This window comes from Acinonyx jubatus, chromosome A1 (assembly GCF_027475565.1).
Source record: "Acinonyx jubatus isolate Ajub_Pintada_27869175 chromosome A1, VMU_Ajub_asm_v1.0, whole genome shotgun sequence".
Taxonomy (NCBI): Eukaryota; Metazoa; Chordata; class Mammalia; order Carnivora; family Felidae; genus Acinonyx; species Acinonyx jubatus.
Genome location: NC_069380.1, coordinates 209,039,604 through 209,616,319, shown reverse-complemented (window position 1 = coordinate 209,616,319; position 576,716 = coordinate 209,039,604). Strand labels below are relative to the sequence as shown.

General features: G+C 41.3%; 6 protein-coding genes, 2 long non-coding RNA genes and 2 pseudogenes across 12 annotated transcripts; 5 read left to right on the top strand and 5 right to left on the bottom strand.

The window, feature by feature from the left end:
* Positions 1-2,035: 2,035 nt before the first annotated feature.
* Positions 2,036-30,307, bottom strand: LOC113603972 (uncharacterized). The gene is made up of 4 exons (XR_003425794.2): positions 30,108-30,307; positions 26,823-26,962; positions 9,235-9,333; positions 2,036-9,033 (listed from the first exon to the last, which is right to left on the bottom strand). It is a non-coding gene; the product is annotated as an uncharacterized LOC113603972 (long non-coding RNA).
* A 28,811-nt stretch (positions 30,308-59,118) lies between these two features.
* LOC106988512 (60S ribosomal protein L36a-like) lies at positions 59,119-59,649 on the top strand (annotated as a pseudogene).
* An 11,672-nt stretch (positions 59,650-71,321) lies between these two features.
* On the top strand, positions 71,322-96,463 carry TARS1 (threonyl-tRNA synthetase 1). Its single transcript, XM_015086958.3, has 19 exons — positions 71,322-71,510; positions 76,721-76,801; positions 78,604-78,794; positions 81,640-81,763; positions 83,527-83,648; positions 84,131-84,248; positions 84,515-84,579; positions 84,664-84,742; positions 85,470-85,616; positions 86,738-86,836; positions 87,820-87,986; positions 88,895-89,057; positions 89,153-89,290; positions 89,967-90,044; positions 90,250-90,350; positions 90,445-90,549; positions 91,783-91,855; positions 94,772-94,886; positions 95,914-96,463. The coding sequence occupies exons 1-19, from the start codon at positions 71,454-71,456 to the stop codon at positions 96,060-96,062; spliced, it is 2,172 nt and encodes a 723-aa protein (XP_014942444.2). The 5' UTR covers positions 71,322-71,453; the 3' UTR covers positions 96,063-96,463.
* A 10,442-nt stretch (positions 96,464-106,905) lies between these two features.
* LOC106988511 (L-lactate dehydrogenase A chain-like) lies at positions 106,906-107,978 on the top strand (annotated as a pseudogene).
* A 20,060-nt stretch (positions 107,979-128,038) lies between these two features.
* Positions 128,039-453,246, bottom strand: ADAMTS12 (ADAM metallopeptidase with thrombospondin type 1 motif 12). Of its 2 annotated transcripts, XM_027075102.2 has the most exons (24): positions 452,632-453,245; positions 444,814-445,175; positions 332,202-332,352; positions 267,348-267,544; positions 266,422-266,505; positions 251,625-251,749; positions 247,454-247,603; positions 238,932-239,075; positions 238,427-238,571; positions 233,408-233,500; positions 231,836-231,981; positions 226,847-227,016; positions 215,001-215,134; positions 206,906-207,026; positions 196,285-196,529; positions 194,494-194,632; positions 187,328-187,454; positions 178,810-179,020; positions 167,033-168,157; positions 160,839-160,991; positions 149,748-149,924; positions 146,356-146,499; positions 139,417-139,570; positions 128,039-131,697 (listed from the first exon to the last, which is right to left on the bottom strand). In XM_027075102.2, exons 1-24 carry the CDS (start codon positions 452,756-452,758, stop codon positions 131,519-131,521), a joined length of 4,803 nt encoding a protein of 1,600 aa, XP_026930903.2. In that variant the 5' UTR covers positions 452,759-453,245; the 3' UTR covers positions 128,039-131,518. The 2 variants fall into 2 exon arrangements, with proteins under 2 accessions (XP_026930903.2, XP_053057631.1); XM_053201656.1 differs by lacking the exon at positions 444,814-445,175 and having other exon boundaries at positions 452,632-453,246.
* Positions 453,247-467,981: 14,735 nt separating this feature from the next.
* On the top strand, positions 467,982-474,085 carry RXFP3 (relaxin family peptide receptor 3). Its single transcript, XM_015074918.3, has one exon. It carries the CDS (start codon positions 469,055-469,057, stop codon positions 470,429-470,431), a length of 1,377 nt encoding a protein of 458 aa, XP_014930404.3. The 5' UTR covers positions 467,982-469,054; the 3' UTR covers positions 470,432-474,085.
* A 22-nt stretch (positions 474,086-474,107) lies between these two features.
* Positions 474,108-510,389, bottom strand: SLC45A2 (solute carrier family 45 member 2). Its single transcript, XM_027075106.2, has 7 exons — positions 506,336-510,389; positions 503,571-503,747; positions 487,728-488,053; positions 483,045-483,188; positions 482,238-482,361; positions 477,670-477,884; positions 474,108-475,342 (listed from the first exon to the last, which is right to left on the bottom strand). The coding sequence occupies exons 1-7, from the start codon at positions 506,718-506,720 to the stop codon at positions 475,121-475,123; spliced, it is 1,593 nt and encodes a 530-aa protein (XP_026930907.2). The 5' UTR covers positions 506,721-510,389; the 3' UTR covers positions 474,108-475,120.
* A 2,044-nt stretch (positions 510,390-512,433) lies between these two features.
* On the bottom strand, positions 512,434-531,702 carry AMACR (alpha-methylacyl-CoA racemase). Its single transcript, XM_015075009.3, has 5 exons — positions 531,114-531,702; positions 528,050-528,193; positions 526,883-527,043; positions 523,351-523,537; positions 512,434-513,188 (listed from the first exon to the last, which is right to left on the bottom strand). The coding sequence occupies exons 1-5, from the start codon at positions 531,358-531,360 to the stop codon at positions 512,779-512,781; spliced, it is 1,149 nt and encodes a 382-aa protein (XP_014930495.2). The 5' UTR covers positions 531,361-531,702; the 3' UTR covers positions 512,434-512,778.
* Positions 531,703-536,479: 4,777 nt separating this feature from the next.
* Positions 536,480-560,339, bottom strand: C1QTNF3 (C1q and TNF related 3). 3 transcript variants are annotated; one of them, XM_015075253.3, is made up of 6 exons: positions 560,207-560,339; positions 554,081-554,192; positions 551,915-552,069; positions 547,013-547,142; positions 541,653-541,752; positions 536,480-538,399 (listed from the first exon to the last, which is right to left on the bottom strand). In XM_015075253.3, the coding sequence occupies exons 1-6, from the start codon at positions 560,288-560,290 to the stop codon at positions 538,240-538,242; spliced, it is 741 nt and encodes a 246-aa protein (XP_014930739.1). In that variant the 5' UTR covers positions 560,291-560,339; the 3' UTR covers positions 536,480-538,239. The 3 variants fall into 3 exon arrangements, with proteins under 3 accessions (XP_014930739.1, XP_014930601.2, XP_014930679.2); XM_015075115.3 differs by having other exon boundaries at positions 559,988-560,290; XM_015075193.3 differs by having other exon boundaries at positions 560,027-560,290.
* LOC106977858 (uncharacterized) lies at positions 555,767-563,238 on the top strand. 2 transcript variants are annotated; one of them, XR_001430713.3, is made up of 4 exons: positions 555,767-556,045; positions 557,072-557,122; positions 560,229-560,399; positions 560,844-563,238. It is a non-coding gene; the product is annotated as an uncharacterized LOC106977858 (long non-coding RNA). The 2 variants fall into 2 exon arrangements; XR_003425864.2 differs by lacking the exon at positions 560,844-563,238 and having other exon boundaries at positions 560,229-560,605.
* The last annotated feature ends 13,478 nt before the right edge of the window (positions 563,239-576,716 follow it).

Genomic DNA, 576,716 nt, shown 5'->3' with positions numbered 1-576,716 from the left:
CAAAGGCCTCATGCTTCTCCATATCACAATGTAGTTAGGCTTCACTAGTCCCTGTGAAGAGAGATAGAGAATTAATTGCTTACAAACCTTAGCAATAAAGCCATCAGTTTGGACCCAGTAAGAAATAAAGACAAGCTGGCACCTAAGCAGAACAGGTAAGAAAGCAGAACAGGTTGGATGCAAGCCTGCCATCTATGTGCAGAAATACGCCTGTATGAAGTCATTTTTGTGGCAGAGCATTGCAAAACAGAACATGCATACAGTATGATTATTCACATTTTTACCTAATGCAGGACTTATAAAGCTAACTGCTTCCAATGGACTCCACACTATAACAATTCTTTTCATCAACGCCAAGGGTAAAACGAGCCAATAAAAAGCACAAATTTCAATGCTGGCAAACATCATTGTTTCTAAAGTTTGTCTCCTTCAGAAGTTTAGGTGAGCTTTCTCTGAATTTTCTGTAGCTTAATGGAAAGGTCAAGTTAGTGGAATTATCTGAGACTCATTCTAGGTAACTATCAAAGAAAAACTAAACAGTTTTCAAATGTGAGGAGAAACTTAAGAGGGGGCACGTACACATGAGTACGTCTATGGCCCGCAGATCTGAAGTGTGCATGGAACAAGACGTGCAGTTGTTCAGACAAGTTGGACAGTTAGATGCTATTTAATGGGTTTTACCAGTAATGACAGCTGCAGAGGTCATTGAAAAACCTTACTCTAGAACATTTTGAGTGGGAGGAAAATAAATGAATGGAGGATTATTAAAATCAATGATATTCTTGACTTGACCCTGAAACCTGAACTAACTCAAGAGAAACAGTGAAAAGAAGCTGGAACTAAGAATCTAAAAGCACCATCTTAGCCTTAGTAAAACAAAAGCCAAAGAAAGGATTAATAACAATGTAGCCTCCATGTTCTGGGTGAATCCTCTGTGCCAAGTGCATTGAGAAGTTCTTTCTGGGCATTTTTAGCTTATTAAACTTAATCCTATCCACAACGTTATTAATTCCATTTTACAGAGGCACCTATTTAGGCTCAGAGAGATGAACTAAATTGCCAAGGTCACAAGGCTTATAAGGGAGGAGCTAGGATATGAACATAGATCAGTGTGGCTCCAACATATGTCATTTAAGGATCCCTGAGAGTGGGGCTCCTGGGTGGCCCAGTCGGTTAAGCGGCCAACTTCGGCTCAGGTCATGATCTTGCAGTCCGTGAGCTCGAGCCCTGCGTCGGGCTCTGTGCTGACCGCTCAGAGCCTGGAGCCTGTTTCAGATTCTGTGTCTCTCTCTCTCTCTGATCCCCCCCCCCCCCGCCCCCGTTCATGCTCTGTCTCAAAAATAAATAAACGTTAAAAAATTTTTTTTTAAAAAAATGATCCCTGAGAGTTTCAAAAATTCATTATTTCATTTACCAACTTTTTTCAAAGATCAATTCTCATTCTAAAAAGTTCCAAATAAGATTCAGATAGCCATCCAATTGCATGAAAAAAATATGGACAATACAAGAATAAATTCAATCTTAGACAACATGGGATCATATTCTGTAACAAAACATGCTCAGTTAGCCTCTCTCACCAAGAAAGGAATGGCACCCTCCAGTCTGTGCTATTGTTGAACAGTTCAAATTACTACTAAATTCTCAAGACTGAGTTGAAACCCTCCCTTCAGTTTCCATTCATAGATACCACTGGACTCTTCTGTCATACATAGAAATAACCTGAATCCCTTCTCCACATTCTTAGAGACAGCTATCATGTTACTTCTCTATCTTCTCTTTAGGTAAAACAGCCTCAATTTCTTCAATCATCCCTCATAATATCAGACGCTTAATGACCCTTGACCCTCCTGTTTTCATCTAAACTCATTTTTCTTTTTTTTTTTTAATTTTTTTACCGTTTATTTATTTTTGAGACAGAGAGACAGCATGACTGAGGGAGGGGCAGAGAGAGAGGGAGACACAGAATCGGAAGCCATCAGCCCAGAGCCCAACGCGGGGCTCGAACTCACAGACCGCGAGATTGTGACCTGAGCTGAGCTCAGTCAGACGCTTAACCGACTGAGCCACCTAGGCACCCCTAAACTCATTTTTCTTTATGAGTATCATTCCAAGTATGGTACCAAATCTGAACAGATACCTCTGGAATGGTTTAACAGGAAGTATAGTGGAACAACTATGGACCAATTTTGCTATGGATGTTATTACTCTAACCTGAAATCACTGTAGCTTTTTGGCTGTCATATAACACTACTGGCTCATTCATATTGAGCCTTCAGTTCTTCTTGCACACACCCTCATTCTAGGCAAGCAAATTTGAGGTTCTAAATATAAAATCCTGTAGTTATCTCAATGGATTTTTTTTCCTTATAAAACTTCATTAAATCCTAAACTGTCAGGATTGATTTGAGTTATTCTAAGCCAAAGAGTGATACAGATGCTAGACCCTACAGAGTTGTTTTTCCCCCACTACCATTTTGACCAGCAGTATTCTAAATGATAGGTACTTTGTCAATCTAGGTCCCAGAGTAAGGACAACAATGTTGTCAAAGCCCTCTGGTGACCCATGGTGGACACGCAGTGGGAGCAAGAAATACTCCTTTGTTATTTAAACCATTCAGATTTTGGAGTGGCTTGTTACTACAATCTGGTCCAGCCTGGTGAATAAAAGAGTTTTGCAACATAGCATCTGACTACCTAGGTACCAGATGGTAGTTCCAGCAGCCTATCTCTGATTATCATTCAAAAAGCTAAAAGACAAAGACTTCCTTGCTTACTCAATGTTACCAGGAAAGAGCTCTTCAGAATTCTTCCCCATCTGTGAAATTCACCATTACCACCACTGTATACACACACACACACACACACACACACACACACACACACACACACATCTTTCTCAGGTTCTTTTTTTTCCATTCAAAAACAAAATTCTGCCAAGGAGACCAGTTACAAAGTCCAAAGACTCCTTCACTCTAGGACTGGTACACTGATTCCCAAGATGGAGGCATGCAATTCTTGTCCAAAGGACCACAGATACAGCATCATGCAGATATCCAGATATTCAGCTTAGTTGTATGTGCCATGTCCTTTTGTTTTCAAAATGCCATCAGCACACTACAAAGAATCCTGTGTTGTTTTCTTTGGTGGGTGGTTAGGGTAAGATTATGTCATTGGAAAAGGGAGGAAAAAGTTAAAATAAAAATTATAGATGGAATTTCCAATATGTGACAAGAGGAATATGACCTTCAATAAAATAGCCAGTCTGGGAAGATACTGGAATAGTAATTTATTATTTATCTCAGGAACCACAGATGTACTACTTCAGCTCATATTAATCGATTCTGTACTCATACAGATTCGATTGCACAGATTGTACCCTGTACAACCAGTGATTGTATGACATAGTATGTAACTTAATAACTACTCACTGTTTTCTCAGAATCTTTTTTTATTTTCCTAATTAGATTGTAAATAAATAACAAAAATATCCTAAATTTCATTTAACCCAACTACATTTCCCAGCCATACTGAGTCCATATAGACTGTTCTTATGCCAATACCATACTGTTTTTGATGACTATAGCTTTATAGTATTTCTCAAAATCAGGAAATGTGATGCCTTCTGCTTTGTTCTCCTTTCTCAAGATTTCTTTGGGTATTTGGAGTCTTTTGTAGTTCCATATAAATTTTAGGAATGTTTTTTCTATGTCTGTAAAAAAAAATGCCATGAGAATCATGATAGGGATTGCATTAAATCCACAGATGGTTTTTGGTAGTAATCACATTTTAACAATATTAATTCTTCCAATCCATGGAATATGTGATAGTTTTCCATTTATTTTGTCCTCTTTCTTTTCTTTCATCAATGTCTTATAGCTTTCAAAGCAAAGTTTTTCATCTCCTTTGCAAAATGTATTCCCAAGTATTTTATGTTTTTGATGTTACTATAAATGGGATTGATTTCTTTTTCATAAAATTCATTGTTAGTGTATAGAAACATGACTGACTTTCACATGTTAATTCTGTATCCCACAACTTTACTGACTTCAGTGATTAGATCTAACAGTTTTTGGTTGAGTCTTTAGGATTTTCTGTATATAAAATCATGTCATCTGCAAATAGAGACAATTTTACTTCTTCCCAAATCTTTTTTGTTTTGTTTTTAGTAAGCTCTATGCCCAATGTGGGGCCTGAACTCACAACCCAAAGGTCAAGAGTCACATGCTCTACCAAATGAGCCAGCCAGGCACCCCTTCCTTTCTAATTCTGATATTTTATTTCTCTTTCTTGCCTAATTGCTCTAGCTAGGATCTCCAAGTTAACTATCTTGAATAGGAGAAGGGAGAATGGGTACCTTTGTCTTCTTCTTGATCTTAGAGGAAAAGCATTCAACCTTTCAACACTGATTATAATGTTAGCTGTGTTCGTCATATATGGCCTTTTATCATGTTGAGATATGTTCCTTTCATGTGTAATTTGTTAAGAGTTCTTATCATGAATGGATGTTGAATATTGTCAAATGCTTTTTCTGCATCTATTGAGAGGATCATATGTTTCTTTTCTTTCATTCTATTAATGTGATATAAATTCTATTAATTTCCATATGTTGAACCATCATTGTATTCCAGGGATGAGTCCCACTTGATCATGATGCTTTTTAATGTGTTTGATCACGATCCTTTTCATGTGCTGCTAAATTTGGTTTGCTAGTATTTTACTGAGAATTTTTGCAACTATATTTATCAGCAATATTGGCCTATAGTGTTCTTTTCTAATAGTGTCCTTTTCTGGTTTTCATTTCAGGATAATGCTGGCCTCACAAAATGAGTTTGGGAGTGTTCTTTAAATGTTTGGTGAAATTTAGCGGTGAAGCCATCTGGTCCTGAGCTTTTCTTCATTGAGAGATTTTTTATTATTGACTCAATCTTCTTACTAATAATTGGTCTCTTCAGATTTTCTATTTCTTTTTGATTCAGTTTTGGTGAGTTGTATGTTTCTAGAATTTTTCCATTTCTTCTAGGTTCTCCAGTTTGTTGGCATATAGTTGTTTATAGTAGCCTCTTATGATCCTTTGAATTTTTGTGTGATATCAGTTGTAATGTCTCTTTTTTCATTTATAATTTTATAGATTTGAGTCCTTTCTCTTTCTTCCTTGGTTAGTCTAGCCAAGCTTTTGTCAGGTTTGTTTTTTTTGTTTTTTTTTTTGGTTTTTTTGTTTTTTTTTTTTTATCTTTTCAAAGAATCAACTCGTAGTTTGGTTAATCTTTTCTAATGTTTTTCTGTTCTCTGTTTCATTTATATTTGCTCTAATCTTTATTATCTTCTTTCTTCTAACTTTGGGCTCAGTTCTTCTTTTTCTAGTTCCTTTAGGTGTAGAGTTAGATTGTTTATGTGTGATCTTCCTTGCTTCTTAACATAAGCATTTATTGCTACGATCTTCCCTCTTAGACCTGCTTTTGCTGCATCCCACAAGTTCTGGTATGTTATGTTTTTATTTTCATTTGTCTCAAAAAAAACTTTTGGTATTCCCCCTTTAATTTGTTCTTTGATCCACTGATTGTTCAGAAAAGTTTTATATAATTTCCATGTATTCATGAATTTTCCAGGTTTCCTCTTATTTTTTCCTGGCTTCATGCTGTTATAGTCAGAAAAGATACTTGGTATGATTCCAATCTTCTTGAATTTGTTAAGACTTTTTTGAGCTTAAAACATGGTCCATCCTAGAAAACGTTCCCTGTGCAGTTGAGAATAATGTGTATCCTGCTGTGGTTGAATAGAATGTTCTGTGTCTGTTAGGTCCATTTTGCCTACACTGTTGTTCAAATACTGTTTCCTTACTGATCCTCTCTCTGGATGATCTATCCGTTGTTAACAATAGAGTATTAAAGCCCCCAACTATTATTATGTTACCATTTATTTCTCCTTTTATCTCTGTTAGTTTTTATTTTATATATTTATGTGATCCAACGCTGGGTGCATAAATATCTACAACTGTTATATCTTCTTAATTTCTGACTCCTTTATCATTATATAATGACCTTCTTTGTCTCTTTTTACCAATTTTAGTTTAAAGTCTGGTTTGTCTGATAGAAGTATAACTACGCTTGCTTTTTTTTTTGGTTACCTTTTGCTTGAAATGTTTTTTTCTATCTCTTCACTCAGTCTCTGTGTGTCTTTACGGCTTAAGTGAGTCTCTAGTAAGCAGTATATTGCTGGATCTTGTTTTTATTTTTTAATCCATTGCACCATTCAATGTATTCTAACTGGAGAATTTTACCCATTTTTGTTTAAAAAATTATTGCTAGGTAAGAACTTCCTATTATCATTTTGTACGTTGTTTCCTAGTTGTTTTGTAGATCCACTATTCCTTGTTTATCTTGCTATCTTTTTTGGTGTGTTGATGTCTTTTGATATCAATATGCTTTGACTTCTTTATCATGTTCTTTTGTGTAATTACTACAGGATTTTCCTTTGTGGTAACCATAAAGCTTATATAAAATATCTTAAACTTGTAACACCTTATTTTAAACTGATAAGAGTGTCAATAGAATTTATAAACTTTATACTTTTACTTCTCACATTTTAGGTTATTATGTTACAATATCCATATTTTTATATTGTCTAACTAACAACAGGTTATTATAGTTATGGTTATTTTTACTGTATTCATTTTTTAATTTTTAAACTAGAGTTTTAAATGAATTATTCACTACTACTACAATATTGCAGACTCTAACTATGACTATATATTTACCATTACCTATGAAATTTACACTGTATTTTTGTTTTTATGATGTTAGTGCTCTTTTATTTTCACCAAAAAACTCACTTTAGCATTTCTTATAAGGCAGGTCTGATAGTAATGAACTCCCTCAATTTTTGTTTGTTCAGGACTTTGTACCTTGTTCACTTCTGAAGAATAGTTTCATTGGATATAGAATTCTTGGCTGACAATTATTCTTTCTTTCAATATTTTGAAAATGTCATCCCATTCTTTCCTGGCCTAAAAAGTTTCTGTTGAGAAATCTGTCTATAGTCTTATGAGAGGTTTCCATGTATGTAATGTCTCTTTTCTCTTACTGCTCTTGAAATTCTTTGTCTTTGACTTTTGCCAATTTAATTATAATGTGTCTTGGTGTAGCCCTATTCAAGTTCAACCTATTTGGAGTCCTTTGGGCCTCATGGATCTAGATATCTAATTCTCTCCCTAGGTTCAGGAAGTTTTTAGCCATTATTGCTTTAAATATACTTTATGTCACATTCTCTTTCTCTTATCTTTCTGGAATTCCCATAATGCAAGTATCATTTTTTCATTGTCTTATTGCTGTCAGCTTTCTTCACTCTTGCTCATTCTTTTTTCTTTTTGCTCCTCTGGATACTTTCCAATGTCCTATCCTTCAAATTACTCATTCTTCTGCATGGTCAAGTCCACTTTTGAAACTCTCTATTGAATTCTTCAGGTGGGTAACTGTATTTTTCAACTCTAGGATTTCATTTTTGTTTTTGATGGCTGCTATTTCCTTGTCAAACTTGTCATTTCATTCATGCATTGTTTTGCTAATCTCATTTTGTTGTCCACTTGTAGTTCACCAAACTTCCTAAGAAGTTCATTCTGAATTCTTTGTCTGACAGTTCACAGATCTCCATTTCTTTACAGTTATTGCAGCTTTACTAGATTTCTTTGATGTGTCATATATACGTGACTTTTCATGATCCTTGGTTCCTTCCATTGGCATCTGCACATTTGAGTAATCAGACTCTACCAGATGTTACTGGTTTGCTTTGGCAGAGACAGTTCTTCACCAGTCACTTTAGTTTGGGTTTCTGGTCATATTTATTTTTAATGTACTTAGATAGGTGAAGCCTGCTTTTATGGTCCACTTTTGGGTGAAACAACTGTTCAAGCTCTGAGGATAGGGACAAGGGATACGCCATGGGCTGAGAACAGTTGAATAAAACTGCTGGCTTGGACCCCAACCAAAGTGCAGCTGTAGGATAGGTTCCACACTTGCCTAGATTCTCTTGTCAGGATTACCAGATGATAGAGACTGGCTACAATATTCAGTAGTGGATGGGGCCATGAATTAACTTCCCTGCCCTGGGAGAGCTGCAGGATGGGACCCAGAGCCTGTATAGCTTGTTGTTTTGGAATCTGAACCAAGCCAAAGTGTGAGTTAAATTTCCTACTCTAGTGAGGCCACTGGTTTTGCTCTACAGATGGGAAAGCCATGGACTATGCTGCCTATTCAAGTGTCACTGCATGTAGTGTTGTTGAATAGGCTTTGCAGCTTTCCTGCTGTGGTTAGGTTCCCTGGTCAGATAGATAGGCTGTATTCAGTGATGAGTAGAGCTACAAATTACATTCCCTGCCCGGGTACAGTGGGAGAAGCAGCTCTACGGCTGGTAAAATCCTTAGTTGTCTTATCTCAAACTGATCCAGACACCAAGTTCCCTGACTGAATAGGACCAGTGGCTTTGTTCTGCAAACTACTGACTTTGTCTGACCACCTCTTGGCTCAAGTGTTGCTGGGCCACACAGCTTCCAGGAGTTGTCTACAGTCCTTCTAATGAGATGGGGCCAGAAGATATTTCTCTTCACAGCAGGTGGGTCTATGTGTCAGCAACTTTGCCTGGGTGGGAGGTGGAAGAGCTACTCCAGGCTACTCTCAATTTTCAAAACAGGTTCTCCAGTTGCTAGTAGCTGGAGCCTTTGCTATGAATTAATCCCCCTGCCTATGTATAGTACAAGAACACTACATGCCTGATAGTGGCTTTGTTCTAGGGATGACCAACTCTGCCTGCCCACCTGTCAGCTGGAGTGCCAATGAGCCACACTGCTTCCAGGAATTGTTGCCAGTCCTTCTGATCAGATGGGGCAGAAGACACTCCACAGCAGTTGGGGCTGTGATTCAGCTCCTTCCCTGGGCACAGGCAAACCAAGCTCTAGGGCAGGCAAAACTCACTTGAGGATCAGAATCAGGCAGATTTGAACCCTGCTGACTTCCTTGGTCATGAAGCACCCCTGACTTGATTCTGCAGATGAACAAAACCACAGTTTGGGATTACTACTTGGGCACTGCAGGGATGAACTTGGTCTGCTAAGATTCATGTGCTGGTTGTTATAACCTCCCCCACTCTCCATCACAGTCAGATTCCCAGTGGTTGAGTCCTGAAGATTCCCATGCACTCCCCATGGTGAGAGATCAGAGTAGGGGCTCCTATAAAGAAACTCACAATGCTGACAGGTGGAGTGGTTGTCCCCTTTGGGTTCTCTTTTCCCACTGGAGGAACGAGATGCTCAGCAGAGACCACTCTGTATGGTACTGCGCTGGCCTAGAAGAGAAGCAATGTAGTCAACATGTAGTTATTTCTCTTACTCCCTAATGCAATCTGCTACAATCTGTCATGGTCTCTGTAGTGCAGGAGGTGCTTCAGCCTTACTCTCATGTTCTAGGATTCTCTTAGTGGTGTCTTGTTCTTCAACAGTGGCTAGTTGTTCTTGTGAGGGGTACAAAGTCAAGAACAACCTATGTCACCATCTTGGTAACATCACTCTGACCAAAATCCAAACTTTTTTTTAAATCTTTATTATTTTTTAATTCCAGTATAATTAATATACAGTGCTATATTAGTTTCAAGTATACAGTACAGTGATTCAATAATTCTATGCATTGCTCACTGCTCATCACAGTAAGTGTTCTCTTAATCCCCTACAACAATTTCACCCATTTGCCCATCCCCCCTGGCAAACACCAGTTTGTTTTCTATATTTAAGAGTCTGTGTTGTTTGTCTTTTTTTTCTTTGTTCATTTCTTTTGTTTCTTAAATTCTATATTTGATCTATACCATATATAGATCCATCCATGTTGTTGCAAATGGCAAGACTCATTCTGTTCTATGGATAAGTAATATTCCATCACATATATATTTCACCAGACAGTCTTTATCCATTCATCTATGCATAGACACTTGGGTTGCTTCCATAGCTATCTGGCTATTGTGAATAATGCAGCAATAAACACAGGGGTGCATATATCTTTTCAAATTAATGTTTTTATTTTCTTTGGGTAAATAATAGTGGAATTTACTGGAGCATGTGGTAATTCTATTTTTATTTTTTTGAGGAACCTCCTTACTGTTTTCACAGTGGATACACCAGTTTGCATTCCCACCAACAGTACATGAGGGTTCCTTTTTCTCCACGTCTTTGCCAAACACTTGTTCTTTCTTGTTGATTCTAGCCATTATGAGAGATACAAGGTGATATCTCACTGTGGTTTTGATTTGCATTTCCCTGGTGATTGGTGATGTTGAGTATCTCTCCATGTGTCTGTTGGCCATCTGTATGTCTTCTTTGGAAAAATGTCCTGCTCATAGCTTCTGTCCATTTTTTAATTGTATTTCTTTTTTTTTTGGTGTTGTTTGTGTAAGTTCTTTACATATTTTGGATATTAACCCCTTAACATATGTATCATTTGCAAATATCGTTTCTCATTCAGTGGGCTGTCTTCTTGTTTTGTTGATGGTTTCCTTAACTGTGAAAAAGCTTTTTATTTTGATGTAATCCCAATAGCAAAACCCAAACTTTTAAAATAAGCAATTAGAGTTGGGCACCTGAGTGGCTCAGTCGGTTAAGTGTCCGACTTCAGCTCAGGTCACGATCTCACAGTCTGTGAGTTTGAGCCCCGCGTCGGGCTCTGTGCTGACAGCTCAGAGCCTGGAGCCATCTTCAGATTCTGTGTCTCCCTCTCTCTCTCTGCCCCTCCCCTGCTCATGCTCTGTCTCTGTCTGAAAAATAAATAAAAGCATTAAAAAATTTTTTTAAAAAAGCAATTAGAGTATTACAATTTATTTGAAAAAAAAAGAGACCAAGAGTGTATCTTTGAATATTCGGCCCCTCTAAAAAATTTTAAATAACTTTATATATTAAGAAAGAACAGATTACCAGGGTAATCAGATTACTAGAATAATCATATTATTTAAGAAAGAACAGATTACTACAGTAACAAATGATGATAAGAAGTAAAAACTTGGCAAAATTACTAGCTAGAAATCAAACTGCTCATATTATTTCTTAGTTTACACCAGTGATTCTTAATGTTTTATGGGATTCAGATTTACTAAGGAATCTGATACACACTATGAACCAACCTCTACCCTCAGGAAAATACACACACTCATACAAACTTTTACAAGGATTTTACATAGAATAGTAACACTGAGTTGTGAGCAATATTAAAACAAATAAACCAATTAGATCTAGAAGTCTATCACTAATTGGATGAAGTCTGCAACTTAAAATATGATGCCTTATGGGAACAATTTAATAAAATGGCACTTAGAAACCCAAGATAGGCCACTATATCAGTAAGTTATATGAGTAAAATACGTATTTTTTTTTAAATAATAGAAAACAATCCCTTCTAAGTGGAATCAATTGATAACTACCTGTTGGGTATCTACTGCATATGCAACTGGGGTCGGCATATCAGGTATACAAAAAAATGTAAGACTTGGTCATTACTCTTTAGATAGGGATTGCTGACTATCCCCCAATATCTTTTCTTTCTTTCTACCTAAGTGAAGTACCCTCCATTTCTGCCTGGTCTTAAGGCACTCATAATAAAGACTATGTTTCCCAACCTCCCTTGAAGCCAAGTTCCAAGGTTTGGCTAGTTGGGTATAAGAAAGTGAACTAAATTACTTTTGAGAAATGTCCTTAAAGAGAAGGAGCCTTCCCCTTCCTTTTCCTACTTCCTTTCTGTTGCTGCAATGTGGACATCACAAATAGCTTTTGCCTTCATCTTGGACTACATAATAACCATAAAAATAGAAGACTCACTTGGCAGAGAAGCACAATAGAAGGATCCTAGGCATCTAAAATCATGGAAAATCATGCCAGACCCACATTCAATTTACACACGAGAGAGAAATAAACTTTTTGTTTGTTTGTTTAAGCAACTATTATTTTGGGTTTTTGATCACTTGCATTCAAACCCAATCTTCCCTCAAAAAGCTTATAATGCTATTGAGTATGAAAATTAACCTATGTAGGGCGCCTGGGTGGCTCAGTCGGTTGGGCGACCGACTTCGGCTCAGGTCACGATCTCACAGTCCGTGAGTTCGAGCCCCGGGTCGGGCTCTGGGCTGACGGCTTGGAGCCAGCTTCGGATTCTGTGTCTCCCTCTCTCTCTCCCCTCCCCCATTCATGCTCTGTCTCTCTCTGTCTCAAAAATAAATAAACGTAAAAAAAAAAAATTAAAAAAAAAAAAGAACATTAACCTATGTGAAACTATGAACAGAACTGCACAGGTCAGTGTCCAATTAAAAACCAGTTGAGTTCTAGTTGGATAAAGTTTTAAGCTTGAAATGGGATGATTTTCCCATAAGACTAATTTAATAAAATGATGTTTAAGAGTCTCAACATAATCCACAAAAAGCACTAGCACAATGTGGTTAAAAAACTGCTTAAAAATTTTAAAGCAATAAAATAAGTAAATAAATAATATACTTGAGCTTACAGAATCTATAGAAGAGTGTTTAAAGAGGAACAATACAGGACTTCCCAGTAAACTACAATATTCAACTTGGGAGAAAAATAGTGAAATAAGAACTATAAAATTCATCATTAATGCTGGTGCATTTGGGATCACATAACAAGCTTTTAAAAATACTGACTCATGGATCCCACCCCAGACTAGATCAGAACCTCAGGGATAGGGGTAGAGGGCCTAGTATCAATAGTTTACAAAGCTCCTAATAATTCTAATGGACAGTGATAGCTCAGAATCACTGCTAGGGAAAATTAAAAGGGCTGGGACATATCTAAGTGGTATAGCTAGGTGCCTTCAAGGGCTTCAGCAAGTGATTCTACTAGTTTCTTAACATTTTGCCTGGGGTTTCATTGAAAAATAACTTGCTTTTAGGTATTTTGTTATTTTGGAATTGTTTGTTTGTTTGACCCAGCTATTATCACATTTCACCTCTTACTCAAAATTAAGTTCATTTTGAGTTTATAAATGGACTAAACACTCTCTATTTTCAATCTGAATATAACAAAATTTCTACAACGGCTAAACCTAAATATCCCTTTTAATCAATCTGTTTCTTAACCTAGTTCTAGTTCCTGTGTCTTGCAGGGTTTCTAGCTCTGACTCTTTCCATGTTTCTCTCTCTACTGACTTCATATTCTCCCTTCCTTCAAAATCCAGGAGAGGTAAGATACTTCCCCTCACCCCTCCATTGTCCAGGCTCATGGGAAAGGTAAATCCCTGAGGCTGGGGTAGCCATGAACAGACCAAAGGCAAAGACTGAGACCAGAGATCAGAACAGCATCATCAACCAGCATTCGTGAGAACACAGTGTAGGTCTCTAGACATACAGGAAGAAAGAAAATCCCTTTATATAATATATACTGCTAAGAAAGATACTGCTAAAAAATATTTTTGAGTCAATTAGACAAATTCAAATATTGACTGGGTGTCAAATGTTAAAAGGAATTATCATTAATTTTGTTACATTGATGGCATTGTAATTATAAGAAAAAATCCTTATCACTTGGACATACTTAATGAACTATTTACATATGTAATTACATGATGTCTGGGGATATGCTTCAAAATACTCTGGCCAAAATTAAATAGGAGCAAGAAAGATGGGTGAAACAAGAATGACAAATGTTGATCATTGTTGAAGTTGGGTAATGGAGCCCATTATACTGTTTTCACTATCTTTTATGTTTGAAATGTTTGAAATTTCCCTTAATAAGAAAATTAGCTTTCAAATATGGTTCCAATTGTAGCATTCATGGGGAAAATAATAAAAAAGAGACTATGTAGAAAATGTTAGAAATGGCTCTCTAGGTCATTTAGCACAGAGAATGTGTCAATCAGGAAATTAAAGGAGACAGAGATAAGTGGTATGGAATGGTGAGAGATTTCATCAAGGAGGTGAAACTGGAACCAGAACTTAAGAAATACAATTTAACACAATTGAAAACAAGATAGGTAGCATATTGATTAGGAGAGAGATTTTCTTTAATAAAGATAGGAATGATACCAACCCCCAGATCAAGATGTAGAAGACTAAAATTAGTCAATTTTTATGGACATTATTAATAAAGGCATTAATAATAATAATAACAACTAGCAGCAATTGAGTGTTTACTACTTGCCAGGTAGTATGCAAAGCACTTTATATATATTTCTCATTTAAGCCTCACAGCACTCCTAAGACATGTAGGCTATTATTCGCACCGAACCCCTATTCTTTTAATATTTTATGAAACTGAGCTCAGAGAGGTAAACAACAGTCTGCCCAAAGTCGTATGCTAGTAAGTCAGAGCTGGGACTTTAATTCAGGTCTGCTCGAATCCAAACCCAGGTCCTTAATCATCTTGTTATTCTATTCCCTTATGTCACTGTAAATTCCTCTGTATATAAGGAACCACAAAGGATATTTGGGGCTGTATTCCCAGAATTAGTGATTCCCTATTGTTGCCTGGGGTTTTTAATATAGAAATGTAGAGAATCCCTCAGGGAAAGGGTTACAACAAGGCAAGTACACCTTACAAGAACAGAAGTACTGTACCTCAGCCAAGGGCTCACCTAAGAGGGAAAAAAGAAAAAAAAGAATCATACATCTCTTACAGATCCAGAGTGATTAAAAACAAAACAAAACAAAACAGCAGCTAGAGAAAAATTAAGAAGTGTATATGCCAGGGTCACATCCTCCACTGTTGGGATCAATTTCTACCCCAATAGCAATCCATCTATCCTTCCAATTCTAAGTTCCCAGATTGTTCTGTGCTCTTCTCCATGAAATGCTTCTCTCAGGCAACAAACTCTTATCTAGATTTACCTATTATGATGGAATAGGATAACTGTCTAGTCTCCCCCAGGTATTTATGTTTTAAGCCTCCACCACCCCTAGCGGCAATCAAAACACTCTCCAACCTTCCTTGAGTTGTCAGGGGGAGGCATGTGTACTGGAAAGCTAAGAAACTCTTGGGCCTTGAAATGTGCATAGTGTGAATGACAGATTCCTCATGTTATGGTGTTAGGAACTGGGTACACTTGAATAAAAAGCACCATCTGGGAGCTGGAGGACCTGGGCTTGTATTTCCCACTTCTGCTACTACATTATCTTAAGTCACTTCACCTCTCTGGGCTTCAGATTCCTTATTTGTAATGGGGTTGGGGGGAGCTATAATAAAAAGTTTCATAACTTATTTCTAGCTGCAGAATCTTTTCATCAAATGATCTTTCAGGGAAACTACCAATGTGTAATAGACAAAATGTGAAACTATTTTGAGTGGGGGTCAAAGGGACCCCTTCCCATGCCCCATTGTAATAGATCCTATTAAGGGGGTTCTCGTTTTAAACATTCCATGATTACAAGTAAACTCCTTGCAGCCTGAGGAGGAGGCAGGGTCCCTCTGGGCAGCTGCACCAGAGAATCCTCTGGCCTCCAGATGGTTGCCCTCCTTTATCAGTGAGCCTCTTCCTAAAGCAAATAAGCAAAGAAAAAAATCCCACAGAAACAGAGTCCGACGTGAGGACTCAGGGAGCCAACAGAATACTCAACTCCATCCAGGCAAACTAAAACACATTCCAAGGAAGAGATAAGGTTTATGAAAAGGAAACTAACACAATCACTTAAAAGAATTTAAGCATTAAACTACTCAGGCCAGGCTGCCAGGCCACAGGGAGGATACAAAACTTCCAAGGTCGGCTGTGAAAAAAAAGACTTCACAGAGACCCATGCCTTGATTTTCCTCTTTGTTTCTCATTGCCCTGGGGTCAACTTCTTTCAGGTCCCTATGTGTGGGAAGTAGCAGTACATTGTACACAGCATACATTTCTTCTGGCACTGAGTCCTACAGGAACTCAGCTTTTTGGGAAAAGGGGTTATAGAAAGAGTGACTACAGATTAATAAATCTGGATTTTTACATATATCAGAACAAAGTAACCAACTCAATAGGGTCACCTGATGAAAAACACAACACCCTGCTTTTGAATTTTAAACAACAGATTTCCGATAAATATAAATTTCAGATAAAAAACATTTTTTAGTATAAGTATACCCCAAATATTACATACTTAAAATAAAAACATTGTTATTTACCTAAAATTCAAATTTTACTGAGCATCCCGTATTTTTATTTGTTAAATCTGGCAACCCTAACCCTCAAAATGAAAACATATTCCAGCTATATTTCCAATATGCAAATAATTTTTTTTTTTTAACTCCTCCTTGGAAATGGCCTTTACAAGATGAGGTACATTCCTTCCCCAGGCCTCTATGGAATTAAAACTTCAGCCTTGGAGACTGGATTAGATTTCTGAAAACTACCAAATGTTATTTATAAAGTCTGATGAATGAGAACAATCAATCAAGGTGACTCTATTAGGGGCCAAAGCATGAGGTGTGGTTTTACGTTAATGAAACTAGTTGTCTTATGACACCCGCTATCCTTACTCTCTACTGCCTACAGAGTAAATTCTCAGTTTTGTAAAACTGCAGTCAAGGTATCCAGCCAAATCTACCTCTCCAGCCTCTGTTTTCACCTTCTGGGGCCACACAAGCTACTTGTTGATGGAAACTTTCATACTACTCCCCATGTTATTGCCTTTGTCAAGAAAGCCCTTTCTGGCCCTACCTACCCGATTGACACACATGTCTTTAAAGACTTAATTGAAATGTCAATTTTCTAAAAGCTACCTTAAATCTTTTCTGAAATATGTGAAAGGAAAGATGACTGGATGGATGGATAGATAGATGAACTAATAAAACTTCTTTATAAAATATTCTTGTCTCTATTCTCAACTTCCAAGCAGTGGTTAAAAACATGGGCTTTGGAGTTAGGCAGACCCCAAAACCAAATCCCAATTCTGTTATTGAGTAGATAAGTGACTTGGGGCAAGAAGTTTAACATCAATGAATTGTAATCTTCTTACTTGTAAAACAAGGATAATATAGTTATCCCAAAAAAGGGTTTTGGGGATAATTAAATAAAATAGAGTACAAAAAGTACTTAGCATAATGCCTAACTCAGAATAAACATTTGATTAATTGTAGCTATTATCTTATTAGTATCACTCTTTTCTTCGCATCTTTCAGTACTTCCTATCATAGAATTCAAACCACTTGACTGCATTTAACTATTTACAGAGTTCTTAGACAAGGATCACTTCTTACTTTTTTTTTTTTTTTAATCATCAACTCCTACATGGTGTAGAAGAATAAAACACTGAAAAAGGAGGAATCTAAAATTTACTGTATCTAACTATATAAATATGTACAAGGCACTGTGCAGGACATTTTCAATATACTACTTAACCTCGGTACAATACTTACAAAGTAGATTAAATTATATTTAAGAGATGAGTAAACTAAATCGTAAAAGCCCAGTGATTTACTAAGGATGCAGAGGTAGGTAAGAACATGAGTAGCATTTGCCTCCAGGCCTATCTTACAATAGGCCTGGGAACACCACCCCACACCACAAAGATCAGTCTCTGGACTTTCCGTTTCCAGCTCTTCCCAAGATCAGAATGAGTAAAGTGTGTGGAAAGTAGTGGAAAGTTTTTGCTTAGTGGTGAGTAAACTAGGGATTGTGATAAGGAGCAGGAGGAAGTACAAGGGGAAAGACTAGTCAGGCAATTATAGCATGACATGGGGAAGGCTGTCTTGTGCCAATTATCTCAATTTCCTTTTTCTTCCTTCAAAACTGTTTCACATATGATTTAATAAGTCTTTAACTCATTATTTTTCAGTTAATATCTAAGAACATCAACTATAAGTAAATCCTCCTTTAAAAGAAATCAACATTATAGGTAACAAAGTCCTCTTGCCCACCTATCTAACCCAGGTCCCCTCCCTACTTCCTCCAATGTAAGCAATACTGGATTAGGTATGTGCTCTTTCAGGCATTTAAAATGCATTTATATACAGAAATATGTAGCCATATAAAATACATGCTATTTCATGCATATTTAGTTAATGAATAAATTATTTTTACTGTATACACAAACAAAAAAACAAAACCCTAATTTACCCAACTTCTACTCTAGGTAGGCATTCTCTAACTTCCAAATGGGACTTCCTAGATTTCAGAATCCACCAAAGAGAATGATTTCCAAAAAGATATTTTACCAAGGGATACAAAAAGGAAGCACCTTTTCAAAAATTTATTTTGAAATCAAGACTGTGTACTTTCTCCAAAGCAGTTTTGAAATCATTATTTCAGAGATGTCTGATAAAGAGATGGAGCTAATTTATTATTTAGTATTGGTATGATCTACTGAAAACTGGATTCTAAGAGAGACATTGTAAAAGAAAGCCAAAATAAAGACTAATACCAGAATAAAGAACTGACCACATTTTTTTTAAGTGAAATTCAAGCCAAACTTTTGCAAAATATTTAAAGTACCTTCGTGGATGGAGCCCCATGGAACATTGTTTGAAAACACTTGATTTACTATTCTCTAGGCCTTTCCTAAGACTTTATTCCTATGAGTAATAAGGTGTGTGCCTATCAAATCCAGACTCTGAAGAAGAAGGACTTGGTTCTTTGGATGCCTACTCCAAATATAAGAAATCATAGATCCATGAGACTCAGTCAGGTTGGAGCCAGTTCTGACCTTAAAGAGTCCCTGCCTGCAATGAAAACAACCCCATGTTGTTGTTTCCCCTTCCTGTACCAAAAAAAAAAAAAAAAAAAAAGTATACATAGACATATCTTTAAGTGTCAATTTCCTCACTGAGACCATATCCCTGTTATAATGGAAGGGTTTTGCTGAGAGCTATTAATAGTAATTTCATTCAGTAGTGATATACTCTCTATTTCTGGTAAGAGCAAGGAAATCCAACCAGCTTCTTCCTAGCAACATTATACTACTTATATAAGAAAGTGACTTACAGAAGCAGGAGGGTCATTTATAAGGTAAGAGGGTGGGGTGAGGGGCCTGGGAAATGGGAATAAGCAGGGGTGATTTTACTTTATTCTCCTGAAACTATCACCTCATTTCTATACATGAGGAAAAAAATTAGAAACGTATCTCCATGGTCTCCCCCTCCTTCAGGAAAAAAACAAAAACAAAAACAAAAACAAAAAAACACCTAAAGCTCCCCTCTTTAAAGCAGGGAGGATTTTAGATTAAAAGAGACTTAAAAGACATAACCAAATACAATGACTGGACCTGTTTTCGGCTCTAAATGGAAAAACAACAAAAAGGAAATGATAAGACAATCAGAGAAATCTGAATATGGAGTTGGTATTAAATAATAAATAATCAGGAATTATTATGAATTTTGTTAGGTGTAACAAGGCATTGTAGTTGGCTCAAAATCGGTTTGTTTTTTTTTTTTTTTTAAGATGCATCCTGGAGTATTTAGGGGTGAAATGCCATGCTGTCTACTTGTGAGGGTATGTTTGAAAATTTTCATGATAGTTTCAAAGAGAGGTAAAAATAAGAGTACGGCATAATATTGATGGTTGTTGAAACTAGGTGATGAGTTCATGGAGGTTTGCTGAACTCCTTATTTTTGTGTATGTTTAGAAACTTCCATAATAAAAAGTTTTTTTGAAACTTGTGAAATGTGACCCATTCCTTTACCTAACCACACACCCATGCTTTTCCTTTTTCCCACCCAACCATTATATTGATTTATCACTCCAATGACTGGAAACAGAATTTAGTGGTTAAGTTGAAGACTCTAGAACTACACTGTCTAGGTCATTGCTTGGGTCCTAGCATTGCCCACTTGACCTTATGAGAGTTAACTAACCTCCACATCTCCTCATCTGTAAAATGGAGATGATAAAATTTGCCTTTTGGACTGTTATGAAGATAAATGGGTTAATAAATGTATTTAGAATAGTGGCTGGTACAGGTGCCTGGGTGGCGCAGTCAGGTATGTGTCTGACTTCAGCTCAGGTCATGATCTCGTGCTCTTTGAGCTCAAGCCCCATGTCGGGCTCTGTGCTGACAGCTCAGAGCCTGGAGCCTACTTCAGATTCTGTGTCTGCCTCTCTCTCTCTCTCTCTGCCCCTCCCTCACTCACACTCTGTCTCTCTCTCTTAAATATAAATAAACATTAAAAAATGTTTAAAAAATAGAATAGTGGCTGGGATATAATAAGCACTCAGTAAATCTTAGTGTCATTATCATTTTTAGTTAAGTAACTTCTGAAAGTAGGAAGGTACTCTACAACATCATCTCGTCTAATTCTTTGTTTAATAAAAGAAAAACTTAGGGTCAAAATGTTTTTAAAAAAGAAAAAAATACTTGCCTAAGGACACAAAGCTGGATAAAGGCAAAGCAGATTAGAATTCAGCTTTCCTGGAATCCAGGTCAACGTCATTTATACTTTATTTACTTTAATACATATTCAATATCGAACTGAATCAGTATCTATCATGCTCTCTGCTTAGTACTAAGTAAAAGATTAGATCTTTTCTTTTAAGTAATACACCATCTAGCTACAAAATAGTAATAATACTAGCTTTTGTACAGTGACTTTCACTTTTCAAAGTGCTTCTAATAAGTTCAAGGGCAGGAAAACAAATCTCTAGTAACAGAAGTCAGAATAGTGGTTAGAGTCTGGATGAGAGGGATTCATTGGAAGAGGATATAAAAGGGACATGCAAGAAGTTTCTGGGATGACAGAAATATACTATATCTCAATTAGAATGCTGGTTACACAGATATATACATTTTTTTAAACTCACCAAATTGTATACTTAGGACATATGCACTTCACTGTATGTAAATAATTTTTACCTTAAATTTTATTTTTTCATAAATGTTTTTAATGTTCATTTATTTTTGAGACAGAGCATGAGCAGGGGAGGGAAGAGAGAGAGGGAGACACAGAATCCGAAACAGGTTCCAGGCTCTGAGCTGCCAGCACAGAGCCCGACACGGGGCTCAAATCCACAAACCATGGGATCACCTGAGCTGAAGTCAGATGCTTAACTGACTAAGCCAGCCAGGCACCCCTACCTTAAATTAAAAAAAAAAAAAATCCCTGTACATACATGTATTTTCCTGGTTTCTCAGCACTGTTAACTACAGCAAATAGATATTTCTTGAAAGTTGAGAAAACTGGAAGTTTTAAAAGGGCATGATCAAGGATATACAGCAAAGCTAAACCTGGAAGTAGGTCTCAATTCCTTGCCCAATATGTCTTCAAACTCCAGAGTGAACTCAGACAACATAAGGTATTAATATAAGTGGGAAAACAGAGGCGGGGATAGAAGAGTTGCTAGTCTTGTTTGGAGAAAATATAGAGAAAACAGAAATATGGAGAAGACAGAGATCAACACAGGACAGACAGATGCAGTAGTAGGGAAGGCTTTGGGTAAAATAGGGCTTATTTAAGTGTGTCGCTAATGCTCTGGTGGCATCTGCCCTTCTCTGTCAGAATGTCTCAGGCTATTGGTGAGCAGGAATCATATTGCAGGCAGTGGACTCCAGGCATAAAAACTATCACCTCAACTTGTCCTGTAGGCCCTCTAATTCTCCTGTTTCATTCCCCTACTCCTTTCCAATGAGCTCCCAGGACGCTGATCAATCCCCCTAGGGATAACCTCTGAACCAGATGCCTTTACTTTTCCTAATGGCAAAAGTCTCAAGACCAAGAGTGGTAGAACAAAGCCCGAGGCATTCTGTGGGATACAGTGAATGTTTAGTGGTTAAAATAAAAGTCCATTGTCCCTTATTCTTCCCTCCAGATTTTATCAACGTGGAAAATAATGCCCTTCACGAAATGGCAAAGTAAAGTACAATGTGGTCTTTAATCTGTCCTTCAGTGTTTATATGTGAGCCATTTGGCACCAAGTAAGCAAACAGGGGTTCACTTAAGTGGGGGAAAAGTTGTCACTGTCACACAATGCATCTGAGCTAAGTTGTGTGATGTCACTACTGTCTTAAGGTAGAACTGCCCACTAAGGAGTTCTAAACTGCTCCTGCTATTATTGGCTTCAATAGCCTGTGGTTTAACTGCACACAGCTGAAAGACTCAGTAGTTGACTGATGTATATGATCCTCCTGATCTACAATGCACTAGTCTTTAGAACTGGAAGGTTCCTTAAAGATCCTAGGATGTGGGTGGGAGGTAGGGTGGGGAAGGGGCAAAGGTGAGGAGTGGTCCAGTTACATGGCAGAGCTGCAGGGCTTGTGACCTGAATCTTTTTTGTGGATTTTAAATTGCAATTGATATTTGATTATTCCCTGGCCTTCTTAGTTTCTAATTTCTCCATCCCTGATGGTCTTGCTTGCCTAATGACAACAAGAGTTCTGAGGGAGAGACTTTACCATAGTGCAAGGCTCTAGCAGGTAATAACTACATATCTTTCTCACAGGAGTTACCATTTCATGAGCTCCTACCATGTGCCAGGCACTGGATTTTTAAAATGACCCTATGACATGAGCACTATAATCCTCACTCTACAAACAAGAACACCAAACTACCAAAGTTTGTAGTGGCAAAGCAATGACTTGATCTTATGTTTAACTAAGAATCCCATGTACTTTTCACTTATTCACAGTTATCATGGAATGTCCATGATAAGAAAATTTCTGTAGCCTCAATTACCTATGAAACTCTAACTTTAGTAATTCCTTTCTGTTATATTAAATTAAAACTTTTCAAGCTACCCTTTAGTGTCATCTTAGCAAAATATGGAATTGTCCCAAGGACCAATGGCTGGATATTTTTTATTTGTCCTACCAGATCCATTTTCCACTCAGCTTTGTGCCCTGGGAAGTGGCCTTTAAGGACTATCATTTAGTTCCCTACCCTCTGGCTTTCAGTTAGGTTTACCCACTGGGAGGCACTAGATGGAGGTTAAGGGAGAAAAGAGAATGATAATCATGTTCTCCTTCTTCTTTTAATTCTAACATCAATGGACACTAGAGAGGTCCTTCAAATTGGCTGGGTTTATCTACAATATCCACCATTCCTACCCTGTGGCTCTCTTCTAGAACCACACCTATTCTCTTTGGGATGAAACTTCTCCCTTCACTTGACCATTCAGGTTTAGGGGTACCAACCCCACTGTTGCGAGCCCCAGGATGCTTTATCATCCTTTGTTACTTTCCCTTAAGCCTATTTCACCTGTATAAACAGTTCCTAAATTAAATTTTCCTCAATTGTTCCATTTGAGGATCTCATGTATTTCCTGCAGGTTTTCAAACTGATACAACCTGAGCTCTAGAATTTACTTGATGCTTTAGATCACTGAACAAATACAAGATGCCTTTACATTTATACATTCATTCCACAACTATTTATTGGGCACCTATTGTGTACTAGACAATGGGTTTACAATGGTAACAAATGTGGCCACTGGTCTCCTACATAAAATATGGTACACAGATTAAACAGATAATCACACAAACTAGTAGAACACTATAACTGTGCCATGTGCCATGGCACAGTGAGGGCTAATGAGAGGAGTCAATCTAATAGCGAGATCAATAAAGGCTTGCATAAAAAAATAAAACTTGAGCCAGAGACAAATAGGTGTTATTGGGCATAGAAGGAAAGAATGATCATTGCAGGCAGAAGCTGATGGCTGACAAAGGCTGGTGTGGCTGAAACAGACAAAGCAGGAGATGCTTGAAGAAAGATAAAGCTGAACAGGCTTTGTTGAAAGCCATATTGAAAAACTGCCTTTATCTTCTAGTTACAGTGTGAAAATTGGGTTGGAAGGTCAGAGTGGTTTGAGCACAGGCCAGGTAAACAAGGTGAGAAGGAATCTAAATGGTGACAGGAAAAATGGAGAAAACAGATTGATCTTATATATAGATTCGAAGAAAGATTTGCTCCCTGCTGGGAGATTTCAGTGCCTGGTTCCTTACATACATTAATACAACTGTCTTAGGTCAATGACTTCTCAATAAATGGAAAAACTCTGCCTTCTCATTGTGGGATAGGGGTAAAGAAAGATTATTGTAGGTCTAAGAAAGAGGATGAAACTCAGTAATGCAGTTATATACACAGGCTCAGGACATAAAAACTGTCCCCATATTGACTTCCTGTCTTGACCTCTAACAATCCTTACTGCCTACAAATTCCTTAAGAAGGAGAGACTGAGTTTTAGAGAGAACTGCAAAACCCAGAGATCAGAGTTTTCCTCTTGGCTCTACCACTTACTGTGTTGACTCTGCAATTAGTTAATTTCTCTGATCTTCACATTCTTCTTCTGTAAAATGAGAATGATAAATATTTCATAGGATTGTCATGAGGATTAAATTAGATAATGTATGTGTATACATATGCTGTTTGCTAATTCAAGTAACAGAAAACTTATTTAAAAGGACTTACAGAAAAATTTAATATTGGGAAGTCTTATGACAGATTTCAAGGTGTATTGACTCAGCAGTTTAATTAATTTCTTTTTAACCTTCTCTTCGGTCACCCTTGATGTGTTGTTGACTCTCAAACTGGCTTCCCTTGTGATCATAAGTTAGAAGTATCACATTTAAAGAGGGAAACATTGGGGGTGCCTGGGTGGCACAGTCGGTTAAGCGTCCGACTTCAGCCAGGTCACGATCTCGCGGTCTGTGAGTTCGAGCCCCGCGTCGGGCTCTGGGCTGATGGCTCAGAGCCTGAAGCCTGTTTTCGATTCTGTGTCTCCCTCTCTCTCTGCCCCTCCCCCATTCATGCTCTGTCTCTCTCTGTCCCAAAAATAAATAAACGTTGAAAAATAAAAAATTAAAGAGGGAAACATATAAACTGGGAATGAATATCTTTTTCACTATTTCCTACAAGAAAGTGAGAAGCCTTTACCAAACAACAATAGACTTATAGCTCATTAACTAGAACTGAAAGTAAAATACACAAGGGCAGGAATTTTTGTCTGTTTTGCTTACTGATGTCTCCTCAACATTCAAAATAGTGGTTAGGCCTCAATAACCATTTGTGGTCTGAATGGACCACATGCCTAATTCTATTCCAACCACTAGTAAGCAAAGTGGGATTACCATGTATTGGCACTTTTCTGTAAAAGGTAAAATAGTAACAATTTTAGGGTTTGTGGGCCACATACAACCTCAGTAGCATATTCTTCTTTTTTCAACCCTATAAAAATATTTAAAATATTCTTAGCTCTTCCAAAAACAAGCCTAGGAATGGATGGCCCATGGGCCATAGTTTGCTGCCCCATGGCTTAGACTAACCATGTGGGGTGAAATGGAGGGACAAATACCATGACCAGTAGAATATGTACAGCACTCAGCAGCATCCTCCACGTATAAAAAGCACTCAATAAATATCTACAACTGTTATTGATGATGTACTATTTTCCTTGTTCTTATTTTTCTAGGATATTAGACTCCAGAAACCTCTGTTCTATGATAAACCTGCCATAGGTTATTGACTGCCTCTGACTCTGGACTGAAGCAGCATCTGGGATAGGAACTTTGTGGGCCAGTGCATAGAAAGACATACCATACAAAAATAAGTAAATACAGAGAAAACAATAAGCTCAGGGTCAAAAACCTAGATTCACAAAATTAGCAGAGGATGTGAGAAGTGTATTATAGTGGAGGAAATGAGCTCTATTCTCAACTATTAGGAAATTCAAAGTTAAAAATTTTAAATAAGTTCCTTTATGTCTCAGAATCTTGAATAGGCTAATAGGCAACAAATCCCACCAAGGTGAAAACCTATGTGATATTTTCAATACAACAGAATTCTCTTTCCAGAGACCATTGCTATGATATTTTAAAAAACATTGCCCTTAAGGTTTACAGCTGGTATGTCATCTTCATTGTTTTATATTATCTGATCTTCAAGAGCAGCCCACTGAAGTTGGGAAGAACATGACTATTGTCCCCACTCATTAATCATATTAAAAATATTTAACAATGAATATAGCTTGGGACCAACCATAGCCCTGTAATGAAGTGGGTCCTTAATGCCTCCTGCTGGGCCCCACACTGATGTTTTTATTACTAAAAGAGGAGATAGGTGGGGATCTTAAAGGAGGGGCCAGTTAGAGTAGCTATTCACCAAACAGTACAGAAGGATTTCAATATTTTAATATTCAGTATGGCTATACCAGTGTGTACCAGATAACTATAAGCCCTACCTACTTTTGCCAAACATGAAAGAAAGAAAGAAAGAAAGAAAGAAAGAAAGAAAGAAAGAAAGAAAGAAAGAAAGAAAGGGAGGGGAGGGGAGGGGAGGGGAGGAGAGGAAGTGGCTTTTCCAGGACTATAAACCAATAAATGGATTCAAACTTAGTCTTCAAGAGTCCAAATCTTCTACTGTTTTTCTCTTTGTTACGCATTCTCTTTACTTATATGTTCTTTTTCACATCCTGTGGATCATCCTAGTCAATGACTCAGATCAGGGAAAAGAATATCATATTTGGAGACAGAAGACATGTTCAAGTCCTACCTCTGCTATTTATTAATTGTGAGACCTTGGGCAATTCACCTGATCCTACAAGACTGAGTTTCTTCACTGAGGAAATCACAGTAATTATGTCTGCATAGCAGGGTAGCGGAAGAAAAGCTCTGTAAAATATTAAGTGTTGTTCAGATGTCAGCCATTCACATTTTGCACAAATTGGCAGTTTTCATCTTAAAAACCTGGATGTTGGAATTGATATTCTTTTTCCAGATAGAAAACTCAGACTTCTGAGAGATTAAATTACTTGCCCAAGGTCACACAACTAGTGATGATAGAGCCAGGAATGACTTCAAAGCTCTTGACTTCTAATTCATGGCTCTTTGCTGGGGAGCCTCCAAATTCACATCACAGGCTGCCTACAAAGATGGAAATGTGAATGATCCTAACTTACAGTCACAGCACTGTTGGCAGGCCTTTGTCATCAGCTCCTTCCAAGTCTGCAGGAAGAAGGCCTGCTTCTGGCCCAGCATACATCTTCTGTAGTTCAGGGTATGCCTAGCCAACTGCTAAGTCACTCCAGCAGCTGTGGAACTAGAATAGCAAAACATGATGTTAATAACATTTCCGCTACAGATACACAAGCAGAACAGAGCATGGTTGGGGACAGTGCCTACCCCAGAGGGTCTGCCTTTCAAGCCCTCATCTGCCAAAGGCCAAAGGGGTCGTGATTCACCTTATGACAACTGAGAAGGAAGAGTTATTCTCAGCCCAGGAAGATTCAGCCTAGGTTGCTTCAAGAAGACAACCCTCACTGAAAAGCAACAGAAAGTCAAATGATATAGATATTTCGCAATTCCAGAATTCTAGGTAAACTGAGTAAAGCAATGCGGTTTTGTGAAATCTGGCTTTGGAGTCAGATAATTTTTGGATTCAGAAACCAAGCCTTCCACTTACTAGAGCTGGTTATCATTTGCATTGCCTCCCAAATTTCTCACTCTGTCTTCCAGGCATATGATAGGACTACACTTCCTAGCTTGCCTATAAGGTTAGGTGGAGTCATATGACGAATCCCGGCAAATGTTTTGTGAGAAGAAGGGATGTATGTCACTTCTAGGCCAAGCTTTTATGGCTGGTATGACACTCTGCAGAGATGCCTTTTCCTGTGGTATAGCAAGAGTTGTGATGGTTGCGGCTCTGCTGCATCAATGACCCCACTACATTGAGCAGGGCCCTCCTGCTGACTCACTGTGAACATGTGACAGAAACAAAAAATAAACCTTTGTTTATTTTAAGTCACTGAGATGTGTAGGTTGTTTACCACTACAGCATAACCTAGCCTATCCAAATTGATGCATGAGCTATGATTTTTAGTATATTACTTAGTTTCTCTGAGCATGAGTTTCTGACGTTTAAAATAAGGATGCACATCTTTTCAGGATTATGAGGATTACTGATCGTTTATGTAAAGCACCTCACAGTTTTTGGAACAGATTTGGTCCCCAAGCAATGTTATCTATTACCATTATAAAACAGTGAGGGAGAAAAGCAGGTGGAAGCAGGATATCCTTAAGCAAACACACAGTTCATAGACTCCACTCAGCCAGACACCTGGACACAGAGCTTTGGCGGCCAGGTCAGCCAGCTAGAAGGAGGCCCCTGAATGCCTCCAGTCACTTGTTCATTCCTTCATTCTAGAAACATACAATGAATACCTACTATGTGACGGACACTATTTAGGCACTGGAAATATAAGAGAAACAAAGTCCCAGCTCTCATGGTCTTTACCTATAGCACCTAATGCATTTAAATAAATGGCTGTTTTTCAGATTTCCTAATTATACCTTCAGAGAAAACAAAGAGCCTGGAATTTGATCCTTTACATTTTAGCGATTTTTTTAATTCCTTGGAAATATTTTTGCATATATTTACTGCACTTTTACAAATAGGCAAGGAAATTATTATTGTATATTTTCCCCGGTGCAGAAATCAAGGAGGGGAAAAATAATTATCTTGTTTTTATTAGCATCAGTGGCATTGCCAGATCTAGAATCTGTACTCTCAGGTTCCTTGTTCAGGGTCATTTTTTTTTTTTTTTTTTTTTTTTTTTTTTTTTTTTTTTTTTAATCTCAGGCTGACAAAAAAACTTGAATCACCATCCTGCCCAGGGGTACTCCTGGATAACACCTATATTAAAATACTGTAGGTGAAATATAAGAATGGAATTGTTCTGTGATTATAGTAATAATAAACCAACACAAATAGGATACTAAACAGAAGTGTCCTATACCAAATTCTGCCTAGTAATGGATCACATCTCAGAAAGTTCTACTTCACAACTCCATGTGTGGAAAGAGACCTAAATATACATATAATGTAGGCGATTTTACCACTGTGGTGCGGTATGTAATAAGAAAAGGCCAAATGGTATCTCACCTCCTGGTGTCTTTATTATTGGAGTAAATGTCCTAGGAAGCTAGGCCACACCTAGTTCCTCACCAATAGCTCAGTATTTTACTCTAAGCCCACGCCTTGAAAATCCAGCATGTCGGGGCGCCTGGGTGGCTCAGTCGGTTGGGCATCCGACGTCGGCTCACGTCATGATCTTGCGGTCCGTGAGTTCGAGCCCCGAGTCGGGCTCTGTGCTGACAGCTCCGAGCATGGAGCCTGTTTCAGATTCTGTGTCTCCCTCTCTCTCTGACCTTCCCCCGTTCATGCTCTGTCTCTTTCTGTCTCAAAAATGAAAAAACGTTAAAAAAAAAAATTAAAAAAAAAAATCCAGCATGTCAAAGATCAATTCAAATGTTGTCTCTTCTATGAAACCTTCCTTTATCGCCTTATCAAAAGTGATATTCTACCATCCTTTGTTTGTATATTAATCTGGCTCTTACTGTACCCTCATGTAATATTCAGATGGCAGTGAAACAGCCAGACTGAGCCGCTGTTTCACATGGGAAAATGACGGAAAATAAAATAAGAAATATAGATTGAGGCAAATTATGGAGGCCTCTGATACCAGACTAAAAAGTTAGACTTCCCTCTATAGGCAAAAGTAGCTTCTGGGAAACTTGGGAGTATTTACAAAATATAAATAAAATCATATGATCACTCATTTACTAAAAGAAAGGGAGAACGTGGAATAGAAATCAGGGTTTAGATAATGTGAAATTAGAGATAATCTAAACAGGTACTTCTGTTTTGGGGATATTTTTATGTTTGTATTTGACTAGTTAGATTTGTTTCAAATCTGATAAACAAGCTGCAACTGAACACCTGAAATCAAGACTTAGGAAACTGTCTCTGCAGTGCCATAATCTGTGAAACCTTGCAGGAACTCTCCCAGGTCACTACTTTCATGGAAAATAGCCCCTACTTTCCCAGCAGATCAGAAAACTCTGAGATATGAGTACTCTTTTCCAAAGTTAATAAGTTGAATTAACCAAATATCGATTGGCTTTGGAGAGCGAGTTCGTATTTACACGGATGTCATCATAATCACCAAGGGTCCCTGGGCTTCTTCGGTTGGCAAACCCATTCATGGCAACCAACTAACACCTTCCACCTTTTCCTAAGTAGTGTGTGAAATTCTGAGGTGTTCTCACTTCCATGTGTAAGACACACAGACTGCTCTGCGTTAGTTGAGCCATGAGTGTTCAGAAACGGGCCTTTCCGCATCTCCCAAGTGAAAAAAAAAAAAAAAAAAAAAGACGCCTTTCCACTAGCACTGACTCCAACTCACCCACGGGGCATGGCTGGAACCCCTTCATGTCCCATCTCGCCTGAAGCCTGCCCTGACAGCAGCCGTTCCTCCAAACCAATTCGCTGTCACTAACCTGGCCAAATCTCTGTGGAGCCGCCCCTTTCAGTCGAACGGCCGCCATTTTGTTTGCCCCGCGCTTTTTCCAAGAGCCACTCGTGTCCCGCCCATCCCAGCCGACGCCTCTCTGTCTTCCAGTCCTCCAGCGCCCCTCTATGGTACGTCCACTGTACTACATATAGTGGTACAATTTCCCCTGCTTCACTTCTCCCCATTTCTCCCCACTTCTCCCCGCCTACTCCTGGCTACCCACTGTAAGGAGAGCACCAGCCTTAACCAAACTGCATTTTGCACGCTACCTGTAATAGTAATCTTCAAATTTTTTGGATTATTTACTTCCAAAGTTTGAAAGTACCCATTCACACATTTTTAACTTCTGTCCTTTAAAATTTCTCATCATAAATTTAAATCATTGCAAAGGGTGATATTTCCAGTGTATTGTAAATAGTAACATATAAAAACAAAACTCTCTTTATACATCTGTCCAATGAAATCTAAATACTACAATGATTTGATATCCATCCACTTGAAAGTAGGTAAATGAACACTGCTTTTAACATATATTTCACACTGTTACTTTTTAGTCACTAAAAAGAATGCCCTCATAGAATTTGTTCAAAGAAATACATCTCCGGGCGCCTGGGTGGCTCAGTCGGTTATGCGTTTGACTTCCCCTCAGGTCATGACCTAGCGGTCCAGGGGTTCGAGCCCCACTTCAGGCTCTGTGCTCACAGCTCACAGCCTGGAGCCTGCTTCGGATTCTGTGTCTCCCTCTCTCTCTCTCTCTCTCTGCTCCTCCCCCACTCCTCCCCACCCCTCTCTCTCAGAGTAAAGAAACATTTAAAAAAGAAAGAAAAAAAAAAAAGAAATACATCTCCATGCTTTGTTGATCACCCTATCATAGTTCTCTACGACAAAAGTATACATGTTATTCAGATATGTATTTATATTTTTAATTTCCTATTTCCATAATACTCTTATGTTTATAATTTCTTCTAGATTGAATTACACATTAAGATTATTAGTAGCACAAAACTGTTCCAAACAACATAAATATATTACAAAATTTGATAATTATTGAATAAAAAAGTAAAATTTTACTAGACATATATCTTGTAATAATATATAAACACAATATATACTACATATCATATAACATATGTATTTGTTACAAAATATATATTACATATTTTACAAAATATCTCATGGGAAATGTAGGGCTCCATTGCAATAGGAAGGTCATCAGCGCAATGACAGTCTTTTACAAGATGCAGAGGCATTGGCAACTTCCTTGCTTTCCACAAAGACTCTTCAGTGCATATGGGGGAAATCCTTCAGCCAAGGATTTGAAAACCTCACAAATTGAGCCTACATTTCTCTTTCTAGATTTTTTTCATTGCACCTTCCTTTACCAAATGCTCTCCTTTTCTGCCAACACATATTTTTCCCATTTCTGTTTTTTGCTTTATTTGAGAACCTCTCCCCAGGCAACACAGTATTCCGACTCAGTAAGATTCAGAAATGGTGGGAAGTATGCCTCTCTTCTGTCAAGTGGTAGAAAGGTGATTATGAAAGGAAAATGGGGAAAGAGACCTAGAATGACGTCTAATTCAGGCTGATCAATTATAGGAAAAAGTAAATATAGAGCTTGAGGATCTAGAAACATATTCCCTAAATCTCTCTCAACCCACTCTACCCCTCTAGGAGTTTCTGTGCACACTAGGGGTACAAGTGATCCAGTTTGTTTATAGCTGGTCTAAATAGAGGGTAGATATTTGGATTTCAAATGGCTCAACTGACAGGCATTTCCTGAATAACAAAGTACAAATAAACAGGCAGAAAAGAGAAATAAGCACTTTTTGAGACCAGGCTTTGAGTCAGGCACTGGGCTAGGTACTTTCACATATGCTGATTTCAGCCCTTACATTAACTCCGATATGAACTTCTTCCATAACACTGATGTACCAATACTATCACATGCTTTTAATTTTTTCATTCAAATCAAATTTGCTTAACCCACCTGAGATAACTAAAACTCAGCCGCCACTTAATTTCCTCTTTCCTGTCCACAGCTATGTCTGATTTCTAAACAAAGCTCTGGGTGGTGATGGCCTTGGCAGAGGGGAATACCTAATATACAAAGAAACGTAATTCCTTTAGGAACCAGGGAGCACAAAACTCCTGAATACAGGACATGTGGAATGTGCCAGAGAACAGGAACATTACCTTTTGAACTTCCCATCTTTCTATAACATTAAAACCAAACAAGATGACACTGAACACCTGAGTAAAACTTCTAGTGGCATAGTTACTATTATCCACATTTTAGAAGTGAGGTGAGGAAACTGAAATTCAAGGAGTTGAAGCAATTTCCCTAAGGCAGACGGCCAAGAAGGGCTATTGATTCGGAATGGCTTTGCTCCAGTTTTAACTATTTCACTAGTGAGATATGGAAATGTTCACTTCTTCCCCCCTGATTCCTCTGCGGCTGTCACACATGAGTTTGGAAGGTAAGGCAGTGGGTATGTGTGAGTATTCCTACAAGTGGAACACTGGAGCGTTGGTGGGATTTACTGCTCAAAGATAAGATATAAATGAAATGCGTGTGTGCTAAGGACCCTCTGCTTTTCTTGCTTCCTCCATTGCCATCTGTGCTTTGGGAGAAAAGTCGCTTGATCCTACTGGGGTCATTCGATTGGAAAACTTAAAGTCAAGTGACATATTTTATTGGGCATTTCTCATGGGCAGTCCCTTCTGCCAGCCTACGGGGAATTGCTGGGAGAGTCTGGTGTGCCATGCTTCCGCCCAACAGAGGATGTGGAAGAGAGGCAGTCCAAAGTGGACATATAGATGACGCAGCCAAGAAGAAATTGAGGTATCCATTTCTTTAAACCCCAAATCCAGTCATTTCTGATTCTGTCAGCATTCATACATTACAAACAACACAGTGAACTGGTGCTAGGCACCCAGACCCTTCATAGTCTAGCTCTGCGGTGTTCTTTGATCAGTCTCTCCCTCTTTGAACCCCTAAGGAAAGATCGCTTGCCTTTCTACCCTCCACCTGAGCTTAGGGTGGATTCCCTAAACAGGTTCAGTGTTGAGCCAATACCTGACTATCTTCTAATCAGCCCCCTCGCCATGGTCAAAGGGAAATCTACAGCCACAGAATTCAATCATTTTTAAGATTTAAGACTTTCAATACATAATCCCTGAGAGATCTCATCAGTGACTTCCTATTATCTCGATTCAAATGTATTTTTAAACTATTTCTACCTGCTTGATGCAATAGGGTATATAAAAATAAAATGCTCACAGTAAAGTTGGGGATCTAAAATGTATAAGAGGAAACTACTTAGTTTCTTAGTAGCAGAGACAGAATTTTCACTCTGTTTATAATCCTGGAAACTGGCCTGCTGTGTGGTACTCTGAAAGTGCTAACAAGTATGAACTGAACTGAATCGAAGTAAATCTAAGTAAGTGAAAAATAAGAGTATAGTTAAGTAACAAGATGAATGGTACCAGGAAGTAAGAAACAGGCTAGGACCAAGTCAGGTAAGGCTTCAGGGAAGAGGTGAACCTGGCTTTGAGGGACTGGCAGGTATTTTCACGAGGAGGGTATTTTATATAAAGCAAGAAGTAGAAATGAGAAAAAATGAGTGTTGGCAGAAAAAGAAAGCATTTGGTAAAGGAAATTCTAATAAAAAAAATCTAGAAATGGATGTTTAGGCTCTGTCCGGGAAGTTTTCAAATCCCTGGGTAAGAAGTTTGGTCTTTCTCCAATACGTACTGAAGAGAAAGCAGGGATATGTACTTGTAGAAAGCAGGGAGGTGGCCACTGCCTCTGCACCTTGTAAAAGACTGTCATTGCTGTGATGGCCTTCCTACTGCAACCTCAGCCCTCCATTTCCTATGAGGCATTTGGTAAAATATATAATAAGACAACTCTGTCACTAAGGCTAGGAGGCAGATAGGTATGTGTTTGTGTGTGTGTCTTTACCTGGGAGGGAAGCTTCAGAGTTACTGCAAAAATATCAGAAAATCCATAAGCACAAGCTACACTTTCTGTAAAATACATAAAAAATAGCTCACATATACAAGTGCCAGTATTTTCAAAATGTATGTTGATACAGATATTGTTGGGATTAGTAATAATATAGATACTGTTGGGGAGAGAGAATGGATTACTGCTACCCTCATCACCCTGACTTCAGGGGGCCTTACTGGTTTTGGCTCAAATGGCATAACATTGCCAAGATCAATTTTAAGCATTTAAATAAACCTTTGCTGAAGTTCACATTACAAAAAGGAAGTAGAGTAAATGAAGCAAGATAATCTGTCTTCTAGAATATCTTCAGCTGTGTCTTCCAAAATATCTTCTATGGGAAGACCACTTACTATGAACCCTCTGCCTCAAGATAGAAGTAAGAATCTTTCCTTACTGCTCAGTAAGGCCCTTGAACCCATCTCAAAGTCCAGACTCCCAAAGATGTAGACTTGAAAGAAGCTGATGTTCCCTCCCCAAAACTGGGAGAATCAACGTTCCATCAGAAGAATGTTCTCTTCCATAAATGAGGTACTCAGAAATCCATCCCCCTTTAGAAGGGATCCCATTACCTAGTCATGATAGAGTGGTCTTAACAAAACAACCGTGTCAGAACCCAATACGGTAGTTCATATACCTGTCCAAGATGTATGAACAGGCAGGGGACATTGGGGAGATGAGCTCACAGAACAAAGACAAAACAATGCTCACGGAGCCTTTATCCATTATGTCTTCTACCTGCAATGCTAGGTCCCCTCTCTCCTAACTATTTCCATTGTCCCAATTCCAACTAATTCTTCAAAGCCATCCCATTTGACCTCTTCTCTGAAGTTTTCTCTGATCACCATCCCATTTCAAATCCTGTAGGCATTTGTCTACAGAGTAATCACACAGAAGAGGGGGAAATATAACTTTGACTTTCAGAATCCCAGATATGCCACTCATCATTAGTGGAATCGTGGTCAAGTTGCTTCATACATCTGAGCCTCAGTTTCCTTATCTAAAAATAGAGATGGTAATAGCACCTACTTTGAATAATGACAAAGTAGTCTATAAAAACACTTAGTACTGCCTGGCATATGGTAGGTGTTCAAGAAATGTTAGATGATATTATTATTATTATTATTAAAGTAATTATTTTGCAGTATGTAATAATACTACTATGATATCTGCCACATAGTAGTGAAATATTATTTTATTATTATTTATTAGCAATCACTTTATATTCCATAGTTTTTACTTTTCCTATAAGGATTCTTAATTCACACTAAGAGATCCTTTTGAGATGAGTCATTTACCCATCTTATACCCCTAGTGAGATTCCAAGTTCTTGAGGACACATTGTTCCCAAACATCTTATCTGTGGAGGGTAGAGAAATTTGAGGTATTTACAGTTTTAGTGTTACTCACTCTCCGGTCAGAAACTGCTAACCTCTCTACTAATGACAGAAATTCTACCCTTGAATGCAAGTCCAGTGGTGCCGCTCTGCAAGCTAACTGCACTCAGGGTTGGGGTTGGGGGCAGGGGGGACATGGTCTCTTTTACCCTTAGCAATCAGAAAGAATTAAATCAGATCTCCAGCATTCTCCAGGCAGGCCAGACAGCCAGCCTGGTGAGGGTGTCCTTAAGTGATGACTGGGAAAACAAGATCTCCTTTCTGCAGCACTAGTAAACATGGCAAACACCAGACAGCCTGGATGCCTATGTCCTGGGCAGAATTTGATTAGGATTTCTTTTTTCCCAGTGAGTCATAGTTGTCATGGTCCTAACACCTGTCACCAGAAAAAAGGCAAAATCGGTGTAATCACCAGAGCAGTTGCCTCAGGAATACATTCGTCTAGTAATTTGGTTGGAGGAAGTTCAAGAATGCAAGTACTGAGTTGATTTCAAATGTGAAGAGATCAGAGCTGGCCTCAGTGCTGAGCTTTCTGAATTTAAGAGAGAAAGGAAAGGAGAGAGAAGTTATTACTAACAACAGCAGGAAATCAAGTTATTGAAGACTCATTTAGTAATAGGTAAAATCATCTCTGATACTAGTATTTCTAGTCTGCATGAAACAATGAAAAAAAAATTATTGGATTCCCCAGCTGAGCAATTAGTGATGGGGTTGGCCAGATAAAAAGATGAAAATTGATGGCCAAAAGAATAATTGTCTGGGATTACACCCACCTTTTAAAATAAAGCCAGATGAAGGGAGCCTGGGTGGCTCAGTCTGTTGAGCATCTGACTCTTGATTTCAGCTTAGGTCATGATACCAGGGTCGTGGGATCGAGTTCTGCATCAGGCTCTGTGCTGAGCATGGAGCCTGCTTAAAATTTTCTCTCTCTTTCCCTCTGCCCCTCTCCCCCACTCGTGTGCTCTCTCTCTAAAATAAGACAATAATAATAATAAATAAAATAAAATAAAATAAAATAAATAAAATAAAATAAAGCCAGATGAAAAGATGAAGAAGTAGGGAAAGGGTTTTTAGGTGGTCGGGTGGAGCTTACAGTTGACAGCATACTGCTGGTAATATTATTTTCTTATTGTCCATGTTATTAAATTCCTTAAAGTTCCTAAAGGCCATCTAGATGAAATTAAAACCACAAACCAATGGAGTCATCTTGTTCCTAAACCACCAACTTTGAAGTTCCTGATGCTGATGTTCCAATTTTTAAAAATTATTTCAGCAAATCAAACTATAATAGAATGATTCCAGTTTTGATGTTGAATCTTTAACAATTTCTAAGCCTTACCTCTCTTGTTTACCCTTTTACCCCACCGCTGAACAAGCCATAAGGCCCACATATTTTTTTCCCCTGGCACCAGCAGAATATTCAAAGCACGCAGATAATGGCCAGAGGTAATACTTATCCTGGCCCCATCCCTTGATCCCAAGGTCACTTGTCTCTCCTGTCACTCAAGCCATTCCAGATGGCTTAAGTATCTGCCCTATTCTCCCTCAAGGAGAAAAAGAAATAAAAGGCATACAGATTGGAAAGAAAACATAAAACTGTCTTTATTTGAATAAAGCATGACTAAAGAAAATCCTAAGGAATCTACCTAAAAGAAACTAGAACTAATATGTGAATTTAGCAAGTTTGCAGTTTATGAGGTCAATATTTTTTTTAAGTTTTATTTTTATTTATTTTTAGAGAGAGGGAGCACATGTGTGTGAGTGGGGGAGGGACAGAGAGAGGGAGAGAATCCCACAAACCATGGGCTTGATCTCACAAATCGTGCTATCATGACCCAAGCCTAAATCAAGAGTTGGATGCTCAAAGGACTGAGCCACTCAGGCACTCCTATGAGATCAATATTTTAAAAATCAATTGTGTTCTATGAACCAGCAACAATTGTAAGTGGAATTTTTTTAAGTTTATTTATTTATTTCAAGAGAGACAGAGACAGTGCAAGCAGGGAAGGGACAGAGAGAGGAGACAGAGAATCCCAAGCAGGCTCTGCACCCACCAGAATGAAGGAGCCCAACATGGGGCTCGAATCCACAAAACCATGAGATCATGACCTGAGCCGAAACCAAGAGTCAGATGCATCACCAACTGAGTCACCCAGATGCCCCGTAAATGGAAATTCTTAAAATTATCATTTATAATAACATCAAAACATAAAATTCTTAGGTATAAACAACAAAATATATGCATCATCTATACACAGAAAACTATAAAACATTGCTGAAAAATTTAAAAGACATAAATAAATTGAGAGATATACTATGGCCATGGATCAGAATACTCAATATTGTTAAGATGGCAATTCTCTCTAAGTTAATTTATAGATTCAATAAAATTCCCATAAAAAAATCCAAGAAGATACCTTTTAGAAACTGACAAACTGATCCACAAATTTATATAGAAATACAAAAGAACTAAAGTAGCCAAAATAATTTTGGAAAAAAAAGGATAAAGTTAATCTGAGGACTTACTATAATGCTACAGTAAACAAGAGAGAATGGTATTGGCATAAAGTTAAACATACTGATCAAAGTAACAGAATTAAAATTTCACAAAGAGACCTTCATATATATAGTCAATTGATTTTCAACAAATGTTCCAAGGCAATTCAGTGAAGGAAAGGAAATCTTTTTAACAAATGATGCTGAAATAACTGAATATCCATATGCAAAAAAGAAAACTCTTTACATTCTCCAATATACAAAAATTAACTTAAAATGGATTATGGAACCAAACATAGTTTTAATAAAAGCTACTATAAAATTTCCGGAAGAAATCATAAGAGAATATCTTAGTGACCTTTTGTTAAGCAAAGTTTTTAAAATTGGTTACAAAAAGCATAAAATATTTAAAAATAGAAAAAATTGGATTTCATTAAAATTGAAAACATTTGTCCTTCCAAAGAAAGGCCCTTCTGTTAAGAAAATGAAAAGGGAAGCCACAAACAATTATTGGAGCAGATATTTGCAGAACCTGTATCTAATGAAGACTCTTACCCAAATTATATTTTTAAACTGGTTACAATTCATTAAGAAGAAAATGACAACAATAAAAGGAACAAAGATTTTGCAGATATTTTACCAAAGTACATATATGAGTGGCAAAAACTGCTCAACCTCATTAGTCATCAGGGAAATGCAATTAAAACCATAATTGAATATACCACTCATACTCTAGGACCCTAGAACTTCTAAAATCAAAAAGACTGACAATACCCAAGGATTGGCAAGAATGTAGGACAACTGAAATGCTCATAAATTTGGATTTCTTGCAAAGTTAAGCATACATGTGACCCAGCAACTAAGATTCTAAATATTTATATGTCTTCATGAAGATATATGCTTTCATGAAGATGTGTGCTCATATATTCAGAGCAGCTTTACTCATTATAGCTGAAAATTGGGAGATTAAAAAAACAAATATTCACCAAATGGTAAATGGAATAAATATTTTGGGATGCACTCATAGAATATTGCTCAACAAAAAAAAAAGAAAAGGACTACCAATAAACACACGGCATGTATGAATCTCTAAAGCATTATGCTAAGTAACAGAAGTCAGACCAAAATAAATAAATAAAATAAGTCAGTAGTTAATGAAGGAATGGGGAGAAGGGATGAACTGCAAATGGCAAAAGGAAACTTTTTGAAGTGATACAAAAGTTCTAGATCATGGTTATAATGGTTGTTACACAACGGCAGATATCTGTCAGATTTCATCTAATTGTGCATTTCATCCAATGAATTCTATTCTAAAAATCTGTTCTAAGGAGAAATCTTTGATATGTAGAAAATTAGCAAAATGATATTTATTGCACTTTTTAAAATAAGGGAATAATGTCCAATTATGAATAGTTTCCAATTGCAAGAAATTGATTAAATAAATCATGTATATCTATAACATGGATTGTTATGAAGTTACTTAAAAATTATGGTGTTGGAGATATTTAACGACACAAAGATATAGGGTTATTTTTAGGTAGATAGGGTAGTATACCTATAGTCAACTTTATTATCCATTTATGTGATTGTTTCATGTATGTATGAGCATGTGAATATGTATATATACATACATTTAGATCTCTCTCTATATATATTAGAAGGTTATGCACTACCACACTAACTAGTTGTTTCATCATTTTACTTATATTTATTTTCTAACTGTCTGTTAATACACATGCATTTCTCTTGAAGTAAGAGAAACAAACAAAAGTTACTATTTTAAATATATATATCCTGCTTTTAAGTCTAGATAGACCTGTTTTATGGTCTAGATAGAAAAAGAGACACGTAAATAGCATAATACACGATAGAATGAAATAAGTACCCATGGAAGGTGAGGGAGAATTGATTGGGTCAAGTATAGTCTCATACCAACACTGGAACCACTGCACACTCTCCAGTATATAGACCATGACCATGTTCTATCTGAAACAACGAGCCCAATTTCTTTACTCACAATCATTTTCTCTCAGGGGATCCATGATCCCTAACTGCCACTTTATCTCCTATCCCCATGCATCAGACAGATGTATTGATATTTGAACTTCAGTTGTGGATTACATTCAATTTTCCTTCCACAACAACTCAAAGATGCACCTGGACACCTGCTGTAGTATCCTTGAACTGCAGGTCAAGGACAATTTCCAAAGATCCTCTGGAAATTCCATAATAGAACACAACCTGCTAAGGGGAAAGAGCTCCTCTAAAAGGCATGGTATCCCCAGTGCCTGGCACACAGAAGAGGCTTAGTAATATTTGCTAATTGTTTATTGAATATATTGAGAATAAAAGCATGAGCTCAAGATTGTTTTGGCTGGTTATTACCCTGACTTATCTAGGAGGACTTCCTGAAAGAGCTGGAATTCTCTTGTTTAAAGCATTGTCTACGCACTGTTTCCACCCTTGTTGTGCTCTTATATTTGGACTAATTCCAAGACAGAAAGGTTTTCTTCTAGTCACTAGGATGCTTTCCATCTCACCAGGTGGGCTATTAATAGACTAAACCGATTTCCAATGTTTTCTACCAAACTTCCCTAGTACTCTTGAGAAGGGCCGAGCAAGTCAAGCAATGAACAGTTTGGTCCAAATTCCCCAAAAACGTTCTCAATACTGCATTCACTAAAACCCCGAACACATTCCTACCTGGCAGTTTTGTATAGTATTTTTCAAACTCTGTGGGTTTTCAACAAAACTGAATACTGTTGCAAATCTGTTTGTGTTCCATTCCATTCACACCCAACTTTGCCAGAACCATCTAGTGTTTCTAGTTAGAAGCCTGCAAAATCTTGTGTCTAAGGAAAGGATAGCAGGGAATCCCAATTTACACTTGAACAAACTAAGAATTTAAAACCCAAGTGTGAATAGTGACTGTTGTATAATAAAATCCAAATTATAGATTTTAATTTACGGTGCAGGAAAACGAATGCAGACCTAGGAGTGAGATATTGAATCCAAAATCTGCCTTTATGGCCTGATTAAGACAGGTCACAAGCTTTCTGAGAAACCTCAGTATCCTCCTTTATTGTCTAGGGGAGCTGGTTTCTTTTATTTGGGCCACAAGGTCCTTCCAACTCTGGCATTCTATGATTTTATAATGTTCCCATACAGATGTCTAGAGGAGGCAGTCATTTGGCAAGATGCTTCCCTAGTCCCTGCCTTGTCTCATTGCTTGTCAGTGTGTGCAACAACAATAAATAACCCATTTGTTGCAAGAAAAGTACATGTTGGATCAAGCTGACATGTCTGCTCTGCATTCTGGAGAGGACAGGGGAGGCTTTGATGTTATCAGAATGAGATCCACATTTTGACCTAGAGACCCCTCAATTCCAAGTGGCCTTTAGTGCCAAACATATGAAACAATTACTTACAATTAAAGAAGCACTGTGTACCTCTTTCAAAAGTGTGACAGTATTTTATTTTTAAAAGAAAAACAAAGTAGGGGCGCCTGGGTGGCTCAGTCAGTTGAGCAACTGACTTCAGCTCAAGTCATGATCTCACGGTTTGTGAGTTCAAGCCCCACATCAGACTCTGTGCTGACAGCTCAGAGCCTGGAGCCTACTACTGATTCTGTGTCTCCCTCTCTCTCTGCCCCTCCCCCAGTCATGCTCTGTCTCTGTCTCAGAAATAAACACTAAAAAAAAAAAAAAGAAAGAAAAACAAAATATAATCCCTAAGATTAAATCCCTGATCTGGAAATGGAAAAATGGGGTGGAGTGGGGGGCTAGAACCTTCTCTTTATATACTGTTCCTGTTCAGTGGCAGGTAAGGAACAGGGGAAGTGATGTAGCAGTCTGCATGTTAATAGAAAACTAAACCAGATTTCTGGTTTACAATGAAGACATGAAACAGATATGTATAATCCTACATAGCACCCAAAAGTCTTGAGGCCTTTCTCTGCTCAACTCTGGTCTCTAGATCAACCCTTCCCTTGGGCTGAGACTTTATAGTGGCCCACGGGATCGGTAATGTACAAAATGCAGCACAATTCCTGTCACATGAGAATTGTTACTTCCTTTCCCCTTCCCCAAATGTGCTGTAAGATAGCCAAAGGCCTGCCTTCTTCTACATTCACTCAGTTCTTTCAGAGTAGAATGACATTTTCTGGAATGTGTCTTAAGGAATTCTAATCCTGACAAATAAATAAAGTGACACGTGTACTAATAAGTTTGAGATGTCCTGCATAATCTTCTCTTGAGGTTCACTTACAATATTAAAGGCTCTAAGGAGTTCCACACACAAATAAACGGTGCTATTTATCTATTTACTTATTTAAATTCAAGTTAATTAACATACAGTGTACTATTGGTTTCAAAAGTAGAACCCAGTGATTCATCACTTGCATACAACACCCAGTGCTCATCCCAACAAGTGCCCCCTATAATGAATGCCTATTACCCTTTTAGCCTACCCCCCACCCACTTCTCAGCAACTCTCAGTTTATTCTCTGTATTCAAGAGTCTCTTATGGTTTGCCTCTCTCTCTGTTTTTATCTTATTTCTCCTTCCCTTCCCCTATGTTCATCAGTTGTGTTTCTTAAATTCCACGTATGAGTGAAATCATATATTTGTCTTTCCCTGACTTATTTCACTTCACATAATACACTCAAGTTACATCCACTTTTTTGCAAATGGCAAGATTTCATTCTTTTTGATCACTGAGTAATATTCCATTATATAGATATACCACATCTTCTTTATCCATTCATCAGCCAATGGACATTTGGGCTCTTTCCATAATTTGGCTATTGTTGATAGCACTGCTAAACATCAGGGTGCACATGCCCTTTCAAATGAGCATTTTTGTATCCTTTGGATAAACAGCTAGTAGTGCAATTGCTGGGTCATAGGGTAGTTCTATTTTTAATTTTTTAAGGAACCTCCATACTGTTTTCCAGAGTAGCTACACCAGTTTGTATTCCCACAAATGGTGCTTTTGTTATTGGCCAGGAACTGCAAAGACTACTGAGTACTTTCTCTGTACAGATTGTCCATATTTCCTGATTCCAAACTTCCTGACTTATCCTGCCCCCCCGAAAAAAAACTCCCACTAGTGGGAAACAATATCCCCTCCTATGAACTAGATCTTTATTTGCATCTGTCTTATAAACTTTTTGTTTTTTATATTATAGATATATAGAGATAAGTCTTACCTGTCCTGATTGACCGTACACTGGCTAGAGAAAAGATTCCTCATTCTTGCATCTTTATCTATCATAGAAGACCTTGTACATGTGGTCACTTTATACATAATTGGTTGAATGGATCAATCTGGGAACTAGCATCTTCGAAATGTTTGCACCTTCAATTGGCAAATAATGCAACCTACATAAATTCGCAAATAGTTTTTAAAAATGCTACACCCAAAGATAAAGTTGGAAGGATGAAAATATTAACATTTGAGGTATAGCACCAAATGTCTCTCTTTCTGTCTTCACTAATTCAGTTACAGAAAAACTGGATATCATTACTCTTTGACCTTCAGATCTTGCAATGTGCTTCGTAGTCATGCAATTTAGGTGCCATAAACTGACTCCAGGGAGAAATGTTGATTTCAGTGAGTTCACTATAAAAAGAAGATATTATTTGTGAATAGCATTATGTAGGCTCAATATTTGGAGAATTATTGTGTTAAAGGTTTGATGCCACATCTTATTTGTTAGAATGGTGATTGTTCTAGTTAATTTTATACTTTAATAATTTTAAAATTACCAAATGAGAGGTCCACATAAATGGTCAACTTTGAAACAATTGTAGTTTCACAAATGTACCCAATATTAAAATCAGACTGACAGAATTAGGTAAGTCTTGGGAGGGATGTGAGTGTTGATCTCTAGGGAACAAATATGCAAATATGAATAAGATATAATCTCTGTCCCTAATAGGTATGCCATATAGCAGAGTTTCTCAACCTTGGCACTAATGACATATGGGACCAAAGAATTCTTTGTTGTAAGAGGCTGTCCTGTACATTGTAGAATGTGTGTTGGCATCTCTTGCCTCTTCCCACTAAATGCCAGCAGCCCTTCTTCAACTTTGAGAATAAAAAATATCTAGTCATTGCTATGTATCTCTAGACAGACAAAGCTGCCCCAGCGGATAACTTTTGCCATGCAGGAAGACATACTTAAAATTGTATAGGGTTTCAGAGTCATCTTCTGACCACCAATTCTCATTTTACAATCCTATCAGATACAGGAAGTAAAGAAAACCTTGGGGCTAATTGTAGACCACATCCAAAACACAACAATAAATGTTTGATATTAGTTCCCCTATTTATATTAGAATAAAAATTAAAATAGTTGCACTTTCCGGGGGTTTGAAATCTACTACTTATAATTCATTTACTGAGTTCACCTTTGCATACAGTAGCCAGCTAAGCATATTAAAGATAGAAGGGTCTGACATGGTTCTATGTGCAATTAAAATCTATTTGAACAACAGAAGTAATAGAATTGAACTAAAGGCATCTTAGAGATGATCTACCTACCCCTCTGGTTTTTTTAATGAGAAAACTAAGATCCAGAAAAGTCAGAAAGGTGATATGACTTAAGGACATCTACCTAGTAAATGAACTTGGGCTAAAGCATAAATGTCTTGACTCCAAGTCAATAACTTGGACCAATACCAAATATTAGCTAACTGATAAATAGTGTAAGACAGATTACAAAATCTGGAGGTGATCAGAGTGAAGGAAGCTGGATTAGTCAGAGTAGGCAACTAAGAAAAGGAACTCAAGGCAGGCCTTAAAGATCACAGGTGGCTTCAAGAAAGGGATTGAAAGGGCTGTGGTAACTTTCCCATGGCCTTGGTGCCAAGTCAGGAATGACATGAGAGGAGACAGGCAGGAAAGCATCTGATATGAGCCAGGAACTGAGTTCATGTAGGGAAAGAATAAAAATAAGACTTGGGATAGTTTTCAAAATCACTCTGAGGAGTCCCAGATTACCTTCTTTTCTGGATATTGTCCCTACTTTTGTTTTTCAATCTGCAACTGCAAAATACCCTCCTGGCTCAGGGCCTTTCAGAGCAGCTTTGCTAAAGGTGAAAGGTATCCCCAAGCTCTCAGGCACCCTTGGAGCTGCCAGTCCCAAAAGCCATAATCTTTATGATTCAATTTATGAATTCAAAAAATCCCCACACACAAAAGTGTTAGGAATAAAAACAATCATTGTGTTACTAAAACTGAAAATTTCATCACTTCTTTCCCTTTAGTATTTGATCTTGAATATTAAAATGGACTTGATTCCTTGTCTTGCACAAGCTACATTTTCCCTGCATATCAAGAAATGAGTCGAGCATCAGTGAATGAATTAATGGATCATAAGAAAAATGAATCTGATTATATAATTCAAAAAATTGAATTAAATAAATAAATAAACTCAATATATGAAAATTTCATCAAAACCTAAAAAAGATCCATTGACAGGAAAGAGCTGGGGGAAGTCAGCTCACTAATATTGTGAGCTTCTTAGAATGACTGCCTGGAAAAAAGAGAGAAAGAGAGAAGCCATATCTTATCCTATCAGTCTATTAAGAATGGAGGTGATCCGTCCAAGGTATGTATGTGCATACATATGTGTAGAGAGAGAATGAAATTGTGGGATGGAAGACAGGCATTGATTCTAGAAGGAAAAAAAAATGAAGAAGGTAGATGATCTATTTGAGGTTAAAAAAATGCAGAGAGGCAAGTACAAATCTAATACATTACTTAGTACCACTATCACAGAGTGATAGTCAAGGTGGAAATTAAGATAGTATTGTCCTCTCCCACTTCCTCAGGCATTTCTCAGGCAAAACACATCCCTAAGGCATTGAGGTGATTTGCCAACTGTTCAAGCCTTCTAAACAGATTTGCTGAGTACCAATTGTGTAATTTCTTTTCTCTCTTATAACCGAATTTCTCTGGAATCAAAATGTTTGGAGAGAAGAGAAGTAGGACACCAAACTGGATGAGACATGATGGCATCTGTTTCAGATATCATCCCCAACCCTATTTCTGAGTCCAGTGAAGAGGGGATGGCAGGTAGAACCCAAAGGAAATGTTTGCAAAGGGACTCCATGAGACGTGGGGACCTGCTCAGTGAGGCATTGATGTTTTAGGTGACAAAGTGCAGCGGAGAGCTAGGAAGCAGAGCCTTCTCCACACCTCTGTGTGAAGCATCCCTTCAGTACAGTGAAAAAATTAGGAAGAGCATGAGAAGACAACACTTAACAGACAGCACTTACTCAGAAAGAGTGCCAGCAGTTGGGACACTGTTGGAGCACATCCTTCAAGGAGTCCTTTCATGTATTGAACACCTCCGTAAAAGTTTATTGAATAGATCTCTGTGTCAGCCATTCTTCTAGATTTTGAGGATTCCACAGTAAGCGGAAAGCAAGGGCAGAAGACAATGAGAGAAATAAAACAGCACATGAGAAACTATTGATGAGTTCATATGGGACACCCCCAGAGACTCCCAAAAGTAATTGGCATAAAGTGGAGCTAGAAGGCTGTAGTTGGAGGCTGGAACTATGCAGATGAGGACATAATCCAGTTAAATTTCCGTTAATATTCTTACTGCACCCCACTGATATATGCATACTGGTGTACATATGCATGTATAAGGACTGGAAGAAAATACACCAAAAGTGGTAACAGTGGTTATTATGGGAAATAGGATTATGAATATTTTTATATAATCTCATATGATATTATCTATTTCCAAATGTTACAGGGTGAATATATATTATTATTACAAACAGAAAAAATAGTTTTATTAGGGAGGAAGTGGTATTAATGCATCTTTCACTTGTTTCAGCAAAATAAGTTTTACCAGAAATGAAAAAAAAAGTGTGTAATTATCCCTCTCTATGAATAATAATAAAAATCAGCCCTATAACTTCCTAGAAGATCAATTCTACATCAATACATAGATAATTAATTGAACACTCCAGACAATTTAAGAATTCAAATATTACATCTTTGTCCTGGTATCTCTATAAAGAGATGAAGTGGTTTACATGTGTTCTATATCCTGTTATTATTAATATGTACTTTCTACTTCATTTGTAAGAAGTTCTCCTTGAAACATTAGTCTTCAAAAGTTTAATGTTATCTCTAATGAAACAATGCACCTTAACGTTATACACACTAATTGCTTCTCCTAGAGAACCATAATTCAACCTAGTATCTGATTCAGTTGGTATTCCTTTGTTGGACAAAAAAAGCAATGAGAAATTTTATCTAGTTTTTCCCCCTTCAGATCTAATTACAATTAAAAAAATGGAAGATTAATTTTTCTAAAAACAATGCACTTTATGCCAACACAAGCAACAAGAAATGAGTAAGATACAGAGATATGTAGCAAGCCTGGAAAAGCCAGGCTTCAGTGAGACATAAAAATGAGGGTTCATCATCAGGACCTCAAAATGTGGAAATTCCTGGCAGTGAGAGACTCTGGAAAGAGAGGCGATGGCACTGCTATACAGTGTTGTCCCCAAATGGGTCCCTAATTAGTGCCTGATGATGATGTGAGTGGCAACTATGCACCTTGCATCTCTACTCCCAGAAAATAAACTATAAATACTGGTTTGGTTGAATCAAACCTTCAACAGAATTCATCAAGAAGACCTTCAAAGAATTTCCAAAGAGGCTTACTGTCCACAAAACATTCATAATTCTAATCAATCCAAACACCAGGGCAAGCTCATGAGGCTTCGGCAGCCAGAATGGCTCCATCATAAAGGATGCCCCAGGCATCCCAGCAAGGACACATACATGCATGGGTATGTACGTGTACTTTGTCTTAGAAGTCCAGACCTTAGGGTCTGTTTGGGCCCTTCCAGCCCTGATTGGTTAAGAGGTAACCTTTGAAAAGAAGAAGTTCACCCTGCTTAGGTCAGGTTCATTGGGAATCTTTGATACATTACAGACCTTTCTTTAAGCCTATGTTCCCTTTCAGAGGCCCTCTGATAAGATCTCCTGGGAAATCTAAAAGGAGAGTTGTGAAGGGCATCACAGATCACAGCCAATCTATAGAAACATTTGACAGCTGATTCCTTCTATCACACTGAAAATGTGGGAACTCTCCAGTCAATACTCTACTGTTTTCTTATTCAGTCCCCGCCTGCCCTGGGAGCCAGGCAGAGCCAGTTGGAAAACATGAGATGTTGGGGGAGCTCTCCCCTGCCTGATGGAGATAAACCAAGTTGGATTCTCAATATACCTCTAAGCCTTGCCAAATGAGCTGTTCTGCCTGAGTAACAATCCAACAACCTTATTGTAAAAATGCATATACTTTTCCACATTACAAATGCCATACAGTTAAAAATGCAAGTCTTTCAATGGTTGTGAAATCACAGAAGAGGATGGGAACGACATTCATGTTGAGTTACAATTCATCTCTATGGTACTTGCCAAGGCTTTCTCATTGTTTCCATTTTTTTTTCTCTTACAGGATAAAAGAAAATATGCTTTGAGTTTTTCCCACTTAAAAAGAGAAATGCAGAACTAAGTAGATAGTACATCTTAATAGTTCTTCTCTTGCTTTCAAGGGAGAAAAACAAGTGGAAAAATTATTAAATACATGCATAGAGAAGGAGAATCCTTCCCCTTGAAGCTAAAATGTGGGTGAAACAAGAATAGTTGCATATCAGAAAAAAAATTATTTTGACCCACATTACTGAGCAAAATTCCAAGAATCATCTGGAAAATATGTTCTGAGGCAAATTAATCTGATGCTATTTTGCGGCACTCATCAGTTGGAGTTATTAAGATTTGGATCATATTCCCTAATCTACACTGCTGGGGCTCAGCAGTTCCCTTGTGCAAGATCTCTCAGGTAAGAAGGCAAGTCTCTCTAAAGAAAAGAGTGAGGACGAGGCATGTGGACTTGATGCCAAAATTTAGCTCTGCTATTTACTAGCACTGTGTCCTTGGGGAAGTGAATTAACCTCTCTGAGCTTTGGCTTCTTCATCCAAAAACTGATGACAATAATAGTATCTACCTCATTAGGTGTACTACTATAAGTAAAGTAGTTAATACCTTCCTGGCACAGAAGTATACAAGCATGCATTAAACCAGGAGTCAGCAAACTATGGCCTGCAGGCCACCAATTTTTGTAAATAAAGTTGGATCAGAGCACAGCTATACCTATTCATTTACATAGTGCCAATGGCTGCTTTTGAGACAGAGACCATGTGGTTTGTAAAGCTGATAATAGTTGCTATCAGGCCCTTTCCAGAAAAAAAAACCAATCCCTGCAAAACTATAAAAAAACAACTATTATTATGATAGCTTGGTTTTTTTTTTTTTTTATGTAGAAAGAAACTGACTTTCAGAGAAGTGTAGCAACTTAGTGAAACTCACCCAGCAAGGTGGTGATGGCTTCTCATCCCCTTTCCCATCCCATATTCCTTACCCTGCTTGTAGACTATTGAATGAAGTCATTTTTTCAGGAAGCATATTTAGTGTAGGGTCACATAATACATCTGCTATTTTATCAACGGATTGGCTTTCAATTTAAGTTTAACTTACTGAAACCAACTATTATTATTCACAGCTTTGAAGGTGATTAAAAGTCATACATAGCCTAGTTCATCCCAAGAACCCTGGGCACGATATTCTGGACACAAATTTGGCTCAGATGTCTCCACTATGCTTATTATCTCTCTCTGTGCTCAGTCTGCTTTGAAGTCAGTAAGAGCAGAAGATATACCCAGCAGGGGAGTGTGCCCAACTAGATCCCTAATCTCTGAAAGTAAGTTCAACAAAAGCCTCAGGGTCACCCAAGTTATCATTGAGCCAGTGGATTAAAAACTGAGAAGTACAGACAAATTGGCAGCTAAAAATTAAAGTTTTCCAGAAAGACAGTTCAACTGAAAAAGCATTTTACTTCCACAACATCCTGGCTCACTTACTGATAAGCTATAATGAGACGTTTTTATAAAGTGAATTTGATGTGCATCTCTGTTCTGTTCACTTCTACCCCCAAGAAGTCCCTTGCTATTAAAGTAAAAAGTAGAATTTGAACTAAAACTTTAAAAAGGGAAAAATCCACAAGTAACTTGAAAGAAAAGGCAACTGAAACAGGATTTCTGTGGGTTCATCTCAAAGGTTGAAGAAAGCATGAGAACACACACAAATGGTTCCTCCCGGGGCCCTTATGTTGTCTGCCCTTCCACTGTGTAAACTTTACAAAACTTTGTTAAAAACAAGGCTTTTTAAAAAATTTTTTTTCAATGTTTATTTATTTTTGAGAGAGAGACAGAGTGTGAGTGGGGGAGGAACAGAGAGAGAGGGAGACACAGAATCCAAAGCAGGCTCCAGGCTCCGAGCCATCAGCACAGAGCCTGATGCGGGGCTCGAACTCAGGAACCACAAGATAATGAACTGAGCCGAAGTCAGAGGCCTACCGTCTGAGCCACCCAGGCGCCCCCCAAAAAACAAAAAAAAACAAGGATGTTTTTAAAAATAGAATTATTTTCTCACCCAGATGTTGACTTGGTTTATTTGTAGAGATAAAATGTCCTTCTCTGATCTAAAAATGAACTTCTAAAGTATACTCAAAGTCATACAGAGGAGAGATGTACTGAATTCAAAAATTGTGCCCGGGGTGCCTGGGTGGCTCAGTCGGTTAAGCGTCCTACTTTGGCTCAGGTCATGATCTTGCGGTCCGTGAGTTCGAGCCCCGCCTCGGGCTCTGTGCTGACAGCTCAGAGCCTGTTCCGGATTCTGTGTCTCCCTCTCTCTCTGACCCTCCCCTATTCAAGCTCTGTCTCTCTCTGTCTCAAAAATAAATAAACGTTAAAAAAAATGTTAAAAAAAATTGTGCTTTATGGTTTGGAGTTGATGAAAAATAGCATCTAGATTTGAATAATTGGAGGGTTTTGGTGTTATTGACATTCTTTAACTTTTTACTCAGTTTAAGATAACTTGTTTTCTTCTTTGCTAAATGGTTCTGGGATTGAGAGCAATTGTCAGACTTCAGGCAGAATTTTACAGCCAAGGGACAAAAGCCTGACAAAGTTTATAATGGGAATGCTGATACCACCTTAACACAATAATATGACTGGCAGCACTATAACGTAATCAAAATATGCAAGAAATGCATTTTTTTCCAGTATTAGACAAGAGAATATGAAATTGCCACATTGAAATAGAGCACATTTTCTGGTTATTTATTGGATTCTGACATCATAACACCTTTGCACAATACAGGGTGACTTGAGGAAATATAAAAACTCAATCAGCACATGCATGAGAGATCTGGACATAAGTGATGGCCAACTTGTCTTGCTTCCTCATTGAAACCAGCTGGAATCTTCCTACAACAAGCAACTTTCATTTTTTAAGTATAAGTTCATCAAGAGGATTAAAAAGAGGAAGGAAAATATTGAAGCCTGACCACATAAAGTAGGGAAAACAGCAGAACACCCCACTTGTCCAACCTAAGACAGATACAAAATAAAACAAAATGGCCTAAATGCCGGTCCTGATGTGGTGTTCCTTCATGATGGAATTGAACAGGAAAAAAATGAGGATACAAGAGCGTGTCACCATTCTCCTATCCCAGGCAGAATCTCTATGATCGCTTTCTATCTTTTGGAAAGTAGATCGGTCCTGCTACTTCACCACTGACAGAGAAGTTAACCCATGGCCTTCTTTTCTGTTTCTTCTGTCTTTTAAATTTTGTGCTCCTCAATTTTCTTAGCTTCTCTTGGGAGCGTATATGCATTCACTTCTCCTTATTGTCATCATCTTGATAGCTTACAATTACATAGCATTTTCCACTTTCTACACTCTTTCAAACATCCCACAGCCCCCTATGTAGTAGTATTATTCCCAGTTTACTCAGGAAATGAAGCCAGTATTAACAGACTCACTATTTATATGCATGATCCATTTATTGTGATTTCACATTTATAAGCATTACATAAATGACTTTCCCATGTAAGTAAAACTTCTTCCTTTGGACACCAAACACAAAAATCATTCAAAATGGATTAGAGACCCAAATGTGAAACCTGAAACCACAAAACTCCTAGAAGAAAACGTAGGCCATAACTTTGGCATTGGCCATAGCATCGCTTTTCTAGATATGTTTCCTCAGGCAAGACAAACAAAAGCAAAAATAAACTATTGGAACTACATCAAAATAAAAGGCTTTTGCACAGCAAAGGAAACAGTCAACAAGAGGAAAAGATAACCTATTGAAATGGAGAAGATATTTGCAAATGATACATCTAATAAGAGGTTAATATCCAAAGCATATAAAGAACTTATACAACTCAACACACACACACACACACACACAAAACCAAATAACACAATTAAAAATGGGCAGAGGACTTAAATAGACATTTTTACAAAGAAGACATTTAGATGGTCAACAGACACATGAAAAGACACTCGACATCACTCATCATCAGGGAAATACAAATCAAAATCACAATGAGATATCACCTTAAACTGTTAGAATGGCTAGTAATCAAAAAAAAAAAAAAAAAAAACAAGACATAACAATGTTGGCCTGGGTGTAGAGAAAAGAGAACCTTCATGTACTGTTGGTGGGAATGTAAACTGGTGCAGCCACTGTGGAAAACACTATGGACATTCTTCAAAAAATTAAAAATAGAAATATCGTAAGATCTAGTAATTTCACTACTAGGTATTACCACCCCCACAAAAAAAACACTAAAACACTAATTTGAAAAAATATATACACCCTATGTTCATTGCAACATTATTTACAACAGCTAAGATATGGAAGCAACATAAGTGTCCATTGTTGAATAGACAAAGAAGATGTGATACACACACACACACACACACACACACACACACACACATACACACACACACACACACACACTGGAATATTACTCATCCATAAAAAATAACATCTTGTCATTTATAACAACATGGATGAACCCGGAGGGTGTTATGCTAAGTGAAATAAGTCTGGAGAGAAAGACAAACCTATATGGTTTCACTTATATGTAGAATTTAAAAGACAAAACAAAGTAGAAACAGACCCATAATACAGAGAACAAACTGATGGTTGCCAGAGGGGAGGAGGATGGGGGAATGGGCAAAATGGGTGAAGGAGAGTGGGGGACACAGGTTTCCAGTTATGGAATGAATAAGTCATGGAAATAAAAGGCACAGCATGGGGGATACAATCAGTGGTATTGTAATAGTATTGTATGGTGACAGATGGCAGCTTCACTTATGGTGAGCATAGCATAACCTATAGAGTCTTCCAATCACTGTTTGTATACCTGAAACTAATATAACAGGTGTCAACTATACTTCAACTTAAAAAAAAAAAAAGCTTATATGTCACAAAGGATAGCAATGTAATTTAACCTTTTCTTTTTTCTTTTTTTAACTTTTTAAAAAATGTTTAATGTTTTATTTTTACATATATATATATATTTGAGACACAGAGAGAGAGAGAACACAAGCAGGGGAGGGGCAGAGAGAGGGAGACAGAATCTGAAGCAGGCTCCAGGCTTTGAGCTGTCAGCACAGAGCCCAATGTGGGGCTCAAACTCATGAGCAGTGAGATCATGACCTGAGCCTGTCAGACGCTTAACCGACTGAGCCACCCAGTTGCCCCTAATTTAACCTTTTCTTGAAGCCACAAGGTTGTCATCATAAAGATCTTGCCATTTTACAAAGATGTATAATATAGTTTTGATTTTTTTTTTTGAGTCTAGCATTTTTTTCCCCTTATTATAATCAGGCTATCTGCTGTGGCTTCTTATTTTAATAGGCCTGCCTCTTATAGTTCCGTTTCTGTTTCAAATCCTGCAGACTCATCTAAACCAAGAATTAGATTATGGTTCATTATGAATCATGTTCATTAAGAGTTGCATGTTAGATAAGGTTCAAAGGATGATATAGAAATTAATGTTAATGGGCTTGATGCAGAGACCTTAAAACGATTTCACTTTTCAAAGAAAGCCCTTTTCAACTTACTTTCTATTCAGGGCCATGTTAAGAAAGGAAAACCTCAGGTTGCTAAAGTCTAAACTTCAGATAAGCCAGGTGGTTGTGAATTTTGATTTCCATTTTCATTCACAGCTACCCAATTTCTTACATTCTCCTGTGAATTATTTTCAAACAAGACAAAGTAGTAATCTCTGAGTAATGTTACTTTTTTGTTCCAGTGTTATTGGTATAATTTTAAGTCATAGAAATGTGTATAATCTAGCCCCCAAATTGCTCTTATTAATAGTTCAGGAAGAAAAAGAAACAAAAACCATTATCAAAGTTGATAATTGATGTAAAACATCATTTCCAAGCATTGTTCAGTTTAAAGAGAGGAAAGTCCCCTGGACTAGAAGTCAAGAAATTGACTAAGTCATTTTATCTATCTAGTCCAAATAGTCTGTTTTTGTTTTTAATTAACTGACATGATTGAACAAAAATGATTTTTAAGGTCCCACTCAGCTCTCAGATATCCTGGCATTTAAAATAAGATCTGAATAGCACAAAATCGATGAGAGAGCGACATCTAGTGGCTTCTTAGTTTATACACACCCGGACTAACAATTCCAATGAATTACTGATTACTATAGTAATCACTGATTACTACAATCTCATACATTAAAATATTTAGAATTTTGCAACCTAGATGAATCTAGACAATCATCTAGTTCAAACCTCTCACTTTACACTCATGACAACTGAGAACCAAAGTGGCCATATCCTTGCTTAAAGACACACAGCTAAAGGTTACCCAAAGTCTACTGACTCTAAATCTGGTGTGTTTGTGTTTTACAATTTTATGTTCCCCACAAAAGCCAACAAAGGCAAGAAACAATACCATAAAAGACCAAGGAGATTTTATTCCTTTGTGCAAGATCATTATCTGTTGATGGTTATCATACTGTTTTGTAATGTTTGTTTACATGTTTAACTGACCCCATTCATTAGTCATGAGTTTCATGAGGCTAGGGATCCAGTTCTCACTCATTTTTGCACCCCCAGCACCTAGAGTTATACTGAACCTATCAGTCAGGCTCAAATCTATTATCTTTCATCTATCTACCTAACTATCACTCAAGGTTTAATAACATACCATCAATACATTATTTTTAAATTCATTGAGGAGTGTGTAATTTTATAAAATAAGAAGGTAACTGTATTTTACGTGTGGCCAAAAACAAGACAAATTTACTGAACTATTTTTTCCCAACTCTCTTTTGGAAAACTACCTGTCTCTATCCCACATCACTCAGATGGGGCTGACCGAGTCTTTCTCAGCCCCAGAATTTCATGATCTAGGGCTGGCCAGTATCACTTTGTCTTCTCCCTAGCCAAAGTGACTGGTTTGGGGACTTTTCTGCTGAAGCCACTGGGAAAGATGCCTCCTCTTTGTCTGGAATCTTGAGCTATACATGTTTAAAGATGACACAGACTTGGAATAGTCAGTGGCCATTCTTCCTGCCACATGGAAAAAGCTCCCCTAAAAAGAGAGAGCAGATGAAGGAAAACAGAAATAGAGAGAGTGGCCTGGCATTTTCAAATACCCTGAATCTGGCCATGCATTTTCTTTTTGCTTAAACTATCTTAAATGGGCTTCTGTCCCTTGAAAATAAGTGCTGATAACACTAAAATATGTGGCTCAAAAAGCAATTGAGGACAAGTCTTTAAAAGTTAGTTCCCAACTGTTTCCATGTAAAACAAGGCAACAGTATCACTTGATGTGAATAGAAAGCCATATCCTAGATATGAAATATGAATTATCTCTTCCTCTTTCTCTAAATTCCTGTAGAATGCATTACCTGATTCCATAATTGAATATTTATTGATAGCCTCTATGTTGAGATATTTTATTTCTTTAAGCATATTGTGAACTTCCCAAAGGTACAAATCACAGAATAGCTTAGAACAAAGCAGGGCCCCTGGGTGGCTCAGTTGGTTAAGTGTCCTACTTCAGCTCAGGTCATGATCTCATGGTTCGTGGGTTCAAGCCCTGCATTGGGCTCTGTGTTGACAGCTCAGAGCCTGAAGCCTGCTTGGGATTCTGTGTTTCCCTCTCTCTCTCTCTGCCCCTCCCCCACTTTTGCACACACGCACACCCTCTCTCTCAAAAATAAACTTTAAAACATTTTTTAAAAGATGATTCTTTTTTTTAATGTTTATTTTTGATGGGGGGTGGGGGGGGTCAGAGAGAGGGAGACACAGATTCTGAAGCAGCCTCCAGGCTCCAAGCTGTCAGCACAGAGCCTGATTTAGGACTTGAACTCATGGACCATGAGATCACTACCTGAGCCAAAGTCAGACACTCAACCGAGCTACCCAGATGCCCCTAATTTTTTTTTTTAAAAAAGAACAAAGCAAGCACTTAGTGAATATTTCTTAATGTGTATAAGGTCTAAATTGTGTATAACTATTTAGTTATATATAACATCCTCAGAAAATATTTTATGAGAATTATTTCAAATGAAGAAAAAAGAATTTCCTAATTAAATAAAACTTGCAATAGGGAGAGACTTATTATGTAATTTGCAGAATTGCCTCCTAAGTGGTTCATCTCGTGTGGCTGTGGCTGCTAGTTTCCCACTAAAATCTGTTCTTCCTAACAGAAATTAAGCCAGGTACGTGACTATCCAGGTAGAGACTGAATTCCCCAGCCTCCCTAGAAGCTATGTAGCTAAGATTGGACCAATGGGACATGAATAGAAGTGCTTATATGCCACTTCTGGGTCTGGACGTTACAAAATTTAGCTTGAGAAATTTCATTATCTTTTTTCCTTTTTTTGTACATTGAAATACAGAAGTGCCAGTAACCCATACAGATGAGAACAATGCTCTAGGCCAGGAGTCAGTAAACTATAGTCCACAGACAAGCCACCTGTTTTTTTTGTAAATAAAATATTTATTAGAACACTGCTAGTCCATTTGTTTACATAGTGTCTATAGCTGCTTCTGCACTACAGTGACAGAGTTGAGTAGTTGCAATAAATACTGTATTGGCCTGCAAACCTACAATATATACTATCTGGCTCTTTCAGAAAAAGTTGCCAGACATAGGGAGTCACTATGGCTAGGGGAAAGCATAAATGTTCCACTATGGTCTATTTGGTTCCAGAAAGGTTATACCACCAGAGGGCTCCACTTTAATTGACCCTGCAAGCTGAGAAGAACTGAGCCAACTATATAGGTCCTCAAACTAGCTCAGTGGCTCAGATTGAAATCCCAGTATCAACCCTGCTAAGGCAGTTCTTGAGAAGATGAATTAGGATTATCCAAAAATTCAATGGGAGGGTGTAATAGTTAATTTTGTGTGCCAACTTGCTAGGCCATGTGGTGCCCAGACATCAGTAAAACATTTTGGGGGTTGTGTCTGTGAGCACGTTTCTAAGTAAGAAAAACATTTCAATGAGTAGACTGAGTAAAGCAGATTACTCTCCCTAATGTGTGTGGGCCTCATCTAATCAATTGAAGGCCTGAACAGAACAAAAAGGTTGAGTTAGAGGGAACTCCTCTTGCCTGATTTATTTGAGCTAGAACATCGGTCTTTTCCTGCCTTCAGACTCCAACTGAAATATCAGCTCCTCTTGGGTCAGAAGATCTCCTTCTGGCTTTCAGACTAGAACTTACACCACTACTTTCCTAGATTTCCAGCTTGCTGACTGCAGATGTTGGGACTTAACCTCCATAATTACGTAAGCCAATTCCTGATATTCTGATAACAAATCAATCTCTCTCTCTCTCTCTCATTCTCTCTCTCTACACACACACACACACACACACACACACACACACATCCTATTAGTTCTGTTTCTCTGGAGAACCTTAATACAGAGGATATTTCAAAGTATCACCCATATATTCCTATACAAAACAGAAAATATGTTTTCATTCATAATCGCAAGTCGTCATAATTGCATCACTAGGTAATAAACATTAAGGGAAAACATGGATATGTGCAGATTGTGTGTGTGTGTGTGTGTGTGCAGATTTGTTTGAAATAAAAATGAGCTGGTGGTGTCATTCAGTTAGAAAACCAGAATAGCTTACAACAGGTGGTCCTTTACCAATTAGCACTCAAAGTCTACATTTTCAAAAGCATTTCCAGATTATTACCTCAATAGACAATTTTCCTTTAGATTTGATCATGTCCAAAGACATGCACAGGTGGAAGTTCATCCTTTCAGACCAGTGTTCTCAGTTGGGTGCGATTTTGCCCCACAAGACATTTGGCAATGTCTGGAGACACTTTTGGTTGTCATAACCAGGAGAAGGATGTTACTGGTATCTTGTGTGTTGCTGCCAGGGATACAGCTAAGCATCCTACAATGCATAGAACAGCCCCCTCCCCAACAAAGATTTATTTTGGCTCAAAATGTCAATAGTGCCGAGGTTGAGAAAAACCCTGCTTTAGACAAAAGATTGTGCTATCTGAATGAGATAACATATCAAAGTCAAACAGTCATTTATTTAGTGAAAATGAATTCAGAACCTTTCCTGGAAGCTGGTTTTCATGGAGAAAAGTGCGTAGAAGAATGTGAGGTTCCTGAGTACCTTCAGGGAATGGCAGAGGTACCCCACAAAGAAATGAGAAGGGAGAAACACCAAAGACAAATTACACACATTTACAAATTTACAACTCACTTTAGAGGAAAGCGTGCCCTTTGGAGAGGAGGTCCAGAACTTCCAAAAAGCTATTCAAATTCAAATTCCTAGGAGGCAAGGAGCCTATGATTTCTTGTGTGCATCAAACTTGAGCTTTAGTTTCTAGAAGAACTCAATTGGTTCTTCTCTGACAAAATTAAGCAGAAAACTATGAGTTAAAAAGTAAAGAATCAATGCCTGAGCTGTGTCTCTAGACCAGTGTCTCTAAGCCCTGGGTGTCAGACACCAGGCATTGAACCCACCCTCCTACCCCAAGAGGGCACTGTGGTAACTACTGTTTAAAACCTAGCTTAACTTGCTCTTTCCTTCCGTGCAGATAGCCTTCTCGCAGCCATGGTGAATGTTGCTAAAACCCACCGGACTTTCTGCAAGAAGTGTGGCAAGCACCAAAGTGACACAGTACGAGAAAGGCAAAGATTTTCTTTATGCCGAGGGAAAGAGGCGTTATGACAGGAAGCAGAGTGGCTATGGAGGGCAAACTAAGCCTACTTTCCAGAAAAAGGCTAAAACTACAAAGAAGATTATGCTGAGGCTTGAATGTGTTGAGCCCAACTACAGATCTAAGAGAATGCTGGCTATTAAGAGATGCAAGCATTTTGAGCTGGAAGGAGATAAGAAGAGAACGGGCCAAGTGATACAGTTCTAAGCTTCATATTTGTTACATTATGAAGACAATAAAATATTGAGGTTATGTTCATTTCAAAAAAATAAAATAAAATAAAACCTGGCTTAACTTAAGTCAGCTTAACTCCAAGCTTCATGTATTACCGGGATCCTGGCAAGAACAGCTGGAATTCACAAACTGGGTAATTTTGAAGAAACTTTAATGAAAGGACTATTTCCAAAGATATGAGCATGATATAGGGAAAGCTCAGGAGATAGTGCACTACTTCGTACTAATAATACCACCTTTACTCCTGAAGGGGTATTTGGAGGGAGCATTTCTCTAACCACTGGATTCAGAGAGCTGCTTAGGAAGGACAGCCTAATGAGGGCTATGACATTCAATCAAGGGATGCAGCCAGGCCATGAAGACCCTAAAAGAAAGCAACTGAGAAATAAATATATTCGTTTCACTCCCTTTGCTTCTTCTTTTTTAAAATTTTTAAAAATGTTTATTTATTTTTGAAGGAGACAGAGCATGAGTGAAAGAGGGGTAGAAAGAGAGGGAGACCCAAGAATCTGAAGCAGGCTCCAGGCTCTGAGCTGTCAGCACAGAGTCCAATGCAGGGCTTGAGCCAATGAAGGGTAAGATCATGACCTGAACCAAAGTTGGATGCTTAAGTGACTGAGCCACCCAAGTGCCCCAGCCCCCTCGCTCCTACTGATCACCTTCTGGTGCTTCTAATCGACAAAATCCAATGGACACTGAGAAAGCAAGAGGATCATTTGATGAAGGTCATTCAGGCTGCTATAACAGAATACCATAGAGTAGGTAGGCAGCTTATAAACAACAGAAATTTATTTCTCATAGTTGGAGGCTGAGAAGTCCAAGATCAAGCCACCAGAAGATTTGATGTGTAGTGAGAGCTGCTTCCTGGTTCATAGATGGCTGTCTTCATGCTTTATTCTCACATGGTGGAAGGGGTAAGAGAGCTCTCTACAGTCTATTTTATAAGGGTATTGTCTAATTTGCTCATATTGCCCCCATAAAATGCCATGGACTGGGTGGCATATAAACATAGAAATTAACTTCTCACAGTTCTGGAGGCTGGGAAATCCAAGATCAAGGCACCAGCAGATGTGATGTCTGGTAAGAGTCATTTCCTGGTTCATAGATGGCTGTCTGTATGCTGTGTCATGGCGGAAGGGGTGAGAGAATTCTTTGCAATCCTTTCTATGAGGACAACGATTCCACTCACGAGGCCTCCACTCTCAAGACATAATCACCACCCAAAGGTCTCACTTCCTAATACCATCATATTGGTGGCTAGGATTGCCACATATGAATTGTTGGGGAGACACAAACATTCAGTTTATAATAGTCAGTCTCAGACAAGTCAGACCCAGGGGAAGAGTAGGAAGTAGATCTTGAGGAATGCATTCTTGTCCTTAATTCAAATGAAAACTTTGTGTCACCAATACATAGCAACCATTTAATTCTGATTGATACCCATTCATTCACGTTCTCACCTGAAAACTAAATGTTAGCCAGCATCATTATTCTTCATATTATAAGGAAGGGTGGAAACAATGAGAAAAAGAAAGTTAAATAATATCTAGCACAGCTGCTACAATCCCTACTTCTATAGCTGCTCACCAGCCTAAAGCTGGTAATCATGGCTGTCTTCTTCCTCCACTTACTTCAAAGTCCCTTTACCCTCTGATAGCATCTCAGCTGGATTCTTTAATTGGTAGGGATATCCAAATAATTTATTTCCATGGTATATAAGCCTTTGCTGACCTTGTCTTTATTGGACTGCCACAGTTTTACACTGAACAGGACTATTTGTCATGGCAGTATTATGAGGTACTCTAGTGATTCTCTGGGTCCTAAACATAATCTTCCCCATACCCACTGTAGAGTGGAAACCCAATTTCCCATTAATTATCAGGATTAGGCATCCTGGCTAGTTCAGGGAGGTGTGGAGAAGGTAAGGAAGTAAAGCTAGATCCCAAATAAGGAAGACCACTTCCTTCTGCCTCCACTCCATACCACTACAATCCACTCTCTATGGGACAGAGTGACAATCCTAAAATAAATCTGATAGGCCCATTCCTTCTTACTGTTCTTCATTGCTCCTGGTAAAAAGTCTGAACTCTTTATATATTGGCCATTATCTCTAAATTCTGCCTTTCTGTCCAGGACTTTCTTTTACCACTACCCCATTTCTATGTGGGCCCTTATAGACACACAATTTTAAACATCTTTCAGTTTTGTTTTGTTGTTTTCCATGTGCTGAGATTACTCTTCACTTGCAAGATTGTCATTCAGCAAACAAAAATTACAATTGTGATCTAAGTCCATATGTGTGTATGTATATATATATATATAAAGAAAACAGGTAACATAACCTATTTGTCCTTGAAAACCTTTCTGGAACAATTAACCAATAAATATATGGTAAACACATGCTATGTATTCAAACCTTGGTAAAGGTGCAACGACTAATACAGTGACATAAAACAACATTTCTGTCTTCAGTTAGCTTTATAAATAATATGGAGACAATATTCTTAAACATTAAAATAAAAACTAAAAATGATAAAAGATACAAACACTAAGATCAAAATGAAACAGAAGTGCCTTCATATGCTTTCATATGATCATCTATTGTTGCCAGGAAATAACTTAATGTTGGGGTAATGGAGTTTGTGAGAGGAAGAAACACAAATTTCGGAGACAAATAGACCTGTGGTCCATTCCTAGCCCTGATTTTACTAACTGAATAATGAACAAACCACTTAACTCTCCTAAATCTGTTTCCTCCATGATGAAGTACTATGCAGAATAATTAAGAGGATTAAATGAGTTGCTCAAAAGTAGTTGCTGTTATTAAGATGAGATTTCTACCTTGAACACATATATTTAAGTGAAAGACATCTAGACTGGAACCTGTTAAAAAGAAAAACACAGGCCCAAGATGGAGTCACTTATGCTACACCAAATCCCCAAACCAGGGCTTAATACTTAATCTAATTGCAGTTTCAACCTCCTTCAGAAATGTAGTTTTAACAGAACAATCAGGAATTTTCTGGTCAGCCCCAATGAGGTCATCTGCCAGGCAGGCCCCTTCCATCCCCCAAAGGATGATGAGGTAATCTGATGATAAGACCCCCAGGCCCCCCACCCCACAGACTCCCACCCCTGCTCTCAGGGAAAGTAACCTTGGTTGAAACATTTCTTTTTGCTAATGACTTCTTGTCCCACCATTCTTCCCATAAAACCTTTTCCATTTTGTTCTACTCCTCTGGAAGCTCCCCTCTACTTGCTAGATGGGATGATGCCAGATTCATGAATAGCTTAATAAAACCTATTAAATCTTCAAATTTACTCAGTTGGATTTTTGTTAACACCCTTGATATGTAAATGACTATCCAGCAGATAGAGGGCCCCTGACTGGTGAGAAGAATCCCATCTCTATCTATCTTGGAGGGAGAAAAGTCTCTGGAAAGAAAGTGGCTTCTGGCACCTTATGAGTAATGGGACGCACACTGGTCCTATAGGCCTGCTTAGAAAAAGGGTGAGGTGAGATACTGAAAATGTGCCTCTCAACTGCCATGAGGCATATTAAGGTCTTCAATATTTGCTCGATTTCAAGAGAACTGTGTACCCAATATGTGCTCTAGAAATACATGGTAACTATGAGTTTGCTAAAGTCTTATGCTAGGCTTTGAGAGATGGCAATGGTTAGATGGATCTGAATGGTAAGTACATGACCAAGTGAGCATAGGCCAGGACACAGAAAAACAATATGTCAGTTTTCCTGGGCTACCTCTATTTCACTGAAAGTTAAAGGGCAGAGAAGAAACATAAACTGGAAAGCGATTAGGATCCAAGCTGTGAAGATGTTTTAATGCTAGGATAAAGATGACCATTGCTCCAGGCAATGAAAGACCATTGTAAGGTTCCCAGCAGAGAAGAGATAGGACAAAAGTGAAGATTAATTCAGAGGGATATATCAGTATAGTTCCTAATGAACCTAGAATAAGTCTGAGAGGGTAATTAGCTAGAACATTCATTTCCCCAAACATAATTCACTTGTAGAGCCTTTTAGAGTTTGCAAAGTACTTTTCATACATCTATTTTCATTTAACTATCCCAACAAGTTCCAGAATCATGTGTTATTCTTATCCTTATTTTATAGATGAAAAACACATACATCACACAGGGTCCCACCAGAGAACAGATGGCAAACTTGAATTAGAGTAATTTAAAGTATTTATTTACAGCAGGTTATAAAAGGATAGTCGAGGTGTAGAGAACCTGGGGCCAGTAATAGTGGGAAATCTGTAACCACTCCTTGGCCAGGAAGGGTGAAAAAAGCCAGCTGTACTGGAACCTACAAGCAAAGAGTTGTGTAGAAAGAAGTGCCCTGACATGAGCAGTGACCTTTAGCAGTAAAACATCAGCTGGCCAAGTCAACCTCCTCCCATGGAAGTGCTGGTGGAATAAATACCATGGTTTTGTTCTCTGCCCTCCCATCTCCTGTTGAGAGTCCCATAAATTGGAGGCAACAAGAAACTAATGACCCATAAGTCTATGGATACAGGACAAACCTTTTCCCCTTCAACAGCTTCTCTAGTCTCTCCCCCATATGAAAAGTTTATGCCCCTAACACAAAAGACATATGAAATCCCCTAAGACTGTATGGCATCATGGAGCAATGTTGGTTCAATAATATTCCCTCATGATACCTAAATGTTAGCTACCCCTGGTATTCTTCATATGTGAAAGAAGGAAAAGTCAAGTGAAGAGGGAAAAAAGAAAGAAGTAATGTAAAACATAATTGCTACAATCCATACTTCTTCCTGATCATAAAAGCTAAGTTGGTAATCATAGCACCAGAACCAGCTTCATAGGTGTATTTCCTGTGTGGCCAAATGGAGCCCTGAATTCAGAAGGGCTCTCTGAATTAGTTAATACTCTCCTATTGATATACTGAAGTTCCTGATAATATTTGAGCAAGGGGCCCCACATTTTTATTTTGCCCTGGGTTCTACAAATTATGTAGCCAATCCAGCACAGCTTCCTTTTTATAGCATCTATTCAAGTTAACTTAGCCTTTGTTGAAATTTGGCTGGACAGGATTCTTTACCACTAGATAAAAGTAGATGACCCAAACCTTCCTTCCTTGCCTTTATTGAGTTTTCCAGTGAGTAAAACATTAGGTAAGTACTATAAAATGGCTCGTCAATATTCTGGATTCCTGACAAAATCCTCCTTTATGTAGCAGAAACCTATCTGCCCTCTACTAATCAGGATCAGTCATTCTGACCTGAACAGCAATCTTTAATTCTTCCTGTAGGTACAGCAGCCTATGGAGCCCCCAAAGGCCAGGAGGCAGTCCCAACCAACTCATCTAAATCATGACTGTACCCTCTTAGGGACTAGGACCTTCAAAATGATCCAGCCCACAGGTATAAGAATGAGAAGCAAAAATTCTTCAGATGAGTTATTAAGGGCGAACAATGAGAAGCATCTCTCCTTTGTCCTTCAACTTATGAATTCTGGGCATGGAGTTAAAGGCCCTATATACTGGCAAAAATTTAGGGCATATACCCAATGGTATACTGGTAAATGTTTAACAACCAGCTCCCTGGGAAAACAATAAGCCCTGATTTGTAGGATTTGCCAGTTCTGAGGTATAAATATTCCCACTATGGCTAATTTCAAGCTACTAATGTCTGAATGCTGAGTTAGGAACAGATATGCAGTATATATAGTATTTTACCACACTGATAAAATAGACAAAAATGAGCTCAAGAACATAGACAATATTTAATGTAGTAAAATAATTAGGAAGTGGTAAGTTTTTAATATGTTATCTTTTAAAATATATTTAATTGTCAGTTTATATAATAACTATAAATTATAAACATATGTGTGTATGTAGCCAAAATGTAAAATTATTTTAAAATAAAATTTCTAAACTTTTTATTTTGAAATAACTTTATAATCACATAAGAGTTGCAAAGACAGTACAGAGTTCCCATATGCCCTTCACCCAGCTCCTTCTAATATTATCATCCTACGTGCCTGTGGTACATTTATGAAAGCTAAGATATTGACACTAGTGCAATATACAAAATAAATTCCAGACTTTATTTGAATTTCATCAGTCTTTTTCACCAATTTTTTTTTCCTGTACCAGAATCCAATTCAGGATACCACACTGCACTTAATATAATTTAATTTTTAACCATGGCTATGCTTAACAACTGAAAATTCCTGAATAGTTTTGCAGTTGTTTATATTATAACCAGAAGCTGATTTTTTGCAGTCGTTGTAATTGGCATTTCACTGGAGCAAGCCAGGCACCTATCCTTATAAGCAGGTTGTATGGGCCTCCAAGAATGTCTGTGTCAGTTTTTCCTTGCACTAAACACTAGGCTGGGGTACTCTGTTAGGTATTGTAAAAAAAAAACAAAAAACAAAAAACCAGTATTTGTTCTTTCACAGTGTTTTTCAGCCAATGTGCAGAATGATGAAGTACAAAGGCAGCTAAGATACGCATGGGCTATGGAGTAGTGCTGTGTGGTAGTTACTAGTTCTAGTTTTAGTACTATATCTAGGTATCCAGAGCTAGATCAACTGCACCAAATTCCATGCCTGCTTGCGTAGTTTTGGAACTATATTTAAAGGCAAAGGGGGAAGCCTGAGGAAACTAACTTTTTTTTACTTTTCTGGTTTGTTCACAAGTTTGATAAGTCACATGGCTTTAAGTAGGTTCTTGAGAGTTCAGAAAATTTAAAAAAAAAATTGGTAGGTGTTATTGACAACAACAAAAAAAGAACACAGGCCTTTATTATAGAGAGAATATGATATTCTGCGGGACTGAAGTAGAGAAAACATTCAATTAAAGTATTGCAAATCCAAAGGTAAAGAAAGTAATTAAATTTTTAAAAAGATATGTGTATGAATTCTCAGTCTCAGGAAGCAGGTAACTTAGGAGATCCAGGAGAAACTAGGGTAGCTTGGAAAATATGCTTGTTTTACTTATTAAAAATGAGCACTGGACAACTGAAAGCAAAATAAAAGAAGAAAGGCTGATTATGCTGGAGGAAGCCGAGGTTCCCTTAAAAATTATTATATCAGAGGAAAGAGAGGAAAAATTATATCTTTAATAAAAGAATAAATACATATAAAATGGAGTAACTTCAAAATGTAGTACAGAAAGATATTCTCCAAAAAGGTAGGAGAGAGGCACCTGAGTGGCTCAGTCGGTTAAGCGTCTGACTACGACTCAGCTCATAATCTCGTGGTTTGTGAGTTTGAGCTCTGCATCGGGCTCTGTGCTGACAGCTCAGAGCCTGGAGCCTGATTTGTATTCTGTGCCTCCTCCTCTCTCTGCCCCTCCCATGCTCATGCTCTCTCTCTGTCTCTCAATAATGAATGAACATTAAAAAAAATGCCTGGGTGGCTCAGTTGGTTAGGCATCCAACTTCAGCTCAGGTCATGAACTCACGGTTCATGGGTTTGAGCCCCACGTTGGGCTCTGTGCTGACAGCTCAGAGCCTGGGGCCTCCTTCAGATTCTGTGTCTCCCTCTCTCTCTGCTCCCTCCCCTACTCATGATCTGTTTCTCTCTGTCTCAAAAATAAATAAACATAAAAGAAATTAAAAAAAATTTTTTTAAAAGGTAGGAGAAAGCGGGGGGGAGGGGTTTAATGTTATTAGATTAGAACAAGAACTGAGATCCACTGAAATCAAATCTAACAGAGGATGGAAAGCAAGGTCTCTAAACAAACTAGAATAACTCACTTATAAGAAACTAGGATTCAAATACCATAGAGAGTACCCTCTTCAAGGTATAGTTAGGCTATTTTGGAACTATCTACCAAAGATTGACAGTGTCATTGGAAGTGCCCTAAGAACATTTGGATATATTTGAAAGGGAAACCAGAAACATTGGTGCAAAGTACTCCAAGAATTAGTGGGTGAGTTTCAAGTTGACAGTTATTATACCTGTGCCCAGAATGAACATCATCTTCTAAAATTGCATCAGCATTATCTTCTGTGCTATTATCTATACAGATGTATTTTGTATGGTATGAATGTGCATGATCATTGGTGTCATTTCTAATGGAATTCACAATTTTAATCATATTTTTTAGATTAATTGTAAGGAAATTAAAAGGAAAAAAATCCACATCAGTAGGGACCACATATCTGATAGCTCTAAAGATCTTACACTAAAACATAAGCCAAGATTTATTTGGAAAGCACTGTCACTCCAAGTGTGATTGATGGGTAATTTTTACTGTAATAATGAACACTTTATAAGTGTAGTGTCACATTTTCCAAAGTGCATTCATGAAACAATGATTTGTTACATACTGTTAGAAGTTCAGCATCCCTGCCTCCTCTCCTCACAAAATAACTCCCACAAAAACTTCTTAAGTGAAATAGCACCAAAATTTATTTATAGTGAAGATATTGCCAAATGAATCACAAACACATTTTGCCTTAGAGATATTACTCATAGCACCTGTCATGCTCAGCATCCCCTTCTAAAGGTGCCTACACTCCATACTGAAGAAAGTATCTGGTCCCTGCACCATGATGGCTATACCATATGACTAGTCCCTCAGCCACTGCTGAATAGACTACGGGAAGCACCTGACTTTAAGGAACAACCAATCAACCCATAAGCTGGCCTGTAACTTATGATTATGTGGCTTGATAATTAGACAGCCTCTCTGATTCTCCTCCTTGGGAATTTGAACCATGATATATAAAGTAAATTGGTCAGCTGGTAAAAGGAGGAGGAGCAAGAGACAAGATTAACACATTCATGCTAATAGTGGAGTACTAGAGCTCAAAGTCACAACTTCTTGTTACTAGAGAGGATCTTGGATTTTGATTAACCATCAAACTACAGTCCCTGCAGTCTCACATGAGGCCCAATTGTTCAGTTTTCCCTGCAACCCTTGTGGCCTGGCTACATAGAGGAGATTCCAGTTCCTTTTCTACTTCATGTAGTTTTAGAATAAATTCCCCATTTGTCAAAATCACCAAGTGACTATTTCTTGCAACAAAAAGAGCACCTCTCCCCGTTCTTCATGTGATCATATTTATACTTACCTGGCCACATCCCAGCTGAGTGTTTTTCTGAGATATACTATCACCAAAGCAGAACTTGCCAGGCATATCTTCCATTGTTGCACACTCTTTGTACTTCCTTTTTAAAAAATGTTTTTACATGGATGAATAAAAAATTATTAGATAACTTTGAATCTTCTTTAATTCATATTTTTAAAAAGTTGATTATGTGCAATCTTCTGTTATTTGTAGCACTATTTGTTACAATTCATAAATAATTTTGTTTCACTTCTCAAGGTAGAGCTGTTGAGAGTCACTGTCCTAAAAAGTACCCAGGTTAGAGGGCGTAGATTACAACACTGGATGTCAATCAACAGTTTTCTTCTTAGTAAATAGATAAAAGTTGAAAAACAACATGTTGTGCTCTAAATCTGGGATTGTTGGAAGCTCCCATTATCTTTGCTTAGCCCCTAAACGCACATATGATGGGGGGAAAATCTCTTCCTAACACCAGAGGGCACTGTGCCATTGGGCTATCTCCCTGAGAGGTTCCCACACGGGGAGCTAATTTTTATAGCTTCTCCTACATTCCTGTAGCACATTCAATCTTTCAGAAAAGCCTTCTGCTCTTTCCTTTTTACCATCCTTTCACCAGGACTGTTCTGAGGTTGAATGAGAATAGGGGATTAAAAGAAGCTGCTAGAGGCCAAGTTGCACAGCAGTAAGAGGAATTTGCAATTGTTAGTCTATACTATTCTACCTCTAGCAAATTCAGTAATCTCCCAATCTTCTGGTCCTTGTTACCCTTACTTAAAATTAGGATACAATTCAGACAGATATATATAATGAGCATACCTAAATTGTTTTAGACTGGAAAGTAAAATCTTGTTAATTCTCATTCTAATTTAAAAATAAATCAGATTGGTCTGCTTAAACCTATTAAAGTTCTATATAACTCCTGGAACTTCTTTTTTTTTTTTTAACTTTTTTTTTTTTTAACCTTTTATTCACTTTTGAGAGAAAGGGCATGAGTGGGGGAGGGGCAGAGAGAGAGACACAGAATCTGAAGCAAGCTCCAGGGTCTGAGCTGCCATCACAGAGCTTGATGTGGGGCTCCAACTCACAAACCATGAGATCATGGCCTGAGCCCAAGTCAGATGCTTAACCAACTGAGCCACCCAGGCACCCCACTCCTAGACCTTCTTAAGGAGAATACCCACCAAGTACTACCAATAATCTACTCTTATTATAAACTTCCTAGAGCTAGTTAGTTTAGGGAGTTTGGCCTCTTTCTTTCACAATACAAATTAAGAGGTAATTTTTCAAATAAGGTTTGTCTCAACACTTATTAATGCCCTTAACATTTATTGATAAACTGTGTGCCAGGCTTACATCTGCTAGATGCTGGCAAAAAATACACAAGTTGTGCTTCCTGAAGTTTTCAATCTAGGAGACAATAAAAATAATTTTTTAATTGTGAAATTGAACTGATAGGTGCTACTGAGAGCTACATGAAACTACCAGCAAACGTAACATAGAAACTTGCTCCATCCAGTTAAGGGTGGTCAAGAAATAGTTCCTCTAAGTAAATGATTGAGATCTTACAAATAAGTAGGGTCTCAACAGGTAAAGGGTGTGTGGGGGTAGACAGGGACGGAGGATGGGGAGAATAATCTCCGCACGTACAAAAAAAAAATTGTGGGAGAACTAAGGGTTAAAGCTTACTGTAACTCCAGTTCAGTGTATAGTGAAGGGGCGAGAAAGTTGGGCAATCAGAGGACTTCAAAGCCGTAACTATATTTATTCTAAGAGTAACTGAAAAACCACATAAAGAGTTTTGAGCAGAATGTTGCCATGATCACATTTGTATTTGAAGACTATCCTGGCGCCACGTGAAAAACAAAATGCGGGGTTAGAAAGCTGTTTTTCTTTGTGGAAGGAAGACTCTCTAGGTGGCAGATTGTCGAGGATTAACGTTTAGAAAATATAATCCACACAACAAGGTGATGAAATACATAAACTATGAATGAGCTCAGTGCACTTCTGATTTCAATTTAGTAACTGTTTTAAACTGGCTGGTAAAATAAATAAAAATAAGCCCGTTCGATTCCAAACACTGGGGCTTATGCGCCAGATCCGTGGAGTCAGGGTGTTTATTTCCTTAAGTAAAGGTTTCATTGTATTTTCATGGGCCCAAGGAAATGCTCTCGGACGCATTACAGATTGGCGGAAGTAATGTATTAAGGAATGTCCAAAGAAAGGCGCCGGTCCTTGGATCATTAAGGGTTGGGTCTTGGGAAGCCTGGACTACCATGAGGAGAGCACCATTCACCGCTACAAACAGAGACATATCCCTGGGACGGCCTCAGAATTCGGCAGTCACGCGAAGTCAGGCAGAGAAGAAGCCTTAGGAAGCCTGGACTCTATTCCGGAATTCGTCCCAGTGACAGGGACAGTATTCAAGTCGCTGCAGACTTCCCGGAGACTCAGGCCAAGCCCCTCCCACCCGCTACGGTGGCTGAGAAGGTCTTTGACTAATAGGCCAAGTCTGCGTACGTGAAAGCGCAAGTACTTTGAAGACTTCTTGGCTCAGGGAGGGGTTAAATCCAGAGCCCGCAGACAGTACGGGTTCAGCTCCGGCGGATCCCTCTTGCAGACCGCCGCAGCTTGGTTTCCTAATGGGCTGTCACCCAACAAGTTTCCCCATTGGTTTAGAGGCGAGGGCCCGCCTTCCCCCGTTGTCGATTGGCTGCCCATTCTCCCAGAGGATTGGGAGGCGGGGCATGGGCGCTTACAGATTGCATCAGCTGGTCCTTTCCGGGCCACGTGGCGCAAGCGCAGTGTTCTCGGAGCCTCAGCCCGTCTCTGACCGGCCTCGGTTCTCCTCTCCTCCAGACCGTCACTGTTGGGTTCCGTCTTCCTTTCGTGGTCTGTAGATGTCGGAGGAGAAGGACAGAAGCCCTTCAGGGAATATGGGAGGCGAGGAGAAGCCGGTGAGCGAACTGAGTGGGACCCGGAGGCTGCTTGGTGTCCACGGTGTCCGACCAGGCGGGAAGGAGGAAGCAGCCCCTGCCGTGTGGGGGCGGCGAGACCCGAGGGGGACGATGGAGCTCCTGGTTGAGTCACAGCCTCTTTGGGGAACAGATCGTACATTCATAAAGTAGGGTAGGGCCTTGCAGGTCATTTCTGGGTCCATCCTCTTTTTGCAGATGAATAAACTGAGACCCTGAGTGAGTGCCTAGCTTAGAGCCAGACATCTAATTAGAAGCCTAGAGAGAATTAGAATCTAGGACTCGGGGCTCCCAGAGTAACGTTTTTGACTCACGTTAGGCGGGAAGAGCATTTGAGAACCTCATTTAATCCTAAAACCCTGTAGGGCTAAGAGCTTCGGTTTAAGGAAGGGAAAAACCGAGTCTCCGAAATGTGTCCCACCTGACTCAAGTTTGGGTGATTTATAATAAGTGATGGAAGCTGTATGACCCCAGCTGACAAACCATAGCGAGGTTATACCCTTGCCCTGCCTCCTGCTGTAGGCCTTCGATGTCATCCATTGCTTGGGAACAACTCCCAGGTCACTTTCACACCACCAGGTCAAGCTTTTTTATGGCCAACAAATGTCAGGTATTTATTCTGCCAGGCACTGCTGGGAGATGCAGCTAGGAAGGTGAAAAGGACCCAGTGCCTGTCACTAAAAGCTTCAAAGCCTGGTGTGTGAGGCAGGAAAACAGTCATTGTGCAGTGTGATCAACCCTCTGGGATTATAGAGAGAAAGGGCCTAACTCTGTTTAGGAAGGAAGGGCTTGTTTGAGTTCAGTTTGGAAGAATGAGTCTAAGTTCACCAGGTAAGCCTGGCAGGGCAGTGCTTTCCAGGTAAAGGTAGCAAGGGCAGTGAAAAGGCACACCGAGAAGTATCTGTAAGGTTTTTTGCAAGGGATAAGCCTGAAGGGGGACCTACAGCTCTTAGAGTAGTTTTAAAGATCACTGTGGCATTGGGATGGAAGGTGTGTTGGAAAGAGGTCGGGCCACAAGCAGGAGGCCATTGCAGTAGTCCAAGTGAGAAGTGGTGATGTCTTAAGCTAAAGCAGCCTCAGCCCTAACTCTCTGATAGGATAAATCTTCCTATCTCTGATAGGAAAACTGTAAAAGTCACAGTTTTCTCATCAGTAAAATGAAGATGTCCTCTAAGTTCAGGATAGAATGGGAAAAATGCATTCTAAACTATATGAATTAAATTTAAGGTGATAAATGCAGCCAATCCATAGAGTTTTCTCCATCTATATTTTTTCACTAAAAAATTATATCTTTATTGTTTTGTAACTTGTGTACTTTTTTTGCTTAATAGTCTATAGTCAGCAACTTTCCATGTCCACAAATACTATGTTATGCCATTCTTAGTATTATTATTCTTCATATTATTCCTCCCTTCCATAATAATAATAGTAACTATACAATACCTAATTTTTATTGAATGCTGACTGTGGGTCTGATACTATATTATGCATTAACTCAACTATTTCAATCCTTATAATAACTATGAACTGGGTTTTCTTATTGTCTTCATTATCAGATGAGGAAACAGGCAAAGGACACTAAGTACCTTGCTAAACCCAATATTCTGTAGCCAATGCTCATAACTCTAGTGCTGTCCTGCCTCCCATCACCTGCCGGGGTATGAGCCAGGGACAGATACTCCATCAAACTATTGGACTCCCAGGACATACCTAGCCCAGCTGTCCCAGTTTCTGGGATGGAATTTAATTAAACTACACTCTGTAGATGCTTTTCCTTCAACTCCTATATATCTCTGAGGAAAATAATTCTGTAGCTTCCCTTCAAAGTCCTTGTTCTAACTTTTAGGTTGAAATTTTAGATTGATTATATGTAAATACGCGATACATAAACTCACATATTTTTGTTCTGTTTTCATTAGAAATAGAGAACAGTTGGGGCGCCTGGGTGGCTCAGTCAGTTGAGCGTCCGACTTCAGCTTAGGTCATGATCTCACGGTCCTTGAGTTTGAGCCCCACATCGGGCTCTGTGCTGACAGCTCAGAGCCTGGAGCCTGCTTTGGATTCTGTGTCTCCCTCCCTCTCTCTCTCTGCCCCTCCCCTGCTCAAGCCTTGCTTCTCTCGGTCTCTTTCTCTCTCTCTCTCTCTCTCTCTCCCAAAAATAAACAAACAAAAATTAAAAAAAAGAAATAGAGAACAGTTGCCCAACATCTTCCTAATTGTAGTAGAGATGGAATGGACCTCAGAGTTCTAGAGAAACCTGTTTTAATGTCCTGGCTCTGCTACTTATTAGCTGTATACAAATGGGCAAAATAATTTATATTCCTTGGGCCAATATTCTCATTTGTAAAAAGAGAGGTATTTAGAACATGGAAAACTTTTGTGTTAATTCTCTCCCTCTTTTCCGCGACTCCTATTTGTTTGGCAAATACCCATATGACCAAGACGAAAAACATATAATCAGCTAAGTAGAAGTGTCTCATTCTTCATTTTAAACCTGCACAGAAGATCTGTAATTAACTTTTATTCCTCTTCTTACCAGAAATACTGATTAGTTACATCATTTCTATAGTATAGCAAAGGCATACAGAGTCTTGTAACCCTGTTGGTTAGTACTTTATTGATTAGAATAGACTTAAGGTATGTTCATTATTTATGTCTTGACTATAAATTAACCTTAAAACTTTATGAAATCCAGAATCCCAGAGTGGGGGAAGTTTTAGCTCAGCCTGAATTTAGAAGTCGTTGTTTTTAAATTTAGTTTATTTTTTAAATTACACAAGTAATACATTTTATAAGATTCAAAAGAATCACCAAAAATGTCCAACTGTTAAATGAATGAACAATAGAATATTATTTGGCAGTGAAAAAAAGAATGAAGTACTGATGTGTAATGTGAATGATCTTGAAATCATGCTAAGTGAAAGAAACCAGTCACAAAAAACAACATATAGTATGCTTACGTTTATATGAAGTGCCCAGAATAGGTAGATATATAGAGACAAAGTAGATCTCTTTGTCTACAAAAGTGGTTGCCAAGTAATGGGGAGAAGGGAAAATGGAGTGACCACTAATGAGTACAGGGTTTCCTTTTGGGGTGATGAAAATGTTTTAAAATTCATTGTAGTGATAGTTAAGTGAATACATTAAAACCATTGAATTGTATACTTTAGATAAATTGTATGCTATAGGAAAATATCTCAATAAAATTGTTAGAAAAAAATCAAAGCCCACAAATGTATACAAGACTGTAATAAAGTCTCCCCTTCATATTCCCAGTTCTACCCTCAAACTTCTCAAAAGACTGCTGATGATCACTTCCCTCCTTAGAGTTGACCACTGTCAACACCTGCATGGGTGTCTTTGCTGTTACTTAATGTGTGAACCTAGAAAAAGCATCTAGCCTTTTCCAATTTAATCTTACCTGTTGAATGGGAATGATAATAATAGCAATCTCACAGGGTTGCTGAGAACTAGATGTGATTGTGGAGAAACTTAGTAAATCGCAAAACTTTGTGTAGTGCAATTTGCTTTAGGGTGTTTCTGTGTGAGCAATCACAGTGAAGTAATTCATTTCTGTGAAGATACCCTTCACAGTATCCCATAATGCATTTCAGAGTTTCCTGACATTGTGGACTGGATAATTCTTTGTTTGGGGAGGCTGACCTGTGCATTATGGGATGTTTAATAACATCCCTGGTCTCCACCCACTATATGCCAATTGCACCTCCCAGTTGTGAAAACCAAAAATGTCAGTTGACATTGCCAGGGGTCTGCTAGAGAGCAAAATTGCTTCTGGCTGACAACCACCAGTATAAACCAACTCTACATTGGTTATTTTTACACAGGACTTACTACTTTAAAACTTTCTATGCCTTCATGTACTTCTAATCAAAGTCCACATTCCTTATGGTAACCCCATAACTTTTAGTGCATGCTTCTGTCTGAGCCCTAGTTTGTCTTAACCGGCGTGATTTCCTAAAACAATGTTGTTGTTAAGTTTATTTTATTTATTTATTTATTTTGAAAGAGAACACACAGGAGCAGGTGCGTGACAGAAAGGAAGGAAGAGAGAATCCCATGTGGGGTTTAAACTCGTGAACCCTGAAATCATGACCTGAGCTGAAATCAAGAGTCAGATGCTTAACCTATTGAGCCACCCAGGTGCCCCCTAAAACAATCTGTTTTAGTCAGCCTGGTTTTCTCATTCTCTCTCTCTCTTTCTCTCATTTTTTCTTATTCTCTCTCTCTATTTCCAACAATTTATTTCCTCCATTCTCAAAATACAGCCTATTGAAATCTTCTTCATCCTTTAAAGTCAGTTGTCCTAACTTATTTGGCATCTAATCATAGTGCTACAGCTGTATTCTTTCTTCCCCTGGAAATTTCTCACATGTGTGTACCTCACTTTCCCTAAAGAGATTAAGTTTGCACAATGTGGACTGGATAATTCTTTATTTGGGGAGGCTGACCTGGGCATTACGGGATATTTAATAACATCCCTCATCTTCAGGATTTGGGTCTTATGTTTGCTTTTTTCCTAGGGTCAAAATCCTATGAGTACAGTGTCTTGGTAGTACTTGTGGGATGGATGGATATATTGCGTTAGACTTTTTTTTTTTCTGCAAATCCTGTTACTGCATGCTTATACTAAAATTGCATGCTTTTTTTGTGGCTATATATTGAGTATATGTTCAGGCAAACCTGAAGCGAGAGTCACAGGAACAAGCAAAACAAACGAAATTTGAGGAATTGAACATTGTCAAGTAACTCGTCTCTCTTTTTAAGGCTTTGTCCTGGGGCGCCTGGGTGGCTCAGTCACATCCGATTTCAGCTCAGATCATGATCTCCCAGTTTATGAGTTCGAGCCTTGCATCGGGCTCTATGCTGACAGCCTGTTTAGGATTCTGTGTCTCCCTCTCTCTCTGCACTTCCCCTGCTCACACTCTGTCTCTTTCTCTCTCTCTCTCAAGAATAAATAAACGTTAAAAAAAAAAAAAAGATTTGTCCTTATTGCCAGTTGTTATTTTGTCTTTGATAGTGGTGAAATTTTTTAGTCTTTCAAAGTCAGATTTCCTGCTCTTTTTTTTTAAATACATGCTAAAATAATATCCTCAAAACTTTTCTGGGTGCAGCATGGAGTGGTGTCAAACTAGATCAAAATATAAAATCTTATTTCTTATTTGCTTGTATAGATAGGTGCCGGGGAGGAGCAGCGAAAGGAAGGAGGCAAGAAGAAGAACAAAGAAGGATCTGGAGATGGAGGTCGAGCAGAGGTAAATGTTTTAGAGCTCTGTTATCAAAGATTGAAAGGTGGTAGGAGCTCAGACTTACATTTTGTAAGATTCTAATGCTTTTCATGAGGTTGTGAGATGGCACAAGTGTGAGATGGCACACTCAGGAAGAAAATTAGGAAAGTCTGAGAGGGGAAAAAGATTTGAAGCTATTTGTAATTGAACAAGGAAAACAGCATTGAAGTACGATTGCAAGATAATCTGTGGGGTTAGATTACGAAAATCAGACAGAAAAAGTTGGAAAGAAGGGGCCTCATAATTACTCAGTTGTCAGAGTGGATGCCAGCAGTCTGATCATTTCATTCAGTGAGATGTTAGAGATTTGATGTTTGAGTTTACACTGAATGCAGCAGAAACCAAAGAAGCCCCAATTCCTTGACCCTTCACATTATTTCCATGAGGACTTGTCACTAGGGTTTGGTTATAAGCCAGACAGATCTTGAGACTTCTCCATTGTAAAGAAAACGCTTACAGTTCCCCCAGCTCACACTAAAAAGAGGAGGCATTTCAAAAGTCATCCCAGAGTCAACTCGGTTTCTGGGTATTCTACTTTAGGAGGCAGTTAAACTTGTCTTCCTACTTTATGAGTTAAACTGCTGTGAACTCTGCTTCATTTTTTTGCTTTAGTCATTGCAATCAATTTATTAGAGACTCCTTAGAAAGCTACCAGAATACAGAAGCACAAAGGAACAGGCCTTTGAGAAGTATACTGTAGCACAGTAAACTGTAAACTGGCTTTAAAGAGCTGCTTTTATTAATGCTGTGTTGCTAAATTTATAGCGCTTTCATTTACATAAGGGTCAGTTTGTAGGTGATCGAGAACTTCTCAGTGTTGCTTAGAGCCCTATCTAACCATTTCTCTTACATTTTGTCCCTTATATCCCACTGTTACTGTGGAAGAAATTGTTGTGAATTTTAAAAATTTGCAAAGAAGTAGAAAAACGTGTATGTTTCCTCATTTGTTTTTCATACTTTGAATACAGTAGCACATGGTATTCTGTCACACCTTGGGAATTAGTCTGCAGATAGGAAACAAAAGGTACAATTAAAGTACTCTTCTGAATAAAGTATTTTAAGTACAAAATGTGATTATATATATTTTCAGTGATCTGTCTGGAAAAAAGTTCACAGTGAGATGTCCAGGACCTTTCCTCCTCCTCTGTGCTCCCATCATTTATGTACTTGTCTTATCTCCCTTCTAAGGGCAACATGCAGGTTTTATTCTTCTCTTTGAATCCAGCAAGTATTTTCGTTGAATGGGAGCCTTTACGTTAAATCAATTTATAGTTGGTTAGTTAAGAATTGTTAAGTGGACATATAGTCTGACCAGCTGCACAGACCATTCCTAAACAAGATTGAAACAAAATGGAAAAGCCAGCTACTTTTTATTTCTAGTATTGTTTAGAGCTGTACTTGTAAGGTCATTTAGTTAGACCTTAAGAGAATATCTTAAAAAGGAAAAAAAAATCACCTTATGCAAATAGCAAATGGTAATAATTATCCATTTAAGATATTGACAGCCCACATGTCTGTTGTTATTTATACTTTTCTATTTTTAAAAAAATTCTTACAATAAAAATTATAAGAAGACAGCATTTAGTTCATTTTTTTACTTTAATTTCCAGCAGGATAAGTGAGTGCTTGGTGATTTGGACAATCCATTTACCATATTGAATTAGTAATCATAATTTTTGTATTGTCTATTTTTATTATTTCTTCCCTTTTTCTAAAAAGGAAAGCAAGTATTTACTGATCATTTATTTCCTCATTTGTTGTCTTAACAGTTGAATCCTTGGCCTGAATATATTAACACACGTCTTGAGATGTATAATAAACTAAAGGCAGAACATGATTCCATTCTGGCAGAAAAGGCAGAAAAAGATAGCAAGCCAATTAAAGTCACTCTTCCTGATGGTAAACAGGTCAAAGCAGAATCCTGGAAAACTACACCGTATCAAATTGCTTGTGGAATTAGGTATAAACTACATCTGTCTTGACCTTCTGTTGTTTGTAACTAAACTTTTTTTATCTTGTCAAGTTTTATCCTTATAATGTTTTTATGTTATTGTGTTTTTAATGTTTATATTATTTGGGATTTTTAAAAATCAAAATGATGTGGAGTTTTATGCTCAAGACTTAATTTCTGAGAGTAGACAGTGTTTCACCTGTTTTGACTTAATTGTCTGTTTTGAAGTTAAAAACGAAGATAGAACATCTGACATTGAGAAGTTAAACTAATAAAAGACATGTGAAAATAATGTATAGACTATGTTTGATGTTAAAAACTTTTATTGGGTTGGGAAGAAATAACTGAGAGTTAGATATATATACTTTGTAACAGAGTCAACTTTCTTTTTCTGATATGATGGGATCAATAGTTGGTCAATTTATACGAAATGATAAAGACAGGAAAGCATAAATCGATGCATGTGTATAATAGCAGGTATTGTACAAACCTGCTTTGTATAGCCCAAGAGCTAAGAATGGTTCATAAGCAGCTTGAAAAAAAATAAGAAAACTAAGAAGAATATGTGACAGAGACCATGTGTGGCCCAGTCTGAAATATTTATATAGCCCTTTACAGAAAAAGTTTGCCAATTTCTGTCTTAAACATTTTAATTTAAAACATGTAAATACATATTTATTCACTCTATCCTTCACCCTATATTTAAGTATGTAATTATTTCTATTTATTTTTACTGTTTCATTATATGTTGAGTTGAACCACATGCAGTCACCATGTAATTGTCAAACATGGTTGATTATCATCAATTTCATATTGTTGAACCTAAGGCCCAAAAGAACAAATACATAAAGAGGTTTGGGAACCAACCTAGCTGATTACTGGTAAGCCCACTATGCAGCTGGTGGCCTATGAGCAGTTGGTCTATGAGCCATGAGTCTTTATTGTGCCATGGACACTGATTAGTACTTTTTACAAAGAAAATGGAGTGTTTCCATTAATTTGACCATTGCTTCTACCTAAACTACTTCTAGCTTATTCCAAAGGAAAGTAAGAAAAAAAATTATAATATCAAGCAGATTTCCATGTGAAATCATAAATAAGTGGGTGTACTCCTAAATACCCATTCAACCTTTCATTTTAGAGATAATTTTCAAGGGCATTTTGATTAAGATATTCCTCCATTGTTTCACACTGAGATTGTAGCCGTGTTGGTATTAAAATTCAAGCTCCTGGGGCACCTGGGTGGCTCAGTCGGTTGAGCTTCTGACTGTGCTGACAGCTCAGACCCTGGAGCCTGCTTCGGATTCTGTGTCCCTCTCACTCTGGTCTTCCCCCACTCATGCTGTCTCTCTCAAGAATAAATAAAACATTAAAAAAATTTCTTTAAAATAAAATTCAAGCTCTTATTAGTTCAGGAACCTATTCTCTACATTCTACAGTGTTGTCCTCCAGATTACATTGTAATTTGTCAAATAACCAATTAAGAAAATATTTTTTTTGAGAACTGCAAAAGTTTACGTAAAGCGTTGATGAGCTTTAGAGCTAGAGTTAAGTCACTGATCTGCAAGTGAGGGTGTTTATGACATTTTTACAAAAGTCCAGGATAAATTCTTGCTATTGTGTGAAAAATTATAGCATGGGTAACAGTTGAAAGGTTTGGATGATCGGTTGTGAATACAAAAAAAAAAAATGCACGCTCTATTTGCTTTAGAAGGTTTTTCTTTGAAGTTTTGTTTTAAATCTGAAAGTTTAGATTACTGTATCCCTTTGGAAAACTGAAATGATCTAATATGGTCTCTGCATATCTACATTTTCAAAGTAACTCTGCTTTAGTATCTTAAGACACCATTTTGGACCCTAAAATAAAAGCCATTTTCCCCCAAAGAATATAAAGAGTATTAGTTGCCTTTGATCAGTTCTTTAATCTTCTGAAAACTATTTTACACCAATATGATAAAATATATTTCTCTCTGCCAAACCCATGTATGTCTCTGAAACTTTATATGATCTCAGAAGGAAAGAAAACATTGGATGTAATTTGTGGGAAATTCAGTGAATTTGAAAGTTGCATTAGGAATTTATGGTTATCCTTCTGTTAGTTCTTCTGAACCTTCAGCCCCTCATTTTTTTTATCCTCAAAGCCTGTCCAGACTGTCTGATCTTTGCTGCTTTCCAGTCCTCAGAATTCCTGTGGCTCTTACACTTGGTGTGGTCTCATAGTGTGGTCTTAACCACTTGGTGATCCTTTATGTTGTGTACTCTGTGGTGTGTGTCTAGCTGACTTTTTAAATCGATATTATAAAAAAGTTTTATTGAATAGTCCTTTATTTTGCCTATATGCTTGTCATAAATCATACCATCTTTGGCATTACAGAATTTATTCTGAGGTTAACATTACCTCACAGAGAGAAGATCTATCACAGATATCAAGTACGAGGAAAAGCAGAGGATTACTCAGTAGCCCCTCTTTTTCTTTTTTGGAGTCTAAATAGCTTGGCTTTGTGGAAAATTCATTTGGAGAAATTAAAAGATTAGTCAAACCACTGAAAATTGTTTGTTTATCACAGTCGTCGTATCTGCTTAAATAAGAGGCATTAAATGTGAAATAATAGTGTTCTGGATTTTCAGGATCCTCTAGTTATACTTGGGTACATTTTGGAGGGGTTTGTTGCTTTTTCCATTTTAATTCAGAAAGCTATGATACATAAACTATAATATAAATAATACATGTGTTACTATAGAATATATGTAATGTTTATTTTCGTGTTATTCTCAGATTAAGTGTTGTGCTACAGAAGATTCTTTTTTATATTCTTTTGTTTATATATATATACATGTGTGTATATTTTTTAAGTCAAGGCCTGGCTGACAACACCGTTATTGCTAAAGTGAATCAAGTTGTTTGGGACCTAGACCGTCCTCTGGAGGAAGATTGTACCTTGGAGCTTCTCAAATTTGAGGATGAGGAAGCTCAGGCAGTAAGTTTTTATTCAGTAGTCACTGAATTTCAGGATCAAGGTTCCCGTTTCCGGTCTCTTCCTGCTCACACTGTCAGTGGGTTTAGAGCTTATTGGTCTCATTGTCATATTTGAAATCTTCATTTTGTCTTTGATTTAGGGAGCATCGTGAAAGAGTTTGCTTTATAAATTTAAGAAGTGAACTTGAATAAATTTATCTTCATTACTAGATACTTCAGTGGGAAATATGTTCTGGGATTTTTATTAAATTTTTATTAAAAATTGGTAAAGCAAGTAAAAATTGGTTCTACTCTATCAGTCAGTACTTAAGCAAGATGTATAGATTTTACAAATAAAATTGAACATTTCCTTAAACTACTCCCCTATTGGACAATTAATTTCCATATTTTCCTCATCTTAAAATGCAGATTTGCTGAAGCACTATAAAAATCAACCTGCATTTGATGTCATGGTTTTCTTATTTCTCCTTGATGGCATACCATATAAAGGGAAATTAAATATTTTGTTTTATTATGATAGTTTACTTATGTATATGTATTAATGCTTTTCAGATGTATTCTGAATTCCTTACGTTTTTTATGAAAATCATTTTTGGGGGTGCCTGGGTGGCTTAGTCAGTTAAGTGCCTGACTTCGGCCCAGGTCATGGTCTCGCAGTTCATGGGTTCAAACCCTATATCAGGACCCATGCTGGCAGGGTAAAGCATGCTTGGGATTCTCTATCTCTCCCTCTCTCTCTGCCTTTCCCCACTTATGTTTTCTGTCTTTCTCAAAATAAATAAAGTTAATTTAAAAAAATCATTTTGGTACCTTACAAATAAATCTTGAAAGTATAGCTTTGGGTATATTCTGACTCATCTGACCACCTTAAAAGCCAAGTATAGATGACCCTTGAACACGGGTTTGAACTGCATGGGTCTACTAATATATGGATTGTTTTTCTATAAATATCTGTGAGTATTTTTTGATGAAATGTATTTTCCATATGATTTTCTTAATATTTTTTTCTAGCTTTATTGTAAGAAGACAGTGTATGATATATATACCATACAAAATATGTGTTAATTGACTGTTTATGTTATTAGTAAAGCTTCTGGTCGGGCTGGTCAGGCAGCTTCAGGCTGTTAGTAGTTACGTTTTGGAGAGTCATGAATTGTACTAAGATTTTTGACTATACTGAAGGCCAGCATCTCTAACCCCTGCATTGTTCAAGGGTTAGCTGTACTGCCATCTGTTTTCAGCATCCATATATTTGTCCTTGTGTTTTATAGTTGTGTTGTGGGGACAAGTTCTAGCACCTTAGTTTTTTGAAGCCAATAAAGAAAAAGAAAGTGTAATTTTTAAGTGGTGTTCCACGACTCAATAAAGGTCACAGGATAGGACATAGGTTGTGGGATATGGGCACATTGACTCAAAAGATTCTGAGCAATTATGGTCAATAAGACAGTGACATTGTGAGTGGCAGTTGTTTTCAGGTAACAGAATCCATCCGATTTAAATTAATGATGCTAATTTGAATTTAATTAGTTTGAAAATGACTAAGCCAGATGATTCCTAAGGTACAAATGCAACTTAGTAATTAGAATCCTTTTAAATTATTTTGGCTCTGCATAGAATCATACCACTGTTTATACATTTATAAGTTTAGATTTTTTTATGTCTTGGGTTTATTTTTAGTAAATTTTAAATATCTTTTTCAAGACAGCTATATTTACAACATATATGCTCAGACTCCAACCATCCCATTTTTCTTTGTATTTTCAGGTATATTGGCATTCAAGCGCTCACATAATGGGTGAAGCCATGGAAAGAGTCTATGGTGGATGTTTATGTTATGGTCCACCAATAGAAAATGGATTCTATTATGACATGTACCTTGAAGAAGGGTGAGTTATTGAGCTGAATAAAGAAAAATAAATTCTGAATTACTAAGGGTCCATACTTTATTTTTAAAGAGTTCTCAAGAAAGAAGGAATGATATCAAGCTTATTGCTTAATAGTCAACAGGTATTTCCACTATGAAAACTTGAAGTCGTGTAGTAACTTTTGAGGTGGTAGTAATTTATGAAAGCTCTGTTATAGACAGAAGTATAGCCCTAAACTATGTTGGGAAATAAAATAAGCGGGTCATAGAAGTGGAGAGAGGGTGCATTAGTGGGCATAGTCTCCATGATGATCAAGATAGAAGCCACTGAAAATATAAAATATAAAAATGATAATGATACCTAGTTTAAGATTCTAGTATATGGTGCAAGGGTCTATTTTTTTATATTAAAACTCTTCACTTTTTTTAAAGAAACATTCCTCCAACCTATTATATGAGTAGAATAGAGTGGAATGAGATTAATTACACTTCCTTTTCCTTTAGGGGTGTGTCCAGCAATGATTTCTCTTCTTTGGAGGCTTTGTGTAAGAAAATCATTAAAGAAAAGCAAGCTTTTGAAAGACTGGAAGTTAAGAAAGAAACTTTACTAGAAATGTTTAAGGTAAATTGAGATGTAATGTATGGCCTCCACTTTTATATCACTTATTATTGTTACTTTAAGTTGTCACACAGGGGTTTAGTGTACTAAGTTGAAGCTGGTTCTGTTCTTGATAAAAATGTAACAATATTTGTAAAACATGAAGTATTGACATATTTATTTTCCTATAATGCTTCAGTAAGATGTATTCAAGTTATGTTTTAGCTGTAGTGTTCAGAGGTAAAAATTAAAGGAGGGTTTTTAAAAAAAATAATTTTTTCTATTTTTAGTACAACAAGTTCAAATGCCGGATATTGAATGAAAAAGTGAATACTCCAACTACCACAGTCTATAGGTGAGACTATCAAGTGTCATTAAGTGTAACTGGTGTATATGTCATTTTAAGTCTTTGTTAAAATTCCTTTCATTTTATCTCTAGGTGTGGTCCCTTGATAGATCTCTGCCGGGGTCCTCACGTCAGACACACTGGCAAAATTAAGACCTTGAAAATACACAAAGTAAGCAATGTAACCTTAAAGACTCTATATAAATGTACTTATCTACTGTAGGTATATGTTTAAACTTCTATTGGTTTATCTTTCTACCTATTTTTCTGTTGCATGTTTAAGGGTGGGTTTTTTTTTTCTCTTGCTATTTACTTTTTAGCTGAAAGTCTCCAACAGTGACTGACTCACCATTCATCAGCAGAGCACGTGAGGATGGGGGGCTTTCGGGGCTTTACAAAAATCACACAGTCATGCTTCTAGAGTTTTAAAGCTCACTGTTAATGTGTGCTTTTGTCCTTCATTTGTTTAATAATTACTTTATTTGCACTTTTTAACCAAACTAGTCCTGACAGTTTTTACCAGTTGGTAAATATTTTATGGGTGATTATTCAAGTGCACTTTAAATATCATAAGAATAATTGAGTCATTTCAAGATATTTTTTGTTGGTTTTCCATTTTTGTTTAATCATATTATGGGAGATGTCCTTGCGTTTCATTCATGGAGTTGTGGTTTGAGTGGGTAATTGAGAGGGAGTTATTTTTGAGGGAATTAAACAGCCAGCTTTGTACTCAGCAACTGTGAGATGTTTGCTAAGTGTGCACTTTTTATACCACTTTTTTGTCATAAGGACTATTATGAATTTGACTCCTAGGCGACTATGAGAAATAACATCTAACTCAAAATAAGCGAGATATTAACAGGTTTGAGTATTGTTTCATGATTTATCTTTGCTTTCAGAATTCCTCCACATACTGGGAAGGCAAAGCAGATATGGAGACTCTCCAGAGAATCTATGGCATTTCATTCCCGGATCCTAAAATGTTGAAAGAATGGGAGAAGTTCCAAGAGGAAGCTAAAAACCGAGATCACAGGAAAATTGGAAGGGTATGTTAAAAAAGAATAATGTTGCTAGACTGAATTTTCTTTATTTTCATTTGAAACTTCGCTGTATTAAGAATTTTCTTTGGAAAAGATGTTGTGGTTATTTCCAGTAGTTTTTATACTGTGTCCTATATAATCCATAAATTACTTCCTGATTATCTTACTGTTATCTTACTTATCGTTTACTATCCACATTATCTTTCTAGGGTGTGCTCGGTACTACACAAATACTCATTTTAAATACTCCTTTTATTGAGAACAAATGCTGACGACCTACAGTTTTCTGTAAAAGGCAGTACAGCAATGTTTTATACAGCTGGGAGATGCTTTGAAAGTTTCCTGGTCTCACTGACTTACTTTAAAGATGTGGAAACTGATTTCCCCTAAAGTGAATCTTCTTGTTGCCCAAGGTGACATAGCAAGTCACTGGTGGGTACCACAGTGTCATTTCCTTTATTATTCCTCGACCCGACTGTTCTCTGGACTGGAAGTTATATTTGGTTAAAATATTCCTTTCTAAAATTGTGTTCACTCTGTGCCATCCACTACTCTGCTCCCTTGAGGGCCTGAAAAAAATTCCAGTGGTAAGGAAGCACCAACAGTTGGGGGGCTGGGGGTGGCCTCTCCAAGGATCCTGGGCATTTTCGGGGGGAGAGGCAAGAAGGTAGGAGGGTATGCTTCTTTCACCAAACCCAGGGGCAGCCACCTTCGTCTACATCTCCTCTTTCATTATCACTGTCCTCTTTCTAGTCTTCTTCTTGCCACTCCTACTTTAAAAAAGAAAAAGAAACAATAGTCATATCTTGGAGCTTTGAGGAATTAAAACTATGAGAACTCCCACTGGATAATAAAGAGAACTAAGACCCCTGCTCCATGTCATTCTTGGGTAAACTTGACTGGATTTAGGAATAGAACATGCGGAGAATGTACTTGTGCTAAGTTGTAAATCAGCGGCAATTCTATCCTCCTGAGTATACCAGAAATGTTGACATGTTTTCTTTGATTCGGGAATGGCACACATTAAAGTGCCAGATACCACGGTTGTAATCTGAACTCAAGAGCCCAGAAGTTTATGTTGATGTTACATGCGTGTATAAACATTCTTTTGCTTTTCTTTTACTCAGGACCAAGAACTGTATTTCTTTCATGAACTCAGCCCTGGAAGTTGCTTTTTCCTGCCGAAAGGAGCATACATTTATAATACACTTATTGAATTCATCAGGGTAAACCATATTCATTATTTTCTTCTGTAAATTTAGGATATAAGTTGATTTAATTAAATAAGGTCTGCTAAAAAGAAAGATAATCTTGTATTTGAGAAGAAATATTTAAAAGAATAAAATCGCAAGTCTGAGTTTTCACGAAATGTTTTAAAACGTTCCTTTTTCCTCGTATGTGATTTTGTCCATGTACATTGGTATATACACAACAGAGAGGCTGGTGAGCTTGAGGTGGGACCTGAAGCCCTTTACCTGGGAGCTCGATATGCTCTTTGACCATTTGTTTGTGTTTTCCTCCAAAAAACAAGTTAATCTTTACACTGCTTTTTTATTCTTTATAAAATAAGAAGTCTTTTCAAGCATAGGTTTATAGAGAATAATACCACCAACATCTGCATACTCACCCCCTAATTTACCACATATGTACATTGGTACATATTTGCTTCAGATTGTTTTATTACAGTAAACTAATACAGAGTAAAGCAAAAAGCTCCCTTTTGGGACCCTTTCTGATCCGTTTCCCTCCTTGCATAGAAGAGATCAGTATTTGAAGTTAGCATGGATCCCTGTTATTTAATACGTGCCCCATATACATGTACCCTAAATTCTGTGTCTGTCTGTAGTTCAAATTGATGTATGCAAAGTCTCATTGTGTCTCGGTCGGCATTAGGATTTTTTAAATCCAGTTTAGTTCACTTGTTACTTACTATTCTCTATACCTGTCACACTGTGCCCATTCCTTTCTTGGTGGGCACTGATGTAAGTTCTAATTTTCTCATATTACAAATCATTGTTTTGATAGGCCTCCTTATGAACGTGTGCAGGAGTTTCTTCTTCGGTATATACCTCAAAGTGGAATTTCTAGATTATAGCATGTGTGCATCTTGAACTTCACTAGATAGTATAAAATTGCTCTTTATATTTTACTCCCACCAGAAGTATAAACTTCTGTTTTCTTCATGTGTATTGCATTTGTTTTCTAACAGAGTGAGTATCGGAAACGAGGATTTCAGGAAGTGGTCACCCCAAACATCTACAACAGCCGACTCTGGGTGACCTCGGGCCACTGGCAGCACTATAGTGAGAACATGTTCTCCTTTGAGGTGGAGAAGGAGCTGTTTGCTCTGAAACCCATGAACTGCCCAGGACACTGGTATTGAGCAGCTTTGACTTTCTAGCAAAGATTTTCCCATGATACAATGTGTCTTGGATTGCTCTCCCTCCTTCAAAGGAATTTTTGTTTAAAGCAAATTATGGAATCAGAAGAATATTTAAATACAACCATTCTGTGATATTATAATATTCTCCATGCCCAGTTAGATGCTCAGATATGTAGACATTCAAGAATGGCACTGGGGTAATAGCAGTGAACAGGCAGAATATAAAAGAGAGATTGAATGTAGACATAGCAGATTGTCTAGATTTTTTTTTCTTTCTTAAACATGTTCTGTTAAAATCTACTGCTAACAAACTGAGAAATCTTCCTTGCTTTGCAACTGTTTTCACTTTCTAGCCTTGAAAGTTGGGTAGAGTGATCAGGGGAAGAGTAGGTAGCTCAGTGCCTACAGGTCCTGGCAGCAAGGCCTCAAGGGTGAGGGGAGAGTGGAATCTCCATAAGGGAACTGGGTTGTAAGTCAGGGAGCTGACTGGATTTCTTCTTAGTTCTCCCAGATTCTCTAACGTTGCTGAAGTACCTTTAGACTGAAGCAGTTTTGGGAGTGACAGGAAAGCACAGTCTTTAGTTTCCAGTATGTTAAATGATTTGTATGGAGCTAAGATTTTTTTTTTTTTTTTAATGATCATTAAAGGCAGTCCTCAAATGAATGGAAATATTGAGTACAAGGATTTGACTCCAGACTCTTGGGAATAAATTTTTATTCTCTCTTGGTTGTGGATGGTCATACTATAATTTATTTGCTGTTTTATTGATGCTTACATTGTGGTATGAAGTCCAGAATTTAAGAAATGTTGCCTGTTTGGACAGCCTTTCATATTTTAGAAAAGCAGTTTTATTCTTGTGAAAGTAAATATCAGTGGGTTTTAATTTTCTGTTCTCTTTAGCCTCATGTTTGATCATCGGCCAAGATCCTGGCGAGAGTTGCCTCTCCGGGTAGCCGATTTTGGGGTACTTCATAGGAATGAGTTGTCAGGAGCACTCACGGGACTCACGAGGGTACGAAGATTCCAACAGGATGATGCCCACATATTCTGTGCCATAGAGCAGGTATTCTGAGACTCTGGGATGAAATATTCTGAAAGAATTGTGAAGAAAGTCAAGGAAAAATTACCAATGTCTATTTTGTTTTTGTTTCTTTTAAGATTGAGGATGAAATAAAAGGTTGTTTGGATTTTCTACGTACAGTATATAGCATATTTGGATTCTCTTTTAAACTGAACTTGTCTACTCGCCCAGAAAAGTTCCTTGGAGATATTGAAGTATGGAATCAAGCTGAGAAAGTAAGTGTGTTTTTCAGCATGCTTGAATGCTATTTGACTGAAATGAACTTGTTCCAAGAAACCGAAGCCTCTTTAAATGGATAAAAAGCAAAAGAGAAAATTGAAATGGTTCATAGGTTGAGTAAACTAGGTTTTTTTAATGTATGATTTTATATTAGAAATGGTTGAATATTTTTTTCAGTCATTGAGCTATAACTTGTAAAAGGAAATGGGAGGAAGTTAGTCAAAAGATAAAAACTTCCAGTTATAAGATAAACTGGTACTAGGAATATAACATACATTGTGATGACTGTAGCTACTAACACTGTTGTATGATATACAGGAAGGTTGTTAAGAGAGTAAATCCTAGAGTTCTCATCACAAGGAGAACATTTTTTTCTTTTCTCTTTTTATTGTATCTGTATGAGATGATGGATGTTCACTAAATCGAATATGGTAATCATTTTACAGCCTATGTAAATCAAACCATTGTGCTATGCTTCTGAAACTTATACAGTGATGTATGTCAGTATTTCTCAGAAAAGAGGAAATTTGTGTATTTTAGGTGGACCAAATTCTAACGCAGAGAATAGGAGGGATTCATGAAAGTAATTACAGTATTTTTAGTCTCAAATTAGGCTGGAAGAAGGGAAGTTGCGGATGAACAAAAATAAAAATGATTTTGCTTTGTCCTTAGCAACTTGAAAACAGTCTGAATGAATTTGGTGAAAAGTGGGAGTTAAATCCTGGAGATGGAGCTTTTTATGGTCCAAAGGTCAGTATGAAAGTCTATTTGAGTAATGTGATGTTTATTTTGGAGTGAAGAAGAGATTACTTTAAGTTAAGAAAGAAAGAAAGGAGGGATGGAGAAAAGAAAGAAAAAGAAAAGAAAAAGAGAGAAAGCCAGCCAGCCTTGTTACAACTACTGTTCAGCTTTAATGTAGACAGCATCTCAAAATAACCCAGTCTCTACTTCTTAGATTGATATACAGATTAAAGATGCAATTGGTCGGTACCACCAGTGTGCAACAATCCAGTTGGATTTTCAGTTGCCCATCAGATTTAATCTTACATTTGTAAGGTGAGTTTCTGGTGTCTGCTCTGAATATTCATTTTTAGGGGACTATAAAGGAATATATATATATATAAAGTAAAACATTTTTTTTTCTACCTAGCCATGATAGTGATGATAAGAAAAGGCCGGTGATTGTCCATAGAGCCATCTTGGGGTCAGTGGAAAGAATGATTGCTATTCTCACTGAAAATTATGGCGGCAAATGGTAATTTTTGTCCTTGTTTTTGTTTGGAGAATGTAAATTGACTAAGAAATGTCTACTGTCCAGTTTAGTTGCACAGTGGAAGAGAAGAGTGATTCTGATTGGTGACTTCTAATTGATGACAGGTGTACAATAAGGAATCACAACCTAAGCCCAAATTTTTAGCTTTAAGAATATATATTTTTTAATTTTGTTAATGTTTATTTATTTTTGAGAGAGAGAGAAAGAGAGCATGAGCAGGGAAGGGGCAGAGAGAGAGAGAGAGGGAGTCACAGAATCCAAAGCAGACTGCACGCTCTGAGCTGTCAGCACAGAGCCTGACGCAGGGCTTGAACTGACAAACCATGAGAACATGACCTGAGCTGAAGTCAGACGCTTAACCGACTGAGCCACCCAGACCCCCCCTTTAAGAATAATAATCATCATTATTTTTATTTCACAACTTGATTTGTTTGAATGTTATATAATACTTTCTAATTAGGAGTTATACACTGAGAAGCACATTTGTTGTTTTGATTGCTTTTCTTTCTTTTTTTTTTCCAATATATGAAATTTATTGTCAAATTGGTTTCCATTTGATTGCTTTTCAAGTAACTTTGGGGATTAATATGGTTTTGATGTTTTTGTCTGAGTGAACAAGAGTAGGCTTTGGGCTTATGCTGTGTGCTGATGATAATAAGCATGTATTTTGACGTCCTTGAGAAGCCAGTTGTTTTTTAATTGGAAGTACCGACTCCAAACTGATCGACACTTTTTGTCTTGTTTCTGTGAGGTTATGCTTTTGCTGGCAAGATCTGAGCGCATGCCTTCCGTTTTGTTTTTAAGCAATTTTCTCTGTTGGCCTGCAGTTTGTGAAGGCAGTTGAAAGCGGCACAAGGTTGTCAAGCCCCCGTTCTGTAGAGTCTGCTATATTAATTGTACTGATGCAAAACTTTTGTAAAATGTAAACCCTACGTACATACAATATGTTTGTCCCTGCTCTCAATGCGCTTTGCAATCTGTGTAGCAAATCAAACTTTAGTTATGGATTTTCCTGATTTAAGGTTACTTTTCTGCTCCTGAATCTCTTCCCTTTAGTCTTTATTGGATATTATGGGGGAAGGGGTAGGGGTAGTTTTTTTTAAGTGGCCCTTACATATTTCAGGAAAAGATCTTGAAAAATAGACTAAGAGATATGCCATCCTTGTTTATGAAAGGGCCCCAATCCACATTAAATATTTTTAATTTCTTCTAAAGGCCCTTCTGGCTGTCTCCTCGCCAAGTAATGGTAGTTCCAGTGGGACCGACATGTGATGAATATGCCCAAAAGGTAATCCTTAAATATGACTTTCCTTTAATTTCCTGTCATTCAGCTATATATCCTTGGTAAACCAACCTGCTTGTGGTATAGAGATATGTTACTATTTTCAATCTGTGATAAACCTGAATAGATTATATTACCTCTTTAATACTTTCCTACATGGTTTCATGATCAGAAGATGTAATTTGAATAGTGTCTGTATATTCTTGTTTATTTTAGTGTTTAGAATTAGGAAATAGTAAATGCCTCAGGATGATGTGTAAATTCAAATGCATAATGTATTTTAAGCTGCTCTTTGACTCAGAGAGTAATTTTGCTTCACTTTTTTTTTTTGTTAAAGTTTATTTATTTATGTTGAGAGAGAGCATGCATGCATGCATGCATGCATGCATGCGTGCAAGTGGGAGACGGGCAGAGAGAAGGGGAGAGGGAGAATCCCAAGGAGATTCTGCACTGACAGTGCAGAGCCTGATGTGGAGCTCGAACTCAGTAACCCTGAGATCATGACTTCAGCTGAAATCAAGAGTCAGATGCTTAACCAGCTGAGCCACCCAGGTGCCCCGGTTTTTAATGCACATTTCTTCAATTATTTATATATATTTTTTTAGGTTAATGGCATGCCCGACCAATGTTTTGCCCTACCCACCAAAAAAACTACCTTACTAACAGATATGTAAATATCCATTCATATTTCATACCTTAAAAACAATTTGTTCTGTTACAGGGACAATTTTATACTAAGGAATTTCAAATCAGTAAAAGTTGTGTTATAAATAAGCATTGTTTCATAATTGCAAGCTAAAAGTAGTAAATTGGCTAGTTAATACAGACAGATCTGAATATCAGCAAACAATGTTGTAATATCAAAGCCATCATGTTTCCAGATCATCAGAATAAATTGCACTCAGGTCTTAACTGCCTTTAAAAAAATAAATGAACATTAGGCCAGCTAAAAAGCAAACCGTTCAGACATACTATATTTCTATTACTGCACATAGTAGTTTTAATTACAAGTGATGAAAATCAGTTATGTTCCATGGTTAGTTGGTTGTACTTTATCTTATTTGTATTGTGAAAGCTCACATGGTAGGAGAAAGGTCTGTAATTAAATAACTCATTTCTCAACTGGAGACCAGACTAACTTACTCTGTTCCATCAGTGGTGGTGGGAAGCACTTAGAATTATACCGGGGTGGGGTTTTGGGTTATATAGAGTTGACAGGGGTTGGGAAGCACTACTACTGATACTTAATGACTGGAGACCAGAGGTGCTAAACAGTCTGAGATTACCAGGCCACCTCCCCAGTTATAGAATAGCCCAACTCACGTACACGCAAGGGCCCATGTTAAGAAACTAAAACACCGGTGCTTTGGGGTACCTGGGTGGGTCAGTTGGTTGAGCATCTGATTCTTGATCTCAGCTCAAGTCTTAATCCTAGGGTCATGAGTTCAAACCCTACAAAAAAACTGAAACACTGGTGCTTTATTCTTTAAAACATGTTACAGTCAAAAGTGTAGTCTTCTTCTGACACTCTAATAAACTGTGTAAGAAGCCTTCAGAAATTTGCTTACTTACACAATCCCAGCAGATTCATTGATTAATGATCACTTACACATAACAGCCTATTAGTGAAATATAAATGGTTTATTCAGATCTTTTTGTCATATTAGTGGTAATGGGTAGTCAGGTAGATGGGAATTTTAATCTAGTTTAATTTAACTTAAAATTAATAAAATGTAATGTTGCTTTTTTGGAAAGGAAAAATACTGAAAACATTATTTAATATGCAAAAACTTAGGAGAGTAAAGTGGAACTAGTATTTTTGAGGGAGATAAAAAGGCACAGAATGATAATCTGTAATGTAGCTTGCTAGATTCCTGGAAGTTTACTTCAAGAAATCCCAATTTGATCTTTGCCTCTGACTTCATTATTTAATAAACTTTCTTTTAATCAAAAAGGAAATCACTGTTTAGAAAAAAAATTACTTTTTAATATTTCTCAAACTTGATATTATATTTAAATTATTCTTATAGAGTTCTGTTTACTTAGGTCATATACATAGAGATGTTAAAGAAATAATTAGTATTAAAAGAATTTTATGTAATGGTTTGTATTCCATTCTCTAATAACATAAAAGAAGTTATTAAGATGCTTTTAGCCTATTGTTTGTGTGTATCAACATTTTATTTTAAAATGTTGCATACACAGATGGCAGCAGTGGCTGGATTCCTGTTGCCAACTTGCTGCCTTTTTGAGGGATCAGAAATATTACATTCTCTATTAGACTGGACATCCATCATTGTATATTAATATGGAGACTGACTAATAATTTGTTTCCTGACAACTATTTAGGAGACTTAAGATACGTTTGCAAAAGGATTTGTTTTCTTTTGTAATGCGTTTTAACAGAGCTGATTAAATTTAGCTGATTGCCTGAATTCTGATTTTTAAGGATTTTCTAAAACATTTACCTCTCAAGAGCAAAATACAACATTTTAATTTTTAAAAATGCAGTCTCGGGGCACCTGGGTGGCTCAGTCGGTTGAGCGTCCGACTTCGGCTCAGGTCATGATCTCACTGTCCGTGGGTTCGAGCCCCACGTCGGGCTCTGTGCTGACAGCTCAGAGCCTGGAGCCTGTTTCGGATTCTGTGTCTCCCTCTTTCTCTGACCCTCCCCTGTTCATGCTCTCTCTCTCTCTCTCTCTCTCTCTCTCTCTCTCTCTCTCTCTCTCTGTCTCAAAAATAAATAAAATGTTAAAAAAAAAAAAATGCAGTCTGAAGTCACAAATTAGCAATATGTGCTTCAGTATATCTATTGGCATTCTTTTTTAATATCTGTATGATTATCCAAATCGTGTTAAACCATTTAAGATCAAAATACAGTTCTTACTTTAGATCTAAAGAATTCTGTATCTTTTTAAATAGGTACGGCAACAGTTCCATGATGCTAAGTTCATGGTGGACGTTGATCTGGATCCGGGCTGTACGTTAAATAAGAAGATCAGAAATGCACAGTTGGCACAATATAACTTCATCCTAGGTACGAAAGGGACTTACCAAAGAAAATCTGCCAAACTATAGGAGAACACTGAAATCTTGAGACTCAGCCTTAAGAGAATTGTGGTCATCAGTTTAGTTCCCTCCAATCTAGACTCTTAAACTATTAAGTTTGCTCAGTTATTATAACAAAGGGAAATTTGGGTGTGAAAAGGAATAATCTTTAAAGGTTTGTTTAAAAATCTTCTTTTTTCTCCTATTCCTTCATATAGTAAGTTTTTTGTTAAGTTGGCTGGTTTAAGTGAATATAGTGGTTTGAAGCATTGTAAAGTGATATATTTTTTTAAATGAAAAGATTTTTAAATTGGTCGTCTAACTGTACATGGTCACCTGAACGTTTTATTTTATTTATTAGTCTATTTAAATAGACTTTATTTTTTAGAGCACTTTAACAGCTGTCCCATATACCTCTTGCCCAAAGCGGACACAGCCTCCCCCACCACCAGCATCCTGCACCAGACTGGTACCTTTTTAAAAAGGCCACAGTTTACATCAGTGTACACTGTTGGTTTTGTACATTCTGTGGGTTCAGACAAATATATCATGACATGTAGCTACCATTGTGGTATCATACTGAATTGTTTCACTGCCCCGCAAATCCTCTGTGCTCTACATGCAAAACACTCTCTCTCTCTCCTAACCATAGGCAACCTCTGATTTTTTTTTTTTTTACACCTTTTCCATAGTTTTGCCTTTTCCAGAATCTCATATGGTTGGAATCATACAATACATAGTCATTTTAGATTGGCTTCTTTCAGAAAGTAATATGCATTTAAGTAAGTATGCATTCCTTGCTTTAAAGCAAGTAATATGCATTTAGATTCGCTTCTTTCAGCAAGTAATATGCATTAAGTAATATGTATTGTGTATCTTTTCATGACTTGATAGCTCATTTGAACATTTTAATGAGTCAAAAGCTACATGGGGGCTTTTAGGTCATAGGATCATTTCTGTTCGAATGTTCAATAAAAACTCTTCCATCTGACAAAGCTTTGTGTCTTTTGTTTTAGTTATTGGTGAAAAAGAGAAAGCCAGTGGCACTGTTAATATCCGCACAAGAGATAATAAGGTACATGGAGAGCGTACAATTTCCGAGACCATCGAGCGGCTGCAGCAGCTCAAGCAGTCGCGCAGCAAGCAGGCAGAAGAAGAATTCTAATGAAGAGCTTTTCCCGGATTGTCTCAGCGGGACAGATGAACAGAGTTTCTGTAACATTAATTTTACACTCTAGAAAACATCGATTCATACTGAATTTGGAATAGTTTAGCAGAGTCTGCATGGGTGACTGCAGGGTCAACCTATTTTGTGACCGTGACAGGTGTTAGACAATGGGTATTTGGAGGAGGTAATTAAAGGAGACAACGTTAAAATGATTTTATTTGTTAAATGAACACTGGAGTACTGGAAATAAAACACGAGGAATGCTTTAATGTAATGTGGGAGGATGTTTTTATAAATTTAATGCACTCGAAAAATAAAAATTTTCAAATTTGGTTAAAAGAAAGACTAGAAATGGATTATGTTGTAAAAATAAAAACTTTAATTCACCTAAGTTTCAACACTTGTCCTTCGCATACGTATATGCTTACCTGGAACAAATTGTGTGATTCAGTATTTATCTTTAATGTTTTCTAATATGATATCAGTTGGGAGTGTCCACTGTTCATAAACTGGGCGATGGGCTAGGTTCCTGCTTCTCGGGCAGAGGATGGCATCTTTTGGAATGTCACTTCTTTTTGGATGGAAACAATTAAAACCAACCCTGGCTCTAATATAAGTAGATTTGCACAAAATTTTAAGATGAAGATGAGTCTTTAAAGGAAGACATGTGGCCGGCAGGCTGCTCAGGGCCATAGCATCCCTGGTTATGCAAATCCCCTATCCTCTCATAAAGGATAATTTTTTAATTTGCTACCAGTGAATGGTGATTGGGAGAGACCCACAAAATAAGGAATTCCTTATGTGGGTATACAGTATATTGATTCCTCTTAACACAGTCATCTTAAAAAGGCAACAGCCTGTTCGTTCTCTAATAACCCCAGCAGCTTGTGTAATAGAGTCACTTTGAAACAAAACCACTTTGCATGGATCATATCCTCACTTTAATAAAGGAGATAAGACCTTTAATCATAGGGATTTTTTTTGGAAATTTTATAATTATGTCTTCTGTATAAATGTCTTAAGACTTAGCCTTTGACAGGCTTTTAATGAACTTGTGTATGTGTCTTGAGAAAAACTAATTATATATTTGAACCAGAACTCTGCATTCCTAAGTCATGACACCAAAATTTGATTCACTGGATTTTTACTTCATTACAATTTATTGTATCTTAATTTGATTTTTCTTCAGTTTGAAAAAATCCATGTTATGGAATCATTTTAAATGGTTTCCTTAATACATTATCCAAAAACCAACTATAGTTTAGCTAGATTTTTTTCAGTACTTATTTTACATAAAGCAACAAATGGGTTATGTATTACTAATCTTGAAATGTTTAAAGAAGCTTTATAAACTTTTCAGAACTTAAGATATACAAGTATGTATTAATAAAGACATAGGTTGGCAGGACCAGGAATTGGAGAATCCTCTTTTTAATGTTTACTTATTTTTGAGAAAGTGCAAGCAGGGGAGGGGCAGAGAGAGAGGGCAACACAGAATTTGAAGCAAGCTCCAGGCTCAGAACTGTCAGCACAGAGCCCGATGCAGGGCTCAAACTCAGACCATGAGATCACAACCTGAGCTGAATTTGGACACAACCAACTGAGCCACCCAGGCGCTCCAAAGGATCCTCTTTGTAACTGACAGCTTATTCCTAGGTTCCGGGTGGAAACAATAGGGCACAACCCTCTAAGAGCTTGTAGAACTGGGCTTATCCCATCAAAGCTGTTAAAGTCTGTAGTTCCTTTTGTTTTGTTCTTTCCTGGAGTGCAGAGACTGTTCTATTCACTGTTACCCATCTGTTCTGGTCTGGTATTTGAAGAATTGAAATAGCTGAGTTGCTAAGCTTTTATCAAGCATCTAGTCTATTTAGAATTAGATGGTCTTGGTAATCAAATATGCAGGAACGATTTTAGAACAGTGACAGCACAGTTGCAACTACCATGTAACTAACTCTGTAAAGACCAATTTTGTGAAGTAAACTAGGTACCCCAAACAAAATAGGTACCAAAATGTGTTAAAATTGGGGCACCTATGCTCCTTAAGTCAGGAGTCCTGAGGAGGCAGGTTAGGGAGGCAGAGGCAAGTGGAAAGGGCCAAGGAACTAGAGTGGCGGACTGAGTTCACATACACTGATGACTCGTGTGCCCGATGAGTCCCTTTGCCTCACTTCCCCCTTGTTACAGAAAGGGACCCCCGCATCTCACTTCAGGCCTTGCACCATGACAGATAGACCAGCACTTGTCAAGACTGCTGGCCTGTAAGTCTCCGGGACGTGGCATAAAATAAAGACTCATTCTGTAGCCCTGTGCTGGGTTCTGAGATACTGCACCTCACAAGCCCCCCACTGGTGCTGGGAAGTACACTTAGAGGAGAAAGCTCCCACTTCCCATTCTGAACAGTCTTACTCAATTCTACCTTAAAAAAGAAAAAAAAAAAAAAAGGCAAACAAATAAAAGGCTTGTAAGGAAACCAGCCTCTTGTCCCTTTGACCCTTGACTGTTGCCATGCCCCCAAGTAGCCACTCTTAGCCCCTGTTCCTGTCTGTAAGGACTGCTGCTCTCTCATTGTTCATCACTTTTAGAACCCTTCTATTGATTTCCTATTTCAAAAGATGAGGATTTTAGTTCATATTCCTTCATTTTCTCCCTCCACCCTTCTCATACCTCAACTTTTGTGAAATCCATTATTAGGTGTTACTATGTTCATAAATGCTATTTATTGCTCTAATAGACCAAATAGTCGTCTATGATTACATTTTTCTTCTTGTACAATTATTTTGATTGTTTTATTGGAGTTTTATCTCTTTTAAAATATTTTCTTTGAGTATCCAACCAGCTCTGTTTTGTTCTTTCACTACTGTTTTCCCAAAAGCCAAAAATTTTTTCAGCTTTATTGAGATATTATTGACTTTTAATATATGTAACTTTGAGGAGTACAATGTCGTGATTTGATACACATATATAGTGCAAAATGATTATCACAGTAAGGTTAGTTTACACCTTCATCCATCCCCTCACATAATTACCATCTAAAAGCCAAATGTGACAGACAATTCACAGGTTCCATTTATCTTCTGAGACAAATCCCTTCTAGAATCCTGTCTCCTGCTCCAATCTGGGCTCATGGCAGCCCTTCCTGTGTCAGCTCCCACCTCTCCACCATGTTTGGTCTTCTTTTCTGGATTCCATGTCTTCTTTTATCTGGGTTAACAACTGTTAACCTGTTAGTGAACAGGATTTTCCAGTTGCTTTTCAAAGAAGAATGCATAGGATTCTTGATCGAAAATAATCTTATTTTTCTCTCAGAACTGGGAAGACCTTGATCCCATTTTCTTCTGCCTTCTAGTGTTTCTATGAGGAATCCATTCCTAGTCCCATTTCTTTGTATGTCACCTGTCATTTTCTCTGAAATGTTTTAGTCTTTATTTTTAGCCTTATTCTGAAATTTCATGGTAGTGAGTGGCCTTTTCATTCTGGAGATTTGTATCCTTCAGTTCTGGGAAATGCTTTTTTGTGTTTTCTTTGATGATTTTCTCCCCTATTTTCTGTTTTTAATGGACCATCTATTATTTTATTATTTAGTTGTTGCGGTTTTTTTTTCCAAGAGTTCTTTCTTGTTCTTATGTTATTCCTTATATTAAGGCATCCTATTCTTGTTCCTTGGATTCAGTTTCTTATCATAGGGTATTTGTTTAGCACACTGTATTATCTCTACTTTCTTCTAAGTTTATATGTTTATATTTTGGTCTCTGTCATATTGGAATCATGCCTAACTACCAGAGATCCTACTGAAGAGTGAAGCACTAAATATATCAGAAGTACGTGCACGTGTGTGTGTGCGTGTGTGTGTGTGTGTGTGTGTGTGTGTGTGTGTGTGTACAGGAGGTGGTTATAGGCTGGAAGATTCTACTGAATTAATTTGGTGGACAAATTATTTTCTCATTCTGTTCTGTTCTTAGTGGAACTTCTATTATTTAGATGATCGGCTTTCTAAGAGTTCTTTCTTCTTAACTTTATTTTCCTATTCATTCTACTGATTTTTTAAAAAATATTTCAGTTGTCACTTTTTAAGTTGTTAAGTTCTACCTTCTTCTTATCCTGTTTCCTTATATTGCAGTACCTTGTAGAGGGCATTAAGTTTCTTCAGAGAACTTCCAATCTTCCTGCAAGGTAAGCCTTGTCTTTTTGGTGTTGCATTTGGGAAGGGGGCTGGGAAGAAATAGCCTTCTCAGCCAGTATGCAGACTTTCACTTACTCCCTTGTGTTCAGAACAGTTCAGAGTTATCAGGAATCGAGGCTGAGACTTCATCATAGTCCTCCCCTGACTCTGCTGTCCCTGCAGTTTCTCTGGTTCTCTAAGGAATGAACCCAACAGTCTTCTGGGCAGGATGGAACAGTCATGTGACTGCATAAGTGAGGATGTAAACAGCAGTCCAACCGCTCTCTATGCACTTTCAAACAATGCCTTTATGTTTAGTCTGCTTTCTTCCCTTGTACCTGATGCCTCTAATTCCTGAACCTTCTGGGTTCAAATAGCCGTGCTACTCCTACGCTTTCCAAGTACTTAAATTTGACCTTCCTTTCCCTGCTGCATCATTTTCCAATGTCCCATTTAGCCTCCATCTTCAGATGTGGGTTTAGGTTTCAGATGTCTCCTCCTAGGTCAGACTGCTGATTTCCTGTCCAACTTCATACTTCTGAGCTCAGATTTTGTTGAAGTCAGTGTGCCCTCCTTAAGATGCTCAGCTTTCCAGAGTTTTGTTTTGTTTTGTTTTTCACTAGGAATACTCATGAGATAGATCTGGTCCCTGCGATAAGAATGGAAGTCCTGGGTGGGTGTTCTTGGGAGCTTACGAAAGAGGACAATATTTTGCCCTTTCCTGACCTTCTCATAAGTTCCTTCTTTCCTCTTTCTTCTTGAAAGGCAAAATGGCAGCTATCTTGCACGGACAAGGTGACCATGAGAATGAAAACCACATGTTCATAGTGAAGAAGAGAATGATAGAAGGAGCTCAGCTCATTGGTGACATGGTGGATCTGGTGATATGTGTGTTTAATCAAATAGACATTGCATTAAATTACTGTGGTCACATTTCTGGTTCATTATAGCCAAAGTAATCTCCAACGCATACACTTCCTTTCATCAAAGACGGACATGTGTTTCAATCTTCGTTTCAAGGTCATTATTTGAGTTAACAGGATTGAAAATCCTCCGTCATTTCTTTTTTTTTTTTTTCAATATATGAAGTTTATTGTCAAATTGGTTTCCATACAACACCCAGTGCTCATCCCAAAAGGTGCCCTCCTCAATACCCATCACCCACCCTCCCCTCCCTCCCACCCCCCATCAACCCTCAGTTTGTTCTCAGTTTTTAAGAGCCTCTTATGCTTTGGCTCTCTCCCACTCTAACCTCTTTTTTTTTTCCTTCCCCTCCCCCATGGGTTTCTGTTAAGTTTCTCAGGATCCACATAAGAGTGAAAACATATGGTATCCGTCTTTCTGTGTATGGCTTATTTCACTTAGCATCACACTCTCCAGTTCCATCCACGTTGCTACAAAGGGCCATATTTCATTCTTTCTCATTGCCACGTGGTACTCCATTGTGTATATAAAACACAATTTCTTTATCCATTCATCAGTTGATGGACATTTAGGCTCTTTCCATAATTTGGCTATTGTTGAGAGTGCTGCTATAAACATTGGGGTACAAGTGCCCCTATGCATCAGTACTCCTGTATCCCTTGGGTAAATTCCTAGCAGTGCTATTGCTGGGTCATAGGGTAGGTCTATTTTTAATTTTTTGAGGAACCTCCACACTGTTTTCCAGAGTGGCTGCACCAATTTGCCTTCCCACCAACAGTGCAAGAGGGTTCCCATTTCTCCACATCCTCTCCAGCATCTATAGTCTCCCGATTTGTTCATTTTGGCCACTCTGGCTGGTGTGAATCCTCCGTCATTTCTATCTGCTTTAGGATCTCACAAGAGTCTAGTCTTCCAATTCCTTTTTTAACCCTCTGTCCCAGGCTGCCTTTTGCTTTTTTTCTCACCAAGGCTTGACTTCCATGGCTGATCAGTCGAATTTCTTTTTCACTACACTCTCAACTCTCAAGCATCCTTGTTCACTTCGCCCGTTGGACAAATACTTAACGTTTCTCCATTCCTACAGCCAAAAGACTGAGCACTGTTAGAAAAAACTATAGAAGTGTAAGAAGTGGTGTTTCTTCCAGTTCATGATCTCCAACTCAGATGCACAATCATTTATCCTCATGAGTAGTTTCTTTATTCAATCCATCCATAGCTGTCACTACTTTCTTCAAATCTGCTACACCTCTCTACATCATCTACATCTCATCTACATCAGACTAAATCTATCTAACAGACTGTGGAAATCATATGACTTTATGTTTTCAAATGTCACTTCACACTTCATCTACCGCCCTCACTCTCAGGAGGCTACTAGCTCTCTTCCTACTTCATGAAATCTGGAAACCTATATCAGTGCTTCCCTCCTTCTCTCCAGTGAATGAGGTCTTCTTCCTCTTATTTTGAGGACAACCATTCTATTGGAGATCTTGATCCTGTGGGAGAAAGTATGGTATAGAGGCAAAGGTGTGAGCTTTGGAGCCAGACAGTTGGTTAATATCCTAATTCTGTCACTTACCAGTTAGGCAAATTTGTTTAATTACTCTGAGCTTCTTTTCTTATCTATAAAATGTAGATGATGCCTCTTTCATGAAATTGTTATAAGGAGTCAGTAAGTTTTATATGTAGTATAAGAAAAGTAATGTTATTCTCATTTCCTCCAGTACTTTGCTGCAACAACTCTCTCTGGAGGAATTCATGTGTTCAAGGCGAAAAGCCATTGGGATCCAACTATGGAACTGGGGCTTCATTAGGCAGTGATCAAGGAGGACAAGCTCCCTGTCCTCATGGAGTTTACAGTGCAGCAGGAAAGGAAGAAATCAAGTACTTACAGTCCTGATGTATAGTGCGGCGGAGGAAGCATCGGGATGAGGGAAACAGGAATAATCTGCAGAGTCATGGAAGGCAGATCAAGAATGAAGGCCTGAATGAAATCAGGGGCTGTGGAGAATAAGAGGAAGGAATTGACAGAAGAGTTATCAAGAATGAAGAGACTGGGCTTGGGAGGAGGATGGGGAGAAAAGTAGCGGGGAATACGGGGTAGGGGTTCTGCAGAATTGAGGGCGGAATGACTGAAGGATGGAATGGACGTTGAGTGAGTGAGAGGTGGTGTTGTCCCAGGAGGGAGAGATCATTATATATAGATTTACAATGGCCTGCTTGAAGTGATGTTTATTTGTCGACTTTGAAACTATAAAGTCATGTGCTTTCTCTAGGCTCTTACAATATTCAATCTGGGAGAGACTTAGGTAAAGCAGTTTCTTCATGGCATGACTTCTCAGAGTGCATTATAAATCTCCAGTGACGCCAGAACTCCTTTTATCAAAGGGGACTCTCCTCTGGCTACTAGAGTAAGGAATTCAATTCCCTCTGGGAAAGCCCCATCTAGGAGTCCCGGTAGTTATGAGAAATGAAGGCTATTTTAATTCCAGGCAGCAGAGGGCAACGTTGGCCTCCTTATCCAGATTGATAGGTGCTTCAGACAAGGTTAAAGTTAAAATCCCATTAAAATGAACTTAGGGCCAGTTTGAACTTTAAAGGAAGATTCTTCTGTTTCCTCCATGGTTACATCCCAAGTTCATCTCCATTATTGCTGAAAATTAGCCTTGAGAATTGTTGAAATGAGGTGTCCATCGAGGTGCCAAAACAAACTCAGGTGGAGATACCTTTCTGAGTTGCCTGCTTACCGGGGAAGGGTAATGGAATCAAACAGCATTCTCTGATTGTTTACATCTTAAAACGGGACCTTGCACTGGTCATTCTCAGATGCTCCTTATTATAACCATATAAGATTATGTTTCATATTTGTAAATATTTATTATTATAAGTTAAATGCAAGCTCATTTAGAAAAACTAGAAAACACATGGGGTGCCTGGGCAGCTCAGTCCGTTAAGTGTCCACTTCACTTCAGCTCAGGTCATGATCTCACAGTTTGTGGGTTCCAGCCCCGCATCCGACTCTGTGCTCACAGCTCAAAGCCTGGAGCCTGCTTCGGATTCTGTCTCCCTCTTTCTCTGCCCCTCCCCTACTTGTGCGCTCTCTCTCATATGCACCCTCGCTCTCTCTCTCAAAATTAAATAAACTTAAAAAAAATAAAAAAGAAAAACTGCAAAATACAAATAAGGAATAAAAGACTCATAATTTCATAGCGTGGATGATTACTATTATACTTTCTTGTATATCCATCCACACGATTAGACTTATAGATAGGGATTATATGTTACCAGTTTAATTACCTGATTTTCACTTTCGATTTATATCCCAAACATCATTTTGATGTCTACAGAATGGACTGATAAATAACTGTAACATGTTAATTTGATCAAATTCCTATACTTTATCAGTTAGCTTTCTAGATCTCTAAAATTATGTACAGGGATTTTGAACCAACTTGTAATGCAGTCTTCTAATCTATTTTTTAAAAGCTTTCTTTTTTTTTTCATTATTTCCCTATTCATAGATATTCTACTTTTGTGATGGTTATGTTTCTCTCCATACCTTTCTCCAAATTCATACAGTAATGTACAACCATCTATGCACTTACATACATTTTTTTTTTAGATAAACAAAAAATAGCATTATAGGATACACATCCTGCCATCCTGCTTTTCTTGACTAACAGTATACAGTGGCTACACCTCCAGTTCGACGGGTATAGATCCATTTTATCCTTTAAAAAAATTGGGGCTCCTGGGTGGCTCAGTCGGTTAAGCGTCCGGCTTCGGCTCAGGTCATGATCTCGCAGTCTGTGAGTTCGAGCCCCACGTCGGGCTCTGTGCTGACCGCTCAGAGCCTGGAGCCTGCTTCAGATTCTGTGTCCCCCTCTCTCTCTGCCCCTTCCCCACTCATGCTCTGTCTCTCTCTGTCTCAGAAATAAATAAACGTTAAAAAAATTTAAAAAAAAAACTATACACAATTCCATTATATGTCTTTCTTACAGCTTTATCAGAGATTCTCTTACTGATGGAAACTTCAAGTTGTTGTTTTTTATTTGTCTGTTTTTGGTTTTTTGCCACACAAACTATGCTGCAAATGTCTTTTACATACACTCCTATATAAAGGCCCTCTTATTTCTGTAGAGTAGTTTCTCAGAAGTGGGGTTGCAAGGTCAGAGGATCTGTGTGTTTTTGTGTTGTAAGCTCTGTTTAGATCGCCTAAAATCTAAGAGATCCTTGTTCCACATAATCACTTACCTAACAAAGAAAGACAACTTTGCCAATGTGAAGGGCAAAAAGTGCTAACTCATTATCCAATGATTTTGTTTCTCCTAGAACTAGGATATAAAATTAACCCGTTGAATGACAGAGATGCGTGCATTACCTCCAATCTGAAGACAAGAGATGGCAGAGCCATGGCTGTGCCTGGGGTTTGATGAAGTGTCAAATGAATTTGCTGCCAGGCAGGGCAGCAGTGGATCGTGCTGTGCACCGTGTCTGTCCCCACCTGGCTGTGACTCCAGAGTCATGCTTCCCATCCTGCTGCCCTGCACTGGTGTGCACAGTTGCACAGGCAGCTTTGCCTCACGGGAGCTCCTTCCTCGTGTCCAAACTTGGAAAAGGAGCAGCGCAGACAAAGAGGCCCAGCTGATGCTCAACTGTGGCCAGACAATATGAAATGACACAAAAGTTTATGATACATGGAGTTCCTGTTATAACAACTAACCGGAAGGAAACACTCTTTTTCTATGGCGTTATTCCCTAAAGAGGATCAGGAAGCCCTGTTGCTAAGAGACCTTGCAGGGACATTTTAACGTGCTCATTTTAGTTAAATGAGGGCATCAGTGACTGGGGATTAGCTACATAGGGATGGAAGTAGAGAGGGGGAGATATGAGGATATAAGGGCTTTAGGGTTTGGGAAACAATACCCCTTTCTACCTCTCCTGGGTGTTGAACCAACTGAGAGAAACAGAGAGAGAGAGAAAGAGAGAGACAAAGTCTAGCAGCTGGAGAGTCCATTGTTACCTTTATCACTGATAAACTGTTCAGAGCACAGCCACATATCTGTCATGGCAGTGGGCTGGCTGTCCCTTCTCTACAGAGGTAGAAATAAATTCCTCCATCCAGTCCAGGCAGAGCTGCAAAACCCTCTCCTGATAAAATGTGAGGCAGAGCATTTTCTGGACTCGTTGGCTCACAGTTGGTTAACTAGTTAGTTAACAGGAGGTGGCTCTTCCTCCTACCCACCCACCAGATTACTCCCTCCCTCCCCCTTAGAGAAGGGAAATGAAGATAGGTGAAGAGAGGAAGCAAGGGATTGAGTCTAAATAGGAGGAGGGAATTAACATTCTATCAACAGTTGTTGTTTAGACTCTCTTATTCAGAAATGCTCCAGCCACTCAGAATACCCAGGTAAGTAATTGAATGCCCATGGTGGGTGTTTAGGCTCCAAAGTCAAAGCTTCAGACTGGATCTCTTCTCTGAAATGTATATGGGACTCTGAATTTTTTTCTGTAGCCACTGTTTTCGAAAGTACCTCCTGTTTGGAACCCCACCTGCTCATAACTGACTGCATAGACCCATGGGCTTTGTTTATGTGATCTGGAATGAATAGCTTCCATACACCAGCAATTTTCAGCAACTGCTCATACTTTAACAGAAGAAACAGTGCTTCTGTTCTAAAATTTCCATCTGGGGAGGGGAGCCACTGCTGCCAAGTCCGGACCCAACACCATGCGCCTTGGACGCCCACCCGCCGATGTGCATTCCTGATTCCTCTTGGCTCTAAATCCAATATGGCAACTCTCAAGGATCAGCTGATTCAGAAACTTATTAAGGAAGATCATAACCCCCAGAATAAGATTACCGTTGTTGGGGTTCATGCTGTTGGCACGGCTTGTGCCATCAGTATCTTAATGAAGGACTTGGCAGGTTGAACTTGCTCTTGTTGATGTCATGGAAGACAAACTGAAGGGAGAGATGATGGATCTCCAGCATGGCAACCTATTCCCTAGAACACCAAAAATTGTCTCCGGCAAAGACTATCATGTGACTGCAAACTCCAAGCTGGTTATTATCACAGCTGGGGCACGTCAGCAAGAGGGAGAAAGCCATCTTAATTTGGTCCAGCATAATGTGAACATCTTTAAGTTCATCATTTCTAATATGGGTTGTAAAATAGAACCTAAACTGCAAGTTGCTTATTGTTTCCAATCCAGTGGATATCTTGACCTATGAGGCTTGGAAGATAAGTGGCTTTCCCAAAAACCATGTTATTAGAAGTGGTTGCAATCTGGATTCAGTCTGGTTCCATTACCTAATGGGGAAAAGGCTGGGACTTCACCCATTAAGCTGTCATGGGTGCATCTTGGGGAGCATGGAGATTCTAGTGTGCCTGTATGGAGTGGAATAAATGTTGCTGGTGCTTTCCTGAAGAATCTGCACCCTGACTTAGGCACAGATGCAGATAAGGAACAGTGGAAAGAGGTTCACAAACAGGTGGCTGACAGTGCCTATGAGGTGATCAAACTGAAAGCCTATACTTCCTGGGCCATTGGACTGTCTGTGGCAGATTTGGCAGAAAGTATAATGAAGAATCTTAGGTGGGTGCCTCCAATTTCCACCATGATTAACGGTCTCTATGGAATAAGAGATGATGTCTTCCTTAGTGTTCCTTGCATCTTGGGACAGAATGGAATCTCACATGTTGTGACGGCGACTCTGACTCCTGAGGAAGAGGCCCATTTGAGGAAGAGTACAGATACACTTTGGGGGATCCAAAAAGAGCTGCAGTTTTCAAGTTTTCTGATGTTGTACCACTTCACTGTCCAGACTACAATCGGATTTTAGTTGGAGGTTGTGTATATTACCCTTCTTACCTGATCTGTTACTCAAGTACTAATATTAAAATAGCCTAGGAAAAACCTGTTTCCTAAAGTTACAAATAGGCATGGTTCACAAAACCCTGAAGCTACATCCTGATGCTGGATGAGACCCCTCTTGTCCTCAGTTGGTTAATGTAAACTAGCTCTACCACCTCAGAGGCACCACTGCCAACGCTGTGTATGCTGCTGTTGCTTTTCAAACCAGATGTGTATTTACTGTGTGTTATATTACTTCTGGTTCCTTCACCCAACATGCCCAGTCCACCTTTTTTTTTTCTCCAGTCAATCACATCCTGGGATCCAATGTATAAATCAGTATTGCATCTATAGTGCATAACTGTTGTGAAGGATCTAAAGGATCTTATTATGTGTACTATGTATGTCAGAATATAGTGTACATTGCCTTATAATGTAAAAAGAAACATCTACATATAAACAATGCAACCAACAATGTATCTAAGTGTCATACCAACCAACTAAACTACCAAATAAACTTGGAACAGTGAAAAATAAAATAAAATAAAAATCTCCACCTGGGATCATCCTGGGCGATGTGTAAGCTGGACATGGGAAGGGGTGGCCGCGGGAGCGGGAAGCTGAGGATCTGGGTTCCAAAATCCAGCTCTGCCCCAACTAGGAGTGCTTGCATCCATCCTCCCTGTGGGCTTCAGTTCCATTTCCTGCACAGGATGAGGGGCTCGCATATGGTGGCAACCTTTCCACCTTAACACGGGTTCATTTTTTTTCAAGTTTATTTTTTTAGCTGAGATAGAAAGAGGAGGAGAGAGAGAGCATGAGTGCACACGAAAGCAGGGGGAGGGGCAGAGAGGTAGGAGAGAGGGAGAACCCCAAACAGGCTCCACACTGTTAGTACAGAGCCAGATATGAACTCAGGAACCATGAGATCATGACCCGAGTTGAAGTTGGACACTTAGCCAACTGAGCCACCCAGGTGACCCTAAACACAGGTTCATTTTAAATATATAAAGGGAACACTCTTTACTAATGATATGCCTAGGTTTGTTTGTTTTTTAATTAAAAAAAAACTTTTTTAGGGGCTTCTGGATGGCTCAGTTGGTTAAACAACTGACTTCGACTCAGGTCATGATCTCACAGTTCATGAGTTCAAGCCCCACATTGGGCTCTGCACTGACAGTGTAGAGCCTGCTTGGGATCCTCTGTCCACACTCTCTGTACCTCCCCAGCATGCTCTTTCTCTGTCTCTCTCTCTCTTGTCTGTCTAAAAATAAAGGGGCAGAGAGAATCCCAAGCAAGCTCCATGCTGTCAGTGCAAAGCCTGACTTGGGGTTCGAACTTGCAACCTGAGCCAAAATCAAGAGCAGGGAGCTTAACCGACTAAGCTCACCCAGTGATATGCCTATGTTTAAAAACAAAAACAAGAACAAAAAACCTGGGCAAAGTGGATGTGATGACATATCAGATAAAGAATAAATGTTTGTAGATTACGGGATTGACAATTACTATTCTCCATCAGGATTCTTAGTAGAAAACCACAGAATTCCCTCTAGCTAGTTCAAGTGGAGAGGAGTTTATTAAAAGGATACTAAGCAGTTCACAGAGCCTGCTCTGGGGAGGGAGTCTACCCTCACATCTCCTTGAAGGTTACCTTGTAAAGCTGGGCATCCCTCCCCCACAATCCTCCGGCCTCTCTTCGGCAGCTGGATTCTCTTGGTGCTACCTTCTTCCTGTGAAAATCTTGCTCTTTGTGCTCTAGCTTCGGGGGAGAGGGGTGGCTAGTGGAAGGCTTCCACCTTGAGAATGTAGCAGAGGGGAGAGGGGAAATTGTCCAGGTTGTAGGAACAGAATTCAAAAAATATTGAGTGACAAAAAACACGGCAAATGTGCATGCCCACTGTTGCTATATTGTTCCACAGGAGACAGAAGACTGAAGACTGGAATTTTATGCATCACAAAGCATTTGATTTTCATGTGTGCCCACACATCAAAGAACCAGAGAACCATCCTATATTAACTTGGCATCACAGTTCTTGTAATAAGGACTTAAAAAAAATTTCAGTTCTGGCAAATGGAAATCATTACTTGTTCATGGCTCTGAAAAAGGACACGTTATGTTAAATTAGCCATTGACATTAATTCAGTGTGCAGCTAAATGGACAAGTTGAATTACGCTGTCTTCAAGAGGGTTTTTTGTGGGGAGGGGAAGTGGTCAAGTAAAGAAGTTAGCCGAAGAAGTTGTAGCTGGGATATATCTAGTGCCTTAACTTCAAGATAGGAGAGAACTAATTCTAGGTATGCTCGGGCCTGAATTAGAAAGACCACAAAACCCCACACAGCATCATTTGGCTAAGTCTTCTTTCTCTCCCTCCTTTGATCCCTCCCTTCCTTTCCTGAAAAACTCAGCCCAAATATTACTTCATGGGATTGAGCAAAATAGGCATCTATCGCAGGGGGTGAGGGGCAGAATTAAGGCTGGGTGTCAGAGCCTAAATGGGGTGAGGAGGGATGAGGTTTGTGGGGTGATGGGGAGGTTCGTGGGGTCTGGAGTCGACGACCAAGAAAAAATTCTTGAAGACATCTTTGGTGCAAAAAGGTGATTTTATTAAAGCACGGGGACAGGGCCCATGGGCAGAAAGAGCTGCCCTGGGACAGTGAAGAGACACTGGTTAATATACTTGGGAGGTGGGGGAGGTAAAGTCAAGGGTAAGTTTCCAATGGGATTTTCATATACTAAAGAAGACTCACAGACTACTGGAGGCTTAGCTATTGTCAAGCCAAGGTTCTTTTTCCCCTCTAGCAAAGCATTAATAATACTAAGAAGGTAGGGAGTTCCTGGAGAAACATTTTGCTCTGCCTGCCTCGAGTATCTGCCAATGGGCTGCAAATTATAAGGAAATTTAATTTTATCTGCCATTTCCTTCTGCCTTTGTTTCCCACATGAAGGAAGATACCTGTGTGGGTGAGTGACAGGGCTGAGGCAGAGGCCCAACAACCCTGGGTGAAGATGGCATCCAGTAGGGGTGGTGATGGTGGCTCAGAGCAGGAGGTCTGAACACATGTGAAGTAAAGAGGCGTCTGTGAAGGTGGGGGTGGGGTGACGGGAGATAATCCAAGAAGTAAATCCATGGAGGATGGTGGGAGCCAGGTTTCTCACAGTCCAAGAAGTGAGAAAACTCACATAAGCCCTGTGATATTCATTTGGAATTGGAGATATCAGTGTGGATTCATGATTTTCAGTAAATATAGACAGAATAATGAATATAGATATAAAAGTTTATGTATACATACATACACAGACGCCACCTTAAACAAATGATCAAAATAACATTACTAGTGAGGGGACACTTTGAAATTGTGTGCCACTTGATGAGATTTACCGAGAAGAACATGGCATCACTTCTGTGATACTCCTGTCCCAAACAATGACCTGAATCTAATCATGGAAAGTATCAGACAAATTCAAACTCAGAGATGTTCTACAAAACAATTGGCCTATAATCCCCAAACATGTCAAGGCCATAAAAGTCAAGGGAGGACTGAGGAACTGTTCTAGACAGAAGGAGAATAGGGCAACTAAATGCCATGTGTGATTCTGGGTTTTATCCTTTTTCTTTAAAGGATATTATTGGAACAACTGGTGAAACTTGAATGGCGTCTTTGGATATGTATCAGTGTTGATTTCTTGACTTTGATGGTTGTTTTGCAGTAAGGAGAATGTCCTTATTTATAGGAAATAAGTATTCAGGGAGGATGGGGCAATGGGTTGAGGGGGAAAAGTTCTTTGTACTATTCCTGAGAGTTTTCTGTAAGTTTAATATTATTTAAAAAAATCTATTAAAAGATTTATGTATTTCCCTAAAACTGCTTTCGGGATTTAAGAAATTACTAACTTTTTAAAAAACTAAGTTACATACTGAAAATTCAGTCTTTTTGGTGGTTTAGTTCAATGAATTTTGACGAACATATACAGTAATGTAATCACTACAAACAACATTTGGAACATTCAGTGTGGGGAAAAGAAAAAGGAAGCCTTAACTGTGGATGTTTCTTACTTTTAAAAGTGTTCAGGAATTAGTTGGGTTTTTAAAGATGCTTTTATTTTACAGGTATAAATATTAAACCTGTTCTTACACTTCTCTTTCAAATATTTAGATATCAATAGGTGATATGAAGCGATGTTTGACTTTAAAAAAAAGGTTTAAAATCTTATAAACAAGCGAAGAGACGCGAAATAAGACCTTTCACTGAAGAAAGTGCTTACATTTCCTCTTTGCCTCCCCCGAAAGGTAGAACTAAGCGCAATGTGCTTCTGCCAGGAAAAGTCTCATTAGTCCCGAGAAGAAGGCCCGCCCACCTGCCCCACTGCTTGCGCTGCTCTCATGCTTCCCAGCCCGTGAAATACGTGAAATACACCTACGTGCTCCGCGGTGGGCGATGGCACTTAACTTCCCTCGCCCTCAAGTTTGGCTGATGGGCTGTGAAGAGCCGGCTCACACTTGCTCTCAGGAGACTGGGGTGCTGTGTGCTGGGGCTCAGATCTCACAGGGCCTTGGAGGGAAGGGGTCAGGAATGGATCACTGATCACAGGGGTGAGAGATCTCTTAATTCATTCTCTAGCTTTCCCCTGAGGTCCTTGAAGCAGGACAGAAAAATTCAAGTCTTGTCACAACTCAGAGGTGCAGGGAAAAGGAGATTTGCTCTACAGCAGTCTCTCGTGGGATACTAGGTGAAAATCAATTACAGCTCCACTCCAATTTAAAGCTTACTCCCTGTAAGTGGGGTTCAGCTTCTGTTAAGAAGATACAGTCCCTCAAAGAGCATCTCTTCCTTCACCCCTTTCCCTGAGATTGTGTCTGATATCGAAGGATAAGAGCTGACTTGTCCTTGTGGCTTTGGGGAGAAGTTGGGGTCCCCAGGGATCTCTAGAGAACTGGTGCTGCCCAGTGGATCTGGTTTCTGGATACTTCTTTTCCACCGAGTTACTATGTACCTTGCTGGTCCCCTGTGCCAACATCTGGATGGGTAGTACTCAGGGTTGTTACTATTCCTTGGGCAATGCACCCAGAGGTGCTTTCTGGGTAATCCGATTTCAACTCGGCTACTGCCGGCACCAACGTCAACTTGCTGACAGGCTCCCATTTGGCTCCTGTTTTTTGTCCTGCAGGAGTTTCTCCCAGTTGAGACAAGACCTGGCAATTTCCCTTAGGCAGACAGGCAGATAATTCCAGGTCCTGTGGACCTAGGACACTGGGCAAAATGCTGAACCTCTCTCTGCCTGAGATTCTTCATGTATAAAATGACAATAATGATACGTAATGTTAATTGAACACTTACTCTTTGGCACTTTTTAATGTGCTGTACACTGAAGGGTACCAGATAATTTCAGGAGAGCTTCAGTGCTCTTCAAACTCTCTGTGACAAGTGATTACTTTTTTCTTTAATTCCCAGTTTTTCACAAGCTAGTGTTTTTGCAAGATACATAAAAAGGAATGAATGGAAAATTACATAAGAAAAAGGAAAAAAACTACAAAACTTGTACTACTTGCACTATTGAAAGGGTATGTATAATTAATATAGAGAATTATTATACTAATAATTTGTTATTTCACAATTAAAAGTTCACAAATAGTTATGAGTGAAATAGCAACTCTTACATTAAGGTTCTTTATGCATATCTTGAATAAATACATATACATCAATATTTAAAGTTTGTAACGTGACAAATGAGCTTTCTTTTTGCTTTTTAAACTCACTGATCCAATGAGATTTGCTTGACAAGTTTCAAAATAAGTTCTGCCATATGTCATATTGATCTAGTTGCAGACTGGGACCAAGCAATTTGTGGACTGTATCGGTCCATAAAATACACTTAGAACAGCCTTTTCCTACATGTTTCTACATGTATGAACAGATTTCATTCTCACAATAACTCTATAAGGACAGTATTATTATTATACAACTAGTGAAGGCAACTAGTAAGTGTCAGAGTTTTGGGACCCAGGTTCTGAGACTCCAAGGCCATAGCATGTTGTAGAGGGAAGGAGAGATGTGCCAGGTAGGTTTTCCTCATCTTGTAGACCCAGAGTGGAGTGAGCTAATGATCAGTAGGCTGTGGAAAGGGCATGGGATGGAATTAAAGTGAGCTGGAGGAGTCTGTGTCATCTAGGAATGGGTAAAATGGATGAAAAGGCTAAAATCAAATGACTTTAATGAAACATAAATAACAGGTAGGGGTAAAACTAACGAACTAATGGTGGGGTTCCAGCCTCTAGTCCTGGGGTTGAGGGGAGGCCTAAGAATCAACAGGCCCCTGTTGCTCAGTGTTGACTATACCCTTTAACCAGAAGATACAGAGTAAAGTGTGCAAAGTATTGCCTTTTATTCTGTGAACCAAACGGATGATATGGACAGTTGATTGTAACTAGCAGAACAATGGGGCTAATTAACCACATGTAGTTGAAAGAGATGCTTGACCCAGTTCTTCACCAAGAAGTGACATCAGCACTTTGTCAAGAAGTGCTGCCAATGTCATTTAGAAGGGGGGCTTGGCTCCTAATAAGTATTTCTAGAACTTTCTAGAAATTTCCTCTTTTACTGTAGTGTTGTAATGAAAAGAGGATAAAATTTTCCTAACATTTTATTTTACTCTTGTGACTTAAATAAGACCTTAAGGGTTTGGAAACATCTTCTCTATGATAAAGCAGATAAATAGGTGAAAGGGTGTATTTACTGAATTGTCTTATCAAAAAGGAGTCTGATTTAGAAACAGGTGATGCTATTCAAGCTATTCCTGCCAAATGTAGGGAGGTGAAGGAAACCAAGATGAGGGTAAGACGTGTGTGTGTGTGTGTGTGTGTGTGTGTGTGTTTCCCCACTTTGGCTGGCAGCTCTCTGGCTTCCTCACAAATATGCTCTCTGACCCAGCCTGGCTCCATAAAGAGGTAGAGGTGACTGTGGGGTAGCAGTATCTCAGTTACAGTAGACTCTCAAGGTATTAGGCATAGACTTGGTGAGGATATGGTTTGAGAATTGGGCTACAGGTATCCACAAGTGTAGCCTACAAGTGGGCTATAATTTCTCCTCTGTTTCCTGGATGGGTCTTTCTCCAAGACCTAGTATCAAGCCATTTTAGGCCTGGAGTTCCTTTGGTCCAGTCCCTGTTCTCAACTACAGATAAAAAAAAAATACAACTGTTTAGCCTAAAACACAGTGTCATCATATTTTTCACTTGACTGAAACCCTTTGATGATCCCCTTCTATCCTTAGGCCAAAGTAAAGACTCCTCCACAAGGTGGCAAGGCCCTTTGTAATGTTACCCTTTACAGTCGGCATAGTAATGTCCCCACAAAGCTTCCCATGTCCTATTCCCTAGAATTTGTGGATGGGTTAGTTTCATGGCAAAGGGGAATTAACATTGCAGAGGGAACTAAGGTCGCTAATCAGCTCACATTAAAACAGGGAGAGCATCCTGGATTATGCTGGTGGGTCCAATGTAATCACAAGGCTCATCGAAAGTCAAAGAAGGAGATGAAAGAACAGCCAGGGGGATGCCATGTGAGGAGAACTTGACCAGCCGGTGCTGGCTTTGAAGACAGGATAGGAACCATGAGTGAAGGAATGCTGGAAGCTTCCAGAAGCTGGAAGAGAGGCAAGGAAGTAAATTCCCTGATGTAGCTCCACAGGGGGTCCAGCTCTGCCAACACCTTGATTTTAACCCTATGAGGCCTGTACTGGCCGACTAACCTACAGAATTACACAATAATAAACATGTGTTGTTTTAAGCCATCATGTTTGTGGCAGTTTGTTGGAGGACTTAAGCTCAGCTTCCAGCAGGAAAGCCAGCAACATCGTTCTCTTTTTCCTCCCTCTTCTTGTGTCACTCTGTCCTGTTTCAGCGCTCTCGAGCACAGTCACATGAGAGAGACACCCTATAGCATGTTCTCCCTAGTACTAGTTGGGAGAGTTATCATGAGAATTATTCAAGATTATGAATGTAAGATGATTCCTTCCGGAATGCCTCAGTTACACGCAGCAGATGCTGTAGCAAAGGGCAGTTCTCTCCATTTAGAATTACTGGCGATCCTGTATCGCCCTTTGGAGTTACAAGCCCTGGGTGTGGGTCCTGGTTTGAAATGCCTCAAATAGACTGACTGTAGAACCAGGGGTAAACATCAAATATGTGTTCATGTTTTGTTTTTGTTATTTACACAACAGATATACACAGGGCAGAGGAACCTTTGGATCTGAGGATGTGTGACAGCAGGCTGAGGACATGGAATCACAGCCTAGACCCAAGGAAACCAGGCAGATCGTGGCTTGTCCTGCCTGAAGATGGCCACCACAAAGCCCCTAAGGCAAATGCGCAGGGGTGCTGGGCAGAGCGCATTTCCCAGATAACTGTGTTCTCCCCTTCCTCTGCCTGGGACATGTGGTTTGGGAAGGTGTTCAGGACTGCCTGCAGATTTTGAGCTGGAAAAGAGAGGCATGGGGGAGGGGAAACTTCCTGACCTGGGGAGCTTGGCCAGGTCATTCTCCATCAGGGACTTGGGTTCAGTCCTGGGTCTGGGCCACGTTCTCAGGAGGCAGGGCCAGCTCAGGGATGATTCATCAGTCACAAGCTTCTCAGTCACAAGGAGAGAGGGCCATCCGACGCTGGATAGAAACCCAGACTGGGCTGAAGATGTAGCTTGTTTGATAACCTTTATGCATTGAAACATTTGGGATGTGGACCCTCAATTGTACTGTTACTCCAGGCCTCACAGTGGGGCAAGGCTAAAGCAAGCATCTCTTGGGGCCCAGAATGGGCAGGATAGGGTGGGTACTAACATTTGCCTGGTGAAAAAACCTTCAGCAGCTTTAGAGAAAGCCTGCACGTGTTCCCCTCAGTTGCCGGGGCTGCTGCAGGCTGGGTCTGGTCTGGACAGGAGGAGGCTTCAGGTTAGTCTGAAGATCAGGAGGAAAGTCCAGTCCCCTCGGAGATGGCCTGGCTGTGCCCTTGGTCTCCTGCCGAGGTGGGTGAATAGGGCAGGATATGGTCTCTGTGGTTCAGCCTCTTGTGCACTCCACTCCTCATCTCCCCTCCTGGACGCCCACAGACTCACACACTGCTCCATCCTCGCCGGAGACAGGCTGCTTTCATGTCACAGAGCGTGACCTGTGTCTTTTCACCTCTGCCTCCCTCTTCTCCAGCCTTCTATTTGCTGCCTCCTCCCCCCCCACCCCGCCCCGCCCCAGTTCTTGACCACACAGCCCTCCTAGAAATCAACGAACAAAAGAAAAGATGATTTCCACAAATTGTTAAGCTCTCACTAGCTGGCAGGCACCATGCCAGACGCTGCAATTCTCAGAACATATTGCCTCTATCACTCCCTTGCTTAGTGAGATCAGGAAGAGCAGAGGTTTAGATGCCACAGTGAGTGGTCAGCTGGCTACTTACACTGGACCTCAAAAGGTAGCATTTTGAGGGGACGGCTCAATCCTAATCTGAGTTCTGACCTTCCAGCTTTAGAAACTGAATTTTATCTGATTTAGGGGAATTGACTTATATTAACCAAGCTCACAGGAAATTGATGGATAAACCAGAATGTCAACTTATTATATTTCCAGGGGTACTTTATCAGTTAATGGTGATAGTTGTATCAGGTGGTGAATGACTTTCTATTTTGGAAAGTGGTTGGAAAGCACATGCAAACTTTTATCTTATGCTCTGTGAAGAGCCACCGACTTTTTTCTCCATGTTTTTCCCTGGAACAGATCAATGGTGTCAGTTGAGCCTCAGCTGACTTTCACACGTTGGCGTAACTGGACAAGATTTCCAGTTCCAACTCTTACTGCTTTGATTAGGGGAATGACAGCAAACTTTGTCAGTGTTCCATGAACTCACACCAAAAATTAGATACCAGTGAGCCTTTCTCCAATTAAAAGTAAGTGAAAGTAGGAAAATTTTAGAAATTTTTTTTCCAACACTTTTTCCTTGAGACATTGGTGACCACTATTCCTTCTTTGCAAGGAAAGGTTGGCAGAAGCCAAGACAAATGAATATGGAGCAAATACAGATGATCCTTCTGCTTCACTCAGACATGTGTGTGTGTGTAATTGGTATAACATATGTTGCAGAGTATGCATTGAATTGACATTCCTAAGACTGTTAAATAAATATAAGTAGACTTAGGGTAGTTTGGCTAAATCACAGTTCAAATGTTGGAATGAAATATTAGTATCTCATGATATTCCTCTAAGAGTCACCACTGCCAATGTCTTGTCTCCGATATTCCACACCCGATATTCCAAAGCCTGAGGTGACTTCTACAGGTGGCAATTTCCATTCATCTGGCGATCTTACTAGTGGTGGGAACAAAGTTTATTAGTCCTGCTGCTCAACCTCTTCCTTATTACACCCCAAACCAATGGCCTGCTGGAGGCAATTTGTGTTTTGTTCTTGCCTTTAAGCTTGCCTTCAGTCCTGACCCTCTGAGGATGGTCCTGTCATCGACAAGCCCATTCCTGGGTTTTATGTTGCCAGTTGAGGAGAGTGGTTAGCTAGACTCTGGCCTGGAGAAGTTGGACAAGTAGGGGAGGTTTGGGACTTCCTGACAACTGTGGGAAGAATTAGGGTTGGACAAAATTAGCCTCTAAATGTGGGACAACTAGAAGGGAGAAGAAAAAATGGAAAGAAATATAGATGTAGGTTTAGAATTGCATTCCTTCATGTTTTTTGGGAGAAGCTAGCAAAGTTTGGAAATACTTTCCACTCACTTTTTGGTTATGGGACCATATTTCTTTCAGTGAGTCATTGTACTTAGACTGGGCTACTCAGATGACTTCTCCCTGTGGGTGATTTTTCTAAACTCTGATGGCTGGTTATTCTGATTCCCTATACACTAATGATTCTGCTTTGTGGAATCTTTTGCTTTATTCCCTTTTGCTGTATTTTGATTTTTAATTTTTTTTAGATGCTTAGTTTAGCTCTCTGCTGGATGGCAAACTCCTTTAAGGTGGAGACTTAATACTTCATTGAATTGATCATAAGTTAAAGCACAGTGCTCGTTGCCTAATGGGCAGTCAATAATTAAAATCCTTAATGAACAAGTGAATGCTGCAATTATGCTGACACTAGGTTTCTACTTTCTTACCTGTACAGCCTTTAATGTCAGGAGGACTCCTCTTATTCACTAAAGACCCTAGACAAGATCATGCCAAATAGACACGGCCCAGAGGCATATCTGCTAAGTAACCTGCCAAGGAGCCCCAGAAGATCCTTGTTTACTTGGCAAGAGTGGGTATTTTTTCTACCTTGGACCTCAGAGGTCATGCATGATAGCCTAGCAATGCATCTTTGGGGAAGCTGGCCTGTGGAATTGTGTTGTGAAAATGTATTAGGAATACTATGGTACAAATGAGTTGTCAGTGAGATTTCAGCTTGGTAAGTATCTTGAAAAAAAAATTCCTACAATGGAGCTCACAGCTGCACCACCTCCCCTTCTGATCTCCCTGCTCCCAGTAATCTGACAATTAATTTTAATTGACAATTTAATTTTAATATGACAATTTTAATTTAAAAGTAACCCTCTTGCTCCCAGGTTGTAATTCCCTAAGGAAGAAGGAGAGAAGAAATGTTTGTCAGCCTGCATCTTCCTTCCTTAGCTTCTGAGGTTCAGATGCCCATTCAGATGGCTTCAGATGCCCATGTGCCCGAACACAAGTGAAGGAGAGTTTTCTTAATATCCTGCTCTTTGGTGGATCATAGAGTCAATAAAGGGCAATTGTTACGTACCAGCAATACGTAACAAATTCATTTCCCAACCCATGAGGGTCAAGGAGAGCTAATTTAATCTCATGCTTCATTAGTTTATCCGTTGTCTGAAATCAGAAACAGATGCAAGGACAGTCAGCTGAAAACAAATTGCCATTTTGTGTGGCTATAGTTTTAAGCTGGTCCCCTGAGGGTCCACCCATTGGAATCCATTAACAATTATTTCCGCCGAGTTGGAGAAAGGTGTTCCTGTTTATTAGCTGATTGGCACCACCACTGTCTACCACTCTAATTTCTCCTCACAAAGGGATTTCTTTCCTGTTGAGGATCGGTGATTTTAAATGGGAAACACCAGCTTTGCGTGTTGGCCAGGGAGGTTTGTGCAACTTTTCTCTTCATGAAGATAGCCACCAGGGGGCAGCCCACGCATGGCTAAGCCCAGGTTTGTGCCAGAGGCAGTAAGGATGACCTAGGACCATGGATGTGCAGGTCTGAGATGAGGCAACACTGGGAGAGGTTTGGGAGAGAAAATCAATTAGGAGACCAGGGAAATTACCCTTGCCCTGGAGAGCTCTAGAATCAGTCTCCAGATATGCATCATGAAGAGGCTGTGTGGGAGCGGAGAAGCAAGCTCATTAGGCTGGCCGCCTGGAACATGAGAGAATGGAGGACACCCAAGGCTGGCCTTGCTGTCCCCAATACCTCCTCATTATGGGATAATAATGTCTCATTCCCTGGATTCCAGAGAGTTGCTGTTCTTGTTCCTGCCAATATTGATTGTCTCCAAGTGTAATATTTTGGGTCTGAGGGCTATAAGTATGCCCGAGTGCCACAGTAGCCAGACCTGTCATGTTTGGATGCTGGTGGCCTCACAGTTTACTGCACTGGGCCATGCATATACAACCATCTTTCTGTGTTTCATTCATGCTGTTCTAACTAATGCTTCCCCTGACAGATAAGGATCAGGCCAAAGTGACCTAACAAGGAAGCAGAATCCAATGATGAAGTGTGAGGCATTAACTTTGTGATCAGGAGACTCTCAAGGGGCTCAGAGATCAGGCACATCAGGGGACTTAGAGGTCAGAATCTAGGGAGTGTCCTGAGAAACAGGCATTACTGACCAGCAAGAAAAATGGTGTTTTATATTGAGCCACTTGTACTCAGTCTTGTGACACCAAGCCACCATCCTGGGTTCTGCCCCAGCCAAGGCCAAACTGTGAGAGCAGATAGATCATTGCAGAAGAATGGAATAGGCACTGGAAGTACAAATGGGAAATGTGGAACACTAGATTTGGTAAGGAAGCAGCACATTCAAAGTGATGGACACCATCCACCATCTTTCTTTTCTATGGTAATGTCAGGTGCCACCCTTGTGATCATTTTCAGCCTTGTTTCATCTCCCAATATTCACCAGTTATCTTTGGGTTCCCCCAGAACCTGAGACAAGGACTTGGATGAGAATAGCTTATATGGAGAGTGGTCTCAGGAAACAGAAGTGAGGGAGCTGGGAAGGTGGAAAAGCCAACTTCAGGGTGTGCTATAGAGGTTGCTGCTAAAAAGGAAAAAAAAATGCTGGTTAAAAAAAAAAGAGGTTGCTGCTGTGGGCAACAATGCTAGCCCCTCCTGCGAAGCATGGAGGGTCCTCCAGATTTGTCCTGAACATTTATCCACGATGTCCACCCCCATTGGTTGAGAGTTACCCCCAGCAGTCTTAGCTCCTCTGCCTTTCAGAGCTGCATGTACGTGAGTGTTCTTGAGCGGAAAGCAACCAGATGTACAGCATGTGCTTGAAGCAAGATGACTCTAGGCTCATACAGAAAGAAAAGATGGCTTTGGAAATGTGACATGGACAACAGGGGTGTCTGCTGTATCAATCAATCAAGGTTAGATTGGAGCACTGGTTCTCAAAGTATGATTTCCAAGACTAGCTGCTGGAAACTTATTAGAAATGCAGATTCTTGGTCCTGAATCAGAAATTCTGGGCTCAGAGCCCAACAATATTTCATATGGCCCTTTCTAGTCAGTTCCCATTTTCGCCCAACCCCTAGAGGCAACTATTACTCTGATTTTTTCCACTGTATATTGGTTGGGCTTGTTTTCAAATTTTATTTTAAGAAAGAATTATATAGTATGTCTTCTTTTGGGTACAGCTTCTCATACTCAGCGTATGTCTTGAGGCCTTGCATATTGTTGCATATATCTATAGTTTTTCCTTTTTATTGTTGAGAAGTGTTTCATGATATATCACAGCTTATCATTTCTGCTGTTGACAGACACCGGGATAGCTTCCAGTGTTTTGGCTATTTTGAATAAAGCTGTATCAGCATTCTTGTGCAAGCTTTTAGGACCAGTAGTGTAGTTCTTGCAGATTAATGACAATGGAATACCACATGAATGCTTTACCTTGACTCTCATGGTCATGGAATGTGGAATGTGGAGGTCATTCTAACCCAATGTTCTCTCAGACTTCAGAATGCCCGTCACAGCCTTCTCGCACCTAGAAGGACCAGACGGCACTTTAGCACTATACTCAAAGGCCATTTTAGCCAGTGAAATCAACAAAAAGCACTAAACTGCAAACAAACATGGCACTAAATAGACCATGAAAAGAACATTTGTTTACCATACGAGAGCTGAAACAAGAAGGCAGAGCATCGCCTTGTTCAACTTTAGCTGAGACCATGCGTGCAAGTGGCATGTATCCGTGACAGCATTGCTACTATTGACTTTGGAGTTGTGACTCCAAAATAGCAAATTCTCAAACGCAGAATCTGCGAATGGTGAAGTTCTATTGTACAGGGAACTTGGGACTTGGTGCGTGAGGTGGTTTCAGAGCAAAGCCCCAGTTATTTGGCACCTGCTCCATTGAGAGGTGGGATTATGTCCTCTGCCCTTGAATGTAGGAAGAGACCTCACTGTTGTGAGCTCAGCTCCAGTTTGTGCAGTAGTGATGGTATTTTCAAGGGAGAGTGAGAGACGGGGAGAAGGAGTGGGGGCTTGAGCAGAGTAATAAAATGAAAAATTACTAAAATGGGGTTAGTCAATGTCAATGTCATTAGGTCATCTCTCTCAAAGTGAGGTTTCTATCCTCCCACAGAGACTGAAAAACAGGCACCCTTCCATTCCTGATGATTGTATTTCAAAGGAATGGCTTTCAGTCCCAGAGAAAGACACTCCTAGGTTGCAGGAGATACACATATGTCTCAAATGGATGGAGAAAGGATTTATAAGTTTTTAATAAATACTCTAAGAAAAGGGAAGTCAGGGGCCTATCCTCAAATGTTGGCTGGAACAAATGCTAAATTCTTTCCACACATTTAAGCTTTTCCAGACAGAAACTCAACTGGGGTGGGATGAGAGGTGAGGGTAGGGTGGGTTGTCCCAGGGACAAGGCCTTAAGCTGCTAGAATCCAGGCTAACATTTGGTCCATTTGGTCAAGTCCCTAAATGTAGAGCTTTGGACAGAGTCGTTCATGCAAAGTTTTTGCAGTTCTCAACATCATGGAGCAGAGACGAATTATCTCTCTGTGAGCCTGCGTGCTGAGTCTCTGACCCATAGAATCTGTGAGCACAATAAAATGATGGTTGTTCTTACACCACTAAATTTGGGGGAAGTTTGGGATGCGGCAGTCATAACTAGAAGATTGCAGCTGGTCCCCTCTGGCGGGAGCGGCCCCCAGCCTCCTGCCCCTGACCAGGGTAAACAAACCAGCTGGATGAAGAGCCCTGGATGGATTGCTTATCCCATCCTCAGAGTCATGGTCTCAGCAGTTGGCTGCCATGGGTTGAAACTGGAAGAGTACTGCTGTTTTCCTTGGCATCCTGCCCATGACTGGTTCCAGGATAGCGCAGGGTGATGGGGTGAAGGGTGGAGTGGAAAAAGGAAGTCAGCTGCCACCAAAGCTTTTTTGACTGCCAGGAAAATTGGATTAGCAAATAAGGAGCCTTGTGGGTGGGATTGCAGTGAGGAACTGTGTCGCACTGGAGGGACAGAGGGGAATGTCCAGGGGGATTTCGACAGTGGCCAGATTGTAAGGAATCATCATGTCACAGAATATCAGAGCAGATCTGACTTCAAAGAGCACTGAATTCAGCCTTAAACATTTCCACAAAGAACGCTGAGGCAGGAGAGAGAGGCCCAGGGGGGCTGACTGAAGTAGCCCCCACAATTGAGGAAATGCCCTTGAAGTTTCTTATTTTATTTTAAAGACTTATATTTCATACTATCCAATATGTGTTTTACTTTATTTAATAAAATTCATGTATTTTTTTGAGAGAGAGGGGCAGAGAGGGAGAGAGAATCCCAAGCAGGCTCCATGCTGTCTGCACAGCAGGGCTCAATCCCATGAACCATGAGATCATGACCTGAGCTGAAATCAAGAGTCTGATGCTTAACTGACTGAGCCACCCAGGCACCTCATACATATTTTATTTAAAAAAAAAATGCTTCTCTTCTCCCAACTTTGCATCAAATTGATAATTCAGAAGCTGCATCATGTTTTCCCTGTGGTTTTTTAAAATTATTTTGAGAGAAAGAGAGAGCATGCGAGTAGGAGGAGGGGCAGAGAGAGAGAGAGGGAGAGAGAGAATCCCAAGCAGGCTCCATGCTCTCAGTTCGAAGCCCTACATGGGGCTCAATCTTCTGGACCTTGAGATCACAACCTGAGCTGAAATGAGAAATTGACGCTTAACTGAACCATCCAGGCACCCCTTTCCTGTGGCTTTAACAGCCCTCACACACCCAGACTTGTTTCACAAGTAGAGCTGTCCAGGCAACTGTTTGTTGCACTTGACCAGGTATCCTTTCCATGTCAGGCATGGTGTTGAGAACTGGGGTGTTAATGATAAATGCAAAAATGACTATTGCCATAAGGGAGCTGATCACACATCAGGAGACAGAAATGTAGGTGAATGCTGAAGACTTGCCCAAAGTCCACAACTTGGTGGTGGCGGAACAGACAGCATCCAGTTCTGCTCCCAGTTTCGTATGTTTGGTCCCCACCACACTGCCTCTCTTTCAAACACTGGGAAGACCTCAGAAAGAGGATGAGTATCAGACATTAGTAAAGTGGAAACACTGGGCTCCTTAGCTTCAGCCCCTGGATCCTGCATGAAAGGGTGTTTCATGGGGCACATCATGTTTCCAAATACTGCTACTGAAAATTGCTGGAATGTTTCAAGTCCCTGTAATTAGTTGTTGATTACTAGCTAAGATGGTTAGTTTAGCTCTCTGTGTTGGTTCTGAATGGATTATCAAGTTCAACTTCCAGAATAATCTTTCATCTCTCAGCTGCTAAAAGACTTTCATGTGTCTTCCCAGATCCTTCACTTGGCATCAACACATTTTTGTTGAACACACACTGTGTGCTAGACAGTGAGCTAGGTTCCAGGAATAGAAATAACAAAAAATATTTTCCCTCCCCTCAAAGGGCTACATCTAGAGGAGTGGTATGTTGGTAAAAGAATTGTAAGTAGATCTTAGCCTGGAATTAAGAATATAGTGAGTGATGGTTAAGAGTTTTTCCCTGGATCTGTTCCAACCTGCTCTGAGGGATTTCCAGACCCTGCAAATTCCTCTCTGATAGTTTGGGAGCAACAAGAGAATGTCTCCTGTGGACTAATTCTCTTAATGACTTTCTCCCACAGCTTCTTATTTTCCTGTCCTGCCACAGCACAGCTGGCTATGGGGATGTTTCCTAGTTGTCATAGCAGCCAAAGAGGATGCTGTGCAGGGATGGTGCCAGAGGCACCACTGTAGATGGCATTTGGGCAGAGGACCCCACCCCCCACCCCCACCCCCGGCTGGCTGATGTCTGATGCCCAGCTCCAGGCAGACTGTGCTGCTTCTTTGGGAATCCTTTGATATTATGCTGGTGCCAGGCACCATATGCAGAAGCCGCAGCGCTGTCACTGAGGACCTCTAGTCCTGGCAACATCCCACAAAGCTGGTGATGGAGGTGTGCCAGCCTCTTCCACTAAAAAGAAGGGGCCTGGGGTTGTCCAGTGAAGGTGTGGGCAATGCTTGGTTGGGGAGTGGGCGCAGAAGGCAGGATCACTCTCAGTAACTTCTGGTCTTGTTTTTCTACTCTTCCTGACAAGTCTTTTCCTTATGATCTTTAAAAAAATATCTTCATGCCCGGGTGGCTCAGTTAAGTGTCCGAATTTGGCTCAGGTCATGATCTTGAGGTCTGTGAGTTCAAGCCCTGTGTCGGGCTCTGTGTTGACAGCTCAGAGCCTGGAGCCTGCTTCGGATTCTGTGTCTCCCTCTCTCTCTTCCCCTCCCGCAGTCGTGCTCTGTCTTTCTCTCTTAAAAATAAACAGGTGTTAAAATAATTTTTTAATTAAAAAAAATCTATCTTCAATTAGGATTTCTGGAAAAGGTACCATTTTTACATAATACCTTCTCTGTTCCCCCACCCCCACATCTCTTCCCTTCATGCTCTTTTACCTCTCTCCCATAGAAACAAGAGGACTCAGTGTTGGTAGTGTTGGGATATGCTTCTGGACCTTTATGACACCCTTGTCAAGAGCTCCTCCCAGTACAGGACAGAATGCTGCCATTGGTGAACATTTAAAGGCCATGGATACTTTTATTAACAGGTTAATGGGTTGAGAGATCCACCTCTCTCTTTCTCTCCCTCTCTAGCCCCCATCCTTCTTGAGCCTGAAACTTGGAGATGTAGAGAAGAATAGGAAAACTCTTTTCCATCTGCATCTATGGTATGCTCTCTAAACCACCCTTATCCTTAGTAAAGGTGTTAATTTGATCTGGCTGATTACATCTGTTCTGTTTGGGTAGAAACCTCAGTTGGAGGAGGTTATTCCAAGTCCCTAAGATATCATTTTTCTATTTTATTTGCTTTTAGTTTATTGCCCCCAGCTCTAAGATCAAACACCTGAACCCCCAGGGGCTGATTCAAGACTCTTTTGGAGCTATACTCACAATCCTTTGTCCCCTCCATTAAGACGCTTTTTCAAGCTAATGTGCTTTGAATCCTGATAATTTTTTTTCTTCTTTGAAGGTTTTCTGACTCACCTCATTGGTCCTCTTATGAGTTCTAAATTTTAGGGTGGGCTCAGTTTTACTCAACCCAGAAATGCTGCTACTCACTCCAGGGTGATATTGTTGTAGTACAGCTTTTCAACTTCAAAACTATTCACACTTTGAACCAGACAAATCTTTATTGGTTGGGGGGCTGTCATGTAGAATGTTTAGCAGCATCCTTGGCCTCTACTCACTAGATTCTTACAGCACTTCCTCCCCTCCCAATGTTTCCAGTCATTGTCAAATGTCTCCTAGGGACAAAATCATCCCTGATTAAGAACTAGTGTTCCAGAGGGGAGCCTGGGTGGCTCAATCAGTTAAGCATCCAATTTTGGCTCGTCATGATCTCACAGTTCATGAGTTTGAGCCCAGCATCAGGCTCTCTGCTGTCAACAAGGATCCTCTGTCCCCCTCTCTCTGTGCCTCCCCCACTCATGCTTGTGTACTCCCATGCACTCTCTCTCTCTCTCTCTCTCATGGTGAAGGAGGAACAGAAAAGTGCCTCAGCCTTTCTGGCAGGGTTAGTGTAGGCTTCTTTGGTGAAACAGCATTTGAGCTGAGTTTTGTAGGATAAGAGTTACCCAGTGATTACAGAAAGAAGAGTTTTTAAGGTACAAACAAGGAGGTGTTCATGGCCCTCTGTGATGTCTTCTTGACCAAAAATGATTCCTACTGCTCCTATGCATGCCCTCAAACATCCTAGGCCTACAGATGCTTGGCTCTTGCCAGCCTCATTTTTACTCGTTCCATTTGAATAAATTCCATGTCCCTATGTCCAAATTCTACTTTTGCTGGTTACACTTGCTATGCTAGGTACCATTTTGGAAGAAGGACTGGATTTCCAGAGCAAGATCCTCTAGAGGTGGGTTAGTTTGTCTTAAATGTTACGTCAACATGCTGGATAGATTGAGGGAATAGGTTATGCTGTGAACTGCATACACAGTTCTGCATACACTGAACCTGGTACTGAGGAGAATTTTAGGCATCACTTTGGATCATCATATGGTGGATTGTGTCAGCTGCATCAACATTCACAAGGGACCTATGTTCTACATCACCGGGGAGGTGACTCATCTGATGACATAATGATCTAGGGGTGGAGTAGGAAGAAATCTGCAAAGGAGTGTGGGAGGAAGAAGTTGACAGCATCCTCCTCCAGTTGTTAAATTCCAGGGCAATACTGGTGGGTGGTGGGAGTCTCATGGCAGGAGTAAATGTATCACATGGAAACATTGAGTTTAGCGATTTTATTAATGCTACACGATAGCAGGCTATGATTACACTCTGGCTTTAAATACTGAGGTACCCACCAAGGTACCCCTAAAGGAGGCTGGGCCTGGCAAAACAGCGTAGCATAGAGATGCAGGGAGAGCACATGGGTTGGGCCATATACATCATACAACCACTGTGGAGGACAGTCATGGGTAGAACTGTGCTTTGCCAATGATTTTTTTAATGACATAACTTAAAATAATGTTAACACTAACAATATTTGAATTTTCAATACAACAAAATAGGAGTAGCATCAAATATGTTGGCTAAGTTGTAGCACCAGGCAGTTCACGTCATGTGGTCTCTCCCCTGAGAGTGAATCACTGTGCACCGAGCAGCAAATACACTGTCCCAGGACTTCATCTTAAAGTCAGAGGGAGAAGAGCTAAGATTGGCAGTCTCTGGGGTAGCAGGGTGTAGATTTTAGAATTTGAAGGATTTCAGCCAATTGATTGGGAAATTATAGTCTGAAACAGCATAAATCTCTCACATTGGTTTCAGAAACTTGATGAAGTAAATATTCATTAAATATCTGAAAGCACCGCATTGGGATGACTGCACCAGGAAAACCCATTGTAAAACAAGTCATTTCCATGAAGAGGCAATTGTTTGTATTCACAAAATTATTTCTTTTTTTGAAGTCTTCGCTGGTCTCTTGGAATATTTTCTCTTGGTGTGTTAAACTATGTTTCAGTGTTCAAGAATTCAATTCACCCACAACTTTCCAGAGAACAGTGAACTCTATCACTATGAAAGACAATGGAAATAAACCAAACTGGGTTTGAGAACCTCACTGTATTTAAGCACCAGACCCTGTGGTGGCCCCTCTGGCTCATGGCAGATGTGTATACAGCATGTCTTGCCACATTTCTCACTTGCCTGTTCAAGGTGGGAAGAAAGGAGGATGTGCACTGAATAAATCAACAATGCTGTTTGATGTTGTCCCCTGTGAACATCCAAGGAATGGTGAAGGTACCATCTAGGTTCTCGTCTTTAGAGCCTTCCTGTTAAATCTGAGGCCTCTTTATGACTGCAAGCAGGGGGACCTGTCAAAACCCTGATGATCCAAAGATGAGTGTCAAGGTAACTGTGTCAGATGACTCTATCCTGGAGTACAGACTGACAGATGCCACACAACTATCTCACGACACAGCCTCCATACAGGCAGTGAACGTCTGTGATACATGATTAGGGGCTCATTTCCTACCTTTACGAAACTGGAGAAAGCCCTAGAATGGAATATCTGGCCAGACCCTCCCCACATGTCTATCATCTTCTCTGCCATGTGGGTCATAAATAACATGGTCCATTTCGTGTATTGAGAAATCTGGCCTAGTTGAGTTTGCTGAGGTCAGTAGGAATCCAGGTTTGTTCCTGAGTTCTGGAAGACTGGTCATACCCAGGTCTCTGATGACATGCATAAACTGATGCTAGATAGTACAGTACTGGGTGAAGTTAAATCAACCTAGCTTGCTAAATTTGGCCCCCTGAAAGCCCACACTACACTTCGGGGACGGTCTCTGCAAACGGCCTCATTAGAAAAAATCAGGTTCTCCTCCACTCCTGTCACTAACCATTTAAGCCTCTTCTCTCTAAAACATATTTCACCAATGATTGTCATCTACCAGCAGTGTTTGCATTCAAAGCGAGAGAACACAAGACCATTATTATTGAGAAATAACCTCCCTGGCTTTAGGTAAATGTTTCTGCTTTCCTCCTGTTTCTGCTCCTTCTTAAATTTCATCCCAACCCCAGTGTTCTATTTTCCACAGGAATTTATCAGAATAATAGACATTAATGGTTTGAAAGAAAATGAAAAAGCACATAATATAAACATTTTAAGCTTCTAGTATCCAAGCAATAGAACTGGCATTGGCCAGCAACACCATCACACATTCAATAGATGTATATGGACTCGCCCACCTGTACATCTATCTGTATGTTTATATTAGTTCTGCCACCATCTAGATATTAGCACCATTATTCAATAGCACCATTCTGCTGAACGGATAGGTAATCCACCAGAGCTATGGGACACTACACTACCTGTGCATGAGTCTGGAATGTGCTACCCATTACCTGAAGTCCACATCCCTGCTTCCCGCTCTGTCAAGAACTGGTTCTGAGGGCTTCTTCCCTTTGAGGCCCTCCCTACCCACCCACCCACCCAGGAAACTTGGCTTGTATTTGAGACCACAGCCTCCTGATTGGTGGTGAGAACATCCAGAATAAGCATTCCAGCATTCATTTCACTTTTTGGGTCTCTCCTGACTGTTCCATCCCGGGAAACAGACCTTAAAACTAACTACTGGGTGTACTGGGTGTACTTAACCTCACTTTTGAGTTTTTTTTTTTTTTTTTTTTCAAGACTAGAGGTGCGTTCCAAGTTCTTGTACTTAATACAGTTTACCTGGTTCTTTGAAATATTTTAATCTTGAGCACCATTTTCTGTCCTGGGGGTAGGCAGGTGTGTGTTGCAGCCACAGACCTGGCTAGAGTAGCTGTTGTGTGTAAACCCCCAGCAGTGGAAACACAGCTGGACCTGAACTGATGACTCAGGCAGGGAATGTGCTAGAGAGGAAACGTCAGACAGGAAGACTCATCTACTCTTCTGCAAAGGAAACGTATTTGCCAGGAAAGGGGGAAGAATAAAGATCCATGTTTCTTTTCTTATACTAGCAAGAATTTGATTTCTGCTCGTTTGCTTTTTAAGAGTTTTCATAGAAATTATCCTTGAGTCAGAAATGTCTTCTGTATAATTAAGCTAAATCTTTTACCTTTACAAATCTTATAGTTTCTGCCCATTTTCTCTTCTTCTTATATCTCCAGGCACACAAGGGAGTCTAAACAGCCCACATATGGAGTCTACAGTGATGTAGATGGAGTGATATAGCCAGCACTTTCTCTCCCTGACTCCGGTGAGTACTGGCTGAACAAAGTGGTCCTCTGCCTGGGTGAAGTAAAGGAATGTTCCTGAAAGCTCTCTCCCATGATGTATTCAACAACAGCTTCCCCAAGCAGGAAGGAAAAAAAGGATGGTTTCACCTAAGTAAATTAACAAGATTATTTGTTACCTGGATACATCTGGTTCTGTTTCTTGATACTCCTGAGGTAGTCTGGGAAAATCCTGGTGTCTTTGTTTTTATTTTTAAGGAGGGGAAAGACATCATGTCACTGACTTAGCTAATCTGGCACCTTTCCTGGGAGCCAATCCCAGGAGATGCCTGACTCTCCTGGATATCTCACCTGCCTGTCAGGGAACAGCAAGCTATCACAGTCCCACGCCTTTTGCAAGGATGTTTTGTGGCTAAAAAACACAGTGGATTTTGTTTTGAGCCAAAGTTGGGCCTGAGAAACCTCAGTGCAGTGGTCCCTGGGTCTAGAAAGTATACCATCAGCAGGTTGCTGCAGTCTGTGGTGGAGGGTGGCTTCCTTCTGGACTAGAATGCTTTGGGGTTTTTGAGCGACTGTGGCTTTCTTGGCCTTTGGGTGTGGACGATGTGTGTCTGGGGACATGAAAGGCAGCACTGAGCCCTCACAGTGGGCACAGAACATTTCTTCATGGTTTTTAGTGTTTGGCAGAAACTGGCTGATAACTTGTCCTTGGTGCAAAGTAAATCTGTGGAAGGAGAGAAAAATAAGAAAAAACAAAGATTATCCTTTGTAAGTGAATGAACACAACTTCTATTAATGGAAGATGTTATGCATCTACCAAGAAAGGTTTCATAATAATTCATAATAGTTGACATCCACAGAACACTGATTATGTATCAGACACTCTGCAAAGTATTTGTGTTAAACTGAACTATCAGTCACAATTCTTCACTCCTGCGTAGCGGTGTCATATACATTCCCACCCTTGCCATGGCTGCCTGGTGGGTGTGAATACTTCTCCATTGCTTAACTTTGGGTTTAGCCCTATGACTTGCTTTGGACAATGTGACCTAAGTGCGCATGATCCTTGCAGGGCTTTGGGGGGTGCAGGAGGAGGAGCCTGCCCTGATGAGCTTCTGCTGTCACCGTGAGAAGGACATGGTTCATGCACCTAGTGGACCAAGGAGGATGAAAGATACATGGAACAAACCTAGACCGGACCTACAGCTTGCAGCCAAGACCGGCCAACCACAAGCTAGATCAGCTGACCCTCAGCTGATCTGTAGATGCTGAGCAAAATACACATGATTGTAGTCCCCAAGTTTAGAGATGTTTTGCTCTGCAGTATTGTTTTGCAACAGTTGAATGCAATGTTTCACATGCACTGCCTCATTTAATCATTTCCGCAGTACTATCGGGTAAAAATGATTCTTTCCATTACACAAATGAAGATGGTAAAGCCTACAGGAGTTAAAAACCTGCACAATGTTCCCTGGCTAGTAAGTGGCACAGCCAGATCTAAACAGAGACAGTTTTGACCCCAGAGCTTATGCTCTTATCAATCATATTACTCAGAGCACCGAGCAATCACCCAGCTAGCCAACTAACCAATGTGTTCTGAGCATAGCTCAGCACAGCAAAGGATACAGGTATATAGAATGTGGTCGCTGCCCTCCAGAAATGTACCCAGTAGGTGAAGCCATAAGACATACACAAATAATTCCCCTGGATTCTAATCCTTGTTCTACTCTAACATCTCTAGGTAATTAAGTTTCTCAATTTTTATTTTTCCTTTGGCCCTGCTCTCCTCATCCATGAAGCAGGGAATTTCTCAGCGACCATCAACACCACACACATTCCAGGAGCAGTATTCAGACTGGACTGGTCCATGCAGTCCTGGGCTGGAAGAAATTCAGTGAGGCCCCAAGTAGCAGATTTTTCTTCTACAAAGTGAAATTCAAACTTTGCCTGGGTGCCTCTCAGAGCTCTGGCTGCTTTTCCTTCTTCTTTCCAGAAGAGATTTGAATCATCTTGAAGAAAAACATTTTCACAAAGAGGCTGTTGTCCTTTGTAAATAGGACTGTCAGTAGAAATAAAAATTGAGGTAACATCGTCTTTACCCCAAATCTGTGACGGTATGTTTTCCTCTTTACACTTTCTTTCACCTTCAGGTCATGAGGGCAAAAAATGCTTTGTATCGCCTCATAACTCATCATTCCCTTGAATGCGCCTTGTGTTTTTTTTCTTCTTGTGAAGAAATAAATGTCTTCTATTCGCTGTCAGAATTCTATTTTGTTTGCAAGTTTTAACAGCACTTGGGAATAGGCAACACACAATGTGCCTAGATCCCCCCAAAATCTTCACTGTTGATTCTTTTCTTCTTCAGGCCCCTTCCCTAAGCCTATTATAAAATTCCACAGGAAACTTTCTTAGGTGCTTTCACGTTTCAGGAAAGGCACACATTTCAGTGAGGGATTCCTACTGTGGAATAGGAACTGGAGGTCCTCGTCTCCCTCATCTCTGCTAGAGCGGCCAGTATTCTCCTTGAGGGCTGGCCCTCCATCATGTGGACAGCTGTTCAGAATGAGACAAAGATTCCTCTCTAGGCTGCTGGCTTTGGAACAGGGCCAGCATGGAAGCCTGGGTGTCACAGGTCTGCTCCAATTTCTCAGTCAGTATCTCCTGAAGCCCTTGTGGACGGTGGATGGAAGAGGTGCATCTGGTGTAGCTCTCGGCCCCATGTTCTCCCTGCCACGGAAATGTGAGCACTGAGGTCACCTCGGGAAAGGAAGAAGACAGAGGAAGTGCGAAGGCTCAGCTTGCATCCCCTTTCTCCACAAAGCCTCTTTTGGCCATGCTGCCCCACGTGGATCCCTTCTGTCTCAGTCTCCGAACTTGTATTACTATTGCAATATTTGCTCCAACATGCTACTACATTCCATCTTGAACTCTTCTATAGTGATGTGAGTCTTTTTTGTGAGGGCTAAAGTGTGACCTCTCAAGCATATCTACCATTATAGAACAGGCTTCCTAGAGGCTCCCAAATCCCTTAACCTATTGTGGGCTGAATTGCATCCTCCGAAGTTTTAGTGTCTCCCAAAGTTGGAGTCCTAACCATTGGTACGTGTGAATGTGACTTTGTGTGGAAATATTTCTTTGACGATGTAATAATGACATATATGAAGATGAGGTCACATCAGAATAGGGTAGACCCTTAATGACTGGTGTCCTTAGAAGAAGAGGAGACAGGTACACATAGTGAAGAGAAAACCACATGAAGACACTGACATCAGAGGGAAATTGGCCATGTGATGATGCGGGCAGAGATTGAAGTTATGCAGCTACAAGTCAAGGAAAGCCAGGGATTGCCAGCAACCACCAGAAGCTTAGACAGAGAGCATGGCCCTGTTAAGACTTTGATTTTGAACATCTGGCCTCCAGAACTGTGAGAATACATTTCTGTTGTTTTAAGCTATTTAGCTCCTGGTAGTCTTTTATGGTAGCCCTAGGAAAGTAATACACCCACTCTCCTATGACAATAATAATAACAGAAATACAATTTATTAAGCACTTACCAGATTACCAGACAATATACTTCACATATACTGCCTTATTTGAGGCACGTAGAATTTTACTTGTAGGTATAGCTATTCTTCTTTTAAAAACAGAAGGTTCCAGAGAGGCTTGGTAACTAGCCCAACATTGATTGCATAGCTGGTATGTAGCTGGTGGCTGGAATTTGAATGTTGTTTCATTGCTTCTAAAACTCGGACACCGAGGGAATGAATCTCTTGTACTGGTGATAGGGGAGGAGGAGGGCACATGGACAGATCTTCCTTGAAAAGAACATCCTCATTTGCTCACACGGGGCCCCCTATTGTCAGGTTAGGTCACCTATGTGACTGACAGAGGCTCAACCATGCCTGGTGTTCTTGCCTGATCTTGGGAACCATGAGATCACAAAGTCTGCTTTTCAATGGTCTTCAGAACACTGGGAGCATGCTGGATCCTGGGGTGCTCCTGTTTGAGAGTGGGGAACTTGAAAGACGAGTGGAGGATAGAGGTGGCCTATATTGGGAGTGTGTTCCAGGCCTGTGTTTAGCAGCTCATTTAGATAATGACCATGAGCCCAACATCATGGCACGGCTTAACTGCACAGTTCTCTTTATTATAATAAAACAATGAAGGCTTGTTGTATTCATCAGCAAACTGGATCCTGGCCGAAGCACACACAATGCTTATAATTAGGGGCGACTTGGAGAGGAGATCTCAATTTGCCTCTGCCTGTTCAACAGAAACCACGCTTGGAAATTTAAAGGGACACGTATAAGCTTGTTTCTTTGTTGTCAGCTGTGTCTAGGTTGAAAGGATAATATTTTTCCCATAGAAGAAAGTTTAAAAACGATTTCAGTATTGCTGACAAATTCAGTTTCTGTCAGAGTTTGGGTTCCTTGAGGCCAGGGGCTGTATTGTACTCATTTCTGTCCCCTCAGTTTTTAGCATTTGTCTGAGACATATGTTGTGATCAGTAATATTTGCTGAATAAATGAAAACACAAAATTCTATTCATCTGGAAGAATATTCTTGAGTAGAAAGTTTGCTGATTCAAATGTTCATTTGTAGCAACTCTGGGTCCAAGTACTGTCTTCATTACTTTCCTTATTCTTTTTCTTGCCTTCTCTACCCCTCATTCCCTCGTTAAAAAACAACAACCTAGGAATGGCGCACATAAGAGCTTTGCTTTTGTTTTATAATCATTGTGAATATAATGCCTAGAATATACTTGATAGTACATATTTCTGGATAAATTTTTAAAAATTTGTTAAGTCTTTAAATTAATTTTTTTTTATCTTCTAGATACTTAGAAAGGGTTTAATAGTCTCTATATGGAAATGGTAGTTCTGATTTAGAATTTAAATCATTAACAATTTTGATGGCATCTAAAGGAAGTAAAATGGCCTGGAGGAAAGCAAACCTTATGTGGAATTCATACCTGATTCTACAGGATGGACACAGGGTGTATGTTTATTGTGATGGCTGGCTGACTGACAAGAATCCAGGCACCGAATGACTTATTTTCAAAGCATTTTAGAAGGCTCAGGGGTCAGGGTTGGTGGTAGATTCTTTAAATCAAGGAATTTCTTGAAGCTGCTCTTCATGTTGTTTCTGTATGAGTAAGCATGGCTCTGCCTTCAGGAGAAGCTAGTAATTATCTTTTGTTGCCCTGATAATTGTTGAGGTGAGCGGAATTCATTGCTATTTGCATCCACTGACACCCAACTATTAGTCACCATCTTCTCAGTGTGAGATTTCAAGATAAAAATACCATGTATGCATTTCACCTAGTTTTGATTATTGAAGATGGCGCTGTCCAGTGATAAGACAGTTAAAGACTATCTACATAGAGTTTAAAAATAACAGCCCACAACACTGAGCATGGTCAATCAAGCCTTTTTGCTGCTTCAATTATATAAAAATCAACACAATACAGACAGATACTATATCGCCTTAACATTTGAAAAACACAGTACCATAGAAGGTGATGAGATGACACAAAGGGAAGAGGGTCTCAAATTGGCTCCTTGATCTAGAACAGGGTGCTTCTGAAACTTTAATGTACATCCAAATCACCTGGGGATCTTGTTTAAGTGCAGATTCTGATTTAAATGCAGTAGATCTGAGGTGAGGCCTGAGACCCTGCATTTCTAACAAGCTCCCAGGTGATGCTGAGGCAGCCAGTCCAGGGACCAATAACACCTCTGAAAATGAGCTCTTTCGGAGTTTCAAATAAAGTCAATGATAGCCACCCCCAAATGCAAGTTAGTCAGAAAGAAGTTGTGTGTGACAATCACATCTAAAGCATTTTCTCCCTCAGTGTATTACATTCAGAATTTCCAGCTCAGATCTCCCTCTTGGCTCTGCATCTGTGTAGAAAACCAATCACAGGACACTCCTACCCAAATGATTCATAGTCACCTCAACAAACATGTCCTAAACAGAACTCATTTCCTTTCCTCATTCTCAAACCCACTCCTGGGGGGGCTTGTCTCAGTGAATGGCAGCCTCCTCTACTCAGCTGCCCAGGTTGGAAATCTGGGCTTATCTTCCCTGTTATTCCCCCAGGAACAGAGACTTGCCAAATCTTCCTGTCAAGTAGTTCCTGAATCCACTTACTTCTCCCTACCTGCACACCACCCTAGTTCATGCCACATACATCTATGGCTTGGGGGACAGCTGCAGTCTCCTGAATGGTCTTATCTATCTTCCACATGGCAGCTGGCATGACTTTCTCATCTCCATGTCCCTGCTTGGAATACTTCAATGCTCCTTCTGCTCTAGGATAAAGTCCACACTCATCCGCCTGCATCGCAAGCTCCAGCTTTGCTTTCTACAGTTCCTAACTTCCCATGACCTTCATACTTGAGTTAGACTCCTGTGCCATGACATTGTATTCTTCCTGGTTACTGCAGAAACAGAAAGCCCGTCAGGAACCTCTTGCGTGACCTGTCTACACATCGTTCACTTCCTCTACAGGTCTTCCCTGCTCTCCCCAGGTCCCAGTCCATGCCCTTTCCAAGAACTCCTGTAACATTCTTACCTCCCTTATCAGGGTCACTGGATTGCAGCTTTGTTCCTTGTTTGACATTATGTTTAGCATGGAGTCAGTCAGGGCCCAACAAATATTTTCTGAATACGTGCATGATTTGTAAACACGCAACCTCTAAGGAAAATCTCAGGGTATGAATTCTAATGGCAGTCTCCATTGAATGCCAGTCCCCTCAGTACTTGGAAGGAGGTAAGGAACAGATGAACAGAACACAGGCTCCACTACCACTAATCTCTAACAATCTTTAGAAAAATACCACCACTGTGTCTGACCCACATGCTGGTTTTTCACTTAGCTAATGACGTCTAATAGTCAGTTCTATAAATAGGGACAGAGTAAATTCAGTCTGACCATCTAAATCGCAATTTCAGGACTACATCTACAGGAGGTACCCTCCGCTTTGTAATGGATGTAAGTAGACTATCAAAAAATCCTCTCTTTGCCTGAAAATCTCCTCCCTAGGTTTTTAACTTAATTTTAAAATCTCACATATTAATGAAGCCCCAAATACCAATGAAACGGACATTAAGAGTTCATGCTTATGCTTGAACCCATTCATTCATAAATGGATAGAAGAAAGCGTAGTCTATTGAAATGAAGTAAGTTGCCCAAGGGAGGTAACTGAACTGGTTTGTTGATGGAATTTTTTCTCTTTTTAAAGGCACTTAATACCTGCTGTTTAAAATCTTCACAACAACTTCAGAAAGCTTGTATTATTATTCTCTTTATATCCAAAAGGAAACAGACTCAGAGTGTTAAATAATTTGCCAAGGTCACAGATAGAAAGAGGCTGCTACTGGATGCAAACCCATTGCTGTCTGATTCCAAAGCTGGATTCTTTTCACCCCCGAGGAAGTGACGCATGTGAGGAGAAGACCTGGCTTGGTGCTCTGGCTCTGAAGTCAGCCCACCGGGTCTTCATGAACGGGCCACTTAACCTTTCCAGGCTGCAGCTCAATGGACTTAAATGACGAAGGTGACCATACGTTATTCAGATCGGGATGCTTTCGGAAAGTGGAAGTTGAATGTAGCAGGTAACAGTGATCTTCCTCTGTTCAGGTGTCCCTCCTTATGTTTTTTGGTCCATTTTCATGTGTCACCCCTACCCCCTACCCTGCTAAGTCCCAGCATCCCTGTTCTGTAGCCTCTAATACCCAGTGATTCTTGCTCTTTTGGAGGACTGCCCACAGACCCTCCTGGAGTTGCTTTGTCTCTCCACGTAGAGAGCTTTTAAGACCTGCGAATTCACTTTCCCCAGTGTAGCCGTTGGCCAATGTGAAGAGTGTGGGAGTGTGAAAGTCCAGCTCACAGGCCTCAGGAATAGACAGATCTGACACATAGCTTACACCCTAGAGCTTCCCTGTGGGACCAGTCTGAAACAGCAGCCTGGCTGTGCTTTTGCCCTCTTTTGTCTTGCTTCTCCTATTCCCTTAATGGTTTTCCTCGGGAGCACTTCCTCAATGAATCCCTTGCACACAAATTTGTACCTCAGAGCTGTTTCTGTGGAACCTGACCTAAGCCAGTGGTGCTGGATTGATAGAGACAGCCGTTCACCACTTGACTGGTTTCCTGAGAAAGGCTGGAGCATCTCTCAGAAATTTCTGAAAAAACAGAAGTGATTCTCATCTGTGTGGGATGACATCAGTGTGAACGTGCTTTGAGACGGGAAAATGAAAGAGATAATCCCTCAAGGATCACCAGATCAACAGACAGCTTGCTCTGAGTGGAGCTGGCTGGCCTCTTCAGCATTAAGATTCTTCGCTCAATAAAGGGGACTAAAATTATCCACAGTCGATTCATACAGGACACCTTATTGATGAAATGTTCTCTCCCCCCTGGGCAAAGGCGTTCACCCACCAGCACTCTTCTTGCAGGCCTGCAGGCTGCACTTCTGGACTTCTGGAGGTCTGGCTTCGTGATCACACACGCATCGGTCTTCAGTTGTGTTGTCTTCTGAGGAGATACAATGCACAGTCCTCTTCTGAAAGCCCCCTCCACAGGAAGCAGTGCACTGAAAAAGAGGGGTGCACAGAGAGTCACGGTTCTTCCCTGGGACCACCAGGGGGACTCTAGCAGAGCACCTCTAGCCCCACCATACTCAAGGAGGGGACAGTCTCGATTATCGAAATCGTTCTGAAGGAGTCAGAGAATAAGGCACTACAAATTTGGAGATGTGAATTTAGGCAGAGTCTATACTACTGACTGTGTGGATTGAATTTAACTTAATTGACTGTTGGGTTCTCTGAGGAATGTGGACAAAGTCTGAAATACAAGCAAAATAGAAAAAGATTTCATTTCTAAGCCCTGGTGCCTCAGAAATCCAGTTTCTCTGAACTAGATTTGACTTGGGGCTGGGAATCAGACATGAAGAAAGAGAAGTAGGAGAGGAAACCATGAAAGAATGGAAAGAGAATCTGGAATGGGTCCAGCTGGACCATGTATGGTCTCAAGCCACTCACAAGATTTTATCGCAGTGTCATCCAGTGGCTGCCTGGAAGCAGAAAAAATTTTTTATTTTGTCTATATATTATGAAAATATATAATATAAATGTATGTAATATATTAAAATATAATACATAAATATTTATATTATATATATTAAAATATATATAAAATATATACTATAATATAATATATTATACACACACACACACACATACACAACATAAAATTCATGATTTTAACCATTTTTAAGTATATAATCCAGTGCCCTAAGTGTATTCTCATGGTTGTGCAATCATCACTTCTATCCATCTCTAGAACTTTTTTGTATTTCCAAATTGAAACTCTGTACTCATTAAATAAGAGTTCCCCATCTTCCACCCCCACCACTAGCCCCTGGCAACCACCAATCTATTTTTTCATCTTTATGAATTTGACTATTGTATGTACCTCATATAAGTAGAGTTGTCCCTGGATTACTTCAGTTAGCATAATGTCTTCAAGTTTCCTCTGCAATATAGCATGTACCAGAATTTCTTTTAAGGTGGAATAATATTCCACTGTATGTATATACCACATTTTGTTTATCCATTCATCTGTGGATGGACACTTGGGTGCTTCCGCATTTTGGCTATTGTGGACCACAGATACTCTAATGACTAACATTCCACTTCAACATTTTCTTTCTTATATAATTAAACTTCCCAGAGGGCAGAAACCAGAAATAACTACTGAGCTGATCTTGAGTAAATAAAAGTGTGCAACAGAAGACAACAGGAAGAACAAGGGCAGTTAATCAAGCCAGAATTTGATCAAGAGTCCTGGACCAGGATTCTGGAGATGGGCTTTTCCACTCACTGCATATTGTTCTGGATCAAACACTCAACCACTCTCTTTCTTCCCCTGTAAAATAAAGTTGTTACATAAAGAACAAATGGCTTCCTTTCCTACTTTCTGCTCCTAAGGGTCTGATGGAACAAGGCTGGGCTGGTCCAGGGTGCTGAAGTCCTGCTGGCCCTCTTGTCCAGGGCAGATAAAGATGGAAGAACTAATTCCAAGCCAAGCACAAAAATCAGCAGAGAGGTCACTGTCCATGCATTAATTAGTCAATTAAAATGACTTGTGATAAAGAAGATGCATGACTTTGTGTTGGTACTTAATTGGAGGATTAAGCAGGAAGCATGGTTACTGATTTGGGTTTTGTTAATTGTGGTAATGCGGTCAGTTTGGGGTTTTAGAGAGAAGGTACACCTCTTTTAATGCTGAGTTCCACTTCTTTGGAACCAGTGATAATAAGGAATCTTTGTGTAGAACTGAGAACCCCAAAATAAGGATGCGGCTTAGCTCCCAGCTAAGGCTACTGAGTAACTGAATTGACCATACCCTAAGGTGAACTGCACACTAGTCTCATTCAGTCCTGGATGCCTTATCCAATCAGAGCCCAAGGGTTCTCTTCAGCTTAAGCTGGCCTGTTTGGAAATGTTGACTCCCAGGGCTTAGCAGATGATCAGCAAAGACTCACTCTGTGTGAAGCTATAAAACTGTTGTTGCTACCACTCAACCAACATAGATGGATTGGAGAAATATGAAAAGGAGGAACCATTAGATGTTTCAAAACTAATGCAAGCATCTTCACTGAATAGTTTTCTTACACTTACTACTAATATATAGTAGGCACAGTTCTAAGTGCACAGGAAATATCCTTGAGTTCAGTCCTGGTAGCAACCATGTAAAGTAAGATTTTTTTTTTTTTTTTTTTTTTGGCTTTTGCTAACATAGAAACAGGTCCACCTCTCTTCTGACTTTCCTTTCTCTTACAGAATTTAATGGGCATGGAGACTCACGTTCTTCAGATTTGGAAATTTTTCTTGTATTAATTCTTTGATTGCCTCATTTCTATTCCATCTCTATTCTCTCTTTCTGAAATCCTATTTCAATTTCATACCTCCCGGTCTGATCCTCTAATTTTCTCATCTTTTATTTATTTTTTATTGCATTTTCTTTTTGTATTTTCTTGAGAGATTTCTTCACATTATTTCCCCAACCCTTCTACTTACTTTTTTACCTTTCTATTATAAAAATAGTTAAGATCTCTTTATATTCTCTGAGTATTCCTTTTATATAGCTGCAATAGGAAGCTAGGTCATGGGTGTAGTCTCCTATTTCTCTGAAGAAATTAATTATAGTTTTTTGGGGGGAAGTTTGATGTTCTTTTCAAGGTCTCTGTTCCTTGGAGTTTCTTTTGTTCTGTTTGTTATTTTGTCCTTGGTGTAATAGGTTTTCTTAAATGTCCAGTAATCCTAGCCTATCTACTTAAGATGAGGTAACTATGAGCTGACTGGAAGTTCCATGGATGGCAGTTATTGTGAAGTGGTTTTATATAAGGTGATCAGGAGGAGATCTATTATATGAATTTTTTTTTTCTCTTGAGGCCAACCCGGTCCCTTGCCTTTGTGGAGCTCTGTTAGGGAAAGGAGGACACAATTTACTGAGTGTATTTTCACGTAACCATTGGTGAGATGAGCTCTTTTGTTCCCACCAACTGTGGCTGATTCCAAGGTCTCTCTCGGTTTACTTCTCCAGCAAGAAGACCTCCAGGCTATGGTCAGGAAGTAGGAAAGCTCTAAAGATCCAACTGTCTCTCTTACAAACTTTCAACCAACTCTCCATTTTCCCCTACCTTCACTGCTGCCTCAGAAGCTGCCTGGAAAATTTCTGTGCCATAGACAGTTTTTAGCTTTCTCTGGCATGCAAAGTCAACTATATGTTTGCCTATCTGGTTCTAGCTTCCAAAATTTTATTGATTCCTTCTCTGATATTGTCTTCTATCCTCTGGTCTTTGTGGATTTGAGGTGTTTTTAATTTTTTTCTCTTCTATTTAATGCAGTTTGGGGAAGAGAGGCAAATGTGTATGTTCAATTCATCCACATGTGTTCCCTGGGCTCCGTAATTCGTGTTTTTCACTTGATAATAGATCTCAGAGGTCAAGAGTAATTCCAAAGCCTGGCTTGGTAGGTGTTAGCCACCTTTCAAGCCCCCTATTCTTTGATATGCGCAATTGATGAATTTTTGACAAATGGCTCTTCCAAGGAAACTTTAACTCATGTCCACCTCCAAAATGCAGTAACCTCTAACTCTCTTTAAAGATACTTTGAGGGGCACCTGGGTGGCTCAGTCAGTTAAGTGTCCGACTTCGCCTCCAGTCATGATCTCACGGTTCAGGAGTTTAAACCCCACGTCGGGCTCTGTGCTGACAGCTCAGAGCCTGGAGCCTGTTTCAGATTCTGTGTCTCCCTCTCTCTCTGACCCTCCCCCATTCATGCTCTGTTTCTCTCTGTCTCAAAAATAAAAATAAACATTAAAAAAATTTTTTTAAAAATAAAGAAACTTTGAATTTCTGTTGTTAGGAATTTTTACAACTCAGAAATATAGGTCTACCTCATTCTTAAAAGGGCTGTACTCTAATATATTAATAGACTGACCAGTTCTTCTATCAAAGGATATTAGGTTATTTTTAGGAATTGCTGTTACAAACAACATGGAAACGAACATCTTTATCATCATCTAGGATTACATTTGATGGAATATTTGTGGGCTAAATTACTACAGGTAGAACTGCTGTGTCAGTCTATGTAGTTTAAATTTCTCGTTGATTTTAATACTTTCCGTTCTAACTCTAGACACATTATTATAAAAAATGTGCTGGAAATTTGACTGAAGAATAACAACCACACAGAACCTCACAATTTACAATTTAGCTTTCTCTGGCATGCTAAGTCAACTGTAAGTCTGCCTATCTGCTTCTAGCAGATACTACCTGAGTGCCAAAATGAGAAGCAGACCATATTATAGGTAAATGGAGGGGGGGTGTTTTTGACAATTTTCTTTCCTCACTTAGTTCCCTAAGAACAGGATATGCTTCACACATCATTATTGTAATATTTACTGGGCTATCATTATCTTTCTTGCCAAAAAGAAACTGTTGAGCTAAATAATAAGGTACAAGAGCCTCAGGGAATTGACAGACTTAATTCATCCGTAGGGGTGCCTGGGTGGCTCAGTCAGTTGAGCATCTGACTCTTGGTTTTGGCTCAGGTCATAATCTCATGGTCCATGGGTTTGAGCACCACATTGGGCTCTGTGCTGACAACATGGAGACTGCTTGGGATTCTCTGTTTCCCTCTCTGCCCCTTCCCAGCTTGTGCACTCTCTGTTTCTCAAAAATAAATAAATAAATAAATAAATAAATAAATAAATAAATAGGTATTTTAAAAAAATGTTCATCTGTAGTTGTTAATCTTCTATGGGATTTTGTGTTCCTGAATGGGGCCAAAGTTATAACATTTTCATAATAGTTCACATGGTATGAATTATTTTCTTCTAATGGTCACATTTGATTTGATTAGTGATGCTTATATTGTTATATAGGGTTCCAGGGTATTTTTGAAGAGCTTAATCCTGAAACACATATTTATTTGTTGGGTAAAGTCTTTTCAGGTTTTAAAATCAAAGATGGATGAAGAAAATTGGTTTTGGAATAACTGAATTTCTAGTGAACAAGAAATAAAGTCATTTTCCAAGGGAGATGCCAAATGTAAAGTGATTAAATTATATTTACATGAAAACAAGTAAAATTGCATGTGACATTTTCTGTTGTTCACATGGCCCATGGGGACAGGGTGAAAGTCAGCTACTGGCCCTGGCACACAGTTCAGCAGGTTGCAAAAACAAAAGCTTGTCCTGACACCAGTATCTTCTTTGGCAATTCATTATGAATCAGTATTAGATGCCAATGAAGATAGGGAATCGATAGAAAATATGATGTGCCCTGTCTACCTACTGAAGTGGTTGACATCGTTCTTCTTTGTCTACTGGAAATTTTTTAAGCTATGAATATAATAAAATATGCATTTTTAATTTTTTGCAGGCTAAGTGATTAATGGACAATGTTCCTTTAGCAATAATAAATCATCTTGTTCTTCCTGGATTTGAGCAGGTATTATCCAGAGACCAGCACAATCTTGAGTTGGATGTACCAGTAGAAGCCTTTTTCAAGAGTACTTGCCAGAGTGTGAATTGATTATAGCTATGCAGGAGCAACTATACAGCAATGAACAGTGAGAATCACTAAGGATACAGCAGCTTAAAAATATCTGGGGGCATTATGTTTGTCAAAATACTGCATTGGCCTGTGTTATAACTATCAAAATATACTTAAACAAGAACAAGTTTTATATTACAAAATATTAACAGTTGAGGGATTTGTATATCAGATCCTCTTGGCTCCCCTTGTTCCCCAGCTGTTGGCCATTGATCTGCCCCAGCTGAGATGGTAACTAACTTCATGAAAGCATAGTCTATTGGCCTGCACCTCCTATGCCCATGCTGTGTGCCTCTCACCTCTTGATTCTGGGCTTTTCTGGCTGAGACATGCAACATGGTGGGGCCTGCCCAATGCCCACACATGAATAGCCCAAGACAACAGGGGATATTAGCCATCTGAGAGAAGACTTTTTACTCAATCCTAAGAGATAGGAACCAGTAAATCATCTTCTCCCTTCTTGCCGCTGGACAAACTACCCTAAGAGAGTTCATATAGCTAGCTTTTTGAAGGTCTTCTTTTGAGAGCAACCAGTTGTTCCTGACACCAAGCAACAGTCAGTTAGGACAAGTGGTCAGTCTGGTAATGCACCACCTCATATTTGATCCATTCTTTCCCTGTCTCCTTCCTCTTTCCTATCACCCCTGATTTTCTGGTATTGTATTTCCTAATAAAGTGTTAGCTTTGGTCTTAGGACTCTGTTTTCTAGAGAATTCAGGATATGACAAATCAAAGTGCTGGGAGAATCTGTCTGTGGGAGGATTTTCTTTGTTTGCAGGGTCACTGATACAGTTATTTTTATAACAAACAAACTTTGTGACAATAATAAATCTTTCTCTCATTTACAGTTTGTTTGTCTCTCCATCAAACAGACTGGCCATCTGGCAAACTGATCTGTGAATTGACAAGATCTGAAACTCAGGAAATCAGGCTAAGCCACAGGATCCAAGGTATTGAGACCCAAAACTGCTTTTCTTTGGGCTTTGTGCCTCTGAGATCATGTTGGTATTTGATCTGCTTTCTATTGAATGCATTTGAAGTTTTCTCTTCAAGACAGTAAACATTGACCACATGTCAGCAAGGATCAATTTTCAGCAGATTTAGAGGAATTAATGGCAGAAGAGTACTGGAACTAAATCAATGGATTTGCTGAACGTTTTCCATGAATATATATTACCTTGTAAATCAAAAGAAAAGAAACACTATGTTTTAAAAGACTAAAATAAATTGAAGAGACTATAACCGGCTCTTACCAGGTCCCAGTTCCCAGTGGCCCAGTGACAACAAGGATGGCTGTTGCAGGGTGCGGTGGATGTGGGCCTTTTCGTCCAGTCACAGAGACCTCCTAGACAAATCACTCCTCTCTCCTGAACTCCACCTCCACAGGACCTGGAACACTGATATATCACAGGGACGAGGTTAGGTAAAGATCGCATGGTGACATTTTCAGTGACAAGAGAAGACCTTTTTATTATCATTTGTGTTGCGTACAGGATTAAGAATATTAGTATATATATTGGAATCCACAACATATATGCCAGGTTCCTCACAGTGACCAAATGGCAGTGGTGAAACAAAACTTAGAGAAAGGAGATTGAAAAAGGACATTCTAAGGATATGAGGAAGAGAAAAAAAATCAGAAGATGCCAAATAGTTCGATGGAAAATAGTATGCCAAACAGAAGGGATATTGGTTAAAAACCTAAATGAGAGGTCATGGCAGAATAGACATAATGTTATTTGCATTTTGCCTTCTGGCACAAGTATCTATAAACCAAAATGTAAAATGTAGATGTTTTTCTTGTGACTAGTTGACAGTCCAAACAGGGACACATTTGCAATACGATTATGTTAATCTCCTCTTACGATGGGATTCAGTCTTCCTTACCTACTACATAGAGCTTTAGAACTAAATATGTCCATATCCAGAATAGGGAAATTGATGGGTTTGCCCAGGGGTCTGATGCATTGGCTGTCATGCTCACAAGATAAATTTGAGATGACAGGCTGGATTCCTAAAGGGATACAACTCTAAAATGTGTCAGGTTTTTGCTCACTAGTATAATTTTATAAGATCTATTGTCTCATTTTCATAAGGTTTCTAGGAGGAAATTACATAATCCATCAAGAATCTTTGAAAAATACTTTGAGGGGCACCTGGATGGCTCAGTCAGTTAAGCATCCAACTCTTGGTTTCAATTCAGGTCATGATCTTGTGGTTCATGATTTCAAGCCCTGTGTCAGGCTCTGCACTGTCAGTGCAAAGCCTGCTTGGGAGTCTCTCTCTCCCTTTCTCTCTCTGCTCCTACCTCACTTCTGCATGAGCTCTCTCTCTCAAAATAAAGAAATAAACCTTTAAAAAAAGTACTTTGAGGGATGCCTGGATGGCTTGGTCAGTGAAACATCTGACTCTGATTTCGGCTCAGGTCCTGATCTCATGGTTTGGTTGGTGAGATTGAGCCCCACGTCAGGCTCTGCACTGACAGCATGGAGCTTGCTTGGGATTCTCTCTCTGCCCCTCCCCTGCTCTCTCACTCTCCCTCTCTTTCTCTCAAAAATAAATAAACATGAAAAAAAATTTTTTTAAAGAACCTTGAAAAATCTTTATTGTATGGTAACAACAACAACAAAATAATTATGGTTGCCAACATCTCCCCCATTATATCAGGCATGACATATGTGGTGGTACCATAGGAAACAGGGTAATTACATATAATTAACCCTTTCTGTTCAATAAAAGAACTAAGCTATTGATTTCATGGTATTCCAACTTTGAGAGTCAACATGGATTTTTCCCATTTATTCTATCTCTTTTTAATCCTATCTGAGGAGAGAAGGGAGGGATTCCCCCATTGGAGATCATTCTACCTACACGTGTACATATAGATTCAGGGCCATCTGGCCAAGTAATATCTAGGAAAGGAGGTGAAGAAAGTGTAAACCAGTGATTCTCCAAGTGTGGTCTCCAGACCAGCAACTTCAGCATCTTCTAGATACTTGTTAGAAATGAAGAATTCAGGCTCCCCCCCCCCCAGACCTCCAAACTAGACACTCTGGGAATGGGGTCCAGCCATCTGTGTATTAAGAAACCCCCAGGTGATTCTGAAGTGAGCTAAAGTTTGAGAACCTCTGGTGTAGGGACATTCTCACAGCTGAAATGCCTCTTCCATGCAGGCAGTATGGGCTGGCTGACATACCAAAGGGGCCCACAGTCTCATGATTGCAGTCTGCTAGAGAGCGTGTATAGACAAGGCAGCATCATGCATCAGGGAAAGCACCTAAGGATGCTCAGACCCTCAAAAGCTCAAGAGAAATATTTTTGCATTTCCATGTCCTCTGCTTCCTCAGAGGGAAGGCTTCCAACTGTGTGGTTTACTCAGAACAGAATACTACTTTAGAAAGGAGGGTCTGGGGAGACCTTCAGGGAACAGTGCCTGATTAGGGCTCCCAGAAGCTACTGAGGAAGCATCAAGAATACATCTTTTTCATAACCAGAAAGCAGATCTGATTGCTCATCTTTAAAAACCTGCTGATGCCGTTTCTCTGACAAGGCGATCTAGGCTCCTCTGCAAATTCCTGGATTCTGAAAGCTGTATAATGATTTTGAAGGCTCATTACACGTGGAAGTCTTAGAGGCCTCAGTCCAGAGCATGGGAGTAGCAGGCACTTTATATGCCCCAGAGCTGAGCAGGTAAGGAGGAGAAAGAGGGGACAGTGGCTGCTGCCCTCCCCACCCCCCCCCCACCCCCCAAACACCAGGTATTGGCCCAGAGCCTCAGGAATAAGTATGGCTGCTTGACAATGTAGGCAGTAAGTAGCTGTAGGGGGCTCAATCTTCTGTAAGTTTTGACTCTAACTCTGTGTTCTACAGTTGTAATTCACTACCTTCCTTTCCAGGGCACGTGGAAGGTTTGGTTTCCTCCAAAATAGTTATTGATTCACTCTTCCTCCTTAGTTTACTCTTTGTTCAGTGCTTATTGAATTAATGTCTATGGTAGAAAGCACACTGGCACTGGAGTCTACCTTATGCTTAAACAAATACTCCCCCATTTATTTTCTAGTTGTGTGACCTCATGTAAGTTTCTTAACCTCCAAGTCTCAATTTCTTCATCTATAAAATGGAATTAATAAAGCCTACCATTCAGATTGTTGTGAAAATTAAACCAAGTATTGGGAATGCAAACTGGTGCAGCCACTCTGGAAAACAGTGTGGAGGTTCCTCAAAAAATTGAACTCTAAAGTGGAACTCTAAAATAAACTGTGTGTGGGAAGGACCTGACCAATACCCCCAGTTCAACTGCAGAGGCCTAGGAGAGAGGCATGTGAGGCTCTGCCCTAAATGACTTTCATCAGAGTGGTCCATGTACATTTCCCCAACATGAATCTCAACTCCCCAGTATGTCCACTGGGAGACTGGGTTGTAATAAAACACTGAATTATCACGCTTGAAACCGCCAATTGTTGTGGCCTGTTGACCTGTTGTTGTTGTTGACCTGTTCAGCCTTCTCCACACAGCATTAGGCCACTGAATGGAGGCCAGTCATTGCCACGACGCACGCGTGGTCTTCCCTGACTTCTAGTCTCACATGGTAACACAGGGATTCACATTTTCCTGGTTGTGTGGATGATGTCTCTGGAGGCCATACCTGGCTCCAGGGCTCCACCTGCCACTCCTCACAGGGCTCCATGTTACAGCTCATGCTCAGCGGGGGAGGAATGCCGGCCAGGAACTGGCAGTGAAATGGCCTCAGGCTCCGGTGGTCCCGGCTGTCCACACATTGAATCTCCCGGATCTGGAAGCCCCCGCTGCAGTTTCTGGAGCACTGCATGGAGAGGGAGAGAAAAGGGGATACTTGAGTCCCTGGTGTCAGGCTTTGGATCCTCCATATCCCAGGGAGTTTCTCAGAGAGCCGTGAAGTTCCAGGGTTCCAGCCATGAAGATTCATTAAGTCTAGCTCAAGTGTACTGTTTCCCTCACAGGCCCTCTAGAAGGAATCACTCAAACAGCTCCCAAAGATGGGGCTCCCCATGTCCGAAAACACAGGCATGGCAATGTGATAACCAGGTGGCGAGTCCAGTTCTGTCACTCACTTATTGTGAGATGTTGGGCAAGTCACAGAAAAATTCCGAGCCTCAGGTGTCATATCGATAAACTGGGACAATAACTGTCATCTCACAGCACTGTCGTGAAGGTCACAGACACTGGGGTTAGGTGCCTGCTGGTGCAGTGTGTGCCCCAGTAGGCAGCCATTCCCTCTGGTGTGCATTCATCCAGGGTGAAGGGGAACTCTCGGCCAACCCACACCCATCTGCCCTCAGAATCCTGCTAAAAACCTGTTTTCTCCACGACTCTGAAGGCAAGATGGGTTATGCTTTGTCAGATGAAGGGCTGACATGAGGGAAGTAACTGGAATACCTACTCAGTGGTTTGACTCCCAGAAGTGAGCAAATCCTGGGTTTGTCCCTACCACCCTCCTTCCTCCTGTAGCTAACATCACCTGCCTTCGTCACTGAGAGTTTGCTCAGCACAGGCCCCCTGAAAGCCATTACAAGGCTCTCCTCACTGCCCCCCTCCCCCATGCCCACACCTTGTGTAGCAGCCCTGGCATCCTGCTCAGTCTCAGGTCACTGCAGGGTGCTGACTCCTTAAAATCATGATCAACACTGATGCGCCAGCATCCCCCAAACCAGGGTTGACACAGCCGATTCTGAAGTAGACCTACTCTCTGACCTCTTGGATTTTGGAAGCTATTACATCCTCCACCTAGATTTTACTTGATCATAACTGGAGCTTCCAAGACTTGGTCTCCAATCTCTTTAGAATGCTAGTGCCAGCTGAATCCCTTCCGTTCATCTTGCCCCCATCTCCTAGTCTCTCCTGATCCTGTCCTTGCCTGGCCTGTCTTGTCACCCTCCACTGTCAGGTAGGGACTGGAGGTAGGAAGGAAGGGAACAGACCCCTGTGCTCCTCAGCCTTTTGCCTCCAACCTCTCTGTGGGTTAACAGTACATCCCCGTGGTCTTTATGTCCTGAATGTTCCTCCCTCTACTCTTTACATTGTGCGCTACTGCTCTTCTTTTAGACCTCAGCTTAGATGTCATCTCCTCAGAGAGGCCCTCCTGGAATGCCTTTATCCGAAGGAGGCTCTCTTTCTTGTAATTTCTCTCAGCTCCTTGTCCATTTCTATCACAAGAACTTGAAATGTGGAACAATTTTTATTCATTCTGTGTGTCCTTTCTCTTACACTCTCACTGCCATGGAATCAGACCCCTATCTGCCCTGGTTCCCACTGTGTCCCAAGCATCTAGCATGGTGCCAGGCACAGAGGGTCCGTACAGATTTGTTGAGTGCATATATGAATTCCGAGGGGGTTTCTAAGTGGGCTAAGGAGACCCTGGTCACTGCAGCGATGAAGAGCACCTTTAATCTCCCCATCCTCCCATCTAGTATCTCATTAGCTTGGCTAAACTTGGCTGAGAAAATGCACCAGCAAGAAAGTGTGTGCATTGCTGTAAGGTATCTGGCCCCTCTCTACACAGTGAAAAATGGTGCTCTTTCTGACCATGGTGGAATAGTCATAACTACAGAGTTTGGGATTGTGAAAGAAAATTCCTCAAACTTTCAGTAGAGGTACACCCCAAAGACAGTTCCCCCTTCTTCGGCCACCTGCAGATTGTGCTAAGTCACCTGACTTCGAACCTTGGGCTGTAACAAGGAAAGATGCTGGCCCGTGCGACAAGGGACAGACTGAGGCTCTAATGCCACCATAAATTGAGTGTCCAACTTCTTAGAGATAAACAATGCTTGCCAGACAGCACCCCTCCCCAAAGAAAAACAAGCCAATAACCTCACTTTCCTGCCATGTAGTGAGTACACAAAGGAAAAAATAACTGTCAATTTGAAATCAGCCACAGAGCAAATGAGGGAGCCTGCTAATAATTTCCACACAAAGAGGTCATTTGTCTGACCAAACAGATTTCTGGGAAATAGCACATGGTGAAGTAACAGGATTCTTTATTAGGACAAGGGAGTTTTATAAGACATTAATTATAAAATTGGATTTTTTTTTCCTATTTTTCATTTGTTGCTGCAATCTATTATTCCTAATTTAATTTTCAAGCTAGCATTACCCCTTTTGTTAGAGTATTCACATTCAATGGGAAATAAACTTTATTAATATGCTGAAGTAAATAATAAGGGAAGACACTCACTAAATCTCTGACTTTTCGGTTCCATTTTCAAAACAGCCTCTGATTCAGTTAGCAAGACAGAAGTGGCAGGATATTAAATCACTCCACTTCTAATGCTGTTTTGCCTTATATGCTGATTGCCAATTATTATATTAATTTTTTTACAGCCTTAGAGGAGGGTAATTTGTATTAATGTTTCCTCACCTGGAACCTGTGGACTAGACTGAGGACCGGAGTCAGACTAATGAGAACAGAAAGCCTGGCCAACACCTTATTGTGACCAAACAGGCCTGACTGTTTTCTAGTTATGGCATCAATTTAACTAGTGTGATCTGCAGACCAGATAGAATGAAAAATACCCTTAGCTTATAAGAGCCACTGGCAGCGATATGAAATGAAAGCACAATTCTGTGATTCTCCCTTGTGGTGTTTTTGATTTGTGGAGTCATCCTGATACCCTTTACATGTTGGACTCATACAGAGTGCTCAGTTGAGTATAGAGGAATTAGTGAGCATAGCATTGGGAGAGCAGTAGGTTGCACTCAGGTGTGACCCTGAGAGCAAATAGCCACCTGAGTTCACATGGATTAATCACTTCTCTTCTCTCAGCTTCTGTTTCTCCATCAGTATGGAAAGGAAAATAAACTAGATGATTAAACTATCCCAACATTCTAGAGGGGTATACGTGTACGGGATTGCTGCATTTGTATTCTGTTTTGATTTCAGAATACTTTCTTGCTTTCCAAGTTGAACCAAATACTAAATTTGGATACAATTTTTTCTCCTGTTCCTTTACTTATGCTGAACAGATTCACAAGACCCTTAAGATTAAATAATTCATTCCAAAAATTCTAAGTTCAACAGCATGAAAATTCATCCTTCTATCTCTTTCCCCCCTCTCACCCCAACTTTTCTTCCTCCCAGTTATTGGGCACATCTATGTTTCAGGCTCTGTATTTCTAGCAGGTGGGAAGAGTTACATAAATGAGTAGAAGGAATAATGATTATATTTATATATAAAGATTACCTCACAAGTTGTTCATGATCTAGTGAGGGCACAATGGAGGATATGGTCAGTTTCACCTAAAGAGGTCAGGAAAGGACTAAATAAAGGAGCCAAGTTTTGAGCTGAAGCATATAGGATATGTAGATGCTCGCTCAGCCAGCAAAATAGGGGGGGGGCATTCAAGGTGGAAAGAATGGCATGTATGGAGGCACAGTGCTATGAAACAACAAAGCTTGTTTGGGAAAAGTGCATTAATCAGAATGCTAGGGTAAAGAGTGGGAGTGGACAGATAGAGAGAGACGGGCAGGGGCCATCATGGAGAGCCTTGGGGTCTGGACATCAATCCTCAACTAGAGTGGTCTTGGGTTCATGTTTTCTGTGGTCCTAAATGCTTCTATTTATTTGCCATTCCTTTATTTTCTTTTTAGGGGACCCTTAATCTAAAATATTCTGGGATGTCAAGAGAAGGTGACAGTTCAGACATATAACATATTATACCAAGAATAAAATAAATGCAGTGATTTTCAGTATATGATGACCTTCCTGCTACTCAACTTTTGCTTTCTGGGGACAAAAAAATCCCTTAAAACATGCAATTCCATGTTTTCACGTTTGCATATCGGAGTTTAATATATGTTACTGGGAATATTTTATATATCAAAGTTGGGGATGGTCTGTATTTAGCAAAAAAAGGAGCTCTTCCCCTATTAAATTCATTTCTAAAAATTCAGATGTAAAAAAAAAATGTAGAACCGTCATTGACAATCTATAAAATCTAATAAACACAAAGGCAAGAAGTACAATAAGACAAAAAGACTAGCAATATACATGAAACACAAGACCATAAAGAAAGGCTGACACTTTCTCTTATTTTTCAGCAAGTCAACTACCGCTAAAATAAAATTGCAACTGTCCCTAGGTGGGAAGACAGAACATTCCAAGAAAAAATGTAAAACTGTTTCTGATTCATTTCAGAAATAATATCTGTTAGACTTAACCATGAAAAGGGAAGTGCTTGTTCTCAGAAAACAAATAAAAGGGATGTCAAATCACCAGTTTACAAAACTTCAGAAGGTGCAACCATCAAGATGTTCCATCGGGCGGTGAATGGAGCTGTGGATGATGCATCGCTCTAGGTGTCAAATGCACCTGAAGGTTTTTCAAGCCCCTTTTGTCACTTCTGCATTTCTTGCATCGCACACTTTTTTTCCTCATACAAATTTTAATGCTCTGAAATTGGCATGTTTCTTACAACTGACATACATATTTATTGTGTAGTGTTCTCTTTCTTTATGAAAAGCTGTCTTAAAATTGATGCATCCCCCAGTGGATGTTTCTTAAAACTGGGAGCATCTGGTAACAGCTGTGTGATCAAACATTAGTGATTTAAGCTCTGAGCTTTTGTTGCCTCAGTGGGAATTATAAAGAAGGTCCTGTGCTGGATGAAAATGGAACTGATTATCTAATGCTTTTGTGTAATGTCAGGCACATAGTAGTATTTGGCGAGTGTTAGTGCCCAAGGTAGGTCAAGTTCTTCAAAGTTCATGGACACCAAGCACCTTGTCCGCTTAGTACTAAGGAGTGGACACCTGCTCAAGCCAGTCATTCTGTTGACAGAACTTTCTCCACTGTCACCTGTCCACAGGCCTTGCACCCCAAGTCCAGGAAGCCAGAGGTTAGTAAGCACCTAAGAACCAGTCCTAACTTTTATCTTGAGCTCAGAGTCTGCCCAGGGTTTCATCTAAACAGTCTTTTAAGGGGGCACCTGGGTGGCTCAGTTGGTTGAGGGTCCGACTTTGGCTCAGGTCATGATCTTGCAGTTCATGGCTTCGAGGCCCACGTCAGGCTTTGTGCTGACAGCTCAGAGCCTGGAGCCTGCTTCAGATTCTGTGTCTCCCTCTCTCTCTGCCCCTCCCCCAGCTCACACTCTGTCCCTCTCTCTCTCTCTCAACAATAAAAATAAACACTAAAAAGAATAAAAAAATAAAATAAACCAGTCTTTGACCATTTACAAAGCTGTTTCACTAACATTCTCTTTTTTTGATCCTTGCAACAACTCTATGAGGTAAGTAGAGGCAATATCATCCATGTTATTTCTCAGAGATGAGAGAAAGAATGTCCCGAGGGTGAATGGCCAGCGTCATCAGTGTCATATGCTCATCACGCCAGAGCAGGGTTGCCAATCCAGATGTGTCTGATCCACTGCCCAGCCCTGCTTCTAGGATTCAGTTCTACAGAACTGTCTTTCCAAGGATGCCTCTGGGACAGACCTGAGGACCACAAGCTTGAATTTGCTTCAGGCAGATCACTACATGAAGCGGAAGCACACCATTCTGAAAGGCTACTTCTAGACATGGTAGAGGGAGAGTCTGAATGTATAGTCTTATTCTACTGTCACACACATGGGGACATGTCCACCGAAGTGGTTTCAGGCTGCTTCAAGGAGCCACACGGTGCAGTAAAACAACCACAAGTTAGACAGCCATCACAAAGGTAGGGGATTGTTGGTGAGTAACCCCAAGGCATCACGTGTGATACTTGTAGGCTCAGAGCAGGCTGCAGCAGACCTGAAGCCCTTTGAGATTTGAAATGTCTCTGGATTGGAGGTGGGGATTGGGGGGATAATGCAGAATTTCAAGATAAAATTAGAATTCTTCCCTCTGAGAAAGGATCTGTGAAAAGGCAAACCATCAATATAGCAGAATCTAAACGCTCTGGATATTTAAAGGCAAAACAAAGGGCCTACTTTCCTACTCCAGGTTTTATTTATTTTTTTATTATTAATCTAGTTATTTAAATTCAAGTTAGCTAATATACAGTGTAGTACTGGTTTCAGGAGTAGAACCCAGTGATTTATCACTTCCATAGAACATCCAGTGCTCATCCCAAGTGCCCTCCTTAATGCCCATCACCCATTTAGCCCATCCCCCCACCTACTTCCCCTCCAGCAACCCTCAGTTTGTTCTCTGTATTTAAGAGTCTCTTATGGTTTGCCTCACCCTGTTTTTCTTATTTTTCCTTCCCTTCCCCTATGTTCATCGGTTGTGTTTCTTAAATTCCACACGAGTGAAATATATGATATTTGTCTTTCTCTGCCTGACTTATTTCACTTAGCATAATACACTCTAGGTCCATCTACACTGTTACAAATGGCAGATTTTATTCTTTTTGATGGACGAATAGTATTCCAGTGTGTGTGTGTGTGTGTGTGTGTGCGCACCACATCTTCTTTATCCATTCATCAGTTGATGAACATTTGGGCTTATTCCATAATTTGGCTATTGTTGATAGTGCTGCTGTAAACATTGGGATGCATGTACCACTTAGAACAAGGCTTTTTATATCCTTTGGATAACTACCTAACAGTGCAATTGCTGGGTTGTAGGGTAGTTCTATTTTTAATTTTTTGAGGAACCTTTATACTGTTTTCTAGAGTGGCTGCATCAGTTTGCATTCCCACCAGCAGTGTAAGAGGTTCCTCTTTCTCTGCATACTTGCCAACATCTGTTTTTGCCTGAGTTGTTAATGTTAGCCATTCTGACAGGTGTGAGGTGGTATCTCATTGTGGTTTTGATTTGTATTTCCCTGATTCTGAGTACTGTTGAGCATCTTTTCATGTGTCTGTTAGCCACCTGGATGTCTTCTCTGGAGAAGTGTCTATTCATGTCTTCTGTCATATTTCTTTACTTGATTGTTTGGTTTTTGGGTGTTGAATTTGATAAGTTCTTTAAAGATTTTAGATACTAAGCCTTTATCAGACATGTCATTTGCAAATATCTTCTCCCATTCCAACTGTTGCGTGTTAGTTTTGCTGATTGTTTCCTTTGCTGTGCAGGAGATTTTTCTCTTGATGAGGTCCCACTAGTTCATTTTTGTTTTATTTTCCTTGCCTCTGGAGACATGTCTAGTAAGAAGTTGCTGCAACCAAGGTCTAAGAAGTTGTTGCCTGTTTTCTCTTGTAGGATTTTGATGGTTTCCTGTCTCACATTTAGGTCTTTCATCCATTTTGAATTTATTTTTGTGTATGGTGTAAGAAAGTGGTCCAGTTTCATTCTTCTGCATGTCGCTGTCCAGTTTTCCAAGCACCATTTGCTAGAGAGACTGTCTTTTTTCCATTGGATAGTCTTTCTTGTTTTGTTGAAAATTGGTAGGACATACATTGGTGGGTCCATTTCTGGATTCTCTTTTCTGCTCCTTTGATCTATGTGTCTGTTTTTGTGCCAGTACCATATTGTCTTGATGGTTACAGCTTTGTAATACAGATTAAAGTCTGGATTTGTGATGCCTCCAGATCTGTTTCTCTTTTTCAACATCACTTTGGCTATTCGGGGTCTTTACTGGTTCCATGCAAATTTTAGGGATTGTTTGTTCCAGCTCTGTGAAGAATGTGGTGTTATTTTGATAAGGATTGCATTGAATGTGTAGATTGCTTTGGGTAGTATTGACATTTTAACAATATTTGTTCTTCCAATTCATAAGCATGGAATGTTTTTCCATTTCTTTGTGTCTTCTTCAAATTCTTTCATAAGCTTTCTATAGTTCTCAGCATACAGATCTTTTACCTCTTTGGTTAGCTTTATTCCTAGGTATCTTATGGTTCTGGTGCAATTGTAGATGGGATCGATTCCTGGATTTCTCTTTCTGTTGCTTCATTACTGGTGTATAGAAATGCAACCAATTTATGTACATTGATTTTATATCCTATGACTTTGCTGAATTCATGTATCAGTTCTAGAAGTTTTTTGGTTGAGTCTTTTGGGTTTTCCATGTAAAGTATCATGTCACCTGTGAAGAGTGAAAGTTTGACTTCTTTGTCAATTTGGATGTTTTTTATTTCTTTTTGTTGTCTAAATGCTGAGGCTAGGACTTCCAGTACTATGTTGGACAACAGTGGTGAGAGTGGACATCCACGTTGTGTTCCTGACCTTGGGGGGAAAGCTCTCAGTTTTTCCTTACTGAGGATGATATTAGCTGTGGGCCTTTCCTATATGGCTTTTATGATGTTGAGGTATGTTCTGTGTATCCCTACTATTTTCTTGAGGGTTTTTATCAAGAAAGCACACTGTATTTTTGTCAAATGCTTTTTCTGCATCTACTGAAAGGATCATATGATTCTTATCTTTTCTTTTTTTAATGTGGTGTATCACATTGATTGATTTGTGAATATTGAACAAGACCTGAAGCCCAGGAATAAATTCCACTTGATTATGGCAAACAATTCTTTTAATGCACTGTTGAATCTGATTTGCTAGCATCTTGTTGAGAATTTTTGCATCCAGTTTCATCAGGGATGTTGGCCTGTGATTCTCCTTTTTAGTGGGGTCTTTGTCTGGTTTTAGAATGCTGACTCCATAGAATGAGATTGGGAGCTTTCCTATCATTTCAATTTTTTTTGGAACAGTTTGAGAAGAACAGGTATTAACTCTTCTTTAAATGTCTAGGGGCGCCTGGGTGGCTCAGTCGGTTGGGCGTCCAACTTCAGCTCAGGTCATGATCTCGTGGTCTGTGAGTTCAAGCCCCGCATCGGGCTCTGTGCTGACAGCTCAGAGCCTGGAGCCTGTTTCAGATTCTGTGTCTCCCTCTCTCTCTGACCTTCCCCCATTCATGCTCTGTCTCTCTCTGTCTCAAAAATGAATAAATGTTAAAAAAATTAAAAAAAAAATAAATGTCTGGTAGAATTCCCATGGGGAGCCATCTGGCCCAGGACTTTTATTTGCTGGGAGATTTTTGATAACTGACTCAATATCTTTGCTGTTTATGGGCCTGCTCCAAATTTCTATTTCTTTCTGTTTGAGTTTTGGTAGTGTGTGAGTGTCTAGGAATTTGCCCATTTCTTCCAGGTTGTCCAGTTTGTTGGCATATAATTTTTCATAGTATTCTCTAATAATTGTTTGTATTTCTGTGGTGTTGGTTGTGATCTTTCCTCTTTCATTTGTGATTTTATCTGTTTGGGTCCTCTCTCTTTTCTTTTTGTTAAGTCTAGCTAGGGGTTTATAAATTTTGTTTATTCTTTCAAAAAGCAGCTTTTAATTTCATTGATTTCTTCTGCTGTTTTTGTGTGTTTGTTTGTTTCCATATTCTTTTTTTCTGCTCTACTCTTTATTATTTCTCTTCTTCTGCTGGCTTTGGGCTTTATTTGCTTCCCCTTTTATCACTACTTTAGGTGTAAGATTAGGTTGTGTATTTGGGACCTTTCTTACTTCTTGAGGTGGGCCTGCATTGCAATGCATTTTCCTCTTAGGACTGCTTTTGCTGAATCCCACAGGGATACTGTCATGTTTTCATTTTCATTTGCTTTCATGTATTTTTAAATTTTTTCTTTAATTTCCTGGTTAATCCATTCATTCTTTTTTTTTTTTAAGTTTATTTATTTTGAGAGAGTTGGCATGAGCAGGGGAGTGGCAGAGAGAGAGGGAGAGAGAGAGAGAGAGAGAGAGAGAGAGAGAGAGAGAGAGAATCCCAAGCAAGCTCTGTGCTGACAGCGGGTCTCAAACTCATGAAATTGTGAGATCATCACCTGAGCTGAAACCAAGAGTTGGGCGCTTAACTGACTGAGCCACCCAGGTACCCCAATCCATTCATTCTTTAATAGGGTGTTCTTTAACCTCCATATATTTTAGGACTTTCCAAATTTTTTCTTGTGATTGATTTCAAGTTACACAGTGAAACCCATACCCAAACTTCTGGGTTGTTTTTCTTTTCCCTTCTGTGTCTCAGCTGTCAAGGGAAACTGGCTCCCCAGAGTGAAGATGGGGCCTAAAGAGCATCATAGTGGGGTGGTGTGCTTGGCAAACAGAAGGTACACACACGGCTTACACCTCTGCACCTCCTCCTGCCAATCAGCTATCAACCCCACAACTGTGCAGTGTCATATAGCCTAGGTCTATCCCCCAGGGGCTGGCTCAGCCCCAGGCTAAGTTAGGCCTGGTTAGTGCCCAAAAGCACCAAGGCTAACAAATCCAAAAACCTGATACAGTGTCTCACAAGGGACCATGCAGACAACACAGCAAAATGAGTAACCATAGCCAGATTAGCAGAGGACAGCAAAACCACCTTGCAAAAAGATAGTACAGGAAGTACACTTTGAGAGACCAATGTTTTCCTTATGTCTAGCCTTCTTGTCATTTGGGTCTGGAAGATTGAAAAGCACATTTGCTTTGTGAGCAGCTGCTGCGTCATGACTTAATTATACATGTGATGATGTATCGTTGTAATTATAATGGTAAATTTAAGTAACTCAGAAATAATGTTGCATGCTGGACAAGCAATTAATTACACAAATTTAACTTTTTATGCCAGTTTATCTGGGGAGAGCAAAGACAGGCAGCTAAAAACATGTGGATTAATAAAAACTCTGTACTGGTTCTAAGACTATTGTGTAACTTCAAGTAGGCCTATGGGGATGTCTTTGATTACTCATCCATTTTAGCAAAGAGGGCAGAGGGAGGTAGCAAGAGAGGAAGGGAGGAGAGACACTTACTTCAGCAAATGCTTAGATAAGGCTGTCCCCCTCCAGAACACTGCAGAGCCAGATCAATTACCTTGCTCCAGTTCCCCACTTTCCAGCTGGCGCAGGGACGAAGGTGGCATCTCTTGGCAGGGTCAGGCCTCTGAAGGGCAGCACAGTCGGAATCCCTCTGGGTGCTGCATTCCACGCTTCTCCAGTAGGCCCCCAGACCACAGGTGGTAGAGCACTGTGTGGGGAGGGGGACAGAGAAGACAGAAGCTGAAGGCCACTTTCTCAGATGTATCTCACAACACTCTGAAGTCCAGTTCTCCACCTTGGATGCTCACCTAAATTCACAGAGCTTTTTAAAAAATATCATCGCTGGGGTCCCGCCCTAGACAAATTAATCTGAATTTCCCTGGGTAGGGTCTAGGCATTGGAGTAAAAAGAAATGTCCCAAGTGATTCTAATAAACAGCCAGTGATGAGAATCCCGGATTAGCAGGTGGATTAGCAAGTGGATTAGCAAGCCAACGCAAGTGGAAATTTGCTTCTCTTTAAAAATTATCCTGGTATGAATGTCTGGGGGCTGTAGGCAAACTGCCCGCCACATTTCATACCAATGCTGCCGTTCATGGGGGATGTCAGATCCATACATCTGCCTAACACCACAATGACATTATCTCATTTCCTCTCCCAGACAAACCTGTGGTTACACTGGTATTGTGACAGTGTAGAAAAAAACCCGTGAGGCTTGGAGAGCTGGCTTGACAAGGAAGTAAAGCCTGGGGCTTTCTGCCATACACTGTCTGCTAGAGCAGTTCCTCTCAAACTTTAGTGTCCACAGGCATCACCTGGGACCTTGCTAAATGCAGATTCTGAGTCACTAGGTCTGGGGTGGAGCCGGAGGATGAGAGATCATGTGAAATAGAATGGGTTCACCAGCTGAGGCCACCTCAGATTCTGCATGTCTGCCCAGCTCCCAGGTGATGCCAATGCTGTGAGTCCTCAGACCACGCTTGGGGGTTAGAAAGATGTTACAACTTAGTGCTTTTCACCACTTGCCCTATAGGGGTACATACAGCCCATTCCTCACATGATGTTTTAATTTATTTGTAATTCTTAAATACCTCAGGTATAGCAAGGGATCGCCTTGAAAACTACAGAAGCTTTCTTCTCCATAAGTTCTTTTATTCCATGTGCTTATTAATTCTTTCATACAGTTGATTTTTCTTGCATCCCTTCTCCCCTACCCACCTTCAGAAGGAGGAACTCTCCAGACACATGCAAAACACAGCTCTGGGCTAATTAAAAAAAAACAAAAAACAAAGGATGGAGGTTCCATCTATGCCATTTTTGAAGGCTTCTTTTGATGAGTTACAAATAAAAACCAGCCTTACATTTTTCTCTCGCTGCAATTTCATCTTCCACATAATTTCGTGTGTCACTTTTTGCAAGTTCTTGTGTTATACACATATATAACAACAGAGATTCTAGATGGATAACTTTACTATAGCATCATAGAAAGGAAGAGTAGAAATTAGCCTAGGTCATCATTTTTCCAGCTGGCCCATTTATGGAGGTAATCTCTCCTCCTGCTTAAAGTTCTTTAGGATGTGGTTCATACCTAAGTTCCTAGCCCTTTCTCCTCTCTACTACATTATGTATATGCGTAATAGAGGTAAACAGCCGAAGTGCACTGACCACTGTCATAGGCTGATTGCACTAGTGGCCCACATTGGACACACCATGCTCTCTGCAATGGGAATTTGCAGATCTTTTGTCAAGCGGTGGGATATACTTGCCCAGCTCTTGAGTCAAGACTGTTCTTGTGAGTTTCTTTGGCCAATAAAATGCAGTGGATGATGTGCCACTTCTCAAGAGGACTCGCTAGTTTCAATTCTCTTTCTTGACCCCCTCTCTCTGCCATGAGAATAAAACGGGGCCAGATGCCGGAGGATGAGAGATCATGTGAAATAGAATGGGGTCACCCAGCTGAGGCCACCCCCGGCCAGCCGGCCTGTAGCTGCCCCCACAGCCGATGCACCGCAAGCCAAGCAAGCTGAGGTCCGCTAAGCTCAGCCCCAATCAACAGAATCTCTCAGCTGACCCACAGACTCGACGAAACCCTGAGGTTTTGTGGTGGTTTGTCATATAGCATTATTATAGCAATAGGCAATTGCTACAACTACATAACAGGTATCTTTCCTACATTTTCTTTAACCTTCTGAGATTCAGGGTACAATTATAGTTCTGCAACTGGCTAATTGTGTGGTCTTTTGCAACTTCCTAACTCCCTAGACTGTAAAACTGGTGATAACATTAGGACCACAGAAATTTGTGCACATGGTCAGGACTCTACAAATGTTACCTAATGAATACAACACAGCTGCAAGGTCAGCATATGAGTCTCACTTTCCAGATATCTGGGGCCCAGAGATAGAAGCAACATTCAAGGCCACATAGTGTGTTGTTAATTTCATATTATGACATAGAGAAAATATATTCGCCCCAATCCAGGAAAGGACCTAGTCAACTAAATTCCCAGGCTAATGATAACCCGGTAAATCTCAAATGATGTCTATGATTCTTTGTACTGTATTTATGTGGCAACTAAATTCATGTTGTCTCTGGGGCTCTGAATTTAGTCCTAATAGATTCAGATCCCATGAGCAGACATTTAATTCTTTTTGAACACTTTTTTTCTTTTTATTCTTTTTTTAAAAAGTTTATTTATTTTGAGAGAGAGAGACAGAGAATGCACAGAAGGGGCAGAGGGAGAGGGAAGAGAGGGAGAGAGAAAGAGAGAGAATCCCAAGCAGGATCTGCACTATCTGTGCAGAACCCCATGTGGGGTTCGATCTCATAAACTGTGAGGTCATGACCTGAGTCAAAATCAAGAGTTAAATGCTTAACTGACTGAGTCACCCAGGCATCCCAATTTTTTTTTCTTGTTTTGACAGTTTCTATTGAGGCAGCAGACAACAGTGCAAAGGTAATGCTGACAGGGGCAAATGCATGGGACACAGTACAAGAGACATGGAATGCCACCAGTTGTCATTAGTACGAGTTCCAAACTTGGAGTGGGCGATGAGACAAGAAAAAACCCTGGGGAGGTTGAAGGACAACTTCACTTTGTCCTGGAAACCTTCATCCTCATTACAGTTAGTGACCCTGTGGCAACCGAGGTACCAGGTCAAGGAGGAGGTTTCCGGATGCTCAGAACTGGAACTAACCAGGAGGGCTGGATCAGCATCACGTGACAACTGCTGTGAATGGCTGTGGAAAATCAGACTGTTGCTTCCATTTACACAACTGCACAGCTTACACTTAGCTGAGTGACCCAGGGGATCTGACTGGATGATGGGGCAATTCAATGAGAGGTGATTTTCTGACGAAATAGGAGCCATACCCTCGTACACTGCATAGCACCTAGGTTTTCTGTTTTGCAAACAGATATCAGAGCAAACACTTACTGGGTGCTTCCTATGTGCCCCATACTCTTCTGAGTACCTTACACATTGTTAGTCCTTTCATCCCCTCACAATCTCTGATTCAGGCATTGACACTGTCCTCATCACACATGAAGAAACTGATGCAGGGTGAGGACATATATAGTTAGCGGCTGAGCCAAGATTCCAACCCAGAAAGTCTGGTTTCAAGTTTTATGTGCATTTATAGTGTTAAACCCATTTTTATATCAATTCCTTAATTTTTGAAATCACAATTAGAGGAACACGTTGTATACAACGGGAAGTGTGAAGAGCCCTTCCACACAGGACAGAAAAGTGGGAGGAAACGGTGAGAACAATTTTCAGTCAAACAATAAGGAACTTTAGAAATTACTTCCAATCTTAATGATCAGGAAAGACTTTATGGCAGCTCATAGCCTGGTCCTGAAGAACAGGGGAGATTCTAAAAGGAAAATGAGGAGGGGAAGGAAATTCCAGGCAGAGGGAACAGTGTAAAAAAAGGCATTAGACTGAGAGGAGCAGGAGGCTTAGGGAAAACTGAGCAGTTTAGATCTGCTGAAGCTTAAGATGATGAAACAGAGTGAAGCCAGTGTGGTTTGAAAGCTTGGTTATGTAATGTTGTAAAGGCTGTTGGAAGTCCGAGTGGATTTATCTGATCTGATATGTAATGAAGAGACATTAAAGATTTGTGAGCGGGAGTTTGGAATGATTAGTAAATTCCTTCAGAAGACTAAGTTGGCAGTCTTAATGTCTCTTGTGATTCGTGGAATGCGTTACAGTGGCGGGGGGGGGGGGGGGGTTGCTGGAGGCACATAGACCAGATAGGAGGCAAGAACAGTAACTGAGGGTCCTCCTCTTTTCACTGTTGGGGCACTAACTGGCATTTTGCAGTGGACATTTCTTCTTTATAAGAGACTTCCCTGAATGTCGCAGGGCTTTTATCATCTTTGGCTCTCAATGTTGAATGCTGGTAGTAGCCCCTCCCCCATCACTGTAGCAAACACAAGCATCCCCATCTTTTCCCAGTGCTTCCCACCATTAGATTGGAAACCACTGGCCCTAAACTAACAGGAAATAAACAGGAGATGATAGAAATGATAAGGTGACACTGACTTGTAAAACCGTTAAGGTTTTTATAGGGGGCTTGGGGAAGATTGGTATCAATGCGGTTTCTAAGCTGCAGTCATTGAGAGGCCGTCCTAAAGAAGCTTCAGAAATGGACAGAAAAAAAAAAAATCAGAGGATAGTGGGAAAACCAAAGTTTTCATTGTGACTCTGATCCTCTCTGACAATTCTCTGTATTAAACATTTTGTCTCAAAAGATGTGTAAAGAGAGCAGGCGCCTAACCCTATCACAAAGGGAATTTCTGCCAAATGTTGAACTCTGTTCTCCTAATATCCTTTGCAGCCCTGACAAACTGCCATCTGGACCAATTCCTTTTCTCCGGTCAAACCGCCTAGAGTTAATAGCTCTCAATAGCTTCACCATGGTTGCCAATTCTTGGCAATCTATGATGTATTCAATAAGGCAGTTTATTTCTGTCAAAGTCAACTGATGACATTTGAGATAAATCAAGTGTGTCTTGATTTACTATAATCAAAATGTACCAATTGACTTCTGGCCTCCACAGTCACCAGAGCCAGTAAGTACTTTTATGTTGATTTAGTTTACAGGTAATTCACAGTTAATGCCCATTTTACAAACTGGATAGAGTGGAGTTAGAATGTACATTATCCAGCTGACAGTTGTGTCCCTCAACAAGTCACGTGACTGCTACAAATTTTATTTCTCTATTTGCAAATTGGCATAATGAGACCTCACCTACTCCTCGGGACTGTCAAAAGGAGAAAATAAGAGGCTACATGTGAAAGTGGTTTGGAAACCAACATGCTTTATAAATTATATGCACTGTTGTTATATTAGCTACAAATACTTCATTTCTCTTTAGCTAGGAGAGGAGTCATGAATTGTCATAAAAATGCTGACTGATGTAAGCATGTGACCATTTTGCCACAAAGTTCTCTTTTGAGTTGTCAAATTATTTTAACAAGTTCATATACTGTGCATTCAAAATTCAAATGGGTGAAAATGATTTTGATGTTTCAAAGGATATTAATTAGTTCTAGAAATGGAAAAACAAATATCTAGCCAAATTTCTGAAGCTTGAAAACAGAGGCCAACATTCTGTCGTCGTGTTTATTTTCTTCTTCCTCCACTTTCTAATTCTTTTAATGAGTCAAAACGATTTTTTCATGCAAGCATGCAAACAGAACAAGAAGAAAAGAAAACCATCGATAACACTGAACTAGAGAATGCTTTTAAGGAATTTTATCTTCAATTTCCACTCCAATTAGGATTACCTGACAGATTTTAACTAGAATCCCAAGATCAGCTGTCTCTAACGAAATGCAAACTCTGGCCTCTTCAGCCGCCCCTCCGCACCAGCTGCTGAGGTTTGTAGCTAGAGGGCGTGTTACAGGTGATCTATACCTGTAGACAAAGGAGTCTACTGTTTGTAGACAAAGAGCGGAGTCCAAAACATGGACTGAGTTCTCCACCATCACACAGCTGAATCGCCCAGCCCTCCTGACTATACGCTTTATCTCACTACATTTGTCCTCCCTCCCTGGAGATTTTCTTCCCCTCAATTTAGGAGGTAGGGAGGACAGGAGGGAGGTGAGCACCTGGACCTGTTTCACGTTTCTTCCACATCGGGCTATATTTTACACAAGTCCATTTGAAATCTACACAAGAACGCAACACCCCTACTACTTCCATGGAGACACAGGCATGGGGTAAGAAATGGAACTCCTACCTCACTCCAGTTTCCAACAACCCAGTATGCAGGGCTGCTGCTCGTGGACACCTGCTTGTAATTGGAAGTGTTTAGCAAAAACCCCTCAGCTATCAGACTTTTTGCATCTTCCTCAGTCAGGACTGGTCCGGAACTCTGCGTCAGATTCATGTTGTTTGGAAGTTCTGGGGGGTCATGGTTTATGGAACGTTCTGAGGGTCCTGGCTGGTGGTCTCCTCCCAGAGGGAATGGAGTGTTTGCTGGCTTTTCAGTGAACATCCCTTCAGCTCCAGGTGCACCATTTTTGAGAGTAGCAGGCCTTTGGCTGGGTAGCAGTCCTTCCATCACTGTGCTGAAGGGTGGCCACATGGACGGCCCCCTGAAATAAGGTGTTGGTGGGGGTCCAAGGGGCATTTCTGTGCTTTGCACCACTGAAGCATCATTTCCAGGTACTCTGATTTTGGTCCACGTTATGGAGTTGTTTTCATTTTTGTCCTTAGCTTGTTCACTGTCTTCCCCTGAGCCACTGTGAATCTCCATTTCTGGCTCTTTGGTCAAGGTATCATAAAATGGAGTCACCTGCCAAGTCACAGGGCTGCTGGAAGATGGCAAATCAGAACCACTCATTGTCGTGGTTAAAAAGTCTCCCTCTGAGGTAGGACCAGTGTCTGAATTGGGAACATTCTCTTCATTTGGCTGGACACTCAAAGGCCAGGAAGTGATGATGGGCTGGGAAGTACTTCCAGTGGAAATGACATAATTGGAGCCCAGTTCAGTTTGGTTTGAACTGTTCTGCCACCATTTCCCATCCAGGTCTCCTTCTTTGGGATCTGGGGTAGGACCGGGGCTGCTGATGGCCAGGGCACTTGTACTCACAGACTGGGGCACTGTGGGTGTGCTCAGTGTTCTGGGACTGGACGTTGTTGGAGGGATGGGCTTTAAGGGGTCCTGCCCAGATGTTGGTGGCTTTCTCCCACTGGAAATTGTGCCTTTGTTGGGCTTCAGAACTCTTCGGCTAGATGGGCATTGCTGGAGGCCACAAAGAGCCCGGCTATTGGGTTTCCTTGTTGCGTCACAAGGTTCATCATGGTTCTTGGCGCACGTGACACTGCGAATCCGCACTCCACCACCACAGGAAACAGAACACTGGAGAGAGAGACAGCTGTTACTTTAGTGGGATAGACACACTGGTTCTCATACTCAGGTCTGCAACAAGTGAGAACGGGCCCAATGGAAACTGCACTGTGCAGCTTAAACTTGTTTTCTTCTATCTTTACATTTGATTTCTGTGCTCCTCTAGTTTTCCATGGAAATATGTATCTCCTGGAGACCAGATGGGGCTCAGGACCAATCATTACCCTTCGCAAACTGAAAATACAAACCATGACCTAGTAAAATGGAAGTCTCCCTGGGCTTTGAACATGGGGCACTGAATTCACAAACAGTGCAATGATTTGTACAAGTCACCTATTCTTTTTAAGAGATACTAATATCTTTCCTAGGGTTGCAGTGCTGTTAAATTAATGTAAAATGTTTACATATTTTCTGGAATCTATTAAGTTACTTATGATGAACCTTCCCCTTAATGTTTAGAAAATGGCAGGTATAACTAACATTACCCACCCGGGCACCACAGGCTCCATTTCCACTTGCCTATGCCAGGTAGAATCAGATTAAAAGCTAGACAACTATCATACTCACACATGTACACAGATCTAGGACGTATTCTGAAATTTAAAGGTGGGTAGTTAGTCAAAGGTAGAGAGAGATACCCTTTCCAAAGAGTGAGTCCTGTAGCATGGTGTTGGTGTGAGGGACCATGGTAAGTGCCCTTCTCCGATGTTCCCCCCACATTCTGTAGCTCATGCCAAAGCACAGGCAGAGTGCCTTTGGGGGATTCCTAACAGGGTAGTCTTTCCACAGGATTCATGGTAAAGAATATTTATTTCCTCAGTCCCAGCAGCTGCAAACCACATGTAGTTGCTACATAACACTAAATTTCTAGATGTTTTGAAAAATCTATACTTTTACCACACAGCTCCATTTTTAGCCTTTTCTTTCTAATTTAAAGTCAGCTACCAAATATATGGCCCCTGAATGTGAACCATCCAGGGGTATTCACTGGCTGTTTCACATCTGTCTGTCTTACATTCCCAACCTCAAAGCAGGTTTTTTTGAGGATGGGGTTCACATAATGACTGGCAGATTTCCAAATGTTCACAGCCATTGTTTTGTGCGATACTCGTGACAGCACTGTGAGATTTACAAGGCAGGAATTATGATTCCACCTTCCACAAGAGAGGAACCTGAGACTCAGCGACCTGCTCGAAAGGCTGCAAGTCAGTGGCAGAGTAAGAATCAGATTTATTTCGCATCCTCCAAGAAATCTAGTGCAACACACTGGACAGGTAGCCATCAACTGATTTCACTTATTGACTTGACTACAGATGCTTGATTTCTGAAAAGTTACCCAAAGGCAGTTTTTTATTCATAACTCAACTCCAGGATAGTTCGTGGGACACAGTGATCACTCAATACACATTTTTTTTGTTCTTTTAAAGTTTATTTATTTATTTATTCATTTATTTTTGGGGCGGGGGAGACAGAGAGAGAGAGAGAGAGAGAGAGAGAGAGAGAGAGAGAGAGAATCCCAAGCAGTCTCTGCACCATCAGCACAGAGCCTGATGTGGGGCTCCAACTCATGAACCACGAGGTTGTGACCTGAGCCAAACCAAGAGTCAGATGCTTTATTGACCAAGCCACCCAGGTGCCCCAATATACACTTATTAAGTGACAATTTTACCTGGAAAAAATCAGGAATGGGAAAATTCTTCTGTGAGCTTATGCATTTTTTAGCTTAAGTTTTTTGCCTTCTCAAATCCTATTTTCAATTCCTTCTGTGTACGAAAATAATGTTGATGTATAAAACTCCCCCATTATTTTGTCACAGTCAAGCCTAATCACTCACTGATGTTTGACAGTTCTGTGAAATCAGCTCCTTTGAAAAGCAGGAGACACTTATAAGCACTGGAGACAGTGCAGCCGACAGTGTGTTCAACTGCACGTTGGGGGTTATCTCACTTTGGAGACTGCAAAGGGCAGGCTGCAGGTAGTTCTTTTCCTAGTTTGCTGTAATGTTTCTGCCTTCTTGTGTGCAAAAATATTTTATGCTCCGTCCAGTTCATCCTCCTGACTTGCTCTCTGCTTGTTACGTTCTAATCCGAACCCCCTGAGTTTTCAAATCTCCTCTTTGGAAAAATTATCAGTCCAATCAAATACCCTTCATGTATGTCTGAACGCATTTGTGCACCGGCTGCCTCAGGCAGGCTAGGTTCTGGGAGCTGAGTCACAAAAGGGGCCCTGGCTAAGGCCACCTGCCCTCAAGCAGCAGGTGTCTCTCCCTTTGGGTATTTCTTTCCAAGAAATGTCAGAGTAGACATTTCTCTTCTTTCTCTTCATTCCATTTTTTGTTTGTTTTGACTTGAAATGCTTATAATGTCCACAGGGAAGTTAGACTTTACGACTTTATAAGCATTAAAAAAAAATCCAAAAGTATATAGATATGTGCCCTCCACCCCTACTTGACCTATGAAGCAAAAGAGCTTATAAAACCTGTAAGAAGCAATGTGAACTCCCCAATCTGTCATTATTAATTAACCCCACACATGACAGGGCAACTAAACCTTAGCTTTCTCCTCTGGAAATCTAGAGAAATTAATACTCACCTTTCAAGGAGGCTGTGAGGATTACATGAGACAACAGTCTTAACACAGTGCACAATATATAGAAGACAATTGGCAATTGGAAGCTATTATTATCACTGTTATAAGAATGATGCTGAAAATAATAATAGTGATAACAGCAAAGGGCTTGGGGGTCTCTGATTTCTACTATCCTTCTGGAGCACAGGGACACACACCTGTCTGTGGAAAGTATGAGGAGAGCAGCTGTCTGGGTGAAGTCGTTGTAGGCACATGCCTAGAAGATACTGTGGATACCCATACGTCCCACTGGTTTATTGCTGGATTTTTTAAGATTGAGATCCCCTAGGGCTAACAGATGTGTATAATATATATGTATATATAATATATAATATATATGTATATGTATATACATATATACACACATATAGAAAGAATTACAAATTACAAGTATTAAGCAACCTTTTTTACTGTGCAAATTTGCTCAACCTAAAAGAATAAAACAGGGCTAAATAATAGCTATCTAGCTGTTTAGTTAAAATACATTAGATTTTCAGCTGTTATTATAAAAAACATTTTTTTAACATTTATTAATTTACTTTGAGAGAGAAAGAGAGAGCAAGCATGTGTGCAGGGGAGAGCCAGAGAGAGAATCCCAAGCAGGCTCTGTGTGGGACTCAGACTTGCGAATGTGAGATCACGACCTGAGCTGAAATCAAAAGTTGGACACTTAACCGACTAAGCCACCCAGACACTTCAGATTTTGCGCTTTTAAAAGTGAAGAGTATTCTAGAACAGAAATTCCAAAGTGGCAGCCTAAAGACTAAATTTGGCCCACACACATTATTTCTTTGGCCTCCTCAATCTTAAAACAAACAAGCAAACAGACAAAATACAAAAACTGAATTAGTAGCCAACATTTAAAAATCAGTAGATTTCATGGGGCGCCTGGGTGGCTCAGTCAGTTAAGCCTCCGACTTCGGCTCAGGTCACGATCTCACAGTTTGTGGGTTCGAGTCCCGTGTCAGGCTCTATGCTGACAGCTCAGAGCCTGGAGCCAGCTTCATATTCTGTGTCTCCTTCTCTCTCTGCCCCTCCCCTACTAGCGCTCTGCCTCCCTCTATCTCTCTCTCTCTCTCCCTTTCTCTCAAAAAAAAAAAAAAATAAGCGGATAAAAAAATCTTTTTAATTAGCAGATTTCATATTAAAACTACAGATTTTTAGCTTCTCTCAAAAAAGCGGATGATCTGCAACTATTGGCCCCATTCCCAAATGGCAACTCAAAACTTCATGAATGGAGACCTGGGTCTGGGAGGAGTTTATATGTTTTCCAGCACACCTACCCTTTCCTCCCCATCTGCTTTCCTTACCCAGTAGACACGGAAGCTTCCAAGTAATGGATGGATGCCACTCTTTAGCCCTGGGGCATATTGTGCCCAGCAGGACAGTGTTAACTCTCTGCCAAGTATATTGGGGCTAAAAACAAAGTTGCCTTTTTCTCCTCCTCAGACCAGAACAAGCAGCACTGTTTTGTGTTCAGCCCCATGCTTCTTCCTGTACATCTTGTAACTGTGTTTATCTCCTTAGGAGCTGTCAAGCCCTTCAGATGAGATAAATACAGGACACAATGCCACACTTAGAGCTCATCTCAACCGGTAGTTTGGGAACTCTCAAAACCAGTATCTGCTATGGTTATTTTATGCCCTTACCTTGCAATTTTGAACTCCGTACCGGGCAAGCAGCTTGTCAATCTGTTATTGTCCTCCCTGGGTGTCAATCTTGCTCTTACTTGCCATTACTTCAAGATTAAGGCCTCTGGGGAGCCCACTGAGAACAAGGTCTGCTGCTAAATGAGTCAAGCCACCCACCTGAACGGCACTGTGGAGGAGGGGAGCTCACAAATGGCTCAGAACTATAGTGCTGAGAGTTTATTCAAAAACACAGTTGGGGCTTATCACAGAGTTAGGGCTAAAGGGCTGAGTAGAGAAACAGCTAATGCTTTGCCATAAAAACATTAATTGTATAGTCTCAGGAATTTATAAATGAATGGTTGGATCTCATGCTTAAACCAGCTTTGAAAGTAAGCTGAAACACTTAGGTAGCTGTTATGGGTTGAACTGTGTCCCCTCAAAAAGATATACTGGAGTCCTAACCCCTGCCTAACCCCTCCCGCTCCACCTCAGAGAGCTTATTTGGAGGTGGGGCCTTTGCAGAGGCAGTCAAGTACAAATGAGGACACAAGGTGGGTCCTAATCCAGTATGACCACTGTCCTTATAAAAAGGGAAATTCTGATGTAGAGACACATACATCAGGACCACGCCATTGAAAGCAGAGATCAGGGTGTTAACATCTATAAGGAAACCAGAGGCCACCAGAAGCTAGAAGGCATGGAACAGAGTCTCCCTCACAGCCCTTAGAGGGAACCAACACTGCCAAGACCTTGGACTTCTGGCCTCCAGAGCTGTGAGACAATAAATGTTGTTAAACAACCAAGTTTAACATGCTACTTCGTCATGGCAGTCCTAGCAAACTCATATAGTACCCTAGACAATGAAAAGAAATATCAGACGTGATGAAGAGAATCAACATGGTCCCGAACTAGTTTTCCGTGAGCAGTTGTGTCAAACAAGGATTCCTGTATGTGTCCTCCAGGAAACCTGGCAAAGCACAAGCCGCTGACATCTGAGAAGAACTGAGATGTTGGCACGAACAGACATCCCGGGCCAAAAGAGAAGGTGGTCGAGCCCCCGCAGAAGTGCCTTGGACCTTAACTCCGACTGGGGACTACCACAGGTAAGTGCCTCAGAAGCGTCTCCTAGCTTCCCTGTTCCGTCTTCCTTCAGTCTGAGGGCATTTCTTTTTTAAAAAAAAATTTTTTTAACGTTTATTTATTTTTGAGACAGAGAGAGACAGAGCATGAATGGAGAAGGGTCAGAGAGAGAGGGAAACACAGAATCTGAAACAGGCTCCAGGCTCTGAGCTGTCAGCACAGAGCCCAACGCGGGGCTCGAACTCACAGACCGCGAGATCATGACCTGAGCCGAAGTCGGATGCCTAACCGACTGAGCCACCCAGGTGCCCCTAATTTTAGCATTCTTGATAGATATGTAGTGATATCTCCTTGTGGTGCTATCTCATTAAGTTTCATCTCCCCAACAGGTAACGTTGGACATCTTTTCATGTGCTTTTTTGATATCCGTATGTCTTCATCAGTGAAATGTTTGTTTCTGTCTTTTGCTCATTAAAAACAAAAATTTAATGTTTTTGAGAGAGAAACAGAGCACAAGTTGGGGGAGGGGCAGAGGGAGAAGAGACACAGAATCCGAAGCAGGTTCCAGGCTCCACACTGTCAGCACAGAGCCGCGGGGCTCGAACTCATGGACTGCGAGATCATGACCTGAGCCGAAGTATGACGCTTAACCGACTGAGCCACCCAGGCGCCCCTGAGGGCATTTCTGTGAGTCTTCGCACAAGAGTGTTCTTGGCTTCCTGCTCAGCAGGAGACCTGCTTGCCAGTGTGTGCTGCAGGGTCTTCTGTCTCAAGAGCCAGGAGACCTGGTTTGTGAAAATCGCCATTTCATCTACCTGGTCACTCGGACACGCCAACACCCACAAGAGAAGCTTTGACTTAACAGATCCTCAGTAAGCTGGTTAATTGATGGTTGTGTTCATTTGTTTGTGTGCTTTTTGTCAGGCACAGAAAGGGCGTGTCTGCTTTTGGAGGCTCTGCACCACACCCCATCAAATATATTAAAGGAACATCTCTAATCTCAAGGGAAATACAGTCTTTTTCTCTAAAAACCCTCTGACAGGGGCGCCTGGGTGGCTCAGTCGGTTAAGTATCCAACTCTTGGTTTCAGCTCAGGTCATGATTTCACAGCTTCGTGATTTGAAGAGAGTCATGGGATTCTCTCCCTCTCCCTATGTCCCTCCCCCACTCTCACTGTCTTTGTCTCTTTCAAAATAAATAAATAACCTTAAAAAAATAAAAATAAAAACCATCTGAAAGGCTTTTTCTTCTTTTGCTCTGAAAGTATTTGGGGACGGCAACTCATTTAAGAGTGCCCTGATTTCTCAGCAATCATTATGCATAGTCTGTGATTCCAGCAAAGTGACAAGAGCTGATCTAGAAATTGTTTCCAAACATAATACATTTTTTATGAACACCGTCATACTGTTATATTTTGCAGACGTTTGACATGCATATGGCAGAGTGTTCACAGTACAAGTTCTGCTGCCTTCATTCAAATCCTGGTTGCCTTGCTTAAAGGCTGTGTGACCTTGGAGAAGTCTCTATGTCTCTATGTCTGTTTCTTCACCTGTACGATGGAGCTAATAAGGCTGTTACGAGGTATTGTGTTAATACCTATAAAAGTGTTTAATACATATGCTAAAAGCCCAACAAGTATCTGTCATTAATATGTAATTAAATATTGATTTCTGATTTTGCACTGTCCTTTGTTTTTATGGAAAGCATACAATAACCTTTTCTTTCAGGTCTCAAACATTTTTGTAGACCCTGACCCACGCCCTCTGCTTACAGTGTTCCATGCATAAAATGGCCCTGAGCTTGGGGCGTGGGTTTAGAGGAAAAGGCAGGGGGGTACAGATTGTCAGGGCATCTGGGTGCCACGGACTGACCACGGCTTTCAAAATCAGACTAGAATAGAAGACAGACACTTGTGTTCTTGCTTGAGAATGAAGTTACCATTTAGTGAACACTTACTATTTGTCAGGCACCATGCAAAGGGCTTACATGGATTATCTTCAAGCCTTAAATTAACCCTCTCTTTATAAATGAGAAAAGGCTGAGGGTGCTCTAACACTAGCTCAGGGCCATATAATTAGGGATCACCAAGGGCTTGAAAATCTAGGAAAATTAGTAACCCACTAAACTGACAGGAGTAACGGGGGGAATTAATGAACAACATCAACCTCATGAAGTTATCTTAAGTGTTAAATGAGATAGACTCTATAGTGTGAAAAGCACTTAACAAATGATAGATGACCTTATTATTTCCATCTGTTTGCTAAGAAATGCCTATTATGTTACAGACACTGTTCTAGTAAGAAGTTTGGAACTATTAACTCATTTAATCCCCATAACTTCCCTTGAGTCTAAGTACCGCTGTTATCCCCATTTCATGGATGGAGAAAACACACTACAGAAAACTAAAGGTAATCACAAAGAGATTCAAGTCACACTTCTAGTTAGTAGCAGAGCCAGGATTGGAGCCCAGGGCCCCAAGCTCTAGAGACTGTGCATCACCACTAGACTGGCTTTCTCTCACAAGGCCTGTCACTGAAGTGATAGACCTAATAAAAATGGGGGCCACAGAAACTCTGATGCTTTATGACAAACCAAGACCCCTTTCTTTACCCTGCATGCCCAGAAAGTAGGTTGGGCAAAAACAGAATAAGATTCTTGGTGAAATCTGAGATCAGGGTAGGAGTCAGTGTTCAGGGCATGAGCTTAGAGAGGGAGGGGCTGGTCATAGGGGCAGAATGCTCCCCTCCCCTTCCCCCTGCCAGCTGTCGCTAGGTCCTCCTTCTGATCCTGCTGGGTCAGGGATGAGTGTGCTGGGACACAGCTGAGCCCACCCTCTCTCATTGCTTGGGTTGGCAGAAGTGCCTTGACAGGGAAGGGAAGTCAGCCCAGGGAGGACGACCCTGCTCCTGCAGAGTCCAGGAGCTTCACAGTTCTTAGATCTTTGGCCCAGTTACCTCCTAGCTTCCAACTCATACAGGGTGACCCAAACAGCCCAGTTCAGACCAAATGAACTGTGCTGGAGCACTGCCCTGCATCAATTTATGTCCGTCTCAAGACAAGATCCAGATCATAAATACTACAGTAGCAAGAAGACAGCACTGTATCATTTCTCTTATAAATGTATCTGGGTTTAGTTAGAACATCAAAGACAAAGACATTTCATCATATTCTGGCAAAGCTCATTACGGGGCTGAAGTGTGCAGGCATTAGTAAGAGAGCCGAGGGAAGAAAAGAAGACCCACTGGATGGGTATTTTGATGCTGATTTAGCTAAAAGCACCTCTCATGACAACATCCCCTACCTGGAAGGCAGGGTCTCAGCCTTTCTGCTCAACTCTATCAAGAGGAAGCTAGAGACTGAACTCTGTGTCTGCTGGCAATACACTATGCAATGGCCTGTATTTGCAACAACAGACATGAGTACTTGTCACGTCGTGCCAACTTTTTGGTCCCCTGTTCCCCAGCTAAGGCACATCATTTTGTTCCCCACAAATAGGAGCATAATATGAAGAACTCCTCAGCCAAATATATAATTGTAGTCCTTTGAAAAAAGCATGAAGGATCTGGCAATTAGTAAATTCTACATGACAGGAAATATTGACTGCTTCAGATGATGCAGCCAAAACATTCCTGGTAAACAGATTTAATGGGCCAGTCACAATACCCGTTCAGCCTTATTTGGACAACACTGTAATTTACAGCAATCCAGGCTGGCTGTGGACTAATGCTGATATGTGCACACATTAATAGTACTCTATTAGTTTGCAGGTATGTTTTCTTTGCATGGATCCCTTCATATTTCTTTCTTCTTTTCTTTCTTTCTTCTTTTTTTTCTTTTTTGGGTCCTATCTCTCCCATTTGATAGGAAGTTCTTACAACATAGGGACTGTGCTCGCCATTTTCCTTTTGTTTTCACTTCAATGCCCAAGACAGTATTCTGCACAGAATTAGAAGCTAAATAAACCTGAACTGTGACCATGAAGTAATGAAATAAAGTTCTGGAACTAAGGTTATCAGAGTGGCTCTATTCAAATGATTGTTTTTTGCTTTCAAAGGGTCAGCTTCAGAGATGGAACCTTTGCTTATACAAATTTTCAAATTCTTCTTTAGATACCATTTCATAGTACCTTTATGAGTACAGATAGTACTTGCTGCATTCTCCAAAATCCAGTATTTTTCGTTTCTCTGAAGATGAGTCCTAAGAGGAGTTCCTATGATATTCTGGTCAACAGTAGCATTATTATGGAAAGCATGGGCCTTCCAAGGAAACTCATCTGTCCTTGAAGTCTGGACTGTTGGTTTAAAAAATCATATATTTTTTGTCATTCCTTAGGTCATTGAAAGGAAACATGTATAGGGAAGCAGAGCAAGGCCCCTGGAGACTCCAGGACCCTTGGAGAACAAAAAGTCTCTGCTTCGACGACAGACTGTAGGAGCATGAGTTGTGACACTACCAGGTTCCAGGTGACCTAAAGGCAAATGAAGCTTGGGAGTTCTTCTTAACCTTCTAGCCCACTGATTTCTAACTGCACTCAGAGAATTAGATCAGATTAATTTGGGGAAATGCAACAATACTTATTTGAATTTATATGGCTAATAACAGTAGATGTGCCAACTCTTGGTCAGGTCTGGCCTTGACCGATGCTGAATAGACGGATGATGTGAGGGGCTTTTTCAAGTGTCAAGTATACTGCCTATCATTCTACCATTTGAGTAGCACATCTCCGGTTTTAGTTAACTACAATAGTTCCAGTGAAACATAAATGTAAGCGTTTAACAAACCAGCTCTTGGGGTGGGTGGGAGAGCCCTGATTTGCTACCAGTGGTTTGACGACAGGAGAATAGCAAAAATCCTGACAATGTACAAATTAGCTGTTGTGAGGGGCACCTGGGTGGCTCAGTCGGTTAAGTGTCCGACTTCGGCTCAGGTCATGATCTCACAGTTTGTGAGTTCAAGCCCCACGTCAGGCTCTGTGCTGACAGCTCAGAGCCTGGAGCCTGCTTCGGATTCTGTGTCTCCCTCTCTCTCTCTGGCCCTCCCCAGCTCATGCTCTGTCTCTCTGTCTCTCAAAAATGAATAAACTTAAAAAAATTAAAAAATAATTAGCTGTTGTGAGCCTGTGTAAGTGGGATTCAGCTCATCCCTGACTGGTATCTGATCACTGGACAAGTGAGAAGACCCAGTAAGAATGAAAAATAAGCAAGATAGGATACGAGGCAGTGGGAAATGCAGGAAACAGGCCAGAGGTGATAGACACTGGCGACTGTGCAATTTTCTCTATGGTCGCTTTGGATTGGTTAATGGGTGGGGAACGGATGAAGCTTACCTCACTCCAGTTGCCTACTGTCCAGTCCGATGGACACAAGATGTCTCTGTTGCAGGAAATGAGGGTCTTGGGCTTCAGCAGGTGCTGGCAGTCTTTAGCTGGAAGAGCCTGCTCATCAGAGCCCATGGTCTGGACGCACAGCACCGTTCGCTTCTTCTCTCCGTGGGGCCCACATGTTGCTGAGCATGCTTCCCACTCCCCGGCCCACCACCTGCAGACACACACGGACATGTGAGAGAAGATCACCAAAAGTATACATGTACAGCCAGCCACTGGAAACAGAAACCATGTGCAGAAGCACAGGTTACAGAGCTGGGTGGTCCTCGCTGATACTCCAGCCTCCTAGAGTAGTCAGGGCCATGGCTGGCTTGTGCAACCACACCTCAAGTCCAGTCGAGCATACAGCATAAGTAGATGCTAAATAAGAATGTCTCTGAATGAAAAACAATATGCCCTCTCTCTTTTCAGTCAAGAAAACTGAGGTCTAGGGGCAACTGGGTCACTCAGTGGGTTAAGGGTCTGACATTGGCTGAGGTCATGATCTCATGGTTCGTGAGTTCAAGCCCTGCATCAGGTTCTGTGCTGACAGCTCAGAGCCTGGAGCCTACTTTGGATTCTGTGTCTCCCTTTCTCTCTGCCCCTCTTCCACTTGCCCTCTGTCTCTCTCTCTCTCTTAAAAATAAATAAACATTAAAGAAAAATAAAACTAAGGTCTAGTTTCCTGTTGTACAACTTCAAGCAAGTTTGAGCCTTACTTTCCTCATCTATGAAATGAGTATAACAATACTGACTTTATACGAGTGTTGTAGATTAAACAAAATATCAATTTATACATAGTGTATAGTACACAGCCTAACACATAAGAACTTGATCATTTGTTATTATTTGTTGTTATTTTAAGTTTATTTGTTTTGAGGGAGAGAGAGAGAAGGAGAGGGGCAGAAAGACAGGGGCAGAAAGCAGGCTCTGTGCTGTGGGATGTGAGGCTCTATCCCATGAACTGTGAGATCATGACCTGAGTCGAAATCAAGAGCTGGACACTCAACTATCGAGTAAAAGAATCCAATAGAATCTAGGTTCCCTGGTTCCTAATTGAATATTTTTCTACTCTAATGTGAAGCAGGTACTGAAACAATTACTAATTTTCAATTATTTAGGAGATGATCAATTGGGGGCATTGCCTTCCTCTTTCCTATCTCCTGCAGTCTACCTACTACTAGTTTCACTGGTCCCTTTGATCAGAAAGCATTAGAAAAAGAAGACACTTAAGATAATATCTTACTTGTTAGCTATTCTTGACCACTTTAAGAACTAAAAGTGTTTGTTAATGAATACTCTGGATTCTCTGTGGAAAACAAGGATGTGAGCTCTTTCTCTACCTCTTATCATGGATGATTTATTCAAGATTCTAGAAGGTAGAACCCATGGAAACACAGAAAGAGCTTTTTAAGAAAAAGTTGTTTGTTTGATTGTTTGTTTGTTTGTTTGTTTATGTTTTGAGAGAGAGAGAGACCACAAGCGGGGAGGGGCAGAGAGACAGGGAGAGGGAGAATCCCAAGCAGGCTCCCCACTGTCAGCACAGAGCCCCATTTGGGGCTCAAACTCACAAACTTGAGATCATCACCAGAGCCACAATCAAGAGTCGGATGCCTAACTGACTGAGCCAGCCAGGCGCTCCTAGAAATAGCTTTTGAAAGTGGTAGGGAACTCTCTTTTTTTCCCCTTCTCCATCATTGTGTAACTCTTCCAGGCCCAGGGCTCAGGAGCCAGTGTCAAGTTGTTTTCTGTTGTCCATTTCACTTTTTGGATGTCTGCCATAATGTCACCTTCCTAGGAGATGTATAATAGAATACTGTTTTTATATTTATAGGCAATGTGTGACAGAAGGCTGTTGAGATGTTCTGAGGGATTGGTCAGAAGAAAAATGTAATGCAAAAAACTCAGCAAGACAAAAGCCCAACCCATTTATTTACCCCGAAAAGACAACCTCTCTGGTTTAGTCAGCACAGAATTAAAAACAGCCTAACCCGATTTGGTCTGTTTTTGCCAGTGATCTTTATCCTACCAGAATGCTGCTGGCATTTCCCACACAACTGGAGAACCGATTATGCACTGTCTCCTACTGTTCTTTAGTCCCCCTACGTAAGTCACTCTACTGTCCCAGTTACAACATAAAAGTCCTATGGACTGGGGCTCTAATAGCGATTCTCACTGTAACAACACAGTGGAAGGCCTTTTTTTTTTTAATTTTTCAATATATGAAGTTTATTGTCAAATTGGTTTCCATACAACACCCAGTGCTCATCCCAAAAGGTGCCCTCCTCAATACCCATCACCCACCCTCCCCTCCCTCCCACCCCCCATCAACCCTCAGTTTGTTCTCAGTTTTTAACAGTCTCTTATGCTTTGGCTCTCCCACTCTAACCTCTTTTTTTTTTTTTCCTTCCCCTCCTCCATGGGTTTCTGTTAAGTTTCTCAGGATCCACCTAAGAGTGAAACCATATGGTATCTGTCTTTCACTGTATGGCTTATTTCACTTAGCATCACACTCTCCAGTTCCATCCACGTTGCTACAAAGGGCCATATTTCGTTCTTTCTCATTGCCACGTAGTATTCCATTGTGTATATAAACCACAATTTCTTTATCCATTCATCAGTTGATGGACATTTAGGCTCTTTCCATAATTTGGCTATTGTTGAGAGTGCCGCTATGAACATTGGGGTACAAGTGCCCCTATGCATCAGTACTCCTGTATCCCTTGGGTAAATTCCTAGCAGTGCTATTGCTGGGTCATAGGGTAGGTCTATTTTTAATTTTCTGAGGAACCTGCACACTGTTTTCCAGAGTGTAAAAACTGAAAGACGCTACCAAATGACAATGATTTAAAAAGACTTGTTAAATTCCTTATGCTTCCCTCTTAACAATAATCTTCAAATTGTTTGGAGGCAATTGCAGGAAACTCTGTTTCCTATATGACAGCACAAGTTGGGGGATAGAACGGGCTGTCTTGCTCCCTTGAAGTGCTCTGATGTGGACTGGCAGAGTGGAGCCGTGGAACTGATCACCAGCTCACTGAGAAAACCTGGGCCCCGGAAGATGCTGCACAGTGGCTGTCTGGCACCCAGCTCCTGCCTGCGGCCACGGCATCTCCTTTCTAACTACTGGGGCTTCATTGCTGATGGTAGGAGAGGGGGCTGTGGAATTGGTCCATTTCAAAATTTCTCCCCAAATCAACAAGCTGCATCCGTGCACTCAGCTTAAGAAGCCTTCCAGGGGGAACCAGGTATCATTTACCTTGTTCTAGCAATGCTGCTTTTAGAACTAAGAGATGAAGAGATGTCAACTACAAAGCCCCAAGCAAGGCAAGAATCACAGGGACAGTGGCCAGGAGGCGGGACTATGGGCAAGGGGTCCAGATGCCTGGCTGCTGGTCTTGCCCTGACAAAGGCTTGCCTTGCCAATGAATATGCATCTCATATAGCCTGCCTGGCTGCAAGCTTCCTTAGGAAGTGACAGATTTGTGCCATTCCAAAAACTCCTTTGCCACACATTCCAAGAAGCCCCAATCACAGGGTTTTCCAAGCTTTGGAGCTTTTATAACTTGGTTGGGGCATCTCTGCTCTTCTGCTTGTGTCACCTGCATTAGTTTCCCATAGCTGCTGTGACAAATTACCCCGAACTTGGTGGCTCAAAACAACAAAAACCTGTTTGTTTGTTTTTTACTTTTTAAAAAAATTTATTTATTTTACTTTATTTTTAGGTTTTTTTTAATGTTTTTATTTATTTTTGAGAGAGAGAGAGAGCATGAGTGGGAGAGAGGCAGAGAGGGAGACAGAGGATCCGAAGCAGGCTCCAGGCTCCATGCTGACAGCAGGGAGCCCGATGTAGGGCTGGAACTCATGAACTGTGTGTGAGATCATGACCTGAGCTGAAGTCGGATGCTCAAACAACTGAGCCATCCAGGCACCCCAAAAAACCTGGTTTCTAATAGTTCTAGAAGCCAAATCTGGTCTCTTATAGTTATAAAATCAGTGTTACTGGGATGAAATGAAGGCATTAGCAGCACCATGCTCCCTCCAGAGGCTCTATGGAAGATCAGTTCTTTGCCTCTTTGGGTTTGTGGTGGCTGCTGGCATTGCCTGGCTTGTGGACCATCCCTCCAGTCTTCAAGGTTATTGTCTCCAAATCTGTCCCTGTTCCATCTTCATATCACCTTCTCTCGTGTGTGTGTGTGTGTGTGTGTGTGTGTGTGTGTGTGTGAAATTCCCCTCTGCCTCTCTCCTATAAGGACACTTGTAATGACATTTAGGGTCCAAATGGATAACTGATGATAGTATCCCCATTTCAAGCCCCTTCACTTAATAATGTCTGCAAAGACCCTTGCTCCAAATAAGGTAACATTTGCAGGCTCCAGGGATCAGGATGTCCTTTCAGCCTATCACAAGACCGCACTAAGGGTCAGCTTCAAGCTCACAGAGCTCAGCTTGTATCACATAAGAATTCCTTTATCAAGGTCCCTTCTCCATGTCCATGGGCTGAAGGGTCAGCTCATCTCCTCCTGAAGAGTCCTTCAGCCTCCCGACTCTTGCCCCAACATCCTTCTCCCTCTAGCACTGGTAGCATCTTGTTGTAAAGTTACCTCCAACTAGAAATTCTGAGAGTTGAAGTGTAGAGGTGGGTAAGGTAACCACCTTTATGGAAAGCGAATTCTGAAAAGAGTGAGGCCAAGTCTTTAGCTACAGGTAAATAAGATGTCCGGAACAGAGGGGCGCCTGGTGGCTCAGTCAGTTAAGTGTCCGACTTCGGCTCAGGTCATGAGCTTGCAGTTCATGAGTTCGAGCCCTGCATCAGGCTCTGTGCGGACCGCTCGGAGCCTGGAGCCTGTATTCGATTCTGTGTCTCCCTCTCTCTCTGCCGCTCCCCTGTTCATGCTCTCTCTCTCTCTCTCTCTCTCTCTCTCTCTCTCTCTCTCTCTCAAAAACAAATCAACATTAAAAAAATTAAACCTTTCTTTAAGAGACAAAACAGATGAACATAAGGGAAGGAAAACAAAAATAATATAAAATCATGGAGGGGGACAAAACAGAAGAGACTCATAAATATGGAGAACAAACTGAGGGTTATGGGAGGGATTGTGGGAGGGGGGATGGGCTAAATGGGTAAGGGGCACTAAGGAATTTACTCCTGAAATCATTGTTGCACTATATGCTAACTAATTTGGATGTGAATTAAAACAAAATAAAAAATAAAACAAGAAGATATCCGGAACAGATTGATGTATGTTTTAAAACACAGAGTTGATACCAGAATCTTCTTTGACTGTGTTGCTTTTCTGTACATAGCCTATGTCCCCAGCTCTACCTTGGCCTCAGCAGGTGACTGTCTGCATGAAGATCCCTTGGAACCCACCACACCTAGCAGCACGCTTGCTTTGCTTTAGACACAGCCTGGATAGGGGAGAGGTGCATACCTCTTTGGGGGATGTAATGGAGACCACAGGCTTATAGATAGATAGCCCTGGGTTCAAACCTCTGCTGTCTACTAGTTAGCTGCATGATCCTAAGTGAGGTAAGGAACAGTTCTTCCTCTATAGGCATGATAATAATTATTTTCCTCAGTAGTCGAGAACAATAAAGAGAATATATGAGGTATCTCTAAAACATTATCAAAAGTGAAGTAGGTACTTAAAAATCCCACTGTTTTCTTCTACTCTGCTCTCACATTACTTCTGTTTCTTCGTCTTCTTCTTCTTCTGTTTCTTCATCTTCTTCTTCTTCTTCTTCTTGAATGTTTATTTACTTCTGAGAGACAGAGCATGAGTGAGGGAGGGGCAGAGAGAGAGGGAGACACAGAAACCGAAGCAGGCTCCAGGCTCTGAGCTGTCAGCACAGAGCTTAACACGGGCCTTGAACCCACGAACTGTAAGATCATGACCTCAGCTGAAGTCACTTAGCTGACTGAGCCACCAGGTGCCCCAAGTTACTTCTGTTTCAACAAATGTGTGGGTTTTCCATACCAAGCAATTCTGGCCCTAACTGTTGGGGTTGGTGCAGACTGGGCAGGTTAGGGGCTGGGCTGCCCAGCACAGCCCCTATTGCCTTCCCTTCAGGTCCAGGTTGTCACCTGTGCTTCTCACCAGCTGGCCATGAACCAAGGGTTCCCACAATCCCAGCCAAGGGTTGGATACTTTGCTAGAGTGGCTCACAGAACTCAAGAAAACATTTTGCTTACTAGATTACTGGATTATTATAAAAGGATACAACTCAGGGACAGCCAGATGGAAGAGATTCATGGGGCAAGGTGCAGGGGAAAGGTGGCAGAGCTTCTATATCCCCCTTGGGGCATACCACCCTCCCAGCACCTCCATGTATTCAGCTGCCAGGAAGCTCTCTATACTCCTCCAGTTAGGGTTTTTTTGTTCGTTTGTTTGTTTTTAATTTTTTTTTAATGTTTATTTATTTTTGAGAGAGGGTGTCAGAGTGTAAGTGGGTGAGGGGCAGGGAGAGAAGAAGACACACAATCTGAAACAGGTTCCAGCCTCTGAGCTGTCAGCACAGAATCCAACTTGGGGCTCGAACCCAGGAACTTTTATCAAAAGTGAAGTAGGTTTATCAAAAGTGAGATCATGACCTGAGCCAAAGTCAGGTGCTTAACCAACTGAACCACCTGGGCACCCCCAGAGCTTTTAGTTTTAAAATCATGATGACTATTGGATTTTATCAGAGGCATTTTTTTTATCAGATACCAAATATATATCCTTTATTGTCTCACAATATCTCAGTGCTCAATAAATGGTAACTCTTACATGGCTATAATCACCACAGTATCTCTTATGGGAAGTAACAGGAGCTTAACAACTATTCATTGGCAATCGTAAGGCCGAGGGAGACTATGTAACACAATAAAAATGAGAACCTGAACCCCAGGGACAAAATTAGAGCCAGGAAATAACCATCTATCGTTTTAAGAGGATATCTAACCCACCAGAGCAAGTGGCTTTGAAAAGCAAGGACAGAACCCCGGGCATGCAGGCACATGTATCATGGCTGCTGTCTAATAAGCGCAACAGGAATTTACTGGTACAGGGTCATCAACTTTGTGGGGGACTGGGGGTGAGGAAGCCTGTGAGCCCTGCAGAGCTGTGGGCTAGTGACCAGCCCCCACACATGACCTTTTCTTTTCTGGCTCACTCTTCCCTGAGAAGAAATTATAGAAAGTACAGCTGCAGACAAAACCTAGTGCTGGCCAGAGCTGCAGCCAGGTGAGGTGACCAAGGCGAGATGACCAAGGCGAGGTAACCAAGGTGAGGTGAGGCAGTGCCTCTGTCCTGTTGCCGCACAGCAGGATCTGGCTCCCGGCCTCACAGCCCACTCCTTCTCCACCAGAGCCCACAGAGCTGGACAGAGAATAAACCCGCTGACTCTGGCCTCTGGGGCCAGCCTGTCTGCCCCCACTAGAGACAGATATTGCTTGCCTTCACTGACTTGCCTAGACTCTTCTTTTTACACAGTTCTTCAACATTTATCACATTCTTCTAGCTCTTCTTTAGAGTTTGGTTCGTCACCTATTTGATTTATGATACCAACCAGTCCCCTCCTGTTTGACTAAACTTAGTGTGTCTTCTTAGGATTGGAATGAATGCCTGATGAGATTGGCAACCTAAATATACCCCTGTTTGTGGTCACTCGAAAATGAAGACACTCTCCAGAATTCATTCTTTCCTTCTTCCTTCACTTCCTTTCTTCTCTGTCCCTCCCCTCTCTCTTCCTCTCTCCATTCTCCTCCTCCTTGGCTCCCGACCTGCCCACCCCCCACCTTTAACATAAGCCCCTACATTACAGCCACCTTCTGGGACTCCAATATCTAGAACCAATATGGTGAGCAGGAAATGAATACCTCTATAATGCTGCTTCTCAACCAAGGGTCTTTTGCCCTTGACAAGACACTTAGCAATGTTTGGAGATGTTTTTGGTCGTGACAACCTGGAGGAAGGGGGGAGGTTGCTACTAAAATCTAAGCAGGTACAGGCCAGAGGTGTCACTACACATCATAGGGCATGCAGGACAGCCCTGCAACAAAGAGTTATCTGGCCCAAAATGTCAACGGTGCTGAGATTAAGAGAGCCTGCTCTGAAGGCCACCCTTCCAGGCAGCCGTAAGTGTAGGTGGGCCCAGTGATCTGAAGTTGAAGGCTACTGTTGCACCGGTCCAGTGCTCTTAGAAAAGCCACACCTGTTATCTGAAGAACTTTGGGGGATCCATAGAACATTCTCTTCAACAATGCTCTGAGACTTAGTCTTACCAAATAAAAAAACACAGAACACATCTTTGTAAGAAATACTGCTCTATGGGGAGAAGATGTCCTCACTCACAGGTTGCCACAGGCTCCAACAGCATAGCCACAGACACCTGAAGGTTTTTCTGTATTTATTCTAATGACAAAGCTTCCCAACCTCCTTTATCACTGAGCATTAGATTACTGTTATATCAGACACAGAGCTCTTTTATCAGTGGTTACCTGGGTGGACAGTCCTTTTCATAGCACTTCTTCTGTCTCCCGTTGGGCTGTGTTTCTGGGTCACAAAAGGTAGCTTTCACCATCCCGTGGCCCTTCTTCACACAACGGGCAGTCTGGCGGCGGATACCTGGGGGAAGGGCAGAAAGGTTCACACGTGTTAAATCCCGAGCCCACATACCTAGTGTCAGGGAGGCCCCTGGTCATGTCAAGTGGCCACGCTTATCACTGATGGGAAAGTTGTCCATAAGGTGTCTGGCTTTCAAAGTATGGATAGGGAACGGAGTCTCTACTTCACTCATGCTACAGCTCACAGTGGGTGGAAGAGATCTTGCTTGAGAAGGACTACAGATAATATAGGTAGATTAACACACAATCTCATATACAGATTATAATGTAACTGGGGAGACAAGACCAATACATATATTCCAAATAAAAAAAGTGAGACTTAAATAACGAAAGCAGATATTGTCACCAGGTATTATAACACAATTGCTATTAGCTTAATAAAGGAACAAAGCGGGTAAGGATGTTTATATTATTAGTAAACTCTGAAAGACAGGAATAAAATTCAAAAGAATGTTGTAAAGTTTGAGGGGTCATGTTTCTAAAGTAGAGGCTTTGAGAACAGGGACTAATAATACTGCTGCCTTCGGAGACCAGGTCGGTAATGTGAGTAAGAAAAGCACACGGGGGGGTGGCACATTCTGTAGGCAGACCAAGAACACCTGTAGGCTGGGTTTAGCTTTGGATAAATAATAATAGTGAACACATGTAGCACTTGCCTTGTCTCAGGTGCTGTTCAGAACTGTATGTGTGTGTGTACAAATAAACAAACATATATGTACATATACAAATATATAATACGTAAAATGTATTACTTATTATCTATTTTGGTAGACAGAAACCCAAACCTCACAACAATCCAGTGAGGTCAACACTACCATTATTTGTATGTGAAAGATGAAATGGAGGCACAGTGAAGTCCCACAGGCTGACAGAGGAAAGGGACACAGCTTTTGCTAAGACATCATTACCAAGAGAAGTGAGGGGAGTGGCCAGCATGTCACGGATTGAGAGGTAGAGGGAGAGTGAGAAGGGAGTCATCATGTCTCTTGAGGGGGCTAACACTTCAATGCTGGATGTGAAATACTGGGGTAGAAGACTGAAGACTGGGACCCCACCCACCTTCTCCCCCCCCACCCCCTCCAGGGGACAGAGCCATCAGCGGGCACACAGGTTGGTGCCCTGAACTCTCAGGGCATCCAGGCCTTGAGTGGGCTTACTGGTGTACAGAATTCTTGAATCGGAAAGGCCACGAGTACACCTATAAGCTGGTCACCTCCTCACGTTAGCACATGGAGGGACTTCCCCACAGACACACAGCAGGCAGGACCCAAACTGGAGCTCGTTCTCCTGCCATTTGCCACCTCACACTGCTTCACACGCCCCGTTCCAGCATAATCTCCCAGGCTGGCTTTCATACTCAGATGTCAGTGATCACATCTCATCATTTAAAAATGTCAGAGGAGTTGTCATACAGTAAGTGAATCCTTTTAAATGAATCAACAGTATTTTGTTGTTAACTAAAACAGTATTTTTTTTCTTTTGAAGAAGATAAGTAACTTTCAAACACTCAGGCTTTCTCAGCTGATAAGACTGTCTTATTCTTCTTTTGTCCTAGAAATAAAACACTGTCAACAGCTGGAAGCAACATTACAAAAGGAACTTCTGTGGCACAAGGAATGAGTCATTGTTTGGAAAGACACAAACACCTGTAGAGAAGTCTTGGACAATGTGAGTGGATAGAGACTGAAATGGTGGATGCCAGAAACACTGACATGTACCTGCAGTTATAGAGCAGAAAAAAGAAAAGCTTAGATGCTTAGAAGTTTCATTGAAACTTTGGGTGGTTTGGCAAATTCTTAATGTCACAACCTAAGAGGAAACCGTCAGGTGACCCTCAGAGGTTGGAAACATCCTCCCAAAAGGCTTGTTTCTGTGCAGGAGTAGCAAAAATTGCTCCGTGCTCCTGACTCCAGCAGTAGCAGAAGGACACAAAACATAACATAAAATCCCTATTGCCTGGTTGGTCTGGTGGATCAGCGTGGTGATGAACATAGACTGGCCGGGCAGATACTGTGGGGCGCGTAGGGCAAAATTAATAATGATGTGTCAGAGTTCCTCCATTGAAATTAATGGTGTATGTATCACTATATGTCACTTGTCGTTTATCTTATAAATACTATGTGTTTATGCATACGATGAACTATATAAGCCTCATTCCACAGTATATGCTTAAATCCACCTCAACGTTTCTGTTATTTTTATGGTCCTAAATATTAAAAAAGTCTTCCAGATATTGTTAGAGACCAGTATCTTCACTCGGTTGACCCTACCTAACAATTCCAGTGGACGAAGTCAGATGGATTAGTACCAAGACGAATGCAATTTTAAAAGGGTCAAAGAAGTATCCGATTCTGATTTTCCAAAGAAGTGAATTGTCATCTAGATATCAGCCTATAGTCACACATCAGGGTCAGAGTGGAATGTGTGTCCCTATTTGTAATACTCATGCTTTATCAAGGATATGTGGACATATCTTAAATGTACATGGTTATTTTGAGCTTTAGTGCTATTAAGGAAAGGTGTTCATTACGGCACTACAAAAATGTTTATAACTGACTGCAGAATAGTGTAATGTAGAAATAATTGTATATTCACACAGTGGGACGGTACGCAGACCTTCAGGTGAATGTACAAAGAGCTACTTTCATTAGTGTGGACTTATCTCAAAAGCATAATACTGAGTAAAACAAGATAGAGAACTATACACAGAGTATGACACTGTTTATAAGCTTAAATGCCCGAGAAACAATGTTTTTTAATGTGGATGAGTATTCACATGTATAATAAGAGTATTTAACAACATGCATGATAGTAACAACTGGTTACATGACCCTGGTTAACTCTGGGGAAAAAGGAAAGGGAGAGGAGTCAGGGAGTGCTTATCATGTGCATTTGTGCAATTTCTTTTCTTTAAAAATGAAGATTGAAATAAGCATGAGTAATGGTAAAATCTGAGAAAACTGAGTGTCTGGCATGCAAGAGTTTGCTGTTACATTCTCCATTTTGCTAGGAGATTTATAATGCTTCCCAGTGAAAAAGTGTAAAGCTAAAATAATACAATAATAATAAAAACAAAACAAAACGAAACAAGACAAATAAAATAAAATAAAATAAAATAAAATAAAATGATTGCTACTACCCGTTTGCAAACTTTTTTACTATGGGAATCAATTTGGTAATAAGTTTCTTAACATTGCCATAATATTTATGCTCCTTTTTTTTAATGTTTATTTATTTATTTTTGAGAGAGAGAGAGAGAGAGACAGAGTGTGAGTCAGGAAGGGGCAGAGAGAGAGGGAGACACAGAATCCAAAGCAGGCTCCAGGCTCTGAGCTGTCAGCACAGAGCCCGACATGGGGCTCGAACTCACGAACCATGAGATCATGACCTGAGGCGAAGTTGGATGCTCGACCAAGTGAGCCACCCAGAAGCCCCAATATTTATGCTCTATGAGCCCAGAAATTCCATCTACAAATTAACACTAACAAAATCATCAGAATATGATGATCAATAAGGAATTGGCTAAAAGACATTTTGCTTTGTCTTGCCAGTGAAACATAATGTATCCAAAAAATGACAGCTACGAAGACTGAGTAAGACCTGGAAAGGTACCCATGTTAATGGCATTAAGTGAAAGCATGTCTATACGTACATAAACACATCAATATGCACACAACTATATACATCTATAACTAGAAAAAAGCATATTGAAAGGCAAAAAAGGGGCGCCTGGGTGGCTCAGTCACTTGGGTGTCCAACTTTGGCTCAGGTCATGATCTTGCGGTTTGTGAGTTCAAGCCCCACCTCGGGCTCTGTGCTGACAGCTCAGAGCCTGGAGCCTGCTTCAGAGTCTGTGTCTCCCCCTCCTCCATCCCTCCCCTGCTCATGTTCTGTCTCTTTCTGTCTGTCAATAATAAATAAACGTTAAGCAAACTTAAAAAAAAAAAAAGGCAAAAAAGAAAAGTAAAAAATGCATTGTGTCAGGGTGGTGACTTTTTCTATTTCTAATTTTTCAATAATATTTTTCACCTACTTTTATAGTATAGAACGTTTTAGCTCAAAGCAACTAAAAATACACAGTTGACTGATTCAGTGTTTCAGGCGGTCTTCCATCTTTATATTTAGCAATGTGTGTCCTACGGGAATATTGGCATGTCACCCTCTGTGTCTGACAGCATGAGAGTAGATATGTTGCCTTTCTTCTCTGCCAGAATAAGAGCTCACTGTTGCTCAAATAGGCAGCATGACTGAGATTCAGGTGAGCACATGGACACTGGCAGCTTCCTCATAGTTCCTGTTAAGGCTTAATAACCAGATGGGGCGCCTGGGTGGCGCAGTCGGTTAAGCGTCCGACTTCAGCCAGGTCTCAATCTCGCGGTCCGTGAGTTCGAGCCCCGCGTCAGGCTCTGGGCTGATGGCTCAGAGCCTGGAGCCTGCTTCTGATTCTGTGTCTCCCTCTCTCTCTGCCCCTCCCCCGTTCATGCTCTGTCTCTCTGTGTCCCAAAAATAAATAAACGTTGAAAAAAAAATTTAAAATAAAATAAAATAAAAAAATAAATTAAAAAATTAAAAAAAAAATAATGCAAAGAATTCATCCCATGTTGAAACAGAAAAGAGGGGCGGGTGGGTGCTCTCCTGTTTTGTGGAGGGGCCCCTGCCCAGCCTGGACTGGCTGAGTTTTCACTCCTTTCAGCTTAAAGCTTAAACCTGTACTTCACCTAAAGAAGAGAAAAATGGGGATGAGAACTCGAAAAAGTATTTGTATCTATAGTCCCCATGACCTCATTTTCCTCACAACTGCTCCTCAAGGAAATATTTTTCACCAACTTATTTTTTGTTTATGTTGCTTTTGCTTCTCAGCAAGCCCAGCCCCCTGGGCAGTGGGGCAGGACATCTGGAAATGCCAGGGGTAGCACTGGGGATAGCAGTATGACACCAACCCCACTGTGGCTGCTGCCACAAATCACAGCTTTGACCTAATGGATTTCCAGAGGACTAGGATTTTCAAAACAGCACACATTTTGAAATGAACACGATCCCTACGATTTCTAAAAGTTAACCCTTGGTTTCTGTACTGAAGGAGGGGAAGAGAGAAGTTGGAAATACAAGAATCGTCGATTAGGCTGACAATGCGTGACTCAATGTCCATTGCTGGACCCCTTTCCAGGACTGCTTCCTGGGGCAGGGGGCACAGGTACAGGGAGGAGCGAGTGAAGGAATGGTGACGAGACAGAGTATATAAGAGAGAGGCCCACAGAGTAGGTGACTGTGTTCTTCTGGCCATTCACTCCTTCACTTCCATTCTCTTGGCTACCTCGCTGAATTTGGCACTTCCCCTTATTGCTGCCCTAGTTTTAAAGGCAGTAGTTACAAGCTAAAGGCAGGAAGTTCCAGAACAGACTTGGACATGATCCAAAAAAGGGAGGCAGAGGCCTCATATGGGACTACTATTAAAGCCCCCCAAATGAGTGAAGAGCCCCAAGTACCTGACATACCCTTCCCCGCCCCCTCGCCCCAGACCTTAGAGAAGTTCACCCAGCCTTCAGCCAAGAGAGTGGATGCCCTACAAATGTCCGTGCACTTGTTTACAGTTTCCAGCTTGTACTCAGAGGACTAAGGCCAACCGATGAAATGAAAGGTGAGCAGAAATGATCTGTGTCACCACCAGGCCGTGGCCCTTAATAAGAGCCAGTCTGCCTCTTCCATTTCTGTTTGCTGTGGGGCATGCTGGAAGCCACACATGTCAAATGTCTTAGTTGCAAGATGAAGCTGGGCCACCCAATCTACATCAGACTTACAATGGGTTAGAAATAAACCTTCTCTGTGTTGAAGTCCTGAGATTTTGATTTCTTATGGTAGCAGAACTTATTCCATCCTGATACACTTGACAGCAAGGAATCTCTCCAATGCTCAATTTTGTGAGAGGAAACTACTCTCCTAGTAGATACGAAAACGTGGTAAATTGGAGACAGAAAAAAGAACACTAGGTTGGAATCAGGAGAGCCTGTTATGGTTTGGATTTGCCCATCATTTACAGTATGCCTCTGAGCCGGGTGTTCGACTTTTGTTGCTGTTGTTGTTGTTTAAATGTTCATTTATTTATTTTGAGAGAGAGAGAGTACAGTGGGGGCGGGGCAGAGAGAGAGGGAGAGAGAGAATCCCAAGCAGGCTCTATGCTCAGTGTGGTGCCCGATTTGGGGCTCGATCTCATAAGTCATGAGATCATGACCTGAGCCAAAATCAAGACTAGAACCCTTAACTGACTGAGCCACCCAGGTGCCCCGCAGGGTGTTTGACTTTTGTGAACTTCAGGTCCTCAACCAGGCTTTTAAGCCTTTCTGTTTTGCTTTTTAAAACACATGTAATACTGGGGCACCCAACTCTTGATTTCGGCTCAGGTCATGATCTCACGGTTCGTGGGATGGAGCCCCGCATCGGGCTCTGAGCTAACAGTGTGGAGCCTGCTTGGGATTCTCTCCCTCTCCCTCTCTCTCTGACCCTCTCCAGCTTGTGCACGCACTTATTCTCTCTCTCAAATATCAATAAATAAACATTAAAAAAGCAAAACACATGTAATACTGTATTGTATGCCTGAAAGTTGCCAAAAGAGCAGATATTAAATGTTCTCACCACATATACAAAAAGGTAACTTTGTGGAGTGATGGATATGTTGGCTGACCTTATTGTGGTAAACGTTTCACAATATGTACGTGTATCAAATCATCCGGTACAATTTAAACTTACACAATGTTATGATGTGTCACTTTTATCTCAATAATTCTGAAAACACAACAAAATAAGACATGTAACCTTTTTTTCAAACAAACTCTTTCATGAACAACAGTATATAAAGCTGATACAAGAAAAACTGCCTCTCTCTTTAGACCATGACCAGCATATTCACTCTCAGAGAGGCCCCGGGCCATGTTTGTGGAACCCTGCAGACCTATAGGCACAGAGTATGAACCACTGGCTCAGACTGCCTCCGTGGGCCAATGTGAAGCTGACACGGATGCAGAGACACAGCAGCTGTCTCTCACCTGTCCCACATGTTACGCTGCACTCTGTCCAGTGGCCATACTGCCAGAAGTACACCAGTTTTTCCACGTCATTGTCAAGGCCATCTTTCCGGATTGTATACTCATATTTGATGCCAGGGTTAGTCACCTGGAACAGAAGCTAAAAGGCAATAGAAGGTTGACATCACTGTCGTGACTTTATATTACAAAACACAGTGCTGTAGTAACAAACACTACAGAATGTCCATCATCTTAAAGTAATTATGAAGACATGCATTGGAGCAAACGCCAATAAATGAATATATCTCCACCTCTACTTCCACCTACACATCTATCTATATCTATATCTATATGTATATCTACCTACATCTATACCTTTATCTATCTCTATCTAATCTCCGTTTGATTATTTCTTGGCTGAATTCCCATGGAGATTTAATCTTATGGAAATTTCTCTGAGGGAATGGGGATAGTGTCTTTTCCAACAATAGACTGGTAGGTCACCTTGCACCCTTGTGTACTTAATAACCTTGTGATTACAGGTAAGTTACTTAATATCTTTGTACCTTAGTTTCCCCTATTTACAAAGTGAGGATAATAATAGCATGACTAATAGGGATGTTGTGAGAGTCGAATAAGTAAATAAATGTAACATAACTGGATATGAGTAGAATACAGGGCGTTGGGTAGGCTCAGTCAGGAGAGCATGCAACTCTTGATCTCAGGTTGTAAGTTCAAGACCCACGTTGGGTGTACAGATTAAAAATAAAATCTTAAAAAAAAAAAGATATGAATAGAATAGTGCCTCATATGTAGTTAGCATTCAATAAACATTAATTTTTATTATTGTTGTTGCTGTTGCCTTATGATGCTATTCCCTAGCTCTCAGGTGAGTTAATTCCTTTAAAGCATATAGTTCTGCAATAAAAATGGTCATGGGCTTTAGGCAAGGCATACCATTCTTGGGACCCCCCCCTCACTTCCCTCTCCTGCAGGTACTCTACTTACCACATATTTAAAATTGGTGGATTGGTTGCTCCATGGGATTGGGGTTCCCGTATGTAAATCCTTTGCCATGTAGGCAGGTAAGATTTCAGGTCTCAAGACATTTATGAATCATAGCTGTCAAGCCTTGACCTCCAGCTTTTATGAGTGCTCTGATCTCTGGCTCTGCAATTACCTCCTAACTTCTGAATATGGTTATATCTGACTTTCTCTTGGGCCACCTGTAATCCCCAACTTGCCTTGTCTCTACTGATATAATCTACTCCTTTTCTATAGTTCCTCGCCAACATGAAAGACAATTTACTTATTCAACTCTCACAACACCCGCTTGTGCCTTCAAGGAGACATACTACATTCTAACTCCATTCTCCCCCAAGAGTTTCACAAAGTCAAACATCTTGTCTGAGGACAAGCACATGATAACATATGAAAAAACCATGTCAGTCCATCACCATTGCTGGAAAGCTACTTGGAAATTCATGCCACACTGACATAGATTGACAGCATCTTTTTTTATACCTGAGAAACACCTGCAAATAAACAGCTTAGGTCAACCATAGTGGAAACTGAACTCAAAACTCCCGTTAGAGGATTTTAGGGACCCCATCATTTCATTATGGGGACTTCAGAAATTTCTAGGCAATATAAAGGATTAACAGCACAAGTAACATCTTGCTTCCCTCCCTGTTCCTTGCTAAAAATTTTAAGTATTTTTAATTAACGTCCCCTAGCAAATACCTTGGAAAAGAACATCATAAATGTCCTAACTAATGTACATATCATCAGCTGCCTTCCCCTCTGCATTACCTGGATCCACACTGACTCATTGGTAGGACCTGTGGCCATCAGTTTCTCCAGGTCTCCTTTCCTGTCATATTGGAAGATGGTCCCTGCCAGCTTGTAGTTTCCATTCCACTGGATAATAAATCCTCCATTGAGGTAATATTTTTTGGGGTCTTCACTCCTGATGGCCAAAAAGTTTCCAGCTCCTTCAACCTCCATTACCCTTATGTCCCTTGCTCCTTTTGGAATCAGTCCAATGTCAACATAACCTAAGGAGAGAAGATACAATAACGGAAAAGGCACAGTAGCTTAGCTGAACACAATCTGCTTCCGATCCATCATTCATCTCCATGACTTAGTGCCCTTGCCTTCCTTTTGGGTGGTCATTGGGATTAGTAGATACAGTAGTCATGGGGAATTTTAAAGAGCTTGGCCAGGAGTAGAATTTCCAGGGGCTCTATGACTCAGTATATACACAGTTTTATGAGAAGAGGTGAAATAAATGCAGATTGGACTATGAAGCATTTGTGGTTGACCCAGCATTGACATTTCTGTAATTTTAAGTTGACATTTCAAATATTTACAGCCCCTAACTAGCTTCCCATCAGCATTTCTGCTCCCCCATTTGTTGCTGCTATCAGATTAATCTTTTTCAACATTACATTGGATACATCCTTCTGCTTATTCATCCTCATTGCCTCCAAGTTAAAGACAGACTCTTAGAAGTAATCTAATCATAGCTTAAATTCATTAATAGAATCCCAGGAGAAATCATGGGTTGATTTGCCACCTGGTGCTCTTGAATACAACTAGTGATGAGAAACTCAGCTCTGAGTACAGCTTTTTATATTGCTGGACAATTCTATTCATTATAAAGGGGTTTTTCTCTTATTTTTTTTTTGTTATGATTAAATATGAATTTATGTTCTACTCTCATGTGCTCTACTCTGACCTGAAAGAGCACAGAAGGCATTCATTTAAAGATGATGATCAATTCTAGCTACAGTCTTATCCTTGTATACTGGTAGTCATGGCAGGGGACATACTGGGGAGAAAAGGAATTAACACATAATGGTTTCCCCTCTTTGGCAGACTCCATGCTAAGCACTTTATGAATTTATCCTGTTTGTGTTTCTTAAGAACCATCAGTGGGATAGAACGGAAAGAACATGAACTTTGGGGATGGCATGCAAACGTGTGGGGGCAGGGGAGTCAGAACACTTGAGTCCTAGCTTCTGCATCACCACGAATGTGTTTTATGACTTACATGCACTTATTTAACTTCCTTGAATGTCATCTGCACAATAAAGGGGATTGAATAGATGATGTCTGACATTGCTGGCGGCTCTGATATTCATTTTTCTCTTTTCTAAGCGAAACATTCTTGTTCCTTTAACCTTTCTTTCCATGCAAAATTTGGTCTTAAGACCCTGATCATCCTGGCCATTTTCCACTGGACATGCACTAGGTTTTTTGACCCCAAGGAAACCTGCATCTCTGTCACCTGAAAGTACCTTGACTGCTCCCCCTCCATCAATGCTGAAGTAGCAGGGGGTCTTGGGAGCTAAAATCCTAGGAAGCCAGCAGGAACAATTTGCTTAGAAGCTCAGGCCACAACCTCAGCCCCATTTTTCAAACTGACAGCTACCATCCAGCAAGACCAAAATGCAGGTCTTGTAGCACCTTATTAAATTCCGTTTGACCCTCACAATACTTGCCTGAAACAGCTGATTAAAACTGCAAATTTACAAGTAGCTCTAGGAACATATTTATCACATGTAAGTGAGGCTATTGCAATTTTCTGAAATGCCTTTGGAGTGTTGCATCACACAGCCACTTTCTGACTTAGGATATTGCCTGCCTTCTCAGAGCAGAACTCATGCAGAAAGCTCAACTGGCATTACATGCAGGACAATCACCTTATCTCCTTTGTTTACAACAAACAGCAAAACAATCCCTCCCCCCCCCCCCCCCCCCCCGCCAAAAAAAACCAATGGGAACTAGATGAAAAAAAATCCTGGAGTTTGCTTTTTTATCTTCCACTTAAGAAAAAAAATCCAAATTTAGAAATATTTGTCATCCAGATTCTGCAAACTTCAAAGGGGAGGTACATCAAATTTAAAATAAAAGCTCCCAGTGAATCTAAGTGCTGCTTCTAAACAGTCTACAGGCAGTTCACAGAAGATGTAAACTGAGATCGATTTAGCCATGAGCAAAAGTAATGCACATTTCTACCACGTATTTTGCAAAAGAATATCTGGGGGAAGGCCAAAGGATAAAATTATGGTAACTTGGAGTTAGAAAGAACCACAATATCTCTACCAGACTCCTTTGCACATGACAAAAAAGCCCATACTTGAGAAGAATATAAAATGAAAAGTAAAATGTTCAATTTCCCTTCACCCCCAGTCCTATGTCTCAAGGACGATTACAGTGAATAAGTTTCCTGGATTCTCTTCCAAAATCTTTCTTTGCATGTACAAGCACATATACACATAATTTTTTAAACAAGTGGGATCATACTGTGTGAACTATTCCAACTATTGCTTTTTAAATTTAATATACCTTACATATCTTTTCATATTTTTTGAGCATTTCAACAACTGCAAAAATGACATAAACCCATTTGTTTAACCAATCTGCTACTAATGGACATTTAAATGGAAATGAATGGCTATAAACCTTTCTGTTTATCAAATGAGACACCCGGGTTCCCACACAAAGAAGAAATCTATCCACATCACACACCTAGGTAGAAAGTACATACACCTATACCCAGGGTTTGCTAACCAATTCTTAACATATTGTTTTTAATAAGAAAATGTGGTTGGTAGAAAGAGAATATTCCTGAGTATCTTATCCTCAAGGGTCTTCTTTACAGAAATAAGAATCATATTAAAAAGTAAGGGTGGAAAGTTATTGAGACATTTATTCTGCATCAAAAGAAGGCTTACAGGGTTGATAAGACTTTTTCCAAAGTACTAAGAATGGTGAGTACATACATTCAGAAAGTCACTTTCTCCCACTCTCCCTAGTAAACATCAGTCATTTGCACCAGTATTGGGGTAATACCGAGAAAATGGGGAAAGTAGGAAAATGTAATCTTGACCTCAGAGAAGGAGTCTCTGGGCCCATGGAGATCACCTGGAGAAGCCAGCCTATCACTGAGTCCTGAGTCCCTTGAGCTGAAAGAATACTTGGGGCCTTTGAGGATGGGGCAGAAGACCGGCCCCGCTTCTGAAACCGTCATTAGAAGAGATAACAATGGATTATTGGTGCTAAAGTTCACCTTATCCAACTGTTCTTTGCAATTCACAAAACAGAATTTACCCAGTAGCATATTTTTAATAAAAATGTGCTCATAATGAGGTCAGACTATTAACCCCCTGACAATTTATCTACAACTACCAGCTCATCTTTTTTTTTTTTCTTAAGATTTATGCTGTCAGTTTGCAGCAAGCAAGACAATCCTCAGTGCAGGCCCAAATCTCCTGGTGTAATGCAAGGAGGCTCTGGGAAAGGCCAGTCCATCTCCTGAGGCCTGCCTTGACAGCAATGACACATCAGGGTCAGGTACAGGTATCAACCTGCACTTGACCTGCTCCCACATGAGAAGGAGGAAGAACTACCCATAAATATGCCCGGAAGATCTTCTGAAAATCCCAACTGCCTTGGTCCAGGTTGAGAGTTTTAGCTTCAATTATTTCAAAAAGAGGGTTATAAGGGCACCAGGACCTTGGAAAACACCACGAGCAACCACAACCCTCTTACGAGAAGCCAGGGGAAAGGAAACATAGAAGAGAGACCAGATATTGACGGGGGCTTCCTGACGCTAAATGCTTCTGGGAAAGGATGGCAGCCCTGAGCCCTCTTGATACAAAAACTGTCAAGTAGAGGGTCCCTTCACTCTCCTTCCCTTCTCATTCCTTCCAGCCTGGGATCTCCTGGAAAACATGATCTAGGATAGTCTCCAAGTAAGGTGATATTCTGGTTTCAAGAAAGCCACATCCCCTCTTTTTATTATGCCCTACCTTCTGCCTCAGGTTTCTAAGAAAATGTTCTCATGCTGTCCATGTGGACCCATCTTCTAGCACTGGGCTACCTACCCTGTCCCAGGCAATTATGTATGTTTTGGCAAACCAGTGACCCCTTCATGTCATTCGCCCACCTAAAATCATAGAATGGACCTTATTCTCTCTTAAGCCAACAGCAAACAAACTGAACCTTGCAGAATTGGCATAGGAACAGCTTTGAGTGATGAAGCCATGCCATTTGTTCCTAAAATTGCCTCTTCCTTCTCACTGCCCAGACTTGAATTGAACTTGCACACATACTGCTGTCACAGCTCCCTAACCTGTGTTGTGAGGTATTGTTGATGGGCTCCATTCATTCATGCACTTCCTCAGCGACAGAAACTAAGTGGTCCCAAGAAAAAGTCCAGAATATGCCTCACTATGGAATTAAGACAGCAATCTTAACATAACTTGAAACTGGTGTCAATTCTTCACTCTAGGTGAATTTAATACAACCAAAAAGATCAGTGGCAGACACGGGAGCTACCGCTGGAAGAACTGAGCACATAAACACACAGGATCGGGAAGTGGATGGGTATCATGTGGTCAGGTTCAGGAATAATTCCAGGTCTAGGCAGTTGCTCCGCATACTCCATTCCAGGAATTTCCTAAAGGTGTGGACACTGGCAGCAAGTGTTTCTAGAAGAAACTTTCTGTGCCTTTCCTCTGCTTTCTAGACTGCAGATTTTTTTTTCAACATGCTAAATTGTGAAAATGAAATTGTGATGAATCTCAGAGGAAACCTAATTAATTTAAATATTATGCCAAGAGAGTTACAATAACTCTAGTATGTGCATCAAACCCACTAAACAGATATGCAAATATATTTGGCATATATTTAACAATATTTAAATAATATTTAATAAGGTGAATTTTGTATGGAAACTGTTCTAGGTCAATAAAAAGATTGTAAGGTATTTTTTTTTAATTTACAGGGGTTTGCTTTGTTTGTTTTTGAGAGACAGAGAGAGAGAGAGAGAGTGAACAAGTGTGCATGCGTGCTGGGGAGGAACAGAGAGAGAGGGAGAGAGAATCTTAATCAGGCTCCACACTGAGCACAGAGTCCAATGCTGGGCTTGATATCATGACCGTGAGATCATGACCTGAGCTGAAATCAAGAGTCAAGTGTTTAACCAACGGAGCCACCCAAGTGCCCCATAAAAATATCTTAAAATTGAAGTCTGAAAACATTCCGGTTGTGATTAAATAAGAGGAGTAGGAATCAAGGCTGGTGTTTTGGGCACTGAGTTAAATGACACAATTTCCTGTATGAGAGTTCCAGGGCACTCAGAGAATGTGGTCTCTTGTTCCCAGCAATAGATGAAAGCAGCCAGTGTGAACAAGACCAGGAGCTGGTTTAGTGGTCACTGGGTCTGGCAATGGTCAACTCTAGAGAAGCCAAGCAAGGCCAGAGGAATCCAGAGTGGTGGTTTTAGGAAGTTAATGAATTAGTCCAAGAGGTTAAAACTGTCAGGTTTTAACATTTAAGACCAAGGTAGGTGAGTAATACAGAATCAAGGAAATTAGGCAGCAGTGGGAAAAAAAAAACAAACAAAAAAACACCCCGAAGCTGAGGAACTAGATGACAAAAGGTCAGGGTTCGAGGCCAAAGAAATTGGGCTATGAGAGTTTGGGATGGAAGTCAGGGCTCTGGGTAACAAGCCCAGGGTGCCCTTAGAAGAACAGAGCTTAATGTTCTATCAGCTTCCTTCCAAACCAGGCTCCTCATTTAAGTTGTGCCTAAGGGCCAAGTGGCAGAGTGGGGCCCAGGCCTGTTACCCATTAGGGTAAGGGAGAGAAGCTGACAGGAAGAGAGTCATTGTCTTTTTCTTTCTTCTACCTACCCCATGCCAAGTACACAACAGGTACTTGATTGATGTTTCTCAAGTCACAGAGTGAATGAATCAATGAACAAGCGGATGATATCTGTACACAGCTCACTGTACTCTGGACCTAAGTTCTTTAATTTCAGACACGTCTACTCATAGTAACCATGGCACTAGAGCAACAGGCCAATTCTTTTTTCTTTCTCCAAGAGAGGAAATGGAAGCTATTGTGGAGGGTCTACAAGAAAGTGGGACTAATGTTCCTCAAGTGTGACACTAATTAAAAGGCATGACATGATGCTGCCATCTGGCACACAGCATCAGATCTACTAAATGAGGTCCTCTCCACAAAGAGAGACAAGGACTTAGCTTTTGGGATAGCCCAAGAAAGCCACGAATAAAGACATCTTTTCTTGGAGACTCTGCCCAGCTTCAACACTTAGATTTCAATAAACACAGGATCAGCCTTAGGGCTAAGAGCAGGGGGAAGACAAAAAATACCAGACAGGGTTGAAAAGGGCCTCAGAAACGGAGGCCCAAAGGGGTGACTTCCCCATGGTCAATGGTAATCTGGATCAGCACCTGGTCTCTTGCCTCTCAGCCTATTTCAATTCCACATCATCCATCATTGTCTTTCTTTCCTTCACAAAAAAGGATAGGGCTAATATTTCATATCTCCATAGTCAAAGGCAGCAGCAGCCATAGAGGAGGAGACGATGGGTCCGTTCATGATGAGCATCTCTAATGCAGACCTTCTCCACTTCGTTTTAAACCTACTCTGTTAAAAGAAATCTATGAGCCAAAGTAAAGCAAAAAGGGAGGAGAACACAGGCAGACACATGGATCAGTTAGGCCATGCAAAGTTTGAAAGATTTCTGAATTCTTCTAGGTGACTGACTACATATTCACATCACTTTCTAGTCACAGAGATGATCTTGCCTCAAGTGCTAGTTGTACCTGTTGCCCGAGTTCATCGTTTTTCTGGTGTTGTCTGATAGTTGCTTACTTCTCTCAGAAAGGAGACGCTGGGCTTTCTCTCAAGATCATGGTTGTGACAAGAGCCTGTAACAAGCCTCTGGAGATTTGATGCCTAAGTGTAAAGCCATTTCCAACCACAGCTCCCATGTAACTGACTGCAGATATATACTTGCTCTGGGAATAATCCTCCATAAGGGCTCACCACGTGTCACAAATTCTTGAAGGCAAATGGGATGCCTTCCTGACCAGAGAGATGAAGTTACAATGGGAACGCCCCAAGCCAATCACTGCCAGCCACCAAAGTTCTCCACAGTTCTGGGTGGAGAGACAAGGAGAAAAGAATACTTCAGGATATTCATAAGAAGGGAAGGATTCTGAGATTTAGGTCTGTGGGCCAGAATCAGAAAGTGACAAAAACCCAATATTACAATAGTGGTTTACAATATTACACATGCAATATTGTACCAAGTCATGTAAAAAAAAAAAAAAAAAAGAAAAAGAAAAAAAAAAAGAGCTACAGCTAAACCGAAAAGGCCCACAGGCAGGGTATCACGGAGGGAAAATATCTGATTCAGATATTCCATCAGCATAACTGTTAATGATGTGGTCTCCTTTATTGTCATGCAACCAACCTTAAGAAAAGCATTTTTCATTTGAATTTATATAAGCGCTTACTGAATACCTCCTATAGATAGAAATTATGTTTGTTGACATGGGGTTAGGCAGGGTGGTGATAGAGCCTAAAAGATGATTCATCCCTCAGTTTATAACTGCACTAGAAAGAAAGAATACAACAGAAGCAGAAGTAAGGCAGCAATACAAGACAGCATGTAAGTAAGCACAGAAAACAACTAACTATACCTTGGTTGTCTTCAAAAAGAGGTTGTTAAATTCCCTCTTTTGACTTTGGCCCTTGGATGAATCAATCTGCCCAATGCAATCTAACTCCATTTCACAGAGTTTTGCCATCACTTTGTGGTTTCATTCCCAAGGTGGGGTGGTGGCAGCCAGGGTCTTTATGATGTATCTAGCTTTATTGGGCACACAGCAAAGGTGGGACTTGCGGAATGCCTGGTGGGTATAAGGAACACAGACCACCACCCAGCTGGGTGTCGACAGAGTCCAGAGTGAGATCTGGCTGGATTTCCCTACTGTGCTGGGGGTAGCAGTGCTAGAGGGCTTGGAAGCCATGTCAGGATATGTACAATCTAAAGTGGACAGGGGCTCCTGGGTGGCTCGGTTGGCTAAGTGCCTGACTTTGGCTCACGTCATGATCTCACGGTTTGTGAGTTCGAGTCCCATGTCGGTCTCTGTGCTGACAGCTCGGAGACTGAAGTCTGTTTCAGATTCTGTGTCTCCCTCTCTCTGTTCTTCCCCCGCTCATACTCTCTCTCTCTCTCTCTCAAAAATAAATAAAACATTAAAAAAAAACAAAGTGGACACACCTCCCTGGGTGCCAAGAGCCATCAGAAGTCCTCAGGGAAGCAAATGAGAGAAGGAGAAATGAAAACCAAAGTCACAAGGGATGCCAAATGCTCAGTGGTAGGCACATGGCCAGCGGTATCAAGGTCTCTAAGGCAGGTGTGGGGGGGGCAGGGAGGCTCAAGATGCTTCTGATCCTTTCTCCTAAGAAACCAGAGTAGAGATGATAAAAACCCAGAACTAAAGCTTGATTTCCTAAGGGCTTACTTAAAAGGTTAAGTGGTGGAGATTCAAGAATGAAAGCTCTGCTTTTCAAAGGAGTTACCATACTGTTAGGATCACAGCATATCTGAAGCCAAAGATATGAGCCTCTACAGGCAAAGAAATAATACTGAGGTTAAGTGTTGAAACATGATTTGAAGGGTTATTTTATAATCCAAGTAAATAAGGTCACATCTAAATACTGGAAAATACTTATGTAACAGCTTTACAAGATTGAATAAATATTACCTATCATAGGATGCTTGATCATAAGCCTAAGACCTACTGGGTTATTATTCACATTCTTAATAAGTAATGCAAAGGATACATTTCATGCATAATAAAGCCATCAAATAGACATAAAATATAATCCTTCAGTGATAATTCTAAAGGGCAAGACAAGCATTTCACTTTACAATTTAACTTTATTAATTCAATAGTCAAAGATCAAAAAAATAGGTGTAGAAATTAAACACATTTGGGTCATCCACTGTTATGTGTACTAAGGACCAATAAAGTATTTAGTCAATGCACCTGATACTTGAGGGCATACTCAGTTACTTCATCCTGGGTGGTGAACATGTCTAAAAGGGACGCATTGTTTTTTTGGGCCCCAGGAAAAGGGTGACCCACTACATCTGGGAGTCCCTGTCATTTCCCACCCTGGGTGTCATTCCCAGGGTGCCCTTCTCTTCTCAGGACCTACCTGGGTAATGCACACTGGACTCCCTACTCCCAGCACCCAGATTTCTTTGGAATCCAGAGAATTAACAACCTAACTGTCCCCTCCCCAAAGTAGCCTTGAGCAGTGACCAGTGGGAGCTGGCATACATTGTCTCAGCTCCCTTACCCCTTGGGTGGGAAAACTCTCATATACAATTTTTTTTTAATCTTTATTTAGTTTTGAGGGAGAGGGAGAGACAGAGCGTGAACAGGGGAGGGGCAGAGAAAGAGAGGGAGACACAGAATCTGAAGCAGGATTCAGGCTCTGAGCTGTCAACACAGAGCCCTAAGCGGGGCTCAAACTCAGAGACAGTGAGACCGTGACCTGAGCTGAAGTCAGACACCCAACTGACTGAGCCACCCAGGCGCCCCATCTCACATACGATTCTATACTGGGTCCTTCGTAATGGTCACTGGCTTACTGACACACCCTTTCTTGACTCTCCTCCTTTCCCCGTTCTATTTCCTGCATGCCCTACTGGCATTTTCCAGGATCCTCCAACCCTCAAATAAACTGTTTGTATCAAATTCTTATCTTAGTGTATTTCTGTGGGAGCCTGAGCTATGATACTCTGAGTTGTCTTCATCATCTCTGGGCCTAACTTAGACCTTCCCAAGACCCCTTCAGCTATATACAAATCACTGATGGTGCCATGGGACCAGCTTAACTGAAAACAAATATGCAGGTCCCATAGCTGACTTGGGGTGAGGGTAAGCTCTTCATTCCCAAGGATTATTAGCAGCCCAGAGCTGCACAAAGAAGAAACCTTGTGAAAGGTCATCATGGGAAAGGAACAGCAGGGTGTGGGTAAGGAGGGGACATCAGGTAGCAGCAAGCACCTGGAGAGCCATAGGGCACCAGTGGGTAGGAACCCCTTCCAGGGAGAAATGGGGAAGAAGAGCAAGCTGAAGTGACCTTGCCTTGCCTCTCCTTTGGCCCTGAAGGTACACTCCGAGACTTCCGCCATTAAGCCCACTACTGGGCTTCTCTGCTCTCTCTCTTAGAGCCTGCCTTGTGTCTGCACCCTTCCCAGCACCTTCTGATCTCTCTCTCTCCCCCCGGTTCAAGATCTGTTCCTAAGCCATTGGCCTTCAGTCCTGGATGCTGTCACAGGGATCATACTCATTCCTGTTCCTGGGGACAGCCCCCAGGTCACTTTAGATCCCTGTGTGCTGAGAGGTTTCCTGTAATTGCCTAGCCATCAACTCCTGTCCTAAAACTGTCAAGGAGCCCTTTTCCCTTTGTAGTGAGGGCTATATCCATGTTGAGTTCTTTGAAAGCTACAATCGGCTTTTAAAACATAGTGATCAATCTTGCCCTGTATTCTCAGTCCCCTGCCACTTCAATTATTTGTTTGTTACCAGATCCTTCTTTCTGTTTAAACATCTTCTTCACAGTCTGGCAGGCAGAGCCATCCCCAAGGCACACACCGCAGCGATCCTCCGTGGCATTGGAGCCGATCTCATAGTCACAGCCAACCATCTGTGGGAAAGAGAGGCTGAGGGTGACTGACATAGACACGGAACGTCACACCTGCCTTGGACATCTGACTTCTCCTTTCCCCCTTTGCTCTTGATGAGATCGGGGCTGGGGACAGATGCAAGAACAATAGTTCCTTTTCCTGGTGGCAGCCACAGGAGCATCCAAAGCATCCACTGATGGTAAAGGATATACCTTTACCATCCAAATGCAAGAACCATGCAGATGCAAGAACAACAGTTCCTCTTCCTGGTGACAGCCAGAGGAGCATCCAAAGCATCCACAGATGGTAAAGGACGGTTAGAGGGGAAAGAGGTACCCACTGAGTGGGTCTCCAATTTCCCCTGAGTCACAGGCAGAATTGAACACAGTTTCAAAAATTCAACATTGAAAATGTCTTGGAATCAGAGTTGATGGTGTAGTTAAATCCCCTTCCTATGTACAAACCTCATTCCCCTTCCTCTCTAATGAGAGTTTCCAGGGATGATGTAATTATCCCACCTATAATGTTCAGTCCCTTTAGATTTCTCACTGAGGTTATCCCTGCTTCTGTCTGAGCACAGCAGGTGAACCAGCAGCCATGGAGGACGATCTGGCTCAATGCTGAGACTTATTGAGTCCCACGAGGGATGAAATCCGTGCCTGTTGACCATCATCAGATTCTTTTGAGCCTCCTATCACCCCAGCCCCCAATGCACTTTACACATTGCCATATCCCAGCCATTGAGAGCTTTCTCCTGTGAGCTGAGACTGAATTTACCCGTGTGCTCTGGACCTGATCCCTTCCTAGTGTTCTGCCTGCCGGCCCTTCTCAGTCACCTTCCTTCCCTCTCCATGGATCCTTCTCCTCAGCCCATCATTATGGCCCACTCTTTCCCATCCTAAAATCCCCACGCTGGAAAAGGCGTGTTCATCATATATCATCAGGTACCAAAACATCATGACACTTAGATAGAAAGTGTCTAAGTTGAAGGTCTTTGTTGTTTGCTCTCTGGTAAAAGAGAGAGGGGAAACGGTACCATATTCTACTAGTCAGATTGTTCTTCTCTGTTTGTGAAGAATTGTGCATAGGTAGTTTTTTTCTTCCTCAAAGACAACTCCCTTTCTTGTTTTATTTATTTTTTTAAGTGTCTATTTTAATTCCAGCGAGGTAACATACGGCATTAAATTAGTTTCAGGTGTACAATATAGTGATTCAGCACTTCCATACATCCGCTGGTGCTCATCACATTTCCTGTCATTTTTAAAGCCATCTCAAATCGACTGAAGGGAAGAACAGTTTGGGTTTTTAAATATAACCCTCCCTCCACCAGCTGAACAGAGGATTAATGGCCAGTGACAGAAAATAACTCCATTCCTCAAACTAATTGTCTCTTCAGGTCCAAGGACTGTGCTACCTGACCCGTTGGGAAAAAACAAAGTGCTAAGAGATTAAAAAAATTAATCATGCCAATCAGAGTGGGGAAAAAAAGGAATTTTATGGATGTATACTCAGTGGTCATGAATAAAATGTCAACCTTTCACAAGCGATATAGGTACATCAAGCTGGAGGGTCCTGTAATAAGCTGACTTTTACAAATAATACGCCCAGAGACTTTCATTCCTTCACTGATTAGGGAAGAGCCAGGGAAACTTACTCTGAGACAAAGTAATTTTAAAGTGTTCTTTTTAAATCTCTGCCAAACAGGGATAGATAAGAATGTGAAGAATAAAGGAAAGAAAACCAGAAAAACAAACACTTGAGCCCATCTTTCCTCTCCAGCAATATTTGCCTGCATACTTGGGAGTGGAGGTGGGGGTGGGAGATGGGAGACCCAGCAAGTCAAGTGTCTCACAGAATATGTCCCATAGAATATTCAATGCATTCTTGTAGAGTCTTCACCCCAAATACTTCGCCCATCAGCTGCACGCAGCATAATCAACACTGAATAAGTGTGTAACAGAAAGCCTAGGAGGGCATAAGTCAGGCTTCCTTGCCCCACATAAAACACAGGGGATCTCAGGGAAAATAAACAGACTTCACTGTGATTTTTCATGCCATGTGCTCTGGCAAAAGGGCCCACAACAATATTGTCTTTCTGTCTTCAGTAGAATCAGTGGTGGCTCTCCTGCTGCTAACAAATGTGGACAATGACTCCAGCAAGACTCTCCTCTAATGTGACTCCTAGCATGCCAGACAGCCCCTCCAATGGGCAACATTTTTGAAAAAAAAAAAAATTGATTTCCCATAATTCCTTTCTTTAAAAAACAGCTTTTGGGGCACTTGGGTGGCTCAGTTAGTTAAGCATCCAACTTTGTCTTGGGTCATGATCTCACGGTTTGTGGGTCCCATCCCCTGTGTTGGGCTCTGTGCGGACAGCTCAGAGCCTGGAGCCTGCTTCAGATTCTGTCTTCCTCTCTCTCTGTGCCTCTCTCTCTCTCTTTCTCTCTTTCTCTCTCTCTCAAAAATAAATAAACATTAAAAAACAGTTTCGGGGTGCCTGGGTGGCTCAATTAGTTCAGTGAACGACTCTTGATTTTGGCTCAGGTCATGATCTCACAGTTCCTGGAATTGAGCCCTGCATTGGGCTCTGTGCTGGCAGTGCAGAACCTGCTCGAAATTCTCTCTCTCCCTCTCTCTCTGCCCATCCCCTGCTCATGCTGTCTCACACTCTCTCTCTTTCTCAAAATAAATGAATTAATTAATTAAATAAATAAACAGCTTTATTGAGGTATAGCAGATACATAAAATACTGCACATCTTTAATGTAAACAACTTGGTAAGTTTGGACTTACACAAACACCGCTGAAACTATCCCTATAATCAAGGTAACAGGCATATCCGTCCCCTCCAAAAGTTTCTTTATGACTCTTTCTGTGCATGTGTGGTAAGAAAACTTGGCCAGTGAGAGGGTCTATCCCCTCAACAGATTTTTAAGTGCACAATATAGCATGTCAACCATAGGCATCACATATACAGCAGATGTCTAGGACTTTGCATCTTGCATAACTGAAACTTCGTACCCATTGAATAGCAACTCTCCATGGTTCCTTCCTCTCAGCCGTTGGCAATCCCTGTTTTATTCTCAGCTTCTATGAGTCTATTTTAGATTCCCACAGTGGAATCATGTGGCATTTGTCCTGTGACTGGTTTGTTTCATTGAGCATCATGTCCTCCAGGCACATGTTGTCACATGTGCAGGTTTCACTTTTTTTTGGAAAGCTGAATAATGTTCCAAAGTATGTATACAACATGGGATAGACCACATTTTCTTTGTCCACTCATCTGTTGATGGACATTTGGGTTGTTTCCATATCTTAGCTGTTGTAAATAATGCTGAGTACATGTGAGTACAGGTATTTCTTCAATATCTTGATTGCAATTCTTTTGGATACACACCCAGAAATCCCATTTCTGGGTCATATGATACTTCTAGTTTTAATTTTTTGAGAAAACCTCCTCTACACTATTTTCTGTAATGGCTGCATGGTTGTACAATCCCACCAACAGTATACAAGGGTCCCAATTTCTTCACATCCTCATCAATGCTTATCTTTTGTTTTTTTTATATTAGCCATCCTAACAAGTGTGAGGTGATATCTTATTGTGGGTTTGATTTGTATTTATCTGATGTTTAATGATGTTGAGCACCTTTTCATATACCTGTTGGCCATTTATGTATCTTCTCTGTAGAAATATCTATTCAAGTCCTTCACTCATTTCTTAAATTGGTGTATTTGATTTTCTGCTATTGAGTTGTAGGAATTTCTTACACATTTTAGATATTAACCCCTTATTATATGTATGGTTTGCAAATATTTTCTTCCATTCTGTAGGTTGCCTTTTTTTAATGTGTATTTATTTTTTAAAGAGAGATAGGCAGAGTGGGAGAGGGAGAAGGCCAGAAAAAGAGGGAGACACAGAATCTGAAACAGGCTCCAGGCTCTGAGCTGTCAGCACAGAGCCCGACACGGGGCTCAGACTCACAAGCCATGAGATCATGACCTGAGCCAAAGTTGGACATTTAACCCACTGAGCCACCCAGGCGCCCCTATAGGTTGCCTTTTTTATTCTGATTATTACGTCCTTTCTGTGCAGAAGCATATCATCAATTCTTAACCCCATCGTTTGGGCTGAGGAGCGTACTATCTTGAATGTTATTTAGAGAAATCAGGTTCCAGTCTTTCACCCACACCTCCAGCCCTATTAGGGAATAAATAAAATGTATTCTTAGCAATTCTCATATTTTGCTTACGGTTAACACTGTTTTACTTTGTAAATTCTCAAGTGACTGAGAACTGAAATACCAATTTCAATTACCTAATCCACCTGGAATGTCATCACTGCTTTCTACAGCCCTGTGGCAAAGGTAGAGATTGAAAGTATGTCTGGTTCGAAGATGAGACTCATTCCCAGCCTGTGAAACTTTAAGTGTAATGACAGGGCAGATTTAGGCTTGACTGAAAAGAACAGGTAAACGATACTGTCATTTGATAAAAGGGACAGTAGCAATAATGCTGTCCTCATCATAATTTTTGAGGGTTAGGATCTGGCGTTCTGGAGGGAGATCTGGCCCGGAGAAACTGATATGGGGATGTTCAGCAAATCGCTGAAACGGCCAAAATGGCCTTAAGAGAGAGCAAAGAAAGTTCAGGACAGTTACTGAGAGAAATGAGAGAGGGAGATCACTGAGGACAGGTAGAAAGACTGTCAGGTAAGGTGGAAGACTCGGTTGGGATTGAAGACCACTGACTTTAAGGCACAAAGTCACAAAGTTGAATGTTTATTTTAAGAAGTGTTCAGTAGTTTGAGGGCTCTTGGGCGGTTCAGTTGGTTAAATGTCCGACTCTTGATTTCAACTCAGATCATCATCTCGTGGTTCATGAGTTTGAAAGCTCCACACTTGGGATCTTCTTTCCTTCTCTCTCTGACCCCCTGCCACGTTCTCTCCCTCTCTCTCTCAAAATAAATAAATAAACTTAACAAAAAGAAGTGTGCAGTAGTCTGATCATAAGAGCAAAGCAGGGTTGAACAGATCCAAGGTCCAGGGTGAAAGGTGATGAAAACCTAAGAGGAGAAGTCTCAGGATTTCTGATGTGATAGATCAGGAGACCTGGGCTGCTTAGGAAGGAAGTTAACCCAGAGCTATACTGACTGGGAGAGAGGAAAGAGAAGAAACTGAAGTTCAAGAACTGGTTCCCAGGAGAAACGGGTGAGAACTGAAGACTAGCAGACTGCCCTAAGATAGTAGGTGAAGCTGCACAGCCAGGCAAGCTGGGGGCAAGCATGGGACCATCTGCCCCTGTGTTTAAAAGCTTATTCCCTGTCATGCCTGTGATTAAAGACAGGAGATACTCTGAAAGGTCTAAGTTTAAATTCATATCTTTGATAAACAAGTTGAAAAGTTTACTGTAAGCTTTTTAAAAATGGGGAAGGGGCTGGGGTGCCCAGGTGGTTCAGTTGGTTAAGAGTGCCACTCTTGATTTTGGCTCAGGTCATAAGCTCACAGTTCATGGGATTGAGCCCTGGTTCAGGCTCTGTGCTGATAGCACGGAGCCTGCTTGGGATTCTGTCTCCCCTTCTCTGCTCCATCCCCGCTCATGCTCTCAATCTCTCTCTCAAAACAAATTAATAAAAACTTTAAAAACAATGGGGAAGAGGCATAGTTACTCCTAGAACAAACTCAGTCCTGATCAAGACTAATTCCCTTAACAAGAGAATCTGCAAATCTAACAGGCCAAAATGCTGGCAAATATTATAACTGCAAAATAGACAGCTGAATATATGAATATAAGCAAACATTTTCATATTCACAAAGAAGATAGATTATTAGACCCTGCATATATTTTTTTCTGATGGTGTATCTTTTTATTTCAATATATGTTCAATTCCCTTTGAAAAAACTGTACTAATTAAATAAGAAGACTAACAGAGCTGAAAATAACCACAACCTGGATCCTTGCAAGGTAAATTGTTTTCAGGCTATTAAGGTAAATTTGATTTGACATAATCTTTCAGCTTAAAAACTTGTTCAGTGTGGTAAAGAGAGAAAGTGGGTAATTATAGCTTCTAAAAAGCCCTGATTTCCAAAAAGAGTAAGTCAAGCTGAGAGACTCCAGCTTATTCTATTAAGTTGATTTAATTGGTGTCAAGAGAGGCACCCAAGACCCCCTTATGTTTTGTTCAAAACACCTGTGTTTCCCATGCTGTGCTAAAGATATTGTCTCTCTGCTTGCAAACATGTTTAGGTCTAACAGATAATTTTAGTATCACATTCATTCTTGGTGATTAAAGTTCTCAGCCCTAGCTCCATGTGGCAATTACCTGGGAAGTTTTTAAAATGTCAATGCCCAGGCCCTGAATCCCAGAGGTTCTGAATCATTAGGTTTGAGATAGAGTCCAGACATCACTAGTTTTTAAAGGGTCTTCAGATGATTCTAATAGGCAGCCAAGCCTGAGAACCACTGCTTTGGACTGTGATGGGGCTGTTTTGGCCCGAATTAGCTAGACAAACCTTTCCCCACCATGGAGAATAGATCTAACCCAAATACATATATATTGATTACTTTTGGCTCTTTGTAGCTACAGTGATAATTCCTAATGAGTGTGAAGAAGAATTTCACGTGAGCTCCTTCCAATGTAGAGTATGACTGTGACTTCCTTTCAGCTCATTCATTCCTGGGAATCATCATGTTGCCTCTTATGCTTTGGTCCCTACTGGAATAAGTCAATAGGCAACTTGAAGGTAATAAATGTATCTTCCCAGGGTCCTGAACATTCATGGGCAAGGGCTTTCCATGGCAGCAACTCAGTCCAGTGGGGAAAAAAATTATGATAAACATTGGCAAAAACAAATAAAATGCATTAAGAGTTTATTGTATGTCAGGGGCTCTGTTAGGGGCTTAAAATATATGTCTTTATTCTTCTTGACACCAATGAGGAGGATACATTAACATCCCAATTTTAAGAAAAAGAAACTGAGTCTCAGCAAAATGTATAGAGTTATACAGCTGGTAAACAATGGTATTAAGTTCATATTCTGGAGCCTGAGAACTAAGCATTATGCTTTACGAACAGTTAATTAGAACTTTATAACTTTTCTTTCACTGATTAAAAACACCTTTTCTTTAAACTGAGATTTATGCCTGGGTGTTGGATCACAAAACTTGTTCATCAGTTCTTTGCAAACCAGACCGCGAGCACTGGAAAGGAATTCTTCAATGGTTGCACAGATAAAAGCATTGACAAATCAGGTCTCAGTAATTTATAAAAAGGTGGAGTTGAAAATGGAGTCAGTGTGGAAAAGTTAAACAGAAATCATAAAACTTGGCTTAAAACTACCTGTCATGCCATGTCTCTTCCTGAGAAGACCATGTTGGCAATCAATGTAAAAATACTTTGTGCAAAACACTATACAAACCATTGTTAATTTCAGCTTTTTTCTCAAGTTTAAGTACTCTGCTGGCAAGTAACCAATGAATAATTAAAAAAATTTTTTTTTGATGTTTGTTTCTGAGAGAGAGAGAGGGAGACAGAATCTGAAGCAGGCTCCAGGCTCTGAGCTGTCAGCACAGAGCCTGATGAGGGGTTCAAACCCATGAACCTCGAGATCATGACCTGGATCGAAGTCAGCCGCTTAACTGACTAAGCCACCCAAGCACCACCAAATGAATGATTTAATACCAGTCAAATAATCAGGGTTGCCTTTCCTAATAATTCTTCCTTGAATTTGGTTCTTCTTCGGTTTGGCCTTACTCTATGCCTAAAATAATATCACAGAGCACATCAACAAGTCAAGTAAGAAAGACCACAGCAGGAGGGAAAGTTTTCAATTTCAAATTGTTGACCCTGATGAACAAGTCTTATCTCATAGACCATATATAAAAGCCAGACCACGTGCAATTATCATGAAAGCAAAAGCTTAGAACATCTGACTTCCTAAGTTAATAAAAATCATGATTTTATAAAGTTGTAGATGAAGGAAACATACCCAATACCTTACATATGCCATTAATACAGACATTTCTGCTGTTGCCGCCTTCAAAGCAAGGGGTACCATCAATGACAGCATCCAGCATTTTCTCGGAAAACTGGCCATCTATGGGTCGGCAGTAGAGCTCACAAGGATGTGCTGGAGTGAAAAAGAAACAAATCCTTGCAAGTTAGCATTTTTAGCTCAGCACCCTTCCTGCAGGATTCTTTTGTACATACAATGCCCCCAAGTGTTGTTCATCTGGAAATTCCCATCTTTCACCTTTCTGTGATGCATGCTGAAATGTAGGCTTTTTTCTTTATCCAGTTAAAGGGTTTTACAACAAATTAAATTGGGAAGATTGTAACCCTTCGTTACAAATGATGAGATCTTTTTCAATCCAACACTGAACTGGGCTTGTAAAAATAAGACGCAGCGCTTCTGGGGTTAACCTAGAAGAGAAATATTAGCAACCAGTGCTGTATGACTCCAGACAAGCATGACACCTGCCCACTACTTGCTGCGAAGTAAGTGGACCTCTAGGGAAGAGGGAGTCCCCTCCTAGTGGGCCAACTCCGTACTTAACACCACTGCCACAATCATGACCCCACCCCCAACAAATACCTTTCTTTATTCTCCTCAAATCCGAGAAGTCCTTGGACACAGATTTATAGACACAGAGAAACAGAAAGTCTGATTTTTTTTTTTATGCTGAAGCTGAAGCCTATAATGGTTTACCATAATGGTCTATCTCATCATGCTGGGTCCTACAATGAACGCATTCTAGGGTTGAATTTTCTACTCCCTTGTGAATGCGGATAGGGTGATTTCCAGCACAGGAATGGTTCTAAAGATTTACTAAATAAAATATGTACCTATACACAGGTAACTACAGTTATCAGAAAGATAGATAACTTTTAAAATATAAATTGCCTTAAGATTTTTAATAGGTAATACATGTATAAGAAGAATTCAAATAGCAATTTTCTTTTGAATATTACATCTTGTTGTTTTTTTTTCAAATGAAAAACTTGAGAATTTCTTTTTCAGAAAGGTCTTTCTAGGGGGTAACCCCTTTTGGAGCTGTTTATTGGGGGAAATCCTTGAATTTCCTCATGGTAAGACCAGCTTAGGGCTCAATGAGACCACCCATAGGCCATGGACCCAACCCATGTTGGATGGGTGGCAAATGCAAAACCAGAGTGCTCAACCCTAGGCATGGCTTCTTGAGGATGCAATGATCCATTTGGTAAAGAAATAAAAGTATAACTAAGAGCAGAAACTCAAACACTGAAACCCTGGGCAAACTTTAGACAGAGGTCAAAAGCATCTGTTTAAAGCTTAAAGGAAAAGGGTAAAAGTAGATAAAGAACAACTAACTCATTTTATACAACGAGCAGTGGATAGGTGGTCTGAGAAAATGAACAAAGTCCAAATGAGTTGGAGAGATCACAGCACAAAGTGCCAATGGAAAAGGGCCAGAAAACTCCCGGGACCAGGCAAGACATGGGATTATTGTAAACTTCATTCCTGGCAGTGTGATTAGCTCTGTCACTGCCTGAACTGAGCCAGCAGTATTTACAGGGAGCCTCCTGGGCACAGCTCTGCCCTCCTAGAGACAGAAACATCCATCCAGGTGTGCTGAGTCGAGGGAATCATTTCATGAAACACAGGGCTATTAAGTACTTGACAAGTTAAGTAGAAGGATGGAGGCAGGGAAACACTTTTAAATAAGACTTTGATTTGAGCTTTAGAATTTGGATTTGAGATTTTGTACTTGGACACATAAAGCAAAAATAGAAAGCAGCCCTGAAGAGTTCTGGAGCTCTTCTATAGGAGTTACCTGTTTCAGCCTGCAGGGAAGGCCTGGGACCAGAGAGGGGCCTACGGCACAAAATTTAAGAAGGCACTCACTGCCAGGAGTTGCATAAATGGGTCCTCCTAGCAAGTACATCTCCATCCAGTGGCAGATGTTGAATGAATTCCAGAACGCTGAAGTTCCAATGTTTGCCTTCATTTTACTCTCCCTGGACTTGTGCTATTTGACCCCTTCCCCAGGGGAAAACACTACTAGGACCTTTCACTACTCTTATTTATATAGTGAGGTAAGAGGAATTTTGCTTAATAAAATAATAGCCAATATATCACTTGCACATTATTTCCCAGATCTGGTTGTTCTTCATAGTGGTTATCTATCTCATTTTAACAACCACAATCACCCTATGGTGTTAGTTCTTTTATTGTCACCATTTCATAAATGAGGCATAGAAAGATTAAGTTTCCCAAGACCTCACAGCTTGAGTGGCAGAGCTAACCCTGGTGGTTTAGCTTAGAGCCCACTTTACTAGCCTCTAACCTACAGACACAGAATTTTCTTGAACAAAAGACAAATGTCTTTGATAAGCTCTCTAAAAGAATCCACTCTTCATGTTATTAGGCAATGCATTTATTTACAGATCAAATCTGAGGTGCCAACTTGGTAGAATTCCAATGGGGCTCCATTTTAATACCTTCTCACAGGGCTTAAATACAGTGAGAATCATCAGACTCTGGAGCCATTTATTTCTACAGAGAGTATATGTAAAAGTTTTAGCTCATGAAAGTCCAATATTTCCTTGAGAAAGTTACTTAAGCTTTCTGTGACTCTGTTTCTTCATCCAAAAAAATGGGGGTAATAATACCTACCTTGCAATGTAACTGTGAGGGTTAAGATGGAGATTGTATGTTGAGCGCTCAGCGTGGTGCTTGATATACAGTAAGTGCTTAACAAATGGCAGTTATTATTGTTGTTTTCACCTCCTTATCATGAACTCGATAAATTCTAAAGGTCCTTGCAGCTGCCCCACCACACTCTGCTATCTACCATGATAGCAGCCAAAAGACACATATTTTGCAATGCTGATTCAACTCTCATTCCCACACAGACAAATCTTTCCTGAAATAGCCTCTTCTCCTTATTCTGTTATGCCACTTCTAATCAATGCTGCACTAAATTCACACTTTGTTTCACTATATTCTAAACACTTTCTGTCTTGTTGCTGTAGCATAAAAAATTCTAGATCCTGCTAGGTCAGTAAGTGGCTCCATGATCTCCCTTTACTGCCACTGTGGACCTGGTTCCAAGATGTTCCACTCATACAATAACTACTGAGGTCCTCACAGCTCTACACTTCCAAGACTATGGATTTTACAAGCTCCTCAACCTAACTGCCATACCCTCAAGGGCACTTCAGTCATTTGTGCATTGACCAGCTACTGCTGGCCAGCTAGCAGCTAGATCCACAGGGATTCAGCTCTCAGCCCTGACTCTCACATCTTGCCCAAGTCCTTCTTGGTCTTAGTCTGCACTGAGGGGATTGGCAGAGAATAATATTAAAATCTCCAATGAGGTATTTGGCATTGAGTGGTTATTTAAATGTGATTATTATCACTAACCTTTCCTAGTGAATACTAGCAGGGCATTATACCTAGAAAAGGCTCTTAACCCATGTTTACTAATTAACAAACATGATAAAGGTCAACACTGTTAGGGAGAAAATTTTGGACCAAGTGGCAAAGAGTCATCTCAATCCTGACAGATAATCAACTCAGTCATAAAAATGAACCTTGACCTTAGTGATAGAAGTCAAGGATGCGGGGGCGCCTGGGTGGCTCAGGTGGTCAAGCGTCTGACTTTGGCTCAAGTCATGATGTTGCAGTTCACAAGTTCAATCCCTGCATCTGGCTCCACACTGACAGTAGAGAGCCTACTTGGAATTCTCTCTCCCTCGCTCTCTGCCCCTCCCCTGCTTGTGCTCTCTCTAAATAAATAAATAAATAAATAAACTTAAAAAAAAGTCAAGGATATTCATTGAAATAATGAAAGTTTTATCCAGAAATAAAAGGACAAATCAATTTAGTTGTATTTACATAATGTTGTTTAGTATATTCACAGACTTACTGTGCAGTACTATGAGAAACGAGGTAAGCTGTAATGCCATGACGTTCTGCTAATGAATAAAAAAAGCTGCAGGATTGGCAAAGTATGATTTCATTTGTGTGCAAACTAAAACCAGCTGTTAACAATGGTTGCCTCTAAGGAGTAAGTTAAGCATGATGGGATGAGAATTTATTTTTATTTCATTCTATTATGCACATTTGCATTTTTTTTTAAAGAAGCATACGTTCCTTTCAAAAATAATGTCTTGGCTCTCAGACAGCAACACTAGAAAGGTCTCTTTTCTTCTGTGGTAATAACACATCTCCATGGAGAGAGGCCCTCATTTCCAGACTTCACTTTGCTTGTGCAGTATGGGATTACTACGTCCTTCAAGGTTAGACAGGCTAGCTGACGTATACTTCATGTAAGAAACACAAATTTCTCCTGAATCTAAGCACAGTGGTCTCTGGTGTCTTAGGAATAATCTAATAAATAATCTTTGGGCAACAACAATAATAGCTTACAGACCCACCTGTCCTGACTCCCCAAACTTGCATACCTATGACCGATAGGGGTGCCTAAGGCCTGAAAGAGCCCTGTACTTGAAAGCAGCCTTTGGGAATTGAAGGTTCAAGGCTATTTCAGCATTTTAGAAGACTGAACCCCACTTCCCTGTCTTCTCCACTGGCCTTTGTTTTTCATGGCACTCTGGGCATGTCATTAGGTGATCTATGATAGGGCTCTGCAGAAGGAGACAGGGGTAGCAATAGACACTCTTAGTTCTCAATGGTCATCATGAGTCTCAGGAGTCTGTCCCAGACATCAGCCTCAATGATTCTGTAACATCCACAGAGTATTTTCACTGTCTCATGTTTATTTATCTGTCCTGACACATCCCTTTGTCTGGATCATAGATTTTTTTTTTCCTCTACCTTTCAAGAGCTTTCAAATCTATTTATAATTCAGCTAAGTGAAACCTCTCAGACTCATTTACTGGTGAACTCTCACCCTTACACTGATTAATCCTCTCAAAGGAAGCTTAGGTAGCTGAATGAACTTATTGAATCAAAGGTTGCATTTTCAATTCTGGTGAAACAGGATGGCTCAACATTTTTGGATAATGATGTTAAAGAGTGGTCATTAGAAGTGAAAGATAAAACTTGGTACGAAGGATAAAAAATATTCCTTAGGTCAAGGAATACTTTTGACGCATTTCACATTTGTAAGTAGAGTGCTACTGGAGTTTCACCATTTAAAAAAGTCCAGTTTCTAAAGTCCATTTGCAGGCAGGGCCCCATGGGTATGAACCCCATGCAGTTGGCCAGGGCTTCACACGTGGTCGAATGATCTGTGTCGCTGTCTTAAGGCTTTTAATTTTATATTTGAACTTGTGTTTTCTAAGTAACGTCTGATGAGACTATGAAATGTGTTATACCAGCAGAAGATGCATGTTCTACACACACCTGCTGTTTCTTTCCAGATTTTAAGAAATACCAAACCTGAAGCAAAAGGCATAACTTAAAATGTTTTATTGTTGTAACAAGAAATATTTAACTTAAGACAGAAACTCAGTTTAATCAGCTGAGCTGAGCCTTTAGATCAGCTTGGAGGAAATAACAAAAATATATGAAAAGTCCTGACCAAAAGCTCAACCGAAACTCAAATAATTACCAGGACTCTGTAACTTTGGCTAGTCTAAACTTGTATAGTCTTTTACCTTCTGATAGGGTAATATTACAATCCCTAAATATATCAAAATATATATTAATTAAACATAAGAAGGTATTAAAATTAATGTATTCTACAATAACCATGGAGGTATAAAAACCAAGAACAGAGCTATTTTTTTTTAAATAAATTAAACCTAGGGGGCGCCTCTGTGGCTCAGTTGGTTGAACGTCTGATCTTGGTTTTGGCTCAGGTCATAATCTCATGGTTTGTGAGTTCGAGCCCCACGTTGGACTCTACACTGACAGTTTAGAGACTGCTTGGGATTCTCTCTCTCCCTCTCTCTGCTCCTCCCCCGTTGTTGCTTTCTCTCTCCCTCTCTCTCTCTCTCTCTCTCTCAAAATAAATAAATAAACTTTAAAAAATTAAAATAACTAAACCTATTTCACTGATATCTTAGACTTTCTATTTAGTATAAATTTTTGTGTTATGTTATCTTTTGATTATGATGTTTAAGATTCGTGATACTACATTTGGAATTACAATTTAATTTATTTGAGAAATATAGTAATTTTGTGATAATGCTTAAATGTTGAGAAAAAAATGGTTTTCAAAGATTCAAGACAGATTAGTTGAACAAACCTAGCATTCATCATAATGCAAATAATTTTGGGGGCTCATCTACCCCCAACCAGAATTCCTGGGCCATGAAATCATCTGTTTTCTAAAATAGAAACATCATCCTCGGTAAAATTCAAAACCCAATGCATTGTTGTTAAGGACACAGGCTAATCGCAGTCTCTGTTTTACTGGTTAATATTTAGGCTGCGGAGTCGGGCCTGGGCTAACTCCTCCTGGCTCTACTGTAGAGTCTGAGTTTGGGCAAGTCAATTCTCTACATCTACTAGCATGTCCGTAAAAATTGGGTCAAAACCTTAAATTTCCTCACAGGATTTTCTTATGGAGATAAAATCAGGAAAATGCACATACCATACTGAGTGAAGTGCCTGGCACAGAGCAAACACTGACATAAATTTAATATAAGCTGTTCTCATTGTCAGTTAGGAATTCGTTTCATTGCAAATAGCAGAAAAATGTTGCTTCCTTGTCTTAAATAGACAGGAGTTTATTTCTCCCACGTGACAGGAAATTCAGAGGCAGTGATGAGTGAGCTTGGGAAGCTCAGGGCAAAATACAGGCTGGCACACACCCCCTTTCCCAGGTGGAATATGTGTGGTATTCCTCGGACACTCCTGGCTGCCCAAGAGCAAAGGGAAGGGGTTTAAGTGCTTGCCATGGTGATGTGGGAAACTAACACAAATGAAAAATTAAATTTCCTTACTGCCTACAGCCCATTAACAAGTCTTTGAGACCAGCAGAGTGACTTCCCTCTAGGAGCTCAGCTACCTTGATGATGACACTTTGCTGGGGGCAAAAGAGAATCTTAGCTTAACATTATCCCAACCTCGAGGATCCTGTAAGTCTACTTCCTTTATCTCAACTGCTCCAAGATATATGCTGACAATCATACTCCAAGCTTAGGCCGTGCCCCCCGCCATATACATCTGAAGGGTCTCATGACTGAGGTTTTATTAAACAGTAATAAGTGGTGTTTCCCTAGCAACAACTGGCCACTCAAAGTCCTGGAAACCTTGCTTCCAAAATACCTTAGAGTCTTACTCTATCCTTGACCCCCTTCCAACCTGAGGGTCTATAATGAGTTACCCGTCACAACCCCAGTGCAGCTCTTCCTGCCCACAGGTCCTGTCCCAGTGCTTTAATAAAATCACCTTTTTGCACCAGACGTCTTCAAGAATTCTTTCTTGGCCACCGGCTCTGGACCCCACCATCACCCCAAAACTTCATCAGTAGGATTATAAATCTCTCCTCCTTCCAGTCTTGCTGCTCAGCCATCTCAGCAGGGGCATCGGCTTTCTGGCTGCAGTGTGATCTGCTGTACCCCAGACAGCAGGAGGGGGAAGGGTTCATGGCAGAAAGGTAAGGGGGTGAGGGCCAGCGGGGTCAGTGCCTATTAAAAGCCCTCCCAGAAGCCTTATCCAAGGGGGACTCCATCTTTATCTCTTTGGTCTGGATTGGGTTTCCTGGGCATATGGGTTCCTGAGTCTTTCCCTTTTCCCTCTTCTACTGTAGAGGAAAGTGAGGGTGAAGAGGGTTGTGATTGGCTTTGAGGTGTCTGCAAACATCATCCTTATTAGTCCATCATTTCCTCTCTTGAAGCCATAGGAATCCCTAACTAGTCAAAACAGGGGCTTCTGGCTAAACGATCTCCCAGTTGCTCCCCACACTTATATTCTCTTTAAAGATCGTTTCTCTGGAAATCCCAAGTATTCCTGTAATAAGCTCTATGCACACCACCCAGGCCCCCCAGGTGCTGGGACTCATCCCTCCAGCTCCTGGGAGCACTGCCAGCACTAGCCCTGAGAGCTTCCTTACCAAGGACACTCACTCCTTCCCAGGGTGGACCACACGCAGGGACCAGTCCCCGTGGAGCATAAAGGTTTGGCTCTCCTACTTCAACCTGGAAACCCAGAAAGCCTGTTCCAGCCGCAGAGCGCCCTGTGGGGTAGGATAAGGCCTCTGCTGAGCCTGCACTGTAGCTCAGCTCCCCCTGCACACTCCCTCTTCCTTCCCTCTTCCCCCTCTTCTTCCACAGCTGCTGAACCTCCTGTATGCTACTCCTGTCTCAGAGTCTGCTTCCGAGGGAATCCTAACTGCGGCAACTCCTGAAAGGTATTCCTGAAGGATCCTATTCCACGAGGAGCAGATGTGGTTCAACTTCACGTCAGACCCTCCACATTTGCTGGGAACCTCACTGGCTTCAAGCATTAATAAGGCTTAAATATCTAGAAGCAACAACTGAAAAATGAGCCTAAATGAATTTGGGCTAAATTAGGTAGTCTGAGAAAGATGAAGACCTAAAAAGAGAGAGAGATTCCAGGAAAGTGATGACATCAAGATCAGGCTCTGGTCATTTCCTAATAGAAGATGCAGAATATAAACACATTTCTATTAACATAGGTCAATGAAGCCCCTGGAAATCTATACAAATTAGTTTAGGTCTATCTATCTAACATCTATCACCTATCTATCTATCTATCTATCTATCTATCTATCTATCTATCAGCTTCTTAGACTTATGCTTCAATTCCAGCTCCATTATATAAAATCCTGTAACCTTAAATAAGTCATTGTCTCCTCTGAGACTAAGCTTCTTTACCTGTAAGGGTGGGGAGGGGATAAGTGAGACAATACAGAGTCTCATGCTGATATAAATACTGGCTCAGAAAATGCAGTTGATCGTGGCAACTCTTCATACCGGTGCCTACATGAAAGTGATCAAACGGAGTTTGGATAATTTTTTTTTTGTCAGGAGTGTTGGTTAAGAGAATGTCTATATTGGAAAGGAAGTTGATCTAGATTAGCAGTTTTCAAATCTTTTAAGCAGAAGAATTAATTTTCTTTCTCCAAACAAGATCTTGCAAATAAAACAGATAAAGTCAGGATTTTATTAAGCATAAATTTTGTAAGTTCAAGTACATAGCGTTTAAAAATAAGTCAGTGGGATCTAAAGAAATTTTTAAGATAAACAGAAAATTTTGAAATGAAGCTTATGGATGGCAGTTACAGACTTACATTGGCTGCAGCATCTAATTATTTTCTGTGAGTTTTTTGGTTGCACAATATTGAAAAATCTTGACTCATACAGACAAACAATTGCAAATGAGAACAGGTTAAAGAAACTCAACCTACAATCCCAGGATATTTTTCAATTAAATTATGTTCATGAGAGACTTTTATTTTAAGGTGTGCAGAAAGCCAAATCAATTTGACTGCGTAACTTAGAGCATTGTGGCCTTTCATATGTTAAAACTTAATGTATAATTTTGAGTGTAAGCATTGCTCTTTATGGCACTTTTAACTGCCAGTTTAACATTTTTTTTTTTGAAAAATGAAAGTAGAATCAAGCATTTTGGGAAGCCCTGGGATTCCAAGCAGCAGAGTACGAAAACTACAAGATTTGATGGAGTTTCTACGATTATTCCAAATGTTTAAATCTATGACTCTTCTGTCATTGGCTAGTTAGTGCATCTCCTGAAGGTCACTTACCAAGACACTTAACACAGCCCACTGTGTGGGCTGAATACTCTGCTGTGTATTTACTTTATCCAATGGTAACTTCTAATGGTAAGGCTGGGAGGGGGAAGTGCTCAATGCCTGGCCTGGAATAAATGCTCCATACCTAGCTGTTGACATGAACAACCAAGTATACTTCTTTCTACTAGGGGTGCCCATCAACTAAACAAATAAAAACTCTGTAGGTTAGAGTTTAATAAGGGAAGGAAATCAGTGTGTTGATTAAGGTAGTAGCTACTCAGGTGAGCAGCTAAGTCATTATGCTTAAATAATGGCACAGGAGCCTGCAAGAAAACCACCAGGATGGAGACGGAGGCTGATAACCCAGGTATATAGTGTTGACACTCAGCTTAATTCCCTCATATCAGCCTCAACATCAGTGACAGATGCAAACTAACCACTCCAAAGTGGGTGAAATTTATGTCTGCTTTCATGATTCATTTATTTAGTACCCATTGCTCTGCTATGTAATATGGAGGCATATGACAAACGCTTTTTAAATAAAGGAAAAGCCAAGCCAAACCAAATCTTTTTATTCTAAGCCCAGCTACTCAAGCTGTCAGAGTTCAGCACACACAATCCCCACCCTGCATCAGGCAGGGGGCGGACCCTGTCACAACCCTGGGATAGTTATGCTATCTTAGTTCTGGAAGGTTGCTCATTTGGGGTCTATAATACTACTGTCCTAAATAGTTCCAACATAATAGAGAATGTCAAAAATATAAATATAGATGGTACTAATTGGAAGTATCTTTCATCATTAGTTTCTTGTGTCTGTGCGTGTGTGCGTGTGTATGTGTATGTGTGTGTGTGTGTGTGTGTGTGTGTGTGTGTACATGAGTACACACATGAGTTTGGCTGGATTCAAATGCCAGGAACAGGAAGCTGAATTGCACTAGTAACCAAATGACTCATCCCCCTAGAATAATGAATGATGCTCAACAATGTGGGGGCAAGGAGAAGACATTGCTCGTGACAACCAAAAGCCTTCAGGGTAGTTTGGGGACCCAATACGGGCAAAGCACCACTGAGTCTTTCCTTCAAAAGCAATTGACTATATCATTTTTTTAACAGTCCACATATGTAATTTTCATTCACTGGCTGACATCTATGATTCCTCTTGTGTTTTCAGAAACTTAAAAAAATCATAAAATTTTGGGATGAGCACTGGGTGTTGTATGGAAACCAATTTGACAATAAACTTCATATATTGAAAAAAAATAAAATAAAAAAAATCATGAAAAATTTTTTGGTTAGTTATTTTTTACTCCCTGACTCAAATCTCCTTAGCTCAGGAAAATCTTTTCTCTTTCATTGTCTACTTGAATAATAACACACTGCACAGATATTTTTTGATGCCAATCTATAGCTAATGGTTAATGATTCTTCTTCATTTTCAGGAGAGAAGGTGTAACTGGTGCTGATACAGGGGTAGCATTGCCAAAGTTGTCCCATTCTGCAGTTCAGTTATGTCACCATGCCCTGATGAGCATCCTTTAATTACTTCATTTTATTTTGTACCCTTCTTATACTGTCCTGTACTTTAAAAAAAAAAAAGTTTATTTCTGGCCCAGAGCTGGGTCTCACTTATTTCTGATGAAGGCATTCTTATCATCCTGTTTTTCCTTGTGCTTTTCTCCTGTCAAATGGAATTACTGACTCTATTTTAAATGTCTTCCCTTTTTCTTCTTCCAGTAGTAAGACTTCTCATGCTTAAGAGTCCTCAACACTTCCTTAGAAGTCTTCCCTGAAATTAGTCCAAACTTACAATGACCTTTTCTGAATTTCTGCCAAAATTATAGTCAGTTCACACTCTCATCAATGAGCACTTTCATCAGTAATCAAGTACTTTCATTGATTGCTTAGCTGCACCATGTTTTGAAGGGAGCCACCATGTTTGATAAGCTTCTCTTTTATCTCCCCCAGAGCTCAGCACAGAGTTGGATATATTCAGCTTTCAACATTTGCTGATCAACCTAAGCAGGTCGTGTTTCCATTTTCAGAAGTATAAAACTCCTCATGGTACAATTCTCTCTTTGTTGAACTTTGCAGGGCATCCCAGACATTCTGTGGTCTCTCTTGTGGTGGCTGCGGCCCTAGATCTGGAATATATTGTCATAGCTCCTTACCTGGATTAAAAACTGGAAACCAGTGGTAGAATTCATTCTTGTAGGGAACGGTGTCAAACTCACTGCATTGCATCTGCCGAAATGTTGGTGCATCTGGGCGACAGGGGTGGACGTTGCACAAGCGATAGCGTTTTCTTTCTCCGGTGCAGTACTTCCCTCCAAACTTTGGTCTATGAATGAAACAGACAAGTGGTTTTTTTAGTTTCCTTAAAGGCTAGCATTTTTCCTTAAACATCCCCTGGCATCTGGTCATGGCTGTTCTTTGCCAAACCATGTCCTGTTCTACCCTTACAACTCACCTTTTACGTCAATTCTTCCAATTTCACACATTTTTTTGGTTGTTGTTGTTGCCCATGACCATTGAGTCCCAGGTCTATAGTTGCCTAATTTGAAATACTGTGTGTATCTTTTTGATTTATATATCCTCCTGGCCTTCAAAACTGAAAATATATACTGAGAAGGGATACATCATATTCCCTCCAAAATCTGCTCCTTCCCTACTTCCTTCTTAGCAAGTTTCAAGTGGTCAGATTTCAGAAGCCTCCATCCTTTGCCTTCCTTTGACCCCACTGTCCATCAGCCGCCCAATCACCAGCCATGTCTTTGTTTTTTTGTTTTGTTTTATTTATTTATTTATTTTTTTATTTATATATGAAATTTATTGTCAAATTGGTTTCCATACAACACCCAGTGCTCATCCCAAAAGGTGCCCTCCTCAATACCCATCACCCACCCTCTCCTCCCTCCCACCCCCCATCAACCCTTAGTTTGTTCTCAGTTCTCAACAGTCTCTTATGCTTTCACCAGCCATGTCTTTGTACTTGCTTCCTTCTCTTTGTTTCCACAGTCACCAAACTAATCCAATCTTTAACTCTATTCCTGTCTCCCCTCCACCCATCTTTTCCTTCACTCAATCTACTGTACACACATCTGGTTAATTTTTAGATTAATGTAATTATTTTAGTTTCTTGTTTCAACCCTTTTCACGGCACCCAATGACCACAGAATCAAGTCCAGCCTCTTCAGCTTAGCACTCAAAGCCCTCATGATCCTGACTTAATTCACCCTAACAACTACTTCTCACCCTCCCCTTCATTTGCATACTGTTTCAGTGAGGCAGGCTGACTTATTTTATGTTTCTTTTCTGTGCCTCTGGATAGACTTCCCCTCTGGTAAGTCTCTGAATGTCTACATGCTACCTATGCTTTCAGGACCGAATAATGCTATGTCTCCATCATGAATTCTTCTTGGATTTCTGCCAGAAGTAGTCTCTTTCTCCTTTTCAGTGACAGTTGATTGAACCTACTATCTACTTCCAGCACTTATCATTCCAAAACATAGCTCACTAATGATCCAATCCAAGTTCTATGTCATGTATGGTCTCTAAGTCATACTTTGAGTACAGAAGCCTCTTAAACAGTCAATGAATGAATAAGTTAATCTTATTTTAGAATAGTGCCTGGGTGGCTCAGTTGGTTAAGTGTCCAACTCGATTTCAGCCCAGGTCATCATCTCACGATTTGTGGGTTCAAGCCCCGCATCGGGCTCTACACTGACAGTGCAGAACCTGCTTAGGATTCTCTCTCTGTTCCTCTCCTATTAATTCTCTCTCTCTCTCTCTCAAAAATAAATAGAAACATTAAAAAATTAAAAAAATAATCCTTCTCAATCTTTTATTTCCTTTGCAATACACTTACGGGCAATAACAACCTACCCATCAGGATCAATTGTTTACTCAAAAACGGAGGAAGAAATATAAAAAAAGCTGCTGTCATAGAAGAGGAGGAACTCTCTGTCCTTTAAGAAAGCTCCAGACAGTCTATGTATGCCTTCTTATCTCCACCTCACTGCATCTGAGATTAGGTATTGTGTCTGCTATTGCAGTGCAGCATAATGGGGTTCAATAGCCTGGGGTTTGAATTCTGCTTTACTTTGTATTTTAGTTAGATTATTTTGAACAAGTTACCTTAGCTTTTGTGTGTGTGTGTGTGTGTGTGTGTGTGTGTGAAATGAGCATGATAGTTCTTAACTCACATGATGGGAACACTGAATGAGATAATGCACATATTTAGTAGAGTAGCTAACACAGGGTAAGAGCTCAGTAAATGACAGCATTTCTGGACTATTGTGAATAATAATCAACAAGTATTTATACAATACCATGTGTTCAACATCATTTTCAGGAAGAGGAGAGTACAAAAAAAGGGCAACTGATGCCCTGTGTCTCCTAGAAGCTTATAATCTTGCTGAGGAGAAAAAAATATCATCTATATAATAAATGAGATAAAATTTAAGAGCAATTATGTATCCCTGATTGTAAATACAACAAGAGTTTAAAGAAGGGCGAGAACAGTGGAAATAAGACTGATTGGAAAGAAGTCATGGAAGAATTGTCTTGGAGAATGTTCTTAAAGAATGCATGGAAGTGGCTTCTCAGAGCAATGGCAGAAAGCATGCCAAGTGAGCAGCCTAGATGAAATCACATTCTAAAGGCACAGGAAAGCAGGACATCTGCCTAAAGTGCCCCACTGATAGTGGGAGAGCCAAGATTTAAACCCTCATCTGCCTTAATCCACAGCCTGAGCCCTCATCCACTGTGTTATATTGCCTGACCATGCAATCTAGGGGGACAGAAACCTCAAGCCTTGGCATCTGGTTCATTTCTGGTTGCAGTTGTACTTCTCATGAAGTTCTTCTTGAACAACCATGAGGTTTTCTATACCTCCTTCCCCTCCTTTCTTAATGTGGTTTGGGTAGACTTCTGTTCCTTGAACATAAAAGAGCTTTGACCAAGGCAGTTCATAATCATTGACTCCATGTTGAAGGTTCTAAGAATTGTCCATGATATTAGATTGGTTTTCTATTCATGATGATGGAGTGATACTCTATGACTTAGCACCTCTCCAGTTCGTACCATCCAACAAACATCACTAAAAGCCTTTTACAAACCCAGCTGTCTTCTCACTAGATATCTGACCAACATCAAGGATCCAGTCTCAATGTCCACTAGTCATGCTCTGACCTGAATCTGTGACCATGTTTCCATTGTCATTGTTTTCAATAAACTTCAGCAAACCAGCTACTGAGATCAAACATGGTCACTCACCTGAGGAGACTCTATGACAAATTATGGTCTCTAAGATGGGGGTTAATGCCATTTTCTCCATTAAGCCAAGTTAGAGATTCATCCTATAGTCCCTCAACAAAGATGTCCCTTTCTGACAACCACAGATCACCAACCATCCAACCAAGAGGCTACAGATGAGTGGTTGCTGAATACAGAGCACTGAAAATAGGTCCCAGAGCAAATTGCCTGCATTTCCTCATCTCTACAATGGAAATCACAATGAAGATTTTCTGTAAAAATAAAGTACTCCATTCCTGGTTTTGATTTTTTGAAGTCACAGAAATTTGCATTTAAACAAAAGCAACTTCAGGGTACCTGGATGACTCAGTCAGTTGAGAGTCCGACTCTTGATTTTGGCTCAGGTCAGGATCTCATGGTTTGTGAGTTTGAGACCCATACTGGGCTCCTCACTGACCATGTAGAGCCTGTTTGGGATTCTCTTTCTCTCCCTCTCTCTCTGTCCTTCCCACACACTCTCTCTTAAAATAAATAAATAAACTTAAAAATTTTAAATAAAAGCAACTTTTATCAAAGAGTAAGATTTAAGAAAAATTTTATCCAAATTCCTCACATATATAGTTTTATGTGTGGTAAATGATAAAGATATCATAATAACTACTATAATATATACCATTCACTGACAGTTTAATGTAGTAGGTATTGAGTTAATGTCTTTATATTAACTTAATCCTTAGGAGAAATTTGTTACATATATTTATTAAATTTATGCATATATACATAGAGTAATATAATTATTAATAAAAAAGGAGAAGTAATATTTGGAGCTGAGATAATGAGGACACTGTAATCACATTTATAATTAGTCTTCTAAAAAGTGTGACTCTTACCCTTCAATACAGAATGAAATTCTAGGCAAAAGAAGCTTAATATATTTTTTACTTACCAAAGGCATCATATGTACACTTCTTAAAAATTTTACTTGGAGGGCGCCTGGGTGACTCAGTCGGTTAAGCGTCCGACTTTGGCTCGGGTCATGATCTAACAGTTTGTGAGTTTGAGCCCCATGTCGGGCCCTGTGCTGACAGCTCGGAGCCTGGAACCTGCTTCGGATTCTGTGTGTTCCTCTCTCTCTGCCCCACCCCCACTCGCACTCTGTCTCTGTCTCTCAAAAATGAATAAACATTAAAAAAAAATTAAAAAAAAATTTACTTGGGAACTAGTATACCAAGAAATAATGAAGTTAAGAATGTAATATATGTTTGGAAAACAAGGGAATTTAAATGTAATTCATATATAGTATCATTATACAAATTTAAAATTTGAAAGGGTTAAGCACTTTAATTAAAAAATTGAAAGCTGCTTTGTGAAATAACTTCTATGGAGCCTTTAACAGGCTAATATGGAAGTCTATGGTTATAAAATCCTTATCTAAAACATTAAAAATAATTATCTTAAAAAATGTACTATTTTATTAGTTATTTAAGGGAAGAAAATTATTTTTATAAAATTATGCATTCATTATGATTGGAAAAAAGCTACAATATTATTAGCAAAATTGAGTATAAGTAATCTCTCAGTGATAGAGTGATGTTATCTAGAAGGATTTAATTGCATAATCTCCTAGGACCTTTCACATAGATGATACTTTTGAAAATGTGCTTATTTCTCCAAATGATGGAATCAGCTTACTTATCCAAGTGCTAGTAAGAATCCAGTGTCTCACCAAAATAAAACAAAACAGAACCAGTTTTCTTCCACCCTCTAAGAATCTTCTGGTTCCCTTTTGTCTTTAGGAACCCATTTTATTTCCCTTAAGAGTCTTGGGGGTCACTGACATCGTGCTATCCAAGATTGGTCTCGGCACTCCCGGAACGAAGGGAAATATTTTTGGTTAGACTTACTCAGGGTTGTTGCAGAGCCTCTCTGCACTCTGGGCTCCGGCCCCACAGGTCCTAGAACAGTGGGACCAGGGTGACCAGCGGCCCCAGCCTCCAGCAATGCTCTCTGGTTTCTTCCCCACTGTGATACATTTGCCAGCCATACACCACTAAAAAGGGAAGAAACAGGACAGGCATACATCACAAAGGTTCCCATTGCGAGCTGAGCCAAGAACCCCAGAAGTCGAAACCCAATTCTCCCTGAGCAAGCAGGCTTCCTGTGGTCACACATCATATGGAGAACAAAGAGCTCACAAAAAATTTCCCCAAGAATCTTGAGTTTTTGAATCAGAGAATGTCAGTAATTGAATGGAACTTTATGGTGTCGTATTGTAGCTAGCCAATGCTACTCAATGTTCCTCAAAGTGCATGCCAGAATGTAAATCCACACACCTCCTCCTTCACTGAGAAAGTCTTGTTACGAAAAGCAGCTCAGTATGCTTAGGAACACAGTTGCTTTCTAATGTAATTGATTGACCTTCTGCTGCAAGTCCCTTATCTTGTTACAGACCATAAACAAACATTTTGCAGACTGACACTGTGGTTAACACTTCTCCATGTCCTCTATGGGTATTTAGAGTTCACAGCAGAGAACTCATACTCTTGCAAAAATCCACTTATTGTCAAAAACAAAAACAAAGACACTAGTTGAAGTGCTTTCTAATATCCAGAACAATTTTTGCTTTCCTGTAACTCGATTATTTCCAGTTCTAGCATTTCAAGTGGCTCAGAAAAAATTCCGTCCTCTCTCTTCAAGGCAATCCTTCAACAACTATCAGTTTAGGAAGGTGAGAATACAAAAAAGAAACAAAAGAAAATGCGATTTGGTTGTTAGATGATTTGGGCATATTTTATCTGCTGCCCCCTTTTCCTCATTATTTCTGGTCACTGTGTGTTGTGACCAAGTTCTATAATTTCAGTGATGGGTCTGATGCTACTCAAGCTGCATAAAGATACCCAGTAAATGCCTAAATCTTGGGCTCACAACAAACACAACTGATTTTGGTGAGCAGCACATATTACCCTGTTCTCAAGCAGTCTGGAAGATTTCTAGCATCTGAATTCTTGGGTGTCTGGCTTTCCTGCTTAGTTAAATGGGAAGAACTCCAAGAAATGCAGTCAAATGAGATGATGAAAATGAAGAAAACCAGTGGCCCAAATCCAGCATCTTTGGAAGGAAGAAGCCACTGGCTTGCCTTCTCAATTTTTAACATGGGGGGGGGGGGAGTGGACGGATTCCAAATGAAGGCTGATCATAAGCTCAGCAGATGTTATTGACCACAAATTCCACCGAAGTTCATCAGGAAAATTTGGGATGGATGTTTTGCAAGTGAAGTGTAGAACTGGGTCTCAGCCCTCTCTCCTCCACCGTCTCCAGTGAAGGCTCAAAAGACATCATGGAAATAAGATCTTTTCCTCTGGCTAGTCTGACTGTGTGACCTCCATTCACCCAGACAGCTGCTCTCCAGGGCCCTCTCCCTACTCCTCCCAAGAACCCACCACCCTCCCACCTTCCTTCCTCAGCCTGCCAATCACCTTCTTCTCACCACATCGTGTCCCATCTGCAGCAGCGTCCAGCTTAGAGCGACAAAAGCCTTTCACTGAGCACCACAGAGTCTGGCAGACATTCTGGAAAACAAATGTGAAACTGTACTTTTTGCATTTTCAAAACTTGCACAAAAGCATTTCTGCAATGATGGTGAACTATACACTCAAGTCACCTACAAACTTAAAATAGTGCTACTGTTGTTAGTGAGGAAGAGTGATAAAAGATGATCATTCGAGAACTCTCAATTCAAACTTAATTCGGATTTTGTCGTCATTCACAAACACTGGTACGGTCTACTAAGTGATAAGAAAACAGGAGATAAAACACATTTCCTAAGAGTTGAGACTAATTTCTGTAGGGGTGACACAGTCTCACTGACCTCAGGCAGAGTAACTGGTGACATTGGCCATGAAAGGCCAGCGCAAACCATGAATGAAGGAATCTGATTACAAACAGCTGGTGGTTATAACTTGAGCCTGCTCGCTGAAAGCAATGGAAACTATTCCACCTACAAACCTAAGCTTATTTACTTATTACTCAGAGTAGCCAGCTTGTTTTATCCTCCAGGGAGTGAAATGAGTCTCCTCCTGGAGGAGGAAAAAGGGAAGGTTGACAAGATTCTTACATGCCATCAGAAATGGCTCTACTGCTCCTATCCAACTTTTAGCCTTTCTTCTATACACTGGTCATCCATAATTCCATCTACTTAATTTTGCTCTAGAGTCACTGTGTTTTAAAATAAGATTTCAAGTATTTTTTTTTTTAACAATTTTAGAACATTCTCAATCGTTCTCTCTGTAAACTTTGCCTTTCCTTAGTTACCACTATTCTCTCCTTCTGGAACTCTTCATTGTCAGTGATGAGCCTTCCCATTCTGTCCTTCGTGTCTCAACTTCACTTTTATATTTTTTTAACTCTCAATTTTCTTATATATGAAAGCTGAGAAAGTCTGGATTTCTATCAGGAAAAGACTAGCCTCTCCATCACACAGCTCTGAAAATACTTAAGTGACATGGGAAGTAGTTTTTTCAGCTCTAATTTCCAAATCTGCTGTTTAACCCAAACACGGAATTTAAAATCAATGATCATATTTTTCATTTCTAGCAGTTGTAATTATTTTTCATATCTACCTTACAATTATCTTATAGTGTATTTTTCCTTTTCTCATATGTAGTTCTTCTTTTACGTATTAATTTTATTATCCTTACCTGAAATACTTATCCATAGTTCTTGAGGGTTTATGATCTCTCCCCCACTTAGCTATAGATGGTTTTAAATTTTGAATTAGAAGCTGGTGAATTCATCTAATCAGAAGCTTTATCTATTGGATTTTTGTTCATCTTTAGCTGAGCATTGGTTTCTCCAGGGCAGGTTTTTAATCTTTGTTTCTACCAGGCATCCCATAGTTTTTTGAGATCAGAAATATGTTCATCTTATATTTTTTTGGCATGAGGGTTCTCCAGCCACACAAGAGTATACATCTGAACTCTGAATCCGTATGAGGCTGGCCTATGGTAAAGTATTTTCTAGTGAGATGGTTATCCACCAGCATCACTCCCCCCTCAAAACGCAAGCTGAGATAAGAGAAGCTTCTCTGCCATCTACCTTTGCTGGCGGTGGTTTCTTCTAGCCCCCTGTCTCATTGAGGCATAGCTCCTCCAGGCCCCCAGCTTCAGGAGGGGTCTCAGTTCCAGCTCCCTGCTCTGCTCCATGTGAAGACGTCATCATCTGTTGCCACTGGATGTTAAAATCAAGGCCCTTTGATTTTTCTCTGCATCAGCTTCAATGTGCGTATCATTCCCTTTTAGTTTTTTCTTCCTGAGGATTTTTTTTAAAGCTTTCTTATAAGTTCATTATGCATTCATAAAGAATGATGTGCTGGGTAAAGAGTACCCAAGAACTCCCTGTACTATTTTTCTAACTTTTTTTGAGTTGCAAGCTTTCAAGATAAAAAAAAAAAAAGTTATAATAAAAGAGGATGAAGCTGTATTCTCTGGTATTTTAGGTGTTTGTTTGTTTTTTTTTTTTTTAATTTAAAAGGATTAGGTTATCTTGGCTGCAATATGCAGGGATCTGAAGTCTTCATTCATTTATCTCAAGATTTCATTCTATTATCCATTTATCTATGTCCTAGGCCCTGCTAAAAGTGAGGAATAAAAGCTCCTTCAGAGAGCTTACATAAAGTAGGGGAGGGTACAGACAACTAGAAAGCAGCTACAGGGGTGCCTGGGTGGCTCAGTTGGTTAAGCGCCTGACTTTGGCTCAGGTCATGATCTCATGGTTCCTGTGTTTGAACCCCATGTGGAGCTCTAAGCTGACAGCTCAGAGCTGGGAGTTGCTTCCGATTCACTGTCTCCCTCGCTCTCTGCCCTTCCCCCATTCACACTCTGTCTCTCTCTCAAAAATAAATAAACATTAAAAAAATTTTCTTTAAGCAACTATAATATAGTCTAACAAAGTCTTTGTTCAAGAAAATACAGAATAAAATGTGAAATGATATTTAAGCTGATACCTAAAGGATGAATAGGAGGGGTGGTGCACAGGAACCAGAGCCTGCAAAGCTCTGGAGGTGGTAGAGAATGCACAGCACTTTCAGGGAATGAGATTGTTTGGTATATGAATAAACACAGAGTATAAAACAGTAACTGACCAGAGATAGCCAGAGTGGTCTGTTTCTAGTAAACCACAGGATACCCTGAAAACTCCTTACCTTTGTAAAACATATAAAGTTGTGGATAAAATATTTTAAATATTTTAAATGCGTTCCTGAGTTGGCAAGAAAGTAAGAGATATCCTCAGAGGCTAAACATGTAGCAGAAATGTTGGGCATCTAGAGATACAAACCTGGTCACTTAGATTATAATTTTAATGGTCACCTGAGTACTGGTGACAATGTCCTGGGCCTGTGTAGCATGGGAAGTTGGACTGGAGACCTCAGAAAGACCATAACCCCAAAGGACTAGCCCTTGTGTGAAAGGATGGACTAAAAGAAACCTGGGGACACAGCCGAAAAATCTGTTTTGACCCTAACTCTAGAAGAAATAGTAAATGTTACCCCTGAGATTTTGTAACCATGACCCATGTAGTTGCATAACATCCAACCGATAATTTATTTTAACTAATCCAAAATCCTCTCTGGAAGAATATGAGCCTTAAGGAATAACCTGATAAGAAGTTTCACAACCAAGAACTCACAATAAAACAAAAATCAAGAAAAGGAAATAATCTATAATAAGCAAGACATAGAAGAAATCCCAAATAGGAAAAATAGACCCACATAGACTCTGGAAATTGGAATTATCCAACATAAACTGCAAAATAAATGTCTCAAATATGATTAAAAAACAAAAGATCATATTGAAAGCCTGAATTAGAAACAAGAAACCATAACAGTTAGAGAAAACTTAGAAAAATAACCAACAGACTGCCACAAGTAAAAAAAAAAATACCATCAATGAAATTAAAATTTCAATAGAAAGGTTAAAAAGAGAAGTAGATGTGTCTGAAGAGAGAACTAGTTAGTCAAAAGAAAAAGAAATCACACAAACTGCAGAGACAAAAAATATGAAGGCAGGATCCCAAGATATGGAAGATTAGTGATTAAGACCAACATACATGCAACTGGAATTCTAGGTTAGAGAATGGAGAATCAAAACAATATTGTAAGAGATAAGGCCAAAGAACAAGAGATAGGATGAATCCTGAGGCCCCTTTGAAGCCATTTTAGAGAATGTAAACTTTATTGTAGGAAATGGGGAGACTGAAATATTTTATTGAGAGGAACACAATCCAATTTCCATTTATAAAGGTCATTTTGGCTGTATTTGGGGAGATGGATTAGAGTTGAGGGAGGTAGTTCAACTCCAGGAAAGGAGACCTATCAAAGACCTACTTCAGCCACCTAGGAATAGATGGATTTTTTTTAGAGATATTTAGGAAGTAGAACTGGCATAACTTGGTAACCATTTAGGAGTGAGGCTTGAGGGATTTCTGTCCCAACTTTCCCTTCTCTATTGAGTCTTGCCCATTGTGTTTAAGCACAGTTATTTACTTCCTCTTCAAAGGTCTTTTTACATGTCTCTTTTTGTGTTATCTCATTGTATTGAAATTGTTCTGTCTGCTTCCTCCACCAGAGCACAAGCTCCTTAAGGTGAGAGAGAATTTATTCCATTAATTTTTGAGGGCTTATTTTTTACCTTTTATTCACTAACAGCACAGAATCTGAGGACGGTTGAATGTGTCTTGCCTTGCCCATGTCTATGTGTTAACACTGGTACCTTCACACGACAAGGGACGCACTCAGAGAGTAGGCAAGGTTCAGATCACAAAGGAATGCCACACATAGGAGCTGGGGCTTTATCCCATGGTCAATGAACCCTAACAGTGGAGCAGAGCCATGGTTAGTTCCGTGTTTTTTTTGAAATAACCTGAGCAACAATTTGAATGAAGGAGAGACTGGGTAGGAGGTAATTACAGTCGCAAGGAGAGAAGATGAGAGACTGAATCAAAACAGTACAGTGGGAATGAAGACGACAGGACAAAGCCACAAACTCTTTAGGAGGTTAAATGTCAGGGCTTGATTTACTAGATGGATAATAAAAGTAAAGGAGATGAATGAATTGGGATGAAACTAATTCCTACTTGGCATCTGGGGTTTCTCTACACCAGACGGGAAATTCAGGAAAGGGAGCAACTTTAGGTTGCTACAGTCTGCAGGTGTAGAATCGCCGTGATTCCTGAAAATCACTACAAAATTTTCTTCACCACCACCCACTTGCACAGGATTGCTATCTCCATAGAATACCAAGGAGGCTGGGTCAAGGAATGTAAATGACCCCCAACTTCACACCTTCTGCCTTACAAACACTTTGCCATAAACAGAAGGTTTCCATTTCTGTGTCTGGCTCTTCAGATTACCAAATAGTTCCCTGGCCCTTCCTTCAGCATGCTAGAGCCCTTAAACTCCGTGCATAGCCACCAGATGCACCAAGATACCCAACACTTACTTCTACTTCCTGGCAGAAGGTGGCATTGGGGCCATACTGCAGCTGGCATTGATGATGAACATCATAGATCACTCCAGGAGCAATGACCTTGGACTTCAAGCCTTTCTTCTGGGGCATGTCATCGAGACAGAACCCCCAGCCTCGACTAAAATGAAAACAAGAACAGTAGTAAATCATCAGAGGGATTTCCACGATCACTTATAACATAAATCCTAGTTGTGCCGGCCAGTTTCCAGGGACTTAACACACACTCAGATCATAAAGAGCCACCGTGAGCAAAAGCAAGCAAGGGGATAGGATGCTCACCTGGCTGTGGCTGGAAGGCAGGACCCACCCACATTTCAGGGTCAGAAAGCAGAAGTGAAATCCACCCCTTCTGATGCCACCTGATACTATGACCTATGAGAGGCACTGAGACTTTTCCAGGGCCCAGGCAAAAAACTCAGACTGACTTCCAGTTTAAGGAGACCCAAGTGCAGCTGTCCTGAAAGGCACTGTCACTTACTCCAGGAAGCGGGTGATATACTCCTTGCTGCACTTGGACCACGTCAGTGGGGTGGGATTGTACTGGAGCTGGCGGGACATGATGTATGGGTGCCTGCCCACGGGCTCACAGTCATTTTCCTTCCCGTCATGCTGGATGCCAAAGCTGCAGGAGGGCACAAAGCACAAGAACATTAAGGAGGCTGGCATGAAACAGAAAACCACAGTTTCTTCAAGGTGAATATAACCCACCGAGAGCCACTTTTGTACAGAATGCATGTGTTTACCAAGTGGGACTGTGAAGGTGGAGAGGGATATTTTGAGCACGTCTTGGCCTCAAATATGCAACCATGGGAACCATGCAGCCAATTCCAAAACTTCTCTTTGGCTAGAAGCTCCCAGTTTGGCTTTCTAGGAGTCTGGAGTCAGGAGGGTAAACCCTGCCTTAAGCAATCTTCTTCCTCCTGCTTTAGTAACCACAGCTCAAAACCCCCAAACCTTCATTCTCCCTTTTCATCATCATTTGAGGAAGAGCATGAAAGGGTAAGCCTATGGGAGACTTTGTCAAAGACCACAAGCTGTGAGTGACTGGGTTTCTTTCGAGTCTTGTCATGGGAGTTCTCCAGTATCTGAGACATCAGGGAGACTTCACAGCCCAGTGATTAGAGCAGGGTTTTTGAAGACATATGATCTGGACTTGCATTCCAGTTCTGTCACTTCGTGATCTGGGAGTTACTGAAACGGGTTCAGCTTCAGTTTCCTCTCCTGGAAAGTGCAGAGGTCTTCACTGTGCTAGGGTCAGATCTGAATGGATGAGTCTGAAAACCACTTGGCAAGTGCCTGGCATATAATAAGGGCTCTGTGAATGACGGGAATCCCTTATTGTTGCTTTTATCCTTGTCTAGCTTATTTCCCTTTTCTAGATGAGGAAGCTCAGAGTTTGAGACTTTTCGAAAGTCCCACAGCTAGTTAGTGGCAAGAGTAGGTCTTCTGCAGCTCACCCTGCTGTTGCAGTGTTCTTACCCAGGCCTCACTCAGCCTGCTCCCTGGTCCTCCCACTGCCAGGGCTGACCAGGTAAAGCAGCCCTGAATGACCCAGAAGAGCTTGTCCGGCATGGCAGGGGTGCCTGGGATGGAAGCAGATTCAGAAGTCTGTTTATAAGTTGAGTCCTCAGGATCAGCCCAGGATGCCATCAGAGGTCCCCACAAGAACTCTCTCCACTGGGATCTGCTTACAACAGGCATACTTGCAACCCAGAGATGTTGGCTTAACTCTCCAAATCTGAACAGGGGAAAGTAGGACTTTTACTCGGCAAGTGAAATTCAGCCCATCTGACAGGGAAGCTCATATGCAACTTTACTAAAATCTCCTGATCAACATTAGTGACTCTTACAGAAAATAGTCTCTGGGGGCTTTAAAGATTTCTTGTATTTTGCTTAATGCATTATGATGTTATCAACTTACTTACAGACTCCGATCACATTCCACATGAATACAAAATTCACAAAGGACTCAGAGAATTAATCTGCAAAACTCTTATCACCCAGCCAGAAAGAATGCGATTCAATGAAAGCTTTCTTCCCAAGCAGGTCTTCCCTATGCTGTTGCAAATCCATTCTTATCTAGCTCATGAAGTACTCCACAAGTTCACCTGCGGAATAATTAGTAAGAACCCTAAATTGCAAGCATGGTTCAAAAATATGCATGAATCATGGTTTTTCCAGCACTGGATATTCTAATACAAGAAGACATATTGCTGGATCTTATACACAGGGGCGATTCACACCTACACTCAAAATATATCAGTTCCCCCGAAGCTCATTTTGTTCCATCTAAAGTTTCTAATGCATTAGGATTTCCCCCCTCCAGCTTCATCACCCCATTCTTCCCCCATCTTATGAGCTAAAAGCAGTGCTACTGAAAATGTCCCTCTGGACTGTGTCTACTAGGTCTAAATGGGTGGAATGCTCCTGCCACATGGGAACAGTGGGTCAATGAGAAGTGAAGGCCAAGGAAAGCACATGGGGTCGTAGGGATGGAAGGTTTGCATCCAGGAAGTTACTTTCTAGCAGATGGGATGGACACTGAAGAGCAATTTGGAGTACAGAGCCGTCTACAGGCTCAAACAACTTCCTGGGCTGTTGGATTGGCCTGCTTTACCTCATGCTTCAGTTTCAACCCCTGTTACACGAGTTTGCCAAATTACAGATGTGAAATAGCAATTAATTAATTACCTGGGTTTCGGGGTATCCTTTGATGGAAAAGATCCATTCCATGCCTTTTATTATTCATTTTTTATGTATAGTTAACACGATGTGACATTAGTTTCAAGTATACAACGTAGTCATTTGACAGGTTTATACTTACGCTGTATTCACAAGTGTAGCTATACCATCAGCTGTCCTGATACAACGCTATTACAATATCATTGATTCTATTACTTATGTGCTGCCTTTCATTCCTGTGATTTATTATTCATTTTATGGTGGAGAAGCAATAGCAGAGAACAAAAACCTCAAAAATATGATTGTGAGCTTTTAAAACCCATTTAGGGAATACCAATTTCACATATTTAACATGCAAAGATCTGTAATGAAATATATCATGATCTGGAAGCGGGGGAGATATACTGGGTGAATGTTGCCTTTTAAGTGTTCATCTATATTGTTATATTTTCATTACTTAAAAGTGAAGGATGCTAGGTCTCAAATAAGTTTTTAAATTTCCTCTGGGGATTGTACCTTCATTGTTGGGCACTTACATAAGGAGTCTGATAAAGGTGGTGAGAGACTTCAGGTATAAATGGCTGATATAATCCAGGGTCTTCAGGAATGGATTTTCAAAAAGTTTTCTCTCAAAATAAAAGTGAAATTATTCACATAAGGCCATAGCACAAGTTAGTTAACTTTACTTTCTATTTTGCATCACACATAGTAATGAAACAAACATGTTTCCAAGAAACAATGGGGTATCTTTGTTATTAATCTTTGAGTGTCTTTTTGGGATACTGGTTTATCAGTTTTGTTTTGTTCATTCTTGGATTGCTGCAGCCATTTCATTAATCTGCCCAGTGTTTCTCAGTTTGGTCCACAATTAGGACTATATAGCTAAAGGAAGAACTAAATACCCCAGAAGTATCTTTTACTATGAGCAAAAGTTTCTTAGGAAGCCCTTAAAGTCTTCTTTCATTTGGTTTTGTTTTGCTCAAGTATTTTTCTATCCCTCAAACTCAAGCTTATGTGTTCCTTCAACTTTCTCTTTTTTATCAGTGACTCTAAACTTTTTTTTTGGGGGGGGCATTTAAAAGATGCTGTTTTAATACAAATCAAAAGCACAATGAGATATCACTTAACTCTGGTCAGAATGTCTAGAATCAAAAAGATAAGATTCTCACCACTGGTAAGAATGTAGAGAAAAAGGAACCCTTATGCACTGTTGGTGGGAATGTAAATTGGTACAGCCACTGTGGAAAACAGTATGGAAGTTCATCAAACAATTAAAAAGAGAAATACCATGTGATCCAGTAATTCCACTACTAGGTATTTATCCAAAGAAATTGAAAACTCTAATTCAAAAAGATACATACTTCTATGTTCACTACAGCATTATTTACAATAGCCAGGATATGGAAGCAACCTGTGTCCATCGATAGATGAAGGGATGAAGAAGATGTGGTGTGTGTGTATATGTATATGTACACACAATGGAATATTAGTCATTAAGGGATGAAATTTTGCCATTTGCAACAACATGGATGCACCTCGAGGGTATTATGCTAAGTGAAATAAGTCAGACTGAAAAAGAAAAATACCATATGATCTCATTCATATGTGGAATCTAAAACACAAATGAATAAACAAACAAACAAAAAGCAGAATCAGACGTGTAAATACAGAGAACAAACTGGTGGTTGCCAAAGGGCAGGAGTATGGAGGGTGAGCGATACAGGTAAAAATGGGTGAAGGGGAGTGGCGCATACAGGCTTCCAGTTATGGAATTAATTAAGTCATGGGAATAAAAGGCACAACACAGGGAATACAGTCAATGATACCGTAACAGGGTTGTATGTTGACAGATATACTACACTTGTGGTGAGCATAGCATAACCTATAGAGCAGCTGAATCACTATGTTGTACACCTGAAACGAATGTAACATTGTGTGTCAACTATGCCCAAATAAAAAAGATTAAATAAAAAAAAGTCTTTATTTAGGTTATCTGTATATGTCCTGATGCCTTTTTTTTAATTAAACTTTTTATTTTGAGATTATTGCAGGTTCAGTTGCAGTTTTAAGAAATAAACAAAGCGGTCCCCTGTATCCATCACTCACCTTCCCCCCAATGGTAACACATTGCAAAACTATAATCCAGTAGCACAGTTGGGGTATTGATGCTGATACTGTCCAGACACAGAATATTATCATCACCACAAGGATCCCTCATGTTGCAGTTATAGCCACACCCACTTCCTTCCCTCTCCCATTCCATCCTTAAACCCTGGCAGCCATATATACGTTCTCCATTTCTACAATTTTGACATTTCAATCACATACAGCATGTAACCTTTTGGGACTGGCTGTTTTTTCACAGAGCATAACTCTTTGAAGATTCATCAGGTCACTGTATGTATCAATGAAACAGTGAAAAAAACATGTTTCCAAGAAACAATGGGGTATCTTTCATTTTATTGCTAACTAGTATTCCATAATATGTGTCCATCCCAGTTTATGTAACCATTCACCCTGTTGGGTTGACACCACCCCTGGATTGTTTCTAGTTTGGGGCTATTAAGATTAAGCTTCTATAAACATTCACGTAAAGGTTTTTGTGTGAACGTAAATCTTCCTTTCTCCAGGACAAATCTCAGGAGTACGACTGCTGGATCATACGGTAGTTGTAGGTTTACAGCTTAAAAAACCGACAAACTATTCTCTGCAGTGCCTGGACCATTTTACTTTCTCACCAGCAATGTCTGAATGATCCAATCCCTCTGCAACCTTGCCAGCATTTGGGGTCACCACTATTTTTTTAGTCATTCTGATTGTTGTGTGACATCTCATTGCGATTTCAATTTGCATTTCCCTGGTAGCTAATGATGTTGAATATAGTTTCAAGTGCTTATCTGCCATTTGTATGTCTTTTCTGGTGGAATTTCTCCTTTTTGCTCATTTTTTAATTGTACTGTTTGGGTTTTTTTACTATTGAGGTTTTTGTTTTGTTTACATTTATTTATTGATTTTGAGAAACAGCAAGAGTATGAGCAGGGGAGGGGCAGAGAGAGAGGGAGAGAGAATCCCAAGCAGGGGATTCAAACTCAGGAACTGTGGGATCATGACCTGAACTGAAATCGAGTTGGATCCTCAACCGACTGAGGCACCCAGGCGCCCTACTATTTGAGTTTTGACAGTTGCTTATATATTTTAGATGCTTAGTTCTACTGGATATATGGAGTATTCATTTCCTAGGTAGGTCATAAAAATTATTGTGAGCTTAGTGGCTTAAAATAACATAAACTTATTCTGTCACAGTCCTGGAGGACGGAAGTCTGAAATCAAGGTGTCAGCAGCACTCTGAACCCTTCAAAGTCTCCAGGGGAGAATTTCTGCTTGCCCCTTCCAGCTTCTGGTGGCTGCAGGCTTCCTGACTTGTGGCAGTACGACTCTAACTTCTGCCTCCATCTTTACATGGTCTTCTCTTTGATCTGTGTCCAAATCTCCCTCTCCAGTCATTGGGTTTAGGGCCCAACCTAAATCTAGGGTGATTTAGTTTCAAAATTATTAATTAATAACATCTGCAAAGATCCTATTTCCAAAACAGGTTACATTCTGAAGTTCATAGAAGCCTTGAATTTGTGAAGGGGAACACTATTTAAGCCACTACATAGGGCTTGCAAACATTTTCTCTTGGGCTGTGGCTTGTATTTTCATCCTCTTAAAAGAGTCAAAAGTTTTAATTTTGATGAGTCCAAGTTTTAAATGTTTCCTTTTATCGATTGTGCATTTGATGCCAAGTTTAGAAACTCTTTGCCTAGCCCTAGATACTTAAAATTTCCTATTTATGTCCTAAAAGTTTTTTAGTTTTACATTTTACATTTAAGTTTGTGTTCTACTTCATGATCATTTTTGCATATGGTGTGAGACTTAAGTAGAGACTCTTTTTATATATTAAAAACCAACACGGGGCTTGATCTCACAACCCTGGGATCATGACCTGAGCTGAAACCAAGAGTCAGACACTCAACTGACTGAGCCACCCAGGCACCCCACACACAATCTTGATTACTGCAGCTGTATAATAAATTTTGAAATCTTGTAGCCTGATTCTTCTCATTTTATTATTCTTTTTCAAATCGTTTTGAAAACTTATTCTAGTTCCTCTGCCTTTCCATATACATTTTAGATTAATTTTTTTTATATCTCAAAAAGAATCGTGATGAGGGGTGCCTGGGTGGCTCAGTCGGTTAAGCGGCCGACTTCAGCTCAGGTCATGAGCTCGCGGTCCGTGAGTTCGAGCCCCGCGTTGGGCTCTGTGCTGACAGCTCAGAGCCTGGAGCTTGTTTCAGATTCTGTGTCTCCCTCTCTCTGACCCTCCCCCATTCATGCTCTGTCTCAAAAATGAATAAACGTTAAAAAAAAATAAAAAAAGAAAAGAATCGTGATGAAATTCTCATAGAAATATCATTAAACCTATATATTTATTTCAGAAGAATTTCATCTTTACTATGTTGAGTCTTCCAATTCATGACCATAATAGGTTTCTCCATCTATTAGGAGATCTATTTCTTTCCGCAGTGTTGTGTAGTTTTCAGCATATGAGTCCTGTACATGTTTTGTAAGATTTAAATGTTTATAATAATTTTATACAAATATTTCATACTTCTGAGTGATTGTGAAAGGTACCGCATTTTTAATTTCAGTGTTCACTCGTTCATTGTCTGTATATAAAAATGTGAGTGATTCGGTATGTTTATGTGGTATCCTGTGAGCTTATTCTAGTTTGTGTGTTTGCATAGATTCTTTGGGGTTTTGTACATATACAATTACATTATCTGCAAATAGAGCTAGTTTTATATCTTCCTAATCTGTATGTTTTTTTTCTTGTCTTAGTGCACTGGCTAAAACCATACTCCTTTTTCTTTCTGTTCCTCAGACTTCGGCATTTACTTTGTCCTGTCTTCAAGTTCACTGGTTCTTATTTTGTCTGCTTATATCTGCCAATGAATCCCTCCAGTTAATTTTTTTATTAGAGTGATTGTACTTTTTAGCTCCAAAATTTCATCTTGGTTTCTTATTAGATCTTCTATATCTTTATTGATATTGTTATTTTGTTCACGTATCATTTCCTTTATCTTCTCCACATCTTCTTTAGTTCTTTGAGCATCTTTAAGGCAGTTGTTTCAAAATCTTTGTCTAACACATCTGCCCTCAGGAACAGTTTCTGTTGATTTATTTTTTTTCCTTTGAGATCATACTTTCCTGGTTCTTTGTATGTTTTATGATTTTTTTGTGTAGAAAAATGGACATTTGAATCTGTTAATGTGGTAACTCTGGAAATCAGATTCTTCCTCTTCTGTAGGGTTTTCTGTTTTTATTATTGTTGTTGTTGTTGTTATTATTACTATTATTACTATTGTAGGCTGTGTCTGTGCCAAGGATCAACCTGAGGTAAAAATTTAAGGTCTTCGCAGGTCTTTTCAGAGTCTTTATCTGGGCACGTGTGATAACTTTCTAATTCTCCCCATATATGTAATTATTTTTGAAAGTCCTATTCTTTATTGTCTAGCTCTCAAAAGGGAAAAAGGAGAAATAAAAAGAGGGAGAGAAAATGGTGCTGGCCTCTTAAATCCTCTGGCAGTCACTCCAGTTTAAGGGGAGCTTGCAACAATGTGGAGAGGTGCAACAACAATGGCTGCCCCAACTTTGTCTTCACCTCTGTGATCAGAAGCAGCCATCAGCAACCAGAGCACAACTTGCGCCTCCTGTTAACTGACGTTTGCTTAATGGTCTTCTTCATCATATAGCAGTTTTAAATTTCTGCTTTATTCAATGTGTTCCTTCAATACATATAAGTAAAATGGGGTTAACGATGTTATCTATTTCATAAGGTTATCAAAAGGAATCAACAACACAACCCAAAATGGAAGACATAAAGGATGCAAAAATGTTAATGTTTGTGACTTGTCAGTGATATTAATACCTCAGCATTTTATAAAAACTAAACAAGGATTGTTACTCCCGAATTAATCAAGTAAGTTAAAGCTTATATCCTTGTCTGTGTTCAACCCTTTCTAATTCAGAAAATTGTAGTAGCCTTTTGATTCTGTGGTGTAGTAGGTACAAGTGGTCAGGGAAGAAGAGACACTGAAATCTTTGAAGTGTGTGATTATCCCCACTTTACAGATGAGGAAGGAGAGGTTTAGGAGGGTGAGTCTCAAGACACAGTGTAACCCGACTCCTAATGCCCCATTTAAGGTGCTTGCCCTTCCCTCTACTGACATGGTGCATGAACATGGCAAGGGGATCTCAGTTTCCTTGGCCCTTTACCTGTGTCCGAGCTCATGGGCAATTGTGAAAGCCAGAGGGAGTCCAGAGTCTTCATTGATGTTACAGCTCCGGTGAGGCTGGCACATTCCTGACAGGTGGGACAGACCCAAAGTCTCACAGGGGCGATTGACACTAGCACAGATGTCTTTTCTGAAAGCAGAGAATAGAGATGCATAGGCTCCCAAAGAAACATCTGAAAAAATCCTCCTGGAAAAAATCTGGGTATTAGTTCACATTCAATATGGTCCGGAAAGTATGGTTAAATTATTTTTAAAACTCCATAGGGAGCAATTCACAATTCATAAGATTATTACGATTTCACCTCTAATTACTGACTCTCACTAACACCTAAAAATGTGGGAAAATATGACAATTTTTAATGTTTATTTATTTATTTTTCAGAGAGAGAGAGAGAAAGCTCAAGCAAGCATGAGCAGGGGAAGGGCAGAGAGAGACAGGGAGACAGAGAGAATCCCAAGTAGGTTCCATGCTATCAGCTTGAAGCCTGACATGGGGCTCAATCTCAAGAACCACAAGATCATGACCTGAGCAGAAATCAAGTTGGATGCTTACCTGAGCCATTCAGTCACTCCATGACAAATGTTTTATTTTGAGTTGCTTTTGCCCTTAATCTCAGGATGCCAAATTATATTGTTTGGCCAAAAAGAGAAGGATTTGATTGAAAATTGAAGATTATTTGAACTTTTAAATAAAGGATAACCAACAGTGGCTGAGCGTTTTCACATATGAAACCCCTTTTGGTCTTTCTGGGGTCTGTGCTCAAAATGCATCTGAGAACTTTTGCTTATTCATGAAAAAGGCAATTGATCTCATCAATCCATCTAGAGATCAAATCAGTTGGCTCTCCAGCCCCACTACCCTAACTATATGGGACATTGGAGGGAATGCACATACAAATAAAGACTCTTAGGATCTCAAAAAATACCGGTTATGGTTTTTAAATGTAAAAATATGCCTCCATACCTTTGTGGGGATTATTTCAGTCATTGACAAGAGTTAACTTGGTTTGGTCTGGTTTTCCTCAATTCAGGAAGAGCTCTTTGCCAAGAATAACTAGCATAAATGCCAAGAAGGTTCTGAGCTTGTTAGCTGCAGACCTTCAACTCATCAGGTTTGTGTGGGTACCATTTCTGGCAACTAATGATCTGTTTGATGTTTCCACTGGGCCATGGAAAAGATCCAGGCTCTGAAAACCCCTGCGAGTCCTCCGTTCTCCAGGAGGCAATGGCTGGGACAAAGGGATAGGAGAGAGTGGCAGCCCATGTCACGGCATGCCAACTGACACGATCCCCACTCTAACGGCAATAGTTTTTGGGTAGATTTGTGTTGGAGAGCTAGATTGGATCAGACAGCCCAATCATTCTAAATAATTTCTGTGTCTGTGGGAGGACCAACCAACCAACGTTTCCACCCCTGCTGCAAAATGTACTTGTTACTATTTCATTTTTTTAAAAGTCTAGACCTGCTTGGAACTGCTGGGAAAAGATTGGTGTCTACTGCTAATTCACCTGCTTTCTCATTCAGATGGGGCAGGTGTTAGGTCCATTACATAATTGTTTACTAACTGCCTACTAAGTATCTAGCACTAAAGAGGAAAAAGGCGGGGGGGGGGGGGGGTAATAAAAGAATTATAGAAACATGAGTCTTGCAGACAAGGAGCTTCTGCTCCCCAAAGCAGATTAGCTCTACCTTCACCATGCACTGGATATTGTATAAGAGAAAACATGCCTTGGTATGCAGTTACTAGCCTTGCTTCATGCGGTATGTTTAAGCCAAATCCACCTTCTACTGAATGAAACTCTGCAGAGAACCCTGTTGAATGGATCTCAGCACAGTCATCCATAGGCAAGTCACATACCTCCCTCCCTGGTCCTGCCTGTTTTTCAAACCAGAGGTTCCCAACAGGGGTTGATTTTGCTCCCACCCACTCTTAGAGACAGTTTGGGTTGTCACAACTTGTAGGAGGGTGCTACTGGCGTCTCATGGATACAGGCAAGAGATGCTGTTAAATACACCTCAGCACACAGACAGCCCTGCACAACAAAAGAATTACCCAACTCAAGATGCTGAGGGTAAGAAATCCTGCTTTAGCATTTGAAATACTCTCCACTCTTCAGGAGTTGGTGAGGTTCATCATATACTGAAACCAGGCCCTTGTTTAAAGGAAGAAAAATTGTCATAATAAGAAAAAAAATATAGTAAGAGAACAGATCCTTCATATTCTTATGGGTAATAGTTAAGAGTACAACTATTAGGGTCAAACTACCTGGATTTAAGTCTTAGTTGTACTTGTTAGTGGAAATGAGATTTGAGGCAAGTGATATAACCATGCCTCAGTTTCCCCATCTATAAAATGGGAATAATTGATGGTAGTTCAACTACCAGACTTGTTGTGTAGATTAAATGGAATAATGATTGTTCTAATAGATGTAGCACAGTGCTACATCAGACACTCCACAAACGCCAGCTATCATTAATTCACTCATTTCCTCATGTGAATGAGAGAAGAAATGATATCTGCTTTCAGGGCAAGGAAAGAGAGGAAGGTGACACAGTTTCTAACAGTGGTCCTGAATCCAGGGTTCTTCCCTACAGCTAGGTCCTGCCTGGACTGAAGTCTTCCCCTGGCTTCTTGCTCAGGTCCTCAGTGTTCCCTGCCTGTGTGTTGCTCCCCCACCCCCTGCCCCCCACCCCAGCCAGGGCCCCAGTGCTTACGTTCCACACCCACACTAACCTACCTCCCAGCAGAGCTACCGATGTCACAGACCCTAATATGAATCTAATGTAATAGGTTTATTCCACAAACTTCTTTTGAAAACTGTTTGCATTCAACTGAAGTTTTGATACTTTCATCCAAAAGAATGACTCTGACGGTTGGAGTGAAAGTTGGTTATCATCCTTTGCGGGCACCCCATGCATCAGGATACTAAAGGGACCAGTGACAGGCCAAAATGTTCAGGGGCAGCCTGCCCTCCCTGGGGAGAACACACGCGTGTGCACACACACACACACACACACACACACACACAGGGCCTTCCAGTGCATGAGTTCTCTGTGGCTGACAAGCCAGGCCGAGCAGACTCTTCTATTTATACATCCCTCGATTTCCTGATGTCTCCGAATCTGCACAGGAGTTCCCCATGAGAATTTAACTCCCCCGTTAATGAAAGACTTCATTTAAAATAATGTCTGGGGGTGCCTGGGTGGCTAAGTTGGTTAAGTGTCTGGCTCTTGATTTCAGCTGAGGTTATGATCTCATGGTTCATGGGTTTGAGCCCCGTGTCGGGCTCTGTGCTGATGGTATGCAGCCTGCTTCGGATTCTCTCTCCCTATCTCTCTGTCCCTCCTTCTCCCTATCACTCTCTCTCTCCCTCTCTCTCAAAATTAAAATAAAATAAGATAAAATAAAATAAGACAAAATAAAATAATGTCTGATGCTTGGCAGGTGTTCAATAAGTATTTATTGAATTAGTGAGCAAACATAGCCTCCAAGAGCCTGGGTTGATCAGAAAAGTTCATTAGCTTTTCACAGCTATAAGTCTTGGGAGGTTGATGGTTTTTATTAGCACCACAGGGTCTGTCTGTCATCAGAACAAAATAGTATCTTCATGAGAATAAAGGGAGAAGCAAACTGCTCTGTGTATTCAGGGAAGGGCCGGCCGCCCATATTCTGTCCTCACCATCAGGCAGGGATGGGTTACAAGGAGGACTGATTTCTGTAGAGAAGGTTGCATGTTTCTAAACTGGAGTAAAAATTTCAAGAAGAAAATAAAGGATTGGAAAGCCCAGGCTTAAAAGTTACAGGAGTCTTTAACAAGGATCGGTAAACAATCTTCCTGAGCTTATAGAGCTGCATGAAAAAGCCAATTTTAAAGATGAAATCATCACTGGGATATGAAAAAGCCCTGCATTTTGCCAACAGATTTTTGCCAACAGTTTATTAACATGGAGAGTTTTGTCACACACGTTTAATAATTGCCCCCTCACGGGTATGGACATCAGGAGTTGTCTAGATCGTAGATGCTGCCTTTAAAAATGATCAAAAGCGGCAAAGAGTAGGAGACTCTCATGGGTTTGAATAGGGGACAAGTCTTTCACCTGCCAGCCCCCCTGCTTCGCAGCCCCTGGCTTCCTGTAGTCCCTGGGGTACCTGGTGAGGAGGACGGCCACGTCATGATGGGCAGGGTTAAGGTCACTCTTGGGATTGATGCTCTTCTGCCACTTACAGAAGCTGGACAGTGTCTTCTCTGCATGGTGAACTATTTTCAATCCTTGCTAGAGAAAGAAGAGGAAGAGATTGGCATGGGTGAGTTTACTGTGCTCAGGGCTCATCACAGAAGCTCTTAGAAGCAACCAAGTGTGACAAGCTCTGGGTGGGCACCTCAGCTATCTGTTAGGCAGGAATCTGGCAGAGGCCAACTTACTCCCGGCTCTAAATACCATCACCCTCATGACTTTTATCAAAAGAATCTGAAGGGCAGAAGTGCAGGACAGAAATTATCACTGGAACAAGTAGCCCTTGAAGAAAAATTAAAACTGCATTAGCCAAGACCAAGAGCTGTTTGAAATCACATCTCTAGCAGCACTCTGCTTCCTAAGCCACTACGATTCCAAAGAGGCATTTTTACTTCTAATGCAACAACAGAAAATGATTTTCAACAAAAAGCTTCTTCCTTGCATGAGAACTCCTACAACCTGGGTTTCCATTTTGGTCTCACATCTGCGGATGAAGGGCAGAGGATGACATAATCTCTCTAGGCTTCTAACCAGTTGGAATCATTAGCTGTCTGACAACAATTAGGTTGCTGCATTGGATGCTCCCAGCCTGCAATTTCAAGGGCTGCTGAATAATCTATTTGGGCCATTGTTACGACCCAGGATGGGAAGAGAGGGCTTGTTCCAAATTAACTGGCTGAACACTTGTCAAATGGAGGGGGACAGATAATCATCTTTATTTGAATTTCTAAAGGAGATGTTCCTTTTCCCTTGCCCCATTTCTTTGGGGTCTCTATATCAAGCTGGCCCTCCTCCAGGGTGGATTCTACCTGGAGAATGACTACTTCCATTGATCTACTCTAACCTGAGTCTATCACTCTGGCCTCAGTCCAAGAAGTTCAAGACAATCTCTACATCAAACTATGAACTTGCTTCTCCACTACTCTGCATTTTGCTAAGGCCACACCCAAAGCAAACAAGGCCTGAGAGGCTTCAGTTGCCTGTTAAAGGCACTTCCAGGTGCCCCCCCCACTCCACACACACACATGCTAATTAACCACCACAGACCACCTGCCTTTCATGAAAACGCAGAAAGGTGGCTCATCATCAGACATGAAAACCCATGGAATTGCTTAGCATTATGAATTTAAATAGAAGAAACAGACTTCTTAATTTACTAATCCTCACTGTTCTGTCATCCAGCAGAATCATGTATGGTGGAAAGGAATTATGGGGGACTAGCTGGGTACAGGGGTCAGCCTCCTATTCATCTAGTCAACCCTACCTAGTCAACCCTACCAGAACCAAGGCTTACACCCACCATAGGGAATTGGCAAGGGGGCATAAAGCAGGAATGGAAGGAAAGAGAATGGAAGGCACGAGAAAGAAAAGAGAAGTAAATAAAAAGGGAGAGAGGAAGGAAAGAGAAGAGAGGAAATATTTCTTGATCATTATGTGATCTGTGTGCCAGATACTTTCACATATATTCTTTCATTTCATTTAATTGCATCTTCTCGGCATTATTTCTAAAGAAAGCATTGTTATTTTCATTTACAAGAGGGAATTGAACCTCAGAGAAGTGAAAAACGAGCTGAAGGTGATTTGAGTCAGATACTGAATCAAAGACCCCAAGAACGAGGGCTCCTGGGTGAAGCATGGTTCCAGTGTGTGGCCAGCCTCATTAGAAGACAGCTCCTTCACACAGGAAGGTAGATTATCAAACAAAGAATCAACTACAATTTGATTGCCTTGAGGTCTGTTTTCAACCCTTCATTTCTTTGTTTGGTTATGGGCTTTTATTGTTTTGTGTGTGGGAGGAGGTCTCTGAGAGAATGCTCATTAATTAAAAAAAAAAAGACCATTTAGAATTATTCCAAAGGAAAAGAACTACTTAGGCATAAGTCTAACAAAACACATGCAAGATCTGTGTCCTGAAAATCACAACATGCTGATCAAAGAGCAGAGGCTCAATGTAAATTTCACACTTTATACAAATACTGACTCAGATGGATCACAGACTGAAATGTAAAATGTAAAACTATACAACTTTTCGAAAAAAAATCATAGGAGAACATCTTGGAGACCTGGGGCTAGGCAAGGAGTTCATAGATTTGACACTAAGGACATCATACATAAAAGGGAAAACTGAAAAACTGGACTTCACCAAAATTAAAACCTTTTGCTGTGAGAGATAGCTTTGAAGGGAATGAAAACATGAACTACAGACTGCAAGGAAATCTTTATTAGACAAAGGACTTGTACAAAGAATACGTGAAGATCTCTCAAAACTCAACAATAAAAAATAACGACAGAAAACAAACAAACATGAAATCTCATTTCACTGCAGAGGATGTACAGATGACAAAAAAGCACATGAAAAGATGTTCAACGTCATTCGCCATCAGAGAATTGTTACCTAAAACCACAATGAGATGTTACTACAGGTCTCTCAGAACAGATACAATTAAAGACAGTGGCAGAGCCCAATCAATGGGGAGGATGTGGGGAAGTTGGCCGCAGGTAACACTGCTGGTAAGAGGGCAAGATGCTACAGCCACTACAGAAAACAGGTGGATAGTTTCTTTAAAACAAACAAACAAACATGCAACCACCCCCTGACCCAGCAATTGCATCCCTGGACATTTATCCCAGAGAAATGGAAGACTTGTGTTCACACAAGATCCTGTAGGAGAATGTTTGTAGAACTTCATTCATACTAGCAAAAAACTGGAACAACCCAAATATCCCTCAATGAGTGAATGGTTAAACAAACTGGTAAATACCGTGGAATGCTACCCAGCACTGAAATAGAACAAACACTTGAATGCACACAATTTGGATGTATTCTTGAGGGAAATACCTTGAATGAAAAAAATCCAATCTCAAGAGGTTATGTCCTCTGTGATTACATTTATATATTTTTATTACATATATTGCAATATATTTATATTACAAATGACACAATTATAGAGATAGAGAACAAGATAGTGATTTCCAGGGGTTAGGTTGGTAGGTGGAAGGCAGGTCCAAAAGCATGGCACGAGTTGTCCTTGTAATGAAACTATTCTGTATTGTGGCAGTAGTCACATAAATTTACATGTGTTAAAACTGCATAGACGTGGGGCGCCTGGGTGGCGCAGTTGGTTAAGCGTCCGACTTCAGCCAGGTCACGATCTCGCGGTCCGTGAGTTCGAGCCCCGCGTCGGGCTCTGGGCTGATGGCTCGGAGCCTGGAGCCTGTTTCCGATTCTGTGTCTCCCTCTCTCTCTCTGCCCCTCCCCCGTTCATGCTCTGTCTCTCTCTGTCCCCAAAATAAATAAACGTTGAAAAAAAAAATTAAAAAAAAAACTGCATAGACGTAAATGCACACATACACACACACTTACACACACAAATCAGTTCTTATAAAACTGATGAAATCTGAATAAGGTAAGGGTTTGTATTCATTTCTTGGTTATGATATTATACTAGAGTTATGCAAGATGTTATCACTTGGAGAAGGTGAGTGAAGGATGTAAAGGATTTCTCTGTGCTATTTCTTCCAACTGCGTGTGACTCTATAATTATTTCAAAACAAAAATATTTTAAAAATATCTTAAAAATGATAACCGGTCTGAATAAAGGCTTGCGGGTTGCAACAGAAAATCTTACAATGCACTTTTCAGTATGATTCTATGTGGGTTACTTACTAGTTAGTCGTATGTGCAATCCCATAGCTTTGAATCAAAGGGAAGCTGTACTCTTTGAGATGGGTTACGGTGGGTAGGAAGAGCCCACACACTCACACACCCACACCCGACACACTTTACGTACCTACGCAAAGGTTTAATTAAGTTCCCTGTTTAAGTAGCCATGAATATAAGAACTTATTAGGGTTAAGGTGACCACACAGACAGAAGCAGAGGGAGGCCATCTCAGAATATTCTTCGGCTCACAAAATCCCTGGTGGGGGCACACAGCTCAGGGTGGGATACCACCAGATTGGAAAAGCTCAATTTTTGCTTCATTATTGCCCTTTTATATGTTGGTTGGACTCACCACTTTGGAAGACTTACATACTAATCCGTGAATGTCTGTTTAAGGAAAAGTGAATGTTTACAAACCTCTACTCTCCCCGAGCCAAATTCAGTGTCAGCAAGGACACATCTTCATCGTGGGGAAAGCAGAGTCATTTTCCAGATGTTGAAGCATAAACTCTGCTTCCAGTTTTCCCATAAATTACTAAGAGCTCATTTCCCTGAAGGGCCTTAGGTATTAGGCATCCAATCCTCTCGCTTCAACAGTGAGGAAATGCAGGCCAGAGAGGGGCAGTACTTTAGCCAAGTCACACAGCAGGTGTTGGCAGAGCTGGGCTTCGTCCCAGGTTTGCGGCTCCTAGTCCAGGACTAGTGATTTCCAAACTGTTGAAGACTTCTCTAAGTCTAGAAACTTCTGTAAGTTTAGACTTCAAAAAGTCTAAACTTTTTGCTTGAACAATAGGAAAGATTTAACGATTAGCCCAGTGGATGATTTTTGCTTATTTCTTCTCCCCCAGGTCACACTGGGGAGGAGACAAACACAGGAAGAGATGCTCTACTTCTGAGACCCCCCAGCTCTCCATCCTCCTCCTGCTCTCTGACCACTTCTCAGGCTCCTCCTAGGTTCTTCTGTCCTTCTTTTGGCTCACTATTCATTTCACTCTCAATCACAGTCAGATTTTGGGACATCACCTATATGCTGCTGACTCTTGAATCTGCATCTCATTCCAAACCTCTCTTAGAGTGCAAACTCATGCACCCAAATCTCTTGATGGACACCTTCTGGATGGCACCACTCAGCCATCCCTGAAATCCTCCCCCAACAATCTTAACCTGCTATTCTTCCTGCTTCCTCGAAGTTGAACCGCCATCAACTTAGTGGTCTAATCTTAGAACCACTGGTGTCCACCTGTTGGTCTCCTCTCCCTCCATATCCTGCTTCCCCATCTGTCCTCAGGTGCTGTTAAATCTACCTCCCCTCCATTTTTATTCCCAACTGCCCTAGCTGAAACTCTGATCATTTCATGCCTGAGTTTCTGTTTGCATCATTTCTGAACTGTTCTCCCTCTTTCTTCTTCGTTCTTAAATCCATCCTCTGTTGTTGCCAGGCTGATCGAGTCAAAACCAGAGTCTGCCCATATCATGACCCATGGCTCAAGACTCTTCAAAGCCTGACCTCTAGGAAGCTCTCCCTTCACCTGCATGCAACCTCACAGTTTATGCTCTGGCAACATTCAGACTACCGATATTACCTCCAACCCCCCTTCCCCCCACCCACCACCAAATGCCACACACCATGGTCTATTTACCTTGCTGTTTTCAAGCTTTTCCTCTACCTAGAATGCCCTTCTCTTCTTTCTTATCACTTCAACCTATTTAACATCCATTCATTCTTTAAGACTCAATTTGAGCATTTCCAGGAAGCCTTCCCTGACCTCACTCTGGATTAGGGTCCTGCCAGTTTATCTTGCACATACCTGGCTCACAGCACTTGCTGCCCTAGGTTAAAATGATCAAATTGTGTGCCTGTTTTCCTCCTTAGCTTTTTCAGAATAAGGTCTGAGGCGTATTCCCCTACTTATCTTAGGCACTGCACATAGCCTGGCACATGGCAGGTGTACAGACTAAACTGAGGCTGTGCACCACCCCCCAAGGAATGGAGAAAAGGTGAAGAATACATCCACTGAGCCAGACAAAAGTGCAGCTCACATGGGTAAGAGGTTTTGTGGTGGGTCAGTAAAGAGGAAAGATCTCCTGTGGATTAGAGAAGCAAAACGTAAGGGGTCAGAAGTGTAAGAATAGAGCAAAAACCATCTGTAATAATAATTTTGGTGCCTTGAGGTAGGAACTGCTGGGAGGCAGTTCTACATGGATCGTTCATGTTTCTTCACATCATCTGAGCAAAAGCATGGACAGCTTTTATATCTCCCCAAGGATGTTGTGTGGAAATAGGCTAGAGTACAGAGAGAATGTCCCCCTCCAGGGAAGAGGACAGATTTATTTGCTGCCTAGAATAAAAAGGATAATGACTCCCTCTGGGGCACAAGCTGACAGGTTTGCTCACCACCTCCTTTAAAGGACTGTGATAAAACCCACTGTGTGCACAGCATCCACCCAGGCTGCCCCTTTCACCCCCTTGAAGGGACAAGAGGGGCAGCTGCAAACATGAAGCTCCTGCCTCATGCTGTGCTGTGAGTAATAAAGTCCTCTATCTCTGACCCAGAAGTCTCACGTCTTCTCCCAGCATCGCATCCAGGAAAGCATGGCAGGATAACTAGTGAGCTCGCAAGGAGAATAAAATCTAAGACCCTTCACGGTTCTCGACAAAAATGAGGAGAATGGACAAAAGGTGACTGTGGAGTCATGAGAACTATGTTGAGGTTGAACCATCTACACACATGGGTCAGCGTGGTTGTTGAGATTTGCTAGCTGTGGGACTACTGGCAGAGGGAGTGGAGGAGAGGAAAAGGAGCTGAAAAGTAGATGTCAACAATGTGTTCTCACATCCCAACATTCCTACAAAGCGATTCTGGAATAACCTGAGGGTTAGTCACCGATGAGAAAATAAAATGTTAGGAACTAAAGTCTTCCCCCAAAATTCTGCTTACTTTCTCCCTACTACTTTTGTCATTTTTTTTTTTTTACAGACAAAGCAAGTGCATAATTAACTAAGTTGCTGATCATTTGCTGATCATTTGTGGATCATTGCAGGCTGGTACCTTGTCCCTGTGTAGAGCTTCCATCTACAATATGTGCCATTTAACACAAGTTCAGTAACGGTGTCGTCAGGATCCCTTACGACTTTTCTACTAAATGTCATGACTCTTCCAGGAGGTTTTAAGTGAGCACAACTTTTCTGCACTCCCTGAGCCTCTTACTCTCCAAGTCTCATTAGTCTAGGAAACACTTGTTGCATTTAGTTTCTTGAATGCACTTGATCACAGGAGCCCCAAGAAGCATAATTAACTATGCCTCAAAACCATGAGCACCAAGCATGCCCAAGATGCAGAAGAATTTTGGGGAGGTCATACTGGCTCACTGAATATGGGGAGACTTGAGCATGTTCCATAAAGCATCCTTGTAATTATGTGAGCTTGTCAACACAGACCCCCATCCATGCTAATTTTACCCCCAGTTTCCTCTGTAAACAAAAATAGATTTCCCTTTTTGTTCTTTCACTGTTTTTTCTTCTCACCGTAGTTTCTCAAATGGGTCCAACTTCCTCTTTCCTACTCGTTTGAGTACTCAACCCTATCAGGGAGAAGACCTCAAGGAAATCTGCAACAGCTCACAGAAACAGCCCCAAGTGGGAGACAGGAAATGAACCTGCAAAATGTGGCTTTTGCTATAAATTGTTCTCTCTTGGTAAGCTCTCTGTATAATGAAAAAAAAAATCTTGTATGGATTTCCTTGGAATTCCTAGTAACAGCTTGTGATTCAAAGCACAACCTGATTATGTTCTGCCAGCCAGCCTCAGGTTCCTAAGAAAAAAGATACTGGACAGAGAAAAGAAAATAGTACAAAGTTTTACATGAAAACTAAGGAATAATTCACCTATCAGACAAAAAGTCTTGATTAAAAAACAAGTGATGAGTCTATAAATTCTTTGCCAATATTTTTGACATTTATCCCAAAAGAGCTGTGATTATATAGCGTAATACAGACCTAGAAATCCCCCTGGGGACAGGGGAAATCACCAGCCTGAATTCCCAAAGCTAACAGGTCTTTAACTCTAGAGTGTCGTAAAAGGAAACCCAACATTAAATCACTTGGAGACCAAGAGGGAAATTCATTCTCTGTGAAAACAGCCACCTTCTTCCTGTCTGTCAGCCCTCCCACTGCTCTTTCAAGCCAGCCTGACACCCTCAGGCTCCACCCCCGATGGCACAGTGACTGCGACCCATCTGGCCTCATCCCAGATCACTCTCATCCCTCTTTTTTCTCTATCATCCTGTTCTTAAAAGGAACAGTTTATGACCCTAATCTTGTCCTTCAGATTTTCTATTTTCCTTCAACAACTCTGCATGGTTTCCTCATCTGTGAAATGAGCATAACAGCAACATACAGGGTTGTGGTTGGGCCTACGTGATGATGATGACAGGAAGAAGAATCACACCAACAGTAACATTTACTGAGTGGTTTCTACAAGCCAGATGCTATGCTAACTAATGCAGGAATTAACATGTCTGATTCTCACAGCAATCCTAGGAAGTAGATATTATTATGCCCATTTTACAGAATGAAGAAATGGAGGCATAGACGTGTCAAATAACCTACCAAAGATCATACAGCTGGAAAGGGGAGGGACTAATGATAAATGTGATTCTCTCCTTGATGTCAACTGCTCACAAGTGCTGGAGGGAGGGGACTAATCCTATCCCTAACCCTTGGCCCAAAAGGGGAACAGGGAGGCCATCGAATGAATTGGTCTAAAGTGGAAAGGGCTTGAGGCCAGGTCTGTGTCCAAGTCCTTAAGGGAGAATAAAAAGTTCAAAGGATAGGATTAGGGTCATAAAATGACAATGAGAGCTTGGATCAGGGCTACAGGAAAGCAGAATAGGAATGAGAGCACATGGGCTCATATCTGAAGCTACTGTGATTTCATGGCCCACAGTGTCTCAGTATGCCTGATATGTCCTTCCAGCATATTTTTTTGAGCACTTCAGTTTCCACTGGTCTGAAATATGACCACCTAGTCTTTGAGGAAGCCACCAGTTGCTCCAAATTTAATACCGTCTCAGATCATTCTAGTTTATTCTCAAAACGTGATGAAAATCCATAGTTGTTTTTAGGTAGCAGTGAATGACAAACAAAAACTGCACTTTACACATCAGCAACCATAGTGTCTTTTGAACCTACCACGGAAAATGAAGCCCCAAAATGGTGTTAGCTGTCAGATGTGATCAGAATGAGAAAGATGAGAGTTGTAGAAAGTTACTATGGAAGAGGCCTACCTCAGAGACCCTGCCTCAGTATTCCCTGATGTGGGAAACAAAGGCAGAGGAAAAAATTAAATTTCCTTATAACCTGCAGCCCATTGACAAATACTTGAGGCTGGCAGAGTAAAACTTTTCTCCAGGGAACTCCCTCCTATCTTAATGTTAATGTTTTGCTAGAGGGAAAACAACCTTAGCTTGACAATAGCTAGGCCTCCAGGATCCTGGGAGTCTTCTTTAGCATACGAAAATCTCACTGGAAACTTCCCCTGGACTTTACCTCCCCCAACTCCCAAATATATAAGCAGTCTCTCCACAGGGTCTGGGGCAGCTCTTCCTACCCATGGGTCCTGTCCCCATGCTTTAATAAAAGCATGTTTTTGCACCAAAGACGTCTTCAAGAATTCTTTCTTGGCCATCAGCTCCAGACCCCACGAAACCCACTATCACCCCCAAACCTCATCATTCTCCACCTCATATCACTTTCCATAGAGCCGTAGAACCATCTCTCTAATGACTTTCTTTCCATCTCATCTCTTAGTTTGAAACCATCCAGAAGCTCCCACAGAATTTGACCCAAATCCCTTTATATGGGCTCTATCCCTTACCAGGCTTGTCATAACAGTGGCTGACCCTCATCTTTGTCCTGACTGCTGATTTCATGTGCTCACTCTTTCCCTTATCTATTACGTACCAATAGGGCTAGATGGTGAGCAACACCAGACCCAGCCTCCGCCTTTAAGTCTTACATACTAATGAAGGGAAGTGCATCAATCAGATGTAAAATTACAACTGTGATACACGCTGTAAAGAAGAAATACAGAGCATTGTGAAAGTGTATAATAGAATCTTACTGGGCATGGAGGTCAGGGAAGGCTTCCTCAGTGAACTGACTCTTGAGCTGATATCTGAAGGATTAAGGTGTCAACTAAGTGAAGACAGGAAGGAAGACAGTCCAGGCAACAAGACCAGTGGCAGGAGAACCATGAGGGGAAGACTACTGCTCTATCCCAAAAGTAAAGGGGGCATAGTAAGAGATGAGAGAGGGAATCATAAAAGCGCTGTATGGCTTTAAACCAGGGGTGGGGGCGGGGTGGAGAATGGGTGGGGGGGGGGAGTGGGTATGATTGGATTACCATTTTTCTTAATGTTTATTTATTTTTGAGAGAGACAGCATGAGCAGGGGAGGGGCAGAGAGAAAGGGAGACACAGAATCTGAAGCAGGTTCCAGGCTCTGAGCTGGCAGCACAGAGCTTGAAGCGGGGCTCAAACTCATGAACCGTGAGATCATGACCTGCGCCCGAGTCAGACACTTAATGGACTGAGCCACCCAGGCACCCCAGATTACCATTTTGACATCATCCTGGCGGCAATGAGAAAATGAGATCAAAAGGAATCCAAGTCGACCAAAGTAAACACAACTGTAGCCCAGGAAAAAGATAACTGTTTTTTTGAATTAAAGTGATAGAAACGGAAAGAATCAGATAAAATTGGCCGCCCCTAATGATGGACTGGATATGAGGGGTGGGAGGAGGTGACATGGTTGTCCTCTGGATCTCTGGCTTCCACACCTGGAAGGGCGATGATGTCAGCACAGAAACAGGCAACAAACCTGTTGCATGGAAGTGAGCAGGTTGTGACTGGCTCTCTTCTCTCTCTCCTGTCCCCCGCACAGTCCTGTCTCCTTTTTTCACAGCAAGGTTATTGAGGCTCCCATTTTGGGGTTCATTATCAGTGTTCACAATGATGAGTCCTCATATGTAAAGTGCTAGTTTAAGTGTTCAAGCTACTAACCATGCAGGTCCCTCTACCTGGAATATCCTTCCTCACTGGTTAACTCCTTCTCCTCCTCTACAACCCAGCTTAGCCTCCCCTATCTGGGGTGCTCTTTTACTCTTTCTTATACTCATGGCAATCTCAATTTGAAAATTTCTTATTTTGTGCTTTTGTGCATTAGACTCTAAGCCTCTGAAAATCAGAAAATGAGACTCATATTTGTATTTGTATCTTTAGAGGCCAACATAGCTTTTGACATACAGTTAATATACCACAACTCTCTTCTGATTCACAGATGGAGAAAAACAGGGTATGGAACAGTGATGTCACTTCACCTTTGCAGAGTTACCTACTGGATGAATGCACAATAAGACTAGAACTCAGGTCTTCCTGCTCAGAGGAGTCCCCTCCCAATAGCTCACATGCCTCTGGCTGCTTCCCTGATGTCAGGTAAGGCTGGAATCATTGTTTGTTATGGTTGGGGCTGCTCATTAGTCAAAGATTTGAAGAATAGCTTGAAAGCCACTATCTGGGAATCACAAAAATGAGAATTGCACATTGCAACTCTTCAATGAGCCAGCAATTCTACTGTCAAATTATGAACCTTGTACTACTTGGAGATTCTATAAAAGCCTGAATGAGGAAGATACTTGGCAAGCAAAAGGAAGAAAGCCATGGATTTTTTTGTAGCAAATCATTTGTGTCTCTGCTCTTGCAAAATGAGGACAGGAAGACGAAAAATAATGTAATTGTGATGGGGTCAGAGAGCAGCCAATCAAATTCTTTCAAAGGGTTCTGTAAGGGTTGCTTTTAGGTAACCAACTTCAAACAATGAAACCATGAGTAAGGTAGAAGGGCCCACAGCGACCTCCAATTCCCTAGCTGAATACAAACAGGCCCATAGGCAACCCACCTCAAAATATCCATAAGCCCTGGATGACCAATGGGTCATTGGTAACCCATTGGTTACTTACCCCAGGACACAGATACCAAAAAAGGAAAATTACATACGTTCCCATACCTCCTTACTTTCTCCCTTAACTATAGCCCCCACCCCCCACCCCACCACTGCCTCATGGCACAGAGTCTCTCCTTTGCTGTCCTGCCCACTGCTACCTTGCAGTGTATTCAATAAACTTCTATCTCCTTTGTTCTGCTTTGTGAATTCTTTCACTGCCTGCACCTCTGGCCTCCAGACTATGGGGTCACCCCACATCCAATCGGGAGACCTCCACAGACTCCAAGTGGCATTGTTTCCCAGGGACAGAGAGATGTGGAGCTGTAAGGGCCTGATCCATGGAAGCCACAATTTGAGGTCTGACTAGCACTACCAGTGGCACTGCTGAGGGGAAAGGTTTTCCCTTTCACATTCAGAAGAAACTTCTTCTTCTCTCTCTCTTTTTTTTTTGTCTGAAAACCCGAAACTTCTACATATTCTGCAGCTAAGCATGCATATAGGCCAGACCATTACACAATAGTGAAATTTTGTCTTCCAAAGTATTAAAGCATAATTTTTACAAAGTTAAAAATGTAACTCTCATACAAATATATAGTAAGCATGATAAGAATGTATTTAACTCATTAATAAGAAGATAGACAAGATGTCCATGTTATGGAAACTGGTCCGGATCACCCGGCAGAAGAACCTAGCGGCGCTCAGAGATCTTGGAAGGAAGGAGGTTTATTTTACACCGGTGCGCCCAGAGGAGATCATTCTCCAGAGATCTGAGCCCAGAGCATCAACAGAGGGGACAATTTAGTCTGTGACTTCTGTATCCCTTATTAGTAGTAATTTGGCACCTGTGGCAAGCAGGGTGGGAAGAAGAGCCCAGAAGGGGTGTCTTCTGACAAGGACTGGAATTCCCTTATCAGTCCTGTCGGCCATCTTATAACAGATTTTTTCCCTAACATCCAAGCTAGTTCAAAGGCAGATATAGGAAAGTGATGTCACTATAGTTGGTGAAACTATAAAGAAAGAATGCTGGAATACGACTGCTAAATTAGATACAAAATCAGTTAACGTTCCAGAGACCCATAAAACCACAACTTTCAGAGTTCTCTTCTCTGCTGGACACAAATTATCAAGGTTCCATTCTCATAGAATCAGATAGGTCATGTTAGAGTTGAAAGGATACATTGCTTTTGTTTTGCTTGGTTTCTAATCACTGCATGAATTTTCATAACAAAATGTTCACAGGAAGGAAAATAATACATCCATCAATATTCTGAGATACCCAAAGTATGCTTGAGTGATTAGGAAAGTGGGGGATGGTAGCGGAGAGAGAAAGGAAAATGGATCCAGGCTCCAGATACTATTGTTTTTTAAATCTTCTGATTGTGGAGGCCAGAAAACCATAAATCTTGCCTTGAGCATTTTGATCTCAGGTCTCTTGCTGAGGGAGAGTTGAATGATGCCATTCTTCACATATTCAGCTGCTGGGTAAGGTCTATAGATTGCAAAGACATTCCATCAAGTTGGTTGGTTCATTAACTCACTATGTTTCACTTCATTCATTTGTTTGTTAGGTGCTGGGATATAGCTAATAATAATAAAGAAGGGATTCACATTCTGATGGTGGCTAAGATAAACAAGAAAAGAGTAAACAAAGACACAGAATATTAATGAATTGAGAGAGCAGTATCAATAAAGGAGTAAACTTCATTCTGTGATGGAGAAGACCAAGCAAGGTTGAGTAGGTTGGCCACTGAGACTTCTCTGGAGAGAGGCAGCAAGTAAACAAGAGGTCTGACAGGCAAGAAGTTCCAGCCATCAGTACGGCGAAGGAAGGTGTATTTCAGGCATTGGGTAACATAAGCACACAAGCCATGAGGCTAAAGAGGGCCTTGTGTGTTCCAGAACCTATCTGAAGTCCAGGGTGTTCAAGGGTGGGAAACAAGGCAGAGAGTGACATATGGAAAGACGAGTGGATGGAGTCATGATGATCATGAAAATCTCTGCAGGACATGACAGAAATTTTTTATTTTGTTCTAAAAACAACAGAAAGTTATTTAACAGTTCTGTGCAGTGGAGCAACGCAAATTTGCATTTAAGATTATCATTCTAACTGCTACATAGAGAATGGATTATGGAGGGCAAGTCTTAAAATAGGAAGACCACTTGGGAGTTCACTGCAATAAGAACCAATAAGACCTAAAGCAACATAATGACTGTAGAAATGATGAACAGTGGGTGACTTTGAGATGTATTTTCAAGGTAGTCTTGTGGGCCTTGCTGTTGAATGTAGAAGAGAAGAAAAGCAGGATTCAAGACTCCTAGGCTTATGCTATGGTGCAGTAGAAAATTTACTCAAATGGGTAACACAGAGGGTTGGAGAATGGGGTCAGGCGGAGGCAGAACTGAGACGATCGGGGCAGAGAGGAATCTAGAATTCCATTGCGGACTTACTAAGTTTGCCAGGACTATGGCCTGTCCAGGGTGAGATGGCAAGGAGACAACTGGATGTGAGCCTGGAGCTCAAGTAAAAGGTCTCAGTTTGAAGTATCAGTTGAGAGTCTCAACATGTAGAAGACATGTAAATCTCTGAGAACAGATGACACTTCCAAGGGGAAACATGCAGAGAGACAAGACAGTCCAGAGTTGAGGGACAAGAATTAATTATGCAAGAGGTAAATAAACAGTATAAAGGGTTCAACATTTCCATGCTGCTCCCAACTTTTATTGAAACCATGCAACCATTTCATGATTTAGTCTCTTTCACTGTGGAACACTCTTAGTCACTGCTGCAAACCTGATTTGTGTGTTACTAGATGAAATGACCATCAGATGAGTCCAATGACATATACCTCAGAAACATTCTCCATCTCCCACTCGACAGCACCAAATTCCCAAGAAAATAATACAGAAATATTATTTTCTTTCTTACTGGGCTTCTAAACACCCTTTGGTGTCCCGTTTCTCGTCTCTCAAGAGCTCTCCTGAAAAAAGAGGTAGGGAGGGTAAGGGTAAGGATGCAGGACAGTAGAGTGGAGAAGCTATTCCTTACCTCTTCTTCTTCAAGTAGAATGAGCCGAACCACAACAATGTGAATTGCATTGCCAATACTTGGGTTATGGAACAACCCAGTGACCTAGAGTCAGAAATGGAAAACCATTAGCTCACATGCATAGATAAATACCAGAGTAGCGGGGGGGGGGGGGGGGGGGATAGCACTGTGATGCACTTGAAATAAATGTTATTTTATAGCTTAGGAATTTTGGGGGGGAGTGCAACAAAGAGTGAGAAATGCCCCCTGGCCCAATCCATACTATGATACTTAACAGCAACCTTTCCAAGGTGACTGACTAGCTGTGTGCTTGAGGGACTGATGCCTTTCTTCCCTTTGACCCTTTCCCTGATCCATAGTCTTTCTCTCTTGTATTATCAGTTCATTAGTCAAATACCTTTTCCCGTCTCCATAAGACTAGCACTCTCTCTAACACTCTCTCTGGGAAGGCAGAAACACCAAGGATACAAAAGGGAAGTCTGGAATTAGGGGGGTCATTAACTTTATTCCAATTCTAATTCTAACTACCTTGAGGAAAGCATGTTCTAATTCTTTGCCTCAGTTTACTTATCTGTGTGCTAACAAAAATTGATGAGATAAAGTCACACTAAAAGGATTGAGTCACTTGAGCAATACCCAGTAGAAAATATGTGACAAATCCCAAATTTCCCTAGGATACACACCTTTAAGAGACAGAATAATTAGCCCTGAATTTCCATCCTTCCTCACTTAGGCAGGGAATAGATTCATATATCTGTATCTATATCTATCTATATGTATATAGATAGATATATATATGTATATACATAGATATAGATACAGATATATGGAAAGAACAAAAAAGGTATCTCTTATTTTTGGAGGGTAGAGCATATCTAATGACACTGTTCGCCAGCTGCCTCTCCCCACTCCAGGGTCTGACATACCATGTTCATGATGGTGAGGATATAGGACTCCACATTGTCACTCCCATGATACTCAATCATCTTCGTGTCAGCCACCACCAGTGTCTCCACCCATCGCTCTTTACTGATGGAACGCCGAGACAGGCCTCTGCTAGGCCAGTGGTTCCTCTCCCACTTTTCTCGCTGTTGCTCTAGTGTCTGGGAGGTGGCAAGACTGTCTAAACATGAAGGAGAAGACAGTGGGCTAACTCTATGTATTCTCATATACTACTCACTTCTGCTTGTCAAGATGCAAGGCCATAAGTTTAACTTCTGTTTAACATTGTAGGAATGCAAGGTTCTTATATACATGACTGAAATGGAAGAAGAGATCAATTTAAATGATTATGACCAAGATAACTGGAATTTGCATCTTTTTCTTAAAGTTTATTTATTTTGAGAGAAAGAGAGACATCAGCAAGGGAGGAGCAGAGAGAGAGGGACAGAGGATCAGAAGTGGGCTCTGTACTGACAGCAGAGAGCCCAACGTGGGGCTAAGACTCACAAATTGCCAAGATCATGACCTCAGCCAAAGTTGGATGCTTAAATGATTGAGCCACCCAAGTACCCCTGAAACTTGCATCTTATAGAGAGGTTCAAAGGTACTTCTCTGAAATAATTATTACCTATTTCATTAAATAGACTCCTCACTATTAAAAAGATGTTATAATAAAAAATAAGAACTTTTTCTTCTTCTCTTCCTCCTCTAAATATTTCAGTGCCTACTATGTGCAAGGCAGTGTCCTGGGTTTTAAAACACCAAGTTGTTTATCCTCATGAAGGTTTGAGGGACGTACTTCTATCTTTGTTTTGCAAATGTGGGAATTAATGTTCAAAATGAATGGTTCAATAATTTCCCCGAAGTCACATAGTCTATAAAGTCTGGAAGATCCAGGGTTTTCTACGCCCTAAAATCATGTACGTTTCATATACACCACACTGTCTCCCGCAGAGTAAACATGCATACAACAGGAGAACATGAAAGCTGGAAAAGCTGTATATACTTCAAGAAGGTATAAAGATAGAGGTGATTACCCTGGTTTGCTATGTAGCCCTTCTGGGTTCCTCAGTTTCACTATCTGTGTGAAGTTAGAACATATCCAGTAATATTCACCAAAAAAATGTGACATAATTGTAGGTCCAAATAATTTCAAATTCACTTCTTGTCAGCTTTACTTGAAAATAATAAAGCTGTACTAGGTATAGCACTTTTGGAAAATAACCCAGGATTGTGTTAGCCTTGAAGGGAAGTCTTGTGAAGATTTGCAAACCAGGAGATGGTTGACCTCTCATCTGCCTGTGGTAGAACAAGTTTCTATTTTCCTTCTCCACCTACTTTGCACGGATGAGTATGTCTTCCCTAAGAAACCTCTAGAGATGTTACCAATGGGTTCTGATTCTGCATCCTTACCTACCCCCCTGTCTGTCACCCTCTTTTTGAGAATGGGAACATTTCAAACTATGTTTCCAAATCTCTCTGTACAAGCCAAGGAGCAAGCCATACTCCAGTCCACGTGGGATCTGTGTTCTAGAAGGGGCGTTAGCAGACCAGGCCAAGTAGAGGAATCCTATCAATCCAGTTCGGTGTGATCTCCTTCTCTCAATCCCTCTTGTCCTTGCCATGTGGGGTGGGGAATCTCCTCCAAGCTGCAAGGATAACCAGTGCTCTCCATGACCTTACATATCTGGGCGAGCAGCTATAAGCATCTTCACCCAGTGCCCTAACAAAGCCTGTAGTCCTTGGTGCCCCCTCCTCGCTTGGTCCTGTAGGCTCATCACCCACCCCCTCAGTGGGGGTCCTCTTGCAGAGGCTTCCGCTGGCACGAGTGTGCATTGTGCAGCCCAGTCATTAAAGCAGGACCCCTTGCTCCAGGCTGTGGCTATGGACACCCCTCCTCTCAGGCCACAGGTACCTAAGGTTAGGACCTGGCAGGAGGCTGCCACCCATAAGACTTTGGTAGGATAAAGGTGATTTCTCTGCTTCTCCCAGTCCTTGCTTTTCTTGTGTCTCTGCCTTTACTCCCCCTCCTCCACCTTTTATCTCCTCAGTGTTGAGCAAAAGAGTTTAAAGGGGAAAAAAAAGATACCTTTAAAGCCCATGAAGTTATTTTCAATTTTTCCAGCAAATAGTCTGGTGAGTTCTCAGTAAACGGGCATGTAGGAAGAAACGTGGAAATGAGAGATGCAGGCTGGTAAAGACGTGTATCGATTTAACATTTTCAACAAGACCTACACCGAGCACTTGCTAAAGGCCAGATCCTGCGCTAATGAAAATGTCTTCAGGTTTCACGTATTCCCCAAGGAGAGAGAGATCTGTACTCATAAACAGTGCCAGAAGCTTTGCAGAAGTGGTAGTGGTGGGATTCCACCTGGAGCCTGATGGGACCAAGCTGGGAGAGGATCGTATACACCCAGGCCGACTCTGTCCTCATGAAGTCATCCCAGACTTAACAGAAAAATTGCTTCTGCTCAAGAATTTCAGACTGTACAAGAAGCCAGCCGTACACACTTCTCTTCAAGGTCTGGTGACAAAGCCAGACAGTTCTGTAGTGGCAGGTGAGGTGCCAACAATTCTGGGAGGCTCCTGACCTTGCCACCCCCCCCCCCCCACACACACACACATAGTCAGCTCAGGATGCCATAACAAAATACCAGGGCTTGAAGGACAGAAATGTGTCTTCTTCCAGTCCTGGAAACTGGAAGTCCAAGATCAGGATGCCGGCAAGGGCAGGCTCTGGTGAGAGCTCTCTTTCTGGCTTGCAGATGGCTACCTTCCCACTATCTGCTGACATGGTTTTTCCTCAGTGTGTGCGTGTGGACAGATTTTGTTCTCACCCTCTTCTTATCAGGCCACCAATCGTGTTGAACTAGGACCCCACCCTTATGACTCCATTTAACCTTAGTAACCTCCTAAAAGCCCTGTGTCTGAATACAGTCACACCGGGTGGGGGGTGGGGGATTAGGGCTTCAACATGGGAAATCTGGGAGGACACAATTCCGTCCATACCCCACACATACTTTGTTCAGAGATCTCTCTTTTGGGCAGGCCTCTAACTGAGAACTTCCACAGTGCTGTAGTTTCCTGCTCCTCGAGGGGCTGTCCAATGTTTTTCTTCTGACAAAATTCTTTAATAAAACTTATAAAAATGAATATTTAAGAATTCTCTTACCTCGCATTCTTTTCCTTTTCCACCCCCAAAGAAAATACAAAATTATCAACACCCACACACATATACCCTCCAAACTATAGTGACATTCTCTACACAGGACTACATTAGAGTTTAAATTGGTGAAAAATCAAGAAAATTCCAAGAAGTGATTGCAGGGATGATTTTTTTTTCTTCAAAAAACAGCTGACAGAAAGTAAAGCAATTTAAGTAAAATTATTTTCCAAGGTTGTCAGAGGTTCTTGAAGTTCACATTTCAACTACAAGAAGAGAAGCTCTCATCAGAGCCTGGCCTTGCTGGCTTTGTAAAGGGCCAGAAGGGCATCTCCTTTCGCTTTATGACCAGTGCCTAATACCATGTCTGGCAAACAGTGGCGCTCAATAAATGTTTGACGTATGGGTGAAGGAAAAACTGAAGATGATCAGAAACAACTTATGAATCACAAATACTGAAGAATTGCAAGAGTTGTCTACTTTTGCCTATTGGATGGCTTGTGTCAATTAAAGAATGTTCCACACTGAGACTGTGAAGTGTCTGTTTGAAGGGGAGAAATCTAGCCAAGTGGGCAGTTTTGGGAAGGACAATATCTAGTCCTGACCCAGGACTGACTTTCCCAAACCAGAAGCCAAGGAAATGCAGGTATCTGTATTGTCTGATGAGGGGTGCAGGACACCCTGTGCACTAACAGAACAGAGGGCCTAGAGATCTCTGGGGAATACAAATAACTGACTTCTTTTTCCCTTCCCCAAACCCCAAGTGCTTTAGGCAGCTCTTCACAAAGCTCTGTCTCATTTAGAGCTTTCTTGGGTAGCAGAGCCCATCTGTCAGACTCAGGGTCGCCAGGACATCTGCAGGTAGGTTGAACCATGGCTTGAGCAAGTTGCATGGAGAAGACTCAAGTTTTCCCAGGGAGCAAGGAAAGTGAACACAGAGAGTAGAAGACTCAGAAAATTATAAAGTTTCTTGGACTCTAAGGGATGTTTTTTTAGCATGCCAGGAGCTTCTAGCATGGGCAATAAAGCCACTTCTTCCACTGAAGGACTTGCTCAAAGCTCTGTCTCCTATCCTGACTCAGCTCTTCCCTCACCTCAATTCTCTTCTGCTTCCCTATGCACAGATTTTTCATAGAGAAGGAGGATTTCTCCCTGGCATGAAGGATTACCTACCACTGACTGGAAACTGGATGTTAACTGCACCAACTGACAGATTTGAGGCCCAGCTTCCCCCAAGAAGATCCTCTCAAGTTAATCTTCTCCAGGCCACACCCTATAGCTTCTAGATGCCCATCTTCCTGCCATCAGCACCAGTGAGGCTCCTGAAGCACAACGACTCAGCAACAACACAGACACGGACAGCCACCTCTGATGAAATGCCTAACAAGAGCCTGGTCTGTGATAAACACTTTTTTATTTGATAATGTACTAGTTAGTTCTCAATAACCATATGAGATAAGTCTTATTATTGCTATTTTAAAATAAGAAACATGAGATTCAGAGAAGTTATAAAATTTGTTCAAAGTCATGTGGCTAATAAGCAGCAGACCAGCATTTTAGATGAGTCAGTATGAATCTCATTCAGATTGGTGCTGTGGGGATAGCGGTAGTGTTCCTGGGAAACCCCTGCCTGGAAACTGCAATGTGTGGAGTAGAAAGGGTTAGCTCAAAACAATCATCTTAGCAGAAAAGCTGGATCAGGCACCAGCTGGCCCCAAGCTCCAAGTCCCTACTAGTCCCAAGCAACGCTTGAAGGAAATTTGTCTAGGAGAAGCTCAATAGGTAATACGTGATCTTTTGAAACTGGCTTTCGGGAGACAATGTCTCAGTTCTCTTGTATAATCCAGACACATGCTACTTAGAGAAGATGTCTTGGATCCAGAGTTGGTGGTTAGAGAAATGACACCGGGAAAAAAGAGGAACATCTTAAGTCTGATAAGACCTAGAAAGCTTTGGTTCAGGCCCACCATTGACAATTGTTTCACGCCCCATCCCTATGACCTTGGCCAAAACCACTTCTCCATTGAGCCACTTGTAAGCCCCATGACCTTGGGCAGGTGTTCTCATCACCACCCCTACCCCACAGCCGTGTAATGAGGAAATTGAACTGAACTCCTACATTAAAAATGTATTTTATGGGTACCTGTCTGGCTCAATCCATTGAGCATGCAACTCTTGATCTTGGGGTTGTGAGTTTAAGCTCCATGTTGGGTGTAGAAAGATTACTTAAAAAATAAAAAAATAAAAATGTATTTTAGTAATGAAACCCTTTCTTCAAACCAAAATTATGCAAAAATCAAGGAAAAGAAACAATCCCAAAGCAGATGTGGCAGATGGTACAGAGAGGGACTCCACATGGCAGAGCTTTAAACCACCAGAAGACACCATATCTAAGGGTCTTTTCAGCCCTGGTGTTGTTTCAGTTGAACAAACACACCTTCCACTGTCCACACAACTCAGCATTTTGCTGCTATCACACATTTGCAACCAGATCCCCTTCTTGGCAGAACACTGCTGCCTTTCCCAACAGAGCTGAACATCAGTATTGGAGTTCATATCCATTAGCAACAATAGTTGAGCTGCCAAAGGTGCCCATCTCTCTGGGCCAGCTTCAGGTAGATTTGAAATGTCCCAGCCAGGGAGCTCATTTTCATTAAAAAGAAGTATATCTTACTCACTGTGAACCAAAACTATTTTTGTCCTTAGGTAAGAGGCTTCTCAAAACTGGCCACTGTTAAAGTGAAGACATATGTCTTTAGAGATAAACAAGTGAAGAAACATGAGTCTAAGTGTTAGTTAGTAACTAGTAGATGTCAAAAGCAAGTATTTCCCAGGGTTAGGGCTGTGGACCAAAATATCAGTATGTGAAAAAATGAAAAATTATATAAGCTCCCCACAGGCTGACTGGTCCTGGCTGATAACACCCTCACTTCATTGAGAACATGTCAAAAAGGTGGGAGAAAATAAGAAATCATTTTTGAGATGAGAAATCTCCCAAAATGATAACACAATTAAAATAAGTACAGGTAAAAGGGAAGCTTTTAAATCTCTCCTGAGAGCCAATATCAGAATCAGAATTTATAAAACAATATGATCCATTATTATCTTACTTTAAATTGTCAATTTCGTTCATTGCTAACACACGATGACAAGCAATTCCACTGAATTGAGATCTAATCCCACACACTTTCTTTCCCTTCCTCATCTTCTGGCAAAAATGTGCTGATGAATTTCTCATAATGAAGACAAATGTGGAAGAGGCAGATAGGGGCAGAAGGAAGACCAAAAAACTCCCAAACTTAAGTAATCAACCAAGTAGGATAATGAGTCCCAGCAAGCTGAAACACTGATAGAACTCTAATGACACACTTTCCTTGGCTTAGTAACGGAGGGACTTCCACACTTCCTCCAAGGCACTGTGAAAGGCTTCTTATACATAGCCTCTACATCCTCAGTGATGAGCTCTCCATTTCTGAAGGTGTTCAGAAAGAGTTTATTCCTGCACAGTTACATTTTCATGTATAATGTAGAATCCACCAGCTTATAAATAACTAGCTATACGGTAATACAAGCAGGGAATTTAGTACACTGTTTCCCAAGCTTTCTTGACCTTGGGACTTGTTGCTTTCAGAGCTCTCATTAATACGTAGTGTTCCATGGCACATCACTTAGGAAATACAGCTTTTAAGGATTACTGGCTCAGGAAGGAAATCAGATTAAATGACTGCTAAAGCTTTTTCAGATTATAAGGACCTGTCATTCTAAGATGATCTGTATGGAAATGAAGGGGAAAAACATGTCTTTTCCAGGAGCTACAGAGTGGGAATGGAAACCTAGGGTACCTGTGTCTTCAAGTACCTTATGCTTTCTTCCTAGGGTTCTCCTTGGTCTTAATGAAGGTTTATATCTTGATGGATCAGAAAGACCTATTACTTAAGTAGAAAGCCTGAGAAAATGGGAGAGGCAGGAGAGGAGCCTCTTGAAGAATGGAGCTCTTTCATCTGTGGGGAGATGGGTGATGGACCAGTATGGGGCATCTTACCAATTACCTAGGGCTGATCCTAAGCTTCAGCAAGACCTTCCAAGAAAAGGCTCACTCTGAAACTCCAGGTCTACCTATTCTGGCAGTACTTTTAAAGATTATCAAATGCTACAAACATAGTACATGTTCATTAAATATGATGCCAACAGCTTAACAGGATTTTCTTAATGCTCACAGGGACTTCTAGCCAACTGTTGTCACAAGAAGGAAAAATGAATCAGTCCTATCCAGATGGATCTAGGCCATTCTAAGGTGGTGGGCCACCTAAGGTGGAGGCCCTCTCAGCTCAGTGTCCCTTTCTCATCTGCCTAGGTTCCTGTCCAGTTGTTTATATCAAATCCCCAAAACTATCATACAAAATACTGAACATGCATAAGGCAATTTGTGCCTGCCTTCATGATGACTGTGTCAGGCCACCAGTTGTCCCAATATTTGCTTTTCCTCTTTGATTTTTTGCTGGGCACACACCCTCCTAGAATACAATAATGCAGCATCCCTTGCAACTAAATTCTGACCAGTGGGACCCAACGGAAAGCACCACGTCTACCTTACAGAACTTAAAAGGAAGACCCAGGAACTTCTTTTCTACTTCTTCCTTCCTGGCCCTGAGTGTGGATGGACAAGAAAGTGGAAGCCAGACATCACAGAAGATAGAACAAGAGAGAAGACAGGCAACAGAAAGAGTCTGAGTTCCTGATGATGGTGCACTGCACCAACCTTGCACATTTTATCTCCAAATTTCACTTATGTGAGAGAGAAATAAAAGTTTACTTTTCAACTAGAATGGAAGAGGGCTGTTTTGTCTGTTTTGTTCACTCTTCTGTCTAGACTAGTTCTTTGCACGCAATAGCAATATCTCAAATAAATACATCTTCTTTGGGGTTTTCTGTCACACATAAACATATAATCCTGAAGGATATGATGACTTAACCACCCTCTCCATGTCCGTAAGTGCTATCTCTTCTTATCCATAACCCTGAGGGGGTGGGTTGCTTTCCTCTCCAAGTGGTAGCATTTGATCCGTCTCCTCAGATGGGTAAGTTGGTTGAGTGTAAATAAACAGAGGGTTCGCTTTTAATACCTCCACTGTATAAATAGCAGGAATGACTGACCACCCCAAATGGCTTCCAGAAATAGCATGATCAGAAATGGCTTCCAGAAATAGCATGATCAGACTCGTGGGGAAAACAATACCATGAGTCCCCTGTATGGTCTTCTTTACAGATCTGAATGTGCCACAGTTTCGTGGAAAGAGAAAGAAAACACTATTCATGCTTGGGAACCTCAATTCTTACGTGCTTTTAAATGAAGCAAGAAAATTCTTGGTGACACCTACTGGGTTGACTATTAGTATTCTCCCCAGTCATCAAAGGCTGAGCGTGTCTGTAGAAAGAAACCTAACAGTGAGCTACTTTTGCTGCTGCTATCCTCCTAGTCCACACATAACTGCTTGGTATTTCAAGTCACCAACTTGACTCCAGGGCATAAATAGATCTAAGCTCTTCTGTACCCCCAGAGTCCCTCAGAAAATGGATATCCTGAGTAATAAATGTTAACTTGGCAAGACAGCACGTAGTCAAGCTGCAAGTTAAGATCAAAGAAACCTTTGAGGACACCAATCAGAGAGCTATCTCCAGAGACCAGAGAAGCCATCTGCCCTATCTTTGAGCCGACACCAAAAGAACAATGCCACCCTGATGAGACCATTTTTTAAAAAGGTGAAGGAGACCATATTTACGTATGGTCATACTGACATATATATATATACGGGTATATTCTACACATACATATATAATGGGTGTGTTTACATACTCTACTTAATGCTTAATTTCATACCAATACAACTTCTTCTATGCCCGTTTATTATAAGTACGATATTTATTCATATAAGTTTCTCTTCTTCTCCTAGCACATATGGCCCTCCTCTACTCAGAAACTAGACCAAAATAGGTGCATTTCTTTACAGTTCTTCTCTGGGATATTTTTTGTTGGTTGATTGGTTTGGTTTGATTTCTAATACACCCCTTCACTGAGAATGACACTTTTTCCTAAATTTCAGCTTTATTTAGGTGCCTCCTTCTGGCTGTCGGCTTTCTATGGGCTCAGAAATTTGTCCCCGGTTGCTCACAAATGGATTCTTAAAATCCAGAGTATAGAGCTCCAGGAAACTATCATCTTTGTCTCTAGCATTTGGTTAACCTCTGCTGTCTGCACTCCCATCTTTCTCCCCCATCCCTCCTCCTCCTCCTCCTCCTCCTCCTCCTCCTCCTCCTCCTCCTTCTTCTTCTTCTTCTTCTTCTTCTTCTTCTTCTTCTTCTTCTTCTTCTTCTTCTTCTTTTAACCTCTGAAAGCTTTGTTCATGTTCATGTCCACTCTACTATCTGTATTTAAAGAAAAGAGATTTTTTGAAGCTCTTTGTCCAGAATTTTAAAGTTCCCCATACTGTAGGGGAAGGATTTCCCCTAAGGATTTAGGGGCTAAGGATTTCTTGTCTATCATATTTTGTGTTCTTTTCCATGGTGAAATTCAGCCCCACTATATTTTTGAATATAGTGTATTGAGTTTACAAAAATGTTTTTGTAAAGTAGGAAATGCTATAGGGTGTGGAGTTTCCCAATGTGTTATAAGAATCTGGTTTCCTGAATAGTCTAAAGGCATTGGAGGCACTGAATGTATCACCTTTTATTAGGCTTCAGTGACACATACACTTGACACAAGAAACAAATTACAGTCTTAGGGGACATTATATCTGCTGCAATCATGGATCACTTTACTCTTGTGACAACTGCCAAAAAGATAGATTGCAGTTTGCTTTTTTTCTAGTAAAGGTCAGGATGATATTATTATTGTTATGAACCAAAGGCAGGATTTTATCTATTCTCAAATGTAGCAAATAAATGGATTGTCTTAGCTCAAAGCTCCGTGTTTATCTTCTGCGTGGGTCATCCTGCTGGCGTGGACAGCATCTCCCTGAGGGGGAAGGCTTTCTTTACAAGGGAGAACTGGACCAGTGCCTCAGTCACTGTGTAACTCAGCACTCAACATTGAGCCTGGTGTCTTCTAATATGCAGTGTCTGCTGAGTGAGTATATGGATTCATTTGCTTAATATTTATTTGTGGAGCTGGGATGTTATATAGAGCATTAAACAAAACAAAAAAAAGTGTTCGCATTTTAGTGAACCTAATCTGAATTTCATTATTCATTCATTCCAACTTCTATACTTTGCTCAACATATTTACTCACTTCCAACCCCCAGTCCCCAAAGTAGAGTGCTAACAACAAATCACGTATCAAAATCAGGCAAATTTTGTTTCCTGAAGGAAATGCTACTCTGAACGAAGGTGCCCTCTTGCTCCGAAGGGACCAGGGAAACTACAAAGTAATGAGACACTCCCATTTCAGCTCTCAAATTTCTTGGAAGCTATGACAGAAAGTGGAATTTGGCGTAATTTTTTTTTTCTTTAATCCACTTTATTGTCATAGTTTTCTATGTTATTTTTATAGTTAGAAAAATAAACTTTAAAAAACGTGAAGACCCTTGGGGCACCTGGGTGGCTCAGTCGGTTGAGCGTCCGACTTCAACTCAGGTCATGATCTTGCAGTCTGTGAGTTCCAGCCCTGTGTTGGGCTCTGTGCTGACAGCTCAGAGCCTGGAGCCTGCTTCGGATTCTGCGTCTCCCTCTCTCTCTGCCCCTCCCCCGCTCATGCTCTGTCTCTCTCTCTGTCAAAAATAAACATTAAAAAAATTTTTTTAAATGTGAAGACGCTTTACTTTGATTTTCTTCACATTTATAATTTAATAGCAGCATTTTTTTCTGAATTCTTTATCCAATTCTCTTGTTAATGTTTGCCCTTTTAACTAACCAGAAGCTATTCTCCCTAATCATTTAAAATGCCTCTCTAGCAACAGCAATCACACAGTAACCTATGTAATTATTGAGAAATATAAATCTACCCAATTTGTCTATTCATTCATTTTCTGGTTCTCCAAAGAAGGGAAAATTGACTAGGGTGGGGAAGATGCAAACTTAAGGAGGAAAAAAAAAAAGGAATTATTCCCTCTAAGTTAGCAGCCATTCTTCTATGAAGGCATGTGATGGCAAAGAGCTTTGAAATGGGAGCCAGTATTTCGTTAAGGAACTAGAGACACATGAGGTAAACAGGAAGACATTGAACTTAGCCAGATAAACACACTTCTGGGGCACTGGAAAGAACATTATGGTCCAGGGAAGCCCAGGACAATCCATAGGCCACCAGCCACATGTGGCGCCAGAGCATTTGAAATGTGCTGTTCATGTAAAACACACCCTGGATTTCAAAGAGTTAGCATAGAAAGAAAGAAAGAAAGAAAGAAAGAAAAGGAAAGAAAGAGAAAGAAAGAGAAAGAAAGAAACAAAGAAAGAAACCAAGAAAGAAACAAAGAAAGAAACCAAGAAAGAAACAAAGAAAGAAACCAAGAAAGAAACAAAGAAAGAAACAAAGAAAGAGAAAGAAAGAAAGAAAAAGAAAGAAAGAAAGAAAGAAAGAAAGAAAGAAAGAAAGAAAGAAAAAGGAAGGAAGGAAGGAAGGAAGGAAGGAAGGAAGGAAGGAAGGAAGGAAGGAAGGAAGAAAGAAAGAAAGAAAGAAAGAAAGAAAGAAAGAAAGAAAGAAAGAAAGAAAAAGAAAATGTAAACTATCACATTAACAATTAACATTATATGTTGAAATGATATACTGGATATTGTGGGCTAAGAAAATTATTAAAATAAACTTCACCTGTTTCTTTTTATGTTTTTTTCTTCTTGGCTTCTACAAAATTGAGCACGACATATGTGATGTGCATTAGATTTTTATGGCATAGAACTTCTTTAGAGCTCAAGACTCTTGGTTATTAATCCAGGGTCTCCTAATTATTTGTCTCAAGTTTACCTCACAGAACTGCTTTATAGAAGGAGTACATTATAACATGGGGGGAACATCAAGTATGATACCCTCCACATACTGGAGTCATAATAAGTGTTATTTTGTTTTCCTCTATTTTATCTGCAACTCAAGATATAATATTCGTGATAGGTCAAAACCTCATTCCTCTTGTTTTCCATTAAATTTATTTAGTTTCACTGATTGGGGAGAGCCATGACTTTAACCAGCCTGGCTGCCTCATCCCTGTCCTCGCCTTATGAGACATCTTTGTTCCTCATGCACTAGAGCACAATGACAAGGAAGCAGCATTAGGAAGCAAGTGACTTTACTTATTCTTTTTTTCCGTGCTGTTTTTAGGAGAGGGAGAGAGATCAGATAGTTCTGACACTTAGATTTATTCTAAAAAATGACTTCCTGTCCATTAACAGATGAACAGATAAACAAAATGCAGTGTATACATACAATGGAATGTTATTCAGCATTCTGACACCTGCTACAGCATAAAGGAGACTTGAGGACTTTACGGTAAATGAAATAAGCAGTCATCAGAGGACAAATACTGCAGGAAGCCCCGTACAGGAGGCACCTAGAGTAGTCAAATTCATACAGACAGATAACTGAATGGTGGTTGCCAAGGGCTCCCAGCGGAGGGAAAGTGTGAGGACCTATTGTCTGATTGGTATACAGTTTCAGTTTGGAAAGATGAAAATGGTTCTGGAGATGGATGGATAGTGGTGATGGTTGCCCAACAATGGGACGGTATAGTTTATTTTATATAGATTTTACCATAATTAAAAAACGAAGTAAAAAAAGGTAACCTCCGTGGTAGATGGTGGATGTTCAAGTGAACACTGTTCCACCCAACCTCCTGCACTTTCTATGGCCACATCAACAAGTCCCAGAGTGACCTTTAAGTCCCTAAGGAGACTTCAGCAACAATCACTGTTTCACAATCACTAAAGTGTGCTTACTAAGGCATTAACATTTCAACAAGTACCGCTGTAAAAGTAAGACTTTTCTAAATAAACTTTAACATTTTAATTAGCCAGAAATTCCATTTTCCAATACAAATGAGGTTTGGCAATAATGTTAAGTTAAAAGTTTTCCCTGAAACTTTCCAGGACTCTTGACTGCAGCCTGGCTGGTCCCACCCTCCGTGATTTTTTCCCCTTGTCCTAGAGCTACAATCCACCCATCACTGCAAGATAAGCTGGTTTTGGCTGAACCTTTATGCCTCTGCCCACTTCTGCCCTCTTGAGGCTATTAAGAGATTTCTAGGCAGCTCTTTTTGGCTTAATATTGTCAACCCGAGATGTGTCCTCTGTAGATGGGCTTGCTTTGTTGGACTATGTTTCAAGCATACAATTTTTCCTCTCTAATCTTCCACCTAACTCCTTGTTTACACAAGAAGGGGACTCTGTCATACCTCTTTCCACATACACTCCTCTCTGAGATGTTGCTTTGGGCCCCCCAGCTTTAGAGATAGAAAATCTGGAATTTTCTCTTCTCAAAAATAGGGTAGTAAAATTCAATTTGTATACAGATCTTCCTTGACTTCCAATGGGGTTATGTCCCAATGAACCCATCATAAGTTGAAAATATCATTAAGTTGAAAATACATTTAATACACCTTACTGAACATCATAGCTTAACCTAGCCTACCTTAAACATGCTCAGAATACTTTGACGAGCCTACAGTAGGGCCAAATCATCTAACACAACCTATTTTATAATAAAGCATTGACTATGTCATGTAATTTATTGAACGGTACTGAACGTGAAAACAGCATGGTTGTATGGGTATAGAAGGTTGTAGGTGTATTTAGGCTGTTACCCCTAGTGATGGCGTGGCTGACTGCGAGTTGTGGCTCCCTGAGCTTCACTTAGGGGTGACAAAAATGTTCTAAAGTTGACTATGGTAATGGTAGAACCACTCTGTGAATATACTAAAAGCCATTGAATTGTACACTTTAAATAAGTGAATTATATTTATTTGAATTATGTCTCAACAAAGCTGTCATTTTTTAAAAAGCCTATGTGAAGAAGATGAAAAAACAAGCTGCAGACTGGAAGAAAATATTTGTAAACCACATATCCAACAAAAGACTGGTGTAAAAAAAATACATAAGGAATTCTCAAAACTCAATAGTAACCAAAAAATCAAATTAAAAATGAGCAAAAATACTCTCAACAATAGCCAAATTATGGAAAGAGCCTAAATGTCCAACAACTGATGAATGGATAAAGAAATTGTGGTTTATATACACAACGGAGTACTACGTGGCAATGAGAAAGAATGAAATATGGCCCTTTGTAGCAACATGGATGGAACTGGAGAGTGTGATGCTAAGTGAAATAAGCCATACAGTGAAAGACAGATACCATATGGTTTCACTCTTATGTGGATCCTGAGAAACTTAACAGAAACCCATGGAGGAGGGGAAGGAAAAAAAAAGGGGTTAGAGTGGAAGAGAGCCAAAGCATAAGAGACTCTTAAAAACTGAGAACAAACTAAGGGTTGATGGGGGGGGTGGGAGGGAGGGGAGGGTGGGTAATGGGTATTGAGGAGGGCACCTTTTGGGATGAACACTGGGTGTTGTATGGAAACCAATTTGACAATAAACTTCATATATTGAAAAAAAAAAAAAGAATGACTAAAAATGAGCAAAAGAGTGGAGCCTGGGTCGCTCAGTCAGTTAACTATCCAACTTCGGCTCAGGTCATGATCTCATGCATGGTTCATGGATTCCAGCCCCGCGTCGGGCTCGGTGCTGACAGTTCGGAGCCTGGAGCCTGCTTAGGATTCTGTGTCTCTTCTCCCTGTGCCCCTCCCCCCACTTGTGCTCTGTTTCTCTCTCAAAAACATTAATTTTTTTTTTTAATGAGCAAAAGACAGAAACAAACATTTCACTGATAAAGACATACGGATATCAAAAAAGCACATGAAAAGATGTCCAACATTACCTATTGGGGAGATGAAACTTAATGAGATAGCACTACAAGGAGATATCACTACATCTATCAAGAATGCTAGGGGCGCCTGGGTGGCTCAGTCGGTTAAGCGGCCGACTTCGGCTCAGGTCATGATCTCATGGTCTGTGAGTTCGAGCCCCGCGTCGGGCTCTGTGCTGACAGCTCAGAGCCTGGAGCCTGTTTCAGATTCTGTCTCCCTCTCTCTCTGACCCTCTCCTGTTCATGCTCTGTCTCTCTCTGTCTCAAAAATAAATAAACGTTAAAAAAAAAAAAAGAATGCTAAAATTAAAGGGACACCTGGGTGGCTCTGTCGGTTAAGCATCCAAATCTTGATCTGAGCTCAGGTCTCCATCTCAGGGTTGTGAGCTCAGGGTCTGCATTAGGCTCTGCTCTGGGCATGAAGCCTACTTGATTTAAAAAAAGAATGCTAAAATTAAAAATAGTGACAGTATCACCATTTGGATGCAGAGCAAGTAGATCACTTATACACAACTGGTGGGGATATAAGATGGTATAGCCAGTCTAGAAAACACTTTGGCAGTTTCTTATAAAACTACACGTGCAATTACTATGTGACATAGAACTGTACTCTTGGGCATTTATCCTAGAGAAATGAGAACTTATGTTAACCCAAAACCAGTACACAACGTGTAGAGCAACTTTTCTTTTTTTAAAAAAAATTTTTAATGTTTTATTTTTGAGAGAAAGAGAGACAGAGCGTAAGCAGGGGAGGGGGCAGAGAGAGTGAGAGGGAAGCAGGCTCCAAGCTCCAAGCTGTCAGCACAGAGCCTGACGAGCAGCTTGAACCTACGAACTGAAAGATCATGACCTGCGAAGTCAGATGCTCAACCGACTGAGCCACCCAGGAGCCCCTAGAGCAACTTAATTTCTAATAGCCAATAACTAGACACCATCCAGCTGTTCTTCCATATGTGAAAGTTTAAATAAATTATGGTTACACACATATCCTGGAATACCACTCAGCACTGAATGTCTAGGGAATTACGCTGAGTGAAAAAAATCAATCCCAAAAGGTTACATACTGTATCATTCCACGTACAGAACATTTCAAAACGAAAAAAAAATCAGAAAATTTTAGAACTGCTTGCGGTTTGCCAGAGGTTAGGAATGAGGGATGGGGAGCATGGTGGTGAGGGAGGTGGTGTGGTTATGAAAGAGCAACATTAGAGATTCTTGTGGGGAAAGAACTATTCAGTATCCCAACAGTGTTGGTAGATGCATGAAACCACACACGTAGTAAAACTGTGTAGAACTAATATCACACATAAACACAAATATATAAGTACACGAGTACAAGAAAGTTGGGAGAATCTGAATAAGATCACTGGGTTATGTCCATGTCAATATCCTGATCATGATATTGTACTATTGTTTTGTAAGATGTTACCCTGGGGGTAAACTGGGATCTCGTCCTATTGTATCTTACAACTGTATGTGAAGCTACAATTATCTCAGTAAAAACTTCATTAAAATAAAATAAATTCTTTGTCTGAACTCATACAGTAGTAGCAAAAGCAAAAACTAATCTTCAATCTCCCAATTCCTAGTCCAGAGTCAGTGACTCGCCTCTACACCTCTGGCTCAGACAGCCCTTCTGAGCTCCTGATCTGTGTTTCCTGCTTGAGTGGACTTAGCACCAGGAAGAGCAACCTCTGAGGAATGTAGGTAGGGTAGGGAAAGGGAAAGTGTCTAATAACAACAGCATGCATGATATAATCCCAGGAATGGGAATTAGAGATATGTGCATAAATAAATAAAAACACATAAGATAAAGTTAATCAAATACAGTTAGTCTGGGGCGCCCAGGTGGCTCAGTCATTTGAGCATCCGATTCTTGATTTCGGCTCAGGTCAATCCCAGGATCATGGGATGGAGCTCTGCGTCAGGCTCCAGGCTGAGCAAGGAGCCTGTTTAAGATTCTCTATCTCTCTCCCCCTGTCCCTCTCCCCTGCTTGCACATTCCCTCTCTCTCTAAAAAAATTTTTAGGGGCACCTGGGTGGCTCAGTCTGTTAAGCATCCGACTTCGGCTCAGGTGATGATCTCCCAGTTCGTGGGGTCAAGCACTGCATCGGGCTCTGTGCTGACAGCTCAGAGCCTGGAGCCTGCTTCAGATATTGTGTTTCTCTCTCTCTGCCCCTCCCCCAGTTGCTCTCTCTCTCTCTCTCTCTCAAAAATAAATAAAACATTAAAAGTTTTTTTTTTGAATTTTTAAAAATGCAATTAGCCTACAAAAAGGCTTAGCTAGGTTGTTACCTTTTGGGGAATTTCTCCAGATTTTGCTTCCCAACATCCAACCACCCTTAGCACCCTCATCTTCTGGTGTTCCTGGAGAGGCAAGACTGTTGCTGTCTTCCAAAATCTGTTCTTCCTTCCTTCCTTCCTTCCTTCCTTCCTTCCTTCCTTCCTTCCTTCCTAGCTGGGTCTGTGGCTGCCTGGCTACTCCTTTTATTAAGTGTGACCCAGATACCACCTTATACCTGTCAGAATAGCTAACATTAACAACTCAGGCAACAACTGATGTTGGTGAGGATGCAGAGAAAGAGGATCTCTTTTGCATTGTTGGTGGGAATGCAAGCTGGTGCAGCCACTCTGGAAAACAGTATGGAAGTTCCTCAAAAAACTAAAAATAGAACTACCCTACGACCCAGCAATTGCACTACTAGGCATTTATCCAAGGGATACAGGTGTGCTGTTTCGAAGGTACCCATGCACCCCCATGTTTATAGCAGCACTACCTACAATAGCCAAAGTATGGAAAGAGCTCAAATGTCCATCGATGGATGAATGAATAAAGAAGATGTGGTATGTATATATATATATATATATATATACATACAATGGAGTATTACTCGGCAATCAAAAAGAATGAAATCTTGCCATTCACAACTACATGGATGGAACTGGAGGGTATTGTGCTAAGTGAAATTAGTCAGTCAGGGAAAGACAAATATCATATGACTTCACTCATATGAGGACTTTAAGAGACAAAACAGATGAACATAAGGGAAGAGAAGCAAAAATAATATAAAAACAGAGAGGGGGACAAAAGAGAAGAGACTCTTAAGTATAGAGAATAAGCAGAGGGTTGCTGGAGGGGTTGTGTGAGGGGGGTGGGCTAAATGGGTAAGGGGCATTAAAGAATCTACTCCTGAAATCATAGTTTCACTATATGCAACTAATTTGGATGTAAATGTTAAAAAATAAAATTATAAATAAATAAATTAAATAAACGTTAAAAAATTTAAAAAAAAAGTATGACCCAATGAGCTCTATCTGCATGCATTGTGGACCATACAGACCATCGTCTATTTCTTTCTTTTGAGCTTTCTTTGAAACTCAAAAGGGAAGAGCATTGACAACCACTCCACCTGTCCCAGCACATCCCCTAGGAGCAGATCTGGGTCAGTAAGAAGTTATCCAAATGTGGACGTCTAGAATTACTAAGAAGCTCTCCTCGTATTTTATATGTTTAAAATATAAAGTAAGATTAAACAAAATTAAGAAGGTCATCCAGGCCATGGCAAAGGTGCTCTGTGATTGCCATACAAAGTGGGAGCAAGCCCCAAGACTTGACCTTCCAAATAACCACTCTCAGAGTTGGCAGTCAGGGCAGGGACTCTAGTGTTCCAAATCCTTTACCAACTGGAGACTTAATTTGTGGGGATAAAATTTGAAGATACACAACACCTAACCATGGGCACAATACCTTCTGTCTGAAGCCATTTGAAATGAACATGGAAAATCTCCCAAAGCCACAAAGCCCCCAAATCCCTATCATTTTTCTTTTTCGAGTTTCCTGTCAATGTCAACTTAAAGGATAGTGACAGTCACCAATGACAACATTTCAAGGATTTTTGTAGTGCATGCAATGGATCAAATGGATTTTCTGGGCATTCACAGATGGCTAAAAACAGATTAAAGTCTCCCATAACCTATCCCACAGAAAAAGTGTTATTAATGCTACGCTAAATGACTTTGTTCATGAGCACAAAGTTCAACCTGAAACATAACTAGGACTGCATTCTCCCCTTCTGCACTCCAAATAATAAAGACATTGATAGTAATTATAGTAATTATTTACAGTAATTATTTATAGTAATTATAAACAGCAACTTCCAGCATTTGTTCTAGAATCAGCCCTGCTTCATACAGGATACTCTCTTTTGCTACAGTATAGCATGGCATTGATGATGATCATGAGTCTGTGAAGATCAATATATGCCTTCTCAATCATCACAGAAATCCTTGTGCCCATCTGAGTTCCCCTATTGAATCATCTTCTGCGTTTTTAAATGCTGAGGATACACGGTGGCACAGATAAGAGTGTAAGTCAAACAGACGGTGCAGTTTGCCTGAACGCTTCATCAGCTAATGTTCTGTACAAAATAGAGCTTCATGTGAACTTACCAACACAAAAGCAGTGTTAGAAGTGCCTGTGAGTGGTGAATGGCACTGAGTCTATTTTTCACCTCAGTCCCCTCAAACCTTCCTAGGTGAGAGTTGTTTGCTTTTAGGAACCCACTATGCATTTCTATTGAGATCACAGAGTTTCCCTAGTTGCTTTTCATGGTACTGTTGCGATTTGGAGGGGCTGGTGGTTTTGATGTTGGTTCAGTGGAATCAATGAGCTGAAACCTGCAGTTTTGCAATGATGTTGGCAAATGACTTAAGTTTTCTACTTGTAAAGAAGGCTAACAGCACGATCTACTTCAGGGCTATGTCCAGCACAGATGGCTATGTCCATCTGATATCTAATAGATGATAGAGATGAAATTGGTAACTCCTCCTTCCCTGAATTCAAGAACTTCGCTCCTTTTGAAACTACCCAATATCTCTTTTCTCCTGCCTATGTAATTTCCCAGCCCATCCCCTTATGCTTTCAGAACTCCATCCCCACCAGCCTCACTCTGATTCTCGAATACATCCTGCTCTGTCTCACCTTAGGGTCTCTACATTTATATGGTGTTTGTTCTACCTCACACTCTCTTTCTTTCCTTCTTCATCTCACTGACTCCAGTCTTTCTTCAGCTCTCAGCTCAAATGTCTCTCCTCATGGGCCCTTACCCAACTTCCCTAACTGAAATAACCCCCACACCCCCATAAAGGTGCTCACGTGCCACAAGTTACTCCCTTTTCAAGCACTGAACACACTTGTAATTTCACATTTATTTGAGTGTTTTTACATTAATGTCAATCTCCACCATTAGCCTATAGGTGCTTTGAAAGCAAAAACTACATTTGAAGGCAAGGACTGCACCCTTTTTGGGGGGGGGGGCTTTTTTAACTTTTCATGTTTTGCATCAAAACATCTGCAAAAATAGTATTGAGAGGTACTGTATACGCTTCACCCAGCTTCCCCATATGTTAATATCTTATCTGATTATAATATAACTGTCAAAGCCAGGAAATTAATACCGTTACCTAATCCACAGACACTATAAAATTTGGCAAGGTCCAGTGGATGTTCTTCATCTATTGTAGGCTCTGATACAGAATCCCATGTTACACTGAGCTGCCATGTTTCCTTAGTGTCCTCCAATCTCACAGAGCAATTCAGGTCTGTCTTTCATGATGGTGGCACTTTCAGACAGACCCAGCCAGTTATTCTGGTTTCTTTAGGAGTAAATCAGAGCATGTTTTTTTTGGCAAAAATATCACAGACATGACACCATGCCTTTCCAGTGCATCATACCATATCAAGAGATACATGATATCCATATATCTCATTATTGATGATGCTAACTTCTATCACCCGATTAGGACGTTATCTGCCAGTTTTCTCTATTGTAAAGTTACTATTCGTCCTTTCACCACTATTTTTTCTATTATTTATTTATAACAGTTAGGGCTTATGAATATTTGTTTTGTTCTATAGATTCATTATATAACTTAATATTATCATCATTTGTTTTATTGTTTAAATTGTCCCAGCTTTGGGCATTGGGGGGTTCCTTCAAGTTGGCTCTGCGTACTTCCAATATGTCCAACATTTTAAATGGTTCCTTGAGCACCCTAAACACTCCCAGTTCATCTTGTATTTTCTCTGCCCTAGAGATAGAATCAATCACTTTATCAACAAACACAGGTTCCTTTTATTGGAGAATGGTATTAGAAACCACGATCTGGGTGCTAGGTGTACTTGTTCTCACTGGAATGTCACATGCTTTCCCGGCAGACAGAGCTGGGAAATAAATGTATGCACACATATGTATACACATATTTATACCAACATCTGTATCTATGTGCCTATTAATCTATCTAACCATCCACCTATCTGTCTATCTCTTAAAAACCATGAATTCATACTAATGCCTCTGGGTATCCAACATCAAAGAATTTACCTTAGCCTTCTTTCTTTTTCTTTATAGCTTCCTTTTCAGGTTTCTTCATTGAGAAACCTGGTTCTTATTATCCACAATAAACTTAGTAATTTCTCAGTCTCCCCAAGAATGTAGTTTCAGAACTGCTAACTTGTAACGCTGTGAAAAACAAGTTTACTAACTAGAGTACAGTATTTCTCTCTCTTTTTTTTTTTTTTTTTTTTTTTGGTCGTTAGCCTTAAAACGGTCAAAACACTGTTTTCTTGTATTAGGTTAGCTCTTTTCTTCCGCACCCACGTCACTGTAGTTCTGGTGTTCATTTGTAATACAGTTAAGTTCATTTGCCACTGTTTGTATTGTATTTTGGTTCCCCCCACATCCCAGTTGATTACAGTTCTTTATTTTTTTGAAAATGTAAAATATAATCATGGCTTTAAAAGTCAGACTAGGGGCGCCTGGGTGGCGCAGTCGGTTAAGCGTCCGACTTCAGCCAGGTCACGATCTCGCGGTCCGGGAGTTCGAGCCCCGCGTCAGGCTCTGGGCTGATGGCTCAGAGCCTGGAGCCTGTTTCCGATTCTGTGTCTCCCTCTCTCTCTGCCCCTCCCCCGTTCATGCTCTGTCTCTCTCTGTCCCAAAAAATAAATTAACGATGAAAAAAAAATTTTTTTTAAAGTCAGACTATACAAAATGGCATTCCCAGAGAAGAAAGTAAAAGGGCCTTCAGGGTCACATCACCAACAGCGTAGACAGGATGAGATCAAAATTTGGGGCCATAAAGGGAATCAATCTACCATAAAAATAATATATAAAAATAAACAAAACAAATACTGTTTGAAAAAATGTAATAAAAAGAGCAATCCATACAAACCATTCATCCTGTATTCTAACCCTAACCATATGACAGCTAGAAAAGTCTCTTAAACTCTCTGAGGCTAATTCTTCACATCTGAAATGGGAATAAAATTGTGTGCTTGTCACTTCCCAGGGTTATTGTAGTACTGCAAAGATATAACAGGTATGACCATTCTGCCATCCTATGAAAAATTCTGTGTATATATTAGGAATTAGTAACTAATATTACTTCAGAATTCTTCTTAAAGATTTGCATTTTAAAAAACCATGAAATTTCTGGAGGCTCACACAGCCTGCTAAATCACTGGTCAGATCAAGCTTCTGCTTCTTCACTCAGGTCTACACCCCAACCATCATCATAAAGAGAACCAGAGAATTTGCACATAGAAATTATCTTGATTCTAGTTTCTGTTATTGGAGCATATAGCCAAGGAGCTGAGGCCATCTGTTGGATCCCACCACAAAACATTCCAGGGGCTCACCACCTCCCTTTTCCAACCCAACTGCTAAGTCTCCCTCCTCCCTTTGATATAAACATTTATTAAGCATCTACTATGAGCTAATCGCTGTACTAGATGTTGAGAAACAGCAGTGTGCAATAATGACATGGTCCCTGGCCTCATGGAGCTTGGAATTGAATAGTGAAGAATCACCACAAACAAGTGAAGACAGTGAACTGTCTTCCAAAGCCAGAGGTTGTGATGTACCAGGAAAGACATAGATAGACTGCTGGGATAAGTGAGGCAGGGGAAGAGTGTATTCCAGCTAGACTGATAAGGAAAATACACCTCAAGGGAGGGACATCTAAGCTGAGATTCAGATGGTGAGGAGCTCATGTGCAGACACAGAGAAAGAATATTCCAGACAAAAAACAGCCAGTGTGAATTCCCATGACAAGAGCAAATCTAGAGGGGTACTAGAAACTATCAGAAATATTGAGTGGGACACCGTCTGACTTGTCCTACTCAAATTATTCCCAGCATTCTGAACCTTGCCCCACTTCTACACTCACCCCACCCTCCCCATCCAAATTAACATGGAACTTTCCAAGGCATATGGTTACCGATCTCAGCTGGGGGTGACAACCATTGGTAACCTGGCCCCATGGTTAGATATCATACAATTTTTACAGCTGACTTACTGTTTTGCTTTCTTTTCAATTATTATTTTGAAACACACATGACATACTTTGGATCCACAAGCGGCTCAGGAAATTCTAAATTAAAGCCCTTGTGGGGCTGCAGCTGGTGTGGCCAGGCCTCCAGGATCTGGGGTCCACGCTACACAAACAGATTTTGGCACCCTTCTGAACACACTGCATGGTCCAAGCACCACTCCCCATCACTGCGCTCTGAAAGAGGAATATTTCAACAGACACACAAGCAACATCTTGCCACAGAAGCAAAAATGTGAAACGAATGCCACAAGTGAACATCACCATCGCCTCCCTCACTGCTTTTGAGTCTCCTCTCTGAAAATGTCTACAGAGTGAGAAATGCAGTATTAGTATATTTTCAATTACTACTTAAATACAGAGAATACAAAGATCCCTGGAGAGACTGAGGGCCCTGAGGACACCAGCAGAACAGAGATGAGTATCTGGATCTTCATTTTGAGCACAGAATGACGTCTATGTGCGATGAGCTTCAAAACCAAAGTAGCACCACTTCTTAGTAACTCCCGAGGGACTGTAATTTACTTTTTTCTGCCTTAGTTTCCTCATCTGTAAACTGAGAACATATGGGAATTTATCTGATGGAATTTTACAAGCATTAAAGGAGTTGACGCATAAAACACCTATTACCGTAGCTGACACACTGTAAAAAAATGTAATAAATGTTAACTGTTACTATTAGTGATTGATTCAATTAAATAAAAACTGGCTGGAAAACCTAGAGTCACTGTTAAATAATAGCAAAGGTAGCCCAGGGCTGTGGATGATAAGGGAAGGTCTCAGCATATCCCCCAAATGCTGAGAGAAACCCAGAGAGTTAAGCTTGCAAATTCTCTTCAAAGGTAGGCTTCAAATATAGACGAGGGCAAACGGGGATGGAAAAGAACTGCATAGAGAAGGGAAAGCAGGTTGTGAAAACAAAGTTGCGAAATCCTCATCTTTGTTTTGGATTTGCTTCCTGGTGGGGGGGGTGGGGGGGTGAGTTTGCAGCACTAAGCTACATGGAGTCAGTTGGGTGTGAATGAGAGTGAAGTTACCACAGGCTTTAGGGGTGCCAGAGGTGGAGAAGAGAGTGAATGAGGCTTGATAAGGTAAAGGACAGAGACAGGGCCAAGTCTAAGATCAGTGAAGTGCAGGAGAAGCTATGATAATTCACATAATAAACTGGCAGAGATGAACCAGTTTGGCCTCTCAACTCAAACCCTATTCCTCTTGAGCCTACTGAGGGTCCCTCTCGTACAAAGAGATGGGTCCGGATGAGATAAGCCAATATAATGTCCTCCTGCTGGGCGCTAGGGTTTCGGCTCACTCAACCCAACATCTGGCCTTGGGGCTGCAGAGTTTCCTGGGGACCACTGGCTGGATCGTGGCCTGGACCCAACAGCAATTCAGGTCATGGCAGAACATAGGGACCTGGCTAGACTTCATGTAGCCTGGCCTCATTTTAAAGTACCTTTGGGATTGGGGTGCCTGGGTGGCTCAGTCGGTTAAGCGTCCGACTTCGGCTCAGGTCATGCTCTCACTGCTTGTGAGTTCAAGCCCCACATCAGGCTCTGTGCTGACAGCTTACAGCCTGGAGCCTCTTCAGATTCTGTGTCTTTCTCTCTCTCTCTGCCCATCCCCCACTCACACTCTGTCTCTGTCTCTCAAAAATAAATAAACATTAACAAAAAATAATAATAAAATAATAAAACACCTTTGGGATCTTGATTTTAAACAAATGCTAGTCAAATACCCCAAATTCCACACTGGATTTGTAAATGTGGAAGGAAGGCCTGTAATCTGGGGTCTTAACGCTCTGAATTGATGTTTTTGAAACTAAGGAGATGCTTTCCACTCAGTTCTTAGAGTTTCATTCATAGTGTGCGATGCAACAAAGGGAAAAATCAGTATTATCAAAAGGGCCAATCAGGGAGCTATAAACTCTTCAGCACATAACTGTTTTATCAAGATGGATTGTATATGGATGTGTCCAGTCAGCAGCAACAGTGACTGCTATTAGCTCACTGCTGAGGAAATCAAATTCTAGGGAAGCCAAACAAAACAAAGTAAACAGAAGCCACCAACATACAAAATAATGTCCTTATTAGTTCTTACAAAGAGCTTTTTGAAAGCACAGACTTGAAGCTAGAACATCTTTTTCTTATTAATTTTAAAGCACTTTTGATCTTCAAAACTACAAAAGGGCATCGGAAACTGGAAGTTGAAAATGGACCCAGTAGGGGACTTTGATCTATAAATATATGTATAAATTATATAGTTCCATTGGTTGGTTTGAATATGTATCCGTGTTTGTATCTCCACTTGTGACCCTGTTATGGAGCTGAAGCTGCAAGTTCCTGGTATGTGTAAATGTAAAATAGATGTATGCAGCTATAGTCGGGGGTCTTATTGCGTTCACGGACTTTGCTTGCATGTTATGGTGCTCCTCTATAACAGATGGCTCTTAAACATTACCTCCCAGTTGTCACTCTGAAATAGAAATTAGTTACTTTACTTAAAAGTTATAAATGAGTGGCTGAGATACACTGAGAACAACAGTGTCAAACAAGTATGTGTATAAAAATTGTGTGTGTGTGTGTGTGTGTGCGCGCGCACAAAGTCATGGGATGTGTTTTAGTTTGTCCACGAAAAAAGAAAGTATCTCAGTGTTACAGTAAACTACCTGGCTATGCTAGAATGTGAGGAAAAAAAAAGATCAACAAAAGCCAAAACCTGAATGGGAACAGGATGTAGTGGGTTCAATGAAAAGAGAATTTTATTTGCCTTAGTTTATGAACCTGCACATAGGCTGAAAAGAAGAAATCTGTTAAATGCTGACAGAGCTGGCTGTATTTTCATTACCAAAAATACTGAGGCATTCTCTACTTTCAAATATTACATTAATGCAAAATTAGAGTGTGGTTTTCTTTCCATGAAAATGATAAATTGGCCTTGGAGTATTCAGTCTGCTCTTAACAATAGGTTGTTCTTTACCTTCTGTGTCATTTGTCCAGAGAGCAAGGTCTTGCTTCTCCCCAGAATACTTTTTGTGTTGTGTGCTGACTTTGTGTGTCATTGATTAAAAAATAAAGAAGAACAGGGGCACCTGGGTGGCTCAGTCAGTTGGGCATCTGACTCTTGATTTTGGCCCAGGTCATGTACTTACAGTTTGTGAGTTCGAACCCCGCATCAGGCTCTGTGCTGACATGTGGAGCCTGTGTGGGATTCTCTCTCTCCCTCTCTCTCTCTGCCCCTCCCCTGCTCGCACACACGTACTGTCTCTCTCTCAAAATAAATGAAAACATCAAAAAAATTTTTTAAATAAGAACAGAGAGCTGAGTGGGTGGAAGTTCCTTATATTATTCTTGACATATTTATTTCTGAATATTGGATTACCACTCTGGTAAACAGGTGATGAAGCAAAGCCATTTATTGTTGTTCGGCACTTAAGCTTCAGTTTGAATAAGTACCGGCTCTTCTTTGATAGCTTTGTTTCATATCGCCTTTTCAAACTACAATCCTAAATTCAGAAAGAAAAATAAAAGGTATTTCCAAAGTATTTTTGAGAGTCAAATCATCTTTGGTATTTACTATATCACAAAAATGCCCACAACCCACTTTTTCACTTTGACTCCAATGCCATATAACCCTCTGTTGGCAAGATAGTTATTTGCATAAGATTCATTAAAAATCTGTCATTTTCTGGGGCACCTGGGTGGTTCAGTCAGTTAAGCATTCAACTTTGGCTCAGGTCATGATGTCATGGTTTGTGGGTTTGAGCCCTGCGTCAGGTCTGTGCTGACGGTTCGGAGCCTGGAGCCTGTTTCGGATTCTGTGTCTTCCTCTGTCTCTCTGTCTCTCTGTCTCTCTCTTAAAAAGAAATAAAAACTTTTTTAAAATCTGTATTTTTCTTTTACACAAACATAATTGAGCACATTAATTGATTACTAAGCTTGGGCCACACCTGGAGTGCCATACCTGAGTTAAATCTCATTTCATCTTGGTATGACAAGCCCTCTTTAAGCAACAAAGTTTGGGCTTAATATGCGGAACTAGTATCTACAAAACCATCCTTGGAAAATGGCGTGTATCTGTTCTGGGGCTTACAGGGTTCCAGGCTTAACAGGCAGTAAGGAGGATCACTATCTGCAGTCTTGAAAGTTTAGCAACTTGGGAGCATCTTGAGAACAGAAGATTTCATATGCAGTTGTAGGCACTATGGGTGAGACCTGGGAAGAAATGAAATTCTTAATTTTGTTTCTCTAGCTTTGGAATAAAGTTGCTTATAAGAAGGATTAAAACAAACACTTGGGGTGGTGATCCTTGGAATAACAGAAGTTACTGAGATGCAATCCCAGATTGTTTTTACAAACTTCCCAGACCAAAGCTATTTATTTCTCTGGCTTCTGTAGCTGCCTAGCTTCTCGTGGCTGTAGATTTGTTGGCCATACAAGAACAATGGTTTGTGTTGTGTATACTGGTCCTCTGCAAATGAAGCAGGCAGAGGACACAAACCACAATGAGACCAGCCTTTTCTTGTGATCAAAATAATCTTAGGAGACTGTTTAAGACCACACAAGGGACTAGTAACAAAACTTGGAAGGAAGGCAAAAAGATAACTGGCTAATCTTTGTTTTCATGCAGGAAGTTGTCTAACAAGCCCACCCAAGGTTCATCTGACTCTCCAGGCTCAGGGATGCAACTTTGTTTGACTTACAATTTACCACTGAGAAGGACCTAGGCATTTTACAACCCTGTAGAGATAGATGTTACTTTGTAGAATACTTACAAACTACAAATGCTTTCTGTCCAGTAGATAAGATAACCCAAAGGTTATAGTTTTACTGGCCTATGGAGGAAATGAACTAGTTATGTATCTAAATTAGCAATGTTATTGCAGTTTCTTCTTAACGGAAGTGTTCCTTTTGTTTTCCCTTTATTGCCTGCATACAGGTTAGTTTTTCATGTCATGTCATGACATCAGCTTTGTCTTCTACTGATCCCCTCATTACTGTGGCAATTAAAACCTAGCACATAGTCGCCAGAATTTTCATCAGAACTATGCTTTTTTTAGTAATTGAAAATTGTATTTTCATATGAGCCAGGAAACACGGTTGGGCCACAAACAAAATAAATTTAAAATAACTTTAATAATTTACTTGTAAGGATGAATCATCACCACAATCATCAATCTCTTAAACTCTATCCCTCTAAAATTCCCCCAAAATCTCCTCTCACAACCCAGGCCCACAGGCTTCAGATTCTCCTCCACTTTCACTGTCCTCCTGCTTCTCCACTATAAATGCCCCAAAACACTAGTCTAGAAGGACTAAGCCCTATTCAGAAGATACAGGAGAGTCACTGAGCTTGCCAAACAGAATCCTTGTATTTTTGGTTTAGGGACAGGAACGTCTAGGGACATGCACACCATTTCAATTGTGGTTCTACCACAGACTTAAAAAAAAATATATGGGTTTAGAGGCTGGCAAGTCAGGTGTAAGTAGAAAGTGATTAAGAGGGAAATTATGCATTCTTTGGCTTTGTTGTGTGGTGTCACAGAAGAGAGGTGTTGTTAGCCAGGGAAGAGTACTCTCTGCCCTGGCATCAGGGGGTTTGCATGGCTTCTATTTCTTTGCTGAAGGTTCATCAGATGAGCCATGAAGGGAAAGAAAGAAGCACTCATGTTATTAGCCACAGTGTCCAGCCAATGGGTGAAAAACTGAGGCTCTTGCAGGCAATATTTTTAAATAGATAAGATAAAATGTGCACCCTTCCTTTGCTAAAAGGTACCATTTTGCCTATTTTTTTTTCAGACAGAAAAGCTCCGTCTTTTCAAGTAAACTGCCCTGTGTACATGCCAATTTCAGCTAGTTTTATGAAAGCAACTCAGAGCAGACTCTTCATCTTCTTGTCCAGTGGAATAGGTAAGTGCATTGAAAAAAAGGAAACAATGAACTAATAATGGTCCTGAACTAATAATAATAGCCTGGCACCAGGTCCTATTAGGAGTGCTTTGCAGATGTGAAGTAATCTACATGATAACTCTGTGACATACATACAACTATTACCCCCATTTTAGAGATGACATAGTTCCTTACCAGATGTCACAGAGGTAGTAAGTGGCAGAGCAGGAATTTAAACACAGGCAAATTTGGCTCTTAACCCTTGCATTGTCTCATAAATACTCTCCTCCCTCACTGACCACCCTGTACCAAGGAAAAGACCTTGGTCGCTGTGAGTAACGTAATGGTTCTAATCTTAATATGTTCCTCATTGTACAGGCATTCTTCAACCTACCCAATTTGTCTATTTGATAAGTCATGATGAAATTAAAAGTATACATAAGCCAAAATCCACAAATGAGAGCTTAACAGTTCTTCCATTCTACTTGGGTTTTCATTCTTAGGTAGGAAGGTAGATGGGTTGAGGAGGTAGATGAAGGAGAGAGATGAGTAAGCTGTGAAAATGTGCAAGATAGGGGCCATAAAAAGGAAACAGATCAATGCCAAGGAAATGCAAAGTGGAGCTGTAAAAGGAGGCTCTAAAGGGAAACCAAGAGGGATTTGTTTTTGTGGCAGGTTGTAATTGAGATGAAGAGAAAAACAGACACTCTTGGATGGTCTGGACTGAGTGAAAGTGATGTAACCTCTGTGGACCACAATTTGGTAGTATCACTAACATTTTCAAATATCCTTACCCTTTGACCTAGAGATTCCATTTCCAGAAGCTTAGCTACAAAATGGCTGCACATGTGATTCGCTTGCTCCTCGGACCAGGGAGTGTTAAGACGGTCAGGTGGCACAGCCTTCTGACAAGTATCGAGTATTTACAGCGGTTTCATAGCACTAGTAACTTCTAAGAGTCTGAAGGGGGTTCCCCATGCAAAGCGACATCTACAATCCCTTCACACCAAATACCTTACCCATAAAACAAATGCTCCTCAACTCCTAGCCACTGGCTTTCGTCATCTCACTGGAGATGGAACTCACTGGAACTTAAGTTAACTTATGAGTAGTGGGCAGCAATTTTGCTAGTTCTCTTAAAAGCAGAGAAGTTACTATGCAAGATGGATGTTATTTTTTTAAGTCTTTTGTCCAAAACCCAATAAAAAGAAAAAAACTACTGAACAATTATTGAAAGATAGAAGCTAAAGAGAAGTATTTGGGGAGTGGGGGAGGAAAAGAAAAGTCAAAGCACTCATTTTTATCTAATTTAAATTTTAAAACGTTCCTGTTGGTGTATTTATATGGTTTTACCAAAAAAAAAATTGTATAATGTTATCCATCTGTATCTACAACCTCAAATCCAAAATCTTTATTAAAAAATTTTGCCAAACATTCCACAAGAAAATACAGTACTTGTAAAAACATCCAAACAAATATCCACAATGGAAGTTATCCAGAGATTTCTAAAATTGTGAGCAACTCTCATCCAATTGGATAGTGACATTAAAATAAATTCTTCAGTGAGAATAAAAGAGATTTCTGGCATAAACATATCAAGCTTCTTAAATAGGCTCTTGATGCTCCCCTCACCCTTCAAAATGTGATTGCCAATCCCAGAAAGTAGCTTTATGTTCCAATTCCAGTCTAAGTTTTTTTCCCAGACTCAGGAGTAGGCATTCCCAGTCCTTCCGCCCTTCTTGCCATAAATGGGTCATGGAGATTCAGTCTTTCGACAGCAACCATGAACAGAAAGATGCTCAGCAGAATTCTTAACGGTCTAAGGAAAACCAGAACCAAGGATATGATTTGTGTTTCCATCACTAGGAAACAACTTGACGGCTCAAGGAAACATCTCATGAGTCAGACTGAGGGCAGCTGAGGTGAGCAGGAACAAAAGAATGCTACTTACAAAAAGAACGCTAAATTGCCTATTTGAAGTAAAATTGCACGTTCCCTGTTACATGTGCTTATTCCATGTGCAGTCATCCTGGCCCTAGAATCTAGGGAAACAAAAGGTGAATGGAGAGCAAATGGTACCCCCCCCCTTACAACCATTTTATAAAACTGACCGTATCAACTGAAGTTGAACATGTGCATACTGTATGACCCAGAAATCCCAAGCTGTGTATCCCAAACACACACACACACACACACACACACACACACACACACACACCCATAATGTTCACAGTACCATTCACTTGATGGACTTCTCTACAGCAAAAAATAATCTCCAACCACAGGCAATATTATGGCTAAATCTCACCAATGTCAAGTTGAGGGAGAAAAGTCAGGTTCAAAAGACCATATACTGAGTTATTGCACTTTATGAAATACCAAAAAAGCAAAAGCAATCTATTCTGGTAGAAGTCAGGGTAGAACAAAGGCACGGGAAGGTGTCTAGAGGGCTGGTCATGTTCTGTTCGTGATCTGGGTGTTAGTTACATGGGTGTGTTCAGTTTCTGAAAACTACAAACTGTGCACCTATATTTGATAACTTTTTTAAGTTGAATGGATGAAACAGTTAAAAAAAAACATATCCAATTAATTGGAATAGTGTTCAGATCAGGAGACTGGGTGGAACATGACAGGCAACCTTGCCTTTTCTTTTCTAGAAAGTTTCAACATGGCTGGAGCAAAAGATTCCATGACCTCCCAGTACGGAAGGTGTTCCTTTTCTCTAAACCTGGATTTCTACCTGCAAAATGTTAAGTGTCGGTAATTTAAAGCCTTCAAGACTGGTAGTGAAAGAGAAGTGGCCAGGAGAGATGTTGCTGAGATAGCAAAGCAAACACTCAACCCAGCCATTCATGTCAATGCCAGAGTAAATATTTTAATCCCACATCCTGAGTTGGATTTATCTCAGCTTTCCTGGGTCTATTCCACGGCCTCCCCCTTCACCACCTGCATCTTCCTTTGTTTGTTTTCAAGCAGAACCTTTGAGAGGGAAACTCAGCATCTCAGCCAATTAGACTGCTCACTGAATTAGACATCTCACTGAATTAGACTGCCCTTCTTGTAATAGTCCTCTGAGCCTCCAAAGGCCCAGGCCCAGTGCTGTGGTGTCTGCTCACAGCGATCTAAGCCTGGGATTTCTCTACACAAACAAGCAGCAGGGTGAGTATATGAAGGCTTCTTTTCATTCTGATGGCAGTGTGACAAGATTTCCCTCTCATCCTGGCTTCAATAAAACTTTCCCTTACAACTTGAGATTAAAGCATTCCTTTGGTCATAATATTCCCCATGCAAGAGTATAAAAGTGCAGTCTGACCGATGCTGCAACACTTCCATCAAATTCAGGAGATATGCTTTTATATCTGAACCTAATGAAATGCTCTTATCACCAAAATAGCAATATGGTCCACCATAAATATTTGCTATTAGAATATAGCAAAGCAGGGAGCACCTGGGTGGCTCAGTCGGTTAAGCATCTGACTCTTGATTTCGGCTCAGGTCATGATCTCACAGTTCATAAAATCGAACCCTGCATCAGGCTCTGCACTGGGCACAGACCCTGCTTGAGATTCATTCTCTCTCTCTCTCTCTCTCTCTCAAAAAAAAAAAAAAAAAAAAAAGAATATAGCAAAGCAGGGTATAGATGATCACACTGGACAAAACAAAACAAAACAAAACAAAACCACTGCCACTACTGACCCTGTATAGTGTATTTGTGTGCTTAGTAACAATAATAATGATGGCTAGCAGTTACACCATTCTTATGACTGTTCCAAGTGTTTTACATCTATTAACAAATAGAAATGCTCAGAAATGCTGGAGGAGGTAGAAATTTCTGCTATCCCCATTTCACAGATGAAGAATGAGTGAGGCCCAGAGATTAAGTAATCTCAGAGTTGGGTAGGTGTGGAGCTGGATTTGAATGTAAGCAGCCCCCCTGTCTCCCCTAAGAAGGCTGAATCTTCCTGGTTTTTTTCTTAGGCCAAATATCAAACTAAGTTTGATTTGATTCCTGTAAGTGCCTTTTTGCTCTGCAGATATGAGGACTAGCTGGGAGGACAGAAAGAGTATCGAGGGAGAACTACTCCACGAACAAGCCAGGGGGTAGAGAGGAATTCATTAGGAGTGATTTAGAAGCAGGTGAGTCAAAGGCAGGTGACCGAAGCATCACTAAGAACAATAGTCCAGGCAGTGACCACCAAGGTCTGACTGAACTCGAATAGCCAACTGGTCTAGACTGGGGCGGGGCAGGGTTGTGAGCAGAGAGGAAGTTCCCAACAGGCAGCTGCAGGAGCAAGAGGGGAAGGATAGCAGAACACAGAAGCCAGAGAGAAGCCAGGGAGAGCATACTCATAATCTCCAGTTTGCATATAGGCTTTGGAAGGTTAACTCCATTCATCCTTATATTCGCTGTCTATAAATTACTCTCTTATTCTCCCTTTTGTACAAAAGGAAGAGACACAATCCCATCTCTTCTGGTTGCTAACATTTTATCTGTCCTTGTGATCCTATGTTCTCACTAAGATCTTACCAGTCTTCCTTTCAACCTCCTGCACTTGAACTTCCTGTCTACCTGTTCCTGCCTCTCTGCCTCCAAAGAGCATAGGGCTGTCCTACCTTACAGCAACCTGGCATTGTCAACCTGGCACTGTCCTCATCATCTGACACATCTCTCTCTTTTCCTAACAGGAGAGGAAGACCAAGAGTGCTAATGTTAAATCACAGCTGGATTCAAGGGCTGCCCACATCAATTACAACCTAGGTGACACTGGCCAAGTTGCTTATCATCATTGCTTTTGAATTTTCTCCTCTAGAAACTGGGAGATAAAGACAGCACAGGACAGAGCATGTGTGCACCCTCAAATCCTGGGCCAGGCAGAGGTACTCAGTGCTCACCGAATATTTCATGTGCTTTCCTACGTTCCCAGCCTCTCTTGCGGTAAGGTTGGGCCAACAGCCTCTGCACAGAGGGGACACGTATTTTCAGCTGCTGTCAGAGCCAGTGTGCCACCTCCTTCCCTCTCTTTCCCTCCACAGCACTTTGGAGACCTCATGTTTCAGGTGATAATGATGGAAGATGCAGGAAAGCTCCCTGACCCCTTCTGATGTCATTTAAGAGAGAAGATACATTTACTGGGTACACTAGTAATTTCACTGGTGACTTGTGGCTGGGCTCGGTGCTATTCTCCTGACTGCCCCAGGGGCATGCAAAGGGTGGTACTGGAGTGAGTCATGCACTTGACCCTGAACGTCTTCTCTGCTATAAACCGGTGTGACTGTTGGCAACTGCATCACCTCTCTGGACTTCAGTATTCTTTTCTAAATGGAGGTTTTTAAAATATAGTTCTGGATTTTTAACCCTTTTCAAAACATAAAGCCCTTGCTCAGTGCAATCTGATCTAGAGACCCAAAGTAGAAAATAGAAAACTGTAGGACGCCTAGGTGATTCAGCTGGTTAAGTGTCTGACTTTGGCTCAGGTCATGATCTTATGGTTTGTGGGTTCGAGCCCTGCATCCGGGTCTGTGCTGACATCTCAGAGCCTGGAGCCTGCTTCTGATTCTGTGTCTCCCTCTCTCTCTCTGCCCCTCCCCAGCTTGTGCTCTGTCCCTCTGTCTCTCTCAAAAATAAATAAACATTAAAAAAGTTTTTTTAAATAAAAAAAAAAGGAAATAGAAAAATGTAAAGACGCCCTAAGTTGACTGAGAGGAGAGGAGAAGGGGACACGGACCCCACATAGTTCACTGCTCCTTTGATCCCTGAGAACTGAGGCCAACATAATTCCCTTGATTTCTTTATACTAAATGATACTGGAAACAGACATACTTTTTTGTTCTTATTAAAACAATTCTGAGACCAAGCAAGAATATGCTGGCTGCATGTTCCGGACATTCCTTTTCCTGGAGGATAACTAAGGCTACATGACTCTCCTAAACAGCATGGCTATCAACTCATAGCTTGCTTATCAAGGTCCACTTCAAGAAGCTCATCTTGTTGGGGCACCTGGGTGGCTCAGTCAGTTGAACGTCCGACTTAGGCTCAGGTCATGATCTCACAGTTCGTGAGTTCGAGTGCCGCATCAGGTTCTGTGCTGACAGCTCAGAGCCTGGAGCCTGCTTCAGATTCTGTGTCTCCCTCTCTCTCTGCCCCTCCCCCACTCATGCTCTGTCTCTCTCTCTCTCAAAAATAAATAAACATTTAACAATTTTTTTTAAAAAAAAGAAGCTCATCTTGTTGTGCCCACAGATCCAAAGCTGTTATGTCATAAGACCTTCCCACTCCCAGCCATTTCTTCCCCCCTTACAAGACCTGCCTTGACATCACCAGCCCTAGGCCTGAAAATCCTCTCAATGACCTGTCCTGACTTCCCGGCTATGGGACCTGTTGAGCCCTCCCCTACTGCAGCATGACTAACCAAGCTAGCTAAGTGAGCAAGGTGCTTATGGTCAGCCTTGAGGGGTGGACAATCAGCACCGCTGAAATAGCCCTCGCTATGGTTTGGCAGAAACACTAATTTTTAAAGACCATTGAGTTAAATGATCGTTAAAGTCCTACTAGCTTTAGCATTCTGCTTTCAGTTCCAATCCTGATCTCCTCCCAGTGCATTCTCCAGTGCATTCTCCAGGGTCATCTGGCTCTCTAGACACAGCTTCTCTTGCTCTGATTATATAAGACCAAACATTAAGAGAAGGCATTTGGCGGGGCGCCTGGGTGGCGCAGTCGGTTAAGCGTCCGACTTCAGCCAGGTCACGATCTCGCGGTCCCTGAGTTCGAGCCCCGCGAAGGGCTCTGGGCTGATGGCTCAGAGCCTGGAGCCTGTTTCCGATTCTGTGTCTCCCTCTCTCTCTGCCCCTCCCCCATTCATGCTCTCTCTCTGTCCCAAAAATAAATAAACGTTGAAAAAAAAAAAAAAAAGAGAAGGCATTTGGCACAAGAGCCCGCCCTTTCTTCCCTGTCTTATCCTCTCATCCAGCCCTAAAGAGTGAGATTTTTCGTTACCCAAAACTCCCCCCACCTTTATAATAGCAAACTCTGTTGTCATTCCAGAGCTCAAAACTCTGAAATACTTAAAGCTCTCGTGTGTATAAGCTTGCCAAGCTAGAGGCGGGAGGATGGGGGGCTCAGAAGAAGCATCTGAGAGTAGACCACATGGACCAAAACACAGAATCAGGAGCTGGGCACCTTTTAGAACCCCAAGGAAACAGGAACGGGAGCTTCAACTGGGAATGACCTTGCCAGGTAGGTCAGTGAGGAGGCCTCTACCTTGTGAAGTTTGCAATCATAGCTATAACTCAGCTTGAAGATGCCTTGGGAATGTCTCAAAGTATACTCACTCCCAGAACCAGCAGTGGCCGTGTCCCGTGGGAACTTGTTAGAAATGCAAATTCTTGGGCCCCACTCAAGACCAACCGAATCAGCAACTCAAGACAGGCACCCAGAAATCTGTGTTTTATCAACAAGGGATTCTGGTGTGCAATCAAATTCGAGAACCACTGCTATCTTAGAAAACACATCCCGAACTCCTTCATTTAGAGCTGAGGAAACAAAATAGAAGCCTAGAGAGGCTGAGTCCCTTGGTCCAGATCACACAGCTTCGAAGTGCCAGGGCCAGGCCAATAAGCCAGGTCTTCTGTGTCCTGATCTAGGTCACCTTCTACTACTCAGCCGGAGCAATAACACCAGACAGACTCGGTGTACACAGTAGTCACCAAAAAAGTCTATAAGCAAGGGGCTTAAGGCAGCAATCTGGTCACAAGAAAGAGTGTCCAGGGGAGTAATGTGGAAACTCCTTCACTGGGAAAGTGCATTGGTTTCCCTCACACTACCTGCTTGTGTGAGGAAGTCTGGGCAGAGGATTGCAGATGTGGGCTCCTAAAGAAATTCAGCGGCTGAGCTCCAAGTCTCTCTGAGGTGACCACCTAGAAGTCATCAATTTGTCTTCAGTACTGTACTAAAAACTCATCCTTACACTTTTTTGGCACTCTCTACTTTGCACTCTGAAGCCACATGAATTCACCCTTTGGAAGGGTCCAGAAATCTGTTTGTCAAGATGGTACCTTCATGACTTGATCCTCACCAGCTGCTCTTTGGCTCCTCCTGGCTCCAGGGGAAGGTCCTGGCTCTAACCAAGTCAGCTGGCCACCCCCAGCAGAGGCTCCCACAGAGATTCCTCTCCTCTCTCACCTCCCCTGGAAGGGCAAGTCCTGCCTGGCCTGCTGGAGGAAAAGGACAAGGAAGCAAGACAGAGTTGGGTTGGGGGCCATGAATCAAGGTTTCCCTGGTCCTGTAAATCTGGGTCGAGGTCAGGTCCAGCCTGGGGTCTGGCCTGGGAAGACAGGCACACATATGTGTCCCTGCATTGCCAAATGATTTCTCAGTTAATCCAAGAGCAGCTACTCAGGCTTGTGCTTCTGTTCTTTCTCCTTGGAGCCATTTCACAGTTTTTCATCCGTTCTCCAGAGGAGAAAGTTAAGAGCAGTTTCCTGACTATAAGCATCTCTGCTTTGAAGAGAGCACAAACCCAAAGCAAATCAAACATTTGCTTTACAGATCGTCCTGAGGTCTGTTTCCTGGGCATTTCCATTTTCTAGATATTCCAAGGCCTTGGATTATTATAGATATTTGACTGATAGTCCAGGGTTTATTTCAAGGGGCTCCTGGCTCTCACTCCAGATTCCTTCCCTTATTGTCCCTCTGGCCACACTAGCCTTCTTTCAATTCTTCAAACAAGCCAAGCTGTCTGTGCTCAAGGCCTTCATGCATTCTGTTCTCAGAACACACGTTTTCCTGGATTCTGAGTGGAAGACCCCTTCTCCACCTAAAATAGGCCATCCTATCATTCCCTTAGTCCTCTGTTGCTTTATGCTGCTAATTCCATTTCTGGTATGTACTAGTTTGCATTTATTTTTGTTTATTTTTCATATTTATCTGTTTCTTTATCAGTCTTCCTGTGAAACAGTGGGCTCCCTGCGGGCCTGCTGCCTGCTCTGTTCACACTCTAGCCTCAGCATCTAGAAAGCAGGCCCTCAATCAATACACATCTGTGCACTGAGTGAAAGCTCTGAGATTGCAACCCTTTATTTTCTAAAGAACAAATAAATTTAACAAAAATGGCCCAAACACCTGGCGTGTCCGTGAAATGCTCAGGTGGCAGCTAAATGAGTCATGGACACCCTGCCCCCCTCCCAGGGCAGCCCTGAGCCCCATCCTCCTCCCCCAGAAGGAGGCCCCATCTCTCTGTATGCCGCTGGACTCCCTGGAGCTGGAGGACATTACTGCACTTGGGATGTTTACTGAAATAATACATTTCAGCTGAAAATCCCCAGGCTAAAGAGAAGGGAGAGGGGAGGAGCAGAGCCAGGGCACTGACTGAGAAAAAGAGCCCATGAGGAAAGCCTGGGGGCAGAGCCAGTCTTCCCAGGAACTGCCTGCTGCAGGACAAGATGCTCACGCTCCAGGTCCTTGGTGGCCCAATCAGCCACAGGCTGCGAGGTGAGGAGAGTGAGTTCCCAGTGCCCACAACCTCCAGCTCTTCCCCTGTCCCTCCACAGAGCTGTGACCATTAGACTCGCAAGCCTTCTGCCTGGTGGCCCTCACATCCTCTCATACAGAGTCTGTTCGCCAGCACTTGGTGGGATCAGCCATCCCTGGACCCTCTCTGCCCAAGCCATTTGCTCTTTAAACCTTACTGCTTCTTGCTGAGGGTAGAGCAGTGCCCACGCTAGCAGGGTTTCAGACCATCACCGGCTCTTTCACAAACCCCAGGCTGGCAAAGGCCACCTAACCTGCGGAGAGCTCGGACAGCGTGGAGTAGAAGAAAGGCCAATTAGAACAGGGATCAAGAGAAAGCATTTCTAGAATTAAATGACTATCCAAGAATGTCAGGTATGGCTAAACAAGTCATTTAACCTCTCAGTTGTGAGGATCTCACTCATAAGGTATCCCATTACAAAGTAATATGCATCACATGTATGTGTGTGGATGTGGTTGCATATACATGGACATGCACGTGTGTGTACATACATGTATATGTGCATATATGTATGGGTGCATAGGAAAACTGATGCACGTGACATAAGACATGTTAATATTAGCTCTGTGTGTTGAAGAGTATACCGATATTTTATATTCTTTATATTCGTCCGAAGTTTCCACATGTTGTATTACGCAGACATAACTTACACAATCAGAAAAAGTTTAATAGGAAAATAATTTCCAGCCCACCGAGTGCATGGGTAGATATGAGATCCAATGGGATCATGCTCTAAAGTACTCTGAAGAATCAGAGGCACTGCCCAAATGAACATCTGGGATTGTGGCAACTGGCAGGTCAGACAGATCCTGCTTGTTAGCCAGTGGCCTAATCTCCCCAAATTTCCCTCTAAATGAAAGGAAGCAATCCTGGCAGTTGTGAGACCCTTAACACCTAGTTTCAACCTTGATTCCAAAACCAGACAGAGACCCCACTAAAAAGGACAACTACAGACCAATTTCCCTGATGAACATGGGTGCAAAAATCCTCAACAAGATATGAGCTAACTGGCTCCAACAATACATTAAAAAAATTATTCAATACGACCAAGTGGAATTTATACCTGTGATGCAGGGCTGGTTCAATATCCACAAAACAATTAACGTGATTCATCACATCAATAAAAGAAAGGACAAGAACCGTATGATCCTCTCAATAGATGCAGAGAAAGCATTTGACAAAATACAGCATCTTTTCTTGATAAAAACCCTCAAGAAAGTAGGAAAAGAAGGATCATACGTTGAGATCATAAAAGTCATATATGAACAACCCAATGCTAATATCATCCTCAATGGGGAAAAACTGAGAGCTTTTCCCCTAAGGTCAGCAACAAGACCGGGCTGTCCACTCTCGCCACTGTTATTCAACATAGTATTGGAAGTCTTAGCCTCTGCAATCAGACAACACAAAGAAATAAAAGGCATCTAAATCGGCCAGGAGGAGGTCAAACTTTCACTCTTCACAGATGACATGATACTCTATATGGAAAACTCAAAAGATTCCACCAAAAAACTGCTAGAATTGATCCATGAATTCAGCAAGTTGCAGGATATAAAATCAATGCACAGAAATCGGTTGCATTCCTATATACCAACAATGAAGCGACAGAAAGAGAAATCAAGGAATCAATCCCATTTACAGTTGCACAAAAAGATCCATAAAATACCAGGAATAAATCTGACCAAAGAGGTGAAAAATCTATACACTGAAAACCATAGAAAGCTTATGAAAGAAATTGAAGAAGACACAACACCTAGTTTCAGACAGTAGAGCAAGAAGGTTCTCTGTGTGTGTATGTGTGTTTTATAAATCACTAGTACAGAATGTGTAGATTTTCAAATAGCACTTATTAAATACTCAACATTTTAAAAATAGACAATAATTTAGGGGATGACTATGGGCAAATGTACAATTCTGAACTCCAAGCAAAAGTCAAAGAGTAGAAGTCTCCTTTCCTGCACTCTGGTACTCTTAGCAATGTCCTTTACCACCTACATAGGGTTAGGGAAAAAAACCCTCCTAGCACAGCGTCAGTGTGAATCTTTCTAGGTGAAATGGGGTTAGACACAGTTTATACCAATAGTTGCAAAAACAGCCTATCAGTGACATTGTACTAATAGTGCATAAGGCCACAAGATGGCGATATTATGCTAGTAAAGTCTGCTAGAGGGGTGTGTGTGTGTGTGTGTGTGTGTGTGTGTGTGTGTGTGAGCGCTAATGTCTGTCTGGTAAGAGTTCATCTTTTTTGGAAGGGGAGGGTGGACAGAAAGGTAGGAGGTAGGAATGACCACAGAACCTGTCTTTTTCCTCCATCTCCTTCCCTATGTCTCCTGCTCTTGCACTTGCTTCTATATGTGGTTAAAATACAGTTCAAGAGCACCTTTTAGCTTTTTGCATAAAATTTTGATGTTATCTTAATCTCTAAGGGGCTGGATTAAAAATCAATAATTTTATTATTTTTCACTAAGACGAAAATATACTACAATCAGTCAATGGTCTTCCAGAGGCCAACTGACGCCACTGACGTACAGGAAGCAAGGGTCAAAAGACAGAAAGGTCCCTCTTCCATCTCATTATACAGGGGCGTTTGTTTCAGTGGGAGCCTCTGCTTCATATAGTGTTTTCCACATTGGTATAAGATCATTAACTCCATTGATGTGTTTTAACAAATTCCCAAATGTGGCCATGAAAGATAGGCAATTCTTTGCATGGTCCTTTAACTTTGCACATTTAGGATAAGCTAATTATTTTCCTGAAGCTCGAGCAGTGGAGGCCCCCTGCCCTAGCACGGACGGTGGAAGGGTGGAGCATAATGGTAAACAGCTCGGGAGTCAGGCACATCTGGATCGAATCCCGGCTCCAGCTCTACCTTTACTACTTGGAAGAGCTCTGACCTGCCTTGGTTTTCTCACCCGTAAACTGGGATAGTAAAAATGCTCTCATTGTGAGAATGAGATCCATGATATTTGCAGAATATTTCACTCAGTCTCAAACATACAATAAATGGCAATTTATTTTTTAATCACTGTTATTATGAGTTATAAACTCATTTCCCCTCTGCTTGTTATCTTTCTTTCCTCTACAGTGCAGTGTGTCTTGAAACAACGAGAGCTCCTGCTGGCTGATCATGCAATCCCAATCTTCACCCAGATGTGCTGACAGATCCAGAATCGGGGCTAGCTAGAAAGGCAGCACCAGTGATTGGAATAAGATGTTCTGTCCCAGCAGAGGCTGTCCAGTGGAAAGATGCCAGAAGTCTGTAGATGGCTCGTGACTCTGACTGAGGAATGTGAAGACTGTATCTGATTTAGGAGCAAGACTGAATTATTCCAAATACAGAAGATTTATAGGATACATGGGAGTTTAAAACTACTCATCCTCATTGTCAATATCAGACAACGTTCTTCAGTAGAGATGTCAAAAGGTAAAATTGTATGTTTCAACTCTAACCCACACTGGTAGTGGCTAAAGCTGCATCTGCATTGAGAAATACTCTGGGGCTGCCTCCCGGCAGAGCCTGAGAGAGTGCTGTGATAGATTAGTGATGTCTGCCCAGACATCAGGAGGCAGAAGTAGCAATACATATACTCACCATCTCCCTTCTCCTTCAAAATCTAATTGTGAGTCACAAAGGAAGTACGAGAAAAAAAAAAAACAGCTGAATATTGACCTGATACTAGGATGGGAAAATACTTTGTAAGCATAAAAGGAATGAAAGAAATTTCAAAGAAAACCAAACATCTCAACAAAAATGTAAAATATAGAAGCATCAAAAAATATTAAAAATAAAAAGAGCAGGAAAATTTTTTTCACAAACAGGACAAAGGCATTACAAATTTATTTATGAAGCTTTTTATGAATTATTAAGAAAAATACTAATGATCCAAGAGAAAAATGACAAATGACATTTCACAAAGAGATGTCTTCTTAAGGAAGAAGTTTAAATGACTCAAAAGCTTAGGTTACCAATGTGCACACTCATATTCAAAGAAATAATACAAGAACTCATGAGATCACATGTACATATAATCAGAGAAGAGAGTAATATATTCAAAGCTGGTAAGAATATAAGTGGAAACTTTTATATGTTGCTTTTAGAAATATAAATTGCTTTTTAGAAAATACTTCTAGTAATTCATTGATAGGATTCTAATCTAATATTTTTGAATGTGGGCAAAATTTGCAGCATAAGAATAATAATCACACAGAGTTATATTATAACAAAAATCTTTTTAAAAATAGAAATGTACAAATAAAATTTGATCTATGCAACAGTAGTTCCAAGAAATCCTTAAAATTGTTTTGAAATAGTTTTAATAACTTGAAAAAGATTTACTTCTTCATTGATATTATCTTCTTCATTTATATTTTTCTATATTTTCTGAGTAAATAATAATATATATTCATTATTTCTTTTATTTGGAAAAATTTTTAATCTAATTTGATTAAAACTGTCACATGAAGTTTTTTTTCAAGCAAACTAACTGTCAACAATAGTCCTGGAACATGGTGGGCCAGAAGGCAAGTTCTATACTCACACAGACCTTTGTCACTTTTAATAATGTGAGTGTGGGTAAGTCACTTAAGCTCTCTATGCCTCGATTTTCTTGCCTGTGAAATGGGCATAATAATAGTACCTATTCATAAGACAGCTGTGAGTCTTTAGTAAGAGATACTCTCAAGTGGTCAGCATTACACCCGGCCCATAGGAGGTACCTGATCCTAATCGCTAGCTGGTCTGAGGGGAAGAGGTGAGCACCAGCCAGTGAAAGGGGCTATGGCATCCCTGCTTCCTTACATTCCAAAAAAATGTCGACATGATCATGCTTTGTACAAGGCCAGGAAGCTTTGTGGTTGGCCCAAAGAACCAGTGTGGGCTGGAGTTTCCTGAGAATCATCATCGACACCATCTCCTAAGCCATCATTCCACAATGCGGCCAAGGAGACTCAGTGAAACACAGCTGCTACCAGCCCCCACAACAGAGGCCAGCACTTACTGAGCCCTTCATTCTCCACGATTCATACAGAAATATAGCCAAGCAAGAACCACATGCATTTTACAGATGAAGACAGTGAGGCTCAGAGAACTTCAGAAACTCATCTGAGGTCACAGCACTGCTCCATGTCAAGATTGACACCAGCCTGGAACTCACACACACAAACACACACACACACAGACACACACACACAGGCACACTCAGCTCTTAGCGTCAGGATACCTCTAGAGGATGGCTGAGCAGTCAGAGAGACAATGGCACCGAGCAGTGGCCAAGCCATCAGAGAGAATGGAGAGGCCCTGGTCCTCTTGTTCCTGTCCCCCCCTCCCGCCCCCACCACTAACCAAGGGGCATGCTCCCTGAGTCTCCTGCAAGCTCCTGGAGACCAAGTCCCTCTGTCTCTCTAGTGAGTGGCCATCTCTGTCACTCCTGGTGCTCTGGAACGAAAGCTGCACCCCTAGACAAAGTGGGACTTCTGAGGCTCTGCCTGAATTGCTCAAAGTGCTTCCAGGTCAGAAGGGAGAACACAACCTTGCAGAGCTGGTCCTGAGGAAGGACAGAGACACAAAGCCTTGTGGAAAGACAGCAACATCGGCAGAAAACCGCAGCTACCAGAAGAACTTACAGCTTCTCCTGACCTCAACCAACTTGAGACATCGTCACCATCTATTTTTGAATAACAATTACAAATTTTAAAAATTATAACAACAGCAGCTAATGTGTATCACACGTTCAGTTTAACGTACAAAAACATGTGTAGCTTTTTGCATTCCTTACAACAACCCTATTCCCTGAGAGTGATTTTTATGAGCCCAATTTCCAGAGAGCGATTCACCAGTAAAGTATGTATGCTCATGTTCAGGGTGGGTGAGGAAGTGGGGCGCTCACTGCTCTGAAGGATGAAAACACCCAGGGGCCTGACAAGGCAGGGGAAGAAGACTGGAAGGGCACTGCTTTGGAAGAAAGATCAGCCAGGTACCCAGTCAGGCCTGGAGAGATGCCCCGGGCTGGCTGGGGGATGACTCGTGGGCTACCTTGACAGGGTTTGGAGCTCTTAGCCCCCAATTTCCAGACCAGCGTGTCTGATTTCCATAAGGACATTCCTGCTATAAGATATCTTGATGATTCCTGCTATAAGATATCCCTGATGATCAGATCTCTGTTGGGTTCTCTTGACTTTTAATTGACCTGAGACCTAATAAAGTGTTTTTTTAATAACAATAATAAATTTGAAATAACAACGGTTGACATGCATTCAGCATTTAATACATTGTATGTGTTTTAGCTCTTTTAATGACCTCAATAAAACCCTTACTGATGAAAAACCCAAGGCACAGAGGGGTTAAGTAGTTTGCCCCAGGTCTTCTTTTTGTAAAAGATAAATGAATGAACTAATGATGAATGGCTGCACCAATAGTCTAGATCAGTGGTTCCCAAAGCTTTAGCCAGAATCAGAATTGTCTGGAGGGCCAGTTAAGACACAGATACTCCCAGAGTTTCTGAGGATTTGAATTTCTAACCAGTTCCTGGGTGATGCTGATGCTGTTGGGTCCAGGGACCACACTTTGAGAACCAAGGGTCTAAACGAGGGAGTCAGCAATTATTATGAAGGACCATAACAGTAAATGTCTTATGTTTTGTGGATCAAAGGCAAAATCAAGGATATTATATAGGTACTCATAGAACCATTTTAAATGTAACCATTTAAAAATATAGAATCCATTCTCAGCTCCCAGGCCACAAAACAGATGGCCTTGTGGTCTAGACTCTAGACTAATTTCTGGTCTTGGTCCCTACATTCCCACCACCCTACACCTGTTTCTGTTTTGCTTGAGGTCCCGGCTGCCTAATGGCCGAGTCATAAAAGAACACTTCAGCTTCAAGCTGCGGAGAGTCTGAGCAATGTCCAGCATAGGCCACAAAGCGGCAGTAATTGTGGTAACAAGGCCATGAAGGAAAAAAAAAAACCTCTGCAGCTGGCCCCAAACCTTGGACACTCACGGGCATCCTGGTCACCATGGATTTGGAATGTCCCACGTGGATGTCTGCAAACTGATCATTTGTTTGATTTTTCCAGGGCCCGATACCATTTAAAGTTCTGTATTTAGTGTTGTTTTCTTTGGGAGTAGAGGATTCTTGTGGCTTTTTGAAAATAGTAATGATGATAATAGACATCCAAATCAGTGCCATCTGCTTTAAAAGTATGCAGCTCTTTATATAGTGTGGAGAACTCCAAAGTGGAAGATCTTGTATCAAGGTTATTCTGTATGTATCAGGAGTTATCCATGAGAGGGTTTCATGTTCTGAATTTTTGTGTTCAGGGGCTTTCAATTTTTCAAACATCCGCTTTTTTCCTAGTGATTAAAAACAGGGGAAGAAACCACAAGCCTCCTGCAAAGAACAACCCCTCCATCTGCCCCCAGGATGGTCACAAAATGAGTGGTGTGAAGGAGACATTCCAATAACGATGCTCGACCACTGCTGGGTTTTCCAACGATGACCCTGTGGTCCTTGCACAACTACCAGAGATGGACTCATCCAGTTATAGAACACATGACTCAGAGCCGGTCTCTATGCTGGATCCACTGGGAATAACAAGGTAAGCATCACTGCTTTTCATGCCATGCCTGGAGAGTTCTGCAAAATGCATAAATCCAGCATCGAAGGTCTCCAGCAGGGCCTACATAGGCTGGAGGCACCTTCCCCACAGTTCAGTCTGCAGGAAGGTTTGGATGGCACAGAACTAAAGAGCTGACACCACAACCAGCTGCCAATGTGTGCCACTCTACTGACAAAAAAAAAAGATAAATATAGGGGAAAGGAAGAAAAAATAAAATAAGATAAAAACAGAGAGGGAAACAAACTGTAAGAAGCTCTTCACTATAGAGAACAAGATGAGGGTTGCAGAAGGGAGGTGCGTGGGGGCATGGGCATTAAGGAGGGCATTTGTTGGGATGAGCATTGGGTGTTATATGGCAGTGATGAATCACTGCATCCACTCCTGAAATCAATACTACATTATATATTAACTAACTTGAACTTAAATAAAGTAAATAAGCCAATAAAAATAAAATTTAAAAAAATGAGATTGAGGGAACAACTGGGAAAGAGTGTATTAATCACTGCATTTGAGCACCCACACTCTGCTGCTATTAGTCAGAATCCCGCAGATCTTGTCCCTGGTGTTTTGCAATCTTTCACACATGGGCACCTGATGCTGGCAAGGGGAGAGCTGTAGCGGAAAGATCCCGGTACCATCAGAGGAACAGGGCTCTTGGAGACTGTCTTGCAAGGTGGTGACTGACAGATGCTGGCCATTCTTCTTCCATGATTAAGGTCCGTGATCCCTTCTTCAAAACCCTTGGAGGGGCGCCTGAGGGGCTCAGTCAGTTGAGCATCCGACTTCAGCTCGGGTTATGATCTCATGAGTTTGAGCCCCACATCAGGCTTTGCACTGATAACTCAGAGCCTGCTTTAGATTCTCTGTCTCCCTCTCTCTCTGCCCTTCCCCCACTTGCATTTTCTCTCTCTCTCTCTCTCTCTCTCTCTCTAAGTCATTTAAAAAAACAAAGACTTAAACCCTTTGGGGCCAGATATCCTGGAACTCAAAATTTTTGCAATTATAAAAGTAACTTGGAAGGTAGAATGGTGGTCAGTTGGGGAGAGAGAGGAGGGAGTTGTATAATGGGTGTAGAGCTTCCCTTCTACAAGATGAAAAGTTGTGGAGCTTGATTGCACAACAATGTGAATGTACATAACACTACTGAATTGTACACTTAAAGAGGGTTAAGATGGTAAATTTTATGTTCCACATATTTTGCCACTCTTTTTTAAAAAAGTAACTTGGGCCATATATTCTATATGGGTCAATATTCTATATTACTGAACGTCCCTACAGGGTCTAGGATAGTAAGTACCCTAACGTCAAACACGTGGACAGCCCCCATGACAAACTGTACACCTACTCCCATTAAGATAAACAAAAATTATAAGCAGACTCACATCAATTCAGGTTGCATTTTGCCATCAAATGAGGTTGCTAAACACTAAAATAAATAACTTTTGGTTTTTAGAGTTCTCTGGAATTTGGACTTGCAGCTCAGGAACTGTGAGCCTGCCTGCAGCTCTCACTGATCCCACCCTACCCCATCTTGGTATGAAATTCTTGTTATTCACAGTTTACAGATGAGAAAATAGAAATGAGAAGTAACAGGAGTAGGAAAATGGTCACCGGCCCAACGGCCAGCCAGCAATGGAATCCTAAAGAAGTCCCCTGAAATGTGAAGAAAGAGCCCCAGAGAGCTCTTCCCAGTATGGGTTTTAGTGGAAGGTGTGTGAGGGGAGCCATTTGGGGGTTTTGATAATGGCCTCTCCCCCTGGGAAGGCCATGACTGCTCTCACCATGCCATGATTTATGTCATCCTCTGAGCCAGAACCATGAGCAGGATAAACCACATTTCTGTCTCCAGGGACTGTCCTTTGATCTTTTGTTACCAAAGTACAGAATATCCCCAACCAGTGGACTTTGTCCCCCCCTTCCCCTCAACACTAATAGTGTGCTTTCAATTGGGACTGTTCCCCAGAAACAGAAGGTGTGCAAATGAAAAGGGTCTTTGACTCTCTCAACCGGGCACATCTCCTGCATATCCCCTAGAGAAACAAGACCAAAAGGGATCCGAAGCTTGACAGAACTAGCAAGATAAAAGCTTTGGCTCTCCTCTGTCATGGCTGAGGTCGGCTGCCCTGTCCTTTGGTGAGGGGTGGTTCTTAGCTACGGATGTATCCATCTGTCTTCCTACCAGACCCGCATTCACAACTGCCTGTCTTCTGCACACCCACATCAGCACCCTGGGTTAGCCACTGTCAGATGCCACGCCATGGAGCTGAACTGGCCGGGGAAGGACAGAGCCATCCTCAGTACCACAGCACTTGCTGGTCCCACCAGGAGAAAGGTCTGGAGTTCCAGAGGAGCTGGTGGGAAGGGCTGACTCCCAGCTAAATGCTTCCTGAGGAGATGGAGTGACGGAGGTGGCTTCCTAGAAAATGAAGCCCCCTTCTGTGAAGATTCACTGGCAGAGATGCCCTCAGAAATGTGGCTGTGGTGCTGGTCACCGGCACTATTCTTAGCACAATCTCTCAGCAAGGAAAAGCCTTTTTCTGAGAGGCCTGGACTCTCCCTCAGTTAAATTAAACAAAGAACTCCTGTGTTGACTGAGAGAATACATTGGGCTTTCAACATGGTATAGTAAATGAGAATGGAAAGAACTTCCATAAAATCCTGAGTCATGACAGCTGAGCAAGATGTCTGCCTCCTGGAGCCACCAAGGTGCAATATGTGCGTTTAAACACATATACGTAAACACACGCCTACAGGTACCATGTAAGCACACACCACACATAAACATGTGCCCACACCACACACATAAACACGTGTACACATGATACATAATCACACACACCACACGTACACACACCACATAAACACGTACCCACTCAGGTGAAACTCAGCTAACACATGAGGTCCTGAGTCTAGAATAACAATCCCACTGTATTTGACACACTCAAATATATGTGGAGCCCTTTTAATTAAGCACCACATTTCAAGAGAAATTGTGTGTGTGAGGGAGAGACAGAGAGAAAGAGAGAGAGAGAGAGAGAGAAGGAACCTGGATAAATAGGTTCTCTAATCTTACTGCAATCTTACTCAACCTTACTTGTATTCTCACCTCTCTCCAAGATGTTAGGGATCTTGAGTCCGAATGCAGTTTCTGGATTGAAAGGGCCACTTCTTCCCTCTGATGCTCCAACTCCTGCTGATGGATCAGATGCATCCACTAACTCGGGGCCCTGAGATTCTGCTGCCTCTGCTTCAGAGCCCTGAGATGGCAGCCCCAGCTGGCGCTTCTGAGTCAGCAGCCTGAGCTCCCGAGTTTTAGGTGTGGCAGTTGGGGACGGGGCAAGTGTGCAAAGGAGGCAGAAGGCCCAGAAGGGGAAAGCACTGGGCAGCCGTGCCCTGGGGATCCTGGAAGGATGGGTCAAGATCCTTGCCTTTTATGTGTGAGATGCCAGTGTATGCAAACCCACTTGACAGATTTTAAACCACACTGGTATGAGTAAAGAATGTCAACACTGCGTTGCTTCTAGACGCTGCAGAATAAAAACAGAAACAGACTCACAACATATGAGAGTAGAAAGAATCCACAAAGATCTTCCTTCATCTTACTGATGAGGAAATGGAGGCCATGATTCCTATACTGTGTCCCAATTAGAGAATGACGGAGGGGGGCACAGAATGTGGCTCTCCTGATTTCCGCACCATCCCTCTCTAAACTCTAGTGTGAACAAAAAATGTGAAACCCATTTATTTATATATGAGCAAAACTAAAAACAATGATTAATAATAATTACTTTCCATCAATGGTTAATTCTACCACAATCCCAGTCATCTCGTTAATATGTGTCAGATACACTTTAATTTTTTGCCAGCAAAGTGAATGAAATCTAAACCCAGGGCCATGATTCTCAGAATGAAACACAAAATGAAAACACAGGGCCCTGGGCACGGGGCAGAGAGGTCAATCTTTCCTTTAAGGCCTGTGACCCCAGCCCACCCAGGTGGGTGACCCCATGGAATTGCAAACACCACACATTTGGGAGCATAAATATGTTTAGTACCTGAAGGGAAGTGGATAAGCAGTCCCCTCCAGGTCACCTAGCAAATGCCAGCTTAGGGTGGAGGGGACTGCTGCCATCCCTCATCCCAAGACGCTCTAGGACACACACTCAATCCTGAACCTCATGTGTGTGCGCAGGCTTCCATTGGTGGCGGAAGACAGCCACAGAAGCAGGCCTTCCCACACTGCTGTGCCCTGGTCACTGCCCAGACAGGGCCACAGAGGTAGCGGAGTCATAGTGGAGAGTAAAGGGAGGTGGCAAGAGGCAAGAACACGTAAGAGCTGAGGCTCCAGGCCCACAGCACACGCTCCACTGTCTGATCAGACTTCACTTACAAAGCACGAAGTCAAAGATAAAATCATTAAGAATATAATGCAAAGTAAATTAAGTCAGTCAGTGAAAGAAAAATGATTTCACTTCACTCGTATGCGGAATTTAAGAAACTAAACAAATGAATGGTAAGGGAAGGAAAAATAAGATAAAAACAGACAGGGAGGCAAACCATAAGAGACTCTTAAATACAGAGAACAAACCAAGGGCTGCTGGAGGAGAGGTGGATGGGGTCATGGGCTAAATGGGGGATGGGCATTAAGGAGGGCACCTGTTGAGATGAGCACTGGGTGTTACATGGAAGTGATGAATCACTGGATTCTACTCCTGAAACCAATACTACACTGTATGCTAACTAACTTGAATTTAAATAAATAAATTACAAAAAAATAATAATTTCAAGATGGCTACCACAGAGCACTGCTCTTCTGAGTGTGGCCCTGTGTGGCTGTACCAGTTACACACTTTAAAGCCAGTCCTGACTAAACTTCATTTTTGTGTGTACAGTCTTCTGTTATTCATGCAGCATAACCAACTGCTCATAGCTTGAAAGAACTAGAGTATCACTGTGCAGGTAGGCTAACAAATAACTGCTGTATTAATCTGCTAGGGCCGCCATAACAAAGTACCACAGGCTGAGTAACTTATGCAACAGAAATTTATTTCCTCACAATTCTGAAGGCAAGAAGTCCAAGATCAAGGTGTCAGCAGCCTGCTTTCTTTCTGAGGTATTTCTCATTGGCTTGGAGATGGTTGTCTTCCCCTTGTGTCTTCACATGATCTCCCCTGTGTGTGTCTGTGTCCAAATTTCCTCTTTTTCTAAGAACACCAGGCATATTGGATCAGGGCTCACTTTAATGACCGTATTTTAATTTAATTGCCTTTTTAAAGAGGCTATCTCCAAATATAGTCACATTCTGAGGTACCAAGGTAGGAACTTCAATGTAGGGAATTTGAGGGGACACAATATAATCCTTGACAGGCACCATTCCTCAAATGCTAGATGTTCTGTAGAAATGATCTTGGGGAAAATGGCTCCCTAAGAATTTATATGCAGTTTATGGCTTCTCTCAGATAGACTTTCCCCAACCCTTATGATCATATTGGATTCCTCTTCTATACACTCACAGCATTTGTCACAATGCTCATATGTACTATTTTTATAATTTTTGTTAAATTCTTCTCCTACAATCTTGTAAGTCCATGAGGGCAGAGTCCAATTTGGCATGTTCAGAGCTGTTTAAGTTAGTACCTGGCCCACAGAAAGCATCAAATTAATATTTCCTGAAGGAAGGAAGGTCAACCAATGACACACAACCTAATGTAAATCAAACTCTGGAACTTTCTAATCTTTGGCTTATTGGCCCAGAAAGCACCCTAGGGATCCACTTCTCTGCCTTTAGAGGAGATTTGGAGCATAAAATGTATTCACAATTTGCTAAAATATTTTATTTCAAGTCTAACAAGTAAACTTCCTTCCCCACAGAGAAACAATTCCGTGGTTATTTATGAGACTTCCAGCTGCTGCACAGAAAACCAGGATTATGTGGGGGTGTGAATGCTTGTTTTCCCAAACACCAGCATGAATCAAGCTGTGGGACAAATACGTAGTTAACATGAACTGCTGTCCAGTGACTCAGAGTACCCCTGGAATGCTTGGACCCCCACCCTTGGTAAGATCAGTGTCTGCTGACACCTGCAGGACCCCGCTGCAAGGACATATCATTCACTCGCTCAATGGACAAATATTTATCCAGAAACAACTATTAGGCATCAGATACTAGGCTTGACATTTAGGACACAAGTATCCTTGGTACTTGGAATACAAAGACGAGCCTAGTGGTGGAAACAGAATACAAGTTCAATGGGATAATCACTAATGAAGCTATGATTCATTTATTGATTTACTCATTCACTCAACATTTTCTAGATGCTCACTATGGCAGGCTCTGTCCCGGGCAGTGGGGATTCAGCAGAGAACAAAAGTGAGGAAGTGTTTGCCCTCACGGAGCCTATATTCTAGTTGGGGGAAGACAGACAATTAACTGATACATAGATAAAGAACATCAGGTGATGACAAGTGCTGTGAAAAGACAGAAAGCAGGATAAATGGTTTACAAAGTGACAGAAGAACAGCTATCTTTGACAGTGGTCCAAGAAGGCTTCTCTGGGTGAATCTGAGCAGAGACTTGAGCAGCGGAAGAGAAGAAGCCATGAAGAAATGGGGGTGGGGGTGGGGGGGGTATCCAGCATGAGGGAACAGTGAATGCAAGAGCTCTGAAGTGAGCCCATCTGAAGGAACATCTAGGAGACAGGGAAAGAGAAGGAGATGGGGAGGCAGGAAGGTAGAAGTCTACACTTCAAAATGCAGAGTGAGCTCAGGAAAGGGACACATCAGTCCTCCTAGGGCTGAGCATGTAGGGGAAGGGGACCTCACAAGGAGGCAACTTTTGAAACAAGTCTGAAAGGAGGCCAGAAATTTGCCTCACAGACCGGCTGAGAACTGTCCTCCCAAACTCTCTACAGGAAGCCGAAAATCCATGTGTCCTTGGCTCAGAGGCCAGTACTCGGGGCACTAGTGACTGACTCGGCCCTCTCATCTCCAAGATATTCGCTCTTCTTTACCTCTGCCTAGGGAGCACACCTCTCCTGCCTGCTTTAGGCTCTCTCAGACCTCCATCGCCACATTCCTGCCTGGGTCAGTATCCTCCTCACCACTGAATCCCCAGTTCCTAGAACAGAGTAGGAGCTTGTTGAGTAAATGAATGTCACTTGCTTTCTCTTATGCATCCATCCATCTATTCATTCATCCATCCTCTTCTTTTTTCTAAAATAAAAATTTGAAGTATTCACTTTCAGCTACAACTTCAGGCCAAGAGTCCCAACCGCTGCCATACTGTCTCATGCACACTCCTTTCAGCAACCAGGCATCAGAGTACATGCTAACCTTCTTCAGGAAAGTGGTTAAACTCAGAGGTTAAACTGGTTCAATAGGGGAATATAAGTATTTAATAAGCCGCCAAATTCATCATAGATGGTCAGTAAGCTCAAAACTTATGCTTTCATTGTTTCTGAGTTCCTACCCTATAGGGAAATCTGTCAGATCGTGGACACACGCCTGTGAATAAGCAGATGTGATTCTTGTCCTCGCTGAGTTTACAGTATAGACTACAAAGGATACAGACAGATACTCATCATCTTATAAAGCCTAAAATAGGTGAGGTAGCTGGTGTTAAAGTCATAGGAGAGGCATCTAACGCAGATTGAGACAAGAAGGTCTTCTGAAGGAAGCCTTGCATGAGTCCTAAAGATGAACAGAAGTAACTCGGTAAAGCTGTTGGGGAAAACAAGTTTCAGGCAGAAGGAACCTAAGCGCAAGGGCTAGAGGCAATGAAAAGCAAGGGTTATTTGAGTAATAAAAACTAGTTCAGAATGTCACAGGCTATATCTGCAGTGATAAAAGACAAAACAGGAGGAAGAGGCAGGAGTTGCACAGAAAAGTCACTCCTGAAACAGACTAAAGAGCCGGGTCTTTACACTGCAGGAAGACGTTGACAGGCTTTCAGCATGAGAGAGAGATGACCTGATTTATACTTTAGAAATAACTTCTCTGGGGTGCCTGGCTGGCTCAGTTGGTTAAGCGTCCCACTTCAACTCAGGTCATGATCTCATGGTTTGGGAGTTCAAGCCCCATATTGGGCTCTGTGCTGTTGGTGTAGAGTCTGCTTTGGATTCTCTGTTTCTCTCTCAAATAAATAAAATAAAACATTAAAAAAGAATACTTCCTCTAACTTCTAATAGGAGAGTTCAAGGGCAGAGAGACTAGTCAGGAGGCTCTGCTATTATGCCAGTGAAGTTATGATGCTGCAGCACAGTAATGCACTGGGGAAAGGCAGACAATTTAGGAATCTATTTAGGAGGTGGAAATGATAGGACCTGGCCATGTGGGTTGACTGAAGACACGAATAAAAGAAGAAAAACCACACCAGGAGTGTGTCTGCCACACAGGGCTCTGAAGCTGGAGGTCAAGTCATTCATTTTTTTAGGGATGCCATCAATATGATGAACAGACCAGAGCAGGATGAAAGGATCAGACAGCTTTCTCAGGTCTCTGCAGGCAGCAGAGGGAAGCCAGAATGTTGGTCAGGATAGGATAAGCCACCTCTTGACCCCACCAAAGGTATGTGGAAGCACAGGAAGGGCCAAGGGCAAAGCCGGGATGTACCTTGTACATTTCTCTAAAGAGTTTTGGGAAGTGCAATAGAGCTTAACAGCTAACATCTCAAATAGCATGTCTTCAGGACTGAGACTTTGTGCCCTACAACAGATTCATCTTTCGGTCGAAACTGATTCTCTGCTCATATTGGTCCAAATCCCCTTCCTGGTCTCAGATGCACTCCCCAGACTTCTGTGCCCTTCTAAATTTTACCTGTACTTCAGTGCTGTCCTGGCCACTCTGACAGCATGTGTTTGGCACACAGCATCCTGAAGGAGGTAAAATGAGCAGTTTCCTGTTTGGAAAGTGGGAACCTATGGTCCCAATAGTTCATTTTTGCTTTTGTTTCTCTTGCCTCCTGAGACGTGTTGAGTAAGAAGTTGCTGCGGCCAAGGTCAAAGAGGTTTTTTTCCTGCTTTCTCCTCGAGGATTTTGATGGCTTCCTGTCTTACATTTAGGTCTTTCATCCATTTTGAGTTTATTTTTGTGTTGTGGTGTAAGAAAGTGGTCCAGGTTCATTTTTCTGCATGTCGCTGTCCAGTTTTCCCAGCACCACTTGCTGAAGAGACTATCTTTATTCCATTGCATATTCTTTCCTGCTTTGTCAAAGATTAGTTGGCCATATGTTTGTGGGTCCAATTCTGGGTTCTCTATCCTGTTCCACTGATCTGAGTGTCTGCTTGTGCCAGTACCATACTTTCTTGATGATTACAGCTTTGTAATACAGCTTGAAGTCTGGGATTGTGATGAAGTCTGGGATTTGGTTTTCTTTTTCAAGATTGCTTTGGCTATTCTGGGTCTTTTCTGGTTCCATACAAATTTTAAGATTGTTTGTTCTAGCTCTGTGAAGAATGCTGGTGTTATTTTGATAGGGATTGCATTGAATATGTAGATTGCTTTGGGTAGTATTGACATTTTAACAATATTTGTTCTTCCTATCCAGGAGCATGAAATATTTTTCCATTTTGTTGTGTCTTCTTCAATTTCTTTCATAAGCTCTCTATAGTTTTCAGTATATAGATTTTTCACCTCTTTGGTTAGATTTATTCCTAGGCATTTTAGGGTTTTTGGTGCAATTGTAAATGGGATCGATACCTCGATTTCTCTTTCTGTGCTTCATTGTTGGTGTATAGGAATGCAACCGATTTTTGTGCATTGATTTTATATCCTGCAACTTTGCTGAATTCATGGATCAATTCTAGCAGTTTTTGGCAGAATTTTTTGGGTTTTCCATATAGAGTATCATGTCATCTGCGAAGTGTGAAAGTTTGACCTCCTCCTGGCTGATTTGGATGACTTTTTTTTCTTTGTGTTGTCTGATGGCTAAGGCTAAGACTTCCAATATTATGTTGAACAACAGTGGTGAGAGTGGACATCCCTGTCTTTTCCTGACCTTTGGGGGAAAGCTCTCAGTTTTTCCCCATTGAGGATAAAAGAACAGCAAATAAAACCCAAAACCAACAGAAGACAGGAAATAATAAAGATTAAAGCAGAAATCAATGCTATCGAAACCAAAAACACAGTAAAACAGATCAATGAAACCAGAGGCTGGTTCTTTGAAAGAATTAACAAAAGTGATAAACCACTAGCCAGTTTTATCAAAAAGAAAAAGGAAAGGACCCAAATAAAATCAAGAATTAAAGAGGAGAGATCACAACCAACATAGCAGAAATAAAAACAATAAGAAGAGAATATTATGAGCAATTGTATGCCAATAAAATGGGCAATATGGAAGAAATGGACAAATTCCTATAAACATATAAACTACCAAAACTGAAATGGAAGAAATAGAAAATTTGAACAGACCCATAACGAGTAAAGAAATTGAATTAATAATCAAACATCTCCCAAAAAACAAGAGTCCAGGGCCAGATGGCTTTCCAGGGGAATACTACCAAACATTTAAGGAAGAGTTAACACCTCTTCTCCTGAAGCTGTTCCAAAAAATAGAAATGGAAGGAAAACTTCCAAACTCTTTCCATGAAGCCAGCATTACCTTGATTCCAAAACCAGACAAAGACGCCACTAAAAAGGAGAACTACAGACCCATTTTCCTGATGAACGTGGATGCAAAAATCCTCAACAAGGTTTTAGCCAACCAGATCCAACAATACATTAAAAAAATATTCACCATAACCAAGTGGAATTTATACTTGGGATGCAGGACTGGTTCAATATCCACAAAACAATCAATGTGATTCATCACATCAATAAAAGAAAGGACAAGAACCATATGATCCTCTCAATAGATGCAGAGAAAGCATTTGACAAAATACAGCATCCTTTCTTGATAAAAACCCTCAAGAAAGTAGAGATAGAAGGGTCATACCTCGAGATCATAAAAGCCATATATTAAAGAACCTATGCTAATTATTCTAATGAGATTTTTGTTAATGTTATAACATTTATAATATTTGTTAGTATTTAATAATGTCTGTGCATACCATTTAAAAGGCAACTCAAAAGAAAAAAAAAACAAAAAAACAAAGAACACCTTGGTGGCTCAGTTGGTTAAGCATCTGACTTTGGTTCAGGTCATGATCTCGTGGTTCTTGAGTTCAAGTCCTGCATCAGGCTCTGTGCTGACAATTCAGAGCCTGAATCCTGCCTCAGGTTCTGTGTGTGTCTCTCTCTCAGCCCCTCCCTCGCTCACTCTCTCTCTCTCTCTCTCTCTCAAAAATAAACATTAAAAATAATAATGATAATTAAAAAAATAAAAAGCAACTCAAAAATTTCCAAATGACCTCAATAAGAAATCTACTCAAGACTGATTTCTTGCAATATGGTAGACCAGATACCCTAAAAAACTCTCCCAGTGTTAAGTCCCCTAACTAGCATTAAAAAAGAGGGAAGAAATCCTCAGAGGCCAAAAATAGAAAAAAGAAAAACAAATACAAGTAAGTAGAAATTCAGAGAGAAAAGCGAAAGATGCACTGTGATTATCTTTTTTTATGTGTCAATTTGGCTAGGCTGCAGTCCCCATTATTCAAACATTACTCTGGACGTTGCTGTGAGAGGTGTTTCATAGGTGTAAATTAAAGTCCATTAATAAAGTCAAAGTAAAGAGAATTATTCTTGATAATCTGTAGGTCTGATTTAATCAGCTGAAAGATCCTAAGAGCAGAGCTGAGACTTCCCAGAAAAAATTCTGCCTTGGACAGCTGCTTCAGCCTAAGCCTGAGACTTGCAGCCTGCCCTTCCTCACGGTCTGCCCATGGATTTTGGATTTGCCTTGCCAGCCCCCGCTATTGTGGTAACCACTTTCTTGCAATAAATCTCCTAATGTATATTTCTTACTGGTTCTGCTTCTCTGGCTGAACTCTGATGCACACAGCCAGCTGGGGCATCTGCTGCTCCCTACTTTTGCTCTGGGGAACAATGGTAAGTTTAAAAGTCAGATTAGAGGGATGCCAGGATGGCTCTGTTGGTTAAGTGTCTGACTCTTGATTTCTGCTCAGGTCTTGATCTCCCGGTTTATGAGATAGAGCCTGCCATTGGGCTCTGTGCTGACACCATGAAGCCTGCTCTCTCTCTCTCTCTGTCTCTCTCTCTCCTCTCTCTCTGGTCCCCACCACCCCCCATGCCTCTCTCTCTGTCCCCACCCCTATGCATGCACTTGAGCCCTCTCTCTCTTTCCCTCTCTCTTAAAATAAATAAACATTTTTTTTTAAAAAGTCAGATTAGAGAATAAATGAAAAACTGAACCAGAAAACAAAGAAACTAGTAAGCAAACTTAAACTTGGTTCTCCAGGCTTGAACTCTGGGACAGGAGAGAAAACTATTTATGGAGAATCTATAGCCACAAGCCATAGATTTGGGGTCCAACTTCATAACAAATATGTTTGTTAAGTTCAACACTAAGCATAGAGAAATGCCACTTCATATTCACCAGACCAGCCAAATATAAAAGTGAGAATAGCAAGTATTGGACAGAACATGGAACAGTGGGAACTCTCATTTACCATGCTTGAATATCAACTTTGGAAAACAAGTTTGCATCATCTGGTAAAGTCAGATGTATACAGACTATGAGATATTCATTCCACTATCTTTGATAAGGACTTGAATCCTAAGAAACATGTATAAGAACAGTCTTGTTTTTAAATTTTTATTTATTTAAATTCAAATTAGTTAACATACAGTGTACTATTGGCTTCTGGAGTAGAACTCAGAGATTCATCACTTCGGTAGGACACCCAGTGCTCATCCCTATAAGTGCCCTCCTTAATTCCCATCACACATTTAGCTCATCGCTCCGCCCTCCCCCTCCACCCTGCAGCAACCCTGTTTGTTCTCTATATTTAAGAGTCTCTTATGGTTTGCCTCCTTCTCTGTTTTTATCTTATTTTTCCTTCCCTTCTCCTATGTTCATCTGTTGTGGTTCTTAAATTCCACCTATGAGTGAAATCATATGATATTTGTCTTTCTCTGACTTATTTTGCTTAGCATAATACACTCTAGTTCCATCCACGTTGTTGCAAATGGCAAGATTTCATTCTTTTTGATGACAAATAGTATTCCATTGTATATATATACCACATTGTAGGGATTGACTTAGTCACAGAGACCTTCCATCCTGTTATCCTTAAAGAAAGCTTCTGAGATCAAAAAGCACATGAGTTTTGCACAACTGCAGAGTCAAATGTTATCCAGTTCAATGTAAGTATATACCACATCTTCTTTATCCATTCATCAGTTGATGGTCATTTGGGCTCTTTCCATAATTTGGCTATTGTTGATAGTGCTGCTATAAACATTAGGGTGCATGTGCCCCCTTTGAATCAGTATTTTCATATCCCTTGGGTAAATCCCTAGAAATGCAATTGCTGGGTCATAGGGTAGTTCTCTTTTTAATTTTTTAAGGAATCTCCATACTGTTTTCCAGAGTGGCTGCTCCAGGTTGCATTCCCACCAACAGTGCAAAAGGGTTCCCCTTTCTTCATATCCTCGCCGTATCTTCTTGTTTCCTGAGTTGTTAATTTTAGCCATCCTGACAGGTGTGAGGTGGTACCTCGTTGTGGTTTTGACTTTTATTTCCCTGATGATGAGTGATATTGAGCATCTTTTTAAATATCTATTAGCCAACTGGATGTCTTCTTTGGAAAATTGTCTATTCATGTCTTTTGTCATTTTTTCACTAGATTATTTGTTTGGGTTTTGAGTTTGGTAAGTTCTTTATAGATTTTGGATACTAACCCTGTATACAACGATCATTTTCAAATATATTCTCCCATTTCATTGGTTGCCTTTTAGTTTTGTTGATTGTTTCCTTTGCTGTGCAGAAGCTTTTTACATTGATGAGGTCCCAGTAGTTCATTTTTGCTTTTATTTCCCTTGCCTGCAGAGACATGTCTAGTAAGAAGTTGCTGCAGCCAAGGTCAAAGAAGTTGCTGCCTGTTTTCTCCTGTAGGATTTTGATGGTTTCTTATTTCACATTTAGGTCTTTCATCCATTTTGAGTTTATTTTTGTGTATGGTGTAAGAAAGTGGTCCAGTGTCATTCTTCTGCATGTCACTGTCCAGTTTTCTCTTCATTTGCTGAAAAGACTATCTTTTTTTTCCATTGGATACTCTTTCCTGCTTTGTTGAAGGTTAGTTGGCCTATATAATTGTCCCCAACTGGGAGCAGTTCAGATCTACACACAGGAGACAGGATCAGGTGGAACATTCACATAATGAAATGCAGTGATAGGGAAAATGAATGAATTATAGCTACATGTCCTAGCAAAAATATAATGTACAGTGACAAAAATCCCAATTCTTGCATTGAGGTCCCATTTTCCTTCATGGTCTTACCAGATATTATAAAAATAAAACTAGGACCAGATCCCGACTTACCCATGTCTCACATCCAGGCTGTCAGCTCTGAAGACCAAGAATTATATCCTATTCACATATGAACCCACAGAACCTAGGGGAGCACCAGACATAAAGAATGTACTCAGGGCACCTGGGTGGCTCAGTCAGTTAAGCGTCCAACCTCAGCTCAGGTCACACCGACAGTACAGAGGCTGCTTGGGATTCTCTCTCTCCCTCTCTCTCTGCCCCTCCTCAGTTCATGCTCATGCGCTCTCTCAAAATAAATAAACATTTAAAAAAGAATATACTCAATATACAGATGTTGAATGAATAAATTTTGAACACAAAAATGCATGCCAGGAACCAGACCCTATGTTTCTAACCTAGAATACCTAATGCATCAAATCCCAAACTCTGACCTTACCTGCCTAGACCTCTTCCCGCCATTGATAACCCTGTAGCTGTTAGCATCAGACCTATCTGACTAGTGTTAATTCTCCCCTTCCCCAGTCTCCTAAAACCATAGTTCCCCCAGATATCCATCTAAAACCCACTCAAGTCCCAGTGTGATATGTTCTTGACAAAAAACTTCAGATAAAGGAACTTGTCATTGTCGGTAAAATGAACTTTTAGACCATATTGATAAGGGACCCATTGTGAAATTCCTGAACACCTTTCTACATGGGAAATAAACATAAGTAAAGGGACACATTTTAGAGGAAAAAAAATGATACATTTTCTCTCTTGAACTACTAGAGCATTTTTAAAGTACATCTTTTTTTTCACTACCAAGGGGGTTTCTGCCTTGAACATTACAAAGGCACAACACGTTACACAAGTAAAGGTGATCTTTCTTGATATAATCACAGTAATTCAACCTCGAAACACCAACTGACCTAAGTATGAAGTGTACCTTAATGTTGGCTAATGACATGGCCACTGTCAGTTAATTCCATCATCTCGGCAGGGTAATGTGACATAAGAACACCACAATTACCTTGTTTAGAAAGACCAAGTACATTTAAATAAAGCAAGATTTTTAAAACCCAAATGTCATATATATTTTAAGAATATTCACAAGCACATTAGATTATTCTTGATTCTCTAGCTGTCATTTAGGCATTAAATCATATTGTTGTCTTAGGAAGGGAGATGTTCACAGAACAACTGACACCTTCTGAACTTCTAGAAAATACACATTTCTCTTTTCTTTCTATCAATGTTATATAGACAAGAGGCTAGCATACTCTAGTCTCATCTATCTGGCTATGAATCACTACTTCATTCCAATGATTCACTAAATTTCTAGTTTGCACCACCTACTACGTTACATACTGTTTGGGAAGGGAATTCCTACTCCAATGGGGCTTTCAAGACTGTTGATAAAACAAGATTTATATATTCAAAGAAGACATAAGAATAAACATGAGGGAGTATAAAGCCCAAGGTATAATAGAACCTTGACTTCTAAGCTTGGCTAACTTCAGAACACCTACTGCTTTGATGGCTTTGAATGTTCACTCCCTTCACCAGAGCACCTGGGTGGCTCAGTTGGTTAAGCATCTGGCTTCGGCTCAGGTCATGATCTCATAGTTTGTGAGTTTGAGCCCCACGCCGGGCTCTGTGCTGACAGCTCAGAGCCTGAAGCCTGCTTCGGATTCTGTGTCTCCCTCTCTCACTGTTCCTCCCCTGCCTGTGCTCTCTCAGAAATAAGTAAGTATTGAAAAAGCTTTTTTAAAATAGAAAGTTCACTCCTTTGTCTGAATCGCATTGCATCTTTGGTGAAAAAAAGGAGCTGCATTAGGCATTCTGAAAGGTCCTTCCAAAAGAGCTGTTCCGTTCTGACAGTGGGAGGTTTTAAGCAAGTTTAAGAGAATATCTTTTAGAAGATATGTGTGGAGAAATTCACAATACAAATATTTCTCCAAGTAGCATTAATCAGAGCAGTTTCCAAAGTAATGGTAAGCCTTAGGGTTGGTGGGGAAACACAATAACGAAATGATATGACAAGTGCCATAGCTGAGGTATTGTGCGTGACCTAACAGGGACATGACATTTGTAAACCCCTCTTTTCCTATCTATCCTTTCTGCCTTTATGACTAAATATGTGCCATTCTGAACTCATTATTAATGAACTCTACCTCAACAGAGAGGTGTTCAAGGCAGGTGGATGAGGATTAGCCTAACTCACTTCACAGAGCAACTGTAGCTACAGAAGTGATTCTCCAGGCAAGTTCACTTACTGCCCTAATCACTCTCTCTGCCATAGTGATGACCCAGTGATTTACTAAAAAATAGTAAATCACACATACAAAGTGTTATCCCATCATCCAGTGTGTAATAGGAATTGGGAAAGTCTTCAAGTGATTAGATCAGAGCCCTAAAATTTCACACTGAGACTAAGTTATCTGAATTAGTAATTTAATCAATCAGATCATCCAGAAGAAGTATCTTCTCCCAGTTCTTGCTCGAAGGAGATTTAGACAGTAAGTTTTCCAATTAAGGACAAAGTTGGAATGGCTTCCTAAAGTTAAAGAATTTAAGCAGCTGTCCATTTTCGTGTAAAAACACATTATAGACTCAAAATTTCTTATTGTTTACATACTCTGCTCTGCTAAGATTACAGAAGAAACTCCCAGGAAAGTTATCATCTATCCCAGGATCTAGGTGAAGTCTGTAGAGAAATTACTTGTGCCCTTGTCCTTTCCTTCTCTTGCCTGCAAAGCTCAAGTTCTGAGTCCTCTCAAACCATGATCAGAATCCACCAGCGCTAATTCCTTCACTATCTATTTTCTCATTGAGGTCCATGGTTTCCAAATCCTTAAGACATATAAATAATATTAATGATTCCTTTTGTTAACTGGCCCCCGGCCCATAATTTTTTTCCTCTGAAGAAAGGAGAAACTATGCAATATTTAAGAAAATGTTCCCATTTCCAGGGGCGCTTTATGCATAGATTATTATCTTCTACAAATCAAAGAGAATGTGGGAATTGTAAGTAAATAACTTGGTCAGTTTACCTCTGAAAACTACCTGAAACTGTTTAGCACAAGGCAGAGAGGACCAGTTCAGGTCACTCCAGGGTCCAAAGGTCAGGAAACATGTCAGTGAACTACAAACAAAAGGCAGCCAAAAGAAGCTTAGCTCAGTTCATCATCTGATGAATATCTGTTGATGTATCTTTCAGTTTATCTTCACACATCATTATCAGCATCATCAAGCATTTAAATCTGCCTTCCAAAGGCAGATGTGACAAGCAGTTGTTAAGAGTAGAAATCATTGTCTTTAATTTAAACTATCTTCCTCTAGAGGATTCAAAAAGTTAAAAAAAAAAAAAAACAGGGGCACCTGGGTGGCTCAGTCAATTAAGCGTCCAACTCTTGATCTCAGCTCAAGTGTTGATTTCAGGGTCATGAGTTCAAGCCCCAAACTGGGCTCCACCCTGGGCGTGGAGCTACTTAGAAAAAAAAAAAAAATCACCATTGTGCATATCATGTAAGTATCATTGATTAATATGGCAAGGATGTAGAAGATGCTTTCTCCCCTTCCCGTTAAGAATATGAAGAGACTTGCGGCGCCTGGGTGGCGCAGTCACTTAAGCGTCCGGCTTCAGCCAGGTCACGATCTCGCGGTCCGTGGGTTCGAGCTCTGGGCTGGTGCCTCAGAGCCTGGAGCCTGCTTCCGATTCTGTGTCTCCCTCTCTCTCTGCCCCTCCCCCGTTCATGCTCTGTCTCTCTCTGTCACAAAAATAAATAAAGGTTGAAAAAAAAAATTAAAAAAAAAAAAGAATATGAAGAGACTATGGAGAAGTGAAATGATTCTACAGGGGCACATACTTTGTGGCAACAGAAGAGTGGGGAGGAGATAAAAGATTTGAGTAAGAATAAGTCATGATGTAATAAAACAATAATAGAACCAAGACAAACTCCTCAATGCAGTAAGGAAATTTAAGTCACAATACCCTTTAATCCGCAGGTTGGTTCCTTCTGCTCTGGAGCTCTCTGACTCTGCCTCCTGTAAATGATGTGTGGGTGGTACTCTCCCTCAGTCAGTGGATGCTTTTTGACAGGCTCAATGAAGAAGTCTCCATGCGGTAGATGGAAAAATCCAGTCTGTAAATACACATAATGCAAAGGCCTATTTGAATCAATTCTGTATCTATGTAAAGACAATTAGTAAAGTGAAAATTACATAGATCACAATGATCCCTAAAATTCATAAAACCAATGCTTTTATAGTCTGCCATCTGATGTCCCAGAAAAGCTACACATAAATAAGTTCATGAGATGTCATAGCTTATAGTCATAGTTATTCAATGTTTTGGGGTCATGGATCCCTTTGAGACTCCAATGAAAAAAGTATACCATACACATGTAACCAAAATGTGGCACACAATTATGCAAGTTCATCCCCCTGCCCCTAAAACCCATTGCTGGGTATCTAGGAATCTTAAGTTAAGCACCTATGCTTCTCAGTTGCCCTGTTATGGAGTTGGTACCTATACTCCATACTCCACTGAAAATTGTTTGGAACGTTTACCTGTATGTGGGTAGCCCAGCCTCATGTTCGTATGGCTGCTTGACTTGAAATGATGCCATTCTGCTCTCAAGGAAACAAAGAACAGAATGCTGAGTCCCTGATCTGAGACTGAGTTTCCTGGAGTCTATGGTGCAAAGTCCTCTGTCAGTTTCCAGCGGAAAGGGGCCACTCTCATTTCATAGTTATGGGAATCAGCAATATGCTGGAGAACGCCCATCAATGAGTAACTTCCTGGAGGTCAGGTCTAGAAGTGATATATGCCTCAACTCTCTTTTCTCTTCAGGAAGTTTTCTTGGTCCCCATTTGAGGTGTTTAGAAAACTCCTTTGCCAATGATCTCCTAGGATGGACTTAAATCTAAGGATCTGAGTTTTATATAAATGAAAAAAAGAGCTTGCCCTAGAAGACCTGCCTAAGGCATCATACTGAAGTGACCGGGAGCTCAGACTCTGGAATTTTAGTGGGTTCAATCCCAGCTCCTCCATATATTAGCATCGTGACCTTGGGCAAATGACTTGCTCAGTTTCAGCCTTCTCAAGTGAAAAGTGGGAATAATCAAATGTTGTTATGAAGACCAAATGAGTTAATGTATGCAAAGCTCTTATAAGAGAGCCTGGCTCATAGTCTTATTGAACATTAAGCGTTTCCATATTTTATGTCATCTCATTGTATAGAATCAATATAGCCATTTAGTCAATAATAAGCTTGCAAAAGTAAACCTGGAAACACTGGAGGCTTAGGGAAACAGTGAAAGCTTCCAAGTTCAAGCCCCTCACTATACCTCAGCAAGCCAGGGCTGCCCTGCTCTGCAGACAAGTCTGAAGACTCTCTGAGCAGCCTCCACAGTCAACAGGCAAGAGGCGCTCCATGAAAGGAGGCTACTGTCTATGGCCAGTCTCTAACTTGGGTGTCTTTCCAAAATATTTGCTTCATTAGACCAGTAATATAACCAGATCTTAACATAAATGTCACAACTGGCTTCCTGTTTTGATTACTGATGTTAAAATATCTTTAATAACAAGGGGAATAGGAAAAATGGCACACTTTACTGACAGTCATAAGAACAGCTGTGTGGCTTTGAATAGGTCACCCAGCCGGTAAAACAGAGATAATGCCTACTACCTCACAGGGCTGTTAGATGAACCAAATCAGCTAAGGCTTATAAAAGTGCCAATGCAAAGTGCTTTACAAATGCAAGGTGGTAATGTTTTAACTACCACTAAATCAGCGGTTACATGTGACTTCAAATTTCTGACCTTTCTTAGGAGACATGACTTTTTTTTCTCAGAATCTTTCTCTGAGGCCCATGGGATTGAGAAAACTAACAAGGTCCAGATTGTAATAAAATAGCTGTAAACAGACTCGTGCAGTGCTGAGATTTGGTTCCATTTTGACACTGAGACAGAGAACAGGGACATGAGGAGAATGTGAGCCCGTTGTTGATAAAGCTCATTAGTTCCACAGAAATAAGAACTCAAGGGGGGTGCCTGGGTGGCTCAGTTGGTTGAGCATGCGACTTTGGCTCAGGTCATGATCTCACAGCTCGTGAGTTTGAGCCCCACGTCAGGCTCTGTGCTGACAGTTCAGAGCTTGGAGCCTGCTTCTGATTCTGTGTCTCCCTCTCTCTCTGCCCCTAGCCCACTTGCATTCTGTCTCTGTCTCTCTCAAAAATAAATAAACATTTTAAAAAATTAAAAAAAAAAGAAAGAAAGAAGAACTCAAGGACCCCCCCAGGGAAAGCTGATGCGGGGTCCCTTTGTGCAACTGCTATCAATACTGATGTCCTTGAAGAGAAAAAATTCACCAACAAGAAGGATTTATTGGTATTGCTTTAGCCTCACATTTGGACTCAGGTAGTACAGAAGAAACAAATGGGGCTCCAGTTGAGAATATATAACTGTTTACGAGTAACATGAATGAGAATGCACGCAAGCCAAACAAGCGTTTTCCCAAAGCACTTTTATCTACATTCCTCCACGAGGCCAGCCTTGCCAGCTTGCACCCGGAAATCACCTGTTCAGTCTAAATATTCCTCAGAAGCTGGATGGTGACCTGAGAGAGCTGGCTGACTCACCAGCTGGAGGGGAAGAAGGACACCTGCTCACATGCATGGACCCCATGTGTGTGTCACACAGAAGAAGAGGGGATGAAGAGACATCCACTGGTTTGGAGGAGAGTGTGGTGGAAAGATTCCTAGCTGAGCTCTGCACCTCTCTCTCCACCAACACATAAACATAAATCTGTATACAACTGGTATCCAGATGGCTACAGTTTGTTGGTCTCTTCCCACCTAACTGGAGCCAGGTCATGCTGGAAGAACTCATCTATGGTTTGCTTTCCAGATGAAATACTGGCTCCATGCTTTCCTGAAGCTGAATGCCCAAGAGAATCACCTTCTATTACCAGTTCTGGATCTGAGCCAAAAAAGTCACTTTTCATTCCAATCTGTTCTGTAACCTGCTCACCTTTCTTAGATCCTTGAAGGAGAATGGGAATAGACTCAAAAGAAGTATGTAACTCACTGGGGAATTGTACTCTGTTCCCAGAAGAACCAAGGCAGAATGAACCCCAGACATAAGCTCAAAGAAGACAAATTGGCCCTTTCTCTCCATTGTTATCTACTCTTCCCCCTCCGCATCCAGTAGTCTCAGCAAACTGCTAACTCCCTTTTGGAAACAAGCTCATGTCCTTGTTTTAACTAAGTTATAAATATCTGTGAATGCTTCCTGAGGCTATCTTCTAAGAATTGTTTTAAATAAACTTTAATTTGAAGATTCATAAACATATGGAAAGATATACAAATCATAACTGTAAAGTCCCATAAATCTTTCACAGATGGAACACCTAAATAGAGAAACAGAACATTCCCAGCAGCTGAGAAACTCCCTGTTCCCCTCCTAGTCAATACCATTCCCCAAGGGTAACCATTATTCTGATTTCTAACACTAATAAATTAATGTTAAGCCTATCCTTAATTCTTCACAGGAAGCATTACTTGACACAAAAGAAAAAAGTGTCTACTAATTGGTTTCAACTGTTAGAGACTAAACAAAGGAAAAGATTTTAAGGCAGGTGGATGTCTTAAAGCCTATTAAATCAGACTCTTCATATTGCTTTATGCTTGTCAGGCAAACTCAGCTGGTGGTGATGAGACAAGGGGCTGAGCCACCTTGGCGTGAGTCAGCTGTCATTGAACCTCTACTACTCTCCGCTAAGGAAAGGTAGGGAAGGACCTTCACAGAATCTTTGGATCCAATTTACTTTCCCTAGTCTCAGACTGAATAGTTGTCTACAACCTCTTCTCCACCCATCAAAAGTGTTAGTCGTCTTGATGTAATTGACACCATACTTTAGTTACTGCAATGATTTGGGCCTAGTGGGAAACGGGCAGTGTCTCACAAGGAATTTGTGAATGGAGTGTTCTAGAATCACACAGCCTAGACACCCTGAAGAGTCACCTAACCTGTGCTGGCATGCTTTCCAGTTTTGCCACAGGTAAAACCCTGCAGACTGAAGAGTAACAACAACGGTATTGCAGACGACATAGGAGAGAACTGCCAAATCAGTTCCATCCCTCCGGACGCTGTGTAGCACAGCGGAAGCGGGTGCTATTCACATAGGAAAAAGCTGTGAATGTACCCCCCTGGAGCTGTGCAATGGAACAATGCTGCCAAAACTCATCATCCTGTCCTGGAAAGAAATTCCTTTTCATTTGAAAATTTCAGAAGTTACCAGATCAACTTTTTCTTCCCATGGTGACAAAGACAACATGAGCAACATAATGGTTTGGGATAAAGAGGCACCCAAGATATTCAGGTATAGTGCATGAATCACTGGAAAAGATACCACCTGTCCCCCATTATAATACAGAGGAAAAGGATAAAAATGCATCCCCGAAATCATCCTTATAGATTATAAATCTATATCTGTATCACTGGGCCATCCCTGTGCTAAGAGCTCTAAGAGGGGTAGTGACTCCTGACCTCAAGGCTTATAATGCAGCCAGGAAGACAAGATTTGATATAGAGCACCCTCTAGAAAGGTGTGTATTGGTGAGGGGTACCTCCCTAGGTGCTAGAGATTCCAGTGCTGGGATTCAGGAAAGATGAAGACCAGTGAGGGCAAGCGCTTTTAATGTTTATTCATTTTTTGACAGAGACAGCATGCTAGCAGGGGAGGGACAGAGAGAGAAGGCAAGACAGAACCCAAAGCAGGCTCCAGGCTCTGAGCTGTCAGCACAGAGCGTGACACGGGGCTCGAACTCACAAACTGTGAGACCATGACCTGAGCTGAAGTCAACCGCTTAACCTACTGAGCCACCCAGGTGCCCCTCGAGGGAGAGTGCTTTTAAGAGGGCAAAAATAGAAGACTGCACTTCTAGTCTACAAAACACTTGGCAGAGCCCTAAAGCCATGACAGAACTATTAACATTTTTGTTGCTGGTCTGCAAGAGGCAGAGCGTTTTATCATTTAATATGTAACCAGGACTCTAAGTGAGAAGTCAAGAGATGACAGAAGCCACAAAATATAGATGTAAGACCACTGAGAAGATTCCTACAGGAATATCCCACCCTCTGCTGTGATCCCAAGAGTTCCCTGACACGCCTCCATGGAGCCAAAGGGGAGAGCGACTGGGAATGACATAGACTCATGAAGATTGTGCATATTAGTCTTGGCAGCACTAGTAATTCATGTAGTTTGAGGAGATAAAACTCAAGCCAGGAAGACATTCCCTGATGCATCCAACCTGGTAATTACCATATGTCAGGCAGATATTATAACAGTACAGATCTGGTCCTTATCTCCTGGAACTGTTGCCAAAGAGAGCTTCCTGTGATGTGGAGATGTTTTATATCTGCACTGTCCCATTTGATAGCCATAAGCCTCATTTAACTTTCTTTTAAATTAAAAAAAAAAATTCATGTTTTATTTATTTTTGAGAGAGACAGAGACAGAATGCAAGTGGGTTAGGGGCAGAGAGAGAGGGAGACACAGAATCAGAAGCAGGCTCCAGGCTCTGAGCTATCAGCACAGAGCCCGACATGGGGCTTGAACCCATGAGCTGTGAGATCATGACCTGAGCCAAAGTCGGATGCTCAACCAACTGAGCCACCCAGGCCCCCCTTTTTCAAAATATTTTATTTGAGTAGAGTTGACAGGTGTACAACATAGTGAGTCAGTAAGTCTATACATTATGCTATGCTCACTACAAGTGTAGTCACCATCTGTCACCATACAACGCTGTCACAGTATCATTGACTACATTATCTATGCTATACTTTTTATTTCCATGACTTGTTCATTTCATAACTGGAAGCTTATAGCTCCCACTCCCCTTCACCCATTTTTCCCATCCTCCCATCCCCCATACTCTCTGGCAACCATCAGTTCTGTCCTCTGTATTCAAAGGTCTGATTTTACTTTTTGTTTGTTTGTTGATTCATTTGTTTTGTTTTTAGTTTCTACATATGACTGAAATCATATAGTATTCGTCTTTTTCAGTATAACTTATTTCACTTAGCATAATATCTTCTAAGGTCTCTCCAAGTTGTCACAAATAGCAAGATCTCATTTTTTATGGCTGTGTAATATTATTCTGTGTGTGTGTGTGTGTGTGTGTGTGTGTGTGTGTGTACATCTTCTTTGTCCATTCATCTATCAATAGACATTCAGGTTGCTTGCATATCTTGGCTATTGTAAATAATGCTGTAATGAACAGAGGAGTGCATGTATCTTTTCAAAATAGTATTTTCATTTTATTCAGGTAAATACCCAGTAGTGGAATTATTGAATCATAGAACAGAGCTGGAAGTACCACAATTCCAGATTTTAAGATACACCATAAAGATGTATTAATCAAAACAGTATGGTACTGGAATAAAAACGGACACCCAAATCAATCTTAGAAATAAACACTTGCTTATATGGTTAATTAATGTATGACAAAGAAGGCAAGAATCTACGGTGGGGAAGGCCAGTCTCTTCAATAAATGGTGCTGGGAAAGCTGGACAGGAACATGCAAAAGAATGAAACCAGACCACTTTTTTACACCATACACAAAAATAAACTCAAAATGGATTAAACACCTCATTGTGAGACCTAAAACATAAAATCCTAGAAGAGAACACAAGGAGTAATTCCTTTGACATTGGCCATAGCAACATTTTTCTAGATAGGTGTCCTCACACAAGGAAAACAAAAGCAAAGGAAAACTATTGGGACTACATCAAAATAAAAAGCTTCTGCACAGTGAAGGGAAGCCACCAACAAAACAAAAAGGCAACCTACTTAGTAGGAGAAGATAGTTTCAAAAGATATGTCTGATAAGGATAAACAAACACATAGAGAACTTCTACAACTCAACACCAAAAAAATATGATTAAAAAAATGGGGAGAGGACCTGAGTACACATTTTCCCAAAGAAGACATCCAGATGGCCAACAGACACATGAAAAGATGCTCAACATGACTAATTATCAGGGAAATGCAAATCAAAACCACAATGAGATATCACCTTCAACCTGTCAGAATAGCTACTATCAAAAAGATAAGAAATAGCAAGTGGCAGTGAGGATGTGAAGAAAAAAGAACACTTGTGCACTATTGGTAGGAATGCAAATCAGTGCAGTCACTGGGGAAAACAGTATGGAAGCTCCCCCAAAAATTAAAAATAAAAATACCACATGATCCAATTTTATTTAACTTTAATTATTATCTTGAATTAAAACAGCCACAGGTAGTTAATAGCTACCATATTGGACCCGTATTTCTAGAGACTGGCTGACTAACAAAGGAGATCCACAGCATATGGATCATACAGTGATGAGGGCTGTAATCAAGGCAAATATGAAGACCTACTTTAAAAGAAAAACAGACAAGGGGCGCCTGGGTGGCTCAGTCGGTTGAGCGTCCGACTTCAGCTCAGGTCATGATCTCGAGGTCTGTGAGTTCAAGCCCCGCGTTGGGCTCTGTGCTGACAGCTGGGAGCCTGGAGCCTGGAGCCTGTTTCGGATTCTGTGCCTCCCTCTCTCTCTGACCCTCCCCTGTTTGTACTCTGTCTCTCTCTGTCTCAAAAATAAATAAAAACGTTAAAAAAAATTAAAAGAAAAACAAACAAATGTGACATTTCACTATAACAGTTTGTTTTTCGAGATCAAGTCAATCAGGAGTCAGCTTGAAAACACCAATGTACTGCACACAGACTTCAGAGAAGTGAGAGAGAGAGAAGTAAGTATTAAAAAATGCAACATTTGCCAAAATTAAAATGAATCATCAGGAGCAAATTTGGCAGGAGAAGGACTGTGAGAGGGGGCTGCCATTGTCCTGAGACCAGAATGGAAGGGGCGTGGATGTCCCAGCAGGAGCCTGGGACTGGAGTCATGATCATATAGAATTGAAGCCAGTCTCCACTTACAGAAGGAGTTGTTCCTCTGGGAGCTCTGGAATGTCAACCTACATGTCCTCACACGTCTCCCATACCCTTCAGAGAAGCCTGCCACAACCCTAACATACAAAAGACCAATCCCACTCACTGGCTGGCAATTTGGAGTCTAAATAGTAGGAAAAAAAATCCCTTCACTTAAAAAAAGTCAATGAAATGGATTCCAAAACAAATATAAGAGGAAAAATCCATTACAGGGTTTAATGGAAATAGCATGAGCTGTGTGATCTTGGTCAAATTAGTCAATACAGGGAGCCCCAGTTTTCTCATCTGTAAAGTGGGGCAAAATCTACCTTAATTTGCAGGGTTGTATCTATCAGAGATGTCGTATGTAAAGTTCCCAGCAGAAGGCTTTACCATATTTACTGGTACTCAATAAATGCACTGTAGCTGTCATAGCATCATCCACAGTAAGCATAATAATACAAAGTGGTGAGGAAAGAAGTCTCTCAAGTCTACCTGCTTGGTTCGTCTCTTAGCTGCAAGTAACTTAACTTCTCTCTGGGCCTCAGTTTGCTCATCTGAAAAATATGCATAGTGAGAGTAACTTGTTAACTTATTAAAACTTATTGTGTATATTAAATGAGTCAGTATAAAGCACCTGAATGAAAGTTAGCACATAAGTGCCTAATAACACTTAGTATGATAGCCTATGGAACATTTCCCACAGATGCCTGATGTGATGGTTAATTTTATGTCTTGACTGGACATGGAATGCCTTGATTAAATATTATTTCTGCATGTGTCTGTGAGGGTGTTTTCATATGACATTAGCATTTTAATCAGTGGGACCCAGTAAAGTAAAATGCCCTCCCCACTATGGGGTGGCCATCATCCAACCCCTTGAGAGTCAGACCTTCTCTGGCCCTCAGACAGGAACTTATACACCATCAGTTCCCTTGCTTCTCAGGCCTCAGACTCACACTAAATTATGCAATGGTTTGCTTGGTTTTCCAGCTTGCAGATCGTGGGAGTTTGCAGCTTCCATAATTGTGCAAGCCAATTCTTGACGATAAATCTCCTATATGTACGTATGTATATATTATACTAACTAGGGAAGAATCAGTGGTGATGGGGTGTACACGGAGTTATCTGGAAAAAATCTGAAAGGAGACAGAATTAATAGATTTCACTTTCTTCCTTTGCTGACAGTCTGAGAGCTAGAAGTGATGGTGGAGGCCTTCTAATCAAACCTGTGACACATCACAGGTTTGTCAGCCTAGAAAGTCGATTCTCGGGCAGAATCAAGGTTAATTCCCAAAATGGGATTTCTCCAAATGAATTAAGGCTGAAATCTTCAATACAATTAATTTCAAGTCTCTAGGTCAACCATGGATGCCAAGTCCTGGCCTCTTTTCTCCCTGAAAATAGTATCTACAGCACAGGTTTTCTGCCAAACTTTGGAGACAAGGTTGAGTGAACAGTCAACTCCAGCACTAACAAGCAGTGGAGCTTTGCACAAGTAATTTGGTCTCTCTGAGACCTCAGTTTCCTCATCTGTAAAATGGTGATGACAACATGTTCTTTGCTGAGAAGACTTAGTAAGAACTGAACAAGGTAATACGTGAAAATTATCACAAACAGTGCCTGGCCTTCAGTAAATGTGGCTGTCTCTCATGGATTTCCTCAAGGTGATGGTATTGGGACTCTTCTCTGTGACTAAGTCACTTCTTCATCTTGCAGCATGGTGAACACAGTGGTTGACTTTGAAAGTACTCAGTTTTTGGTTCCGGAAGAAAACCTTCTGCTCACATAAGGGTAGAAAGGCTGTCTCCCAATTCGTGTTCTCGCCGATAGTACCGGGAGCTAAGTACTTTTATTCCATTATAATTTCTAAGAGTTGTTCACATAGATTCCCTGACTGTTGTTCTTAGGGAAGAAAGGCTAAGTCTCTGACAGAAGAAGAGCCATTCATCCCACTAAAGTGGATCTTTAGAAATAAAACTGCAATCACCAAACGGAACAAGACACCAGAAGACCTACTGATTTCCAATTTTAGTGTGCAAAGGAATCATGGAAAGCTTATTAAAAATGCATATGCCAAGGAGTCTTGACCAGAGATTCTCATCGGTACGTCTAATATGAACCCAGGAATCTGCATTTTAGCTAGCACCCTGGGATTTTCGGTACAAATAATCCATGTATCACACTTTGGGAAACATGACACTATTCTATTAGATGGTGCTTGATTATTTTTCTCTTCTTCCACCGTCAAACCAGTATAACACTAAGGTTATGGAGAAGTATTAGCAATGACCCCAATTAAACACTGAGTTCATCTCAATTAAAAGAAGTTTCAGCTGTAACAATTGTTGATTGCAGTTTGTGGAAAATGTTCCCCTGAATCTGAGGTTCACAGAGAATGCCCATAACATCTTGGCAGATCAGGGTGATAAAAAAGGTCAAAAAAATTTAAGACATTCTAGGAAGTAGATTCTGTAATTGAATAAATGTTTTTGGATTTGAAATGTGGGATCATTTCACATTAAGAAGATGGGCTGTCTGGAAGAAGCTTCCTGACAGAAATGCTGAAGAACCCTACCAAACCTATTATTCTCGAAAATTAAAAAAGGAATTCATTACATCTCAAACCATACATCCCTAGATAAGCTAAGACAACCAAGGAGCACCAGCTAAGACACACTGTAGCAACCAAAACTCATCAGAACTCTCCCACACTGCCTTCAGGGACAGGGCGGGAGCCTCATGGATGATAGTGACCTGCAAAATGGTCTCAGTCCTGAGCGAAAAGAAAGATGTCAGAGACTTAAGGTCATTTGGGACTACTTCTCCTTCTCTCAATAATCTTCAATCAGATAAATATTCTTTTCTCAGAATTTCTCTACAGCTTTGCCTCTGGGTGTGAGGAGGGGCGGCTCTAAGCAGCCATCCATATTTGTCATCACCAGAAAATGAGGAGCCCGACTAAAAAGAAGTGGGGGGAAACTGCCAGCATATTGGAGGCCCAGGAAACATGTTATTAGGGAGAACAACAGGGGAGAACCAGCTTCGCAGCAGTGGAAGCACTCTCTCCCATGGAGACCAGAAAACCGTGATGGCAGATTTAGCCAAGATACAGCATTATTTTGTCATGATGTCCCAGCAGGTCACCCTTCTCAGTCCAGAAACCATCCTCCACGGGAAGGATACAAAGCCCCTCCTGGGCCGTGGAGAACACGGCCCTGGTTCTGCTTCTCCCACCACGATGGGCAACAATCCCTGCCTGGGAAGTGCTCCGACTCCTGGAGGAAAAAGCAAAGCAGCCAGCCAGGACTGTTGCCATGGCCACCAAAGTGATTTTGGTCTAACACGTACCATTCCAGCGATGTTTAACAGTGGCTTAGAGACAAAGGTGGACATCTTCTCTGATGAACTAGTGATGGGAATAGGCAAACCATGAGGGAATGTGATAGATGTTAACTTCACTAAGCGCCACAGCAGAAGGGTTAAAACAGGAAGAGGAAGGAGGTCTAGTGTGAGGCGTTTATATCCTCATTACATCTCTAAAATGAAAAGATAAAAAAAAAAAAAAAGATTTGCTTTCCCAAGGGCTCTTTCATTAAAGAATAAGTCCACACTCACTGTCTTTTTCTAAACTCCCCTGAAGTCACAGATGTAGCAGAATAAACTTTAGTTATTCGTAATCCCCCACTGCCCTGTAACAACAGGTCAAAAAGTAACTAACGTTTTTAGCCAAGGACACACAAATTCTTCTTTCTCAGTAGAGCAGAATTTTACATCCTTGAAGACAACATTAAAGTGGTAAGGGGAAGGGGAATACCAGCTCAGAAAAATCCTAAATGACTGTGCTTCAGAAAGAAGGGAGTAGGGGCACCTGGGTGGCTCAGTCAGTTAAGCAGCCTACTCTTGATTTTGGCTTAGGTCATGATCTCAAGGTTCATGGGTTCGAGCCCTGTGTCAGGCTCCACGCTGACAGTGCGAAGCCTGCTTGGGTTTCTCTTTTTCCGTCTCTCTCTGCCCCTCCCCAACTTGTGTGCTTGCATACTCTGTCTCTCTCTCTCTCAAAATAAATAAACTTAAGAAAGAAAGAAAGAAAGAAAGAAAGAAAGAAAGAAAGAAAGAAGTAGTTGAGAGTCCTGGAAATAATCCAGGTGTAGAAAGCAGCCCCTGGAGGGGCGCCTGGGTGGCTCAGTCGGTTGAATGTCCGACTTCGGCTCAGGTCATGATCTCTCAGTCTGTGAGTTCGAGCCCCGCGTCGGGCTCTGTGCTGTCAGCTCAGAGCCTGGAGCCTACTTCGGATTCCGTGTCTCCCTCTCTCTCTCTGCCCCTCCCCTGCGCGCTCTCTCTCTCTCTCTCTCTCTCTCTCTCTCTCTGTCAAAAATAAATAAACATTAAAAGAAAGCAGCCCCTGGAGATGGAGGGGCTGGAAGGGAAAGGATCCGCAGAAGATCCAAGATGGAATCATTTCTTCATATGAGAAATGGGGAATGCCTACTTGATAAAGAATAAAGGAACCATTATGAAGAAGCACCTATTACAACAGCTGGCACATAGCATTAATTCAGAAATAAGAGTGGCTTTCTCTAAAATCAGAGAATCTTATCCTAAGACACTTCAAGGATTCAATTTCTCAGCTGATACTGGAACTATGTCCTCAACTCCACTCATCCACACCACAAATGTTCTTCTGCCAAGGAGAGATAAGTTCCTAAGGTATCCACTTGGGCTAAATTATTTTAACTATTAGAAATCCTTTCCCTTTGTGGTGTTAGAAAATCTGTGTCCCTATAACTCCCACTCATCTTAGTTCTGCCTCCTGGAGTCATACCGGAATATGTCTATATCTTCTATACATAGTATCTATGTAAATATATTGGATACCATTTGTCAGGTGCCACTAGGACGTCTCTTTTCAGGGTACATATTTCCATTTCCTTCAACCCTTTTTTACTTCCTGTTGTGCCAATCCATCTGGTAAACCTCCCTGCAACCATACTATAGCTTGTCAATATTTCTTTTAAAATTACACAAGAATTGGGCATGGAGAGGCCAGCAGTTCAATGCCATCATCTCTGGAGAAATAAAATAGTGGGAAAGGTATATTTTTTTCCTTCACAATCATCAAATTCTTCAGGGAAGAAATTAGTAAGGCAAAAATTTGGTCTAATAAAGGACTTACTTCTCTTACTAGGGCTTAACAAAAAGATCTATTTTCTCCGTGGTATTACATGGGGTCCAGGAAATGAGCTCTAGAATTGAGCAAAATACATCGTGACACCACTGACGATAGAATGTCTCAGTGCTCGCTGACGTTTAATGATTTTTTTTTTCTTCAACAGGCCCTGAGCTGACCAGACATCTTTTTCATTAGAGTTTGATTTCCCTGCCATTCTGCCCATTCCTTCAGCATCCGAGTGGAGAAGGCCCATAAACAGTTAATGGCGGTGCTGTCCGGGGTATGAAGACACCACACCAAAACGAGCCCTCTGCAAACAGTTCCAATATGTCTGCAAAATGACAGGCAGTGCCTGGATATTACATTTCAGGGGAAAGGTTGATTTCGAGAGTACATAGCAATGATTTTTTTTTTCCCCAATGTTTTATTTCAAAGAATTTCCAAAGTACAGAGAATTCAAGGATTAGTATAATAAACACCCATACGCCACCACCTAGATTCAACAAATATTAGTATTCTTCCTCCTCTGAAATGGACATGCTGCATTATTTGAAGATAACTTGCAGAGACTGTGGGAATCCAGCATTAAATACTTCAGTACGCTTGTCCAAAGAAGCAGACATTCTCTTATTCAATCACAGTTCCATTACCTCACCTAAGAAAATTCGTAACAATTCCACAACATAACCAAATTTTCATTCCATTTCCAAATTTCCCAGTGTCCCCAAAATGTCTTTTAGAACTATTCACTGTTCATTTGTAATCTAGAGTCTAATAAAGTTTACTACAATGCATTTCGTTGTTATATAAGTTATTTTTTTTAATACTTCATATTACCCCAAGCACATACCTTTAAAAAGTAGAATATTTATTAAAAGCCTGTTACGAAAAACAAGAATCTTCTGCTCTACTGCACCCAATCCCCAGAGGTAATGACTTTGGCTTTTTTAACTTTATTCTTCTGGAAGCTATCGCTGTATTTCTAAATAACATGCTGTGTTGTTTTTTTTTTAATCAGTTTTAGACATTTTCTGAAGTACTGTGCCTGCCATAATAGATGACTCTCTTACACAATTCCTCTGCCATTCTCCCAATATCATTACTTCCATCAAACTAATACATACAACTCTATTTACATTATTAAACCAACATCAAGACAAACCTGGTCCTCAGCCAGTATGTACTGATACAACTTGCCAGCCAGTACTATTCTACCAGGTTGGTCTCTATGCCACAGAGGTACTAGTAGTTTCTTTCTGGTACAGCTTTTGTTTTCCTTGGAACTCTTATCTTTTCTTATTGCATCACCTCCTTTGTTACTACAGTTCATCTTTTTAAAATCCCCAGCATACCAGGCATTATTATATGGAATTCCCTTTTTTTTTAAATTTTTTTAATGTTTTATTTAGTTTTGACCGAGAGAGAGAGACAGAGCATGAGCAGGGGAGGGGCAGAGAGAGAGGGAGGCACAGAATCTGAAGCAGGCTCCAGGCTCTGAGCTGTCAGCACAGAGCCCCATGTGGGACTCGAACTCACGGACCACAAGATCATGACCTGAGCCGAAGTCGGACACTCAACCGACTGAGCCACCCAGGCGCCCCCCCCCCTTTTTTTAAGTTTATTTATTTATTTTGAGAGAGAGAGACCACGCACATGTGAGTGAAAGAGCAGACCTAGGCCGGCTGACTAGTGACTATGTCCCCCACATGGCCACAGAAAGAAGTTCCTGCTCAAACCTCAGAACAGGCCTCCTCCCCTTAAGTAACTTACCGATTGATGCCTTCTTCCGAAGTCTGAGGTGGGAGGAAGGGGAGTGTGAGAGGCGTGGAAAGTGTGAGTAGAAGAGGGAGGGCTTCTCTCAGGTAGGGGCCAGAGGAAGGAGCCCTCAACCCTGTCCAGGCTTAGAATGACCCGAGAGCATTTTACCCCTCCCCAAACCAATTAAATCAGAGTCTCTGGGGATGGTGTTTGGTGCTAGGTATTTATATAGCACAGCAAGGCTGACAGCCAATGGTTAATAGGTGACCAGTGAGAAACGTTCTGTATACACTGAGGCCAAACATGTTAGAGATCCTCAGACACAGTGGTTCTTAAACTTCAGGTGCATCAGAATCTCTTGGAAGACTTGTTCAAACACAGATTGCTGAGCCCCACCCCCGGAGTTTCTGATTCAGTACATCTGTGACCACCAGGCCCAACATTTGCATTTTTAACAAGTTCCAGGTGACACTGGTAATTGCTGATCTGGGACCACACTTTGGCAGCCAATCGGCTGAGGCCACGACCCTTCCCCAGCCAATCGGCTAAGGCCATGATCCCTATAAAACCTTTGTGCTTTTGAAACTCCCTCCCCTTCTCCCTCTCCCCCCCTCCCTCCCCCTCTCCCCCCTCCCCTCCCCCCTCTCCCTCTCTTCCCCTCCCCCTCCCTCACCCTCCCCCTCTCCCTCCGGTATCTCACTGCTGCGTGGGTGCAGGTAGGAGATTGAGCTCGAGCTAGCTCGAATAAAGGCTCTTTGCTTTTGCATCAGACTCAGCTCCCTGGTGGTCTTTGGGATCACGAATTCTGGGCATAACAGTGAGCAGGGGGTGGGAGCAGAGAGTGAGAGACAGAATCCCAAGGAGGCTCTGTGCTGTCAGCTCAAAGCCCTACTCAGGGCTTAATCTCACCAACCGTGAGATCATGACCTGAGCCAAAATAGTCAACCGCTTAACTGACTGAGCCACCCAGGCATCCCTGGGGCTCTCCTTTTTCTTGGAAGCCTTCCCTGGAGCTCTTCATTTCCTTGTGGCTCCCAGGCCAGCCCCCAGCCCCCAGCCATCATCCAGGGACTCTGTGTAGGGCACCTCCAAGTGAGATCCACTGATTTCAAGGCTCTCATATTGGCATGTCTGCTTTATCCAGCATCCATTTTTTAAATTGAGAAATCTAATCTTTCCTGACTCTCCATCCTTTTGGAAGAACCTCCACCTCTCTCCCCAGAAGGTTCAGGAATCTTCTCTTTACCCACCCTACTTGGAAATTTCACAATGAAGTGCCTTTGAGGGAGCCTTCTAACACCGATTGTACTCGACACTCAATGTACCTTTCATTCTGGACACTGTGTCTTTCAGTCCTTCAGTTATGAAAAATACTCTTGGATGTTAGACCCCCTGGATTTCTCTTCTATATCCTGACCGTTTATCTCCTATTTTCCAAGCATCTTATCTACTTTTTGAGAGAGTCTCTTGGCTTTATCTTGCACTATTTCTATTGGTTACTTTCTAAATTCAATCTTTTTTCCCCGCCCAGAGAGCTCTTTTTTTGGCCTCTAGTTTTCCTTTTCACAGGACATTTTTCTTGTTCTATGGATACAATCTAGTCTAGAATATTTCCACGAACACTAGCTAAATGTATTGAGGTTTACTTTTTTTGTTTGTTGCATTCCTTTCTGCTTCCTACATTATCTGATTCCTCCAAAGTCAATTTTTCCTGTTTATTTACTTTGCTCTACCTCTTTTATGCATAACATTTTCCTAAAATGTCTTGACATCCTTGCTTCCCCATCCATATCTCTGAGGGGTGCTGAAAAGCTGGTGATATGCTCTATGTAAGCATGGAGGAATTCTCATTTTTATGCACATGTTTATTCATTTTTGACAGAGAGAGAGAGAGAGAGCGGGGGGTGGGGGAAGGGGTAGAGAGAGAGGGTAATAGAGGATCCGAAGAGAAGTCTGCACTGACAGCACTGAGCCCGATGAGGGGCTCAAACTCACAAACCGTGAAATCATGACCTGAGCTCAACTGACTGAGCCACTCAGGCACCCCAAGCATGGAGGACTTTTGACTCTTCAAGCAGAGGTCTGGCAGGTACCTGATCTTTATGGATGGAGCATTTCCTAAATGCCAGGACATAAAGGTCTTTTTTTTTTTTTTTAATGCTTTATTTATTTTTGAGAGACAGAGAGAGACAGAGTGTGAGCGGGGGAGGGACAGAGAGAGAGGGAGACACAGAATCCACAGCAGGCTCCAGGCTCCAAGGTTCCAGCACAGAGCCCGACGCGGGGCTCGAACTCACAAACTGTGAGATCATGACCTGAGCCGAAGTCGGCCGCTTAACCGACTGAGCCACCCAGGTGCCCCAATTAAGGTCTTTTTTTTCTGGACCATTAAGTTCCTGCAGAGAAAAAAGCTCTAGTCTACTGCTTAGGGGATAGACACCTGGCAGTGTATAATCCTGCTGGAGATTGTGGAAGCACACGGCCATTCTGTTTTCAGTTCCAGCCTCCAGCCTGCCCTCTGTCACATCTAGAATCTCCAAGTCCCAAACCTCTCTGGGTGCTCCTGTGTCAAATCAACTTTCTTTCTGTCTATAGCCCACCAGTGTGCACACTCTGAGGCGGAGCTCACATGGCCGTGAAACCTTGATGATTTCTCGTCTCACTTCATCTTCTAGAATGTTGTCAAAATGTCATATACTAAGATGACTCCTTTATTCCCTTACTGTTAAGAAGGAGACTTATTTGTTCCACCTGTCATCTTTGAAAATGTGTTGATGGTTTTAGAAACAATTGAAAATAAAAATAATTAGATTAATTAAACATATTTCTAACAGGTTTAAATACACAATGAATTAAACCTTCTCACTGACACCAAAGAGATTATAACATTAAATTCAACCTTTTTAAAACTTAGAAAAATAAGTCTACTTCTTTTTTAATTCACAGTTTAAAACTGTTTATGCCCCAAATAGTTCATAATAGAGAAATAATGAAGGGCACAAAACACAAAAAAATCCCTACTAATAGAATAATTATACTCCAAAACATCACAACATCCTTGCCAAAATCTAAATAGCACAAATGATTTACTCAATTCTGGAAAGTATTTGGCGAGTCCTACAGAACTTTCTGAAGCATCTGAATGACAGCTGAAGGTTACCCACCATTCGTGATCTTTTCAGTGACCTCAACCCTGAGGAGGGAAATGTTCTTGGATAGGAGTTGGGCCTGATGCAAATGCCAACCTGTTTGTCACTGAATACATGACCCCTGAAGTTACTAATGAATAGTAATTGTTAAGCAAAGTACAGAGGTATCGAGAATTTGTGACCACAACAAAGATACCAAGATGAGAGTTTATACACAACACATATGTATACATATATGTTTGACGTATATTCCTTTTATAAACAATTATTTTTAAAAACTTGCCAGTGGTTATCTCTATGTGACCCATTTATTTTCAAAGATTAAAGTACAAACTACTTCTCCTGTCAAGAATCATTATAGACATTTCTGTAAATATTCTTTCCTCCAGGAGGTGGAACTTAACCTCTGAACTTAACCCTACCCTTTAGTGTCAGCTGTGTTCAGTAACTTGGTCCCACACAGCGGGGTACTGAAAACAGAGAGAACAAATGACTTTACAGTGGAGAAGCATGGCAGACGCTACTTCAGCCAGGTGATCGAGGTTAGCATCATTAGTGGTAAGTCACGTCAACATCACGTGCCCTTGGTATGATGTCATGACAAGGGCACTTTACTTCTGTTGTGTTCTTCCCCAAGCCTCATAACCCAGGTCTAACCATGAGAAAAACATTAGACAAACCCAAATTGAGAGATGCTCTCCAAAATACCTGACCACTATTCCTGTCAAGTCCTCAAAAACAAGGGAAGCCTAGGAATGTCATAGCCCAGAGGAGACTAAGGACATGTGATAACTAAACGCAAAGCGATGTCGTGGGTGGGATCTTGGAACAGAAGACTGACACTATGGAAAACTAGTGGACCCTAAAAAAAGTGTGTAGTTCAGTTAACAGTAATGTGCCAACGTGGGTCCCTGAGCTGTGACAATAATACTACAGTTACCAGATGCTAATAATGAGGGAAACTGGGTGCCAGGTATATGTACACAACTGTAGGTGCTATCTTTGCAACTTGCCTGTAAATCTAAAATTGCTCTAAAAAAAAGAGTCTACTTAAAAAATTACCAATCATTCTTTTTTATATTAGTATTAAAATTGATGGAAGCTTAATCTCAATCGAAATGTGAGAATTGAAATTAAAAATCTTCCATAGTAAAACTGTGCAATGATTCTGTCCATGGAGCCACATCCTAATATGGTCAGAGGAAATCTCACATGCCTCCAGGGACGTGAGGGAGGACTGCTTCTCCCTTTGGAGACAATCTGCATCAAAAGCCTCAGAAAAGCACATTTGTGACCCCAAAACTCCACTTACAAAATTATTTCCAAAAGAACTGATCCAAATAAAGGAAAACAGTTTGTGCACAAAGACATCTATCAGAGCGGTATTCCCAATGACGAATAATAGGAAGCAATCTATATGACCAACCACAGAGGACTGGAAAGGAAACGGGGTAACATTTGCACAACAGGATGTTATACAGCAAATAAAAAATGTGCTATGTTTCTAATGATATCAAAAATGTTCATTGTAAGAGATTAAATAAAGGATAAGAAATTATATGTTCGGTATGATTCCAATTATTTAGAAATATAGAGAAAATAAAGAAAAAATATATGCATATATATTGTTAACCATAGTCACTTCTGAACCTGTTGCTGGACAAGGGTTACTTTCTCTTTTATACTTTTGTTGAAAATTCTGAATTTGCCACATTGAGTACACATTTCTTTTATAACAAAAATAAAGTTATCCTCAAAATATTTCCTAGTGCTTTTCTTTGTGAGATTACACATAATTTTTATTTTCCTCTCCGTGCCTTTCTGAATTATTTGAAGCTCTGTATTAGCATGTGATACCTTTAAAACCAGACAGAATGTATAAAATGTTTCATTATGCTTTGGTAATTCAATGCCTTGAGTGGTAACTCATGTTTTAGCTAGGCAAATAATTTTAATAGTATCATTAAAAATGATCTACACAGATCAAGCGTGATGTATGGAGGGTATTTATTTAGGAAGCATGATTTTAATTGAAGTGCTTTTAATATTAAAAATTTTTTTTAATGTCTATTCATTTTTGAGAGACAGAAAGAGACAATGCAAGTGGGGGAGGGGCAGAGAGAGAGGGGGAAACAATCCAAAGTAGGTTCCAGACTCTGAGCTGTCAGCCCAGAGCCTGAGGAAGGGCTTGAACTCACAGACTACAAGATCACGACCTGAAAAAGTCAGACGCTTAACCAACTGAGCCACCCAGGGGCCCAGGAAGTGCCTTTAGAATACCTTCTGTTCCTGATATCCTGTCACCAGTCTGTCCAATCACATCACTAATCAGGGTCCATAGAAAAGCAGCTGGGGGGCGCCTGGGTGGCACAGTTGGTTAAGCGTCCGACTTCAGCCAGGTCACAATCTCGCCGTGAGTTCGAGCCCCGCGTCAGGCTCTGGGCTGATGGCTCAGAGCCTGGAGCCTGTTTCTGATTCTGTGTCTCCCTCTCTCTCTGCCCCTCCCCCGTTCATGCTCTGTCTCTCTCTGTCCTAAAAATAAATAAACGTTGAAAAAAAATTAAAAAAAAAAAAAAGCAGCTGGGAGCAGGGAAGGGGGGCACTCAGGTTGTAGAACACTGACAGGAGAGAAACGATAAATACACTGGATTAGAAGAGAAGGGGAAAAGAATAACAGAGAAAGTGGAAAAGGGAAAAGGAGGAAGGATGGAACAGGAGCAAGGAACAGGCAGGAAAGGAAGAGCAAAATCATGTACTTAGTAGGAAGCTGGAAATGATATGAAAAAACTCACTAAAGGGTAACCGTACAGGGTGAGAGATGTTCTTAATCGGTAGATAAACTAGCAGGGTTCGATCAGCACCGATCGATTTTGTTAAAACAAGGTTTAAAAGCTGTAAGAAAGTGTTCTGAGAGGCAACCATTCATGCCAAGTCAGTGGCAGACAAGAGTGCTGTGCATATCGACACACAGGTGTCTCCCCGTTGTCCACGTGCACTGTGTGTTCATTCATACTCCAGGCCTCCCTGCCACCTTCACTTCCTCTTCTTGGTCATTCATTGTTTACTTCATGGCAGAAGAGGGAGAAGGGCAGACAAGTTTTTGAAAAGCATATCTCCGAAGCCTGGGGGGGGGGGGTGGTTTGAATACAACTCCAGTTACAGGAAAAGAACACCATTAAGCTTTTGGAAGCTTTAGGGTTATCAAAGCCCTTCTGAACCAGAAAGAAAGGGAAATTCTTATTGACCAAATATTCTATGGATGTTTGCCTTGCCAAGTACTAGTTTTGAATCGTATTTAAATGATGTAAGTTAAAACCGTACTTTGCCAGCTTTATAAACTTAGGTAGAAGAAAATGCAATACTATACTTATCAGACAGAATACACTCATCTTTCATAGGGTCTATGGTTTAATATTATTATCCTAACTAATTTAAAACATTTTTAAATGTCTGTACCGTTTATTTTATATAGCATACTATGGGTTTTATCTATAATTTATTTGGTTCATATGTTGCTTCTGGGAAAATAGGATCCCACTCACTACAGTGTTCAGGAACATTTAGCGTCATGATAGACTACCCAAATTGTTATATACTAAAATGCATACTGTTAAAAGGAGACAACTAGAAAACAAGATAATATATGTGTGGTAGGCAAAATAAGGCCTCCCAAAGATACCCATGTCCTAATTCCCAGAAATTGTAACTAAGTTAGATAACATGGCAAAGAGAAATGAAGAATGCCAACAGACTTAAGGTTGTTAATCAGAGATGGGAGATTAGCCTGGATTATACAGGGGGTGGGGGGGCTGATGTAATCCAAAGGATTATTATAAATGGAAGAAGGAGCTAGCAATAACTAGGGAGATGGCAGTGTGAAAAAGACTTGGCCCAACGTTGCTGGCTTTGGAGATGGAGAAATAAGGACATAAGCTATGAAAGGGACTTCTAGAAGCTAGAGAAAGCATGGAAATAGTTTAACCTCAAAGCTGCAGAAGGGATGCCACCCCACTGTTGGCTCACCAAGATCCATGTCAAACTACTGACCTCCACAACTATTAGATCATAAATCTGTGTTGTTTTAAATGACACGGCTTGTGGCAATTTGTTAAAGCAGCAATAGGAAACTCACACAACATGGTTACACACATCGAGTGCAAAAGGAGAGAGTGCCAGCTCTAAATAAAAGATTACCTAAATTTAGATGGAAGTTAGTATCCAGCCCTCAGGTGGATGGAAAGGGCTAATTTTGCTCCCTGGGAATTTTAGCTACTTGGTCCAGACTAAAGAGTTTGAAAGAACTTAAAAAGAGGCCATTGTATTCACCTTAAACCAATTACAGTGGTGTGGGTTCATTTCAGCCCCTGGAGTTTCTGCCAAATCAGTGCAAAGAAAATGTCAAGTTTGTTAGGGTCAAAATACAGTTCTCTTTCTATTGAGAAGAAAAATTAGAAACAGAAGGCACTGAGATATTTAGTTGTCTTTCTAGAAATCTTAACATATGATTTGGGACTCTGAGGCAAAATGCAAGAGGTGAAATGGAATAATGTAAGGCTACAAGGAGATACAGACTCTTACCCTGGTATGTGACCACATGCAGTCACTGAATCTCTTGGATCTAAGGTTTTTCAGATGAAAAATGAAAATTCTAATACTTGCCCTGACTTCTTCCCATGGGTATAGTGAAAAGCAAATAAAACTATAGACATGAATCTGCAAAGGACATTTGCACATCCCTCTATCATTTTCAGCTGAATAATCACAAAGACTTACTTTACTGCAAATCACAATTATACTTTCCTAATAGTTTTCTTTCAAATTAACACATGCCTGGGATGGTGGGTGGTTGTTTTTTTTAATAATGTGACAGTCTCATCTATGGAAAGCATGAGCTCATGGTTTTAAACACATTTTCATTCCAAAGTTTCCAAAAAGACCTTCCCAGAACAGTCTGTTTGACCTCAAGGGCATTGAGGAGGAAACAGTCTTGTGCACTGGGACCTGGCTGTTGCCGACAATGAACTGAGTTTAGGAAAATCTGAAATCTGTGGGGAACAAGAGATCCCATTTGGATCAAGTTTCAACCTTCCTAGAGTCTCCTGGGAAACTGTGGGGACATTGCTGAATCCTTTCTCACTATTTGTAACTTGTACTCTGTTATAGGTTCCTTGGAGGAAGGGAAGTCTTTAACTGCCTGTGATTCAACTTCTCCCAGGACACATTAGGAACTCCAAATAAGTCCAGCTCTCATTGATTTTATGTTCCCAGCTTTATCTGGGGGTTCATGGCAATATAAAAATGTTTTAAAAAGTGTTTCTCAAATCTAACTGAAATATGCATTCAGAAAAACTCAGGGGTCCAAGCAGAGTCCACTTTGCATTAGGTCTCGGGGCATAACTGAAATCATGTGATTTCAGGGTCTCTGCCTTCAATTTCTGCCCTCATTCCTTTCTTCAGACAGTTCTCCTCCTTTCTTCCTTTCCACATACACTTCTCATGTCAGCTTCTAGAAAGTCCTTCCTTGACCATGCAAACAAAAATGAGTGGGTCTCTGTCTAAATGAGCGGGTCTCCATCCTTTCTGGGGAGCATATCCTAATAAATCACAAGAAAACAAGATGAGAGCCTCCATGATTAAGTGAAGAGGCATTCACCAAGACACCAAGTCCCGTTCTGCATGATATTTTCCTCTTTTTTACTTTCATGTATATTCTAAATCTTCTGAAGTGATTCGTTTTTATTACTAAAATTTTAAACTGAAAAACAAATATCCATCCAGCAAAAAATAGATACATAGGGGGTTTCTGGTTTCCCATTACACATGTAAGGAGCTTGGAAGTCACCATTCTATCCTAATAAGCAAAAACTTCAACAGACTGAAAAATCAACAACTCCTCTTGGATCCATAAAAGAGGGGAGAATACAGGGGAAGATACCCCCAGGCCTGGAGAGACAGACTGGTGAATATAGGAAGTAGCAGCTTACCGAAACAGAGACTCACATGGAAAACACCATGAGGATGAGAACCAGTAAAATCCAAACTAATTTTGACACACTGCTGGAGGCTCAGCATGGACACAACTCTGAGAGCTAACTCCAATGGGACTCATTTATAAGGGACCCCTACAAAACTGAGATTTACCTCAAAAAACTGGGCCAAATCCCCACAATAAATATTGGGGGAAAAATCCCCTCATTCTTCTGGCCAGAGTATTTTGAAATACTTTAGAACCCTATGTTCTTCACAAAACTGTCTTCAGAAGAAACTAGTTAGCCAGAGCCAAATCTGCTAGGGAATTATCAGAATCTGACTCACCTTGGGGAAAGGAAATACTGAACTCTAAATAGCTCTAGCCTTCCATATGGGAGAAAGGAAATATTGAACTCCAGTCTACTCAAGCCATCTTTTCCCATCTAAAGGGGAGAAAAAAACTGAGAAATAGCTCTGAAGTTCACAGTCCAGAGTCCAGGCTCACTAAAACACTGAGACCTAATCATAAGACTACAGAACACCTTCCCTTCCCCTAAACCTCACCACCACATTACTAAAGGCCCATTTATGGCAGTTCCTTTTATGTAGTATATCATGTCTACTTATCAAGAAAATATTATTCCCCAAAATGGTAACTATGTGAGAAGATAGATATGTTAATTATTAGCTTGATTATATGGAAATATCATGTATAAACATATACAAGACATACAAAAAGCAAAAAAAACGATTTGAAGAGACAGAGCAAACATCAGAACCAGACATGGCAGGGATGTTGAAATTATCAAACCAGGAATTTAGAACAAATATGATTAATGTGCTAAGAGCTCTAATAGAAATGTAGACAGCATGCAATAACAGATGGGAAATGTAAGCAAAGAGATGTAAATCCTAAGAAAGAACCAAAAAAACAAAATACTAGAGATCAAAACCACTATGACAGCAATAAAGAATGCCTTTAATAGGCTTATTAGCAGATTGGTCATGACTGAGAAAAGACTCTTTGAGCTTGAGAATATACCAATAGAAAACTCTAAAATTTAAAATCAAAGAGAACAAAGACTAAAAAAAAAGGAACAGATTATCCAAGGACTGTTGGGGCAACCATAAAAGGTGCAGCTTACCCATTATGGAAATACCAGAAGGAGAATAAAGAAAGAAAGGAACAGAAGAAATATTTGAAATGAAAATGACTGAGAATTTTCCCCCAATTAATGCCAGAAACCAAAACACAGATCCAGGAAGCTCTGATTACACCATGCTGGATAAATGCCAAAAATACTACACCTCAGCATACCAAAGAAAAAAAAACTTGATAAAAAATATCTATAAAAACCATACAACTAATATCATACTTAATAGTGAGAAACTTGAAGCTGTCCCACTAAGATCAAGTACAAGGCAAGTATGTCCTATCTTACCACTGCTTTTCAACATTGTACTGGAAGTTCTAACTAATGCAAAAAGTCCAAACAAAACAAAACAAAACAAAACAAAAAAGAAAGGAAGGGAGAGAGGAAGAAGTAAAAGGTACACAGATTGAGATGGAAGATTTGTTTACAGATAACATAATTTTTGCAATTTTTTGTTTTTGTTTACAGATCACATAATTTTTGTTTACAGATAACATAATTTATTTACAGATAACATAATTATCTACATAGAAAATAAAAAAGAGTCAATACTACCACCCAAAGCAATCTACATATTCAATGCAATCCCTATCAAAATAACACCAGCATCTTCACAGAGCTAGAAGAAACAATCCTAAAATTTGTATGGAACCAGAAAAGACCCTGAATAGCCAAAGCAATCTTGAAAAAGAAAACCAAAGCAGGAGGCATCACAATCCCGCACTTCAAGCTATACTACAAAGCTGTAATCATCAAGACAGTATGGTAATGGCACAAAAACAGACACTCAGATTAATGGAACAGAATAGAGAACATAGAAATGGACCCACGAACGTATGGCCAAGTAATCTTTGACAAAGCAGGAAAGAATATCCAATGGAATAAAGACAGTCTCTTCAGCAAGTGGTGCTGGGAAAACTGGACAGCGACATGCAGAAGAATGAACCTGGGCCACTTTCTTACACCATACACAAAAATAAGCTCAAATGGATGAAAGACCTAAATGTAAGACAGGAAGCCACCAAAATCCTCAAAGAGAAAGCAGGTAAAAACCTCTTTGATCTTGGCCACAGCAACTTCTTACTCAACACGTCTCCAGAGGCAAGGGAAACAAAAGCAAAAATGAACTATTGGGACCTCATCAAAATAAAAAACTTCTGCACAGCAAAACTAAAAGGCAACCGACAGAATGAGAGAAGATATTTACAAACGACATAACATATAAAGGGTTAGTATCCAATATCTATAAAGAACTTCTCAAACTCAACACCCAAAAAGTAAATAATCCAGTGAAGAAATGGGCAAAAGACATGACTAGACACTTCTCCAAAGAAGACATCCAGATGGCCAACCAACACATAAAAAAATGCTCCACATCACTCAGCATCAGGGAAATACAAATCAAAATCACAATGAGATACCACCTTACACCTGTCAGAATGGCTAACATTAACAACTCAGGCAACAACAGATGTTGGCAAGGATGCAGAGAAAGAGGATCTCTTCTGCACTGCTGGTGGGAATGCAAGCTGGTGCAGCCACTCTGGAAAACAGTATGGAAGTTCCTCAAAAAACTAAAAATAGAACTACCCTACAACCCAGCAATTGCACTACTAGGTATTTATCCATGGGACACAGGTATGCTATTTTAAAGGGACACATGCACCCCCATGTTTATAGCAACACTATCTACAATAGCCAAAGTATGGAAAGAGTCCAAATGTCCATCAATGGATGAATGGATAAAGAAGATGTGATATATATATACACACACACACACATATATATATATGTACTGTATATATATATATATATATATATATATATATATATATGTATATATATGTGTGTGTGTGTGTGTATGTATATGTATATATATATACATATGTATATATATATATGTGTGTGTGTGTATACACACACACAATGGAGTATTACTCAGCAATCAAAAAGAATGAAATCTTGCCATTTGCAACTATGTGGATGGAACTGAGGGTACTATGCTAAGCAAAATTAGTCAGAGAAAGACAAATATCATATGACTTCACTCATATGAGGACTTTAAGACACAACAGATGAACATAAGGGAAGGGAAGCAAAAATAATGTAAGAACAGGGAGGGGAACAAAACATAAGAGACTCTTAAATATGGAGGGTAACTGGAGGGGTTGTGGGAGGGGGGATGCGCTAAATGGGTAAGAGACATTAAAGAATCTATTCCTGAAATCATTGTTGTACTATATGCTAACTAATTTGGATGTAAGTTTTAAAAAATAAAAAATAAAATTAAAAAAATACAAAAGAAGCATCAACAACAACAGCAACAAAACCCCTGGAACTAATAAGAATTTATAGCAAATTTGTAGGACACAAGTTAATACACAGAAGTCAATTCCTTTCTTATATACCAGCAATGAACAAATAAAATTTAAAATTAAAAACACAGTATCATTTAAATTAGTACCCCCAAAATAAAATACTTGGGTATAAATCTAACAAAATAAGCAAAAAGTCTATAGAGGGAAAAACTCTGATGAAGAAAATCAAAGAAGTAAATAATTGAAGAGATGATCCAAGTTCATGGATAGTAAGACTCAATGTTGTCAAGATATCCGTTCTTCCCAACTTGGCCTATATATTCAATGCAATCCCAATCAAAATCCCAGAAAATTATTTTATGGATATTAACAAACTAATTCTAAAGTTTATATGGGAAGGCAAAAAAAAAATAAATAACCAACACAATACTGGAGAACAGAGTTGGAGGACTGACACTACCCAACTTCAAGATTTATTATTAAACAGCTGCAACAACCAGACTTCCACATGCAGAAAGGAAAAAAAGGAATCTAGAAACAGACATTATACCCTTCACAAAAATTAACTCAAAATGCATTACAGACCTACATGTACAACACAAAACTATTCAATTCCTAGAAGATAACATAGAAGAAAACCTAGATCATCTTGGGTCTGGCAATGACCTTAAGATACAATACAAAGTCATGATCCAGGAAACAAATAATTGATAAGCTGCCCTTCATTAAAATTAAAAATTCATGCTCTGTAAAATACAACACCAAGACAGTGAGACGACAAGCCACAGACTGGGACAAAATATTCACAAGATATACATCTGATAAAAGATTGTTATTCAAAATATAACAAGAATTCTCAAACTCAACAATAAGAAAACAAACAATCCAATTTAAAAATGGGCCAAAGACCTTAAAAGACATTTCACCAAAAGAGATACACAGATGGCAACTAAAAATATGAAGAGATGCATCACATCATATGTTATTAGGCAAATACATATTAAAACAACAAAAAGTTATCTCTGTACACCTATTAAAATGGCCCAAGTCTGGAACATTGACAACATCAAATGTTGATGAGGATGTAGATCAACAGGAACTCTCATTCATTGCTGGTGCAAATGCAAAATGGTACAGCCACATTGGAAGACAGATTGAGTTCTTACAAAACTAAACATACTCTCACCATACAATCCAGCAATCGAGCTCCTTGGTGTTTACTCGAAGGAGTTGAAAACTTATATCCACACAAAAACTTGCACTCATAGCAGCTTTATTCATAATTGCCAACCCTTGGAAGCAAACAAGATGTCTCTCAGTAGGTGAATAAATGAATTAAGTGTGGTACATCCAGACAAAGGAGTATTATTCTGCATTAAAAAGAAATGAGCTATCAAACCATGAAAAGACACGGAGTAACTTAAATTCACAATACTAAGTGAAAGAAGCCAATCTGAAAAGGCTACATACTGTATGATTCCAACTATTTGGCATTCTGGAAAAGGCAAAACTATGCAGACAGTAATAAAATCAGTTGATGCCAGAAACTGGGGGCGGGGGGGGGAGGACAAATAGGCAGAGCACAGAGGATTTTTAGGGCAGTGAAAATATTCTGTATAATAATATATTAATGAATACATGTCCAAACCCATAGGATATACAACACCAAGAGTGAACTCTAATATAACTATGGACTTTGAGTGAGTATGATGTGTCAATATAGGTTCATCAATTGTAACAAATGTACCATTCTAGCAGGGAGTTTGATAACAGGAGAGGCCGTGTATATGTAGGGGCAGGGAGTATATGGAAAATCTCTGCACCTTTATCTTAATTATGATGTGAACCCAAATATTCCCTTAAAAAAGTAAAATCTTAAAAAATAAAGTTTGTTTAATAGTACAGAGTTTGGGGTGCCTGGATGGCTCAGTTGGTTAGGCATCCAACTGTTGATCTCAACTCTGGTCTTGATCTCAGGGTTATGAGTTCAAGTTCTGCACTGGGCTCCACACTGGGCGTGGAGCCTACTTAAAAAAAAGAAAGAAAAAAGTAGAGTTTCAATTTTTGCAAGATGAGAGGAGTTGTGGGGATGGATGTATCCCATTCTTAATGTACATATATTTAATTGCACAGAACTGTAAATGTAGAAATGGTTAAGATAGTAAATTCTGTATTATGTGTATTTTACCACAATATAAACAAAAATTGCCAAAAAAAGTAGAAAATATATATCCACGGTCCTTAAAATGATAACATTGCCAAGGAAAATTATGTTGCAGACTAGATACCTTTTGAGGTCTCTTTCAATAAGTAAATTCTGTGTAATTTTAATTTTAGATTCTCAGGAGCCATTTCCTTGTACAAAGCTAGTATAATCCACCAAGACCAGAGATGGCAAAAAACATGGTCCACAGGCTGCCGCCTGCCTCACCTACATGGCCCTATACTGTGTTCAGCAGACACTACTATTCATTTCTGGCACACTCTCCACATCTTCTATGCCCCTTACAGATCCTCTCAGCAAGCTAGCCAGGCATCCTCTACCAATTAATAAAACTTGACGTTCTGAAAGGAAACTTATACACCATTGTGATCTAGACAGAACCCCTCCTAAGATGTTCTATTATTCATTTTGAAAACACGGGAGATCAGAACATGGCAGAATTAAAAATATATATGTTTCAGGAAAAGAAATGGAGACAGGTCCCATTTGTGACTTCATGCATACATAATAAAGTATATACATGAATGAAAATTGAGTCGTCTTCTCCAGGATTCTTGGAAAGAAGCCGCTAGACTATTGCTTCATCCCTTTGCACAGAGTTCTGTCTTAAAAGACAGGTCTGTTTGACTCTTTTTTTTTTAAGTTTATTTATTTATTTTGAGAGACACAGACATAGATCGAGCAGGGGAGGGGCAGAGAGAGAGAATGCGGGGCTCAAACTCACCAACCATGAGATCGTGACCTGAGTCCAAATCAAGACTTGGATGCTTAACTGGTGCCCCAGGTCTGCTTTACTCTTAAGAGCTGAGCTGGTACATACTGGATAAGTTTTCATTAGATTCAATTTATTTTGAGCACCTACTATTTGAAGTGCATTAAGACAAGCACCACCACATGTGATGTACATATGAATAAGGCTTGTATTTTGCCTTCCAGATACAGGCATGAACAAGTCTAATACAAAGTGGGCAGTGAGAAGCAACAGATACCACGCTGGGGAAGTATAAAGAGAAAAACATTAATTCCATCTGGGAGGATTTCATAAAGGAGGTATTTGTGATCTGGGCCTTCAAGAATGAATAGTACTTTACATTGCGAAGTATAAACTCTTAGACAAGTGAAAACACTGCACAAAGCCCAGATACAAAAGGTACAAGGGATATCCAGAATTCCAGAAAAAATGTGAGCTGTTCTTGATTGATTGAATCTTCCGTTCCAATTCTTCTTTGTTCTTTTAAGAAAAACAGGTGTCACTCATCTTTTTGTTCAGTTATATTTCAGGTTCCAGGGCCTGTCTCTTCTTGAATTTGGGCTCAACACAGTATCTCTTTGGCCAACTTCTCAATAACCGGTCTAGTTGATACTAAGAAAGTCATGTTCTTGATATTTTGGTTGGAACTTGGTAATAGCAGGCAGAGAGGTTTTCACAGCTTTAAGAACCATGCCCCTCTAGTTTTTCTTCTTCTTACTTAGAGAGCTTAAAGAGACCCCTGGCTGCTTGATGGGTGAACTATAGTCTCTACAAATGAAAGCCTGCTCTCAAATAGTTGATGGCCTGGCATCATGTGTGTCACCCACAGAGCCTATGTCATAGCTTGTCATAGCTACACCAGTATGGCCATCAGTACGATACACTAGGGTCTGGTTTTCTATGTAAATTCTTAGTCATTGGACTCAGAATTACCCCCAACTCCCTGTCTTTGCATGGACTTAACTATATGCATAAAACTGGGTAGAAGAAAGATCCTATGTATCAGTTTTCTTTGTCTACCCTACACCTTGTATCCTGCTCAACCCCAACCCCAGGCCTTGATGATGTTGAATGCCTTCTTCTCAGGAGCCCAGCACAGGGCCACACACATCGAGCTACTAAAAAAAGAGCTTTTTTAGGATATTGATGATGGCTGATTTTTCCTGAAGACACACAATCCTTTATTGTGAAAGGGGGAAAGGGGACTGAGCTGGCCCTTTATCAAGAGAAACACTGTTAAGAAGCAGCTGACCATCAAGCACTGCCCAAGGAAAGCAGCTGGCTGGGTTTCCTCTGAATCCACGATGTTGGATTTTTGTTTAACTTCACACTAACCTGATCGGAGATCACAACTTTCATTCACCCAATCAAGAAGCATGCACTAGGGGTTTCCTGTGTGGCAGCTTCTCCTTCAAAGCCTTGAAAATACAACAGTGAACAAACTAGGTCCTCCTGCCCTTGTGGAGTTTACACTCCAGTGAGGAACACAGAGAAATAATAAGCAACTAAAGCATATTGTAATAAAAGTCCTGATAAGGAAAGTATAGGATTCTGTAAGAGTACATGAGAACCTTGGAATTCCAGAAAAGACTCTCCAGAGGAACTGACATTTAAGCTAATTTGGCACCAAATACATTTTGGGATTGCTTGTATGGAAGTGAACTATGCCAGTTTTTTCCTAAGCGTGGTTGTACACATTACGAAAAACTATCAAAATGTTTGGAATAATGCAAATAAAATAAAGCATTTCCTTTTGACTTCATACTAACACACCAACAAGCCCACTAAAAGGCCAACTCCCTAGAAGAATGTGTTCTTACTTGAGTTACAATTTACTGTTTTTTAAAGATTTTTTTAAGTGATCTCTACTCCCAAACTCATGACCCTGAGATCAAGAGTCACATGCTCTTCTGACTGAACCAGCCACATGCCAGTGTTACTATTTACCTTTGATAAGAGTCCAGACCCTGTGAAGTTAGGGTTAATTTGTACAAGACCGAAAAGTTGAAAATGCTTTTGCCCAGCAGAAATGCAAATGGCTACTGCCCAGTACAGAACATAACCCTGAAGGTTAGTTTTTATTGCCTCATATAACATTAACCCATTTTGTGTCTGACCTGGCACTCATATCCCAACGCTCTCACTTATTAATTGTTCCTTGTGCTCTTCTTATACTAGTGTTGCTATGCTGCCGGTTCCCTCTTTAATGAATTAAACTTTCGCGCGCGCGCGTGTGTGTGTGTGTGTGTGTGTGTGTATGAAAATCGTGTTTTCAACTTTTGGAAAATGATACCATGACACTGAAACTCACCAAGGGGAGGAAAGAGAGGCATGCTGTAAAAATTCAGATTCTGAGTCTCCAGCTGAAACCTACTGCATCAGAATCGCTGGGTGACAAGGGCCTGAGAATCCTGCCTCTTCTACTCTGCTGCTGCAAGTCAGTGTGATGGTGTTTGGGAACCGCTGGAGGAAAAGCGCCAAGAATGTCCCCATGCTCAGAGAAAGCACTGTTGGCACATCAACGGAACCTCTTCTCTTTATCTCAGGGCTTTGGGGCCCAGGAAATATGAACCCCTCTTGAGGATGAATAATTAAAACTATTTGTACTATAAATTGAAATCATTTATACTTTGGGGTTGTGGAGGGACAGGGCAGCAAATGGAGGAATATGAGAGAATAGGATTTCTGAGGTGGATAAAGGGCCTGAGGAGAGACTCAGGGTGGGGGTGGGAGCAAGGAGGCCATTGAGCATCAACAAAAACAATGACATGATCACCGTCACTATTTTGCTTGCAGCCACGGACAGAGCATGACTTCTTTTGAACGTCTATACTGCTCATCGCCAAAAGCATGCAAGGTTATTTCTAAAAAGAACCCACACATACAAGATAAAGGTAGAAAATGAAATCCATGAAGAAGGGTAAAATTCAAGTACCTTTACCACGAAGACTGAAATTGAGCGTGACTACAATTAATAAATTTGCCTTGAGCTTTCCTGTTGGCCAGTTATAAAGGAGATCAGATGATTTACAGGATTCTTGTTCTCTGTAAGAAGAAAGTGCACCAAATTTTAAGTGACGGAAGATGCCTTCTGATACTGGCAATCTGACACACCCATGCAGAGCACAGTGAGATGCTTACGAGATATGGGCTCAATAGTGTGTTGATAGACAAAAAGCACAAGTGATCATCATGTGGCTGCTTTCTTTCTTCCACCTCTCAATAAAAACTGAGGTTGTCCCATGAAGGTAAGGTTTTGACAGGAATTGGAAGAGCTGAAGGAGAGTAAGCTACGGTGATCCCACAGACCGACAAGAAAAGAAAACAGGACTGGGGAGTTTCCTATGTAAAGAAAGATCTTCTAAAAAAAAGAGTCTGAATTTTCATTTATGCCACCAAATACTAATTCTTCAACGGTATTCAGGACTTCATCAGGCTAATATACTCAAAATGTTTTCTAGGGGCAGCTGGGTGGCTCTGTCGGTTGAGTACCTGACTCATGATTTCGGCTGAGGTCATGATCCCAGAGTCCTGCACTGAGGGTGGAGCCTGCTTAAAATTCTCTCTCTCTCTCCCTCTGCTCACCCCTCCCTTTAGAATAAGTAAAATTAAATTAAATTAAATTAAATTAAATTAAATTAAATTAAAATGTTTTCTAAATCACACTGCTTCAAAAGGTGACAGCTAACTTCCTCCCTCTGGGTCAGGCACCTTTTGCTGCCCAGCTGACTTCTTTATTTTTGTAAGTCCTTCTTGAGCTGCGTATAATAAATATAAAAGTGGTCTTTCCCCTTCTCACTGCCAGCAACATGTCAGGAGTTACTGGAAGTCATGCAGCAGGAGTAATATCATCAGAGAATCTCAGTGGTAGGACAGCAGAAGTTTCCAAAGGTAAAACTTGAAGTTTCAAGGTAAAAACTGACAAACACCTTCTCTTTCCTTCTTTTTTACTCTCACCAAGAATACTGTAGCGGCAGGGGCGCCTGGGTGGCTCAGTGTGTTACCCATCTGACTTTGGCTCAGGTCATGATCTCCCGGTTCGTGGGTTCGAGCCCTGCATTGGGCTCTGTGCTGACAGCTCAGAGCCTGCAGCCTGCTTCAGATTCTGTGTCTCCCTCTCTCTCTTCCCCTCCCCTGTTCTCTCTCTCTCTCTCTCTCAAAAATAAATAAACATTAAGAATACTGTGGCAGATGTATCATACTTGTTGCCATAATGCATTAGGAATCTCAAGTGTTTCCTGAGATTAAATCGACAGCACAGCCATAGCCACAGACCTGGGTTCTTGGGACATTTAGCCTCTCAGACTGTATGCTGTAAGGTTACAAGATGGAGAATCTCAATTCATATATACAACAAATAACATTTTTTGAAAACCTGAATCAGTAGTTAAAAATTTCCCACAAAGAAAAGTTTAGGCCCAATGTCTTCACTGGTAAATTCTACCAAGTATTTAAGGAAGAAATAATACCAATCCTATATAAACTCTTTCAGAAAGTAGAATAGAAGGTAAAACTTTCCAACTTTTTCTGAAATCAGTATTACTAGGACATTAAAGTTAACAAAAACTTCAAGAAGACATCACAAGAAAACTAAAGAATAATATTCCTCATGAACATAACTGTAAAAATGTTCAAAAAATTCTTAAAAAACTGAATTTGGCAATATATGAAAAGGTGTATACACCATGACCAAGTGGGATTTATTCCATGAATGTAAGGCCCATTTAATTTCCAAATATCAATTATTATAAAATATCATGTTAATAAAATAAAGGACAAAAATTACATGACCATCTCAATAGATGTAGAAAAAGTCCTTGACAAAAATCAGTCACCCATACATAACAAAAACTCTCAATAAACTAGATATATAAGGCATATTCCTTGACATGATAAAAAGAATGTTTAAAAAAATCCCTACAGCTAGATTCATAGTTAATGATAAAAAACAGAATGCTTTCTCCCTAAGACTGAGAACAAGAAAACATGTCCCCTCTCATTATTTTCATTCAATACTGTACCAGTGGTTCTAGCCTGTGTAATAAGATAAGAAAAAGAAATTAAAGTCATACAGATTGGAAAAAACTAAAATTGTCTTCCTCTGAAAACATAAACCTGTATTTAGAAAATCCTAAAAAAAACTTCAAAAAACTTACTACTCATAACACGTGAATTTAGCAAGATTTCAAGACACAAGGTCAATATAGAAAAATTAACTGTATGTCTATACTAGAAACAAAAAACCCAAAAAATAGAATGAAGAAAACAATTCTATTCTCAGTAGCAACAGAAAGAATAGAATAATTACAAGTCAATTTTTAAGTACACATGCAGGATTTATACCCTGAAAGCTACAAAATTTCACTGAGATTAATTAAAGAATTTCTAAAAGAGCTCACCAAACTCCACACCCGAAAAACAAATAATCCAGTGAAGAAATGGGCAGAAAACATGAATAGACACTTCTCTAAAGAAGACATCCAGATGGCCAACAGGCACATGAAAAGATGCTCAACGTCGCTCCTCATCAGGGAAATACAAATCAAAACCACACTCAGATATCACCTCACGCCAGTCAGAGTGGCCAAAATGAACAAATCAGGAGACTATAGATGCTGGAGAGGATGTGGAGAAACGGGAACCCTCTTGCACTGTTGGTGGGAATGCAAACTGGTACAGCCACTCTGAAAAACAGTGTGGAGGTTCCTCAAAAAATTAAAAATCGACCTACCCTATGACCCAGAAGTAGCACTGCTAGGAATTTACCCAAGGGATACAAGAGTACTGATGCATAGGGGCACTTGTACCCCAATGTTTATAGCAGCACTCTCAACAATAGCCAAATTATGGAAAAAGCCTAAATGTCCATCAACTGATGAATGGATAAAGAAATTGTGGTTTATATACACAATGGAGTACTACATGGCAATGAGAAAGAATGAAATATGGTCCTTTGTAGCAACGTGGATGGAACTGGAGAGTGTGATGCTAAGTGAAATAAGCCATACAGAGAAAGACAGATACCATATGGTTTCACTCTTATGTGGATCCTGAGAAACTTAACAGAAACCCATGGGGGAGGGGAAGAAAAAAAAAAGAGGTTAGAGTGGGAGAGCCAAAGCATAAGAGACTGTTAAAAACTGAGAACAAACTGAGGGTTGATGGGGGGTGGGAGGGAGGGGAGGGTAGGTGATAGGCATTGAAGAGGGCATCTTTTGGGATGAGCACTGGGTGTTGTATGGAAACCAATTTGACAATAAATTTAATACATTAAAAAAATAAAATAAAGTTAAAAAAATAAAGAATTTCTAAATAGTTGAAAAGACATACCATGTTCAAGGACTGAAGACACAGTTTTGAGAAATTCTCTCCAAACTGACCTATAAGTTCAATACAATCCTTGTCAAATTTTGGATTTTTTTTGTAGAAAATAATCAGATGATCCTAAAATTTATATTGAAATGAAAAATACCAAGAATAGCCAAAATAACTTTTATAAAGAAGAACAAAGTTAAAAAGTCACTACCTCGTTTCAAAACTTATTGTAAGGCTATCATAATCAAGACAGTGTGGTACTGTTGTAAGGACAAATACACACATCAGTGGATGAGAATAGAGAGGTCAGGAATTAACCCTTACTCTTAGGTCAATTAATTTTTAATGAAGTAGCCAAGGCAATTTAATGGGGACAGAGCAGGGAAAATGGGAAAGGAGATAGAGCTGAAACAATTGGATATCCACATGGAAAAGAATGAAGATGGTACTTACACCATATACAATTAACTCAAAATGGATCACGAGCCTAAATGCAAGAGCTAAAACTATATGTGAAGAAAATCATCGTAACCTTGGATAAGGCAAAAATTTTTCTTACATATGATACCAAAAGCACAATACATAAGAGAAAAAATTGATAGACTGAACTTCATCGAAATTAAAATTTTTCTCTTTAAAAGATCTCTTTTAGAAAAAGAAAAAAACATGACACAGAAAGGGAGAAAATATTTATAAAACATCTATCTGATAAAAGAGTTGTGTTCAGTATGTTCTTACAACTCAATGAGAAGACAAACCAATTACAAAGCAGACCAAAGATTTGAACAGACACTTTAATAAAGATATGACTTGTCGCTAAGCTTACAAAAAGATGTTCAACACCATTAATTATTAGGGGAATGCAAATTAAAACCATAATTATGTATCAGTATATATATCACTATGTTCCCATTTGAATGTTTATAATCTAAAAGACTAGCAATGCCAAGTGTTGGCTAAGATTTGGAGAAACTGAAACCCTCACATATTGCTGGTGGGAAGGTAAAAAAGTACAGTTATTTTAGAAAACAGTTTGACAGTCTTTCAAAAGACTAAACATACACTTTTTATATAACCAAACAATTCCACTCCCAGGTATCTATTCAAGAGGAATGAAAGCATACAGCCACACAGGACTTGTATGCAGTATTCACAGCAGCAGTATTTAAAGTAGCCTAGAGCTGAAAGCCAAAGCTGGAAATAATCCAAATGTCCATCGGCTGGTGAATGGATGAACAAACTATGACATATCGGTACAATGGAATATTGTTCAGCAATGAAGAGTGAGCAACTTATATATGCAACAACATGGATGAACCTCAAAAATACTATGCTAAGTGCAAGAAGCCAGACACGAAAGACATCTTGCATGATTCCAATACATGATATTTCTTTAAAATATCTTTAAAATGTCTTGAGACACAAAGAGCAGTGTTTGCCTGGGGATGGTCTGGAAAAGCTGCCCCATTCTTGTCCCCCTCCACATTCCAGTCCCTGGGGGACCCTCAGGCATGACTGCTCCTAGGAATACTGACATCATTGTGTGGGGTTACAGAGACCCCCCCCTACATAAAAGGAAGTGACTTTTCTCCCAGATATTTACAGAGGGGCAGGGAAGCAGGACAGGAAACAGAGCTGTTTTCTCCTGACTCTTTCACACGAATTAAACAGACACCGAGTGCCTATCATGTGCGAGGGAGTGTTTCAATACCAAACAACAGAAGATAAACATAACACAGTCCCTGATACCAAGGGGCTCCCAGCCTCACACAACAGGAGGGAAAAGGCAACTCTTCATCAACTTCGATCAAGATGATCTCATAAGGATGCCAATTAATTCCAGAACAGATGGGCACCCCTTCCCTGCCTTGATCACCAGCTAATGATTGTGGAGCACATCCAGACCCTTTTGCTGCAATCTGTTCTGGAAAGACACCTGCCCATGAGTGACTCCTTCTGAACAGCCACAGTGACTCCCATCATTTAACAGACTTCACAGACCTCGGAATAATGTACCTCCAGCTGAAGCAAACGAGCAACTCTGAGAGAAGTCTGGCTCTCTCTCTCTCTGTCTCTCTCTCTCTCTCTCCAATAAATAAGTACATATCCAAGGTAATAAATATATTAACTATAATCATGATTCACTGGAATGGTATGAAAATGTACCAAGAAGGGAGGAAGAGGGTGGGAAAGAGGGGGAGGAAAGGAGGGAGGAAGGGAGGGAAGGGAGGAAGAAGGAAGGAAAAGTAGGACCATAAAATATACCAGGTAGAGGTACACACACACACAAAAGTTTTGATAGTTGATAGCTTATGGGATTTTATTTTCCAGGGCATCCAGGTGAGTTGGTGGGGAAAGAAATGGGCATGTTTAGGAGAAAAGCCGGAAGCAGGTGCACCAGGCAGCTATTTTGAATTTCTCCCAGTTGTGAGAGAATCCCTGCATTACAACCTTAAAGGAAGAGAAGGTCTATTTAAGAGGAGCAAGTGTTTTATAGGCAAACTGTATCCAAGAAAGCCCCACTTAACATTTGCAGAACACTCCACAGTTTCCAAAGCAGCTCTGCGCACCTTCTCCTTCGCCCCTGCAGGAACTCCGCTAGACAGGCAGGGCAGGGACACCTGCTGGTGCAGCAACTCCGTTTCCTCCAAATCCCCCATTTCTACAGCACTCTGCAGGACGTGCTTCACTCCCAGGAGCCTGGGAAGTCCTGTCTCTCAAAGAATGAAATCCCAGTTCACTGAAAATGTGATTCAGGGCACAAAAAATCACACACACACACACACACACACACACACACACACACACACTCAAGATCACAGGGATCCTGTAGAAGGAAGCATGGTCTTGCTCTGTAAGTAAACAATCAAGATCTATGGGAATATAGGAGGTTTAATAGGTTGTGGACATGGTGTGAGTTCCCTGCAGGTCAGAAAGGCCACACATGCTGAGCAAGGGGACAGCCTGACAGCTTCCGTGTCTTGGGTACAGAGCCTTGGATCCCCAGAGAACCAGATGCTGCTGTCATGAAATGTGGACACCAATGCTCCTGTTCACCAAACGGCAGCCGGTCTTCCCCACACATTCTGTCCCCCAGGCTGAGACCAGGCCACAGCCAAAGGGAGGTGAGGGACGGAATAGCCTCTGTCACCCAGGGCCCCTGCCTACTATGCAGCACGCTTTGGTCATCTCTCCTTTATTCTATCAGAAAAAGCCAAGGGACGTTTCTGTGGCTGCCCCTACTGGCCCCTCACGCAGGAAAGCAGAAACTCATCACCGGGTCCACTGAGGGGGGAGACTGCTGGGGGCTAAGGGCGGCACATTAGCCGCATTCCCAGCGGGTCTGCAAAGAAATGATGAACGTGTTAGCAACAAGGCTCCTGACATCCTGTCGCTGGCATTGCAGAACTGTGCTTTGCTTTCCTTTATTTTGAAATTACTTGGTGTTCGTGACAAACTGGCCAACTCAGGAAAGAAGTCCATTCTCCCACGGTGCTCTTAAGCCGGCACTGGATGCAGGAACACTGTGCTGGCTTTGCTGCCTCCTCCCTCTGACTGGCCACCTCAGTCTGCCCTCGTGTCTCCTCCTCTCCAGCAGACAGTAGGTCCATGCTGGTTGCTGCAGGGTTTTCAAACAATCTCAGCACCAGGCCATTTCATACCCAAACTACACTACGAATCTTTTTCAGTTATGGACATTTTCAAGCATAAGCATTGTGCCTTTAGCACACCTAACAAGGGTAAAACATAATTTGTCGATTTTTGAGAAAATGGCAATTTTCTCAAAAAAAAAAGCTTCTTTACAGTTCATGTGTTCAAATACAGTGCAAAAAAGTTCCACACTTGGCATGTGGTTGTTTTGTCTCTCACTTCTGTTTCATCCTAGATCAGGCCCACCCACTTTCCCCCCCTGCCGTTGGCTGTGTGCAGAAACCAGGTCTATGGTCCTGTAGAATGTCCCACATACTGGGTGTGTCTATTTGCTTCCCTGTGGTTTTCTTTAACCCTGGCCTCCTGTAAGCTGGCAAATCCAGCTAAAAACTTGACTAGATTCAAGTGTGGTGTGTGTGTGTGTGTGTGTGTGTGCGCGCATACATATGTGTGTACACATACATATGCATGCAGATCAAATCAAGCTTCTAGCTCCATATACATGCATACATATGCATATTGATATATATACAAATCTATGAATAAGGAGTAGCTATCAGTTACCTTTATAAAATACACACACACACACATACCTGCATATGAAAGAATTATTCCTATAAACAGGAATACTTCAAAGGCCGTGTTCTTTGAAGTATTTACTGTGTTCTTCCTGCTGTATCATACATGAACCTGACATCTGGTTCTTCCACATGTAGAGATACTAACATATATCAGGGGATCACCTGGTGATTACGATCTCTCCATTGTAAAGTGTGGAGTCAGGCTCTCATGATAAAAGCAAACATGCCCAGATTTGAAAGCATTTCGGGAGATGGAGGCCGATGCCTCCGGCGTAAGCTCCGTCCCTGGTCCCACCTAGTCATAGCTTCTCATGTGCACAGCAGCACAACTGGCACATGGACTCTGGAATTCTGCAAAAATTACCTTTCTACATAAGCTACTGGCTTGATCCCACAGGAGTGATGGAGAGTTTTAAAATTTTGAACTATGCAAAGAAAAGGGCCTGGGCCGCATAGAGTACTGAAAAGTTTGAGATCCTAAACCTGATCCTGATGTCCGCAATTCAATTTATCATTGTATACGTGATATTTTCAAACTGGGCCCTTTTCTAAATGAATCTCAAAGTCTGGTACTATTAGCAAGACAGTATCAGCAATAATTATTTATTGCATGATCTTGGCTCTAATATAGAGAAGCAGATAGAAGCTTGACTTCTTACACTGGTGGAGAGAGAAGACACCTATAAAAACTGACCAGGACCAGGGCGCTTGGGCGGCTCAGTCAGTTAAGTGTCTGACTTCGGCTCAGGTCATGATCTTGTGGTTCATGGGTTCGAGCCCTGTGTCCAGCTCTGTGCTGACAGCTCAGAGCCTGGAGCCTGCTTTGGATTCCGTGTCTCCCTCTCTCTCTGCCCCTCCCCCCACTTGTTCTCTGTCTCTCTCATTCTCAAAAATAAATATTCAAAAGAATAATAACAAAACTGACAAAGACTGATTATGGAGTGCTACATTATTAGGCATCAATAATGTTCATATGGAGGCACCTGGGTGGCTCAGGGTTAAGCGCCTGACTTCAGCTCAGGTCATGATCTCCCGGTTCATGGGTTCAAGCCCCACACTGGACTCTATGCTAACAGCACAGAGCCTGCTTCGGATCTTCTGTCTCCCTCTCTCTCTTTGCCTCTCCCCTGCTTATGCTCTCTATCTCTCTCTCAAAAATAAATTTAAAACCTTTTTAAAAACAATGTTCATATGGGACAAAATCAGCAATGCAGGACTCCTGGCAGGCAGGGGAGGGGGTGAAACCCAGAAGAAGCCTTGAAGGAAGAATAGAATTTTAGAAGTGGGAAAGGGGAATATGAAACAACAGGAACAATTGGATTGAAGGCAGACAAGAATAAACATTTGGGCTTGACTGGAGGAGAAGATGCAGTCAGAGGAGTGGAAGGAAGTGTGGGAACAGACTAATATGAAGTCAGTCGCAGTTGTCTTCAATAAACTCAGTACGCATGATCAGGGGGAAAGGTTGACCAGTGTATCAGAGAATCCTTCACAGTGATTCTCCAGCTCAGTGTACAATGCATTTGCCTTCCCTCTCAGCACACTTCTAACTTGAGGAGCCACGACTCATGCGAGGAATATGAGCAGAACAGTAGAACACAGCGCATAAACAAGGGTCCGGATGTATCGCAGACTTGGAAAGTTTGAAGAAAGGACAGATAAGTGTTTTCAGAAGAGTCAGAGAAGAATTCCTGTAAGAGAGGAGACTCGGCATTCTCCTTTGAGCATCCTCATTATTCAAAACGTAAAACTGAGGGCACTCCAAGCAAGACGGTGTTGGCTGGGTGAGGGAGGGAAAGCCTGGAGAGACGCTTGCTTCTTTGGATCCATCCTGGTGCAAGGGCAGACGCTCACCTTGCCGCACTGCCTTTCCTCTTTATAGTGCAGCCACTCAGTTAAGTCAATCAAATACGTAAGGTCCTCTGACACTGGAGACAGTGGTGCTGGTAGGAGCAGCCGACAGCCTCGCTGACACCCTTCCTATGCTCCGTTTTCCTTCGGACCTGCCGGTGTGGGCGGCACATCAGTAGCAGAAGGAGCAGTGGCCACACAGATGTGAGCGTGTTTCAGCAGCCTTTGGTCTGGCAGGCATCTGAGGTACACACACACCTGAGCATCTTCCTCAGAGTCTGCAAGTGGCCAGTGGGAGAAATAGCAGACTCCAGAGCTTGAGGGAAGAGCAGGGAGGCAGGGCACTTCCCCACTCTATGAATCACGTCATGAGTTGTCACCTGTAAGAAATTCAGCTCCAAAAATAACCTCATTGGCAGCCTGAAAGATTCTTAAAAGGACAACTCTCTGATGATGTCCTTTCCCTCCCAGAGACACCATTATGTACATTTTTTTTTTAGTAATTGCAAGTTTGAAATGCTTGAGAAAGACACTTGAAAAGTGTAGTATTTTCAAGCAGCTGGTCATAATAACAGACTTTCATGTACAGCAAAGTCTGGGTTTTATTTGGAAACTCTAAATGCACAGGAGAGGAAAGCTGGGAAAAATTATATTTCTGGCCCTAAAGTCAGCACCATAGGCACAAACTCCTAAAGCTCCTTGGTGATATCTCCAGTGTGGAGGCAGGAGAGCTGGGAGCTGGGGGGAGAGGGGTCCAGCGGGGATGTGCAATGTTCCTCTTCCTCAAGAGCAGTGAGGACCACTTCAGCCCAAATATGGAGGGCTCTAAAACTTGCCACTGTTTCCCCCACTGATTGAAATCAAGGCTGAAGAGAATGAAGGAACCAAGTGTCTTAGGCCAACTGCCTCCAAGGCAATTAAATGCTGGAGTAGGCAGAGGAATAACCACAACAAAGCCCAGGAAAACCATCTAGAAATTCCACTTGGAGAACCACACTCGAGACTACAGTCCTGCTGATATTTCCATTGGGACAAACAGAATCTTTCTGGGAACACGGAGAACTTCCAGGCCCCACAACTTATTCTCCATTGTTGGTACAAGAGAAAAACTTACCCAAGTGCCCAGAGATACATGTACTGTGATGTTGCATACAGCATTATTTGTAGCATTTAAGCATCTCATCAATAGGCTGTGGCAGGTACCTACAGTGGATATGCTACAAAGTGGCTGCACAGAATATGCCATTAAGGCAAAGCTTCCATGTCCGTCTTATTCACTCCTGCACCCAGCACAGGGCCTAGCAAATAGCAGACACTGGATTCGTGAATCAGTGAATGGAATCAACACACTACTGTGCAAACTTTAGAAGAGACAAGACTTTTTTATATACTGACATGGAAAGATGTCAAGGTATATTGCTGTAAGAAAAATACCAAATTATTGAATGGTATGGCTCCATTTTCATTTTTAGTGATACATATACATTTATTTTTTTATATAGTTTTCATCTTAACATTACGGGTATTCACATAGGTATGCAGAATTTATATAGACCTGTGGTACCTATAAATGTGTTGCCTGCTGATATCCAGTATCCCTCTCTTTCTAGACACAAGGAAAGCTGAACTTCCTGGCCCCCTGGCTGTTGGGTGAGGCCACAGGTCTGGTTATGGCCAAGGAGTTGTGGGCACAGGTGACATATGTCACTTCCAGGCCACAGTGTTTACGTACCACCGTGTGCCTCGGAGCACTCTTCCTCTCCCAAGTTTTTTGAAAGTATGTTGAAATCAAGCCTCTGGCAACTTGAATCCTGGGATGACTATGAAGAGAAGATCCCCTAGTCCCATTTAATATGGGAATGAGAAATTAACTTTTCTTGTACTCAGCTGGGCTTGGAGTTGTTTGTTACCCCAGCATAACCTAACCTATTTCTGACAACTACAACACACACACACATTCATATATATGTGTGTATATATACACACATGGACACACTTGGCTAAATATGCATGTATACATATACATGTGTGTGTATTTACAAATACACACATGCAAATATCAACATGCATACATCTACAAAAACAAATGATGGTCAGATAAAATGAGATGAAAGTGAGATTAGGGAGAAGGCTTTCAGTATTTATTTTATGTAATTCTCTATTTTAAAAATTAAGTTTTACGCTAAACACAATCACTTTTGTAATTACTAATTTTGATCGCTACCTGTGCTTGACTTGTCTGTGTGTAAGGCCAAATCAGCCAAAAGGCGATCTCAAGCTGTAGATATCGTTCAGTTTCTGATGCCTTCGTCTCCTGGCATCAGGTGACAGTACAATCCCTGGGAATCATTTAACTGGGTGCGTTAAAATGGGAGGAAGCTTTCTCACTGGACCAATCTAGGCAAAAGTGAGACCTGAGAAGCCTGTCTTTCCTTCAGTCAGCTGTCTCTTCTGTGTCCTTCCTCTTCCCCTCTGTTCCCTCTTTTCTTCCCAGCCTACAATCCCTACTTCCAAGGTACCCAAATATTCTATGCTTCTTCTCCAGCCCCTCCAGCTCCAGCCCCTGATCTTCCATCAGCACCTTCCTCTATGCCATTGATTCTCAATCTCGACTGTTCTTGGGAGTCACCTGGAGAGCCTTAAAACATCCCGGTGTCCAAGCTGCAACCCAACCAGATGAATCCAAATTCCTGGTGGTGGGACAGAGAGGCACTGGTAGCTTCCATAGCTTCCCAAGCACCCGTAACATGTAACCAAGGTTGAGAACTGGCTTATAGAAAGGAGCAAAACTGGTAACAGCGTTAGCAGTTTTGTGACCCCTCAAGTAGGAAGCAAGCATATCTGAACAGGGATCAAAATGGTAGGTTAAAAGACTGGACCTCAAAGGGATAACACAAAATGGAGTCCCCCCCCCGCCCCCCACCAAAGTCTCCAGAAACCAAACCTTGTCTCTCCCATCTCTCTTTGAAGAATGGGAAAAGGGAAAATGGGAAGAACTTCAAGGTCAATTATTATGTCCCTATATCTGTCTGACCATGAAGAGACATCCCAATGAGCCAAACTCTGCATTCTACAAACTGGAATCCTTTTGGTTGTACATCATTAAGCCTGTCAGTTCCAACTTTGTAATTGCTAATACCCTGAGTGCTACTTACCATTTCGATTCCATGACAAAGCCGCAGTGCAAGGAGCAATTTCAAAAGTCCACCCACAGCCCAATCTCATTTCCCTCACTTCATCATTTTCCTTCAAAGGTCAAAACTAGAGAGTGGGCAGAATGGGTGAGGCAGCTTAAAAGGTACAAACTTCCAGTTGCAAAATCAGTAAGTCCTAGGGATGTAATGTACAGCACAGTAACTAACTATATAGTTAGTGACAACACATTGCATATTTGAAAGTTTCTAAAAGAGGAGATCTTAAAAGCCCTCCTCACAAGAAAAATAATTTTTGTCACTAAGTGCAGTGACAGATGTTAACTGGACTTATTGTGATCATCACACAGTAATATACAAATATCAAATCGTTATACTGTACACCTGAAGCTAATATATGCCAATTATGCCTCAATAAAAACAAATAAGTAAAAAAATAAATAAATGAACATCAAAATTACATGATTTCAAATCAGAGCTGTGGGTTTAAGTGCCTTTGGGAATGGAAGACTAGATGGTGGATGAACTCTGACAACTGATGACAAGAGATTTCTTCAAGGCAACTTCCTTCTTTCCAGCTGTTATAGGATCAAATCATGTCCAAAACGAAAGGCAGAATATTCATTCACAGAAGGCAGGATTGAAAAGAATCTGAGAAGCTTTCTATAAAGGAATCTCCAAATTCAGACATGAGAAGGTAACCTGACAACAAGAGTGTAAACAAGCAATCATTTAGCTTATATTATATCGACAAATTTAAATACTTAGCCTCCCACAGTCCCAGTACCGGTTGCTAGACAAGGAGAACTTAGCCTTCACATTTATACTCTAACAATGGTCAAGGGTCTATAATCTTGCTGGCCAACCCTGTTGAGGAGGGCTCCTGCCCTACAAAACTCAAAGCAAAGGCATTTATGTTGTAATCTATTTAAATGCTATCACCTGGAAATTCACCTGCCTGTTAGGTGAAATTCACCTCACACCGGTTAAGATAACTATTATCAAGAAGATAAGAGATAATAAGTTTTGCAGAGGATATGGAGAAAAGGGAACACTTGTGCACTGTTACTAGGAACGTAAATTGGTGCAGCCACTATGGAAAACAGTATGGACAGTCCTTGAAACATTAAAAACAGAAATAGCATATGATCCAGCAATCCCATTTCTGGTTATGATCCAGAGAAAATGAAGTCATTATCTCAAAGACGTATCTGTACCCCTACATTCATTGCAGCATTATTCACAATTGCCTAGGTACAGAGATGATCTAACTCTCCACTGATGGACAAATATAAAAGAAAATGTGTGTGTGTGTGTGTGTGTGTGTGTGTGTACCCACACACACAATGGAATATTATCCAGTTTTTAAAAAAAAGGAAATCTTGACATTTGACATTTGCAATGACATAGATGAACCTGAGAGACATTATGCTACATGAAATAAGCCAGACTAAAAAAAAATCCTCATGATATCACGTTTATGTGAAATCTAAATAACAAAGAGTCAAACTTAGACAGTAGAGAGTAGTTGGCAGGGGCTGGGAGATGAGAAAAACAAAGTTGGTAAAAGAGCACAAGCTTTTCATTAGATGAATAACGTCTGAAGATCTCATGTATAATATGGTTACCATAGCTGATAACAACATTGTTTTGTATGATTGAAATTTGCTAAGAGAATAGAACTTAAATGTTCTCACTCTTCAAAAAAAGTAAATATGTGAGGTAACGGATGTGTTAATTAACTCGATGGGGGGAATCCTTTCACAATGTGTACATATGTCAAATCATCTGATAGTACACTTTAAATGTGTTACAGTTTTTTCAACTATACCTCAAAAAAGCTGAAAAAAAAAAGCTATCTCCTAGAGCTATAGGCAATAGAGATTGGTAAACACCGGGATTAAAAGTTGTAACAGCATATATAACTGCTAACACTTTGGTAATAAGCCTTCCAACTTAAAACTCCCCCATAATCAGTGTGGAATAGAATCTCACAGGAGAAAGATTCCGGGACCCAGAGGAACACAGCTTCACTGACCCCCAGATGACCATGGCTGAGCACAGAAGCCAAAGTGAACCCACTCGTAATGCCACAAGGTACTGATGATGGTGGGGATGGGGGTCCCCACAAAGGCAATTCAGGATATTCTCGACCATTTAGACTCAGTGTGCATTTTTTGTAAAATGGGAATAATAACATCTGATTTATTGATTTGCCACCGTTCATCAGGTACTTTCATTCTCCAGCTATTTTGCTTAAACGCTAACTGAATCACTTCTTTGGCCATCCGTGAATCTCATCATTCATAAGATGGGGTTAATACCCCACTGGGTAGGTTGTCAAGGGGATTAAATAGAAAACTATGTTGTATACCCCCTAGTTCACTGCTGTCAAATAGTATATGTTCAGTTGATACATCTCCTGCCTCTTTCTCTCTTTGCTGGTTGAAATGACTGAGTGGACACCTAAAAGCAAGATTGAGGGGACACCTGGCTGGTTCAGTAGGTTAAGTGTCTAACTCTTGATTTGGGCTCAGGTCATGACGTCACAGTTGTGAGATCAAGCCCCGTGTAGGGCTCTGTGCTGAGCATGGAGCCTGCTTGGGACTCTCTCTCCCTCACCCACTCACTCTTGTACTCTTTCTCTCTCAAAATAAATAAATAAATATTTAAAAAATAAAAGCAAAATTATGGATACTAATCAAGGGGGTCATGCCAGAGTCAACTGCCCTGGGTCCAAACAAAAGACCAGGAAGGCATCTCACTTCTGAGGGTGTCCATTCTACATGCTGCATGCACCATCTTCCCCTCAAACCAGGTAAATGGGAACTGAGGCAAGGTCCCTAAATGAAGGAGCAGAAGAGAGCAGAAGTCCAGAATATGTTTTGGGGCTAAAGGGATTGGTGACCAAGATTCTTAAAAATGTACTTGGCACCAGGATTATGACGTCCTATAGGGACCCAAACAACACTAGCTGTGCCAACCAGGCACTGGAACCAAGAGAGATACCAATATGATATAGTTTTTGGTAAATTTAGAGACACACAAGGACTGTTCTAGTCTTCACTCATTCCGTAATCTTACACTCATATGTACATATACATGCTGCACTATGGTGAATGGCTCAGTCAGTCAGTACATAAAATAATTATGGAGGCATTAAGTTCAAGGCACTGTACTAGCATCACAGGATTGGGTGAAGGGAGAAGGTGAGGGTAAAGAGGAAACTTCACACAATCCCTGCCCTGAGAGCCAGTCTAATGACACAGATGAGACAAAAGAATGAGGGGAAAAGTCCAAAAAACAAAAGACCCAGGACTGGAAACTTGATCTGAGAGGAACATCCAGAAAGAGTCATTAGAGATACAGGGGTTTGCCAAAGAGCTCAATACTGTACAAACTTTGGCCATGACCCACTGAATTCTCTAGCAAAGCTGTTGTGAGTTTTGAGCATGTCCCTGAGCATTTGACTATTTGTTTCTACTACAATTCTCACAGTCTGAAGGTGTTCCCTACAAGCAATCAATCAGAGTGGTTTTACATTAACTAGCTTTTTACCTTTTAAGGTCTCTTATAGTCAGTGCAAAAGTATTTTTAAACACTGGCTCACACTGGTTTGCACCAGACTAAGGACTGTTGAGGATATAAACTAAGAAGCAATCTCAATCTTTTCCCACAAGAAGCTTACGTTGAATGGTGTGTTACAGTCCCCTTGTACTTGCTTGCGAGGACCATTTGCTAAACATTCAGGATTATGAGAGCTGGTTGTTAAACCAAGGTGTGATTCCTTGAATAATGGTTCTCCAAAAGGCATCATGTCTTAATTCCCATTGCATGTGAATGTTAATTTATATGACAAAAAAAGACTTTGCAGATGTGATTAAGGACCTTGAAATGGGGGGATTATCCAGATGGGCCTTAGGAGGTAAAGTGAACCCCCAGGGAGAGAATGGAGGGGTGTGGCTACCAGCCAGCAATGCCAGCAGCCACCAGAAGCTAGAAGAAGCAAGGATCGGATTCTCCCCTAGAGCCTCCAGAGGGAGCCTGGTCCTGCTGACACCCTGCTTTCACACCAGTAGAACTGATTTAGGACGGCTAGCCTCCAGAACTGTGAAAAAATAAATTTTTGTTGATTTAAATTTGTGGCAATTTGTTACAGCACCCATAGGAAACCAAAATGAGTGGGTAGTTTGAAATCATCCATGGTGGAATACTTATACCACAGAAATTGGCAATGCTACAAAACAGGGCTTTGGGTTCAGAGAGCTGGTGTATACTTTCATTATAACTGGGTAGTGCAGCCTGAGAGAAACAACTGGAGAATGTTATTTCATGGTATGACATGATGTGATGTCCTGTGCAGTGATGTAATACACTGGAGAGTGCACTTAACTGTGGCCAGGGCTCCTCATTCTGATTCTTCCCCAGATAGATTCCATGTGACCTTACACAGATCTCTGCTTTTCTCTGTGGTTTCCTTCCTGAAAATATAAGAGCCTCAAAACAATAAAGGCCTCGTTCAGTCTAAAACATTTACTCAGTGCCTACTATGTAGCAGAAGCAGTGCTGAAGGTACAAAATGAGAAGACATGATGCCTGTCATTGAGGAGGAAACACTCATTGTTGACATCAGATAGCTAAGTGGCCAAAAAATACCAATGTTAGATAAAGGTCAAAGGTGACTGTTGAGATGTTCCCAATCTCCATGATTTTCACTCTTTCTGATCCCAGTGGCAAATGACTGAGTTATTTCGTCAATGGGAAGTAGAGCTCTCTGCAGATGTTTTCCCAGATTAATCAAAGAGCTTTCTCTGAAAGGGGCTGAGCTGGAAAGTTTGCTCTTCGTTGAACACATGCCCAAATCATTATCTCCCAGCAAAGCTTCACTGGACTAAGTAAAGAACTGGATTCTAACCACAGGCAGGTAGCATCCGTCAAACAAAAGGACACCACCCACAGTGTCACCATGGGGATTGTGCTCATCACCAAAGATGCCTCTGCTCCCACCGATACTATGGTAACAACAACATGCAAACCACAGCTCCAATGGCCACCTGGGGCCCTATTCTCTCCATCTTTTCCAAGTACTTCTCATAACTGTCCTCACCGAGTGCCCTGCTTAAAGTTTTGAGAAGATTTTGGACAACTTCCTCTGGTGGCATCTGAATATAACATCCAGGGGTAGCTTACAGAAAATAATCTAGCCTCTCCTTTTTAAGACACCACATCTCTAAGTCTTTCTCTGCCTTTCCTCCACCCCATGACTGTAAACCTCTTGAATAGTCTTCCAATAGCCAGGCAGTGTAAATATCCCATGACTTGTCTTTTATGGGAGAGGTAATATATTTGCTATTATTAGACAGTTTACACCAGACACGTTTACTCCTCCAAGGGTGGTACCTAGTTGGAGCAATCTTTTGGCTATTCCTTCATTTAAGAACAGCTTATTGAAGCACTCTATATGCCAGACATTGATTGAACTAGGTGTTAGAGACCCAAAGACTGTTAAAAAGCAACTCCTGCCCTGAGAAGGAGACCTACCCACAATCAGCAAGTGTCACTGGGGTCATAAGCTAAAGATATCCAGGGTACAGTAGGGGCCGATGGAGGTGGTGGTCGGTCACTCTGGGGGCCATAAACGATCAGGCGTACAGATTCTGGGAAGATGGAGGCACTGATGGTATTGTTTTTGAATCTGTCCAAAATTCCCCCATGAAAAGAGATGAACAGAGTAGGATAACCGAACAAAAAACCCACGGACAAAACTACCACAAACCCCATGTGCTGGGGACAGACAACTGACAGTATCAGAAACATTACCAGGGACAGGACGTAAACCCTGTCAGTGAGAAGCTTCCAATTAGACAGATGGACAGTGGAGAACACTGTATGCAACCTAAAGCGTGAAGTGCTATAACCGGGGAAAGGCCAACGGGTAATTGGTGTTGAGGGAAAACTGAGGGCCCCACCAATTCACTCTTAGTGCATTGAAGTTTGTGAGGCACTGGTATGAACCATTCCAGTTTGAGTACCCTTCCTTGGGATACAATCACCAAACAACACTGAGAAATACCCACAGCCCCCTGCACATTCTCTAGTGGTGGTCCAGAGTGCAAAGGTCTCTGTGGTTCATGAGAGGTCAGGTGGGGAAGGATGCAGAAGAAAAAGACAGGAGCCCATCTGTGTCACCTACTGGCGGTTGATCCTTTACCAAATGTCTTTAACCTCCTGAAGCCTTAATTGCTCATTAAAAATGGAGACAGATACAACAGGTAGTTCACAGGGCCATTGTAGAGGCTGAATGGGTAATTGTGTGCATAAGTCTTTGGAAACTAAAATCTGCTCCCAAATATCCATTATTTTCATTCAGAGCCTGCGGCAGATTGGGCTTTTCAAACATATTCTCTCCCTCCCCACACAAGGAATACAGCTCTCTCCCCCATGACTTTGGGCTTGTCCACATGACTTCTTTTAGTGAAAGGGGTGTTTGCAGACCTAGTACAGCTGAATGTGTGAACTAGGCTTGAGCTGTGGTGCTCACCTTGTGCACCTCTGCCATTGCCCTGGGAAAAGTTTCCACCAATAGTGGCTGGCCTCAGAAGGATTATACCTGGAGCAGACCTGAGGTCAAACCTGCATGGGGAGCCAAGGCCAGCCCACTCCACGCTGACCTGTGGATGTATGGGCAAGAATCAATGACTGTTAAGCCACTGAGTTTTTACTTCCCTCCTTAGACTAAGAGATCCTGAGAAAGTGACCGCACTCTAGAAGCCATTCAATAAAACGCAATTCAGGAGTGAAAGGAAGAATGTTTTGTCCAAGAGGAGGTATTGGCCTAAGGCAGTTGAGTAGGTTGATGAAGTATTAGAACCACTGGGAAACTGCAAACGACACCCACCTGACCTGCTCAGCATCCTCACTCTCCCCAGTTTTTGAGATTCACCAGCTTGGGCGAGGGGCAGATGTTGAACTCCAGTGAGTCATAGAAAGATCACCATGGGCTACAGAATACAGAAGTACTTGGAAGCCAGTGGGAACTGGCAAAGATGAAGTTCCCATCCATTACATGTACTTTTCCCTCCACAAACAATATTTGACTGGTGCCAGTGTAGTCATGAGAGGAACATTATGACGGCTGTAATTTACTGTAAAATACTACAGTCTAGTCAGTATGATATTGTATATGCACTAAAGTTTAAATTCTTGTTATTAATTTGTAATGTTTATTTTTGAGAGAGAGAGGGAGAGAGAGAGGGAGTTCACTAGGGAGGGGCAGAGAGAGAGGGAAACACAGAATCTGAAGCAGGCTCCAGGCTCTGAGCTGTCAGCATGGAGCCTGGCGTGGGACTCAAATTCACGAACCGTGAGGTCATGATCTGGGCTGAAGTCAGACATTTAACTGAGCCACCCAGGTGCCCCTAAAGTTTAAATTCTAAGATTGATGAAGCTAACAATATGCTGGACGCACAGCCCAATGGTGGTCAGCTAGCATTAAAATAAAAAGAGGCACAGTCCCCACATGGTCCCCACAAATCTACTATGTAGGTCGACATCAACAGTCTACACCTTGCTAATTAGGATAGTGCATATAAAAACATTTTGATGAAAGTAGCATCTTGCTAATTACCATAATGAATACTGAAATGTACTCTCACTGAAGAAATTGAAGATGTTCAAGTTATATAAACCAATAAGACAACTGAGCATCCCTCTCCATTCTTGTATGAACAAGGTATAAGAATCCAGCAAGGCTAAAAACCTATACAGGGCATGTAAGCCTTAACCCTCAATCAGACCCACATCCAATCCCTGACTGCACAGCATCCTGCCTAGGAATGTGGCTATGTGTGCCTCAAATGAGCTGTTCCGCATTGGGTGGCTGCAGGTAGGGGGCGGGGGGAAGTGCACCTAAGAGGAGAGACAGGAGGGTTTCATCAAGTTCCCGGAATGATCTGTGCAGTGCTCTGTGCCTGCCATGTGTTTTTTTTTTTTAATTTTTTTAAATTTATTTTTGAGACAGAGAGAGACAGAGCATGAGCAGGGAAGGGGCACAGAGAGAGGGAGACACAGAATCCAAAGCAGGCTCCAGGCTCTGAGCTGTCAGCACAGAGCCCGACGCAGAGCTCGAACCCACAAACTGTGAGATCATGACCCAAGCCAAAGTCAGACACTTAACTGACTGACCTATCCAGGCGTCCCTGTGCCTGCCTTATTAATGAATGCTTGTTTAATAAATGTCTGTATGTGTGACAGAAAAAAAAGAGATTATGATGTCTATGTCATAAAAGAGAAAAAGCCTTTTCTCATTTGGTAAAAATAACTTTAAAAAATATAAATTACATAAAATTTAAAAATAAATTAGATAGAATCATGCTTAGTTAGAATTCATTGCAGCCTAAGGGGAAAATATATACAATTGTCTAATATTAGATGCTAGCAAACCTCAGCTTTCTCACCTGTGACACAGAGATCATATAGACCTTAAAGAAGTGCTGTATCAAATGGGATAATGCATTATAACAATTACAGAGTGCCGAGTCCTTACAGGAAATCTTGAACATTGGAAGAAACACTGCATTTTCAGAAGATGTTAGTTCCCTCTCTCACCTCACCTCCCATACACAGAAGTTACTGAAGAACCTAGAAATGTGTTCGGTATATACACAGGGATGTACTTAATGAAGCACAACCTCTTAAGAATGGAAAAACCATTTCTGATGACGGCCTAGCTGAGCACCTTCTGAATGCTGGTCTACAACGTGGATGATGCTGGTCCACTATGGCTGAAAGTAGTTACAACTTTTTAATAACCTTCCATGGAAAAGTAAAAACATCAACAACCTCAGGCCAACCTTTTACTTTTTAAAAAACTATTCACTGGAATCCAAGTCAAGGAGTTCCAGGTCAGGTCCAGTGAAGGAGCTGCTGCTAAAACTCCAATTCCCTGTGGTTCCTATCGAGAGGACATTTCAGACTCTATTTGAGTTCCAACGTGCAGAAAACATTACTGAGGCAAAAGCCCTGAGGAACTTTTCACCTTGTGACCATTGTTTTTTTTTTCTTCAGCTAAGACAGAAGAAGAGATGACTTATTGTATACATCATACATTCAGCCACAAATGAAAACAGAATTAGTCCCAAAAGTAACAGGTCTAGGGCGAAGGTCTAAAAGGGACTGTTTTGGCATGAGCAAGGTGTATCTCCTAAAGGTGGTGGTTGCAATCAAATGGTGATGGATATTCTAGATCCACTGAATCAAGTTCTAGAAAGTAGGCATGTAGTCCAGCAATTTGTACCAGCGTCCCTGGCTTTCTTTATTTCTGCTCCTGTGGCTTCTGCAGGTACATGAGCTAGCAGTTTACTTGGACCTCTGCCTCATCTTTCTTCTTTTGCACTTCAGCCTGTGCATTTGCTGCTTCCTCCACTTGTCTCTCATGGTGCAGAGGTTTCCAAGAAGATAGAACTAAGGCTGGGAGAGCCTTGTGACCATTTTTTAAAGAAACTTAGTTTTTAGTATAGATTCTAGATTCTAGATCCTCTAAATGTGTTAGTCCCTACAGAACTTAGGGGGAAAGGTCTACAGTTCTTTTAAGAAAATGAATATTCTCTTGTTAGAGATTTCCAATGTATCCTATACATTTCAAACATATTCCACAGGAAGAAGCACCATCTGGATAATCTTGGACAAGATAATCTTGGACTTGGTGCTTCCCTTTATACAATGGAAACTGACAGGCTGTTGACTGGCCCATACCGTGGAAAGCATACTGCCTGGAGTCTGGTAACCAGGACGCTGGTCCAGCCTCACCCCTGAATTCAATTATGTCATTTAAAATTATGTGACCTTGGGGACACCTGGGTGGCTCAGTCAGTTGAGCATCTGACTCTTGATTTCAGCTCAGGTCATGATCCCAGGGTCGTGGGATTGAACCCCATGCTTAGCATGGAGGCTGCTTCAGATTCTCTCTCTTTCCCTCTGCCCCTCTCCCACTCATGTTCTCTCTCTCTAAAATAAATTAAAAAATAAAGAAATACATAAAATGACGTGACCTTAGCAAATGCTCAAGTCCCAAGTCTCAATATGCAATAAAAGAAGAAGCTGATTGAGATTGTGCCTAATATTCTTTCCACCACAAATACAACATAAGAATAAATCGGTACAAATAGCTACATCCCATTTTTGGCCTATTCAACCCGGATAAATATGGCTGATGATGATTCTCTTTGAATACCACAGAATTTTCTTTCTATTTGCCCATGCCCTGTTATGTACGCCCTGATCTTTCAATGGATACAAGTGATTTACTGTCTATTTTTTAAGTGGTTCCATATTAATTAATTAATTATGTCATCATTTTTGTGACTGCATGTGATTTAAATCCAGAGAAGCAAGAATCAAGCCAACGGAAGCTGACAATGATGACAATAATCAAATCAAAAACGCAATAGCAGATTTTTATTCAATGCTTATTTTGTTCCAGTCTTTCAAATAAGAATTTCACATCTATAAATACTCTTTTTTTTTCATTTTTTTTAACCTTTATTTATTTTTGAGAGAGATACATAGTGTGAGCAGGGGAGGAGCAGAGAGAGAGGGAAACACAGAATCCAAAGCAGGCTCCGGGCTCTGAGCTGTCAGCACAGAGCCCAACGCGGGGCTCGAACTCATGAACTGTGAGATCATGACCTGAGCCGAAGTCAGTCGCTCAACCGACTGACCCACCCAGACGCCCCAAGAATTTCACATCTATAATTTTGTTTCATCCTCACAGGTACCCAGTGATAAAGGTTCTCCCATTATCTCCATGTTATAAATGAGGAAAACAAGGATTACAGAAATTCAGGCTATTTAATTAGGGTCACACAGCTAGTAAGGGATGGAGCTAGAACATGAAGCTAAATGTGTCTGGTTCTGGAGTCAAGCTATGGTTCATCTCTGATGTAGTCTGGGTTTTAGATGTTTCCTTAATGAACAAACATGTAAATGTTCACAGATTGGTCATCTGTTTCTGAACGTTGTTTCCTTATGTGCAAAATGACTGTTTCCGGTAGAGACAGACAAAAAGAAACAAGTGCAAAGGCCCAAAGGCAGAGGGAATGTGGAGCCCTGGAGGAGATAAAAGTCCAATATTGTTGAAAGAGAAAGAGAAAGGAGAAAAGAGACGACACAAAGGAGCCAGAGGAAAAAGAGCCATGGGAGCTAGGGGAAGAAGTTCAGACTTTATCCTGAGGCCATGGAAAGCATTAATGGGTTTTAAACAAGGGAAAGACACTAGCAGATGTACGTTTTTCAAAACATCACAGAGGCAATCAGGTGGAAAGCACAGGCAAGGGTTAGAGCACCAGCAGGGAGCAACCTGGAATCTGCAGTCACCGTGTGGCCGGCTGGACCGGAGCACAACAGGGAGGGAAGATGTGACAGCAAGAGGAACATGAAGGGCAGAACCAACAGGATGTGCAGACGCACTGGCTGCAGGAAATAACAGAGGAAAAGGTCAGGAGCATGTATGGCATTCTGGCTCGTGCCACCCAGTGATATTGGTGCCATTTAGTGAGACAGGGACACTGGCAGAGAAACGGTTAGAAAGGAAAATAAATATGGTTTGGGACAAGCTGAGCTTTATGACATCCACGTGGAGGTCATCGGTAAGCCCTTGGAGCTCAGGACAAAGATTTGAGGCCAAAAGTTGAAATGCCCACGTTGTTTCAGGCAGGTAAAAATGGGGGAAGATGAGGCAGACAGCACAGCATGATGATGAAATAAAACATTTGGAATTAGGCTCTGAGGAAGAGCAAACCCAGTGGGAAGGAGACAGAGTAAGTGATATGAGTAATTAAGAGGCAAATTACAGAAGTGTGAAGTTACTAGACTGGCAGTGAGGAGAGCACAGGTGAGGGTATCACGTGCTGTTGGGAGTGCAGGCAAGGTGAGCACTGCATTGTGTCCACTGAATCCAACAGTCTAGAAGGCACTGGGGACCTTGATAAAAACAGTTTTGACAAGGAGGCAGGTGTGGAAGGCAGAGGGCAGCGGGTTGATGGGGGACTGGTGTTGGGAAGAGGGTAGCAGACATCTCTGTCCACTCAGAAAGTTTCACTTCGAAAGAGGGAGGAGAGGTGAGATAGAGGAGGGTTTTTTCCATTGGTGATTCGGGCTTGTTTACACGCCCAGGACCATGGGGACAAAGCTAGCCACACAGAGCAAAGTGAAGTGCAGGCCAGAAAGGTGACAGCTGATTCTACACTGTTCCCAAGGAGGTGAGGATGATAGGATCCAGGGCTTAAGAGGAGAAGCAGGAACTCTTAGACAGGAGGCAGGACTCCTTTTCTGGCATCACCAGAAGGAATGTATGTCTTTACATACACGAGTGTGATTTTCTGCAATGGCTGTGGAAACCACCAAAAAGCAAAGCTTAGGAAAAGTTATTTCCATTTGCAGAGATGTTTTAGCCACAGGGAGTCTCTGTCAACAGTGGTTCTCAAATTTGACTAAGCTGTGGACTCCCTGAGGAGCTTTTAAAAATCCTGACCTCAGGCTACATCCCTTACCAATTAAATCAGGATCTCCAAGGTGGAACACAAGCATCGGTGATTAGGAAACAATAACCCAAGAGAACCCTAATTGCAGTCAAGTTGAGAACCAGGTATCTAGAGATATTATATAATTTAACATCTACCATTAAGGATTAACTACATATGGTTGGAACCAAAGAGAAGTTTAGAGAGCCTTCAGTTTTAAAGCACAGCAATAAATTTATAAAGGAGAAAGAAGAGGAAATATTCCAGCGCACTGCACATACAAAAGGCAGGCATCATTCTGATAAACTTTGTTTACTGCCTAGATTCATATTAATGAACTGGGTCAAGATAAATGTATTCCTTATTGTGGGTCAGAGTCAAAAAAGTTGGAAAAGCAGTGACCTAAATCAACTCCTTTCACAGATGAGAAAACTGAGGTTCAGACAGACTAAAAGTCTTCCTTATTTTATTTATTTTTATTCTTTTAATGTTTGTTTATTTTTGAGAGAGAGAGAGAGAGACAGACCACGGGAGGAGCAGAGAGAGAGAGAGGAAGACAGAGAATCCAAAGCAGGCTCCGCACTGTCAGCGCAAAGCCTGATGTGGGGCTGGAACCCACAAATCGTGAGACCATGATCTGAGCCGGGGTCCCTAACCAACGGAGCCACCCAGGCACCCCTAAAAGTCTTCTTTAAAGTCACACACACACACACACACACACACACACACACACACACACGCAGTCATTTCCAGACTAGAACCTAGTTTTCCCGACAACTACTTCCAGAGCACCAGTGATCGGTTTCCTGCGTGTGCTGGTTTCCCTTCTCAGCCCTTCACTGTAGATTCCCGAGGGTAAGGATCGTATCTTCAATTCTTTAGGATTACTGATGACAGCGGCCGATTTATTTCATTCCCATATTACCCTTCTTTCCTAGGGTTCAATTTCCTTCTTACCGACATAATTTTATAGCAAGCTTTTCTTAGTCTTTGAAAATGGTTTTGTTTTGATCTCACTGTGAATGATAATTTAGCTCAGGAATTCACAAACTGTGACTGTAGGAGAACTCCAGCTTCCACTTGGGATGGGAGGAGGAGCTATTGTGCAGGGCTTTAAGCAGAAAGTGACATAAGCAGACTTCTTTTCTTTTATCTTTTTTTTTTTAACAGACTTATTTTCAAAGGACCACTATGACTGCCATGTAGGGGAGCTTCTTTTAGAAACAAGGAGGCAGGTTAAAGGTTTTTCTTCAATAAGCCTTGTAAGAGATTACACAAGGGTGTAGGCATGAGGTGTTACCAAGGTATTGGCGCTGAAATTAGTGAGAAAAAACTGAAGTCAGGATACTCCAACTATCAGCAGTCTTCTTAAAAAGTAGAGCCATGTAGAGCCAACAGGATTCCCAGTGGTTTGTATATGAAAACTTAGAGAAAGGGGTCAGGAATGACCAAGCTTTTGGGGGTGAGCCACCAAAAGAATGAACTAGCCATGAACTGATGAGGAAGGCTGTGGGTAGAGTAAGTTTAAGGAGTGAAGAGGGGGAAGATCCAGACTTCAGTCTTGGGTGTATTGAGATTTCTGGTAGACAGTCAAGTAGAGATACTGAATGATCAATTCATGAACACAAGTCTAAAGTCTGAGGGAGAGAAATGTGGGCCTGAGACCCACAATGTGGGGCTCATTGGCACCCATCAGTCTATATTGTGACTGGGTGAGACCAGCAAGGGAATGAGCAGAGATAGAGGGGGGAAAGTTGGCTAAGAGGTGAGCCTTGGAACACACTTACTTTTAGAGGTCAAGAGGGTACCAGCAAATGAAACTAAGAAGGAGTGACCAATGATTGAGAAAGGAATCCAGAAGAGTCTGGTGTCTGGTAATTCTGTGAATCCAGTATATCAGAAAGGAGAACAGGATAATTTGTGTCAAGTGCTGCTGATAGGTTCAGTAAGATTAAAACTGAGAACTGACTTCTAAATTCATCACAGTGAAGGTCATATGAGAAATGGGTCATTACAAACCCCACCCCACAAAAGAAGAAACAGGGTCATGATTAGTGCAATGTAGGAGCCAGGACTCCAGCGAGGGCTTCTTGGCTCTCCATCTCTCACCCAGTATAATCATCCTAAGTGAGAACTCAAGGTCAAATCTCGATCTGACTCCACAGTCAAACTCAGTTGAGATGACTGAGGACTTTGTAGCCTTTAAAACATTTTAGGCCTGGCACCGGGGGGAGTACATAAGAAGTGGAAGACATTTCCATCCTTAAGAAGATGAAGTTTAAGTGGGAAAATCAGGTTAGAAGCACTGAAGAGTGTGACGTACCAGAAGCTGTGAAATTACGAGGTGCTAAGAGTGCTCGGAGTAGAAGCACAACCACGATCCTCATAATGCAAATCTCTCTTCCCTGAAAACTCTACCCAAGCATTCTGCATTTTCATGTCTAGAGAATGATAGTGGATAAATAGAACACTCATCTGGTAACAGAAAAAAATGCTTTAAAATAGGTCTGTAAAGATAAAAATCCAATGTCCCTTAAATAGGATCTGTGTGGTGGATTCCTCTTACCCTTTCATTCCCCTAAAAATTCCATGTGCCTATAACCAAATATTGAGCATGTTTTAATCAGGCAGTAACTGCTACTTTCCGTTTTCTCTTCAGCTTCCAGGATGATGAAAACCAAATGTTCCAATCACAGTAAATTCACTAGAAAAAATTTTTTGGCTCATTGCATCCTCCCGCCCCCACATATGCTATTTCTCTTTATGTTTATGCTATTGGCCCTATTAAGTTGTGACCTATCTCTTATCTACTTAGAAGAGACGTTGAAGAATTAGACCTGATTCTCATGTGAATCCCATGGAATATCTAAGAGCCCTGAGAGGTCTGTGGGCATCAGCAGGACAGAGGGTATAATATCACAATCCAGAAACTTTGCCCTGAACTAGGGGTCTAGTCACTAAAGTAACTGCCTTCCTCCTGCTCCACTTTTGGCCTCTGAACACAGAATAAAGCCAGGACTGTCCTTACTTGACTCCACAACAGCCCTTGGGGACAGTTATCTCCTAGCCAGGCTCTGTCATTTTTATGTCCACACACTCACCACCCCTGTCTTGCTTCATAACTAAATTAAGTCCCAGTCACGCCCTCTGCTCTCTGGCCTACCTCGTCCCTGAGCTCTCTCCAGTGCCTCCTCTGCCATTTTGCTACAGCCTAGGGGGTGATGTGTGATGGCAGAAAGAACAGTGGCCCTGATGTCAAATCCAAGACTTGGCCCTGCCACTTTCCAGCACCCTGACCTTGTTCTCTAAGCCTTAGTAGCCTCATCTGTTAATAACAACAAAAGGTTAAGGGCTAACAGTACCCGTTCTTTCAACTCTCAGGGTAAAACCAAAAGCAATAATGGGACAGAAAATCACTCTGCAACCAGGAAGATCAGAACCAGAGCTTCCCAAACTTTAAGTTGCTTTAAAATTCCCCAGGGAGTTTGTATAAAGGGAAAGACAAATAAAAGATATATAATAAATAAGGAAAACATATGGTTTGTTAGAAAGCAGTAAGTACAAAAGTGAAATTCAAAGCATGGCAGAGGAGTGCAAAGGGAGGGTGATTTTAAATAGGAAGGTCAGGGGTGCTGGAGTGGCTCAGTCGGTTGAGGGTCCAACTCTTGATTTCAGCTCAGGTCATGATCTCATGGTTCGTGGGATCAAGCCCTGTGTCTGGCTCTGTGCTGACAGTATGGAGCCTGCTTGGGATTCTCTCTCTCCCCTCTCTCTGTTACTCTCCCAGTCTCTCCCTCACTCTTGATCTCTCTCTCTCTCTCTCTCTCTCAAATAAATAAATAAATAAACATTTAAATAGGGAGGTCAGAGTAAGTCCCATTGAGAAAAAGAGGTCTGAGAAAAGAGTTAAAAGAGGTGATGAACATGTAGCTATACGAAGGGAGCGATCAGGAAAGGCAAAGACTCAATGGGGAGGGGTATGTGTGCAGCTGTGTTCAAGGAACAGCAAGGGGACCAGAGTGGCTGGACAGGAAAGCATGCAAGAAAAGCAGAGAGGACTTGAGACCATACCCTGCAGACCCTTCAGCTGTGTTAAGGACTGTAGCTTTTACTCTGAATGAGGAGCGGTGCTAAGAACAGCCTGCAACAAGGGTGAAGGTGGAAGGCGACAGACCAGTTAGGAGGCTATGGCAATAACCCAGGGGAGCAAACAAGGTGGACTGAGACGGTTCTAGCACAGGAGAAGGAGAGTGGGTAGAAACTAGACCTTTGCTGAAGGTAGAGCCAACCAGATCTGCAGATAACCTGGCATATGAAAGAGAGAGTGAAGCCAGGGATGACTCAAAGGGCAGAGAAGCTGCTGGATCAGGTGGGAAGACTGAGTAACACAGGTTCTGGGAGCAGGATGAAAAGTTCAGTTTTAGACAAGTTAGTTTCTTTAGCTCAAGTGAACATACAGAAAAATGCACACAACTTAGGTGGACAGCTCAGTGAATTTACACACAAAGGACATACCTAGGGTAACCACTAACAAGGTCAAAAGATGGAATATTTTTGCCAACAGAGAAACCTTCTTTGTACCCCTCTTAGTCACCACTCATCCCAAATGTAATAACCGATTCCGACATCCATTCACCACAGATTCGTTTTGCCTGTTTTTGAACTCCATATAAATGGAGTCAATATGAGCTCTTGTGTCTATTTTTTTCATTCAGTATTAACCTGAAAGAAGCATCCACCCTGATAAGCATAGCAATGGCTCATATTGTTTTCACTGTTGTGTACTTTTTAAAAATACTTTAACGTTTATTTATTGAGAGAGAGAGAGAGACAGAGAGACAGAAGGAAAGGGAGACACAGAATCCAAAGCAGGATCCAGGCTCCGAGATGTCAGCACAGAGCCCAACACAGAGCTTAACTCATGAACCACAAGATCATAACCTGAGCTGACGTCGGACGCTTAACTGGCTGAGCCACCCAGGTGCCTCTTCATTGTTGTGTATTATTCCATTGTTTGAATACATTACATCCATTCACTGTTGACAGATATTGTTTCTAGTTTGGGGCTATTACTGATGCTGCTACTGCAAACATTCTTGCACATACCTTCTGTTGCATATATATATATATGGATTTCTCTTGGGTACGTATCCATATGTCCATACATATACTGCCTCCTGCCACACAGAACCTAGCCATCATGTCACAAGACAGCCCAGGAAGCCACATGGGAAGATTCACGTGGAGGAGAATGAGGCCCCAAGCCAAGAGCCCAGCTGAACTCCCAGGTGACATCCAGCACCAACTTTCAGGCCACGTGGGTGGTCTTCAGACCATGCCAAACAGATTTCTGAAGTTGTGTATTAATTTATGTTCCCACCAGCAATATTTAAGAGCTCATATTGCTCTACATCCTCACCAGTGGCTGTACCGTCGAATGTGTTTGTTTTTCACTTTAACCATCCTGATTGATGTGCAGTGATATCTTGCAATTTCAACTTGCATTTCTCTGATAATGAATGTGATTGACATATCTTCATGCCTGATGGTAATCTGAAAAGCCCTTTTTTGTAAACTACTTGTTCAAGTCTTTTGCCAATTTTTAAAAATCAGATTATTGTAGTGGATTAAAGATGGCAAAAGCTCATTATAACCATCCCCTGAACACAATGTAAGATGCAACACATTTCTCTACCCCCTTGAATCTGGGCTGGGCCATTGACTACTTAGATCAATAGACTACCACGGAAGCAATGTAGAACCAGTTGTGGGCTCAGCCTTGAAGACAGACAGCTACTGTGTCCTCTCACTTGGAACTTGGCCTCTGTGCTCTAGGAAGCCCAACAAGCCATTTGGGAAGGCCCACATGGAGAAGAATTAAAGTCTCTGGCAGCCAGCCCAGCTGAATTCCCAGGTGACAGCCAGCACCAACTTGCTGGGCAGTGAATGATCTATTTTGCAAATGGATCCTCCGGCACCACTCAACCCATTTTGCCTGATGCCATGTCGAGCAGAGATACCCTGTCACCACTGAGCCCTGCCCAAAGTGAAAAAATTGTGAGTAAATAAATGATCATTTTTTTAAGTCACTGATTCTGAGGTATTTGTTACGCTGCAATCAATAAGTAAAGCATCCTTCTGTCTTATCAATTTTTAGGAAACTCATACAATGTATACAAGCCTTTTCTTGCATGTATGTTCTGCAAATACCTTTTTCTAATCTGTCGCTTGCTCTTTCCTGTTTTTAATGGTGTCTTTCAATGAACATAAGTTTTTAATTATAATGAAGTCCAGGGGCGCCTGGCTGGCTCAGTTGGTAGAGCCTGCAACTCTTAACCCGGGGTTGTAGATTTGAGCCTTAGGTTGGGGGTAGAATTAAAAATAAAATCTTAAAAACCATGAAAGTAAAAATAAATAATAATGAAGTCCAATTTTTCAATCTTTCTCTTTATCTTAGTACTTTTAGAGTTTTATTAAAGATACCATTCCTTAAGCCCAACATTGTGATATAGTCTCCTGTGTTCTCTCTGATGGTTTTACCCTTCAAATTGAAATCTGAAGTTCATCTGGAACTGATTTTGGTTAAGGAGTGAAATGTGGGTTGGGATTCACTTTTCCCATATATATGCCACTTTACCAACACAAACTCCTACAAGGGCCATCCTTTCCCTGCCCTGTAATAGCACCTTTGTCCTAAATCAAGAGACTACATGTGTGGAAGTCTGTTTCTGGATTCTCTCTTCTGTTGCATTTCACAAGTTAAATTTAAGTTTTCGATCAGATCTCCAAGTGGAGAGATGAATTATGCAATGAGACACATGAATGTGAAATTCAAGGGAGAGATTCAAGATGGCAATATAAAATAGGCGATTACATGTGTGTAGGTTTTATTTAAAGAAATGAAACTAGGTGAAATCACCAAGGGATTATAAGTGTAGGTGGAGTAGAGGTGGGGTCCAAGCACTAAGTCCCAAGACTCTCCAACATTAAATGGCTGGGAAGAAAATCAGCAAAGGAAAACCAGCAAAATGGAGAGGAAGTATACAAAAAACAAAATAAAGAAAGTTCTTCCAGGAGAACAAAACAATCAACTGTGTCAATGATGCTGATAACTAAAGCAAGAAGTGAGAAACTACTACGGCTTTATCAATGTGGAGATCACGTGACCTTGACCAGAAAAAGTGACATGACACCCCTTGAAAGAAGGTGTGGCAGAGACAAACCCCCTGGAAGAATTTAGGAAAGAATGGGAAGAGGGTAATTAGAAACAGTGAGTTTTGTTTTAAATATTTTTTGTAAATAGAAGTTTTGTTGTCAATAGGAACAGAGAAGTGGGCTGCTAACTGAAGGTGTTGGGCTCATCAAGAGAGGTTTTTGTTTGTTATTCCTCAATATGGGATAAATAAAGCAAGATGGTATGAGGAAGGGGAAATTAATGATGCAGGAAAGATAATTTACCGCCACATAGCAGAATCAATGACTTTTGGGGACTTGCATCTCTACTTGTGGCCTCAAGGTGCTGGGGGGAGATTAGCACAGAGGTAAGGGAAGTTTTTGGAAGATCTTGCGAACAAGCTTGGGTGGGACATTAAAGATGAAGGTCTTGCACAATGAGGGAGGCAGACATCCTGGGGTCCTACCAAATGGAGGAGAGGAGAAGGCATGGTCCTGAAAGGTAGGAAAGATAAGTTTTACCCAGATCCATAAATGTTTCTACGACAAGTCCTAAATCTAATCTCCTCTGAGTATCCAGAAATGATTCATCTAAAGTTCTTATGATATTACTGAAGACCCGTCTTTCTTCTCTTTCCTCTTATAGCTGCTTTGTGCCAGTACCCATCACTTTATACACCAACATGACATAAATAGACAAATATCCAGTACCCTCTCATAGATCCTCCTTATCTCAGTATGCAAACTAATCACCAACTTGCCATCCTGTAAGTAATAAGTAATGTGATACGCTAGAAAAACCATGAGCACCGGGGACTGAGTTCTAGTCTGGTTCTATTACATGTACCTTTGAACAAGTCAATGGACCTCCCTGGGTTTCAGTATCCGTAAGTGAAAAGCAGACTGTGAACTGCCTCTAGGGCCTCCTCCTGTCTGCTAATTCTGTTTTCCTCATCTTCAGGATTACAATATTCCACATGCCTCCAGGGACATATTATCTCTTGTATCCTATCAAAAATGACTATGAAACGCTTATTTGCTTAGTGTTGTACTAAGTGCTGAAGTTACAGTAAGCAAGTAGATCATAGGCTAGTGGAAGGATTCCAGTAAGAATACAAAACCAACTGAAATGCTAGCCTGAGGGAAATACAGGGTTTCCTGGGTAAAGCTGAGGAAATGGATAGCAGATGAGGAATGAGTCAACAGGATTATTCTGGATCAGCTTTACCTTAGTGCCTACTGGTACATCCTTGCCTCAGATACCTTTAACTCTGTTGGCCTCTGTCAGTACTGAAACCTTTGCACACATAACACTCTAATTCCCAAGTCTTTCAGATGGGAGGTAAAGTGTCTGAGCAATATAAACCATTTTTCTTCTCAGTAAGTGTCTGTGTGGTTTTCAGTGCTCCCTTCTTGTGGTTCTGGAGTCCAGAATGAGAAACAAACAGTCACGAAGTCTATGAGCTGATCACAGTGTGTGCTTTGTTAGCCAACTCAAACTGAGCTCTTAAAAAATACTAGACTTCTGCAGAAAGCATCTGCTTGGACAACAAAGGAAGGATACAATTCTGCCATTTCAAAAAGGTGATAGGAACATAAATTCATACTGCCACAAAAGAAAATAGTACAGAGGTTGCTCAAAAATTAAAAATAGAACTAGCATATGATCCAACAACTCCACATCTGGGTATTTATCTGAAGGAGACAAAAACTACTCTCAAAAGGACACTTGCACCCCCAAGTTCACGAAAGCATTATTTATAAGTCACGATATGGAAACAACCTAAGTAGCCATTGACAGATGAATCGAGAAAGAAGTTGTGTGTGTGTGTGTGTGTGTGTGTGTGTGTGTGTGTGTGTTAGAATATTAGCCATAAATAAAGAAGGAAATCCTGTCATTTGTGACAACATGGATGGACTTTGAGGGAATTACGTTAAGTAAAGTAAGTTAACAGAAGAAGACAAATACTGTATAATCTCACTTACATATGTAATATTAAAAAAAAAAAGTCATAGATACAAAGGACAGATTGGTAGTTGCCAGAGGTGGAGGTGTAGGGAGTAGGCAAAAAGGGTGAAGATGGTCAGAAAGTACAAACTTAAAAAAGAAAAAGAAAAAAAGGCTAGTCATACAGCAAGTTCAAAACATGTCGGACTCAGGAGGCACTACAAAGTACAATGTTGAATAAATAAATAAATAAATAACCCCAATCTGAAACTACAGGTGCTAACCAGGCCGTGTCTTACAGGAGGCACTAACTTGCACTTCATTGGAAACTGCCCTGCACCAGAATCAGAATAATCAGGCTTGGCTGTTCAGTCATTCATCCTGCAATCTATCATTTAGTGAATCCAGAAAGACTGATGATCCCACACGGTGGGATTCTGCTCACCCTATCAGTCCCCCTCTCTAAGCCCTGAGTACTCAAACTGGAGTTCTCGCTTTCCCCATTGAACCCCCGAGTAGGAGTCCTTTAAACTTATATGATCCAAAATAGCAAACATTGCAAAAACAGAATAATTCAACAAGCATCCACATACTCCTCACTCACTTTCAATGATTACAATCCGTTAGTAATCAACTAAATCTTTACCAATTAAATCTTATTTAATCCGCATAGCCCACCTACTTCCCCACTCCATGCCTTGGATTATTCTCTAACAAATCCCAGACATCAGTTAATTTCATCAGTAAATATTTTGTATACATCTTTAAAAAAAAACAATATTATCATGCTTTAAAAAATGAATCATAATTCTTTAATTTTATCAAATATTCAGTGTTTAGATATCCCTGATTGTCTCATTCTCTTTTTCAACATGACTTTTTCCCCTCCTTGTTTTTTTCTAATTTAATATTGTATCATGAGAAACCATTCCATAGTATTATATATATTTTAGACAGCCATTTACTATAATAAAGCAGGAGGCTTTCCCATGTGAGAATAAAGCTTCATTAGCCAGACTGTTTGTCCATAGATGCTCCTCTCAGAAAAATCAGAGGCGCAAAGCCTTCCCCCACTAAGCAGCCAGGGGCCATCCCACAAAAGAGTCATCGGTAATGTCCTTCCTATTCTTGACCTGGATGGGAAAGGCAGAAGGGCAGAAAAGAGAAAAGAAAGAGAGGCCAGACAGAGAAGCCCTCAGGACTCCTATAAAGCTAAAAGTTTACCCCCTGGAAAGGGAAAAAGGAGGTTTTACCATTCTCTGGCTGCCATTTTGTATTTGAAATTATCTAGTGTAATTTCACAAATCTTTCTGTTGGTAGACCACATAGGCAGGCCGCTCAAGATGCTGTTGGGCATATGGGCTGACGTTTACTTAGGCATCTCTGCCACTCACTATGACCCTGGGGAAATCACTTAATTTTTCCAGGTCTCAGTTGTATTATCTGTAAATTTTGAGACTAGGGTATATAATCTCAAGTGTTCTGTTAAACTCTAAGATTGTTTTCTTTTTTAAAACATTGAAATAAAAAAATGAAATCAACAGTTATTTGTGATATTTAGAGTATAAAAAAATATATCTGGGCTTTGCTCCTTGCAGCTGGCACTTTGCTCTTTGAAACCAAAAGCATATTTAAATGAAACACACAGCAGGGGCGCCTGGGTGGCTCAGTCGGTTGGGCAGCCGACTTCGGCTCAGGTCATGATCTCGCGGTCCCTGGGTTCGAGCCTTGCGTCAGCCTCTGTGCTGACAGTTCAGAGCCTGGAGCCTGTTTCAGATTCTGTGTCTCCCTCTCTCTGACCCTCCCCCGTTTATGCTCTGTCTCTCTCTGTCTCAAAAATAAATAAACGTTAAAAAAAATTAAATGAAACACACAGCAGACTGCTAACAACAATCCAGCCATTACCAGATCGGAATATTGAAGGAACCCCATGGATTGTTTGCTTCTAAGAAAGCTTTATGTGTGGCATGTCCAGGATCTCCTAGAGAAAGACTTTATACAAAGCTTTAAAAATGTGTTGTTTAGTAGATCATGTGTGGCATCTGCACAAGATGTTAAGATAAATACAAAACAGTTAATGGGCTGAGGATATGATTCTGTAGCCAGTAGAACTGAGGCCAGTTTCAGCTAAGAGAGGAAATTTCTGTTTGATTATGGGGTTGGGTTTTTAATTACTAAATGATAAATTTGTATTTCTAAAGTACAAATACAGTTTGGAACATAGACATTAGGAAAATATTATCAGGTGATTATTAACACCAGTAACAACCAGTGATGACAATCTTATAGCTTTACTAGTATCTATTAATCTTTATAATTTAAAATTGTGATTCATGTTCTTTTCACATTTAACAATATTACGAATTCTCTTCTTTATCATCAAGTAATATTCGTCCAAAATATTGCAAATGGCTACATACCTTTCCATGTTACAAAGGTACTCCATTTGAGCATTTCCCTATTGGGCATTTGGTTTGTTTCCAACTTATGTTTTTTGTTATGATGGCCAATGCTTCTGTAAATATCCTGCTAGCTGAATTTTAGAGGGCATACTGGAAATGAAATTCTAGAAATGGAATCTTTAGGTCATAAATCATGCAAATTTTTGTTTTGATCTGTATCAACACACTGCCCTCTGAACACACTGTGCCACAATCCATCCCAACCAGGAGTATGGGAGTGTGCCCTCTCCCTTACTACAGTCAGTACCCATTAACTTTCAAGTAACTGAAAGCTGATGAGCAATAAATACATTTTACTGAAATTTTTAAATGAAGTAAGAGGGGCATTAGGTGGCACACTGGGTTAAGAATCTGACTCTTGAGGGGCGCCTGGGTGGCTCAGTTGGTTAAGCTTAAGCGTCTGACTTCGGCTTGGGTCATGATCTTGTGGTTCGTGACTTCGAGTCCCACATCGGGCTCTATGCTGACATGTCAGAGCCTGGAGCCTGCTTCAGATCTGTGTCTCCCTCTCTCTGCCCCTCCCCTGCTCATGTTCTGTCTCTCTCTCTCAAAAATAAGCAAACATTAGGGGCGCCTGGGTGGCTCAGTCGGTTAAGCGTCCGACTTCAGCTCAGGTCAGGATCTCGCGGTCCGTGAGTTCGAGCCCCGCGTCGGGCTCTGGGCTGATGGCTCAGAGTCTGGAGCCTGCTTCCGATTCTGTGTCTCCCTCTCTCTCTGCCCCTCCCCCGTTCATGCTCTGTCTCTCTCTGTCCCAAAAATAAATTAACGTTAAAAAAATTTTTTTTAATAAAATAAACAAACATTAAATTAAAAAAAAAAAGAATCTGACTCTTGATCTCAACTCAGGTCATGATCTCACTGCTCATGAGTTCGAGCCCCAAACTGGGCTCTGTGCTGATAGTGCAGAGCCTGCTTGGGGTTCTGTCTTCTTCTCTTTGCCCATCCCTTGTTTGTGTGATCTCTCTCTCTCAAAATAAAATTGAAAATTTTTTGAAAGAAAGAAAGACCCATTCCTGCAGCTCAGCTACCATAAGCCATATTTTTATCAAACCCATCAAATTTTGGAATTTTTCTTTTTCTAGCTCTTACTTTGTTCCGCAGATCCTGATAACCCACCTTCACTCCTTCAACCCCTTTCCTGAAGATTCAATAAAATAATAGATCTCTGCCAACCAAGTCATCAATTACTATATTCGGGTTCTTCATTTATAATTGCTGAATTTTAGATTTGCTAAAACTGTTTGCTCTATCTAGACCGAAATAGTAAAACTTGCTATTCCAAGTGTATCTGATCAAGATTTAGGAGTCCTCAAGTCATGTTACATTTTGTTTTTACAAATCTCTCTCTATAATATTCCTTATGACAAATAACTATTATATTTTCTCCATCTCTGATCCCCTCTGTATTCTTGGAATCTACCCTTATCATCATGGGATATCCCACTTCCACAATTACAGACCACTATTACAGCCTTTCATGGCATGCCTTAAACCTTGATTACTTTCATCTTAATGCCTGGAAAATAAAAAGCCACGTGAGGCTCCATATGGTCTCTAACCCTGCTCTCCAAGCAGGCAAACCTCTTCCTGGGGCATCCAACTGTCTCCCTGAACAGCCAGAACATTGAAGCACTGCTCTGGGAGGCAGATTTGAGTCTCAGATTTGGTTGTGTGATCAGACTTACTTTTTCTTTGGGCCTCAGTTTCCCTCATCTGAACATGAGGGAATTGGATTATATTCTCTGTAAGACCTCTTTCATCTCTATGGTCTTCTCCAAAAGTTCGTAAGTTCCCAACGAAAAGAGAATTTATAGACATCACTAATTTTTAAATGTCACTGCACCACAATTAAATTCAATCAAGAAAAATACAAAGCCCTCCTTCGGACTGCCCATGACATTTGTTGTACTATCTATTCTAGCACATCATTATATTCAATTGTGAGCCTTCCTCCCCAAGTAGCAAGCACAATTGCCTTCAGGGGCCAAACTGATTGTAATATAAGGGAGTGAAGCATGCTAGCTTTTATTCTTTCAAAATTGGCACATGCTTTATTCTCAGACACATGAAAAGTCTTCACTTTCACAAATTATGCTTTCTCCAATTTTCCTGATATATTTAACACCACGGTCTATCTTTTGTTTTCCTCTTTTTTTTTAATATAGTTATTCATGAGAGAAAGAGTGTCACTCAACAATTATAAAACAAAGGTCAAATACAACGATGAATAATGACTGCCCCAACCCAGCCTTAGTGTCAGATGAAATACAGGAAGTGGTGGGGGCTGCAGTGAACTTGATAGGACTCACCTATCCAGGTGAGAGGAAGACGACACCCCCAATGTCTCTGGCCCCACTGGCATGCAGGCCTAATGTTGTAAGATCTTCTTGTTTTTTGAGGAATGGGATCTTCACATTTTTAGTTAGAAACCCCTGACATTTTACCTGCCAGCTTTGGTTTATTTACAGCATTATGCAAAACAAATAAAATATGTCTTTTTGCAGTCAGTTTTGGATCTACCCTGTTGAAAATAATGAGAAGGAACCACCTGATGAGACAAAGGTCTAGTTTTGGAATCAAAAAGTGAGGGTGAATGGGGGCAGGAAGGAAGAAGAATGAAGAAAAGCAACCTCCAAGGTTTGAAATTATTAAAGATTCCAAAGCATATCATGGTCATGAGCCAACTCACCAACTGAAGACGGTCCTTCCTTCTCAATAATAACAGATAACAATAACAAGAATGAAGATATATTCAGAACTCCACTCCAGATTCTGGGTTAGGGCTTCATATGGTTCATTTCATTTAAACCTTAAGATCTCACTGCTCCAAGTGTCTCACCCAGGACTCAAAGCCAAGACCATGCTCTTAACCTCTGTGCTCTACCCTATGAAGCCACCGGTCTGAGGAAGGGAGCAAAGTTGAACTGGTCACTTGTAGCAGCCTCATGGAAGTGCTATGGGGCTTCCTTGGAGGAAGTCTCCCTTCTACTACACAAGACCATTTATCAGTTCATCTTAGCAGAGAAGGCTGCCCCCAAGTTGACATTTTGGCAAGTTTCAATGGGGCAATTTAGTCAATAGAAAAATAAAAAATGAATAATAATAATAATATAAACATGCCTGAAAAAGTCGATTCCCCCACTCTAAGTTACTCAGTGTTCATCCAGAGCGGAGGCAGAGCGGGAAAGGGCCCTGCTCGTTGCCTAAGAAGAGGAGCTAGTTAGCAAGCATTTGTTAAACTGAGCAAGGTGGCGTAGACTCAAGTGGCTTGAATGCCACAGCGGCCTCCATGAGCAAACCAAAATAGCCTGTAAGCACTTCGAGGTTACGAAATCAAAACCTAAGGACAACCAAACAGCCAACTGAGTTTTAAGCTGTAACCAATCAAATATTTTCCTTTCTTTGCTTCTGCACCTTACCCTGATTCCTGTCAGCCTGGTGCTGTTAACCACTTCTGTTTTGGCACTGCTTGATTTCAATAAATTTTGCTCAAACTCATCCATAATTTTAATATGCCTCGGTTTACCTTTTAACACTCTGAAGAATGGTTGTCTAGGGACTGGCCACCAGTTCAGGAGTACAAATGAGGAAGAAAGGCTCCATGATGGTATTTGTAGCTGTACCTGCCTACCTGTTCACCAATCCCATTTTCTCTTTCTGGGCACACAAGACAACCTCACTTCCCGGCATCCCTTGCTCAATAAAGTTGTGCAGTCACAGCTAGGACGACACTTCCTAACCTAGCCCCTAAAATCTCCTAGGAGAACGTCAGTTAACATCTTGACAGCTTTCAATTGCTGGGGTGAGTGAAGGACTCCAACACTGCAGAGCCACACAATGAAGGAGCCTAGATTCCTGAGTCACCACTGGAATGGGAGCCATTTCTTAGAGGAGAGCCATCCAGAAGAGATGCTGGCCCAGACCTGGCTATGATGTGAATTAGAAACAAAATTTATTATGGTTGGCCTCTAATATTTGGGGATTCTGTGCTAAAATAGCTAATAAGCATATCCTAATAGAGTTCCCAGAAAAACTAGGGTAGTTTCCTCTATGCTTAACCAAGGGTCCACTTTGCACAACCAAGGCTGCCTTTCAAATCATCAGAGAGCTTACTATTAAGGAAGTCCTCAGAGGTGACCCCCCACGAAATCTGTTGAAAATCTCCTTAGCTGTGGGAAAAGTCAAGTCACCTATTACAATTCCAGAGATGACCCCACGAAATCTGTTGAAAATCTTAGCTGTGGGAAAAGTCAGGTCACCTATTACAATTCCAGAGAAGCCCTCTTGGCCTTATGTAATGACAGAGAGTACCTTAAAAAGAACCAGCTGGTGGCCGGGAGTCTAGTGATACTTATGGATGCACTTCCTCATGGAGGGAAACTGAACTGGACAAACCATTTCACTGGACAGGAGTTTTAACCAGTGGCCAAACTTTCAGCTGACAAACACGGCAAAGAATGTGGGAGAGGCTCCGGCCATGAGAAACATTTACACACCCGGATCTGTGTTTCAAATGCCACACAAAACCAAAAGGAGTAGTTGTTTTTTTAAAGCATTCAAGTCTCTTAACTCCATAGTCGTATCAAACTCTTTGATCAATATACAGTGCTTTAAAATTTTTATGTGATCACAACTGTTTTGTTTTTGCAAAGAAAGATCAGATGATTCCCAGTGGATAATTCTAAAATGTACAGGTTCTGCTAAGCAAATTATGACTGAGGTAGAAGCAGTAAGTGATTACATGAAGACTCTTTGGAAGTGGGAAAGAAAGCTAGACCAAAATGAAAGCAATCCTTCCCTGTGAGTCTTCCCTTGCCTCTTCCATGGAGAAATCGCAGGCAACGTTCTGTCATGCAGGTCCTGGAAGACGTAACCTGAAGAGTGAGTCCAAACTATAATCAGGCCTAGAGTACGTGGCTGAGCCAGGTCCCTGCTGCAAACTGGGTTTAGAAAACACCACACCGGAACATATTCTTCCCTTGCCACAGCTGAACAAGTTGGACAAATCATTCGACTCACACTCCTCTAACTGCAGATTGGGGTGGGGGGGGGGTATTAAAAAAAGCTGCCTCTTAAAAAGAAGGAAGATGAAAATACATGGTATTTTCACCTGTATATTCCTAGATTATTTGTTGGTGATAAGAGTTAGAGACATTTCTACGGGAAGTCAAGAGATAAATTGGTTTTTCTACTTCTTCTCTTCTAAAAGTTTATATTCAATTTATGCCTCTTGATGAGATCCCACGATAGTGTACTCAGAAAGAAAAAAAAAGAATTCTTTTTCATGAGCCATGGATCTGAAACTTTTTTTTTAATGGCCATCTACTCAGTGGGTACAGAAGATTCACAGCTCACCTAAGTCATCTATTTTTTCTTTAATTTTAATGGAAAGACAGTGCTACAGTCCTAGCAATTCTGGAGAAGATGACACACAAAGGTTTGAGCAACAGACCTTTGCTTCTCGATATATACATCCACAGCCATGCACATATAAATACATATATAATTTACAGTCTGTTTGAAAACATATGTCAACTACCAAGAACTGATGGTGACCAGATGGGAAATAATGGGGGGGGGGGAGGTGGATTACACAGGTGATGGGGCTGAAGGCATGCACTTTTTGCGATGAGCACCCGGTGACGTATGGAAGTGCTGAATCACCACGCTGCACACCTCAAACTAATGTTACGCTGCACGTTAACCAGCTGGAATTTAAAGACAAACTTAAAAAGTATTTCTGGCGACAATGTGTACCACTACACATTACCTGGTTAACTGTATCACAAATGCAAATTAAATTAATAATAGTAAGTGTAATGTGTGACTAAAAAGCAAGAACAGTAGTGAATAAAAACAAACAGCCAAGTACCACTCTGGTGGTGAACTGGTAAGAAGCTTCTGCCCAAACCCCGCAGAACCGCAGCCACCCCTGTGTTTAGACAGCAGCGGGCTCCCTGCCAGACATTACAGGGCAACTGGGCTTATTAGCAAAATGCCAAATTAGAGTCCATAATAAGCTCCAGTAATGCACCAATTTCAGTTTATGAATAATAAAATGTAATAACCCTGAACAACTCACATAATTAATTGCTGTTAAATACCTCTTAGTCATCCACAAAATTAAGGTCTATGGAACTGTGTACACATCATTCCCCTCATAAAGACCTGGCCCCTTTCTCAACCCATTAGGAGGCCATACAATCCGCATACGTCATTCTGCCCACAACTGCCGGCATGTCAACGTTTAGCTACTGTTTTACGCTTAGGCTTTTGCGTTGTGGCTTACAAAAATTAACTTGTGAATTGTTAGGAGCTGTGAAACAGCAGAGAACGGTTAAAAACGAACACTAGATTCTGGCACCGGCTACTGAGAACACTTGGTTTCAAGGAAAAGTCACCCTGACATATAAACATATAAAATAGTTTTAAAAAAGCGCTGCTTGATTGAAGACATGGTGGCGGGCCTGGAAAAACACTACATGACACACACGTAACTATGAAGGCATTCCTTAAAACCTGCGGAAAGCAACTGGAAACAGGAAGTCCAAAGTCTGAGTGCTAGAGGACTTTTTCTTTGATTCTCACATACATTATTATTCTCATCTATTATTCTAGAAAGGCACAAAAGTAATTAATAGCAATAGCTGTTAGGCACCTAAACCCCTGATATCCCTCCTAGAATAAATGAAGATAAACAGATGGTTTCCCAAGTCACTCTGGCTGCATAAAGTCTTTTCCTCACCTCATATTTTTACTCTGTGCATTTTCCAAAGGGACTACTTTGCAGAAAAACGGATAGGCAGATGTTATGCTTGCTTGACAATTCTTGAGAGTGGACTCAGGAGGAAACCTTGATATCTCAGGCAGAATCTTTCTTCTACACTGTCAGGAGAATGCATTTCTTTTTTTTTACGTTTTTTTTTTTTTCTGAGAGAAAGAGTGGGGGAGGGGGGGCAGAGAGAGGGAGAGAGAGAGAGAGAGAGAGAGAGAGAGAGAGAGAGAGAGAATCTCAAGCAGACTCCACACTCAGCAGAGAGCCCAAATCAGGGCTCCAATCCCATGACCACAAGATCAGGACCTGAGCTGATATCAAGAGTTGGATGCTCAACCAATTGAGCCATCCAAGCACCTCAAGAGGCTGAATTTCTGATGCCAAGGCAGGCAAGCCCTAGCCAAAGATAATGCAGACCAAGGCTGGGCACCAGAATACTAGGAAAAGAGCCCCAAGCTAGAAGGACCTGGAAAATGTAAATGAAAATCTACTCTTCAAAGCCATTAATGAACAACATCAACCCCATCTTGGGGGAATGCACCTGCCATACTTGGCAAGCTGTTGGGAACAGATGAGACAGCCTGACAAAATCAAATCACTCATAAGAACATGTGTTTTTGTGGGGTTTGGAACACTGACTTCAGCTAGATAAGCCTAAGGTGGCTTCCTGCATAGCAAGAATGCACACAGCTCATTATATTCAAGGCAAGATCGGGTTCTTCCTGGTGCATTCTATGATACATTTACTCCCAGAGCAAGTCAAGATTTAAGGTGCAGATGAGGTCTTTGCAGGCTAGGAATACTAGATGAAGAAACTATGAACAAAGAAACATGAAAGCCTTTTCTGGAGGTCAAAGACTCTAAAAGGAATATCTGATCCCCAGGTCAGTGTGATAGGCACACTTCCAACATGGTCCCAGTCCCTGTTATAATCACAGCTTCTCCCAGTTATTCAATGGAATGCTAATCTAGGTGCTGCTGTGAAACAGTGTAATTGAGGTTATTTATGATAATTAAGGTTATCAGAGTGGCCATGATCTAATCACGTGAGCCCTTTAAAAGCAGAGTGCCCTCTGTCTCGTCACTGGAAAGGAAATCAGAGATTAGAAGCATGAGCATGCTGGCTTGAAGATGGAGGGAGCACATAGGAAGGAATGCAGGTAGCTTCTAAAATCTAGCAGTGTCCCTGGCTTACAACCTGCAAGAGAACAGGGACTTCAGTCCTGCAACCACAGGAAACTCCGCTTAGAGGCAGACTTTTCCCCAGAGCCGCCAGACAAAAACTCAGGCAACCTACCACCTTGATTTCAGCCATGTACTACCCTCGGCAGGGAACCCAGGCACACCCAGACTGCACCAGATTTCTCACCTGCAGAACTGTGAGCTCAGGAATAGTTGTTGTTGAAAGTCACGAAGTTTGTGGCAATTTGTTTTAGCAACAGAAAACTAATGCCTCAGCAAATTTCCTTCTATCCTCATTCTTTTCTCATTCCCCTTCACCCACAGTCAAACTGCTGTTGGGGACTAACACATATCCTTGAATTTGTATGTGTCTCAGAAAAATATACATTCTTGTGTGTCTATATTCTAATTTACTTCAATAGTATTGTGCCATGCATACCACGCTATTTTGGGTTTATGTGTTTTGGGGTTTTTTTGGTTTTTGTTTTACTTAGATCTACCCTGTTAGGATCTATCCATTTGCTGTATGTATATCTAAGATTCCCTTCTAATTGCTGCAAAGTATTCCATAGTGTGTACCCACTAATTTTTATTAATGCATTTTTCTAAGTTGGTCTTCACTTCCTGCCTCTAAAACCAGCACTGTGATAAGCATCTCTCCTAGAAGTTTCCTCCTGACCCTAAGAATCCCTCCAGAGTGTACACCCATGAATTGGATGGATAGGTCACAGAATATATGCATACTTAATTTATCCATGTGCTACCAGATCATTCTCTTGAAATAGTCCCAACTAGGCTACTCCCCCAACAGTGAATGGGACCGTGTTTTCTAGCTCTTCCAAGATGTGACATTACCAACTTCCTAATCTTTTTCAGTCTCCTGCATAGAAGGCATTAGGTGTTAACTAGTTATTTTGACTTGCATTTCTCTGAATCAATGATTCTGAATGTTGCTTCATGTATTTATTACCCCTTTGGATTTCCCCCTTTGTGAACTGCTAGCTCATGTACTCTGCCAATTTTTCTACTATTTCCCATCTTCTAGATTTGATTTGTTCTACATATTGACTTCTAGAAAGTCCTCTAGACTCTTCTGGTATCACCCAATGTGGTATCTTCCTGTTAACACAGGAATCCTTAATTTTATAACTTCATTCATCAATGTTTTGCTTTACAATTTGTGCTTTACTGGAATCTTTATTAAAAAGTTCTTCTCACCATTAACCCACTAAAATGTTATCCAGTATTATCTTCACTTGACTTCATATTTTTGCCTTTCACATTTCAGTCCTTAATCCACCTAGGGCCCAGATTTGTAGGAGACTGTAGTTTTACCTTTCTCCATATTGTGAGCCAGTTTTCTTAACACCATCTGCTCAACAATCGACACTGCATAGAGGTAAGATGAGAAATGTGGATGTGGACTGGGCTGGGAAGCCAAAGTGATCCCACCATTTTCTGTAGGAGGGCATTAGGTAGTCACTCAAGATGTTGGTGGTGGGAAGAAGTCAGGGAAAGGATCTGTCTCAGTAAATACTGTTCTGAACGTCCTCTTCAGCCCATGTATTTTAATTACTAACCTCTGATTTATCTCCTTTCCACTTGGGAGGGTGGTAGAGAAAGGGTCATGCTGACAAATACCATGTAACCCTGATTACATTAGCAGCTGGGATTAACCACCCTGCTCTGGATATGTTCCATTCCAACACATGGCCACCCCCTCTTAAAATTTTTTTCATCACAAAATTGATAAGGCCCAAAGAAACAAACAGTCCAGTTTGTTAGGCCAATGATGGGAGAAGAAGCCACTAAAAGCACCACACTCCTGAGTTCTGCCTCCCTAAGCTGGCACCCCCTGAATGTAACACGAGGGAAGACTCTTAGGCTTGCGAAAGACTTGGTCTCAGACATCAGGCACCCTGACCTACCTTGTTAGCAAGACCTTCATCAGATCTGATCTTTTGTTGTATACTTTAAACTCACTGCTCTTCTTAAAGATTGGAGGGAAAGTTTTCCATTCCTCTTCTCTTCTCATTCAGCCAGGGCCTTTCTTCCCCACCTCTCCAAAGTAGCCCACAACTAACTTTCTGCTATATTCATTCCCCTCAACTTCTCATTCAGTTTGGAAGTTCAGAAGTCATTTCCCAGGAACTGCATGGAAGGAGGATCTGACCTTTGGCCTATAGAATGCCCCTGCCTTCTTTAACTCCCATGAGCCTTAATAATGAATTCCTCCTGGGGCCTCTCTGTTTTCTTGAACTCATTCCCTGGAAACAATTCCCCTATACAGCTGTGAACAGTTCACTGAACTAAGCAACTATGGTAAGTACAAAGCCTCTCTTAATAAGGGCCCTTTCCAGTCCCTCTCTAATGTCAACCAGCTTTCCTCAATTCTCAAAGAATTCAGTCTCCCTTTACTAAGGAATCCATTTGGCACCAGGGATGGAAAGTCCATACGCCCACAGGGACAGCCAATAGCTTCAAGGCTTCTCAATGGCATTCAGAAAGCCCTCCCCATTACCTTCTCCACTAGCTTGCAAATCTGACTCAGTACAATATTAGTATCTCGAATTCTGACATGAAGGAAGGTAGGTAAGACATCCCAGAATGGAAGAAGGCTGGGGTCATTGAATATAAATCAAAATCAAAACGAAGACAAGGCAGCCGTTTCTGGCCACCCCGTGGGAATGGGACTTTGATGGATTAGAGGAGAAGAAAGGGTGTAACAAGTTTGGGGTGAAGACCAAGGTTCTATGAGCAAGACAGACCAGAGTGAAATGGCCCAACCAAGGCTCGTGAGAGTCACAGTGCTTGGAGGGCAGAGGGAGGGAGTTACACAAAGGAGTGGGTAGAAAAGGGGCTAGGACAAGTGGAGAAAAATGTGATCTATTTCACAATTTAGCATAAGGTCAAACCCAACTACATAATTATAATCATACTGTTGGTACTTGCTGACTTGATGCCTCTGATTCCTGATTTAAGTCCATTTTCAAAATGATTTCCATTGTGTCTATGCTACAGACTATTACCTTATGAAGTATATCCATCCATACATACACACACACACACACACACACACACACACACACACACACACAACTCAGATAGGACACACCCAGTAGCAGAGTGAGAGGAAACTAATTGTAGTCATAGGAAAAGAACAGATAACATTTACTACGTTACAGTCACTCTGTTAGCACACAACATATGAACTCACGGAGTCCTGTAAAGTAGCTGTTATTTATATCCCCATATATTGAGGCATAGAGTAATTGAATATCTTGTCCAAGATCATACAAGGAGAAGGGGACAGAACTGGGATTCCAATTCATGCATTCTGGCCCCAGAATCCATCATTAAAACCACTCCGCCACCCTGTCTCCTAAATAATGGTAACTTATCTGCCCAACAAAAGTAAATAGTGACCTTAAGTCGAGCTTTCCTATGAATGATTCCCCCCTAATTAGCCCAAACAGTAGTACAGCAGCTAAAAGCAAATATTTTGCTTTGACACTGCATTTTAAATGACTAATTGCAAGAGGCACATCATTGGTCCCAATATAAGGGCCCTGGTTCTGCCTTCTGGTTGGTCGTCAGCCTAGATAAGTTCTCCCTCTTCAAACCACATGGGAGACAGCACTCTGAAGCCAAGAGCTTGCCTCCATCCCATTTACTATGCTGCTTAATTAATAACAGAACAACAGATGCAAATTAAGCTGGCCCTTTCATTATCTCCTTTTTATTCTGGCTACTTTTCACAATTACTATCCCACCTGCCTTCCTAGGAAACAAAATATATTGCCGTGACAAATGATTATCTCCCCAAGATTAAAAGTCCAGGTGACAGAGAGAGTAATGACAGACTTGCCCCACAGCTAAGGCCACTGCAGGGCCTCTCAGGTATCCCCTGACACCCAGGGTGAGTCCTTCCAGGAATGATAAAACAAGAGGTGCTCCCCATTAAGAGACAGGGGTTCACAGGATCCCTGAAGGGTAGCTGGTAGCAAGCATAGTTCTTTCCCTTTTGAAGAACGTAGCACTTTCCAAGGTTTCAGATTCACAGTTCAGGTGATCACAAAGACTGCCTTTTGTGACTTTTGCTGAAATTATCTGGAAAGGTTCAAACAAAAGAGGGAGGAGCAGTGTCTGCAGTCTGCTTTCTAAAGGTAAAATCTTGGATTCTATGGGTTGAAGTAATTAAATAGTAAATGAGACCTTTATTCATTTGTGAGTTGTGTGCCCCTGACTCACTGTGGAGCTTCAACAAAATCTAGAAACTTACCATCCCTCAGTTTCCTCATTTGCACCATATGACAGGATCATACCTAACCATGCGCTTTGCAAAGAGAGTGACCCACTAACGTACATTTTGTGATGCAAGAAAAATAAACCTTTTGGCATGGGCACTGTGCGCCTATTTAAAATTATATTATTCATTCATCAGTCCATAAACACTCGGATGGTGAATAAAGAAGATATGATATATACATATAAATACACACATATACATACATACATACACACACACACACACACACACACACACACACACAATGGAATATTACTCAGCCATCAAAAAGAATGAAATCTTGCCATTTGCAATAGCATGGATGGAGCTAGAGTGTATTATACTAAGCAAAATAAGTCAGTCAGAGAAAGACAAAATGCCATATGATTTCAGTCATATGTGGAATTTAAAAAATAAAACAGATGAGCATAGGGGAAGGGGAAAAAAAGGAGAGAGGAAAGAAAACCATAAGAGACCTTAACTATAGAGAACAAACTGAGGGTTGCTGGAGGGGAGGTGGGGGGGATGGGCTAAATGGGTGATGGGCATTAAGGAGGGTACTTGGGATAAGCACTGGGTGCTATAAGTGATGAATCACTAAATTGTACACCTGAAACCAAGTTTACCATATATGTTAACTAATTAGAATTTAAACAAAAACTTGAAAGAAAAAAAGAAAAGAGAAGAAAAAAGAACAATAGGAAAGCCAAAAATAATCAGTGTAATTGGAATCTTTTCAAACACAAAATATAACCTTTTCTTGCTTAAATGAAGTTCCATTCAACTGCTGTGCAGGCAAACGCGTTAGACACTAAAAGCCCTACAACACACATAACATGTACAGTTTCTATCTATCACTGGTCATGACACTGGCTCAGAAAGAAAATTTCCACTGAGCACTGGAGGGGTGCTCGTGTATTCCTTTGGTATAGTTTGATTTGGGGACAACGACACATTTGAAATGAAGATGTACAAAAGAGCTGGATTCCCCCTCCTTTAAATAGAAGCCCTCACTTTGCCTCCATTTTTATCAACATAAATATAAGGCTCCTCCTTCTGTCTCTCACACACGCACCAGAGACAACCACAGAAGACAGACACCAAACGGAAAAATTGGCCTGACATCAAAAAGTGAAAAGAAGTACAAACTTCCAGTTATACAAGGAAATACGGAAGTCCTAGGTACAACTAGGAATCTATAGTTAATAATACTGTATTGTAGGGGCGCCTGGGTGGCTCAGTCGGTTAAGCGTCCAAATTTCGGCTCAGGTCACAATCTCATGGTTCATAGGTTTGAGCCCTGTGTTGGGCTCTGTGCTGACAGCTCAGAGTCTGGAGCCTGCTTCGGATTCTGTGTGTCTCTCTCTGCCCCTCCCCTGCTCGCTTTCTGTCTCTCTCTCTCTCCAAAATAAATACAACACTAAAAAAATTAAAAAACTAATAATAATACTGTATTGTGTATTTGGAAGTCGCTGATACAATAGATCTTAAGAGTTCTCATCACAAGAAAAAAAAAGAAAAATTGGTATCTATGTGTGGTGATGGATGTTAACTAGATTTCTTGTGGTGATCGTTTTGCAATATATACAAATATCAAATCATTATGCTTTATACCTGAAAGTAATGTAATGTTATATGTAAATTGTATCTCAATTTTTTTTAAGATAAAAAAAGGGCCATTTTCTTTTTTCTCCATCTTTTGGTGAACCTTTTCATCTTCCTTTTTTAAAAATTTAATCAATAGAGTCCTCTTATTTTTTTTACTAATAATTTTTTTCATTTTATTTTCATTTTTTTTCATCATGATAAATGTACTCTTTAATCCCCATCTCCTATTTCCCCAATCCTCCTGCCCGCCTCCCCTCTGGTAACCATAAGTTTGTCCTCTATAGTTAAGAGTCTGTTTCTTGATGTGTGTGTGTGTGTGTGTGTGTGTGTGTGTGTGTGTGTGTGTCTTTTTTTTCCTTTGTTCATTCGTTTTGTTTCCCAAATTCCACATATGAGTTAAATCATATGGTATCAGATGTTCTGCTTAGCATAATGCTTTCTAGCTCCCTCCATGTCGTTGCAAATGACAAGACTTTGTTCTTTTTGATGGCTGAATAATATTCCACTGTGTATATATTCCACCTCTTCTTTATCTACTCATCAGTCAATAGATACCTGGGCCACTCCCATAGTTTGGCTATTATAAATGGAGCCCTCTTATTAGGACAGATTCTAGGAACACACTGGCTTCTCTCTAAACCTAGATCTCTCAGGAGCACAACAGCTATGAATAAAAGTAAAAGATGTGAGTCACTACCCTCATAATTTTACAAAAGCACACACAAGTTAGCATGAGATGATGAGCACGAATAGCTAGATGGGGGCATGATGAGGAGAAGAGAAAAGAAAATTTCTATTCACAAAATCTTTCTTCCAGTAAGTTCCAAGTATGCCTCAGGCCACAAAGCAGCACTTGCTTTTCTTAGTCTGTAAGCTGCTACACAAATTCGCTTCTTTGGACTTCAGCTTAATATAGGTGGTGGGACGAGGGATGAATTTCATTTTTCTATTTGTAATTTTTGTGAATGTTTCAAATATTCTACAATAAGATGTGTTACTTTTATATTTAGAAAAATAATAAAGGTTATTTTTAAAACAAGTTCTTAGCATTCTTAAGAAACACAGAAAGGCTTTCCTGCAAAGCTGCATACTTCACAGTGAGCTAACTGCCAGGTATGTGTCAGGGAATGACTTACTTCTCACTCAGGAACCCTTGACCGTCTACAAACTTTTGGCTTACATTCCAGGAGGCCGGGGCCCTGCCCTTCTCCATAAAACTTCACTGGAGGAGTCAGAAGGGAGAAGCCCATCTGCCAAACTCAGATCAACCCCTGTTAACTACCCCTTCACACACAAAGATTTCACCCAAGTTCCCTGGGCAGATAGGAATTTAGGACAAATGTCACCAGTTCCCTGGAGGATTAGGACACTCTGTTCCGGCTGTGCATACACTCATGCTACTGTTGGCCAAGAACAGCAGCTTGCTTGAAATGCTTGCTTGAACATCCATAGTTATGGCACAAGTAAAAGGCTAAAGTCTTACTGATTCACAGGAAGCCTGGCGATTCCAACTCCCCTAACATCCATGGGAGCAGTGAAGTCCCAAGTGGCCCCTGGGAGGAGGGGGGCAACCAAGAAAAACGCAGAGAAATCATCTGCCCTGTGACAACACCTGCCGCAGAACTAGCAATGGAACACAAGTACCAGCCACCGTCTCTTCAGCACATTCCATAACCCGTGAGTGGCGCTAAGCGCCTCTCAAATGCTGTCCCTTTAATTCTCAGGACGACCTATGAAGTCTGCTGTGTTTCTCTCAAATGAGGAGACAAAGACAAGTTATTTGTCCAAGGCTGCAGTTTGTAACTGGCTGAGCCAGGACTGGAGCCCAAGCCTGTCTCCAGAGCCCCCATTCACAAGGACTCAGCACCATAAACTCCACACAGGCAGAGTCATGTCTAGTCTACCATATCCCCAGTGGCGTCTACAATAAGGATCCACTGAATAAGGAAAGACGACCACACAGCCTGCCCCCCAAATTAGGTGCATTCACAGAGAACCACCATTGCCAGGTAAGGCCTTGTCAAGCATTACCCTCAGTCCTTATGCTAACTTCGCAAAACCGATACTACTTACTTACTTACTTATTTAAATCCAAGTTAGTTAACATACAGTGTAGGATTGGTTTCAGGAGTAGAACCCAGCAATTCATCGGTTACATGTAACACCCAGCGCTCATCACAACAAGTGCCCTCCTTAATGCCCATCATCCACTTTGCCCATCCCTGCCCCCCCCACCTCCCCTCCAGCAACCCTCGGTTTGTTCTCTGTATTTAAGAATCTCTTATGGTTTGCCTCCCTCTCTACAAAACTGGTACTATTATCCCCATTTTAGAGTTGTGATAGCTGGGTCTTAAAGAAATCAGATTATGTACGACATTGTCAGGATTAGAAAATACAGAGCAATGTAAGATTTTCCCTGCCTGCAAAGAATTTATCATCAAATTAAGCGTGGCATCCATCCATTATTCATCTATCTCGGCAGTTTATGCAGAGACCCAAATGAGAGACACGTGCAGCAGAAGTTCAGTACAAGCATAAACATTCCTGGTTTTGTTTATGTGTTCTTGAGGTCTACACCCTCAGTACATTTAAATTATCACAAAGCACTCTCCCAAATGCGAAAACCAAATGAATGTGCACGCAGAATCCTGAAACCATGCCGCTATGCCTGCTGTGGTCTGTTTGGGTCAGGGGAGAAGGGTGTTCACCAGCTGCAAGAAGACTTCGCTGGCCTACAGGAGCGGGCGGGGCCAATCTGGACCGGCTTGAAAGCAGCCAGGCAGCCCCTCCACCCCTAGAAAATGTCCCTCTTCTACACCCTGACATTCTCCAATGGGTGATTCACTCTCTGTGTTGGTGCCAGCCCTCTCCAAAAATCCTCTTTAATATGCAAATACCCAGACAGGAGTGGCACATCACATTTCTAGGAGAAGATAAAAGCCAGTTGGACAACACAGGAGGCTAAAAACAACTCCATTCAACAACCTTTACTTAATACTCACTAGATATTAAGGATAGAACAGGCAATAAGAGTGAACAAGACAAGGAATCCCCTGCTCTTGGGCAAACTTCCATTCTGCGGGAGGAAGATAATGTGGGTCTAAGGCAACCACAGAAAAAGCACAAATTACAGAAAGCGCTGGGGAGAGGGGCGCCTGGGTGGCTCACCTGGCTGAGCATCTGACTCTTGATTTCAGCTCAGGTCATGATCTCACAGTTCGTGAGACTGAGCCTCATGTCAGGCTCTGTGCTGACAGTGCAGAGCCTGCTCGGGATTCTCTCTCTTTCTCTCTCTGTCTCTCAAAATAAATAAATAAACTTAAAAAAAAAAAGAAAGAAAGCACTGGGAAAGAGAAAAATGCGGAAACTTTGGAATGGAAGATAATAAAGTGGGCAGACATTGATTTGGAGAGGTTGGCTGACTCTCAGAGGCTGTGAAAAGTTAGTAAAGAACTGAAGGAACAGAAGGAGCCACATGCAGGTAAAGAATGTTCTGGCCAAAGACAACAGCACTTGCACGGGTGGGAAAGAGCTTGAGGCATCCAAAAACATCAAAAGCAGGCAAGGGTAGCTATGTCTTGAGGACCACAAGTACACTGGGAAGACCAAAGCCTACAGAGAGAGGCCACGCCCAGCCTCTCCAACAGTGTGGGTTTTAGCCCAAGAGCTGGATGGGCCTATGTGCTCCAGACCAGACCCAACTTATGTTCTTAAACAGTGACTCTAACTGTTCTGTGTAAAATGAATCATATAGCAGCAAGAAAAACAGGAATGAGACCACGTAAGAGATGGGGGACCTGAACTACAGTGGGCATGGAGCAAAGACAAGGACTTGATCCTACTTTGGAGATAGAATCAACATGACTGTGGATAGACCTAGATGTGGTGGTGAGCACAAGGAGGGAAGATGACATTCTCTGGAATTAGGACAAATATGTATTATAAGAAAGTCATCAGAAGAGCTCTGCTCAAGACACCCACATGAACAAACAAATTTCTCTGATGATGGTCCAAGTCGGGTCCACCAGGAAATTCTTGAAAAGTATCCATTTCTTGTAGAAACCTGACCCTGTATGGTAGGGAATGCCTTTGTTTCCAGCTGAATGGGATGCCTGGCTTAGGTAGAGCTCTTCTGTTACCTTCCCAGCATCTGCTGTGGCTTTCCTGCTTGGTACTTCTTGGAGAGTACGATTATTCTGTGTAAGAAAGCTTGAAAGAATGTGTGGAATATGATAATAATGCAACCCAGGAGACAGGTCAATGGCAGTGAATATCTGGATTCAGTAACAGCGTTACTCAGTAAACACTTCCTACGATGAGAACACTGCTGAGAATTAATTATTGAAGAAACCTCACTTGTAACTTTTTACCAAGGAAACAGATTTCCTATTGAGGACAGCCTGCCTTTCGGAAAACTTACTTTCAAGAAATTTAGGAGCACCTGGGTGGCTCAGTCAGTTGGGCATCCGATTTCGGCTCAGGTCATGATCTCACAGCTCGTGATTTTGAGCCCCACATCAGGCTCTGTGCTGACAGCTCAGAGCCTGAAGCCTGCTTTCTTTGGATGCTGTGTCTCCCTCTCTCTCTGTCTTTCCCAGGCTCACGCTCTGTCTCTCTCTCTCAAAAATAAACAAACATTTAAAAAAATTTTTCAAAAGAAAACTTACTTTTAAGAAATTTACAAGTTGTATACAAGACAGAGTATGATATGCAAACTATAATTTACTATGAATATTAAAACGTCACAGTAAAATTAGATCAGTATTTGTGGTTAAGCTTAATGTCCCTCCCATTTTTTTAAAGTAAGAACCATCGTCAGGAAACACACTGCATTTTAATTAATCTCTATAACATTACCACAGAAAAACTTCCATAGAAATTCCCCCAATGCCTCATGTGGACTCACATGGGTGTCTAGACTTCCAGGATGAGCAAGACTATACAAATTTAGAAAATATAAAGCAACAGGGTCATCTTTCAAAGTTTAAAGAACTAAGGATGTTCCATCAAAAGAACCATGTCAAAAAAAAAAAGAAGAACCATGTCAATTACAGTTTCTTAGATCCCCAACAGCCAAACTCATTGGAGTCAAAGTACTTAAAAGAAAAGCTTAAAAATTGAAAATGATAGTATTTAAAAAAAGAAAGAAAGAAAATGATAGTATTAGAGGAGAAGGCAAGAAAAGAAAAGGGAAGCTAAATGAATGCAGACCAAGAGAATTATAGGACATAAAAGTATTGGAGAGACAGGAGTAGGAGAGGTGAGGCAAGACGCAGAAAGAAAGAGCATGGGAAAGATGGAGAGAGAAAAGGATGGGGGAGGGGATGAAAAGCCAGAGTGTACGAAGGAGAAAGCAGCAAGAGCTCACCACAGAATAAGGTTGGTCATTTCCTAAGAGAAGATGTGTCCCTAAGCTAGACAATTAACTAAAACACTTGGAACTGATAGTTACAGTAACTTCCTCTTCTGACTGAAAAACAACTGGTCTCAGAATGTCCCAACTCTAAATTAATCTGAAGGGCTCTTTCAACTCTGGGTACAACCTCCCTGGATGGCAGGTCTCTCATCTATAAAGTGAAGCTCCTAAAACAGGCCTTTTCAAACTCGACTCTTCTGTGACTTTTCTTAAAATTTTTTTAATATTTTATTTATTTTTCAGAGAGAGAGAGAGACACACACAGATTACATGTGGGGGAGGGGCAGAGAGGGGGACACAGAATCCGAAGCACAGAGCCCGATGTGGGGCTCGAACTCATGAACTGTGACATCATGACCTGAGCCGAAGTCGGGTGCAGAACCGACTGAGCCACCCAGGCACCCTGACTGTTCTGTGATTTATTTATTTTTTATTTATTCTTTAATTTGTTTACATTTACTTATTTTTGATAGAGAGAGACAGAGCACAAGTTGGGGAGGGGCAGAGAGAGAAGGAGACACAGAATCCGAAGCAGGCTTCAGGCTCTGAAGCTGTCAGCACAGAGTCCAATGTGAGGCTCAAACTCATGAACTGCGAGATCAGATCACGACCCAAGCGGAAATCAGACACTTAACCGACTGACCCACCAAGGTCAGACCCTCTTCTGTGATTTTTTTAAAGGGCAGAACAATGCTGAAATTAAGACCACAGAACAGGAAGTAAGCTTCTTCAATTTCTTCTCCACTTGGCCCTTTAGAAAGTCACTTAACTTTGTGTGCCTCAGTTTCCTTGCCTATGAACGGGAAGAGATGATACCTATCTTGTAGGTTCTAGTAAAGATTAAGTCAGAACAGAGCCTGGGAATATAAGTGTGAGCTATTTATTAGCCAAGAGCTTTTATCCCAAATTTGAAGTGTCTTTTATAGGCTAATCCATATGGAAGGGTTCGTGGACTAACCACAAATTACGTCACAATTTTGCTGCATGCTACTTAGACATTCTACAATTACACTAATTGATATGTGCTCTTCCCAAGTCTACACATAATTCAGTCACACTGAGGCAAGGTGCTTTCCTTTCTTTAGAGGATCCCAAGTCACTTCCTTTCCCAGCCTGATGTGTGGTCAGCCCCCTCCACACTCCAACCCTGGGAGAGAACAAGAGAATGAAGGTCTGTAGTCCATGCCAAAGGAAGGAGGCTGAATAAGGGGGGGGGGGGGGTCCTTGCTTGGTTCCCACTAAGGTCAAGCTTCTTATCTTTTTACTTCTTTGACCATCTATCTGGCCACTGCAAAACGCCTTCTGTGCTCCCTATCTCTACCATCTTGCTCACTCTAAAAGGTTATATGGAGTTCTTTACTGAAACACAAGCAATGAAAACATAACTTAGCCCTGCTTCCCTGCTTTTGTCCATCCTATCATTTATGGTTCACTATAAATAATCTACAGTATTTAGCTTGGTAGTTTCACGAAACAGAAAGAAGAAAATTCTCCTGTGTTTTCATTACTAGCTAAGGGGTAAAAGACACTGCAAAATGGAGATAGCTTTGGAGTTAAAGAGTTCAAAGCTATTTCCTAAATGTACTTTGATGAAAAGATGAATTTTTCTAAGCAAACCCCTAATTCCCCATTCACTGACATCCCTTGACAAGGCCTAAGTGGGCTCCACTTATAGAAAGATGCCAAACCTCAATGAAGGAATAAATGCCCTAGAAGGATGTTTGCTTACTTGTTTTTTCTCTAAGGCTTTACAAAAGCAACACGATCCAGATCCAGCACTCAAAAGATTAGCATGACCTATTTTATTCCTGTCATTTCTTCATCTCCTTCTTTCTAAGAGCTTAAGTAAAAACAATAGTGCTTGGGCTCCAGGGCCCCACTGTCTTGCCTTCAAATCCTTCTCCCCCTCACTAGCTGTGAATTAGGCAGACTTCTTACTCCCTTCCTTGCCTCAGTTTCTTCATCCCACCCTTCAAATGACCATGGTTAATATGGCATTTTAAGAGCTCAGGACCAGGAACCCAACACAACAGCCTGGGTTTAATCATGGTTCAGTTGCTTACCAGATGCAGAAACTTGAGCAACTTACTTAACTTCCCTGTGCCTCTGTTTCTTCTTCTGAAGAGTGCAGGTCATAACAGTACCATGGAATTAAAAAGTAAAGCACCTATTACAGGGTCTGGCACTCACAAGTGAAAGTTCGATTTAGTAATAACCGTGGTGGCAGTACCAGTACCAGCTCCCTTCCCAAGGCCCCAAGAGTGCAGCAGGCTTACTACAGTCCTAGTTCTCTGTCACTTGAGACCCTGGACCCTCAAGGCAACCAGCAGGGGTAGGAATGATCGTCAGCTTGCAGACTCAGCCTCTGTTCAGTTTCTGATCTAGCCAGTGTATCAGCCTCAGGTTCCCAGCTACCAAAGCCCAAGGTCTAATGCAGAGGTTCATGAGGCTAGAACCTTCCACGTCTGCTAAGCTGAGCTTCCTCCATACCCAGACCTGTCCTGTGCACCCGGTCTTTGTGGCTGACCTTCAGCACAGTCTCTTGGCTCATCCACTAAGCTCTTGATTTTCACCCTGAACTCCCGAGTACTCAGTCAGGGGATGATAGCCACAGCCCTTACCGGTTTTGTCCAGGGTTCAGAGGCTCCAAACACCGCTAGAGCTGCCTTCACTTCCTATGCCCCAACCTCGCGCTTCTCTGCATCTCCAGCCACCTTCACTTCCATCCTCCTTGTATCAGCAAAAGGGATCCAGTCCCAAGCCCATATTCCGAAAACCCTCTGCCTGCTCCTGGACATCCTGGAGCCCAAGCTTCACCCCGTGATCACTCGGCTGTATAAAGCCTATGAGGAGCACCAGCCAGCCAGCCAGCCTCGTGGGCACCATGCTGGCCTGCGGCCCATCCCACCGCCAGGAGCGCGCGCGCGCGCCTACCGGCAGTGTATCTACGGGGCTGGAGCTGAACGCGGAGGAGGTGTAACACTTTCCTAAGCTGCCCACCCGCCAGCCCCTCACCTACCAGCCCAAGCAGCTCATCGCCCTGGAGATCCAAGTGGAGGAGACGTGGTGGGGAGAGGCCTTGGCCAGGGCTGGGGACGACCCCCAGCTGGACACGTGCTTTTCCCCCCGGGGGTCGAGGATCCGCTGGGGAGCGCTGGGTAGCAAGGGGCCCAGCCACCGGCTTGGCGCCTGGTGAGGCCACCAGCAGTGGCTAGAGCGCCTCCTGAAGAGAGCGGCCCAGAGGAGCAGCCCGAGAGGGATTGCTTCCATCTCGTGGTGTCAGCAAAGCAGCGGCCGCAAGCGCAGAGGACACAGACCTTGGGACGGACGCGGCCGAGCAGTTGCACTGACACTCCTGTGGGCAGCAGCAACGTCTGGCTCGGCTTCAAGGACGGGCCTCCAACACCGCGGAGCGCAGCCTGTCATCAGGGACCTGCGGTAGCCGGAGTCCATGCCAAACACCCTGAAACCGCGCCGAACGCCAGGATGCCCCGGTTCCACACCGGATGCCCCCATCCACGCCACACACCACACATCCCGGAACCACGCCAGACGCCTCTCAGCCACACCGAACATCCTAGAACCACCCCAGAACCATGCTGCAAGGCCCGGAACATACCAGATGCCCCCGGTGTCTGTGTAGAGTCAATTCTGAATGTAGTCAATTCTTTTTGAAGAAAAGAAAAATTACAGGTCAATGAATAAGTAAAAACACTATAATAAATAAGTATGAGCTGACTTTTTCTTTTTGGAAGTTGGGGGAGAGATGGGAAGAGCCATGGGGAACCAGAGGTTAACCCGACAGAGAAAGTATCCACAGGGGACGACCCTGAGTCACATCAGATGCCTGGCATCCACGCCCGATGCCCGGGAGCTGTAACCTCTTTTTAAAACTGGGATCGTGTTCTGACGGAGCCGAAGAATGGAACCCCAGAACAAGGTTAAGGGCAGCACAGGCACCAAGTTTATTAGGGAGAGAATGAAAAGAAAAAAACTGCCGGTACCTGGAGGGGCGCCTTAAGGAGGAGCCCCCTAAAGCGTCTGAGAAGGAAGCCTCTAGCCCTTACAGTGGTAGGACCTTTTGAGGGGGAGTAAGTAACTGTGCAGCTGCTGAACTACGATATGGTCCGGGTGGGTTGTTCCAGGGAGTGGGTGTTGAAGAAGGTCCAGTACTTTCTGCTCCCTTGTTCACAAGGGGCCTCTTATCCCTGCCTGCCCAAGGTCAGTCTGTCTCCTGTCTCAGAGCCACACTAGAAGTCCCAGAACCAGGCCAGAAGCTGTGGGATCCATGCCGAACACCCCCAGACTCACGGAGTGCACTCTGGGGTTCATGCCCGAGGCCCCAGATACACACCAAGACCCCTGATCCACATCCAGTACTCCGCATCTGCACCAGACAGCCCGGGGCTCACACTGAACTCCACGGCCTTGCTTTCTCTCGGCGAAAAAAATGTACAAAAGTACAGGCACCCTTGAAAAATATTTATCAAAGTCACACCTTAAAAAAAATCCTATGCAAGGCAAAGTCTTCTCACTGTGCCCTGGGACTGGGACACTCTTACTTCCTCCTGACCCTTGTTTGAACAACTATCCTTTCTCTGTCGGGTGAACCTCTGCTTCCCCGTGGCTCCTCTCGTCTCTCCCCCAACTTCCAAAAAGAAAAGTCAGCTCATACTTATGTACTATAGTGTTTTTACTTATTCACTGACATGTAATTTTGCTTTTCTTCAAAAAGAATCGACTACATTTGGAACTTTTTTCTATCTCCGTACTTTTCAGCATAGTACACTGTGGTTTCTGCCCACCCCACACCACTGTTCATTGTGCTTGCCGTGACATTGCAGACCCTGACACATCTTCATGTTTCTCTTCTGCCCTCCCCTTTCTAACTCCATGATCTTGAACACCTGTATACCTGAATAAACGGTGTTAACAACACCCATGCATCAGATAAGACTCTGCTTAACTATGCCTCATCAATGCCTTCTCAATCCCCAGAACACAATGATTATGATTTTACTTTGTTGGGATATCTACGTATAGAAGTCCAACAGGTAATTGGAAATGTTCACCTGTGACTTAACAAGAGAGAAAAAAAATATTTGGTAATCCTATGTGCAGAAGTGAAATGTGTTCTCCTGGTGCTTGTCAATCATGCCTGTGTTCCTTTTACTGATTCCCATTCTGTCTTTCCAATGCTTACATGAATTTAAAAGATGCTTTACTTAGAGATACATTTCAAATTATACAGCTGACTCGATGGTAAAATAGCATGTGCTTTGGGGATGACTTCACTGTAAGTAAACTTACAGAGTCGCACCTATACAAAGGGAGGCTTAACAAAAGTATAAGTCACAGTCTCAAAAGCTTTTTAGAGCAAAAGGAATTTAAAACAAGAGTTGTCCACACTGCAACTCTTAAACAGACCTTTTCACACCGAAACTAGCATAAAGTTTACATAATATCCACAATGTTCCACAAAGAACTATTGATAAAACTCCATGGGCTGCTGGAAAAACACAGGGAAATAGGAAGCAGGCATGGTGCCAACCACTGGGGCAGTCTCTGCAGCAAAGCCCAGCTAACAGTTAGTGCAGAGGCCCTGCAGATAACACATCCAAGGACAGAAGACGCCAGGAAACCAGTAAAGTGGGCATTACATCAAGAACTAGGGTAGCAGGTGTGAACACAAAGGCAGGAAGCAGAGGCAAGGACAGCTACCAAAGGCAGAGCCAAACTTGGTGGGCACGGAACAATTACCAAGGTAGAGCTGAAGATCTGTCACCAACGCAGCATGGAATCACAGAATATCTGAATTGGAAGGGCACTGGGTGATCACGCAGACAAACATGGTCAAATTATAAGCAAAATGACCTTCCCTCTCCCTATTCTTCCCATCTTGAACAATTCAGTTCGAAAGCCCTTAAGTAGGTCAGAGTGCAGTAGGCATCTGTATGAGATTGGAGTAGTGATGTCGGGGTTCAGGGAGCATTTAGGTGGAACAGAGCAGAGCATCAGTGCCTGAGTAGAGGAAAGGGGTATCTGCATAGGGGGAATGTGTGATGCAGGATACCAGAGCCCAGAACGAAAACAAGGCAAAGGCAAAAAGCGGAAGTGATGCAGTGCTGGGTTTTTCAGTGCTAGTTTCTGGGCTCTGACAACCCCACAGGGCACCAGCCTCCTAGAGAATCAAAGCCCCATGGCCTGGCATGAGGGGCAGAATCTAAGCAGGATAAGGACAGCAGCCACATGAGGCAACTGGGGGAAACCAGCACGGAACACAGAAGCCCAACTGACGTGAGAAGGGCATCCAGACAAGAAAGATGGTTGTAGCAACGATAGCAATGGGGTATTGGTTACAAACAAGGGGAGTGATCAGATGAGAAAATATGCCAAGAATAATGGGAACCAGTTTTGGCATTGTCAGAGAAGATATTTTTACAAACTTGGAAAGACAGAAAACCAGAATGAATCCGTGGTGTTGGACTGGAATTGAATGTATTGGTGTAAACTTGTAATTTTCTATATAGATAGACTAATAACTATGGATGTAATTTGTGTTTTGACTTAGGGCCTGGAATAGCGACACCCAATAGCAACAAACTATCTATCATCTAATACCAGCAGTGAGGCACAATGACAGCACTCTTATATTGCAGATGTTTATTAATGGTAGCAATCAGATGCTGGTTATTTGCATTTCTCCACGTAAGCACTTGAATATTACCAAGGTGGACATTAACAAAATGCGCAGAGGACCTATGGGGAGCAGTCAAGGAGTCATTTATTGTACTTAAGTGTCAACACTAACTCCCTGAAGCAAGCTAGAGTCACAGGATGGCTTAGAATGCAGGTCTTCTGGCTCCGCGCTCAGAGCTTAGTCCTACTATGCCACCAGGGTACAGCTCTGGTCTGGGAATTCTAATTTACATTCCCAACTTCTGTTCTCCACACAGACACCGAAATTTTTAAAGTCTACACTAAAAATTTCTGTCCTATTTAACATTGAATAATAACCTATATTGTTATATATAATAATCTATTATCTAAGGGCGCCTGGGTGGCTCAGTCGGTTGAGCATCTGACTTTGGCTCAGGTCATGATCTCTTGGTTAGTTGGGTTAGAACTCCGCATCAGGCTCTGTGCTAACAGCTTGGAGCCTGGAACCTGCTTCAGATTCTGTGTCTCCCCCTCTCTCTGCCCCTCCCCAACTTACGCTCTGTCTGTCTCTGTCTCTCTCTCTCTCTCTCTCTCTCTCTCTCTCAAAAATAAATAAGCATTAAAAAAATTTTTAGTAATAATCCATTAACTAGATTAATAACAATCTACATTTAATTCAGTCTCAGAAAGGACGAATACAAATGGCCAACAGGTAAATGAAAAGATATTCAACATCACTAGTCATCAGGAAACGCAAATCGAAACGACAATGAGATATCACTTCATACTGTTAGTAAGCTATTATTTAAAAAATTAAAAGCTAAAAATTGTTGGGGAGGATGTGGAGAATTTGGAACCCTTATACACTGTTAGAAGGAATTTAAAATAGTGCAGCTGCTTTGGAAAACAATATGGAGTTTCCTTAAAAAAATTAAGAATAGAACTACCATATCATTCAGCAATCCCACTTCTGGGTATACATTCAAGAGAATTGAAATTAGGATCTCAAAAAGATACCTGCACTCCCATGTTCATTGCAACATTAGTCACAAAAGCCAAAACATGGAAATAATCCAATGTTCATCAATAGATGAATGGATAAAGAAAATGTGGTATACACATGCCAGGGAACATTATTCAACCTTAAAAAAGAAGGAAATTCTCCTATTTATGACAACATGGATGGGGCTGGAAGACATTATGTTCAGTGAAACAATTCAGTCACACAAGAACAAATGCTGCACGGTTCCTCTTCTAAGAGGCATCTAGAATAGTCCAGGGGGTAGAAGTGGACCATAGAGTGGTGGTTATCAGAGGATGGGGGAGAAAGATACGGGCAACTGTTCAATGGGTGTAGAGTTACAGTGATACAAGAGGAGTAAGTTCCAGAGATCTGATGTGCACATAGTGCCTGTAGTTAACAGTAAGGTGTGATATAGTTAAAAATTGAAGAGGATAAGTCTCATGTCAAATGTTCTTACCACAAGAAAGAAAGAAGAAAGAAAGAAAGAAAGAAAGAAAGAAAGAAAGAAAGAAAGAAAGAGAAAGAAAGGAAGAAAGAAAGAGGGAAAGAAAGGAAGAAAAAAGGAAGGAAAGAAAACGAAAAGGAAGAAAGAAAAATGGGCACAAGGAAACTTTTGGAGGTGACAGATATGTTTATGACCTGGATTGTGGTAATGGTAACATGAGTATATACATATCTCCAAACTCACCAAACTGTACACATTAATTATGTGCAGGATTTTTTTTTTGTATACCAATTATATCTCAATAAAACCCGAGGGGGAAAAAAAGAAAATTCTGATACATGGTATAACATGGTTGAACCCTGAAGATATTGTGCTAATTGAAATAAGCCAGTCACAAAAGAACAAGTACCACATGATTCCACTTATACGAGGTACGTAGAGTAGTCACATTTAATAAGACATAGAGTGAAATGGGGGTTGCCAGGAGCTGAGGGGAAGAAGCGAATGGGGACTTACTGTTTAGTTGGGACAGAATTTGGGAAGCTGGAAAAGTTCTGGTGATAATGGTTGCACAAGAATGTCAATGTTAATGCCACTGAACTTCACACTTTAAAATGGTTAGTTTTTGCTATGTATATGTCACCACATACAAAAATATCCATAATAATACCGTTGAAGCCTAGGCAGAGGAGTTTTCTGAAAAGGTGAGTTGGGTGTCTAGGGACAGACATAAGTTGCATCTTTAAAATGTTGCGGCATGTAAATGGATTACCTGCTTTAAAAAACATTATAAATGGAGGGGGAAATCTGGAGTCCTCTCCTATGGTGATTTGTGCTCTAGATTATTTTTTCTTCCCCTGGATCAGTAATAAAAGGTGAACATGGGAGAGAAAGAGTGAAAACTTTAAATGGCCAAGCATTTGTCTACCTTAGTAGAAAAATGTGATTAAGAAAAAAGAAATAATTGAAATGTTAACTTATTTTGTCCAAAAGACTAAATGGTGAATAATAAAGTATATGTTAATTCTCGGGCACTGCAGATAAATGTGAATATATGAAACTATTTACTTGAACATTGGAGGAGATATTTTCTGGAGGACTGAACACTCTAGTTATTCTGCAATTGCAGTAGTAACATTAATAATAATTATGTAGCAATAATAATTAATTAATTAATAATAACAATAATAAGAGCTACATATACATAGTTTCTTGAACATATACTGTGAAAAACAGTGTTACACACTCAATATTTTATTTAGTCCTCACAGTCAACCAATAAAAACAGTATTATTAGGTAAGTCGCTATTTACAATCTAAGAGAAAATCTGCCCAAAGTTACAGAGCTTATGACCAAAGTCTATCTAATTCAAGAGCCCACCAGGCTGTAAACACTATATGCCTCTCATCAAGATGACCCTGGGAAATTTCCAGGGAAAATTATCACAAGAAAAGCTCTGACATCAGCATCCTCCTTCTGCCACCATTTCCCTAGCACAGAATATGTCAGTACCCACCCCCTGCACTACTTGGGCTAGAACAGTCTTTCTCACTGTCACATTTTTGATTTTTCATTTTTCAGATTCAATTTTCAAAAGAAAGGTTTTTACCTAGCCATGACTCATCATCATCATCATCATCATCATCCCATTTTTGCACACATTGCCATATGACGGCACGTGCCTTGGCCACAGATCAGTCACAGTGTCAGAGTGCCTGAGTTTGATGAGACAGTAGAAACTGCTCACCCTTCATTTCACAGGTGAGGAAGCTGGGACCACAGGTGTGAAGGAACTTGGGGCTCCTGCGAGCCAGGGGCGGTCAGACATAAAGCACAGGTCTCTCAACTCCAGGCCCAGCACTTTTGATTAATAAAAGCCTAAATCTCAGGGGACTGGCCTAGAGATTAGAGTAAAAAGGAAGAAAAGCTTCCTTATCAAACGTATCTCTCTATTAAAACAGTTTAATGTAAATAGAATTAACTAGTAAAAGAACAAATCCTTTCCCAGAGAAAGGATGTAAAGCATTTATCAGTGGATCTCAAATCCTTTCCTGGTCATTTGCCATGGTCATTACTGCCTTCACAACCTTCCAGAGAGAAAAGAATACTCACTGGAGGGAGACTGGATGCTTGCCTCCCATCCATCATCCAAACTCAGATGTGCTGTCTGCTCCGATGCTATTTCAAATGAATGAGGGTCAAAGATGTTTTGACACCTTTAACTATAACTGTGATTTCAGACATTTCTTCTGCAACATAGCTTCATATAAAAACCCCTTTCTGTGGACTTATTCTGTATTAGCTAACCCCCTCCCCCACTCCTAACACACGCGCACACACACACACTGCTCCTGCCCCTGCAATAAACTCTCTCTTATCTGGAAGTTCTGCTGTGAGCAGCCTATTCCCACTATTCTTTCTCTATCAAGCTGCACAGAGATTGGAAAGGAGATAAGACATATATTTTTTAAAGTTTATTTATTTATTTATTTATTTATTTGTAAATAAATAAATATACCCAACATGGGGTTCAAACCCAACATGGGGTTCAAACTCATGACCCCAATACCAAGAATTGCATGTTCTTCTGACTGAGCCAGCCAGGCGACCCAAGATAAGACATATAATTTAATATATGTTATATATGAGATAGAATTTCATGTACTTTAATTAAATTAATATATATACTATGTATTATATATGAGAGATATAACTTATGTAAATTATATAAATTAACTGAAAAGTAATATGTAACATAATATAAAATATGGATTATAGGGGTGCCTGGGTGGCTCAGTTGGTTAAGCCTCCGGCTTCAGTTTAGGTCATGATCACATGGTTCGTGAGTTCAAGCCCCACTTCAGGCTCTGTGCTGACAGCTCAGAGCCTGGAGCTGCTTCAGATTCTGTGTCTCCCTCTCTCTGTGCCCTTCCCCTGCTCATGCTCTGTCTCTCTCTCTCTCCCTCTCTCTCAAAAATAAACATTAAAATTTTTTTTAAATATGTATTCTAAAATATGTAAAATATAAAATTAAATAAGTTAAATATATCTGCTTTGTAAGTTAAATAACTTGTACATTATATAAGTTAAATAAGCCTCATTTTAGCTAACAACTGAACTTTTTGTGTTTCTGCTGCACATATGCTAAAAAAACAAAAAAAACAGTAAAAGTAACCAAAATGCAGCAAAAGCAAGAAAAAGAAAGGACAGCCAAAGAGAAAGCCCAGAAAATCCACTGCCACAGTGGGGGGAATCAGTCATCAGAGATAAGCTGAGAATGTTGGGGGATTAGAAAGAAAAAAACACAGCTGCAACTTAAAAAAGAACAAAACAAAACAACAGAAAACAAGACTTGCAGGAAGAAGGGGGCGCTGCTTGGAAGAAAGATGCGATATCTGATGACCCAGTCAGAGACTGTGGAAGCTGTGCATTTTTAAACTGTGTGACTCATTCTCTAGGGCCAAAGTAGAAACCAAGTGAGGAAAAAATTTCCAGAGAAAAATCTGTCCGCAAACAGGGTGGCTGTGGTGAGGGGAGGGTGGACTGGTGACGAGGGGAATCAGTGACACCAAATGGGACCATTCAGTAAGGCACACTGTAGAACTCTGACAAATCTGTTTCTCAGAATAGCTTATTGCCTCCCAGGCAATTTTGCTGAGGAGCCCTGAAGGAATGTGTAAGTGGGAATGAGACTGAATTAGAGACAGTGGGTCTGGTATAGGACACGCTGGGGTATGAAAGTCACTTCTTTTTTTTTGTTTATTTATTTTGAGAAAGAGAGCAAGCACAAGCAAGTCGGGGAGGGGCAGAGAGAGAGCAGACAGAGAATCCCAAGCAGGCTCTGAGCTGCTAGCACAGAGCCCCACTCGAGCCTCGAGCTCATGAACCGTGAGGCCATGACCTGAGCTGAAACAAAGAGACAGACGCTTAACCAACCGAACCGATCAGGTGCCCCTGAAAGTCTTTTTGTTTCTTTTTAAATTCTTTTTTTCAATGTTTATTTATTTTTGGGACAGAGAGAGACAGAGCATGAACGGGGGAGGGGCAGAGAGAGAGGGAGACACAGAATCGGAAACAGGCTCCAGGCTCTGAGCCATCAGCCCAGAGCCTGACGCGGGGCTCGAACTCCCGGACCGCGAGATCGTGACCTGGCTGAAGTCGGACGCTTAATCGACTGCGCCACCCAGGCGCCCCAAAGTCTTTTTCTTTCAATGAATACTTCAAATGCCTCAAGGAGGGAAATAAACAAATACAACAACATACACTATTGGGAAATCTCAGAAGATCGTATTTTTGTAACGTGTGTGTTTAGACGAAGATTTTCCGTATTTGACTATTTTGAAAAGCCTTAAAAGCAAAAAACCAAGTGTAATCACTGAAGAAGGGGAACAGGACAACTGTGGTGTTACCAGATGGTTTGTGGGGAGTAGAAAGAGAAGCATATGCACAGCTTCTCTAAAACCCCAGTGTATTTAGTCAAGGATATAGAACTTAATGGAAGTAAGTGGTCTGGACCAGGAGGGGAGGCTGGGGCTCCTGTCCCTGTTGACTGTGGGGTGCACTGACATAAGTGGTCCTCTCTGCATGGATAGTGTCCTCCCAGGGCTGAGAGGAAAGCCCCATCTTTGCTTTGCCATTGCCCTTTTATTCCTAGACTTTCCTGAACATCCTGGAAAACTCCACACTCACAGTCTCTTAAGGGAATATTTATAAACATTAAGGTTTCCTCGTTCTTAACCCAAACTTAGCATCAACCAGGCTCCATCCCCTTGGGAGTGGAAATGAAAGTCTAAATGTATTGGTTGTTATTGTCCCTCCTAGCCTTTGGAGGGCCCAGAAAGCCTCTTCTCAACAGCTTAGATGAAGACACCAAAACAAAAGATTATTGCTTAGCATACTCACCAGAGTATGAGATGAGATCAAATAACCTGAGAACGACTGGAAGCTGTCCTGGTAAGAGCTGTTCATGTCAAGGACAAGGGTTCTAATAGAGCTAAATGCTGTGGAAGTCAGAAGAGCAGCAAAGGATGATGGAGAGTATATCTGGCCACCATCACCTGCCTCATTTGGCTCCCAGGTCTCATGTATCTTTTCGGTCTTTTTTTGAATTGCATTTTCTAAGATTCCTCTTCCACCCTTCTATCCATCAACATTGATTAGAACAACAGCATCCCCCCCCCCCTATTGTTTCTAAGCTTCACTAGATATTTGGGCCAACAATTTGCAGGAAGGATGCAATATGTAAAAGGGTGAACTCAAACAGAACTAGTATCTCTGGGTTTGGTGAGTCAATGCCTGTCAACTTTTAATGCACATGCAAATTACCTGGGGCTCTTATTAAAATGTAGGTCTGATTCAGCAAGTCAGGGTGTAGGCTCTGAGAATCTGCATTACTAACAAGTTCCCGGGTGATGCAAATATCTGAGGGTCCATGGGCCACACATTTAGTAGCAAGGACCCAATCCACTCAACTAGCAGACCCAAAAAGGCAAAGGATCTCAACTAACATCACATCGTTAGTTAGTATTGAACTAGGACTTGAGCCCAGCTCCTCTGACTCCCAAATCCAGTGGGACTGCTCTGTATGAAAAACATGCCAAGTCTCCACAGACCTGCTATGGCTCTCTAACACAGACCGTCCAGCCAAAAATAAATTAGTTATGTCACACTGAAAAACCATCTCCAACAAGCAAGTAAAACGTTTTTCAGTTACAAAACCTAAAACCCAGGCCTCCTATTTTCTCATTTTTCAAAGATCTTATTAATATCTGTTAGTCAATGGAAATGTTTTTGAAAGGAACTAGAGCTTTCTGAAAGCTAATATTTAAGCTTCCTGGACCTGTGACTCGTACTCGATCAAAAAAGGAGAGAAATATTAATCTATGAACATCAAGTGGGAAACTCCGGACACCCATCTTCAGTGACTGTAATGAAAACAGAAATGGGGTTCAAAATAAAGACTTCAGAGAAGAGATATACAGGAGAAGGGAGTGACATCTGTATCTGTATTTGTGTGGACCCATAAGTCAAGTAATTAACCCAATAACAAACAGAGCTCTGGCCTCTTATCTCCCATAAGATGAGGGTCATTCCTTCTCCTGACCTATACCTGGCCCACAGAGAAGGTCCCTAATTCAAGATCCAGCAAAGAAAGAAAACAATGCTGCTTCTTGAAGTATACGTTCTTCAGTTCTCTCATTTCCAATCCATCATGCTGGGAACTCACAAGATGAACCTGCCAAATTGAAAAAGAAGTGGAAAGATGCAAAAAGAGGAGGGGAGAAAATAACGCTCATGTTTATGAGCCTGTAACACAAAGCACCGATAGGGACAAATCTCCCGCCAGCCAGTTCCAAAGTCTCACGTCTGAGTAATCATGGGTCTGACCAGGCAACCCCCAAACGTCAGGGGTCACAAGGAATTCCTCAGCCTGGGAGCAGAGTTAGGGGATACACAGAGCATTACTTTCTCTCCCTCCTGGCGAGGAGCACCAAAACCTGACACACAGGCATCCCACAACTCAAACGACTGTTTTCGGCAAAGGAGCCACAAAGTTCCAGATCAGGAAGCAAGGCCAGAAGCCACTCTGGGAGTTTTCCCACAGAGTTCTGCCAGTGGATTTCATTCGTCAGCTACATCACCCTGGGCTGCAGCCGGAGTTCAAGAACAAGAGGGCAGAGATGGTTATGTTATTTGCTTGTGTGGAAAAGGAACTGGCAGAACTTTCCATCTGGGCCAAGAACTGAACTGCCTTTGAGGGAGTAATGTGGAGTGAAGCGCACCCCTCTCTCAAAGGAGGCACCATCATAGCGCATAGAGTTTTAAATGCCACTGATCTCATTTACAGCGTTCACACAGCAAAACACGAGAACACTTAATTCTAGGATTTGGGAAAATTAGAATCTAACAACGTTTACAAAGTTAAAATGATGTAACAGCCTATCCCAGCAAAAACTGGTATCTTTCTAGTAGAAGCTGGAAGACAATTCCAAAGCTTCCTACTGTCCTACATCCTAAGATTCAGTTTCTTTTTGGAGCATACCTTCCGTTTGTTTGGATGACAAAAATTAAAATTCTCTTCACCTCAATGTAAAGATAGCTAAACAAGGAAACAGAAGGATGCCTTCAGAATCGCTATTGGGCATATGTTTCAACAGAAACGTTTCACTATAATTTGTGCATTTGTATGGGAGAAACTGTTTTTCTCTAGACAGCCTGATAAGATCTGAGCATTTATGTTAACTCTCTCTTCTTGAAAAGGCCTCCTCCCTTGTCTTCCAGCTCAAGCAGTTGTTCACTGCAGATCAGAAACAAAGAGCCCAATAGTTTCAGGAATTGGACACAGACTGTTCTTCACCTTGAACTGAAGGAGAGATTGGGAAAAAGCACTGGCCGAGACTTGCGATACCTCAATGGAAAAGGATCTGTTATTAATGCACATAAACTCCCCACCTCTCCAACCTGTTGCAAGAAACCGAGTACCTTAGGCTTTGGGAAACATGCTGGTGATGGATGACTGTGTCCCCATGTGACTGTCATCCGTGAGCCACAGAGCCAGGCCAAATCCTGTGGGGAAGGGGCTCCGTGACTATTGCAGTAGCATACATGTATGCAAATTGCAAGAAGGTGTGCAAGAGAGACAGATGAAATTTTAAAAGGTGTCCCTTTCAGACAGATGAATTTTAAACAGCACCCATCTAGGTAGACAAATTACAAAAAGATGCTCCACTTTGGGCAAAGGGTTTATAACAAACCCTCTTTTCGTCTTGAAACTGGGATTTGGTTCAGTTGGCAGATCCTGATCTGGATTTCAGGCCTCCACCCTCCCCTTGATAGGGCACTTTTGTGGGGTTTACTATGTACAAAGTACCCTGTGGGGCCCAGCTGCTTTAGATTGCGGTTGCCCATGAAGCAAGTAGCTATTCCTTGCAGGAAACACCTGAGAAGAAGCACGAGAAACAAAGATGAGACTCAGCCTGGGGTGGGGAAATTTTCCTCCTTTCTCAGAGGCTTCATGATTGGGCCCAGGACTCAGTAAAGAATTCTGTTTCAGTGCACCCTTTTGCAAGGAGATTGCTGGTGGGGTGATCTTTGCTACGTATCAAAAGGCCAAGTGCTTGGTTAGAGACCCTTTTGAAACTCAGCCTACACTCAGCACAGCCAAGGTGAAGAGAAGTTTTAAGTTGTTATTTGTATCGTACCTTCCTTCCCTTTATATGCAAACTTTCCAAAAAGTCTTACTGATAATTACAGTTTGGAATCTGATGTGCTTTACAGAACTAAGAAAAGGCCCGACCCAGGCTCAGAAGAGAATAACAAAGTTGATAACAGTGTCCTCTTCCCAAAGTCAACATGATAGTGCCAGTCACAATGCTCTTAGGGTGATGAACCCAAGAGGGCCATAGAGCAGAGCAACATCACACTGCCACAATGAGCCAGTGCCCTGGGAACCCACTAGAAGTGATTTAGGGACCATTTAAGCAGACTGTACCATAGAAGTCAATAGGTGGTGTTCAAGTCATTGTTTGGGTAATTGAGGAAATATAATCTCATTGTGAAGCCACAGCCTGGGGGAGGTCTACAAAAACTTGGGGCAGTAAAAGGCTAAATGCTGAAACAAACACATCCATCCATTCAGCCAGTATTCACTGAAGGTTTACTATCTAACATAGCTAAACATGTGTGAACAAGACAGGGTGAGGAAAAGAAAAGTTAAGCAAAAAATAAAAGAAAACATCAGGTATCATAGGTTCTTTTTAAAAATAAAATGGGCAATGTGGTAGAACACTGGAGGTTTCTACTTTAGATTCAGTGGTCAGGGAAGATCATAAGCTGGGATCTAAACAACGAGAAGGAGCAGCTAGGTAGAAATCTGAGGGAAGAGTGTTCTAGGCAGAGGGAACATGAATGCAAAGGCGATGAGGCCAGAGTGTGCTTGGTACATTTGAAAGACAGAAAGGTCAGTGTGGCTGGAGGGCAAGGTGATGGGGCAGGAGGCCAGGGAGGTAAACAGTGACCAGGCCAGAGGGATATTGGAAGCTAAGACAAGACATTCGGATTTTATTCTGCTATGATGGGAAATAAGTAGAGATTTTAAGCAGTAGAGTGCACTGCTCTAGAAATGTGTTTAGAAGTCCAATCTGGCCACTACGTGAGAAATGGCTTGCAGGGAATTGAGAGGAAGTGGAGGAACCACTTGGGAGGTCAATTCAGTGGTGACTAGAACTGGGGCAGAGTTTCTCAACCTCGAAACTATTGACATTTTGTACCATACAATCCTTTGTCGGGGAGGGTCATTCTGTGGTTTGTAGAAAGTTTCCAACATCACTGGCCTTTACTTACCAGAAGCCCGAAGTAGTCATCCCTTCCCCAATTGTGACAGCCAAAAATATCTCCAGACATTGCCAAATGTCCTCTATAGGACAAAACTACCCCTGTTGAGAATGTGGAAGTGATAAGAGGGGTAGATTCTGCACATAGTTTGAAAGAAGAGCTGACAGGATTTGCTGATAAGAATTAATACAGAGTAGGAGAGAAAGAGATGAGTCAACCATAGGATGAGTCCATGGGTTTTGGCTGAACAACTGAACGAATAAAGTTGACACATACAACAATGGGGAAAATGGCAGGAGGAGGGAATCAAGAGCATTGCTATGAACATGTCATATTTGAGATTCCTATTTGGCATACATGTGGAAATGGCAAATACAGTTGGAGTTGCAAGGAAACATCAGAGTTAGATACATAAATTTAGTAGTTATTCACATACATGTACAGAGATAGAGCTAGATGATATAGATGATGATGATGATAGATAGATAGATAGATGATAGATAGATAGATGATAGATAGATAGATAGATGATAGATAGATAGACAGACACAATAGATAATCATACAAATAGATGATTAGATAGATGATAATGATAGATAATGAATGAACCAAAGGACAGATGGTCAGATAAACTGACAGAGGAGTAGACACCATTTGGGACTGGTCAGGATCACCTAACAGAGGATGAAGTTAGAGAAGAGGGAGCTACAGACAAAGCCCTGGGGCACTCTAGTAGTTAAAGATATGGAAAGAAACAAAGGATGTTGAGACAGAACTCTCAGGGTGGTAGGGAGGAGTAAAACCATAATAATGCGGTACCACTTAAACCCAGAGAAAAAAAATACATAAAAATAGAAATTGTGTCAAACGGTGCTGAAACATAAGTACAGTGAAAACCGAGAGGCACCCACTGGCAACACAAAGTTCACTGATGACCTGACTAGAGCAGTTTTAATGAGGTGCCCCAACAAGGTAGGTGAAGAGATTCAGTTACTCTTACTAAGCCAACAAGAGAACTGGATACTTTTCAAAAGTACTTAGAGCTGTTATCTACAACAGCATGAAATAGGCAGGGCTGACTAACGTAATTACCCATGTTTTTGTGTAGGAGTAGTTTGCAAGGGGGTTAAGGCAGTCACTGAAATGAAGGTTCTTGCTACAACTTTTGAGACAGGTTGGACACTTAAAAACCTATAAAAAGTGTTTAGACACTAGAATTCTTCAAACTGAAAAGAAATCATAGATCATACTAATGAGGCATAGAAACTTAGGTCACAGCACAGAAGACTCTTCTCCAAACATGCTCTGAATCAATAAGCAGAATCTCACCTGTGAATAAAATGTGGTCATCCCGCCAGGCACCATCTTTCAGCAGTGGGGGAGACAGTGAGGCTCAGCGCAGAAGAAACTATCATTCTATCTGATTTAGAATCAAAAAAACTCTCCAAACCAGAATACTTCAAGAATAAATATGAGTAAACAAACAAAGGGAACAGATTTGCAAAAACGGTTTCACTGATTTTTCCCCAAATAAATTCTCTGACGCAGAAAAGTAAATTAAAAAAATACAAAGCAATTATTACAGTTCGTTTAACAGCCTCATTCTCTATTCACACTAACTACCCTACAGGTGAGATAAGCCCACTGGTCCATAAGGACAGCCCAACTAATGGGTGATACATTCGAGGACAATGTCTGGGAGATTTCCTGGTGAGAAATGCCATCAGAGTGAGATTTAGAATCCCTTCTAAGGAGCTATAGAATTCTCACCTTGGGAAGGAGAGAAAACCAAGCATCACGGACCTTTTACTCCAACCAGTCAACCTGGATAGGTCTCATGGGAAGAAGTGGAAGAAACTTATCCTGTTCATTGACTGGACTAACTGTAACAAACGTCAGTTCTACGAGTTTATATATAAGTTTATATAATTCCCAAAATCTCAGCAAATTTTTGTGGTCAGACTATTCTAAAATTTATATGGAAAGGCAAAGGAACTAGAATTACGAACACAATTTTGGGAAAAAATAAAATGTTAGGAATCAGTCACTAGATTTCCAGACTACTTATATAGCTATAGCAATAAAGATTCTATTGATGGAATAGAACACAAAACTCAGACTCACAAAAATATCTCCAAATGAATTTCACAAACGTAGAAACAATTCAAAGGAGGGAAGTTAGCCTTTTTAAAACAAATGGTGCTGGAGCAGTTAGACACTCATAGGCCACAAGAAAAGAAGAGAGAGAATGAACCTCTACCTAAGTCTCACATCTTAATACAACAATTTACTCAGAATGGATTATGACTTAGATACAAAATGTACACATAAGGAGGGGAGAGAGGCATGAAGGAAATGTGTACGGCTGTAAAAGGACAACATGAGGAACTGTTTGTGATAGAAATGTTGGGCATCTTGACTATATCAATGTCAAACTGCTGCCTACGATACTGTGCAGTAATTCTGTAAGATGCTACCATTGGGAGGGACTGAGTCAAGGGTACATGAGATCTCTCAGTATTCGTTCTTACAACTGCATATGAATCCACAACAATCTCAAAATAAAAAGTTTAACTGAAAAAAAAAAAAAAACTAAGAATAGCTCTTTGAAAATTGTAATCCATCGTTGAGCTCAGATCAAGAAAGGAAATCTCAAGGTGCCAAAAGGGAAAAGGAAAGAGAGTTGAGGGGGAGTTAAAGCTGAGTGGCCCCTGAGAAAGAGAGCTATTTGGATTCGGGTCAGGATCTAATTCTCCAGTAGGGGTGGGAATTGAGGTTAGGGTTTAGGATAGAGCCAAAAACCATATTCACTTTAATAAAGCCTGAGCTGAGAAATACTGTCCCTGACTGTGAACAAAAATTTAAAATATTTATTAAAATAAAAACATTACAAATATTTACTGACTCAGGTATCTGGGAGCCTAGACTGAGCCCTCGGTGGAGGTGGGGTACCCATGAAGAATCTGAACCCCAGTCCCATATCATACACAAATGTGCAGGATAACATTTTGCAGAAAATCTCAGCTGAAATACTAACAACAAAGTAGCCTGGAGCAAATCCGATAGGGTCCCTGGCAATAGCAAATCCAAAACCACCCCACTGGAATTCTCACAGGTAATGACTCCCACTGAGGATCAATTCTAAGTCTAATTGATTAAACAACACAGTCTCTCCATCAAAAAACTTAGAATGGAACAAATCAACTAAACTGTTCAAAAAAAAAATTCTGTAACTTTAAGGTTATAAAGACTTCAGAGGAGAGGATGGTGAGAATGTTAAAGATGACCAAGGAAGGGCTGCTGGGCAGGACATGGGCTGACTGTCTGAGAGCAGCTCCCAAGAGGATGGGGACCAGAGGTGTGTGGAAGGTATTAAATGGAGGAAGGAGGCCATCCCACACCCTGTCATGAGTGACCTTTCTTGGGTCTTCAGTCCGCAACCATCTGAGCCTGCTCCAAGGGACACTAAATAGACCTTAAATTTTAGGCAACTCTAAGAGAACACAGCCTCCAGCATTACGATGGCTATATCTAAAGCAAAGAATATGCCAGCCCTGAGCCAGAGAAAGGAAAAGCTCATGTCTTGTTCTACATGACAGTGTTTTCTTCCTCAGAAAGCTTTCCCAAATGCCACCTCTGTCCTTAGGAATGGTGAGGGGCTTAAAAGCCAATATACATCCTAAGCCTGCCATCCTGTGAATTTGACTGTGGGGTTCTGTTTTGGTGAAAAGGAAAATAAATATCCCAGAGGTCAGATCCCAGACAAGTGATCGGGGAAACCAGACACAAGGCCAACCACTATCCTTTTGATGAAAAGCACTGACGATGACGGCACACGAGCAAATGAACTTGAAGCCAGCCAGTTCGTATGCTCACAGGAAGGAAAGAAACTCATTTGGATTTTACGGCTTATTTTATAACTATCATTAACTGTTCAATTCTGTGTGAAAGGCTCAAAACTAATCCCAGTAGATTGGTTCTTCTGACAAAATCATTTAGTGATTTGAATCTAAAAGTTTCCATCATCCTGGCTACCACATCAGTCCATTAGTTAATATTTGCTTCTTTGTGCTCCTGTACTTAGAATGAATCTGGAATCTGAATCTGAAAATGCCCACATGGTACTTTGCTCTGCTCCCTGGGGCCATTTGAAATTGAAAAGCTCCCAGCATTCTGTTTCCAAGCCTGACATAATGCTAACCAGTGTGCAATCTCCCTTAGAAAGCACAAGAGGAAAAGACGGGGCAATTGAGAGCAGCGGTTCTGGGCCCTGGCTGCATGTTAGAATTACTTGGGAAGAGCTGCCACTTTAGAGTAATATTGACTAATATTGCTAATTAATGCCTGCTCACACTAATTCATTGGCTGTCAACATTTACCACACATTAGAATTTTCTTGGGAGCTTTAAAAAAATACTGATGTCTGTGCTTCACCCTCAGACCAGGTAAATCAGAACATCTGGGAAGAGGGGTGGGGAACGGGTACTTTTTAAAAGCTCCTGGGTTGATCCTAATGTTCGATCAGGGCCAGTGCTCCTTAAACTTTACTGAGCATCAGAATCTCCTGAAAAGCTTATTAAACCAAGGATTTTAAATACGCAGGCAACAGAGACAGAAAGTAGATTAGTGGTTCCCCAAAACTAGGGGAGATGAGGGGATTGGGGGTGCCTGGTAAGGGGTAGAAGGACTCAGGCTCAAAATAACTGCCCAATAAAGTTATTCAACTTCTCAAAGCTTCATCATCTAGAAAAATAACAAAGATGGGGGGTTGGGGGGCAGAAGAGGACAATGTACATAAACCACCTCATAAACGACACATTCCAGTACCTGGCATATCGGAAATATAAAAAAAAAATGATAATGACAGCCAACATCCATTGACTGTATTATTTACCAAGCGTTCTTCTAAGTTTTACGTATATAAATATATATATATATTTATATATATATTTTTATATATATATATATAAATTCATTTCATTCTCACAATACTGTACTATAGGGGCCGGTAAATTTTTTCTGTAAAAGTCAGAGAGCAATTTTTGGGCCTCGTGGGCCATACAGTCCTTATCCCAACTACTGAGCTCTGCTGTTGTAGTTTGAAAGCAGCCATACACAGTATAAACACATGAGCTTACCTGTGTTCCCATAAAACTTTATTTATAAAAAACAAGAGGCAGTCCAGATTTGGTCTGTGGGCCATACTTTGCCAACCCTTTTTTTATGAGTTGGGTACTGTCATTATCTCCACTTTACAAACGAGCAAACAAAGGCACAAAGGGATAAACGGACTGCCTAACTTCCCACACCGAATCTGATTACGAAGTACACATAGTCAGCCATTATGCCATAGCAGCTACTCACCACTGGTAAGCCTCTCAGTCCAAATTCAGGTTTTCCTAACTCCAAAGGGCCAGCCAGCCAGTCAGTCACAATACCCTCAGAGCTGCCGCAGAGACTGAAGACCCACCTCCAATCCTCCCCTCCTCCCATGCTGTTCCGGGTTGAACCCTCCCTGCTCTGAACCCTCAGTGCCTTGACTCTCCATACCTCCCAGATCGATCCACTTTTTATGTGATTTTCTGCATTTCTCCCCAGCCCATTTGGCAGCCTGGACCACGCTCATCACAAGTGTTCAATGTGCATGTGCTGAATGTGTCTGTGAACCCACTGGTGCTGTACATGCAGGACAAGACTATAGGGGCCTGGGGACAGAGAAGGGAGGTAAGTGATAGACCCGGGCACTCACCAGTCCCTGGCAGTCACTGAGTGCTGCAACCCCGATTCTGGTGCCCTGTTGCAGAACTGTGCCCCTGAGATGGCAGGGGGGTGCCGAGGAAGCCACCATCTTAACACGGGAAAGATTTCCGTATCTCCTCTCCACGATATAGCTTTTGGAAAGAAATCCCTGATTGACTGACAAGTTGAAGAACAGGTCCTTCTCCTCGTGGGAAATTCTATAGTACACCCGATCCTCTGGGCCATCCAAATCTCTCTTCCTCCTGTCGCTGGTGATGGGATGGCGCAGGCCATGTGATAGAAAATGCCCACTGGCATCTACGCGGACAGGAGCCACCACGTGATATTCTGGCAGGGCCTTGACAAAATGCGCTGAAAGAAAAGGACACGAAAAATAAAACTGAGGGAATTCCCTGATGAGTCTGTGGCAAGGTGAATGCTCTGCTATTTGGAACTTAGACCTCAGCTCGCAGATTGCAAAATACCACTGCTGACTTGAAGTTTACAGATTGTGTCTACCACACATGTACTGTCAACAGTAAATTCCCTGAACAACTCAAATTGACTCGGGGCCCCTCCTTGACGACACGTGGCAGTCTGCACCAACACAAAGGCACAGCTCTGGACGGCAGAGGCTTTGCGGGAGACAGATTAAAATGAGAATTAATCCATGAGTACTGTTAGGAAAGGGGCAAGGTCAGTATAAGGAATATTTCATATTTCGAGGCTTGAGTTCATTAGTACAAATCACAGAGCTTGGCTGTTTATTACAAAGAGCTTAAATGCCTCAGGAACTTCCCATTAACTCAGGTTAGAGGGAAAATGAAAAAACAGCTAACCCACCATACACACTCTGACAAACTTCACACCCGTTGCAGCCTAAGTGTTCTGCAACGTAGCAAAGGCTGCTTAAAGAAACTTGGATGTTTATTTTTATTTTTACAAAACACACAAAATAAAAGGGTAAGATGAACCCTGCCACTTTAAAAAATGCTAGACAGGAACACTCGTCTCTGCCACACACAGGGACACACGCCTTGTGACTCGTTTGTGTTTAAAGTCCCCGCCCCCTCCTCTTCATTCTGATGTTTGAGAATAACAAGGAGTCTCTCTAGCAGGGGCTAATCATCACTCGGGATTACAGGCTACTTCCAGCAAACCAGTAGCCACTTCGTAAAATAACTAATCTGCTTTAGAGGGAAAAAAAGGAAAGAAAAGAAAAGAAAAGGAGCAAGGGAGGAAGAGAGAGAGAAACAAATTCCACTTGCCACCTCCTAGATGGATTTCTTGCACTTTCTAGCTTGCGTTGCTTTGTTCGTATTACTGCCCCAGCTACAGTGTCTTTTGCACTTTCTACCAATACTCTGTGCATTCCCATGTATGTTTTAAGTCTCAACTCCAGTTCCCCCTCTTCTTTCACTTAAAGTCCCTGGTTGAAGTTCTTTCTCCCTCCTTTGGACCCTCACCCAAGGCCTTACTTCCTGTAGCTCCCAGAATGGTCTCATTTTACAAGGCCTTTTGTTCACCACACTTCATTCCCAAAGCCTCTGGAGCCTAGAACCTTGCACGTGGCAGCCTGGCTTGTAACGTGTTGCTGTATCAGGGAGTATGTTTGTGGCTGGTTCATTATAAGAACTGGGCTTCATGGAATACATTTATAAAACAGCCTCCCCCCACCCCACCCCACTCCACCCCACCCTCCCCCTGCCAGACAACTGCCTTCAAACACACTTTGTGAAATTGTTCACTTCTGCCTTGGATGAAATATGGGCAGAGCACAGAGTTTTCACTCTTAGGTACTAGTAAATAGTCTCAATGTTTAGGTGTAAAAAAATCCAGACCCATTGCTTCTAATTGCAGCACTTAGGAGCAATAGATCACATAGCAACATGGAAAAATCTTTAAAAACAATGTTCACTGAAAAATAAGATACAATACAAGTGAATGCAGAGCCATCTACATCAATGGAAAATACATGCACACAAAAACAATAATACAAAGTCTGCCAGAACATATGCAAAAAAATACATATGGAACCCATTAAAATGGTTTTCCATGAGGAGGAATGGGAGTGGGGACAAAAATGCATAAAAAAATAAAACCAGAAAGGGGTTTTGCACAAAATGATGACGCTAGTGTGCCATGACCTAGGAGTCAAATTGACTCAGTCCTCTGTACTGCCTACTCCCCAAGGAATATCTGGACATCTTTAATATCAGAGTTTCACTGCCCTTCCAAGTTCAGACCTTAGGAGAGGAAAGGCCAGGTTAGGTGGGGCAAGGGTGGATGTGGTTGACTTCCACAGTATTATTCTCAGTTACTCTTCTCTTCTACTACTCATGGCAACACCTCTGGCTACCCCAGGATGAGCAGTGGACGGAAGTTAAGGGCAGAAAAAGTCTTATTTAATGGAGTATAGCCATCATCTTGCAATGGGACCAGCAGTCCCATTGGACTGGTCACTGCCCAGATGCTGACTCTTCTCAGGAGAAGTTCCATGTCCCTTATAAGACCAGTCTCTGAACATACATCTCAAAGAACTCACCATGATTTTTGAAAGCATAAAATGAAAGAAAAAGCTTGCCTAAGCTCTAGCAACTATTGTTTGAAGAATAAAGAAGCAAACAAATTTAGAGCCTTTGACCTAGTTGCTTTTGATCTAATGGATTTTTAGGAAAGCCAACATAAGCTGGCTATATAATAATGTAATGATAATAACCACAGTAACCATTTCATGACCACCTGCTATGATCCAAGTACCACAGGTCTCTTCTCATTCAGTACCCACACAACCTGTGATTCACAGATTCAGTGAATTCCCTTTTCATAGATGAAGAAACTGAGCCTACAAGAGGGCACAGAGTCAATATGCAATATTATCCATATTGAAATCTCACGGTTCTTATTTCAAAGCCACGTTCTTAGCCACTTTCCTTCGCATACATAAGCAGTGCACTTGGCAGAGAGTATGACCTAGTAGAAGTGATACTACCACCGCCCCCTGCCCCCCCTTCCCCAGGGATGATGATCTGACAAGAAAAGAATGGCTTGACTTCTTTAAGACGCCTCAATTTGCACAGCAATAAATGGAGATAATAACTGCCTATTTATCATGTACAGTAATAAGAGATAAGACTAGTTTTGCCTCTTCATTTGACTGCAAACCAAGCAGTGAAGCCATGGCAGCCCATAAGTGTGGGCAGAAATAAGAGGCCACGTACATAAGGGGTGTGACTTATGTGGTGGCCCAACTGCACTTGCCTCACCTACACAAGGGCGTAATAACAGTATCTACCTACCTTCTAGAGTGGTTTTGAGGATCCAGTGGATTAATATATGTAATGGATTTAGAAGAGTGCTCGACAAATAGCACTCCATAGCTACTATTAGTATTAAAGATAGAAACTTGGCCACCAAGGATCACCATGGCCATAAATAGATGTAACCTCCAAGCAGAGACAGGAGAATCCCATGCTCACCTTGGCTTCCTCTCGGTAGGTACTCAGTTTGGAAGATGAGATAGCTACGACCTTGGCCAATAGAAAGCCCGGCTCAGAGGAGATATGACAGGAATGGAGAAATAAGATGTCAGGAAATAATAAGAGCTCCTCATGTTTACCATTTCTATGGTTAAGCACAGCATTTAGAGTATATCAACTTGGTCTTGTCTAATCTTTACAGTTCTCTGGGACAGGTATTATTAAGCATCCCTCATCTAGCCTTCATTCCCTCCACTGTAAAAAGACAATGAAGAGGGGGGCGCCTGGGTGGCTCAGTCGGTTAAGCGGCCGACTTCGGCTCAGGTCATGATTTCGCGGTCCGTGAGTTCGAGTCCTGCGTTGGGCTCTGTGCTGACAGCTCAGAGCCTGGAGCCTGCTTCAGGTTCTGTGTCTCCCTCTCTCTGACCCTCCCCCGTTCATGCTCTGTCTCTCTCTGTCTCAAAAATAAATAAACGTTTAAAAAAAAAAAAGACAATGAAGAGGGGTGAGGATTCATTCTGGGGCAATCTGACCCCAGAGCCCACCCTTCTAACCTCTGCCTTTGCTGCTTCTCAAGCATCTACCACTGAGACCAGATGTCAAGGTGGGGCATCAACAGGGCTGGGGGGAGGGGAGGGGACTGAGACTCACTGTAATCACATAACCATCTGCAGGTTTATGGAAATACATTATAAGCCCTAAATACTTGGATTCGCCTTATTGAAAATTAGACTTGAAACCCTTGGTCACAAACATGGATGATACTTCATGAGAAATCTGAGTGAGCCTGTTGGCACAAGTGCTTTTGAAAATACACAACACTAAGCGATCTTTCACCCTCTGCTTAGAAAGAAAGGAAAGAGGTGAGAGAATATTTACCTGCCAGATTTTATAGCTTAGGTTAAATCTATACTTACCCTTTACTTTGATTATTTTTATCTTAGAGAACAATAAATTTCTAAGACTCTTAATAAAAAGCGCAATGAAATTCTGTAATAGTTCATTTTCATAATTCTCTTCCACGGGTTGTTGTAACCTTTCAAATATACTTTTATCATAGAAAACTATATGTGTCAAAATGTGGAGGACAGTGTTGATCCCCTCAAAGTTGTAAAGTACAACACACAAGGTTGGATTTTCTCACGAACCCTACGACAACCTACCTCCAGACCATAATTGCTTATGATAATTAACACAAATAAAATATTAAAATTGTGAAGTCTCTTCTTTCATTAAGAGAATATATGAGGGGCGCCTGGGTGGCGCTGAAGTGTCAGTTAAGCGTGCGACTTCGGCTCAGGTCATGATCTCACAGCTTGTGGGTTCGAGCCCAGCGTCGGGCTCTGTACTGACAGCTTGCTCAGAGCCTGGACCTTGCTTTAGATTCTGTGTCTCCTTCTCTCTCTGCCCCTCCCCCGCTCGTGCTCTATCTCTCAAAAATAAATAAAATTAAAATAACTAAAATTAAATTATAATTAAAAAAATTTTTTAAGAGAATATATGAAATAATTTCCTTCCTTATTTTTTCAAAGAGCATAGATACATGACGAGAACATTTGTCTTGAAGTACGCTTGAAACGTTTGTCTTGAAACACTCCTTGTGTTCTTGCAAAACCCATGCAGCAGAAAGCATATCTCCACCACGGGATAAAGTGCCTGCCCTGTTGATTTCAGAGTCGCCAGGAGCAAAAGAGACCACAGAAGCAGCTAGTGACTTGCAGACTGTACAAGGGATAAGGACCCCAAGGGGCTGTCACTGGCTGTAGAAGAGAGGCAGTATGCTGTGTACAAGAGCAGTATTTCCCATTGTTCTGATACTTAGTTGGGAACCAAGACATCTTGTGGAAGGCACTGCACGTGTATCTATATTACAAGTGAGCGATGTGGAAAGAATACTGGGCAGAGTTTGTCAAATCTGCCATTTTTGGTCCCAAGAAAGATTGGATTTGCCTCCATGCTCCCTCCCAGGGCTAAAATCCTGCCTCTGCCCAACCCTTAGAACTAGAAAGAACGTTAATGATTATATGGGACTAGAACGTTTCCAACTGTGGGATGTTGTGTAATTCCTTTCACCCCTCTGGTGACGTGGCATTTAATAGGTGCTGACAGACTCATCTCCTAGCCCCTCCCCCTCTTCATCTGTAAAAAGAAGGATGGGAGACATGATATATGAAGTGATTTGCCAGTTTAAAGGTTCTGAACTTGGGTGCGATTCAAAAATGTTGTCAGAGTAGAAATGGAAACTGGGAGTTTGGCTCATTGTGAAATGGCAGGCTGGTCATTTGGGGCAAAAACCAGGTCATCCTATTACCAAGAAACCTTAGAATTTTCTCATCCCTTCCCTCTACCTCTCTCCTTCTCTACACCCCCCCCACCTCAGTTTTTCTCCCTCTCTCCACTCAGTTTTAAATAAAGCCTGCTCAGAAATTTCTGTTGTACCAAATGCAGATTACTTGTAAATCCACTGGTGAGTTGATTAAAAACAAATATTCTGGAGAAAAGTCTTTTAAAAACAAATTGCTTTTAAAACCTAAATATCTGCGCATTGCTAATAAACTCAGGGCACTTCACAGCTATTTTTCAATATCAAATACCCTCAGCACCTAATGCCAATGGTAACCAAGGAAAACAACCACCTCTCACCTTCCAGACAGGAGAGAGCAAAGCCCGGTAGTGTCTGCTCTATACCAAGCTGAATTCGCTTACAAAGTAGATCTGGAGCAAGGGGAGCTGCAAACCAACCCAGGAGAATGTGTGTCTTTGAACCAAATCATCTCCAAATGCCCTGGGAAGTGCTCACAGGCTTTGTTTGTGCTGCCAGAAGAGAGACTTTTCACAAAGGGGCTGTTTTTCAAAGAAAAACAAACGCTGCTATTTTAAACTTGGGGGTGGGAGATTGTATCTGGACCGTTTACACAAGCAAGTGCTGGCTGATTGACATCTAACCCCGGTGGTGTTTGGGCTCCAGCTTCCAAGGAAAGCAAAGGGACTTGTTTCTGATGGCTCTTGAAGTCACAGCAGATGAACTTTCAGCAGTATTAGAACTTTGCAACGTAGGCAGAATCCTGTGTGGAAATCCTCAACAAAGACAAGCTCGTGATGTCTGCCACCCAAGTGGTCTTGGGGATTAAGGGGGTCAGAATGCTAGGGAAGCTTCTCAAGACTGGAGCACAGTCAGCAAACACAGGACTTAATGGATGTTAAAGCAGTGCTGTGTGTGTGTGTGTGTGTGTGTGTGTGTGTGTGTGTGAGTGTGTATGTGTCTGTGTGTGTGTGTGTGTGTCTGTGTATGTGTGTGCTGTCCCTATTATTGCTGAGAGGCCAGCCACTGAAGCCAGGCTACCTGGGTTCAAAACCTCACTCCACCATGAGCTGGGCCAATAAACTTACCAAATTTCCTCATCTTTAAAACAGAGGCAGTAACAACAGTCCCTGAACCCCAGAAGGCTGTTGTCAGTGGTTGCTGGACTGACACATACAGGGTGCCTTAGCAGTCTTGGTGCAGGGAACTTTCTCCAGCCACTCAGGCCTTGATGGAGCTCTGTTTCTCCTAGACGGCCCAAGGAACTCCCTACCAAATGGGAAAGTGTCTCTGACCCTTCCAAGTCCAATAAAAAGGCAGAGGAAACAGTGTCGCTCTGCTCAAGGTGTTAGGCTTAAATAACACCAAACTGTCATCACACCCTCTTCCAGTGTTTTCTATAGCATTATGAGTTTCATGACATTCAGGAGATGCAGCCAGCTGTGATCAAGAAGGCAGGACAGAGAAAGGTGAGCCCCTAAGGTGGTAAATTCTCCCCCAAAAGAACAATTATTTTTAAAACACAGGCCTTAATCTTTCCAGGAAACCAAAACACAGCCAAACTCACTCAGCAGGGGGCCGGAATCACATTTCCCTTCCCCTGTCCAGAGTTGAAACTAACTGAAAATACTGCAATGACTGCCAGTGGCGATTGGAACTCAAAAAAAAAAAAAAAAAAAAAAAAAAAAAAAAAAAAAAAATCATTTTCCGTGTTCAGAATTTGAAAAATAGAGGATTGAAACACTGCAGCATTGAAAGAGAAGACAAAAGGGGGGCGTTACCAGCTATCACTTGGGTCTTTCCTGCCTCAGCGTTGGTGTGAAAGAGATCCGGGATACTCGCCTTTCAGTAAGAATTAAGGAATCACCACCTTCAACAATGAATTCCGAGACACCCTATGTCACTGAGCTCCCAGCCTAGATTTCCTTACGACTCAGCCAAACGGCTTTGCAGAGTTCAGCCAGTGGGGGAGGGGATGGGGAAGCAACCAACTTTCCACGCGTCTCACCACCACGGTTTTCAAAGGAGATAAAGAAAAGCCACTAACCTTGCCTCCTGTCCGGGAAGTGCACCGGGCCTGGCTGAGCTTGTGTCCCATAGCAAAGGGCCCCAAAGTTAAGGAGGTGAGCTACAACGGAGAGGTTTGCAAGCCAGCTCCTCTGGGCACATGGCATGATTCAGTTGTTGGGGAGAAGAAAAGTCGACGAGGTTTAGCTCTCAGCTCAAGAAATCAAGTCCTCGCCCGTGGCCGAGCAGGAAGATGCAGGGGTGCATGGTCCAGGAGTGGGACGGAGCGGCTGCGAAGCTACCCACGATCTCCTTTGGCTTTTTTAAGCAGAAAGGGGCTAGTTACCTTGATCCCCCTTCCCTCCTGAAAGGGGAGCGATTCGACTGGCAGCGCCCGCTTTCCGCGGGGCGTGGAACGGGTCAGGGCGGAGGGGGCAGCCCACCCAAGATCCCCACCCCTCCGCCTTCCGCGCTCTGCCTCGCAGCCAACTCCGCGCATCTTCCTCGGGCCTCCCACCCCCGCGCTCCTCCGGCCCCGCCCAGAGCCCTGCCGCGCGGGCCAAATACGGGGAGACCCGGGAGAGCCGCCCTGGGCGGGACGGCGAGTGAGAGGCCCCCCAGGCCGGCCCTCCCTGGCTGAAATACAGGCCGAGAGTGCTGGGCGCCGAGCTGGGGCACGGGGGACCCCACTCCCTCACCCTCCCCAGCTCAGTGCTGCCCCCTTGGCTGTCCTTCCCGGCTCCGTTTCCCAACTTTTCCTGACCTGGCTCTACCAAGACCCCTGGCTCAGCCAGACGTCTCTGGGATTCCCTTCCAAGGCAAGCTAAGACTTCCATTTTTAAAAGTAATCTGCAATTTCTCTCTTTGCCAAGTCACGCAGAGGGAAATGGCCTGAGCTAAGCTTGTAGTTCGACGCTTGACAAGTCCCTTCTTCGCCACAAAGACGTGACGAGACCAGATAATTATGAGCCACGCTGGGTCCGCAGGTCTCTGGTGCTCTTCTACTTTTATAACCCCACCTTTCCTAGCCCACCTCCACTCACCCGTAAGGAGAGTGGAGGAAATAAGCAAGCCGGAGACCATGTGAAGGTAACGCTCCAGTTTACCTGCACAGGCTGCCCACGGAGGGGACATCCATTCAGAGGCTCAAGCTTTACATTACTGAGACAATGCTGCAAACCAGGGAGCTTGCCGGGCATCCTGAGAATTTACTGGAATAATCCAGCCAAGGTTTCACACCTCTGGGCTGAAACAGGCCTCCTTACTCCATTCAGGAGGAATTCGGCTCCATACTGGTTCTCCATGGCTTCCAGCCAACCATATGTGTTCCTTGAGAGGCTGGGGAAACCGACTCATTCAACCTCTCGCAGGCCTGGGCAGGAACGTCAAAGCGGTGATCTAAGTGCAAGGTGGTCCTCACAGGTTTGTGGTGGGCATGGATCCTTCAGACTGGATACATATGCACCACGATATTGAATTAGTTTCTTATTATTCACATTACAAATTCCCATAAACTTGGTGAGTTAAAACAGCACAATTTTTATATCATACAGTTGGAGGTCGGAAGTCTGAGATAGGTCTTACTGGCTTAAAATCAAGGTGTACTGGCTTAAAATCAAGCACAGCTGCCTTCCTTTCTGGAGGCAGAGAAGAGTCATTTTCTTGCCTTTTTTATCTTCTAAGACCACATCTCCCGGCTCCTTGCCCTCTTCCCCCATTTTCAAAGTCAGCACTGGCCTTTGAATCTCTTATAGGGCATCATCCTGACACTATCTTTTTTCCTTCCCTTTTCCATTTATAAGGACCCTTGTAATTACAATTTGGGCCCACCACCAAAACTTCGTATTCTGTCAGCCCTTCCAAACCTTTGTACCCAGTACCTTGGGTCTTCAGCCTAGTAAGGACTGCATATCTCTTGACCTCTCCATCTTTGGTTGTCCCATAATCTTTAAACATCTCTCTGCCGTTACCTCCTTTTCTGCCTATCCACAGCCTATGAGTCATCTCCTTAAATCATCTCTCACCAGTGCCTTCAACACCTCTTCCTCATCAAACTCTAACCTTGTTTTACTCTAACTGCCAGTTTTCCCTGCTTTTTATTTCCAGGTGCTGTTGAGACTCACCTAACTGCACCAGTGGTGCAACTATCAATTCATGTCTCTAAATTCAGCACGTTTTCAACATGGCTCAGCACTATTCTAAGTTCCTCCTCCTTTTTCCAGAAATTACAAAATACCCCCAAAGCCTGGTGTTTCCTCTGGGTAGAGGGAAAAGTTAATCCCACTCACCTTTTCCTCTACTCATTGGAAAAAAGGTAACAAATGTTCTTGGTGACAAAGGGTGGTAGCAATAAAAAAAAAAAGCCAACTACATTTCCTGATATGCCCACTATAAACACCAGACCCGTGAATCACTGCAGTCTCCAAAATATCCCCGAGCCAGCTGATGCAAATATACTACCATTGAAAAAAAGACTTTAAAAACATGAAAATCCAAGTGCTGAATAACAGTGATGAACAGAAACAATAAAATAGACTACACACTGACTATACATCAAGCACTCTGCTAAACACTGTGTATCTGTATTACTTTATTTAATCTTTACAAAAACCTATTAGGCAGGTACTATTACTATCCTTCATTTATAGTTGAGAAAACACTGAAAGGCTATACAACTTGCCTAGGATCACATCAGTACAAAGAGAAAAACCAGGATAAAGTAGTGAGGTTCAGAAAAAAAGAAAAGATTCAGTCAAGCCACCCAACAGAATCAAATACAAATCCATCTTACTAAAGACCCCTTGTGATGCTCTCATTCACAAAGAGTGGAAGGACTAAGAACACTGATATACAGACAATCTACAGACATCACCATAGCATCTCAGGTAGTGGTTTAGTTCTTTATGGCGAAGTATTTTCTGTACAAAAATGCAAATTGTGACAAAAGATATGAGATGCTTCACAAAAAGCTCCCTCTGTTTCATGAGCAAAGAAGGCTTTGGAAGTTCATACTTTCCAACTAAGCCTATAGTAGCACAAGGGATAGCTGACATTCAGGGACTGTTAGTCCCTGCATTTTTTAGAGCTGTCATTAACACTAGAAAGGCAAAAGAAACTGACTTCGACCAAAATCAAAACCAAAACCAAAACAACCCGGACTTTGCCCCAAGAATCACAAATGGGCATGTCATAAAAATAGACTTTTCCATCCGTTAATCCTGCCTGAGTACCACAACCACTACCTCGTAGTATAAACCAGTGTATCACGCTTTATAGTTGGCAAGCTGCTGTTCCTAAGTAAACCCAAAGGATGGAGAGAAGAGTCTTCCTCTGAGATTTTCAAGAGTAGTCGGATCTTACCTCTACTTGAAAGTGGAAACAAAACATTGTCTTCAAAAGTCATACATTTCAATGTTGTTGTCACATATACTACTTTCTTTACTTTTTTAAAGTTTTTATTTAAATTCCAGTTAGTTAACATACAGTGCAATATTAGTTTCAGATGTACAATATAGTGATTCAACACCTTCGTACATCACCCGGTGCACATCACAAGTGCATTCCTTAATCCCCATCACTCATTTCACCTATTCTCCCACCCACCTTCCCTCTGGTAACCATCAATTCGTTCTTTATAGTTAGGAAAGAGTGTGTTTCTTGGCTTGTCTCTCTCTCTCTCTCTTTCTTTTTTTCTCCTTTGCTCATTTGTTTTGTTTCTTAAATTCCACATATGAGTGAAATCACATGGTATTTGTCTTTCTCTGACTGACTTATTATTTCAGTTAACATAATACTCTCTAGTTCCATCCATGTCATTACAAATGATAAGATTCATTCTTTTTTGTGGTTGAGTAATATTCCATTGTGTGTGTATGTGTGTGTGTGTGTGTGTATATATATATATATATATATATACACACACATATACATATACATATACATATACATATACATACCACATCTTCTTTATCCATTCATCAGTTGTTGGACACTTGGGTTATTTCCATAATTTGGCTACTTAGATAATGCTGGTATAAACATTGGGGTGCATATATCCCTTTGAATTAGTATTTTTGTGTCCTTGGGTAAGTATCTAGTAATGCCACTGCTGGGTCATAGGGTAGTTTTGTACTATTTTCTTTTAAACCTTTCTCCAGTCTTAAAAGAATATGGAGCTAAGTATTTGTAACTCTTAGAAGTGTAAGTTCACTTTTATTCTTCCACCCAGTTGTATCCAATATGTAGGTGGATGGGTAATCAACACTGCTTACTCCATACACTCAACCCCCAAAGAGTTTGCCTTCCTGGCTCAATATGAAGATTCTGGAATCTATGCATTGTAGATTTTGTAAAGTTACCTGGATTTGTATCAAGTGGGTTCCATTTTGGACCATTCTTCTAATGTAATTAATCAACTTAATTAAATAAACAATGTCATGGCAATGCCCCTTTGAAAGCCACGGCTGAGAAGGCTATGGATCCCTGATTAATGAAATATACTATTGGTGGAAAGAAAACAGCATATTTCAGAAAAAAAATGTGTAGCACTTAAATCAAAATGTTGCAGTAAATTGAAACTAATTTCAGTTTGTAGATCATCTTAAGCCTAATCAAAATGAAATATAACAAGATTTTACTGGGTTAATGGAGGGAGATTCATATGGGAGGTCTGCCAGAAGGACTCCAAGTTGTGTGAGGGGGTCAGGGAGCAGCCTATTACAAAGGTGTCAGAGCCTCAGCAATGTAAAATCATTATCCATGTAAGACAGCTGCCCACTGCATGGTATCAGAACCTGAGCAGAGTGAGGAGGGCATCCACCTGAGAGGGAATGTCCCAGAAGGGTGCTGAAATACTGGCAGGGTAAGAAAGGGTAGGGTGGTGGTGGAAACTGATGGTGGTGACTGGAGATCTGTTATATACAGGGAAATTCATTAAATAAGTAAACACAGCAAGGATAATGGGAGTCAAGTTTCTCACTGCCAGTGAAGAGAATTACCAATATGAAAAGAGAGAGAGAGGGAGAGAGAGAGAGAGAGAGAGAGAGAGAGAGAGAGAGAAGTAGAATAAACTCTATGTTGGACTACAACTGAAGGTAATTGGTATGAACCCAAAGTTGCTGATGACTGTATAGATGCATTCAGAAATAAAGATATAAATAGGCCTAAGAACTAGGACTCCTTAGAGAAATGACTGAATTTAGAACTAGGGCTTGAGAGATAGAAGATAAGCCAGAAGCATTTTATTGCTAAAAAACAAAAACAAAAACTCAAAGAAAGATGAGAGCTTGTCAAAAGGAGAGAGGAATTAACACGAAAAGGCACCCACTGGCCAAGTCTAGGGAAGTTTAAGCAAAAACATATAATAGTAATAAATCTTACAATAAGATAAGAATCAATGAATCCATATTGATACAAATAGATAAATGATAGATAAATAGATAAACGATGAAGAACAGGAACTTTATACAACTTTATACAATTTTAAATTATCTCCTCCCAAATATTTATTAAATATAAAGGCAAAAAGAGTACTTTACAGTGAACAAGGCTTGCAAATATCCCTTTAATCAAGTAAACAAAGAAAACAAAATCAGTAGTGTGGATAATCAAAACTATGTGCTATCTGATAGGCTCCAATAAGAACACCATCACTCTGTGAAATATCTGCCAAAGATACATAGTCTGACTCTAATCATGAGAACACATCAGACAACCTAAGTTGAGGCACCTCAGCTCACTCAATAACTGCTGGTGGGTTTTTTTTAATCTGCAAAAGGCTAAGGAAGTCAAAGGAAAACTAAAAACCTGTTCCAGATTGAAGGAGATCTAAGGGATATGACAACTAAATGCAACACTTAATTCTAAATAAGGTCCTTTTGTCACAAAAGACACTGTTGGAATAATTAGTGAAGCTTGAAAGGAGACAAAGAATGTAGTGTTAGTATTGTATCACTTAATTTCCCGGTTGTGACGGTGTGACTTATGTAGAACACTGACCTTGTTTGTTAGAGATACACATGAAAGTGGAGGTGAGGGGCATCTAGTTGACAATTTACTCTCAAATGATTCAGAACATAAAATGTTCTCTTTAACCCCACTTCCAACTTTCATGTAAGTTTGTGGTTGTTTCTAAATAAAAAAAAAAACATAAATGTAACAATTTGTTGTTATTCTGTAAAATAATTTAACACTTGATGAAGAAAGATGCTATGGGATTGGAAATTAGAGAAGCCTAATAATGAGAAGTGAGTAGACAACTGAGTGCCCGTGCATGGTGGTCTCTGAGTAACCATGTTGGCAACTTCAGAGGTACCATTATCAGATTGGTCCTGTGTTAGTCCACGTGGGCACCAGTCCCTTTCTGTCATTCTGCCTTAAAAATTAAATCTGAATTAAAGAATGGTGTGCCCATTGTTCCCAAGAAAAGGAAGAAATTAGGGATGGGATGTATCAGGGAATATTTGAGCGCTACTGCGTTAGCAAAAAGAGAATACTCCGTGTGTTCATTCAACAAATATTTGTTGACTGCTTCTGTGTCTAGGCATTGGGGGTATAACAATGAATAAAATAGTCAGAGAATCTTTCCTCATGTTTTCATATGCCCTGGCTTGAGCCAGGGGGAAAGAGAACAAACAAGTAAATATATAATATGTAAGACAGTGGTAAGAGCGGTGGGAACAAAAACAGGCTAAGGAGGACTGAAGTATTGAGAGGAGTGGGTTCCTCTTTTATATAAGAAGGTCAAGAGTGGCCTCCACTAAGATAATTTTAAGGAAGGAATTAAGAATCTGGACAAAATAAGTATCTGGAAGAAGAGCATTCCAGTCCAAGGAGACGGTAATAGGAAAGACCCTATTGGGGAAAGACCTTATTGGGAATAAATAGGAATATGCTTAAAGAGCTCAAGAAGAAGCAAAATGTTTGTCAAGTGTGTGGACAAGGGGAGAGTGGTGATGGAGAGGGGGAGGGAAGGTCACAAGGCCCTTAGAGACCACAGGGAAGAGTTTGGATTTTACCCTGAGCAAGTAAAGAAGCCATGGTGGGTGGGGAGTTGAATACAGGATACAGAAGTGACACGAAATGACAGGATTTATAGGGTGTCCTGGGCTGCTGTAGAGAGGGAAAGGGAGGAGCATACAGAGCAGTTAGGAAGCCACTGAATTAACTCAGGTATCAGATAATGATGGGTTACATCATGTGGTAGCAAAAGACATGGTGAAAATCTATCAGATTCTGGATTTATTTTGCAAGTAAAAACAAGACTTTCTAATAAATTGGATGTGTGGTGTAAGGAAAAAAAAAAAAGAACTCAAGGAGCGTTTCAAGGTTTAGAGTTGCCAATAATTGAGATGGGGAAGATGGAAGGTAGAATAGAATTGGTGGGGGTGGGGGAAATCAAAAGTTCAGTTTGAAACATGTTAAGATATCTCTTAGATATCTGAAAGGAAAAGGCAAATAGGCTAATGGATATACAAGTCTTGAGTTCAGAGAGAGGTTCAGGATGACGTTATGAATTCAGAAGTCATCATAGGTATTTGGATGATATTGACAGCCTTGAATGGACTGAAAGTATCTATTATGAGAATGTAGCAGAGAAGAAAACAAATGTGAAGCTTGTACTCCGGGTATTGTAGACTAACTATCTGTGTCTTCCCCCCAGACACACACACACACACACACACACACACACACACACACGCACACACACACATACACCATATGTTGAAATCCTAAACCCCAATGTGATGACATAGGAAGGTAGGGTCTTTGGGAGGTGATTAGTCCATGAGAGTGGAAGCCTCATGAATGGGATTTGTGCCCTTATAAAAGAGGCTCCAGAGAGCTCTCTCACCCCTTCCACCATGTGAAGACACAGCAAGAAAATAGCCGTCTGTGAAGCAGAAAGCAGACTCTCACGAGACACTGACTCTGCCAGTGCCTTGATCTTGGACTTCCCATCCTCCAAAATTGTAAGAAATGAATTTCTGTTGTTTACAAGCCACCCAGTCTATGGTATTTTTGTCATATCAGTCAAAACAGGCTAAGACATTGAGAGTGCTCCAATATTTAGAGTTCTGGGAAATAAAGAAAAATCAGCACAGGAAACCGAAGACTAGGCAACAAAATGAGAATGGAGAGTGTGGTATTTGCAAAATCAAGTGAAAAACATTTTCAAGGAGGCATTGTTATTCATTAGCTCAAACTGAGGTAAGGACAAGAGAAGAGTCCAGGCTTTGCATACTCAGCTGCACAGAAGAAAAAAATGGAAGAGAAAGACCAATGATAGAGTTTGGTTAAAAAACAATAATTCCATCCACTAATAAACGCAGCTCAACCAAGGTCTTTGGAATCTGACCAGATCAGAACTTCTTTCATGGAAAGTGGTGTCAGGAAGGTATGAAAATACCAAGGAATGTTCACAATCCTAGTTTCCTGCACTTTTAATATTCTCCTAACCCACGGAGCTCAACACAAGCCCATGAATAGCCTGGGCTGGCATTCTTCTCAGAGAAGCAGGAGAGCAGCTGAGTGTCAGGGCTTCTGCCAGGCTCCTGTCAGGGCCACAGCCCCGATATTCATCACTGCTTTCTGGTATCCTCCTGGGGTCATTGAGAGCAGATCAGCCATGCCCCAAAGAAACTTTGAAGTGAGATTTTGCTCAGGTGGCAATAAGGATATACCATAATAATACCCTTTCTTTTGCTTCATTGAGGTACAATTGACATACAATAAACTGCATATGTTTAAAGTGTACAATTTTATGCATTTGCATGGATATACACACCTGTGACACCATCACCACAATAAGTTTTGACATATGTGTGTGTGTGCACATGTGCGTGTGTGCTAGTGTGTGTGTGTCAAACTAGAAGATTCCCCGGTCCCTTTGCAGTCCCCTCCTCCTGTCCCTCCTTGTATGACCTCCCCCCAACTCTCCTGCTGTCTCTGGAGACTCATTAGCAATTTCTTGAATTACACATAAAGGGATTCATACAGTATGAACTAATTTTTGTCTGCCTTCTTTAACTCAGCATAATTATTTGGATATTTTGCGTCCCAGTACTCTTCTCCTTTTTATTTCTGCATAGAGTCCCATTGTATGGATCTACCACCGTGGGTCCATCCATTTACCTTGTCACTAACTTATCTGTTGACCATTGGAAAAGCGATGGAGATAAAACTTGGTAACCGACACCCAGCCTAAGCTCAGGCAGATGCATGCATACCACCAATTCCTGTTAAAGATCTTTGCTTGAAACTTATGAAGCAAGGCCCCTAAGTCCTCCAACAATTTCATTTCAACAACTCGTATATGCTTCTCCTCATGATAAAGTGGCTCTTAAGGATATACATGAAAATAACAAAAAACCAGCTTTGAAGTTAACCCTGGATAAAGATAAAGCTTCTCTTCATGGTTTTGCACTTTTATTTTTTTTTTTCATGGTTTTGCACTTTTAACATAGCTTGCCCACACTGCCAGACAGAGATGTAGGTTATCTCTACAGCCACAAGATGAATATCTGCGGCACTTTGAATCTTCAGAGCATAGAAAGCCAGACTCTGTGCTCTCAGAGACCCTTTCACGAAGCCCAGGGGACAGCTGGCCAGGTGCTAAATGCCTCTGCGAGCACCTTTGTCTACCTTGGCCACACTCTCCAAATGTTGCCTGCCAGGATTGCCTCCTTGGCAACAAGAAGTCCTCCTCTGTTGCTTCCTAGCCTCTCTGAGTATAGCAGATAACACCAACTCACACTATTAGTTGATTGTTTGCTGTCCTATTAAATCTACACCAAGTCTCCTGAGAGGCCTCCAAGAGCAAAGGGCTCTATTGATTCAGCCACTGCTTCCTGCAGTAAAGCAGTGGCTGTGGTCAGATTAAGGTGTTATGATTCATCTTTTGAAGGTGAGAGGACTGATATGTATATGGATAAAATTATGGAGTCTTTGAAACCCAGTGTGAGAAAATGGAGTACACAGGATATGTTTATTGAATGCATGGGTTCGTATGTAAGGCAGAGAGAACCCTGTGAAAGACTCAGAAAAAGAACTGATGTTATCAATGTTGAGTTAGAAAGCAGGCAGCCAACCTGAATTTCATGCAGTGAGAGTCAAGTTAATGAATCTCATGATTCCTTATAATTGACTTTCCACTTGATTATAAACTGTGGGCACAAGGGCTATGTTTTATTTATTACTGCATTTCCCTCAAAGATAAAAAGGATGAATAAATATTTGATGTGAGGGTGGATGGCTGGGAGACTTAGTGGGGAATGTTCTGGGAATAACCTGCTTTGAGACCCATGGACACACCTCTCTATTAAAGAGTTGGCTTCCTCTCTTAACTCCCACCTGGAGTTGGGAAACAGATTCTGGTTTTAGTATTAGACTACTCATTCCTCTCTTTGCCTTCAGAAATAAATATTCTCCTTTGTGAATATTCTGAAAGCCCCCTGAGCAACCCCACCTTGGGCTTCTCTGCTCTTCTCTTGGGACCTCCTCCACCCACCTCTGTATGAGCCAACAACTAGAAGGTTAATCCCTGATATAGCAGAGGCTGTCTGCATATTTCTGCTCTTATCTTTACTATTCCCATACTTCTTCTTTCTTTGGAATGAAAGTATTTATCGTCCTCTAGTATTTTGAGTTTGAAGCTAGATGTTTAACCTTTCTTTTTAAAAATATGCACTTACAGCTATAAATTTCCATCTAAGCACTGTTTTGATTACATCCCACAGAATTTGATGCCATATTTTACTATGATTTATTTTAAACTATTTTATACTTTCTTTTATAACATTTTATATTTTAGTTCGTCTTTAATCAGGGTTGTTTAAAATATGTGACCTAATTGTGGAACATTTGAGGACTTCTAGTAATCATTCTTTTGTTGATTTCTAGTTTAATTCCGCTGTGCTTAAAATACATGGTCTGTATGATTTCAATCCTTTGAAATGTGTTGAAACTTGAACTTGACCCAGCATGTGGTCTATTTTGGCGAATGTTCTATGTGTATTTGAAGGAAGTGTGTGTTTTCTGGTTGTTGAGAATAGAGTGTAGAACTTACCCTTAGGATGTGCCTCTTTGGGGGTTTGGACTGAAGGCCTGGACTGCTTACTTAATATTCCCTTCCATTTTACTAGGCTTTAACTTCAATCTTTATTGTCCCAGCACTGTGTCGCTGTTGAGATATCTACTCAGTTGAGTAGGTCTTCAACTCCTGTTTCCTGCCGGGTGTTGTGACAACGTGCCCTATTGTGGTAGTCAGCTTTCAAGATAGTCCCAATGATCTCTGCCGCCTAGTAATCATATTCCTGTATAACTCCCCTCTCCCTGAGTGTGGACTGGACTTATTGACTGGCCTCTAAAGAAGGTGATGTGGCAGAAGTGATAGGAGTGCCACTTCTTTTACTAAATTATAAAAACACCATATAGATTTCATGCCGATTCCTCTCCCTGCCCATCCCCCTTCATTACCCTGCCAGAACCCAGCTGCTATATTGTGAAGCATCTCACAGAGTGAAAGATCAAGGTCTGCCAACAACCTTGTGAATGAACTTAAAGGCAAATTCCCCTCTCTACTGCTAAATTAATTAAATAAGACCACAACACCAGCTGATAGGTTGACTGCAACCTCATGCTAGACCTTGAGCCAATGACACTATGCCGCGCCTGGGTTCCTGAACTACACAGACTGTTATTTTAAGCCATAAAGTTTTAACATAAATTATTATTCAGCAAGAGATACCTAACACAGAGAGAAATTGAAAAATAGGAGGAAGTAGGTGGATTCAGGAATTTGGGGGTTTTGTTTTTGTTTTTGTTCTTGAGAACATGCTACTAAGACCTGCTACATTGAGTTCATTAAGTGTAAGGGAAAATGAGAGGTAAAGAATTACTCTTGGGTTTTTTTTTAATTTTTTTAATGTTTTTATTTTTATTTTTGAGACACAGAGAGACAGAGCATGAGCAGGGGAGGGGCAGAGAGACAGGGAGACACAGAATCTGAAGCAGGCTCCAGGCTCCGAGCTGTCAGCACAGAGCCTGATGCAGGGCTCGAACTCACGGACTGTGAGATCATGACCTGAGCTGCAGTCGGACACTTAACCGACTGAGCCACCCAGGTGCCCCTACTCTTGGGTTTTTAGTTTGAATGATTATGTGACTAGTAATGCCATTTACTAAGATTGAAAAATCTGAAGGAAATCGGCAACCATGTTGAAGCATCAAGTAACAGTTGGATATGCAACTCTAGAGTTCTGGGGATAAAAGGCTGGAAATCAGATCTGGGATGATAGTAGTATTAACCTCACTTGTGAGTATTAGGTGAGATAATGCAGATAAAAACCTTTGCACAGTGGACACAGTTGTTACCTGTAGTGGGTATAATTGTGTCCCCTAAAAAGATATGTTCAGGTCCTAGTTCCCGGTACCTGTGAATGTGACCCTGTTTGGAAATGTAAATATATAACTTTTGCAGATTAGGATGAAGTCATATAGGATTAGAGTAGACACTAATTCAGTGACTGGTGTCCTTATATAGAGAGAAGACAGAGACACAAAGATACACACAGAAAGGAGAAATGCCATCTGAAGACAAAGACAGAGATAACAATGATACTGTTACAAACCAAGGAATCAACATAGACTCACCAGAAGTTAGGAGAGAGGCATGGTATGTTTTCTCCCTCAGAACATCCAAGGAACCAACTCTGACAACACCCTGATTTCTGACTTCTAGTGTTGAGGATTTTGAGATAATAAATTTTTGTTCTTTTAAACCACCCATTTTGTGATAATTTGTTACAACAACCCTAGAAAAATAATAGTTTCCAAATAAATGTGAAATATGAATGGTTATCATTGCTTTTATTATTATTATTATTATTATTGTACCATTGTTGTTTTGTTGTTTTATATCCAAACACCTAACACATTGCTTTGTGCATATTAGGAATTCAATTCATAATTTTGGTACAATAAAATTCTGTGCTATCTGCAGACTGAAAAGAAATAATTCAGAGTGAAGATTATCTGCACATATTCCAAAGGAATCTTGAAAGAATAGATTCTTTTCTATTTTATCTGAAAACCCACTTTTCTTTGTAGAATCCCAGAATCAAGAAGTTCAGATTACATATCTTCTCTCTAACCTGACTCCTGTAATTTCCTGTCTTCTCATTTAGATCCAGCTCAAGTGCTTCTGTCTTGCTACAGTCTGCCCAGAACAAACTATCCATGTGATACCAGGCTCCCTCAAACTCACATCCTAGCCTTTACTAACTTGTTTGTCATATATTACATTATTTGGATTATGACCTTGTATAATTAAATGATACTTGACCACCACTGATATGTTTCTCTCCTTGAATTTTTTAGATGATGTCTGAGAAAAATGTGGCCCATATTTTTAGGATAATTGGTCTAAAATATCTTTAGTTAGTGTTGGAAAAGAACTTCTTTGAAAAGGGATTTTTGCTTCCATAACACAGGCTTACTTAAGTGATACTATAAATTGCTGTACATGATCTCTGGTTCATTTTCAGAGAGCAGATTCAGAAACGAATATTCTAGCCTTAGAAGCATTCTGGCTGAATTCTGGAGAGTCGCACTTGGGACAGCCTGTCCCGAGGGCTCAGTCTGAGATGTGCTGTCTGACATACCACAGGAGCACATGGCCCTCTCAGTCCCACAATGAAGAAAATGTCATTGTTGGACCCAAATGTGATTTTAAGGAAACTTGCCAAGACCTCTTTCTCTTCCTTTGTTTCCAATATTAGGGTGTGATAAACCACCACTGGACATTCATTACTTTTGGGAACTTAATATTTTTTTACCTGGAAAGTTAGAAAAAAAAAAAAAGTCCAGATATTCCCAAACTTAGAAAAAAATTAGTATCATCTGGAAGAATGCATTTAAGTTGTAGAGTCTTGGGGCACCTGGGTGGCTCAGTCAGTTAAGCGTCCAACTCTTGATTTCAGCTCAAGTCATGATCTCACAGTTCATGAATTCAAGCCCCACATTGGGCTCTGTGCTGACATCTCAGACCCTGCTTGGGATTTGGTCTCCGTCTCTCTCTCTCTGTCCCTCCCCCACTTGCTCTCTATCTCTGTCTCAAAATAAATGAAAATAAACTTAAGCAAATGTACAGTCTTGGATCCTTTTCCAAATCCACTGAGAATCAGAATCTCTGGGCCAGCATAGGGCTGGGAGGAGCTCCCCACCTGACTCTGATGTCACCTACTTAGCATCTATCCTCAGAATATTTAAAAACTGTAATTCCTTCCATATACAGGTGTGAAAAACAAGGCAAAGGATTGTCAGAGTATGCCATAGGCTTCCTCATTTTTCAATAGCACCTTGAAATATTTTTTAACTTCTTTTTTTAAATAAAGGAGAGAGAAAATTTTGATGGAGAAAGAATTAGTAAAACATGAAGTGAAAAGTGAGCTTAAAGATGAGGATACTAAAACAGAGATAAGAGGTGTCCACAGAGGCAACTTGTGGATTGGGAGCAATAATCAGAGCTGGGCTGAATGAACTTCTCCAGATTAGAGCTGTTCAAGGTGGTTGGTTTTGATTTGTTTTTTACTAAAGCCCTGACGCCCTCTAGCCGGCAACTGGAGAAGTCCAGAGTGTATAGGGAAGCATGTTCTCTGCTTGGAACTGGGTTCTTGCTTTGGAATCCAGATTGTTTCAGTTTCCCTTCATATGTTTTGGGTACCACATTTCTTTTTTAACTATTTTGCTATCTCTGCTGCTTTAAAGCCACATCCTCTTCATCTCTGTAAGTAAAGTCGTGAACTCCACAGAAGAGAGGACAATTATGCTTAACATATTTTTGTCTCAGTTTAGGCGGGGACAGTGCAGAAAACATTTCAAATTTCTTAATTTCACCCTAAGAAGTATAGTTTACATTGAGCAGTTGAGCTGGCATTTAAATAAACTGCGATTTGAGAAGTAATTCAAATGGTTTACACTGGTTCCCCTTGCCCAAAGTAACTTAGAAGATTCCTTAACATTTACTTCCATTGGTCTGAAAAACACCTGCTAAAGAGTTTTGATTATAATCGTAGTGAAAGTAAAGGGCTGGTGGTCCAAAAACAGCCTCATAGAATCCCCTATTCCAACTGCATCAAGGTAAAGAGAATGCATGTGAGTAAGCAATTTGTGAAAGAGCTTTGGGCTGAGAGCTGGACGGGAGGTATCTAGTGTCTGTGAAGTCAGCTCCCCAATTGTATACTCTCTGCCTAACCTCAGTTCTTAGTACATACCAAAGGCAGAGGGCAACACTTGAACCTATAGTTCTGCTATATGAAGAAGCTTTGAAAATCGTGACAATCACAGACACCAAGTAAAGTGGTTAGATAATTAAAGAAGGGGACGTGGAATTTGTGTTTATCCAGTAAAAGCCCATCATCTGACTTGGGGTCTGGGCATGAAAAGAGGCCACTACCGTTGCTTTTAAAAATAAAAATGGGTAGGAGATCTTGAATTTTTAGAACCATCTTTCATCGAATGGTATCATTTCAAAGATAAAGTGAGAGTAAAGAAGAAAGAAAAAAATTCTAATACCTGCAGTTATGTTTGGGAATAAACAAGAAGAAGGGAGAGCAAATCAAAGCCGACTTTCTTCCAGAAACATAGGAAAATAAAGGGTTACAACCATCTTCTGAAACTTTGAAGAGGAAAAGGAGAATCTTCTGGTGGGCTCTCCCTGCCGCCCACCGCTTCCTCCTTCCCGAAGCGGGCGTGGCGAAGTTCAGCACCTCGGAAAGCGCCCCCTCAACTCGCGCGGGGGTTTACGCATGCTCCCTGGGAGCCCGCAGCCTAGGTTTTGCGGGTGCGAGTAGAATTCCGGTGACAGCGGCTGGCAACTCACTGGGAGCTGACAACAGCGGAGAGGTGGAGGCGCAAGGCTGGGAAGATGACTTCGAAAGACCTCCGGAGAGTCAGAGCGAGATAGATGGAACTCCCCTCTCTTTTTCCTCTCAAAGGGCAGAAACCTCGTCCGAGCTGCAGCAGCAAAGGAAACCGACAAAGAGAAGGAGCGGGCCCCCAATAGAGGTCCTGAGGGGCAGGGTGGGTATAGGCTAGTGCCCAACAAACGCGGTGCGGGAACGTCTGGATCGTACAGCAAGGATCTTCCGACCTCAGCCAGAGAACCCTTGGACGCCCACCGCTCGCCTTCGGAGCTGCGCTGCTCGGTTCTAGAACTCCGCTCCAGAACAGACGCGGAGACCAACTCTCGCGCCCCAACGCCGCCGCGGGCCAGAGAAGCTTTTGGCACCCAGTACCCAAGAGCCACGTGCAACTGCTTCCTTGAAAGCTCCCACGAACGCCCTGCGCCCTCGCGGGGACAGAACCCCCAGTGCGTTGGACTCGCTTAGGTCTTGAAGTCCTCCTGGAACATGACCTAGAGGCACCTGTGCTTGCAGGTAGTCGCTGCAGCCACGACAGTCACCATGAAGAAGGCAGCTGGCAGAGACGAGCTCGCAGAACTCTTCAGTATGATCCCGTACTTTCTGCAGGCGGCCAACACCAGCGGCAACGCGTCGCTGCGGCTTCAGGACTTGTGGTGGGATCTGGGGCTAGAGCTGCCTGACGGCGCGGCGCCGGGGCATCCGCCGGGCACCGGCGGGACAGAAAGTGCAGACACCGAGGCCCGGGTGCGGGTCCTCATCAGCGTGGTGTACTGGGTGGTTTGCGCGTTGGGCCTGACCGGCAACCTGCTGGTGCTCTACCTGATGAAGAGTAAGCAGGGATGGCGCAAGTCCTCCATCAACCTCTTCGTCACCAACCTGGCGCTGACAGACTTTCAATTCGTACTCACCCTGCCCTTCTGGGCGGTGGAAAACGCTCTGGACTTCAAATGGCCCTTCGGCAAGGCCATGTGTAAGATCGTATCCATAGTGACGTCCATGAACATGTACGCCAGCGTCTTCTTCCTCACCTCCATGAGCGTGGCGCGCTACCACTCGGTGGCCTCGGCTCTTAAGAGCCACAGGACCCGAAGGCACGGCCGGTGCGACTGCTGCGGCAAAAGCCTGGGGGGCAGCTGCTGCTTCTCAGCCAAAGCACTGTGCGTATTGATCTGGGCCTCCGCCGCGCTGGCCTCGTTGCCCAATGCCATCTTCTCCACCACTATCAAGGTGATGGGCGAGGAGCTGTGCCTGGTGCGCTTCCCAGACAAGTTGCTGGGCGGCGACAGACAGTTCTGGCTGGGCCTCTACCACTTGCAGAAGGTGCTGCTAGGCTTCGTGCTGCCCTTGTGTATCATCAGCCTGTGCTATCTGCTGCTGGTGCGCTTCATCTCCGATCGCCGAGTGGCAGGGACCGAAGGAGGAGCCTCGGCTGCCCGGGGCAGCCTGGCCGCAGCCAGCGCCCGGAGACGGTCCAAAGTCACCAAATCAGTGACCATCGTGGTCCTATCATTCTTCCTGTGTTGGCTGCCCAACCAGGCGCTCACCACCTGGAGCATCCTCATCAAGTTCAACGCGGTGCCCTTCAGCCAAGAGTATTTCCTATGCCAGGTATACGCGTTCCCGGTAAGCGTGTGCCTGGCTCATTCCAACAGCTGTCTCAACCCCATCCTCTACTGCCTCGTGCGCCGCGAGTTCCGCAAAGCGCTCAAGAGTCTGCTGTGGCGCATCGCGTCGCCCTCTTTCACCAGCATGCGCCCTTTCACCGCCACCACCAAGCCAGAGCCCGAAGATCAGGGGCTGCAGGCCCTGGCACCTCTCCACCCGACCGCGGAGCCAGACCTGGTCTACTACCCGCCTGGCGTGGTGGTCTACAGTGGGGGGCGCTACGATCTGCTGCCCAGCAGCTCCGCCTACTGACTCAGCCCAGGGTGCGCCGTCACCGCAAAGTGGCCTTCCCCGGGTGGGGAAAGAGGAGAGCGGATTAGGAGATGCTGGGCGCCCGCCGGATCGAGAGGTAGGAGGGACGAGGATAGGGAGGGGCGCAAGGGAGACGCCACTGAGAAGACGAGGGGGCGGTCTCCGGAGAGGGAAGGCTTCCTGACAGGGTGGAGAGAGGAAGCTGGCAAAGGGGCCCGGGTCAGCATCGCAGAGCCAAGCCACCAGCCCGCGTCCCCCTTCTCTCCCCCCACACCACTTCCTCTCCTTAGGCTGTCAACACTGGGCAGGGTAGGGGCGCCCAGAAGCGGAGAAAGGACTCAGGAATGTAAAGAAATTGGGGCGCGAGGAAGTGGGGCTCAGCCAAGTGGTGCGCAGGCAATTGAGCGCATTTATTCCAGCGACTTTTATGGAGCTCTTGAAAGGGTCCTAGCGGCGCGTCCAACTGGGGGAGCCTCCCACAAAAACCTTTCCTTCGCGCCTTGGCAGGCGAGACCGCCGCAGTGCCGTCTGACTTGCGGCGTGGCTGCGCAGAGAGCCCGGTTTGGGAATAAGAAACTTTTTCGGAGTTGGAAGAAAGTAGCGACAGTCTTGATCCGCATTCAAGAGAAATGCACCTCGAGAGAGAGGCATCTCCCGTGAGGCCATTGTATCATTTACCATCGCGGACAGGGGGAGTGGGTACGCGGGAGCCGGGCCGCGACTCTGTGCTCAGCTGTCACCTGAGACAAAACACTTGCCCGCAAACGCCGCGAGCGATTCGCTGGAGAGTGGCGTCCCTGAGGGAGGGAGCAGATGCATTGTGATTAGAGGGACTGAACTGAGACCTTTTCAGGCTCTCGCCTCTGAAGGAAAAGGGAAGCTCACGTGCTCCCTTAGTAACCTAGCAGGAAGAGAGGGCGCCGGGTGCCGGAAGCCTGGACTTCCCAGTTCCCTGGGGAGCGGCGTGGGTACTGGAAACGCTGTGTGCTCCTTTCTGCGCGCGGCAGGTGAGCTGTGCCCTGGAGCAACTTGAAAAGGTCTGAGTAGACACGCTACTGGGCGTGGGGACTTTTCTGTAGCCTCTCCTCCTTCACTCTTTGGAACTCCGGGTGCCCGTTTGATAGAGGCTCTACCAGCCTGTAGAAGGGTGGGCTTCTGTAGGCTCAGGACAGAAAACTAAAAGATACTGTAGAAATGGGGGAGCAGGGGGGGGGGGGGTAAGGGAGACTTCTGGAAACCAAACTCCTAGAACCAGATTTCAACAGGAGGCGTGGGGTGGGAAAGGGAATGCAAGACTCGAGTAAAATCTATCCCAAAGGGAAGAGAGTACAGAGAGCCTATTCTGAGGGGATCATCACAATTTCTGCTGAGGGGTTCTCTCTTTCTCATAATATTGAGAAGACAAGGTGGGGAGTAAGACTTTCCACAGGATACTGTGGGACTTCAAATGGCTCTTTGGCCAAGTTCCATTCATTCTAAGGAATACTCTGCATGGTGAGCGTGAATTACAAACTCTTCCTTAACCACCAGGCAGTCTATGGGACCATCTCTGAAGAATGACACGTTTCTTAAGACAATTCTGTCCTGGTCATAGCAATTTAGTCCTTTCTTGAGGCTGCTTAGAGAATAGGGATCAGACATCAGCCTACCCATCCAACTGCCAGTTTGGACAGAGGTGCTACTGTTCTCTTTGGGTGATCTAGTTTGGGATTAAAAAAAAAAAGCAAACCTGGCAACTTGGGCATCTATTGTTGTGGTTCTTTCGCAATAAATAATCTTTATACAAACATGTCTGCTTAAATAGCCTCTCAAACTGTAAATCTTTTAGTACTTTTGTTGGAAATGTCCTGTATTGTCTGAGATTTCAGGCTCAGTGTGAACACCTGCAGCCCTAGCATCCCTTGTCCTGCATTCTGTAACACAACGCAGTGTAATTACTAAGCATTCATAACTTTGCCACAAAAACGAAAGCTTCCCGATCTCCTCAATCCTGAGCAGTCCTGAGAAGTTAGCTTTTTAGAAAACCGAATAATGCTTTTGTTTTAAAGTAGTCAAATAGGGATGCCTGGTTGGCTCAGTTGGTAGAGCATGTGACTCTTGATCTCTGGGTTGTTAAGTTCAAGCCCCACCTTGGGTGTAGTCTACTTAAATAAATAAATAAATAATAAATAAATAAATAAATAAATAAAGTTGTCAAATTAGTCTATCTTTGCTCTTTAGGAAGAAAAAAATATTGATACTGATATCGAATAGCAATTGGGCTAATAAAAACTGAACGGCAATCCCCTCCGAGTCCCCAAAAACAAAATAACCAAGCAAGAAACACCCAGAAAGAACAAACAGTAGTAGCATGGCAGTGTATCCATGTATAATGTTGATATTAGCCTCTCATGGAGAGATTCTCTTTGTGACAGGAACTTGCCATTTCAATTTTGAGAATAAGATACTGGGTTGGTTCAGGTTTTTAGGGAAGTATGTTGAAGGGTGTGCTTCTGCCATGATGGGCCCTAGAAAAACAGAAGGGGCTAAGGGCACGGCCTTCATGAAAGAACTTTGTGAAAAGAATCCACTTGTCCCCATCCAAACTTGAGGGCTTCTGAGAACATGGCTAGAGAGAGCCAAGACTATGACTTCTGTTTACCACAAAGACAAAAAAATAAACCAGGAAATGGCCAAATTTATTTTATTTTTTTGAATGCCAGTTGTGTGCCAAGCCCTGTACTGGGTGCTGAGATTACACACATCAACTAGACACATTACCGACTTGTATATTTAGGAGACACAGCCATGTACACAAGGCAACTAGGTCATGGAACAGTGAGTTGAATGTCATAATAAGGCTAAAAGAAAGTGCTATGGTAATACAGGGGGCAGAAAGCTTGGTTCTGCTGGAGGATAAGAGACTTCCTTATCAAAATAGTATATGAGATGGACCTAGAAATAAGGGTACAAGTTAAATGGGCAGGGATGGCGATTTAGACAGGTAGTGGGGACACAGGACATTTGCAGCTGAGGGAAAGCAGTGATTAAAGGTTTGAGGTTGGAATGTCAGTTGCATGGTGCGGGAAGCAGCAGACAAAGCAGTTTGGCTTTCCTTTCTCCTACAGGATTTCCTGGGATTTCTGATCTGAATTTAGGTGTCCCTGCATTTGCTTTATTTGTCTGGGGATAGAACATTACTGTCAGACAGAAACAAGAGAACAAGTATACTGAGAACAAGTACTTGAGTGCCTAAAAGTGGTTAGAGGCTTTTAAAATTGGATTCTATCCACTCATTCAAACCTGAGTGGAGTCGAGTTAAGAGAGCAGAGTGTTTGAATATCCAAGTGTGTGTGTGAATGCATGTGTGTGAGGGGATTTAGGGGTGGTGGTGAATGCATGCCCCAGCTCCTTTCTTCATCCCAGCAGCCCATCCAGTCCTTCAGCTGAAAAGAGCTTCCCTTGCCCTGTGCTTGGCCAGAGATGACTACTTTTAACTTCTTGGGGTCCAGGTAAGATGGTCCTTAACTGCAGGTCCTTCCTACCTCACCCATTCATTGATTTCAAAATCTTCAATCACCAGAACAGTCCTTGGAGAAATGATCAGGAAATAAACATTGAAGTCTGCAAATAGTTCTACTTTTAAACTTTGCAGACACCAAGGACAGGTGAATTACAAGGGAGGCGTTTCTTTTATAACACAGGGTTCTGGGTCACATGGGGTCCTCTGAGCATTTGCTCATCATCATCCCACAGTATAGGCTAGAGAGCAGGTTTCTCCCTGATCACTCCTCTGAGTCAGTCATGACCTCGCCACTCTACGATGGATAACATGAGAGGGAGATGGAGGAAGGAAGATGGAGTGGTTTTGAGTGTTGACTATCTCATGTAATTTACTGAATACCATACTGAAAATGGAAACCAGAAACAAAACCAGTGGAGCTGTATGGAGACAGAATGGTGGTCAGTGGACCAGTTGTTCACCCTCGGGATGGTGAGACTGACTGGGAGCTGTGGCTGCCGCTGCCCAGCATCACAAGGGCATGTATCACCCAGAAAAGATCAAAATTCACAATCTGAGGTATGATTTCTACTGAATGTGCACTGCTTTCCAACTATCGTTAAGTAAAAGAAGATGAAGGAGAAGGAGAAGGAGAAGAGGAAGAAGAATTGTAATTTGAAGCATTGTATTGTAAGCCAGGGACTGTCTGTATGAGTAAATTAAATATGAATTAAATATGAGTAAGCTAATATCATAAATCATCAGCAATATTTTGAGTATTGGTGAAATAATGAAAAGTATGACCCTCCGATTAAATATAGACCTCTGGTTAAGAAAAAAACAACACACGATATAATAAACACCATTGTCCTGTGTAAAACTAGTCAGCTTCTGGCATTTTGTCAAGGCCCGGAATGTCTTGAGATGCAGTAGGAAGGCACATGGAGGCGCCATCTCCCACAATTGACCTTTGCCACCGGTGAATGGAGGCAGAGCCCAGTCTTTCCCGAGATAGATGATGCCTAAAATAAGGAAACTGCCGTGCAGAGGGTTGGCAGAAAGTGACGTGCAGGCAGATCACTGTAGCTGAAGTCATAACGCAGGGCAGCCAATGGGCAGACCCCAAAGCTGCGGAGCCAGAGGACAGACTGATTTCCTACCATGTCCTTCACTGTGTTGGAGGTTAGGGATGATGTCTCCCTATTGACCTAATCCACATATCTTACGAAGAGAGCCACAAAACAGCAGCCGATCATGGCCACCACAGAGGCTGTGATTACCACAATGACGCTCCCAGCCTTGTTGACCAGGAAGCCCAGGGCACCTCCAACCAGGATCTGAGCCAGCTGCACCATGCAGGTGAGGACTGCGCAGTCCAGGCCCTGCCCTCTCTCACTGCCGTCCAGACTCCCTCCCGGGGCCTGCTGTCTCTGCAAGGGAAACACAGGAACACATTTAATCTACGCGAACGATACTTTAGGGCAGAGGTCAGCACACTATTTCTGTGAAGAGCCAGATAGGAAACACGTTCAGCCTGTGGTTCCCATGGTCTCGGTCGCAAGCACACAGCTCTACCATTGTAGTGTGAAAGCAGCTACAGTAAACACACGAGTTGGCGTTCCAATATAACTTCACGGACATTGGTATTTGAATTTCATGTAATTTTCACTTGTCACAAACGTTATCCTTCTACTGATTTTCTTTTTAAAATTTCATTTAAAAATATTAAGAGAATTCTTAGCTCATGGGCTGTACAAAAACAAGTGGCAGGCCACATGTGGTCAATGAGGCATAGTTTGCCAACTCCTGACTTAAGGTCACCGAGAAGCTCCAAAGTCGTGCCCGAGGCTGTTTTTCCTACCTGCCACCTACCTTCAATTCCCCTGTTAGTGCCCATGAAGGTTAAATGATTCATATATGCAAAATTATCTCTTCCTAAGAAGTCAATAAATAAAATGGAATGGAAACTCAATACATACTCCCTTCCTTCCCTCCTTAGTGTTAAAATTTCAAATATGTGTAGCAGGATGTTGAATCCCAGATCTACACAGGAGAAACAACATAAAAAAAAAAAGTCAGCCTTTCAATATGGTCGATATGTGGCCTGAATCGGTTGATAATGTCGCCACTTATTGGGTGTATTCTTTATGCTAGGCCTGTGCAAGATTCTTCGGCATATGTCGCTTCACATCTTCCTTCCCTCCTCCCTGGATGCACGTATTACCATTATCCCCATATAACAACAATAATACTAACTACTTTTTTTGGAGTCTTTGCCAGGTGCTAGGTAGGCATCACGCTAGACAGACCACCTGCACTATCTTGTGAAATTTCATTTTCCAACAACTCTATAAGGTGAGCATATTATTCCCATTTGCTTGATGAGGAAGCTCAGGCTCTGAGAGTTTGAATGATAATTCCTATACTAGTAAGGTTAAAAAACAAAAGCATTGTGCAGAAAAAATGCACATTATGCTTTGCATAAGAAAGGGAAAATAAGAAAACAGATTCATACTTGTCTGATTTTCATTTTAAAATACTGGAAAGATAAACAAAAACCTAGTAAGAGTGCTTACTTGTAGGCCCCCTGGGGGGAGATGGGGAAATGAGTAGGTGGGAGCCACCTGTCAGTGTGTACGTGTATATTGTGTATATTGCTGTGATTGTTGAACCATGTGAACATATTGCCTTCTCTAAAAATGAACTCGTTCTAAGTGATATTTAATAAATAAATGGATGACTTCCCCAGTGTTGCACAACTGCAAAGCAGGGGCAGCAGGATTCGAACCCAGGTTTCTCTGAATGCAAAGCTTGTGTGTTTTTGCCCTAGCTTTCTCCTAGGAGGTTCTGTTCTTTGTGATAACTGTCTCTTTAACAGCAAAACCTGTGTGTGCATCGAAACGTTAGTGACAATGTTTGCCAGGGGATGAGAGCAGCCACGGACTCTAATTTGGAAGGTTTTAACTCCTAGCGCAACTCTGCCCTGCGGCATTGGTCAGAACAAATGATAGAGAAGACTGGGGTTGCCCAGGCACATGAAAGGGTCCAGTGTTTTAGCAGCTTCCTGCTGGGATGGATTAAGCTTTATTTCTTTAGCTTTTATATCACTACTCCAGGTAAGGAAATGTAAGTCTATTCTCATGGAGAAAAAGTGACATGTTTTGAAAAGAAGAGGTGGTAATCATAAAGCAGAAAGACCCCACCCACTGTTTTTTTAGGGCAGCCTGGTGCCTTCCCCTCCATCCTGAGCTCCAAAGGCAGAGAAAGGCAGCCAGGGAGTGACCACCTGCAACCCCAGCTTTCCTCCCTGTGCCCAGGGTCTGACTGACTAAAACCTGGACTCCAAGGGAATGTGGGCTAGGAATTTCCTACCTTTAATCAATAACTCCACCACTGCAGCCATTGGGAGTGGGGGACCCAGAAATGTTGCAGGAGCACTGGACATTGGGGCCGTTGTCAGAATCCCCAGGTTCCCCTTTCTTTGTGTGATTGTAGGCTGGTTTCTCAGCATTCCTGAGCCCCCTTTTCTTAATCAAATAAATGAGAGTAGCAGTACGTGCTCCCCTGTTCTCCAGGTACACAGGGCTTCAGAGTGAGGAGGAGGGTGTGGGCTAGGAAGGTGGTCATGCTTCGACCGGACCGTCATTACATTTGGCTGGGCATTTGAGAGCTCCTGTTTTAAGACCCTTGTTTCCAGCCCTGCCCTACACTTTCCTACCAAATACCCCCAGCCTTCAAGTGAGGTTCAATGACGCACCTTCTCTTCTTGCTCCTCGCGGTGGTACTTGGCAATGAGGTTAAAGGGCACAGTGTACAGAGTGCTGGACATCACACCAAACGAGGTACACAGAGCCAGGGTGGAGTAGACATTCGGGAAAAGTCCAATAAATCCTGTCCCCAGGCCAAATAGCAAATACCCCATGAAGTAAAGACCCTTTAATCCAATGTAGGATACCAAAGATTTCTGAAAGTCTGTGGGGAAAAGAAAGAGAGAAATTGCAGCTGACGGTGTCAGTGATAATTTCAGACAATCCTTTCTTTTGAAGATTCACTTTTTTTAGGAGCCTTCCTCTGATACCGAGTCAGGAACAAAAGAATCTCCTTATCTGTGCTTAAAAACAGCTGGCTTTTGGAATCAGCCTTAAATCCTGTGCATACAGAAGAGCTGGAAATTGCCTTGCTAGGTTGATCTTGTTTTCCACAGGGAGGGACCAGGTGCTGTTCAGCAGGCAGCTGAATACCAGCGGGATGCAAAGAAGTGGAAAAGCCCATTTTGGCTATGGGACTGTGGGGGCACAAGACATGGAAGAAAAGTGGGCTCCTTCTGGTTTACAGCTGTCTAACCTAACAAGATACAAACAACAATCCAGGCGTATCTTGGCCCCACGGCCCCAAGTCAGACTGGAGGAAACGGAAACAACCAAATTTAAAGAATGATCCAGGTCATCTGGTCCCTTCACTCCCATCTGAAGGCCGTCGGCACACCTGGGAAGGAAGTGAAGGATGCCCTTTATCTAAAGACAGGTTCCCTGACTTGCCAACACTTCCCAGGCTGGTGAGGGGCTCTCACCACACCCAGAACCTACCTCCCCATTGCTGGCTCCCTCACACTCGGTCCATTTCCATAACTTCTCAAAACCTCAGCTTCCTCATCTAAAAAACCCCCAAGATTAATAAAGCCCTTCTTTGAGGTTGTCATCAGGATCAAATGAGATCCGATGGTTATGACATCACTTAGCCCAATGCCAAGCACAGAGAAGACATCCAGTTAATGGTGACTATTGTTATTGCAACAAATACACGCTTGTCTGAAGATGGTTGTCTCTTAATGTGGTTCCCCTCCCAGTCAGAAAACTTGGCTTGCTCATAAAAGCGTTGTAGTAGATTAGTAGAGTTCATTTTTAAAAAATTGAAAATTCTGTTTTAAAATGTTTTACTGAGGAGCCTGGGTGGCTCAGTCGGTTAAGTGTCCAAGTCTTGATTGTGGCTCAGGTCATGATCTCACGGTTGTGAGATCGAGCCCTGATGTGGGCTCCATAGGATTCCATCCCTCTCGCTCTGCCTGTCCTTCTCTCTCCCTCTCCCTCTCTCTCTCCCTCTCTCTCTCTCAAAAAATAAATTTTTTAGGGGCGCCTGGGTGGCTCAGTTGGTTAAGCAGCCGACTTCGGCTCAGGTCATGATCTCACGGTCCGTGAGTTCGAGCCCCGCGTCAGGCTCTGTGCTGACAGCTCAGAGCCTGGAGCCTGTTTCAGATTCTGTGTCTCCCTCTCTCTGACCCTCCCCCATTCATGCTCTGTCTCTCTCTGTCTCAAAAATAAATAAACGTTAAAAAAATTTTTTTTAAATAAATTTTTTAAAGGTTTTACTATGTTTTCCAACATGGTAGGAAAATTCCCTTAGAAACCTTGATCTTTCTTTTTTAAATAGCTGTTCCCAATCCACATGTTCCCTATCTTTCCCCTGCCCATTCTACTGGAACCCATGAATCCAGGGGATGAATGATAGAGACCTCAAATGTGTCTATTCAAGAACAAAATTTTCCATATCTGTGCAAATAATGGTTGGATTTAATTCACCTAGACAAGAAATCTAATCTGTATTACATTTGAATCAATTATGGAAACTAAAAACTGTCTCAGGTCATCTGATGGAAGTCAGAGCTCTGAAAATGACAAGTGGGAAATGTTGTTTCCTCTATTAAATCCGTACCATCCCTAGAAGGGCTGCTGTCAAGGTTGAGAGTGAAAGCTATAGAGAGCTAGGAGAGTTCCTGTTTGCTTAATGATTACGTTTATACAAAAAAATGTAACCTAGGTGTCTCAGTACCTAAAAGACACCATCAGTATTCACTGGGGAAATGCTCTCAGCCAAGTATATAGGCCAGCCAAGAAAAAGGCAAAGAAGCACAAAGAGATATTTGGAAACATAAGTAACTTCAGTACAAAGACGTCAGGCAAAAAATCTTCTATTCATGAAGAGAATCAATAAGTGTAAGGGCCTGATACCCAGTCGTGGTTATGTCTTCATACTATGTCTTTCATCAGTACTGGAGGGAATGACTGATTTAAGCACCCACTATGAATAGTAGTGTATGATATGAAAAATTGGCTATATTTCAGTATTCAATATTGCTATTTTCATGGATCTAAGTGTGCTTGCTATGTAAAAGGAACCTGAAAATACCATACCTCACCCTCCACCTCTGCAGCCAGAATGCCCTGCCAAACTCCATCTGGATAGAAATTCTGGGTCTGCATCTGATGTTATATGATGAGTCCAAAATACAGGATGTACCCTGGAATTAAAGGAAATGATTGATTCTGCCCAGGGTGTTTTGGAGTGCAGAGGGAAAGAACTTGGAAGATTTAACAAGGTCATATTGGAGCTGAGTCTAAAAGCTTGAATAGCAGTTGTCTAGATGTGGAATTAGAAAAAGCATCTGGTAGAAGGAAAAACCAAAAGCAGTTTGAAAAACACAGAGCTGAGAAAGTCTGTGTAGTGAGTCTTCAGGGGGAGTGAATCTGTGTGGGAGTGACAGAGGTCAAGGTGTAAACCAGACCAAGCTGAAAATCATGGAATGCCAGGCTGAGGACTTTGACTTTATCTTACGGGCATGGAGAGACCCTGAAGATCCTTAGGGCTGGTTGGTATTTTATAAATAAAATTTTAGCTCTAATTCAAGTGAAAGGGATCCCATAGATCTACACATTAACATAACTTTGGAAACCTATTCAAATAATCGTTTATTGGATACAGAGCTTTTAACTCAAAAGGGCCTAAAAAATAACATGCATTTTAATTTTCAAATGCCTAAGAGTAGCTCCTAATGGAATGGTCCTTAGTAGGGATTCTTTGAGAAAAAAAATATTTTTAAATGTCACAAAACTAAAATGCTAATTACTTGTGGAAAAATGGGCTCCTCTTACAAGAATGAGGTGGTATAAATAGTCCCCCCACCTCTTGATAGCACAAAGGGATTGAGATGAATAACTTATTAGTCCCTTTTAGTCTAATGCTCTCTGATTCTATTTTAAGTACTTGAAATCTTCCTCCTGGAATTTTCTTAGTTCATTCACCCTAAAGGGAAAAAAAGGAGTTTTGCTAAAGAAATATAACCTTTAAGCCACCATTATTTGGTTATCATAAATTTTAAAATAATAAATTTTATGGTTTCATGGTTATGGGACTCATGAATTCCTTATATGTTTGTATTAGGTCCCCTTTTCCCACTCGTGCTATATTTTGAAGATATTTTTTTGATCTTGAAGCAGGTTTCCTAATGTACTATGGCTGGTTGGAGGCCAGATCAGGTGTCATTATACACGTTCACTCTCTTCCCCCTCAGGAAGCACACTTCAGTGGCAGAATGAGTGCCCCCTGGGAATGGTGACAGGGATTGTCCATCACTTCCCCCTCTCCCACCTGGGCCATAACCCTGCTATCCCCTGGCTCTGCCCAAAGCCTAGAGCTCCGAGTTGCAGGCCAGCTATTCTCCCCACAACCCAGGAGGAGCTTCCATTATTATTAGAAGCCCAATTTCTACTCCAAATGGGGGACCTGCATACCTTTTATCAGCCAGATTATTTCACTTAATTCAATGTATACAGAGCTTGGAGATTTCCATACACATTTGCAGGCACCACATGAGACTAAGGTTATAATACATTAGTTTGGGGTTGTTTAAAACCAATCACAGAAATCTCTTTGTTTGCAGTGTCCTTACAGCTGAAACTTAGCTAACGGGGGTTAATGGACTCCAGTCCCTGTGGAAAGCTGGTACCTTAGGAAAAAAGTTGTCATCTTCAATCCTTGAAAAGTGCTCCTGTGACATTTCACCCTGCCTACCTGGGCTAAGCTAACATTTTGCATGTTAATTCTGTCACCCAGCATTTTAAGCATCCTTCCTATGTTCAATCATTTATAGTTCTAATAAACATACTGTGAAACTCCACCAGTGATCTTACTCCAGTAGAACACTAATTAATACTCACTGCTAATCAATACTCTCTGCTGGGACTCTAGCCCTTGTCCATCCAATACTTCTCCATCTTGTTTACAAGATTTCCTTTTATTTTCCAGGGAACTTTGATCAGGTTCCCATAGATTCCAAGGAAAAAAGTGATCAATGAGAAAAACAACATAGAATTCAGTATGGAAAAGGATACTTCATGTGGTCCTTTCTAAGGGACTGGTCTTTCCTGATCTCCATATATTTATCATGAATCTTGTATTTTAAAGAGCAAAAAATAAATACAGAAATATAAAGTCCAAGATTCTTCTAGACCAGAGCCCTTTAGAAGATACCCTCAGGAAGAAGAGACTTACAGGAATAAAGTGAGGAGAACATGGAATTGATGCACAAGCCCCAACATCCAACCTCGACCCCTCTTTCGTAGATGAGAAACTCTGTGGAGTTGTGTGCAGCATAGGGATCTCCATGGTACACAATCTGAAAGAGATATTTGGGGCTGTTGAAATGCAAATGCAGTGTGGTAGGGACCCCTTTCCATGTGCTCTGCTTCTCCATCTCTAGGGAGTGGCAGTCCCTGCCCAAAGGGCCCTTCCCAGGACACAGAGCTCATTCTCCCATGACTACATCACCCCTTTCATCCTTTTATACTTCTACTCAAGGACCATCAGGAAGTCCTAATGCCATCAAGTCTAGACAACATCTCCCTAGATCATTAACACCCTTCCTTCCACGTAACATCCTGCCCCCAGCTGACTTAGACAACCCTGTCCCCCTTCTGGTACAGCCAACAGGCTTCTGACTCATCTCTGCACATGCCATTCCTATAACTGCTTGAATTATTTTCTCTCTTCTCTCTTTCTCCAGTTCCTATTCACCTTTCAAGGCCTGGATCATACTGTGTCTCCTTTATTATGCCTGCCATGACCACTGCAGCTCACATTGATTCCTTCTTCTTTGTTGTATTTGATCAAGTACTGGTCCCATAGAGAGGTCTAGGGTGTAATAACTTGTCTCTGGGACCTGTCTACAAGGCAGCTCTTTGAAAGTACTCCTTCTCACACTTACTGTGCCCATCTTAGGGGTTAGCCCAGAAGGCACTCAACAGGTGCAGAATGAAGGATTAATGTGCAAGTCAGTGAGTGTGTTCACACATTTATTACCTGGCCCATGAAATCTGTGAAGAAGAGCATGTTAGACAGGAAGGCAGTCCATCCAAAGAGGTGGCTGATGCAAAGACAGCGGTAGTGGGGAGGCATATTCACCAGCTCCCTCAGCAGTGATTTCATGGTCATTGCCTTCCTAGTCTGGAAGAAAACATGAAACAGGTGTGACCTTCAGTGCAGACATGCAGCCAGCTGTGTGAGCCAGAGCACACAGCCATGTTACATATCTGTCAGTTGACAACCTCAGGGTCACACTTTCTGGGCATGGCACCAAGGTATCCATGGAGAGGTCTTATAGGAGGGGTTCTGTTAATTGTGTGTGTATTTAGCAGTTTCAGGTCCAGAAGAGGCTTTGGAGACATAACGGTAATGGAACTGGAAATGGGGCTTGCTTTGGGTCAACATGCAAGAGATATCTAACATCCTATCTTTGAATGACAGAACCACTGCACAAGGACAGAGCTCACAGACCTAAGCTAGCCCCGAGATTATTATAATTCTTAGATTTCTTGACTCTGAAAGTGTGATAGACCAAATTCTAAGATGGCCCCATGATCTCCGTTTCCTGGTGTTACACGGCAGAGGGATTTTGCAGAGATAATTAAGGTTACTAATTTGTTGACTTTGAGTTAATCAAAAGCAAGATTATCTGGGTGACCCTAACCAAATCACATGAGCCCTTTAAAAAGCAGAGAGTTTTCTCCAGGTGGGAGCAGAAGAAGAAGCCAGAGTTTCAAACACAAGCAGTGTTGGCTTTGAAGGTGGAAGGGGCCACACGGAAGGGACCTGAGAGTGAACTGTAGGAGATGACAGTGACTCCTGGCCATTAGTCAGCAAGAAAACAAGCACCTCAGTCGTACAACAAGGAGTTCTACCTGAATGAGGCTCAGAAACTGATTCTTCCCCAGTTGAGCCTCAAGATGAGACTGCACCTCAATCAACACCTTGATTTCAGCCTTGTGAGACCCTAAGCAGAGAACCCAGTGGAGCCCACCCAGACTCCTGACCTATAGGACTGTGAGATAATAAATATGGCTTCAAGCTGCTCAAGCTGTGGTAATTTTCTAGGTAGCAATACAAAACTAATACAGAGCCAAACAGTTCCCTGTTCTTGACCAAGTATCTCTTCTCAGTTTATTTCCCTGGATCTTGCGATGAGTCAGCACATATAAATGAGCCCTATGTGGAGTCAGAAGTGAAAACAATATAGAACACACACATACACACACACACTGAATACACATGCCCATATTCTTTAATTTAGACTTAAATTATGTTAAAACCAGAAGCTACACTTTCTTTTTGTATCAGAAGCCTTGAGAAAATGAGAATTTTGAACTATTGACACAACAGTTTTGAATACAAAGAGTCAAACAGCCTTTAGCATCTAGTTATATAAGAGAAGAAAGAAAGCTTGAGAATATTGAGCAGTCAGCTGCCCTGAAGACACTGAGACTATAAACATCAATCATTGTGGGGTGATGGGTCTTTCTTGTCATATCTTTATTTAATCTGAATCTTGACATAACGAAATTGAGTCCTGGCTAGTTTATTTATAAGATGGTCTCTGGGGAATTTCTATTTTCACTATAACAAAATATTGTTTTTATAACTCTACACTTTATATAATGCTTTTTACTTCTTTGTTGTGGAAAATTATATTTACTCATTGTAGGTTTGTTGTATAAGTTGATTTTTTAAGTTGTCAATTTTGTAGTATTTAACCAACTGACCATGACTGAACTGATTTTCTTATACAGTCATCCCCACCCTTATCCATAGGCAATACATTCCAGGACTCCCAGTGCATGCCTGAAATTGCACATGGTACCGAAACCTGTAGACTATGTTTTTTCTTACACATACGTACCTGTAATCATGTTTAATTTATAAATTAGGCACAGTAAGAAATTAACAACAATAGCTAATAATAAAATAGAACAATTATAATAATATATACTAATAAAAGTTATGTGAATGTGGTCTCTTTCTCCCAAAATATGGTATTGTGTTATACTCACTCTTCTTCAAGTGATGATGTGAAATGATAAAATGCCTATGTGATGAGATGAAGTGAGGCGTGGTGACATAGCATTAGGGCTACTACTGACCTTCTGACGATAAGTCAGAAGGATCATCTGCTTCCAGATGGCGGCTGACCACAGGTAACCGAAACGTGGAAAGTGAAACCGCAGTTAATTGGGGACAACTGCACTTAATCAGTATTTAAAAAGTATAGGCATTCCTTTGGAATTAGAAAAAATAACTGTTTTTGCATGTAAAATATGGTAACTGTTAAAATAAATGTTTGCTGTAAAAGAAACTCAGTGCAGGATTGTTACTTTTTAGTAACCACAGGAAGATAAAGGGGTGCCTGGCTGGCTTAGTTGGTAGAGCATGTGACTCTTGATCTCAGGGTTGTAGGTTCAAGCCTCCTATTGGGTATAGAGGTTACTGAAGAAATTAAAATATAAATAAATAAGATAAAATAAAAAGCCTGGGTTTCATGCTTCAGACTAAGTGATTTATTTTTACTTTCCCTGTTTTCTTTCCAAAAATGCAGAATTTTAAAACGTGAATGTGGCCAGCAAGTATTCATCCTCACTCCAAATATTAATTTAGGCTTCTGCCTTATACATAATTTTCATTCTACTTTCATTGTTAATCTAACATTTTCTTTCATCCAAAAATAAATATGAGCTTTCAAATTGTGCCTACTATTTCTGTAAAAGCTGGGAATGTGAATATTCAAAGCCCTTTGGGTATTTTAACTCAGAATGAAAATTCAGCTGGCATCTTATTCCCTGACTCATCAGCTCCCTTGGTGAAGCCCTTTCAATGGTTTTGAGCCCTGAGGAGTTACTCTACTGCATGTATTGTGCTCCTTTGTCAGCCGGAGATTGGGTGGTGGTAAATTTATACATGAGAAAGGCAATATTGGGAAGAGAGCTTCCTAGTCTCAAAAGGAGACTATTGAAATGCTGAAGTAAGCAATGATGGCATGGAGGAATTGCAGATAGATTTTATGGGATCTAGTTTGAATCCTGAAATAATTTAGGCTTCTTGCCATTAAAAAAATAATAATCCCAGTTATCAAACTGCACAGCCACCCTCATTTTGTAAAGTAAGTACATTCTACCTTGGAAAATAAGTATTGGTAATAAGTATTGGAAAATAAGTATTGGCTTATGCCCCCTGGTAGGGCTGTCTAAGTTCTTGAGCATAGGAATGGGACATTAGTCAATTTTATGATCCCTAAATACCTGGTAGAGAGCTTTGTACATACTCCGTACCCAAAGTAGTTTGTTGAGTGAATACTGACTGTGATATGCTCATAGACTTATATAAAGCTTAAAAAGCACCGTTCCCTGCTTCATCTTAGTTGAACATACCAATAACCCTAGAATATAGAGAAGACAACCCAACAAGAGAAGTCAAGCTCATAGAGATGAGATTCACTGAGCTTGTTTGAAAGTTCTGTTAGAGCACAGATGAAGTCTGTTCCCTATTTGTGTCTGGACTGCTCAGCATTCTGCCAGGCTCATAATAGGCACCTCTACCAAACACCTCACTATGTGGTAGGAACCGCTCTAAGTAACATTGTATGGATTCTCTCATGTAATCTGCACAAAATACTTAAAGGTAGACAGAATCACTTTCTCATTTTACAGAAATGTAAATGCCCAAGGTCATGCATTCCAGAGCTGGTAGAGGCAGGATCTGAACATTTGCACTTTTAATCTTTAGGCTCTTTATAGCAAATGCCTGATGGTTGTTGAATGAATAAAACAGGTCAGTCAGCTAGAGGAATCAAAATTTAAACCCAGGTCTTTCACAACCCCTTTGCCAGTGAGGAAATCCTCTGTACTTCCATCCCTGAGGTATTGCCATCAAAGTCAGCTTGAAGGAGCATGCAGCTGTGTGTCAGTGTTGTCCAACAGAACTTTCTACAATGATGGAAATGTTCCATACCTGCACTGCTTTGTACTGTAGCTCCTAGCCCCAAGGGGCTATTAAGCCTTGGAAATGTGGCTAAGGCAACCAAGGAACTGACATTTTAATTTTTTTCATTTTAATGAATTTAAACTTAAATAGCCTTATGGGACGAATAGCCAATATATTGGTCAACATAGCCCTAGCCTCTTCTCTCTGACCATTTCCTCCTAACCTAATTTCTCTGTAATTTAGTAGAATTTTCCTTAAATTCTAAGCTAATTAATTCACTGACTAGTTCACTGAAAATGGCCTAAAAATTTTTTTTCAAATCAGTTCATTAGACACGAATTAAACATGCCCAGCCCAGTTACCAACCCAAGGATGCTATCATTTGGAAGAACAAATTTATAATCCCAATCTAAGAAGTAAAGATATTTCTTAAGGCCTGAAGGTGGTTCCAGGCTTCTCTTATGGTCTAATATTTTGGAACTGGCTTCATCTTCCCTAGTTTGATGCTCTGAAAAGAGTAAGAGGAAGACCAGAGGAAAACGCACACAATTTTTTTTTGAGGTGCAAATTTTAATTCAAAGGGATAAGAGCTATAGGAGACTGGAGAATTCAATTAGACTTCACATCAAATTTTCATACCAAAAAAGCAAACAAAACCAAGAATAATAAACAAAATAAGAAGGGTAAGAACAAGGATATTTTTCCTGAGTGAAGAAAAGAGAATTTGCATCTTACCTGTTCAGCAGGATTTGGGGGTTTTTCCCCATGCATTGCCAGCTCCGGGTTTACATAACCATTTTTAGGTTTCTCAATAGACCCATACTGGTACATTTTGTCTGGTGACAATGGAAAGTCCTGGGGGGCTTGCTGTGGGGAAATGTCCTTTATAACATCTTTAAGTGGGGCTTCAGGGATACTACAGAGATGGATAGTAAAACACAAAGTGAGCACCAAGGCGGAGAAGAAGAACATGACCTGGAATTCTGTGCCCAGCACTCTTCCTAGCTCCAGATGGGCCCAGTCGATGGCACCCAAAAGGTAACCCAGCGTACCTCCAAAACCTGGAAAGCAAGAAAGCTGCATTAGCATATTTAGCAAACTGCCTTCTCTTCCCATGGTGCCCAGGCCCTCCCCTTCAGTGGGAAAGCTCCCTGAAGCCAGCAGAGCCTGGTTATGATGGAGAGTTAACACAGCAGCAAGGCAAGACATCTGCAACCGGGAAACATGCGTTCAAGGCTTGGTTCTGGCATGTACTTGCTGTGATTTTGGACTTTCTCACTCATAATACGGGGTTGATAATAAAAGAGTAAAATGGACCAGTGCCAGAAACGAATATTGACACCAACAGAAGTCCCGTGGCCTTGCAAGCTGTAGTCTCTAAACTGCTTTGGAACTAACATTCCTGCCCTTAAATAGCCCCAGAGAAAACCAACCTCTGGTTGCAATAAAATTATTTGTAATGTTGTTTATCTATTAATAAGCTTCCTAGCATGACACAAGTTTGCAAAGACGAAACACCTTTGCACTCTGTCTTCATTCCTTGATTAGAAGCTAAAGGAACTTGTTCCTAGTTGATAGCCACAGAACAAATAACACAAGTTGAAATATGAATTTTTAAAAATCGTATTGTCATGTCACAGGACTTGGACCTTCCAGGTCCCTGTCTTTCTCTTGCTTGTTTTACCTGCTTTTGCTGAAGACAGTGTGATTTGAGGAACACTGAGAAAGGACTCCCCCAAATCTATCCTGCCTTAATGGTATAATAATTGAAATCCCATTAGCAGTGATTCATTCTCTTTGGATTTTAAAATACAAGTGCCCCTCACCTAAGCAGGACACTGTATTTGTTCATCGTGGAGGCATCAGTGATCCTGAGAATGCAGGAATGAGAGAGGGGCACCCCCCAGAGGTGGGAGGGTACCCAGGGATGTGAGGAGATGAATGCCCAACACACCTCCTACCTGAGCCACGAACTTGTGTAGGCTGATCAACCTGTCAGACACCTTTAAATGTCAACCTCCCATCATGTCTCACCAAACACAAATATCTACCTGGACAGAAAAGTTTTGTTTTTGGTTTTGTTTTTCTTGTGTGAGTGAAGTCTCCATTTTATTTCCCAGATAAAGACAATATCCTCATAAACCAGGGAATCAAGGAAGAAAACGGAACTTAAGGAATTCTCTTTCTCTAACCCTGAACACCTAATATAAATCCTGACTCCAGGAACACAAATCTGAATGTCAAATGCCATGACTCCTAATTTATCCCAAATGGTGGGAGAATGGGTGATTCTCATCAGTCTACATTATAGTTACTTGCAATTTACTACAGAGGGTATTTACAGATGACCAACTGTTCAACCAATGATTCCCAAAAATAAAGCATCATTGTCATGCCCTGAGTGTCAAAGCATTATAAGACAGAATTATGGGAAACTGTGACAAATGGATGTGAAAAAGTTAAACTTACGTCTCCTGCCAACAGGAATATATGGTCTAGTTATGGGTGATGGGAAAATACATAAATAGACAAATGACACATATAGTGACCTGTCCTAGATGGTAGGTCCCAGGCTTTGAGAAGAAGGAGAGGCCCTTGAGCCAGCCATACTTATGATTCAGAGGGCAGTTCTGGGACAAGTGGTGCCTCTGGATCACTATCAGACAATGACTCTCCTTATCCAATCATGGAGATGCCATTGGTTTCAGAGGTCATGTGCTGAGCCAAGCAATCAACCAATAAAGATGTACTAAATTCCCAGCACTATTTGCGGGCCTATCCAAATCAGGATTTCTCAATTCTGGCACTGCTGACATTTTGAGCTGAAGGATTCTTCATTGTGAAGGACTGTTCTATGCGTTATAAGATGTTTAGCAGCATCTCTGGCCTCTACCTACTAGATGCCAGCAACGACTTCTCCATGAGCGATGACAACCGAGCATGGCTCTAGACAGTGCCTAATGTCCCAAAGGGGGCAAAATGTCCTCCAGTTGAAAAGCCCTGACCTTAATTAATTCTATGAAAAACTTACACATTCCTTTTTTGAAACTACTTATAATTTATAGCCAGGTCAACTGTTGTCATTTGTCATTTAATTATCCTGTCATTTATGCCTCTTTCCTTCACACTTACCATTCCACTGAACAAAGAAAATTCGGAGCAAAAGACCCCTGCCTATTTAAAAGAATTTATATGTGGGGCACTTGGGTGGCTCAGTGGGTTAAGCATCTGACTCTGGGTTTCAGCTCAGGTCATGATCTCACAGTTTTTGACTTTGAGCCCCACATTGGGCTCTGGCTGCATGGAGCCTGCTTGGGATTCTCTCTCTCTCTCTCTCTCTCTCTGCCCCTCCCCACTCACATGTGTGTGCTTATTCTCTCAAAATAAATGAACTAAAAAAAATAAAAGAATTTACGTGTGAAATAAACCTTCCACGTGCAATAGAATGGTGGTTTTATTTTATGAATATAAATGTATGGGTATAAATCTAATAATGGATTGATATTAGATATTAACTAGAATTATCAAGTCCTGCAATTGGAGGGTTTCCTAATCTCTTTTTATGTCTGCTGGCTTAGTGTACTTCAATAGATATTAGTGAGCACTGAATATATGTGAAAAGCTCTCCTAGTTTCTGGGGATATGGATCTAAATAAGACACTGCTCCCCGTCCCCTTTTCCCCAGAAGGAAGTTCCAAGTGGGAGAAGCAGGTAAGTAAACAACTACTCTAATTTTTTTTTAAATGTTTATTCATTTTTGAGAAAGAGAGTGTGAGCAGGACAAGGACAGAAAGAGAGGGAGACAGAGAATCCCAAGCAGACTCCGTGGTCTCAGCACAAAGCCTGATGTGGAGTTCCAACCCACAAATTGTGAGATCATGACCTGAGCTGAAGTTGAACACTCAACCGACTGAGCCACCCAGATGCCCAGTAAACAGCTACTTAAAAAAAAAACAACAAACAAACCTGTAGTTGAGGAAGTCACTTGTTGGGATGAGCACTGGGTGTTGTATGTAAGCCATGAATTACAGGAATCTACCCCTAAAACCAAGAGCACCCTGTATATACTGTATGTTAGCTAACTTGACAATAAATTTAAAAAATAAAAAATAAATAAAAAATAAATTACAGTATAAAAAAACAGTAATAAATTATGCTAAAACTGTGACCTGGGTATTCAAATATGATAGAGGAGTCTCGAAGAGTTTATTTGTTAATAACCAGGGCTTAGCTACTGGTACCAAGATGATGTTGATTTTTTTTATTTAAAAAAATTTTTTTAATGTTTATTTATTTTTGAGTGAGAGAGAGACAGAGTGTAAGCAGGGGAGGGGCAGAGAAAGAGAGGGAGACACAGAACTCAAAGTGGGCTCCAGGCTCTAAGCTTCCAGCACAGAGCCCAACGTGGGGCTTGAACTCATGAACTGTGAGATCATGACCTGAACCAAAAAAGATGCCTAACCAACTGAGCCACCCAGACACCCCAAATATCTTTATTGATTATTTTTGATTATTAATAATTTTTATAGGATTCCTCTTAATTAGCAATGAAGTTCATAAGAGTTCAATATATTAATGGATTCAAAGATTTTAGAGGTGGGAGGATGTTTGGAATTCATCTGGTTGAATTCGATCTGAAAGCCACAGGCTACAGTGGTTAAGTGACTGGAGACAGCATGGAGAGAAGGGGTTTGGAATTTTCCCTGATTTCAATTTGCATCTGTGTGCTTTCTAGTCATGTGATCTTGGGCACTTCTCTGAGAAGTGGGGGTCGTGAGGCCTCCATGTATGAGTTTTGTGAGGGCTAACACGACAACACTATGTAAATGATTAGCACATACAGTGGCAGAACAAGGGCCCAAAAATGAGTGCCCTGTAGACTTGCTACAGAAACCCTAATTCCAAACCCTTCCCCATAAGTGGGAGAAGACAGTTACTGCCTTCGGGTGACAAGCTGCGTAGGGCTGGCTGCAAGGACTTGGTCATCGAGGCCCAGTGATTAGAATCCAGGGATCATTCTGGGGGCTGACTTGGGCCTAGCGCTGACCCAGTGTGGCAGAGAGCGGCAAGTATTGTGGAAAAAAGATGTATCCCAAACCTGGAAAAAGTAACAGTGGCAAGTGCCTGATTTACAAAGTATCAGTCTAGAGCCATGCTTCTTAAACTTTAAGGTGTGCCTGGATCACACGGATGTCTTATTAAATTGCAGATTGTCTTGGTCTGTTTGGGCTGCTATCACAAAAATACCAGAAGCTGTGTGGTTTATGAGCAGCAGAGATTTCCTTCTCACACTTTTGTTGTTTGGGAAGTTTACAACCGTGGCGTCCGCAGACTGGGTGTCTGGTGATGCAATGCTTCTTGTTGATGGCTGTCTTCTTACTGCGATCCCACTTGGCATAAGTGGTAAGGTAACTTTATCAGGGCTCTTTTTTAAGAGCTCTAATTCCATGAATGAGGCCTCATGACCTAATCACTCCACCTCCTGATAACATCACATCGGGTATTAGGTTTTTAGTGTATACATGGAGTCATTCAATCTATAGCACAGATTCTGATTTTAAAGCTTCAAGGACAGGGGCGCCTGGGTGGCGCAGTCGGTTAAGCGTCCGACTTCAGCCAGGTCATGATCTTGTGGTCCGTGAGTTTGAGCCCTGCGTCAGGCTCTGGGCTGATGGCTCAGAGACTGGAGCCTGCTTCTGATTCTGTGTCTCCCTCTCTCTCTGCCCCTCCCCCGTTCATGCTCTGTCTCTCTCTGTCCCAAAAATAAATGAACGTTGAAAAAAAAAATTTAAAGCTTCAAGGGTACGGCCTGAGATCCCGGATTCTTTTGAGCAGTTTCCAACCAAACTGGTCCACCCTTATCTGACATTCTTGGGAAATTGTAACAACAGTTCTTTGTTGTTACAGGATATTTGACCAACAGTCTAAAACTGACAAAACACAATGATGTGTAGTTCTATAAAGTTGAGGTTAATTTGCAGACATTATTAGGGTTCTATGATTTGTATTATGTTTTTATAGCCTAATAGACAAGTTACAAACATACTTGTAACAAAAATATTACAGAGGACTTATAGTTTTACTGACTTGTAGAAGGCTAATCAGATTTATATCTAACCTACCACTTTTTCTTCTGCTAATCACACACACACATGTGCACACACACACACACATACACACTGTGCAAGAACTTGGGGGAACTGTTCTTTATGTCTTTCCTGTCAGTTCCCTCATGAATTGGCCAAGCAAAATTTTGACACCTGCTTCAAGGACCTTGGAGAATTTCCAATCCTCTTCGGGAGGGGAGGAAAACAAAACAGGCAAAACTGTTTTGTTTTTCCCAAAGCTATTGGGGGATGTTGTAAATGTTACAACAAAATATGCCCTGTGAAGGAATAGTGGGCCATTGGGTAATTATTCCATAGACACCATATTAAAACTCTGGATGGAAACATTTAAATTTTATCTATTCACACCCTCCGATATGATAAGGGCCAGCAGAGAGCTGTAGAAATTCATGGAAGGCTTTCCTTTCTGCTGCTTTTGCTTAAGCTAAGGATTTTATCTTCAGAGATAGTCTCAAGACAAAGCCCCATCATCTTAGCTGCAACAAAGGCCAATAACAACTCCCACATCTACATCCAGACTGCATTTATCTCTCTTCCAACATCACTCTCATTGGGGCCCTGGAATTAATCATCAGGCTATTGGCCAGACCATAAGCTGAAACATCCACAGGACATCTGCTGATGTCAGATAACAGGCCTTTACAAAGAAGAGCCCATAAATGATCTAGCTGGCTCCTTCACATAGCCAGGCCATGTTGCAAACTCAGACCATAACCAACCTCAGAAGAACGAACGGCTTGACAGATAGATGTTGCATTTCATAACTTACGATGTAACTCCAACAATGGCTCATCCTGGAAGAAATCCAAACACACTGAAATAGGGTTGTTTTTCTTTAGTTTGCAACTATAATAGGTAAAATGGGTAATTCGGGGAGTTTCAGTTCTAGAGAATCTATCTGAGACAAACTCCACATCTGCTATGTACCTGTAGCTGTCTCTCTGCTTCAGGGGTGTGGCTTAACAATCCATACTCTGCTGGCAAAATAGCTTAAGTCAAGAGAGCTAACAGTGTGCTGCCAGCTACTTCGCTTCAGCAAGAGATCAGACTAAACCTCCCCCCCGCCGCCCATTTCCATGGTGTTCACGAGAGAGTGATTTTGACTCTATTCTATATGCTAAGAAAATAGCCATGAAAGTGTTTAATTAGGTATATGGTTCCTACCTTCCCCCAATATATACACACTAATCCTGGAGAATTACCATAAGTACCAGTTACTGTGTGTGTGTGTGTGTGTGTGTGTGTGTGTGTGTGTGTGTCTCCTCGGACCTATTTGTTTATCAATAAAAATTGATGGAGCATCTACTCTTCAAAAACTGTGCTAAGCACTGGGGACACAGCAATGAATAAGACAAACATGAACTGCCCTCTTGGACGCTGAAAGTACAAGGAAAATCAAACAGACACATATACTCTGGTCAAAGAGAGAAGACACAAGCAGCTTGACATTTCTTTAGATTCACAAGGCAACTTTTCTCCTAAAAGATGGTGAGATAACATTTAAAGTGTTGACCACTGTTTCCATCCATGCACCACTACCTGTGGTCCTGGGGTATTTCCTTATATCTTTGTCCCTTTGGGCCCTTCTTCACATTCAAGCTGAGCCGCAATACCTCACTGCTTTGGGGGAAGGACATGAAAGGGGAAAGCACAGAAACAAGAATGTGTCTTCTTGCTTCTGAGTTTCAAAAGCCCTTAGGCTCCAAACACATAGAAGGAAGATTCAGTAGAAAATGGGATTTAAGAGCAAGGCATTCATGCTGGGTGCACATATACCGGTGAATTCCTAAGGCAGTGGTTCTGCTCCTCTTTCCTAGGGTCTAGCTGGTATTGGGGGTCGGTGGGGGGGGGGTAGGTAGAACCACCCCCAAATGACTAGGGGGATCCCAGAACAGAAGGGACCAACGCCTCATGCCCTGGGTAGACCTCAGGGAGGCAATAAGACCTCGAGGAAGAAATGGCTTGTGGTGGGTCTAGATAGAAGTGTTTACCGTGTCAGTCTCTATTCCAAGTGCTTAACATATATTGGCTCATCCAATCCTCACAACAACCTTTCAGGAAAGTACTGCAGCATATTATTTTTTAAAGTTTATTTATTTATTTATTTTGAGAGAGAGAGAGAGAGAGAGAGAGAGAGAGAGAGAGAGAAAGCAGGGGAGGGGCAGAGAAAGAGAGGGAGAGAGAGCATCCCAAGCAGGCTCTGCGTTGTCAGCACAGAGCCCGACATGGAGCTCAATCTCTCCAATGATGAGATCATGACCAGAGCCAAGATCAAGAGTTGGACACTCAATCAACTGAGTCACCCAGGTGGCCCTGCAATATATTCTTATTATTAGTGGTAGCTGTGTTCTTGAAAGTCACCCCAAACACTGAATTAGCAAGTAGCAAATGACTCCTCTGAGGAGAAATACGGGGCTAAGTTACTGCAAACTTCTAGTCACATCTTCAACAAGTGAACAACACAGTGCTTTTCCATTTACGCACACGGTGTGCTTCCATTTAAAGATATTTAGTATATATCGTTGCTTCATTAGCACTGAGCCCATGGGCAACAGAACTATAACTCATGCCTGAACAAAACTTAACACACATATTTTCTCCACAAGGCACATCACAATGTTCCTGCACTTTTGAAGCCCGGATGGCACTTGAGCACTACATCGGGGACCATCTTAAGCAATGAAATTACACACACACACACACACACACACACACACACACACACACAAATGCTAACAATTTGGTACCAAATACACCACTAAAGGACAATTGTTTACAGAATGAAAACCAAACAAGAAGGCAGAGTGCTACCTGGACCTACCTCAACTGGGCATGAGGCTGTGGGTGATTCAAATTGCCCTCCTACACTCTGCACTTGTTTGCAAATGACTGGCAATGAGCTAACAGTATTGCTTTTGATGTTACAAAGAAATTTTAGTGAGCGAATTTGCAAGTAACAACCCACGAATAATTGATCAGCTGCATTTTTATCTCTATTTTAGAGAGGAGGAAAGCAAAACACAGAGTTTGCAGCTCCCAGAGTTCACCTCACCCTGGCCTGGTGTGGGAAGAGCAGAATGGCAGAGGGGACTGAGAACCCTGTGGTTCTGCAGGGGCCTTACAGATGAGAAGAGATGACTCCATTGTGACCACTTCAGCTTGGCCGAGATGTGGTGGGACAATGGACATCTCAGGAAATGCCAGGGTGAACAGATGACATTGAAACCCAGGGACTCTATGCCCTCAAGCCCTTGCACTCTAAGTCCCCAGGACTTTGATGCAACCTTTGGGTAAAGGGATGGGAGAACATTCCAAACTGAGACTAAATTTCCACCATCCTGTGGTGATGGGGCTCAACAAAGGAGCAATTAAATTAAGTTTGGGGTTTAGGATCCCACCCATTTGCGACATAAAGATTTATCCAACGCTTTCCATTATTGGGCATAAGCTATGCTGTAGGCAAAAATATTTGCAGTAAAGCAGTGCCAAAATCATATTCTTCTCCACAATTAAACAAATAAATGCAGAGAACTGGAGTAGTGTGTTTGCCAGAGGTCAAATGCAATTTGTGTTTGTGCTGAAAGCTACTGATATGTACTAGTATGTCTAATGCAATAAGGCTCACATAAAGGTATATTCACTTTAATTATCTCACCATTTTCCCAGAAGCAAATTTCTTGATTGGAGCATATGCATAACCGTTGCTACCGTAGTTCAGATAAGATTCCTGAAACTTCTCATTTCCTGACATGACACATAAATCCTGACCCTTGTTTCTTTTCTTAAGGATTAGAAATGACTGCAAGGTCAAGTAATTAATTGGCCGGGGTCTGGAGCCATTTGTGATTACCCTGAGTTTTCTTTAACTCTGCAGAATTAATATTTTAGTTCTGGGTTGCAACAGCTCATTTTACTATAAGTACTATAAGTGTTCATTTTACTATAAATCACTGAGCACTTTGCAAAATGCTTTAACCCTTCCAATGTCGACTGAGTAGCATGAAGCACTTATGCTAGAGAGAATAAGCTCAGGACTAGATGTCATGAACTGAAAGGGACAGCCCATGTACAATACAGCCAGTCTTCTCAGCAACCCCCCCTTTCTCCAACAGCTACTGCAGTGGCCAGTTCCAAACCAGTTTTGACCACCTTTTTTCAGGTGCATCTGGACCCACACTCAGGTCGGGGTCAGCACTCACACAAGTAAGGTTCACACCCATGGGACCACCGTTGGCCAGTAGAGACTAGAGCCAATGGATTAATCCCCCTTCTTGATCCCCTCAAAGAGAAAGTTCTGAGATGAACTACATTAGGCTCCTAAGAGGGTCTTGGTGAGATGCACAGTCACCTAGAGCAAAGGCCAACTCTGCAATGCTTCTTGTATTCTTTGGTCTGTTCTACTCCACCACTCCCTCATTCTCACTCTCTGGAATCCTTTCCCAAGTAAACTCTGCATACAAACTTTCTCTGGGGTCAGCTTTTAGGGGAGCCTGGACAAAAACATAAACCATATTTTTAGTTGGCTGATGGTTCAGTTGGTTGGTAGGTTGGTAGGGCTTTTGCCCCTGCTCTAGTCTACTGCTACCTAGCTGTGTGACCTTGCACTAATCACTTTACCTCTTAGTAGCACAGCTTTCTCAAAGGTACAATGAGGATGCTAAAATACAATATTTGTCCCACCAATAGTTCTTGAGCATATTCCAGGAATATTCTAAAGACTGTTGCTATAGCAACAAATAGGAAAGATAATGTTCCTGCTCTCAGGAAGCTTATATAGGTCAGGTACAGAAGCATAATATACACAATAAACAAATGAATAAATAATATAGTCACGTAATGATAAACACATCACAGAGGAGGGGTCATGTGACCAACTTGCCAATGAGCCAAGTTGATTTGGTATCTGGGGGAAGAGCTTTCAAGGAGAGGACAGAGCCAAGGAAAAATCCCCTCAGGTGTTTCTTTAATCTGCCTTTGAGATTCTTTGAGACGTATGTTGCTCACACTTGAATGGAAAAGAAATGGCAATTTGGAGACATTAATTGTTTTGCTCTGAATCATCCATGTTGCCCACAAAGCTGAAATTCCTGTGTCCTTGGCTTACTCTCTAGCCACATCCTTCCTAAGCTAAGTGACTGAGGAGATGTGAAAGTCCACGAGTGACAGAAACTTCAAAGGGAACCCAGTTGACACAAGAAAACCATTTATGCGGCAATTACTCAAGGAGAAACCATTCAAACAGACGTTAACATGAAACACAGCATCTTTTCCACTTGTGTGAAAGATTTGCTCATAGGAGCCCATGTCTAAACTTCATTTTTAATAGTCTTTTCTTAGTCCTTAATTACTCTTAACCAGAGCATTTGTAACCTGAGATATTAAAAAGCTAGAAAAATTAAAAGAGGTTGTGCTCCACAAGCTACCCAATCTTCTTGCAATGATGTACCTGGGGGCAAGTTCCTCTCCGAGTCACCACAAAAAAACTTTGATGGGTTCTACAAGCCCAGTGGAAACAGAAAAAAATGAACTAAACACAGACATTTGGTGTTTGATCCTTTTAAATGATTCCTTGCTCTGGGCATTTGGCAGGATATTAATAACTAACATTGTGTGAAGATTCACAACCCTGTGAGGAAACAAAAGTTCAGAAATACTAAAGGCACGCAGCAGTTAAGAAAAGGGGCCAGGATTTGAAACGGGACAACCTTTCCCATCATGCTTTGCCCTGGCCACCCCCTGCTGGATAGAGCCAACTGCTAATGGTAGCAAGGCCTTAGGTTCAACTTAGCAGGTTTGTGCTCAGTTAGAAGCATTCTGGCACAAAGAAGGAATTCTTTACTCGTGAATGTGAGTTCTGCAGGCCCAGATGCACCCGGAGGTGAAGGCATGGGGTAGTAAGACAAGGGTGTATCTATGAAATACACCACATATGTCAGGGATGGAGGGAGAGTAGGTTTAGTTACCTTTAAATATAAGAGAGAGAAGAAGCCGGGGAACTAAAATGTTCCCCTGGGAGCCAGTAGAGTCTTTTCTTAAAAAAAAAAAAAAAAGAAGTCAGAAATATGCTGGGAAATATTTTGGCAAGAAACCCTTTGACATTTTTTGCAAAGCACTTGGAATTGTTGGGCCTAGGCTAAAATGAAATAAATAGCTCTAAAATAAATAAGAAGAATTTCAATTTACTCAGATGATTGAATTCCTTGGGTAAATGACATCTTGCTGATAACGAAAATCAAAATGGGCTCTGACACTGAACAGGCCTTTATCATAAAATGCCTGATGCAAGGAGTATGCTTTAGATATCTCTTTGCCAGATTCATGTACATTCAGGAGATCTGGCCTGTATGCAAAGACAGAGAAGTATGATAATGTACTGTTATTTTTCACTCCATTTTCCAATGTGGTCTTCCATTCAGAGCAAGGACACTATGGTGGGGTCGCACATTCATCTTTAACTGAGCATTTGACAGTTACTATCCATACTTTGAAAAGAAGGGGAGTTGGGACACCTGGGTGGCTCAGTCGGTTCAGCATCTGACTGTTGATTTCAGCTCAGGTCATGGTCTCACAGTCGTGAGATCAAGCTCCATGTCCGGCTATGCGATGAGTGTGGAGCCTGCTTAAGATTCTTTCCCTTCCTCTCCCTCTTCCCTTCCCCTGCCCACTCTCTCTTTCTCTCTGAGAAAAAAAAAGGGGGGAGGGGAGGAGAGAGAAAAGAAAAACATTCTAAATAATACAGGTGACCCTATCTTCTATCTCTTTCTTTGAGCCCATGTCCAGCAGTAAACATTAAAGAGCAGATGTTTCTGCAGATATATTTATATGTATATCCGTCACTATGTAGGTCTGTGCATACAAACAAGGCAAAAAGGTATACTGTATTTTATGTGTGATCTGAGAGATATTCATGAATAATGTAGACTATCTGTGATTATCACTTAGGCATGGACTTCTAGAATCTAAGTTTTAAATGAGGTGAGACTTTACTGTACTGTTTTAGAAGAGGAAGATGTTTTAAGCTAATTTTTCTAATAGGAAAAAAAAACTTGCTTTGAGCTATCCACACACTCTCAGGGGTCCCCCTATAACTAGAGACAGTTGTCTGGGATTCAGAGTTCAGTGTTGGTCAGGAGACAAAGCAAGGTGATTAAATGAGCATATTCATCTGATTGATGCAATTTGCCATGCAGTTCAACCTGATGTAAAACTGCATGAAACTTAAGGGTTATGAAAGGGTTATAAAAGTCTCCTTTTATGTACCTAACATTTCTAAGTACCTGCTGTCAATGATGCAACAGGTTAGAAGCCATGGGGAAGAAAACACTCATGTTTTTACAAATCTTGTATTTTACAAAATCTTGTAAAAGAGAAAGATAAATACACACTTAATTATAATACAGGGAAGACTGTGAACAGTACTATAATAAATGTGGTCAGGTAAAATTGTGAACTGAAGTATAACTTTAAAATATAATTACCTGTCAATTATTCCTTAATAGATTGGGCTTTGAAAGCTCTTTCTTGCAATAGTCTTGGTCTTTAATTTTTCTCATTAGGCTAATACTCAATTGTGATTATATTCTATGTGATATCTACCAGCTTTGGCCTATTTGAAAATAATTACCCTTTCCTCCTGGCAAATAGAACCCAAATAGAGAGGATCTGCTCTCCCACCCCTGCCCTAAACCCTCACTTTCCCAATATCCTAATTCTGTGGCCTAATTCTGTCCAATGAGAAACAAGCAAAAGTCTGTGTGAGTTTTAGGAAAGCTTTGGTTCTACCTTAAAAGAGACATATGTCAAAGTCCTAGGCCCCAATGTGACTATATTTGGAGATAAGGACTGTAAGGAGGTAATTAAGGTTACATGAGGTCATAGGGTGGGGCCATAACCAATAGGACTGGTGTCCTTGTAAGAAGAGGAAGAGACATCAGGAATGCATGCACAGAGGAAAGGCTGTGTGAGGACAGAGTGAGAAGATGGCCAGATACAGACCAAGAAGAGAGGTCTCACCAGAAACCAAGGCTGCTGTCACCTTGTTCTTGGACTTCCAGCCTTCAGAAGTGTGAGAACATAATTTCTGTTGTTTAAGCACCCAATCTGTGGTATTCTGTTATGGCAGCTCAAGCAGATGACACGGGCCCCAAGGGCAATGAAGTTCAGGATATGTATGAGATGAACTGTTATCTTACCATCTCTTCCTGCTGAAGTTACCTACCTCATTCATACCTCTATGTTCATCTACTTGATACTTTTGCTTTGATCAATTTTTGTGTGGGGTCCCTGACCAAGTTAGAAGTTGTTTGACTGCAATTTAGAAGAGAGGGGGTCTTCTCCCTGGGAAGGGGGTGGAAAGTTTCCACGAAGCTTTGATTTCCAAAGGGAGAAAGGGGTAAGGGAATTTGGGCATGAGGAAAGACCCAGAAGTTGGAACAGAAAGGACAGCCTCTTTTGTTTGTCCCATTAATATTTATTTTGAGCACGTATGATGTGCCAGGCTGTATTGAAGGTGTGATGGATGCAGTGAGTAAAACAGAGCTGGCCTCTGCCCCTAGGAGCATGTTGGGAAATTATTCAAAGCACAGAAAATGTGGAGGAAGTAATGAGAAGTAAAGCTTGAAGAGTAGGATGGAAACAGATTATGGGGAGTCTTGAATCCTGTCTAGGAATTTGTTCTTTACCCAGCAGGCAAATGGGAGTCACTCCAGGTGATGGAACAGGAGAGTGCCCTGGTCATGGTTTGCTTTTAGGAGTATAAATCTGGAGGCTGTGTTTTGGTTCAATTGGAATCGGAAGAGATTAGAGGCTAGATAGATAGTTAAGGGAAAAGTGCTAAAGCTCAGACAAGATGTAGTGGGAGCCTGAACCAAGGTAATATGAAAATTATACCATATTTGCTGAGACCACCATACACTAATATTGACAGAAAATGTCAAGATATTTTCTCAGATTTATAGAAATACTACCATGTGTTAGCCTTTGAAAAGTTCCCCAAGGACCAAATTCAATCTTCTAATATCCGAGACAACAAAGCAGAGACCGTTTAGCCAAGACTAACAGGGACATAAGCCGGGGCGGGGTGGGGTGGGGGGGGAGGGTTGCTGGGAAAGGGTGGCCACATTGCCCACAGTACTTGAGAGCAGTAAAACTCTCAATGTGTCAGGTTGGAAAGCCCAAGAGTCTCCCACTGTTGTAATTAATTTCAGCAAATTATGATCAAGCAGAAGGAATTATGGGGTTTAAGTTAGGAGAATGCAGTTTGAATCTCTCTTGTGGGACCTTTTAGCTGCAGGCTAGTGTGGTCAGGGGCCACTGACAGATGGGCAGGGCTCTGGCTCCTCCATCTTCCCTAAAGCAAGGAGGAGCTACTCTCTTGGCTGTGCAGCCCCCTTTCTTCCAGAGTTCACCATCTAGATGTTTGCTCAAACATCAAATATTGAGCCAGTGGCTTCAACGGGCAAGCACTGCTCTTGGCTGTGGAAAATAAACTGAACAAAACTCAAGATCCTGCTTCTCATGGGCTCTACCTGGCCATGAGCGGAGACAGAACATATCAAAATATGAAATAAATATATCGGCTGGGCCATAAAGGCATCAAATAAGGTGGACTGATAGAGCCCCACCCCTAGATATAAAAACACTCCCAGGACAGGGTCATGTTGTAATTTCATGTATGACCCCCTCCACTTCCCAGTCCTAGAACAGTCCTGACTGGTGTTCTATAAATGGATATTGAACGTTGCTAGCATTGCTGTAAATGAATGACTCAACAGCAACCAAAGGAGCCTGCCAATAGCCCCAAGAATTGAAGAGAGCCCCCCATTGTCCCTCGGGCATGGCCTTTTTCAAAGCAAGAGGTTGAGGAAATGCCAACTGTTTATATAACTAAGAAATCTCTAGGACATGTGGGATTTTTTCATTTGCTTGGTTTGTTTCTATTTTTGTTTTAAAATGCGGTTGTTAAGTCACTTGCCACAGAATCATCCAGGATACTTATTAAAAATGTAGACTTCTGGGCCCCACCTCAAACCCACTGAATCAAAATAACTGGAAGAGAGGCCCAGGAAGCTGCATTTTTAACAAGCTCTTAGGTAATGCTGATGCCACCTTAGTGATTTAAAAACAAAAAACAAACAAACAAACAAAACAAACAAAAAAACACCAAAAAGCAAAGTGCACAAGGCCTCTTTTCACTGCAGTTGTAAATGTCTCCACAAATGACTCTTCAGAAAGCTCTTATGTAAACTTCCTTTGCAAAGACTCCATAGCCTAGTCACAAGCTGATTTGTCTAGAGAAATGCACTGAAACACAGAGCCCGCGTGATGGGAGCATTCCATCAACAGATCCATTCATTCAAAAACTCTGACATGCATAGACACTGGATGGCATCAGAGGAAGCGCCTCCCTGTCTGGGGAACTTAAGGAAAGACTTTCTGGAACATTCCTTACCCGTGAAGAGGGCATGGTAGTGGAGGCCCCTCTCCTTATCCTCATAGGAACAGACATCAAATAAGTAGGCTTTAATGGGCCCATCAATGAAGTCAGCAGCAAAATCAAAGAGAACTACACCTATCATGGTGATGGTTATGGCCCAAATCAGCCTCCTCCTTGGATCAGCAATCAAAGCTAAAAAGGAAAGAAACATACATCACCTAAATCCAGAGTTAGGATGATTTGCATTTTTGTTTCCAATAAAATGTCCTGTCATCAAATTATCTTCCTTTGCTTTCATTTTGTGTTGCTTTTCCAAATAAACATAGCTTTACCATTTTTTCAGGTTTTCAAAATTACACAAGTGAATGCCAGAAAGGGCAGATCTATAGAGACAGAAAGTAGATTGAGGGGTTGCTTACACCTGATCAGGGGGAGGGAACGCGGAGTGACTGCTAATGGTTGCTAGGTTTCTTTCCGGGGTGATGAAAATGTGGTGCAATTAGATAGTGGTGATGGTTGCACAACCCTGGGAATATACTAAAAAGCACCAAGTTATGTTATATCTCTTTTTAAAAAGTTGTGTAAAAAATTATACATGTTTATCGTAAACCATTTCAGTGATGTAGAAAAGCTGGGGGAAATGCTTCGTCCCAGCCCCTACTGATGGTCATTCTTCAGATATCCCTTTATGCACTTACAGACATACAGGAAACGGTGTATACAGGTGCCCTAATGCAGTACTCCTCAAACTGTAGCATCCTTAATCATCACTTGGACAACTCATTAAAACAGATAATCAGAGGCGTACCTGGGTGGCTCAGTCAGTTAAATGTCTGACTTTGGCTCAGGTCATGATCTCACGGTCTATGAGTTCAAGCCCTGAGTCGGGCTCTGGGCTGGCAGCTCAGAGCCTGGAGCCTGCTTCGGATTCTGTGTCTCCCTCGCTTTCTGCCCCTCCCCTGCTCTCTCTCTCTCCCTCTCTCTCTCTCTCAAGAATAAACATTAAAAAAAAAAATTTAAAAAAACACAACAGAGTATCAGGCTCTGTCTTCCAGTAGGCTCTGTCTTCTCCAGTAGGTCTGAGGTGGGGCTGGGCATTTGCATCTCTAACAGCCCCTGGATGCTGATGCCCTGGGTCTGAAGACCACGTTTTGAGGAGCACTAATGGGATCATGTTGGACACATTCATTTATAACCAACTCTCCTCGTATCTTTGTATTTCACTTAACGGAGAGCAACTGCACAGTTTTTAACAGCCGAATAATATTCACTCTGTGGACGTGTCAGAATTCATTCACCCTATCTCCTATTAGAGAAAACAAAAATGTTCCCTTGCTTTCAGTTTCACTTGAGAACAATGTGTAACTTATGCACATTAAAAAAACAAACTACAGTATAAAAATAAGTGGAAAATAAGCCTATACTCCACTTTTTACCTCCAAGGTCCTTTAGTACTCCTCCCTAGGGGAAACCATACTTACCAGGGGTTTTTGTAAATACTTTGCAGAAATAAATCAAATTTATGTAGTTATGCCCGCTTTTAAATATATACAAATGATGGGTGCCTCGGTGGTTTCGTCAGTTAAGTGTCCAACTTCAGCTCAGGTCATAATCTCATGGCTCAAGGGTTCAAGCCCCACATCGGGCTCTGTGGTGACAGCTCAGAGCCTGGAGCCTGCTTCAGATTCTGTCTCTCTCTCTCTCTCTCTCTGCCCCTCTCTCTCTCTCTGCCCCTTCCCTTTCCCACTCACATTCTCTCTCTCTCTCTCTCTCTCAAAACTAAATAAACATTAAAAAATTATTTTAAAAATACATACAAGGGGCACCTGGGTGGCTCAGTCGGTTAAGCGGCCGACTTCGGCTCAGGTCATGATCTCGCAGTCCGTGAGTTCGAGCCCTGCGTCGGGCTCTGTGCTGACAGCTCAGAGCCTGGAGCCTGTTTCAGATTCTGTGTCTCCCTCTCTCTGACCCTCCCCCATTCATGCTCTGTCTCTCTCTGTCTCAAAAATGAATAAATGTTAAAAAAAATTTAAAAAAAAATAAAAAAATATTTTAAAAAATAAATAAATAATATAAAATAAAAAATACACACAAATGATAACTGATTATCCTGCCTCATTATAATCCATTCTGCTAGCCTGAGAGTTAATGGCCAAAAAATGTGTATTATTTTTAACGATTCTTTATTCAATGAAATGAAGTACTTTTTATGTACTACCACCAATTACTGATTAATTGGTGGCTGATTAATGGCAAGAAAAAGTGCTCACCATCAGGGGTTTTTTGGTCCAGCATTTGCAGTGCAAAACTGTGCCCTTGCGCTGACAGGCTGATGCCCTGCACCCACTAAAAGACTCTACCTAAAGCTATGAAGAAGATTAGCCCTTATTTAGACATACAGGTAATTTATTATTAGTATTTATGGAGTCATTTGGCAAACGGTTAATTCAACAAAGTACTAACTAAAGCCGAAGTTCAAAGAACACTGCAATTAATATGTAAAAATATTTCATTTGATAAAACAGATAAAAAATTATTCCTACTTTGCAATCCTCACAACAATGAAACAACAGCAATGGATCCTGATGCTCCTAAAAATGAAGACTCCCCAACCACAGAATTTGGGTCCTCCCAAGGTGGAAGTTTATTTTAACCTAGGAGAGATCATCAGTTTAACCGGTTTCCAATGAAATGTCACACAAAGAAATCCGCATTCTACTCCTATTGAGTTGCATGATGGGCCTCTTTCCCCCGTCTGCCCGCCTGTGCAGTGCACTGACCTGCTACCACAGCGTCCCCGTTGAGGTACAGAGTCATGCCCAAGAGCATCATGATGACCAGGGTGAGGATGTATGGTCTCCGCCGGCCCCACCTGGTCCGGCAGTGGTCGCTGGCTGATCCCACCACGGGTTGCAGCAGAAATCCCAGGATGGGGCTGAGGAGCCACACCATGCTGTACAGACTCTTGGGCAGCCCCACGCTGAGCAGGACTGGGGTCACGTAGGCCGCCTCCACTGCGTAGCAAAACTCCCGGCCAAGCATGGCCATGCTGTGCATGATGAGATTGCCCGTGGGTCTTTTGGGGGGTTCCTCAGGGTCCAAGGGCTCATCGTCAGCTAGGGACTCGTAGGTGCGACTGCCAAGCTGCCCGATGTTGCCGCCCATGGCCACGGGGTGAGGAAACTGCCTGCAAGCCCACCACCTTCTGTGTGGCCCTCAGGTTTCTGCCCCAAGCCGGATTTGACATGGAGCCTGACTGAACTGCCAACGGAGACGGTCAAGCTGGGGGAGGGGCTCAAATTCTTTCATGCTTCTAAGATCACAAGTTATGATGAGAAGGAAGGGGGTGGGGTCAGGAAAGCATGAGGGAGATTAGCTGCTGTGAGCCCTCTGGCTCCTTAGAATGTTTGTCTAAAGCAATCTTTCCTTCTCTGTTCTTTCTGTTCTCTCCGTTTCTGTCACACACATGTATCTATACACACACACACTTACACACAATCACATGCACAGCTTTGAGACAATGAAGCTGTATTATGCAGGTCATAAGTCAAAACATGAATAAATACATCAATATCTTCTTCTAAACTTTGTCTAGATATAAATATTCTGTATTTTCCTGAACACAAGTTTCTGCACACACACCTCAAGAATCAGCTAACTAGACTTACAGCCGTGAGAGGCTGCACTCTTTCTCCAATCTCTAGCCTGTCTCAGCACTGTGATATTTCCCTTCATTGCATTTAATACATTTTCCAACTAGATAATTCTGTGTTTATTCTATTTCTTCTGTTAGTCTTTGATCCCTTTAAGAGCAGTGATCAGGTCCATTTCTGTCATGGTAATCCCCAGGTGTAGCATGATACCTGGCACCTAGTAGGTCCTCAACAAATATTTGCTAAAGGAATTACTGAGTGAATAATGTGCATACACGAAATTCTGTAGAACCAGTCAACAGCCTGTTTGCTCAGGTCCATTCCCTGTTCCTCCTCACAGGCTCTGTATCATAAGACACTACACTTCCCAGGTTCCCTTGCTTCTAGGTAGATTTGGCCAATGAAAGGCATTGGTGGGAAGACTGGGGCCAGGAGAGAAGATCCTGGTATTTCCCTCCCTCCATATCTCCTTCCTGAGCCATCTGTGGTAGTGGCTGCATCTCCATGATGGGTCTAGCTTCCACCAAGCAAACTTAGCTTCAGGATCCCGGTAACACTGCCTTCCCCATTGTTCCTGCAGCCATAGGAGTGGCCCTGGCTTCCCATTGCTGTTTATATCTGGGTTGCTTCACTGTCCCCTGGGCTTCTCAGCACTTATGTCACCAGTGTAATTCCCTATATTAAATTTCCTGATTGATTAATTGATATTTCACCCATCCCCCCACCCACCTCCCCTCTGGCAACCACCAGTTTGTTCTCTGTATTTAAGAGTCTGGGTTTGTTGTTTATTTTTCTCCTTTTTTCTTTGCTTTGTTTTTTAAATTCCACATAAGAGCAAAATCATGGTATTTGTCTTTCTCTTTCACTTAGGACTATACCCTATAAGTCCATCCATGTTGTCGCAAATGGCAAGAGTTCATCTTTTTTTGTTTGTTTATTTTTGAAAGAGAGAGAGTATATGCACGCAGGGGAGGGGCAGAGAGAGAGGGAGACACAGAATCTGAATCAGGCTCAGGTTCTGAGCTGTCAGCACAGAGCCCAACACAGGGCTTGAACTTACGAACACAGGGCTTGAACTCATGAACATTGAGATCGAGACCTGAGCCGAAGTTGGACGCTTAACAGACTGAGCCACCCAGGTGCTCTAAAAGTTCACGTTTTACATGGGTAATATCCCATTATATACATATATATGTGCACACACACACATCTTCTTCATCCATCTTGGCTGAGTTGCTTCCATATCTTGGCTATTATAAATAATGCTGCAATAAACATAGGGATGCATATGTCTTTTCAAAGTAATGTTTTTGTTTTCTTTGTGTAAATACCAAGTAGTGGAATTACTGGATCATAAGGTAATTCTATTTTTATTTTGAGGAAACTCCATCCTGTTTTCCTCAGTGGCTGCACCAGTTTGCATTCCCACCAACGGTGCACGTGAGTTCCTTTTTCTCCACATCTTCTCCAACACGTGTCATTTGTTGTGTTTTTGACTTTAGCCATTCTGACAGCCGTAAAGTGGTTGTCTCAATGTGGTTTTAATTTGTGTTTCCCTGGTGATGAGTGATGTTGAGGATCTTTTCATGTGTCTGTTTGCCATTTGTATATCTTCTTTGGAAAAATGTCTATTCAGGTCCTCTGCTCATTTTTAATTGGGTAATTTCTTTTTTTGGTGTTGAGTTGTATAAATCGTTTACATATTTTGGATATTAACCCTTTATTGGATATATCATCTGCAGATATCTTCTCCCATTCAATTGGTTGCCCTTTTGTTCTGACGATGGTTTCTTTTGCTGGGCAAAAGCTATTTATTTTGATGTAGAATCAATAGTTTAATTTTGTTTTTGTTTTCCTTGCCAGAGGATACATATCTTGTAAAATATTTCTACAGCTGATGTCAAAGAAATTACTACCTATTTTCTTCTAGGAATCTTATGGTTTCACAGGTAGGTCTTTAATCCATTTTGAGTTTATTTTTGTTTATGGTGTAAGAATAAATTTCCTCTAATTTAAAGACTCTGAGTGGGTCATATTTTCCTTGCTGGACCCTGAGTTCAAATGAAAATTTCCTGTGGCAAGAGGAACACAATCTTATAGGAAGGGCCTTAAAAATGGTATAAGAGCAAGACTCGGAGTCAGAATATTAAAATTTAAATTCTGGTTCTGCCTCTTCCTACCAGTATCTTCCTGGGCAAATCACTTAAAACTGGTGGTTCCCAAACTGTGTGCCAAGATGGCCTGGGCACCACAGTGACCTCAAAGGGGTGCCTCAGGATATTTAAAGTTTTAAAGATAGTAAACAGAGTGAAACTCAACATCTGTCAGATACCCCATGAACTATCAGTGAGGTAGTTCATCCTTTCAACCTAAGATTGCACTACAATCCTTTCAATGATTACGTATTTCTGTGAGGCTGGATTTCCCACAATCACGATAAAAAGCAAGTACTGTATGAAAATAAATGTGAAACAGAAAATGAGGGTAGTGGTGCCCAATATTATTTCAAGGCATGAGAAGCTGCATAGTGTCCAACACATATATGACCTATAAGTAAGAGTGTTAAAAATGAAATAAAAATAAAAGTGCTTTCTCTCAATGTATGTGTGTTTTCTCAAACAGTTAGTTATTAGGGCATAAATACTTAAGCTGTGGGACCTAATTCTTTATAAATGGAATGGTTAGATATTTCTTTTGGCCAAGAAGCACCATGAAAAAGTTACTCAGACACAAAGGGAGATACGAACTAAGAAGGTTTTAAGACCATCTGAGCCCTGTGTTCTCATCTGTACAATGAGATGAGAACTCATTGTACCCCTGCTTCAACTACCCCTGTGACACTTGTGTCTCCTTTGATGAAGCCTAAAATGTGCACAGAGGCCTGGATGCAACCAGTCACCTTATTCCATGTCATTTGATTCATCGCCATACGGTGTATAGCATCCCATCACTTCCTACGTTGTAGGATCAAAAGTGTAAATCAGTGTATATTGAACTACACATGCAAGAATAAAATTCCTATGTATTCAAGAATATAATCTGTCTTTCACTAGAATTTGCCATCTTCAATTGCCTGCTACTCATCCATCCTCCTTAGAGCCTCCTATTTTCTTCTCACCTACACTCTGGCCCATTTCTAAGTCTACAGTTTGTCAAAAGAGAACCAAAGAGGAAGTGTACATTTTCTATACAGGGTCTTAGACTCTTCAGAAGAAAAGTATGGGTCATTAACAAAATCTATTAGCCTTATTTATATACCTGTATTCTTTAAAAAGTATAAACTACAGAAACCAATTTTTTCATTCAAACATTTGGTATAAAATCGATTAATCACAGAAATCAATATTTTGAGCTAGCCCATCTGCTTATTTACAGATTTTTGCCAACTGGCTTTTATTCTTTCCCTCATTAACCCTTCAAGAGATATTTTTGAGCACCTATTATGACAGTAGCAAAGGGGAAAAGACTTTGTTCATATCCATTAGGACAGTGGCACTCAAAGTGTGGTCTTTGAACCAGGAGCATTATAATCACCTGGAAGCTTGGCAAAAATGCAAATTCATGAGTCTTGCCTTAGACACTCTGTATTAGAATCTCTAGGGTTGGGCCTAGGAATCTGTATTTTAATGTATCTCTAGATTATTCTCTTGTGTGTATGCTAGAGCAACTACTCTGGGAGCTTATGACCTAGTGAAGAGTTATGTAAGCTACACTAAAAGCAATGCCTATCCTTGGAGATATGTACAAAGTGCAATGGAAACTTGGAAGGACCCCTAAGAACAAAACTAATATTACTGAGCACCTAGGATGTTCCAGGCACATCACAGGAATTGTCTTAGATACCACAGTGATTGAGTGATATTTGAACCCAACTGATACTTGACTCAAATTTTATAATCATTGTATAAAACTGCCCTAGGGCTGAGAAACACAGGAAGTTTCACAAAGAAGGCTGTTTGAGCCAAGTCTAAATTTGCTAAATCAACAAGCTGGAGCAAAAGGGGCTAGGAGTACTGTTAGCCCTGGAAAATGTTACAGAATATGGAAAGGAATGGAAGCAAGAGAGACCATCACATAATTAGAAACTTGAGTCAGTCCAATAGAAAGTGCTGCGGAGTAGAGATGGGACTGAACAGCTAGGTAGAAGTCTTATTATAAAAAAGGGTTGATATGCTACATAAATGGATTTATATTTGTTACATAAGGAAAAGAAAAGAGAACCATTGAAGAATCTTACAGAATGAAAAGACCAGTTTGATGTGGTAAAGATTACCAGTAGATTAACAGGATAAAAAAAGAAGAAGAAGAAGAAGAAGAAGAAGAAGAAGAAGAAGAAGAAGAAGAAGAAGAAGGCGGCGGCAGTGGTACTGGAGGTGTAAGTCAGGTAGGCAAGCAGAGCAGTGGTCCAGGAAAGAGGTAATAGGGGTCCGAATGAAGGCAGCAATGGATGTTGGGCATAGCGGATCGGTATGGAGCCATGAAGATGAACACTGACAGCACTTCACTATTGAGATTCACTTCTTTAATAAATATTTACAAAGTTTCCACTATGAGCCAGGTACTGATCTAGGAAGTGAGGATTTAACAGTGAACAAAACCTATAAAGCCCTTCCTAAAGCTTCCATTCTAGTGTGCACTGGTTAAGAGATAGTTGGTTAAGAGGGCTGGGGTTAATCAGTATAATGTCAGTAATAATACACAAGGTGAAGAAAAATGAAACGGGAGAGGGGAAAGAAAGTGATGAAGTGGCTGCCATTTTAGGGAGGGGTCAGGAAAGGGTACTCCCTAAGGTGACATTTGGGCAGTGGCCTGAATGAAGTGAGGGGTAAGCCATGGGCACACTGGGGGCAGAGGCAGATGTGATGGGAATTGAAGCCAGAAACCTGTAAGAGGAGGAAGAGTCTAGCAGGATTGTCTGATGGTGGCAATTTACTAAGAGACATGGTAGGTGATGCTAAGAGGCAGCCACACAGAGCCGGGCTCTAGTCCTGTGGTCTAGATGGATAGTGGGGGTTATCTGAAGGAACATCAAGAACGTTTTCTAAAATTACAATTCAAAGATGCTGGCTGAAAGATTTTCTTACCACATAAAAGGATCAGACTTTTCTAAGGACTTCATTTTGGTAAACAGTAGAGCCAACGTTATTTAAATGAGTCACAAATTGCTTTTTAAGTGCTATTTTAAGGACTTTCTTGAAAGCTTTTCAGAAACTTAAAAGCAGAAGTAAACTTTAGGGGGGAAAGGCTTTATTTAATAAAAACCATTATATTCATCCATTGAAAGTATATTATTTGTATCTTAATATTAAAAATATAATCTATCAAGTAAATTGAAAAGCAGAAAAACTGCCACAATTTAATATTAGTAAACTAAAAACATTCCTAAATCAATAATCATGTTAACCATTTTCAGAATTCAATCATTACTGTGTACTCACAGTCTTGTTTCTTGATTAGAACAGCTGGTCTACCAGGATGCTGTTCCTTTGTGTTTCTGTGCACACAATTTTATGTATTATCCCACACTGAACACGTACTATTCAATTCACTTGAGCTGTGAGGCCTGGAATTTAGAGATTAGCTCGTGGCTTATTAATTTCAATGATTTTATCTGAGGTAAGCTGATTGATCTCTACCTGACTGAACCCAAACTCTTGAAGTATCTCTTCAGTATGTTCTCCTACAAAAGGATCCCTCTTGGAAGAAGGGACAGCGGGGGTGTCTGACAGCAGAGGTGCAGGGCGGGGACTCACACTCTGCTCCTCATCAGTGATAAACGAGCCTCGTTCTTTGTTATGATCATGCTGGGTGACCTCTTCAAACGTCAGAACTGGAGTCACACACGCATCTGTGCCATCGAAGATCTGACACCACTCTTCTTTGGTCTTCTTTGCAAATACCTCTGCGAATCTCCTCTTCATTTCTGGCCAATCAGTCACGCTCATTTGATTAGGAAGCTCATCAGACTTTAGTCCAAGTCCTGAGAATAAAAACACAATTTCTTAAATTATTATGCTTTGGGTGGAGTGGTTATAGTCAATAAAATGAGTTTTGACCTCACCATAGTGTCCCAAATAGGGTGTCTTTAAGGGTTTCTCAGATGGGTCAAGAGACAAAATTCAAACTCAACTTGGAGCCAGTAGCCGGAAAGGGCAAAGGTAATAGGGTAGCAAGACTGAAAACCGACTTCCTACTGCCAAGATTTTATTATTTACATTTCACCAAAAGTAGTCTATTTGTAAAGGTCTAGTTTCCAGAAATTGATTTTTCCCTGAGTAGGTTTTCAAAAAGAAATTTCCTCAAGATGTTATTATCTGTCATACTGATTTCAAATAACCCCACATTTTATATAGTGTTCCCAAACCCTACGAAATATAAAATTTAAACAACTTTACACATGACTATCCTAGTTTTTAAGGAAGAAGCCTGAAGATAAATGATTAAATTCAAGATTGCAATTTAACATGTAATATTCATCTCCCTTTATTTTGGACAAATAAAAGAGCTCTAGTCAAGCAGTGATATTTGACTCATTACCCTCTTACAAAACTGCTGTGAACTAGGAACAAAGGATTTGTAAGGTAACCAAACACCCATGCAAAAAATTGTTCCTACAGCAAACAGGACAGAAAGTGATCAACCAGTCAAATCATGAACGGGGCACACAGACTTTTGTGTCAAGCATGAAGGAGATCATGAAAAGCTCATCAACACATAGTGGAGAGAAAATGAAAGCATTCAGCTGGGGATTTAACAGAAAGGATGGCTTCTCGGCCCAGGACCCGCTCACTGATTCCTTTATTAACTACAAGCACCTACCCCTGCAGACACACCTGAACTCCAGTGCTGATTAAATTATACCCCAAAAGTACTTTACTAGAGTTTGGTGTAAATGTCATTTTCTATTCCCACAAAGAAGAGGGTTTTTAAATGTGGATCTTAGAGTGGAATAATCATGAAAGGACCTTCGTATGCATGTGATTTTGCAGAAGTTCAGTCAAGTTAATCTAATAATTCTCACTTTTATCATCCTTTCCTTCCCTATCATGTAGAAGAACGATGACTAATTAATTGCATGTAAGCTGCTTTGAAGAAGAAAATCCCTATAGAGGAAAGTAGGTATGAATACTGCAGGCCCTTCTTAGGGTTTTGGGATATATAAGGAAATAAGGAGAACTCACATAGTTCTGGATAGTTGTGAAAAGACACCTGTGGGATAAACAAGTAAATTTTCCTCTGACCCATTCATATACGAGGAAAAACATTGAGCCATTACTTTAGGTTTATCACTATAATCTACACACACACAAAAATGTTCCTAAGGATGTCTTTTACTTTTCTTCTTTTTCCTGACTACGCCAAACTCTGTGATTGAAAAACAAATAAAGTGGCCAGTTAGCCAAAAAATAGTGATTTAGATCATAGCTACTGTTATAAATATCTTTGCATGCTTTTCAGTTTTTTTTTAATCAGAATGTGATCAGAATCATAATACTAAATAAAATTGGATCCAATATGCTCTCCCTGTAACAGACATTATATTTGAGATTAATGGTCTCACAGGTTAAAGTTTGTATACTGGAAAAAATACTAGAAATCAAAAGACTCCAGCTCCTACCCCTAATTCTGACACCCCAGCTTTTCCACTGTCTTATTATCCTTTCTCAGCCTATAGTTTCCTATCCTGCCCATGACTCTGATCAAGGCCACAGGACTAACTACCAATGGTTTAGGATAGGCTGTTTCTTGTGCTCTTGACATTCCTGTATGGAACTCTAAAACCACTCCACCACATGAATATAATTGTAGATTGCAGCTAGTTTTTATAGCATAATCAATTATTAAATTTAAACAGACTTTTAAGGACTGGCCTGTAGACTCAGACTATTTAAAACCTGGGAAAGTATGTTTTGATTTCCAAAAAGTGATCTTATATATACATGTAACACATACACATACATACACACAATTACACAAAATACTTATTATTTTAAGTACATGCCATAAACTTTACTGCTCTGTAACACAATATTAGGCATATATTAAACAGTTAAAAATTCATGTTGTAAGTATGCAATGATACATGTACAAAGATTAATGTTTATTAGTAAATAAATATTTGTTACAATGCAAAGCTGTGGAAAAAACGTAAATGAACTTGAATAAGGAAACATTTAGATTTTAGTACAGGCGTACCATACAGTTTCATATGGCTGCTAGGAATATCATGAGGGTGCAGAATTTTTGTATTGACAAGAAAGGACATCTTTAGTATACTGTTGAATACAAAAAGACAGCTATTAATTGTAAGTTTTGATAATTTTATATTATATATAAATACAATTTATAAATAAATAAAACAACTGTGTTGGTATGCACACAGAAAAAGTTCTTGAAAGCCACATCCCAAACCTCCCCCAAGTGAAAGAACAAGAGAGAATTTTTACTTCTTTACAAATTCTGTATTACATTCTTTTCTAAAACACGTATTATTTTGAACTACTTTTCATCTTTTAAAAATTGTGGTAGCATAAAATTTATAGTAATTCTATTTAATTTTTTGAGGACCTGCCATATTACATTCCCACTAGTAATGCATAGGGGGTTGCAGTTTCCTCACAACCTTGACAACACTCGTTATTGTCTGCTTTTCTTTTAATAAGATTTTGAAATTTTAAAACAACTTAAAAATTCTCTACTGCTTATCTGAATATACTTATAAGTGTCTTGTTATCTCAAAACGTCATGAAATTCTCTGTATTTACAGATTTTTTTTGCCCCAGAAAGCAGCAGAGACACAGTACAGTAGAATTTTTACCTTATAAAAACCTTGTGTATTATATTAAGATTAAAGTATAGGAGCGCCTGGGTGGCGCAGTCGGTTGAGCGTCCGACTTCAGCCAGGTCACGATCTCGCGGTCCGTGAGTTCGAGCCCCGCGTCAGGCTCTGGGCTGATGGCTCAGAGCCTGGAGCCTGTTTCTGATTCTGTGTCTCCCTCTCTCTCTGCCCCTCCCCCGTTCATGCTCTGTCTCTCTCTGTCCCAAAAATAAATAAACGTTGAAAAAAAAAATTTTTTAAAAAAAGATTAAAGTATGGTCTCAAAGATCTCAAATATAAGATAAAATGAATAAGGTAATAAAATCAGTATAGATGTGGCAGCTTGTCCAGCTGGGCCTGAGAGAGAAGTAATGTATATGTGATTAATAAAAGTAGTACTTTTGTAAATAAATATTGTGAAAGAAAGAAAATGCTGTGGCATTTTGGCATGGACTATGTAGATTCACCAAAGCTGGTTTAACATGTTAAGCCGGCCTGAAGCACAAACCACCTGTCAGCCAAGGATCCCTCGTGAAGTTTGAACGGAGAGAGGAGGTTAAGGACACCATACAAGGCTGTGGATACAAAGAGAGGAGGCTGTGAAAAATCAGAGTGGTTACAGAGTTTAGACTTAGAAAGAGAAAGCCCAGGAGAAAGTGGTCAGAAGATGAAGGGCTGGAGCAATCAGCCTAATAGAATAATGTCTCGTTTCATTTTCAATATTTCCAGAAAAATTCACTCCTTGTGGTGGAGTGTGGATGTTAGAAATGATCATTCCAAACACGTATGTTTTAAGATAACAATAAGACATGCCAAGGAGGTAAGTTAACTTCTGGAATGGCAGAGCAAGAACCTTCGGAAACCTGTTCTTGCATAAAAGCAACAGAACCCTGGCACAAACTGTCAGAATGAACTTTTTTTGTAACTCTGGAAATTAAAAGTTTACAACAATCCAAAGAGCATTTATTTAGGAAAAACAACTGCATCTCATAAGATCAGTAAGCCTTGTGGTATTGAAACTTGCACTAATTTCTCCCTCTCTCCCCAGCTCTGTGGTAGTCATGAAGACCAACAGGCTCTCAGTCACAGCTCTGTAAAACAACTAGCAGGATAACAGCCACGGCAGGACTGAAATGAGTTGAGAGCTTCCCCCAAATCCCATCCCCCAAGAACTGCCATTTGTCTAGCAGCTCCCTGAAAGGCTCCATTCTCATGGCTTATCTTTATTTGATCTGACTTGGAGCTCACAATGCCTTATTTCTGGAACACTGTTAACATTTATCAAAAAAAAAAAAAAATCAGTGACAACTATTTAATATCATAGTTATCTGAGGTGGCATTCCCTGTTGGGATAAAAAGAAGCTGACAAACAAAAGAAAAAAAGTGGGGAATAGGATGTTCATGGGGGGCTTTGAAATGCTCCAACATATTTCCGGGAATTTAGAAGGCACATATATAGGGCTATGAGTATGCCCAGGAAAGATCTGAGAAGGTCCTAATCTTTCACCTCTGGCTGACCCTGAGTCTGTACAAGCAAGAAGTAAAGACACAGAAAAGGATGGGAAATTTATTGGTTCAAGGCATTTAAAGACATCTCTATCCAATTATTACCTGATGACCAAGCTAACCAAACAGACTTCTGTGGCTGCACATACCAAAGAACACAGATTTAGTCCAAGAAAGTTACTACATAAACAAATATCAGTAATAATAAATCCAGGACAGGGGAGAGGGAAGGGAAGTGAAGACCTGATTTCCCAAGTCGTCATTTTACATTATTTCAAATATCCAATTTCAACAAAACTTGTGAGACATGCAAAGAAGGAAGCAAATGTGGCCCTTACACAAGACAAAAAGGAATCAACAGAAACTGTCCCTGAAAAAATCCAGATACTGGACTTACTAGACAAAGACTTTAAATCAACTAGTTATTTTAAATATATTCAAAGCACTGAAGGAAACCATGTCTGAAAAATTCAACAAAATTTGAGAATGATGTCTAATCAAAGAGAATATCAGTAAAGAGTTAGATTGTTAAAAAAGAAGCCAAATAGAAATTCTGGAATTGAAAAGTATATAACAAATAAAACTTTCATTAGAAGGACTCAGCAAGGGGCACCTGGGTGGCTCAGATGGTTGAGCGTCCAACTTTGGCTCAGGTCATAATCTCGCGGTCCATGAGTTCGAGCCCCAGGTTGGGCTCTGTGCTGACAGCTCAGAGCCTGGAGCCTGTTTCAGATTCTGTGTCTCCCTCTCCTGCTGTGCCCCTCCCTCATTCATGCTCTGTCTCTCTTTCTCTCAAGCATAAAGGACTCAGCAACAGACATGAACTGACAAGAGAAAGAATCAGCGAACTCAAAAAGAGGTATACTGAGGAAAGAAAGAAAAGAGAATAACAAAAAGAGAACAAAGAAAAATGAACAGAACCTCAGAGACCTGTAGGACACCATCAAGAATACCAAAATATGGAGTCATCAGAGCTTCTTCCAGACATGCGTCTTCCCTTGTTTCCTGGACTCTCTTCACAGCATGGCCCCCAAATGCCAGTCTTCACTCTCACCTCAAATGAAGAAACTGAGACTGCCTCTTGCCTCCAAGCCAGAGGAGACAGCACCCTCTCAACCCTTGTCAAAGAGAGAACAAGAACAGCCAACAACTGAACATCCTGATGAAGTACAAAATGGAACAGACAGACTTAATGAATAAGCCAGTGAGAAGACTTTGAAAGTAGAACAGAAATATAAGAAACTCTGCCAACCATTTTTTCAGAAGAAGTTGGAATCGACTGCCAAAATCCCACAAGGGGGTAACAACCTTTGTCAACCACCCACAAGTGTCTGCACTGCTTGGGAAGGAAGATGAAGAGGCACTACATTACTTGACAAGAGGTGAAGTGACAGCATTTGAAGATATTAAATCAAGTTACAGGATAGATTTTTATTTTGATGAAAACGCTTACTTTGAAAATAAAGGTCGGGGCGCCTGGGTGGCGCAGTCGGTTAAGCGTCCGACTTCAGCCAGGTCACGATCTCGCGGTCGGTGAGTTCGAGCCCCGCGTCGGCTCTGGGCTGATGGCTCAGAGCCTGGAACCTTTTCCCGATTCTGTGTCTCCCTCTCTCTCTGCCCCTCCCCCGTTCATGCTCTGTCTCTCTCTGTCCCAAAAATAAATAAACGTTGAAAAAAAAATTAAAAAAAAAGAAAAAAAAAAAAGAAAATAAAGGTCTCTCCAAAGAATTTCATCTGAATGAGAGTGGTGATCCATCTTCAAAAGCTACTGAAATCAGACAGAAATCTTGAAAGGATTTGATGAAATGTCCAAGTCAAATGCAGAAGAAAGCCAGCGGAAAGAGACAGCATGAGGAACCAGAAAGCTTCTTCACCTGGTTTCCTGACCATTCTGATGCAGGTGCAGATGAGTTAGGAGATGTCATCAAAGAGGATATTTGATCAAATTCATTCAAGTACTACTTGGTTCCCAATATGGATGATGAAGATGGGAACGGAGAAGGAGGGGGAGGGGGGGAAAGACTGGAAGATACTGATGAATAAGGAGATGAGGATGAAGGTGATGGAGACGACGACGAGGGGGAGGAAGGGGAGGAACTAATGGAACATTAGTTCCAACCTTCCTTTTGGGATTTTCTCCAGTCCCTGGGAGCAAGTTGCAGTCCTTCCCCCCACCCCTACCTTAGCTCATTTGTCCTGTTTTTTTGAAGTCTCTTTTCTCTCCCATTACACCATGGTTTTCAGCTTATTTGGGGGGGAAATACCATGAGCAGAATACAGTGGGAAAAGAATCTCTACCCCTTTTCTTCGACATTCAATTTTTATCCCTTCCTGTCCCAACAAAAACTTAATGGAATCAATGCTACTGTGCTCTGTGGGAAAAAAGAAAAATTTTCTACTCCCTTAGCTCTGCTGGAAGCTGGACGGTGGTAGGCCCCTGTGTAGTAGTACATAGAAGTCTAGCTTTTTCCCTCCTTTCTCTTTCTATTGGGCTCAGAGATTACTCTGTGTCTGTATATGAATATGGAAGGTTAGCATTTACCAACATTTATCTGCCTACTTTCTCCTGTTTAAAAAAAAGAAAAAAGAAATTTAAAAAATGGGGTTATAGAAGGTCAGCAAAGGGTGAGTTTGAGATGTTTGGGTGAGCCTTTTGACAACATGGCTTCTCCGCTGGCATGTTTAATTATGATGCTTAACGGACATCTTTGCAGTTTTAGATGACATTTTTAAAATACAATTCTCTCCTAATGATAACTTGAGCCCTGCCACTTGAGGGGAGAATCAGAAGAACCTGTAGGATCTTATGTGAAATTGACATTGTCTATTGTAATTTTGTTCCCGTTTATTTTTAATTTTTCTTTCTGTTTCACTGGAAAGGAAAGATGATGCTCAATTTTAAATGGTAAAGTCCACAAGCTGTTTTGTTACAAGAAAGCTAAATGTGTACATACACACACACAAATACCAACATATGCATTAAGGGAGTCTCACAAGAAGAGAGACAGAAAAAGGCAGAGAAAATCCTAGAAGAAAAAATGTCTGAAAAATTCCCAAATTTGATGAAAAACAAATTACTTGCACATCCAAGAATCTTAAGGAAATAAAGCAAGATAAACTCAGAGATCCACACTTAGAAGAAAAATGAGCTCAGTGAGGTTGCAGGAAATAAGATCAATATACAAAAGTAACTACTTACTATGTATTTCTATACACTAATAACGAACAATACAAAAATGTACTATTTACAATTGCATCAAAAATAATAAAATTCTTCTATAAATTTAGCAGATTAAGTGCAGGTGTGTGCAATGAAAATTACAAAGTATCAATGGAAAAATTCTAGACCTCTATAAATGAAAAGCATCATATATGTTCATGGGTATTAAGGCTTAATACTGGTAAGATGGCAATACTCCCCAGACTGATGCACAATTCAGTACAACCCTTATCAAAATCCCAGCTGCCTTTTTTGCAGAAATTGGCAAGATGATTCTAAAATACATATGGAGGGGCCCCTGGGTGTCTCAGTCGGTTGGGCGTCCAACTTCGCTTCATGTCATAATCTCGTGGTTCATGGGTTCAAGCCGTGACAGGCTCTGTGCAGATTGCTCAGAGCCTGGAGCCTGCTTCAGATTCTGTGTCTCCCTCTCTCTCTACCCTTCCCTGACTCACACTCTGTCTCTCTCTCTCAATAATAATAAGCATGAAAAACAATACATATGGAAATGGAAGGGACCCCGAATAGTCAATCTTAAAAAAGAACAAAATTGGAAGACTCACACTTCCTAATTTCAAACCTACTACAAAGCTACAATGATCAACACACTGACATAAGGGTAGACATGTACATCAATGGAAGAGAACTGAGTCCAAAAATAAACCCTTACAATTATGGCCAACTGATTTTCAACAAAGACGCCAAAACCATTCAATGGAGAAAGAATAGTCTTTTTGACAAACAGTGCTGGGAAAACTGGATAGCCATATGCAAAACAATGAAGTTGGACCCCTACCTCACCCCATACAAAAACATTAATCATAATTTAACAGAGACCTAAATGTGGATGTTGAAACTATACAAATTTTAAAAGAAAACACAGGAGTGAGACCGTAAAATTGGGAGTTCTCTGAATAATTTCTATATAATATTTACTAAAGGCTAAGTATAAAAATGTGCTAAGAGATCTTACATATGTTACTAGAACTCAACAATAGCTGTAGCAATTGTTTAGAACTCAAACTAACATTTGTTTTCTTTTTCTGTTGATTTATTTTTGAGCGAGAAAGAGACTGAGCGCAAGCTGGGGAGGGCCAGAGAGAGAGGAAGACACAGAATCTGAAGCAGGCTCCAGGCTCCAAGCAATCAGCACAGAGCCTGACAAGGGGTTCGAACTCACAAACCATGAGATCATGACCTGAGACGAAGTCAGATGCTTAACCAGCTGAGCCACTCAGCCTCTCCTAACAAAATTTTTTCAATGAGTTTATTTTACCATTGTCATTTAGAATTGCCTGTGAATGATGATGACAAAAAGCTGACTGATGGGCACCTGGGTGGCTCAGTCCATTGAGTGTCTGACTCTTGATTTTGGCTTAGGTCATGATCCTAGGGGCATGGATTGTGCCCTGTGTTGGGCTTTGTGCTGAACACGCAGCCTGCTTAAGATTCTCTCTCCCTCTCCCCTTCTGCCCCTCTTCCCCACTCACACTCTGTCTAAAAAAACAAAAACGGACTGAAGTTTAGTCAATTTTATTATTACGTTTAAATTCTCTATAGACAATGCATAAACATACAAGATTTATGTCAGGTACAAACTTCACCTTGCTATATCCCTCCTGCCTTCCAAGGCCCTGCACCACTGAGGTAAGGGTGTTGATCCCTCTGTGTTCAGCCCCTCATATAGCATTGTTCTGTCCCTAATTTTGAATTAATACCTTCTATTCTTAGTTTTAATTTTGGAACAGAAAGACTTTTATGATCTACATAAACCATCTTGTTGTTTGTTTTTCCAACTATATTTAAGTTAGTGAAGTTAATATTGTTGATCATAAAACGCTTTCTGATGCTAGCAAAAAACAATGATTTCAGCTATATGCAAACAACTTTGAGTAGTATATTGCATCTGAAAAGCTACGAAACATAATGAGACTCCAACCGTGAAGTTGAAAAGACAGACACACCATGACCAGCTTGTCATTCCTCTTCAATGTATATTCTAAAACTTCTTAGCTATTCATTTACCTGTAAAGTAAACTTCAAATTCAAACATGTTACAGGAACAAAATGTTAGTCTGATTGTTTAATTATAGAAGAAGAGATCGCAAATTCTCCTGCTAACTTGTGGCCACATGCAAATGAGACAAGAATCTGCAAGAAAGGTAAACTGTAGAAGCATCAAGCGATAATAACATATTCCAACAGAATCTTATTCACCGAAGTCACTCTGTGCTCTGGCACCCCATGGGGGCATCTATCAAGGAATAAGAACTGGCAGAACCAGCACATTATTTCTGAGAATAAGACATGGGCACGCAAGGGCAACATAAATATCTAACACTGCTGAGTATGAAATGTAACAAAAAATTGAACTCGCATAAACTGGATTATTTTTTAAAACTCTGAGCTATTTTATAGACTTATGAAAGTATCTGTAAATTTAAACATAAGGGAAATGCCCCACAATATAATTATAATTATAATCATAAAGTGGATATATAATAAAAGACATAATGAATTTAAAAGGCCTAAAATCGAGGTTAAAGAACACCACAAGAAAAGGGGAGGGAGCAGGAGAGGCACAGGAATATTACTTACCTTTGATTAGCAGCTTGTAGAACTGGGGTTCTATTGCTCCAACAGCCATGAAGCCCCCATCTGCTGTCCTGTAGGTTGTGTAGAAAGGTGCTCCACCATCTAGCATGTTCTGTCCTCGAGGTCGTTCCCACAGTCCTACTTGTTGAGATTTCCACAGAAAAGAACTTAGGTATGCCGTTCCTTCCACCTTTGGAAAAGAAACAGTATACAATATGAATCCAAACATTTAAACTATAAAACAACAATTAATTTCCACTTGGTTTTTTTTTTTAACATTTGTGTAACAATGTTTCTTAGAGTACAGGAAGGCTGTATCTAATTACACAACTTCTTGATATTTCAAGGAAGTGTGTTAGAACAGGTTTATGACAGAGGGTTTCTCTACTATTCAGTTCAGAAAATACAGTTCAGAAAAGACTTAGAAGGAACTACTTTTGTTGTTCTTTTCAAATAAGACTGCCAAATGTTGATAATGTTTGAAGCCAAGTGAGGGTACACGGAAGTTCATTATATATTCTCTCCATAATTATATACATTAAAAACTTTCAGGATAGGGGCACCTGGGTGGCTCAGTCAGTTGAGCCTCTGACTTTGGCTCAGGTCATCTCACAGTCTGTGGGTTCAAGCCCCACATCGGGCTCTGTGCTGACCGCTTGCTCAGAGCCTGGAGCCTGCTTCAGATTCTGTGTCTCCTTCTCTCTCTGCCCCTCTCCGGCTCATGCTTTGTCTCACTCTGTTTCTCAAAAATAAATAAATGTAAAAAAAAAAAAATTTTTTTTTAACTGTCAGCATAAAAAGTTAAAAATAAAGCAAAGAGGTTTTGAAAAAATCTTTCTTTTGGTCTCAATACCTATAAACACATACACATAGGTAATAGGAAACTATCACATTTTAAAGGTAAACCACATTACAGTTAAATTTAGCATACTCTAGCTTGACTCCAAGCCAAAGAAAACTGTATCTAAATATTTAATATACCTTAACAATCACTAGAAAGTTACACAATTAACATAAAATATGAGCAGCAGATATACAGGTTTTCTGAGTCCAGACAAACTAGTTTGGGAATGCCAACTTCCCACTGAGTTCTAAAATAACAGGAATGGATTCACATCTTCAGGTATAATTGTCACAAGGCTGGATGCATGTAGCTCTCCAGAGAAGACTACCTCCCTACCCTCACGGCTTTATGATCCTAATGATTCTCGAACCCCAAGGAGAAGGCCAGCAAAGCACCCTCATGTCAAATAGCTGGAATTGGGGGTCCACGGAGTTTCTCACAGTTACTGGCTATATCTTTGGAGACATCCCAACTTTCCCTTTAAACTTGAAATCTCACACACACCTGATTTTATGGCTCTGACAGGTGACATACCAAATAGTATGTCACAGGGGCACCTAGGTAGCTCAGTGGGTTAAGTGTCCAACTTCAGCTTAGGTGATGAGTTCACAGTTCGTGAGTTTGAGCCCCATATCGGACTCTCTGCTGTCAGTGCAGAGCCTGCTTTGGATCCTCTGTTTCCCTCTCTCTCTGCCCCTTCCCTGCTTGTTCTCTCTCTCTCTCTCTCTCTCTCTCTCTCTCTCTCTCTCTCTCTCAGATAAATATTAAAAGAAAAAAAGATCAATCACACACCACACTTTAGAGATGGACACAAAGGACATGCAAATGTATCCTGATAAAAGTATCAGAAGGAAGAGAAATATCACAGGGTTTAGCCTGTGAGAAGGAAGCATAAGCCAAGCCCCCAAGATAAGGGCCATGGAAATGGCTTTTGCAAAAGGTCACTAATGACAAATCCAATTTACAGTGTTCAGATCTAAACTCTTGAGGTGAGTAACTGGGTGGCTCAGTCAGTTGAGCCTCTGACTCTTGATTTCAGCTCTGGTCATGATCTCATGGTTTGTGAGTTCAAGCTCTATGTAAAGCTCTGCACTGACAGTGTGGAGCCTGCTTGGGATTCCCCACTCTCTCTGCCTCTCCCCTGTTTGCTTTCTCTCTCTCAATAAATAAACTTAAAAATATATAAAAAATAAATAAACTCTTGAGGTCTCTACTGACACCTGACCCTCTGACCATTCCTTTTTTTTCTTTTAGCACTTTCTTTATCTTTCGTTTCCATGGAAACACTCCTCGGTTCTCCACTTTGCTCTCCTTATGCCCTGACTTCTCCTCTACTGCCCACTCTTCAAATATGGTGCTCTGTCCCCTTCCTTAGAGGACCACACGGTCTCATGTAGCTTCCAAATGATAATAAAACCTGTTTCTAGTCTCTAACTTCGAGTACTCACTCTGTCTGGATATCTGAAAGAGACTTCAAACTTGAAATGACCCAAACTGAATTCCTCTTATCATACAAGAATAACAACAACAATAATAATACCAAGTTCTTACATAGCACCTCCTCTATGCCAGGCATTGTTTACACACTGAACAAGGCATCAATTCGCTTAGTTCTCTAACAATGCTATGAGGCAGGTACCATTACTGTCTCCATTTTACAAAGAAGAAGCCGAGGCACAGGGAGGTAAGTAACTCACCCAAGTCCCAGAACCAGTCAGCGGCAGAGCTGGAGTGGAGGAAACAGGTGCCAGAATCCGTGCTCTTAACCACTGACCCATACTGCCTCTTCCATTGGCAGTCCGCCCCCAAGGTGCCAGTGATGCCATCCACCAGGTCATCCAAGCCAGAAACACGGGAGCCACCCTTGACTCCTCGCTCCCCCTTTACTGTCAACGCATCACCAGATTCTGGCAATTTTATGTCTCGAATAGCCCTCAGATCCAGACCTGTTCCACCATCAATGACTTTAGTACTTGCTCGTATCTCCCAGCAACAACCCAGTAACTGTCCCTCTGCCTCCAGTCTTGTCTTCTTCAAACCCATCTTCCTTCTCCCTCCAAAGATCTGTCCAAATGCAAATACATACGTAGAATGCTGGATTGGGCTCTTATCAACTGGCTGTGAGAACTTGGGCAAATTTCTATGCTTCAGTTTCTCCTTTCTTCAAATAAAGTATTCCAAGTGGAACTGGTGTTTTGAGGATTAGGAGAAATCGCACAGGGAAAGCGCCTAGCATAACGCAAGGCACGTACTCAGTGCGCGACAGTGAAAAAACTGAAGCTTCGTGATGTTGGAGTCTCCCCTGCAAACTGTAACAGGAAAGTCTAGACTGGCCCAATTTTACTCTAGCACCCTTAAGAATCTTCTCTGTCTGCTAAGGGAGACTTCCTTCCCGAGCCCAGTTTTTAATGAAGATTGCTTGAAAACTGTATTCTAAGCACAAGAAATGGCAGGGGAAGATTGTTGAAACCAACGCAGGAATCAGATGAGTCATGAAAAGTTTAACTGATTCTACAAACAAGATACTCAATGAAAGGATATGAGGCTATTAAAAAAAAAAAGGATATCCTGGATAATTTGAATTCAAACTTCAAATCTCATTTATCTCTTATTCACAAAACAATCTGAGGCAGCCGCCTATCATGCTTAGAACAACTGGTAGGCTTATCACCTCCCCCAGTTAACACTTACCATGCTGGCATCAATGACCTGACCTTTGCCAGAGCGTGTGCGTTGAAAAAGAGCCAACAAGATGCCCAGTGTGCATATGAGGCCACCACCACCAAAGTCAGCCAGGAGATTCAGTGGTGCATACGGATTCTCACCACTTCTGCCAATCTTTGACAGAATACCTACATAATTTAAAGAAATCAAGGAACACGAAATGTAAATTTAATGTCACTTTTAAATAGATACATGAACATCTTACGAGGAATAACCAATCATTCTAGTTGCCGACATGGTGAAAACCGGTACATGATGCTTTTCCAAATCTAAACCTAGTCAGCATATTTATAAACGGGCTTTTCCCCCAACAAGCCTCCTTGTTTTGTTTTGTTGTTGTTTTCTCTCTAAAACTTTATTCCAACTAACACTTTCAGAATTTTATTGCTAAGTTTTTACTCACTGAGTTTCGCGGAAAAAATTATTGTTAGCAATTTAGATTATGGCTTACCAACAGTTATGATCCACTTTCAGTCTTATTAGAGATGCAGGAAAATAATCAAACACAAGAAAAAATAAAAGTAATTCTATTTTTAAATAGATGGAAAAAACAATTCTACCCACACTCTCATCCTCAATCTTTAAATGTGTACTCACAGGAAATTTGAGGCCTTTATTCAACAACACACAGTTTCTTAGAATTCTAGGATCAGGCCATTCTAAGACATGTTCTCACAGGCAAAAATTCTAATAAAGTGACAATATGACCTGAAAGCTACAGGTATTCATAGAAGTCTAAAATGGTGACTCAGGCAATGATTCAGAATGGAGGTGGAAAGAAAGGGGAGTTCAGATCAAACTCTATCAGCATTTTAGAACTGTACAACAGCCATCCCCATTACCACCAAGGCTCTTACTGCCTGGCAGGGTCTTGCCTGAGAATTGTAGTGAGAAATGTAGTAAGTAAATGTGACTAGTGAGAGTATATTATCCCTCAAATGTGTCAAGTCAGAGGGAAAGGGGTTGGGAATAAGAGTTCTATGACAAACCAACTCTTTTCAAACCATGCTCTCCTTATTGATTCTGATAAATATTTAAATTTTCACCTTTAGAAAATTCTTTTTAGTTGGTGTAACTGTAAATCTTGACTGGGAACAAAATAAAAGGTGTAGAGAAATCATTTTGTCAACATACCTGACAAAGCCAAATAGTTGATGTCATGGCCTGCTACCCTGCAGAATCTTCCTGACTGGCCAAATCCACTCAACCTGGCATAGATGAGCTTTGGATTCTCCCTCTGCAGAATCTCCGGGCCTAGCTGGAGTTTTTCCATAACACCTTAAGAGAAAGGGAACAAAGATTTTTTTTTTTTTTTTAAGAGGGATGAATTGAGGATAGGAACAATCCTCTCTCTGTGGCAAACATAAAATGGCACTCTTCCAAATCATACCGATAACATTTGTTGTGGGTTTTAGCACGTTTCCAATAATTAAGGACACAGAGTGAAGCCACCATTTCTGGAATGTGTGACTTCTGCCCCCAAATCCTATTTCCTTCCAGCCCCACCTTAATTCCCTTCAGGCATATCCAAGTTCCTGCAATCCCCATAGTGGGCCATTCCTTCCTTTAGTCAGTGCCTTTATAGTTCCCCAAATACTCTCCTTAGTAATTTATTAGAAATGGCTTGTTCTCCTAGAACAGTTACCCTGGGGCTGAATTTAGTAAAAAATTCACTTTCGAAAGCTTTTAAGGTCTTTTCTTTTTCTGTGCCCCCATCATCCGCCACCTTCTACCTCACACTGTGCTTTTGTGTATATATTCCATCATCTTCCCCTCAGTTTAGAAGCTCCTCTGGCAGAATTCACACCTGATCTGTTTCCATGGGTCTCTGAAGTGCCTAGCATGGGCATCTTCACAACAAAGCTCACCAAAATGTCAGTGATAAAATTTGCTACAATACCATCTAAGAGCTCTTATGAATAAGTATAGTATTTATTGCACAAAATCCAGATAACTAGTATTTTTAACCTCCTGGGATTAAAAATAATGAAGACTATATATTTACAGTTTTGTCTTCCTAAAGCTATAGTAAATTACAGAAAACTCTAGTCTTCTACCTAAACACCAGCCACAATCCTCTCACCTGGCAGCTACATCTGTATTCACAGCTCTATTTTCCTTCTTTTTTTTTTTAATTTTTTTTTAATGTTTATTTATTTTTGAGACAGAGAGAGACAGAGCATGAATGGGGGAGGGTCACAGAGAGAAGGAGACACAGAATCTGAAGCAGGCTCCAGGCTCTGAGCTGTCAGCACAGAGCCCGACGCGGGGCTCCAACCCACGGACCGCGAGATCATGACCTGAGCCGGAGTCGGACGCTTAACCGACTGAGCCACCCAGGCACCCCTTTATTTTCCTTCTAATTGCAAGATCGTGGAGTCAACCATGTTGAGCCTCTATCTTTAAATGGGGCATTATTAAATTATGATATAATCCTAATTATTAAATTATTATAATCCCCCAATCTGGCTGTGTGAATAAATGATTTAACATTTAATATGCCTGGTGCCCCACAGATATTCAATTCATTCACCAAACATTTACTGACTTCCTGCTATATATCAGGCAAAGCTTTGGATTTGTACTTTGAGCAAGATTGCCCTGGGAGCTGAGAATGGATCCAAATTGTGCTAGACCCACACATCATCTTTAAAAAGGCTGTTACAACAGCGTGAAGGAAGCTACAGAAGCTAAGGAGGAAGAATGTCTGGATTCCTGATAAGTGAAAGCAAATGCAGTTAACAATATTTGGAGTCATGGGCAGAGTACAGGGTTTGGATTCAGGCAGGTGGGAGAGTACTGGTTCCATTTAATGAGAAAAATAGCACAGGAGGATGGGAATGCAAGCTGGTGCAGCCACTCTGGAAAACAGTATGGTAGTTCCATAAACTAAAAATAGAACTACCCTATGACCCAGCTATTGCACTACTAGGTATTTACCCAAGGGATACAGGTGTGCTGTTTCAAAGGGACACATGCACCCCCATGTTTATAACAGCACTATCAACAATAGCCAAAGTATGGAAAGAGCCCAAATGTCCCTCGATGCATGAATGGATAAAGAAGATGTGGTATATATATAAAATGGAGTATTACTCGGCAATCAAAAACAATGAAATCTTGCCATTTGCAACTACGCGGATGGAACTGGAGGGTATTATGCTAAGTGAAATTAGTCAGAGAAAGACAAATATATGACTTCACTCATACATGGGCTTTAAGAGACAAAACAGATGAACACAAGGGAAGGGAAACAAAAATAATATAAAAACAGGGAGGGGGACAAAACATAAGAGACTCAAATATGGAGACCAAACTGAGGGTTGCTGGAGGGGCTGTGGGGGGTGGGGGGTGGGCTAAATGGGTAAGGGGCACTAAGGAATCTACTCCTGAAATCATTGTTGCACCATATGCTAACTAATTTGGATGTAAATTTTAAATAAAAATAAAAAATAAAAAAATAAGTAACACAGGAGGAGACGTTATTCTCGGAGGTAAGATAATGTGCTTGTTTTGGGATTTATGGAAGTTGCAGTGCCTGGGAGATAGCCAGTTAAGACACGTGCACGGTCTGTGTATTTCAGTGGTCTATGGCTCTAAAAGACGGAGGTACGATTCCAGATTTGGCCATCATCTGTCTATAAAAAGGTGAAAACAGTGGGGATGGAAAAGGTGGCTCCAGGAAGCAAACTGTAAACCAAACTGAGCTGAAACTGGAAGGAACCTGGAACACCAGGATTTACCGCAGAGAATGTTAGCCTGGGTCTAGAGGCTTTAGAGGGTACACCAACCCCCAAAACGGTAGAAAAACGACTGTGTACCTACATGCAATTTTCCAGGAAGGCAATCTTTGGCTTTCCTTAGATTCTCACAGGATTCGGGACTCTCAAATAATTAAGAAAGACAAGCACAAATGAGTGATTAGAAACAAAGAGAATCTGGGGAAGGGGGCGGAAATGGGTATAAGGAGAACAGGGGCAACCTCAGCATCTGAGATTCCAAGTATAGATCATCTCATGGGGGGACTGATCCACAACAGCAAACGCGACAGAAAAATCTAGAAAGGCAGTGACAGGAAAAGGTTCTGTCGGCAACAGAGCTTAGATGTGACGGGCTCCTACGGCCCAGCCCCTCCCTTCGGCGGGGACCTTTCCGCGTCTGGTCCCCCGTCGGAGCCGCAGAGGCGCCTGGGGCTCACCGTGGCGGAAGGGCTCCAGCACCACGTCCGCCTGGGCGCACAAGCGCCTCAGCACCAATGCCCCGTCCTGCCGCTTCAGGTTCACCGCCAGCGAGCGCTTGCCCCGTGCCATGAAGCTGACGTCCCCTCCGGCGCCCGGCCGGTCCACACGCACCACCTGGGCCCCGAAGTCCGCGAGGACCATGCCGCAGAACGGGCCTGGGGCCAGGCCGGCTAGCTCCAACACCCGGATACCCTGCAACGCCATGAGACCCGGTTCTCCAAGTGAAGAAGTCTCGGGTGGCCCAGACCTAGCCTAGACCGCCCGGGATGCGAGCCCCAAGCGGCCTCCAATTGGTCCCTCCCTCCTGCGCCTGCGCAGGGCCGTCCCTCCTCCTCCTCCGGTGCAGAGTCTGTACATTGGGAGGATCCTGGCCCCGCCTCCTGGCTAGTCCAATAGGTGGTTTTCCTTTCCGTTGGTTGCTTTCCCTTTGAGGGGTTGCGTGCCCCTGGGTTCAGGCAGGCCTTCTTTGCCTGCCTCTGCAGATCTTCTGTTAGAAGTTAAAGTAAGGCTTGTTAAACATTTTAAGATTTCTTTCTTTCTTTCTTTCTTTCTTTCTTTCTTTCTTTCTTTCTCTTTCTCCCTCCCTCCCTCCATTCTTTATTTCTTTCTCTCTCTCTTTCTCTTTTCTTTCTTTTTCCCTCCCTCCGTTCTTTCTTTATTTCTTTCTCTTTCTCTTTTCTTTCTTTTTCCCTCCCTCCGTTCTTTCTTTATTTCTTTCTCTCTCTTTCTCTTTTCTTTCTTTTTCCCTCCCTCCGTTCTTTCTTTCTTTCTCTCTCTCTTTCTCCCTCTCTCTTTCTCCCTTTCTTCCTTTCTTTCTTTCTTTTCTTTCTTTCTTTCTCTTTCTTCCTTCCTTCCTTTCTTTCCTTTTCTTTCTTCTGTCTTCCTTCCTTCCTTCCTTTCTTTCCTTTTCTTTTCTTTCTTTATTTTTCTTTCTTTCTTTCCTTTCTCTTTCTTTCTTTCTGTCTTTCTTTCTTTTCTTTCTTTCTTTCTGTCTTTCTGTTTTTCTGTCTTTCTTTCTTTCTGTCTTTCTTTGTCTTTCTTTCTTTCTGTCTTTCTTTCTTTCCCAGCAAAATCTAGTCTAACCAAGCAGCACCAACAAGGAGGTGGTTAGGAGCATTCTACCCCCAGAAGTTGGGAAGAGGCTTATATACACAAAAACAAATAAATCATTGATTAGCTCTAAATAGATTAAAGTCTACTTGGCTGTTTGTGATGGGTTGTTCTTAGTTTCAATTTCATTAACTGAGGCATTTACAGGGTTAGAATTTGGTTTGCTTAGTAGGTTGCCAGGGCATTAGAACCACATCAGTCTAATAGCCTCCTTGTTTAATTAATACAACACTTCCTTGTTCTTGTCTAGCCTATGTTACTACCTTTGTTCAGACATCAGCTTCCTTACCCTCTTGTTTTGTTTCTATTTTAAAAAACTTGAAAAGAAAGTAAATTGCAAAGAATGTTACAGAAGACATACAGATTGACACAATATTTTTTCGTATTTGCTTACAATCTATTGTTATAAAAAATAAACAGTACAGAAATAGCTTAAGCTAACAGCCAGGATCAGATTCACATGAATCAGAGATATTGCCCAGCATCAAGTAATAAGCTCAAAGATAAAGGTCATGGAAAAGCTCAGCCAAATCAGAAGTCTGGAAAATCTTACATGACTCTTCCTTCTTACATTGGACACATATCCCCTGTTAGAGGCTGAATTAAGTCCCATCAACATTCATATATTGAAGTCCTAACTCCCAGTACCTCAGAATGTGACTATTTGGAGACAGAGCTTAGAAAGAGGTAATTAAAGTAAAATGAAGTCATATGGATTGGTCCTAATTAATATGGCTGGTGTCTTTACAAGAAAAGATTAGGACACAGAAAGCAAGGACTGAGGGATGACCATGTGAGGACACAGCAGAAGGTGGCTGTCTATCTGCAAGCCAAGGAGAAAGGCCTCAGAAGACACCAAACTTGGAGATACCTTGATCTTGTACTTTTAGCCTCCAGAACTGTGAAAAAATGTTTTTCTGTTGTTTAAGCTACCCAGCCTCTAATGCCTCATTATGGCAGCCTGAGCAGACTAATAAAACTATTAAGAAGGTTGGGGGAGGGTGTGGCACCTGAGTCATTCAGTCAAGTATCCGACTTCAGCTCATGTCATGATCTCATAGTTCATGGGTTTGAGCCCCATGTCGGACTGTGTGCTGATAGCTCAGAGCCTGGAACCTGCTTCAGATTCTGTGTTTTCATCTCTCTCTGCCTCTCCCCTACTCACAACCAATCTCTCTCTCTCTCTCAAAAAATAAATAATAAACATTAAAAAAAAAAAAGAAGGTTGGAGTGGGGAGTTATGATATTTTGTTATAGCCCTAGCAAACTAATATACCCTCTGACTCACGATTATAGTTGAGATCTCTAATGAGGTTCTCAGGTACCTAACAGACTTCATTTTGTATCTCAGGGTGTTACTTAGCTATGGAACTGCGCTTCCTGAATTCTGAGTTTATTTGGCAAAAGTAATCCTATAGCCAGAGCCAGCCTGTTAAATGCATTAAATAGATAAATTCTCTTCCTTGTAACAAATATCATTCATCTACTTACCCAAGGTAAATAGGTACAACAGGTACAATTGACAAAGAATACCTTTTCCTTTGACAAAAGCTGCCTTTTTCTTCAGCTTCCTGAAGGATCCATGTACTAAAGGGAGTACATAGATCACAGGCCAGCTGCTTTGAACTCCTTCCATAGTTAAGTCTCCTATACCCACCCACTCCCACCCAAAGTTACATATCTTTGCTTCTGCTCACTCCACCATTCAAGACACAAGCACTCCCATGATTTTGACATGTAGTATCCACAGTCTATCGATGATATAGCTATACTACTTACATACTACCTTTTATTTATATTATTATATTTTGTAGTTTTATATTACATAAATGATGTTACATTGCAATCACTTTTCTGAACTTGCTTTTGTACTCCAGCTTATCCTAACTTGCCTCCCTATTTCTGCTTCTTTCTCTTAGATCAATTGGATTCTTGGCTTAAATACAACAGAGTTCATCACAAGGGTATCAAGTAGCTTATTGCTACTTGAATTTAGGTAATTGGCAGGACCTGGGCCACTGGAGTCACATTCAAGGTCACAGCATGAAAGTCTGGTTGGGATACAAGTCTACATGGTTTCCACTCACTGCTGCTCTGCTGGGAGAGACCCAGCCTGATTCTGGGTCAAAAGAATAGATAGAGGGGTGCTTGGATGCTCAGTCGGTTAAGCGTCCTACTTCGGCTCAGGTCACGATCTCCCGGTCTGTGAGTTCGAGCCCTGCGTCAGGTTCTGTGCTGACAGCTCAGAGCCTGGAGCCTGCTTCGGATTCTGTGACTCCCTCTCTCTCTGCCCCTCCCCCACTCATGTGCTGCCTCTCTCTCTCTCTCTCCCTCTCTCTGTCAAAAATAAATAAACATTGAAAAAAATAGATAGAGGCACTAACTTGAAGGACCTTCCACTGACAATTGAGATGGGGTCATTAAGTTATAATAATGACTATGGTGGATTGAAGCACATTAAATATATGAAAAATCATAAGTTAATAATAATGCTTTTTAAGAGACCTTATTAATTATCTTTAAAGATTTCTAGGGCACCAACTCATTATTCTAAAAATTGGTAAATAAAAGTGATAAAAATCAAGTATGTATCTTGTTTTCCATATGAACAGTATTTCAGGATACCAAATAGCTAATGAAAGAATGTGTTTCTTTTAAAATGTTGCTATTTTTGCACAATGAAGGAAACCATCAACAAAGCAAAAAGGCAACCTACTGAATGGGAGAAGATATTTGCAAATTATACACCCACTAAGGGGTTAATATCCAAAATATATAAAGAACTTATACAATTAAACATCAAAAAACCTATAATCCAACTAAAACTGGGCAGAGAACCTAAACAGGCATTTTTCCAAAAAGACATCCAGGTGTCCAACAGACACATGAAAAGCTGCTCAACATTACTAATTCTTGGGGAAATGCAAATCAAAACTGCAATAAGGTATCACCTTACACCTGTCAGAATTGCTGGAATAAAAAAGAAAGAAAGAAAGAAAGAAAGAAAGAAAGAAAGAAAGAAAGAAAGAAAGAAAGAAAGAAAGAAAGAAAGAAAGAAGAAAGAAAGAAGAAAGAAAGAAAGAAAGAAAGAAAGAAAGAAAGAAAGAAAGAAAAAGAAAGAAAAGAAAAGAAAAAAGAAATAACAAATGTTGGCAAATATGTGGAGAGAAAAGAATCCTCGTAACAGTTGGTTGGAATGTATATTGGTGCAGCCACTGGGAAAAACAGTATGGACGTTCCTCAAAAAATTTTTTTAAAAATATAATCAAATTACCATATGATCCAGTAATTCTACTACTAGGCATTTACCAAAAACAAAAACACTAATTTGAAAATACATATGCACCCCTATGTTTATTGAAGCATTATTTACTATAGCCAAGATATGAAAGCAACCCAAGTTCCCATCAATGGATGAATGGATAGAGAAGATGTGGTACATATACTATGGAATATTACTCAGCCCTAAGAAAAGGATGAAATTTTGCCATTTAAGACAACATGGATGGACCTAGAAGGTACCATGCTAAGTGAAATAACTCAGACAGATAAAGATAAATAATTCACTTAGATGTAGAATGTAAAAAACAAAGCAAATGAACAAACAAAACAGACCAGAGACAAATTCAGAAAACAAACTAGTGATTTGCAGAGGGGAGATGGTGGAGGGTGGCGTAGAACGGTGAAAAAGGTAATCGGGATTTTTTTTTAAAGTTGGTTACTTAGACAATACCTACCTACCATCGCCTTTTTAGGGCCTCAGTTTAATGAAGACTTGTAAAATCAATCTTCCAGATACAATTCTGGTCATGGGTAAATTGCAAAACAGTCAATCTTGGCCTTCTCCCACATTCCTTAAAAAATCACTCTTTTTTCCACCTGGGACCTATCTGCAAGACTGAATAAAGTCCTTTCCACCTGACTGCAATGCAACCGGGAGTCTCTACTAAGAAAAAAATTAGAATTTACATCAACATAGTAAGACCTCATGTATGTGATAAAGATCCTGTCCCCTTAGAGATATTCAGATTTCATGAAAGGACCTCCAAACATCAATATCATGAAGTTGCAGAGGGTTGAAGTCAGAACAATGGAATAACTGAAAAGTGGAGTATTTTGTAGATAATAAGTTCTGTGCCCGTATCATTGATGTATGGCTGTTTACATCATCTGCATGAAAATATTTTAGCTTTGTGTTAACAAACCATGATGATTTACAATCAAATGGCTATTCAACTTTATTAAGGACCTTATAAAACAGTACATTTAACAAAAGTATGTTTGTTTCCACACAATGCTTTTACATTTTTCTTGCCTTAGTTGTATCTAAAGCTAAGCCAATATCTTCTTCTAAGGCAGTTTGTTAATGGTATGTGTTCTTTAGAAATGAAATCTCTTTGGGCAACATGCAAAATTCAAATATCTATTGGCAATACACTTTTACAAAATATTTATGATGTTTAGAAACAGTAAACCTCAACACCCACAGCTCCAGGGATGGCAGGGAACATACACACAAAATCACGAAGACATTATCAACCAGTCAAGCACATTTTGGCTAATATCCAGTCACTTTAAAATAGCATTGCTTGTATTGGTCAGGAAAAGAGTTTTAAAATGTTTATAGATCAAAAGAAAGGGTCAAAGAACGGAGCAAGGAGCCCACTAAGTTAGTTAATAGGGCAGCCCTACTTAATTCTCTCTGCTTCCAGCTGTAGGAGGTAATCAATACAATTAAACCCACAGTTTAAAAGCTTTTGTGGAAATTCAAATTGTTACAGAAAATTAGTCAAGGGCTAATTGCTTCCAAGGGAATTCATTAAGTGATATTTGTCAGAAAGGCATCTCTCTAGTGCCTTTTAAATGTGATTTGACCTCAGGGTGAACACATATTCCAATGATACTTTCTTTGCTTAAAAGAAACCAGTTTGGGGTACTATCTTCTGAACTTATCCCTTTTGGGGAGGGATAGGCAAAAGTCAAGGAGCACAGCTGCTTTATAAATGTTGCTTAAATATGGTAATCAAAGAAGTCATATCATTTTTTATTTTTGAAAAGGTTAAGAGATTTTATTTTATGTCTTCTAAATGGAATGCCCTTGTATTTTGCATCTATTAGTTTGACTGTATATAACTGAGTTTACATTTCCTTGAAATGACATGTCAGTGTGTGTAAAGTTTATTGGGGTAATTTCTAAGCTGAGGGAGAACTTCACATATATCTGTATATGTGGATCTAAGCTCACCTCAACTGGTTCTGCAGGCCAGAACCAACAAAGATCTATTTTAATCTAAGAAACTCAATGGAAAAAAAGTCAATATAATAAGTCAGACCTGATAAACTCAATTTTGGATCATGAGAAAATTTTATATCCAAAAATACAAGCCATTACAAATCCAGATTTAATTACAGCAGTATCCTTATAAAAAAGGAGGAGTCCATTATTTATGGGCGTTATGAATACTTTTCCTATCTAAAAGCTATCTAGAGTTACTAAAAATATCTATACTTCATTCATAAAAATTGACCCACTGGATCAAAGTGTTACTTCCCAGTCTAGGCTTTACAAATGTTTCTGGTAACTTGGTCCTGGCAAGTGCCCTTGCTCCTGCTGGCTCCATCATAATCACTGCACCCTATTCCTTGAAACGTTATAAAGAATGATGAGCCTCAAACCTCAGGAATTCCCGAAAGTTGCTATTAAATTAAAAACGGAGTAGCCAAATTCTTTGCAAATGAATTCTTTGATGAGGAAAATTATTTCCAACCTGTATCAAGAAGGGAATTTTTTTTAGGTGCCTAGGGAAGAGTAAAGGTGCTGAGTATATTAGTCAAGGTCACTTGGGAAGACAATTTTGTGGATTCTTCTTCTGAGCTCCTGAGTAGAACCCTCAACTCTAATGTCCTTCAGCTCATACCAATACCAGCTTAGCCATAAGTCTTCCCAAAAGTAGAGCTGGTCTATTCATGTATTTATTTGGTTTCAAAGAGCAGGAAGCCTGCAAAGGTAGAGAAGCGCTGATGGTCCCCATGAAGAGCGCCATTGCCCATTCTCAGCCAAACCTCATCCCCTTTGGCCAGCTTCAGTACTGCATGGTTGCTGGATGTGTCCGATTTCCCCTTTGTTTCATAGCTGTAAGGAAAAAAAAGGCACCAGCCACTTAGTCTTTGCAGTAGATAGCCACCTGTTTACCAAAATATGTCCTTCCCTTCTCCCCCAGACTCTCATGCATTTGACGTCCTGTGACTAAGTTCTCTAAATGGCATGTGAACAGAAATGACATGTACCACTAAAAGGATTGGCCGATACAATTCTCACAAACACCTCTCCTTGCCTCTTCCTCATTATGACTGTGTGGAATGCTAATGACAATGACCAGAATGACCTTGGAAGCAAAGTATTATAGCCTGAGTTCTTGAAGACTAGGTAGAGGCAAACTCTTTCTCACTTGCCCTGACCTGGAACAACCACTCTGGACTGTTCAATGAGAAGAAAAGGGATTTCTATTATGTTTAAGCCATTGGGTTAATGTTGCAGCAGCTTAGTCTACCCTAACTTATTGGTACTGAAGGAGCATTCTGTTATAAACTAAATTAAACTAAAATATAAACTAAAATATGCTGTGTTTGCTCATGGTCAGGCAGAGAGCACTGAGGAAACAAATATTGTGGGCTTGAAAACTGTAGATCCATGTTGTGCTGTGGCAAAACATTTAGGAAAACATCTGATAACATGGAAGACAGACCTTATGCCTATCAAGCCTATACACTAAGAAAGGAAGTGACTGGAAAAGCCAAAATTCTCTTTGCTGCTTTTAGTGAGATGTTTCTACAAAAGATGAGAACTGACATGTTTGAAGCACAGGAAGCAGAAAGGGTGAGTCTAGAAAGTTGAGGCCTAACAGGGTTGGAAAAGCCAAGTGCTTTTATACCAGAAAGAGCAGAGGTAAAATTGATGTTTCCTATTAAGATCTCTCATTTAATCTGATAGACACAGCCTGTGACATAACCTAATGGATTAAAAATATTGCCTTTCTACCCAAATCTATTGTTTTAGAAGGCCTTGTGGTAGCCACCACTAGTCAAGACAGAAAGGCATGAAGATAAGGAGTCAAGGAAATAACAGACGGAAAAACTATCTGTCAAGAAAAGAATGTTGGGTGTTGTTTACCAACACATGTAACTGACTGGCAGCAAATAGCACAAAAGGCTGCTAAGTGTCTGAGGAAATGATATTACTCAAACCTGGCTTACAAAGGGCTTGGGGTGTTTGACTAAATACTCTTAGCCCTCAAATTTGCACCGGCAGGAATTGGGCTGTGAAAGACCCCAGGGAAAATCTATTCATCTTTTAGATGTAGCCATGGAGACAAATAAATAAGGAAGATCCTCCCAGAGGACAGAATCAGAGACCGAAGAGAAAACAGCCAAGGGACGTCTGAGTAGCTCGGTTGTTTAAGTGTCAAACTCTTGATCTTGGCTTATGTCAGGATCTCAGGGTGAGAGATCAAGCCCTGCATGGGGTTCCTTGCTAGTGTGGAGCCTGCTTGGGATTCTCTCTCTCCCACCCTCTCTGCCATTCTCCCATGAGCACAAGCTCTCGAGCCCATGCACCTGTACTCTCTGTCTCTCTGAAAATAAATAAACATTAAAAAAAAAAAAAAACAATAGCCAAGAGACTTATGTGATGAAAAGAATTGTTCATTCCTAAGACTCAGGGCCTGGAGTCAGTTGCATGAACTACAGTTTAGGCTGTCTTCCTTAGGGATGGAGGTGGGAAGATATATATTCTAAATGTAGGAAGAATTCTATTGAATTCTCTGCCAGAGGGGCAGAGAAGCCTAGCTGTTCACCAGACTCCATTTCCCTGCTTCCACAGGAGGAGTTCTATGTTTCCTTGCCATCCTTGCATTGGTTGGGGGGAGTTAGGGATGGGGAAGTATGTGTCTCTGTTCTCTGAATAGAATATATGATGCGTAAAAATTTTCACAAGCCTGTTGCTCTTTTCTCCTTCTGACTGTGGCAATGACCATGACCAACGAGAATTTGAAAGTCAGTTTTACAGGCGAACTGCTCTCACCACTCTGTGTCCCTGAAAACCCAGATGGAGCACCTCCCTCCCAACAGCCACGAAATCCCTCCTGTACCTTGTCTGCCTTGTCGTTTCCCATCCTAGATCTGGTCAAGCCACACAGAGCTCTGCCTTGTGTGAGCTAGCATATTCTGGGTCTCTATTTTGCAGTAATTTCACCTACTCGTCTTTCTCTCTTTTGGTTTTTCAAAGACATCTTTGCACCAGAGGCCAGGCTCCTGAAGAAATGGCATTCCTCCCAAGTTTTCAAAAATGACAGAGGTTAGATAGTAACCACAGTGTTTTTGATAGATAACTCACCACCCACTTAGTTATGGGAAAGATGTTGGTTCTCTGCCTCTTTCCCCCACACTAAGCTTATATCAGAACAAGTTGTAATATTTCTTTTTAAAAGTAATTTTTTTAGGGACGCCCGGGTGGCTCAGTTGGTCAAGCAACTGACTTTGGCTCAGGTCACGATCTCCCGGTTCGTGGGTTTGAGCCCCGTATTGGGCTCTGTGCTGACAGCTCAGAGCCTGGAGCCTGCTTCAGATTCTGTGCCTCTCGCTCTCTCTGCTCCTCCCCTATTGGCACTCTGTCTCTCAAAAATGAATAAATGTTAAAAATAGTACTTTTTTTAAGGATGCCTGGGTGATTCAGTCGGTTAGGTATTGGACTCTTGATTTCAGCTCAGGTCATGATTTCACAGCTCCTGAAATTGAGCCACACAACAGGCTCCGCACTGACAGTGTGGAGCCTGTTTGAGATTCTCTCCCTCCCTCTTTCTCTTGACCCCTACCCACCTGTGTGCACACACAATCTCTTTCTCAAAATAAATAAATAAACTTTTTTTAAAAAAAGTAATTTTTTTACAAGGAACTCTAGGATAAATATCAGAGTGGTAGCACAGCCAAAAGAGAGGGGTCTACTCTGCCAGCTAAGGAAGATGGTGGAGAAGACCATCAATAGGGCTAAACTCTGGCAAAAGGGGTGGGAGGATGGGAAAACAGAGGAAAGGGCTGAGAAAGAAGAAAAGAAATTATGAGTTAAGAAAAGAATACAAATGATTAGTTATGGGGAGTATTGTTAGTAATTAGCTCAAGGCCTCTTATCAACCTGCTTATCCTCAGGTTTATAAGATTTATTTCTTCCCAAATAGTAATTATAATTGGGCCATATATTAGTATATAGGAACTCTCAGTAGTCACAAGGCTCATGTCAGGCTCTGTTGATTCCTATACACTCCCTGGCACTTGCCAGCCTTTGAGCAAGCAGTGGTGGCATGGATGAGACTGTGATAGAGACGACCACCCACCTGTACATGCTGAAGACTGTATTGCCATTGTGCATGAGGTACACATATACTTCTTCAACATCCTCGTGCTTCATCATGCTGAAGGTGAAGAAATACACACCTGAAAAAGGCAGGTATTTATCCACATTTATATTAATGTCTTGTACATTGAGGACCGAGACATATGCCACATGACTTCACATTTTTTGTTTATATTCTATATGGCATGTAGGTTCTTCTTGGCCTTTATTTGTATGAGTGTTCCTTTGTCTGTTCTCATCTTCACGGTACTTTAAACTTTTTGAGACCTTCCCAGTGTGTGCACTGTGTGTCCTTAATAAGACCACAAAGTCTTTAAAGGATGGAGTAATTTGGGCTGTATCTCACTCCCTCCTCTTCCCAATAGCGTGCTTACAGTGAAGTATATGCTATTCCTAGGTATAGATCAACTATCATTAGCACCTGCCACAGGACTCATATAGACAAGGCATATAGCCCTGCATGGATGAACACATGACCTCTGTAGCCTAACAAAATGAGCCAAGTGTAGCATTACAATGGATGAGTAGACTCATCACAGAGATGTTAGCCAAAGATAAGTATTATAGCACAGATAATACTAATAGCTCTGAAGAAATAGTTTTTGTAAATTATCGTGTTATTCATTACTCAGCAGCATGACCTTGCTACTAAAAATATGGATCCTTCTCACTTGTAAAGGACGAACATATTTGAAGAGATGTGAGTTTTCTTGTAAGATTCTAGGCCACCTAACAGAAAGGAACTTAATATGGCCTGATACACCCTACATGCCAGTGTAGAAAATACCTTCACTGAAAGATTTAAGAGAATCCAAAAGCAGAGAGATGAGCAAAAAGGAAAATCTTCCTAACTCCAAATGATGTGGGATTTGAGAGTGCGTTTGGAAAGATAATGAATACACATCATCAGGCTCTTATGGATTTCCATGCTACATTTTTAAACTGATGACCTCGTCTTGGCCCACGTGAGCTGCTATAACAAAGTGTCACGGACTAAGGAGCTTACAACAACAGCAATTTATTTCTCACAGTTCTAGAGGCTGCAAGTCAGGGACCAGGGTGCCAGCATGGTCAGGTGAGGGTCTTCTTCCAGGCTACAGACTCCTGATTGTATCCTCACATGGCAGAAGGGGTTAGGGGACTCTGTGGGGCCTCTTTCATAAGGGCACTCATCCCATTCATGACAATTCTACCATTGTGAGGTAATCACCTCCCAAAGACCCTACCTCCTAACACCAATAAGTTGTGCAATAGGTTTTCAATGCCCAAGTTGAATGCCAACCTTCCATGCCCAAGGTTTTCAATGCGAATGAATTTTGGAGGGGCACAATCAGACCATAGCAGCAAGCCTTGTAAGGGAAAACCCCAGAAACATCTTTAAAAAAAAAAATAGTACTACACAGTTGTATGTTCCTTATCAAAGGTGCAATTAAGTAAGATAGAAGCTGTAAGGACACCATGTTGAACCACCTGCTTTTGACTCAAGTTGAACCAAGTGAAAAAGTGTGATTATGCTTCATTTAGCACCAGGCTCACATATTCAATATACTCAAAATAAAGGAACTGGTGTAAAACTCAGTCCTATCCATTCACATGCCTAGAGATTGGTTCACAGATGAAAAGGAAAGTCAGATTAGAATTAGAGGACTCAAACAAAGTAGTTTATATGTGTTTAGGTTTTTATATTGTACAAAACTTCTTATTAGATACACACACATGCACACCTGTGACAATTTCTAATGCCTCTAGAAGATAAAGCTGAAACCAAAATGACAGGAAACAATATTAGTTTTCCTGAAAAAATAATGACTACTATACAAAATAGATTGCAGAAGCATTTTAGAAAGAGCAGACTAAGAAATTAGATGGGGAATAAATGAAACGCCTAGAGGTGGAAATATAAAAGTGAATACATATTATATCCACATATGGCTTCCTTCTGCAGGGGAAGATACTGAAGATGTGAGGCAATACACTTACAGTACAGTTTTTAGGTCTTTGCATTACTGTAATTGCAAAAATCAGCCTTCTCTGTCTCGTCCCTCCCAAAGCTGAAAAGTATAAAATGGTCATTTTGTAATCTATTGGATGAGTTTTAAAGTGAAAGACCAATGATGGTTGTTACCATTAGAATTATGCCCAGCCCCAGAGAGTTCTGAAAAAACTACTAAATCTTTGAGCTTCAATTATAAAGCCCTTGAGAGCAGTGGAAGCTTTGAGCATATCTAGGTGATTATGGGAATTACAGCACAGAAGAGTGTTTAACAAAATAGTTATAGGAAATTTATAAACCTTCAGAGCAGAAAATCATATAAGAAGGTTTAAAACTGATTGAAATGTGATGAAAGATTGCTTCTATCGTTTTTATGTCTGTTTCTGAGTTTAACTGGGTAGAAAAAGAAAGGCATTAAAACACTTGCATCAAATTTAACACGGCCATTGCATTTATCAGAATTTTCTTCTTTTCCTTTCTGGATACCATATAGAGAAATAAGGAAAACTGAAAACAAACACCAGAAAGAATCCATCTTCCGTAAAACTAGGAGGCTGAAAAAAAATCCATAAACTTAGATACTTGTAAGTCTGTCGAATGCAACAGACAACAGGCAGAGTCACATGGAGGCAACATGGGGCTTGGCAGGGAGTTCTGAGGAGGGCCAAGCAGCAGCAGACCTCAGTTCCAGAAAAAGTACCTTCCCTGATGGAGAAGGGTCACTCTGAAGTACAAGTGCTGAAAAGAAGCTCTTATGAGCAGGGCCGAGATGAAGCCGGAGTTATGTTTGGTGGGGGGTAGGGGTGGGGTTGCTAGATAAAGTACAAAACGTGCGGGAAGTGGTCCTGAAGTGACAGATTTCAGAATCCACCAGCAAAAATAAGGCTCCTAAAGGCAAGAGGACCAGAAGTGCAAGGCTGGTTTCAGAAGTCTTCGAAGACCCAGGGCTGTCTGGGGAGGAAGAGGAAAAGTGGCCACACAGAGAAAACACACAGAAGTTCCATCCTGAAAAGAACAGAGTGAATCCCTTGGTGCCAGGAGAGGGGACCATTGAGTTACCAAGCCTGGAAGTATGCTGGGGTCCCTCCCCCTTCCTGAGAAACTACTGCATGTACTGGTCTAGGAAAATCCAACTCATCCAACCATCAGCTAATTTTAGAAAGTAGAGGGGCGCCTGGGTGGCACAGTTGGTTAAGCGTCCGACTTCAGCCAGGTCACGATCTCGCGGTCCGTGAGTTCGAGCCCCGCGTCAGGCTCTGGGCTGATGGCTCAGAGCCTGGAGCCTGTTTCCGATTCTGTGTCTCCCTCTCTCTCTGTCCCTCCCCCGTTCATGCTCTGTCTCTCTCTGTCCCAAAAATAAATAAACGTTGAAAAAAAAAAAAAAAAAGAAAGTAGAAAAGAAGAGCAAAAGCTACCAAGAGTGGAAGAATACTCACCAAGAAGAATGTTGTCATGTAGTGGATGGGAAATGTAACTAAATACTCCAACATGAGTTTAAAATATGTTAATGAAGCAAATCCCTCTATGAAAGAATATGAACAGAATGTAAGAACTCATGGCAGAAATATCCAGACAAGAGAAGGAACTACAAATTGGGACTAAGGGTTAATGTAAAACAGAAAATGTAAAGAAAGTATCACAGAAACAGGACAGAAGAAATTGGAAGAAGCAAAAAGGAAAATCCATCCTCAGATTATGTAATTAAGGACATGCAGACTAGTGATAGAGGAGTGTCTGGGTGGCCCAGTTAGTTAAGTTTTAGACTCTTGGTTTTGGCTCAGGTCACAGTCTCACAGTTAACGAGTTTGAGCACCAAACTGGACTCTGTGCTGACAGTGCAGAGTCTGCTTGGGATTCCCATTCTCTCTCTCTCTCTCAAAAATAAATAAACAAACATTAAAAAAAAAAAAAGAATAGTGACAGAAAAGCAAACAACATGAAATGGAACTAAAGAGCAGCAAGAGGTTAGAGAAAATAAAAGATACAGAAGACAGACTAAGAAAAGTTAAAAATAAAACCAACAGACTATAATTAGAGTCCTTACGAAGTTAACCAGTGGTAGGTCTACTAAGATGCAGGGGGACGGAGTTGGGAGGCTGCTGGTGAGTGGTCAACCCCAAAGGGGAGGAGTATTTTATCATAGACATTGTTTAGAATTGCTGGACTATGATGACAATAAAAATGGAGTTACCTTTTAATTGGTCTTATTATGCTTTAAAAATATCCCATAGGCACTATGCCCACGTATTGCCTGATTCCTAACACAAGTCAGACTGTTCCTGATGCTACCCCACTTAAGTGCAACGATAAGAAAAAATAGTATTTATATCTATATTTAAAAATATAATTCAAAGGAACTTTTCAGGGCAAAAAGAAGGCTTACATCCATGTATTGAAAGGACAGCAGGAAAAGCCCAGAATGATCAGCTTGTGGTGCCCAAAAGTAAGGAAGTTATAGGGGCTGAATGTTGGCTTCTGAATAGGCCCTTGTCCTAAAATCCCCAGGAGCTGTGAATGGTACCTTATATGGCAACATGGACTTTGCAGGTGTGATTAAATTCAGGATCCTGAGATGGGGAGACTATCCAATTACCCAGGTGGGCCCAAGGTAATCACGCTGTCCTTGAGAGCCCAGGAGGTCAGCATCTGAGAGGAGGGGATGTTGACAGTAGAAGGGAGAGGGAAACCATGTGGCTCACAGAGAGGGCACGCTGACAGCCTCTCAGGCTTGGAAGAGGCCAGCTAGCAAAGGAAGAAGCATTGCCTCCATCTTAACATCAGCCCAGTCAGACCGATTCTGGACTACGGGCCTCCAGAGTTAACAAGTGAATAATTTTGTGTCATTTTAAGCCACTCAGTTTATGGTAATTCATTAGAGCAGCAATAGGAAACAAATACAGAAGTGCTCAAGAAATTTTAAAAATTTAAGTAAAAATTATTTAAAGGATCAGGCCCTCTTCAGGACAGTGGCATGGGAGGATACTGTTATGGCACATTAAACTGTGAGAATTATGATCTTAGGACTTTTAAATGCCCTCTTAGGGATTATTTGCTTCAGTTCAAATAAGAGTTAAAAAACCTTAGTAACCATGGTTATCGTTTTTTTGTAAAGCATCCTCGTCTTTTTGAATTCTAATTCATTTACTGTGAAATCCAACAGAAATCCATATATGGGCGGATTGTTTTCACCAGAATCAAAGAATTCTCAACTCTCTAAGTGTCTTCCTTTCTTTGTTTCCTCTCCCTTCACCCTTTTCTTTCCCTCCGCCTTCCCTTCCTTCCTTCTTTCCTTCCATCCAGATTGCTAGATTGATTAACTCGGTCATTCATTTATTTTTACATCTCACCTGATACTGGGGCCCCGAATCTACCAGTCATGACATCAAAGAAGTTTCCAATGTTGGTCTCAACGCTGCTGAAGATAATCCCGCTGTTCTGATTGCTGAAGTGAGTTGCCAGAGAAGCCATGAATGCAATCTAAGGAAAGAGTTGGGCAGTTAATAGGAAGTTTACCTTAAAGGAATGAGGTTTTTACAAACATAAGTTTATCTCAACATTCTTTGTACTAGCTAGATTGGAAATAAACAGAGAAAGAATTAAATAAATCACAGTAATTTCTAACATTTTTATGCTATGCAGCCATTAAAATGATATTATATATCAACAGTTCTCACCATGTGTTTCAAGGAGTATTGAACTTCTAAAGGCTTTTTGAAATATTAAAATCCTAATACCGGGAAAATCTGGATGAAATCTACTTATAGTTATTAAATGCACATGAGCATGTTAAAGGATCTGAGAAGGCCTGCTTCCAGATAACCTTTTAATTTTGCTCACCTATGTTATTTTTTCCCCAAAATACCTGTGATATTATGATTTATAATAAATACACATTTTTTTTCTTTGTCCTGGCTTCTGGCATAGAGTTCCTGAAACCATCCGAATATTTTAAGTGTTAAGAGAAATCAGGTGGTCTTTTGTGATGTTAATGAGGTGACTTTGGCAAAGCCCCTAGGCAACCTAAAGATGGGGGCTGTTTGCCAGTGAAGCCCCCCACGTGATTAGAAACTTTGGGCCCCACCTCTCATCCAGGAAGGGCAGAGGGGCTGGAGGTTGAGTTCAATCACTAGGGGCCTGCGATTTAATCAAACATGCCAGTGCAATGAAGACTCCATAAAACTTAAAAGGAAGGGGTTCAGAGAGCTTCCACGTTGGCGAACACGTGAAGGGGCAGGAGAGTGGCCCTCGGTCTCTGAGAGGACATGGAAACTCCCCAAACCTGGCCCGAAGCATCTCTTTCATCTGGCTGTTCCTGAATTATAAAAGGCAGTGACTGAGTAAGTAGAATGTTTCTCTGAGTTCATGCTAGCAAATGAACTGATCCTAAGGAAGGGGTTGTTGGAACCTCTCCTCCATAGCCAGACTGTCAGAAGCAGAGATGACAACCTGAATTTGCGAGTAGCATCTGAAGTGGGGGCTGGGGGCGGGGGTGGGGGCGGGGGCGGTGAGTCTTGCTGGGCTGAGCTTTTAACTTTGGACTCTGGTGCTGTCTCCAAGCAGGTAGTGTCAGAACTGAGTTGCACTGTAGGACACCCCGTTGATGTAGGACAAATATTTGGTGATGTAAGAAAACCCCCCACCCTGGAATTCCACCATTACTGGCCAGTCACATTTGAAAATCAATGCCAGTGGTGCCTGGGTGGCTCAGTTAAGCAACCAACTTTGGCTCAAGTCATGATGTCTTGTGGTTTGTGAGTTCAAACCCCACATCGGGCTCTCTGCTGTCGGTGCAGAGCCCACTTTGGATCCTCTGTCTGCCTCTCTCTCTCAAAAATAAATAGACATTAAAAACAACAACAACAACAACAACAAAAACCTATTGCCAATCCCCCATCCAAAGGAGTCGTTTTAACTGAGTGTGAGTCAGATCAACACATTCTTTAACTTGCTGGGACCACCTGTCTTCATAAAATGGGAGTTTTAAGGGAGGGGGTGAGAGAAGAGAGAGAGTGAATAATTTGAAGTTCTGAAAGACTCAGGGGTCTGCTCTGAAAGCAGGCCTGGGAGAATGAACACGGAAAGGATCTGAACAGTCGGAAAAGACAGCATGAGGGCCCTGGACACAGAGGAAGGGGAAGGTAGGGGTGACACCAGAGGAGGGACTTGGAAATAAGAATGAAGGGGCCTGGAAGTCACCCTTCTTTACATGCTGCCTGAGGCCAATCGACCCTCCTCTATAAGTCCTCCTTTAAAACATGTGAAGGTATTTCTCCCAATTAGTACATTGCAGTTATTTATTTATTTTTTTAATGATTATTTATTTTTGACACACACAGAGACAGAGGGTGAGTGGGGGAAGGGTAGAGAGAGAGAGGGAGACACAGAATCTGAAGCAGGCTCCAGGCTCTGAGCTGTCAATACAGAGCCCGACGTGGGGCTCAAATCCACAAGCTGTGAGATCATGGCCTGAGCCGAAGTTGGACGCTTAATCAAATGAGCCACCCAGGCACCATGATACATTGTAGTTTTAGGGTGAAATAGTTGATGGAGTAGTTTTATAATTGCCTAAAATAGGCTCCACCAAACTGGCTACGTCAGGGCTCCCTGGCCATTGTGTAACCGTCACGGGTTTGGAGTTAGAATTTCTATCTTTGGGAATGTTAATCATCCATCTTATTGGACACCCTTTACCTGGCCAAATGGCATGTGGCTTCTTTGTAAATTTTTGCCAGCACATTGATCCCAGGTTGCTAAAATCAATAAACAGCATTCATTTACAAGTGACAAAACCCCCAAAGCAGTTAGAGAAACACAAAAGACCTCTCGGGTTACAACTTAAAAAACACGAGGCCCAGAAAGTTGATGGAATTTGTCTGCGGTCAAACAACTACCAGATATGCCCAAACAAAAGGCAAAGTTTTCCCCCCAATTGATCTTTCAGATTAAAGTCTCTATATTCTGGTTCTTTAAAAGTCTCTCATGCTATGGTATGTTCTCTCAATGACACACAGGCCCCTACCTTTGATGGGTCCACTGCACAATTTTTCATCTTTTTTTTAAAATGTTTATTTATGTTAGAGAGAGAGAGACAGAGTGTGAGCAGGAAAGGGACAGAGAGAGAGAGGGAGACACAGAATCCGAAGCAGACTCCAGGCTCTGAGCTATCAGCACAGAGCCCCACGCAGGTCTGGAACTCACAAACCTCAAGATCATGACCTGAGCCAAAGTCAGAGCCTTAACTGACTGAGCCACCCGGGCACCCTGTGGATGGTGCACTAGCAATACACATTCAGTGGAAACCGTACTTCAAATTTTGATTTTAGATTTTTTTCCCTGGGCTGTGAACACGTGGCAGATCCTCTCTTGTGATGCTGGACAGGGGATCAACAACCGATGATACACTTACAGCCATTCTGTACCCACACACCGTTCTGTTTTTTTTTTTTTTTTTTTTTACTTGTAGTAGAGTATCCAATAAATTACATGAGATAGTGAACACTTTATTACAAAATAGGCTTTGTGTTACATGATTTTGCCCAACTATAGGCTAATGGAAGTGTTCTAAGCATGTTTAAGGTACGCTAAGCTAAGCTATGATTTTTGGTAGGTTAGGTGTATTAAGTGCATTTTTTAAAAGTAGGCTTCATGCCCAGTGCAGAGTCCAACATGGGACTTGAATTCACAACCCTGAGATCAAGACCTGAGATCAAGACCTGAGCTGAGACAAGAGTCAGACTCTTAACTGACTGAGTCACCCAGGCACCGATTAAATGCACTTTTGACTTACCATGTTTCAACTTAAAATGGGTTTATCTGACATAACTGTTAGCAATAAGCCTGTTGACTCAATCAAAGGAGGGATGGAGACTCAGAGCACAGTGAAGCGAAGCTTTATTCAATGTTCTTGCAAGAGCAGATGTCTGATAGGCAGGCACACTTGGGGCAGTTACAGCAGGCAATTTATCTCCTAGCGTGCAAGTCCCTTCCTGGTTCCTCATTGGCTGAGCACTACAGAGGTTACACCCTCCCCTGGACGTCACCTATGCCCATGTAGGGCAAGGAGTAGTCTGATTGGAACAAACTATATTCCCTGAGGTGATGCAGGAACTTTCAGTCCCTCCTCCCTTTATTCTTTAGCGCTTATGGCAAAGCCCATGAAAATAAACCCGTGAAAAGGAGAGGGGAAGTGAAGTGTCTAAGGGTTTGGAACTCCATTGTTGGGGGTGGGGGAGGGTCGTACATATTTCCAATAGGTTGTAAATCTGCTGTTAATTAGACAGCATAGTTTTTATTTGGTATTTCTGAAAATGAATCATCTCCCTTACTTCTCGTAGTAACCCCATCATAAGTTGAGGAAGACCTGTATTTTATCTTAACCACAGTCATATTTCATATCAGCCAAAAACAACTTTAGTAAAAACTGTTTTCAATGTTGATAGGAATCCCTTGGAAAAATCGATTTAAAAAATATCAGCCAGAAAATAAATAAATACCCAAGATTTAGTCATTTTCTTGGTGACATAATCTTACATTTGCAAATTTTAGATGTTATTGGCAACTAGAATTTTGAACATCACTTAAAAGAGAAATAAATAGACAAATGAGCACTTAAGCTGTTATCCAGTTATAGCCTCATAAATAGATTCAAACACTTTAAACTGAAATGAATATCATCAAGTCTAATCTAAATCTAGGGTGGATGACTTAAAAATAAAATGTCTCTACTGATAAAGAAGATTGAAAAGTTTAAATAAAAACTGTGCCACAAAGTCTTGAGTTGATAGAGAATACTTACATATTAGTATCCATATATGTGATTTGAATTGATAAATGTAACAAAACTAATAAATAAGATATTGTAAGTAGACATTTGACCATTCTATTTATACATCTAAAGATTTGTATATTTGAGTTGCCAAAAAACCTTTTTTATTTAACACATCTTCTGATTTGGAAAATGGGAGATTAGTTGATACTCAGGGCTGCCCATGGATTTGGTCCATGAAGGTTGTTGAATTTCAACCTTAAATGCCTTCCTAAGAATGATTTCAAAATGCTCTTTGAACAACACAGGCTGCCTGAGGGGGGCAGGGGCGGGGAGGGATAGGGGGCGTTGAGTAAAGCCAGAGGCATACTGGCCATTGGCCATTGGTTGAGGGCTTGAAGAAGTACTCAGGCCTTCTGACTTCTGCACTGGAAGGGTCAGGGCAGTTTGAAAGTCACACATAGATGTGCGCAAGGAGATTTACCTGCAGTTCCGGGGGAATCCCTGGGTAGCCCTTCTCTCCTTTGGGGCCATGCTGCCCCCGTTCCCCTCGTGGCCCCAGGTCACCTTTGTCTCCTTTCTCACCTTTGGCCCCTTCATGGCCAGTGGCTCCATTATTGCCATTGTTCCCATGGTTTCCTGAAATTACAAGCAGACATCATCACAGGAGAAAGCCTCCATCACTCACACCCACCTTCTATTTTTATACAAATGCAGACCCTTTCTTCATAAAGGTTCAATCTCAATTGTAAAAGAAGACCATTTGAAAGCAATCCTGAACACAGCCAAGGGGTCATCATCAAATCGGATTTCTTCCACATGGGACACTGAAGACAGCCTTCTTAGGTATCAAGTCTCCAGAGCCTGTTTTTCTCATAAAGCAGGAATTGGATGAAGAATTTATGAGGACTAATTATCAAAGTATCATTTATAATAGCAAAGATCAGAAACCACTTAAGTGTCCACCAATACTGGAAGAGCTAAATAAAAAAAAATACATCCAATAAATAAGGCTATATAGTCACAGAAAAAGAATGCTAAAGAAAAATATTTAATAATATTTAATAATATTCAGACACTTTAAGATTAAAAGGTTATGAATCAATAGAGATAGAATGATGTTAGGTATAAATAATATTTAACTATTACATAAAAATATTTCACTTTTTTTTTCCTGAATGGATGGAACATGACTGGCTTTTGTATCATGCCATGTATCTTTTTTTGTCTCTTTGCATTTTTCTACAAAGGACACATACCACTTTTACAACTGAGGGAATGTAAAATCATTGCTAAAAATTTTAACAATAATTTTGAAAGCAAGACTTGGATAATGATTTCAACTCTTTGCCACTAAGAGACAATTCCTACTAGTCTTCCTTTATTTTATACTTGTTAAATTTTACACCCTTTTGCTGATTATTTTCCATGCTACCTTTGGTCAGTTATTATGCCAGGCTTGCAATCCTTCCAGATAAACAAACTTTGGCCGTGTTTACAAGTCAATGGACTAACAAAGCCATTCTGATTGGGAAATATTTGGCCAAGGCCAGCCTGTTCTGTAAGCTCGGAAGAGTTTAGCCCTCAGAATACTTTAGAGGAGTCTGAATATTCTCTATCCACAATTACTGCACCTGCTGGCTGCTACCATTGACATCCCATGACATAGATTCCAAGACAGTAATCATAGTTTAAAGTCTAACAGAATGTTTTCTCATTTTAGATTTGGTTTCATAAGAGAAGCTACTTTTATGTACTCAAAAGTACATAAAAAATTAAACCTCATTTGATAAATGTTAATATCAATGAGGGTAAGTTAGAGGAGAGCAAGCGGACTTCTGTCAAACACTGAAAAAAAGTCCTAGCCCAGGAAGGGGTAGGGGAAGAGGAAAATAATCCTCAGATGGATCTGGGAACCTAGAGAATCTAGGCTACCCTTTCCTTGGCTGACCCCAGATACTAGCCAGTTCTCAGAGGCTCTGTGCCTGGGGCACACTCAGTAGAGTAGGATGGCTGAATGGAGCCCAACAGCATTTCCCATGCCACTATGTGGTACCAGAGCCCAAAATGTTCCCATGAGCCCAAGAGAGGCATGAAAGTCAACAAAGAACTAAACATGGACAGATTCTGAGGCTCAGGGAAGAAAAACTTAGCTGGACATAGAATCAGATAGAAGGATGCGTGGCTCAGCAAATGGTACTGTGGATGGAGATGGCTCTAACCAGACCGACAGGCGCGCATCTCCTCCGCACCTTCACTTCGGAAGTTCCCTGAAAGTTAGCGCATGGTAGCATGAAGCACGTTGTGGCAGAAACACTGAAACAAGAGTATGTCCAAATAAGATCGCATAGTTCTGTACTCCATGCTGGTGAAGAACCCCCGCTCCCAATGAATCTGGTGCCCCAGAGCTCTTCACACCTTTGGGATTCTGCAAGCGGGATAAAAAATAAATTCTATGGATTTGATAGTGTATTGTTCCACCTAATTGGCTTAATAAATCCAGGGCTCTCCCAAACTCTCTTTTGGATTTCCACGCACGCTGTTTGGACCACACGCAAGTGAACCCAAATTATTTAGATTCACCTTGACTCCTATTTTGGCACAGTGCACAATTAGACTGGCAACAGTGCCTCCTCTTTCTCATCCTTACCTGGAATGCCAGGGGGGCCGGGCGGTCCAGGGGGGCCTTGGTAGCCTCGGAAACTGTACTCTCCGTGGCAACATTTGCTGCAGTCTGGGGGCAGTCCTCCGGTTTGTGGAGACTTTAAAAAGATACAAAGAAAAGTTTCAGAGAATGGCACTTGGGAGTAATTAGGATTTGTGAATTTCCTCTGGTCTCAGCCCTTGGGTGAGTTAAACTCCAAACACCCTACAACAACATCAGAAAAGATGGTGTGGCATGGGAACTCGAATGGCAGGGTAGCTAAAGGGAGCTGATGACTCAAAGGACAAGGAAGCCAGCGGGTCAAAAGAAAGGCATGCTTTCTGGAAGGAGTGTGGTGTTGGCAGGGGGTGGGGCAGGATTTCTGGGAAGACTGTCTTGAGGCTACCAGTGACAGCAAAAGAGGAGACCCCTTCAGAGTGGATGTGAAGGCACCCCTCTCTTTCCCCGCTGCCAGCACCCTCGCATGTAGCTTGTTTGAGTAGATGACTCTCAAATGATAAGAATTATATTATCAACTTCAAAGATGGTTATTAAGACTTTCTATATTCATGATACTGGGGTAAGGGTTCTTAGAAATTTTGAATTGTAATGCTACCTTTTCGGCCACCGCACACTTAAATTGCCTTAGGAAATTACGGAAACAAAGCGTTCATTAGTCCAGTAAATTTGTATTCATTATGTACATCTTGAAACAACTTTAACTCCCTCTGAATAGGTGTTCAACTAAGGGGCACCTGGGTGGCTCAGTTGGTTAAGCATCTGACTTAGGCTCAGGTCTGATCTCATGTTTCCTGAGTTCAAGCCCAGCATCACCTTGCTGCTATCAGCATTTGGATCCTCTGTTCCTTTTTCTCTACCCTCCCCTGCTAGTGTTCTCTCTCTCTCTCTAAAAAAAAAAAAAAAAAAAAAGATAATAAGTATTTAACCTCATGTTCTGTTTCATATTTCACTTCAAAATTTTAAATGATTTTCACATCGTTCAAGCCAATATTCAATGAGTACTTGGGGCGCCGGGGTGGCACAGTCGGTTAAGCGTCCGACTTCAGCCAGGTCACGATCTCACGGTCCGTGAGTTCGAGCCCCGCGTCAGGCTCTGGGCTGATGGCTCAGAGCCTGGAGCCTGTTTCCGATTCTGTGTCTCCCTCTCTCTCTGCCCCTCCCCTGCTCACGTTGTCTCTCTCTGTCTCTCAAAAATAAATAAATGTAAAAAAAAAATTTAAAGAAAAATCTCTAAACTCTGTGCTTAAGGTAAAGGAGCTATAGCTCTAGCGGGAGAGTTAGATTTGCTTATAAGATTTAGTGTGTCATTAAATTGGTAACTTGTTTTTTAATTATATCATGCAGAATAGTCGTGGAAACTTTCCTAGACATGAGTTATAATTCAATGGTCTTTTGAAAACAGCACGTTGTTTCTAAAGGATTCATTAGAAAAGGAAGAGAGAGAGAAAAAGAGGGGGGTGGGGGAAAGGAAGGTTTTAAAATTCACATTTTCTCTATCACTAGAAATCCAAGCAGAAAAGTGAGTCAAGGCTTTGCATTGCTGCACATTTAGACTTTGCTTTTTTTCTTTTCTTTCTTTTTCTTTTTTTTTTTAATCAAAAACAGTCTTGGACTCTTTCCTCACTCCTTCATTTCTTTTTCCTAAAGCCTTCCACCAAGCCATTCAGGGAAAATGCAGAACAGCCAGCCCAAGCATTCTCTTGCAACAGCTCAGAGCTCCAGTCTCAAGTGATCAGGGACCACAATTTGAAGCTAACCCCCCGTCTCGTCTTCTGCCCCCCAGACTCCACACTGGCCAGATATGGGAGTCTGTAAAAACGTTTTGTAAAACTGGTGAAGGAAACAAAAATCAGCTAAAGGAGGTGGTCTGAGACGGGCAAGTTCAGACGCTTGGAAATCCAGACACCACAGTGCCGCCCCACCTTCCAATCCAAGGATGCAATGTGAGAAGTAAGTATTCCATAATTTCCTGGTATGATTTTGCTAATGTGAAATACAGCTTTTTAAGTTCCAAGAAATCCAAGGCTCTGCCAATAATGGGCTTTGGGGAAGAAGAAGGGAGGGGAAAGGAGGGAAAATCCTGACATGGACCCATTAAAGAACAGAGTTGAGTCACTGAGATGTTAGGAATGTTAGGAAGATGGCTGTACTGGAACCAGAACTCCCATCTCAGTTCTGTGTGGCTTTAGTGATGTCACTGCCCGCCCCCCCACCCCCCTCCCACCAGGCATCATTTTTCTTGTCTACTAAATTAGGGCACTGGGTAACATGGTCATGAAGTTTCTTTCCAGCTCTGAAAGCAAGCAAAGATACTAAGGTCTTTTCCAAACCCTCCAATAATGGCTTAGAAAGACTTTATTCTTTTTTTTATTAATTTTTGTAAATGTTAATTTATTTTTGAGAGAGAGAGAGAGAGACACAGTGTGAGTGGGAAAGGGAAGGGGCAGAGAGAGAGAGACACACAGAATCCGAAGCAGGCTCCAGGCTCTGAGCTGTTTTTGGCACAGAGCCCAACACGGGGCTTGAACCCATGAACTGTGAAATCATGACCTGAACTGAAGTCAGATGCTAAACCGACTGAGCCACCCTGGTGCTCCAGAAAGATTTTATTCTTAAAGTTGAGTGTCTGGGTGTGAGAAGTTAGCTCCAGGAGTTAGGACTGCTCAGTATCAGAGCTCACTAGGACTGGGGTGTGTGCCCAAGCTACTTAGGAGTGCCTTGAAAGCAGAGAGCTGCCACCCCAACAGGGAGGGTCTTCTGGTTTCTACTAGCTGGGCATCTCCTGAGAGTCCTTCACAACATGTTCCTCTGGCCTGGTCTTTCAAAATTCAATCCAATGGAATAGTGCTTGTGAGCCTTTGAGGGACTCTTCGACCAAGCTGGATGGGATGTGTTCACTCAGAGGTTATCACCTAGGTAAGGGAGAATTACATACTGGGGAGTCACTACATATCTCCCTCTTACCATCTCTCCTAGGCAGGTCCAACTGGAAAGCCAAAGACACAAAACTGAGCACCATGGGAGGAGGTAGGTGTCTCTAAGACAAGTTCTGTACGTTTTATAGATGAAGGTGATGGGGCAGCTACTCAGATTTGAGCTCTGCTCTTAGTGAGTGACTTCTCAGAAAGAAAGCCCACAGCTCCTTCTTTACTGGAAGAAAGAGGGAAGAGAAAGGAGGAGGGAGGTGGAAAGAAGGGGAGAAAGCATCCATGAGAAGGAGGGGAGATTGATAAAGGTGACTGACTAAGAACTGCAGAGAAGAAACTGCCAGGGAAAGAAAGACCAAGTCTCCTCTCCCCTGATCTCTGCACACTCTACCCACCACAAAGCCCATGGCCAGAGTCCTCTTTCTAGAACACACACCAGATCACCTCACTGCCCTGCTGTGAACAAACACAACTTTCGATGGCAAACTAAGGTCTGAGCTCCTTAACCGGCCAACAGAATCTTCCGGGCTGGCACTAAGATCATCCCGCTTTCTGCCCACAGCTCAGGAGCTCCAGCCACACTCATTCCTCCCAGGCTTTGCTGTCTCACATATTTTTAAATTGTATTTCTTGTATGGGTAACCATCCTTTTTGTCTCACCTTTGAGATCCAACTCAGCGGCCACCACCCCTCTGACACTTTCTCCCCAAATGCCTTATTTGCAGAGATTTTGTTTATCATATGGTATTCAATTATCTGTTCATTTATCCCTCAGAGAGCCCTGCAGAACTGTCTGGACATAGGCTTGGACATATTTATTCCCATCGTAAAGCTTGGCGCATAGTAGGGGCCCAGGAAATCATTGGTGGGAGAATGAATGAAGAAAAAGAAAAAAGAAAAGAGGTGGGGGACATAGGGAAGAAGGGGAACACAGTAAAACCTGAAATGCAGTGTGAGTCTCCATACCCATTGGCAGGCACGTCATTATCGAGGATCTCCAGAATATCAGTGAGTCTAAATCTCCTCAGTATCTCCTATTAGGTTGTCTGTCTGTCTGTCTGTCGGTTGGTTTTGAAGATACGTCTGGAGCCCAGGAGAGTTCAAAAGCCCCTCTGACTTCAAAAAAAAAAAGCCAGAAAGTGACTTTTTATCCTCTTGCATCTGACTCCAGCATGCTGGCTGCCTCCCACCAGAAGGTAGGGCAAAGTAGAAATGTAATTTGGATTCCAGTGGCCTTCTGGGTGTTGGTTGCCAAGAAATAACAACAAACGATAGCCTACATCTGCCTTCTGCTGCGTCTGGGGGCTCACACAGCGAAGGCCAGGAAGGGCCCAGCAAAGATCCCATCCACTGAAATGGAAAGGCCAGGTCAAGGCTTGGACAAAAATGAAAATATCTTCACCACAAAGGAAATACAAAGTAGCATTAGTCACCCCCTGGCCAAAAGATTGTCGGATGGGGCAGGGCCTGGGTGGCTCAATAAGTAGAGTGTGTGACTCTTGATCTTGGGGTTGTGAGTTCGAGCCCCACATTGGATGTAGGTTACTTAAAAAAAGAAAAAGGATCATCAAATGAAAGGACAATCTCTAAAAGTGGCCTTTGAAAATAAGATTGTATTTGGAAGTTATTTCTTTTGTGACTCCTTACAGAAACAATTTTTTCTTGACACAGCCTCATGGAACAGTCTGGGATTCTGCATTGTGCTGTTGAGTTAGGAGTCCTAAGTTAGGGGCACCTGGGTGGCTCAGTTGAGCGTCCGACTTGAGCTCGGGTCTTGATCTCACAGTTTGTGAGTTCGAGCCCCATATTGGGCTCTGTGTAGACAGTTTGGAGCCTGGAGCCTGCTTCGGATTCTGTGTCTCCCTCTCTCTGCCCCTCCCCTGCTCACACACTCTCTCTGTCAAAAATAATAAATAAACGTTAAAAAAAAAAGTTCAACCCTGATTTAAAAAAAAAAAAAGAAGAAGAAGAAGAAGTCCCAAGTTAGCCCCAGATCTATAGCTGATCATGTGTGGAATTTCAGGCTGATCATATCTCCAGCCTCAACCCAGACTTTTCAGTCTGTGATAGGACGGGTTTAGATTTCAACTGCATGAACCTTTTCAGGGACTATTTAATGCAAAGACACAGTCAATTGTTGTTGTAAAACCTCTTTGTTCAAAGTTCCTATCATTTGAAGTAACTCTTATTGTCCCCCTCATCTGATTTCAACATACTAGATGTGGAGAAGGTAAGTCAATATCCATTTTGTCCAGTTCTTAATGTTTTAATTAAATGGAGTTTCACCAATTGACAATTCACTACACTGAAACCTTACCTCACTCCTGCACTACCCCCAAAAGAGTTAAAGGTGTTTCCTTGGATGCCGAGTTTACACCCAGGGAAATAAATCAAGTTCTTTGTGATTATCAGGCATTAAATCACACAATGAAGTTTGGCTTTTTTGGACACATGTAGTCTTTTTTGTTCTAACTCTTTGGTTCACAGGCTGAACAGAGAGGCTTAGCAACCCAGACTGCCATAAATCAAATAAACAGGCCTGGCATGAAATGTCACAGTCAACTAACACATCAAAGTGGAAAACTCAAAGGGCAGCCTCTCCCTGCTGGGAAGGATTAAGAAAATCCAACTCTCTTAGGATCTGCAAAAGATCCGTCTATCTGCATAGGTCAGCACTACTTTGCACACTAAGAGAGCAGGAAAGAAACTAAGTCACAGCACAGCAGGGAGCCCGCCGCTCCGTTCTCCTTTCTCCTGGGGGACACTCTGTCTCCGCACGTCCTCTGCTGATTTTCTAACAGAGACCACAGTCCCCCTGGTCCCCCAGAGCAACCCAGAAAGACACCCACAAGCAGTCTAGCAAACTTCTAGAAAGCACTGATCCTAAGAATCATAGCTGAAACAAGAACAACAGCCAAACTCATTAAGCTTTCACAGTAACCCCTTAGAAGAGAATTCCGAGTACCTGGCCCCAGAATGGGGTGATCTGGGCTAGGTCATCTACCTCAGGGTGCGGTAGCTCATCCGGTCTCAGGGATTTTAGGTCTGCAGAAGTGTTATTATCCACAGTCCCAGTATTAGGATGGCTCCGCTCTCTCACTTTCTCCCTCCGGGAGCCGCTACGGCCAGTCTGCTGGTGGCTTTGCACTATTCTCGCCACCACTTTCTTAGCTCTTCCGCTCACCTCCATGTATTCATCTTGACAGAGGCAAAACGGGAGGAAAAGCAAAGCCAGCAGGTGCCAACAGACGAGCTGCCTCCCGCGCATGATTGTCAACAGAGCCCCAGAGCCTCCCGGAGAAGACGGGCGAGGCTCCTCGGGCAGATGCCAGGGCTGGAGATGAGAGCTGCAGGCGGCTGGGCGCTTTTATACTTCGGTGTGTAATAAATAAGGCTGCAGGCATGCCAGAGGGGAAGCAGCCCTCCTCCCCGGGCAGGACAGCCCCCATTCATCCTTTCCCACCCCACAGGCCGGCGGATTTGTGTGCACAGCTCCCAGTTGGTGGGGTTCATAAATGCCACACCTTGGCACATTTTTGTTAACGTGTGAAGAAAACACACACGACCAGTTGGAAACAGAGAACGTGTGTCCAGAGCTTTGCTTTTGTGATTAGACGTGCGTCTTCGTGGTCAGAGATGCCTTTTGGAAAAACCTGTCCTCAGGCTTGCCAGGAAATGCGGGCTTAACTGGATCAATTCTGTCAGAAATGGCAGGGGGCGTGGAGCTGGTTCAGGGCAATCAAGAGGGCTCTGGCACTCTCCTCGTACAGTGACTGCTTCCCCACTGTGCTCCACTTAAAGGAACTCATTTCTCCTTTCAGACACCAGCAGCAGAAGGCAGTTGGGTGACTCCAGAACACTGAGCTGGCTTCAGGTTCAGAGCGTCTGGATTTAGCAAAAGCATTTCCCAGTCCCAGGTTATATTTCCTTTTCCCTTGTGTTTCCAAAAGCCGAGGTTAAATTAAAGTCAGTTATTGCCAGATGAAGATACAACATCCTGTTTTGTATTAAAAGAAGACTGTTTGGCTCAGGCTACTCATCTTTCTGACATATTCTTGATTAAAAGCGAAGAAATGGAAAGTGCCAAAGCAAACACTACCTCAAATAGATCGGAATGGAGAGAATTATCATTTTATTTGCTACACTTTTATTAATTTGGCCAAAGAGCAAATGGATAGTCCTGACTTTTATGATCATAAATTAAGGGAATTTATGTAGCTTTGTCATTAAAATTGCTTCTATTTCCATATCATTTCATTTAGTATTACTGATTCCCTCACAGAACAAAAAGTCACTCCCCCTCCCTCACGAGAATTGCAGAGACCCTGGGACTTAAAGGGACCATGAGAGGCAAGTGTCCGATGCTAAGGGGACAAGTGTGGCACTGTAAGAAAGCCAAGCCTTGGACAAGCCAGGCCTGATGATGAAGTGACATCGAGCAGCTGGAGAGAGAAGAGAGGCAGGAGAGCCACCCACAGCTGCCTTCCTTACTCAGCAAAGGGACCTGAAAAACAAAAGCCACTGAGGCTGGTTGTATCACTTCTTTGGGACAGCTGTCCCTAGAGCCCACATCTATACTTAGGAGGAATCTGGTCCTGGGCACAGTGTGGGAAGTGAGAGAATTTTTCTGTAGAATAGAAGCTCTCCAGTTCACGAGTGTGGGGGCCTTGTGAGTCATGCTTATTCAAAGCGAGCAGTTCCCACCTAGTGGAGTATGAGAGGCTTTGCCGTCCCCATCCCGTAGGTCTACCAGTCCGAAATCTCCTCACTGGAGAATTCTTTGAGATCTGTGATGAGCACGCCTAGGTAAGTCTCCCCAGGGAGGATAGCACATCAACCCTGTTATCTGGCATTAACTCTGACGGAGGATGTCTTTACCAGACCCAGAGCTGCAGACCGGGGAAGTTAACACCTGGGTCTTGTGGTCAAGCAGGCGGATGGAATGTCACTGTGAGGAAAAGGCCCAGGGGAGTGTCTCAGTGGGGATGCTCCCTTATCGGAGAGGCCTGGAAACGATTTTACAGGAAGACCATGAAACAAGAAATGGCTCTGCGATCCAGGTCACCTAACTCCCAAGTTTTCTGAGAGCTGTCCTTGGCAGCTCCCACCACCTGGACCACCTAGCGAAGTCGCTACAAGCCAACGTCTTCTCACTTTCAACTGCATTGAGGCTTTCCGTTGGTGTTTTCAATGCTTTCAACTATTCTAGTGGTTCTCACTCCCAGCTGCCTGTTAAACCAGGAAGCTTCTAAAGATATCAGTGCCTGGATCCTATCCCAGACCAATGGAGTCAGACTCTGTAGTGGGGCCAGGGCACCAACAGTTTTGAAAAAGTTCCCCGAGATGATTCTACTATGCAGCCAGGGTTAGGGAATCACTGACCCATCCTCTCCTTGACTCAACAGGAATAAATAACATCTATAATTTGTTGAGCATTTACCGCGTGCCAGCCAAATACTTGTTTGCTTTAGGTCACTGACTTTTCTTAGCAAACCTATTATTACCATCTTTTAGATGAGGAAACGGGGGTGGGGGGGGTTGCTCAGAGAGGTAAAGTGACTTGCCTGACGTTACACAATTGGAAAGAGGTCATTAGGAGATGTATCCATCTATCCTCCTGCTTTCCTACAGCAAAGCAGAAGACCAGTGACAGGCTGGCTGCAGAGAGAAGGCCAGGTTCATCACAGCCAGAAGGCTCACACACAGAATCAGGTCAGAGGGCTATGAGTGGAATTATATATCACCCAAAGAGATGTTGGAGTCCTAACCTCCATACTCCTGAGATGACTTTATTTGGAAACAGAGTCTTTGTCTATGATCAAGTTAAGATGAGGTCACTGGGTTGGGCCCTAACCAGATCTGACTGTCTTCTTATAAAGGAAAAATTTGGACACAGAGATAGACACGCACACAGGAAGAGTGTCGTGTGAAGATGAAGGTAGGGATGGGGGTGATGCATTTACAAGTCAGGGAAAACCAAAAATCGCCAGCAAACCACCAGAAGCTGGGAGAAGGACATGAAGCAGATTGCCAACCGCCCCCCCCACCCCCGCCCCACAGCACAGAAGGAACCAATTCAGGCTGACAACTTGACCTCAGCCTTCCAACCTCCAAACTAGGAGACAATGAATTCCTTCGTTCAAGCCACTTGATTTGTGGCACTTTGTTATGGCAGCCACAGCAAATGCATACAGAGAACATGTGGGGAAGCTTCCAAAAAACCCTCGGCCAGCCCCCATCATCTTGCAGATGAGGAGATGGCCATCTAAAAAGATTTAGCCAATTGTTCACATTCGAGGACGCAGAGTAGCAAGGCTGGCCCAGGCTAGAGTCCGCGGCCCATTAGCACGGATCCTTTTTACTTTTCTCCAGTCATTTCCCATTAGATTCATTTTAAACTTTGCCTTATTATTACATCTTACTTAAGGTTATCATTCCATACATGCTCTGGTGATATCCCTTGTATCCAGTTTCTCAAGATGTGAGTTAGAGTTGGGCCATCATTTCTTGCCTATGAGTTGAGTATTAGAACATCTAGAACAAGCCCCAGGTAAAAGACGGAGGCGCCATTCTGCACAGGGCTGTCTGGAAGCTCAGAGGACGCCTGGGGGCATCCAGCTGCTAAGAGGCACTGGGACTGCCTACTGCATCTTGCTGGCTCAGCTGGCCCCTGGGGTCCAGCCAGGATGTTGGCACAGCCACCGCTGTGAGCAGTAGACACACACACGAATACGTGTGGAAACTCAGGCCTGTGAATCAGCTCTGTGGGCTGGGAGCAAATATTTGTTTAGCTTTACAAAGGAGGCTGTTATGAGATGTATAGGTAACATGTGGCCTCCCCCAGGGTGCTCCACTGTGGCCTTGGCCAAAAGGAGATCAGCTATGGTCTGGCAAAGGACAGTTGAGAACTGTGTGGGATTGAACGTGTCTTTATATCCGTGCCAACTTAAAGGATAGCTAAAGAAAGCATCTGTGTGCATGATTTTCAGGAGCAGTTGGAGTGTGACCCACCTCTCTCCTACTCCCTCTCACTGAAAACTTCTCCAGGACTCAGCTCAGTGAATTCCGAGACTCTAAAATCAATGCTTGATCCCTCTGACTTAAACCAATTCAAGGTTTATTGAAATGCAAGTAAAATTAAAATACTCTCTTAGATGAGGTAGTTTAGCTGTATTGGTCATTTATATCTTGATATTGAAGGCTTTTTAGATCCTTTCCAGAGAAGTTTTATTTGGAGAATTAAAAAAAAGGAATATAATGTTTAAAAAGGGGACATTGTCTCTCAATATTAGCCATTGCCGTTAGAAGAAATCTAGGTTCATGCTTGACACCACTATGGGGAAAAATCAAGGGAGGAGTAAGAGAGGAGACTGGTTGGCTGGTCAGGGTGTCCTCACCCTGCTGGAATTAAGCAGTTTAGGATCCGACCCTCATTTGGCAAGTGCAGGATACCTGTTACCAATGTCCCAGAAATGGATCTGTGGCCACAGCTGAAACAAGGTTGCCAGAGACTGATGTATGAAAACCAACATTCAAATATATTCACGTATAATGAAAAATGTCACTTTTAAGTGGACCATGTGTGTTTTATACACTTGCTGAAGAAAAACTTTGTAGAAAACCTACATGAGAAGCCAATTCTAGTCAGAGAGATGTATGATAAGCAGGAAAGTGTGTGCGTGTGTGCGTGTGTGTGCGTGTGTGTGTGTGTGTATAATGTGGAATTTTTTTAGACAATATTAATGGCTCATATCATTAAGCATTTGTTTCAGTCAGGATCCAAACAGAAAAGCAGAAACCATCCCAGGTATTTCAGCAGAGAGAATTTGATATAAGGAACAGGTTAAACATAGAGATAGGAATTGCAAGAAGCAGTCATCTCCTAAGACTAGGAATACAAAGAGAAGAGGTTGGTGTTGTCAGAGGGGCCCTGCAGAGCTGGGACTCAGACTTCCGAGGAGAGGGCATTGTCCAACCAAAGCCGGCACCTTGGTCAGTGTGCAGTTAGTACTGGGAGTATGGAAAGACGCTGGTCTGGGACCAACTACAATTACCAGAACGAAGGGCTATTGGCCAGATGACGCTCACAAAAACAGCAAGCAAAAGGGAAGAACAAGTGTCTTCTGGGATCTTCCTACCTTTCAGCATCTCCTTCCAGCATCCCCTACTTGTTGATCAAGGAGAAAAGTAATTTGCAGAGTCCTAGCATCCCAGGGCTGCTTTGATGACTGAGTATAGTTCTGATAACCTGATGCACCAGTCTCTGCTCTAGGAATGTTCCTGCCACAAGAAACAGATACTCGACTTCCTGAGGAAGCATTTGAAACACATCACCCAGGTGGGTCTGTCTGAATTCTCCTTTTGCAAATTTTATTCAAATCCTCTCCATTTTTTCTGAATAACTTCTTTCTTTAGACAGAGGACAATGCAATTTCTTATCCAAGAGCTGTCTTATTTTCCCTGGAGATTGCACACAGAACACGTGGATTGGATTTAGGGTATTCCAAGATGATTTTGAGTCTTTCTCATTGAGGCGCCTAGCTGACTACACATAAGACACTAACATAATGACAATCCCCAGGACGAGTCTGCCCAAACCTGTTTTGCTCGTTGAAAAAAACAGATGTTCACTTCTGCCTATGGAGGCCAAAAAAGCTTAATTCAGACCCTGAGGAAGCCTGAGGCAGAGGCAGAGGCAGCTCCAATTCTCAGGAACTCTGTCTCCCAGTAGGGGCCATGCTGCTGGCCACCCCAGCCTCCTAGTCCTTTGACCAAACAAACTGCATTCACATAATGAAAGCAAAACACGTGTTGTTTCCTCAAAGATCTTGCTGGGCTAAAACAAGAGCCTAAAATCCAAGCTAGTCTTCAAAATAGGAGATTGTTGTCATCAGAGGTGCTATATTAGTCAATGTTCTCCAGAGAAATAGAACCAATGGAATGCATATATAGAAAGGAAGATTTATGTTAAGGAATTTCCTCACAATACTGTGGGGCTGTCAGGTCTGAAATCTGCAAGGCAAGCCTACTGGAAATTTCAGCAAGAGTCAGTGTTGTAGTCTTGAGTCCAAAGGCGGTGTGGATGCAGAGTTCTTTCCTCTTTGGGGAGCTCCGTCTTTTAAGGCTTTCAACTGATTGAATGAGGCCTACCCACATTATAAAGGTGATCTACTTTACTCAAAGTCTACTGACTTAAATGTTAATCACATCTACAAAATACCAACATCTAGATTGGTGTTTGACTAAACAAATGGGCACCAGAGCCTAGCTAAGTTGACACATAATATTAATCATCACAGAGGTCATTGTGAAAAGGAAATAGAAACCCCAGGAGAGCTGGGCACATTTGGTAACCACAAAGAATAATTCAAAATACTTGAAACAATGGAAGATAATTTTGTCATCCTGAAATATTCTGAGAAGGATGGGTTAAGTACTTTGGGATGGGCCTGTGGAGATCACCTCACTATCCCTAAGCCCAGTTCCCCCATGTTCAGCCTTCCTTAGGCCTCCATAGACTTCCCTGCTCTGGTCAGACAGTTTCATTGCCCATCAACCCTTATGTTGATGTTCCTCTCTCCTGGTCATTGTCTCTTTGCCTGAAAAGTCTTCTCTGATGCTCAGGTCTTTCCTCATGAAGTTTTGCCAGGCTTATTCAGATAACACCACAATGGGTTATCTTGTTATAATACATGCCTGAACACCCACTGAGCACTTAGTATCATCTCCATGGCACTGTTTGTGTGGGGCCATATAACTACTATTCCCTTTCTTCTTTGTAAAAGAATCTTGATTTTATTCATTCTGTGGAAGCAAGTCCCCCATGGGAAATAAATCATGATTGATGTGTCTTTTTTGTGATCTTTTTGGCCGTGTTTATTCTGGGCATGGACATTGACATAATACAGTGTGGAAGAAATCTGGGAGGGCACCTGGAGGAAGGATCCTCACTCTTAAAAAGGGACATACAAAAAAGAAATGTACATTTTCTGTCTCTTCTTCCACTTAATATTGCCATGTTTACGTATGAAGTGGGTTGGTACAGCCAACCCCAAGCATGGCAGAACAGAAAGATATAAAGAATTTGGTCCTTGATGACACCCATGAGTCACTGGCTTCCTAATCTTCCAACCACTCAGCTGTCTTGCTATGTGAGATAATACACTTTGTGTTGCTTATGCCTTTGATAAACAATACTGTCTTTATTGTATTCCTTAATAACTTTCTATACATTTGTTTTATCTTTTTGATGAGATTGAAGATCTGGAGGGAAATAACAATGTCACATATATTATTGTGGAGACCCTTATTCTGCAACTTTCACACAGTAAACACTCCTCATAAATGCTTTTCTTTAGTAGACTAGGTCAATGGAAAATATAAACCAAATTGCTGTGCTAAGTTCCGACTGATTAGTTAAAGCCTGCCTGAGCTCAAATAAACCAAAACAGCTGAGGGATTTGGAGGGCTGGAAACCCCTCCCCACTTAGGTATTTCCCAGTGCTTCCTCGGGAGTCAGTATACCTGCTTCACATATCAGTCACTCTTTCCCCAGGGAAGCCTTCCATCACAGGAAGCCTTCTTCTCACAGGAGAAGCAGTGCCCAGTCCATTTCATGGTTCTCTTCTTAGACATTTCCCAGACTCCTTTGCAGTTCACTTGGGGCCAGGCAACTGGATTCTAGTCAATGGATGTGAGTGAGGTGAGTCCCTTCTGAGCTTGGCCTTGAAAACATCCAGTGAGGTCACCTTACTTTTCTTTTCCCTTCACACTGACATTGGAGGCTGAGGGGAGCTAGGATGGTAGAGGCTGTGTCAGCCTGGGTCCTTGAGAAACTAGAGGGCTGAGGACTCTGCTGACCCTTATAAAACATGTACTCTAGGTTAGCAACAAGCTCTATTGTATTAAACTGCTGTGTTTCAGGATTAATTTGTTCCTACAGATAGTCTATAACCTAGCCTACCTGATATGCATCATTAACTAGGTCAGCTCCCTCTTTCATATGTTCTTGGAGTACTAAAATCTCTTCTTTGTAGTGCTTTCTAAGTTAAAATTTATATTTATCTGTCCTCTTCTTAAAAATGTTCTCTGGGGTGCCTAGGTGGCTCAGTCGGTTGAGCGTCCAACTCTTGATTTCAGCTCAGGTCATAATCTCACGCTTATGGGATCAAGCCCCGCATCTGGCTTCAAACTGGGTATGGAGCCTGCTTGAGATTCTCTCTCTCTCTCTCTCTCTCTCTCTCTCTCTCTCTCTCCCCCCTCTCTCTTCCTCTGTCCCTCTCCCCTGCTTGTGCTCTCTCTCAAAAAAAATTTTTGCATATGTTCTCTTCACTAGACTCTTTATTTCATGATGAGATCTTTTGTTTTCTCATTATTGTATTTCTAATAACTAACATAGTTCCAGGAATAACATAAATGCCAGTAAATATTTGGTAATGATGGAAAGATAGATGGGCGAATGGATGGATGGATGGATGAGGGATGGAAGGATGGACAGATGGACAGGTGGCCATTGGCTTTGGCTTCAGACCCAACCCAAATTTGAGTCTCAACTCCTCAACTTTCTAGCTATGTTACCTTAATGATTTTAAGCCTCAGTTTCCTCATTAGTAAATAAAATGAGGCTAATGATACCTGTCTCACATGATGGTTGTCAAGAGTAAAAGAAATGGTCCTGTAGTAAAGCATTCTCTTCCCAGAACCCACTATCATTATAGCACAGGGGTAGACAAAAGGGTGGAAATAGAGGAAATGATTAGAAAGAAAACATCAGGTTAATATAAACTTTATTATACTTCCTGCTAGTGCTTGTGCAATTAAAAAATAGCACTTGAGATGTGAAACCTACTAAGAGCTTTCAGATCAGTAAAAATAATCAGTTTCTCTTTTTGAGCACAGGGAGAAATTTTTCCTCCATTGAATTAAGCTTCAGGTAGTACAGGGTGTTAGTGTTCAGTAAATAGTTGGGGAGACCTGTGTAATTTTTAAAGACACTTCGTTAACTTCTTTTATTTCCCAAAGACGCATTTGAGAACATGCAGAAACAGATAAAAACTCCCAAAGGAATAAAGTCCCACAGATTTATGAATAACTCATATATAACTTTTAATCCACCTTGAAAATTAATCATTTGATTTAGCAAATAGTAGGGCAGCTCTGTCTTGCCTCCTTTCATGGTCTGCTGCAGCCGGTTCCAGGATCTTCTGGAGGTATTAAAGAGCAAAATGTTTCCACATGAGTAATGCTGATTCCAGACACTCCACCCGAACCACAGAGGGAGTAGATCTGCGGTTGGCATCCCGAATACATTTCTTTATTCCAAGCCTAAAAGTAGGCCATAAAGGAAAGGCATTCTTGGATTCTGAACCAATAGTCCACCCAGTCGTGTCCCCTAATGAGTTTTCTCATCCCATTGGTTCTTGTCTGCTGGTGTGGCACGGCACTCTCATCTTTCAGAGCTGTTTGCCCCAGTTGTCTGTACGCCTTCCCACAGATCCTGTTGAATCCTCATGCTCCACGGCTGCATCCTTGGCTGGCCCCATTTAGGATGGATTTTGGTGCAAAATCAGCCAGTTTTTATGCATCTGGTTAGGACGTGTACCAGTGGAGAGGTCATGTGTTTTGTGAGCAACAAGAGCACCAGGGATTTTAAGAAGAGTAGATCCAGCTGTGCCCCGTCTAATCGAATTCTTCTGCCCTGTTATGTGTGAGCAAATAATGGCCCATAAAGAAGTGACGTGCCCAAGGTAATCCAGCAGCGCCAGAACTAAGACATAGGTCTGTTGACTTCTAGACCAGTGATCTTCATGTTGCGGAATGAATGATATATTATGTACCCAGTCCAATGAAATGCTGTTTTTCAGTGTTTAGGTACTGGAGGGAAACTAATTAATGGTTCTCACTTGCATAGATTGCACTCAGGATTCTAAGCCAGACTCAAATCCCACCACCTCCATGAAGACTTCCCTGAGGACAAGGTGGAGTGACAGTGGAGAGAATACTAGGCCAAGTATGGGAAGACCTGGCTTTGGGTCCCAGCTGTCCTTTACCCACCAGCCATGTGGCCTTGAGCACTTCCCCACACTGCCTCCAAGAAGTGGGCCTCTGAGTCTCCCAGGGCAGGACTGCCAGGCAGGGAGAGAGGAAGAAGAGGTGAATGGCTTCCACCTTCTCTCTCTGGTTTGTTCCTCTCCTCTGGGAAAATGGATCCCAGCCCTCTGGCATAGTGCAGGGGCCAGTGTTAACCCTCAGCATGGGGGAAGCTTAGCTGGGAAGGGCGGGCATGGAGGTAAAGAGTGAAAAGAGGGAAACAGATTTCTGTACCTCAGTTCCCAGGGATTCAGATGTCCTCTTCTAGGAGTCAACCACCACTTCTGTAAAGGGCCGTGTAGTAGATATTTCAGGCTCTGCTGACTTTGCTCGTCTCTTTTGCAACTACTCACCTGTGCCACTGCAGCTCGAAAGCAGCCACCGACAATAGCAGGAGGAATAAGCATGGCTGCGTTCCAATAAAACCATTTACAGATACAGATGGTGGCCCTTAGGTCACAGACCCCTGGTCTATTCTAAGCCTGATATCTTCAGCGTCCTTTTGACTGAATTAGGGAACAGATTGTCAGAGAAGACATGTGGCTCTGTAATTTTTAAGGAAAATGCTCAACACATGGGAAGATATGGTGAAAAAGGACAACAGGTGAAGTTTCTAAAAGAGCTGCAAGAATCTGGATCTTCCATCTGCCCCGTACCCTTCCTATTTGTCTTCTTTTTGGTTTTGTCTGTACCTTCATGATATTTTTATTACCCCCCCTTCTTCATCTGTATTTTCCTCTTCTCTCTCCTCTTCCTCCTTTCTGATTCCCCCCATCACTTTTCCCCACCACACACAGACCAAAAAGCATGTGTATCAGTTGGAACGTGGATGTAAAAAGTAGAAATCATCACTGGATGTGTTGGGCAGGAAAGGCTTGCATTGGAAAGTTGTGAGGTACTCACAGAATTGACTGGGAACCAGAGGACCTGACTTGAAAAACATGCAAAAAAAAAAAGGCAGTGTAGAGGGTCCCACACATAATTAGGAACCTAATTATCTTGCAGTAGCAACTGTCAGGCTGTAATGTCACTATCCTGGAGTCAGATCCTGCATGTTCCTGGACCCCCCTAAGGCCACTGTGAATAGATCTGAACTGACCTTGTCATTTATTCCAAATTCAAGTGTTGGGTGGGAGTAGCTGATTGCCTGATTCTAAACCACACACCTGGACCGTAGCTAGCAGAGGACAGGGAGAAAAGGAAATCTCTACACTTCAAGTCCTATAGTGGACAGTTGGGCAATGAGTCCCACTGGTAACAGTACACATGAAGGGGAACTCTCACCATACAGACATTGGACAGCCAATGCAGTGACAAAAGTCAATCGGCACAGATGACAATTCAAGGCCAAAGTTGACCCCTGTATGAAATACCAAATTCACATATGAGGAACAGATTTTAAATTAACGAGAGCATTTACATGTGTCCTGCCTATGGGCTCAGGCATGAGAGGCAAGTGTAGACTATCAACACAACCAGACTCACATTCCCTGGCCGTAGAAGGATTTTCAACATACAGCAAGGAGCATGAGGCTGCAGATTAATCACTGACGTGGATTTATACCCTGTTGGTGCTGGTTGGTCTGCATTTGTTTTCGAAGTCCATGGGGGCCTTACAGATAAATCGAATCCCCAGAGACAGATGCAATGCTCTGGCAGTTGTGTCCATGAAATCTCATATTTTCCAAGATGCAGTGGGAAATCTGCATGTATCTGTCTTCAACTCTGAAACACGCAACAGCTGAGGGACAGCTGCTCAGCCTTGAGAGGATAGAGTTCATTGCTTCCTGACGTCCACCCCTCATAATCTGGTCATTCTTTTCAAATGGTTGCCATTTTAGGTAACAAGCTACTTTGGGATGTATGACCTAATGACTAGGTCATTGTCACTAGAATTTCAGGGACCTCTCTTCTCCAAGTTAGGAGAAGCATCTGTCAATTTTACCCTGAAATGCATGATTTTATACTTGTTCCAAAAATATTTAATTAGTTTACCAGAAAAGATCCTTACTTTGATTGGAAGTTATGTAAGGCTTTGATGAGTTGCAAGCCATTATTTTATGGTTTCACAACAGACAGCACAACAGAATGAATACAGAATCAACGAAATGCAGTTTTAGATATTCATCGTGATGCATTCTCTTTGCACTTTCTCTTACAGATGCTTGTGGGTGTATTTATCACATTCATGAGTTTTCCTGTCTCAGAACACATACTTTTATACCCAGTATCTGCCCTGGAGTCCTGGTTCACCTTTTTTTTTTTTTTTTTTTTTTGACATTATTCTAGATTGTAGAATTTTATGTATTAAATTACATCATGATTTTTATATTCGAATGACCCAGTCCAAGCAGTTAATGCATTTTTATGAATTGAGATATAATGCAGACAAAAAAAAGTAACAATGAAAAAGGCAAATTTAACAAGCACAAGCCAGAACCTACTAATGCCATCAGAAGACTCCAACCACATTTTTAACTGAATATGAGTAGAGTGCAGCTGGCCAATATAGACCTTGAGTTCCCTTAAAAAGCATGGAGCCTGGAGCCTGCTTCGGAGTCTGTGTCTCCTTCTCTTTCTGCCCCTCCCCCACTTGTGCTCTGTCTCTCTCTCTCTCTCAAAAATAAATAAATGTAAGAAAAAAAATTGTTTTTAAAGCATGCCCCTTGTTAAGAATGCTGTGGTATTTCCGGGATGATACTTCATCTTACATTTCAAAATTTGTGAAATTTATGAACACCAACTTATTTTCTTCTGAATCTGTCACACTACCTGCTACCCACTTGATTGACATGTGACAAGCAGTGGTCCAAAGATATTTTAAAAGTCCATGGCCTTCATGTCAAGTGATAAGTAGAGGAAGTGGCATAGAGACTTTATAGTCCTAGAACACTGACTTTTAGGTTGAAAGAAACTATAGGAATCATCTCCAACAATGTTGAAAACTATGGGCTGTGTGAATGGCTAACTTTATGTGACAGCTTGTCAAATATCTTTGCCCAGATATTTGATCAAACATTATTCTGGATATATCTGTGAGTGTGTTTTTAGGATCAAATTAACATTTAAATCAGTGGAGTTTGGGTAGAGCAGATTGCTCTCCATAATATGGGTGGGCCTCATCCAGTCAGCTGAGTTTTAGTAAAACAAATCCTGACTTCCCTGAGCAAGAAGGGATTCTGCCAGCAGACAATCTTTGGACTTGAACCACAACAGTGACTCTTCCGTTGGTCTCTAGCCTGATAGCCCACTGTACAGATTTCACACATGTCAACTCCACAGCTGCATAAGCCAATTTTTCAAAATAAATCTCTCTCTTTCATATATATATATATATATATATATATATATATATATATATATATATGTTGTGTTTCTCTGGAGAACCCTAATACCATCACTAAGGATAAATGTGTAAAACCGAGTCGAGTAGAGGAGAAAGGTGACTATGAATTTGTAACAAGAGTTTTAGTTGCACTGGCCTCGTTCTTTAGGAAATAGTGTGCGTGGGGACAGGTGATGCGTGGGGAAATTCGCCCTGACACTACATTGCCATGAGGACCAAAATGTGCAGCTGTCTCCTAAACCATTTCTCCCCAGCTTTTGCAGATCAACAAATCTTCCCTATAATCTTCCCTCCCATAAATCATTCTCCAGGAAGATGTGCCCTTCGACAATTCTAGAATATTTATAAATGTGCTTTCTAATTCTTCCAGCAACAATTGTTTGTTAGATGACACTTTTTGAGGATTGGGGCAAGTTTCCCTGGTCTTCACAGCAGTGAGGGAGGCTGGGAGTCCAAGGCCTGCACTTCACATTGACCAGCTTTATTCAGGGGTAATGAGGCACCCCCTCTCTGAAGTAAGCAGGAGGTACCTTAAGTTCCTAGAGTCCACATTTCCTCAAGCAGAGCCCGGTAAACTCTCTTCTTCCTGTCATAAACATGTCAGTGTTAGTGGATGTTTTCCGTAAGTGGCCTTGGGATGAAGTCCTCTGTTGTTTTGCTGGGCGGGAGTCCTGCCTCCCTCTTCTCCTCAGCTGCCTGAGCTCCAGCCCAAACCATCATTGATGAGAAAAGGATCGCCCAGGCTTGTCCTCTAAGATGGCTCAGTCTGCTCAAGAGTGAGGCTGAGCGTTTCCAGACACTCTTCCAGAGTGAGTGTCAGTGAGGGAGAACTTCCACAGGAAAGTTTCAGCGGGATTTATTTTCCCTCCATATTGATTTACCTTCTGTGGGTATCATATGAGGCTTCTTTTCATTTCAGATCCAATTTCACCCCCTACCCCGTTACCGTTGCCCATCTTCCCCCATATAGAGACCATATGCTTTTTTTGAATTCTGATTCTGTCACCATCCACTGAGAGTTGCTGATTTGGGGTAAAGGGTGAGGGTAGAGCAAAGGAGTGGGAGCGAGAGGGAAGCAAGGTGGAGACTTGCTTAACTGCTCTCCTGCTGGATTTCCCGCCAAAGTCTAATGCTTAACCGACTGAGCCACCCAGGTGCCCCCAAAGTCTAATGCTTAACCACACTTTGTTTCCAGGGATCATTGGGTGGCTACTGAGCACACTTCCAAACACCCCAGGCATCTCCAAGAAATGTTATTTTCATCAAAATATGATAGCCCTCAACCCAGGCAAAAGCCCAAGTAAGACAAATGATGGGCGAGGCAAGAGAGGTTTGGCTTCCTGTCTGCAAATACTGGAGCAGGGAGGAGATGCAAATGTCGCCAGCCAGCTAATTCTGGGCTTTCCCCTCTCTCGAGGAGTTGGTCCCATTCAAAGGCAATGTTCATCAGGCAATGTTTGCAGAAAGTAGACTTGCAGGGCCCACCGTTGTATTCACACATGTCCTAATTTCTAGTCTGCCATTCAGCATGAGACACAGTCAGCTGCCCTGTCTCCTTCCACCAGCTAATCTGAGAGAAGACTTTTAAAGCATACATAGGAGTTCTCTCTCACCCTCTTCAGGGTGAAAGACGGGCACATTCACTCTCCTTCCCTAGTGGTCACAGAAGTTCGTTCTATCCATTATTAGTCATTATCACATTGCATGATAATATGTGTATTTACTGCTCTGAACTCATAAGTTCATTTAGGCCAGGAACTCTGTATATGTTTGTTTCCCTAGAATAAAGCCTATTGCTATAATTTAGGTTGTAATAGTGACTGTATGTTGTTCTTTAAATAAATGAATAATTATCATCACAAAACAGGTGTCCAGGAAATCTACAAATGAACAAATGATCATATCTTCAGCAAGATGGCCACCAAGGTGCCCAATGATACTTCCCTGAAGCCTTCACAATGGAGTCAAAGTGCACTGAAAGTACAAGTTGACCGAAACGTAGTCCCTCCCCTCTAGGCACTCTTGGTCAAGAAAAAGGGACCATTAGGAGAACAAAGAATTACAACCACATGAAAAGTTATGGTGAACAATGAATTACAACCACGTGAAAAGTTATGGTGAAGGTTTGAACTGAGTGCAGGCGAGCAGAGGGGAAGCTGGGGGTGCCAAGCAGGTCCCCTTCTCTTAATAGCTGCATAGTATCCTCATACTAATTGTGCCACCACAATTAGTAACACTGACTGGGCGTCTTGAACAACAGAAATTTATCTTCTCTCAGTTATGGAGGCTAGAAGTCTCAGATCAAGGTGTCAGCAGGTCTAGTTGCTCCTGGAGTCTCTCTCCTTGGTTTGCAAATGGCTGCCTTCTTGTGTGCCCTCACATAGTTGTCTGTGTGCATCCGAATGTCCTCTTGTTATAAAGACATCAGTCAGATTGGAGGGGCACCCGGGTGGCTCAGCCAGTTGAGGGTCCAACTCTTCATTTCAGCTCGGGTCATGATCTCATGGTTTGTAGGATAGAGCCTCAGGTGGGGCTCCATGCTGAGGGCACAGAGCCTGCTTGGGATTCTCTGTCTCCCTCTCTCCATCCCTCCTCTGTTCATGTGCTCTCTCTCTCAAAATAAATAAACATTAAAAACATAAAGACACCGGTCAGATTGGATTGGGGCTCATACTAAAGCTTCATTTTAACTTAATTACCTCTTTAAAGGCCCTTTCTCCAAATATTCACATTCTAAAGTACTGAGGATTAGGGCTTCAACATATGAACTGGGGGGAAGTACAGTTCAGAGATCTATATCTCATAAAGAGTCAGGCCCTAGCATTCCTGCTTCCAACATGTGCTGAGTTTGCCACGACTACCACAGCCCCTGGCTCTGTCCTCAGTCTCCCCTGGTCCTTTGAGGGGTATTATTACACGATGGAGAGTGGACGCCTTCCTCAGTGCCAGATTGGAGGGTTAGTCGCGTGATTAAATCATACCCTTCTGAAGATACAATCAGCATGTAGAAAGTGACTATTTATACCAGCTTGCCCACAGAAGCCTCTCAGGCAAATACTCCCTCATTTCAATGGCATCACTGTCTGCCTCTACAGGGCTAGCCTTGAGCAACATGAAGAAGTGGGCAGCACATGCCTGGTGGCTCAGTTAGCTGAGTGTCCGACTCTTGATTTCGGGTCAGGTCCTGATCTCACAGTTTGTGGGATCGAGCCCTGCATTGGGCTCTGTACTGACAGCATGAAGCCTACTTGGGATTACC

Bases quoted from the DNA above. Each gene is read 5' to 3' on its own strand.
- SLC45A2 (XM_027075106.2), bottom strand. From the start codon at position 506,720: ATGGGCGGCAACATCGGGCAGCTTGGCAGTCGCACCTACGAGTCCCTA. The intron at 488,054-503,570 runs GTAAGGAATGTT...CTTGCTTTCCAG, and splicing joins CTACCATGCCCTCTTCACGG to GTTTTGGAGGTACGCTGGGT. The intron at 477,885-482,237 runs GTAAGTCTCTTC...TTTTCCCCACAG, and splicing joins GTTCTCCTCACTTTATTCCT to ACTTTCAGAAATCTTTGGTA.
- AMACR (XM_015075009.3), bottom strand. From the start codon at position 531,360: ATGGCGTTGCAGGGTATCCGGGTGTTGGAGCTAGCCGGCCTGGCCCCA. The intron at 527,044-528,049 runs GTATGTTGACAA...TAAATTATGTAG, and splicing joins CAACTATTTGGCTTTGTCAG to GTATTCTGTCAAAGATTGGC. The intron at 513,189-523,350 runs GTAAGTAATATT...TTTTATTCTCAG, and splicing joins CTACAAGCTGCTAATCAAAG to GACTTGGACTAAAGTCTGAT.
- ADAMTS12 (XM_027075102.2), bottom strand. From the start codon at position 452,758: ATGCCATGTGCCCAGAGGAGCTGGCTTGCAAACCTCTCCGTTGTAGCT. The intron at 251,750-266,421 runs GTAAGGAATAGC...TTCTTTCTCTAG, and splicing joins TTCTACTTGAAGAAGAAGAG to CAAGGATTGAAAATAGTTCA. The intron at 227,017-231,835 runs GTAAGTCTAACC...TTTCATTCATAG, and splicing joins AGGCTCTGCAACAACCCTGA to ACCAAAGTTTGGAGGGAAGT.
- TARS1 (XM_015086958.3), top strand. From the start codon at position 71,454: ATGTCGGAGGAGAAGGACAGAAGCCCTTCAGGGAATATGGGAGGCGAG. The intron at 81,764-83,526 runs GTAAGTTTTTAT...TTGTATTTTCAG, and splicing joins AGGATGAGGAAGCTCAGGCA to GTATATTGGCATTCAAGCGC. The intron at 84,743-85,469 runs GTAAGCAATGTA...CTTTGCTTTCAG, and splicing joins AGACCTTGAAAATACACAAA to AATTCCTCCACATACTGGGA.
- C1QTNF3 (XM_015075115.3), bottom strand. From the start codon at position 560,290: ATGCGCGGGAGGCAGCTCGTCTGTTGGCACCTGCTGGCTTTGCTTTTC. The intron at 541,753-547,012 runs GTGAGATGTAAA...TGCCTTTTTCAG, and splicing joins ATTCGGGGCCCCAGTATCAG to GTGTGTATTTCTTCACCTTC. The intron at 538,400-541,652 runs GTGGGTGGTCGT...TTTTCCTTACAG, and splicing joins ACAGTCTTCAGCATGTACAG to CTATGAAACAAAGGGGAAAT.
- RXFP3 (XM_015074918.3), top strand. From the start codon at position 469,055: ATGAAGAAGGCAGCTGGCAGAGACGAGCTCGCAGAACTCTTCAGTATG.